This window comes from Lepisosteus platostomus, chromosome 3, assembly GCF_059453375.1.
Source record: "Lepisosteus platostomus isolate fLepPlt1 chromosome 3, fLepPlt1.hap1, whole genome shotgun sequence".
Classification (NCBI taxonomy): Eukaryota; Metazoa; Chordata; class Actinopteri; order Semionotiformes; family Lepisosteidae; genus Lepisosteus; species Lepisosteus platostomus.
Genome location: NC_142613.1, coordinates 69097305 through 69674020, shown reverse-complemented (window position 1 = coordinate 69674020; position 576716 = coordinate 69097305). Strand labels below are relative to the sequence as shown.

Genomic DNA, 576716 nt, shown 5'->3' with positions numbered 1-576716 from the left:
GCCATTCTTTCCCACCACTAAATGACATCTGGCATCTGTGTCCCTGTGATCCATGTGCAACTTTTCCCCGAGGCTAGGCCACACCATTTCATGTTAGTGTTCAGTCTAATGGGGGACACGTCAAGCCTCCATTTTCTTAATTCATTAGACATCAGTATACTGATTGGTACTGAAGAGCTATCTTTGAAGGGACACTTCAAATCACAACATGGCGTGAACACATTCGACTTTCAAACATCTTTGTCATAAACATTTTGAATAATACCATAGCTAAAATGTACACATTTCTATTCTCACTTGACATCTGTTTTGTACCTGTCATTGTCATTGTATCGCTGCCTTACACAGTATCTCACGAGTAATGAGATATTCTATATTTTATCTGGCAATATATTCCATGATATTATTGCCACCACATAGTATACCTAGTGTGCTATGCTAAATGCTAAATGATATTTGATAGAATATTATCCCTACACCTCCATAGCTTGCCACTTCAGATCTCTAGTTTGTGTACCACTATTGGCTCTGAAGGAGTCCAGCTACGTGTTTTTGTGTTTTTAAATTTCCTTTGCTGTTTCTGTAATATTTGCCAACCCTTTAATACTGATTTACTGAATCTGTTTTGGTGTCATCTGTGAACTTTACTGATTGACTAAATATTCCGAAATCAAGATAATTGATATAAAGACTACAGGTCCCTGTGGAACTCCACTAATTACAGGAACTAATAATTAGTTTCCTTAGTATCATTTCCAGAACCTTACTTCTGTAAAATGGTAACAGACAAAAGAATTAGTGATCAGTGGTTAATTAGTTCAGTTTTGCTTACCTTTTCTAAATTGGGTATAACTCTAGTAAAATTCCAGTCCATGGGCCTTTCCCCCCGTACAAATGACAAAATAAGATTTCTTAACTTTCTATGAATAACATCATGAATAACATCACAATCGGATATGTACAGTAGGCCTGCATATTGGTTCATTGCAGGTTCTTATATATTTTCTTCTGTTTGATCATCTCTTCCTTAAACACCTGATAAACCCCCAAGTGAAATATCCATTCAAATCCATTCCCCTTTCATCTTCTAAAAGTTTTCACATTTTATTTTCAACAAAGGTTATTTAAGCCTTTATTGTGAAAGCGCATTTCTACTCTTTCCATGGCTGCTCCGCAGCTGGGCAGAGATGAGGTGTATTTTTGTAACACACTGCATCACTTTTGTAATTCAGACATGGCAAAAAGTGCTTTACTTCATAAGTTGCCAAATTTAATAAGTAATGTCATTGCTCTAGCCTTTTGGACATTTGCTGCTGGATTACTGGTTTAAAATTAGCTAGGAAAATTTGGGATTTCACCATGCTCTGTATAAAATAACCATAGGGAGCTCTACAGAGCTTCATACAGACTTTCCTCCGTAAATCTCTTCAGTCTGTAGTAATACTACAGGACCCTGAAGACTTAGCTAACTCCAGCTGACAAGATTTCTATGCAATATTACTACCTTTGAAATGCCTAGAAATGCATGGATACATTGCATTTGTTTCTTTTTTATCTTAATAATGGTATTTTAAACTTATTTTTAAGTACAGATTAAACATAACTAACTCCAGTACTCAGTTATTAGAAAGCTAGGTAACACTTTTGATGGTTTTATTAATTTTGCATGACTTCCTCTTGAAGTATGCATGAATCTCTAATGAATGCTTTGGAAAAAAACATAGCCTCCAGCCACATTTAAGAATGAGACGGTTGTTTGCTATCCCAAGGTCAAAGTTCATTAAAAATTCGTATGCTATTTCATTAAATTTTATTTAAAAAAATATTTTAATATCATATTTATATATTTATTCTTTAATTGTACTAAATTTATTTTTTTATCAACAGAAATGACTAAATCCCTGACCAGTGTTGTGCATTTTCAGAAATTGGGCAAATTTTGTTCATTCTTCGAGTTAATTAATGGTACAGTAATATTTTAAGGCTGCAGTAACTGTAGATGGTCTTTTTATCCTGTTAGAATACTATTTTTTAAAAATTATACAATAATTAAGAGATAACTTTGTAATGAAAAAACAAAGCAAACATAAATGAAAAAACACATGGCTGTTTGGCATTGTTTTCTGGCTGTGTGTTTAATTGTAACTTGCTTCTCACATTTCTGTAATTTAAACTACATCCCCTAGACCTTTACTTTTCTATTGTTAGACATGCCCAGCTAAAAAGCCAGGAAGTACAATGGTTCGCAGGAATGTGCAATTTATTTAAATGACAGCTATCACCAGTGGAGTGTGAACTTTCTAATTGGTATTAATTCATTTGGCAGTGTTGAAAATCATCTTTAAATCAGGCCAAACTAAAACCATCCCTCTCAATTTTCTTTCACAGTATAATGACTGATTTGTTAACTCTCTTTAGAGAGTTGAAAAGACTGAAGGGGTAGCTGTTGACGATTAGTTTTGAAATTTAGTTGGGCTGATAAATAACTGGTCTTCACCATTTTCCCGTTTTTACTTTTAATTAATTAAAACTGCTTAAGGTATCCTCTGTTGCACTGGTATTCTTATGCTCAGCTATTCTAGATTACATTTTTGTGAATTCCTATATTGCAAGAGCACGGTTTTATAACTATTTTATAGGACACACAGAAGTTCTTTGTTTCTTTTACCTTGAATATATTTTTTTTCCCAAGAAGCATTGCCAAGAAAAAAGAAAGAAAAGCAGAATAATGCTATTGTTTAGTTATGTTGAATGAGAGTAGTATTCAGTCACAGAGTTATTTAATCATTAGAATCAAATTTATTGGCAGGTTTACTGCTTACAACAAGCGTCAAATGCCAGCCATTATAAACTCATAAACCAGGTTCACTTTCACTCAAATCAATTTAAAGAAATTGTAATCTGAAGTTGGCCTACACTTCCACCAGCATGTGGAAATTTATGTGTCTCAATTCTACATCTGTCAAGGGCTTTGTGCCATTTCCTTTTCCATTATAGTGAGATCTGCTGCCATCTTATTTGTATTCTACTCTGATGGAAGATTGCAAGTCTCAACCGTCTGTGGGATTATCACTGACACTGAAACTGGTGACCAAAGTGATCTTCAGATGCATTGCCAGTCCTTTCATTGTGTCAGCTGACGGGGGCCTTGAGATTTTCTCCCTTTAGAGAGTGGAATTGGATTTCTAAGATTTGAAGCTATTTTCTCCTGTTGTGAAAGTGTACAAAGGGAAAATAAAAGGAAGCGAAGGGATTTTCATAACTCTTCAGGAACCCCTTCCTTCCTGTGTCCTTCTGAAGTCAATCCATATGCAGATCTGCAATTTGTAGTGTTTATTGAAAAACAGCGAGGGGTCCCAGCCAAATTAGCGGGCTCAATATTAGCTACGTATCACTTGGGGATCAGTGACAAAGCTCCCTACCAGCACAACAACATAAGTGTCCAATCTGTGTTTGCTTAACGAAGAACTCCCTGAGCCCAGTCTTGGGGAGCCTATAAATTTTGTCCTTAAAGACCCTGACAGCTAACAGGCTAACTGTTACATGGCCAAGTGACATGGCCACTCAGCACATTAGCACCTCATCAGCTCCCTGGGGTTTCAGACAAACATTGCCTTCCCTCACATAAAACACAATGGGCTTCTGGCGATAAACAGCCACTCCACAGGGAGCCCCCGAAACTTCCTGCTCAATTCTCCAGAGCAGCTGCCCGGTCTTCCTCAGGCCTTCCTAACCCCCAGTTGGCAAGACGTGTGCATTTCAGGTGAGCAAATACTGCCACTTGTTTTAAAGTTCAATGACTTCTTTACACAGTTGTGTATTCCTCAGCCCCCAGGAAGTACATGTGGCCGGTGCTGTGATGCCACCATGCACTGCGAATTTGCAAGTCACAGCCGGATCCGGCCCATTAGACACACATATTTTCCTTTCATTCACAAGATCAGGTTTTTGAGAAACATCTGCCTTGGGCAGCATTTCATGTACGGATCTGGCGGTCACTGTCTGAAGAAAGCCAAGGCTGAAGTATAGTTTTATTAACATGTACATGTTGTAAAAAAATACATACGGGGCATAATGTTATAAACAGGCTATTTATTGTCTTGACCTAGCACTGGATGGTTTTTTGGCTATAATACGGAATAGGATGTTTTGTATTGATAATAATATGTTTTTACTATCTGAATTGGTTATACTATACTGTAACTGAAAGGGGTTTGTGATGTTTTTACTTTAATTGCCTACAAATGTTGTGTTAATTGTTCCTGATGTGGAAAGACTGCAAGTCATCCACGACTCTTTGAATTTGAAGTTGAAAATGGAAGTGTTATACAGATATTAGTATGATGGAGACATAAATAACAAAAAGTTACTGCTCGGGTCCTTGGTGCCGGGGAAGAAATTCTTAGTCTCTGGGAGGCAAGTGTAGGAAACATGAAAGCAAGGTTGGTCTCTCCACCATCGCCTAAAATAATCAGAAGCAATGTACTTTATTAAAGTAGTAATTGAATATAATGGTGACTTAAAGAGCCAGTACATGATCAGGAACACAGTGTACGTGTCAAATGCATGACAGTGTGGAACAAGCAAAGCTATTGACAATCTGAAACAGAGAGGTAATTAAGTTCCATGTGTTCCTTTTATGCTGGGTTGGTTTCACTGGATCCCTGGTCCATCTGGGGGTAGAGTGGGCTTTGAGGAAGGGGGAAAGGTATGTTTGTGCAGGGGAGGTGGTTATGGGTTTTCAAAACAAATCTGATCACGAAAAACTTTAAACCCACACCTGTATACTAAAAATAACTTTAAGGAAAATGGCTTTAAAAAATGCCATGTTTTGCAGAAGATAAAAGCCTCATGATATCAAAAACACTGGTGTTGCTTTCAATTTTGCAAATCACAGTGAAAGGATCCTAGAGTCTCCCTACCATCTCAACTGCCTTCAGTATTTACTTAATAGAGTTGAAAATTAACGCCAGCAAAGTTCTGCCAAACTAAACCACTTCCTGCTCACCAGACTTTATCAAGGATTGGTAAACAGTGAAAGATCTCAAGGCTGATTTAATCCACCCCTAGTCATTAATGTTCACCTTATCTTTGTGTTGAAAAAGCATAGGCTTTCTTCCTAAATCTCTTAAATTATTGTATTATGTCTCAATAGGTTCACAATTAGTTAATATATATACAAGACAAATATGTGGTGCAAGTGAATATTACACTTTAAGATTTGTCTCTTTTCAGCCTCAAAGACTTGTATTTGCATTTTCATCATCACGGACCAACGGTTAACATCTGAATTACACTCAAGATCTATTAATAAGGATAATAAAACCTGTAATGATGTCATTGATTTAATAATAATAATCCCACATTTTTAGTTTACTCTAATGTTATATAGAGTAATCTCCCACTATGGTATTGTTTCTGCATTTTATTATTTTAAAATGATAGTTTCCTAACAAATGTATTAACATTACAACTAGGAAACTAAAACTAACAGGTGAGACTGGCCCCAATTGTAACTTTTTTATGTCCTTAAATTTGATAAAATACAGTCTAAAGAAAAAGCCCTTATAATTAGATACTAAAGAGTTCACCTTTGTGCAGTGTATTGATTCAAACAAACCAGTGAACTCTTTTTTTGATAAGCAACGCATATCCAAAACCACACTCTTATGTTGAACTGTTCGCTGGATGTTCTCGCGCTTTCCTAATGAAAAAGGAACTGGTCAACAATGTAATCTGACTCATCTTTCAAGATCCTTCCAAGGCTAAACTTAATCTTGTTTACCCATGGTTATTCTAAGACAAGCTTCTTTGTTTTTTCCTTAAACACCTCACATTTAGAAAGTGGAAAGTTGGCGTTCATAAGGCCCTCCGCTACAGGTGGTAGGAGAATGGCTCTGAATTTTCTTTGTTGTACTGCAAACAAATGACTGGAAGATAGAGCCACAATAGGGACACCTGTGCATCACACTGTCACGTTTAGGTGGAGGTTTCTCACAGGCGTTAAAGGTATTCATGAGGCACTACTGAAATAGACCACATATCACAAAATGTTTAATAGACGTTTTTTGATTCGTTGGTCTACATTTTTACATCTTGTTATAAATATAGCGTGGTTTTTTTAAGATTTCCTAAGATTATTTGCTGATTTCCCAATCATATATCACTAAGATCATACTTGTCATATAATAATGGACTAAAAAGACATAGGTATATTATTTCCAGAGATGCTGGTTAAGGTGTCCAAAAGAAAACAAAATGATGGCCAGGCATCACGGTTTAAGAAGGAACTCCATTTCAACTTGCAGTAACTGTAATGTCACAATATGGGTGCCTACCATGTTTGACATGAATGAGACAAATGGTTTTTGCTCAAGAGCAGTTTGTTGCTCAGGCACAGGCTGTGCATCGACAAGAGAACAAAATGGCGGCCATATCATGTTTCAGGTGTATGCTATAGAAAAGTGCTTCCTATTCCCTTAGATTTTTCTAAATTGATTTGTTAAACCAATTGGGATGTTGTTTTCTATCTTTTGATGTACCAACTCTTTGGATAAACATGTTTTCTGTTTCCAACAGATTCTGTTTAAACTATTGCCACCCATTTCTCACTGACACTACACCATATCCCATCCCACTTCTCGTAGACTGTGGCTCAGTCCCTCAAAGTCTGCTGGCATCTTTTGCTTTGGACTGAAACGGAATTGTTTCAAAATATACTTCCAAACACATCATATTACAGTCACAGGTCCCTAATGGTTCTCTCACCTCTGTTTGCCTCACTCTGCCTTGATTGTGTGGAAAAACAAGATCACTGCAAACATTTCCTCTTGCAGATTCTCCGACAAACTGAGTACGAAAGCAGTCATTAACAGCATCTACCATTGCAGTTTCTGTGGCTGAAATTCCTAGGGTTTTTTTTTTCCCAGTCTGTGTTTGGAAAGATGAAGTCTCCCATAAAAACTACTTCTTTTGCATGTAAATTCTTAATTTCATTATACAGCGTACCCCTAACACTATACTTTTGTTTATACTACAATTTTGTTTTTCGACCAGTCTGGTCCCTATAGATTCAAAGGTTCTTGGTTCCTCTAGGTTTAGTTCTTGAAACTGAATATACCTCTTCTACGTTCCTGACTGTCAGGAACAGTATACAATATATCACTATACACTGCCATCATTTTCAATCAACCATTTTCATGTGATCCCAAATATATTGCAATTGCCTGTTAATACAACACCGTCCAATCTCTGTGTTTTGAATACTCCTAGTATTTAGATATAAGCAATTAATTACATGTCCCTTAGTTTTGCTGTCAACTTTCCTCGTCTTTTATGTCTTTATTCCCTGTGCAACCTCCTTTTGGAAGTTTTTTGGCTTCTCCCTGCTTCCCTTCTTGTATAATGTTTCTGGATTTCTTCATTTGTCTGTGTGCCAAGATGACTGGTGCCTGTCTCATTCACATGTAATCTGTCTCATCTGTACAGATGGCCTTTGCCATAGAAAGGCTGTCAGTGGCCAAGAAAGCTGAAGCCCCCTTCTGCACATCATGGCCTTATCCATGTGTCCTGTTATCAGATTAATCTTTGTAGTTGTGCTCCTTTGCCTGCTAAAGGGAGGATTCCTGTGAAACCCACTGAATTTGTCCTGTTCTTCAGTGTCTTGCTGAATTGTATGATGAACGTGGTTTGGATGTTAATTGTGTTATATCAATGTCATTTGTGCCCACATGGACAACAGCTATCTGTCGATTCACTGGACGATATCAGCAGCCTGATATCCCTGTTCCAGGGAGACAGCAAACTGATGTCATCCTACAGTATCTGTTGCAAATTTTACTGGCGGTGTTCAGGAGAATGGAGTCTCCAACTTCCACCGCTTCTCTTTTTTTGAATTGTTAGTACGGGATGGAAGTGAGCTGGCATTGAGTTCCCATATTTGATATCAGGTCCTGGAGGGTCTAATCTGTTTGGTGATGTGATGCTGCTGTCAATCCATTTCTTGGGGTTTCTCTTACAATCCAGGGTGCTCAATCATAATTAATAGGCTCTTAGATGTGCTCCACTAAAGCCACTGCCCTTTTTGGACTCTGTAAACAGTTAATAGAATATGGAAAGGTCAGAATAAAGTTAGTGTATTTCCTAAGGTCAATAAGGTGTCACGGACGTCCAAAGGGACAAACCGTGGGGAGCAGGAGAGCAGAAAAAGACCCATATGCGTAGTGGCGAGACGGGAAAAAGGCCCGGGCTCATTAGTGCAAAGAGTTCAGGAATGCCGTATAGAAACCTATGCCCTCAGGGAGCGGACGTGGGGCGCCCTGGTGCTAGGCGGGTCTCAGGACATCCGAACCTCAATGCTGAGCCAGGACAGAGTGCAAGACCCGGAAATATATAGCCCAAGGGAAAGAGAGGGACAGGAAGGACAGCAGACCGGAAACTAGGGACAGGACAGAGAAGGAGCGCCCTCTGGCTGCAGAGGGCGTGACATAAGGTTTCCTATTTGCATTCCATAGTAACCATAACCATGTCTACACTCATGACAGAATTAGAGGCTAATTTTATATTTAACCAGAGGATAAATCAAAGGTTGAATATCAGCTTTATTCAGTTATTCACTACAGTTCTCATAGGCAAATATCTGTGATTAGTCGCAGACCTGCAACATGCTACCATAAACATAACTTGCAGCATATACCAAGATACATACCTGAGATTTGATTGACTAATCGTGGCCATGTTGCTTTAATGTAGCAACTTGTTTGGAACACCAGCTGTCTTGAGCAAATCTAAATCAAAACATTGTGCAACACGTTTCAGATAAGAATATAATATATAATTATATATATAAGCTCGGTGGGTACCTTGTTCCAGGACCCCACAAACGTTGGTATAATGCTGACAAAACAGTCAGCTTTACAGATTCCAAGTTTCACTTTTTTAGGCTTCATGGTTTCAGAACAAAAAGTGTTTTGGCCAAATCCAAGATGGCACCCAAACCATACAACCAATAATCTTGTCAGTAAACTTTTTCATGCATATGGCATAGAAAGGCAAGCATAATTTTCATTCTGACCCTATAGGCTTTTACAGTACTGACAGTTTTCAGGAGATTTCATCTAGGGCTTTGGATTTTCTGAATGGATTTCCAAAGCATTATCAAATGTAATCTGAACAATAATGGATCCTCAGTTACTTCAATTTTAAGAAGACTATGAAAGAAAAGCTTGCCTAAATACTGAGAAATATTGCAGTGCGAATCAATGACTGTAATTCTGCTTTTGTTTTCTCACTAACAGGTGAGGTCCAACTGCCATCTGTGGACTTCCAAATACTTATTATATTCTTATCACCCTGCAACTCACACCTGGGAAAAACTAAGGTTGCTGGTGGAAGAGGTGTTAGTGGGACCAGTAAGGGATGCTCACCAAGTGGTCTGTGCGGGTCTTAATGCCCCAGTATAGTGACGGGGACACCATACTGTAAAAAAGTGTCGTCCTTTGGATGAGACGTAAAACCAAGGTCCTGACTCTCTGTGGTCATTAAAAGTGTTTCTTGAAAAGAGTAGGGGTGTTACATGGTGACCTGGCCAAATTTCCACCTGGTCTTTACCTATCATGACCTCCTAATAATGTCCAGTGTCCAGAAAAGCACTATATAAGTGTAAGGAATTATTATTATTATTATTATTATTATTATTATTATTATTACTGTCTTTCAGATGAGACGTTAAACCAGGGTCCTGACTCTCAGTGGTCATTAAAGATCCCAGGGCATTTCTAGATAAGAGTGGGGAGTTATCCCGGTGTCCAGGCCAAATTTCACCCCTCGGCCTTTACCGTGGCTCCAAATTGTCCGCATGTATGATTGGCTTGCACTTGCCCTGCGATGGACTAGGGTCCCGTCCAGGGTGTACCCTGCCTTGCGCTCGTTGCTTGCTGGGTAGGCTCCAGCGTCCTGCGACACTGTATGGTTTAAAGTGGTTTGGCCTATGACATTATTATTACCTCCCCAGGTCATAATGTAAAGTCTTTACAAGAGCCACAGCAGCTCACCAGACCAGGGCTCATCCTGGCTTCTGTAACGTTAGACAGACCAGAACATGGGACTCCCCACCTGGATGGGACACTGGTCCATCTCACTCATACATCCAGCTGGACTGGAGCGACTGAAGTAAACTGTCTCATTCAGGATACAACAGCAGTGGCTGCAGCAGGGGCTCAGACCCACAGCCTCACAGGTATGAGTGCAAAGGCTTCCCCACTACGCTATTCCAGCCCCAGAGCTGAACTGTGACAGCCCTGCACTGCTGTGTAGAGCACATATAGCACATACTTGTGTATCAGGGCTCAGTGCACTGTGTATATCACCCTGTTAGAAAACTAAAAATCTGGGAAAAGAAGATCCAGTGTTTTGTGGCTGAGGAGTTCTCTGCTGTATAAGAAATGGCCCTGAGACATGATGACCGAATCACAGCAGGGGAAGAGCAGAGTAAATGCATTACACTGGCATGGTGTTATCCTCAACAAGATAATTTCTCATTACTGTGAGGATGAGAATATATTATTACTTATTATAGTCTTTTTATATAAGAAGATAAGAGCATTGATTTCTTCAATTATTTATGGATTTGCTTTTTTTATATAAAACACCTTTTATCATTATTCAGGCACTGAATTGAGATTCTCTCTTGTCTTATTTTATTGCTAATAATTTCAGTAATAAAAATCCAATGAATGGGCAAGGATTTATAATGATTCATATGGTATAGCAATATCAATTTATAAAAGGTAAAGTGCTCGATGTACACATTAATTTATTTCTGTTTGTGAGCTACACTTAAAAGTTAAGTATCTGGGGAGTATGTGACAATGTGCCAACGCTAGAACTAAAATACTATTTTTTTTTAATGCGCTGTAAACATGTTGAAGTGATACTTTAGAAGTAGTGATCATTGTTGTGTATAGAGCGACACCTAGTGTCAAACCCTTTAACTATGGTGTTTATTTTTTGTCTTACAAATAAAAAATACTAACTGGCATCTTTAAAAAAAAGTAAAACCCGTCTTTTAGTTTCTTGCGCTGACATACATGTATCGTTATTATAGTTCTTATTAAGAATTAATCATTTGCATTTCAGTGACGTTGTTGAAGGTTGATGCAGAAGCTTCAGATACAGTACATAAGAAGAAAAAATAGTTCTGAAATATATCGAAAAGTTGGTGGTGGTGGAGGGGAGTCCCCATTAACTGTAAAGCGCTTTGAATGGAGTGTCCAGGAAAAGCGCTATATAAGTGTAAGCAATTATTATTATTATTATTATTATTATTATTATTATTATTATTATTATTATTATTATTATTATTATACTCTCCAGACTCGCGTTTCCGTCTTACCGTACTGATTGTACCTTCCTACGCACCGTAGATGTGGAGGCGCAAGGTCAGATGGGTCGTTTATAACGCTAGACGTGCGTTAACGTGCGGTCTGTTTGGTATAAGTTTAACCTTATAAACTAAGCAGTTGCGGACCACTCTCGCCTTTGCATGAATGCGTAAATATATGAGCGCATTGACCATCGGGCAGAACTGCAAACCAGATTTTGTTAAGAAACATGATAGTTTGATAGATTTAGTAACAAAACTTGGACACTGTATTTGGAATAAACAGTTTATATTATTATAGCTATATTTTCGTAATTGATTTCAAAATGGCACCAAAAACCATGGAACCTCTTGCTCGGAAGCTCTTCAAAGGTGTATTACTCTTGGAAGTAGCCGGAGTGTTCGGTGTGTACTGGCTTTTTTACAGGATGAAGTCCAGTCAAGGTAGGAACTGTTACAAGTTTCATTTCATGAGGCATCACGCTACCGACACAGACTAACAGATCTGTGAACCACGGTAGGGAGTGATCTCCTCACCCCTTTCATAATCTTTAACGGTTTAAGAAATTGACTGAATTTACGACCGGAGATTGAAGCTTCAGCTACCTCAGTTGTTTTCGTTTCTTGATCTATACTTCCTAACTGGTTTGGAGTCTTTAAGCATTTTTTGTCGACGCAAGAAAATGCACTGCTGGTAACTATTATAGCCATACACTGCATACAGCCCGTTGTCGCGTGGATTTCTTCTTTCGGCACACCACTTGTGTCGATATTTCTGTCCTTGTGAATATGGCCTTTATTTACCTTCTTTACCCTTGAGCTGAGTGCATCATTCCAAAACATTGTAGCTTGAATGTGCCGATAATTGTTCCCACAACCTCAATTACGGTTCACTGAAGACCTCTTCAGAAAGTGCTTCTGCTGCACAGTGATTAATCATAATCATTAAATGTATTCATCTTGACAGATTTCAGAAGTACAATGAACAGGAGATTCCCATCCATTTTGGAAGGTACTGACTTTTTAAAAATCCTTTTTTAACACATTTGAGAAGTGTGTAATAAAATATCTATGCACAAATATAGATTTCCCAATTTTTAATAGAAAAGTTTTTAAAAAGCTTTCATACTTTAGAGTTAATGAAGGATATCTGTAATCCTTGAATGTATGGCTGGAAGGTGGTGTGTGAATCAAACTAATAGAAAGTGGATGAGCAAAGCTGGACAAATGTTCTTGTTGTAGTCAGGCTAATGGTTTTCTGAAACTTACTGTGAGGTAGAAGGGTATACATTCCTACTGTACAGGCATTCATCTTTATTACTACATTGTAAATTAGTTCTAAGCCAGCAGCCACATCACCCTGCAACTCACAACTGGCAGCCCACTGAAGCTCAGCAGGTGTGAGCCTGGTCAGTACCTGGATGGGAGACCTCCTGGGAAAAACTAAGCTTGCTGCTGGAAGAGGTGTTAGAGGGGCCAGCAGGGGGCGCTAACCCTGCAGTCTGTGTGGGTCCTAATGCCCCAGTATAGTGACTAGGACAATATACTGTAAAAAGGCGCCAAGAGTTCCTGACTCTCCGTGGTCATTAAAGGTTCCAGGGTGTCTATTGAAAAGAGTAGGGGTGTTACCCCGGCAACCTAGCCAAATTTCCTCCTGGCCTTTACCACTCTGCTCTCCTCCCCACTGAGAGCTGGTTTTCTGAAATTTACTGTGAGGTAGAAGGGTATACATTCCTACTGTACAGGCATTCATCTTTATTACTGAGAGCTGGTGTGTGGGGAGAGTACTGGTGCACTATGGGTGCCATTGCATCATCCAGGTGGGGCTGCACATTAACTGTAAAGTGCTCTGAATGGAGCTTCCAGAAAAGCGCTATATAAGTGTAAGCAATTATTATTATACATTTATTTCTACAAAGTTGATTTTTAATATTGGATTAACAGTTGAATTCACTGGTCGGTGATGCCAGTGCTGGGAGTCAGGCATGACAGGTACAAGCATTTGTCTGGCTGGTTCTTCTCCAACTGGCTCACCTGCCGACAGACTTTAGAGAATAAAATTACAAGTAGTTCAATAGATTGGAAATATATTTTAATATAAAAGATGTAGTAAAACATGGGATCTTTGAGATAAATTCACTCGTCTTATTTTGTTAATCATTTCAGTTTATTATAAATCCCACGAATGGGCAGGGATTTACGGAATTCGGGAAGAGGACAATGAGGCGTGGTCCAGAGGAAAAACACAGTGAGGTGAGCGGAGAAATACGGGGCATAAAAAAACAGCAGCAGCATCCGTTCGAAATGTACTCTTTGACAGGCAACACGTTAATTCTTCTGCTTTTTTCTCCACCCCTTCGGTTTGCCCAGGTGTTTATTCCTCTTGAACATCGCCTTCCTCTTCCTCAGCGTCTTGACATCTCTACCCTGGATCCAGTCGTTGCGCGCGGCCTCCCACTTGAGCTGCTTGACTCCTGGAGGGGGGGGATAAACGTTTAAGAAGTTATGTGAATGGAGCTGCGCCACGACAGATCAAACCAGTGGGCCGTCCTGCATCGAGCACCTAGGGAACTGAAAACGAGTGATTATACCAGTCTAAAGCCGTACGATTCAACCTTTATCAAAAGCATACGTGTTTTTAAGGTAACTGATTTAAGGGAAGTCAGATCAGTTTTCCAAGAGATGGTTATTACTCTATAAACACAAACCCTTTACCTTCATGTATCTGCAACAGACAAATGTATCTGCAACAATTGTTTAAGTTTAATGCATAATACAAAATGTTTGTCTTGAATAAAAGCAAAACAGCATATTCTTCTTGCACGGGTAGCTGTATTTTTAGCTGGTAAAGTACCCAGCAATCATCTCTACACTTACACAGAACGCAAGACATTGCCATGATGTATAGAACAGCAACATCTCTGGCTCAAGGCTCTGGGGGAAACTAAATTAGGTTTATAAGTAACTAGTTTTATAAGGAAGTAGAAATATAGAAACAGAATACTTGATTAGGTGTAGAAAAAATATCATTTTTGCCATTCATCTTAAGTTATAAACGCAGAACTATGCGACCACAATGTTAAAACCTACTTAAGAATGTGCTATAGAGAAAGCATAACAGAAATCTGGATGTCTCTGGCACTGGGTGTTGGTTAAGCATAAATAACAATACCCGTGTAGCAGTGACCTCTGTTGGTTGGATATGTGCCTCTGTGCTTGCAATGTTAGCACAGAGCTGCATTAAGCCCTCCAACAAATGCCTTAGTTCTGCCAAGTGCACTAAGGGTTTGACCTCTTCTGACAATGCATGCTACAAAGTACATACAGCGCCTATAGAAAATCTATACCCCCTCTGGACCTTTTCACATTTTATTGTGTTACAGCATGGAACCAAGATGTATTTAACGGATATTTTTTTGCCACTCATCAACACAAAGTACTCTATAATGTCGAATTTAAATAACTGAATGCATAAGTATTCACCCCCTTGCTTTGACACATCTAAATTACCTGTGAAGTAACCAACTCTCTTCTCCAAGTCACATAATTACTTGACTGGAGTCCACCCGTGTGCAGTTCAGGTGTTTCACATGATTTCAGAATAAATACACGTGTGTCTGGGAGCTTTCCCACTTAGTGCATTTCCAAGGAAACACTACACCATGAAGACCAAGGAACATTCCAAGCAGATCCGAGACAAGGTTCTTAAAAAAATACCAGTCGGGGCAAGGGTATAGGAAAATTTCCAAGGCATTGAATATACCTCAAAGCACAGTGAACTCCATCATGAAAAGGTAAGAAAATATGGAACAACTGTGAATCTGCCCAGAACCGCCCGTCCTTCAAAACTGAGTGTCCGAGCAAGAAGAGCCGTAGTAAGGGAGGCCACCAAGAAGCCTACGCAACTCTAAAGGAGTTACAGTCCTCCATGACAGAGATGGGAGAAACTGTGTATAAGACAACAACAGCACATGCACTTCATTAATCTGGCTTGTACAGAAGGGTGGCAAGAAGAAGGCCTTTGTTGGCTCATATCACATCTCAGCTGGAGTTTGCCCAAAGGCATGTGAGAGACTCAACAATTTGGAGGAAGATTCTATGGTCTGATGAGACCAAAACTGAACTTTTTTTTTTGGCACAAACCTAACACAGCACATCACACTGAGAACACCATCCCTACAGTGAAGCATGGTGGTGGCAGCATCATGCTTTCGGGATGCTTCTCTGTGGCAGGACTAGAAGACTCATAAAGATAGAAGGAAAAATGGATGAAGCCAAGTACAGAAAAATCCTGGAGGAAAACGTGCTGCAATCAGCAAGAGCACTGTGACTTGGAAGACGATTCACCTTCCAACAGGACAATGACCAGAAACATACAGCAGAAGACACACTGAAGTGGCTTAAAACCAAAAAGGTTAATGTCCTGGAGTGGCCCAGTCAAAGCCCAGACCTCAATCCAATTAAGCATCTTGGAATGACTTAAAAATTGCTGTTCACAAATGGTCCCCATCCAACTTGATGGAGCTTGAGCAATTTTGCCAAGAAGAATGGGCAAAAATTCCAGTGTCAAGATGTGCAACGCTGATAGAGACTTATCCAAAGAGACTCACAGCTGGAATTGCTGCCAAAGGTGGTTTGGGGGGGGGGGGGTAAATACTTACGCATTCAATTTTTCATTTTTAATTAATTTAGTAAAATGTCTGGATTTTTGTTTTAACTTTGACATTATAGAGTACATTGTGTTGATGAGTGGCAAACATTCTCAGTTAAATACATCATGGTTCCATGCTGTAACAATAAAATGCGAAAAAGTCCAAGGGGGGTGTAGACTTTCTATAGGCACTGTATGTATATTTTCTTGTTCTCTTTAATGCTGCCATATGGGTTGTACATAGCTGAGAGCTAAGCTATTTCCTGATTTGGCAAAAAATATGAAACTGTAGACAGCAGATGCAGGAATAAAATGGGATTCTAAAACAATGGCTCTAAACAATTCAATGGATTTATTTTGTGCTTCTTGAAACAATTCTAGTATTGTAGTCCTTTACTTCTTATAAACATTGATACTAAACTTCATGGAACAGTGCTGAAATACTACTTGTTCCAAAACTCACCTGCTTTGTCTCTGTTTGCCATTGCATTCATGCCAATATTGTCAAACTTTGATCCTGTGTTTTCATCCAGGAGATACCCAAACTGTTAAAAGGATAAAAAAGTGTTCACATTTAGATCATCTCAAATTCTGCAATATGCACTCAGATTATTCGTATTGAGTTGTACACTGCATCAGTTACTGAACAGCTGTAGACCCGGGACAGTCTGCGTGCACCTTGATTTTCATAAGAGTGTTTCTACAGAATGAGAAAACGTGGTATATGATACCTTTGAAACCAGTGTTTTACAATTGCATCTTTTACACAATTCCAGAACATTAAAATGGGACTTTTTAAAAAGAAAATACATTTTAAAAAGCGTAAAGCTAACATTCAGAGAAAGACATTTTCTTGTTTATATAACTATTTTAAGGAACATGACTTTTGTATTACAGGACTTACAGTATTGAAATATAGAAGTCTGAGGATTTGCATTGTCTTACCTCTTCTGCAGTAGCAAGCATGTTATCATCCCCTAAGCCTTTCTTTTTCTTCTTCTTTCCTGATTTTGACCCTGCAGAAACAGAACTTAATATTTTTATTCAGGTTTAAGAGTTACAATTACTTCTGAACATATACTTGAAAAGTAATACAGTAAAAATTGATAGTGACATGAAGAATATATGGTTTACCTAACGAACCCAAAAGTTCAAGATCTTCTGATTTCTTCCTCTTGCCTGTTTTGGGACGTGCTCTGATCTCTGGCGTTTCTCCAACTTCAACTTCTAAATCAAAAATATGATCTCTTTACCAGAAGGTCTACCGCTACTCCTTCAAAAACGTAGATTAGGTAGACCTAAACTACATTATTTAAAGCCATTACCACATAGCTCCAAATCACAAAACTAAATGTACACATTTGAAATTTACAGACTGTAAACCAGCTGAAGAAATTTAAGATCTGTATTTGAAAGGAGTGAAAGGAGATTATGGTTGTTGGACGTCAGACCTACCTTCAAAAATATTCGTGTCAATATCTTCTATCTCTGAAAGAGAAAATCAGTTTAGAAAGATGGCAAAATTCCAAAGTAGCTATTGCCTCCAACCAAAATTAAATCTGATATTCCTGTACAGGGCTATGTAACAATCGCCCTGTGTATTGGTAGGTACATTTAAGAAAATCATTTGGATTGAGATCTAGAAAAATAAAATAAATAAATCATGTTAATAGTATACAGGTAGTACTTGATTTGCACAACACATGTAAACACGGAAGACGTGCTACGGGTGCAGTCCCCACCAGAAAGGTGTAAGTAACATGCTTATATGGTTGTACTTAAAGTTATTTTTAAAGTAAATATTTGTTAGTTTATCAATCTCATGTACACTCCGAATGGAAGACTCAGCGGTGGGTAGTGAGTGGTGTGGACAATGCATCTTTGTATTAGAATATGCGATTATTGAAAATGGATGGATGTCTGGGGACTGATTTACTTTATGATCTCTCCACAGAATTATAGGTTAATTATGAAATAAAACTGCTCACTGAAACTAGAATATTTGGATTATTAAACGTGAACTTAAAACGTTAAAAGAATTTAAAAGACAAGAACGGCAAAAATGCATATTCTGGCATTCAATACAATTTCCCTACAATTTCCATCATCATCGTCATAATAATAAAGCAAGTGAACTCAAAATACTTTACAGGTAATGGGGATCCCCTCCACCACCACCAGTGTGCAGCCTCACCTGGATGATGTCACAGCAGCCATAGTGCACCAGTACACTCAGCACACACCAGCTCTCAGTGGGGAGGAGAGCAGAGTAATGAAGCCAGTTCAGAGATGGGATTAGGAGGCCATGATTGGTAAAGGCCAGGGGGAAATTTGGCCAGGACACCGGGGTAACACCCTTACTCTTTTCTAGGAACGCCCTGGGATTTTGAATGACCACAGAGAGTCAGGACCTCGGTTTTACACTCTTCCAAAAGATGGCGCCATTTTACAATGTAGTGTCCCAGTCGCTATACTGGAGCATTACGACCCACACAGACCGCAGGGTGAGCGCCCCCCTACTGACCCCCCTAACACCTCTTCCAGCAGCAACCTTAGTTTTTCCCAGGAGGTCTCCCTTCCAGGAACTGACTTCTGACTTCTCTAACTTGTGTGCTGTGTGGCGGAAATACTGGTGCATAATGGCTGCTTCACATCATCGAGGTGAGCGATGATGCCCCCTCCCATATTTAAAGCACTTTTGGGATAAAAAGTGCTATACAAATGCATTTATGATCCTCCTCCTCCTGCAAATATGTAATCTGGCAGGCACCTTTATCGTCATCATCTCCCACGTCCATGAATGCTCCACCAGCTTCCTCTAGCTCGTTTCCAAAGTCCTCCTCATCCATACTGCCCAGAGACACCTCATCATCATCCAGATCCCCCTCCTCCAGGTCGGAGTCGGAGTCCGAGTCCCCCTTCTTGCCTTGCTTGGCTGTCTTCTTCATATTGCTGAAAATGGAGACTCATGCTTTACGTACCCCATAATGGTGTATTTAAAGTCAGGAATGTCTTTTTATTTGAAGACAAAACACTGCTATTTTAATGTTCAAAAGCAGACTGCCCCTGATGTACTTTCAAGCAGCCTCATTTATTATCCCCAACAGTCCTGCATTTGACAGTAAAGAAAATATTTTTACTTAAGGAAATGGTCATAAGGGGGCAAGTCTAGCAATTTCCTTGTCTGTTTTAAATGTAAGAACAATCCAAAAATTCAACTGGAATGCAGACCTTCCAATTAACTCTTGACTAATGTTTCATCTAAGAACAATTGATAACTGCAGTCTATACGAAAATGTATACTGAAAAAGTCAAATTCAGCTTACCCAGCAAAATCGAGACTGTTGTCCTCAAATTCTGTGAAGTAGCTATCTCCTTCAAATGAATCTGTGAACGACATCATAAAGCATTTTTAATTACAGATTTCACCACAAAATCAGATCAGGTGGTTATCAAAAAGTGTATCTAGTGATATAAAAAGTAAGCTAACACTAGAAATTAAGGTATGTAAAATTCTGCTATTTTTTCCAATGCTATTTGCTTGAATTACAGTTTTAATATTAGTCTACAGTATACTAAAGACATACTGCCATATTGAAGACAATAAAGTGATATGGTATTGTCAGTCTGAAAATGCTGCGGGGCAAGCTACAGTTTGCCATGGTAGCCGGCTGTCTCTCAGTACTGGTTACCATGGAAACGCGTTCTGACAGGAAATCTGCATCACCTGTGAGGGCTCTTTCACGCCCTTCGCAGGATATGCAGAATATTTAAGGAATTCTCTCAAAGTCCACTTAAATTCCTAGTCTTTAGTGAATAATAATAATAAACTTTATTTTATATAGCGCCTTTAAAGGTGGCTTCTCAAAGCGCCCGAGTTCTCTAGCTCCCGATCTTTGGCTGTGTCTTGGATGTTCGACCCTCATCGCGTAAGTGACCTCGGCCCCTGGACATTCTCTTGGTGCTTCGCTACAGTGTTTCTTGGCTCTGATCACATACTCTGGACTGCGTGTCCCTGTACTTTTGCCTGTCTACCTAGTGCCTGGCTACAAACCCTGCTTCTGCGTCTTCCTCCTCCCTGCTCTGTTTACCCAGCCTACTAGAGCACCACGGCCTCCTGCTTGACTGCTAAACCGACCGGACCGGACCGGTCGCCGCCTGCTATCGCACCATCGCTGCCCATATGCACAGCTCCGCTTCTGTTCTCCTGCCAGCTCGCAGCCTATGGTGTGTCTCCCAGTGTGCTCAGCCCAGTCTCTGTGCATGTAAACCATTGCTCAGTTTTCTCCTCCCAGCTACCAGCTTATGGTGTGCCTCCTAACATTTCTAATGTCACTGTAAACGTGGTGAGTGCAGCTCTGCTGCTCTGCCAGGAATCGATCACCGTCACTCGTGGGCTCAGAGGATATGCAGCCCCGCTCCCTTGACAGTGGTGAACGGTGTTACTCCACAAGACCGGGTCATTTGCAATGGGCGAATTCTGCACTGTCTAGGTTCCAAGTGGGCGATATCAATTCCGAGCCGCTGAGCCTTGTTGCGTCCGCAAATTGACCTGGGTAGTAAGTGTTTAAGTTATGTTTTGTATTATTTACCTCCTGCACACATTTTGCCCTTTAGGTTGCTAAGGTATCTGTTGCTTACCGTAATTATTTCCGGTAATGCATATAAAAAATTTGGAAGAAGTACAAAACTGCGTTTTTTTGTGTCTGCTGCCACCAGCACGTACAGTATGAGCGTTTTTGAGCGATTAAGGCCCTAAGAACTATGACGCTGCCCATCAATGAAAAACACCAGGACGCTCAACTGAGACTGCAAGCCTGTGAGGGCCGCAGTAAGAACCCAGACTGCAGAGCACAGCGCCATACCTCTACTGCAATGACATGTGAGCGGGTCAAGCCTTGGGTCAAACGTAAAAATACATAAAGGATGCTGAATTGTATCAGATGATTCAGCAGGGTGGGAAACCAGAAAACCCCACAGCGCAGGGCCAGACTCCTACAAAAAGCTCTTCATATCACAAAGGACTCACCCAGTGCCCTCTCAAACTCGTCATCATCCACATCCTCAACACTTTCGTCGTCCCTGCCTCCGCGAGGCCTGTGCAGTTCCTTCTCCTTCTCCCGTTTTTTAAAAAACCTGGACATTTCGGCAATAGGAAGAAAACGTTCCATCTTTTAATTTTGTGAACCTCTCTTTTGTGGCATACTCGATACGCAACAGTGCTAAAACAAATCTGGGTTTCAGTTAGAAACAACAGACGATACTATAGAAAAGTACTTTACAGACTACAATCAAGTCATCACCACACCTGAAAAAATAAAAGGGGTATATCATAATTTGAATATTAAAATATTCCCGTATAATTATTCTGGTGTTGTTATACCTAGTTTTATTTTAAAATTTAAAATCTCCGAGTTCTTAAAGGGGAACTGCAGTCCCAATTTCTCAGACTGGTTCTTAAACCTCAGTAACAAAATAAACTAATTGACAGTTAGAAACATTTTGCAAGTCACCAGAAGTTTTTTTGCCTTGTTCTGAATCACAGAATATGGGGCTGCGTATATCTGGAAATTCTGTCTATTTTGCGATGTAAATTGGAGGTTTTACAAGTTACTGTGTACATTTTATTTGTATTGTGGTTTGAAATGCCCTAATCAATGCTGATCCTTTCTATCCCCAAAATATAAAGATAGCGTTTCAGTCCCTCTTTCATAGCTGCTTGATGTTTTAATTGAAATAGCTACACCTCCTCAGTCTTGTGAGAATATAGATAGCATTCTCAGAAACTGCTGATGTGAAAGCTTTTACAATCCTTAACACTCTGTAAAACAATAACAGCACTGCTCCAGTGCCAGTCACTGCACAAACACAGCACAGCAAAAGTGTACATCTTTGAACAACTTTAAAATTCCTGTTTATTTTTCACCTTCATAACCTCATAAAACAATGACAGAAAACAACTTCATGTTTCATAAAGATAACCTAATCTGTAAAATAAACCTTTATAACTCCTTGCAATTAATAGCTTTCAAGTAATGTACGTACCGATGGAAGAAGATCTCATCCACTGGGATCTGACTCTCGTCTTTTTCAAGAAACTCCTGACAGTTCACTGTGAGAAATTAAAGAGGTGCTGCTTGAAAAAAAAGCAAACATTCTAAACCTTTCCCACAATTTATCTGAAGAACTGGAGTAACTCACCAGCCAAACTGCGGACATTATTCATTGACAGTCTCTGTCTAGGTTGCATAACCACACTGTCTACATTGTCTGAAAAATAAGTAAGAAATAACAAATCAAGGTGTGGAGGTACGTCAACTGCAAATGACAAATAATTCTTAAATTACTGTGACAGCAGCAACACATCATTATATTACTTCAAATCAAACTAATGATGAAACCTGAGTTTGCTCTGTTCTGTGAAATTCCTCATGACTGATGATGACTAAAACCAATCAAATGGATATTAATTGGAAGCAGGGATACATGTTCCCCCGTTTTAAGATCACAGTCATGAGTATGGTTTGAGATGAGCAAAAAACAAGGCCTGTGCTACCTTTTCCCTTGTTTTGTTTGGGGTTTCTGAAGACAAAGCGGTCCAGGAACCTGATGAGAGTGAAGTCCTGCAGAGGGTCTCCGGTGTAACCGATGCTCTCGCCCTGACAGGAGGAACACAGCCACACTCATGAAGACGACGTTCGGTCACAGCACTCCTATGACCTGAACTTCACAAAAGCACCCACCCCAGCTTGAGTCTTTCGTTCATTTCTCTGTTGTGACACATTCGGCAACAACATTGGTCACGACTGGGGCAGGACTAACGTCAGGCACATTTCAAAGCATTTTCCTTTTGGGACAACTTCCTGTCTTTCCTCATAACGGACTGAAGCTTTCAAGAAGAATTCTACCAATCACGAAATACATATTGAAAAATATTTACCAGAACAAACATACCTCTGAGATCAGCAAGCTGTTTTGTAACATATTCTAATGATGAAAGCCTCAGTAGGTTCCACAAGTTAAAGTAAAATCTACAGGAAGTCTGCATGGAGATTAAAAATATTGACAACTTTTTCCTCTCTCTCTGTACTTTCTCCTTTAACGGGATTTACATGCCCTACAGAGAGACAGACTTTACCTGCAAGATCGTGCTGGCAAAAAGGGCCACTGAGGGGTGGAAATGTGAAGAGAGCTGAAAAAAAAACCCACAATAACTTGGTATGAAGCCATCAAAGCTGCTTAAAAGCGTAATATCACTCCAGCTCTTGGTACAACACAAACAATATACACAAAACACAGAATTTTTAAATTGTTAACTTGCGTTTACTTTCCCATATATTACAGTGCTTTTTTCCCCCCCGTGCCATGTAAATTTTATACGATTAAGTAATCATTTATAAGTGATTAATCAATCATTTATAATGAATCTTTTTAGGATTAGTCATTTCCAGGAGCTGTAAAGGTGACAATATTCTCTTGTGGCGAAACACGTGCCCCCCGAAGGATAATCATGCTCATCTGACTCCTGGACTTACCCTGGCGAGCTCCCACAGAGTGCTGCCATCAGCCCCACAGTACAGAGGGTTCCTGTGCAGGGGGTCGTAGGCTCCCAGATTCTTCCCACCTGCAGGACAGCAGGAGTCAGCGCTACTACAAACACAATCGGATGCACCGTTTTCTCTCCTGTGCCCCTGCATATCACAAACACTGCATCATCCTCTACAGTGCCCACGGACGTTGTTGCTGCCCTGTTTTAATGGATTGCCTGGAAGGGGCGACACTTTAGCACGCCAAGGCTGTACAAGAGCACAAAATAGCGGCAATGTACGCCTAAGTGGAATCAATCATGCGTCATTTTTCTGAAAGAGCTAGTCTTCAGCTGCACTGGTGGACAGTGTGCTCTCCTTTTAAGAATGAGCTGTGGTCCAAAGGTGTTAATACTGGTGATAATTACACTTCATGATGTTTCACAAACACTGGAGTTCTCAAGAAAGCCAACTTGTTCTATCTCATAAGAGGAACAAGTAAAGATTTATTCCAGGCTGAACAGAGAAAACGAGAAACACGACACTTCATCTGTGGAGCCCTTTTCAGGTGTGTGAAGGCTCCCCAACTGAAACATTGTGTTTCTTTTCTTCTCTTTTCAGCATGGAATGAACCTTTACTTGTTCCTTTGCAGCCTACGCATGATGACGCAGCTTCCTACTTGAACTATCTCATAAGAGGCCCGCTGTACTGTAATGAAGGCCAATCACCAGTTGTCGTGACAATTCTCGTTTCATACAGTCCGCACTGATGGTGTTTCCTGTATGGTCAAGGGGAGGGAGAGACATGAACAAGCTTCACCTTCAAGGTTCTGGTGGTGTACCCATGATGCCGTTGGCTTGGACGGGGCAGTTCTCACTGGGTTCTCGGCCTGTGTCTGGCCTTGTCCACCTTCTTCTTCCTTATCAGCATCTGTAAACTTTTCCTCTGAGTCATCATCATCCTCATCCAGGTCCTCAAACTTCTCTTCCTCGCCTTCCTGCACACCAAAGATCAGTCATGGGGGTTTAGCAGAGCTCAGAGTTTTCATTCTTCCCAGATATGTGGTTAGAAAATAAGGCTGTCTTTTCACTTTTTTAAAGAATTCAACAGAAAAATATTAATTATTCAATTTTCAATAACTACCTTTGATGATGGCAGGTACAGTAATCCCTCAGTTTAACAGGCTAAAGAGGTGTCTGTTAAAGTACACGTCCATTAAATTACATACAAGGTTTTAAAGTCCCAAAACACTATTATGAGAGAAAAATAATCACTATATGTTATATATACACCATATATGTATATATTTACTGGATCTTTTACTTTTTTAACAATTGCAATCAACAATTCTGTGCCTTTAAAAATAAATATACAATCTCTTTATTTCATATACGATACATATACTGTATACAATTTGCTAAAGCATATGTAACACAAACAACACCTGTCGTAAACCTATGGGGCACCGTTGATATTCCTGAGCTTAAACCTATTCAGTATTTATTTTTATTTTGTTTCATTATTTGTACATTTCATTGTTATTGCAGGGAAGGTCAGGTGTTTGGGGGATCTTTACAGACATCATTCCCCTTAAGCCTATTAGGACTGTTAAATCCGAAGTCTGTTAAAGCAAGGTTTTACTGTGGTCTGTTATCTGAACTGATCTGACAGGCCAAACAGCAATGCCAAGAGCTTACCCCGTTCTCCTGAAGCAGGATTCGCAGGCCCGGCTTGGCCTTCATGACCTCCGACACGAGGTAGAGGGCTCCACAGATGAAAGTGGGGCTCTGCTCACAGCTGACCTGTAGGAGCCTCTTCACAAAGGCCTTCACTCTGCGCAGTACAATGTCTGCCTTCAGGGACTTATAGAGCAGGTTCAGAAACATGGCTTGCTTGGAACACTGCGAGAGGCCAGGGTCCAGTAACTTCCTGCAACACAACATTTCAAACGCAGCATTTCAAATTCAGACATCACAACGAGGAGGAGGAAAACTAAAAACCAAAACAGTGGTTTATTTCTATATTATACTTAAGCTAAAAGAGAAAAATGTTTTATTTTAAACTTAATTTTTCAGCCTTTCAACAGATTAATAACACCCGTCATAAATAAACCCTTGTCCAAAATAATGTTTTCTAATGTCCTCTATACATAACCATGCTTTTGGTTTATAACCAATAACAATGACTAATGTAATCAACACCAAATCCCTCATTCATACAAGTTCTTATTAAAATAGTTTACTATATATCTCTTTCTTTAGAAAGCTGATGCAACAAATCTCTCGAGAACAAATGCATTCCACTAGAAAAAATGTACTATAACTCTATTACTATAACCCTACCTAAACCTCTGCTCTACCTCTTTTTTAATACAGACGTAAAACTGCAGTAAAAGTATGACACTCTCTAGTTTTACTGGTATTGATAAGATTGATAAGAAGACCTGAAGAAGACTCCACAGCCAAAAACATGTGTTTCTTTTCTCCTCTTTTCAGCGTGGAATAAACCTTTACTTGTTCCTTGATACCTTGATATAAGCTGTACAAATACTACTCTTAACGCCACTGCTAATCAAAATGGGCATAGTTTCACAGCCACCACTGAATCTCCTCTCTTAAAACACAATTCTCACGGTCTGAAATGACCTTTTAAATACAGTAATCAGGAAGGAAAAAATGTTTATGCGTACTGGGAGAATACATTTAAACCGTGGCTTACTTGTAGAGCGCAACGTAGTATCGATCGGAGATGGTCTGCTGTGAATCCATTACTTGAAACAGAAGCATTAAAGCCTGGACAGCGGTGTTAAATTTGACTAAATGCACCACTTTAAAGAGAGTGTCCAGCTGCTCCTTTATTTTCTCGTCTCCTGCCTCGGAATAAGGGTAGGCCCGATTCACGCCAGACAGCAGGGCGCTCAGCATTTTGGACTCAATGTCTTTCTTCTTGATGCAGGCCCGGAAGAAAGAGAAGTAGATACTGATCAGCTTGTTGGCCAGATTGCTTTCTTCATGGCTCAGCAAGATCTGGTTGAGGAAACAGACGGAGTAGTACTGTGCCTTGAGACTGATGTTGGGCCTGAACATCAGCCTCTCCACTTCACCGCACACCACCGTCTTCATGTTTGGATGCTTGCGTAGCAAAGTCTCCAACAGGTAGGAGGCCTTGGCGGCTGTTTTGTATTCGGGATCTCCCAGCTTGTTCACAACTTGGTTGAGGAGGGCCTTCTCCTGCTCGGGTCTGGAACACAGCAGCTCGTGAGCGGTTGTCAAGGCCCGGGCTTTGGTTGCCATAACAGTGTCGTGCGCCAGACCGTCCAGGGCCACGACAAACTCCGCTACCTGGTGCTTCAGGTGGTGCTCGAAGTACCAGAGGATGAGGCGGCGGTCCCGGGCGTCCCTGTTTCCGCTGGACAGCTCCTCGACTTTGTCGAAAGGGTGCTGGGAGAAGGCCTGCAGCTTGCGGTGCTCTGGGAGCAGGTCTGACAACAGGAGCTCTCGGAAAGTGTCCAGGGCCATTAGGCTCTGCCTCCGGCTGCCCTTCTTCTTGATCAGGCTGACCAGCGTCTCCACAAACTGCAGGCAATGGACCGGAGCGTCCTGAATGAGAACGGTCATCGCTGCCATCCTATCCACCAGCGTGCCAGTGGAGACGATGGTCTTCATCCAGGTGGAGCTGGCACCTTTCTGCACGTTCTTTTTGCTTTTGTACAGCTCCGTCTCGGCTTCGAACAGCTTCTGGGCCAGGGCTTTGTACTGGGAGACCAGCGCTCCGTCCTGTGGCTGGGAAGTGAATTCGTTACTATAGTCCAGGTCGTACCACTTGCCACCAGGCTTGATCAACAGCACCTGCCTCGGCTGAAACTCAAACACGTTGATTTTTGGCTTCGTCTTCTTCCCTGTGCTGTCCGCAGTAAGAGTCTTTTTGCTCTTGCTGGGCTTTTCATTCTGCTCGGTCCCCTGGTCCTTACTTTTCTTTTCTGCCTTCCCCTTTTCTGCTCCCGCCTTTTTGCCCTCCTTCTTCTGGCCGGTGTCCTTCCTGCCCTGCTCCTGGGGCTCGTCGTGCACGATGTGCCAGGACTCCGAGTGGGAGCGGATCCCCAGCTTGTTGATGAAAGCTTCCAGCTCGCCATCCTTGAGGTCGTCGATGGCCCCTTTCTTTCCTCCATCCGTCAGCTCGATGGACTCGTCTACGGACACGAGCATGGCATAGTCTGCCTGCAGAGAGCAAAGGGGAAAACGCATGACGAGATTCACGGGTTCAAGCACCACACAGTGCAACACGCACTGCAGTTCACCGTCCTCTGTCAGGGGACAAGGAGGTGCACTAGTTCATCTGCTGCCATTTGTCTCCAGGATCATCATCAATGGCATCCACCTCTTAATGTACAGACTACAATGCAGTCCTGAGAAAGCTCAGCCAATCATTATTCGCGTATCTACAGGCACCTTCCATATGTAGAGTCTGTCATCAGTTTGTAGAGGAAGAAATCACAACTGAGGTTAGGACTTAGAACATAAGATTGTTTTCAGTTCAGTCACTGTCACAGAAATCAAAGTGGAAAATATTCACAACATACTAAATTCTTTGTGAAAGCCTTTTAGTGTTCTAAACTGTGGGAGAATCCTTATTTGTAACGCTGGAGTCAAGAATGGGTCACAGCTATGTTGTAATAAATGCAGATTTTTGTTTTCTATGGATGTCTGAAAGTACGATAATTAAAAGAGGAAAAATCACAATATCACGCATTTTGTACACAAAACACCATCAGACAAAGGGCTTTATAAAATTACGCAAATCAACACGGGGAAAAAGTTGTTTAGTGCACTGCAATTCGAGCAACATTGCAAACTCGAAACATTCGTTAAAAAGTCGGACTTTTAAAGCAGCGAAACGACCACAGACATACTCCTTTTTCGAACGTGCTGAATTATAATAAATCATTATAATCATAATAAATCATTATTCAACGTAACAATTAATTTTCTAAAGTTCCCGAGGCACGCTTGTTCAAATCCCATCAACGCCACGCAGAGCAACATACCTTAGTCCCCCCCAGACGTAAAACGTCTTCCAAGGTAAATTCATCTTTAGAATTTCCCTGATCCCCTTCCGTGCATGACTCTCCTTCTCCCTCATCTTCATCTTCATCTTTTGCAGGTTCATCGTCATCCAGATTTTCTTGAAATGTTTCTAACTCTCCCTGCCGTTTTCGAACCATGCTGGTTTTCAGAGCATGGACACCTTAGAGAAACACCCTAGGCCACAGAAGGGAAATATCAATTTACACAGAAGAAAATAAAACCCATCTAATCAGAAGACATTAAAGTGGGATAAATAATGAAAATAAAAACGAAATGAATATATATATATCTGATATGGATATTTATGTTTCTTTCTCAGTCTTATTTTTAATTATGCTTTAATTTTTCTTGATCAAACAGGACCTGGTGGACGGACTGCTACGCACGGGTTCAAAGTTGAAAGGTAAACGCATCATGTGATCACGTGGTGTGCCCCAGCCAGCTCTTTACGATACGAGCATGTTATTATAAGGTAGTAAGGTGCTGTTTTCAACAGTAACGTGAATAGTGTCCTGAAGTATTTACACAGTACTGCGTAAAACCATGAAAATATTAATGCAATTAAAGCACTTACACAGAGCTTTCAAGCAACTCAGTGCGACGAGATGCTTAGGTAAGAGAAAATGAAAAACGAGCTGGGAAAGCATGATATGTAGAATTAACCACTGTCGTATTGAGGTTTAATTTGTGACTGATGTTATTTCCAAGGCATTACAATTAAACGATTTTTGAGAATTAAATAAAGATATGGATGCTGCACATTGGTGGTGGTGGAGGGGAGTCCCCATTACCTGTAAAGCGCTTTGAGTGGAGTGTCCAGAAAAGCGCTATATAAGTGTAAGCAATTATTATTATTATTATTATTATTATTATTATTATTATTATTATTATTATTAACTCCTTCATGAGCACAGGTTCGACAGCTCTTCATGTTTTGCTGGCAGGCGTGGGTGTGTTTAAGCGAGCGGTTTAAGCAGCTGTGTGCTGGAGGCGTCTGTTTCTCCTCACATTCTCCCCTCACAGTCTCTCTTTCCACTTCACCGGTGAGGCAGTCAAAGCCCTGCGCGAATCCCGGTGGCAGTGCCGCTGGACCCTTGAGCGAGTGACTTAACCCAGTGCAGCGACTGACCTCGTTGGCGCCGTAGGAAGAGCGCCGGTCTGAGAAAATTAACTAGACAAGAGTTGTTTGAAAAAGCAACTCCTATACTTGAGTCTACACTACACAATACATAAACTATTTGTGTACCTCGATTTTCTGAAGGCCTTAGAGAAAGGTTTTAATAAGGGGTGAATTCTCAAGTCACAGAGAGTAGGCATGTAGAGAGACTGAGAATAGGTTAATGGATAGAAACCACAGAGGACAGATGAGTAAATGCTGACTTTGGTTTGCTCTAATAAGTGGAGTAACACAGGGGTCTGTACTATGACAACTGATCTTCCTAGTTTATGTCAATGATCTGGATTCTGGTGGTTAGTACACCCGTCAAGTTTGCAGATGGTAGTAAAAAAGGAAGATGAGCATACACTGTCGAAACAACAAATTAAATTCCAAAAGATTTAAATTTATTTCTTGACTGGGCAAACACATGCAGAGAAGCACAGGTTTTTTGCATGAATATAGTGGGGAAAAAATATCAACTACAAACACTAAATGGGAAATGCTTGATGAGCCTGACGAGTCTATTTTTTAAAGAGACTTCGGTGTTTGTGCTGATGTAACAGGGCTCGTGCGCTGAGCCAGTTACAGAAGTGACGTCACCCCCCTCTGGAATCTGGACAGGGTGAAACTCTGCTGCAGCAGGGTATTGTGGAATAGAGCAGTTCTTCTCTGGCTGTTGCGTGGTTCTGTGTGGCTCTGGGGTCTCTGGTGGCTGGGACTGAGCAGGGGCAGACCAGAGCCACCCTAGTCTCTGCTGTTGTGCTGAATTATCCCGTGGAGGAGAATGAGGTGTCATCGTGTGGTAGGGTCGTCTGCTGTCTAGGGATCAGCACTGTTCGGGACATGGGACAGGGACTGAACCCTGGCAGGGGCAGGGAGAGTTTCACTTGTCACCTGGACACATCTGTATTTTCTAGGCAAATTGGGGAAACAGTAACAGCAATAAAGAGTCAAAGAAAATGAGACAGAGGTGTAATGGACTATTTTAATGTGCTGTAGTTAGATTTCTCATTGCTTTGTTTTTGCTCCAGAAAAATTGATAATTTCTCAGTCCAGAGCTTACTCGAATACTCCCCAAGAAGAACTCCTGGCCAGCACTCCAATGCTAAAACATCTCACATCTCTCATTACTTTGCTTTTGCTCCAGGAAAATGGATCGTTTCCCAGTCCAGAGCTTACTCGAATACTCCACAAGAGGAACTCCTGCCCAGCACTCCGATGCTAAAACATCTCACATCCAAAATCCAGTCAACTGGCCCTATTTCAGTAGCTGAGTACATGCGAGAAGTTTTAACTAATCCAGTTTCGGTATGAAAGAGTTCATGTTCAACACATTAATGCACATCTAAGACTAGTTAGAAATAGTTCAGAATTAATTTATTGTCTTTGGATATATTTTTAATAGTGCTTTTAAAGCTAATCTTTGGCTGGGCTTCTTATGCCTACATCCTTTGGTTAACAAATCCATTCCTTTTGGTTAGTATTGTTTTGTTCTTTTTTTAATGCTGTCAGATGCCTCTTTTAATAAATTAATTTGTCCTGAGAATGTTAAATAGAAAGAACGTTTAATATTCAATTTAACATTAAAAAACAGTGACCTGTCTTAACACTTTGTTTTCTTTCTTTACAGGGTTACTATGTGCGTAATGATATGTTAGGACCCGAAGGAGACTTTGTAACATCGCCTGAAATCAGCCAGCTCTTTGGGGAGGTACTGTCCCAGTATCTACATAGAATTTTCCTCAACGTGACACATCCAGGGCTGGGATCTGGGTTCAGTTCCTAGGGCTCTGTTTGCATAGAGTTTGCGTGCTCTGGGGGCTCCTGCTTCCTCCCACGGTCCAAAAACACACTGGTGTGCACGTGTCTCTGTGTGCCCTGCGATGGACCTGTGTCTGATTCTGCGAGGGACTGCAAGGTACTTATATGCCCAGTGCTGCCCGAGACGGGCAGTCGGCTCCACTGCAAGCCTGTATTGGATAAAGTGGTTAACAGGGAAGTGAGATCCCAAAGGATTGCGTCTCCAGTCCTCTCCGGTGAATGTTAGGCCTCTTTCGACTCTTGCACAGGCAGTGGGCTTGTTTTACAAAAAGAAATGGTGTCCACAGTGGTCATCGACGTACAGTTTCATTCAGATACGCTGCGGCTTTACAGGGGAGAGAGTCTTTGTGACAAGGAAGAGAGCGCTCCGCTGACTGGCTCTGTCCCGTTTTCTCCATGGCCTTCCTTCTGCAGCTGCTGGGAATCTGGTGCATTAGTGAGTGGATGGCTGCGGGAAAACCGAAGGAATTCCGACTGGTGGAGTTTGGTCCTGGAAGAGGTTCCCTGGCCAGCGATATCCTGCGGGTGAGTCTACATCATGGCCAGTGTGTAGGATCAGATGCTTCTCACGTGATAGAGAATAGCAGCAGAGGAGACAGATACACTCCCTGTATTTAGATGAGTACCACTTAAACATCTGAGGTATGATAAAACAAAAACAGCAATATATGAATTATATAGCATTTTCGTCATGTACAATACCCTACATGTCTCTGGAACTTCCCAGGGAGTGTGTTATGGTTACCAAGGAGCTTTTTTGCAGTTTAGCATAAAATCGGTAGAGGGAGCTGTTTCCCTGCATTAGCTCTGCTTTTACATCAACTGTACATTTTCTTTTTTTTTAAACTGTAGTCATTTATTCACCTTTATGACAACACATGGGCCCGTTCTTTAACCATAGCTGTGAATTTGTAACTCCTTTCATCTACCCAAAATGATAACAAGAGCTGCTGTTTTAAAGGGTGTGGTTTGTGGCCAGCAGCATTAAAAACTTCCAGTTCCAACCTGATCCTCGTCTGACCTGTCCGCCCTGGGTTGTACATGAAAGCTGCCGGGGAACCAGACACAGAACATAAATTTTAATATGCTCTTTTAAAACATCTAGTAAAAAATTGCATTATTGCGATATTTCCCGAGAACAAAAATCATCAAATTATAAAATACTTAGAATATATCATGCCTAACAAAACATTAACAGTGACTGTAATGCTCTGAATGGGCAAAATAATGTGACAAAAGGGGGTCAATGTACAATCCTCTGTGTTTGAAGACCCTTTTTTAACACACTGGTCTAAATCCGTCTTGACTTGGGCATTGCTAATCCCGAACATGATAATCCAGAGTATTTTACAGTTAGCTTTGAAGACATGACTGCTTAAATTGGGCATCAGTGCATTTGCCAGCATTGAAGGCTTGTATTTGTACTGTCATGAAGTGGCCTGCTGAAAGAGACAGCCGTGTCTGCTAGAGTCCGATGGGGCTCGGGTGTTTTTCGGAAGCTTGTGAAAGAGAGCCGAAGGGGTGGAGGACGGACGTAGATGGCAGGACAGAGAATGAGGGAGGGAAATGACGAGTGGGATCTGGACACGACTGGAAGCAAGCTCAGCCTTCAGGCAGAAAGAGACAGGGAGGCTGCGCTGCCTTTTGGAAGACTGGCCAAGAGATCTGAGCCACTGGTCTAGCGCTGGGCAGGAGACCGGTTGCTGAAAGGCAGATCAGATTCAGGACAGACTAGGGGTCTTTCCTGCAGATTCAGACAGAGTATACTTTGGTGATGCGGGCCAGTACTGCTAAGTGCACTTCCATGGTCTTGAAGCACCTCAATGACAGAGCATTAGATCAGTGGCAAAGCGGAGTCTACGTAGTGTGGTCTCGTTGGGTTGAGCACAAGCAGACCCCAACAAGCTCCAGTAGGACTGTGGCTCCTCATGGGAATGCACCTGTTTACTGAGGAAACCGTGGCCTGTGAGCTCCTGTTCACCTGGGTGTAAAATCTCTGAGACACAGAGAAACAGAGATGACAGATGTACAATATATGCATACCCCTAAATCTGGGGTAAGAACATAAGGACAGTTACAAACAAGAGGAAGCCATTTGGCCTATTTGGTAGTTGGTAGTTAATAGATCCAAAGATCTCGGCCATATCCTGAAAGACATCAAGAGTTTTGGCTTCAACAGCAGGGCCAGTTAGCTTGTTTCATATGCCCACAACCTGTGAAAAAGAAATGTTTCCTTTTCTTGATTTTAAATACACTTACACATAGTTTCCACCTGTGCCCTCTGGTTTGTGTTTAACAGTTCGTTTTGAAGAAGTTGACTTTGTCAGTGTCCTTGAGGATTTTAAAGACTTGTACCAGGTACCCTCATAGTCTTTTCTGTTCAAGACTGAGAAGGTCCAATTCTTCTAGCCCACAAATGATCACATGGGGCAAACTAACTATCCTGCATGTCAGGTCATATGACCCATTAGATTTGGAAGACCTATCGAGCTCCAAAGAGATAATGGGCCATGTTACACTTGCACTTGATTTACAATAGTGAGTGCAAAGATACACATTGATACAAATGAAAAAAAGTGCACTGGTGTTTAAATGGTAATAGCGCTGCTCAGAAAATAGATGGAATCATGAAACAACAGAAGACAAGTGTGGTGTTTTAATCCACGATGCTGTTCTGTCTGAGAAGGAGCTCACTGGGTGTGGAATTTCATGTAGCATTGACGGTAATTGACCCCAGACAAACTTTCAAGAAATGCTTAACCGCTTTTGTATTTATTTTTTTCACTTAGTGTTAATATGAGAGGAGTAAGCGTTTAAAATCCTCATTAAAGAGGCAAGGATACGAACAATCTCAACTCTCTTTCTGTCACTGTCTTGCTGGCTAGTTGCCTGTTACTAGGAAACAGGAGACAAGTTGCCCATCCTATTAGTCTTTGGAGCAGAATAAGTGGGGCGGATCTGTGGCTAAGGATCTGCGCCTGTGGCTGGAAGGCAGAGCAAGGCCCTTAACCCCAGCTGCTCCAGGGGTGCTGTATAAATGGCTGACCCTTCGCTCTGACCCCAAGCTTCTCTCCCTGTCTGTGTGTCTCATGGAGACAAAGCTGGGGAATGCGAAAAGACAAATTCCTATTACAAGAAATTTTATATAGCCAATAAAGTGATCTTATCTTATACAATGGGAAAACATGAAATGCAATTGTGCGTTTAATGGTTATATTGATTTAATGTGCAGAAAAATCTAATGTTTAAATAGAGGTTATGTAGACTTCTTTCACATAGAGAAAAGTAAAGCTTGCAGTTTGACCCAGGGCGCCCAAACTTTTGCATACATGTGTACATTGCTGTACTACAATTGTTTCCATCATGTGACACCCCTTCAAGTCTTATTTTACCAGAATAACTCTTCAGTGCTTCAGTGGTGGTCTGATTAAGGGTTCAGTTAGGTAACTAAGTGCTCCAGTGGAAGACAAACCAGAAGATGTGTAGGACCCCAGCAGCAGCCTCTGCTCTGTCCTCAGTGTTTTCCCACTTTAGACTCATCATGGATTTGCTAAGACGATAGTGACTGGCGCTTGTAATATTTTCTCAACAAGGTAAAAATCGGCAACACTAAAAATGGATTGCGCTCCAAGTATAAGAGCTTAAGAGATTTCTTAAGCTCTTATACTTCACACGATGCCGTTTGGCCTGCGGCTGTACCGCTGCTGGAAGCGGAGTGTGACGGCTGGTAGGGAGCCGGGATCCTGTTCAGAAACAGATGATTCCCAGGTGTCTGGGGGAAGTCTTCCACTTCCTGCTGCTGGCTTGCGATCTGAGCCAGTTTCCTGTGCTCCAGGTGTTCGGCCAGCTGAGGTCAGTGCTGGCCGGGTCCAGGGTGTCCATTCACCTGGTGGAGGTGAGCCCCAAGCTGAGCGAGGTGCAGGCGCAGCGTCTCACCGGGGGCCGGAGCGAAGCTGCGGGCAGTGAGAACGAACCCACCTACTGCCAGGGGACCACCGACACAGGCCTGCCCGTGTTCTGGTACAGGGGTTTAGATGACGTCCCGAAAGGTAACGTCGTTCTTCTTTCCAGTCCTAAAGTATGAAGTTACAGCTATTAACATATTTTCTGAATAAATATGTCTGCCTTTGTGGCCACCTAATGAAATGGTTTTTTTCCTGATTTAGGCTTCAGCATCTTCCTTGCCCATGAGTTCTTTGATGCCTTGCCGATACACAAATTCCAGGTACAGCTGTTATGGTGCTTGTTTGCCAGTGTTTTTAGGCTCTGTTTAGCAGTCTGGCCTAACATAAACTTTAGAAGATGAAGTCTTTGCTAAGGAAATGTTGTCCTCGTCGCGTGAGAATTTGAAAGTTTGCTCAAATCGGGGGGTGACATTTGAGTTTTTTTCTTCCGATTTCTCAATTAAAGTAATTATGTTTTCATTTTAACAGAGAACAGAGCAGGGCTGGAGAGAGGTGATGGTTGACATTGAGCCCCAGGTTCCCAATAAGCTACGGTTTGTTTTATCACCAACACCTACATTGGCTTCATCCACTCTCCTGCAGGTGACGTACCTTCCCGATGATATTTTCATATTTTTATGAGAGAGTACGTTTTTGCAGCATGAATTTTCTGCCTGTCTATTTCTTAGCATTTGTCATTCTTTGAAAACTTGAGTATATACGGTTATGAAGAGGGGTTCTTGTAATAGAGATGGTCACATATTGAACTGGAAGTAGTGTACAGGTTAATGGTAAATGCAGACAACATTGAGTACATGCGGTTTCTAAAAGTGAAATAATATAATTGTCCCCACTAGTCAGGAAATAGGGAGTGAGGCCACATGGCTTCTTTTTGGATATTTTGATGGTGGTGAAATGAACAGGCATTAACTTAAAAGAAAAATATTTATTAAAAAAAAGTTCATACAAACAGCACGAAACACCAAAAATGTTTTCAAAAGGAGTGATTTCTCAAAGCTCAAAATCACAGCCCAGCTCCTTCCACTAGATCCGTAACACTGGCCATTCTCCTGTACTCAGAGGTGGATATAAATCTTTATAAGAGCCAATAGGATAAATAGCCATCTGCAGTTAAACTTGTCCTCTAACATTACATTAAAAAAGAGATAACCAATGGTCCCTAACAGAATGCATCCAGACGAACAATAGAGACACAGTTTGCCTGGAGAATTTACAGAAGGAAACTTAAATAGCTAAACACATATGAAAGTCTAGCCTCTTTCCCAAACCTTAGTTGAGGTCCCTTCGACTAGAATGAAGGGATCTAGTGATTAGCTCTCCCACTTCTGTGTACTGCTTTGTTCTTCATTGCTCCTATATTAGGTCTATTCCAGGACTTCCAGTCTGTATAGTTGTCCCACCACCTACCTGGGCACCAGAGTGTCACAATTATAAGCTGGATAAAAATGGAATTAAGGAAAGCACCTCAAAACCTTTACATCAGCACAGAAAGCGAGGCCAAACTCAAGACAAACTGGACAACTCTCCTTTCAGCAAGCTTTTCCATTTTAATAATCATTGTTCTTTCGTTCAGTTTGTTTGTCCCATGCACAAGTGCGGTGAAGCATGTGTGCTCCGATATAAAGACGTTCAGGAAACGCCAGACTTCAACACAGCACAAAAACGACAAAGTAAAATAACATACAACTTAAATAAAATCAGCACAAAGGGCGAGCAAAATAAAGACATGGGTGTGAGGCAGTGGTAGAAGTAGAATTCAGTAATCTGACAGTTTGTTGAAAGAAACTGTCTGTATCTGGAGGTTCGTGCCTTTATGCGCCTGTAATTCTTACCAGACAGGAGGGGGGAGAAAAGTGAGAAACCAGGATGACTGGTGTCCTTAGCAATACTCCCAGCCTTCCTGAGGCAGCGAGTTGTGAGAGGGGAGCTGTACGATAATGGACAGAGCTGATGTAATGTCTTTTGGGTAACAACGAGCTGCTGACAAACCACACTGTGATACCACACGTGAAAACACCCTTGAAAATTATAGTTTATTATTATCAATTAAATAAACATCTGAGGTTTTAAGTAAAACATAATTCTTAATGCTTCTGTGTTGCACTACAGTCCACATTTCAAAAACAATCTACATATTTTTGATCAAGCCTGGATCTGTAATGAGCACTTGCTAGATAAGCATTCGTTTTTGTCTCAAATCATGGAGTCACAGTCAGGTTTTCCAAAAGCGCATTTTTATTTGCACTTTTAAGATAAGATAAGATCACTTAATTGGCCATATACAGTTTCTTGCATTAGGAATTTGTCTTTTCACATACCCCAGCTTGCTCTCCATGAGACACACAGACAGGGAGAGAGAAGCTTGGGGTCAGAGCGCAGGGTCAGCCATTTATACGGCGGCCCTGGAGCAGTTGGGGTTAAGGGCCTTGCTCAGGGGCCCAACAGAGTAGGATTCCTCTGCCAGCCGCAGGATTTGAACCGGCAACCTTCCAGCCACAGGTGCAAATCCTTAGCCACAGAGCCACCACTCCGCCCTGTACCATATTGGCATACCATTAATTTCATGGCAGGGTCTCAGTGCCAGTGGCCAGTGCCAGTGGTGAATCCATTCACCCAGTGTCTTAGAAGTGGCAGAATAAATTCTTCAGACAGATATGTGAGGATAAAAATCCTTACGATACCTTGATAAGAACAGCATGCTCTGCATTGTGAGCAAAGTAAATATAATAAAACTGTACTTTCTTAATGTTTCACTAATCCATCTGTATTTCATTACACACATTGATGCAGTATATATGTTATAGACCTGTTTGATCTGTGCCTTTTTGAGATGCCTAGAAAAAACTTTTAATGTCATTCCAAGCCTTACATCATATGTAGGTTCTGAGCACGGTTATAAATCTTGGCTTCAGACCACAACTAAAGCCAATGGCTCTCAAGTTTCACAGGCTCTTTGTCTAGCTGGGACTTTAACTTTTTAGAAGGGCATTTTTATTATTACAAATGTCTATAAAATCTTTTTTGAAGGCTTGCCAGGTCCTTTAGCTGTGGTGATTGCTCGAGAGACAGATAGCAATTTTCTACCTATAAAATATTTTTTAAAAAGGAGAGCAGATGTGTGATGATTATTGAACACCGTTCCTTGCTAAGGATTTTCCTTCAAAGACCCCCAATGCTGGCAAAATGTACTTGCAGCGATTAATGATCTTGTAAATAAAAGAGCTTGAATAAAACACTAAAATTGTATTTTTACAGCATATTAGGGACCTTTGTCAGATAATTGTGATGTACTGTAAAAGCAAGTTAGTTTTCAGCTTCAACAGATGGATGTATGGTTGACGCGTGTGAAAGAAAATAAGGACAAATAAAAATACAAGACCCAAATTAAAGATATAATTTACTTTTAGCATATTGTATACTGTGGCTGGAATTAATTACAGATCTGAAATCAAGAGCCGAAAATTACAGCTGACTATGTTATTATTAGACTGTATGCAATAAGGCGGTGTCAGTACCTTATGTAACATACACAGGATTAAGGTGTGACATCTCAAAACAGAAATACATATTGACCAGCTAAAACAACATACCAGCATGTGTTAATGGTAGTGAAGGTGTATTTATGTAGCTCTAATCTTTGTTTTATATAGCTTGTTTAATGGCACATCATCTCATGCCATTTTACAATAAGTCAAACACAAGAGACATCGGACATCTAGAGTGGTTCAGTGGCACAGTGGTGAGCACTACAGCACTGGGGCCGTGGGTACAATTGTGGACCTGGGGTGCTATCTGTGTGAAGTTTGTATGTTCTCCCCATGTACATGTGGGTTTCCACACGCTAAAGACAGTGTGTGTGTGCGTGCGAGTGTGTGTGTGTGTGTGTCTGCACTGTGTTAATCTGGCATCCCATCCAGGGTGTACCCTGTCTTGCACCCCTTGCTTGCCAGGATAGGCTCCAGCTCCCTCACAGCCCTGTTGTGGATAAAGTGGTTAGAAAATGGCTGGATGGATCAAGCATCTAGCTTGTTTTGTAGTTACTGTAGTAGATAAAAGATAAGACCCCAACATTAATCATCTGCTAACTGGGTCACATCCTGGATGGGCTGAAAGGTCTCCTCTCATTTGCAACCTTTCTTACATTTTTAGGATACAGAATTAAAACCCAGAGAATAAAACTGAGTTGTAACATGGGATTTGAAAGTGATTACAGACTTCCAAAATCTGGGCTGGGAGGTCATGGTCTTGGAGCCACAGAGCAGAAAGCACAGACTCCCAGTGTTCAGAGCCTTCTTACCGGGAACTGAAAGAAGGCTGAAGACAGCTAGTTTGGAGGCGTAAACAAGATTAACAGTTCATTCATGTAGCTGGGATCTAAGCTGTTCAAGCCCTGAAAGGCAAGAGGCAGTATTTAGATTTTTTTATTTAACTTAATGCTGTTTAAAAATTAAGGACATGGTATATACTGTATATTCAGAAAAATTGACTTGCCATTCCTAAATCAGAGCTTGCTTCTGTTCAGAGGCTCTTCTGGGTTGTGTTGGTCAGGTTCTCATTTTTACTCATCTGTCCAGAGAACATCCTTCCAGCAGTCTTGTGGATCGTCCAAATGCACTTTGTTGAAATTGAAACAGACAGCAACATTCTTTTTAGAGAGAACACATTTCCTGATGGTTGAGCCACAGATGTTTCTTTTGTAGATGTTCCTTGTGATTTGATGGATGATTTTCTGTTGCTCTTGGGGAGACTGTGTCAGGACAGCTGGTCCTGTGTAGAGTCACCATGGTCTTGAATGTTTTCTACTTATAGAGTGTCTTGGATGGATGGATGGATCACCCAATGTTTAGAAATGGTTTCATAACCCTCTCCAGACTGATACAGATCAGTTTTTCTTTTTGTTAGGCCCTCTGAAAGCTCTTTTGATCATGGATTGACATGTTTCCACTAACTTGTAGGGTGAGAGCTAAACGCAAGACGTTTCTAACCATGAAATAGGATAGGGCTGCCCAAACTCCACCCTTGTTAGTTACCCTCTTAATTGCGCTGATCGAACTAGGAGTTCGCTTATTATTTCACATATACTGATTCATAAGCGCTTTTTCTGCTGCATATTCAATTCTCAGAAAACATTGAATTGGTAGCTATAGTACTTTCTGGTTATTTAAGAAAAGAGCAGTTTCAATCAAGCATGGTATGAATTTATAATTGCCTTTATCATATACTGGGGGTTCCCAAACTTTTTCTCATTCCTGTGTGTAAGGTATCTCTAGAATGACCAATATCGGGACGTTCCTTCACAGGACTCACATAGGGATCCTGGGGAATATAAGTACATTTTTCCATAGAATTAATCTTTACTCTGTCCTGGATATCTGTACGTACAGAAATGGGAGCCATGTTTTTCTCTTGCTACAGAGCTGTACTTGCTCTGGCCTGTTTTGAACAGTATAACAAACAAGCTTAAGAATCCTAATCCTATTTTCTTCAGAACGTCTCCAACCCACTGGCTGTATAAAACACAGTACAGTTGTATTGTTCGGGAGGGAGCAGGGAGCAAAGGAGTTGGTAGCAAAAGCATTATCTCAGCTGTGGATGCCTTCCCACCTCCACCGCCGGAGCATTCGGACTACCTCCTGCTCGCTCCGGCGGCTTTGTGAATGTGTTGCTCTCGTCTCTTCAGGCGGATGAAAAGAGGGACCACGTCGAGGTTAGTCCAGAGGCCGGGGCTCTTATTCAGAGGCTGGCCGGGCGGATCTTGCAGGATGGAGGAGCGGCCCTCATAGCCGACTACGGCCACGATGGAACCAAAACCGACACGTTCAGAGTGAGCGTTTCTGCCTGGCTGACGTGGAGCTCAGCTGGACCGACAGCTTGTCGTTCTGTTTGTCAGTGCCTGGAGTGTTGACAGGGTCCTCCATGGCTACCGATTCACTTAATAAGAATAAGAATAATTGCTTGCACTTATATAGCGCCTTTCTGGGCAATTTACTCAAAGTGCTTCACAGATAATGGGGATGATGGATGATGTGACAGCAGCCATAGTGCACCAGTACGCTCCCCACACACCAGCTCTCAGTGGAGAGGAGAGCAGAGGGATGAAGCCAGTTCAGAGATGGGGATTATTAGGAGGCCATGATTGGTAAAGGCCAGGGGGCAATCTGGCCAGGACGCTGGGGTAACACCCCTACTCTTTTCGAGACACACCCTGGGTTTTTTAATGACCACAGAGAGTCGTTTCTACGTCTCATCCGAAGTACGGGGTCTTTTCTTTTTTACGGTATAGTGTCCCCGTCACTATACTGCGGCATTAGGACCCACATACACACTTACACACAAGAGGGGAAACTCATCCAGCCATTTCCCGAAGGAAGCCAGCGTATGGGTATGGGTAAAGAAGTGTCTCCTTCTCTCCGGTTCAAATGCTCTTCCACATTGTTTCCACGGGTGCTCTCTGGTTCATTCTGAAGGACTGCGCTGTGTTAACTTGGTCAGAGCCTTTAAGGGTTTCGACGAAGGTTCAGTTCTTTCCGTCTGACGGTGTAGAACATTCCTTTATGCCCTGGAATACAATCTGCTTGCTGAGTTTACTGTACTGGTGGTAGAGCAGCAATATCTTTTCTATAACATGGTGACTGTAATTGTGCACAGTTTCCTAAATGAAATATTATTTATGATGGATCACATTTCTTTTCTTTTTTTCTTTAATGCACATTTCAGTCATTTCTGCGTGTGAGGTGCATTGTATAATACACAATAATGCAATTCTGTTTCACTGAGAAGCATGTTTCTTGTCACAGAGGGCTCCGAGTCTGAAACAAGGTATTCACCCATGTGGTCCAAACAGTTCTTCTTGGATCTTTCATGAAGAAGATGGATGAGTACCTTGGATCAATGAGATACCAATTATCAAATGAGATGTAGTAGATGGGTGTTCCCCTGTTTGTAACAATTCATGTGTTTTGATTTATGGTCTGATCGGTGCAATTCAGGATTCGGTTTTTTATTTGATAAGAGGATGGTGCTTCACCTCGTTGGGGGAAGGAGAAACAGGGATGATGGGAGTTGGTCCTACTTTCCCTGGACACTGAAGCATGTTTTTAAGCTATAGGGAGAAGCCATTCTCTTCAATCAATCGCCGTAAATTACATCAAGTCAGCTGTTCAGAATAACATTTTGGAGTAAGATCAGTCATAGCTGGAAATTTAACATTTAAATGGTTTAATCATATAGCCAAATACAAGTGTTTGTTAAATGTGAATTATGGGTGTCACAGAGTTGCATGTCTTACTGAAGTGGTATGTGGGTCAGAAGACACAGGAAGCTCTTGAAATGTCACAGTGGGCTTCCTGTCCTTACAGCAGGCGGCGATATTAACTATGTGGCAGTAAGTGGTGACCTGTCGTAGGGATGTGCAGTCATCCTTTTTGACCCCTTATCTGTAAGACCTCAGTGACAGATGTAAAATCAGTAGGCGGCCTTTGGTACCAGTAGGCGTTCTAGAATATTTTTGAAGAAATATCTTAAAAGCTCAAACAAATGACTAAGAGACTCGTGTTTCACCAGTCTTTTACATTACTACACAAACTGTTAACACAAGACAGCACACGTACCTTAAGCATCTTATTTTTAATTAACATTCCTGTAACATATAAGCTCAGCTCTGCTTTCACTTTTATTTCAAGAGACGTTCCTGTCATACTGTTCTTGTGAATAACTGCTACAGTATTCCTGCTGTTGGCGCAGGGTTTCCATGGCCACAAGCTCCATGATGTTTTAATGGCGCCAGGCACGGCGGACCTGACAGCGGACGTGGACTTCAGGTATCTCAGGAGAATGGCGGGAGACAGCGTGGCCTGTTCTGGTCCAGTCACACAGCTGCAGTTTTTGAAAAACATGGGCATTGATGTGCGGCTACAGGTGGGTATATGTATTAGCCGTGGAAAGAAAATGTAGGTCAGACTGGTTGTAACTAGTTTTACCTGTCGCAAAACATCGAGCTTTAAGTTTATTTGAAAGTTTCACTTAAATTAAGCAAAGAGCAGCACTGCCTTTGAAGGAAGTCACTGACGGAAGAGGAGACATTTGGATTTTGCACAGAAAAAATGTGCTCAATGTGTGTGTGGGGTTTCAGACATGACCCTTTCTTCAGTAAATGCTGCTTGATAAAGAGAGCAGGGAAGCTGTAGCATAAACACCTGGCTAGCAGGCTCTTTTCCATTGATATGAGGTGAAGCTTTTTATACACTTTCACCCTCCTCTCTGTATTCTACATTTCTAAAGTCTTGTGAAAGCACAGCAAATTAAGTGCTGTGCAAATGTGTACATACAAAGCTATGAAAGGCCTGAGGACGACGCCGTTGGTTTGAAATGGTCTGTCTGAAAACACAGCATTTAGATTTTTTTTCTTCTGTTCCATGAAACCATTTCAACTAGAGGGGGGATGTAGAAATTTATACTGGGACATTGACGGCTATGCCTCAGCTTCATGCGTGTTTTTCCTGCCATTCGTGTTTTAAAACTTTAATTTTAAACCTATTTTAAACAGTTTCGTCAGGTACCTTCACCGCTTACGGTAACACTCAAGATGGTATATCTATACATCATACATCCTTAGTTGTTGTTTTGCCCCTAAGAAACCCTGGCTCGTCCACTGTGCATTTTGCATACTTGTAGTTACACCATGCTGTGCTCCTCTCCTTACCAGGTTTTGCTGCGAAGTTGTACGGACACAGCCTCGAGGACACAGCTGCTGCATGGATTTGACATGATCATGAACCCCGAGAAGATGGGAGAAAGATTCAAGTTTTTTGCCCTGGTGCCTCAAAGCAGGGTAGCCGTGCAAGCGCGAGGGGAAAAGACAGAGAAAAAAGCACCAGCTCCACCCCCTGTGGCAGGCTTCAGTGACTTGAAACTCTGACTGTGAAGGCGAGCCGCTGGCTCTCACTCAGCTCTGACAGACCACAGCATGCCTTAACACCTGACAGCTGGAGCAGATGGACTGATCCTTATCACACGAGTATTGTTTATTTGCAGTTCCCCCATTTTAAGCAAATTAATTTTAAGTACCTGTAATAGACGCAATAAACTATACCTTCCCTTTTGATTCGTAAAAATGATTCATATTGCCTTCATCTGTTCAAATGATTTAGAAACACTTGCAGAAGGGCTGATTTTTTTAAAGGGGAAGACTGTTCTGTCCAAGAATGAAGAAATTACAATAAATCATGCTTCCAAAAAGTAAATGGAGAACGTTTTTGTGAATATACTGTACAAGATGTAATGTATGAAACTTTTTAAATATCAAAAAGAACATGAAGATGTTTGCCATGTTTAATATTTTTTGGCCTATTTAACTAGACACAGTTTGTGTTTGTGACCAAAGCCTGATGCCTGCCTGCTGACAGACAGCCCAGGAACAGACAGGCCCTCAAGCCTTTGGAACACGGAGTGCCCTTTTGGATTAATCCAACGAAAATGTGGTAACTTCCTTATACATGAAAGTCTTAAAAAACATCTACTTTAAATACTACTGCCACCAAGATAATAGGGTTCGCAGTTAGCACTGTGTACTGGATTTCAGTTTAGGTTCAGTAAGGTTTCCCCCCATCTGTGCATCCACTTGCTTTTGGTTTTGAAACAAGCTCTGACATTATTAGAAGCTGAGCATATTCATTTGCAGAGAGGACAGTGCTACAGTGCAGAAGTGAAACTGTGTCTGTCTGTGTGTGTGTGTAGGGAGGGGGGATTACGGTCATGCTAACGGAACTTCAGATTCAGCTCAAAACTCCAGAACATGGCTGTGTCACCAGTTGTATAGGTCAGTGGTTTACGCTGGCCCATGATATGACATTTCTGCATAATGATTAATTGTGAGGTATAACATACTGTATGACACAAAATACACAGTTCTGCTCCAGGGCGAAATAAGTACTTGTGTTTTGTCAGTTCCATCACACGATGTTTCAAACCTACACTCGCTATTACACACAGGAGAGAACAATCGCACCTCCTGCCGGAGTTGCAGAAGTGAAGAGCCCATGGATAAATGTACTTTTATTAAAGAGAGGGGCAATCGGATCCCAACCATTTTCTCTTACGGCCAAGGACATTTGACGACTTAGAATACAAACGGCTGTCTGACCCCTCACTGCAGGATGAAACTTCCCATTTCCAAAAATAGAGTACAAATAGAATAGTAAACTTATGTTGAGATGCTGCATTTTATTAATCAGTAAGTATTAAAATATACAAAACACTTTAAAGACACCTGCCAATCCAGTGGCAACACAGAAATTGAAATGATTCTCAGGATTAAGTCATGCATCTTTAACAGTTTCAGTTCAGTCAGGCCCAATTTTTACATTACATAAGGGAACGTATGCAAAAAAAAAAAAAAGCATTAGCATTAAACAGTTCAACTGAGCTTATCTCACAGCCCAGTGCAGTGGTGTTATTCAGCCCTTATAACACTGCAGTATTCTCTTTCAACAGAAGAAAAGGACAAAAGTGAACATGAAACTTAATAGTGGTGCTATTAAGGAAAAATATTCTAGCAATACTGAGAAAACGGCAATGGAAACCATAACAGATGGCCGTCAAAAGTTAGATAAAAGCCGACAGCTTCAATTTTTGTATAATTCGCAACAAACTGAGTCCTTCTTTTTCACAACTGTAGTCACTGCTTAGAAGACTAACTCCATATGGTCTGGAATATTTAAGATATAAGGTTATTTAACTCAGAAATCTGTGAAATTGTCAATGTCCAGTTCACATTTGGTTGAAAAAGTCCTATTAATTGGATAAGGATGATAAGCAAAATGTGTCCTGCCCAAGATTTGTGCCTGTTAGACATCCAGTGCTGGGCATGAGCAATATTTATTATCCATAGAACTATTCTGTATAAAAATGGGCAGTTTCCTTCAAATATGCTTGTGCCAATCTTGAGATAAAGGCAGAGAAATTGTCTATCAGATATTTACAGAGACTGTTAGCTTTGGGGTGCAGATTTTGCTTACAATTCCTAAGACAGGTCTTCAGCTGCTACCTTCATTAGATTAGCAGTGTTCACTACTGCATTGTATTTTAAAAACATTAAAGTAAAGGATGGTAAAGTACTGTAGTCAGATATTAATGAGAAAGTATTTACAAAACTGAAAAATCAGAACAAATAAAGAATAGGGCAGTAACAGTGTTATTTTAGGTATGAAACACTCAGGCTACATGCTCTAATTTGCTCACTGTGGGCTGTGCAATAGGTGAACATAAATGGCATGAAAAGTTCCCCCAATCAAGCTGTCTGCAATTCATGTGCCCATGTTCTAAGAAAAAATTACGCCATAAACCCGACTAATCAGACAAATCTGAATATGTTTAATGAGGAATTGATAGAAACAGAAATAATCAAAAGGTCATACTGTATATTGTCAATCTGAAACTGCAAATGAAAAGAAAAGGGAGTAGTAATTGTTTGCTCCATATGTCAAAAATACAAAAAAAATACATACAGAAACAAACTGCTGGATGAGTAGCAATTACTGTGTCATTGCACTCCACATAGTATTTTCCAGTATTTGAAGGCATGGATTGTTATACCTGTGCCTTACTTAACTGACAGTAATGGATACAGAAATTAAACTAGAACACATTAAATACTGCAAAAAGTCTCAATTTTTTTTCTTTTTTAATGTGTTTTCATAAAATATCAAATCTGTTTTTGTTCAGGCCACTGTTCTTATAGCCCTGGTGCAAGAAAAAAATCTACAGGTATATCTTATAATCAGTATTTTATACTGTACCCCTGGGCAGGAGATAAATGCTTTTTTATGACATGCTTTAATACTTTGTAAATGTGATGTTTGATAATGACACAAAATTATCTGTAAAGAAAAGCCTAACTAAAGAGCTGAGATGTATGTTGTAGTTTTGCCTAACTATGTATTGTTCACAAGTAGCAGGAATGTCAAGATTATGGTACAGTTACTGTATATGACATGGAGGAATGCAAAGTTTTCAAAAACAGCTCAGTTACTTCTGTTACACATCTTTAAGCTTTTCAGTCAGCAATACCTTTCCTGAATTGCTTTTTTCCATCAAGAGTTCTAAAATCCACACATGTACTTAGCATGACTTTAACGTGAATGGCTTCCACATCCCATAGACATTTGCTGCAGTATCAGGAAATATATTTATCATTCCCTCGCTCTGATAATAGGATGTATAATAATTTAGTACACATGCAATACTTCTGGATATTAATGTAGTTAGAAAAGTAATGTCTATCATGCTGTACATAGTCAATTTATAACCTGCTTCAGAGTGTTCTAAAGATGGGCCATTTGTAATAAATATAAACAAGGTTTAAAGTCTCAGATGCAAGTCATATCAAATATCCCTTTGTTCTTTCGTGGTTTTGTTTTACTTTGGTTTTCTTTGTCAATGGAATTAAGTAGCAGCTGTTACAAGTTCATCTGATTTGCCAAAGTAAGGGTCAATCATTAACAAGACGAGTTGACCTATAGTGCAAAAATGTTCTATCCCCATGACATTAAACAAGATATTCAAGACAATAGCATAATGTTATATGTGTTCCAGTTTAATACCATCAAACGACAAAATCTGAAAGAAATACTTTTTAAAAATAGCACTCTTAGAATAAGCAAAATTCTTTCAAGCCGGTTATGAAAAGATTTAAACATACATATCTGTAATCTCTTTTCAGATTTTACTTTAAAAAAATAGTTTAAGGAAAGTGAAATAACCAAAGTGCCCTTCCTCTTCCATTTGGTCCATGCTTTAGCCCTTTACTGGAGGTTGTGGTGGTAGTTTATAAGCTAGATTCCAAGAGCAGAATCCACAAGCCCAGAGGAAGTCCTTTTCCGATGCAAAGCAGAGTTCGCTTCCTACTTTACGCTTTGGACTTGTGGGAAGGCGAGATTCTTAAAAAAAAAAACGAGCCGAAAAAAGAAACGTCTCATCAGATCCCAGGAGCGATTGAAACGGTTCTGAACACCGTCAGTCCACGCTGCCTCTCGGTGTCACGTCCACCTCGGGTCCACTGGCGCGACCTGGCACTGCACACAGAGCCTGCCACGGCTGCCCGTCCTCGTTGGGGGGCGTCTCCGCGGTGTGTTCCGCCCGAGCGGCGCATAGCCAAAACCGTCCCAGCGGATCTCAGGTGTCGCGAACAGTTCCTGTGTCTTTCAATGAGCAGGACCCCTCCCGCCTCTTCAGTCCTCCATGCAGGCGAGATCTGGCCGCTAAGGGTCCTCCTCCATGTCGTCCAGGTTGGGAGCCATGATGAAGTGCTTGGGATAGGCCAGGTTGTGCATGTCGGCGTACTCCTCCCAGCGCGCGTCGTCGCTCTCGTGGGTAATGTATCGCTCTCCTATCCGCGTCTCGAACTCCCTGAGGTCCAGCCAGGTCTGGTAATCCTGGGAAGAGGCGCGAAACGAGCATTACAGCTAGCGCTTAAAAAGACTGACACGGTCAAGGATGATGACTTGGCACCGATGTGAACAAACACCACAACGATAGTCGATCTTTTATAAAAAAAACTATAACCGCACATCCCTCAACTAATGAACATGTGGGTTATATTCCAAAGCCCTGTTCATAAATCGACTTTCAATTCAAAGGTCATTGCCCCTCCGGTTTTAAGGATTTGACGTCACTGTCACTTTTCTATTCCATTTTGTAAAGGCTACTAACACAAAAAAAAATACCGTAACTATACAATAACAGATCAAAATTTGGATGTTATCACAAATAAAATCATGCTGTCACTGGGTGAGTGACTCCCTAGTTTCAGTTTGTTGTTCACACATTGGCATGAAATTCATACTGTTCTTATGGGAACCGGATACTGTAGCTTGCTGTATTTTGGTACAGATGTTCATTTCTCATGAAACGAGTGTACTTCCCCCTCAAGCTTTTTGATAAGCTAGCAGAAAAGGGTATTAATCAGACTCTGTTATTGGCTACTGGATTTCCTTTCTGATAGGAAGCAGGTGGTGAAGCAGAAGGATACCATCTCCAAGTCCCTCACCCTGAGCACAGGCGCTCCTCAGGGTTGTGTCTTATCATGTCTGCTTTGCTCTCTGTACACAAATGACTGTATTTCACACTTGGACGCAGTCAAAATGTTCAAGCTCGCTAATGATAGCACTACTCTCATAGGGCTCATCACAAACAACAACGATGAGTCGGTGTACATGAATTAAGGTGGGTTAAGCCTAAATAACCTGGAACTAAATTTCAGTAAAACAAAAGAACTTGTGATGGACTTTAGGCAAAGCAAGGGAGCAGTTTCACCACTGTACATCAATGATCAGATTGTGGAGGTGGTGGAGAATTTTAAGTTCCTGGGCACCACCATCTCCAACACTCTCACCAGAGGCTGTTCTTCCTGAGACAGTCAAAGAAGTTTGGAGTGTCACAGGAAGCAGTGACTCTCTTTTACAGATCTGCCATTGAGAGTGCTTTAACCTTCTCCAACACTGTGCCAATCAATGCCCAAGACACGAAGCAGCCAGAGAGAGTAGCGTCTATCGCCTCCAAAACTGTGGGGTGCCACCTTTCCTCTGTGGACTCACTCTGCCTCTCTAGACTGAAACACACAGCCCTACAGATTCTCACTGACCCTTCCCTTGCCCAACCTCTGTTTACCCTCCAGCTCCTGGTAAGCAGCTCAGGTCTATCAAATAAGACCCACTAGGTTCCATAACAGCACCCACCCAGAAGCTGTGAAATGCATGACCTCTGCACTTTAATTGAGCAATTGTTGCAGGGCTCATGTTATTTTATCTGGTCTCAGTGTTATTTATTTTATAAATGATGTGTTTAGGGTGGAAGCTGCCTATTGTTGGTTTTATATTATTTATATGGACTATCTTTTAATTGTATCAGCTCACCAAACCCAACTCCATGCCACTAGCTGTAATGGCAGTAAAGCACTGAACTTGAACTTTGCTGACATCTCATATTTGGTGCATCTCAGGAAGCTCTTTTTGCTAACAGCATTTTCAAAATACAACACACCTTCTTTAATCCTTTGTGATAACTGAACAGTTTATCTTTAGCATTCCTCTGCAAAACAAAATTCTATGAATCTGGTACTACCAACATTTTCACAGGCTGTATAATCTATAAAAAAAGTTTGTTACCTGAAGCCAAGGGTGACTGAGGGACTTGTCCACACTGTACCTCTTCCTCATTTTCACCTGAAGGAGATTGTTTATGAGGTCGGTTGCTGGAAAAGAACGAATATGAATGAGTAGTGAATCTTACTGCACTGTCACAATCTTGTGTTAAACCAATTACTAAAATATACAAATAGCCAGGGTATCTGTGTGTGGTTTACATTTCAGAAACTGTTTAACAAGAACCTCTTCTGAATCCTCAGTTGTCATTTCTCAGTGAGTGATCAAAATTGCTCATCTTGGCCCCTGTCATGGAATACCAGGCACTTCTAGGCCACACTTCTTTCAGCACCATGGTGGACACAAAGGCTGAAGTATCACTGTCATGGTCGCTGGACCCACTCAAGAATGGAAGCAGCATCCTTTCTCCAAGTCATGATAAGCCCCTTGAGTGAAATACATTATCTGAAGAGGTTCCCTCTTAAAATGCACTCAATGGGGGTCTTCCATTGCTTCAACAAGATTAAGGTCTCAGGGAGCAGGCTGAGCTCCATGGTCAAGATGTCACTGGTTTGAGCCCAGACCATGTTATCACACCGCTCTAACTGGAATTCCCCAAGAAGCAGTGCTGCCAGGAATTGGGTGAGCTTTAATCACCCAGGGTCCCCCCTCTGCTTTTGGGGACCTGGCTTATATAGGGGACCCAAGGCAGGTGACAGCAACACTGCAGTTCTGCAGTGCCTTCAGGAAGAGACACCCCACTCCTTCAGCTGGTGTTGACTCTTCTGGGAGGCAGTGTGGAGGTTCGCTAATGGACCAGGGTATAAATTGGAGTGCATTATAAAAATATGTTGATTTCCTGAGTCCAGCCATTGTCTCATGTCACAGTTAAATTTATTTGAGACTTATCCCTTAGGGGTAAGTGGCACAACTCTCAACTTTGAGGAGAGGATAGCAAAAGAAAATTTGGTAGTGTTCAAAAAAGATAAAGGACAGATCATCAATGAGGGGGTAATCTGAAAAAATAAATTTGCTACCACATGTACTTTCAATGTATTTCTGGAAAATACCTTTCAAACAAAACAATTAAGAGAATATAAAAACAGAAGCACCATTTTGGCACAAGCATACATGTATTATTATAGGCTGGAGGTATAATGCTAATGTTTTCTAACACGTTTTCCACGTTATCGCAAATGGCTACTTTTGCGGAAGAATTTTTGACAATAAGAATAAAAAGAAGCAGAGTACCTTTACCTTCTCCAGATATCTCTATCCAAGGGTTGGGTGGATACATGAAGGCTGCGTTTTGAATCTGGTCATTGATGTCTTCGTCTTCGTTGAAGGGGAAAGTGCCACTGAGGCTGACGTAGATGATGACGCCCACAGACCACATGTCCAGAGAGCGGTTATAGCCTTTGCTCCGCAGGACCTCGGGGGCCAGGTAGGCGGGGGTCCCCACCACCGAGCGCCTGAAGGATTTCTCCCCGATGATGCGGGCAAAGCCAAAGTCACACAGCTTCACCTGCAGAACCAGCCAGCCACAGAACAGCTGTATTTATCAAGCGTGTTGGACTGCCGTGTTACTTTTCATATACGGTCAATGGTAACTTGTCCAAGAAATACTACACTGTTAAGAAAGCATGATGTGTTGGTGTTACTTGGATTTTACTTTTTTTAACATGCTTCTGTTTTATAAGAAAGCTGCTTAACAAGCAACTGTGTCATGTGTTTGTTTGAGAAATGTTAACATACTGATGCTGATGTTTGGTTTTGGGAGAAATTCACCGTGGACCTTAACGATATATTATTCTTGGCAAAATGGTGCAATTCCAGCACACGTTAAAGATGGGAAGAATTATTATTTTCCATGTCGTTCCCCCAAAGCTGCTGCCCACCTGGGGCTGAACCTACCTGAGGGAAAGGCTCTGCTGAGGCCAGGAGGACATTCTCAGGCTTCAGGTCACAGTGTACTATGTTCTTAAAATGCAAATGTCTCAACGCCACCAGAATCTGTCAGACACAGAAATGAGCAATCAATATACTGCAGGTTAAAAACTCAATCGTGTAACAGATCTTAAAAAATAGTTTTTTTTTTAATCCAATATCATTCATGTTTATGTAATGTTTTTTCATTCTGTCGCAATTCCCATCTATTTTGCTTTTTTGAAAGTATACTTCTTTACATCTGGTTCCTCTTTTGCGTAATTGCAAGAACATTTTCAGCCTTCTGTCACTCACAGACAGTAAGGGATCAGCATCTTGAAAATGTAGTGTTATTCTCTTTATTGAATTCAGAAAAAGTAAATACATCACTACAAGTACTTGCAACATGTTAGAAAACAAAAGGCACAATTATTTTCACCAGTTGAATGAAATATCTGGATTCACATAGTGTATAAATAATGACAGTGACAATACTTTAAATGATTACAGTTAATAATGCTAAGAACATTCCATACTCACAAGGGAATGAGTTACATTTGACTAAACTTGCATCTAGTGAAGTCAAAATGATAATTTATTGTATTTTAAAGGGGTATTTTATTTCTATGTAGCATAAAAACCAGGAATGTAACACAATACAAAAATATTATTATATACTGTAACTGTTGTACCTACTTAGCGTTTCAACAATTTATGTTATGTAAAGTACAGTCTACTTGAAATGGTTTTAAATCAAGTCTGGCCTGCCATAGCAAATGAGAAAATCTGAGGTTTACAGAACTGCAAGTTAGGCTGGGGCCTTGTATAAACTGTCCCCTACAAATGTCCCCCAACAGGGGGTCTATCAGCTTAGGAGGTGAATGGCTGGTCCAGGAAGAATAGCTTAGTATTTAAGAAGTTGAGTTGGGCACATTTCTAGTCAGTGCAGTATATTTTCTCTCACCCTTCGCAGGAAGAAATAAGACATTCTGAGTGAGTTCCATTTGGCTCAGATCCACAGAACCAGCATTTTTGGACTCTACTCTTTGTGGAGTGGTACTACCAACTAGTTTTGAACATGTAAGAGACCAGAAGTAAATTAGTGGGAAAATGTTTTATAGGTAATGCAAGATTAACTAGATTGTACATCAGTCTTAGAGGGCTGACTGTCCTGTGAAGTTTGGTCCATCTTTGAATAAGAGTCAGTGTATCTTTGAGCTGTAGAAAACCCGAGTTCAGGGAATAACGGTCTTCGTAAATATAAGTCTCTGTGCTCACATTTTATTGTTGTAAATCATTTGTCTTTTTAAGTCTGTGACTTTTCAATACTTCATCATCCCACTGTGCCAGGCAATAAAAAAAAACTAATCTGATCTCTTTGATCAGTTTCCATTCCTGACAATAGTGGGCATGTTATTAGGTATCTCAGATCAGTAACAGATAATTATTTTTACTTTAATACTCCACTCCCCAATTTGTCAGACAACATTAAAACTGAAAGCGAAACTTCTTCCTCTTCCATATGAGTGATGAAGGAAGTGTATCCATAGTGTTAAAGAAGCACCTCAGAATTAATCATCTGTCCCCATATCTATTCACAGAAAACCCCTTATTCCTAGCAAGAGTGGTGGCATCCTGAAGCCTTTTCCAGCACAGGGCTCATGTCTTTGGGAAGCAGGAAGCAACCGGAGCCCCAGAAGGAAACACACATGGACACAGAAAGGCATTACACCAGGATCCAAGAGCCCTGGGGCAGCGGTGCTAACCACATCTGCACCAAACACGCCCGATTTCAGCAGAACGAGAGAAACTCACCTGCGTGACCAGAAATTTGGTGATGCGCTCTGGAAGTCTGCTCTTCTCACTGGAGAGAATCATCTCCAGCATGTCTCCGTGGAGCTTCTCCATGACCACAAAAACTCTCTCGGGAGTTTCAAACATGCACTCCAGGTTCACAATCCCAGGATGGTGCAGGTTCTAACGGGAAAAGCAAGCAAGCAAAACGCTTCAGTGTATGGGCAAGAGAACCAACCAATTTTCTACATTGTATCTTGCTTTCAAGATTTATGCCTAACGTTCTAATGTTCAGCCTGTTAGATTACCTTGTACTGCTGGTCCAAGCTGTGACAAGAATCAAACAGGAAAAGCTGTGCCACAGCATTTCCCCATCAAGCTTTCTAGTCTGAACAAACTGAGGGTAAAACAGACACTCATGTTGACCCAGCTAACCTAATTACCGTTACTTTCTGAAAAGGATGATTATTGTTTGAATACATGTGTAGTGATGTTCCAGAATGCTATACACTTTCTACACACAACTACTGAGTCCAAGTGTACAGAGCAGCAGGCTTACCTGTAATATAGCAACTTCATTTCGCAGCTGGCTCTCCTGCTTGGTGGGAAATCTCATTTTGTCGATGACCTTAATTGCAACATCTCTGCCTGTTTTCCTGTGTTTCCCTTTAAAAAACAAAAGTGAAACTGTTCTGTAAAAGAAAAGATCTACACAAAGTGCTGGAAGCTGCCAAAGTCCCGATAACGTTTACATTGTAAGTGATTAGAAATGCAAAGTGGAACCAAACAAAGCCATTCATGATAAGGGACCTCAATACTATACAGGAGAAAATAAAGAAGCACCTTTTACATTCAGTTAAGTCTCCAACAGTGTACTAGGAATTGTCTTATTTATACATGCAACACAAATGGGCTGGACTCCAAAAAACTGTATATCCTGTACTGTATACATGAGTTACAGGTTTATGTACAGGATGTATTCAGCTTCCATAACATGACACTGTGGAATATATAATTGTTTAAAGAGAGGTGGCTGCTTGTCAAACTCAGATCATGCGTTGTGATTGTGAAAATAATTTAAAAATATTTACATGTTTACTAACAACTTTTTAATAACACTTTTAATAACACAAGTATTCCTCACCATACCATGCACCAAATAAACCCCCCAAAATATCAAAACACCCTTAATGTAGGCACTGGTCTGCTAGCAATCAGCTGCTCAAGTTGTTACATAATAAACTCCACACCTGCTATATTTCTGAATTGTGCAAATATGGAAAACCTGAAAAGCTTACCGCCATATACAATTCCAAACTGCCCTGATCCCAAAACCTCATCAGCAAAGATCTGGTATACAGAGCTTATATCCTACAACAAGGAAACAAGCCCGTTCTTAGTCAGAACCAATAATTATCCGTATACAAACAAGCTTACAAATAAGGCATTACCTGAATTAATTTCTACACTTAATTACTATTAATTTCACACTTTTCCTTCACAAACAAATATTCATGTATTTTTATCTAACTACAGAAATCGTATATTACTGAGATTCCATTTTTTTTGTTATTATCAAAGTAATTTTATATACAGATGTTAAATGCTTTTGGATTACTTTACCTCTTACAATTTGAAATTCTATTGTTTTCAATTACACCACATAGTTTCTTTTGATTAACAACTAAGCACTTTCACTTACTGTGAGGGAACTGTAATATTAATTCCCGTAACCTCACAATATTGGCCACTTCCTTTTATTGAGCTTTTCACAGTGATTTACAGAATACTGATTCTATCTTTTATAGCGGAACCCAAAAGTATTATAAACCATAAGAGCACAAAATCAAAAAAGGGAAAAATGATAACAACAAGATTCTGTATTTGGAAATTGCATAACACTGTCCCATCAACAGGCCACACTTACCACATTCTCCTGAATCTGGCAGTTGGACACAGATATGCTGATGGACAGCTCTTCTGGTGTTAAAAAAAGAAGGATTAAAATACAGAATCACTAAAGATACAATACGGTTTCAAGTGTGCAACGAACCGAATACAGCTCTACATTTTCTCACCCAGTGACATTGAGGTAACAGCTAAGCAGAGGTCAGTATGGGTACCCCAGATTAAGAAAATATAATTCGAGCATAAGATAAGATATCTTCAAACCATGTGCTAGTAATTTAGCCCACAGGCTCCTAAGTAATTCCAGAACAAGGTTTATTACTGAAGTAAGGTGTATTTCTATCACACTAATTAGAAGATGATGTAAACAAATTACAAATAAAAAACTTTGTTGATTCACTTCTTATTATTCTTAAAATTAAGAGTTACGTTTAAATCGTGAGAACAATGCTTTATAAGCAATCATATTATATTTTAAATATTAAATCTCACTTACACATTGTGTTCACCAAACATTTGGGAGATAAACTAAAACAACAGCAACAATTTTATCATCTGCAATGCTTGGCTGTCAAACAAATGATTGGGAAGTCTATCTAATCTAAGCATGATCTCAAAGGATTATATAAAGAAATTAAAATGCAGCATAGGAATGTATTCTACACAGGTATTCAACATTCAGAAATAATAGCATTCTTTGTGATAGCTCAGATGATTACAATGTAATAAGCAGAACAAATCTCAAAGGCTTTAATTTTAACAAGACTTTAGAATCCTGCCAACGGGAATGGTCAGTTTTCTAAAGATTCTCCAGATTTTTGGCAGTTGATTTCAATGCATTTATCTTAGTAGATTCACATCTCACTTAGGAAGAAGGAGAGAAAATTGGCTTGAGAATGAGCGATACCTCTCTTTTTTTAAGGGCATTATGTTCCAGGTGCACATTTATGTCACACACTTATCACAGCATTAAAGCATCAGAATAAACAAGGAAGAATCTTAATTGATATCTTCTTCTGATTTTAACAGCTGCCACCTTCAGTGGTGTCATCAAGATAACTCTCGCAAATGTAAAGTAAATATTTACTAAATGTCGATTTTCAATATATGGTAAAGAAGATGTAGGGCTTGGTATGGTTTTGCCAAAATTGTAAAAACTAATCTCTTATATCAGCACAGAAAATATTCATGTCTCTGCCAAAGTCTGTGCCTGTCTGCCATGTCTCTGACATTTCACCTGCCCCATTAAAATACCACGATGGAAAGGTCCTTATAGCCTCTTGGTAGTTGGACAGTTAACTCGTATTACAAAGTTCACTACAATTCAATTACAATAATATCAGCAAAAAGCCCGATTCAAGAGGATGTGTATATACTTTGTTATACTCATAATTCTTGTGTCTGCAACACATCTCAGTTCAAACCCTTTCAGAATTTGTTGACATGGATTATTTTTTTGAGAAGAAACTGCCCACTTTACATTTCCCTAGTGTGTGCCACAAGCACCACACAAACGAGTAAGCACTTCTGAATAAGCCATCCTAAACGAAAGGTCAATCTGACATTTCATCAATTTTCCACTACCCCTTCACTCAATTATATCACCTCAAAAGGCGTTAAACAAAAACAAAAAAGCATGTCGTTTCTATTGTTTTCACACTAGCTTTTTCTCAAGTTTACGCCTTATGGACGATGTCCAATGTTCACCAATAAAAAATTTCGAAAACTAGACAAAACACTTTAACAATGAACAGCATTATTTATGCTCTTTTCAGCATTTTAAGAGTGTGATAATGCAATTTAGTCCTTAAATGCCTTACTGCCCTGTAAAATGCCCACTATGCTTTCTTTTCTCAGCACTGTGGCGACAGATGGTAAGCAGACTTTAAACTTACTGTGGTCTTTCCCTTGTGCTCCCACAGTGCACACACTAGCCTGTGGGGTAACAGGCATCAGGGCTTGTCGGATTGCCTTCTCCCAGCTCTGAGCCACCTCCAGGCCCACTCCCGAGGCAGCCAGCACTGGGTTCTGAAAGTTTCCTCCATTGTTCTCTCCCACATAGTACACCATGGTATCCGTGATGATCTCGAAGCAATGTGGGTTGCTGCCCTGTGCCAGGTTCGAGAAGTCCCTAGCTGGGTCCACTTGCAAGATCTCTGAGAGAGGGATTTCCTGTGAAGAATTAAAGAGATTTGCATTTGAGTCCAAAAGAAGTCCCAAGAGTTTACATTTCCCAGGCCTCTGCTCATGTAGCACAACGTGATGATAGAGAAACACTCCTAGACCCACAGAAAATGCTTCAAGAAATTAAGCGCAGGTTCATCAGTCACAATTTGAAATCTGTCTTCCCCAGCTGCACAGTCAATCAAAAAGGAAGCACAGACTTCAACCAATAGACGTTTAATCAGTTTGTCTGACTTCCTCGCCTCTTTCTGCATGTATAAAATGAACTGCTTGTGGTTTTCAAAGACAAGCACGTGACAGAACACACCACTAATTGAAGTGCTCTGCAATTAAAAGGCACAGCTTAAAACATGAATCGTGCAGCGAGCACAGAAGGCAGCTATCAACTGAGACAGAATGATCAAGGTAGCTGCTGGCCAGTCAATATTAAACCAGGACCTTGCCCTAAGTGTGGTGGGGAAACCCCTTACCAAGACCGAGAAGTGGTAAAGCCCCATGCAAAGGAGCTGTAGCTTTGCATGAAACCTCTCCTGACAAACTCAGTTCCAAAAACAGAAGTGCGCAGACATACAGATTTTACTGCCTAATAAACCACAAATACAACTAAAGAAACGAGTGTAAAGAAAAGGCAAGTAGTCCTGGATTTAGTGAATTTCATCTTAAAAAAAGGCTAAGTGTGCAGTCAGAAAAAAAAAAAACGAAAAGGACTAGACCTGCAGATACTGTACACAAAACATTCTGTGCAAGACTTCCCTGTACACTGCCAGTCAAGGCTCACAGGCGTGAGAGAGGACATCTTTGTAGGTACTCCCAACAGCAGGCTTTTCCAGAGGCACACAGCGCTCACCGCTGCTAACGGAGAAGCCACTTCCTGCATTTAACTTTACGCGCGTGCTTTAATAGATGCCACTAATATGAAGTGAACAATATTTCCATCACCTCACTTGCAGAAAAAAAATGTTAAATGTTGGCAGCGGTTAAAATGTTGTACAGGTGCTCTTGAGTGCACAGCAAAACTGTTCTAACAAAAGCTCATGTTGACTGCTTTTGACAGTACGGTGCCTGTTTTAAAATGCCAAGGACCAGAACTGAGGATTAAAAGTCCAAAACATTTCCTGTGTTTTTCCACACTCATAACTGAGTGTCCAGCACACACGTCTTTGCTGCTTGCGGTCTAGCCCAGGCACCGCAGGTAAGAGAGTAGAGGAGGTGAACCCACTGAATCCACCCCACCTCCAGGAGGCTCAGTCAGCAAGGGTGCCATGTTATACAGTAACAGACTGCAGCACCCTGCAGCACCTGAAGTTCACTTTCGGGGTCAGGGAATTGTGATGACTAATGAAAGCAACCTGGTTTGCACAACATGCTGAAAATCATCAATGCATATCATTTTGGAGCTCATATAACATATTTGCTTCAAGAGCTGCAGTACAATTTTTGTGAAGAGTGTCCAACTGTCCTTCGTATGAACTGGAGACTACGACAGGAGAGACAGATTAGCTTTGCGATTTCACTTTCACATTATTAATCATCTTGGTTCAATGAACTGAGTAAAACAAACCCAAAAATCTGTCGGGCATTACCATGTGAATAGTACCACAAACACATAGGTGCAAATCACACATTTCCTAGAAAAACTCAGCAAGAGTAACAGGGTTTTTTTATGACAAGTTTTGCCTTGTGGCTAATACTTAGTACAATGTCAGACAGATTTAGATTTACAGTACTAAAACACCTTGATTGCAAGCCTTATGTCATTAACAGCACATTACCCATTCCTTTAAGCACACCAATAAAAATAATTATTTTTATTCTATCTGCCATGTTCGCTAAACATTGCTGTCATGCTCGCTGTAATTTAACAAATCACTATTTGTTAAATTACAAAGTCATGAACAGACTGGCTCCACTTGTATGTTAATTTTTTAGAAGCACTGAAATTACCATGCCTAATTTTTTTTAATTAGTGATATAATTATAAGTCAGACCATACTAACATGTCTTTACAGTTTCATCTGGGGTTGTCTAATTCAAATGCTAATTTAGAGTCAATTTGCTATTTTTCCATCTTATATGTTTGTAAACATGAACACTACCCCAGCCTTGCAGCCTTGTTGGAGAGGTGGGAGACATACAGTAGAAAAGTAGATAATTACTCTAACATTTTATTTTCTGGACTCACGAACCATCCTTTGTGCTGCTAGCTTTTAAAAAGTATAAAACAAATTCTGCATGTTTAAGAGCTCAAATGTGATCAGATAATTATGTGAATAAGAAAAGATAAACACTTAAGATTAAGAAGCTCTGCATCTCAAATGACTGAAAAAGTGCACGTTTACATCTGAATTACAAGTAGATTATCTTAATGTAAAGCTTAGCAATATAAAGGATTGAGTACTGTTAAGATTTTAAATCTGCCCTGCCCCAAGACTGTAGAAGAACTGATTCAGAAAAATAAATCGGTTAATTCAGTTATTTAGTTGCAATGCATTTAATAGTATAATTATACAAAACACAGATAACCTCGTAATTAAATATATTTATCTTTCGTAAAAGTGAGACATTTTTTAGAACATTAAGTTGAAAGGTTTGCAATTAGTGTCATCGAGCAGGGTGTTTGTAGCAACAAGAATGGACATTCATCTGAAAAAGCAACACCTACATATGGAAACAACACGAAAAAAAAAACAGAATTGACAGTATTTACAGGCAAGAAGCCTTTAATTATCTTCCTCTTTTCTGAAGTAAAGTTCAGCAGCATACTGATAATAAATGTTCTCATAAAAATGCCCAAAATTAGATGTTGATGTCTCAATCAAAACTGTAAAAGTACCAGAGGAGAAACCAGGTTGCTTTCCCATTTTCTCCCCGCCCTGAGACAGAAGGGGCGTGGCGTAATAAACCCAAGAAACGCAGAGGTTGTTAACCCACAAGTGTGTTCTGTGATTAGAGCACCATGCTTACAAGTCAAGTTAGATTAAAAAAAATATTTTGAACTTTTAAAAAATAATAAAATAATCGCAAAAAAAGGCACTTTTCAATTTTAAAATTAAACACAATTGCTCTGCTTTGTCCACAGAATGTTATTCAGTTAGACTGAATATCTTTAACAAAAAGAAATGGTTTCATGTTATAAGGTACAGAAACTATTTTCATATTGTAAAGTTAGGAGGGAGTTTCCTTGTTTTGGAGTTAAGAAATGATCGTAGTGTGTTGCACATTCTTCTTCATCCACTTGTGTTTCACAAATGGCTGGCATTTGCTTTGCATACCACCAGATCAGATATAGTCAGGAGGTTTGAGTTCTAAAGCACTGTTATCAATATTACCAGACTTTAAGGCACATAATGTGTTTCTAGATAAGGAATAATACACCTGGGGCTACCACTGCAGCACAACGTTTTGTTTCAGTGCATGTAAGAAGGTGATCAGGAAATTTCTCTGCCTTCAGAAATCACCTAAAATGTATAAATGTATAACAGTTTAGAAGCAACAGTTTATAATACAGATAAAACATAGAAATGAGATGGAAGAAGTGCAATGCAAATTGAGAATTCGTTCAAAAAATGAGTGACTCATTACCTATTGGGAAAGCTATTAAATGTTCTTCAATGGATAAAGAAAAGATAATTTGCAGTGATTTTGCAGTGTATGCATGCATATATGTGTCCATTATAAATAAAATTTGGTTTTGTAACACAAAGTCTTTTATCCTGTTACTGCTAAGTTTACATGTTCTCACTTAGTCACATTCTTAAAGTACACAAGACACTCCACACACAGGGAGGTGTAAAATGGTTCAGTTCTGTAATTAAAGCTAGAAACCATGAAGAAAATAAAGCTGAACCACATCTGGAAGTTATTAGAGAGGGCAAACAAATGCAGATTGAGATTAACATTATTTTTTAATTAAAGACTTTACAACTATTAAGTTTTTAGACTTTTATGATTACGTGCTTTGACAAAAGCTTTTTGATTAATGGTGTAAAATAAAAAAGCAATTTCAAGCAATGTGTGTTTAAGAAAAACACTACTGTTACAGTATCTTAAGTAAAAGACAAAATGATATGGTCTCAAAAGGTTGACATTTTATTTGTTAATGTTACAGGCTGATGCAGCTGACAATGAAAGGGTCCCTAAGAATCTAGACAAGGCAGTAACACCTAACTAGTGTCAATACTAGTGTCAATATTTCCATTTCCTAGATCTTCAAACCAGGGGGTGTTTACTTATCAAATCAAAGTTTATTTTTTTAATACACAACAATACAGCGTGCAGCAGTAGTTGCTGGCAATGAAATGTCTTTTCTGCGAGCTCACAAAAATCACAAAATTTAAGTTAGGAAAATAAGGTTACATCATAATAGATGTAATAGAAATTAAATTAAACTCAATATGAATAGAGCTGCTATGTGTCCATGGTGTGTGCAATATATACAAGTAGTGCAGTTATGCTGAATACAGTGAAAACTGTGTGTCCATGGAGCCATTACAGGTGATTTGCTGAAGGAGCTGCAGCTTGGCTATTTAGCAGTCTTATTGCCTGGAGGTACTGTAGAAGCTGTTCCGTAGTCTGTTGGACTTGGACCAAATGCTTTGGTACCATTTACTGGACAGTAGGAGGGAAAACAGTTTGTGACTGGGGTCCTTGAGAATGGACCTGGACCAGCACTTAGTTGTGCTGGGTGAGAGACACGCTGATCAAAGGAATCTTCTGGGTAATCTTAGCTGATTAAGTTATGGGTAAATGATTAAGAGTGTCAAAAGCGTAGGATAACGAACAGATGACAGAACAAGGAGAGACAACAAGAGAGAGGAGACGGGAGGAGACATTGGATAAAGCGTGAGCCACGCGAGAGCTCCTTGTTCGAGATCATCCAAAAAGACCCAATAGGAGCTACAGTAAGTATTTCCTTTGTATTCTGTGCTTATATAGGACTTGGTGAAGAATCTCTTGGTTAAAAAGAGCCTCTCCTGCTTGATGGGTGAATTTTTAGAACAGGGACATGGGCTCCCATTTATTTATTGGCATCTGAGTTAGCAGAGAAAGAGGCTTAACTATAGGTTTTATTTTATTTAATTTATAAGGCAGCTCATCTCTTATTCTGGCTTTTGTAGGCCTTATGAGTTTGAATACTTCGTAACAGTCGAGGATTTTTCCGGGAGGTTATGAGGTTAGGTCTTTGTGACGCCTTGTCTGTACAGACTACAAAAGGTAACTTGTGGGTTGTATGTTTTTGTTGTGTCTAGTGTTTGTATTGTCACTGTTGAGAAATATTAGTTCAACCAAATGTGCCCAAATTATTGCTCTTTTCACCAAAGCTGTGCCAGATCTCTAACTACACCTACCACTAGGGTATATTATTGGCAAAATCGTGTTGGGAGTTATGATTATTTAATTTAGTTATTGACTTAAGCCACTCTGTCATTTTCTGGTTCTTCTAATTTTTGTAACCCCCCATTTTAAGTATTCATAAAATATTGTGCATTTGCTTTTCTGAGACAGCAGCTAATAAATCATGTTTTCAAAACTTTAATTTTTACCAAAGATCTATTTTGCTTTAAAAAAATCAATAAATAAGTCAATTTCTTCTTTAGACACAGTCACAAAGGCATGTTGTACTTTTACTGAGTAACTTTCTATCTGAGCACGGAGGACTTAAATTTCTGAGGCTGTAGTTTCCTTTGTAGAAATTACAGGCTGGTTTTTATTTGAATGAGTCAGAAGAGAACTGTGGTGAAAGTGAGCAAACATCAAGCCTAGTCTCCACTAAAGGATCTCTAGCATCTGTATGACTAATCTGTATATACTGGACTTGTACCCATGTACTAGCTTTGAAGAATGCTCTACGCTTTACCTACAGGCTTAGAAATTTCACTTAAGTCCTCAAGCTTCTGCTGGGAATATCTTCTGTTATTACTTTCAGTCAATTGCAACACAATTCTACAGTTAACAGGAAAAAAAGGGACCTGTGTTATTTTTAACAAGTAGTGCCTCATCTATAGAAAACCATTTAAATTAACTTCTCTTTACAAATGTACAAAAGGCCTTAAGTATATTTTGGAATTAAATACTGAACATCGTAAGATTACATTGGTATTCCTACGACTTCATGGACAGACAGACATCATATATACAGATAGACAGACTTTAATAAATGTATTGACAGAAAAAGTCCTTTCTTTACTTTGGAAATGTGATAAAAGTTTTACAAATACAATCATGAAACCAACAAAGCACAGAGGGGATTTCTCAGCTCGTATCACTGACCATATCAGCTACTCGTGACTCTTAATTTCTTTATACACTTCTAAACCTTACTTCTATTTTTTCATGGCATTGCTGACACACAGTGTGGGTGATGGACTGAGATGACATTTAAGCTACTCTGCAGTACGACCCGAGTGTAAGCAACTTCTGAAAAGATTCAGAACTAAAAGGAGGGTAACTGATAAAGAATGCAACCTAAAGGTGTTTTGTATAGTCAAGAATGATGTCTTTACTAATTATAACACGTTATCACTTCGGTGTGTTTAGTTTCGTTTTGTTGTTCTTTATCAGATTTTGTTAATGCTAGGGCACAAACATGCACCAGACATAGAACAAATGGCAATGAAGACCACAAAGTCTGACTGCTGACAACCTAAATACATTTATGTTGATTAAATTATACAGAAGTGTATAATTTATTTTGTTTCTAACAAACAGCAAAATCTGTACAGTTAAATTACTTGATGGCTGTCAGAACTGATATTCATGTAATATATAATCACACTGAACCTGCCATCCAATTTGAACATACAGATTTCAAATAGGTCTTCTGCATTAAAATCAGAAAAACAATATATTTGCCATTTATGTTCATTCCGAAATCCATATCTTGGCATTCTAGATTAAAACGACTGCTATGAAACAGACACATGTAGTGAAAATTGTTCTACAAACCACCTAATTCTAATGATGTCTAAATCAGACATCAATTACAGTATAATGTAGTTTTATATAATGAAATCGGGGATTTTTGTATAAAATGACACTGTGGTTTTCATGGGAGATTTCAGCTTGCTTCACATAGATAGGGACCTAAAGGAATGTCAGTAACTGAAATTGAAATGACAGACTAGATTAATGACTGAGTTTGTACTATAGTTTCAGAACACCACCTATAGGAAGCAATAGTTTTAATTTAGCATTTTTTAAACAATCTAGACTGTGTGAGGAACACACTGTAAGGTGAGAGAAACTGCATTCATCATACTTTGAAGTGACATGTAGCCTCCAAAACAAAGGTTTAAGATTCTAAGTAGACTATGAAGTAATGACATTGCTTAAAAAGAGATGAGACAGGATAGATACACAATCAGGAGAGAAGAGATGGATACAAATATCTGCTTTTGCACAAAGCATGTTCATAACACAACTAAGTCTAGTTCAGGAAAGCAGGGGCCAGAATGTCTAAATAAATAAGTTAAGAATAACATATGGAGAAAAGCTTTTAAAAAGTTAAAAACAATATGATTTGAAGCACAGATTACAGCAAACGGTGACGTCAAGTGTCTGAGTTAAATCTGGGAATGTTTTAGATAAGGAAAGGGAAATAGCTGATGCATTAAATTAAAATGTCAATCAAGTGTTTACACATGAAGTCAGACATTATGTCTCATGCTGAGCAAACAAAAAGTTATAAATATAAAATTAATTAAGCAGAGAAGAGGCTGATGTTTCAAAGGCACTAGAAGCACTTAAGATTAATATATCATATAGAATATAGAATAACATTCTACCAATTTTGCTTAAGGAAACATTATGTTATTCACAGGCTACTAACAAACCTTTTTCTGCAGCCTCTCCAGACAAGGGACAACCCATTGACTGAAAAATTGCAAAAACAGAACTAGTAAAATGAAATCAATTACTTCTAATACAACGAATCTTACTTTAGTTTGAAGCAAATCTAATAATAACATTAAAACACAAAGGGTTATCTGTATGGCAATGAGACTAAGGGACAGTGAACGAGCAGTTAGGAAAAGTATGTTTTGCTTTTAATTTACTGAGACTAACAGACTTACTGTAGCAGACTAAGTTAAGCAACAGCAGTGAAGGACACACTCAGAGTATAAAAAATAGTGTATTTACATCGTAAGAAGACTTCTGATAAAGTTCCTCATAAAAGATTCTCAAGCTGTAGATAGTAGGCATTCAAGGAACTGCACGAACATGGATTAAGAACGGGACAGCAGGCAGGAAACAGAGGGTGCAGATGTGATGAATGCTAAAATATGGATGGATATAATTATCACAGTAACTCAGAAATCTGTGTTAAGACAAATATTCTTCATGTTTATAGCAATAGTTAGTAAAACTAAAATAGGAGGATTGGCAACCACCATAGAAGCATCACTTAAGACCAGGTACCAGGGAAACACCTGCACTTAACAGAGAGAATCCAGGTAGACAGAAGAGCATGGAGACAGCAAACACATGAACTACAAATATAAACTGGGAAACACAGAGCTTGAAGAAACTATTTAATAAAAGCTTTGGTTATCTGAGGTTTGGATGTGTAGGAAGAGTGTAGAATGTAAAAATTGGGATTTTATGTGAAAATTGTACAAAGCCCTAGTTACACCTCAAATAGACTATTGGCTATACTTTTGTACCAGTGATATGAAAAATAAACTTCTGCTTTCTGTGTGTAGAGAAGAGCAACCAGTATGCTACATTCCACAAATAAAATCTACTCCCAGGCTAGTAGAACAGAATCCTTTCATTTCTAAACACAGAAGACTACAAGGGGACTTGATTCAAGTATGTAAAATACTGTTATGTGAAGGGCATCCTTAACCCCTCGGTGCTGGGACTGTAGCCTGCCCTTTTCTCTGTTCGGTACTGTCTGGAGGTTACTTAATTACTTAATTATTGATTTACTATCAGCTGTGGATCCCCTGCTGACCTGTATATAGGCAGTGAGAGAGATCTACAGAGAACAGAGGAGCGACATGGACTACCAGAGTCTCGCAAAAGCTCTCACATGAGACTTTGTTTTTGTTGTGCTCCAGATTTGTTTTCTTTTTCACCATGTTTTGGATTTGTTCAGTTTAGTTGTTTTTTTTTTATATGTACACTGATCCCTGGAAAACTTTCCTTTTCTGTTTGTCGTGTTTTTCTCAGAAACTCACGTGTTTCTGTGGGACTAGTTTTTTTTAGTTACCCAACTAATGTTGTACCCGCAATTGTAAAACTACTATACTTTGTGGGGCTTTTTTTTAAAACGCACAGGAGCTGTGTTTTCATTTTTATTGAGGCTGATTGTTAGCTACAAATAGTACTACCTTCACTGCACTCTTAAGTTTTGGGAAGGCTAGGTGGTGGCGTGACAATATTCAAAGGCATCGACAAAGTCGACCCAGTGGACTTTGACAGAACCAACAGTGAAAGAAGAAGCCAAGGACAGGAAAATGCTGTAGAAAGTGAAAACAGAAGGCACTTTCTTGCACCAAGGAGTGTGGGACTCAAACAAATCGCCTACAAGACAGATGGAGAGAATAGCCTCCTCTCAAGTGGAAACAACGGAAAAGTGCTCTTAAAACTAAGTACAGGAGAACCTTTTGTATACTGAAATGTTAGTGTCTGGAACAAGTCACCCAGCCATGTTGTTGAAGCTAAAAGCCTGGCTTCTTTCAAGATATGGCTGGAGGAGATCCTCAGATCAATTAGCTACTAAAAAACTTAATGAGCAAGGTGAGCCAATTGGCCTTTTTGCATGTGAATATATTTTTATGTTCTTAAAAACCTGTATTAAATAAAAAGGAGAACACAATTCTTTATATACACCTTTAATGAGATTACACCTGTACCTCCATATTTAGAAGCACATGGAAGAGTTGATTCAAGTACACACAGTTCTTTTTACGAATGTTCTACGAAAATTCAATACTATGAAGCATGTGAATTGCTCCTCGCATTTCAAATAAATACACCAAATCAAATACACCAAATGTAAAGTAGTGCTCTTACTTTTCGTAACAATGTTTGTGGTTTACACCCTGAATTTATTAAGAAAATGAAAATTGTGAGTCTGTGTGTACCGTAATTACACAAGACACAAATGAAGTGGTTACTGTTGCTTAGTTATGATTAATGATGTGTAACTAGGTAACCAGGGTTTCGTATTACTAACCACAGTATGAATGGTAGTTATTACTGTTTCTTTTGCAATTTTTTTGGTGAAAAAAGTAAAAGTAAAGGTGACATTTTTAGGGTTTGGAACAGATCACAATTTTCCCCCATATGAAATAATGGAAATAGGTTTCTCTTTTTACAAATTTTTGCTATAGGAAAGGGTTTCTGAGAATGAATTATGTTTGTGAAAAGAGGTATGGGTGTAGTAGCAGTCACAGCTGATCTTGATACTGTAATGTGGTGGCTAAAACACAGATGATAAATAAATCATCTTTAACCTTATCAAGTGTCAGAGAAAAAATTACTTTGTACCATTAATCACTGAATCAGTATCTAGTTAATGTCTACTGTAAAATCACATTACAATACACTGTGTATAAAATCATGGTCTGCACAAAACCCAAATTCGGTTTTTGTTTACTACCAGATCTAGGCCATCAGTAAAGGTCAGAAGAGTGGTGGGGTGGTTAGTGTTCTGGACTCGTAACTGGATGGTGCCCTTAAGCAAGATGCTTCACCTGAATTGCTCCAGTAAAATAAACAGCTGTATAAATTTGTGAACGTGTAAATTGCTTTGGAAAGAAGCATCATCATAATAAAAAGTAAAAGAAACAAAAACTGTCAACTAAGGAATACAACTAAATATTACACGGCTTAAAACAAACTATTTAAAGACAAGGATATAAAGTATCATGAAAAAATATTTTTTTACAAACAAATGACAATTTTAAAGTGATTTGAACTTAACATACCTTATAGTATTTAGCTCCAGTGTCATTCTGAAACAGGGTAAGGTACTTGCTGTCTAGTCTCCAGTAATGCCTCTTTCTCTGGAAGAGAGAGGACAAACAGAAGCCAATGAGCAATATTAACATTTTGTGCTCCCCAAGATAAATATTCACCCCATGAAAGCCTAATTATCATTCAGGGATATCTCATAATATACTGCAAAATATATTCAAAATAACTTGATTAAAAGTGTGTCTAAAGATACTTAAAAACCATCTACTTAATCAATTGCTCACTCCCACAAATCTACAAAAAACACAATTAGCTAGAAAATTTTAAAATATAATTAACTGATAAACAAGGCAAAATAACAATAACAATGCTATAGAAAAAAATATTTTAATTTTTTTATTTTAGTTTAAATTAATATAATTTATCATAACAATCATTGTCTTAAGCATGATCACAATCAAGTCTAGTTAATCACATTTTTCCCACAGCTTTTCCTATAACAGTAAATAACCACAATAGATGAGTGATAATGACTTCAAATTTTGAAATCCGAAAAATGAAGTCTCTTCAGAAATGCAGAGCATTGTACAGTGCAGCAGTTTTAAAAGTACTGTTCAAAGAGTTACAGTAGCACTGTAAAGGCAACAGGCTGTCACAGACTGTGAAATATTATTCATTACAGGAGTAATTTTTTCAAAGCAATGGACGAAAGACACACCCAAGGTTATTGAGGTAGAATAACATTAAAAAAATTAAAACAGTAAGTTGCGCATATTTTGCGACATGTACTGTATAATTTATTAAACCAATGAAGCAGCATAAAACAAAACATCTTTCAGGTGTAAAATGTTCAAATGTAACATGTTGGTGCTTGGTGGTCATTTGTCAGGTGATTAAGGAACTGAACTCAATGGATGTTATGTTTAATCTGTACAATGCAATAGCAAGACCTCATTATAATACAGTTTGTAAACTTGGTCACCATAAGGAGAAAAAGATACCAGTGCTCAGGAAACAGATCACAGAAGAGTGACCAAATATATTCCTGGATTGAAAGGATAACATACCCATTGGCATGATGAAGTGAATCTTTTCTTCTTGAATAGAGGAGACAATGTGGAAAAGTATTCAAAACCCTCAAAGCACTGATAAAGTCAAATCGACAGTGACATGAACCAGAGGACAGAAGTGGAAACTATGGTGTCCTATCTTCTTTTACATAAGGGGTTGCGGTAATCTGGAAGATGCAACCTGCTAAATTGCCGAAGCTGACACCTTTATCTTCTTTTGAGGCACGGCTGGATACGATTCAATGATCAACCAACTAATAAACCCTGAATCAAGAGATCACTGGTGACCAAGGCACAAGTTTTTTATACCGAAAAATGCTGAAACCCTGATTTAATCAAATGTATATAATAGTTTTAACTGCATCTCTTGCTGAAATATGTCATTAACAAATATATTTTCCCCGTACAAAATTCCACCAAAGTAATGACACATGAATGCTGACTTGTTACTGTAAGTCTATAAAAATAAACAACACATGCTATGCTTTAAGTGTTTAATGTTAGGGTCTTAATTGCCTTCATTCCCAGAACATACGTCAGCACTAATCAGCATAGCAATATTAATTTGTTCCATTACTAACTAAATATTACAGATCTGCCAAATGGCCACAAATGAAAATAATTTATTCAAAAGCAAAACAAGCAGGGCAGCAGTTCTGGGAAAAACTAAGGTTGCTGCTGGAAGAGGTGTTAGTGGAATCAGTAGGGGGCGCTCATGGGTCCTGACTCTCTGTGGTTATTAAAAATAAAAGTTCAGGGGTGTTACTCCAAAATTCTGGCCAGTTTTCCCATTGGCCTTTACCAATCATGGCCACTTAATAATCCCTGTCTTTGGACTGGCTTCATCACTCTGTCCTCCTCCCCACTGAGAGCTGGTGTGTGGGGAGTGTACTGGCACACTATGGCTGCCATCGCATCATCCAGGTGGGGCTGCACACTGGTGGTGGAGGAGGGGATCCCCATTACCTGTAAAGTGCTTTCAGTGGGGTGTCCAGAAAAGCACTATATAAGCATGAGCAACTCTTCTTATTATTAATGACTTTGTTATCAACTATGATTTTCCAGTCCATCCTCCAATGAAACGAAAGATGAGAAAACGTTGCCCTAAAACTCAAAGTCTTAGGTTCCGGGGTACAACCAGGAGTTTAAGAGGTGTTGCCTGAGCAGCTGTGCAAGCGTGTCGGAGAGAAATCGTGTCAATACGCAGCTCTTACCAGGTTGTCTCTGCTGGTGTAGTGAACCATCCAGCCTTCCCGAACCATAGTGCTGCTCTTCCTCTTGGTGTGCTTGACGGACTGCACCACCCTCATCAGGGGAATGTTGCTGCTGGTGGAAGGGCTGTCCAGAGGGAAAAAGGCAGAGCACAGCAGAATCCCTTAGGACACGCAGAAAGGATTGGCACAGAAGGCTGGCTATTAAACACCCTGACAAAACGTGTCTAAAAGGAATTCGAGCTGCACTGTTGGGAATCTTCACAAAGCCCTGTAACAGAAACTCAGCCGTAGAAATGAACAGATCTAAAATCACCTCCATACTTAGCAGTTTATTTTTAACTTAGTGAAAATTCAGTGAAAAATAAAGCCTTCAAGTGATTTATTCTTCCCCATCTTCATTAAGAGCACTCCTTATGTTGTGGAAGTGACAACTTAAATGAATTAATTCCAAACGTCTGATCATATCACACAGTAGGAATTGTAAAATTAAACTGTCAGGTTACCATACTGACATTCACACCGTGATCCTTTGGAAATACAGTGACTTAAACTAATTCACCCCTGCCAATAATATTCTTATATTCTGATGTAATTCCGATGAATTACAAGGAATGTATATAATTCTTTTCATTTAATTGCCTTTAACTTCTAATTGACTTTTTTATTGAATATTATTGTCAATTATGAAACTGAGCACTATCAGACGTGAATGGTAGTGATTAACAGCAGGCCCCTAAATGAGTACTTGGTGGATGCATCATTGGCGGCAATTACTGTACTTCTAAATGTTTTTTTCAGCAGGTCTCTTCCACCTATGCACAGACAGATGTTGGAATGTGCATTCTTCCTGACAAAATCGGTCTACTAGGTTCTTAAACTTTTTCTACTAGATCCTAGACTGGGTCACGTACAGTGAATGTCACTGCTGGCTTTGCAGTGCCATCTCTAACCAGTTTCCTGCTTTCTTAGCTGCTCAGTTTTCCAAGACAGTCTCACTGAGATCAGAAAGTAGTGTCTGAGTGGCCTGATGCACATTCCACTAATTAAAGATGGACATCATGGTACTCAAAGGGAAAAATACAAATCTTGTTATCTGTACCTATCATTTTATCCCTGAGCTGTTTACAAAGTTCCCTGTTCTTCATGGTCAACTAGTTGCATCACTACATGGGCTGTGGTTTGAATTTTTAATATCTATCTCGGGGAACTTAATGAGACAGATGCACTACAGATGCATGCCAGTTTGAAAGTTCACATCATTAGTATAATAGTCTATTTTTTTCAAACCAGACTGATTAAGCTGATTAAGGGATTAAATACTAATGCATTTGAGAATCTGTTCTTCCTTGAATATCTAATTTACCTACTGCCCGATTGCTTTCAATAGCCTGTGGATTCGAAATACACAGTCCTATATTAAAGTGTTATGATTGCAAGCCCAGACAGACACAAAAATGTGGTAACTTCATAAGGCAAAATATAATTTTGCAAGCCACTGTATATGTAGAGAATCAAACTGCAGTTCACAAATGAATTGAAGGCATGTGAAAAGCAATAAACTGGTCTGGTAACTTTCATGCCAATTCGTACCCTGGTTTCTTGTCATTGCCTTTTTAGAAAACCCAGCCTCGGCCATAAATACTATTTATGAGGCAGGTTTTGAAGGTGTGGAATCAATTAAGGTTATTTTTCAATTGAACATTTATATGTAATAGTTCCATTTTCACATTAGTGTAAAAATGTAACTTGATTTGACATCATAACCATGCTGGTCAACATTCTCTTACACATTTTCAGTTCGCTACCTTCTGTCCTTCTTCTAAATAAGATGATAAGTCTACATGAACAGACTATGTAGATAGAAAGATGCTTACTGTTATTTTTTCCCCTAAACAAATTAAAAATGATTCTTCTGTATTTTCATGAAAACATTCTTCTGTAGCCATTTTGAGTCAAATTTAAGTAAATTTTTTTAAACGTTTTTAACTGTATTTGAATCAAAAACTTCCAGTACAGGCAAGGTTATGTTTTTTTCCCTGCCCGGAGTTCACCTTATATACTGTTGTACGACGTATGCAGACACAAAGTTCACACAAGCAGCACTCAATGCTCTATCTACAGTATGTTTCTGTTATACCTGATTATTTTAATGGATTCATCGTCCTTCTCTCCATCCAGGTAGGAGTGATCTATGAAGAAGAGCTTGTCGTCTGGAGTGGAAGGCTCCTCAGGGTCATCCAGGCCCCGGCTGCCATCGCTGTTGATGTCACTGCTGTCCACCTCCATGGTCATTTCCGAGTCGGGCCCCGGGCTGGCCGGCTCTGGACGGGGAATATTCAGAAATGAAATCCAGCTGCCGTTCCTGGTACTGGAGTGCGGACACGCGGTTCCGAAAACAGATACCCGGAGAACACGGATGGCTCATGTGCGTCTTGGGCGATGCTCTCTACCAGCTCAGCTCGGGAACAGCAAAGCAGATTTAAACAGAACTCAAAGATAACAAACCTCTACCACGTTGTTACGAAAACAACAAAACAGAATTCGCAACTCCGTTTAAACAGATTCAGGGGCAGACAAACCTGAAGCTTGTTTATTTACAATGTGAGAACTCCTAATTCAATACTTTTTTACCAATAGTCGGTGTATTAACCACTGCTTAAAGTGAAGAAAGGTTTAGTGCCTTTCAGCTGTTCTATTAGAAAGCTTTATTAAGCTATCTATACAGCTTGGTAGAACTGAGTAAATTTATAAAAATGCTTGAATGAATACAGTATGTATTACAATTATTTAAACAAAAGTATTGTTATAAATGTATTGGAACAAAAACAGATATATTTAAGGTGCAAAGTCTTATTAAATACTCACAGGTGCAGTAAGTACAATCCTGTACATTTCAAGCAGCACTCTTATATAAAATTGTGCTAAGCTCATGTGGTCATTTTTAGATACTAGAGAATGACGAATATACTTGCCTCCATTAAAGACAACTTCACCAAGACAGTCTCTCGGTACTTTAGAGGAACATCGCTTGTGACAGTTAAACTTACAGTCTGTAAAATAGCAGGAAAAAAAACAGGTTACAATAAAAACAAAAAAATTTCAAAGTGATTAAAAAGGCAAGGAAAACTAAGAATGTTTCAAATTATAGACAATAAACATAAATAAAACATAAAATGTCAAAATAGACTAATGTATTTAAAGTAGTTATTCCTAACAAGAAGATATTAATCCGTCCTGTCAGACTTGGGGAATAAAATCGTATATATCTGAACAGTGACTGAAAACGTTAAAAATGTTAAAAACTTCTAAAAAATTGAAAATGTCTTTATGAGAGTAAAAGCTCTGTGACAGTCTTGCACTAGAACAAAAAAGGTTTTGAAAGTTTCTGTTTCCTTGTTAAAATGATCCCTAGAACCCACAAGCCCGGTCTGTTTCATTATTAAATGCCACTTTGAAGTCTTCCTCTCTACACCTGGGGTTCACAAGGCACAGAGCTCTTCTTAGATAGATCACTTTATTGGCCATACAATATTTCTTGCATTAGGAATTTGTCTTTTCGCATACCCCAGCTTGCTCTCCATGAGACACACAGACAGGGAGAGATTATACAGCGCCCCTGGAGCAGCTGGGGTTAAGGGCCTTGCTCAGGGGCCCAATGGAGCAGGATTCCTCTGCCAGCCGCGGGATTCGAACCGGCAACCTTCCAGCCACAGACGCAGATCCTAAGCCACATTCTTCCCTCCGTCCTACCTTTGCACTGCATGCCCTGGCGGAAGAGCCCCTTGAGCAGGCGCTTGCAGTACTGGCAGATGGTGGGCCGTGTGTACGAGTGGATGACAAAGGTGTGAGGCACCTTCACCCGGCCCAGGACCATCTTCTCCATCCAGATGGGGCGTCCGCTCCACGAGGGGATCCGCTTCCCGGCCTCCTGGTGAGAGCGCTGCGGGGGGGGGAGGGGGGAGAGCGGGGCGTCCCACAGTCAAGAGCAAGGCTCCCACACCCCATCCAGTTCAAACACCACGGCGAGCCCCTTGTCTCGCTTGCGATGGCTGGAATTCAGCTCATGAACTATCCAGGGGTCCCAAGACCATCTGCACTCTACGGGTGACAGAACCTTCTCTTTCTGTGGTCGGGCACATCAAACCTCTGGAATTCTGATGACATCCCTAAGGACATCCGATTCACCTTACCTAAGGTGAGGATATCCCTAAGGATATCGGAGAGTCACCTTCCCTGAGCTCCTTCAGATCAAGACTCAAAACGTTCTTCTTTAGAAGAGCTTTTATTTAACCGGTTCTGTTTCTGCCCCTTTGCTTTCCTGCTGTATTCAAATCATTTATTCTGTGTAATCTGGCTTCTCTGTGTTTTCTGTCATTGACTGCCTTTTTTCTTACAGTTAAGTACACTGCAAAAACACTTTTAAAGATGCTATATCAAATAAACTTATTGCAGCTGCTGCAAATGTACCTAGTCTCCACTTCACCTGAATTGCCATACCTAAAAACCCATTGCAAAGTTGAATTTATTTCACAGTTCGACAATATACAGACCAATCTGAGTTAACCCATGTTTCTGCAGACATGCATGAACTACACAAGAAGACCAAAGCAGTAATGATGATGTAAAATAGCAACATCCTGTATTTCCATACCAATGTATTACAAATAAGTGCTCTGTAAAATTTGTGGTCAAAACATTCTTTTCACAGTTCATATTTGCAATCGCAAAACAAAATGTTTTAAAAGACAAGACTGGCAGTGATTGCCCTGTTGGCACAGATAATTAAAATCTCACGGTTCCCCTCAACAAAAGAGTGGAAACATGAAGAGGGAAAGAGTTAGCTCAGTCTTAACTTAATTTTGTTTATTAAATTTCCACTGAGCTTCTGTAAAATAAGAAAACAAAAGAGCACACTGCATTGGAAAGGTCTGTAAACACAGCTTATATAAAGGCCGTTACATAAGCAGAGTGGGAGCCAGAATGGTCAATGTTGTTTTGAAACTCAATTGTCTGTGACATTTAAAATTCCGGTATTTCACGAAACACTCAAAAGAGATGTCCAAAATAAAACACTGTATAAATATATTGGACTACAGAAAAAAGCTTTCAAGCAATCTTTCTGAATTGCTTTCAATAGCTTGAACAGCATTCATCATTATTGCATGATGAATCTGCAGCTCAGTGAACAGTGAACTTTCTGAAACAATATACTAGGGGCTTAAAATGAACATGTTTTCAGACATCAATTCAATGAAAAGAATCTGAAAGAATGTTTTTTTAAAAACACACAGGTCATCTTTGGGCCAAATGGCCTCTTGTATGTAACCTTTCTTATATTTTAAACATAAAATAATACTTATCACTTATTCATATTTTGGTAAAAACAAATTGATTAATATTTCAGTAGAAGATTTCACACAACCTGCGTTGTGCTTCTGTATATAGAATGAAAACAACGAAGTCTGGTCTGGGTACAGAAGTGAAGGTCAGGAGCAACCAATGGTCTAAAACCGAGGTTCTCAAACTGTGGCACGCGGCACGCCCCCAGGTGGTACACCAGATGACCCTGGAAATGTATTGTGTGTACTGAAATATTTCAGTTTCAGGTGTCATCAGTTCCTTAAGTTACCATAAGAGTGTGAAGGCACCTTGACATGACTCCAATCAGATGTCCCATCTGGGCTTTGCAACATATTTTATGAGGAAACCCTCCCATGGTTTAAGACAGCCAATACTGGTAAAAGAGATAAAATTCCAAACATATCTGGAGGTGAAAAGTGATAACCATAATCCTTTGCCTCTGAGCTCCTTACCTCCTCAATAGGCACTGTGGCATGTTCAATTGGGATGGGTCTGGGGACAGATAGCCCAGGGCCTGGTAAGGACACATTGGAGAGTCGTCTCTTCCTCACTCCACTGCAGTTGTTTGGTATTTTAAATGCACAGCGCTTGTGGTAGTTCAGCCCACATCCTAAAAGATTTGAAAACAAATTATTAATCGCATTTGTGCAGCGATTATTTCATCCCAAAGCATCCTAATGCGGTCTACATATGGAGCGAACCTGCTTCATCCATGACTGAAGTGCAAAGCCCATCTGGGTGACACATGGCCTCACTGCCCAGCAGAGCTGGAATGACTTCACCGGTGGAGTTAACAGGGAGCTTCAGGGAGGCCAGGTTGTTCACTCCGGAGTGGAGCACTCCTCTTTCAGACAGTGCCAAGGGAGGTTTAATGACCAAGTAAGTCAGGAACTTGGTTTAAACCCTCATCCAAAGGACAGCACCTCCTATGGCTTCCTCGGTGACCATATCTGAATTTCTGGAGCAAACGGAAGAGCGCCACCTACTGATCCAGCCACACCACTGACAGCAACTACCTGGTTTACCTTGAGTAGATTCTGAGAGCTGCGAGATCAGGAGGCATAAGGAGGTCACCCTGCTGTCAACGTGTTTTATGCAATTATATGAAAGATCAATGAAACTAGCAATTTGCTCTCTCTTTTAACACAGCCCATGGGAAACATAATTGTGGCAGAACCCCACCCTGCCCATATCCTAGTTTTTGGAGATGTTGCCCAACTGTACACATTAATTCCCACTCGCCTCCACTAGATGGCTCTACCTGCACTTTGTAAACCAGGCATCTTCAACCCTGCTCCTGGGCAGTACCAAGGGCAGTTTTCTAGGCAACCAGTGAAGTGTCAATATCTAAAGACTTTAAAAAAATTCAATTCATTTATAAGACATACTGGATTGGGGTTCTCACAGACCAAAGTTAGAGAACTAAGTTAACAGAAGTGATTTCATACACCACTGTAAATATTTGTAAAAGACACAGAAGTATAGCCATCTCCTTTTGGAACAATGGAACTGTTTCATTAAAGACATTTTTGTTCATCCTTCAACTAATCCATTTTACCTTATTTACATTTGAAACATAAATAATTTTACACTTTAAAAATACACATGACATTTAATATTATCTAATAGTCTTACCAACATTTTAAATTTTGCAGTCTGGGCAAATCGACCCATAATAGGAGATCAAAAAAACTTGCGTGGTTGGAGATTAAACACCATTTCATGGCTCTCTCTGCTTTTTGCTGTAACACGCTAAAGATCCATTCAAAGACTAAAATCTTAGCTTCAAAGAAATCCTTTACAAATAGCAGGAAGGCACACACTCAATTGAGACATCCTGCAGAATAACACTACGTGCTTTAATTTTCTCCTCAAACAGGATTACAGAAATTGATGTCGGATTTTCTTTTTAAGTTCGGATAAACATTTAACGCCTATGCTTTGTTTAAATTCTGGCACAGCGTGCAAAACAAAATGGATCAAGAGCAACCACACAAAGCAACCTACCTTCACATTTCAGGCCCTGTCGGACGAGGCCCCAGAGCATCTCTCCACAGTAATCACAGAAGGTAGGGGCTTTGTAAGAATGCACAAAGAGGGCATGTGGTCGGATCTGAAAGTCTTCGACTGTGGCTAAAGCTGGAATTCAAAACAAAACTTAAAAATACTTAAAAAAATAAATGGGAAACTCATACAGAAATAATACAAAAGGGTTTAAAGAAGTAGATCCAAACTAAATGGAAAGAAATTATAAAAAGAAAGAGAAAGGCTGAATTAGTGAGACTGTTCCATGCATAACTCCAGCTCCATGTGCTGAGATGACAAACGTCCAAAGAGCTAAACAAACTCACTATAAATCTGCCCTGCTCACTTTCCGTCATCACTAAGCTATCAAAGTGTAGAGAATTCACAGAGCTGTAACATTTTCTGTGATGTGTTCAAGCACAATGTAAAGACAGCACATTCCACAAATCTCCTGCAGGTCTTGAGCAATTGAAGGTCTCCCACTGAACGAGCAAAAGAACACAGCAACTGGGAATGAACAGAGGAACAAAAAAGTTGAATTTTTGGCCAAAATGACCTAAATGGCAATATTACAGACACTAAACACCGTAAATAAGATTGGTCTTCTTGATCTGAGCAACATGCTGTTTAATAGCATACAAAACAGTAGTTTCTCTGTTCATTGCTAATTTAATTGCTTTCACACCATCCTGTTTCTCCACCAAATATTACTGCCTCTTGGAAGTGCTTTCATTTAATTTCACAGGAGGATTCCCACTGTCCCAGAAAATCATGAAGCTGGCACTGACATCTTTTAATGCCAGATTGTGTGACTTTACCACAAAAAATGAATCCACTTTGGTGATGTCACTGGTCAACATACCGCAACCGTTTCCCATTGATCACCATACCAGATCTCATAATATACAAGACTTCAGTTTGAGATTTCGAACCTGTTTTCATGAGCAAATGGAATACTGCATGTACAGTAGAAGCGGTGAGCATCAGGAAAGCCGCTGCCTAACGCAGTTACACTGTGGCACCGGAGGAGGGCGTTGCGATACCAGAGATCGGTGCTCACGTGTACACAGCTGTGTTTTAAGAGACATGAGAAAGTGGGGGGTGAGGTTTTCTCTGCCTCTGGGATGTTCTTCGCCAAGGACCTGAAACTTTGAAAATCCTCAATTATGGTGACTGGACCATTTAGTTTTTCTACTCATAGGCGATTCCAAATGGAAATTCCCATCACTAACTTGTAAGCAAGTCACATTTGTGATCAGGGATCCCTTAAAATATGAAGAAAATATTTGAAGCAGCATACGACTGATGAAATCAATAACTTCATTGTACATTCACTTTACTAGTAATGGGGAAAAGAACAACGGCAGCATCCGAATAGGTTTGAAAAAATTGCAGCTTGTGCACTTTCACAAGGTCGTGCTGTTTTTGTCCTTTGCTGATTTTCCGTTCTGTAGTTTCACTTGCACGAAGCAGAAGGCAATTATTTATTTTTAATCACATTCATGTTTGGTTTCTCTTCCTGTTCAGGGTCTGGGAGGCAGCACAGCATGAGAATAGGAAAGGTGCTGGAGATGTATGAGGGATAGATATTCAGTATGCTGCTCCATCTCTGCTCTGCGACGAGAAATAAAAGTGGATTCGCCACACCTACAGTAACTTGAAGCAGCTCAGCGCAACCCTTGTCGTCTAACTCATTTGAAACATGTCTGACATTAATACATTACAACCATTTTTTGGCAATTATTTGGATCTTCATCTATATTAGAATTGTATTAACCATTTTATTTGGGACATGGATAATTTAAGGAATTTGTAATATGATATATTTAATCCTTAAGTGTAAATGTATTTTGGGATCCATTGCGTTCCATCAGTTAATTATTTATGCAAATGTCCAATTTGTTTTTTTTCTCCAGGACAACATTTGGCTATCACTGCTGTATTGGAATTTTCGGCGAGTTCATATATGAGGAAAGCTTTCATTATAATTTCTATTATAACTATAATTTCTTTTAAAAACGTATACAGTATATTTATCAAGAGGAGAAAAAAACTAGTACTCCCATCCCCAAATAAATGTTTCTCTGACAAAAAACACACACTTTTTATTACTTTTTAATAAAACATACTTTATATTTCCTGCAGCAGAGATTGGCAATTCGGCAGGATATCTGAAAGGAATGCTTCAAATCCAAAATGATGAAAACTCTACCTGGCAGATCACCATACTTCACAGGAATTCAAATAAGTGTTAAGCATGCCAATTTGTAAAAATTCAAAAGTCGTTCTTAGAGTACCAACAGTAACCTGATCTAAAGTCACAGGCAACGAGAGCCCACTTTCTCCACTGTTTGGATAAACAGAACACAAACTCCCTGTAGCAATGGACATGTGCCATACAGGCATTCCACAGAAACTTTAGTCTGACTAGTGTACAGTACAAGCACTTTGTACCATTACAACATAGTGCTTTGTACCACAGTGGCTTCATTTACAGTCAATTTGATATTTATGTCCTCAGGGTGATATTTCTACTCACATCCCATACAATACACAGCACTGACATCTTGCTTTATAGGTCAGCACAAAGAAAATCAGAATCTTGTGCAGTTAATTCCCAAAAGACTGAAAAAATTGTTGCACTACCTATAAGACTTATGAACACTACCCGTTTTTCTTTGATAAGAATACTTGCCAGCTACTTTTAAAAATACTTGATTAAAGTGGAAGGTGTTTAGACAACCATGGCCTGAAATTTAGTAATTCATATTTGAAAGTGTACCATCATCATTCTGAGCACATTTGTACTTAATCTTCTATTAGTCTAGTGTGATTAACCATCCTGATTAATTGTCATTTAAAAATGTCTTATGGATTGATTGAACTTGAATCTCTCAGAAACGAATTTTTGGACAGTGTAAGCCAAAGATTTTGATAAAAGAAGGTTTACAGTTCCAGTATTTATATTTCCTCTAATTAAACCCACATACTGTAATACTTACATTTATTACAGTAGTTCGGCATCTGCAGTTTAATTTTGTTTGCTTTTCATTTATTCATTTTAACAGACATCTAGCTCTGGACAGTGAACTCTAAAAACCATTTCACGAGGTGTACACACAGGGTCTTTTGGAGATTTGAACTACATCCTCTGCAGAGAATCAAACTTTCAACACAGTTGCCACTGCTAAATACAAATTATTGGCAAAGCATTCACTGCAGTACGCACTGCCTTTAGACCTGAGGCATTCCAGCCCATTTCAGACATTACACTGTCCTAAACAACCTGATTTATGATGCTCTTTTGGAGAACCTTCTGTAAAACACAATGTGAAAACATATCACCCGCCAACCATAATTTGGATACCTCAGGCTAGCCTTAAAACAAATCACCATATAGACTATGGATGGAGGATTATGTTAACAAGTCTGCTGGAACACCTGATTTATATTCACTCGAGGTTGGTAAACATGATGGATCACTCTGACACAGTATTGTCTGACAGCCATTGTTTCGTGGAAATATGTTTTCCAGGCTCAAGTGCTGTCTATTTTCTTGAAACGTTGTACAAAAGGAATGTGTGGCTGCCCATTTATCATCCATACCTTCAACTGAATTATTCTATTCTATGAATCTATGAATTGGCTTCATTACTCTGCTCTCCTCCCCACTGATAGCTGATGTGTGGTGAGCGTTCTGGCGCACTATGGCTGCCGTCGCATCATCCAGGTGGGGCTGCACACTGGTGGTGGTGGAGGGGATCCCCATTACCTGTAAAGCGCTTTGAGTGGAGTGTCCAGAAAAGCGCTATATAAGTGTAAGCAATTATTATGATTATTATTATTATTATTATTATTATTCACTGCTCATGATGCAAAGAATGACCAACCGGTGAGAAGCTGTGAAAACATGCTTTTTACATTGGGAATCGCCACAATCACTAGTCAACATGCCTTTTCGCTACACTGTCCAGACTGGTGAGCTGTCCATCACTCACAGCAGACTTGCCTCAGCTAGGCCAAAGATGCAACACTGAAAGCTCACAGACACCCAGCAGGTTTCAGAGGCAAGCTACTCAGCCACATTACCCCAATATCCCTCTACAGAGAGTGTTACCACCAAGGAGGAGCCCCAGTGAAGTTCACACAGGAAAAACAAAGGATTCCCAGTCTTGTGGACGACTCTGGACAAGTCTTGTGGGATACTTTAAAGAACCAGTAAGGATTTTGTCCTAATTTTGGGCCTAATTTTCTTTATATACCCTGATGTCTAAAACTCTCAGACAGACATCTTAGACACAATCAAGGATTATTATAGTATATATACATGTTATGAGCCTCAACAATTCTCTCAAAGCTTCTGCTAGTGTTTCCTACTATTACAAAAACTTTGACTATTAATACAGCTTGCATTGAGAAAGAAGACATCAATCTTGCCATTCAGCAACATGCAGTTCACAGTGATCAGAATGCTAAAATTCTGTTCAATACTCAAAAGTAAATAATATTTCCAAGAGAGAAATTAGTAAGAAATATCTGGTGAAGAACTCCTAATCACTCACAGGTGTTCCACATTCCTGTGAAAGTATTTAGTGGTCTGTGAGTGAATAACACATTCGTCTCCACCTACACTCAGTGGAAGAATGAAGGATTATTCTAGTCAGTTACTGTAAAGAGTACTCTCATGTCCCAGAGAAGCCTAGATCAAGCAAGAGAAGTCAGTTGTTGTACAGCTGTGTGTCCCTGGCCAAATAGAACCAGTCATGACAAACTAGGGCCCTATCAGGTTGGGAAAACGCTGTTCTGTGGAAAAGGAATGAGGAGAGCCTACGGATGCTGCACAGTGGGGAAAACTGGACAGAGGGAGAAAGCACTGCTTCATGGAGGAGTTTGTGGGGGGCTCGCAATTTTGGGAGCACCAGTGAGCTGAGGCAATAAATAAAAGGCAGCCGTTGTGTACGAAAATGCCCCTCTAAGACATCCCAAGAGACAGAGAGAGGACTGAAAGAGGTTTTGCCAGGCCAAATTAATCTGTTAGTAGAGTGAGCCACGCTGCTTTCTCCACTAGCTGAGCAGTAGTTGAGAAAGGAGTAGCAGAAGAGCAGGAGGGGTGGCCTGGCATAGAAGGGAAGACAGGACAGAGCTAACAGCACCTGAGAACATCAGCTGTGTGCCTGAAGTGGAGTGAACGAGCAAGAGCAACCTCTGTGAATGCTCTGTGCCCCTCTTAGTGTGACACCAGCTGGATGGTGCCTCAGTGCCCTCATGTGGCTTATGGCAGAGCTCTGTATAATGCCACCTTGCCATAACAGCCAACATGAAGGGTTACAGCATCTTATCTCATTTACATATTAAACGATCAAGGTGTTCCTACTCTTTAGAGGTATTTGTTCCCCTGGACACTTCCACGAAATTAAAAGGCTTACTTTTTGCATCGAAAAAAACAGACCTATCAGCTTAAATAAAGTGGATAGAATTGAGGTAGATGATCAACGTAGAATTGTTACTTCATAAAGATGGAAAAACACTGAGTGAGCAAAGCATAACAATGTGATTTTTGCACAGCAGCATATCCTGAGGAATTTTATTGCAGGAGTCTTTGTGGGGGGGGGGAGCTCACAAAGATTTTGTCACTTCCTCAAGATCATAATAGATGTTCTAGTGATCAGAGGAAGCCATCTGGCTTTACAATGATCTAACACCTACAGAGAAAGCTTAACTCAATCAATCAAAACATTTACAAAACCTGGCATTATGGATAACATACAGGACATACTAAAACAAAAGAAAATACGTAACCTGCTTTAAATACGCCTATTTCTATTTTAAGAATGGCTAACCTACTGTACCTCAGTACTGTACATACAATGTTTACACAAATAAATAACATCTGCCTAGAGAGACAAAATAGTCTAAAAACGTTTTTACATCTTATTGCTAGTATTGTAGCACTCACAAAAAAAAATCAGTGGTGACGATAGACATCATCGATGTGAAGGCTGGTAAAAACAACATTTTACACATCAGCCTTAGGCAATGGGTTAATTTAAACCTGCAGGACACCACTCGTAGGCCTTCCAACATGCCTGGTCCAAGTTCTTTGCAGGTTTTCCTGAGGATGGAAACCACTTTGTTTCTGTAAACAACTTAGTGGTTGAAGTTTTGAAGCACTGTCCTATAGTCCTGTGCTGGTTCCATACTCTTATCAGGGTTGTCAATAAACAAAGCTAAATACTGAGGACAAGTGTTTTGAGTCAATATCCTACTTAATGCTGTTTTTCTAAAATTCTTATTTATGTGCAATTAGTAAAAAATGAATAAATGTCTACAAGAAGCTCCCTGGCTATACTAGAAAGTAGTTTTTGATTTTCTTAGTTTAGGAGGAAACAAATGCTGACCCTGAGGACGAAGACCTTTGTGCTCAAAACAAAGCAGACCCAAAATCCCATAAATGAACCTGCCAGAGCATATTTGTAGGTAAAAAGCACAAAAAAAACTAGTTCGTTTTTATTCATGCCATTTGCAAAAGAGCAAGAACAGTCAAAGCACAACCTGAAATATTTTGTTTGCTTCAAGATCTCTGCACCAAAACCAGACACGGTAAGAAGCGAAGGAAGTGGGCTGACGTACGGCCTAGTGTGGTCACTGTGTTCAGGAAGTTATTCATTTCAAACGTAAAAAAAAATACGTTCGAATTTGCTGCCGTTTGGGTGCTGTTTGAGAGTTAAACACCTGTCTTCGCTGAGATGTAACCACAACAGACGTCTGTGGAGTTGAAAAACCTCTTCATGACATTACTTGGTGAACACAGAAATCCCATCAATCCAATATCGAGCAGCACAACTACGAGTCTTACTTCAGCGAGGGGGGTAGAAAGCGTTATCTGCGCTATACATCCACGTTAAGCAAGAGGAGGCTCAGCCCATTTCTGTTTAAGGAAAGGAAATACAAGTTGGACCTGCATCTATGCACAGTTTGTAAAATGCACAAGAAGACTACAGTGATTGAGCAGCTGTGGGTGAATGTGATGTTTTCCTACTGTCACTAATGTGCAGCAAGGTGGAAGCCAAAGTGAACATGGACACTGAAAAAATAAACTGCGTAAGAGGGCCCCAGCTGCCAGAAGCTACTGAATCTGTCCCACCTTTAAACTTCAATTTAACGCTATTCTTAAGAGCTGGAACAGCTGCATCACACAAAGACGCTGCTCAAGCTGTTTAAGCACCATTAATCTGGCGAAAATAGGAGGGTTCACAATGCTGTTCAAGGATAACTTCTTAAAATACTTACATATAGAAAAGAAACAACATTTTTTTTACTATATTCCACATCATTATCTTTACAAATGCGGTGCATTTAAATCACATGCCCAATGCTTCCAAATAACCACTGCGTTAAAGCTATACAAATACATTCTTCATTTGGACTAGAGATCATGACTGTCAGCAGCTCTTTCATTTCCTTTAATCTTTCCTTTATCCTTTATTAATTATTAATTAATTTATTAAATCTAGCCAAGATTTTGTTTTACTCAGAACATTTATTTTCTGAGTTATTTTCATGAGGTCTGGAGTTATTGGTGGCATCATTCTTTTTTTCCAGTGTACCAGCCACTGTAACTCATTTCTTATGCTTTCATTACAGTTAGGGCTGTACCTATAGTACTGTGTGTTGCAGGATCCCCGCTAGGTGATGGTGAACATGCATGACCTGAAAAGGTAAAGATATTCACTGCCCCTCCCCTTGGACACCACTAGATGGTGACCTTTCTATTTAGTTCTTGTACCCGACAACAATCTTTAAAACTGCCCTTTATTTGACACAAAATCTGTGAAAAGCCTGATCGGTTAATCTTCACATTTTTACTCATGTCCTCATCCATTATGTATGGCACATACATGTGAAGACATTCAGGTAAGAAGAAAACACAACCAGCTGCAAAGAAATCTAAGATAGCTAGAGGAAATTAAGCATTTTGCAGAAAAGAAGTGAATAACCTCTAATGTTTCACCCAGCAGAGAACCGAAAAAGCATGAAGACACACATATACTACACATATTCATATACATAGGATATATACTATGTAGCATATATATAGACCATACATTTAACACATACATTATATCTGTTGGGGAGAGGCTCCAATGCTTCCATTTTAAAGCTTGAAATGCTGATGCATTTATCTTCTCTTCCATTTTCAAAACAATATGGGCTCCCACCTAGTCCTTTGTGCAAAGGGCTTGTGCAAAGCTTTCGTGTTATATGCTTCAATAAGACACTTTTAAAGGTTTATAAGAACATAAACAAGGTTTAATCTCTTTCCACATATTTAAGCAATTGTTTAAGGGACTTTGTAGAAATGTACACAGCATAAACAGGGCCAAAGCACAGAAATGACAAATTACAAATTAAATGAAATTACATTTGTAGAGGTAGAGGAAACCTCTTATACATTGATTTCTCCACCACGATAAATTATTAAATGTATCCTGCTCACAGGCTTTTTTTAATTCTAAGTAAAAAATAATCATTCTAGGAACCACATTCTAGGAACTGGACAATGCAAAATCAATTTCTACACTTCTTTACCAAATGTAAATGTTACTATCCCTTAAAAAGCACGCTTGTACTTTAAATGTAGGTAGCTGCATTAAATTAAATCTTCTCCATATGCTCAAAACCTGCATTGCTGTTGCATGTAAAGTAAAGGCACGTACAAAACAATCTTGAAAAATAAAAAAATAAGACTACAATGTCAATAAAATGTCTGCTCTCCCTGTGTTTGTGTAGGTTTTATCTGGGTGCTTCAGTTTCCTCCCACAGTCCACAGACACGCTGGCAGGTTAACTGGATTCTGTGAAAACTGGCCTGGTGTGAGAGAGTCTGTGAGTCCGTCCCTGTCGTGGGCTGGGGGTATCATGCCTTGTGCCCGATGCTTGCAGGGACAGACTCGGGCTTTCCCGAGAGCCTGTTTTGCCCACCTGAAGTGGTTAGAAAATGCACGGAGGGATGGAGAATGAAATAAATAAGCTCTGATTCTGACATGTTATGTCTTGCTCGAGGGGAGCTCCTGTGTAAAGAAGTGGTCCCGAGTGTTCAGAGTCAGAAAGGAAACCAGGCCCGACCAGCGCTGCAAGTGACCAGAACCTGTTGTTCTTTACCGTTCACACATACAGTACTGCCTGAGCTCTCACAAATAACCCAGTCCAGCCGAAAGACAAAGGGCACAGACACACTTACTGTGTGCAACAGTTCTAAAGGAATTGATTTCATCTAGCTGTGCCTCGCAGGGTGAGGCTGTAGACAGGCTAGCACCTTCCCAGTCTGGGTCTACAGTCTGCAAGGTGTTATACAATATTAGGTATTCCAGACAAAAATATTTTGTTTCAATTTTAGGTTCTATAACTGGAAAGAAAGATATGTACATTTAAACAGGCTGTAGCCTAATGAATAACCACCAATAATACTTCTGAACAGAAATGAGAAGCCCCGACTGCCGCTCCTGGGCTGTCTCTTTAGGAGGGTCCAGCCGTCATCAGAAAGCTGCTTATTCTTAGTATGAGCTGCTGCCGCCCGGAGCCCGGCCCGAAATACAGGGTGCGAGGCAGGCCCACAGCCTGGACTTTGGGAGCCACCCTGTCTTAATATAACAGAAGACTGCACCTAACATTGCAGTTCACCCTTTTAAATCCGACTACTCTTTGTGGCAGCACACCCTAACTTGGCACCCGAAACTCTGCCATTTCAGACTACTTCCAATCTCTTCACTTTTCTTCCTATGAAGCACAAATGGTCACAAGGTGGAAGCAGGATATTCTTTGCCAAATTCAGAAACATCCACCGCACACATACTCTCAAAAAGGATTAATCGTGAATCTGCTGATGGAAAGTTAATCTATGCTTATCGTTCATCTAACAAATGACTTTATAATCAAGAGAATAATAAAACATATTAAATATATAGAACTAAAGCATAATCTTGATTGTAAACTTGTGCAAAACCCAGAGTTGTCATAATTTCCTGATGTACAGTCTCACTGAAATTTCTTCAATTCTCCTGGAAGAACTGCATTTATTAATTATTTATATTGCACATCTAAATATATTAAACACAAAGTTGCTTGTGATATATAGGGATCATTGTCTCATTTGAAAAAATAGTAAGCAAACTCCACATTTTAAGAAATGTTAAACTAGAAACTGCCACTTACAAAATCTGGACAAATAGCAGAAAATAAACTTTAACATGTTATTGGTAACCAATACAGACAACTACAAACTGGCAAGATACGTCTTTCAACAGGTTTTCTTGCTGTAAAACAGCCCTTGGCTTGTATTACGATATGGAATACTCTTTCAATTATATTTCGCACTGGCTTGTGTGGAGTACAGGAAGATCACTAAACAACCCTTAGCTTCAATGTCTCTGAGAAGAACAGACTTTTGCAGGAATGGCTTGTTTTCTGCCAGGAGAATCTGCAACATCAACAACACCCTTAATCACACAACACAAGAAGCATATGGAACTGGCCAACACTTAAGAACTGAAGCAGGAATGGGTAAAGTTACAGAAGTTTGAAATGACCGCTGTATCCAAATCTGGAAGTTGATTTGAAAACAATAGCCAGAAAGGGATACCTGTCTCTTGTGAAAATCAGAAAAACAGATGCACATAACAAGCCTGCAGAAACAGACCATGGAGACTGAGAGTATCCTGTTCAAGAAATGCTGAGAAGGAAGACAATTTGCACAACCCCAGAGAACCATGCATTGCCTAGCAATCAACATTTGTAAGATGCAGACATCTGTTTATGTTACTTCACATTCCTTTACCTTACAGATTTATAGTATATACTGTAGGCCAGGGAAGTCAGTAACATTCAAGAAATATCCCCAAATTTTAAATATTCATCTTTTACCCTAGAAGGAAATTCAAAACCAAACAGTGAAAGCTTCAAATTGAAGTTCTTCAAAACAGAAATAATTACTGCAACTTATTTGCGTTACCTTGATAACAAGTCAGCAAAAAAAGACAACTGCAAAACCATTTGGAATCTGGGACTACACTCTTATAAGAAAACCTCTCAGGCAAAATTGAAGTAATTATTTACAGCCAATCAGATGCAGGAAAAAAAAGTTTTTCCAAATACAGCTTTGGAAACAGTGTTAATTGCACCGGATTAGAAATGTGTTCACAATGAGCAAATAATTAGAACTGTGTTTGAAAAGGATGTCTATAAAGAGTGTTCAAGGGGAAACATTAATGGTGGACTTAAAAGAATAATTATTCTTTTTCATTTTTCTTGAGATGATTCAGACAATAATGGTTCATTCTCTCCAACTCATTACAGAGGTATAACAGAAATACAATAAAACCAGAAGACGAGATACGGGACAAATGAAAAAATACAGAGGTACACCATTTAATGTCAAGGCCAATTTGATGATGCAGATACAATGATTCAACCCAAGTAATCAAAGGGAAAAAAGCATTAATGTCTGCACACTTCTTCTCCATTACAAATCAACAGCCAAAATGAGCAGCTTTAACTTGCTTTAGCTGGGGATGCTGAAGTGTCTATTAGCACAAAAAGCAAAGGACACAGAATCAAGGCCTCACTGCAGGACCGTGCACAAGACCGATAATGCTGTACTCACCAGAAAGGACAACCTCGATCAGGTCTCCTTCGTGAATGTCATCGGCTGAGGTCAGCCGCTGCAAGATGTTTTCCGAGTTCAGGTCATGACGAAACAGCAGGATCTTGTCATACATGCCAAAGAAGCCGCACTCTGGGAACTGAAATCAAGAAAACAGCAATTAGGAACATTCGGTTCCAGATTTAAAGAGCCCACTTTTCCTTTTCCTACAGAAACGGCCTTTAATGTGTTGCACATCGGTCACGTCCACACATGCAGAGTCTCTCTCAAACTTGCCACATGTTACTGGCACCCAGTCTCCTGAAGAAATAACAACCCTCCGCTTTCTAAAATTGAAAAGGATTTGCCTTTACGGTCTTGCCAGTCGGCACAGTCGTGCCAACATCCAACAATGGCAAATAGGAAGCTGGCAAACCAGCTCATGTCATGTCATTAATGAAAATAGTAAAATTATATACTGGGTTAATATGTACTCTAGCAAGATGTAAACCACAGCATGAAGAGTCATTGTCAGCACCACAAAGGTGGTTTCAGAAGAAACAAAAGCTCAACACAATCTCTTACGGACTGTATTGTCTAACCACAAGTTTTTTTTTGTTCCGAATATTCAAATGAAACACAACTTAGCCAACCCAAGAAGGTCAGACAACAACAAGAAACTCTTAATTTGGCAAAACACATCTCTCAGTAAAACCTCAGCCCACAGAAATGCTGGTCAAAAGAAGAGCTTGGTTAAGAGAGACCAGCATGGTTTCACAGTTTTACACTTTACATCTCTCTACCAAAAAATGTCTAGTGCTGAAGACACCATGAATTAAAAACTGCCATTACAACTGAGATTCAAATTAGTCTGCTTTAAACAAGAAAAACAAAGGAAAATGCATTTCATCAACTCTTAGGCATATCTGTCCATTACCAGCGCACAATACCATAAAACTTTGAAACCAGACTTTGCTACAGACCTCAAAGTAAAGATCATACACAGTAAAAATCATACAGTGTGTAATACAAAGGTTACACACCAGGTCTAAAAACGTGATAAATGGTATCTTCGAACTGAAAGAAGCTGATATCTAAAATGTACACCCGCCTGTATAGTGCTATCAGTTATGATTTTGAGTTGACAAAACCTTTTTAAAATTTTATGTGTCTCAGCTTAAAAAAATGTATCGCAATAAATCAAAATGAAAGAAATAATTGCATTCAGCAGACAAACAATTTGATATGTGGAGCATCCACCCATATCTTGAGGCATGTGTGTTCCTTATATACAGTATAAGCACATAAAAGACCTTAGGAGGTCAACCTCTATTAATGCAAAGGTGATGTCTTCAGACTCCAGACAAATGGAAACTCATCTGGACCACCAGTCCCAAGCAATGAGTAACTATTGGCAGTACAAGCAATAACTTTTAGGAACGTGCTGTCACTTTTGAAAACCTGTACTCTCATGAGACATTCGCGTTCGTGTTAATTCACTTTAGACTTCAATACAGTTTCCATGTAAAAAACTGGTCTTTTTTGCTGTGCAACAGTGTTTTTTTAAACGAAAGCACCTCTTACGGCTAGTGTTGAGATGCTTTATTTGGGCAGCAGCCATTGATATTGGCCTGTTTCCCAATACCCTATGGCTATTTATTTGGTGAGGCTCACATGGCAGCATCTCTGTTCACAACAAATGGAAACACGGGAAGACAGGCAATCCAGCATGAAGCCAAGAGCTGGACTGAAACCCAAAGAGTTCCCCCTGACCAACCTTCATATACATCTCATAAACCGATGCTCCATATACTGAAAATGAACATAACCATGGTGATTCAGGTGTCACTTGCTCGTACTAAAAATGATGAGAGACAACAACGATAACCTGATGTGGGGACTACAATGCATGCGTTCACTGCTTCCTGGCTCGAGTTTTGTGACGCAGTGCTGGCTGGTGTATCCAAGCATGTTCTTTACCAAGCTGCAAGAGGTTCAAATTTCCAAGGATCCCATTTTAACGAGAACTGAAATGTCTGATATATACAGTAGTAGCCCTGTTTATTCAACTTTCTTACTGTGGTTTTCAGAATAAAATGTAAAATAATATTATGGTTTACCTTTAAAGCCTTGAATGATTTGGTTCTTGGCTATGTCAACTGTTACTCCATAAGTATCCAGCTACAGTTGTTGGAGATGCTGTTTAGACTCTGGTCGACTTTCTGTCCTTTAAACTAGTGGCATATGTTTTATTGGAATTACAGTATATCACAGTCCATATCGTTCCATGCAATTCTGTCAGGTCTTCTACATCCTGCTTAAAAAAGAATTCAGACACTAGCTTTTAATTCTGACTGATTGCCTCTCTGCCTTGAGAGGCTGTGTCATTAAAAAAGGCTTTATAATATTTTAATTAGCACCTTTCATGACACCATGTAAAAATGCTTAACCATAAAATAAGTCTAAGGTAAAAGCGCTGAACAAAGTATAAAAATAATTAATACAAATCAACACATGGAAGAGAAATGAAAGTATACACAAATGTTAAGACCAGACTGGACAGTGTTGACTGACTTGCGGGACCTGGTATGGATGGGAGATCCAAGAGTCTTGGAGCAGCAGGACAGAAAGAAAGGCCTCACAGTATTCAGAGCCTCGTTTTATTCTCAATAGAAGGAGGGAGTCTGAGGAGCACAGATGACATGCAGGTGTGCAACAAAGGAGCTTAACAATTCCAAACTAGTCAGGTGACAAAGCATTCAAGCCCTGGGAGGTGTGCAGAAGCGTATCAAATTTTAATCTGAAATGCACAGTGAGCCGCTGAAAGGAAACTCAAACAGGGGATATTCAAAACATGAAGAATGTTTGAACACACTAGTATGCACTGCAGTCGAATAATCAAGCCTGGAGAAAACAAACATGCATGTGACAGGCCTTCATCTGCACAGGCCTGAGCACATGGAAATTCACAACAGATTCTAGGATACTAGAATACTGTGCAACGACTCTTCATTCAGCCACTGTCTTATCTTCACCCCAAAGACCACCAACCACCACCGTCACTCCCTTTATATACAAAACTGAACTAAATGAATGTGGCTTTCACCCCTTTGAAAGTTCACTAATTTATCGATTAATACAGTGCATGTGACTCTATATAGAAATAGAGACCCTAACGACCTCTAGTGGACGGTCAGCTGGAACCACTTTCCTCACTATTGCTGGCCTGTCTCAAATTGCATTAGCTTCTCTACATCCATTTGGGATACACATGAATCAGCATGGCCAGTGCTACAAAGCTAAAAAGACACCTTCACAACACGGCAAGCACGAGCTTCAGACACGAGCCTCTGATCAAAGATGATACAAAGATACCAGCCCTGAGCCCCTGGACTAATTCCAACACCATCAACGGTCAAACTAAAGTTGGCACAGCTGTAGATCCAATAAGTATAAGCAATAAGCATAATACCCGAATTGTTGGATGTAAAAAATGGATTACATCCACTTTTTAGCTCCTTTCAAGTAGTGTGACAAGGGAGATAGAATTTGATTAATGTCAGAATTCATGCAAACATACAATTGTGTGTCAATAGAACAGAAGTCAAACCTAATGCCATCTGACTCAATGGTAACATGCAGATATTAAAAATAACGGGACCAAAGGTACAGTCCTGCAAAGCACCATATGTGAGACCAGAGGCAGATATGAACAAACTGTTTACTATCAGATAATATCTGAAGCTCAATAAAGCACTTCCAGTAATGTCAACAACCTTCTTATGTATTCAGCAAGATGGTATGATCAACAGTATCAAAGTTAGTAATGAGGTCCAGAAGGAGAAAAACTGACAAAAACAAACAGAGTCTGCAGTTGTCAGTAAATCATTAGTAACCCAAACAAAAGCTGTTTTAGTACCACATATTGATCTGAACCCAGACAGAAATGGCTCATGCAGCTTAGGCAGAGATAAATGAGCTAACAGCTGAACAGCAATAGCTTATTCTAAATAAATATATAAAACAAAGACTATTAATACTTCTATTGCTGCTATTATTAACTACGATGCCACCATGTAACCTGACGTTTCTAACATGCCATCAACAGGTACAGAGACCTGCAATACTGTGCCCCTTATCATGCCAGATCTGGTCCCCTTAGCAATGCAGTCCTGGACACAAACATATTTGTTTGTGTTTAAATTACTCTCCCTTTCCTTTTTAGTGTTTTGTTTTACATTTAATAATTCGTCTAAATATGGTCACAAATTTATGGTCAGGAAAACAGAGGGCAGGAAATAAAATAATTAAAATAAATCTGAGCGGTAGGTCTAATTTTGAGACATGCAAGTTCTTTATTCTCTGGCACAGTTCTGGTGAAAAGATAATAAACATGAAAATCGAAACATGAGGAAACAAAGACAAGAACATAACTAAACCACACAACATGTTACACAGAATACAACATTAAAAAAATATAAAACAAGGCACAAAGCATCATAGAGGTCTACGTTCTACATATCCAGAAAACTCTGAATGCTAACCCTTTAACCTGAAACGCTATACAATACCTTGACAGGCTGACAAGAGATGTACCTTAAATAAAAGAATATGACCCAGGGGTAAATCTCCCTTCCTATAACCTGGATGTCTAAGAGTGAGTGGACATCCCCGCATTCTTAAAATCTATCACCAATTAGGAAAGAATGTATTTAGCCTGAGGATTCAACAATAAAGAAATTCACGATTTCCTAATAATAAACAGGACAGCAAACTCTCTAAAACGAGGTTCACGTTACTTAGCCAGAATCTGGTCTCCAAGACTAATCAGAACAAGGTCCTCTCGCCTGGTTAGTATTATGATTAGCCAGAGCAATTTGCTAGAAAACTCCCTTTTGTCCTCTGTGTTTACCTGTCTGTACGTTCATCTGCAACTGGCTAAACTGGAACTCATTGTTTTCAAATTGTTACACAGCTCTAACAATGTTATGTTATACTAAGTGTGGGTATTTGAAGGATAAAGTAATTTAAATAGCACAGAATTAGGTTTTAGATATCACATAATTAATGTATTTCATATAAATTATCGTTTTTTTCTTGCATGGATTTAGGACTGACAGTACGAGTTTCTCAGATCAATCAGAAACCAAAAGATCTACGCAGAACATATGGCCTCCTCTATTTGTAACCTTTCCTAGGGCCTTGCTCAGGAGCCCACCGGAGTAGGATCCTCTGTCAGCTGCGGGATTTGAACCGGCAGCCTTCCAGCCACAGGCGCAGATCCTTAGCCACAGAGCCACCGCTTCGCCCAAACATTCGGCAATGCATTGGCCGGGAACCGAACCCGGGTCAACTGCTTGGAAGGCAGCTATGCACACCACTATACCACCAACGCGGTATAACCACAACACCAACCAAATAATGCTATGACATGGGTGGATCGGATGTGCCATGACAACGGCAGTGTACAGCAAATCACATGACACAGAACAGTGCCATTCACACAGACAATGAAATGGCCCAATGTCAATAATCACTTTGATCGAATGGAATTATTTGTTGTAAAAGTAAGCCCCAAAGAAGGCTGCTGTATGCCAACACAACGAAGGAATTGAATAAAAAAAAAATGTACTGGACAGAGTGTACTGTACATTCCGCTCATGTCTCACCAGACAGCACCTCAGCACCTTTGGGTGTGCTTTCTTCTTTGATTTTTGAAAGCAAGCATTTATGTGCAAAAAACAAAAAACAAAATATTGCATCATTTGCACTTGGGAAATGCTATGCATTCAATACCTGAAGACATAACTTATTGATCTATCAAACAAGTTGAAAAACTAGAAAGCTGTTCTTTATCAGGTCGGTACAGGACATTCCTTTGAGCCTAGGAATGTCTGTAGTCACTCTTCTCTGAAAGGATTCCAGAGCAATATCATTTTTGTAACATGATGACCTAAATTATGCACAATATTCTAAATGAGTGTGTTATACAATTCTAACCCATCATCCCTTTATGTAAATTCCACACGTGTAGCTATCCCAACACTGTTTGTCTTTTTATTGCTTCCCTACCACATCTAGAAGATTTATTGCTTCCCCACATTGTCTAGAAGAAGAAAATTGATGTGTCTACGTAAACAACTACGTCTTTCTCATAAGTAGGCTCTTCAAGCTGACTTTCCCATATTACAATTATAGTTTGATGTTGATACTCCCATGTAACTTCTTGCACTTTTCTACATCTTCTAGTATTTATTTGGCATCTTTTACAGTGTTTTCTGATCCACATAGCTGGGTCAGTGTTTGGTTGTTAGAAGTTACGTTTCTTGAAAGACGTCAGGGTATCAGCCTCAACAAAACGGCTGTAAAGCTTGTTCCAGACTCCTGCAACTCTATGGATAAAGAGGTGCCTCCTGTCTTGATTTTAAATGCACTACCACAGTTTTCACCTGAACCGTCTGGTTTGCGCCACACTGCTGACTTTGTCTGTCTTTTAAGATTCTGAATACATGTAAGTGCAAGTATAGCATAATAATTGCATATTATAATACATGTATTTAATATTAATTCTTTGACTCTCCTGAAATCCAAATTCAAATCTCATCTTTTTACTAGGGCCTATATCTGATTGCCCTGTATTCTCCTCTGCACGTTCTTGTTTAATTGTATTGTTTAATTTTTAAAGAATAAAGACTTTTATTGTACTTTAATTGTTTTTGTCTTTCTCTTTATTGCTATGTACAGCGACCTTAGGTTTGGAAATGTGCTTGATAAATAAAAGTGAACTCACTTGTTAAGTGCATTACAGCTGTAAGAGTTTTGTGGTGAAGTGAAAAAGTTTGTTTTGTACAGGACCTTATAATGACAGGACCCTCAAATCTCACTGGCCACTTTAGCTTTTTTAAGAAATCATGAGAAAGACTAATTGTCATTATTAATCATAATATTGCTTTAAAATATATAAACTTGATGAATGGTGCTAAACAATTGCTAAACAATTACAATTATTGTAAACCCAGTTAGAATACATTCGATTTTCTCCAATGGGTACATTGTATGGTCTGAACTTAATCTATGCAGTATACTTACTGACCACCCAGGAATTATGTAGTAAAAGTCAAGAAATTATTATGCTTTTGAAACAAAGGGGAAAACTTGGGTTATTTTGCTCGTGAGATATTGCTTTTGAGCCAAGTATAATGCATTTATTTCTTGAAACTTGACACATGTTCCTGATATCTGCACTTTTCATTTCAGGGATCTTATTGGAAATTGGCCTTTTTTCATGTTCGTAAGATTAACAAGATGAAAAACTATGAAATACTAGGGTGAAGACAATTGAATATGTTTGGAAAAATAATTAGGACTGAATATTATATTCATCCTGAGGGCTAAACATCTGTTTTATTAAACATATAATGACTCATCCTCACATTAACTCTTTCCTGAGGTTTACAGATAACATCAGAAAAAATTCTGTGTGCTGCCCAGAACCAAAATACTACTGAACCCAGAAAAATCTTTTAACTCACTTGATCACCAACCTGAAACTGCGATAGTCAAGCCTGCAGGAAATCAAAAGAACTATGTACAGTAAGTTGAAAGTTTTCACATCTTTTCAGTGTTTTTATTTTCACAAACCATTGAATTTCTATAATGACAAATATTTTAAATTTACTTAAAACATAAAACATAATTCAGGAGAAAAAAAAGACTATTACATCCTGATAACGAATCCAACAAAAATGTCACTTTAATTCTACCACATTCATAGTTTAGCACGATCAGAATTACTCTCATTTATGTACAGTACATAAAGATACATTCAAAAGCACTTTTCAAAATATTTCCCATGTTATTATAATAGTAATAATACTTTGCAATTCTACTTTTCATTGCAAAGGATCCCAAAGTGCTTTGCATACAGTATGGGAGGGGGCAGTCTTCATCCATTACTGAAAGCACAGCCCCCACCTGGGTGACACATCAGAGCCTTGAGGCACCTGCAGCTCCTCTATACACAAGTCCAGTGGAGAAGACACAACTTACTTTAGCAGCTGAATCGATATACAAATCTAGGCAGGCCACATTATGCAAGGTCAGAGTTGAATTTAATCAACTAAGGTCACCCTTAGTTAAATACGTGTATACTATGGGTGTTACTACAAGTTAACACCCATACTGTGCATTTCCGAATAGGAACATGAGTTTTGCATTAGACTAGAACAGACTACAAATTCTGAAACGAGACCTAGTGTCAAAACCGTATGAAAGTTCCAAAATCCTAAATGACTGGAACTAAAGAGAACTCTTAACTTCCAGCTGGCCCACTGCAGTTGTACAGAAATTAGAAATGGACATCCATAACCCCAACTCTAAATACACTTACATCCGCACATGGTTGACAATTAAAAAAAAAAATTGCACAGACCCAAATCGCATATCCTAAATTCTTATGGCCAATTCCCTAATTAAAGTGTAAAAAAATAACAGAATTCTTGCAAAAACCTTCAAGTTGTATAACTAAATACATTTAATAATACAGAAAATTCTGTTTGTTAATCAGGGTTCGACAGTGTTAAAAGTAAGTAAGTTACTGCTGTGGTAAAAGATGGTAAACATCCTGCTCACAAAGAAAAAAAAACACTCTATAGCTCTGTCAGGATGTGACAAGAGTTGATACTGAGTCATTTCCTTTCACGAAGGCACATCAGGGCTTCTCCACTCACACTGAGAAGAGACAGTTCCAATCACGTGCTGACCCTTGGTGGGCCATGTCACACACGAGCGCAGCTCAGACAGCTGTCCAAGCAATGTCATCTGGACATGCAGCTATAGGAAAAGCAGCATCCTTGACCGTCCTTGTGTCCATCACCAGCTGGAGGAGCTGGAGTATCTGGGGAAGATGCTGTTATGATAGTGGATGGTAAAACAACAGTCTGTGAGCACGAGAGACACAAAAACATGACAAGCTTCCTTTTTTAAATTCTGTCCTACTCACAAAAATTAAAAATCATCCTCAGCCGTTCATGCAATGACATCTGGACCTTCGCATTTCGAAAGGTTTGAGCATGTTTTATACACTCCTGAGATCAGTATTTGTCTTGGCCCCGCATGGAGGGTATGTACTGTACAGTACCAGGGTTTTGAACTACACCATATATGGTACTGGTGCAAGAGTCCGAATCTTGAAGCTTTCATGGCATGTTTCCTCCTGAAAGCTCAAGGAAGTTTTAGTCATCTGATATTTGATTTCCTGTCAGAGACATTATATCATTTCGGACATATTTAAATAGGAACTGTAAAAAGACACTGATGTACTGCCACTACAATATCCTGCATAGTGTTAGTTTCCACATCCCTGGCTGCTGCTAAACAGAAAACAACCTGCAAGCCGTTCTATAAAATCTAAATTGATTGCATTATAGAACACTATTTAAAGCACCCTGCAATGTAAAGATGTTATTTAAATTAGGTCACAGTAGGATTTTCATGGATTTCAAGAGAAGCACAAAAAGAGGATGCTGGTTGTGTTTAAACTATTTCTGGGCTAACAATATATTTTGAGAGATACGAAGCAATTTAATATTTTAGGCAGGTGCCATTACGTTCAACTCACTGTATTATCTAGATTAAACTGACCTCTTGCATTCCTTTGTTCACTTCACAGCTTGGAGATAAAGTGATAAAACATACAAGGACAGAATGTTTTTCTTGAAGAACCCCAAGAAATCAGCACATCAACTGGCTGGACAGCTTTGTCTCAACATCAGCAACTATTTCATCAATCGCACCAAGTTAATTTAAATTCATTTCCTCCAGATAGTTTCACTGTTAGGTTTGGCGTAGATCAAGGCCAGCGTTCTGAACACTGAAGACTCGGATTAAAATCCTTCATTATGACATCTGTTCAAATTTAAGGTCTCAGAGGACAGCATTTCTCAAACACTTAACAAAAAACACCGCTACAGCCAGTGAACGTGTGTTTTAATGTTACGAGTGACATGAATGGTAGATATTAAAACACAGCCAAGCTGCACTAGACTAACTTATTTCTCTTTTCAGTTTCACAAAGAGACTACATTTCCCTTTCAACTTCAAATTGGGTGCAAAGATGCTTAAATAAAGTTTCATATTTTCTGGACTCACCCCTTACATAGACAGAAAACCCCTCCTCAGCCATTATACTGTAGCTCATATGATACTGTCAACAAGGGTCCTACACTTCCTTTCAGAGAGGAAATTATCATTTCAGTCTGCCAGGAAAGTAAATTCCACTTCTGTGGAGCACAGCAGAGCCTTTCTTTATTTCAGTCTTCCCCCATTCACTCCACAAGATTTTCCGAAATCCTTTAAAGGCTGCCAGACTGAAGCATTAGAGGCTAAAGTTTGCCGATTGAACTGGAGTATTAAAAGTTGATAATTAAAAGGTAATAAAAAAGGGGAAAAAATACATTTATGGTGTCTACAGCACTGTATACACATCCCATTGGGATTGATTAAAGAGAGGCTAGTTTAGGATTTTGACATGTTTGTATCAGTCTGCCAGCTCATGTAGCTGGAAAGCTCATCAAGCACAGCTGTTCTCCCCTAGGCCCTGTGTACAATAAGTACAAAACAATACGAGCAATAACACTTGGCCAAATGATGCCCTCGGGCACAGAAAACTGGCAGTGTAAAAATGCATTTAAAAGCAAATTCTGCTAACGACTGCACCTGCAAATTCACAATGCCCCTCCTGTACAGAGATGGCATGCCTGAGGACTGAAAACTGGACCAGAGCAAAACAGAGGACTGACACAAAGAGCAATTCACTGACCCTCTGCTGGAAGCTGGTGAACAACAACAACAACAGAAAGTAGAGACTCCTGTTTTTTTAAGAGTGAGTGGCAACATTTTTAACAGGAACTTTAATTGTGTGAATACAGCAGTACATAATTTAAAAAATAAGGTTTAAGAATACTTTTTCAGTGATAAACAATGTACTGTAAGAGAAAATAAGATCTAACAATGAACATGAAAAATATGCATCATGCTGAAAATATAAAGTCTGTACTTCCAGCTTTGATTCTGCAGTACCTTTTACTATAGATTATTAATGACATTCGCACTGTCATATCTGATGGATTTGTCATGGATGTGCGAGCTCTCTAGTTGAGGAAAGGGTGTCCAAAGTCACGATTTTATGATATGACAATTCATGGATATTTTATTAGCATTTTCTTAAAATGATATAGCCACACTCAGGTACCATGAAAAAAAGCTAATTAAGGACACACTTCCTCACCAGCATTTTATGACATTTTACATTTTTACGTTTGAGTAATTATTTTTTGCCTCCTTTGGACTCCCAAATTTTCCAGTGCACAAGGCAATTTTACAAAAGATCACAAAGCCGAGGAAGAAAACAGCCTCACTGATGCAAACATCAATAAGCCCCTGTATGAAAGCTTGCTTTATCTCTAATGTGGAAGAAATATGAAAGGCTCAGTCTGTTTCAAGCTTATATAACTTTGTCAAAACAGCTTGGTTATATCTCTAATCTCTGCAGCTTGCATGCCATTATCCATAGCAGATGAATAACCATATCCTACTGGGTAAGTAATCCATTGTGGCCCAGTGGGCCCTTCTACTGCACTGGGAACATTCAAGACACTACAGGCTGCAGGGGAAAACAGACACACAATAACCTCACTGTTAGCGGTGTCCTTACTTTCATGTCAGTTAGATAAGCAAAAGGCATGTTGAGAAGGTCAGGTTTGGAACAAAGAGATAACACACCAGACAAGGAAAAGGCTCCCTGTTGCTGAAGTTTAGATTGCTGAAAAAAGAAGTGTAATCCGCAACCAAAAAACAAAGAGCACAGTACAGTACTTGTTAATCTTTCAGTAGAACAGGATCCCAGGGTTCTGACTTCTGCAACAGACACTGGATTTCGCCACGTATCAAATTTAACAAGCCCCGTTAACGTGCGGGTCTTTTCTGGGGGGGCTTTTGAGCTCCTCTGCTTTGATGGCTGTTACATTTTGAAAACGTCAGCAACTTACTTATTTCTGAGGAACAGTTTTCTTTTGGAAATAGTTTCAAACCAATGATTTGTTAGAGAACGTAAAAGAAATGGGGAAAAAAAAAGGCAGACAGAAAAAAAAAATCTATGTGGCATTTGACAGAGCGTGGGAGAGAAATAAAAAATTGAAAATAACCCCTGACTGTCAAAAGTCATTCCAGATTGAAATGTCAGCTGCTTGGAGGTATTTGATTTTCTTCAGCCCGAAAATGCTCCGCACATCAGGGACTGCGCGGGTTTCAGGGAGAATCAGACACAGTGTCTGGAGTGAGATCCACAGCCTAATCTCATTCCACTCAGGTGAGCTTTCCGGGGATGAGGCTACTGGCGAGTGGAACTGAACTGCACATTTTACCCCTTCCGCCAGTTTACTTATTTATTGATTATCCACTAAATGGGCTGACTGTATGCAGCTGTGCGTTGCCCTGTATAAGGGACTCCACTATGCAAATAAATATGTACAGAAGCATAAATAACAAATGGTTCACTCTGAATTCAGGTATTCTTGATTTGAACAATATAGTTGATCTCTTCACAAGTGAATGCATGAAGTCTGACAGAGAAAAATCACTGGTTATCCCACTAAACTATGAAAACAGAGGCCCAAAAATGGCCTGTTATAACGAAAGAAATATACTGTTTTGATAGTTTGCTTAATACAAGTTAGGCACATTGACATTGAAGCCCAATAGGTGATACTGAAATCAAAGGTTATTGGCACTAATATATGTAACTATGTAAAGGGGCATGGAGTAGTGGTTAGGGTTCTGGGGCCTGGATTAGAGGCTCATGGGTTCAAATCCCAGCTGAGAGCTGATTTTCTGTCTTCATTTCTTCATTTTAATGGTACTGTATGTACAACAATTCCTGCACAAAAAAACGCTACTGGAAAAGAGGGCACGTTGATGGCATTTACGCCACAGTGCATATCTTTAAAAAAAAATTCGCTCTAAAAATTGCATTTATTTTTAAGGTTGTCTAACTTGAAAGCTGGATCTGTAACTAACCAATGCAAACTTTCATCAATTGACATAAAAAGCAGTATTTACAAGATAATTCCTTACTATATCCTCAAAACATCTTATTTTTTACATAGATTTTTATCTATGTAATGCAAATTGAACTTGCCATTTTAACTGGCTGCTTTACTGTTCTGTCTGATATGGAGCACTTGCAAATTTCCAAAGCAGCAGACTCCCATCCTCCGTTATGCTAAGTGTACGATCATTTTAAAAATTCTTCACCTCAGCATTTCACACCTTGAGGGTACTTTTACAAATCCCACAAGAGAAGTGCATTTAAACAAACTATACAGTAACAAGAGAGCTGTGATGTAGCACTGATGAGAATCAAGAATATTTGGCAGCACAGAGAGTGAAATGTAATGGTGCTTAATCAAATCAGTCAATCCTTGTCGAAAAAGCATGAAACAAAAATGTAATCTTTTAGCAAAATATAGTAGAAGGGAAAAAAGATCAATCATTATCTTGCTGCTTATAATTTATGTTATATGACTTACGTAATGCCATCTGGAAAACATCCTGTCCAAATGAGACGTCATTCAAAAGCTCACTTCTGTGTATATCACTCTTAAGAGTATACGACATGAATAAAATGCAGACATATTCACGGTTCCAAAGCCGATCAAACATCTCCTGTTCACACACTACATGTATTTCCATTCAGTGTACAGAATAACTTTACAACACAGTACAGGCAGCCAGACTGCACAGTGAGGCCAAGATTATGGTATTTTCATATTGCACTGTTTATTTGTTATTCACTGAATACGTCTAACCAGAAACTGCAGAGAAGCCGAGGGCAAAGTTCCTCCTTTTTCAGAGGTATCCAAACATGAGCTGTAGTAGCTCTGCTGTTGTATTTAACAGCTGTAAATTCCAAAATGGCAACCACATTAAAGCTGCAATATCCTTTTAATGGACAAATTACAGCATTTAAGTTTATCTTTATCTTGATTATGTGAAACAACATTCCATTTCAGCCCAATGTTAGCCATTAATCATATGACACACAAAAACAATACAGCATGCTCCACACATACCAAAGGCATAACATATACCTATCTCCTGGGATCCGTTCATTAAGTTGGAAAGGCAGCAGAAAAGAGCTTTGTGGTCCTAATCTTTTCTTAAACTGAATAATCTGTCATTGATCTGGCAAATCCTGTTTAAGTTACATCAAAGAACTACAAGTTGCTGATCCCACTGAAAAATTAAGTATCTGAGCCAAGCACTATGTAATTTTCACATTCATATGTATTCATTGTAATCGAATGCAATGAAGCAGCCTGACACATTCATTGCCAATATATTTTGTACTACTGATGTCATCAGCTGTCATATTTAAATACTTTTGTCTACCAAACATACACAATTTGCACTGTATAATTCGGCTTGTCATTTAATATAGTAGATAAAGTTGGAGGTTATTTTAAACTTTTAGTGTATATTGTGTTTAAGGGAACCAGATGAAGCTCTGCCATTGTTGCTAATAGTTAAGCATCAATTTTCAAACACGTTCAAAATGTAAAAATCGGCATACTGTCAGAAGTCCATTATCTCAACCCATAAACATGCAGGACGTTCTGAATGCAGACATGGATTTTACTTGTTTTAACAAACCCTACAGGATGTCAATATAAAATAAATGTACTTCTAATAAAAAAAAATTAATTCGATTGCTGTTGGCTTCAATACTTTTTGCACTTTGTGTTGAATGTTAAAATAACCATTTTTTTTAACAATCTCTTGCCATGTGGTGACACGTAGAGACAAACAAGACAGAGATGTATGCTCCTGTAGATGACTGAAAGATACGGAGAAAGAAGAGAGACCCCTCTACCTACGGAGGTGTTTGTCCCGATACGCCATGAGGTTGATGAGGTTGTACTGTGGCATGCCAAACCGTTACAAACTCAAAGCCACTGCTATTCTGCCATTTTACAATATAAGCTATTAAGGTCACCAGACTGGGGTGCTGCAGTGAACTGAGCATATTTAGTACTGGAGTCCAGGGGTTATGACTGTAAGCACTACAGTGGCATACTGTAGGACCTAGTAAAAACAAAAATGCCTGTAACTACTGCAGCAGTCCATCCCTCCTGAAGCAGGAAGCCTATACTGTACGATTCTGCGCCTGAAGCAGTTACAGTCTATCGCCACGATCTCCGAGTGCCAGACTGCCAGGGAAGGGAGGAACTGAAGATCAAGGCCACTGCTGTGCAATTCACTGCCAAGCCAGGCCCGAGCTCAGATCCAGGGACATTCTTGTGTCTACAGCAAGAGGGCTCTGCGTTGTGGCCTCAAAGCCACGTGACAATCAAATAAGCTGTTTTAGGGATGTGTAATGGAATAAGTCAAGTTAAAAATGAGAGAAGGCTATTTGGCCTGTCTAACTTGTTTGGGAATTAGTAACTTCTTAATCTAAGGATTTTTTCTGCATTAGTATTATCGGTCTGCTTACTGGAAGTTTCCTTATGGATACCAGAGATTTATCTTAAGTTGTAACACTTACACCTCTTCTGTGCCAATATTAGTCAATATACAGTGGCTATGAAAAGTATTCACCCCCTTGGACATTTTCACGGTTAACCGTGTTACAATATAGAATCACAATGTATTATTTGGGATTTTTTGCAATTAATCGACACAAAACATTCTATAATGTCAAACTGAAAACATACTACAGATCTTCTGTCTAAACATAAAACAGAAAATAAGTGATTGCATAAGTATTGACCACTTTTACTAAGGCACATCTAAATAGGCCTTAGTGCAACCAAATGTTTTTAGAAGTCACACACATTTGTTGAATGGAGCCCACCTGTGAGCAATTAGGGTGTTACACGTGTGTTCAGGATAAATATACCTGTCTCTGGAAGGTCCCAGTTGATTAGTACAAAAAACTACATCAGGAAGATAAAAATAACTTTCAAAGTCAATCTGGGACAGGGCTATTGAAAAGCACCACACAGAGGGAAGGTATGCAACAATTTCCAGGTCGTTACATATACCTAAAACAGAGTAAAGTCCAAAATATGGGACAACTGTGAAACTGTGAAGAACGGAGTGTCCTGAAGAACTGAGTTTCCAGGTGAGAAAAGAACTTGTCAGGGAGGTCACCAAGAGGCTTGTGACAACTCTAAAGCAATTCCAGTCTTCCATGGCTGAGATGGGAGAAGCTTGTGTATGGCAATGGCCTGGGTGCTTCACAAATCTGGGCTTTATGGGAGAGTGAGAAAAAAAAACTCACATCAAATCTCAACTACACTTTGCAATTCTTAAAAAAAAAACTTTTAATTTATCATCCACTGCAATGTTCCTTTCCATCTCTGTCAACCTTTCTTAATAATTTAAGAAATAAGTTTTAATAAGAAGTGTTTCAATCATTCTTTGAATTGCTTTATTCTTCTATATATTCTTATTAATTGATATATTTGATCATGTAGGTCATTGCTTTCTTGACTTTCATTTACCTATTCATGGAATTAATACATTTTGTGCTTCAAGCAGAATATCTTTTAACGTGTTGCCATTCATTCCGTACTGATTACATATCCATCCTGTCTATTCTAGTTCTCTTAAGCTCATCTCCCTTCCTTGCTTTCCTGAAATTGCAACCCTTTGTTTTGGAGGGCCTGTACAGCCTCAGTGAACACCTCAAAGCAAACCATATTATCAGCTCCCTAACGGTTCTCTCACCTCATGCTCCTCACACTGTCTAGATTCTTCGAAAAGACTAAATCAATATCAGCATACCGTCTGGCAGGTGTACTGACAACCTGAGAACAAAAGTAGTCATTAGCTGTAGCTACCAATTCAATTTACGCTGTTGACGTTCCTTTTGGGTTTTCGAAACCTACGTGAAAATTACAATCGCAAATGGGAACCACTTCTTTCTTTACACAAGCATCCCAGTTTCATTATTGAAGACTAAACTGCAATTCATATCTGAGCCTGGAGGTGTGCAGCACGCTCCTAGTGCTATGCACTTTAATGTGTTTTTTGTTTGCCCAATATAAATTGAGACCCTTGATTTATCTAGAATAATTTTGTGTACCTGCACACTCCTTGCACTGTGCCGCTCCTCCGTTCATTCGTGCTTTCTGAATCAAAATGTGTATTAGCACTTAGCACTAGTGGCTATTTCCATTTTAATTTTGGATTAATAGTATGGCATGTAGTTCTATTTTAAACCCAACAATTTGGAAAAGTATTGTATTTCAAATTAACTTTAAGAGAAAGACTTGAACATGTCAATCAGTCATTTAAAGTGGTGATTAATTCCTTTGTGTAGGAAAACAGATACATTTGTTCACAATTCCTGTACAATGAACAACTTATCAATAAGACACAGGAAATTTAAATAATTATATATTCAAGGAGTCTATAACTTCTATATAAAAAAAATAAAAATTGCATTCAAATACTTGACCTCTAACAAGAAGAACAGGTCTTATAACATAGTAACAAAAATCAATCTTTTAATAGTAGAAATCACAATTAGAAACTACCGAGAAATGTATTTTATAATGAGAACAGGAGGCATGTTTAAAACCAAAAGGGCTGTGGAAGTCTGGAAAAAGCTGCCCAGCCATGTTGTTGATGCTGATACCCTTGATGCCTTCAAGAACCAGCTAGATGTGATCCTCAGATCACTTGGCCGCCAGTAACAAATAAGCTAGATTGGCCAGTTGGGATCCTCTTGTTTCTAGCCTTTCACCTTAGCTTTATTTTAATACACTATGTTATTCCTCGTGTTGTTATCTAGATTACTGATGCTTTGTCATATGTTGTACAAGCAGCTGTCTGAAATTGGAAGACGAGATCCAATGGCAAGTGAAGAGCTGAAGAGTTGAGCGAACCAGCAGAGAAACGCAGGCCAAGGTACAGGCAAGGGGCAAATTCACAAAATCTCTGAAATCAAGGTGCTGAAGGAGTATCCAAAAAACCAGACAACCGAGGAAGAAGCAAAGTTCAAAAGCCAGAGAAAGCACAAAAAAACAGCTAGAACGTAATTCAAAAGCAAAAGTTCAAAAACACAATCTCGGTAGAAAAAGGAAGCTCACAGAAAAAAATACCAAGACCAGGGCAGGTCTTAAATACTGCGATTTAAGCACATTCAGGTGGGACTGATTTCTGTCCATACCTCGTTGTGATGCCAACAGCCTGTTTCACAGGTCTGTCAGTTGTAATGTTTTCAGTAAGGTTGGCCCAGATCTGTCTGACATTTCAGAGAAGACAATCATTTCAGGGAAACAGGCAATATGAGTATTTAAAACCCATCATGTGCTGTAAGCAACACACAAAAAGTAACTCGGGCAAATCAGAAGGAAAATGAGAAAACTGAACTGATAAACTATATTGGATTTAATAACAAAACTGAAAGGTTTTTGCACTGTTGATAACAGAAGTCTACAGATCTCAAAAGGCACATTACCTGTAAGGTAACCAATTTATCTACACTTCCTAATTAATTTAATTGGTACATTTGTTATTTTTTAATACTTTGTGTGTGTTAAAACTGTAATAACCATACTCTCATAGGTGATGCATGCACTGTGCAGATGGTGCACTCTATAAATGCAAAACTAAAGCATTTTCAGTGATGCAATCAAAATGCCAGAACTGTAATGAAATATTACTTCAGAAAATTATGTAGAAAATTAAGTAAGATTTTCACAGTTACATTTAAATTATTAAAACCTGTAAATAAGTGTGTAGTAAGACATGATAGTTCCTAATATTAACTCCAAACTCGAGCAATAAGAAAACCTTTTTATAAGAATATTTCTAGAAACTGGTATTAGAAATAATCCAGTGTCATCTTCTGCCTGACATTACAGCAAATATAGTGGTCAGACAGGTCATTTATGAGACAGAATGATTTTAGAGATGCATCACATGTACATGTAATGTAGTAAGAAGAATCGACGGTATTCCAAGATGCTAAAAGGTAAACAGCCAAGGAATGTTCTATTACACTTCTGCTATTCGTCACTTGAATGAAGAGCTCAATAAAGCTTTACAGGAAGCAGGACCGAGCTGTATTAGATTGTAATCTAACCAAGAGGAGCGACCTCAAGACACAACTTTCAGTGTTTACAGCACTGAGGACTTGAGACAGCCCCTGGGAATGACAGGACTGTGCTAGAGGTCACAGATCTTGTAAACAACTCGAGGGACGCAAGTGATCAAAAACACCCAACAACAAACCAGAAAATACCTCTAGATCTCCACGGCAACATCGGTCTGCGCCACCTCCCCTTCCCAATCGTCTCTGTTCAGCACCACAGTTTACCAAGTCAGACGAAGTTTAAACAACATTAAAAAAAGACGTCGTCACCCAGACTGCATGGCGTCACACAGATCGAGTCCTGGGACCTCTCTTGCTGCCCTTCCCGATGTGACAACACTCCAGCAGCACAATGGAAGTCCTCATGCTGCGCTTGCTACAACAGCTTTCTTCCCAGTTGTGAATGTGGCAGCTATGCCGTTGATGTATGATGGCGTTCACCATACTTGATTCCCATCGAATATTTGTGGGTCGATCCACACCAGTGAACAGGAACAATCCCCTGTCTTACAAGAGGAATGAGCCAGAATCCAACAGGACAGCTTGGGCAACCTGCTGCCCAGCTTGTATTGATTCCAGTAGTGGCCACAAGCCCCACTAATCTGTGACTCCACCACCTGAGCCCCCGGGGAACCGCCATGTTGAACATGTGTTAATCTGCATACTGAATTTATCTGTTGCATTTCTGTTCAATAAAATGATGATGCACCTGCTACCAAAATGATTTTGGCATTTTCGGACAGCGGAGAGAATTTGTTTGATACAAATGATAATTTCCACGCGTCTTAAGTGTAAATAAGTAGAGCTAGTGTTCTATGGGAAAGAAATCAAACTAAAACATTGTTCGAGAGACTGCCAAGAATAGAGAGTTACTAATAGTCAAAGGCTGTAAACACATTTCAGGGTCACCAGAGAAAAACGTGTCATGTGCATGGAAAAAAGCTTGGGAGAGAATTGTGCTACTTCATGTTCAGTCTCAATCTTGACAACCACAATGACCTATAGGGCAGCTGGAAGAACAAACTCAACAATAACATATTATGTTACATGTTATATGTAATTATAAGAGAATTGTTCTTTTAAAATTAAGTGCTGCATTTTTATCCGTCAGCCTACATTACAGCAAGGTTTGTCGGTTTGTGCTGCCGATTAAAGACCTCTGAGCTGTCACAGTAGCTACCCACATAAGTGTAAGACTCATTAAGAAGACATATTGAAATTGGACTTGTGCTAGTTTGCATTAATTAGGTAAGTATTTATAGTCAAGAGTGGGTGAGGTGATATTCGAATACAAGGTTTATTAGAATTTTGAAAGGTCAACAGCAATTGCACGTAACTGTATTTCAGAGAAAACCTCTCCATCCACCTGGGTCAGTTCCTGTGATACTTTACCTTCGTATGTGATGTATATAGCACAAAACATTAAACACATCCCGCACATCATTAATCTCAATATAGCCACAACAACAGCTAAGGTATACAGTCAATAGTTGACTTGCATGTTTAATTCTGAGAGCTAACATGGGATGCATGATTCATCTATGATTATTTTTACTCATGCTGTAAAATAGGGAACCGATTCAGATCTGTGTTTGCACTAATACTGCACATGACATTCAGCGGTGAAGCTGATCCTATATCCTTGTAAACAACTTATAAACACAACTTATCATAAGCCCTCCTATCAATAAAGAATTTTCCTTTGGTACGGTGTGACAATTTGTAGGAATATAATATGGAAATCTCAGCCAGGATTGTCATAAAGCACATACGCTTTTCTCCAGTGGCCTGTGTTGAAGAAGTGAGCTTTACTCCTACAGTGCATTACATATTAAAACTATTTGCTCCCATTTGTAGCAAAGAGCCAAGCTAAACACATCACAGCTGGAACATAAGGCTTCAAGAAGCCAACTGCACAGCACATCTGCACAATCATACCATTCATATGGTTTACATTTCACACAGGCTGCTGGTAGGCTTACAAGCCTGATCATTACCAACACAAAAGTTCTCAGAAATGTACTGAAGAAAAACTCTTTTTAAGCAATAGAAAACACATTCATACATCTATACGTACTATTAAATTATTTAGTAAAGAGGTGTGATCTAAAAGAGATAGTTCACACTGGTATGTAGATATATTCTTTAAATTAAATATTGAAGCCAATCTTCTCTTTAACAAAGCTGAAAGAAACTAACAGTAGCATCGGTGTTCCTTTTCAGATAAGAAATACATTGACAATTAAAACAATGCATATTTGCCAAGTTTCAAGTTTCCAACATTATGATTAAATTCAATTATACTTTTATTAGCCCTATACAATTTCTTGCATTAGGAATTTGTCTTTTTCGCATACCCCAACTTTCTATCCTTGAGACACACAGACAGGGAGAGAAGGTTGGGGTCAGAGCACAGGGTCAGCCATTGTACGGCACCCCTGGAGCAGTTGGGGTTAAGGGCCTTGCTCAGGGGCCCAACGGAGTAGGATTCCTCTGCCGGCCATGGGATTTGAACCGGCAACCTTCCAGCCACAGGCACAGATCCTGAGCCACAGAGCCACCGCTCCGCCCTATTAGTTTAATTATTGTTGTTAGAAGCAGAAAGATTTTAACTTCTCACATGAGGATCTAGAAATCTGAAATCTTTGATTTTTCTTTCTTTATTCAGTTATTTATTTTCAAATTAGAGGGATTTTAGGCTGTTGGTTTCTGTGAAGTGCCTCACAGGGGTTATACTGTAGTTAACCAAATAATATTGTAGCAGTTCACAGCTCCACTGTAAATTTACAGTCAAGTAAAGAATTATATTTTGGACTTATTATTTGGCTCAAGCAGCAGGAAGGTTGCCTGTCTAATAAATCTTCCCTTACCGATTTCAAATGCAGATGTTGCTTGTATTAGAACATTTTTATTGTGCTTTTCTAACAATTCACAAGAAGTAGGCCTTTTCACTTCAATCTAAATATTCTGCTAATTCTGCACCTAACCAGCATATATAACATTTGTTAAGACAAAACAAATCATCAGCAATGTTGCTTTCAATGTTCTTCAACTTATCAAAATAATGCCTGTGAGCCAAACTGTCTTCAGAGGTAAAATAATGGCAAATACTTCTGGGACTGAGGGACTTATCTTCTAAAGGCAGTGAAGAGAAATCTTTTTGAATAATTGAGATATAATTAAATATTCCACATCCAGTGTTGTCTTTTTTCAGTTCCTAGCCTGCGCAATGTCACCACACAAATACTCAGAGCTAAAGCAGGGATGGTGACCTACTTGAGCGTAAGCCACTCCTGTCTTAGAGACACAGTGGACAGCACAGTATTAAAGTCATTAGGCATGCACATGCATTTATGATTCGCTCGGAAACAAAAGCACATTAATAATTCACCTTTGGGGAGGCAAAACAATCAAGAATATAACCAGACATCTAACACTCTGGTCAGTTTCTCATTACAAACCTGACTCTCTCAAGTCTGTTTACCTTCCAAGCACATACATAATCTTCAGTACCAACATGATCATGATCACGATTGACATGATCCCACCCCTTTGAAATAAATGTAATAAACGTAAGTGCCAGAAACATCACAAAATCTATTTAAAATTGAATGAAAACGTTTTCAGGATCTGAAAAGGCAATACTCTGCGGAGAATGGGTTCTGTACTCTAGCGTTGGTCAAGCTCGTGTCCTGGATAGATTCACTTAGCGCAGGGAGTCGCTCCAGTGGAAGCTGCAACAGGTTCGCTTTTTACCAAGTTTACAGTTCCTGTTAAAGCCTCTCAATTGGTTCCAGAGCACTGCTGGCTCATTGCAAACAAGCAATGAGAACAGCATACTTTTAAAATGACAGAGCTTGGCTTCTCATCCTTTTGTCCTGTGAGTAAACTGGAGGAGGAAACAAGACTGACTCATACCATGTTCTTTCATGAAGGCATATGACTTGATGCAGCCTACCTCCTCCTATCTCTGCAGTGTATCTCTGTCATAGCATTAAAATGAATTACGGGATTCACCTTACATCTGCCTTGGTGTTCATCTATTGAGCAGAATCTTTCAAACAGACCTGGACTGTTCAAGGAAAAGTGTGGACAGAAGAAAGAAGGTGGAGTTCTCCTCTAGTGCTCGTGATCGGGCGAAACACCTTACTGCAGGAGCCCTTTGGACTGGAGCGCAGCTGCCCTTCCTTTCTGACAGCTGCTACAGATTGCCTGCATTAGCTCTCGTCTGCTGCAGACTGCACTCGGCATTCGCTGCGTGCAAAACAAAGGCTTAACCACGAGAGGAGGAAAAAAAAAGTTGCACATGCTTTTTTCATTTAATTTGATTGGGCTATACTAACCACATCACTTAGAAAAAAAGCACATCACTCAAATTGCCACATAATAATCCTCAAGTGCACATTTAAACAAAAATAAAACCTGAAAATCTATTTTAATTGCCTTTCTGACTATGTAAATTATATCACATATACGCACAGTCTATATATATATACACACACTGGCACTTTTAAACTCCATAATGGGGCCTCCAATTTAAATGTCATTATTTAGAAAAAAGAATGCAAGTCTTGCTGCTTTAGGAACATATAAACAAGAGGTGGGTGAAATCTGTGTTATGACTATACTACGGAGGTTAATAAGTACAGGAAATAGCTTTGTCAAATACACAGATTAATGTTAGGACTGCCGACAATGATCAGTGCTTTGCATCACAAAAGATAAATTAAGCAGAAAGATGCACAGAGCTGCAAGACTGGCTCCTTCTCCAGTGCGTAATTCAACATTACTGACACAGTGGCACTGTTTCAGTAAGACTGGTCTATGTTCTGAAGAGCTCTATTTACATTTTTGTGCACAATGAATCCACACTACATGGCTACGTACAACGTACAAGAGAGTAAATAGCTAGGCCAATGTCTTTTTATTTTTCAAAAAAGCATCCGGCAAAGTAACAGGAGGAGGAAGTATTGACAACCAGCCTACCTCTCTTAACAAAACTGTGCCAAAAGCAAAAATTCTGCACTTTCATGGACAAAACGCGTGTTGAAAAAAGAGAGACCAACTGGGTGTGGTGGGGATTAACTACAGTGGAAACTGATCAAATTGCTTTTTTTCCCCCCCAAACATTTTAACTGTCAAAGGAAAATAAACATCTGGGTGCAATTAAAGCACTGCTCCATCTTCAGTTAAGATGACTTACTGCCCTTTGCCGATACCTGGTTATCAGCTATGCATGTTATCACCATGGGTTTGTCTGACAGGAAAAACAAACAAGAGCAAAGAAAACATCTTCAGCTTGTAGCTAGCGTTGATTCAACATCTGTTCATCACTACTCTGCCCGTAACAACAATAATAGTCATTCCTTGTGTTTATGTAGAATGTTTCATCCCAAAGATCACTAAGAGCATTATAATTAGAAGGAGACCCCCTTCATCTACCACTGAAGTGCAGCACTTACAGTACCTGGGTGACATGATTGCAGCCCCAGTACACAGCAGATCAGGTGGAGAGAAATTACTTCAACAGCTGAATTATTGGGGAACTCTAGGATGGCCAGATTGTACAAACTCAGAATAGAATTGAACTAGTACAGCTAGTCTACCACCCTCACTCTTTCAAAAAGTACCACGGGATTTTTAATGACTACTTAGTCTAGAGAGACCATTGAATGTCTCACACGAAGGGTTGTGGCATCATACAGTCACAACTGTGGGTCACTGGGTTGGAAAATCTGGTCCAGAGGGAAGAGCGTCACCTACAGGTTTACCAGAATCATTAGGAGCAACTATCTGGTTATACTTGAGGAACCCCAATGCCAGGACTGACCAGGCACAGTCTGGCTCAATTTCTCAGATGTGACAACCAGATTTCAGTGTGTTAATGCTGCTATTTTTGTTGCATGAATACTACCGTTTTAACTTTAAAAGGAGACGGGGATACATAAATCACTCCTTTTTGGCGAACTGACAGCATGAACGTGATCGTTAACTATTGTTGCGCCTCCTTTATCTGTGAGTCCTCTTGAAAGGCATTAAATTCTTATGAAATGGTGAACAGTGATGTCCAACTGTTCTCGGGACAATATACATCAGGCATTTTGTATAACATAACTTGTCAGTAGAAATGAGTCTATATAATGCGAAATTATCAAAAATTGAATATTGTTATATCTGTAAACCAGAACAGCTTCATTGTACAACAGTAAGTGTTTTACAATTTTAGAAGATGTAAAAGGTGTGTAAAGTAAATCAAAAACCTAAGATATGGTCTCACAGAAACTCATACCATTACTGAGCATCTAATTTTCTCATGCACAATTAGAACATCCCATTCTTGATCAGCACCCCGTGACAACAGGGAACATCCAAACAAAAAGGAAAGCGATTCTTAACTGCACGAAGATCAGATTTATGAACTGTTTTATACAGGCATGTTCTCCATCTCAGGGCATGGTTCAGACCTAATCACTTGAAAACATACAGAAAATAATTCAGTAATCAAAGCATGTTAACTCATGCTCAGTTATTTTCTGTATGTTTTGTTTAAATAGCTTTGCAGTAAAAATTAAATTTCCAACCCACAAGTAAGTGGTTTTCTCAGAATACATAACCATCTGTGTGGTTTAGTCACAGCTACCTACATCCTAAGTGTCACACAATCTGTTTAGTATAATGCCCTTGACATAAAAATTGCTCTTTTTAGAATCAAAAGATATAACTAAAACTAACCTTAACACCGTAAGCTATGTAACAGACCAAATTTAAAGTAGTTTAGAATTTATGTTGCAGTCTGGAGCCACTGAAAGACAGATGAGCTGTTCTCTAGCCCACCAAACATATTTCTCAACACTGTGAAATAGCAGCAGACAGTTTCAGAAAACCATCCAGCAGCATGAGTAGCACACAGACACCGTGTCCCCAAAGGACCAATACCAGAAAGGCTACTTCACATTTTGGAGAGGTTCTATAGAAACCAAATCCTGAACCCACTGCTTTCCTCATTTTTTCCCCACCAATGTGAACAAAGCTTTCAAAATCTGAATTAATTGTATTTATATAGTGCTTTACATCCCACAGAATCCCACAGCACTTTTACATGTAGGAGGCAATCCACTCCCTCTACCACTGAAGTGCACCACTCACTTCGGTGACACATGGCAGCCATTGTGCTCCAGCAATCCCACGACACATCGGTGTAGGAAGAGTCATTACTTTGTCAATGGAAGAAAGGAAGCCAGATTTGGGTTGGCCAGATTGTTCAATTCCAAACTGGAATTTAGCCAGGGTTCTGGGGTTAGCACCCATGCTTTTAAGAACAGTACCATGTGATCCTCTATAACTAAGCATTCAGGATTTGGTTTCATGTCTCAGCTGCAGAAGTTCTCCTCCTCGGTCACGGGCTTGGCAAGTCAAGTCCAGAGGCCAGCAATCCCGCTTTCCCCGTGTATGATGCTGCTGTTTAAGGGGCCAGACAGGCAAAACAGGAAAACGGCATCAGCCAATCCGTAACACACAGTCCAGATCCGGGATTGTAGCAGGCAGGGCCCAATACCTAGCGACACGAAGCGAAGCACTGAAGGGAGACAGACGAGCCGAGGCCGGGGCGAAGCAGGAAGGTTGCACTGGTATAGTAAATCACAATTCAAGTCACCAAGGGAAAGTTCGAACGATTAGGTCAAAACACAGCGGCGTCAAGAATCCAAACAGAGCACAAGACAGGGAACTAGGAACACTGAAATAAGGACTTGAGAGGCTCAGAATTTATTTTTTTAATACCAGAGCACTGCTAAGTCAGACCTTAACTAGCTTGCATCACCAGGAGACAGGGGAGGGGGTGATTACCCACAGGTGAAGCAGGCTTCCTGTCTGAAAGTTTCCACGGCCACCGGCCTGACTGACAGGTGAGAGAGGCGTGGCCGGCAGCTGCTGCTGCTGCTCCAGCGCTCCCGTGCGGATGGGCATGACACCCTAGAGGTGTCCCATTCCACTACCGATCGGGCCCAGCATAAGAGGAACAGGGTATCCAGATCTGACGAGATTTGGTACAAGGTGGTTGTCAAAAAGACATGCTGGTACCTTTTTGATATTGTTAACCATTGTGAAGACATTTCCGGGGAACTACCTGGCCTATTAATATTATGGGTACAGGTTAAGTGGTCAAAGCATACTCCATTTAAAAAATGACAAATATTTTAAAATCACAATTTCGACTGTAAACGATTTAATATAATCATTTAAAACCAGTGAACCAATTCCGTTCTCACTAATGGGGATTTGTGTAATCTTGCATTTGCTTGCTGCAGGATTATCCTGGCACATCCCACAAATCCAGGGGATATTGCATTTTCTAAACAGGTTGTCAAAACTACAGGTCTGACTAAAAGACCCCCTTGAAAAAGATTGTTGGTATCACAACACTGGGAAACCACAAGCACTGGCACAAAATGTGAAGATACACATACTTGCATCCAAACATACCCTTGAAGCTTTTCAGTCAGGGTTTAGAGAGAGACAGAGCATTAACACAGTCCTTATTAATTCAATGATTTGCAGATGGGTTCCGATTCTGGGACACTTCACAAATTTCTTCTCCTTCTGAATTTAAGTACAGCTTTTGATATTATTAATCATAACATCTCACTGGATTGCATAGGTAAAGTTCTACACATCAGCGGTAATTCTCTTCTACTGGAGACAATTTCTGAATTTTGGTTGGTTTTATTTTGATGCTGTCCAACTTGCTCAAGCTGTGCATGAAGGTTCTGTGCTGGGACTTTACTTTTCAGTTTTCTCATGTGACATCTAGGTGCTTGCACCCACATATAGCTGCAGATCCAGCTTCTGCATTTTCTGCAATTTGTAGGTGTCTCTCTGACATTAAGGTATGAATACAACAGAGCTTTCTTATGATAAATTGTGAAAAGACTGAGGTTATGCTCATAAGCTCCTCACATCAGCTTTGCAAAGCTGGTGACTTCTGTATTACTGATGGTGCTGAATTCATTTCTTCGATGGAAGTTAGAAATATTTTTAATCCTGTTAAAATTAATTAATTAAAATCCATGTTATGAGTGACACAATGCTATCTTTTAACTATTATATAGGCTAGAAATATTTTTCTTCTATCAACGTAACACTGTTTGATGAAGATAATGAGATATTGAAAAATTACAAAAGTATTTTTAAAAGACTTTGCTTAATGGTAGAATCTTCAAAGAAACTGTGTAGGCTAAAAATATGCCAATTCTACAGATCCTAGTGCTAGTACTAGTGCTTCTGACTAGTATCTGAAGAACATGCATGAGTGTGGTCAGACTTGTAATCTAAGAGTTTCTGATTCAGGCTGTCTTACTCTGCCAATGGCCCGGCTCCTTACAGTGGGAGACAGATCCTTCTCATATGCGGGAACACATCTGAGAAACTCACTCCCTAAAACCACTTGACACATTTTCAAAACTTGCCTTAACACCTTTTCACAAAAGCTTTAAATGAATAATTCAGTTTCACATTAACCAAATCGTTGTGCTGTGCTTTTATAAAACTCTGATTTCAAGCAAACTATCAAATTACGAGTTCCCTCAATGTGAGAACAATTCTCATCCTCAGCACGGCTTATGTGCATTAGCAGTGATTCAAATGAATTAACCCTTCCAAGCTTTCTGTTCAACAGTAAAATTTGCAATACATATATTTTTAGAGTTGTGTGGCAAATAAGTCCTTGAAAAACACCACAGCACTGAAAAACACATAAAAACAAATTCTCATAAGATGCATGTAAACAGAGGGGATGCGTTCTGGCATCCATTTCTAGAGCGTTGACCTCCTAAAAAAAAAAAATCACTTACAGACATATCTGTGTAAGATGGAAGACCTAAGGTTGCTGCTGGTAAAGGTTTTAGGTAGGACCAGAACTCACCCTGCGGTCTGTATGGGTCCTAATGCCCCAGTATAGTGATGGGGACTATGTTCGTTTATAAGTTTTATAGAGATGGTGTTTCTGTAAAAAAATAAATAATAATCTGTAAAAGATTTTCTATAACAAAAAGAAATCGAAATTATTATTATGAGTTTACATTATCAAATCCATTAAATACCAAACTCTACATTTACTACACTATGCAGGAATACTTCACAGTTGTTGTTCTTTTCTTCTTTGCTGATACTCTTTTTTTAAACTATGTTCTCACGTCTCTGTGGGTTTTGTTCAGGTTTAAAGGCATCATCTTTTCCAGCATATGAAACTAACAGGCTGAAAAGGGTCTTTTAAAGTACGGCGTTTACAACAATAAAATTGTTACAATACTAAAACTTTATCTGAAAAATATAAACAGGGTTACTTTTTTTTCCTGAACATTCATACTGCTCGATCTTGGGGATTTAATTCTTAAATTGTTTTCTGCAACTTTACTGGTTAATGTCTTTGTGAGTGATGTACATTCACATGTCCAGCTGCAGTTTTTCCTCTTAGGCTACTAAGTTCAGTACCTGCTGACAGGCCTCAGTCACCATAGCAACATTTTACATGTTGACAATTATCCGCTATGTGAACGGAAAATGATAAAGCTCAAGCTGTTACTAAGCAGTATGCAGCTCTTTCCTTCAGAGCGATAAATCCCTCAGTCTTTTCAACTCATATTAAAATGTGAGTATGTCATTAAAGCTATTAACATTCAGCTGTGAACAGAACACTAGGGACAAAGCAGTAGAGGTTTGAAATCAACATTTTCATAGAAATGAAAGAAGGAAATATGTATTTCCTTGATGAGGAAATAAGCTTATGTTACAGAGTGTGTGAAGCACACACATGATAAGCTCAAAAAAATAAAGCTCAGAAGACCTAACATAGGTCAACTCTATAGCAGACTGTGACATTGAAGAAACAAAACGTTATTCACAACATTCACATCTTGACATAAGACAATAACTACAGATGGGTCTTATGCCACTTCACAGTATACTCTATGAGTAAACAATTTTAAACTGTACAGTAAACGTAAAGTCACTATATATATATAAAAATACTCAAATGATTATTTCAACTAAACACTTTTCTTCAAATATGTAAGCAATTTCTCTTTGATAACAGGGTTGTACGCTGCAAGACCTTTTGTAAATAATATTTTTTAGCCCTTAAAATATAGCAAGACTGTAAGGCTATTTATGCACTTATAAAAGAAAGGACACTTTATACATCAAAGGAAATACAGTAGCCAGTTTCTTAAAGAAACGGCTTGGTTACTTTTTAATCAAAGTATTTTAGACATTCTGACCCTGATTGTGAAAGATGGATAGCTTATATCATAAAGTATAGATTTTTTTTCTCTCCAGTCAAATTCAAGCTGTATACAATATATACTGTAGTGTACCTCTGTCACACCTAGAAGTACTTAACCAGCCTTAACTTCTCACCTCTTTGTTACTTATGTATTTATTTCAAGAGATGCATGCAATACCAACCACTAATGATTTGGTTAAATGATGGACAGATGTAGCTCTGGCTATGGGGACAAGCAGTCACAACAGATGAAATGGCGTCAGCACTGTTGTTGGCAGTAGGGATGAAGGGGGGGCTCTTAAGCAAACAAAGCTAGTTCCAGACTCCTTTAACCCTATTTGTAAAAACATGTCTCTTATTTGTTCCAAATAACTCCCAGTGCCCCATAAACTAAAAACCCTCTTCTTTGCACCAATCCCTTAACTAGTGTCAGCTCTCCAGATTTCCTCTTCCTGGAGAAGACGTGTCAACATAAACACCCAGGTCTTTTTCACGATTACATCTTTCTTATCAACTTGTCTCATAATCGAGTTAAATGTTGCTACCTGTATGCAACACACTGCACACGTCTAGACTCTAGCCAAGGCTTGACTTTGATTTTAGTCTTTTGGAATTTTCTCCACTTGGTATCATCTGCAAACCTAAATTACTGATATAAATTAGGAAGAGTGGGTGTTATTCCATCAATTACCTCAATGATCGCATTTGCCCCTTATCTGTACTCTCTGTTATCTGTCCATTAACCCACCCAAATACATTACTTTTAGTTTACTGTTGTTGCTTATTCAAAAGAACACTAGCATGTTAGTTAAGCCAAGACCTTCTATATTTAAAACCATGTTGACTATCAATGGAATCTGACAGCCATACAAATAGCTTTGGTCTAATTAGTATTTCAATATCCTTTGCTTATAACAGACGTATGAGTCCAAATAATTCGTTTATAGTCACTTGGTTAGTTTTTGTCACTTTTTTTATGGCTCGTTGAAACTATCAATTGTCCAGTTAATGGCTATTATCCTGTCTTAAGTGATAGCTAGAAGGGTTTTGTTAAAGGCCTAAGGATGATATCTCTCATTTCTCTCATACATCTTCAGGGCCTACTAATTGTGTTACTAGTGCTCATAAAACACCTGACCTGTCTATGAACTCCAGTTAATGCTGGACAACATTCACTTTACGTTTTATCCATCCATTTTCTAACCGCTGTATTCAATACAGGGTTGCAGGTGAGCAAGAGGCTATCCCAGCAAGCAACGGGCACAAGGCAGGATACACCCCGAACGGGACAGCAGTCCATCGCAGGCTTTAAGTTTGAACAATTTCAAATATCAAACAACTGAATTTAAGCTTTAGTATGGACACATTTTCATTTCATTAGTTGTTTTTCTATAATTAATGTTGTCAAAAACAAACTTTTTGACTTAAGAGTGCATCCATGAATTCATTTCAATCATCAAGAGATTTACTGGAAATTCCTGATTTATTTATTCATTCAGAGTCCTTATCACATCATGAAATTCACATTTCAGTGCCATTTACATGCAACTTTCACATTTTCATTTTTTTGTACTTATTCCAAGAAGGCAGCCTTCTTTGTCACATCTTTGAAGAGTCACATTTATCTCCCTTTTAGCACCAATGGCTGCAATTTGAAATAATTAATTCAAAGTACTTTGTAATAATGCAGTAATTAATGTTCAGAGTACTTTATGTAATTTGGAATGGTGCGATTGGTAAGCGTTTAATAATAAGTTGCACCTGTTTAGGTCTATAAAAAAAGTTTCTGATTTTTATACATAAGCTTTTTTATTACACTTGTATTATTATTAAGAACGCATGAGAGCCTGCCATGACTTTATGATAATCGAAATTGAAATTTAAATAAAGACAAATACTGGAATGCTGATTTTCTTCATTATGTATCCACAAGTTCCAGCACCCACTGAGAAGAACTTAATGTACTTTTAAGTTTGGCATCATTCTTCATTTCCTGCATATAGTTTTGTCTCTACTGTATTAAATACCTCTTCATCAAAAAAATGTGCATTTCTATTGCGTTACTACTACATTTTGCTCAGTGGATAAAACGCAAACTGTAATTATGTTGCACTCCACCAAAGTCTAACTTTAGTTGATCAGGAGCCTCTGGATTACAGTGCTACATTTTTATTAATTTTCAGTTCCATTCAGTGCAGTGTTCAGCTCTGATTACTCTGCAGTAATCAGTTACGTTTCAACTTATTTGGTTGCATTTATTTAAAAACAAATTAAATCAAATGAAATCTAGGATTATCAACAACGTAATACATATTGTATTAGATAAGCTAAAACATTAACATAATAATAGAAACAATTAGACATTGTACCATTTACACACATTTACACAGCCACTTGTACAGAAGTTAAACATTTAAAATTGTTTCTCACAAAAAACACTAAGGTTAAAACATGTTCCAAATCACAGAGTATTCTAATGGGAAGAAAACTTCATTTCTGGCCTAAATTGTATAAAACAAGTATAAAACAACTCATAATACATGTAAAATAATCAAAGTTCCATTTCCATTTGTGTGAAAAATTCCAATTCCATTTGTGTGAAATCTATTGCAATAAGACTGCATATTCCAGGGACGCAGAGTGAGCTACAATGTTCATAAAACTGCCTTTTGAGGAAGCGTTTACAGTTTTTTCCAATGCATACGCCAAAAAACTGCAAATTTCCTTCCTCAGCCAGCTTAATCATCCCCTCTGACAGAAAGTGAGCTGCTGACTTTCCAATGCCCTCCATTTACGTGGCCAAGATATACTGCACACTCTGAATCCTGAATCCAAAATGTTTGGCAAGAAAATAAATCATTACAGTGCAAAACCTCACTTAGCAGAACAGATTGGATGATACCGCCAGACACTTCGTAGATGTAAGCACCCTGGATGCTAATCAAAGAGAATTTAAAGAACCCATCTCATTATTATTCAGCTGCTTCCATTTGTATTTACTGCATATGTAACAAGAGCAACCACACTAGAGACTTACAGACCGCTATATTTAATTTCAAACAACCCAGGTGAATTCAGGAATGTATGTCTTCTAAGTGAAGGAACAATAATCTGAAGTGTCAGGTGTTTGCCCAGCCCTGATTTCATTATAAGTCTTTTGAAAATTTCTCACTTTGTTGATCCTGTGTGAATCAATCTATTTTGGTATCATCTGCAAACTGCAATAACCAAATTAGGAACAGTGTGATATACCATTAATTACCAAAATGGTAGTATTTGCCCCTTATCCAGGTGGATGCTGCACATTGGTGGTGGTGGAGAGGAGTCCCCATTACTTGCGCTTTGAGTGGACTGTCCAGAAAAGCGCTATATAAGTGGAAGCAATTATTATTATTTATTGTCTGTACTCTTATCTACCAACCCAAATTCATTACCTTTAGTTAACTGTTGATGCTTATACATAGAACACTAACCCTTTATATACCTTAAATATCAGTAAAAAATATCTGATGTTTTATTTCAAATAACCCAGGAATGGAGTTCAGGAATGTATATACATTCTTTTACTCTACTGTAAGTGAAAGTAAAAAAAATTAATTGTCATAAGTGCAACCAACTTTAATAAAACTAATATAAGAGCCAAGAACAACCTCATTATGAAAATGTCACAATTGTACATCCCATAATTTCTTGATGCTACTGTAGCTATCCACACTGAGATTAAAATAAAATAATTAAGGATTAATGGATTAATACAATTATGGTGTTCACATCTTAATTGAGACACGGGAACTTAAACTAGATGAGTAAAGGGTCTCGGAGACTATATCAATCAGACTTCCAAAAATCTTTCAAAGGTTTTAGGACTATGCTGCAGACGTCAATTATAAGGATTTTGTACATAATAAAGCTGGGAGTAAGTGGAAACGCAGAAGTGACTAGCAAGGACATTTCTAATTTTCCCCACACGGATTGAGAAAAAACAATTCGCACATCAGCAGGTGAAACTGAGGGAAAACCCATGTTTCTGTGGTCTTTAAACACTCAAGACAGAGCAATGGAAATGGAGATGAGAGAAAGAAGCACTTGAGAACTATGATGATAATAGTGCACGTGTTAAGGTATACAGTAAGTTGAAATTTCACAGGTAGATTCCAAGACAGGTTTGAAATTTTAAGAAATCAGACTGTGAAAAGATACGCGACTCAGGATGAAAGCTCAAGCAAAACCTCTTTTGTTTTTATCGCCTGTATTTTTAAAAATATCTTAAGATCCTTAACCCTAAACATCCCTCAACTGTTCACCCATCCTTAAGATAACAAAGGAGTCAGCTGCTCCTGAAAGACTACTGCTCTACCTGTTGCACAGCTGGAGAAAACTGAGATGGTGGCCACGGTGACCTCCCCGACTGCGGCCAACAGCCAACGACTTTTAGGGGTCAGGTGACCCAGCACTACAGCAACTGTCCTCTAAACTGGAATCGTTTCAGGTTAACACTGAGATGGAAAAAAAAGTCACTCGTACAGAAAAGCTGGATAGTCTGGAGACCAACACAGTGCAGCAGGAGGACTGTCCAAGATCAAATGAGTTGCAGCTATTGGGCTTATTAAACAAATATTCAAGGAATTCAATGACACAACCCTATTGGACTGCTGAGCAAAGCAATCCTGAGGGTGTTCGCAGGTCTGGCACAGCGACATCTGATGGTGGAGAGAGCTTACTGGAAATAGTGAGTCCTCTTTCAAGACGAGACAAGCCCTGGGTTCTCGTACATAGATTTCTCCAGCACACTGACAGAAACTCCTGTTTAGTCTGGCCCTGTTCACTCAACACCCAGGCAGTGTTTCTGCTCACATTACTACCGCACAATGGGGCACCTCTGCAGGCGGGAGGAGACCACAGGGGCCGGTGAGAGACCAGTCTTTCCTATTTCACCCCACCTTGTTTAAGGTCCTCACAAGTTTACTTCACCAATAAACGCCTGTGTGCCCTCGAGGCGAGATATGCTGGACACGGTCCCAAGCCAAACGGGAGGAATTTCTTGATTTTAACCTTGGCTTGGGCAGTGAACCCCCTTCCCAGCACTCCACGGGATGCTGTTCAAAAGTTTCTTTAAAGATAATCCATCTGTATTTGCTTCACAAGTGCATAAATCTAATTTTTGGTAAACTGCTGGAATGGGGACAAGTTGGCTTTAGAGCCTTTTTCCTGAGCATACGATACTAGAAATGGTTATTGAAAGCATTATTATATATATATGTTTTAATTAATTGACATTATGCAAAGTTTCTTTGGCAGATCTAGACAAAAATATTATTTTACTCTAATCGTTTCCCTCGTTAGTATCGTGATGAGTAACCCTGCCTGTCACACGGGAGACTGGGGTTCGATTCCCCGACAGGGAGCTGCTCTTTTGCATGTCCAACCAGCAGCCATATCATCCTGCAACTCACCACCGGCAGCCCACTGAAGCTCAGCAGGTGTTTACCTGGTCAGTACCTGGACGGGAGATCTCCTGGGAAAAACTAAGGATGCTGCTGGAAGAGGTGTTAGCGGGGCCAGTAGGGGGCGCTCACCCTGTGGCCTATGTGGGTTCTAATGACAAAAGTCAAAACTGGGAAAACACCTGTCAGTTGACATTTAATTATATAGTGCTACATGCTACATGACCTAAAATATAAGATAGGAAACATCCAGCTTAAGAAGCTACTTGTGGAAGATTGTGTTGATAAATCATTTTCATTGTCTAGACTGGGGAAGCAATAACAAATATTGAATTAAATACTCAAGTTAAGGATATAAAGTAACACCTCAGTATTCATGATGGTTAGGTACCTTCAAGTCTCTGTAAATGGTAAATTTGCTAATGAAGGACTTCATATCTTATACAGTAGTTCCACAACTGCAACAAGCATTTCAGAAGTCATAGTTTTGTAACAAAACTATGTTAACTTTCTCAGATATTGTTTGTATTTATTGGAAGTAAGCATTTTTAATGAAAAATGAATACTGCAACCTTAAAACCAAACATTGTTTTCCCCATACAATTCAGTCTTTTGCATGTGGAAACAAAGAATTAGAACACAGTTATGAAATTATACACATATTACACACTTATTATACGCTTACACTCTAACAGAATTGTTTTCCCATTCTTAGTAGAGCATGTTTACTTTTTCAACTTGTTTTTATTACTAGTATAAGTGCAGCACTACTGCACTATAACACAATTCATTACAGCAAAGTAATAACAGGCGAGGAAGTAAAGTAAGTGGACAGCATTGCACACAGTGTGAAAGTGGGGGTGTCAGGGGGACAGAAAAGTGGGTCTATCTGTGATGCGCACCCCCCAGTTTAATTTTGGCATGTACTTAACATTTCTTTTTCATTAACCGGACACTATTTTTGTTAACTGTGTTGGCAAGAGTGATGTTGGGTGTCAGTTAAATACGGGACCTAACAGTGCTGTGGTGAGGAACAGCAGCTTCAATCAAGCCAATCTTTGCAAATTTACAAAGAATGAAACAAGTGTGCTGAGCAGGCATGTCCCTTCATTCTTGAAGTGCAACACTTCAGACTGCTTTTGTTAAGTTAATTTTGTCTCATGTTCCTTTAACACAAAAGCGACACTTAACAGAAAACCTATTTGGGTTCTTATAGCATTACAGGACATTCGATGCAAGATGCTGCTCTCGGTTGTCCTATGTTAAACACGCTAGGTGAACAAGATACCCCTGTTTTATTATAAACCTAACTTGTAAAATTAGATAAAAGTTGTCACTTTTACACACCTTAAATTGACCGAGGTAACTTTTTTGTAAAGTTCAAGTTGATAATAAGCGCACAAACTAGAAAACAATACACAATAGAACAAACAACAGACCCTTTAGTTAAAACCATTTAAAACACAAATAAGCAGAAAATCACATTTTTGTATTAATTTGGTACTAATTTTGTACCAGATGTACTAACTAGGTAAGATTATGTAAATACTGCAGCTTTTATAGATGTTTTTCTTAATTAATTTACAATAACTTTCAAACAATGATTAAGCTAATTTATTTTAAATCCACTATTATCTGAACTTTGTTTGACAGAGAAAAGCCCCTGATCTGCAATTATGAAGACATGAAGTCTTGCTCATCCTTTGAAGATTTCATTTTATTCAATGAGCTTTTATGTTTCTTCACACAGGCCTGTTCGGTGGTTAACATCTTCCATTTAACAATATAAAAGAAAATGTAGATGCAGAAAGGTCATTATATACTCTTCTCCGAGTGCTTTTCTGAGGTTCTCAATTCCTTTCAACTAAAAGATATCACCTACACTTAAATGAAAGAAAAGAGGAAAATAAAATTCAGATAATTCTTGTGAAATTTAGGGTACCACCACATTAATAGTGTTTGAACAAGTGGTATCAAAGATTAGTTAATGTTTGCAGTTTACATTCTGATTGCATTACTCTAGGCCATATTCAGAAACCCTAGTGCAATGGGTATCGTTTGCCCGTTGGTGTTGGCCTAGATGCACTAGAGCTAAGTCAGTTATAAACAGATGATCAGATGAAATTTGTGGTTCACTTTGATTAACCTTACTAAAGAATGAACATTCAACAGCTTTAGCACACAGTATAAAAAGTAGAGACAGGGAAATAGAAGGAAAAAGGAGAAACAGAGACGACACAGAAGAAAGAAACACCCCACTCTTCCTCAAAGCTTGTGCCCCGTGGAAGGACCTAGATCTGATCAGTCATGGAGACCAGATTCTGGCTGAATAATCGGAATCTTATTCTAGAGAGCCTGCTGTCTCTTGCCTTACAAAATGACAATTACCTTCACTGTGGAATCCTTGGACTAAAAAATTCTGGTGATGCAAATTTTTAGAATAGGGAGACCGACTCATTTACTTTGTGGTTAATTTAACTTAAATGCTCCCCTTCTACAGTAGCTTGTCCCAACAGTATTGTCTATCATGAGGCATGGAGACGTCAGGAGATCTGCAACATTTTCAATGCTGAACGCTATGTGAAGCTGTTGTGCAAAAGCTGTGATAAGAGTTATTAACTATTTTCTGTGTCAAAGTGCCAGGCATGCCATTTTGATTTCGTTCTATATCTCACTGAGATGGGACCGTCAGCTGTGTGTTTTCCATGTCTTGGCTAAAGGCTCTAAACCCCGCAACATGATCTTTTAGCACAAGTCGCGCAGCCTGGTGAAGCAGGTTCAGTGCCGACCGGAGAAGGTGAGCTTCTCTCTCCTGCCACACCAGGAGCTGCAAGGGAAGCCCGTGAACCTGCAGGTGCTGCTGTGCCTCTGGGAGCAGAAGGCCTGAGACGTCTAACCCCACCCTCTGACCATCAGGCGCCACCAGCTGGCGAACCGTGGTCACTGGCACAGCTCCAGACATGAACGGGCCTAGATCACAGAGCGCAGCTCGACCAAGCGCCTTCACCAGCGGAGACCCGCCAGAGCCCCTCTTTCTCAATAAACTGACAAGAGCCTGTTTTCTTGAAATGTACCCAGCTTTGAATCGCCAATCATGCCTGCGTCTGGACTTGCACCGGCGGACCGAGGAACTGCAGACAAGGGATAAATAGCGCTTAAATAACAAAATGTGTGGAAACTATTTGATTTTGATCAATTGATGGTTTACCTGTAACTTCGCCATCACTCGCAAAAAATACATTTAAATAAACAAATATTCATCCTAACCCAATATACGCTGCCTTACAGAATGAAACAATTGGAAGAATTTAGAAGCAGTACAAAAGAAGCCAGTTTTGGTCCATATTTACAAGATATTAAAAACCCTTTGTTGCAATAGATTAGTGTTTGTTAATGAGATACACTCTAAGGAGTAGGTGATTTTAGACATTATTCCACAATCGTTTCTTGAGCACTCTTGAAATATGTGTCCTTTTTATAACAATATACAATATTACAACAATATACTGCAATTCAGAAAACACTCAGTTTTTTGCACTTTCTTGAAACACAATGTCTGGAAATCTGAGGTTTTCAAAGAAATGATTCACCCTAAAAGCTTCCACTCCATTTCATGAAAGTTGCTGAAAAATCTTTACATTTGGGCAATTTAAGAAAAATTAATTGAACCTCTCCTGCAAATTAAGGTGCCCCAGTAAGTCCAAAGTGTTTTATATCATGTGATCACTTCAGTTACTTCATGCAAGAAACCCTGGTCATTGAAGGTCACTGAAGGTTAAACATTAACTGTTCTACGGAAATGGTTATTAATTTATCACTTAACCATTCCACCATTTAACAGTGCATCCCTGGGGCACACAGACCTGCCCCCACATCAAGCCTCTGCCTACACCTTTTAACACGCAGCTCCACCTTGAGCCTGTAACCGAGGTGGGAACGGGGTTTTCTGACCTGCAGGCAGAAGTGAAATTGCATGTCTGAATGTTCTAATGCAGAAGCTATATTGAGTTGCCAAGCCCTGCAGCTTTGGGCGTTTGCAAGCAGGACAGTGGTTGGCCTATACATTTGTTAAAGAGAAGAGCAAACCAAAACTTCAACCTGACCTTCAGAAGTTTCCAGTGAGTAAATATTTACTGTATACGTATTGGAAAAAAAGAAGATTGCCCCAAAGGTAATGATTTGCAGTTGTATGGCCCTGTGGTTTGATTATCGGTGTTCTGCATCACTCTTTAGACACATCACTGCAGCACCCAGAGCAGCTTCCCTCTTTCAGGTTGCTACTGCAATGAACAGTGGTTTTACATTGGACATCATCAACCTTGTGTGAAAAGATCAGACAACGCTGCTAAGCCCTAAACAACACACTCAGACACATCTGTATCCAGATGCTGGGACATGTGCAACAGCTGGGTGTGATGTAAAGAGTCATGCAGAGCACTGATAATAGAACCACAGAGTCATACAACTGCAAATCATTACTTTTGGGGCATGCTTCTTTTTTCAGTGTTTAATCATATTTAATCACTGGGAAATTTCTACCCACCATTCCATCAAAACCTGGTCAGGGCAACACCTGCATTGTCTTTGCACACATTTTATTTTACTGCGAAAAAAAGGCAATGCCTGTCTGAAGTCCATGAGTGGAGATCAGGCATCTTCCGCCGAGAAAACCATGCAAACCCTGAGGGGAAAATGGAAGCTGTGGAAGCGCTGGAATACAGGTGCGACTCCTGGATACACACTGCATATCTCACCATCTCACTCGCCTTCACTCATTCTCCTGCTCCAGAAGCACTACAAACCAAAACATTATCAACACCAGTGGTGCCATCAGTACCAGAGGAGAAAAAGTAACACAAGGTATAGAAATCCCACATTCGTTGCAAGAGAATGCTTTGCTTTCATTTAGAAAGTAGCTTTTCAAGAACCTCCCCACCGGGGCTATCCCAGTTACATGTCCCGCAAATTATGTGACATAATTAGTTGTCCATCTCCTTCTATAGTTGTCCATTTGTGCAGACGTGGTACTTTCCCAGAAAATGACTGGCCTTTCTGCCATCATCTTTTTCAGTCCTGTCAGACTCAATGCTCACAGAGCCAAGTCACTACAGCTCAAAATTGGCACCGAAGTCAAAGTTGCTGGGTGAATTGCACACACCAGCACAAAGCCATCAGACATCCTCATTTACATATGGTGCAGTAAAGAGTGGATAAGAAAACACCAAAACTCGATGACAACAGAAATAAGCAAGAGGAGAAGGTGAATCGACTTCTTGATTCTTGTTTTTCTAAAGAACCAGTGTTGCCTTCTTTGCAATAAAAGACAGTACGGGTCACCTGAAGCTCAAACAATCTGAATTTAAAAAGCTCCAAGGCATAGCAAAATGCACTTTCTAGCCAATGATCTGGTGATTGACAGGTTGGCCTTAAGATCCCTTTGACTAGGGCAGAAAGAACACTTCTGTGAGCAGATTTTCTAAATTTATGAGACGTCTACATCATGGTTCAGTGCTGGCAAACCTGTGATACACACAGTGCATCAATCTCAAAACCCATTTATCTTCTTCCTTATCCAATGCTTAGATAATGTACAAGTACGTTTTGTAGATCAGCCCTGACATTTTATGTAAATTATAATACTTGGCACAATTACTACATTTTTCTCATTAGTTTTATATTTTACTTGGCTGTGGGCATTATTTTGCAAGCCCCAAATTTTAAAACGTTATGGAGCATAAATCATCCGATTGCTGTTTGTACTTTGTACAATTATGATAACGAGGCAAATTTACAAAAGGTGCAGAGATACCTTAAATACTGTAGCTGGTAGAAACAGTCTGTTTCCTTTTCTAACCACAATAACATTATTTCAGTCTGATGTTGTGTATCATTTTTCCCTATTATATGAACTAATTTTTATTTCACCATAAACCATTTGTAAAGGAGAATAGTTCTATCACTGTTCTTAATAACTCTTGAAACTATATTTAGGCATCCTCCAGTACAGCTCTAAAAACATTTTTATAAAAAATTAGGTTCTACATTTTATTCGCTTAATTGCAAAATGCCTGTTTGAATCACATTTACCAGTTTTACATATACCCAAATATTTACAAATAATGAAGCTCCTTTTATATGCTTTTTCATTTCAAGAAGAAGCTCTAGTTTCTTATAAAGTAAACAGCCATTAAGAGTCAGTTTAAGACAAATTCCTAATGCAAGACATTGTATGACTAATAAAGTTTTCTTATATCTTATAAAGTCAGATTGTGCTTCCAAAGAATGTGTGTTTATCTATGTTTTTGTTACCAGCACCAAAAATTAAAATACAGTAATTATATTAAATATTACAGGTTCTTGGTTTCATTGTTTAAAATAAACACCTTATCTCAGAAGGAATTGTGAAGGTAATTGCCTCCAATATGAGGTTGGTTTCTGACCCCTTTCTATGAGTTGGCCTTCACTGGATTTCCATCTCCTTTTATGCAGACGTTTAATAAACACACTGTATTCTGCAATAAAATAAATAAGAACAATTGAAGTTTTAAATAAACCCTAGAAATAATCTATAAAGTAAAATTTGTATCATTGACTGTGACCTAACCAGGAAGTGCCAATATTAAAATACTTAATTTCCAGAAATAAGTATAGACAATCAGGACAACTGATGAAGTATGTATTAAACTCCATTACAGACCTGCACCTTTCTGATGTGTGCACAACACTAGGACATTTTTTGTTTTACTGTCTGCAGGGCTTCAGTTGCAAAACAAGGCTGAAAAGTGACCACACAAACTGAACCAAAGAATGCCTTTATTTTGAATTTATTTATTAAAAACAAATGTGCCTGAAGTATGCCATCCAGAAAGCAGTGAATTGTGCATAAGGAGTGCTGTCCGCAACAGATCAGAATCCTGCAACCCAGCCTTATATCAATTACATGTAAGCAGGTTTTGGTATATTATGCAATTGAACATTTGTCTTGGGACTCGAACACAAAAAGCTTAACACATTCTGTTGGAATGTGATGATGATTTTCCCCTGCCTAATTAAGAATCTGCACGCCAACAGTATCTGCACATTACACAAGCAACAAGTAGTGTTTCTTAAGACACAAACAAGCAAAAAGTTCAGTATGTTGTATAATCGCCTCCACTATAAAAGGCTATAAATTGCCAAATGCTTAAAACAGGCTAAATAGTGCAGACGATATCTGGTATGTATAAAACAGTACACAACCAACTCACATCTATCATAATTATATCTACCGAAAAGGCAGATGATAGAGGGATATGAGACCATCTCTTATGTCAGAAAAACACAATGGCAAAAATGGACTGTGGCAAATTATGTCTAAAAACAACATTTTGAATTTTATGTTCTAAAATGAAGAACTTCCCATGAGCAATAATACACCTTTCTTTATCAGGAAGGTTTACAGTTTGAAAATACATTTTTTAACTTGTAATCAGAGAGCTGCACACTTTTCTTCATTAAGAGTGGATTATTCTGACAGGAGTCCAGAAGGCACAGACGTTTGGTCTGAAATCTTGAATATGTTTCACAGCAGAGTGCATTCCAAATGAAAGGAGGAGGAAGTAGTCTCAACCCAACTCGAGGAGAACACTAGTTTGGTTCTTTGATTTTTATTAATAATTTTCTAACCCAAGATGGTGTTTTACAAACAGTTAAGGATAAGGTATTCAAATTATAAACAAATCAGAATGACAGACAAATTTCACCTTGTTATAATGATGAACAATGTATATATCCACTATATTGAATCTATAATACTGTCCATGCTTTGAATTTTATAATTCATGACTGTACACAGTTTGTATTAAAGGTGTCAATTAAAACACTTAATTTTGCACAATTGCGCAACTTTGCATAACTCTAAACATTAAAGAAAGATGAGATGCAATAGAGTTATAATTTTTTTTCGTGGGATGGGCAACCTTTTAATATGTACTCATTTGAATTAAATACTCAATCAGTACAAAGCCTAATATGAACAACCCAAGTATTTTTACACTCATTGCACATGAATTTGCGAACTGGAATTATAATTCCTGCAGCTCTGAAAGTCAAACTCCTTTCAAAGCGAGCGTTGCTTTGCACACCTTACTTGAGAATTTCCAAGTGCATCTCCCCCCTTTTCATGAAATCAGAAGAATAATAGCACTCTTTCAACAACTACCAAACTCACGCCTAAAAACTTCAGCTTTAAAGAAAACACATCAGGGGATACTGCTTTTCACCTCCATGGAGACGAAAGGAAATTCCCTATCAATGAGCATCCAACCTATACATTTTAAGGTAAATACTGAAGAGCGTTTAAGGTAAATATTGAATGTGCATAAAAAAGGGAGAAAAGCACTATAAAATTGATGAAGCCAAGGGCTTTGAAGCATTAAAGAATGGAATTAATCTTTGTGCACACATTCTTCAGGCCATCGGTTTTTCACCATATACTAGCACATAAGCCTGGGTCTTTTCCAGAGTCTAAGCTGTTGCATTTATTTTGAATTCTTGCTTGTGTGCCAATGCATTACAAGATCCCAGCAAATATCAATTGCAATCCGATTTTCTGCTCTGTGAACCAGAACCCGAGATAACTAGTAAGTGAACATCAGCAGACCACATGAAGTAAAAACATTACAGCGGGGTGCAGGAATGTGACCTTGACAGAAACTGAACTGAAAGTACACAAGTGAGGTACTTTAAATTATTAATTCAATCTGTCCACTTGCTTTGACTTCATAAAACGTTTTTTGTGCTTTGTTTCGTAAAGCATGATGGGATGGAATTACTTTGTTAATTGAGGAGCTTGACAAAAACACAAACCCTCAACATTGTTGTTCAGTCAACTTTCTTTTGGTAAGAAACGCCTTTTAAACTAGGGTACTTCATAAGTTGTATGAACCCCTTCTTGTGCAGTGGTTCTTTCCTTAATAAAAGGGAAAATGAACAGGCCCATAACAAAACCCAGGGCCCATTAAAATGTTGAATCTTGACAATGGAATGGAATGCCCGGGCTAATAACTCAAGTTGGGGGAAAAAAAGAACTCCTAGGACAAAACTGCATACTGAAAACAGTACTCTGTAAGCAGAAAAGTGATAAATGACTCCCAGTTTTCACAGGAAAATAAGAAGTTACAGATTAGACAAGGTCATTCAGCCCAGCTAGCCTGTTTAATGGAAGCTAAATGATCCAAGGATTGCATCTGGCCATTTCCTGAAAGAAGCCAAGGAACAAAAGCAGGGGTAGGGTACAAGGGTACCATACTCCTGCAATCATTTAAGTAAAGTTTAGCAAGTAAAGGTCTTGTGATAGCAAACACAATGTTTGGGCTATATTTCTCCCCAACTTCTTCTATTCCCAATGTTGCTTTTGAAAAATGTTTCCCTTCTGGGTTGCAGATTTAAAACCATATAAAAAGATAGCACATTTTCACATTTAGGAACAATTCTGAACTGTGTAACAGAACTTTGCAAAACAAACTTTAGATAAAAACAGAAGGTGTTAACATTAATGGAGCAGCTACCATACCCTTGACACACATGATACTATCAGCAACTGCTAAAATGACCTTGAGATTGCATACGAGATGCTACAGATAAAACGTTAAAAGGATGTGAAACAGCTAGTGATTGGGCCAGCTCTGCAACAGGACTGTTTAAAATAGCTTAAATACTGTAGGGCAATTAAACCAAAAATATTGTTCAATGATTTTAACAGGAAACCTACAGGTTACTATAAACATGAGAAGCATGCACTCTGTGTTCTCTAGGGATTGTAGTGAGCCGTCTCCATCACGATACTCCCAACACCTACTGTATCAGCCTGGTTACAAGATCCTCTTCCTCCTGCACTCTAACAGAGAGGCAGCTGTATAACAGCCAAGTCTCATTCACTAGTTTATCCTTCTAGTTAGAAGTGAATTAGAAGAAAATTCATTTTAAATATCCAGCGATCCTTAAAATTAGATTTTACGTACTAAACTTGGGTCTTCCCAGTTAACGTTAATGTACTGAACCATTGCACTCTGTACACCAACAGTACTCAAGTAGCATTATTGCTGTACTGAGATGCTCACAGTTCCCAACAAAATTTAAAAACAAAAATCCACAGGAACTTAACAATAAAACTCAGTATCAATTTTGGGAAGGGGAATATAAATTTGAATCGGAAGTCATTTTTTCATCTTGTCACATTCACGTTGACCTGCATCCTCCACGTGAACAATGAACCGCAGCAACGATCAAAACAGTCCTGCAGACATCAAACACCTGCTTTAGAAACTGCAAGCAGCCCATGAGCCTACAAAAAGCAAGTGTACGGTACATGCAGAGCTCTGACTGCCCGTCATTTAGAAAGCGTACCGCCATTGAGAAAAAAGCCTCTTTTAACCACTTCAGACGCTGTTCTTCTGTGGCGGGCGGCAGTCCAGGATATGGGACAGGCGGGAGTTGAGGAGGGGGATTTCCCTCCCAGGCTCCGTGCACCCAAGGGACTCTTCCCCTCCTCCTCTAAAAAACTCCCACCCCTCTTCAGCCCTGCCACGAGCGCTCCCCGCCGCTGCCCGTAGGCGGCCCGCAGTTTGTGTGGGCCAGCGAGCGTCCCCCCGTGGGCTCAGGTACGGACTGGAACCTTGCAGGTCGCACGGCCTGCTGCCTCGGGGGGAGCCATCGATCGGTCACGGGCGCCACACAGGAAGCGTTACCAACGCCAGAGAAGGAAACTGCAGCAGCGGCTTTCTCTCACGCCCTTTCCATTTGTAGGCAGTGTATACCCAGGAATATGAGCTTCTTTATTTTGAGGGCTCTTCGGTGACGGGGATGACTTTTGAGACGATAAGATCTTTCTTCGAAATCGGTCAAATTTCGTGTATACTCACAGAATTGTGTTTGCTGTTAAAGCAATGCACTTGGCTAATACGCTGGCTGCTGCTGGGCAATCTGTTGTGGTAAAAGATGTACAGAGAGTAAGAATTGTAAGAAAGCGCTGTGCAAATGTGTGTGGAGCAGGAGCCAGCAAACCCCCGTTTTGTCATGTTCAGCTTCTGCCACTGCTTGAATTACCCAAAATCAGCGTCTTATTAACCAGCAAACTCTGAATATCTGCAACCGGATATTCTGTATACTAAACCTCCCCCCAGAAACTGTTTGCATTCCAAGTCTGTACTAGTAATCTATATTTATGATCCCTCCCGGCACTGATCAAATTTTGTTTTATGTCCTAGATGCCAAAATCACACAAAGTTGGGCAAATATGCAGCGCATCAAGAACACAATGTGGTGTGGTTGACACAATGGGGTGTATTAGAATTCAATAGATGTAGTTGGACTGCACATTAGGTACATTACTGGAACCAAAAAAGATTGCTTCATTGGAAAAAAATGGCAACCGTTTTTTTTTTTGGCATCCCCCAATCATGGAACTCCTTGCTGTTAATAAACTCCAGTTTCCCCACTACCACCTTCACAGCAGTGCTGGCTGGGGGGGAACTGAGGAAGGAGAAGCCGCAAGGTCAAGACACGTACTTGTCGTGGCCAGCGTTTTTCACACTGCGAGCCCCCCCGAGAGCGTCGATGGGGAGAGTGGTGCTGGGCCCATGTCTTTTGTGCCCCAGAAAACAAAAAAATCCAACGGGCAATCCCAGAAATGAAGGAATGAATGAGTTCCCCCCTTACATTCTGTATTCCCTTTAAACGTTACTCTTCATTTCCTAGGCTCCCCGATTCAGGGACGTACGGTACAGTAACTGCAGACTTGACAGATGTGAATACTGAGCTGAGAACAAGTTACAGCTTTACGCAAACAGTTATGTGGATCTGGACGGGAACCCAAAGCAGCTCAAATTCTTCCAGAAGTGATTCAACAAGACTTCTCAGCAGAATGAACTCTTGACTCCTATCATCAAGGAGTTTGTCACCTTCATGTAATGTTTATAGAATACACTCCCTCTCTGGGACACGCAACACGCAACACTCAACACGCATACAATCTGACTTAACACAAAAACCTTCCATTGGTATAACAGCTTCTTGAGTTACAGAAAGTGGGTTACATGCTTGAGGAGCATGGCGTGCAGAGAGTTCCTTCCACAGATGAACTAAGGGCAAAGCGGTGACTGCCAGGACAACAATATACTCAGCCTTGCTTTGTTATCACGCATGTGTGCAGCGTCTTCAGTGTCTTATCTTTCTTTCAATTCTCTGTCTCACCACTGTTTAGTTTATTATTGCTGTATAAGAGCTATTCGATATTTGAGGTAATAATATGGTTTTAAAACTTTTTCTTCTTTAAGCAAAACCTTGCTGTTTATAAACACAATGAATAAGATGTGTGTAACGTCTCTATACATCTCTATACATGCAACTGCTAAGATCGAGTTACTACTAGCAAGGTGAAACTTGGGTTTCATAAAGTCTTGCGGAGCATAATCTTTATAGAAGTCGAGGAGTGGGTGTATCAGAAAACTAAAACCAAGAAAAGTCATACCCTTTCAGAAAAACGTCCAATCTCACAACACCATTTATACAGTATAACCACCATGCAGAAAGGCGACAAATCTGCATGAATTTAGTTTGAATAGTCATGGCTGAAAAACTTTCAAAAACAGTATAAATATATTTATTCCTTCAAAAATTATGACTGCACCTGAATCCCACAATTTCTGTCATGAGAATAAGTGCCAATTGTTTCAATGTCTGACCAAAATGGTTCAATTAAAACACCTTAGTGCAACACCTTCAGGAAGTCACTGCAGTAACACAAAACTGTGCTGCACCTTCAGGCAACTCTTTTTGCTTTTCATAGCCATTGTTAAAAAAAAATAAGAGGAAGCTGTTTGTATGTCTGTAGAGACATTTGTATTTTTTTCCATGTCCCGGTTTACTTTTTTTAACAGCTGTACTTGTCTTTCTTGAAACCCTTAAATGCTTTTCATAACTTAACTGCTAAGTTATGAAAAAACATTTAAAGGTTTCAAGTAAGCTAACCTGCTGGGTAGATTTCTATTTTTTTTTCACTCCAGCTGAAATGTTACATACAGTTAATTGGCATATATCCTAAGTGACCTATATTCAAAACACTTACAGTAAGTGCTTAGTTCCTCTGTAATAATACATGGGAGAGGGCTGCTGACAGGGTGTATTTTGATACAGCTTCATTAAAGAAGTCTCCAGTCCACAAAGGCAGCAGGATATTATTATAACATTCTGGCCGTCAATTAACCTGCTTCATTGATTACCATTCACTTCTTCCAAGTCTTTAAAAGTCGATTTAATGCTGATCGACATAACCTGCTGGATTTGGGCTCTCCACCACGGGAGTCTGAAGCCTCTGGGAAAGAGGAACGACAGTCACGGAAAAGGTCAATGAGAAATGGGATAATTGTTTTAAGAAGTGGAGTACTCATATGACATTCAGACAAGACTGAATTCAGTTTAATTCAGTCTAGTCTTTGCAAAAACGTGTCCTCAGCCACTACACCTGACTAAATAAGAAAGCACAAGGGAGGTGATCCGAGTGAAAAATGAAATTCACTTACTCAGTGGTTACACTTTATTTATTTTCTGTTGCGTTCAATAAAATTTGGAACTGTTTCAGCCAGTGCCCAGTCCAGTGGCAAAGGCTGGGGGGTCCCCAGGTAAGATCTATTAAATTTCAGGACAAGCAACACATTGTTTGTTTCCACGTACAGACAGATATGTATGATGTATATTACCATGCATGATTTATTGGTTATCATGTATGACTCGCTCATTGTCCAAACTCCTCTGCATGCACAGCAATGACAGGTCACAATTTTGAGCATTTTAATTCTTCTCTCGTATCTAGGACACATTAGAAACATTAAATGTCACACAGAGGATTCTGTTTTCCATGCATGCGTACAAATAATTCACATTCAACGTGTGGGAAGATAATATGCATGACATCGTTTGCGCATTGTCTGCACTGCTCTGCAGCTAGGACATATCATAATATAAACTAGCATTTCTAAAACCCAGTACCATAACTGCAAAGACAAATACGAAAGAGGATATAATTTTCCTGGATTGTTTGCTGCCCTTAAAATCTAAAAAGGCAGCATTTCTAGTTGCATGTGCACTGGTATGCCATTGAACAGAAATGACAAAAGCAAACTTATTATGCTCATTAACATTTTTCAACCAACAGGCATGGGCACCAGCGTATGTGGCCACTCTTGGAAGCCATACGTTGGTGCATTAGCGACACCTATTTTGCACCAAGATTTGCAGGCTTTTGCCCCATTCCTCTCATGCAGCCTGGATAAGCATATGCCTGTTGAAAGGTCAGTGAGCCTAGCCAAAACCTTTAGTTCAATGGTGCTCAGGTCTGGCGAATACAGCATTAACAGTGCATAATAACCGTCACCTTTTCATCTTGCACAAAACACACAAATCATTACACCAGCAATGGGACATGCATTGTCCTGTTCCCACGTCAGGATGAGCCTACAGGATGCGAGGTCAGAGAACATGATCAATGCAGAGCTGGACAGATTGTCATTACAAGTGGAGTGCAGTCATGATCACACACTCCTGCCCAGCCCTCAGATGATTATGTGTCCGTTTCACAGAGGAGAGCCATTGTAAAATCACAGTATCCCAGCCCATGGCCTGTCATCGATGGGCTGTTTGGCTGGACCATGCCGGTCGGGTACACCCAAGATGGCAAACGACAGTGCACTGACTTATTCCAGCCTCCAACATACCGACGCAAAGCATTGCTCTCTTGAAAAGCAGAGCCACACAGGTTCCTTTTCATGTATCCCCCCCATCAGGTTTGACACTCAACAGGTTCTTACATCATCACATGCACCCAATCAGCTCTCCCATTCAATTGAGAAGATTCAGTGCTTCTACAACACTTGAGTCAGTTTGATTTCTTAAAATCAAACCAAAAATACTGAATCAATATCTGTATTAGAATCTGTATGCTTTATGGTGCTATAACCATACCTGCAGAAATTGAGTGAAGAGTTTCTTTTAATATTAGGTATAAATCTGTAAATATGATGTGCAGTACTGAGCAGTCACTATGATAAGGTGACCATTTAGTATATGTTTTTGAAAGTTGTAGAAATGAGGAATTATATTATTCTATTATTCAGTTCAGTGAGGACTGCGCTCCTGATACTGTTGAACTGACTGACAGTTTGAACTTTACTGAAGTACCACTGTAAATAATGCGAATAATGTGATGACTCTTGATGCCAATACATCAGGAGAGTTTTTTTGCCCTAAACGTAATGGAAATATTTTTTTAAAAAGGAGAAAGATATATGGGGCATTTTGCATATCTTGGGTGTGATCAAATTAGCAGAATTATCTTTTTCAACACCATACTTGTGTTTCTGGCATAGTGTATAATGTGGTTTTCTTTTATGATATACCACATGTGCAACACTTTATCACAAATTATTATTACGTAATATAACATGCAGTAGGCCATGTGAGCTTGGCAATTTTGGTCTAATTATAAATAATTTATTACACCAGTCCAAACAATACTTTTTAAAACTAACAAGTTTGTATTCCTCAACACCATGCACTAATTTGCCCTGTACCTTGCTGTTTATTAGTCAAGATATTAAGCGTTAATATAGTTTTTAAGAGTTGTGTACTGGTTTTCACAGTTTCTCTGCATTCATTAAGGTGCCACCAACCATCTCAAGATCCATATACCTGCAGAAATCCTCAATTGCACTTTGATGTTCGTTTCCCTATAACACTTAACCTTTGACCCCCCCCCCCGGATAAGATTTCTGGGAAATGTAGTTCCAGACCTCCTCCTGGAACTACAACAGCCAACAAAAACCTACAAAGATCTTTGTCAAAAACACAGTATTTAAAAGAGAGAGAATCACAGCCAGTGACATTAGTGTACACATTATAGCTGGTGTGCAGTGGCCTGCTGAAGCAAGGTTGCCCCTCATCAACAACAACTACCAGCAGGGTTGTTCCTACTGTACATATAATGCAGCTATAATCTTCATTCATTTTTTGCCAACGATGCCCGAGCTCTCTGCTTCACTCCTTTGACATGCTCAGGACTGTTAAGCCAGAGTAAATTAAGTCAAGTGCACTACAGTGTGATAAAGCCTAGACTGGCAGCAGGCTGAAGGCAACCGTATAGTCAAAGCCAAGTTTCTAGATGTAGTTTACACTGTATAAATAATGTGCGTCTAGATTTTATCTGCAGTACCATGCCCATTAAAGTATGTCAATCTCTGTTAAAGCAAGGTAAAGAATTCCTTGGCAAAAAGAGAAAGCTGTTTTTGTATAAAGAACCAACTCTTTAAAGCACCTAGAAACAATTACAAACTGGAATCCTACTTGAAAACTAATACTGTTTTGATCTTAGAGAAAAAATATTTACAAACTTTCTAATTTCTTTACCTCCTCTTCAGATGCTTTGATGTCCGTTACAGGAAAGAAACAACGTAATTGTTTATTAGAACGTTTTCAAGGTCCCAAAACCATGTCAAGCAGACTAGATGACTAAATTATTATGATTTACAAACACAAAAAGCAAAAACTGCTCTAGGTATTTATAATAAAACATGTATCGGACATTCCCGAATTTATTGCGGGGTCTGTCAAGATGCTTGTTAATTAACCTACCATTTAATTTAATATACAATATTTATAAGAGATAAAAGGGACTAAATCCATCTGAAAGAAGAAGTCTGAATGCTTATAATCAAATGGATAGCTAGCTGTTATCTGTTACATTTTCTGCCTTTACACAGTAATGACACTTTTAGGTGCCTTCAAAAGTAATCCTGTAACAAGTTGTCCGTCTTCTAAAACCTTCTAAAAAGTTGCAATCATGCTGAAAGATCATTAAATTACCGAAAAGATTTGCAGCCAAAGCAAACTTCTTTTATTAAACTGATTTCTGAAAAGATGTTGCAAAAAGTTAAATACCTCTGGAAACCATATTCAGCCTGCAAGTCTCCATGTTCACTGTCACCCTCAGAATTCGTGTGTTACTTTTCTTGCCAAATCTCCCTTTCTCTGTGTGAAATGTTTTGTTTTTCTTGCCTTGTGTTAACAAGGCATAGTGGAAAGGCCAATACCTTGTATATGCTAACATTCGAATGTAAATGGTATTTTCCAGATATAAAACTCAATGTTAGACACCTATCCTTAAAAGCTGTGTAATTTAGGGTTATAAAAGATTGCTTACATCAATTTAAGATATTTCCGTTAAATTAGATTTGGTACGAACAGTAAAAATAATGCTGGGCAAACACTTAACTGTCATTTAAAAACAGTGATCCTTCATCAGGATGACCAATAATTATATTCAAATCACTATTTCAATGAAACTCAACATTTATCTTTACAGCCTGACTGTTTCCATTAAGCACCTGCAACAGTTTACGCAAGTGTACCAGTTTGTATTTAAATCAAAATGTAAAATCATGGAAATTGTCACTGGAAGGGGACAGTTTAGAGTGTAAATGTACTGTACACACATCATGGAGTAAGATCATCAGTGGTAACTTTCAACAAGAGGCACAGGATCTGGACCTTTCACTCTTTCAGCATGTTAAATTTATCAGTCATCAGTAAAAACACAAAGGAGTGCATTTAAAACTCTTAAGGTACAAGATGTGATTCCCTGCATTTTTCTTGGTTTCTAGTCTATGCTTTGATTTCAGTACCAATCACAAATCATGCGAAAAAGTTTCTAACAATCCAAAACACACTGATCACAAGAAACTGTGTATTCCTGCAAAGCACTGCACTCATTTGTGCATGTAACAACATGGCAGCATATTCTGAATAATGACATGTAAACAAACAGCAAAGACATTCATGTATAAAAACAGACAGGAACATTCTATGATTCAGAGCATCAAGAACATGCTTTTCTCCACCTCCAGCGATCAGTACTGAAAAAACACACTGGAATAGAGTGAGGGAAAAGGCCAGGAATGTCATCTTGCAATGAAGCCTTTCCTAAACTAAGCATCAGAACAATTCCCCGTCCAATTTTAAACACTACTCTTCGACCTCAATAAAAAAAAGCATGATTACAAATTGAACAAGCACTGAAGCTACCATAGTGTTTCCCATTGTCTTTAGCAAGCATTTTAAAAATTATACACTTTTATGTTTAAATACAGTACTTTGAATAAAAAGAATGGCAGCTGTGTGACTCCAACATATGGGTTGATTGTATCTAAGCTCCATAAAAGCCTGATGTAACCTTTCACGGTTCAAAATTGCATACTCTGAGGATTGGTGTGACCACAAATGTAGTATGTTCTACAAATCCTATTTCACTTCAAAATAAGGCCTGATGAATTACTAAAGGATATTATCTCAAATGACTCCTACATAACTGAAGAGTAATTTTCCTCTGTAATTAAAAAAAAAAGTTTTTTCTGACAAACCCTGTACTTGATTGTCTTCTACTTAGTTTGGATCTATTCGTTATACACAGTAAACATAAAAGCTTAAAGAGATCATCAAATTTACTCCCCAAAAAAATTACATTGAATACTATAAAAACAGTATAAGAATAATTAAAAACAAAGCTTCAGAAAATGCATTTTTAAAAATGCTTAAAACCTTTTTCTAAAATTCAAGTTTAGTGAGAGCCTTTTGTTTCAGACTACCAGCCATCCTAGAAGAAAACTTCTATAGATAAAACTTCAATAAAACTAAGACAGTTCAGCTTTGTGTTCTTTCTAATACTTTGTATCAAAAGCTGCAAATCAGATTTCATTTTGTTAAGCCTGTTTAAAGTACCCTAACTGACTCAAATATCAGTTTGCATTCATTTCCTAGTTAAAATAAATTGCATTTGCAGACATATATCAAAAAGACATGCAAAATCCAAACCAATGCAGTATTTCCTAGAAACACCAGTCTAGTTTGCAAATGAGGCAGAAGTAAAGAGTGACATCATAAGCTTCCTTATTTTCCTGTCCGACAAGTAAACAGGAGAACTAACTGCTGATCCAGCCTGAAAGAAACAGCTGTGCCTGATGTTTATACTCTTCTGTGCAAAGTCTATATCAGAGCTCTGCATGTTTGAGGACCTTACTTGAAGACTTTTTTTTTTTGCATTGCACGAGTCAGAGTAGAAGATACAGGTGTCTGCTCACAGAAAAATAAAGGCAAAGAAAACACAAAAATACGAAAACCACAAGCATCTGCCTTTCAAACCACTCGTGTCAGAGTTCAGCTCGTTTTCCTTTTCTTTCATCGCACAACGTCCTCCTGTCTTTTTCAAAAACATTCTCTTCCATCACGGTTATGGCGCAATAAAAAAACAAAGTAATCTTTTCAGAATGCCAGTGTGTTGGACACCACTGGAATAACTACACGAGCGCGCCCACGACCTGCTTCAGGAACAAAAATCTTTTGAACTAATTATTTTGCGGAGATAATGCCCTTTCTCTGGCAAAACAACCACTGCCCTCCTAGGGATCAAAGTATAAACTGTGCCGCTGTCATAGAATAATTGAAACAAAAATAAAAACAAAAGACAGAAAGGAATATGAGGACCCTTACACAGCGGTCTTTAATTGAAGGAGGTGGTAGTGTACATCGGGGCTATGTGCTGCAGAACATCTGTACATCAAATGTGAGGGAGGGACACAACACTTACAGGAGAACTCCAGTTTCACGAGTTTTCTATAAAAATATGATCAGAATACAAGTTTTAGGAGTGCACAGACTTCGCCTTCTAAATGGCCCTTTCCTTTACTTACTTCAAAACGAACAACACAGGCAACACTAGCATTTAACCTTTCCTTCGAGAAAGGAAAACGCCGCCGCCAAACAGTGTGACAAACTAAATAAGGCCTACCGTTACACTGGCTGAAGCACTGAAAAGAATGGTCAAACAACAAACATAAAGAAAGCTGCTGCTGAATGAATGGGAACCACAGGAAAATCCAGGCTTTGTGTACGGTTTATAAACCACAGCCTCAAGAGAAGACAAGCATGGAGGCAGACCAGTTCCGTAAAAGCCTGTCTGTAAAACAGGGTGAAAGAACGCGATGAAGGACAGAAAATACAGTTCTAGCCATCACAAAAAGTTTAAACTAAGTCCATGTGGGCTTCCAGGTAACAGCAAACAATCTTTAAGTGTTTTCTTGATCTCAGAGAAAGGGAAGACCATTGGTTTTAAAGACAAGCCCCTATTTTTGTCCACAAAGTTTCAGAGATTTTATACAAATGGAAAAATTGCTAACATTGTTCTTAACAATGGAAGAGGTTGTGGTAATATCCATACATTGTTCTGTTAAACAATGTCAAGACATTTTTCTATGCACTATCACCTGTCTTTATTGTTGGTGAATCTACCACGACTGCCAAGTGTACAATGTGAAAGGGTAGCCTAAAATAAAATAATGGGTAACATTTCACGGTATACAATCATAATTTATAAAGCCAGTGGACACAAAACTCTTAAGTTTCACATAAGCATTCAGATGAAAATCGCTAAATGCATAATAGGATATCGATCACATAATTCTAGAAACGTCACATTCATTTTTCCTGAAAAGATATTTGACAGTGAAAACAGTACCCCAACACATCCAGGAGTTTCTGTACAGACACAGGACTCCAGGTACTGTCCTTCAAGATACTGCGGACGCTACCAACATCCAGCAGCAGTCCCATCAAGAGAAGGAATATGAGTTAAACAACTTACCTGCTGCACAGAAAAGAATAAATTGTCCATCTGTATTTTTTTTAGGACAGGCAAAAAAAATAACAAATCCCCCAGAGCTCAGGTAATCGAATAAAAACGCTGACTGCAATTAAATTCCTAAAACAGGTGTTTCTTTTTAAAAATTAAAAATAAAAGTGGGGGCGATGGTTTTGAGGATGATAAAGTAGCAGAATTACCTTCTGGTCCACGATAGAGCAGACGAGGTCTTTCACCGCGGAAATGGAGAGGTCGTGGGCTTCCAGCGTGACCGTCTCCCTGGTCAGTCCGATCTGGAGGAGGAAGGACACCCCGTGGAAGGAGCCCCGGGAGTTCGTGGGACTTGGGGCGCTGAGGCTCCCGTTGGACAGGCGGCTGTAGAGCCCCGCCGGTGGGCTGGGCGACGGCGAAGGAGTCGGTGGAGCAGACGGGTGTTGAGAGTGTGGGTATGACTTTGGCAAGGATGGAGGAGATGAGCTGCTGCAGGCAGACATTGGATGGTCTTTTTTTTTTTAATTTTGAGATGATTACCGTGTAAAAAAAAAAAGTATGTTGCAGGTCGTAATGATGATCAAGAAAAGGCGAAAGCCCCCACCCCACCCCCTCGAACTTCAACAGAAAGAGCTGGGCTGTGGTACCATGATCTCTTTGTCGGGTTACTGAAGATGTTGGTTAAGTGAAGGCAACTTTTGTGGGGTGGGGGGTGGTGGGTGTCAAAGAAACAAACTGGTGTAGACGGGACCGATCAACAGCGCCGCTTTCCCGCGCAGCAACACATTTTCGGCTGTGGTCCTCCAAGGCCCCAGGTTATTCGGGGGAGCACACAACGGGGGTCCCGGGCTGGGATGTCAAGTCGTACCGCTGCCCAGGAAGGGTGCCGGACAAGGCGGGGTGAGTCAGCGGCGGCGGCCCGTCATCCTCTCGCTTCTCGGAGGGGGCTCAGGCGAGCGTCCGAGGGAGCCCTTCCCGACACGCTCACGAGAGGGAAGACAAAGTTTTCCTCCCCCCCCACCCCCCAAAAAAACCTGTCGAGGCGAATCCCTCCTCTGAAACGCCGTTGCTTTTAGAGCTACGCCTTTCTTTCAATGACATGGGGGGGGGGAACCTTCTCCTTTCAGAGGACGGTCGTTCTCGCCCCGTACAGCTGCAGCCTGCTGTCACCACCGGAAACCTACCAACAAATAGCCCAGAGACACAGAGAAAGAGACAGGAGACGAGGGGAAATTTCGTTAATTGGGAGTTGGGAGAATGTGCGCGTTGTCTCCGCAATGGTTCCAGGCGCGAAAGCCACTTGGACGGACTGTCGTTTTAAAAGAACTGCAAATAACACGGGCTGTCGAGTTTATGAAGCCTTTCCTGTACAATACGAAGCTGCCATTAGAAGATGCCTTAAACTTCGCATTCGATCTCCATTTCTATATCGAAATTTGCTACAGGGATGAGCACCGTTTTCACAATATGAATACCAAGAAGTTAAGAAGTGGTTTGGTTTGGTTTTCGCTGTTTGCCCCCCTCCCAACAATTTAGACAACAAAGAACTCGTAAATGGTCAGATAAATATTAACCATATGATGGTGCAGCTCAGATTGTTCTCGTTTTGAATGTGTGATCATTTAAATCCGTGGCGATGGGATCTGCTGAATACAACCCCAAACTTTCGTGCTGTTGCGGTGTAGCAATCTTTTTTCTCTGCATGAATCTCGCTAGATGTTTTTATTTTGAGATCTATAGCTTTAACTTTACAAGTTTTGTTAAACCAGGTGATTCAAGTCACAGATATTATTTTAAATATCTGGTTTATACGGCTTGCATTTTTTAAAACAAAATAGTTCTTTATTGTAAGTCTTAACCCGTGTTGTAAGATTCGTTTTTGAAGAGTAAAAGGCGTTCAATATCCACTGCATGTAGTTGGATTTTAAGTTTGGGATCTCAAATTAACAAATCAAGTTTGCCCAGATATTGTAAACGTACTCAAAAATTATATATAGAAAATGGGGTGTTGCTACATTTTTCACTAAAATAAACATAAACGTTTGAATGGTGCAAGGTTTAAACAAAAAGAAAGACAATTAACGTAGCATTTATCCATCAACTAAGCAAAAGCTAGTTCAACCACGTTTTCCCCCTTGTTTCACGACAATAGTGTAGTAATAAAAAGACGGAATGGTATCATGTAGTTAAGGTATTGTTTAGTTAGGAAGTTGTTTTCGCTTTCCAAACAAAAAACACAACTCGTCTTCAAAAAACCGTTAATACAGTAGTAAGACGTTTGGTTACCAGCAGCAGAAGAACTTGCTGTAGTCAAATTCTGTGCGCAAAGTTACTCGGCATCTCACATCTGGAGACCCGGTGCCACATCTGGACCCTCCCACTTCCAACTGGATAGCTGACACACATCAAACCTCCTCGGTAATAATACTCAATTAATTGTTAAAATGCATTTTCCTACATGCAGCGCACACGCATACAAAGGCCAGGGCTCTGGCACACGAATAATGAACGGACTAGATTAGTTACCAAAGGGAGCACCGCTTTAAGAACTAACATTACCTCTCTCCAAAGGGCGGTTTGTTTCCTTGGCAAGACTGCTGCTGCAGAAACTCTGAATTCCAGCAACCCTCAGAAAACGAAATTAGGAGACTTCATTCTCAGCGATATTTTTTTTAAGACTTCTCAAAAATGATCCCCCAGTTCTCCACCTGCTAAGATGCGCTCGTACAAGAAAATAAAACCGAGCATAGAGGTCGTACGTTAAACTTCACCCCGCTTTAAAAACTTTCTTTTTTTTTTTCCACAGGCAGTTCGCTAGTTCATGCGCATCTTATTATCCCTCCAGCTGTGACTTTCTCCCCCCTCCAGTTAGAAAAGACCACGCAAGCGTCTCTGGGAGTTGGAGTTCCATGACCCCGCTTCTTTAGCCAGGCGGAGCAGCAATTCTAGAGAAATAAACTACATATCCCGGCGAGCAGCGCAAGATGGGGGGGGGGGGTCCTGTGCAGCGCACTGCGCATGCTCCTCGCAGACAACTTTTCCGTTATGTGCGAGCAACGCTCTTGCCAGCCATGGCTGTAGTGCCTGCGACCTCTAATGGTGTAGCCGAAAACACAAACGGAACAATACGGGTTAAGAAGGGATGGTTATCTAAGCGGACCCAGTTTACCCACCGTTGGAAGCCTGCGTGGTTTGTGTTGAAAGAAACCGAGCTCTTGTATGGGGATAATGAGGAGGTAAGGCACACAGTCAGACGGTGGGATCGCTTTACAGTGGCCCTGGAAGGCAGCCCTGCGCGAGAGCGACTCGCTGGCGTTTCCAAGACAACAGGGCAAGCCATTATTTCAGCACGCGCTTGTAACTGAAGCTGAAACATTTAATCAGTCCCCACCACAATGACCAATAAAAGATATGAACCCTGTATATTAATTTGTGCAATACTGCGGGTATTTACCATTCATTGGTTGGCTCTCTCGCCCTTGTTACTAAGGTTATGAAGGGCGGCCAGAGACACAATACCACAAACTAGCCTACCGTTCATTAATGTCCCATGAGATGTCAGGCGGAAGTGTGTTGTGTTTCTCAAGGTTATTTGAGAAACAGGTTACATCAATAGAAACTGAATTTTGAATAATGAATATCCGAGTTCATCTAGGTGAAACAGTCGCCCAGCAAAAGGATTAAACGAACACGCCGAAAGGCAAGCACTGAGACAAAACCATTGCTCTCTGTAAGTGTTTGAAAACATCGGTGATTACCCTGTACTTTGCAATTACCCGCGGATTGTTATCAACCAAAGAATTGCGATTTTAAGAGGTTTATTGTCAGTATTATGTGCTTCAGTTCACCCTAATCCCTGCTGTGCCAATTCCATTTCGTTCTTAAGCACTTTTATAACACACGTATGAGTTAAGGCAGAAAATTAATATACAAAATGCATCATCATTTAAACATGGTACTGTATTATAAAATAATGATTGCAATCGACTGTGACCTACTAAGTTTGCGTGGCTTACAACCAAAAACGTCATCAAAATAAGTTAACTGGCCCCATAGGCGTTAACCTAAAATTATAACACAAATATCAGTGTTTCTAGTATAACTTTCTTTAAAACGTCGGCTGTGGGCTTTGATAGAGAGCTGGTTGCACAGGATAAGTGCTCATCGTGGTCTGTGAAAACACTAGTCGCTGTGTCGGGATTTTGGCTGATTCCTGTGTCTGACCAGTTCCTTCCTTGCCAGAATACATGTGTTGAAAGGACTTGCCCTAGGGTTAATGATGCCTGTATCAGGGCTCACAGACAGCTCCACCAGCAAAGGCACTTAGTGAAAGCACAGCTCGTAGCATTCAATGCAGACACGGACAGGTGGAGCGCGGGCTGTGGCCTCACTGTCTGTGGCTGAGTTGACCGAGCTGGTGGCAGAAACCGCCGGGGACGAGTGAGAGTGTTCTCAGTTCACAGGGTCGTCAGGGAGAGCTGCATCGCTCCTCCCATCAAAGCACTGATGGTCCTACGGGTGCCATGAGTTAAGAAATACGAGGCAATTCCACTCCTTTGACTCAAGGGTACAAGGTCATCGTCCCGGCGATTCCAATATAGGCGGAATGGAGGGCGAGCCTGTGAAGTCATTTTAAAAAGAAGGTAAAAGAGCCTTTTCTCTCCCGTACTCCATTGGCCTTACAGGTGATCTCACCCTACCATAAAATGTGTTTTCTCGCCCAGGAACCCCGCAAGACTATAAACATGGTTGGTGCGCACATCGGGGCAGGCGATGGCCGGGACACCCAGTACAGCTGGACAGTGACTCCAAAGGACAGCAAGAGGACGTTCTTCCTGAGAGCCGGCAGCGAGGCCGAGCAGCAGGAGTGGATGCAGGCCATCTGCGAGGTGATGCTGGGCTCCTCCAACGCGCGCCACCTCCGCGCCTGTGCCATCCAGTAGCTCGCCCACCGCGGAGCACTTTCGGCTGAGGCCCTGGGTCCTTCGCAGCCCACTTCATTCGGCAGTACCGGGTGAAACAGGTTTACACTCCACCATATCCTCCCATCCCCGTTTTTATATGATAAAGTCATCATCTAGAAATGTACGCGATTTGCTGCTAGATAAATCCTTAAAGAATTACTGATTTTATATTCATTTTTGTAGGAGAAATATTATCAGATGTGACACACATTGATTATGGAACTGCTGACCTTTCAACATGGGAATTAAAAACTCAAGTTGTCAGTGGATGATTACTGTTCCTTTCTTTGCATACTGAAATTGCTCAGGTCTTTGACAATATAAGCATACCGATTTCTATCTTTGTCACTGACAAAGTTTGTGCATGTCATCGGTTTTAATTGTAAATGTACACTGTTATTAAATATTAAATAAAAGATCCAACATTCCACTGCTGGAGACTTTCTTTAAAAAATTCATGGTTAGAGCAGACATTTCCTGGTGCATTTTAAGAAGCTTCACAACCCAGTAAACACACCACAAGTGTCTGGATTACATTTAGGAAATTTTCACAGACATGTTCCATGCCTATAAATGACCTATAATTGTTCTGCAACTACTTTAATAAGTTACTGTGAGTTCTAAAATAAACTCAAAGTGTGTACACAGTGGAGTAAAATTAGGTAAATTAACCCAAAACTAAAGAAGTGTATGCACGATTTGTAAGTGTATGCAAAATATCAACTGCTGTATGATCAAACAAGGTCTTAAAAGTGTCACCTACTGCTAAACTGTTTATCAGTTGTTTTTTTTTTATATGCTGTCCTCTTCAATTAATGGCTACAGATCAGGATAATATCACTACTGTTTCAAATTTCCATTTACTGTGCCTTGCAAAAGCAATCAGACCCATCATATGGTGTCACATTTTGTAAAATTATGAAAAGGTACACAGTGGCTATCAAAAGTATTTGTGCCCCTTGGAATTGTTCACATTCAATTGTGCTGCAGTTTGGAATCTACTGTATATATTTTATTGGGATCTTCTGCCATTGACACAAAACAGTGCAATGTCAAAATGAGAAAATTCTTCAAATCCTCCTCAATTAATTCTAAATCAAAAACAGAAAATGAAGGAAAAAAGACTTTAAGGATGAGATGGGTTATTGTGAATGTCAGTAAAAACATAAGACTAAAAAAATGTGTAGAGTGCATAATTATTTGAACTGGTGAACTACTGTAAATACTAGCAATTACAGCCACAAAACCTTTTGAGTTCGTCTCTACTAACGTTGCCATCGGCTTTGTGCACTTTCCATCTGCTCCACTTGACATACTTGCTCAGGATCTCTGAAGTGGCTTAAGGATGACTTACTGTAACAACAGCAGTTTTTTAAAGTTTTTGCATAGATTCAACATTTTCCCCCATCTAAGCAACCGAGCTTTGTAACTCGTTGCCACTGGCCTCACGGTAGCGGGCCTACCCAGTTCGATCCTTGCCCAGGTGCTCAGTTTGAAGGCACAGGTCGATCTAGGGATTGTCTGGGTGGTACACTGCACCTTGCATTTCTCATTGACGGAGTAGGCTATACTCACAGGGATATCCAGACACTGATCATTTGTGTACCCTTCTGCTAATCTGTGCCTTTATACTTTTTTTGTTGAGTTGTTCTGAAAGCTGCTTGGCCCTCATAGCCAAGTCTCTACCTCAAATTCGCTGACCAAGGAACCTTACAGAAATAGGTATACATATTCTGTAATCATCCTAACCACTGTTATTGCACACAGAGATTTCTCAATTATGTGGTTTGTTGTAATTTTGGGTATCCGGGAAATTAATTTTGTTTTGCCACACTAAACTGTTTGAATACTTATTCAGTCTTATCTTTTCCATTTTCATTTCATATTACCACCTTTGTTTTTTGCTTTGAATGTGTGAAGTAGGGTGTTCACATGACAAATAATTGCTACTACACAGTGTTATCACTGAAAACTTTAAAGTATCAGTTATCAAATTTTGAAATCTGTGCAGGAACCTGAATATTTTTCCAAGGCGCTGTATATATTTGTTTGGTCAATAAAATCAGTTAACTGGCCATAAAATATAAAAGCCCTTTGCACAAATCTTTATTTAAAAACAATTGTGTCGCAGAGACATAAGATATAAAACGTGTTATTAAAGAGATAAGTAATTAGCTCTGTTTCTTTTTGTATGATTTAGAAAACTCAAGCCTTGTGCAACACTCCAATATAACAAACAATACTGAAGTAAAATGTATTCCAAATACTTATATAATCAAACCACACAGAATTTGTTAAGATGGATACTGGCAGTTAATTGTAGAGCATAAATACCAGTAATACTGATCAGTTGTTCTCTAGGCCTGCCATCAATCAGACATAGTGAGCAGCTGATCACGGTTACTGACCTGGATTTTAAGTAAATTAAAATACCCACTCTGTCTCCTGTACCACAGGAATAATGGAGATATATTGTCATGAAAAGGACAATTATTCATACTGTACAGTATACACTATAGAAGAAGGCAGAGGCTTAAATAATTTTATATGTAACCTTGTAAATACTTTTTAATTTTCAAAAACAATAAAATTCAATACAGAAATGATAACCATTTTTTCATCCCACACGAACCCCCTCAAGGATACTCCCCAACTAGTTTCCCCCTTTTTCCTCCTTGTATTCTCCAACACCGTCTGACACCATTTGCTGACTTGAGACAAGGAAGACACTTGTCTCCAAAAACTGGACACGGATTTCTACTAAACCAGATTCACTGTACCAGTCTCATGGAAGGACACATGCCTGGTTCGATCTAAAGAGATGACAACATGGAAAAAGGATGTGTACCTTCACGATGCTATGTACAGTTGTACATGGCACTAGGTACGAATAAATGTGTTACCTTGGGTCCTTACTTATGTGCGTATGTGCATACTGCATATAGAAGCATCATTTCCTTTTTAATCTCTACTGAATCTCCATTCCCATTGATCAAATGCTACGGTAAAAAAACGGCCTTGCGTTTAGTGTGTTTTGAACAGGGGCACTTACATTTACACTATTTATGTGCAGTTCCTTTCATCAAGTGGACACTGGAAAATGTGTAAATATTGACAGTTACCATGGTCTGATGCCTCTGCAGAAGAGCTAAGTGCTCCAGGGCTGGACTAATGGTCTACACTAAAGCATAAAAGCTCTTCTAATAGAAATGAACAGACAGGAAAATTAAAAGCAAATGGGAATATTAAGTATGGTTTTATGAACTTATACCGATATACATAGCACATGCCAATGGAAACGTCAAATAAAAGCTACTGTGGAAGCCTCAGTACTGTGGAAAAGACAGGTCAATCTTTTGAGCCCAGGCCATCAGTCCTCCCCGGATGTCTTTCGCAGCAATGTGTTCCAGCTCCACACCGGACATTTCCTGCAAGATCTGGACGGCCTTCTGGGAGTCATTCCCAAGCTTACAGATCACATACACTAAAACACACAAGAGGAAAAACTCCATCACCTTGTTGTAAACGTCAGTAAAAACAAGAGACATTACTGGGATGCTCCAGGAAGTGCTTCCTTTTAGAGTTGGATCAACGGCTCCTACTGCTGAAATAAAGGCGAGAAAGCACAACTAACAGCCAAGATTCATGGTGACAAAAATTACATCAAAACAAGACAAGCCATTATTCACTAATATGAGCACAGCACTAACCCAAGCCATTGTCCTTTGCACTTATCATTAATAACCATGTGCTGTGTGATCACATCTGATCAGATTCTGTCTGCTCAAGAGTTCAGATTGGGCTAAACTTGGGCATCTGGTTTTGTCTCTTTTTGTGCCGTTTAATCAATCATACTTGATCTGCTGTCAGCAGTAGATGCTAGAAATCGATGCACACAATTTCACTAAAAGAATACAGCTCCAGAAGAAATGCTGTTCTTGCACAAGAGGTCTAACAGACATCACCTACTTATACAGTAAGTGCAGCCACTGAGTGTAATTTTGATGCACTGCTTCAGTGTAATAAACACAAGCAGACAGCCTAATAAATGTCTTCACACCCAAGAACAGCTCACAAACTCCCCTTATTAAAAGAAAACATTGATTTTCTTTTTCATAGCTCAATGCTGACTATAAAGACCATATTATATATGTATATTATTATAGTACTGGCTCAGAAAGTTCAGTGTTATGATGGCTCTATTTTACAGATTAAACACGACCAGAGAGTCAGTGTTTTCTGGCAAAAACATTAATTTTGGATTTCCAAAGACAGATATTTTTGAAATGTTGGATATACATGTAGACAAAATAAATATGAACAGCTGAGACCTGAATTACTGTACTGTACAGCACTGAAGCATGGTAAATGTTAATGTTCAAAAGCACCTGAATATTGCAAAGAAAGAATTCTCAAAAACATTTAAAGGTTTAAATTGTACTGTACACCATTCACACAATGTGAGCATTTCATGACAAAAAAGGTGAGAGACTGTTTTATGCCATAGGGTAACATCACATGAATTTCAAGACAAATTTCCTTGTCTTCCAAGAAACAACAAGTAATTTTGTTTTAAAAACAAGCACTTTCCATAAATAATATTATCCTACCTTGTCCTCTGCACCTAGTGCTCTCCTGAATTTTCTTTTGAGAGCACCACCTTTATGCTTTTATAGCACAAGTAACACAGTGATATTAGGTAATGTGATGAATTTAGGGCTGAATTTAAAAATTGCCACCAACATCTGTTTTTGCTATTCCTGTCTTTTTCCCCATAAAATTTGAATTTGTAGTTAACACATTTAAATACCACAATCCATATGTTTCCAACAGGTCTTTGCATGGAATTCATCTACATTTTTTCAATTGAGTGCATTAAAATTTTAATTCAATTTCAACACGCTCAACCAACTCCATACTTCAACCTGGCCTGAAGTCTTATCATCAAGCAAATGACAAGAGAATATTTCGAAACTCCCATGACTGTGATTCACTTGGTAGAATTGCAAGTGAATCATTATAAGTATAATAAGTGCACACTGAAACATGCACAATGGGCCCATACGTAGGGGTAGGGTGGCCCCTACCCGCTATGGATTGGGAAGCAAACAACTCACACAGACGTGCAAGATGGGAAATTCAGAAGGAAACGGAAACACAGAGACCATTTCAAAATGGATACCATTTTTTAACACAAGACAGGCAACACAGCTCCATCCTGGAGGTCAATACCAGGTCTCTGACAATACCCCAGGGGTCGCCGAGAGGCAAGACAGCCCTGGCTGACTGAACTCACGCCCACCCCGGGCAGCACCTTACAGATGAGATAAGATCACTTTATTGGCCATATACAATTTCTTGTATTAGGAATTTGTCTTTTTGCAGACCCCAGCTTGCTCTCCATGAGACACACAGACAGGGAGAGAAGCTGAGGGTCAGAGCGCAGGGTCAGCCATTTATAAGGCTGTATGGAGTTTGTAAGTTCTCCCCATACAGGGTCTCCCGTGACGTGCTGGCACCCTCTCTGCTTTCAGGTGGGCCCAAGTACCTGTTTATGAGCTAATTCTGTCTTGGCTGGAGTCAAGTACCTGTTTATGGGCTAATGCTTTTCATGCAAATAAGATCACTTAATTAGCCCTATACAATTTCTTGTATTAGGAATTTGTCTTTTCACATACCCCAGCTTGCTCTCCATGAGACACACAGACAGGGAGAGAAGCTTGGGTTCAGAGTGCAGGGTCAGCCATTATACAGCACCCCTGGAGCAGTTGGGGTGAAGGGCCTTGCTCAGGGGCCCAACGGAGGAGGATTCCCCTGCCGGCCGCGGGATTTGAACCGGCAACCTTCCAGCCACAGGCGCAGAGCCACCGCGCCGCCCGTCACAGTCAGCTCGTCACAAGACCTGGGCTCGGACCGACACTCCGCTCAACTGGTGCCCAGGAGGCCCTGCACAGGCTTTACGTCACAAGGCTTTTATCTTGTAAACGATGCAATTCTGGTCTCTGCATCATTATTTCCTTGTCCGACACGAGGTACAAAGAAAGCGAGTACAATTAAAAGGTTCACTCAAGAGCTCAAGCTGCTGGGTTTCCACTGGGTTTCTTAAAATAGTCAATTAAAAATACTTGCAATGAAAAAATAACCCTATGTATATTCACACACAGACACACACATTTCATATATATTCCACAAAACTATTTAAAACATAGGCTATTCATGAAGACACCAGCTGTCGGTAATGACTAAAATATGTCTGTATTGGAAATATCACCTAGCAACCCTGTCATCTCAACATGCTCATTGGATAGCCAAAAGCCATGGTCATTTGGCGGTGTATAGATGCAGAGGCCTAATTAGGGTGAAGAAACTCGGATTACTCTTCTTTTGTGGTCTCAGCATGTTGCTGGGCCCTGTGCCGCTTGAGAACAGCAGCAGACCAGCTATTGTGCTCACGCATCAAATCACTTCCTGCAATTGACTCCATATGCATCTCTCACTGCAACTGTCAAGGACGTCTTCAGCACCTGGGACCTTTCAATTCCACGTGTGTGTCGGTTGGGAAGAAGCCTCGATTTGATAAAAATGTTAACTTTAGAAATGATCCAGGGTAATTCATGATCGCACTGCAATCCGAAAGGCTGAAATACACCTTTAAGAAGAAACCAGCATTAAAGTTTATAACCCCCTAAAACATCATGACTCATGACTGCTACATGAGTGTGATTATAACCTGTCGGACTTCCACAGGCCTTCACAGTGAGCTGCCAGCCTGACCACATCACTGACCTGGAAAATCTGATTTTCGGTCTGTCTTCTGCCTGCTCTCTTCTATTTTCTCCTTCAGCAGTTGTAAATGTGGAGCTTTTTTGTCCTCTAAACTAGCAAGAGGTATATCTGAGAGCAGCATATAGAAAAAAAAACCCAAGTTGATACAAATTGAAAGAGGATCCCATTAAAGCGAGCATTATAATATCACTAATAACTTGAAAGGCTTAGAAAACTCAGGAGTCTGATAATTACTTCACGTACAAAAGCAATAATGCTTTCATATCTGACCACTACCATTGTTCATGGTCCTTAGTGTAAAACACGTCCGCAGACCCTGTACAGCAGTGTCTTTAAACAGGAATCAAAACTATACAAAGCTTTAAAGGGGAACTGAATTCTGTGAGGCAACAAAACGTCCGGTGATGTGAAGCAGCCCTATGGCATTGTAAAGAAGCAGGCTTACGAATACATCTCTTACTACTGCTCTTGACTTCGAGACAGTTTTGCCGACAAATACTTCTTACTTGTTAACGGTGCCCACAGATCACGTTGGGACATTTCTGCGGTGAAATGCCACCTGCACAACCTGCACTTGTTTGCTCGTACATCGCAATACAACAGTCTTTACAGGGACTAGCGAGCAGGAAGGGCCGCTTCACATCACGGTTTGCGCAAACTCTCCCTCTTGCCTGTGATGAGACCAGGGGTTTGCAACAACACGGCGACTTACAGCACTTTCACAAAGTTCACGATTTTGTGTTCAATTCAGAATTTGTCCAGTTTTTCCTATGCCATGCCAGCAATTCACTGATTTTGTCGCTGGGATTTAATAACCGGTCTAAGAAACTGGGACAGCAGTTCCCCTTTAACAAGCCCTGTCAGCCATGGAGAAATTGTCAGACACAAGGGACTGAAAATGCTGGTTACCGCCACAAACACGAAAGCCCTGCCGTGCTACCAGTCCAAAGAAGGATACTGATTGAGACGGGCAGGTGGCAAATGTCGACCTCCACCGGCGGCCGGACGTCAAGGAGCAGGTGAGGGACGTGCTCCTCCAGGATCTCTTTATACTCCTGCGGAGGGATCGGATCCGTTACCATCGTGCCCTGCGGCTCTCTACACGGTCCGACCTTAAAGGACGGAATTAACCTAGACACAGTGAGGGCGAGCCCATTCAGCCTTGACAGAGGCAGGAGGAGGAGGAGATGAAAAGAAGAGGGAGTTTTACACAGCGCTTCTCAACCCAAATAAAAACGCAGCTTCGCTCACCTCCGAAGTGCAGCGCCCAACTGGGTGATTGTTTCTCACAGGGACAGTACAACGTACAAACCACACTTACCAGACTTTAACATGTATTGTTCTTTACAGTTATATGACTGTTAGCCTTGCATCTGTCCATCAGCTGTTGTGCTTAGGCTGTAACAGCCTAATGAAAAGCCACAAGATTGTCTGAACTTCATTTTAATAATAATAATAATAATAAAAATAATAATAATAATTGTTTCACTTATATAGAGCTTTTCTGGACACTCCGCTCAAAGCGCTTCACAGGTAATGGGGACTCCCCTCCACCACCACCAGTGTGCAGCCCCACCTGGATGATGCGGCGGCAGCCATAGTGCACCAGTACACTCACCACACACCAGCTCTCAGTGGGGAGGAGAGCAGAGTGATGAAGCCAATTCATAGAGGGGGATTATTAGGAGGCCATGATTGGTAAGGGCCAATGGGAAATTTGGCCAGGACAATCTTTTCGAGAAACGCTCTGGGATTTTTAATCACCACAGAGAGTCAGGACCTCAGTTTTACATCTCATCCGAAGGATGACTACTTTTCTATCCTTACAGCCGTCCAGATTTGTCAGAATATGGCTTTAGAGCTCACTTAATGTTGTGAATGTATAGTTATTTACAAGCTGAAGAATATCACTTATAAATACTCAACTGCATCCTAATCAGGTAGCAGGAAAGATGATTAAGGATTCCCACCACATCCCAATTTGACAGTGCAGCGAAGGAAAACCTCTTTCCTGTACCTGCAAACCTTAAAAATGTCAGCTCTGGCTCACAGCAAATCTATGTAGCAACATAAAAATAAAAAGAGCTGTTTCCTCTAACTGGTTAACTATATGTTTACTTACAAAGTTACTCTCTATAACAAGCAGAAAAAGAAAAATATAGCCATAAGCCTATTTCCAACCTAGTCCACTGTTCTTACCTGAACAGATATTCTTTGCTCTTGGTCAAGCAGACACAACCTTCTGCACTGGAAGTTCCAAACGGGAAAAGCAGAGAGAGAGAAAAGACAGGACATGAATTTATCCATGCAAATAATTCTATAACAATACTATAAGAGGTTCCGAAAGGATTATACATAAGAGTTTTTTCTTAGTCACATTCCATTCTCTTCAAATTTACCAATCTGGTCATCGTTGAGCTGAATATTATATTTGCCAAGACACTGCAGACATAGCGCAAGTGTTTACAGTTTTCTTACAAGGGCTGTCTGGGCCAAGATGAAAAGTAACAAGGATTAGAACAATCTTCAACTCAGTGGTTGAGAAATATGACTTTTCCGTTCCCGTTTCTGGGAGGTATGTGCCTCTATGGCGAGCCGCAGTTTGGTATGGATGTATTAGCTTGTCAAAGTTGAGCGAGAGATAATATGTGTGCTCAAAACATAAAAGCTTTATCAGAAAGCCAACTGCGGTGAGGATGGGTTGTCAGTCTGTTAGAGGTCAGTGGAGAAAGGGGCCATAAACAGATCCCATTAGTCCACTGCATACAGGTAAAAAGCTGCAAACTGACATCTTGTGGCTACTAATGAAATTGCAAAGAGCTTGATGCTTCAGGTGTTTGGACTTACCAGACACAGATTAATATGATTCATATTTCATTGTATTCTTCTGACCATAGTTAAAACTTTTTCAGTTAATCAAGAGTAACTGGAAGTTACTCGCTGTTAAGTTGCAATGTGAATCTGACAGAAGGTAACTGATGAATTGATCAAATCCTCTTTCAGAGCCAACTGTCACAGATTTCAAGCATAAGTAGGAACTGTAAGGATGGAACATTGTACAGGCCTCTGGCCTCATTAACTAAGGAACTTATCTATAATCAGTAAGACAAGCACTTCATTCCTTCCAGAGAGTCTGCAATTTGTTAAACCTATCTTGATATTTTTAAAACAGCTCAGACCTTCCTTAATATGAAAATACAAGTCCAACAGAAGAGGTCCAAGTCCTTCTTGTTCTAGTGCTATACAAAAGTACAATTATTTAATGTAGTATTTCTGCATTTCATTTAAGATGATCAGTTCTGGCCAATCTATGTACGTTTTCCATGTTTTAGTCAAACTGTATCTTAAGTTTCCTTCCTAGCTGACGTTAGCTATACATAAAGCAATGGACTAACTCATATACATGAAGCCTGGATGGTTTCCACCTTCTGACAATGCCTACCACCATTCAGGCCGATGCCACAGAAGGGAATTCAACAGCACCCAGGTATAACAGACTGTATGTTGCCATTGGTAGAGCTGCCAATGTAACTGACGATAGATTCCCCTTTCTGTGTTGTCTACATCTGTTGTCTACATCTTTATTCACAGTAGGAGACAAAAAGATAACTAACGGCAAAGTCTAGTTTATTGTTCAATATTCCTCTGCCAAAAAGGACTATGAGTGAGCGTTTCCTTTGAACTGTGTCTCACGGAAAACACAGGTGTGGAGTAATGGAAAAAAATGGCCAAATTTGTTCCTTTAGGATCTGCCAAATTGGTTGTGACATAAATCATTATGATTAGACTACAAACTTCACACTGCTGTCTGGAATGATTGGCTTTTTAGTCCACAAAGTTCCTGGTGCTAACTGTAACACACATTATTTAATTATAATTTTATCTGGAAGGATGAGGTGGAGAGGGTGTTTTCTTATTATTTAGACATTTTGAAAACTAAAGTACTTTAAAAGGTGAAACAAAATTGAATACACAACTGCAACTCGTTTCCTTCATTTTTCTGGAAGTATGAGAAAAGCCACGCTATTACCATAAATCAAAGTAAAACAAGAAAATACCGCAAACCTTAAAGCAACGATGACAAGACTATACAGTAAGTTCAGAGAAATATCACAACAGCCTCTCCTAGCTACAGTACATAAGCTCAGATGTCTGTTGCAGGCAACACCTTAATTATACCATTTAAACCAAAACCAGTTAACCAAACAATCTACATGGGGTTCAGCCCAAAGCCCTGCAGGAGAACGGCCTAGAGGAATCTCTACTACAGAGAGGAGAAAATGGCCTGAAACAGGGATTAATGATGCCAGAGAGGCAGAGAAGGTGCCATGGCTGGGTGAGGCCCTCACATCACACTGGGCTCTGACCTTGTCTGTGGCAGCAGAGCCGCAGAATTTCTCATAGTCTTGCAGAGCTCTCACGCTGGGGTTTTCTCCACAGACCGAGCAGCCGGCCTGCCTGGGCCTCAGCTTGATCGTGCGGAAGCGCGCCTCCTGAGCATCGAACATGAGCAGCTGCTGGCGGTAGCCGGCTGAGGGGCAAGGGCACGTTAAAGAAAACCTTCGCCGGACCTCCGGCGCAGGAGAAAACAGCCGTTCCCCCCCGTTTTTCCCCACACGAGACGGCTGCGGCACGTCAGGAGGTCGTGTCATGTCATTTGCCAAACTGCTTTGTGCCAGACGGTGCCGCGGGACGCCGGAGCCTAGCAGGCAAGCAACGAGCGCAAGGCGGGCTACGCCGTGGATGGGACGCCAGTCCATCGCAGGGCAAGTGCAAGCCAATCATGAATGGGGACAATTTGGATCCACGGCAAAGGCAGAGGGGGGAGATTTGGCCCGGGCACCAGGATAACTCCCTACTCTTTTCGAGAAATGCCCGGGGATCTTTAATGACCACTGAGAGTCAGGACTTCGGTTTAACATCTCATCCAAAAGACAGGGCCCACTACAAAATAGTGTCCCCGTCACTATACCGGGGCATTAGAACCCACACAGGCCATAGGGTGAGGGCCCCCCGCTGGTCCCATTAACACCACTTCCAGCAGCAACCATAGCTTCCCAGTAGGTCTCCCAGCCAGGTACTGACCAGGCTCAACCCAGCTGAGCTTCAGTGGGTAGGCAGTTGAGAGCTGCAGGGTCATATGGCTGCTGGCACGTCAGGAGGTAAGACAATAAAAAACAAGAGGTATGACACTCACGGCAACCTTCTGAAAGGGCAGTCCACAACGAACAACGCCATGTATAAAAAAGGCACACATATCAAATGAAATTACTGAAACATCCCCCACTTGAGCAAGTACTATGTTATATATTATGCAGTAATATTATACATTATATTATAATTTATATTATATTGTATTGTAAGATGAAGTAACATTTTGTTTTCTGCTTTGGCAGACTGTGGTGGATAGAATACTCCCATCCTGCTCTTCCCGCTCTGGGCTGGGATGATGATGGCCTTACAGGCATGATTTGTGAAAGCTGTGGTTCAGCTGGTCGAGGGAACTTCTGTTTTCCCTTCCTCATACTCCAGTGAATCACTCCATTTCTATACATTTTCCACCACATTTGGTTTGCCTTTCGTTTTAGGTTCATGTCGGTATGATTGAGACAGAGAGAGAAGACAGAGCACATATGGGATCTTTTCTGTCCGCTGTGCCTTCTTTCAAACCAAATTAATGACAAGCAGCGTGTTCGTGGACTAGACTATCCAAGACTAAGCAACAGCTGGTAACAAACACTTTTTCACCTACGTTCATGTCAGATTTCGTGTTATTACAATGTAGACATTACTCTGGTGCAACCAAATCTTTAACTGTTAGAAGTGATAAAAAAGCAGCTAAATTTAATGTGAAGTTAAGACAGCAAACATCTTCCATTTACTGCAAATTACATATAACAATTAATCTGCAAAGTTCATACTAAAGCCTAGTATCTCACAGGGTGAAGTTTAACCTATAGTATTAAGCACAATTTATTTTTTTAAATATTATTAGTTTATTTGACTGATGCATCCCTCACCAGGGTGGTGAGTCCAGCACCCTCACCTGTCCTCCATACTACTGCGTACACACCTACAAGGCTACACGATTCCCTCCTGGAACGCACAAACGTTCTATTGAGGAGTCCAGTGACCTTCCTGAAAATGACCATTTAATTACAAAGCACAACACAGAATGTTTTACTTTCCATTCTTTACTTAAATGGAACCATCACAGGCAAAATCTAAGCTAACCACAATGACTAAACAAGCTACCACTCTAAATCTTTCACTTCCTCAAAACCCAGTGGAGACACACAAGAGTGTCTTCATCTTCACACACTGGCTGTATGTGCGTAACTGCAAGCCAATCCCGTATTTTAAAAGCGAGTCGTTTCTGTCTGTTGCTATGAGCACAAAACTGGCCACCACTAATTGTAGCGCAGAGATTCAAAAGGGGGATGTGGGTTCTGTAGCTGCCTTCAGAACGGCACTGACACTGCAGTGTCTGCACTACTGGCAGTCCTGAGGTTAAGATAATACTGACGTTTTTCAAGTAAGACAACTCGCCCCTAACATTCAGCAGTGAGCCACAGCCTTTCACGTGTCGATAACTCTTTTCTGCTACTTTTCGCTCAGAGTTCACCAGATATTCACCTGCAGCTGGGCCACAAAGGCAAGGAATCGCCTGGGTGGAACCCTTTCAGTTCATCAGAGCTCCACTACAGGTAGCTACAGTACGTCATCAGGAAGAACTGTGTCCACAGCTTTTATACACACATGCGTGTGGCAAACAAAACCCACAAAGCTCAGACTTGTAAAGGATACGTTCTTGCCCAGAGGCAATCTTCAGAATCTCCAAAGCCTGGAAACACCCCATGATCCCTGGCACTGCAGAATCATTGAAAAAAATTAACTTAATTATGTTAATTATTTGCCTACAGGGGTCAAACAATGTAACCACAGGACACACGTTCACAGGATATGGGAGACTGAGAAAAGATTTCAAATATTGATACAGCACATATGCAGTAACGATTCTGAAGCATCGTTATGTGGTTTACCACTTGTTAGACTGTGAACAGCTTTTTGATTCCCAAGCATTGATCGCAGTACATTATCCATGTACTTCTGAGAGTGCCACCTGTAAATATAAATCTTTTGTCTACTGTTAAATCTTCTGTTAAAAATTCTAGAGATTTTGCTCATCCTGTACATACAGTTTACTACCAGTCTTTTATTTTTTTTAAAGAATGTCCATAATACCAAGCAAGCATTTGCTCTGCCTCTGTGTGCTCTATAGTGGAGACTTACCTACTCCAAGAACACCTCCGTCTGAGCAGTTGGTCACAGTCTCTGGGGGAGGGGGCACGGGGTACAGGCATCTGTAGCACGGACCCCCGCAGTAATTGTACACAGTGAGCTGTGAACAGAGTATTACAGTTAAAGCAATTCTCAAAGACACAAAGTGCTGCTGATGAACTGTTAAAGGGTCAACTACACTTGTTGTTCCAATTGTAGGGTTCGGTCTATATTTGCCAGGTGGCAGTCAAATGTTGCTATTTCTTCCATAGCGCTCATCACTCATGCTCTCCCAGAACACACTAATGGAGACCCGAGTGTTTGCACATGCTCAGGATACTCACCTGCCCCTCCATCCGCAGAGCGCTGGCGGAAACCAAAGGTTTGCCAGCAAGAACGCAAGCGTCGTTAACCAAGTAGCGCGTGGGCACGTTGTCAGAACAGTCGGCTATGATATCGTACATGAGAGCGAAGGCATTAAGGAAATGTCCAACACATATTAACAACTCTGCGCCATGCAGGTTTCATCAGCACAGACCACAGAGCCATTATTAAACGCCATTTACATCTATTAGACACCTATTAGACTATAGCTGATACACCTATTACACCTATTAGACTATAGCTGAAACACTTATTACCCCTATTATAGACCTATTAGACTATAGCTGAAACACTTATTACACCTATTATAGACCTATTAGACTATACAGTAGCTGATACACCTATTAGACTGTAGCTGATACTTCAACCAATTTTCTGATCATTTTTACATTTTGGCATTTGACGTTCATTGCCTGTCTGTCCCACGTGACATTTCCTTATAATAATCCAATTCTAAACATATTTTACTGTTCGTTTATCATAGTCATCGAAAGTTACATTCACCGTAATAATCAGAGATGTAACTGTCCACGAGAAGAAAACTTGAACTTGAACCCTTCCACCTTGGTGGATTTTAAGGGTAATTCATTCATAGAAGAATAAATTGCATAAGATGAAAACAAGCCTATGTGTGATGACAATGAAAATCCTCATTTTGCGGAAAAAAAAAACAGGAACTGGCCCTGTGTCACCCCTCGTTTCAGTTGTCTTCCCAGTTCCGCTTCCGGAGGTTTTTACAAACCATACAAGGATACTGCTGAACGAGCTGCAGGGCGTTCTCGGGAGTCAGCTGCATGTGATATGGCACATAGTCCACTGCAGAGTTCAGCCTACGGGAACAAGAGTCGATTCCGCTACAGTAAGAGTCCAGTCGATGCCCCACACCGGCGCCTTGCACCTTTGTCCCATACGGTAACACGGTTTACCACAAAGTGCTCCGCTTCTGCCTGGTTTCATTTTTAAGATTTGTGCATCAGGGGGAAATCAAGTCTCTTTAATTCCTAGTTAATAGTAATTAAATAGTCTCTGAGATCGAAACAATACTGAAATCATTCATCAATTATCTGTCTAAGAACCACTTATCCTAATAGCCCAACAGCCGTTCTGAGGTTGAAATGAATGTACATGACTGCTGGACATACCACCTGGATGGAATGGAACTTCCCCGGACCACACAGAAAGGAACTTTACAGCTATCTGGATGTAAAGCTAGCCAGCATGTCTGGGAGAGCTTTATTTATTTGTCTGACGCCTCTATCGAAAGTGACTTTCACCAACACACATTTGCACAGCTGGAACAATCGGGGGGGGGAGGTTTCTCGCTCAGGGCTACCAATGAAATCAGCTGCTTATGGATTCAAAATAAAAAAAACACTAATTTACTGTAACAACTGCGGGTTCCTTCATGAAAGGACACCAGGAGATGTTATCCTTTCTCTTTTTTTTTTTTTACAAGGACCACTAAAGAATTTACACACACATTAGGGGATAAACCGAACATGTACACAGGTTTAGGGCGAGGGCAACATCGGGCGAGGGCGCTACAGTACTTTGACCAGTGAATAATTACTGAAAATCTCACTAAAAGGGGGAAAATATATATGTTAAAGTCCAATTCAGTCCATTTCTAAAAGGTTTAATCTTTAAGTAGTAACCAAGCAAGAGAAAGTTGAAAATCAATCATCGAATAGCCTGGGCAATCAAGTTGTTTTATGTTTTACAGGTTTTACATCCAAAAGAGAATAAAGGAAAACGACAAGGATAGATTCAAACAAAAAGCCTGAAATGAGTTAACTGTACATCTATAATTACCCTCCCTTCTTTAGGAAAATAACTTTGGGAGGGAAACTTCAAGAAAAGTGAATGGTTTTGTATGATGGTAACTGGGGATGAAAAAGGAAAACAGCATAAAGACTGATTCTTTCTGTCCCAGCATTCAACCCACCGTTGATCTCAATATCACTTCAGATTCATATCAGGCTTCAAAACAGCTCAAAAACACGAGAACAAAATCAAGAACATTGAATGGGCGATAAATCACAAAAATGGGTCAAAATCGCAACGCTAAAGAGTTTCGTAGACACATGAAACAACATTTGCACATTTCATCTACAGAAAGGAAAAGAATGTAAGAAACCGTCGACATATTTGTTGCGTTTTACAATAAACATGGAAGTGGCATGCAAAGTCTTCAGCCTGTTTTAGTGAAGTTACAAAAGGGAGATATGACAAAAATGGAAAATACATTTCTCAAGGAACAATGTCGTTCAGTTCTTTAGTGTCGCATAATACGGGCAGGAAGGCAAGCCGGGAACGATAACAAAAATAATGACTGAGAAAGAACAAGAGGTATTGAAATCTTTGTGTTCCCCTCCCACATTCACCTGACTACACCACCATTGAAATGTTAACAGCTAAGCTTGGTGGAAGACCAAACCAACAACAGAACTGTATAACTACAATAAGCCTGCTCTGGTTGATGACTAAGCAAAAACACACTTACATTGTGTAACAGAGTGCCCAGAGCTTGTGCAGCTGCGATAGCTTACAACAGGGTTAGGGTGAGGTAACGAACAGACGAAAGATAATGAACAAGAGAAGGCAACTCAGACCATTAACACATTTAGTCGCTAGTAGCTAATAGATCTGAGGATCTCGTCATTTCTTGAGTGGTCTCAGCCAATTTGAATAGGGCAGAGCTGTTTTTCCACACGTCCCCACTGCATATTCTTTGACAGCAGGTAATTATTTCTTATTAAAATCAATAGTTTTTGCATATTCTCCTTTCCTTAGCGATATGCTGAGGGCCTTAACTTAGATAATGACTGTGGAGGACAGTTTTTCTGCAGAGAAACCAAGTCGACAGCAAATATGATAACCAAAATCACCCATTTCAAGAAAACAAAACACAATTACAGATTCAACAGCACCATCTGGTGGAATAAGTCTTTCAAATTCAATTATATTTATTGGTATGACTGACGAATTACATTGCAGCCGAAGCAACCAAAGAAAAAAGGCAACAGTAAGCATTTCCAAACATTCGGAGCAATACTTCTGTTTGAAGACTTCATCACTCTTCCTTAGACTCTGACAGGAGACCACATACTGGGCTGCCAGCTCTATTCATTTTCCTTGTCCTTCTCCTAGTAGAATAGGAAGCTGTTCCGATTCTTGCAGGACTGGGGATTCGATTTGGAAGAGCAGAATGTTCTGTCTAATCCAGGAGTGCGTCTAGCAGGGAAGCAGAAAATGCAACTGTCCCTGCTGTCAGTGGGAGCACAGCCTGTCCTCTCTGGGTAGCCATGTCTGCCTGTATTGCAGCTTCTATGGCCAGGCTGTGGTCTCTGAGCCTGTAATTCATCGGGGTTTATTTCTCCTGGTTGTCTCTTAGCAGGGTCAGATACTTGGTCGGTGTGTACTGAGTTTTTAAAGCCCGGTAGCATTCCAGTTTGTGTTGTTCATATGCACGTGTGTCCCAGGGGACGAGGCAGTGTTTTTTGTGCTATAATTCGATTGACCTGATTTGAAATGTCTTTTGCAGTGCTGTCCTGAAGCTGGTCAGCGAGACTCGGGGCAGTGAAATTCAGGACCAGCTGGCTGCGAGGGGCGTGTCTCGATCAGTTCTCGCCTCAGCAGTTTCTTGTAGTGGAAAGCATTCTGGTCACATTTTATTAGGTGCAGCCAATATTGTATTGATCTCTTTTGACTGGACGCCCACTTAATTGCCTTATAGAGCAATAAGTTTTGAGGGAAGATTCATATTCTGCAGCCTCCTTCTTATAGCATAGAAAGCCCTGTGTGCTTTCTCTTTCAATGCCCTCATTGCTAGGACAAACGTCCCTGACGATCTGATCTTTAGACCAAGGCATGCACAGCTGATTGTGTGTTTTACAGCACTGTTACTCCGGGTGAATACATTCCCCCGAGATCTGTTTTTCTTTGGGGAAAAGCTCATCCCTATTCTTGTCCGTTTTTTACGATCATTGCCCAGTTTTGACAGTTCAGCTCCAGCAAAGCCAGGCTCTGCGGCAGCCCCTGCTCTGTGGACTACAGTAGGACCAAGTCATTAGCATAGAGTAGTAATTTGATCTGTGTTGTGTCACACAAAGCCAGAAGCCGCAGACTGTCCCAACCCCACTGCTAAATTAGTTACACTGTAGACTCCTACACCACTTTGCAGACATTTGTAACATAAAGAAGCTCCTAATGCCAAAGTGAGTCTAAGGTTCTATTAAGATCAATAAAACTGGCAAACAGTTTCCTTTAGCTCACTGGTGGACATGCTTGTTTATAAGTGTCTAGGGTGTCAATGTGATCAGCCGGCGCAGTTGTTTGCTAAAAAGCGAACATGACCTTTACTCAGAACACTGCTCGGTAAGGAAGGCCACTATTCTGAGAACACTGAAAAACACCTTTGCCAGGTCACTGCTCGTTCAGGTACAGACTGTGCAGACTGCAAAATACATGCTGTACTCGAAGATGCCCCGATAGTGACTGGGGTCTCCACAATCTGAGCCGGCCTTGCTGCAGTGTCTAAGCATCGCATTGCTGACTCGGTCTTGGCCGCAGGTCTTTCACCTGGATTTGACTAGCAACTCCTGCTCTGTGATCAAGGGAGTATAAGAAGTTGTGTCTTCAATTGCCAATTCCAGAGTTTTCCAGAGCTGACTTTTTCCATAGATGTTGTTTTGGTCTAACGCTTCTACATTTGGTAACTATTGGTGAAGTTTTTAAATGTCTTTTTCCAGACTATAATTGTGGATGGCCAACTCTTTGGGTTTTGATTTAAAGTGCTTCACTTTTCTCAGAAGCAATTTTGGTTTATTGACTTCTTGATTTCTGAGAGCTGCCTGTTTATAGATGCAATTTTTTCAAGGGTGTGTGTGTTTGTGGTACCCGCAGTATTTGAGGCGCGGATCTCCATTGTGTGGTTGTCTGCATCATTGTTTTGCTAGTTGCCGCCAAGCTGTCCTATGGTTTTCACAGTCTGCATCAAACCATTAGTCTTTCCCTTTGTTTCTGTATTTTATCCATTACCTTACTTGATTATAAAACTGATTTTGCATGGGAATAATTTAGAGGCTGTCTATCTAAACATATCTCTGATTTACTGGTTTGATACGGTGCCTCTAGGGATGAGGCATCATGAGACACAGACGAGGATCTGGATCCCTCCCAGCTCTGAACTGGTCTGAACTGGTGCGGTGCTGGAGAGCTTCTGTCTGGCTCTGCTGGGTTCAGCTGGTCTGGATGGAGTGTGTGGGTGTTTCTGGTCAGAGCTTATCTGGTCAGAGGACAGTTCTGATCAACCACGGTTTATAAAGTCAACTCGAACTAATCCAAGGCAGTGGAATCTGATGATCTGTGAAAACCGTTAGGCAGTAAGTGCTTCTGTTACTGATCTGTTGAGCGAGTTGCCTCTGAACATAACCAAGTTCGTGTTTGTGTGTCACCAGTTTTCCCAGTGGTTGACGAAGCTGTATTCCTTCCAAATCAATAACGCCACCAGGATTGCAAACAAGATAACTTTTCGCAGGTAGCTAGTCACTTATAAGTTAATGTTGTGATAATATCAGTTCATCTGTTTTCTGATACAATCAGTTTAGCTATTCCATGCTGTGATGGGCGGAGCAGTGGCTCTGTGGCTGAGGATCTGCGCCTGTGACTGGAAGGTTGCTGGTTAAAATCCTGCGGCCGGCAGAGGAATCCTACTCCGTTGGGCCCCTGAGCAAGGCCCTCAACCCCAACTGCTCCAGGGGCACCGTACAATGGCTGACCCTGTGCTCTGACCCCAAGCTTCTCTCCCTGTCTGTGTGTCTGTGTCTCCATGGAGAAAAGCTGGGGTATGCAAAAAGACGAATTCCTAATGCAAGAAATTGTATAGGGCTAATAAAGAAATAATAATAATAATAATAATAATAATAATAATATTATTATTATTATTATTAAGATCACAATGCTAGAGAGTGGGAACTCCTGTGTAGCCCTCTGCCACTGCACAACGGACCTCCGATCACTGGTGCCAGCGTGCAGTATGGAGCAGCCTGGCATTCCAAGGGCTGGCTTAGACAGCAGCTGGAGGGTCTTCTCTGATGCCGGGCACCGGTCAAGGACAGACATTTGAGCCTGTCGACCCTGCGTTCACTGACGAATTTCCCATGTGAATCAATGAGAAGACCCGCCTGGCATCCTGTCGCCGGGGAGAGCGACTGCACGAGAGGGCAGAATGAGGAGGGCACGGCAGTCTGGCACTCTGGGTATTGGGCAGGCTGGGGGCACTGGTGTGGCAGAGTGGGCAGTGGAGACGCCAGTGGTGAGCGTGTGTGGGGGGAGCGAGTGTCAGGAAGGAAATGGGAAGTGAGTGCTGCGTCTTGGGCCTCCGGGCTCCTCTGTGTCTACTGATGCTTCTCCGACGGGAGGTGGTGAATTTCCCCTTATTCTTTTAGGTACACCACAGTCTCCCTTCGAGCTCCAACACATCAATTCAGCTACGTCTAAAATATTGTTCGTTTTTTTCCCCAGTTTGTTGTCACGCTCCATCTGTTGCACTTCAGCCCGCGGCTGATTAACTGAGGCCTCGAATTCGGTTTCCCCTGGGAATATTTCACCTCTGAGCGGCTGTGCTGCTTCCCTCCCTGCCTGCCTGCGCGCGGCGTCGGGCTCGGCCCAGCGACACCTCTGAAGGGAGCCCGGCGCGTGGCCAGGCTCTCTGGCGGTGCTGCGGTGCTCGGCAGTCTGCGCCCTGGCCCCGCGAGCCGCTGGTGCCGGCTGAGGGGTAGCGCAGATTCCCCTGTGGTTCTCTCTTTCCGCATATTAAGAACTGTTCATTTACATTTTTCAGGATCCACTAGATCCTCTGACCTGTTTTGCTGACATTGTGTTACTTCTACACTTTCTATAGAGTGCTCTAGAAAACAACACAACCTTATGATCACCTTATTAAAAAACATGGATAAAACGTGATTTTCTCAGCCCTTCTATCTAAATATTGACTCAGAAACAGGGGCCACATTAGGTGCTAATAAGAGATGCTCAGTCTTTCCGAAGAGCCCGGATTCATTTTGTGTTCTCAACCCCAGGACCTACCTCTTCAGGGACGCTGCAGCAGACAGGGCCTTCGGCTTTCCCTTCCTGTCCTCTCCGTGAAGCACCTGTCTGTGCAGGTTACCCAGCTCCACCTCATCATAGTCCAGCAGCCCCAGTCGTCCTGGAGTTGTGAAAGATGTGCAAGAGTTTGCCACAAGCGCCTGACTTTGAATGAAAGACATGCTACGGACCTGCCGCCGACAAGAGGGGAAACCACTGAAGCCTCTAGTCTTGAGAGGCATTCGCAGCCCCCACTACAAGAAGGACAGGGACTGCACTGTCGCTTGTATTGTACATCTCGACAGGTGGTCGTGCCGTCCACAGAAAAGGAAAAATACGCGACAGAACCCAATCTGTCAAGTTGTCAAACTGACCATCTAATTTAATAACCACATCCTATGTTTTTATATCCAATACTATTTGGATGGCAAACTGCTGAAAATGTCATAGTGTTCTGTGTTCTGCAGCAATCAGCCTCACAGCAATGTGCACTCCTGGGAAACTCTTAACATAGGACCATTTTCTCAGGAATCCAGTCTATTATACAGAGAGCACACACAAAGGAAATACTACTCAATCAGACAGGTGACCCTGTAGATGTATTATCTCTGCCTGTCCACGCCTACATGCTTATTTATAACAGATGGACACATCAAGTATTGCATTTTATGAAATTCCATCCTAAATGAACCAAGTGAGTCTTAGCATATAACGTTCATGGGTCTTTGGCAAACGTTTTTCCACAAGTCAACACTTGTAGAATAAACCTACCTTTGTCCTTCATAATGTTTACCTTAAATCAGAGGTTGCACCGTGGATGTGCTTCAGTGTACAGTGACATGGTTTAAAACACAACATTTAAGATTCATCTGGAAGCACGACATTTAGAAATGTTTTTCATTCAAATCTGCCATAGTTGTAAAACTGCAAATGGAACACAAATGAAAGAAGACAGTTTGCTAGGTAGTCAAACTGACCATCTTTTAAAAACATACTATGCTTTCATATCCAATATGAAAACTTTTTACAATTACGTATGGTCCTATACACAAAGGTATACTTTTATCCCTAAATTGTTTCTTCATATTCTTGTATGTAATATCTATAAACTGTTGGTAAACTTGTTGGTTTCCTGATGAACACATCAGGAAAAAACATCTAAAATAATCGTCCCACTTTCACAAAAATAGGACATACGGCAAAATTGGACATGTGGCACACTCCAACTCTCCTATAACTTATAAAACAATAGAAAAAAAAGTCTGACTAGCCTATTCCCTTTTTAATCTTAAATTATGTTATAAGTAAATTATATTACACACAAGATGCCTTGCCTTTTTCCAAACTATAAGGGGAACAGCATTAACAGCAGGAAGTGTTCAGTAATGAAGGCAACGCGGGTTGAGAGGTTCTGGAAACAGTACTATACTCACGAATCACAATAAAGGTAGATTTCCTTATTGGCTCATCTATTTCAAATTGTAATGAAGTGCTGGATCATCTTTTGATTTCTGATTCCACAATATCACAGCACTCTTAAAAACACATTACATTATTCTGTACTCTTTTTTTTCTTTGTAACACTGGGCATGATGCTGCCTTGCTGGCTTTCTGATTGTTAATGATGGGTATGCTGTAAACTGAATTGTTGTTACTGATATTATTAAAAACAAATAAAAAGAATATAAAAAAACACAGGGGGGTGACGTGCTATGAGGCGTTACTGGTTACACATCTCAGTCGGCGTTCCGTACCTACGCCAGCTGCAGCCAGATACTGCGCCAAAGGACAGCCCAGCCCTCCGCACCCCACGACCAGCACAGAGGTCCTGCACAGCTGCTGCTGCCCTGCAAGCAGGAAAAGCACAGCCTTGGATCAAGTAGCAAAACACTGCACCATTTCCAAGAAAGGGAAAACTGGGAAACCCACTGGAAAGCCGGGAACAAAATCTGTACATCTGATAGCTTAAAAACAAAATGAGTATTGTTAAAACAAAAACCAATTTTGGTATGTAAATGGTTAAGTACAGAATAGTCAACCAATCCTTAATTAAATGACACTGGTTCTCAGTTCCACAAAGACACACTTATGATAGTTACAGGAGAAGTATCTGCTCTTCTCTGGACTGATTATGTTACCATATTACAACCAAGATATTGCTCCTCCAGAATCAGTTCAGAGAAGAGCAACTACTCACATCCTCTGATGTCAAGCAATGACCTATGCCAGCAAGCTAAAACAGAAGAGTCTTTTTAGTCCCGAACAGAAGATGCTATGAAACTAATCAAAATCCTCAAAGGCATTGACAACCCAATAGACATAATCAGAATCAGTGAAACACAAACCACAGGACTGGAGTGCAAAGTCCATTTAAAATTAAAAACAAGAGGCACTGTATACAAACAGTTTATAACAGGCTATCCAGCCATGCTGATGGAGCAGATACTATGTATTTTCAAGAAAAAACCTCCAAAAGATCTTAGATCGAGTAGATACTAGCAACCAAACAAGCCAGATAGATCAAAGCTGTAATAGGAAAACCAGGTTGTTGCTGTAAGAGCAGGCACTCTTTGCTCTGCATCAGGATTTCCAAACCAACATCCCAGAACAGGGCACACCATGATAAGAGTTTCTATCCATCAGACGAGATGTTAAAATGGGATCCTAACTACCAACAGCCTCTTCTCTTTGAAACCATTTATATTGTAGCGCCCTCATCAGGCAGTGACGGGACACGGAGCAGACAAGCAGTGGGGCTGGTGATGTCACTCCTCCGGAGAGCATGCTGGGATAAATGGGATCTTGTCTCAAACTATCAGAGACATTGCTAACTGCTGGGACTCAGGGGGAAGGACAGGGGTTTATGTACATATTATGCGAGTGTACATCTGTGGCTGTCCCATGTTTCCCCATCCAGGTCTGTGACCTCATGTTCCCACCCTGACCTGCCTGGCCTCTGTCTGTCAGGACCCCCCCTTCACTCTATGTTATAAACGGGCTTCTTTGTATTGCTTGGTGAGAACATTTGAGGTTTGATGGCGTAAAAAGACTACAACAGGGAACATCAGGGTACATGCTTTTGAGAAAAGGTTGTTTTTGGGCCACCACAATCAGACTACTGTGGAAACCTGGGGTTGCTGAGCTTTGACAGTACACGTTCAAGGACGTGGAATCCCACTTGAATCAAAAAATAATTTGAGGGTTGCAAAACTATGCCACTGGCCAGCAGACTGAGAACAGCCCTGCCCCACATAATCAACAGCAACTAGATGTGTGGGGTGGAAGAGCGACCCATCAGCTAGGACCTCCAGTTCCTTTGGGACACCATTGCCTGGGATGAAGACCAAATGTGCCCACAATGGTAGTGAACCTGAACCAGGAGAAAGCCTTCGACAGAGTAAACCACAGCTGTCTGCTTGGAGGGGTGGAATGCTTCGGTTTTGGAGAGAGTTTCAGCCACTGGATACAGATACTGTTCTCTGAAGTGGGCAGCAGAGTCGATATCTGGGGGGAGAGACGTGCCGCATTTCCCCCAAAACTCGACTGCATCTTCTTCTGCAACCTCTGAGGGGCACTGCCAGTACTTTGTAAGGCTGTGGTTCTCCATCCTGATGAAGCACCTGGTCCAGTGGACAAACACTGGACCAAAAGCAGAAAAGCAACCTGAGTCCTACTCCCACGCTGTCAAGTGGAGCAGGAGATACGAGGCCACGAGACAGCCAGAGCTCTGCACCAACCACAGGGTCCTGTACAAGGGGGTGAGGGAGCAACTGTTCACCGGGGAGAGGCTGCAGGCTCCCAGGCAAGTCTGGGAAAGGATGCAGCCAAAGGACCTAGATAACAAGTTAAAGGGTCTCAACTGGATGGCGGTGCGCCAGAGAGAGGTCCTCGACAGACACTCGCTCACCAGGAAACGGATCGTCAAGGAGACGCAGGAGCACGTGTTCTGGAGCCGCCCCTTCGCCAAAGCGGTGTGGGGCAGAAGAGACAACACTCTGCAACTCCTGGGAGCGGGAGAGGTGCTAAGAAACCAGTGCCTCCTGCTGGGGCTAGCACAGACAGGACTGGCCAAAGGGGCACAGTACTTGCTTTGGCCGCTGGTGTCCCTATCAAAACAAGGGCTGTGGAACGTGAGGACCACTCTCATCCAGCCCAGCACAGAGACGAGAGCGAGGGAGCTGGAGGAGAGGATCCTCGTGAACCTCAGAGGGAGGATGAAGCTTGACGTCGCCAAGTGGGGCCTCTCCACGGCGAAGGAGCCCTGGAAGAGACTGTGGGCCCTGCACAGGGACTAAGGAGGAAAACCCTGTTCCCTGAGCTGCTGCGGAGGACTGCGGTTTCAGAGCCGGGACAGGGGAAAGCCGAGGACAACAGCAAGCGGTAGGGCTTGGAGGGACTCTTTCATTGTGCAAATCCAGCCCCAGCAACCACTTGCACAGGGACTGACTGAAAAAGGACAATCACCCTTTTAAGAATGAAATATAGTAGAGGTTGCACGACTTTGCGTGATTTGTTAGAGTGTAAAATGTTTACTGTGAAATAGTTTGTTTGAAAAAAAACTATGGTGTTCAATTTAAAAAAAGAGCACTTCTAACCCCACTGTTCTGCGTGTTTATTGCCCGCGCTACAGTATGTTTCTCTACTAGGTTATTAAAGATCCAATTTGTAAAACAAGGGGTATTATTCCTGGTGTCCTACTGTAGCTAAATGCCTGCCTGGGCTTACACGGTCTGCTATTTCAATTCAATTCACTCCAGAACAATCGTTAAAAACAGCCAAGAACGTGTGCGTGTCATGCTTATATACCTTTAACACCGAACTGGGGGACAAGCAGTTGCCTGCTATACCTCATGATCTCTTCGTTGGAGAGAAATGGCTTTTCTTGCAGGGGAGTCAGTTGTGTCACAGTTTCTTGTACATCAATTGCTTCAGTGCTGCACTGGGAATCCTTGCAAGGCAAAGAAGAAATTGGAGAACCCTTACAAAATATATATACATGTTTATAAATGAGTGTCAAGGTTTTCTAGCAGAGGTTTGCTAAACCGGTCGTTAGAATTAAGTTCCTAACTTACAAATAAGGTTTTCGGATTATGAATTTCAGCTAAACAACAAAACATGGGAAACAATGTTTGTATAGTTAGACGCCATTGGCCAAGTTTAAGTCATATCGATCTCTTTTTTGATCATTTGCTCCGAGAAAGCAGCGAGCTCTTCATAATCTAATTCGTCAACACAGTGTGAGCAGGCGACACCTTACAATAACACAGAAATCTCTGCACTAAATACAACGTTTTGTCAAATGAAAGAACAGTGAGCATGTAAGTCTTCAGATCTCCAGAGGCTGAGCACTTAAAAATGAGCTTTTCTCTCGTTTTCTGCATTACCTATTTAGATTATACGTAGTGCACAGTACTTAATAAAGTTACCTTTTAGGATTACTTGGATTACTATATAACGAGAAAAAATAATACTGACATAAAAGCTGCTGTGTCGTGCACAATCAAAGGGTTTGAACTAAAAAATGAAATACCTTCAACAACCGTTCGAGTTTGTCCTTTAAAATGCCAATCTCATTTTCTTTCACCAACAGTTGTTCCTTCAGGCTTACTATATCTTGCTCCATAACCGCTCTGTTTTTTTTTTTTTAACTTTTCAGGCTTACTTGAGAACAAAAGTATCTATCGACTCGTAATGTAAAGGTAACTTGCTAATGAATCTTTTCTCAGCTCGGGCTTCCTGGACTGCAGCAGGTCCCCACGTGTTTCTCGCCACGTGAGCGCAGAGCAGTGTCATGTGACTGACTGGCGCTGCAGGGAGTTCGTGTTTGCATCTTTTTGAGTCTATGCATTTTGATACAGATATGGGTCATCTTTTTTCAGAAAGACTTTTTGCCGTGATTGTTTTATCGTCGGTATCTGTTTATTTGTGTGCCTTGTGCTTTACTTTCAAAGGATTACTTTTTTAAGGCACCATATAAAGTAATTTTATCATTGCTATCCCCAACGTGGTCTAAACAGCATGTCAAATTGGAGATCGTCACATATTATTATGTATTATATATTATTAAAGATCTGTGCAGATTAAAGATCGTTGGACATCAGACACGAGAATGTGAAATGTTGGTGTTTGGTGCTCAGTAGTAGCTCCTTGAAGCTAGCAACAGTTATTGGCAGCAGAAACGCCAAATTATCAATAATTTAGCCGCTGAGTCCAATACAGGGTCTGGGGCAAATAGATTACATTTGATATTGTTTTTTAATAAGTAATTTCTTGCATTTTAAAATGCACCAGATAGAAAGAGAAACAGATTACGGGAGTTTATAATGAGGTTACAATTTGTCTCCAACTGTTAGTTTTAATTTTTATTAGGCCTTTTCAACAATTCTACAGATTTCTGGGTTCAGTCCAAGAAAGATCAACCAGACACATTATTCCAGAACTTCAAGACATGTCCTGCACTGCCAGGCTGAAAGAACTCCAACTTTTCAGTCCTGAAGAGAGAAGAGTACAACGTGCCTGATTCAAGACATCAGAACTCCCAAATCACTGACAAAGTCAACCCAGCAGAGTTCTCGAAAGTGAACGGTGAAAAATGAACCAGAGGACACCAGTGGAAACTACGGGCATTTAAAATGTACGAATAGGAGGCATTCCTTTACCCAAAGGCTTGTAGGAGTGTGGAACCAGCCATGTGGTTGAAGCCGATTCCCGAAATCATCTGGAATGAGATCCTTGGATCCATTATCTGCTACCTACCAGACAAGCTGGCCTCCTCTCATTCGTAACCTGTGTTGTTAGAAGTGAATTGTTTATGTAATACAATTAATCTAACAACCATTTCAAACTTGATTAAATTACCATCCATTCATCCATCGTTTTTCTAACCGCTTTATCTAAATCAGGGTCACAGTGGCCTGGAGCCTATCCCAGCAAGCAACAGGTGAAAGGCAGGATACACCGGGTCCCTCCTAGTTCTGGCAGCTTCATAGTCGATCGTGTGCGGTATTTCTTTTAAATAGAAAAAAACACGGGAGGTTATCCAGAGATTATGTACAAATCAGGTAATCTATGTAATCTACCAGCCTATGGGAGGGGCTATTCCTGATTCCTGTCCCACACCTCATTACCCGGGTACACCAGCAACAGCGCACATTGGGGAAACCCTCCAGAGTAACCACGTGAATCACAGATCAGATTCAGCCAGCTTTGCTGTCACGACCGATTAATTCCAGTGTTGCAGAACCAATGGCGTTAACAGCGAATAACACTCTCTGCTCCTCGGGCCTTGACAGGTCATCACAAACTGGGCTGTAGCTCTGTTTGGTTTAGTCTCCCTTCTCCCAGTAGGATCGGAAGCTGTTCTGATTCTGGTCATTCGTGAAAAGGCTGGGATGAGTTTTGTTATTTTAGGGAAGACTGTTTGTTTAATTCTGGAGTATCTGTTGCAGTTCAGTAGAAAGTATATCTTTGTCCCTCTTTCTCCCCACTGGCAGTGGGAGCACAGCCTGCCCTTTCTTAACTGTTTCACTTTGCTGTCTCTCACCCCGGGCATATACGCGGCGTGTATGTATTGTCTTTTTAGGGTCCTGTAGCATGGAAGAGGCATTAGAGAGGCCAGTAGGGGAAACTCACCCTCCAGTCTATGTGGGTCCTAATACCCCAGTATAGTGACAGGGACACTATACTGTAAAAAAGGCACCATCCTTTGGATGAGACGTAAAACCGAGTTCCTGTCTCTCTGTGGTCATTAGAAATCCCAGGGCGTTTCTCTAAAAGAATAGGGGTGTTACCCCAGCGTCCTGGCCAAATTTCCCAATCCTGGCCTATACCAATCATGAATTTCCTGATAATCCCCATCTATGAACTGGCTTCATCACTCTGTTCTGCTCCCCATAGAGAGCTGGTGTGTGGGGAGCGTACTGGTGCACTTTGGCTGCTGTCACATGATCCAGGTGGGGCTGCACACTGGTGGTGGTGGAGGGGATCCCCATTACCTGGGAAACACTTTGAGTGGAGTGTCCAGAAAAACGCTATGTAAGTGTAAGCAATTGTTATTATTCTTCCGGGTTGTGCTGTGTTTGTTTTGTGCGTGTCCCAGTGTCGCTTTGTTTGTGCTGTGATTTAGTTGACTTTCATCTGTGGGGCTGTCAACAGTTCTTCCTGACACTGGCTGGTGCCAGAGTGACTCAGGGTAGTTACGGGGTGAAGGGATCGGCTCTTCAGCTCTTACTTCAGCAGGGTCTTGTGCTGGTAGGAGTTCTGGTCACTGCTTTATAAGTGTTACTAATATATCATTTTCTCTTCTGATAATTAGTTGTGGGATTTGGACAAATTCTGGCCTTTATGCATCTTTTGGTAGTTTTCTCTGCACAGTGTGTGAATGTTTTTTCAGAACTCGGTGTGCAGGGATTCTACGGGGTGTTTGTCCCATTGTGTGTACCCCTATCTGTGACTGGCCCCAGCACTTCACTGTCATGTTGCGCACTGGGTTGGATTTCGTTTTTCTTTTCATCTTCTAACAGCTTCATCAAATTCAGAGTCACCGGGGAGCTGGAGGCTATCCCAGCAAGCAATGGGCGCAAGGCAGGGGACGCCCTGGACAGGATGCCAGTGTACTGCAGGGCTTGTACAAAGACACTCACACTGGAGGCAACTTTCCCAGGAGCCAATTGACCTACCAGTATGGTTAGGGGCTGTGGGAGGAAACCCATGGGAAGAAGGGGAGAACATACAAACTCCACGCAGAGAGCACCCCAGGAATTGAACCCAGTGCTGCAGGGCAGCAAGGCTAACCACTGCGCCACTGTGTCACCCTAAGGAGCTGGATTACACTTGCAAATTGCTCTGGAAACGGCACATCATCACTCCAGCAACGAGTAGACCTACCTAGCGGCAGAGAAATCCACAGGGACTGCACATTGCTGATGTCTCTCTATATAACAGTGAGCACAGCCAGGGAGAAAGCATTCTCGGCCACTGCTGGAGATGGGTGACGTCCCAGGCAAGGCTGTGTCTGAGCTGGTACTCCAGGAGGGAACGAGAGGAAGCTGCGGAGAATTAAGAGGAATAATTATTTTGAAGTTTAGAATTTAGTTCTGTTCTTAAGGGGTGTAAATTTAAACAGATTTATATAAAGGGGTGCATTTAATTTTTACATTAGTAATAATCCCATGTGGTTATCAGAAGGCGCAGTTGTGTGCACTTCACAGTAAAAAGTAGTAAGAAGATGTAGTTTTAGTTTTCTAGGTCACTCAAAGAGGAAAATAATTATAAGGGAAACAGTATGCTGCAATAAAGAAAAGGGGACAAAGGTGTGACAGATTCGACAGCATGGTTCATGACCAAGTGCGTTGCAGGACATTCTAGTGTGAGACCCTGTTAGCAGTCCCAATGGCTTTTGGCATGTCAGACCCATATAACCTTCTCAAAAGATTTATTACAAATCAAGGGTTGGGAAAGTGTAATAAAGATTATTGGGTTTGTGTTCTATCATACAGGAGAAGGAGGAAATGAGTTTAACACAGGAAAAAGGAGTGGGAAGAATATTAACATCTGGCCTTTGCTGAACCCACATCGTGACCTGTCCTGGATGGAGGCCCATGATGTCCTCTCAGTGAGAACAGTTCTGCATTACGAACAAAGGACCAAGGATGATCAAGATTCCAGCGGTCAGATGTAAAGAGAAAACCTGTTGACTCATCTTCTTCTGGAGGTGCAGAAGCTTTCTGGTCATTGCCAGACCCTGTCTTTGTCTGCACAGGGGATATTGACAGCAGGTTGAAACCAGCTGGCTTGAAAGGAGGAAAATGGCGGTTTATATGGATTGTAATCTCTATTCGTAAAGCAGGTCTATGGAAAGGGAGAGTCTGGCCGAGGATAACATGACTGTTTCAAACAGAGATGAGCTCTCTGAAAGCATCACGACCACACATAATCAGACACTAGATCTAAAGATCTAAAGATCTAACCTAGACTGTGAACACTGACTCTATCATGAAGAAGGCTCAGCAGTGCCTTTATTTCTTGAGGTGCCTCAAGCGATGGGGGATGCCAATACATGTGTTGGTGAACTTCTACCGCTGCACCATCGAGAGCGTCCTCACCAACGGGATCACCGTGTGGTACGGCAACACCTCTTCGCGAGAAAGAAAGGCACTGCAGAGAATGATCAATATGGCCCAGAAGATCATCGGCTGCGGTCTCACCGAGATTAAACAGCTCTATGAGGACCGCTGCCGTGGTAGAATTCTGGCCATCACAGAGGACAGTCACCACCCCGGGCATGAGCTCTTCACCCCACTGCCCTCAGGCAAGAGATATAAGAGCATACGGACACTTACCACTAGATTCTTCAATAGCTTCTATCCACAAGCAGTGAGACTGGCGAACACATTTAGCCATCACCATCTACCTCTTTATGATTTCTTATCTATCGCACATCTCCAGTCATTGTTTACACGTCTGTATTGTTTACATTCAAACTGTCTACATGTTTACTTGCACATTGTCTATTGTTTGTTTGTACATTGTCTTGATGCACTGTTTGCACTTTGTCTTGTTTTTTACACTTGTTTTACAATCGAGAGACTTTCTGTAAGTAAGAATTCCATTGTACCAGTACCGGTTACAAATGGCAATAAAGTTCAAGTTCAAGTTCACACTAGCCCTTTCCAATTCCTGCAGACTAATCACCCAACCCCACCTCTCGCTCACCACCGCACCGTCTGCGTCCCAGAGGACTTCAGGGCTCGTTACCATCCCCACAACGCTCAGTGTCGGTTATACCAGTGGAGCTCCTAGTTCTCGCTCTTGAAGACTTCCTGATTGTTGTTAAACTTCTGAAGCTCCGGCTTCCTGACCTGCTATTTGACTCTAACTAGGTTTCCTGATCCTTCAACTTGACTAAATATACCTGTCTCTCTCTCTCTCTCTCTCTCTCTCTCTCTCTCTCTCTCTCGAACCCGACGAGTGAGATTAACCAGCTATCGCATGGGGTCCAGTAATACATACATTTTGGCAACAGTGCCGTTACAAAAAGACCATGTAAATTGAGATTTCAATGAGGAGAAGATGGAAGGTGGGTCCCAGGCCAGGTAAATGCAAGTGGACCTTGTAGATTTTAAAGCCTTAGATTGTCTTAATTACATAAAGGATATTATTAATAATAATTGCTTACACTTATATAGTGCTTTTCTGGACACTCCACTCCACTCAAAGCACTTTACAGGTCATGGGGACTCCTCTCACCTGGATGATGCAACAGCAGCCATAATGCACCAGTACACTCACCACACACCAGCTCTCAGTGGGGAGGAGAGCAGCGTAATGAAGCCGATTCATAGATGGGGATTATTAGGAGGCCATGACTGGTAAAGGCCAAGGGGAAATTTGGCCAGGACACCGGGGTAACACACCTACCCCTTTCAAGAAGCCCCCTGGGATTTTTAATGACCACAGAGAGTCAGGACCTCAGTTTTACATCTTATCTAAAGGACGGTGCCTGTTTACAGTATAGGGTCCCCCTCACTAAACTGGGGCATTAGGACCCACATGGACTGCAGGGTGAGCACCCCCTGCTGGCCCCACTAACACCTTTTCCAGCGGCAACCTTAGTTTTTCCCAGGAGGTCTCCCATTCAGGTACTGACCAGGCTCACACCTGCTGAGCTTCAGCAGGTTGCCAGTTGTGAGTTGCAGAGTGATATGGCTACTGGCCATATTACATTTGATTGCATTTTTAATGGAATGTTTAAGAATTTTGTTGATGTTGTGATATACAGGAAGTATGGTTTTGAAAATGAAACTCTCACAACTGTGGTTTAAGTTTATGTAAACTTTTAGTTCGAGGCAAGCTCTCTCTCAGTCTTTCAACTTAAGTTTACCGGAAGTGGCTGTTATTGTGTCTGACTGTGGAAGAACTGTAATTATATCTCCTACATCTGGCCAAACACTATACACTGGACTACACTGCAGCATTGTAAAGGTTTAGGAAAGTTACACGAAGTATGACACAGAATGGTTAAAAGCCCTTTCACACTCATATGTACACTTAGAGTTCACACATGCAGTGCACTGGTTTTTACCTACTGGCTGCAGGTCGGCACGGTCTCTGTCTTGCTGGTTATTGCTTCATCTTGCTCAAAAAGCACTACTCTAACCTGTACGGTCGTTTTCAGGTCATGGAATTTGGCTTTTTGTTTCCTGACCTTATCTTTGGCAAGATGAGTGTGCTTCAGACAGGCAGGCTTTGTTTGTGTCAGACAGGCTGTCTGCCTCCAGATGTAGCCTGGTGGTTCTGTTAACCCTTACAGGGGAGGTTGTAGCTGGACTGGTACTGTAAGCAGCATTCAGCTTCAGGTACACTGCTGTCCCAAGGGCAGGCGAGCAGTGATCATCGCTGAGAAGACCGCCATCTGTGCACCAGGAATCTGAGCTCCAGACAGGAGAGTGGTCTGTGATGAAGAGGCACTGTAATGTGCTTCCTTGCTGCACAATAGTTGCACTCCCAGTGCAAAAACCCCCTAATATGAATGGCCAGGTGCAGTATGTGGGAAAGTCTCTTGTTATTAATTTAATGGAAGAGAAATAAACTACTAAAAATACACTGTACTTTGTTGCTTACATCCTATTTAATGTATTGTAATCTTTTGATACCTTATTCCATTTATGTGAATTGGAATAAAGATAAACAAACTGTTGCTGGTGATGAGGCTGTTACCAAGAGATAGAGGATCAATATACAGTATCTGACTCTGCAGCCAAGGTGGGCTTCTAATCTTCCTATGCTGGCTCCTAAAGTGGCCATGTGGCCACCTGGCGTATTCCCAAAACCACCAGCTAAGCTCGGCAAGTGTGCATCACCGAACACCACAAACTGAAGATAGAAAAAGGTATTTGTTTACCGTACAGAAACTGTATAGCAAAGTGGTGGACTTAAACGGAAAAAGATAGTGAATTTAAATGGGTGTTTTGACAGTAATGATTTGTTTTTGACAGCAATGATTAGAACATAATCAGCATATTTGCGTAGTATAACATGGTGAGTTTTTGAAGACTGTGCATTGCAAGAGAAGGGGGACGTTGAGATATCACAAAAGACCATGCCACGGTTTTCTAAAAGGACGAAGACTCTCTCACTCCAGGGACGGACGCGTCTCCCCCCAGGTGCTACAGCGCGGTGTCTCCAGGGTCAGGGTGAACCGTGACGCGCGGAGGGGTGCCCAGGGTCCTCCCTTGTGCTGCTCACATGATCACGGAGTGCAGACAGACGGATGAGAGGGATCGGGACTGCACGGTACGAGCCGAGAGTACTGCTCAGTGCACGGAGACGTCTGGACGGTGCGAGACCTCAGACATGTATTTCCTCCTGGTTTGGGGATTTTACGCGACGTTCTTCAGTGAAGCCAGCGGGCAGGCTGTCAAAGAAGCATGGACCCAGGAAAAGGTGCAGTTCACCTCACATTTTAACAAGTCGCTTTATGCCAGTGTGTTCAAATGTGATGATTTCTTCGAATGCATTTCTAGTAACTGCATAAATATGCGATATGACCAGATGCAATTTAGTTCATTTTAATTCATTGTTGGATTTGGCAGCTAAATGTTCTTGTAACGATAATCAGGTAAACCCATCTGAGTGAGTGTATGTTGAAGTTAAAAGATCGATAAACATGTAAGTCTTCCTTGTCAACCGCGAGTGTTTGTCTGTCCTTCAGTTTTTAAATTTCATCGATTGTGGGGGACATTCTTGGTCATTTTATAAAAGTGACTGATAAAAAAAAATCGTTTGGCTGTATTCTTTCTACACAGCTGGTGGTTTTGACTTGTATGTGCAAGATTCCTTAAGAATCCATATTTAAATTTCAGTCGTGGGAGTTTTTAACTCTTTCCGCTCTAACGCTTTTACAGTCATGGGTACCACTGACCAAATATTTATTTAAGTCAAATCGTAAAGCGATAAATACTTTGTAATAACATTTTTTTAATAATAGTGCTGGTTGTAGCAATCTTCAGAAGGTTATCGAGGCAGTCCGACACCTGGGTTTTGATCAGGGAAAAGAAAATCGAGTCTAGTCTTTTTCGAACGATTATTATTATTATTATTATTATTATTATTATTATTATTATTATTATTGAGTTGTTATATGATGATCCTTTATTCAGATCGCCTCACAGGTGTTGTTATACTTTAGCACAATACAAAACATTACTGTTAAGATAAAAACTCTTTAAAGTGTGCAGTATATAAAAGGTAAAGAACACAGTTAAAGAGGTCTTTCGGCCATTCTAGTCATCGCGTGATATTTAGTAGCTAATTGATCAGATGATATCATCCAGGTATTTAATGAAAAAAGCCAGGGTATGATCTTCAGTAACATAACTTTAATAACTTGTTCCGTACTCCCACAACCCTGTGCAGAAAGAAGTGTCTCATGTTCTTGGTTTTAAATGAACATTGCCGAACTTTTCCGCTGTGTCCTCTGGTATCTTCGTGCTTGATAGACTTCGTGTATCTTGAATGGCATGGATCGGGTCCCTTCGTAGGCAGTTACACTGTAGAAAAATAGTGCACTTGTTTACAAATATTGCACCCAGTGCTGCTATAAATGGGTTAGGTTATTCGATCACACTACGACAAAAACAGTTCAATTAATGTTTTTTGCCTCCAATACATGGTTTAATTTACCTTTCACAACCTTGAACGCAAGCTAGTCTTGAATGCAGTTGCGAAACCAAACGGAATCGCAGAGTAAACAGTGTTTAACTGTTTAGTATTGGTCTGCGATACAGGGTGGATAACATCGTTGATGTTTGTGCTTCTACTTTAAAAAAACAGGACATATATTATATCTCGCACATTATTCTCATGTGAATGCCATTTTTCGAGGTTTCTTTTCAAAACAGTATTTCAATAGTGAGAAAGCGGTTCTTAAACCACTCGCCATCTGTAATTAGAGTTTGGTATTGTCTGTGCTATTTCAAGGCACAACAGGAAAATATAGTCTGTTTACTGCAAGTGTTCGTTTTAATTAAAAAACACCGCAGTGTTCAGTCTTATAAAAAGTTGTCGAAAGCTACACCATTAATTCCCTAATACCAGTTCCCTAATATGTGGTTGTGACTTTAGGTAGCACGACTTGGATAATATGTCGGTGGCTGCAGTTTACAATTTATGCGTTGTATCGAGATCTAAAATCTCCTGGCTGTGTAAACTTCCAAAATATGAAGTGGTGTATGTTAAATATAATCTGGCATGTAATGTATGAAGTGATTGGTGAAATTGCAAATCAAAATGTTTTCCTAAATCTGTGTGCTATAATCGTAGAATGTGCTTATAGGTCACAAGACACGTGGGCTGTTCAGAGCGCTTCTCTGAGTGAGCAGCAGTATCATGGCGAGATCTGGCGCTGGCCTGAACTGAGTGGAATTCTGTGCTACCTCAGCAGATCCCTATCCACCTTCCAAATGAGAAAAACCGGAAATAAAATGGGAGATGACTGTTTGAACAATTCATATGAATTGTATATTGTGTGCTCACAACAACATTGTTAGATTCCAGGCAGTAGTACACTCTGTGCAGGTCGTCATTCCAGGTTCCCTTCTGGAGCACATCCCTTCGAAAATCATCCCAACGGGTTGGAGGAGATCCTTTGATCATGAAGATTTATAGCTCTTCCTCATTCTCAAATGCTTCAAAGTGCCTTGCGCCAATATTTCATCAAACTCAACATTTCTTAATCTTGAAAGGGTCTGTCTGAGCCCGTGGCACTTAGAAAAAAAAAACATATTCGCTTTGTGATGCGTTCTTACTGTATCTGGTTTCTTTTTTTCCCACCCTCCAATATAACATAGATCCTGCCACCTTCAAGCAGCTGTTTCTGATGCTCTCTTCACTGTGTCCCGTTGCTATGGCAGCATACTGCCTTCAGCATTGATCTACCAATTACAGATCTCTGTATTTATAGCTCCTGAACTTTGAGCCTTTAGTCTTTCATGTACTGCATTCAAACCATCGGGACCTTAACAACTGCTTCGACCTCATCCGATTCCGGTCTCTTACTGGTCTGGGCTTTGGGCTAAAGGTGTGACAACCAGCCTCTTCTGCTGTTTTCTGCCATGTTCTCTTTCATAAGAGCTTTTGCACTGACATATAAGAAACTATAAGATGTCAGAGCCCATGAAATAAGTGACGGGGGTGGGAGGAGAAGGAAAAGATGATGAAAACAACATCTGGCCTAGGAATCAATCCTGAAACCAATTAATCAGCCAGAATCACAGCAAGGGACATTGCCTGTCTTTGCAATGGCACCTAACTCAGAATGAGAACAAAAACATGACCATAGTACAATCAACTGGCAGACCTTAAAATTCAAGTAGGGAGCTGCGTCAGCATGCGGGGGCTGCAAAGGAACAGGTAAAGGTTCATTCCCTGCTGAAAAGAGAAGAAAAGAAACACAATGTTTCAGCTGTGGAGCCTTCTTCAAGTGTGTTAGAAGGCTCCTCAGCTGAAACATTGTTTCTTTTCTTCTCTTTTCAGCCTGGAATAAACCTTTACTTGTTCCTTTGCGACATTGAAATGACGTGTTCTCTTCACTCTCATGTTTTAAAATTTGTCACACAATACAATGTATTAAATACTTACAACAAGATGTTGTTATTATTATTCTTGATGTAATTGTTTCATGACTTGTCTAAGGTCTTAATCTAGTAGGCTGTCTAGATTATAAACCTGTTTATAGCTGCCTTCATTCAGCATGAACCTGATAGCGTTTTCTCTTTATTTTGAGTTATTGCATGGGATTTCTCGGGGGGAATGTTTAAGATTGCAATCCTCAATTGTTGTCATGAAGGAATAACTTCTGTCATGCTGATGCTTTACGCCGGAGGTGATGCAGTCCATCACAAATGAGACAAACACTTTGTATTTATGGTTGAATTATTTTTGACCACTCCTAGGGAAAGAAAAATCAGAAGTTTTCAGAAATAGAAGTAAAAATTCAAATCAGAATTTCTGAACATATGATGTTTCCAGGGATTAAGTCTGAATTAAGCTGAACTGTACTGCGCTCATCTGTCTTCTTATTGATAAATGCAGTTCATCTATCAAATTACCGTTCACATTGCACCATCCAGGGGTACCTACCGGAACAACGAATCACCTATGACCACAAAACTGTTAAAAGAAAAAAGAACTGATTCTGGTAATATAGTATATTTGTACGTCTACTCATTTTTACCCATGGGCAGATGTGAGAAAGGGTGGTCAAATTTACTGACCTTATCCAGTTTTCTTTCACCTTAACTGATGAACCCAGATGAGGCTAATGCCTTTCCCATTGCACTAAGATATCTATAATAAGGATACCCCTTTTCTCACTTTCAGGCAGAAAACGTGTTTTCACCTAAAATCATCCTAACATACTAAGTGGTACTGGTACAGGCTTCCACACCAGAGTTGAGCAGCTGTCATCAGGCTCCCATGATACTTTGGGTGAGGACCAGCCTCCTGTTTGCTGTTTTAGTTGCAGTGAATCACGAACCAGATGAAAGAGATTTTAATTGCGTTTTCCCTAAAACTAGGGGAAAATGCCATTGAATTCTGGGTCCTCTGGCTCAATTTTACTATTGGTTTTGAAGAAAGGACTGTCTTTTCAACTGCCTTTTAAAGGAAGCAAATTAATTTAGAACTAATGTAGATTTTATACTACAGGTGTGAGCCTGGTCAGTACCTGGATGGGAGACCTCCTGGGAAGCTATGGCTGCTCCTGGAAGTGGTGTTAGTGGGAGCAGCAGGGGGTGCCCACCCTGTGGTCTGTGTGGGTCCTAATGCCCCAGTATAGTGGCAGGGACACTATACTGGAGTGGGCGCCATCTTTCGGAAGAGCCGTTAAAACAAGGTCCTGACTCTCAGTGGTCATTAAAAATCTCCAATGATTTCTCGAGAAGTAGGGAGTTATCTCGTTTCCTCCAAATTGTCCCCATGAATGATTGGCACTTGTCCTGCGATGGACAGGCGTCCCATCCATGGTGTACCCTGCCTTGCGTTTGTTGCTTGCCTGGTAGGCTCTGGCTTCCCACGACACCGTATGGTACAAAGCGGTTTGGCAAATGACATGACTTCTGTTTTTGCTGGTGTGGTGTAGGCACAGGAATTGGTTTGGTCTCAGCCTGGGGAGCCTTCTGTTTGGAGTTTGTAAGTTCTCCCGTGACGTGCTGGCACCCTCTCTGCTTACAGGTGGGCCCAAGTACCTGTTTATGGGCTGATTCTGTCTTGGCTGGAGTCAAGTACCTGTTTATGGGCTAATGTTTTTCATGCAAATAAGATCACTTACTTAGCCATATACAATTTCTTGCATTAGGAATTTGTCTTTTGCATACACCAGCTTGCTCTCCATGAGACACACAGAGAGAAGCTTGGGGACAAAGCACAGGGTCAGCCATTCATACGGCGCACCTGGAGCAACTGGGGTTAAGGGGCTTGCTCAGGGTCTCAGCGGAGTAGGATTCCTCTGCCGGCCGTGGGATACGAATCGGCAACCTTCTAGCCACAGGCGCAGATCCTGAGCCACAGAGCCACCGCTCCACCCCTATGCATGCTCATACAGTGTATAACACCTTATGAACATTGGGATCCAAGGGTTTTGGAAGTCGAAACATGACCATATTACTGTATGAAGCAGATATGATACAGAATATGAGGCAATAAAAATAAAAATGAACTGTATACAGAAGTATAGTAGTTGGTGGGCAACTGCGGTAAAAAAAAAATCTAAAATCGAATTCTCACCCAGCAGTCAGCTGAGCAGAGCCCGTGCTTCAGACAGAGTGAGGCTGTGTGAGTGCTGGATCATGTCTGTGCTGTGTTGGCAGTCAGTGAGCAAGATCGTGACTCCAGCCAAGACAGAATCATGGCAGGAAAAATACTACAGTGGCTCTGCTTACAGGAACAGACCTCTGTGCTGGTGTGGGGTACTACCACGTTATGTCTAAATGCTGTGTCCCATTTTCTGTGTTTTTACAAAACAGACTTGAAAGCCCTAACTAAGGAGCTACTAGACATCAGGTAGAGATGAACAGAAACAGAACCACAAGTGGTAAAATTACTGTTCTTATTTTTCTCGTTCTACTGGCAAAACATAAAGCAATAAACACTAGATGGCTGCATAAAATTTCTACACAAATATTAATTTTACAAGTTAGGTCGTATGGTCTTCTTCAGCTAGGTTACAACATTTTTAATGGACTGAATATTTTTCACAAACGTGGTCCGGGTGGTTGGTGAGATTGAATTGAGCTGATCCCTGTCTCCAATCGGACTGATTTTATTTTTGTCATTGGACATATTTGAGTCACGGTCCACAAAAAAGTTCTGACATGTGTGTTGTCCACTGATCATACATAACACAGGAGCCATAGTGTGCAATGAAATAACAGCATCTAAATCCATTTCTGCAACTTTCTGCAACTTCTAAACCTGGGATACACACTGCGCAATTGACATGATGGATCGGGTTCTAGTGTCTTGTTCCTAGACAAAGTGACTACCAACATGAGGTGACTTGCTAGTTTGAAACAATAACCAAAGATAAACATTGCATGACTCAGCAGAGCTCGTTAGACTACAAAACAGAGTAAACATGGAGTCAGAGACCAGGAGATAAGCTTAATTATTGGGCCTTTCAGGCTGGTGAAACAGAATGAGATAGATTACAGTGTTCTACAACAGACTATTTCTAAATGTAGGAGAGGATTACAAGAGAGTTTTGTGGAGCTCATTCATCAGACATAAAAGGGTTACAGGCCCTTCTGTAGAGAAAAAAAAAGAAAGGTTGTTGCTCTCTCAAGTGTTTCCTGCTTAACTCCCCTGCTCTTTGGATTTCACAAGTATTTCCATCCCTCGTAATCTCGTTTACTTTGAAAAGATTACTAAAAGACTACTTTTTGAGAATTGTCATAACATAATTAAGATACTTTTTCATCAGAAAAAAGGCTACATCTACATTATTTAGATTAATACTGTCAGATGGGGAACATTTAAGATGTAGTGAGATCCATATTTGTTACTTCTACCTTTAAATGTCCTGAGTGTATTTTCACAAGTTACTTTATGAAATTAAATGAAACAGTTTCTGATAGAGCTATGCCTGAGGTTGAACAATTCATGCTATATAAAAACATCTCCAATATTGTGTAAGTTGTTTGACAGTAGGATTCTATTTATCATATATCTGTACCAAAGTGCTTGTAAGTTTTAGCTTGTAATTTTACTGCATGTTATGTGATGTGACATTTATGATCATATCAGCCCATATGCTGAAGGAAATATCGCTCAGTTTTATCTTTGCTGGTTTGCACCCTCTAAATCTGTGATGATGCTAGCACACTGTTATCTGAATACATCAGAAAAACCTTTCTTAATGGGAGGATTGTAATCATTTTCAGATCAGCATAACCCTACAACAGTAGTGTGCCCAGAACACTAGAACATGTTGCAAAACTTCACACTGTAAAAGAGCACTTTTAGAAAACCTCAAAAATGTTTTATTCTGCACTGAGTCACTTCTCAAGAACAAGAATGAACGAGTTGGACACCGACACTGCTGTTCTCTCAAAGCACCAACTCTAGATTTGAATATTTCCAGCTTTAAGAAACTGCAAATTAGTTGAGCAATTTAGCTTGTGGTTTAGTGATTTGCTGCGCATGAAAGCCAACATTCTGATGTGTGTTGATGTCTACCAAGTGCAAAACAAACAGGAGCACAGAGTCAAGCTGCAGCTCTGTGTGGGAGAGGATATTGGATTGTAAAAATACAGTAGCTTAGATGAGCATACAGTACGTGGTATCAGCATATACATATTGGAAGAGAGTTCGCTTTGTTTTGCTCTAGATTCATTTTCAGTGTCATGCAAGCACCATTATTTCAGTGATATTGTGTTTTTTTGTTGTGTGAAGTGCTTTGTAACCTGCCTTGCACCCGCTGCTTGCTGGAATAGACTCCAGGTCTCCTACGACCCTGAATTGGAAGAAGCAGTTAGAAGACAGGTGGATACATTTGTTTTATCATTAACGAGTTACCACATTATAAAGGCAGAGACACTTAAGGTCACTGAATCGAAAGCCATGACATTTTAGAGCTAATTCAATTTGGTCTCCAAGTTCTTCTTTGTTTTCTTGCATGTTTGTTCTTCCAAAAGGGATTTAAAGATAGTGTCTCCTTCCGAAATCATCCGGGGTCTCCTCAGGGTGGCTCAGCTGGTTAAGGAGAGCACAGGCTGCTGCCTGTGACCGGGGGTTTGAGTCCGGGTCCTGTCACTGGCCGACTGGGACTGGAGTGTCCCATGCAGCAGCACAAACCTGGCTGATCAGCTCCAAGGATCACTTGGAGTTAGTGGGCCGGGTCTTGCGGTGCTCTCGGTGACGGATATGCTGTACTCCAGTCAGGAATGTGCTGCCTGTGGCATGTTAGCAGACGAGTGAGGTCTTAGGAGTCTTCCTCTTCCTCATTCACTCCCATGTGTGGACACAGGGTTCACAGGCCAACAACTGTATGAGCAAAAAACACACAATTTGCTATTCCAAATTGGGTCTGCTTAGTCAAATCATGTTTAATTAGAAAGATAGACACAGTACTTAAAAGAATTAGTACTAATCACGGATTAGTTTCAATCACAGTTTTGACATTCTTTGTCTCAGAATCTGACTGGTGTACTTTACTTAGAAGTGCAAGTGGATCAATAATTTAAAGTTAAAATTCAGATGTGAGTCATATTTGTTTACAAATCTGTGTGCGTTGTACATAAGGCAAAAAAAAAAATCAAATAAGATTGTGGGACATAGTTGAAGTTTTGTTCTCTTTGTATATTTGGACTTGTTTCAAGTATTACCATGGTCCCTGTACACAAGACAAAGACCTTTAATGGTCTTTCAGGGAACAAGTTAACAGTCATGGAACTACATCAGTTTATGGATAAAGGATTATCCATTAAATTGCATTTTGCATCTCTTCATTTTATTGCAATTTTCTACAGTGCAAATTTGCAGTACATTATATTTCTATAGTGTCTCTTCCATATATTTCCTTTATGGTGTTTCAAAAGCTTTATTTTTCCGAAATAATTTTAACCTGTTTCCAGAGGCACTGTGTTGATGTTGAGAGATACCTGTGAAAGTCACGGATAGATATGGCAAGCACAGTTTAGAGGGAGTCAACAAAGTTCTCTATACCCTCTTCCCTAACTTACCTACCCAATGATTATCCAGCCAAAGCATTAATTAACTCTTCCTTCAATTTTTTGTGTGCATTTTTCATTTTCATCTGTATTCCCAAACCCCAACCACACTGATGTAGGTTTTCATTCCTGCATATCTTGTAATTTAGCTAATTATAGGTGTAACCTGTGCAGTTTGACGGATTTTCCCACTTCTTCAGGGCACTTCGGAGACCTGTGAAACCAGCATGAATGTTGTCGTCAGAACAGGAGTTGAGAAACCTTGTCGAGTGTTTTTCTGCCCCTCCTTGAAAAGTAATGAAGAAAACCACCTCGGAATTCTGGGCAATGGCAGGCGAGCTGAGTGGATCACATGGGTTCCCATAGAATTCCTGTATTTACTTGAGAAAAGAGATCAGCATGTCACACAAACAGCTGTTTTAAAATAAACAGCACAATTATTCGCAAAAAGCTCGGAAAAATTTGCAAGCTCACTTCCAAAACGAGAGCATACAACAAACTCTACACAGAAATGCCATTGATAATACTATATAAAGGTGGTGCCTAGTATTTATTATCATTTATATTATGAATGGTCAAAGTACATTTAAATTAAATTTGGCCCACCACAGCAAATGAATTTAACACCACTGCACTAGAGTATAAAAGTGCGATTGGAAAGTGCCTACTGACGTGAGCTGGGAGATCATTTCTCTGCCTTGGAGTAACAGAACAGAAAGTACAGTCTCCCATTTATCAGAGCCCCGTTTGGGGGGTTGAATTAAGGCCAAGAGTGGAAACGACATGTACTGTAGGTATTCAGGGAGTTAGCAGTTCACAAATACAGTCAGGAGCCAAAGCGCTCAAGCTCTTAAATATGAACAGCAGAAATTTGAATTATGTTTCATGAATGGAAAGAGTCGCAAGCAATGCATTACAGATAATCAGACCCCGGGAAGACAAAAGCATTTCCTCTTTTGTATCATACTGGGAAAGATGTGAAAGGATATGAGTACTGTTGTGAAGATGGAAAAATGTTAACAGAAAACAGCCTCAAATACAAGGTTTGAATCAGAGAACGCATCGGGATTCCTGACCTGGAAACTAGGACTGAATCCAGGACCAAACTAAGGCTGACACATTTTCAGAGCTGGGAAGGAGACTCAGTCAGCATCGCATCTGTTTAAAACATTAAGATGTAAGTTAATTACACTGTAGGTGCACACTAAATGTCTTGCATTTAAGAATGCGGTTCACATTTCATTGTAACTGATGTCTGAGCTTGGGGATGGTGGTAATTGCAACAATCATAATTGCCGTGTAAGTTCCTTACAGTGAAGGAAGGTCTTTATCCCATCACAGTAGGACATACTACTTACTTAACCACAGCAGGATTTATTGCAAAGAAACAGGAAAGGCTGAAAGTCTTTAGTACTTTGAAGAAGGTAAGTTACATTTTAACTGAGGAGCCTATGGAACTAAGACAAATTTAGGATTTAGGTTTACATTGTAATTCCTTATTTAAACTGTCATGGACTAAATATCTTTAAAATACTCAATGTACAATGCTACATTTTCCAAAACTGCCATTCAACAAACTGTAACGTATTTACATGTTTCCCCCCCTTTTTATTAGTTCCAGATGCTCGTTGTAGTTTCCATTTTAAATTACAGCTGATGACTAAATCCTAGTCAAGTGGGAAAAGAACAGGTTGTCGGTAAATACAGTCTCCCGGAGCCGGAACGTGTGGAAATCCAGCCTGTGTGGAATCGGGATGTCCTTCAGCCCGATCACTAGAACGGAGTTTTCCCTCTTGAAAGTTTTGAGTGTCCCACGGACTAATTTTTCCTCTTCCTTGGTTCTCCAGCTTTACCACAAGCCGAGGGTCCTGAGCCCTGCGGAGATCACGCGCGTGCTGTCCCAGCTGGACGTCACGCGCATGTGGGAGGGAGACCTGCGGCCTATGCTCATCCAGCGGTATCCAGGGTCCGCAGGCAGCGAGACTGTGCGCCAGGTCAGTCCCGCGCAGGGCCCTGAGCAGTCCGGGAGACCGGGTTTTCTACGGAACACCCGAGACGGGGTCAGAACGGAATTCCTCAGCCCGCCTTGTGGCAGAGTGAAAAGTAAAGGGCTAACAGTAGTACAAACATTATTCAGATTGTTATATTAATATTGATTTCATCTTCCAAATGATTCATGGTAAACAGGCGGCTTGGTGCTGCAGTGGCTGTTGTTGCTGCTCCATAGCGCTGGGGCCCTGGGATTAATCCCAGACCTGGAGAGCTCTCTGTCTGGAGTTTTTGCGTTCTCCCTGTGGTTGTGTGGCTTTCCTCCAGGTGCTCCGCTTTCCTTCCACAGTCCAAAGACGCACTGGTAGGTTAATTGGCTTCTGTGTAAACTGGCCCTGTTGTGTGTGTGTTTGTGTCTGTGTGTGCCCTGTGGTGGACTGGCGTCCTGTCCAGGGTGTACACTGCCTTGAGCCAGGACAGGCTCTGGCTCCCCCCCGTGACCATGAATTGGGAGAAGTGGTTAGAAAAGGGATGGATTCATGGTAACCACGTGGCCTTCTCACATATTTTAAGTTTGACTGTTTCCTGCAGCTCAGCGCCTGTGTTGGAGGAGTAATCCTAGAATTCCCTAGTGGCAAGAGAACAATCGGTGTTCTTCTTGTCTGACTGAGCCCACCTACGTCTTTTTGGTCCATAATGCTTAGCGGCCTAGTAGTAGCAGCAGTAACGCTGTGGTAGGACGGCCCTGCCAAAATAAGTGAGCAGTATGCAAAAAAAAACTTCTCATCATTCCTGTTTGGTCAAGGCACTTATAAAAAAGGTGGGTGTCTGTAGCTGGTCCTGCATTCGATTTGTTTTACTGAAACGATCTACTTAATACACCTCTCGCTGCAGCTGTAAACCAAAGTTTTGTTTGTTTATGTGGCATGGTTTCTTATACTGTATTTTCTTATCCTGTATTGTTTCTCATATCTGCCCGGTACCATGACTCTCGTCTCCCTCCCCTCCACGTGCTGTGACCTGCCTCTCGCCACTGTTTTCCAGCACATTCTAAATAGGCTGGGGTCGCTCCAGGCCGGCTGGGACACAGAGGAGGACAGGTTCCAGGCTTACACCCCGTACGGACACCTGACCTTTTCCAACATCATCGCCACCCTCAACCCCTCGGCCCGGCGCTGCCTGGTCTTGGCCTGCCACTACGACTCCAAGTACTTTCCCCCGCAGTGGCACGGCCGGGAGTTCGTCGGGGCCACAGACTCTGCCGTGCCCTGCGCCATGCTCCTGGAGCTGGCGCAGGCCTTGGATGAGGAGTTAGGGGCACTGAAGGTGAGGTCCCCGGGCCTCACAGGCCTGACAGATTTCGGACGCGTTTGGCCCTGAGGCGTGACGGCGGGGCTGGCCAGCTCCGGTCCTCCAGGGGGCGCTGTCCTGCAGGTCCTACAGGTCTCTGTCAACTTCTTACGCACAAGGAAAGTTTTTCAAAACAGTCGAAGATTGAACCCAACCGGGTGATACAGGGCTCAGCAAGGGGGAAACGCTTTAAGTGGAGTGGTACAGGCCTGCAATGTAGAAAGAGACGAGGCTAGAACACTTTGCACTTATGATTAGGCAGGGTTTCTGCGTCACCCTGTCTCCCACACTCAATGTAAGCGACCAGGTTGTCTCAGTGCGCCTATCATTAAGCATGACCCCGCGGTCCCTTTAAAACATTTTTGGCATTTCACATTTTTTGTTATAACCCCTCAACGCGAATCGGCAGTTCAAGTGACGGCTGTGCCCCCCCTTCAGCAAAGGAGGGGTGAAGAACCCACAGCCTCGGTCTCCAGATGGTGCTGTGTCAGGACCAGCTGCCCAGTCCCACAGTGCCTGGGACAGTGAGGCAGGGTGAGGGGTTCTGCTCACACCAGCATCAAAACTGACTGGCAGCACACAGGGGTGACTGGTCTGCGGAGCTTTCCTGTCGCCAATCTGATCAAACACCTTGACGGGTGAATTCAAAGGCTGGAATTGGTTTAGGTTAGGCCATTTATCTTATTTCTTTTGTGTCCTGCGTCTGGTTACTTCATATTTACTGTATATGAAGTTGTAGACTGAAATACAGGCAGCCTCCATCTCCAGCAATGTTACTATATTTATATAGCCTTGTATTAACTAACTTTAAAATGTCTTTAGTGTAAATAATATTGTTTATTAAACTGTAATTATCTAACAGTAATATCTCATAATCGATAGACGTGAAATCATCTCCGTAGACCCCACCTACCATCTGTAGTATTCTTGATTGTGGAGCTAACTATTCACACTGTAGAACATTAAAGTCAACATCATGTGGAGGTTAATTTCTTTCTGAAATGTAAAAGAAAAGAAAAAACACGTTTCGGCTGTTGATCCATCTTCAAGTGTGGAGGTAACTCTCCCACCCGAAGAAGGTTCAGTGGCCGAAATGCTGTGTTTACGCTTTTCAGTGTGGAATTGACCTCTGTTTTTCCTGAACAGCTTTCGTGCTGATGTAGGTCCCTACTCGAACTTCTGTGTATCTTGAATTCTTACTGAGCGTGGGAATGAGTCAGTCACATTGTCTGTGATCGTGGCTGATCAGCAAGGAATCATGTGCAGCCTCTGTCTGACCTCCAGCGCAGCCTGTAGATATTTTCTGTGAGGTCTATAATGCTTTTCCTCCTGATCCTCTGAGACTCTTACCCACTCTGGAAGTGTCTGGACAGAACTGGGGGCTGTGTGACCAGTACCACCAGCGTGTTCGTTTGATCCTGAAGTCTGCGAAGTCTGGCTACACAGAAACAAACAGGTTTCAACTCTGCTCTTCCTTTAGAGGACAGAGCTACACAGTGTTCCGGAGAGGAGGGCAAAAAAGACTAGCTAGCTTTGGAAAAAGAAAAAAAATACTTCTGAAACCACAGCATGTTTTACTGAAAATATGTTTGTGGGGGGAAAAAAAAAAACAGAAAAACACCCTTGTGGCTCATTGACTCAGCCTGCCTTAGGCTTTAGGAGGGAGTTTCATCTCAACCAGAAACATTTGTACTTGGCTCAGAACTTCAGAACTGCAGAACTCACTAGGGAAAGGCTTTAACTTAATAAGTCTTGTCTGAAAAACTCCTCATTCAACTATATGACACCTTTTGCCACAACCAATGCTCTCATGGTGCGTCCCAATATACCCTCAGCTAAAATTCGAATTCCGCTCTGATGTGGAGCCAAGGCAGTCGGTAATCCGTACTCTGAGACATGTAGATGTAAATGATAACTTTTTTTTATTCGTAATAAGTGCAGTTGCATGTGCAGTATTTTTTAAAATGAAAACGTTTAAGCTATCCTAGGGTCTTCTGACAGACTGTTCATCATTAGAAGAAAATAACCACACGCTGGTGTCGAGCAGTAAAAATGTATTGGATATTTAAGGCCAGTAGGTGGCAGCACTCTGTAGTCAATAACATAGCGCTTCAGGCTGTAAGCAGAATGTCTGGAAAATACAGGTACTGTACCTCAGCGCAAACTTAAAAGAAGCTACAGTATATAGAAATCAGTGCAGCCCATTTTCTCACTTCTCCACCTAATTTGTATGAAACAAAGTTGTTGTTGTTTTTTTCAAAAACTGCCTAAACATTTCTTCAAACTGTCATATGTAGTTTATATAACCTAAGAGTTACTTTAGAAATATGAGGTCACAAATATATCCATGAGAGAATTTCGGGTAGCGCCTGCAGAAGGCTCCAGAGCCGAAACGTTGTGACTCTCCTCTTTTCTTTTCAGCGTGAAATAAGCCTTTGCTCGTTAATATATTTCCACGAGAGCTACAGTATGCATACATCTTGTAACCCTCAGGGAAGTGTATAAAAGTAAAATTCTATCGAAGCATTTCGAACACCCCTCCGATGATAAACGATTATGTTTTTCTCCTGAAAGACGGAGATCCCGGACCTCTCCCTGCAGCTGATCTTCTTCGACGGGGAGGAGGCTCTGTACCAGTGGACCTCCACGGACTCTCTGTACGGGTCTCAGCACTTGGCCCAGAGAATGGAGAACACCCCTCACCCTCCCGCCTCCGACGGCACCAACCAGCTGGACGGCATTGTAAGGCGCACAGGACGTTTCCCCGCCGCGCGATTCACTCCGAAGGCTCACCTGCCCTTCCTCTCCTTGATCCGTTTGTTAACAGCTTCCCCTCGTCTTCTCTGCCTGCCTGACTTCTGGAGCAGGACGCTCAATAGAGTGCTTTTAGTTTTGACCAATATTACTTCTAACCAGGAGACTAGACTCAACGTAGCATGATGCATTGCTCCTTCTGGCTCCAGAAGTGTGCTGTGTGCTGTCTTGTCTCCAAGATAGGCTGCATTGCTGTGCTGCTGACAGAAGATATAGATGAGGTATACAGAGGAGATATAGAGGATACAGACGTAGTATCAATTGGATTTGGCCAGAGGCACCTAGTTACTGTCTGATCATGAGAGTCTCTGGTCAGTATACAGTATTATAAAAAAAAAGGGGCGGAGCGGTGGCTCTGTGGTTAAGGATCTGCACCTGTGACTGGAAGGTTGCCGGTTCAAATCCTGCGGCCGGCAGAGGAATCCTACTCCGTTGGGCCCCTGAGCAAGGCCCTTAACCCCAGCTGCTCCAGGGGTGCTGTACAATAGCTGACCCTGTGCTCTGACCCCCAGCTTCTCTCCCTGTCTGTGTGTCTGTGTCTCCATGGAGAAAAGCTGGGGTATGCAAAAAGATGAATTCCTAATGCAAGAAATTGTATAGGGCTAATAAAGAAACAGTATTATCATGTCTGTCTTGAAATCTCCCACTCCAGAGCTATATCTACAGATCCCTCGCTGTATAAATCACAGCTTTTACTTTTATTCTGTTCCTTCAGGATCTCTTTGTGCTGCTGGATTTAATTGGGGCTCCCAATCCACGGTTCGGCAGCCAGTTTCCGAACACCGTCAGGTGGCTCAGCAGGCTGCAGAACATAGGTGAGTCCCCCCTTCATCCCTGAAGGATGACCTTACATGATCACATGAGCGTCAGAGGTGTCTGTGTGGCCGGACAGGCTGCAAGGCAGATGTTCGTTTGTATTAAGACCCCTGTGCTGCATTCTTGATTCACACACACACCTGCGTTTGCTTGAACGTATTCTAGTGGCATTTAAGCTCTGTGCTCTTGTAGCGGAGCTAGGTCGGACACGGTGACGTCATCGCCCTCCCTGCGCGTAGCGGGGACCTCAGCCGCCTGGGCTGGGGGAGGTCTCCTTTAGCTCATATGGCTGGTTCCCTGTTCCGTTACGCCGGAGACCCGGGTTCGTGCCCAGGTGTTGTGGGACGAATTGGCGGGGTGGTGCCTGAACCGCGACGGTCACACTCCGAAGTGCCGGTTCTGGTCGTTCTGCGCGATTATGAAGACGGGCTGCTTTGGCTCGGCAGTGGGCTCGAGTGACGGTCCGGGTGGGTTTCTGTGTGTGTGTGACAGAGCGCAGGCTGCACGGGATGAAGCTGCTCAAGAGTCACCCCATGGAAGTGGAGTACTTCTGGCCCAATCTGCCTGTGGGGCTGGTGGAGGACGACCACAAGCCCTTTTTGAACAGAGGTAACTGTCTGTCCCTTATGCTGTGTGCTCATTTGCAGTCGTACTGCTGCTCCAGCCCACTTTATTACACCTATCTCTGTCTCTCTGTGTTCATGAAATGTTGGCAGATATACTTCCATAAGCACATGAAGACCATTCACATGTGATTAATAAACATGTAACAGTACAAATGAGAGACATATATATAAATTCTGAAGTTTCTCTTCTTTTAAGTGATATCTGCTCAAAAAGTCTTCAAGGCTTGGCAGGTAAACTCTTGCTTGCGTAATGTAATAATAATAATAATAATAATAATAATAATAATAATAATAATAATAATAATTGTTTACACTTATATAGTGCTTTTCTGGACACTCCACTCAAAGCGCTTTACAGGTAATGGGGACTCCCCTCCACCACCACCAGTGTGCAGCCCCACCTGGATGATGGGACGGCAGCCATAGTGCGCCAGTACACACACCACACACCAGCTCTCAGTGGGGAGGAGAGCAGAATGATGAAGCCAGTTCATAGATGGGGATTATTAGGAGGCCATGATTGGTAAGGGCCAATGGGAAATTTGGCCAGGACGCCGGGGCTACACCCCTACTCTTTTTTCGAGAAACGCCCTGGGATTTTTAATGACCACAGAGAGTCAGGACCTCGGTTCTACGTCTCATCCGAAGGATGTGTCAGTGTTGTGTCAATGTATCAGTGTTTGCCTGACAAATGAACAACACAAACACTAACTGACAAACACTAAGACAAATGAAACATCCAAGTCACAAATGAATACTAACAGACTATGATTCACTTTGCATTGTTGTTTTGGGACTGTATGGAATTATGCTTGTTTCACAGCAACGCCAGGAAGGACTTGCTCAAGCATAACAGGCAGCATTTTTAAAAAGACAGCTCATGGTGGGTCTTGGCTCTCTCTTGTACAGGGGTCCGAATTCTTCACCTGATCCCCACACCCTTCCCTTCTGTGTGGCACACGTTCGAGGACAACGAACAGAACCTTGACCAGCCCACCATAGAGAACCTGTTGAAGATCATGCAGGTCTTCATACTGGAGTATCTCAAGCCATGAAACACCCCGGGTCAACACCCAACGTCTAGTGACACTTGAGGAATAAAGAACTTGGACTGTATTTGTTCCAGAATTTACTGGATGTGTTTGTTTAATTCATTTGCATATATTATGGACTCAGTTACTTTGTATTTCCCTCAGACGAAACTGAATTTGTCATTGCTGTGTCCCATATGTATCATTATTCAACTGCCTGTCCCTTCGCTGTGAAAGACCATAGTGTTCTTTTAATAGATAGACATCTTGCCCTGCAAATTGATCTTGTGATGACAAGTAATAGTTAACAGTGAAAAGAATTTTACATTTCAAGAATGACCAAATTGTACAAAGAAAGTCCTCTTTGCTAACGAACATTTTTATCACGAGTTGTGAACGAATGTACCTTATGACATTTTCAAACTGATAGGCTGGTGATGGTGATCAAGCAGTAGTGAGATGTGTTTCTATGACGGATCCATCCATTTTCTCAATGCTTCAGTTTCAGGGTCGTGGGGGAGCCAGAGCCTATCCCAGCAAGCAACGGGTGCAAGGCAGGATACCCCCAGGTCGGGACGCCAGTCCATCACAGGGCACACAAAACACAGATACAGATCCACAGATGCGCATACTCACACATTCACACACAGGCTCATTTCCCCAGAACTACAAGCCAATTAACGTGCCACTATGTCTTTGGGCTATGGGAGGAAACTGGAGCATCTGGAGAAAAGCCACATGACCAAGAAGAGAACCTGCAAACTCCCCACAGACAGCAACCCAGGTCCAGACTTGAACCCAGGGCTGTACGGCATCATTGCTAACCACTTGCACATTCTAAATCCAATTTACCAGTGATTCTAAGTCCGGATCCTTGGTGACTCCTTTGTCTTCTCTTTCTCACTAAAGTCAAAGCAAACAGGCAAATTTATTTACATTTCCTGTTGGGGTGCTTTCAGCTTTTACAGCAGAGCGACGTTTCTAAATGGTATGAAACCGCTCATGCCCATGAGTGAGTTTCAATTAGCGCCCTCATTCAGGTGCGCCAGCTGAAATATAACCAATTTATTTAAGCAGAAGGAAAAACACTGACTCACTGTGGGATTGTCCAGTACAGTGTCATTCCCCATTCCCACTAATCAATTATTAATTAATCAACTATTAAAAGCTATTTAGTCAGAAATGTGAGCACATTTTTAATTGGCAAGCTGAGGAGGGACTACATAAAGTGCTGACGTTTTAAATATTACGCTTTAACAAGGGGTATGACTGAAACCAAGGACAATGCACAAGAAAGCTTAAACCACCAAGGAGTGCAATTACAGCGACTAATTAGTACTGTTCATTAGGGGCCCAGCTGGAACAAAAGCCAGCAGACACAGGAATACTCCAGGACCAGCTCTGAGATCCACTGGAATAAACCAGTGACAAGCTGTAAATTCTGACTAAAATAATCGCTGGTAATCTATCATATTTTAGCATGCCTGGCTCAGAAAAAATATTCCATTATTTTTAAATTTATCAAGATTTCTTTTTTTTTTTACTTTGGAAGTGATCAGTCCTAAATCTAATTGGAGTTGAACTCTACTGCTATTTTACAGGGATTCACTTGGTCATTACTGGTCACCCTCACAGCTTTCATGAAGAGTTCAGTTCAGTTCAGTTTACAGTCATATGCACAAGTGCAATTAATTGCTTATTTGCATGCATGCTCCAATACAGAGACGTTAAGGAAACACCAAAACATAAACAGGACAGCAGCAGCAACAAGTTAAATAACATACAACTTAAAAAAAACACCAGTGTGAGCCAGTGGTTGGGGTAGAGTTCAGTAATCTGACAGCTTGTGGGAAGAAATTGTCTCTGAACCTGGAAGTTCGTGAGGCAGTTTCTTCCCACAAGATGTCAAGGGTTCCCATCCCAGTGACTGTCAGGTGTCGAAGCATTCGAAGGAGGCATTCGTTTCACAACTTGAAATGAAAAAGATGACCACACAAGGCATGCTGATTTATTGATCCAGTAAGTGCACATATCTGTTCGTACTGAGAGGATAAAAATGAATACTCTCAGTAAATAAGCCAAACTAATGGGACCTGTATTTAAAATCCTCAAAGGCAGTGATGAAGTCAAGTCAGAGAAAAAAGTTATTGGAAGAAACAGTGAGAGCATTTAAAACCACGAATGGGAGACTTCACCCAGAGGTTTGTGAGAGTACAGTATGAACAGACTACCTCATTATGTTGTTGAAGCCCACACCCTGCTTTTATAACCAACACAGTCCCACTCAGGCTTACGCCAGTGCCCTTGTCACTCCACCCCACCAGTTCATCCTGCAACACCTGGGCATGAACCCAAGTCTCCGGCGTAATGCGACAGAGAACCAGCTGCATGAGCTAAAGGAGACCTCCATCAACCCAGGCGGCTGAGGTCCATGCTACGCGCAGGGAGGGCGATGACGTCACTGTGTTCAAACTATCTCCACTACACTTTCTTTCAAGAGATGACTGGATATGATCCTTGAATTAATTAGTGTCTAAATAGGCTACATGGGCTAAATGTCTCCTCTCATTTGTAACCATTGTTAAGCTCTTAATATTCATCAGAAAACTTCACAACAGCCTGCAGCACTAGGAAATCTTCAGTCACATGATTTTAGCTGATGCAACAGCCAAAAAACTTGTCACAATTTCTGAAACTTGGAGTCATTAAGTTATCCTTGAGTTTGGTTTGGTGGTGGAACCTCTGAGCTAGTAGTCGGTAGTCTTTGTGACACACAAATACCTCATCGGTATTGTTCTTGGTGACCTTCTGATTTTAAAGTGGGCTTAGTTCTCTTCTGCGCTGGGATTTGTTGTAGGACACCAGAAACTCAGAACCATAGAGATTTCCACCCTAGACTAATTTAATTCTAAATGTCATTTACAATACTCTTTTACAGAGCAATAAAGGTTATCATAAATATGTTTGCTATATTTTATATAGCTGATTTTATCACAAGGCCCTGTGAATCACCTCACCCTTCCTGCTTTTCAGTGAAGGCAGCTGTTTTATTTTTAAAACCCACGTTCAGCCAACAAAGTACAATAAATCACTGGAGACTCACTGGATCACAGGTGTGCCCAGAGGAAAGCTCAAAACATGCAGTATGAAACCAGATGGAACTAACTATCCTCCTTACAGAAAAGCAGGGGGTGTGGCAGATGTTCAATGTTCAGATGTGACAGTACAATCGTTCTTGTAATATGTTTGGATCAGGAATATGCAACCGTGGATATGGAGAGTCCCTATACACTAAGCTGTACAGGTCATAAATCACCATACATCCTTCTTTCCTAAAGAAAAGTTATTAATAAATTCAATATAATAATTTTTCCTTACAGTTATATAGCACGTTTTTCTGGACACTCCACTCACAGCACTTTAGAGGTAATGGGGATCCCCTCCTCCACCGCCAGTGTGCAGTCCTTCCTGGATGATGCAACAGCAGGCCTAGTCCACCAGTATACAGAGTGATGAAGCCAGTTCATAGATGGGGATTGTTAGGAAGCCATGCTTGATAAAGGCCAATGGGACATTTTACCATAACACCAGGGTTAACACCCCTACCCTGCAGTATATAATATCTTGCTCAATTAAGGGAACTCTCAGCCTAAGGAGCTGAAGATCTGTCTAGGTAATGTAAAACATTTCATTTAACAGTTCAAACGTTATGATGCCTGAGTAAATTTTCCAGCTTGGAGACATCTGTCATGTAAAGGTTACCAATGCAACTTGCTAAAAAACAGGAACAATGTTAGATAGGTCTGGCACAGATTATTACACAAGATTAACGGATACATATTTATATTAATTAAATTACTATATTTTGATTTTTCCAACTCTGCAGTCTGTGATTTTTGTTATTATGCAGCCTCTTAAGTACTCATTACAAATATTTGTAAGTATTCAAACCAAAGTGGTTTATCTTGTGTGGAAATAACATGACAAAGTGCTCGAATACTTGGAGAGTGAAAAAAAAGCTGACATCACCTTGTAAATTCATCCTTGAATTTGGAAAAATGGAATTTAACTAGTGTATGGCTGGAGCGTTTGTTTTCCTATAGGTCAACAAGATTAAATTAGATGCCCTTAACAATGAAACACGTGCTTCTGTTTTAATACGGTTGATTAACAGGAAACGCTAGCTGGTCCATGCTGTTCTCTTCACCGCCTTCAGTCTGGCCGTACTGAGCTGAAGAGGTATTCCAACATCACACGCAACAAGAAATGGCTCTCCTGGGAATTTCTCCGGCTGGATGTCAGCTCCCTGACAGGAAGGCCTCTCCTGGATGACCGAATGATTCATTAATCCCACCCAGGCCTCCCTAAATTCCAAAGCCCGGTCCTCCCAATTCTCCGCTCTCTCTGATCCGTGGAAAGAATCTCTTCCGTTGTTTCAGCCCAACACTGTACCTAATTACATTTCTGGTGCCTAGCAACATCGGCAAGTTTCTCCTGGGGAGAAGACGGCACTATGGGGTGTTGGGTATTTTTATGTCTGCAGACAGTTCTGGCTGACGTTCAGATTTGCTAAAACAATTCTTCACCTCTTACAGCCACCTGTAGAATATTAAACTGCTCTGCACCCCTCCACTTCCCCAAGGGTAACAGTGTCTCCTGGTTCTCATCATGCCTAACTCAACTAATTGTTTCCTGCTTTAACCAGCCTCTGCTTACAATCCACACAGATACTGAATGTCTGTGCATATGATATATAGCTATATGATATCACCTTGCCACCTAGGTTTCCAGGATGCACTCCGGGATGCTGGGACTCCTACCAGGGTTTTTTTGTTGTTGATGAATGCCTGGATATTTATATGGTTTTAGAGTCCCAATGGTAGTAAATTATTGTACAGTAAATCCTCTTTAAGGATTCCAGGTTCTAACCTGGAGAGCATTGGAACAGGAAACAGAATGCTAGGATCTATTGTTAACAGCTCTCAGTGGGGAGGAGAACACAGAGATGAAGCCAGTTCAGAGATGGGGATTATTAGGAGGCAGGTAAAAGCTAATGGGAAACTTGGCCAGGGCACCAGGGTAACACCCCTACTCTTTTCGCAAAAAGCCCTGGGATTTTTAATATCCTGACTTGTGTTCAGGACCTCGGTTTTATGTCTCATCCGAAGGACGATGCTGTTTTACAGTATAGTGTCTCCATCACTATACTGGGGCATTAGGACCCACACAGACCGCAGGGTGGGCGCCCCCTGCTGGCCCCACTAACACCTCTTCCAGCAGCAACCTTAGTTTTTCCCAGGAGGTCTCCCATCCAGGTACTGACCAGGCTCGCACCTCCTGAGCATCAGTAGGCTGCTAAATCAAGAGCTGTTATGTTAAAGATGCACAACATGCAAGTAGGTCCTCATTAAGAATATGGTGAACATTTTTGTCACCATCTTCTTCTTCTTCTTTTTCACAGCCTTAGTCCCAGACTGTCCTGGGGTCAGCTGCTTTGGTTGCTCTTCTCCATTTGTCTCTGTCGAGCACATCTTCCTCACTCACTTCACATACCTCCATATCTTTTCTCACACAATCTATCCATCTCTTTCTAGGCCTGCCTCTTCCTCTGTTACCTTCCACCTCAAATTCCATTACCCTCTTTGTTACTTCCTCAACGTCCCTCCTCATGATATGTCCATACCACCGTAACCTCGCTTCTCGCATCTTCTCAACCACATCCACCACCCTACATCGTCTACGGATTTCTTCATTTCTGATCTTATCCTTCATTGAAATCTGCAGAATCCATCTCAACATCCTCATTTCAGTTCTTCTCATCAAGTTCTCTTCCCTCTTTCCAACTGCCAAGCATTCAGCTCCATATAGTAATACAGGTCTAATCACAGTCTTGTACATTTTGCACTTTAACTTTCTGGGAATTTTCCTGTCACAGATTATTCCAGTTATTTCTCTCCACTTGTTCCATCCAGCTTTCACTCTTTGTTTTACTGCCTCCAGTGTTTCTCCTCCCTTTACCAGTTTTGATCCAAGGTATTTAAAGTCATCAACTTGTTTCAGTTTTCCTCCATTTGTCTCCTCAACATTGGTCATAGTATCTCCTCTTCTCTCCATTACCATTATTTCAGATTTTTCTGCATTCATTTTCAGTCCACCCTTTTCCAGACTCCTCTGCCATTTGAACACTTTCTCCTGTAGTTCTACTTCTGAGTCTGCCATCAGTGCCACATCATCAGCAAAGATGAGTTCCCAAGGCACTTCTGTTCTTACCTCCTCTGTCAGTGTGTCAATAATGTTTATGAAAAGGAAAGGACTTAGTGCTGATCCTTGGTGTACTCCAACTGTGATTTCAAACTCTTTTGTCTCTCCCTGTTGTGTTATCATCTTTGTAGTTGTATCTCTATAGGTTGCTTGAACTAACTTCACCATGCTTTCTGGTACTCCTTTCTTCCTCAAGCACCAATACACCACCTCTCTGGGCACACGGTCATATGCCTTCTCCAAGTCCAGAAAGGCCACATACAGCTTTTTCCCTTTCTCTAGTGTCTTCTCCTGTAACTGTCTCATCACAAAAATGGCATCTGTTGTGCTTTTCCCCGCTGAGAATCCAAATTGTGAGTTGTGGATCCTGATTATCTTCCTGAGTCTCTTGTCCAGAATTTTTTCCAGGATTTTCAATCCATGTTCCAGAAGTTTTATTCCTCTATAGTTTTTACACTCCATTGGGTCTCCTTTCTCCTTGTAGATGGTAACCATACTGCTTTTTGTCCATTCTTCTGGAATTCTCTCTTCCTTTGCAATATTGTTTAGCAATCTCGTCAGCCACTGAATCCCCTCTTCATCGAGGTTCTTAAAGTGTTCTGACATTTTTGACATTTGTCACCATGTTGCATAAAAAAAAGATGATGTTGCAGTTCTGGAATCTGCCCAGAGAAGAGCAACCAGGGCTCAAGGAAACGTCCAACACTGACAGGCTGAAGGAACTGAAGCTTTGTTCATCATGAAAACAATATATTCTAAAGGGACTTAATCGAAGTGTTCAAAATCTTCTACGGCACTGACAAAGTCAACCCACTCCTCAGTATCAACAGCGAAACACAACTTAGAGGACACAGCTGGAATATACTCGGAAGTGCATTTGAAACCAAGAACAGGAGACCATGGTACAAAGCATTAAGAAAGCTGGATGAAACAATTTTCCAGACATGCTGTTGAAGTCGATTAGCCTGGCTTCTTTCAAGAAACAGCTGGTTGAGATTTCTTGGATCAAATAGCTAGATGGGTTGAACGGTCTCCTCTCATTTGTATCCTTTCCAATGTTCTGCATCTTTTAGAGTGATGTATCTAAGACGCAGCAATTAAAATAAGTGTACACATTATTGCCAGCAGAGGGCAGACTTTTAAGCAAGGCCAAATGTTTGAATAAACCTTTGAATAAATGAATAAACTTTTACTTGTTCCTTTGCAGCTTATGCATGCTGATGCAGCTCCCCACCTGAACTATTCACACGTTTGTCTATACATTTTCACTAGACGTAACGTCACATCGACATCTGTATATAGAGTTCAACTGCAGTATTGAGTACTGGATTTATACAGTACGTGAGTACAACCAATTTTCATGTTAAAAAAATGAATGAAACCGAAGACTCTGATTAGGAAAGTTTGGAAATGATTTCCAATATATTGTAACAAATTAAGGCCGACATTGCAGGTGGTGCGAGCCGGCTTACCACCCTTCCCTGTGAATAGCAGGGACCTTAGCCGTCAGGAGATTTCCCTTTATCTCAACTGGCTGGGTCCCTGTTGAGTGATGCCGGAGGCCCGGGTTCGAGTCCCCAGCAATGGGGGGCCGACCTGAGGCAGCAGCGGTGAGGGCGCATACCCATGTGAACCCAAGAGCGCTATATTTAAACAATTCCCAGGTGTCAACATCACAGATGATCTAACCTGGACCCACCACGCCAACCTTGTAGCCAAGACAGCACGGCAGCTACTATTCTTTCTCCTCAGACTAAACAAGTTTGGCATGCTTTCACACATCCTGACCAACTTCTACAGGTGCACCACTGAAACCGGCTACATCACTGCCTGGTATGGTAACTGGAATGGCCCGAGAGCGCAAGGTACTCCAGAGGGTGGTGAAACTGGCTCAAAACACTACCGGCTGCACGCTACCAGACATCGAGGATATCTACTCTGTTAGATACCTCAAGAAGGTCAGGTCTGTCCTCAGGGACCCCAGTCACCCTAACCACAACTTGTTCTCTCTACTACCATCTGGAAAACGGTACTGAAGTATACCGACCAAGACCAACAGCTTTTGTAACAGCTTCTTCCCCCAGGCAATAAGACTGCTAAACATCCGATCACAGCAGACGCCTGCAGTTACCCAAACGGCCACTGGCGAATAGGCAACCACTTGCACTGATAGGGTGCACCGGTGCCCTCCTGTCAGTTTGCACTATCATGAACAGCGCTTAAAACCTCCTATCATACCATATCTCCTTGTGTTACTTTCGCACAATCTGTAAATTGTATTGTAAATTGCAATTGTATAAATTATTGTGTCCTAGTCTTAACCTAATCCCTATAAATTCCTGTCCTTCTACTCTTCTATCCCTCTTAACGAGCTCGCAGACAAAGCATTTCATTGCCCACAACACCACTGTGTGCTGTACTGTTCGTGCATTGATAAATAAACCTTCATTGATCAATTGATTCATAGGTTTTGGGTTCTTGGCCTGGGGCACCTTCTGTGAGGAGTTTGTATGGCCTTCCTGTGGTCTCATGGGCTTGCAGCAGGTTTCCTCCCGCCTTCCAAAGACTTGCTGGCTGGGTTAATTGGCCCTGTGTTTGGGTGTGCTCTGCAATGGACTGGCATCCTGTCCAAGGTGTACCCATGCCTTGTGTCCTGTGCCTCCAGAATAGACACTGGATCTAGCCAGGAATAATGGATAATAATGGTTGAATGGAAGGATATGGGCAGTGAATAGTGTCTCTGTTAACTTTGTCCTTCCATCTGTCCGTAATTGTGCATTAAATGTTTTCTCATGCTATATCGCATATATACCTGAGCTAACGGCCAGGCTGTGGCGGATCACTGTGTATGCCCATTACTGTCACCTTAGTAAAAGCAGCTCCACTTTAGCCAGTCTTAGATATAAACCCTCATGACTATACCACCAAGTACTAGAAAAGCAGGTTTGTTTCACCTGAAACCAGGAGGTGGAACATCTACACAATGTATTAAAACAAAAAGACAAGCAAAATGTAAGCATATACTGTATAGTTAAAAGCAGAAGGTGTCAATCAAGCGATGTTATGTTCAAATTGTACATTGCACTAGTAAGACTTATTCTAGGATATTGTGTAATATGAACAGTAACACAGAATGAACAGTAATGCACACACCAGGGGACACCAGTGGAAACTACTGTGTGTGGAAGTGTATTTAAAACTGAGAATAAGAGACACTTCTTTATGTAAAGGGTTATTAAATCAACCTATATTATGTTAAAGTACTGTATGGAGCAAGCTACTAAGTCAAGTTGTTGAAGGCAGTAACCTAGCGTCTTTCAAGAAACAGCTGGAAGACATCCTTGAGTCAATTAGCTAGTAACCACCAAACAGGCAGAATGGACTGAATGCCCTCCTCTCATTTGTAACACCTCTTATCGCTTAAGAAGGCACTTAGATGATTACAACCGTTTCCAGGGTACATCAGGAAAAACTAATACTTCTGCCAACAAAACAAACTCAGCTGGGTAGGTTGATGATGTCAGCTTTTAAGTTTTAGTTAATGGTTTGGTCATATAGTGCATTAGATTTTATCATTTGGATCGATTCACCATCAAGCATAATTTATAATCGGAATAAACAGACACACAAGAAGTGTAACAATGCTGTTTTGTTGAATAAGGCTCTGTAGAAGCAAGAACTGTTTTTCCACACATGCAGCTGTCCAGTCACTGAGATGGCTGTGGTGTGTGCTGTGTACTGACAATACTGCTACACACGAGTTCTGGACTGGAATGCTGGGATCCCATAAAGTCTCCTGCCAGCTGCTTCCAGCTGTTTTAGAATTTAGTTGCAATGTCCTCAACACCTAAAACATGAATGTCCAAGGGTAAGATAACACCGACTATTAATCTGCAGGACATTAAATAAAGATGAGGTGGCAAAATTCGGGATTTCACACACTTCCAGCTTTCTAAACTGCAGTGCCCTTTAAATTTGGAAGAATTTACGGTGAAGCTGAGTGCTCAGAGTTTCCCGTGCCTCGTCTTCAAGTTGGTGTGGTCCCTGCTTTCTTTCTCTCCATTGTCTGATTTTCCCTGGCATTTCCCTGCTGTTCTGCTCACGTGTGAATAATCAGACTGCATGCATATGTCTTGAATAAACTCCATATGTGGAGATCTGAGTTCACGCTGACACTGCTTCATTTTACAATGGAATGTCTTTGCATTCTTTGCCTTTCCGCCCTCCGCTAACGCAGGCCCCTTCTGGCCTGTCCACCAGCCTCACTCTCCACCCCCACCCCTCCCCTCTGGCTGTCTGTCACCCTGCATGATTCATGCTTTCCTGTGGAAGGACTACGCAATGTGTCTTCCCTTCCTGGCTGGAGGTGCACCTGCTGGGGCTTCTGTTCCTGCCTCTGGGCCAGTCCTGAACACCCCTCTAACCCGTGCTGTGTGGACGAGAACAGGGCAGAGCCACACACCAACATCACACTGCGGTATCTGCAAATACCTCGGATTTTATTAAATGCAACAATTGAACTTCCTGCGGGTTTAGAAACGTTATTTTACCCAGACTTTCCAAATAACAAAAAGAGTTGCTCACAATTCTACAATAAATAAGTGTTCAGGTACAGTAGGATTGGAATTGTGATGAATTGTAAAAGAAATCAAGACAATTCGATTTTTCAGTCAAACTTACAATGGTATCAAGTGCTGTGTCGTTTTATCAGGCTGTGTAAAAAAGGTGTGCAGCCTTCCTTCCTTTTTAATGCCTAAATGTGTTTAAAATAGTGGTATTTCCCAAAACATAAAGTTAAAAATTGTTGATTCGTTCAGAATACAAGCAAGTACAAACATAATCTTATCACTAGTTGCCAAGTGTATTCACTTATTTTTAAGGTGCATAGAGTAAAATGAATTTCAAAGTCAACCCTCCATGCTACCATGTAAACATTCATATTTAAGAACATTCTCTGTCATAGAATATGTATGGGCTTTAGTAAAACACTCAACACCACATTATAATTGTGAAATGAAGTATGCTGAGCCAGTACAATACAGAATAGTGTCTAATGCGGTTCTATTGAAATGCACGACGGAAAACGTGATTCATTCCTTAAAATTATTTGTAGTTTGCTGAAAATGTCTATTGTTATTTTTCTTGCCTTCATTCTCTTTGGCAGTTCAACATTTGCTACAAGCATTCAGTTTAAGGGAGAGTCATGCAGTGCACATTATCAGCCTCGTTACATTACACATGTAGTATGATCTTGGGTATATACACATATTTCCATAAATAGGAACTTTCCTTATCTCTGGCTGACCTTGGGCCCTTAGTACTGCTGCGGCCCATATTATTATCCTAGTTGAAGGCCGTTAAACCTGTACACCAGCTTTTTGCCCAACAGTTTCTTGGTGCTAACCCTTTATGCCAATTCACAGAAAAGTATGAACCCTCATGCTGGCTGGTGCTGTGCTTCCACTTGCCAAAGCTTCTAGACATCCGACATTTCTCTGATGACTAGCAAGGACTTTGAGACTTAATTGTCTTAAATCTGTTTGACAGCTTATAGAGCAAGCTCTGTCGGGATAATTTGTTCTGGTGGCAGGGTGTCTTAGTCTAATCTTAGACAAAAATGGGAAAAATGTTTTCAAACATTTCAATCAACAGTCAACAACACTTATGAATTTGGATTATACTGATCTGATTAAGGACAGAATATATGAGCCTGTATATTGCATATGAAAGTCACATCTACAGTTTATATATTTACTGTATGTACAGATTTCTAGTAAAAGGCTCAACAACCTGCAGGCAAAATGGCCAAAATGTTAGCAGACCAGGATATGAGACAGTTCTCCCTGAAAGTGCTCATTTCAATACCTGTTTGTTTGATGTCCTCCTTCTCTCTTGTAATTTTCCTCTGGGTTCTGTTTGCTGATACATGTGGTCACACTCAGGCAGTACTGAGTCACTGTGGGCTGGGATTCCCCTGTATTCAGCTGTCATTCAGAGGCACGCTGAGGTTTGGTGATTGGTTTGCTTGTGGGAAGGTGGGGCTCCTGTGATGGCTCGGGGAGACAGAATGGGGTATTGGGCAATGCAAAAGGGCTGGGAAAAGGCACCGAAGGAGGACTTATGGACTATTCCTGGAAAGCTCCGACTGGCCTGAGAGACTGACTGAGACTCCCAACCACAACAGGAAAGACAGAAAGTGAGTCCACCTTCTAACCTAACATCGAACAGCGTGAAATAAAATACAGTCATCCCTCGGTGTTCGCCGGGGAGAGGTTCCAAGGCCTCCCAGGAAAAGTGAAAATCCAAGAATAATTGAAACGCAGAGAGGTAACAGACGCGAAAAGGCACGAAGGTGGACTAATACGCAACGCACGCGGGCTCGCTGAAACGTCGTTGCCCGCCCTGTACTTCCCCTAATCGTTTTTTTTTTGGGGGGGGGGGAGTGACCCCTGAATGAACGAAACCGCGAAGCACGAACCCGCGAAAAGCGAGGGGTGACTCTAATCGAATTCAGGATTCCAGATTGCACAGGCTCAGAGTGGAGTTTAGCCAAGACTGCTCTTATGAAAGAGGGTGGAGTGGTGGCTCTCTGGCTCAGGATCTGCACCTGTGGCTGGAAGGTTGCTGGTTCAAATCCCGCAGCTGGCAGAGAAATCCTACTCCGTTGGGCCCCTGAGCAAGGCCCTCAACCCCAACTGCTCCAGGGGCGCTGTACAATGGGCTGACCCTGCGCTCTGATCCCAGCTTCTCTCCCTGTCTGTGTGTCTGTGAAAAGACAAATTCCTAATGCAAGAAATTGTAAAGGGTTAATAATGTGATGTTATTATGTTATGAACACAGCCACGCCTCTGTCATCACACTGGGGCGTGAGTTTGGAAATTTTGTCCAAGAGTGAAGAGCACCACCCACAGGTGCTTTCACCTTGTTGCCTGATCTCATCAGCTGTCAGAAGCTAAGCCAGGCTGTCCCTGAAGATCTCCCACCCCCATCCTGACAGGCACCCGCCTGGCTTAGCTTCTGACAGCTGATGAGATCAGGCAACAAGGTGAAAGCACAGCTGTCTCCCAGTCTTTCCCACCTCTGAGAATCATAAACTCTTCAACATGACCGAGAACATCCAGCACCCCCTACTCACTGTTTAATCCCACTCTGCTTTGAACGTTTCGCATTCTAGATTGCAGTTTTAAATGATATATAAATATGATCTCATCATCGGATGAGAAGGAGCACCATCACCTTCTCATATAAAGGTGCTCCTTCTCACCAGATGAACTACAAGGGAGCTCAATAAAGTAAGTATGTAGTCACAACAGATCCTCAAATTCACCATCTGAGAGCAACTCAATCCTCTGACACACATCCCTCAACTGTATATTTCAACGGTTGAAGTCCAAAAACAAACTAAATTTTTTTTTCTTCAAAAACTTCAAAACCAAACCCCCCACACCCCCCAAAAAAAAACAACCAGAGAAACAGCAGCCATGATGTCCTTAATAGCAGGATACTGCAAATCAAATTAAAAAAACGTTTAGAATTCAAGGCTGGGCAAACACCTGGCCGATGACATCAAATGTAGACAAGTGCAAGGTTTTGTACCCAGGAAATAAAAAATATATAAATGCAAAATGCTGAGCTAGAAGGGGCTGCTTATGGAAAAAAAAGGACTTGGGTGTTTATTTTGATTCGCCATTTACATCTTCTAGACAAACAATTAAAAAAGTAAACAACAGGCACACACGAGCACTGCTATAATGTATAGTTAGTAACAAGTGCAGAATTTAAATCAAGGAATGTTATGTTGCAATTCAGTAACGCACTAGTCAAGTTCTGTTTAGAATTCTGTGTTCAGTTTTGGCCGCCACCTTATAGAAAATATTTGACTACTTTTGAATCCATCCAGAGAAGGACACCCAGATACACTCCCAGGGTTAAGGGAATGTCTTATACTGACAGGCTGGAGGAACTGAACCTTCCCGGTCTTGAACACTGCAAGGGGACCTGATATAATTATTCAAAATCCTTAAAGTCACTGGCAAAGTCAGCCCAGTCAACTTCTTCGGAAAGAACTCTGAAACATAAACCAGAGGGCACAACTGGAAACTATGTGGAAATAAATGTAAAGCTGAAAACGGGAGGCACTTCTCTACCCAAAGACTTGTGGGAGAATGGAATAAGCTACTCAGCTCTGTGGTTAAAGCCCATACCCTGCCTTCCTTCAGGACATGACTGGATGAGTTTCTTGAATCAATTACAGGTTAGAGGGGCTGAATGGCCTCCTCTCATTTAAAACCTGGTGTCTCACTTCTGTGGGTTTACAACACACACCCCAGCTCTGCGTTTTTGAGGTCCCCTCCTCTCACAAATGTGTTGTAAGTCCAGCTAGAGACGTAACAGCTTGATCTTACGGAACCGGTCCCGTGGAAAAGAAACCGATTGTTAAGTTTTGTCTCCCAGATTGGGGAAGCATGTTTGAAGATTGTGCCGGGGGGGTTCTGTCTGACAGGGAAATATTTAGAGTCAGATTATTTTGCATCCCCGCACACTTTGTGAAAAGCCTGCATTGTTTCCACTTCCATGTCTCTTGTGTTGTGCGGTTCCTTTGTGCTCTGTTTACAATTCCACCAGACTGCTGCATCATTCCAGCCCTCAGATGGTCGCCAATTGTTAGTGCTGATCACAGCTGCTGGTCTGAAGGTCTAATATAAAGAGGCTCACTGCTGACACCTTCTGCAAGCCAAGCAAAACGGAATTAGTCAGGGACAGTACCGAGGGCTGCATGCAGCAACATATATTGTACGAGGTAACGAAACACTTCAATGAGCATTATGCATGGCTACAGGTCAGAATCATGCATTGTGTAATTATAAGGGCTTACAGCTATTTGTACTATGCAAACGTGTCTGTATAGGAATGTGAAACATCCTGGGTTACAAATTTATACGTATAAATTATACATTAAAAGGGTTAAATTATTTATTTACGTGTCTAAATTATATATACCTGTGGGGTTTGTATGTTCTCCACGTGTTTGAAATGTTTTTCCTCATTTAGAACCTTTCTTATGATACTTGAGTCTCACTTCTGTACGTTTTTCCCATACACACCAGTTTCCTCCCACAGCGCAAGAGCATACTGGTTTCCTAGTTTCGGAGAAAACTGGCCCTGGTGCGAGTGTGTGCCCTGTGATGTTTCCTGCCTTGCACCCGTTGCTTGCTGGGATAGATTCCGGCTCCCCCACGATTCTGAAGTGGATAATAATAATAATAATAATTGCTTACATTTATATAGCGCTTTTCTGGACACTCCACTCAAAGCGCTTTACAGGTAATGGGGACTCTCCTCCACCACCACCAGTGTGCAGCCCCACCTGGATGGATAATGCGGTTAGAAAATGGTTGGAGGTATAAATCTAGTGAATCTTAATTTTGAAGTGCGGTGAATTTGAATTTCCAAACGGACTTTGCAGTTATGAAGTGCCACTTTAATTTTCCGATCATCTGCCCCTGGCTGATTCTGAAAGGGGTTCATTAACGGTGTGTCTTTTAGAGTACTCTGTAGGTCATTTTTCACTGGCCTGCAGTTCCTGAACCTCGCAAGAAGCCTCTACTGGTTCAGCACAAGACATCCCAGTAAATCTCTTACGTACCATACATGGCACTGCACATGCGGGAATTTTGTTTTAATCTGTAGATTCATGGGAGAAAGACAGAGGAAATTCAAACCAAAATACATTACCTTTGAAACCACAAGAAGACTGCATACACTATGCATTCGATCGGGTTTCCTTTCTGTCCTCTCAGAACAAATTGATGTGAATATAATATGGATCTTTTTAGATCTGAAATTTGCCCAACAGAAGAGACCGATCTCTGGGAGTTGAATGTTTTGTCTGGAACAGGTATAGATCGGTATCAGCGGTTTCGTACACCCTTCATACCTGGAGGTCCTGCAGTAAGAGGGCTTCAGAACCTGTCAGCCACAAGTGAAATATGTGTTAGTGCCAGGGCTCAGTGCGCCTGGAGCAAACCCAACCACAAGGAAACTGCTCCTCCGGCACTCAGGCAGCCTTGTCTGTCGACATTTTGTCAGACAGTGAAGCTCCTCTCTCACGAGAAAAATTAAGGTTGAAACAAGATCAAGTTAAACATGGCTCTACAGAGTATTCTCGGGGAGAGAAAGTTTCCATCATTAAAAGCGTCAGCAGTCTTCTATGAGAATCAAATTATTTAACCACCAGGACGGTGACATAATGTAAAAAAAAACCACATAAAATCATTATACATTTTGTTTTTAATCATACTTGTGCTGTGGAGGTGTTTCTTCATCTTTTACTTAGTTTTTATTTGTATTCAGGAATCTGCTCCCACACACCTTTCTCGAGTGCGTTTCAACAAACTCAAAGTGCTGTAAAATAGCACACACATAGCGAGAGGCATTAAAAATATAACATATGTTCCCCAGAAGTACTTATTCAAAAATTATCAGCAAAAATGATTTTATTCAATTAATTCCCACACAATAAAAAACGTGTGAAAAACTCTTGGTCACTCCTTTAATTGTAACACTCCATGTGTGGTAGAATAATTCACAGAATTGCAAAAGGGAGAGTGACTGCGATGATCTACATGTGCCACTAAAGCACTGACTGTGGGAACAAAAATGTGCAGTAGCTTTGGCTGAAGCCAAACGCCACGAAGTAAAATTTAAAATGGAAGATGTCATGGGGATACAGAGGACAGGAATGTTAATGTCCAAGGCAGCCAGATAATTTAGCGTGCACCGGTTGACAATATCCCTTCTATAGTCGTGATACAGTACATAGAGGAAAGTTCAACTCATGACCAACAGCTGTCAAGGCAGTCACACCAGACGGCTGTATTGCACATTGTGTGGACCATGGGGCTCAACAGATTGAGAAGGCCTGATCTCAGATTCAGAGCTGGAATATACTCCTGCAATAGGTCATTCAAATAACCCAGACCTAGGCCATTGAGCATCATATATAAGAGAAGATCCTTGAAGTCTGTGCTCTATTTCTTCTGTATGCCAGGGCAATTTACAGAGGACCAGCATTATGTGTTGAGTTAGATACAGTTAGCACAGGAGCTGTAGACTTCTGGACATACTGAAGCCAGTTTGGTCTTTTTGAATATCTTCCAGAAAGTAAAGCTTTACCGTAGTCTAACCTTGTCATAAATAAAGGAATGTGTTATTGCCAGCAGCCATATCACTCACAACTGGCAACCCACTGAAGCTCAGCAGGTGTGAGCCTGGTCAGTACCTGGATGGGAGACCTCCTAGGAAAAACAAAGGTTGCTGCTGGAAGAAGTGTTAGTGGGGCCAGCAGGGGGTGCTCACCCTGCGGTCCATGTGGGTCCTAATGCCCCAGTATACTGACAGGGAAACTATACTGTAAACAGGCACCGTCCTTCAGATGAGATGTAAAACTGAGGTCCTGACTCTTTGTGGTCATTAAAAATCCCAAGGTGTTTCTTGAAAAGAGTAGGGGTGTAACCAAAATTCCCCCTGGCCTTTACCAATCCTAATAATCCCCATCTTTGAATTGGCTTTATTACTCTGCTCTCTTCTCCACTGATAGCTGATGTGTGGTGAGCGCTCTGGCACACTATGGCTGCCTTCGCATCATCCAGGTGGGGCTGCACACTGGTGGTGGTGGAGGGGAGTCCCCATTACCTGTAAAGCGCTTTGAGTGGACTGTCCAGAAAAGCGCTATATAAGTGTAATAAATTAATTAATTAATTATTATTATTATTATCATTATTATTTCAGTTCCAGATAGGTGAAGCAAGGCATTAAACCAAGCAATGTTATGCATGGGGAAAAACACACTCTTGTGATGTTCCTAAGACAGAGTCACAGTAAAATCATGGTTTCTAACTTCCATGTAATGTTTCAACGCCATCAACAATATCCCTGAAGTCATCAGCTTTGTGATGCTAATGCCAGGAGCTTAGGGGCATAACCCCAGTCTTGTCAAAGTTAAGCTTCTAAATGTTCTGTTGCATTTATGTCAGACAGACGCCTTTAAACTGCAGAAACTACAGCGATTGCACCTCATGTTGTCTGCAGCTAGATCTTATCGATTTCAGCACTGCAGTGAAATCCAAGTCCATGAGAGAGAACGATCTGACCAAGAAGCAATATGAAACCAGTGAATAGTAAAGTTGCCAGCACAGAAACCCTGTGGATCATCCTGGGACAACATCAGATTTAACAGCAAAGATTTACAAACTGGCCTCTAGTAGTTAAATAGGAGCCAAAGCATAAAAGGGAAATCCCAATAATCCCTAAATAATTTTCCATGCAATCCATAAGCATGCCGTAACTGAGAAAAGGCTTCATTTAAATCTTTAAGGAGAAGGATATTAAGCGACACAGAGCCAGAATACATCATACCAATCATTGACTACCTAAACAAAAGCTGTTTCAGTGCACTGTCTCTATGTAAACGCTGATTGCAGAGCTCATGAGATGCTCTTGGTCAGTGACAGAGCCGGCTGTTTCAGAATGTCAGGGTTCAGCCTCTTCTCTGAATGGGTCGTTAGTGCCTGAGTCACTGAGGAGTCGTCTCACATTATAAATAACAGTGCCATGGCATTGCTGTGTTATAGATTTGCCAATACGGTAGTTTAACCGGAATGCCACCAATAGAAAATCTCAATTTGAGTACAGAACAGCAAAAGCTCCTCTTACAATAGGAGATGTTTGCATTTCTAAGCAGCCTCCGGCCTGCCTGTTTCTCCCTGTCCTTGGGTGAATGTATTTAGGTGGATCTTGTGAAAACAAATACACAGAAGAACCCATCTGGCAAAACTGCCTCTAGCAAAACAGTTGCTAATACATTCACACCTCATTACAAAGGGTTGTCAACAAAGATAGTTGTGTGAACAAGGAAACAGTCAAGTGTACAATTTGGAAAAACCTGCTGGAAGACAGTTCTTCTACATTTGACTGCATAAATGGAATTTAATCAGACATTATCATGCAATATATGATAAGTTACTAGATTTCTTACTGATTAAATATACTGAAAAAAGAAACGTTTAGCCAAGTACCAGAGGTGAAATAACCATGGGTGTACCCAGTAAGAGCTGCACTTCATATGTTAATTGGCCCTGCACAAAACTCGCCACACCACTTGCTTAATAAATTATATTTTATTTGGAGCAGTTTACAACAGTATATAGCCTTGCAATTGCTTACAAACGCCTCGTACCTCTTCAAAGTAGAGCTCTATCTCCTGCCCGTCTACTACTCACAAACAAGCAACAAATCAGGCAGACGAGTGGTAAAATCAGAGAGGATCAAGTAAAGGCTTCTTCCCTGCTGAAAAGTGAAGAAAAGAAACACACCGTTTCGGCTGCAGAGCCTTCTTCGGGTGTGAGGAAGAGTGGGGAATCAGCAGCTGATAAACCATGGGAGAAGAAAAGGCAGGAGTGGAGGAAATCAGTAGGAAAATCTTACGCCAGTTGAGCTTCAGGTAGGCTAGACTGTACGAACCCAGAGTGAGATGTAGCCAGGATATTACAAATAATGCCACATCGTCAATGGCCGGGCAGTGGTCATTGATGTTTTGTTTGACATCTCTGACATTTGCTTTACCTCTCTTAAGTTTCACTTTACATCTCTGAATAAAGATTCTCCCACACGACACGACAGTGTCCCCTGTCACCCTACTGGGGCGCTAGATAAGAATCGAATCAGAAATGTCCTAGTATTGTGTTTGCATGCTTTCTGCACAGAAAATGGAAGCATTTAAAAAGGCACACAAAATGTTCTGATAAATAGTTAAAAGTATATCATTTGAATCAGTCTACCACTGATGCATTTTCTATCAGTTTCTTTAAATTCCTGGACGGGGGGAGCTGGAGCCTACCTTAGCAAGCAACAGGCACATAGTACAGGATACACCCTGGACAGGACACCAGTCCATCACAGGACACACACGCACACACACCAGGGCAAATTTTCCCAGAGACCAATGAACCCACCAGTATGTCTTTGGACTGTGGGAGGAAAGCAGAGCACCCCGAGGAAACACACGTAAGCATGAGGAGAACGTACAAACTCCACGCAGACAGCACCCCAGGTCTGGAATTGAACCCCCGGTGCTGCCATGCCACTGTCATCTACACCAATGATTTTCATCATTAATACAAAGCACAAAGAAGATCTCATTTAAGACACTGTGAACAATTTTGATCGTCACAAAAAAGATATTGCTGCATGGATCAGTCTGAAGTAGAGCATCCAGGTACTTTCCTGCGCTTGAAGGAATGTGCTTCACTGACAGGCTGAAAGAAATGAACCCTTTTGTCTTTAACAGGGATGTCTAAATGAATCTTTTCCTCAAAAGCAGAAAGCCATCCCAATGGACAACCGCCTAAGGATAAGCAATGCAACACCACACCAGATACTGGCTAAACTACACGGAACGTGCATTTAAAACTGAGACATTCCTTTACATGAAGGGTTACCGGAGTATCCAACAGCCATGTTTTTGAAACCGATAACCCGTCTTCCTTCAAGAAACGCCTAGATGAGATCATCGAATCAACTAGAAGTCAGCGATCAAACGATCTAGATGGGCCAAATGGCCTTCCCTCTTGTTTGTTTTTGGTCTTATCTTCTTAGACAGCACAATATTCAAATGCAACGTGCTAATGCACTTGCATATCAATGAAACAATAGAACTGAATAAACACAAATTGATACAGTAAATAGAAATGTTGGATTCAGAGCGTGCTTACAAAACTGTGTTTATTCTAAAGGAAAAAAAACAGCTTAACTCTTTCATTGCTTATTACTTAATTCAGGAGAATTAGAAGAGGAATCATTATATTATGTATAATACTCTTGCTGGCATAAGGATCATCTATTCATAATTTACTACATTCCCACAATCTTCAAAGGCACAGTAGTAGTTACAGCCCTAAACTAAAAGAATTCATTGTTGGTCACACATATTAGGCATATCATTTTAGCACAATGCATTGCAGTTTCTCAATGTAAGTATTCATTCTTCATGCCCATATTCTTCCAATAGAATAAGTCTGGTCTTATCAAATTGGATCTCTTAAAAACCTACAATTACTGTACTATTATTATTATTTACTATTATTGTACTGATGTAATCAACTCTTTATAAATTGTAGAAAAAAGAACAATGTTTAACTGTTAGACTTTCAGATGCATCTTAAGCAGAGATTGTCAAAAATATGCAGGACTTTCCCCCTGGGTTCTCCTTCGTTATTTCTAGTTTCACAAACCAACAAACCCACATGACTACCTGACTGACTGTACTTAAGGATCAAGATTACATTACTTTAGCTTTTAGTCCTTAAGCAAACAACAAGAAGCCCTCACAGGCTACTTAAAAACAAATTGTTTGCTTGTTTGCTCAAGGCATACCGAGAGAATGAGAGTAGGCAACACCTTTTGTGCCACGAATGCTCACTAAAGATTTTCAAGATACCATTCAAAGTCTTTTGCTCCTTAGCAAAGTCTGCTCCATTTTTTCTGTCTCCAGACCAGATCCATTTTAAACCCCCAGAGTAAGCTCAGGTTAAATATATATGCACAATTCTCTTTCACTCCAGATACTTTAGTTTCTTTCCAGAAAATTGAAAGCAGCTCTGTTAACCCCTTCCTTTGCTGTCATGTGGTCAAACCATTTGGTTTTATGGCATTCTCACAAAAAACAAAGTCTAAAAACCTTTTCAGTTTTTTCTATTTAGAATATAATAAGTACAGTAATAATTTCATTTATCATTGTTATTTATTTAAACAGATAATGTCAGACAATATCATCCTGACTGCCTTGCCCAGAGGCTCCTGTCAATGTTACAATGAAAGAGATGGCAGTTCACAGCCTAAGGTAGTATTTTGGCGATATTTACAGCACACTCATTTGAAATGACATTGTCTTCTCCCTGCCTGGTGTAAATTACCCTTTCCTAAACCTAACTATTATTTCACAAGCAGGAGAAAGCCCCTCTGCAGAACATTCATTGTTCTCTGCCTTTTGCTGTCCTGTCTGCACACCAGCTTAATCTCCCTGTAAAGCTTTTGAGACAGATGGTCTTCTCACACCTAAGTGTAGAACCCAGCTTTTGTCTCCTTTTTCCTGACGTTCTTCACCTTATATGTGGTAATGGGGCTGCTAATAAATGACTATTCAAACCTACTTTAGAGTTTTCCTAAGAATATACGAACTGCTCACGTTTGTTCTAAAGCAAGATCGAAATATTACTCCGTACTGTTCTCGTAAAAACTAAGACCTGCAAGATGTGTGCGTGTGTGAGAAACCACAATTTGCTTCCAAACGCTGACAGTACATTCATTTCCACAAAGAAATCATGTAGAAGAAGGGAATGTCATGCATACTCTGTAGATAAATATCTGTGTCCTCATCCATGCGTATGAGTAACAATACATTCATGTTATATCTTCAGAAGATACAGCAGTGCATCTTCAAAAGGTTCATTTTCATGGCATTAGAGACAGAAGAGGTCTCAGGGTTCTCACCAAGGACAAGGCTGCAGCAAACTGCAGGAGCAGGATGAACCACGTTCTCTGCCCTTCTTCTTGTAACGGGAGTCCAGGCTCCCATGAAGTGTAGTTCAGGACCCTATGCAGACGGTATAATCCAGAAGTAAGTGGAGAAGGACAACAGGGAAAAGATGTAGAGGATCAGTACGGGTTGACAGACAGGGGGGGCGTGACGGGATCCATCCGAGACTGACAAAGTTAAAATCCGGAACGGGATCTGGAACAGGAACAAGGAGTAAAAACAGGGTAACGAGGCCAGGCACTACGAGCCCCGGACTCAGACGGTCAGGACGCCCGGGAATAAGGCCTGCACTCGGGCTACCCGCGAGCCCGGGGAACAGGCCAGCCTTGTGGCCATCTTCCACTGCTGAGCCAGGAATAGCGAGAGCACCAGGCTTAAATAATGAGAGACAAAACAGGGGGCAGGTGCACAAAATCAACTAAAATACGAAAGGGTCAGAGCACCCTTAAGAGGAGGGATGACGATCCTGACACTTCTTAAAGGCTTCCCTTAAGTTTGTTTTTTTTCACAATGTCCCAATGTCAACTGAGTTTTGCATGCAATGCGGTCAGGGATCGGGATTACCTTCGGATCCCAGAAATGGCTGGCTCAGTCTTGCCTGCTGGTGGCTGAATGCAGGAACTTCTCGGATGGTGGAGGTCCTTGGTATTTCCACTGCACGGACACGGACTTGGTCTCCTCCTCTTAAAACGGGCAGGGATACTCGTTAAACGCCCCTTGATGGTTTGTAAAGCATAGAGTCCGAGATGCGATTCTTTCTGTCAGTGCTCCTCTGGAAACACTAAGGCTTCTATGGGCATGCCTAGAAAAATACTCGTGAGGAACATCACGCACTGCTTCCGTCTCCTTTACCTGAAGGCGCCCACCTGCTGTTGTTGAGGTTTGAGCTCAGGCCGTTGTGTCAGAGGTAATGATATCAAGAAGTCTTACAAATGGCAGGTAAGCTCTTCACCGCAGGGGGTCTTTGTGCCCAAAAACATCCTTCGTTCACTTGCGGATTCCAGAAGGTTTCTCACTTTGAAACTGACAATGGCTCCAGGCTTCTTCTGTGGGTCAGTGGTGCAGCCATGTTAGGTAAAGGAAGAGGTGGTTGGTATACTTCTTCTATTGAAAAAAGTGATTTAGGAAGAGCAATGAGCAATTAAAATCTAAAACCCCAATCATCACCTGTCCCTTGAACACATTCCATTTTCATTTAAATACAGCATAGGAATTCACAGAAGAAGTTCGGGTATGTAGCTGGGTCAGCATGCGGAGGCTGCAAAGGAACAGGTAAAGGTTCATTCCCTTCTGAACAGAGAAGAAAAGAAACACAATGTTTCAGCTGTAGAACCTTCTCCTGGTATAAGAGAAAGAGGGGAAAGCAGCAGATCAATAAGGCACAGGAGAACACGAGGCAGAATAGTTAGGAACAGGCGGGGAGCAGGGAGGAAAGGAACATGAAGTGGGTGAGAATGAGAAAGGAGAATAAGAATGCACGTGCTTTCTTTGTAAACTTTATTTGAAGACTTTCAAATCATTTATATTCTCTACTTTGAACTGCCCAGAAGGAGTCTCAGAGAAGAAAAACAAGAATAATTACAGGTTTCAAAGGAATGCCATGCACAGTCAGGCTAAAGGAGTTGAGCCTCCTCAGTTGTGAACAGTACAGGAGATGAAGAGGTGCCTTCATCCTAGTACTGTATTCAAAGCCCTGAAAGCCTCAGAAAAGAAAACCTTGGGGCCCAAACGGAAATGATGAAATAATGTAATTAAGGTTGAAAATAAGATGCACATCTTCAGGCCACAAGAAAGTTCGAAAATGAGAGGAGTCCATTTGGCCCATTTATCTTTTCTTAGTTCCTTGTAGCAAATTGATCAGAAGATCTCATCCAGACATTTTGTGAAAGAGACAATGAAAATCTGCTACAAAAGCATGGCTGGTTCACTTGTTCCACACTTCCACAACGTTTCGGGTAAAGAAGTGCCTCCTGTTCTCAGGTTTAAATTCTCAGTTTTAAATGTGCTTCCCTTTAAACTCCGCTTGCTTCTTCCAGTTAGTGTTTCACTGTTTGTTCTGAAGACGCCTGCTACTTTTATCCATACTCTTCAGGGTGATTAATACTGGAATATTAATACTAGACTAAGTGCTAGAAACAGGTTTGGGCCTTTTGTCCTGTCAGAGTCAGACACTCAGTTGAGTCCACAAGATGTTCCCGGCTGCTCTTCTTTCGACTAATTCCAGAGCAATTATACCTTCTTTGTAGAACTGTGTCCAGAATTGTACAAAACAATCTAAATGAGATCCCAGCAATATATGGTACGATTTAATATAACATTTCTTGACTTTAGCTTTACATGTCTGTACTGTTAGCCATTTGCTGGGCTAAAATGCTGTTTTGTTTCAAGCACAGTGTTTCCCATTTCATATTTGTAGTTAATAATTAAAAAAAAACTTTATTTTATATAGTGCCTTTAAAGGTGGCTTCTCAAAGCGCTTTACAGAATGTCAACAACAATAAATAAAAAATACATAAGATAGAACACATATCCAATACACAGAGGAGACTATGGACGGTCGTACTAAGTACAGTAGGAGCAGAGGAGTAAAGAGTGGAACCAGTTAAGTAAAGGCTCTTCTAAAGAAGAAGGTTTTGAGTCTGGATTTGAAGGAGTTTAGAGAAAGTGACTCTCTGATATCCTTGGGAAGAGAGTTCTAGAGCTTGATGTTTTTTCTGCCTTCATCATAAATGAAACACTTACAGTACAGTACACCCGAAGAAGCCTCCACAGTCAAAACGTTGTGTTTCTTTTCTTCTCTTTTCAGCCTGGAATAAACCTTCACTTGTTCCTTTGCAGCCTACACATGCTGACGCAGCTCCCTACTTCAACTACTTACAGCACATGTCAACTAATAACCTACGTATGTTCTTCCTTTTATTGTGCCTCAATTCTTTTGTGTTTCCTTTGCTGTTTCTATAGTCTTTTAGACCCATCCACACTTGGTACCATATTCTGACGTGTCTAGTCTACTCACTTGATCGATGAATCCTGAATTGATGAATTGATGAATTGACGAATTGTGTTTGATTCCTTTTGCTTGCTCAAAGAACCCTAACAAGGTTGTTAAAGAAAATTAGGTAGTTAAGGAACTACATTTTCTAAATCTCTATTGATTATCCTACAAAATCCTATTGCTATACAGATAATCTTCTTGTTTATCTCTAATATTACTTTATCTTTACATGTAAGAATTGTTGTCCTGTATTTTATTCAGTTTTAATAAATTGGTGCTACATTTTTCAGTCAATAGGTAATACCCCTACCTGTATTTAATACCCTATACCTGCTACAATTGTCAATAAGTCAATAAATAATGGCCTGTGAAGGACAATGCTACTTTTCAGAGGCACTCTTGCTATAATACTGTACAATCAGGACTTGAAGAGCTGTTTATTTTGAATGCTTTTAGTACCTGATGTTATCTGAGACACAATTTACTTAATACATCACATATTTCCATTTTACCATATTAAATTTAGTGATTATAATCTCTGTTGCTCTTTACTTAATTATTTTCCATTCTTTTTCTGTTAAGATTCTGCATGCAATATTCTATATCTACCATTTAATTAAAACTTTTCCTTTTATCATTCTATAGCATGCTTTCTTTCCCCTTGTGTTTTCTTGTATATGTTTATAAGACATTTGGGGCACTATTTTCTAAACTTTGATTTTCTTACTCTAGGGACCAACCTGTTCTGTGCTTCACTTCTCTTAAGCTCTGTCTCCCTCCTTTATAGTCTGCTCTCCTGAAGTTGTTTTGGACTCTACCTGCACAGTTTTCAAACACACAATATTATGACAACAGTTCCTCTGTTCCTCTCTGTATCTTGACTGGTTGGAAAGACAAGCTCAATACAGGTGTGCCCTCCAGCAGGTGCTATGATAAGCTGAGTAATAAAGCAGACGATAGTCATATCTACCATTTTCCACTCCACATGCAAAAAGCTGAATAATAAGCACTTCTAACTTTACACATACAGTCCTAAGTTCATTCAAACAATTCATTCAATAATGAAAGTCTGAACTAGGTAGTCTTTAGCCCGTAATGAATATTTGTATAAATGTGACCCATATTAATTCTAATTCCTCTAGGTCAAGTTAGTGTGCCTGAATGCCTATTTCAATATATAGCACTACACTTTCCTCTCTCCAACTTTCCCATCTCTGTTTTATTTGTTTTATTTATCACTACTACTCTCTGTGAGCCGTGTTTCAGTGTTTCCAGTTACACCATAACTTGTGTGCTGACAGTATCTTCTATTTCTTGAATCGTGTTACAAACAGTCCTGGCTCGGAGGTACAGTCTACATAATATACCTCATCCTTCGCTGTTTCATTGTCTCCCTGGTCCCTGTTTTTTGTTATCTCCGGTTACTGTGTATCTCCCTTGAGAGCTTTCTTTGGATTCTCCCCCCTTTTTCGTTCCAAGGGTAATGTTTGTGGATATTTTGTAGGACCTTCCCCCATGCCAACTGGTCCCCATCTCATCTAGCTGTAATTCCTCACGTCGGTACAGACAGCTTTCGCCACAGTTTTTCCCGTAGCTGAAAAAAGCTGAAGCTTTCTTCAGAAAACCAGGTGCACGGCCAAGTATTCAGATAGACCAACATTTGGAGATGTTCAGCTTTGCCTGGGATAGGCAGGATCACACAGAAAATCATTAATCAATTCCCGCCCTTCGATGTCTTTCCAAGGTCTGTGAATTTGCTGTGCATGGTTTGAGGGACTGCTGTTATTTTCCCGAAAAGAAAAACATCTGACCAGTTTTACTAAGAGTCTGTCCACATCTTGAGGAATATTACCTTCCAAGAGTATTCATTGTCTACCGAGCTATGGCATTGAAGCCTGTTTCCTGGGCTTTTTCAAGGTAAGCTTGCAGGTTGAAGAAAGTGAAGACCCAGATGTATTGTACCAAGCACATCCCTAAAGGCGGAGGTCCTGAGGTAACCCAGATCATTTAGTAGGGATGGTGTTTCTCAGCTTGCCGGAAAACCCTGAGGAATCCCCAGGGAAGAGCTGGCACTAGCTGCAGGGTAGCTGATGTTCACCCCTGACCTTCTGGGCCACACTTCTTGAAATACAGCTATTGTGACCTTCACCGGGACACAGGACAATTGGACTGAATACACATGGACATGGCTGTGAAAGATAATAAAAACTTTTAAATAAAAAATGGTTCTGTTTGAACGTTTATTTCCTGTAGTGTAATGAGTGATTTGTGCCCCGGCTAGCCCTGTTGGTAGGGCGTAAGGCTCATAATCTCAGGGTAGTGGGTTCGTGTCCCCTCGTCGGGCGCCGGGTCCTCTGTGTTGGAGTTTGGGCACAAGGGACGCTCTGTGGAAAGCGAAGGGCATGCCAAGGCACAGAAAGGTGTCACAGCCAGCCACCGCAACCAAGGAAGTCTCCAGTCGTGATGACTACTCGTACCGCTTCCCAACAGATGAACTGCACAAAGTACAACTGTCACCATTGGACATGGTGGACAACCACCAATGAGTGACTCAATTATTTCAAGTGACAACTGCAGAATACTCGATAGTCACACCAACAGGGGACTCCCTTGAACAGTTCAGTCAAACTATGGCAGTCCCTAATGTCTGACTGGCCAAACATTTACATTCATGTGATTTTCCTATCTAAAGACAATTGATTATCATCTACCACAAATACATAGACCTATTCATATCACAGAGCTCCGAGGTCTGCTCCTTTTTTTCACTCGCAGCTGTCACGGTTGCTCATTTCCATGAAGGCTGGAGAGGTGTACAATATCACAGGGCATTGTATTGATCGGCAACCCGTTCATGCAAATCTACTCTCCAGTTGCATCAGTTGGCAATATCAGTCGCGGTTGTGGGATATGTACTTGGTTTCCGTTCATAACTTACCCCTGTTTGAAAACCATACTGGGACGAACGTTCATTACCAAAAACTGCGTTTTTTAAAACTCATTTCTCACTTTATCTTTCTTTTTAGAATATTGAGCGAGGCTTCATGGGACACCGTAAACGAGCAATGATAAAAATGGGCATTAATGTGCGGCTGATCTTTTGATGTATTTAACCAGGTACATAGAATCCCTGTTTAAAAAAAAAATGCGTTGGTGTTGAGGCACACAAAAGGACTTAAATCGTAAACTTCAAAGCCTCCGACGACAGAATAATATTTGGGACAATAGTTTAGGCTAAAAGAAAAAAAGAGCAAAGAAACAACCCTCCTCCCCTTTAAGCAGTTTCAGCTGTATGTGTGGTTGTTGGTAACAGCTGAAACTGCAACCTGATCCTGTGGGAGTTTTTTTTTTTCCTTTTAGCGCTGCTACCCCGCTGCCCTCAGTCATGCTCGCTTGTGTTTGTTCAGACAGGGGGTGAGAGTCGAGGAGTGAGTACTGGAGAGGCTTTTCTGCTTCAGAAACGGCTTTACGGTGTAACCGAGAAATGGGAGAGGGGATAACGTCTGTGAAGTGACTGCAACAACCAAACTAGCAAAAAAAACTGCTCGTTCTTGGATACTTGGAGATATCATTCCGTCTGTTCAGAATATGGAAACCATGGATCCAATAACAAAGTGGTCCCCTATTCAGGTTGTGGAGTGGATGAAAGGTGAGAATTGACTAAAAGTTATGTAATGTGTTTAAAAGAATCACTTTTATTTTATTTCAGCACTTGGCGCCGTACAGTTTCCATCGATGGCAACATTTGTACTTGAAGCGTCGTCGCTGTCTAAGAGCCGAAACTACGGCTCTGTTTGTTTATACCGAAGTTTCAGCAGTTTCATAGGAACTGGGGCTTATGAAGTAATTTGGCGATAGCGATTAACAACCACTTGTTACAACCCCTATCACTCTCACGAACGATGGGATTGTACAAAACGTCAATTATTTCGTCTTTATTTCTAATTCTATATCGTCGTGTAGCGAAGTTTTATGTGCCTGTGTTGTCCTGTTCACTATTTTACGTTGTGTCCTTTGCCGTGACAGTAGTTTCGACATGAGGTCGGAAGTTGTTACATTGTCATTAGGTTCACTGTGTAATTATTACCCCCTGAAAAGCAAACGCAAAGCACCACCATAATGTTTGGTGCAGCATATGGCGCTGAGCCATTAAATGTTGTCAATTTCTTTTATAATGAAGGCGCGTAAAACTTTGGAATGCATTTGCTCGAGATGTTTAATTAACCGTTGACGCGCAACGCTTTTGGAATAAAAAGTCTTTTTGAGCGGACTTGGGCAAACATTAAGCAAAACAACATGTTCTTGAAATACACTTGCAGACTATAGTTGACTGTGTGTTTGGCTATAGTTAAAATTTAGAAACGGGCAGTCGCATAAATAATATTTACGACACCGTGGTCACAGAGTTCATTCCCATATCTTGTGAGGTAGAAATATCTCATTCTCACTTGCGAGAGCATAAATGAACTATTTGTCAAGGATCTGGACCACATATAGGGGTGGTCCACACGTAATCGTATCTAACTTTTGTGCAAATCGTCTGAGTGTTTTGTATCCCGTGCCTTTCCAACAAGACTAAAACATTCACGCGAGCGTATTTCATTAGTAATCGTCCATCTCCGTCAGTTGGTTTCTCTGATTGAGTTGTTCCTCCTTTTCTCTTTTGTATTTTTGAGAAGTAGATAGGTCCGTGTGTAATGTGTGGCTTTTCCAGCTCTCGAAGCCCCTAGCGTTTTCTCACGTCGGCTACCGGAGCGGTGAAAGGGGTCATGTTGAAGTATACATAGGCAGCTGTGCCTTTTTTGCTTTGACAGTCTCTTACACCGCTTATTTTGTTCGTCGAAACCTATCAAGTACTGGGACTTGGCGGTCTGCATTTCTTTCACGAATTGAGCTGGTTTCTAAAACTGCTTTAGCTGAAACCTAAAAGACTGGTTGCTAAAATTTATAGCGGACCATCCCTCCCCCCTCAGAAAAGGCATTATGAGACGATAGGGTGTCGAAAGTCCCTCGTTTGGTGTCACACTGTACAAAAGAAATTCCGCACATTCCCACTTGAGTCATTGCATTAAGTGGATGGTCTCTCATCTGTTGGTTTTGTAAACAAACTATTGTGCATTTTAATAGAATGGAGTTTCCCCAAATTACCCAGGTAACCCCTGTCCACGGCAATTAAAGTTGCAGACATGCCAAAGTTTTATGTACTACTGTATATACACTCTGGAAAGTCATGCAGTGTCCAGATTTTCGGTAGAAGAAGCAGTCTTTTAAATATATATTCAACTATATTAGGGTACTCTGAGCTTCATAATTGTTCCCTGAACAATGCTTTGACTGTGAGTCCTGCAGGTTGATAATTTACCAGCACTTTGTGCGCTGTAACAATCTTTTTAAGACAAAAAGTGGAAAGTTAAAAATTAGCTTTATGTAATAAGATCACATCATAGTTTGTTCTACGTGTCCCATTTCCCTTTTTCATTTGAACTTTTTAAAAAGTTTTCTTTCAAAGGACATTTCAAGACCACAAAATGTCAACGCAGAAAATCTGCTACTTTGCTTGAAAGCAAGGTCTGAGCGAATCACAGGTCCTTATACAGTTTTGAGGGTTTTTAATTCTCTGAGAAATATTGCATCTTTTTGTGAATCAAGCTATATAATTCTCAAACTGAATGCACGTTGAATTTTTGTACTGAATAACTTCACAATTCTCTCCGAATGATACTTTTTTTTTTGTTGGATCACTAGACAAAAACAAATCCCACTGCCAAACAAGGATACATGCCCTGGCTTGTCAAGTTCTCATGATCTAGAGATTGGATGTTTGAGCATTTGAAGTTGTAAATGAGTCACTTTAAAAGCCTGTAGAGCAGTGAGTTTGAGTTGATATTGGGTGTTTTAAATTGCTCAGCAGGATGGACTGGGATTCTTCATACTCCATGCTTCCAAACTCATCCCTGGTCAGTGGATGTATAGTTCTGGGATTAGGACTATAGACTGCATAGCTCTCTGTAAAACTTCATGGTCAGCATGTCTTTGACATGGAAGCACTGCACTATGTGTGACAGATTTTTACCAGAGCAGAGGTCAACTCTCTGACCATGAGTCATAGGACCCCCAAAGCGTGTTTCAGCCTACAAAGTAGTCAGTTTACATACACTGCTGTATATAGAGAGCTTTATTTACCTTGCTTGACTCAAAGCTTTTGTTTTACTTTAAATATGGTTAATAATAATAATTGCTTACACTTATATGATGCTAGTACAGATGTAATTGTTTGACATCAGGTGATAATTCAATATAAACTTGGTTATCAACCTCTAATTTACAAATTGTGTATTAAAGCCAAGGTTTTGAGAGTGCTTTAGATACAATAGAATGTACCTAAGAATATTTTACAATAAAAGGATTAGATTAAGATCAGCTTTTACCTGACAGTGAAGTTCTTTCTTTTCCTGGGATTTGTAGGTGTTAAAAGGAGAACTCCGTAGTTTGGAGAACCAATGACACAGCCCCCGATAGCAATGTGCCACATGCTTAAAGGAACATATGTCCCTTTTCTTTCCTCAATTAATCGTGACCCAAAAGATTACTCTTCTCTCGGGGGTTCCTGCTTTGGGGTAAATCTATTGACAACTGTCACAGTTTCATTTTTTTAGTGGCCTTATGATTTATCAACAGAAGTTTCTTATGTTTTCAGGATAGTCTGCTGTACATTATGTATTATGTTCAATCCCCCACCCTGCAAATTAAATTGAGTGAGGATGTAAATGTCCTTTGATTTAATGTTTTCTTGATAAACACTTAATTTCTTATCTTAAATAAACAACTATCTGATATATTTTTAAATGCTGGTGAAGTTTACAAGTTTAAAAAGTATAATGCTCATTTAAAATTTTAGCTTGCTGATTGCAATTCAACTCAAATCAAAACAAGTAGGGGATTATCTCTAAAGACCTTAATTAAGTCTGTTCTGATACCTTGCCTTTCTTCACACGTTTAGTTTTGACAGGTAAGTTGAATTCCAAACTTGCTTTAACTTCAAGACATCTCTGGGGGTGGAAAATATTGCTTCATTCAGCAAATGTGCAGCAGACATGTCTTCTTTCGAAGGGTCATGTTGATCCGATTTCAGTAAAAAAACAGACGAAAGAAAAAAATCTTCAAGGAACAATAAGTCATTCTTTTTCTCGTTTGGCATAATTTTTCTTTTTTTGTTGGCGGTTATAAAGAGAAAAACAGACAAGATGTCAGTTTGGTTTTTGAGAACACTTAATTTTCTGCCGTTTTTATTAGATACTAAAGTCAGAACATCAACTGAAAGGTGCTGGATGTAGTGTTCATGCCACATTTTTAGGAATTCAAGTTTGCGTTTACTGGCAGTTCTCTTTTCCTAGCGTTTTATATTTTTATTCAGTCTATATTTCCCTGGGTTGTTCTCTTAAGCTAGTAGCATTGACCTAACCATTCTCATAAGAGCATAGTTTGTACACTTGGAGCAAAGTATCTGTTCCATTTAGTCTTTAGTATTAAATAATTTCTTTTTATCTGAAAGACTGAGAGGAAAGAGATTAAGAAAGTGCACACTGAGTAGTTCTGTACCCTAGCAGGGAGAGTGTACCATTCAAAAAGGAACACAGAATTCCTTCGGGATCTGCCTGAGCTCTCTCTTCCTTTCTCTGGAATAGTGCAGCTTGGGGCCATTTGATGACATGGGGGGGGGGTAGTTTTCTGCGTGGCTGCAAGCAGACAAGTGTGTGATGCACTGGTAGGATCAATGGAGCCATTGTCCAAAGTGGGGAAAACAAGCAGTTTGCGTTGATGGGTATGAATCCAATAAGGCTGATAAGGGTCTGTGAATGTTTGTGGAAAACAATGGTCGCACCCATACATAAAAGAGACCTGTCGAGAAATTCTTCAGTACTAGTCATAATATTAATAAACTTGGACAAAACCCAGGTATTGGATTAGAGACTTGGGGAAAATTCTCACTTTGGTTCAGCCATATAGGCTGGTACTGGTCGTTCTCCTGGTTCACAAGCCGGAAACAAAGGGGATTTACTTGTTCAGTTCGGGAGAATTTGACATCTGGGACCCAGGGTGAATATTTCCGTTTGGTGGTGTTTGTCGCGTAGTCAAATAAGAGTGATTTGCAAAGTGTCCGGGGGGGGGAGGTATCTGCCTTCAAATCCTGCCTCCCCTTGTGTGATTGTGGGGCTGAAAGCTGCAGGGGGTTACAAGATTGATCAGCGTATAAAACAAGCAGTTCGGGGGGGTGGTAATAATAAAACTGCATTCGCGTTGTGTGGAGTCTGACTGCATGCTATTTCTGGCAGAAATGATCGGGACTTCAAATGCCTGTTTACAAAAACTGTGGTTTTAAGTGAGCTGACACAGTTGGAGCACTAATGAAGTAACTGAGTTGAACAGGAATTATCAAGCGTCTATCATAGAGTTCTAATGCGGCTGTTTTTAAGTTATTTGCACATTTGAGCTCCACAAAAGAACAGTGGACGTGAGGGAAAACTGTGTGTTTCCTGCCAAAATTCTAATTAGCTGTATAAATTCAACGCTCACAAACTGTTTTACTCTCCTGCGTTCTGGTCTTTAAGTAGCTCCCTCCTGGCCATCCCAAACAACGGCTGTAGGTCCTGTCTCTCTAACCTCCAAATGATTCTGTGCGTTTCCCATGATGTTAAAAAAAGGCACTGACTCACTTGTTCTGTAATGACAATGCTATGGCCACTTTCCGTTGAAAACGAGCAAGCCGCGAACTGTAGCTACCATCGTCACATCCCAAACAGCAGCACGTGTTGGGGGATGGATCGTGGTCGGGTCTAATGGAGGGACGTCACCCAGTTCTCCCCACAGAGCCGAGAAGGGCAGCCTGCTGCTGGCTTGGTGCAGTGCTGATTAATGTGTGGGGGAGGGGCTCTGCCGCGATCATTTAAGTCAGCTTTTTAAAGAAAAACAAAATACTGGAGCCCCTTAAGTTAAACAATGTGTTTGTAGCTAAATACTTCAGACATGTGATAGTCATAAGACAAAAGATGGCGTCACCACACTAAACCACTGCTATAAAGGGCTTCCACTGCCGAGTGCTCCAGGAACAGACGACCCCTCCCGTGAGAAAACGGAGATCCATTCCATCGCCTTGGCAGTTGCAGCCTGTTTGACTTTGTGAATAGTTTGTGTGATCCGTGAGGTAACAAGGGATGTGTTCTTAAACAAGCCCATGGAGACGGAGGCTGTTGCACTGTCCTCGAAACTTTGCATGCTTGCGGCCCATGGCATGCCCCATATACTGTATTTTTGATAGTTTCAAGACCCGGTGTAGTATTTAGAGAACTAAGAACTCCCTTTAAGAAGTTTTACGATCCAGTGAACAGCGTCTGCTGCATCTTTTAACTGCTTTGATGCTTGTGGTTAAGATGCGAATAGACTTTGATTTTTGATTCTCGGAAAAAGTCAAAGCACTGCGCAGGAGCATGCACATAAGACATAGAAGTAAAAAAAGGGATCTGACCCATTGAAGCCAAGAAAAGGACTACATTGTGTTGAAAGCTAGAATGCAACATTGGGTCAAGTGAGTTCTGAAAATGCAGACAGCCTCGAAGTCTCTGAAGGATTTGGGCAATGGGTTCCCCAGACACGATGCTGCACTCAGGGAGGTTGTGTAGCCCCTGGTCTTCGTTGAATAAAGGCACAGAATGGTAAGTCCCAGATGAATCGGTGGACTCATGCAATAATCCTTTAAAATATCCTGGAGCTGGACAATTCAGAGCCCTATACGTGAGCAGTTAAACCCTGAAGTCCACTTTAAATTTGACGTGGAGCCAGTACAATTTAAATCAGGCAGGGATTATAGCTGATCGAGAGGGGTTTTACTTGGCATGTAAGTTGCTAAATTGTGGACGTTCTGAAGTCTGTGTAGTGCATTGGCGTAGTGTCCATCTGAATAAGTAAGGCATTAGAAATTGAACAAGGGCTTTAAATGAGCAATGATACACGGATGGGGCGAAAAAGATTCCCTTGTGGTTTGCCCATCATTATCTTATCTGATATTGGGAACCTGTGGGCATAAATTCAGCCTGCAAAATGACAACATGTTTCCAGCACAGATTCCTGTGGATCATCCTGAGTAAATGAACCAACATCAGTTGTAAATCAACCACGATTAACGAATTGGCACCGTAGTCGAATAGGAGCCAAGCCAACATGGAGTAGTACCAAAGATCCTTAGATCAATCCTAATCCCAAACACCCCTGTTTTCCCGGTGTCTAAGAAGGACGCTATTGGCAAGCTCAAAAGCTGTGCTTAAGACTAGGAGGAGGAGAGGACATGACCCAGAAGTCAGAAGCCATCCGCTAATCATTAGCTACCTTAAAGGAGGAAGGGTCAGTATTGCCTTTGTCTAAATCCCAAGTGAGAAGATTCAAAGAGCTCATGAGAGGCAAAATAAGGTAGAGATGATTCCACTGCCTGTTGTGGAATTTTAGGCAAATTGTTCCATAATTTATGGAAGGCAGATTGATAACAGAGAAACTAGACTGGGCTAGGGGGTTATTGACTAATCTTATGCAGGTAGCAGGCCTTGTTCTAGTTACTAGCTCAGTCACCTATGTACTGTAGCATCCACAGCCAGTTATGTCAAAAATAATTATATTAGTTGCGAAAGAATTGATATAAACAATATATTGTTCAGGAAAGAGAAGAAAATAAAACTTAAAGCATTTCTGGATGGTGGTAAGGGAAGACTATTTGATTATTACTGGACCTCTGACATCTTTAAGAGCACCTCTGTAGGACGTGATTTGTTTGTAAACCGGTAAGCATACAGTGTGGTTGTCTTGTCATTGGCAGTCAAGGTCTTTTGCCTCTATGGGGACTTCTGTGCCTGCTCCCTAAACGTGCCCGTACACAGAAGTGATTTGCTTAAAACCACTTTCTCTGGTGGCGGCGAGTGGAGAGGTGAAGGGGAGCCCTTGCCAACGTGCCCAGCTGAGCCAGTACAATTTGTTTTTATTCAAAACTAATACGCAAATCACATGGATCATCTCGGCTTAGCAAGAGCTGCATTTAGTCTTCTTCCCACACTAAAGCGTAATGACCTCTAAATGCTCAAGCGTTTTGAAAAAGAAAATGGAGAAGGGCACCCCCGGGGGTCCGACAGGATCATCAGCGCCCTGGGCTCCAAGGAAAGGGGTTGAAGGAAATGCTTGTCCCCTGTCTGGATGGAAATCCAGTGTGTAATCAGCCCTCTCTGACCTAGAGTCGAGACGGGTCGACAGCAACACAGGGGGGTAACGGATCTGTTCAGGAGTGACACAGAGGTGAAATAAAAACGAGGTCCCCTGTATAGGGTCACCTTGAGAACACACCGTATCTCCCCACCTTGGAGAAGCTCTGTCGCATTGTGAGATCCCTGAAGAGTCAGAAGGTATTTGAAAGCAAACTCCTTTTTTTTCAGTGAAAAGGTCTTGCTGGTGGCGCATCATACCACAGGCGGTGTGGTGGCTCTGTGGCTCAGGATCTGCGCCTGTGACTGGAAGGTTGCCAGTTCAAATCCTGCGGCCGGCAGAGGAATCCTACTCCGTTGGGCCCCTGAGCCAGGCCCTTAACCGCAGCTGTTCCAGGGGCGACATATAAATGGCTGACCCTGCGCTCTGACCCCAGGCTTCTCTCTGTCTGTGTGTCTCATGGAGAGCAAGCTGGGGTCTGCGAAAAGACAAATTCCTAATACAAGAAATTGTATATGGCCAGTAAAGTGATCTTGTCTGATCTTACTGGAGTCTTTCAGCTGCTGCCACCAGTTTGTCCCAATCAAAAGCAAATGAAATCGGCAGGATCTTGGAATTCCTTGATTCTTTTTCACTCTTGAAACCTCCTCAGGTGGGAGCAGCTTCTGTCCCCGACTGGGGCCTTGCTGGCTGAATGCTTTTAGTGGTCGCTCAGCTGTGGGGCTGGGGGCACTGGGAGTCCGCTGAACTCCGTGCTGGCGCCGAGCCGTGCCACCTCGTAACTCTTGAGGTGTGGAGGCGCAGAGATTAACGGGGCTCACCTTATACACTGGGAGGCGGTTGTGGCGACGTAAACTGCCCCCGGGCTCCCAAAGGCGGGGGAGATCTCCACCACACCCATGGGCTGGGCCTGGGGTGTGGCGGAGATTCTCAGCCTGTGTGCCAAGAGGAGAAACGGAAGACCCAGTCCGAGCTGGGGGCAGAGTCGCACACGGCGCAAGGGTGCAGTGAGCCAGATCGGGAACAGTACCCTGAAAACACCTTCTAGACACTTCCTCATGTCCGTCAGCTGAGCTCAGGCTGTTAATGGAGTAAACGTTTGTTTTTTTTACCTGTGGATTTCATGACTATGTGACAAAATATTTGTGAGCGTGTTGTTCTGTTATTTGGATTCCTGCCGAGTAAAGACGCTGCACTGCCACAAGCTATCTGCACTTCTCAGTTTTGGAACCAGTGAACCGATTGCCGTTTTAAAAAAAAACGAACTATCCTGGCGTTTATTAGGTTTTTATTGAAAACTTACTGTTTTCTGCTTGTTCTCTGAGTCAGGGAGAGTATGGGGGAGCAGGTTTTGAATATGAGTAAATGGGTTTCTGAAAGGCTACACGCCGTTCTAACCAGTTCGGCTCGCATCGCCCTGTTCCCTGCAGGTCTGAGCAAGTCTGCCTGGCAGGTGCATCAGCCAGACTCTTCTGTGAGAACTGGCTTTCTGTCCTATTGCCGTGTCTGCTGCTTTGAACTGGTCTAAAGTTTGAAAGTCCTACATTTGGGTGCTTCAATAAGACGTTCATAATAAGAGCTACTATCACGCCTGATCAGGTTTTTGGTGAACTTTTGTTCATTTACATTTGTGTGCGTTTAGTTATTGACACTTTGCAGGTAATGCAGCACAATGCAACAAAGGCTATGCTAGTTTGTGGTAGGAGTCTTTTCTTTTTTCTTGTGGAGGGTGGGTGGGAGTTAAACTATAAAACAAGCAGTGATTTTGCATCTCCTTAAGAGTGGTGCATTTCTGGAGGTACAAAGGAGAGGGGGAGTGAGAATGGGGGAAAAAAAAACACAATCTCTTAAAATTTCTACATTTATGTATGTAACAAAGGGGTGTGCCTGCAAGCCTAAAGTTCACAACATTATAGCAATTGACTTGCACAAAACTAGAAATTGTTAATACGTGCCTGAGCATTTATCCAGATATGGTGCTTTAAACAAATAAGCGTATTACAGGTTCCAAATTTACTCCTGATGATCTAACAGCGTAGTATGTCTTTGAGGACTGTGGGAGTATGGCACAAGAAATGTTTGGATCTTCAGGATGGTAAGATGGTAAAACGAGTTCCTCAGATCACTTGGCTGTCAACGTCCAAACCAGCTGCTGGAAATGAGCCGGAAGGCCTCCTGGCAATTGTAAAATTTATTTTATTTTCATCATTATTTTTAGTGCCTCCAGCTGTCCAAGTGTAATGATCAGATCATCAGGTTTGGACTAAGAGCTTTCTCCCTGTGGCTTTGAATGATTCTGTAAAATATTTCCTTGTTAATCTCTGTAAAAAAAAAAGTTTCAGGGCTCAATTTGCTGATGAATTAGGGCTTCTGAATCTTAAAGAGCAGGGCAAGCAAACACCTGGAGTTTGCAGTCGTTCCTAAGGTAAACACTGCAGGGTGTTTCCCAAGTACAAAGCTTCCCCACAAGGAAAGGAAAGCACCACGCACTTTTCCAATTCGGTAGACGTGCTATTTATCATGTTTCCTTGCTCCATTTTCTGGTAACCCAAAGGCCAATATCAGTTGCAATTAAATACAAAATGCGCTGTTTCTGTGAGGCGATATCAAGATGAGCTTATTTGTAATCCCTGGGAAACTTTAAAAAAAGCTCCCAAGAGCCTAGATCTCACAGTGTCTCTTTCAGTGCAGACAAGAGAGCAAACTGTGCTATTGAATAGAAGCGTTTTTGTGCGCCTGTGAATGAAGCTGTCCAGACTTGCCTGCACAGGACAGGTGATTCCAAACTAAACCCCTCTTGCTGCGGTGTGTGGATGGGCTGGGCTGAGACATGCGCTGCCAGGTGTGCACTGCCTGTCAGCACACTGACGCTTCATCACCTGCGCTGGGTGTGAGCGTAACACGTTGGACTCTTCCAAACAAATCTGAAACGCAGCAATGTGTACTTGAAATAAGAAGTAAGAGTCCTGCAGGTGTTTCCCAAAACGAAAACATACAATCGCTTCTGCTCTTAAGAGCTATTCATGAAGATCTTCATCTTTCTTTCGGGATGTGGTCCTGTCACGCCTTGTCATCTGCAGGGTGCTGAACTGAGATTTTTTTTTTTTTTACACCAGTAGCATAGTATTCAAAGGACATAATTCAGGTGGATTTGTTTTCTACTTAAAGATGGTTCCTCTTAAAAAAAAAAAAAAAAAAAAAACCCGTGCTGTGCAGTGGAAAGTTCTTGATCTTATTTCCTGCGGCCTGTGTGACCTGGAAGCTGGTAATGAGTCTCGTGCTCGGAGATTCCTGCTCGGTTTCCCCCTCCCCTCTGCCCTGTTAATCCGCGCTGTTACCCCGGCCTCTCTGCCCGGCCCAGAGGAGCGCCACGGCAGCCATTGTGCTCGTTCTTTTGGAGCTGAAAAGGCCGGGTTGCAGTTAATGCTGGATTTAGCGCACAAAACACAAACGGCAAGCTCGCAAACACGCGCACATGTCGCTGGGGGGGGTGGGGGACTGCAGATTTTTACAGAGTGTTGGAGAGAGAGCCTCATTGTGGGATTTGAATGCGCAAACATTGTTCTCTTGCCTTTTCCAGTGCGACTCCAAAGGAATGGCTTTTGCAGGAGGGTTTGATTGAATAGGAACAAAGAGGCAGTGAATCCATTAATAACTCAGTTGTTTTAGCATTGTACTGGCTGGCTGGAGGCACTTTCGTGTTGACTAGTGTGCTGGAATGTCTTCGGAATCCATCTTCTGTAGAGCTGCTGATGTGACAGGTTGCATGGGGCTTGATGCACTGGTGAAAGTCGGGCTTCTGCTTGGCTGTATTTAATCAAAGTGAATCATCTTCACAGCTGACGGACTTTCACTTGGATGAAATGTGTGGCAGTTGGATGTCGCACGTTGCAAAAGGGGGCCCTTTGAAGTGCTGTTGTGTCAGCACAACATTATCGAAGTCCATTCCGACATATTCCAGGGTACAGGCGCACCCTGGTATATTTCAGACCTTTGGGAGGGGAAAAATGTGAATTATTTTTTTAATTTTGGGGCTCCTCTGTTAAGGGCGGAAACAAGAGCAAGTAGGTCTGAAAAAGATCACCGAAGTTAAATGAAATGGTAGCTGTTTTTAATGGTAGCACAAATGTTGTGATAAAAAGTGCTTCTTGGTCTTGCTAAATGACCCAACCAGGTATGTTTATGTTGACGTCTCACAGACTTCCTGTTTTACCTAATGTTCTAATTGAGTTGTTTGGTTTGCCTGTGAAGTCGGCTTTGCAGATGCCTGGGTACAGTAGCTCCTCTCGGCCTGCGGGGCGGCCAGGACTTTCATCATGTTGACGTCTTCGTTCGGTGTTGGCTGTCTGCACCACAACTGACAGCGGTGGGTGTGGGTGGCCTACGTCATGGCTCCAGCAGTTTACAGAAACTTGTTTGGATTCGGTGGTCTGAACCCTCCCCATCCATTCTATTTCATTAACTTTTTTGAAGTTTCTGCCGTTTTAACTGGTATCGCTCATGCTCCATAGTTCCTGGTCTTGTTTGTTGCATTGTACTCCAGCTCAGACGAAGTACAGTAGGTGTTCCAGCCTGCAGATGTGACGAAATCGGCACAATGAACTGACTGCACAAAGAATTTCTATTATTTTGTGTCTGGTGCCCAGGGGGGGGTGTGTGTGTGTGTCTGTTGGGGGAAAATGAGTTTTTTTGGTGTGCTCCCCAGCGCGAGCGCTTCACAAGAGGCCCGTGTAGCCTGTTTGTCTGCGCTCATTAAAAGAAATATGCAAGGAGGAGGCTTTTTTTAAAGAAATGCACTCAAATATTTTTTTAGTTCTTCTTGCTTTTTTAATTATTATTTTTTTTGACAAAACCACTTAAAAAGAAGCCAGGCAGATGTATCAGATTATTATTTGCCATTTTGTGTTTTATGGCATCTTTACCAACGGGAGGAGCTTCCTGCTTTCAGGAGTCCAGGTCCTGCTCATGTTGGTTTGCTTTGGATTGAAGCAAGAAGAAGAACTTGACGGTCCGATGAAGCCAAGATTAGTTGAGTTATACGGCGTCCAGGTTTCATGGAGACCCGTGGACCCCTCAGTGCCCCCAAGGGCTCCAGCCAGTAATGAAGGAGTGGAGTTTTAGCAGCAGGGCTTTTGGAACAGGGAAGCGTCTGTTGTGCGTGCTGAACCTGTTTGGGCAGTTCAGTGTCCTCCAGCTGGTAGTATCTGTAGGATCTGATGCAGCCCAGCTCTACTGGAATCCTCTTGCCTGCCGCGGGACTGAGTCTAGCGAAGAGGTGAAAGACCAGTCTTTCCTGCCCGGCCTCAAGTCCATCACCTCACCCCCACCCCCCTCCTTCTCATTTAGAAAACAGTCTTCACACGTGCAGCTTTAGAAGATGTGACAAAGTCATCGGCCATTAGGGCGAATGTTCTTTTTTTGGCAAAGATCTTGGCATTTTAATTGATCTCCTTTTTGACACATGTCCTTACTGTTCCAGTGCCCGTTCTTTTCTAGCGTAAGATCTATGGGATTGACGAAGGAGTCCATGTTTAGCGTTTGACACTATTTAGCCCGTCGGGAATGTTGTCCGAAGAATCTTATTAACACTGCTGCGACACCAGGGCTGTCAAATGCTTAGTCTGGAAAGTCTTACCACAATTGCCATCACCCAGCTGACCCTCAGAGAGCCTTAAAACACCTGGATATAATGAAGAATATCCCTAACTAATGTATCGTACCTTTAACTCGGTTAAGGTTTACCTTCTTAGTTTCTTTCCTTTATCATCTTGATTAGAAGGAGAGCAGAGCCGCTAAAATCTAGGAAGGTATCTGTGCTGTAATTTTTCCCGACTTATTTTTAAACAATTGGACAGGTATTGCTTCCTTATACTGAGTTAAAGGAATGATCAAAAACCTTGTACATCATTATTACATTATGTACCATGTTATTTTTAGCATAAACCTTTTCAGTTTCACTCCTAGTTACTATTTGTGTTCACGTAGGAAACAGTATATTTTTACTTGTCTACTGGATGTACACCAAGAATTTGACATCCATTAAAAGGTGCCTTGCAGATTCATTGTGCACTCTTGTAGTTGCGTCAACAGAATTCCGATAACAATAGGCATTCCTTAAATCCCTGCGGACTGGGGAGTATGAAAGCCACAAGCGGTTACAGTGACTCCCCTATTGTAGTGGGCTCTTTTTCCCACTGCCCCTCCAACAGAGCAGGGGGCAGATGGCTTCATTCAGAATGAAATACCCTACCGGGATGAAGGACATTTTTTTGTTTTCCCCACAGGTGACAACAGTTTTCATTCCCATGCAATGAAAACCCAAACAGCTTGGCTTTTGTGATTCTTTATCTCCGTTTGCTTTTGTGCTCATCACACTTGTGATTTAGGGATGGGGGGAAAAATAAACATCTGATTCATCTGAGATTTCAGAGTTCTTGGTTTCACTTTCAGGTGCATGTGGTGGTTGTCTACAGCGTCCTAGCAGAGCAGATGTGGAGGTCACAGAAACTCTTGTCTCAATTGCTGCCGACAGGGCATGAGGAGAACCGTTCCTATCTCATATTGCAGTTTTGCAGGGGTGTTTTGTGACAGGGCACTGGTTTTCCAAAAACCTGCTTGCTTTAAAAGTCTAATGGTCTGAAATGAGATCTTATTTAATGTACTTGTGTGATTTGAGAATACTGAGGACTGTTTCCTCCAGCATCAGGGAGTAACCGCATGCAATTTCTTCAAATACTAGCACATTTTCTTCCTCTAAGAGCTCATCCTTGAAAGTCCTCTGCACTTTCGGTTTCTGAAGGATGTGAGGCAGGAAATGTTTTGGTTTGTGTGGAAATCAGAAGGCCTCTGTCTGGAGAGGTGTGTGTGTGTGGCCAAGCTGCTGCCGATCAGTTTCAAAACACGTCTTCTGCTTCTGCCAGTTCACCACTTTGGCTTTCCACTAGGCGCTCCGTGTTCTTACTTCTGTAGCTCAAACCGAAGGGTGGCTTCACATGAGAGGGGGCCCTTCTGCTCCATTTGACTGTTAATTGATTCCACGGTCTCCTCTTGAATGAAGCCCAAAGCAGCAGCTTCAACCTCATGGCTGGGAAGCTTCTTCCAAGCTCTCACCCCCCTGGGTGAAGACTGAAGGAGCGACTCCTGCTCGTTGTGTTCATCACCCAGAATCTGACGCACCGCTGGTGGTGGATGAGTGGTCAGTCAGGGTTTCCCCGGCTGTCGGCGCCCATTGACTCCTGCAACCCCCTGGGCACTTGCAGGCGTTTGGCGCTGTCAGAGAGGGTCATGCTTCTCGCCAGCAGCCGTATTGCCCTGCAGCTCACCACCAGCAGCCCACTGGAGCTCCGCAGTGTGAGCCTGGTCAGTACCTGGATGGGAGACCTCCTGGGAAAAACTAAGGTTGCTGCTGGAAGAGGTGTTAGTGGGGCCAGCAGGGGGCGCTCACCCTGTGGTCCATGTGGGTCCTAATGCCCCAGTATAGTGACGGGGACACTATACTGTAAACGGGCACCGTCCTTCGGATGAGACGTAAAACCGAAGTCCTGACTCTCTGTGGTCATTAAAAATCCCAGGGTGTTTCTCGAAAAGAGTAGGGGTGTAACCCCAGCGTCCTGGCCGAATTTCCCACTGGCCTTTGCCAGTCATGGCCTCCTAATAATTCCAATCTCTGCACTGGCTTCATGACCCTGTTCTCCTCCCCACTGAGAGCTGGAGTGTGGGGAGAGTACTGGTGCACTATGGCTGCCGTCACATCATCCAGGTGGGGCTGCACACTGGTGGTGGAGGGGATCCCCATTACCTGTGAAACACTTTGAGTGGAGTGTCCAGAAAAGTGCTATATAAGTGTAAGCAATTATTATTGATTATTATTATTTTCCATAAAGCAGCCCGCTTTGTTTTCCCTCAGGAATGTTCATTACAATCCTTGAAGACTCTTGACTGATATAATCATTTTTCCTTATAGCTGAAATCAAGCAATAGGAAGAGGGTTTGACATGTAACTTTGCTCTCGGGGATAAGGAAGCTGTAATAAGCATTCAGCCGTAGAGCTTCTGTACCTTATTGAAGAAAAATCTACCACATTTAGTTTTAAAGTCAGTAAAACCACTGGTAAATAACTTGCAAATTTAATGCAGATTACGAACATTGGATTGATTCTGAATCATTTGTACAGAACTCCCAAAAGATTGTATTTGTCCCTTACTTAGAAGGATTACAAGGATACTTTTCAGTTTTGTACTGTGTTCAGATAAAGCATACAGGAACCAGAACAATGAATTTGTAATGCAATCCATATGGGTTTTTCAGCGTCTTGCAAGAATGTTATTGTAAATACAATACGGACAAATAAAATTTCCTCATTTTTCTCCAGCTTGTTTATTTGGTGCTTGGCTGGCATTTTTGGGGGGAGGCTATAGTTACAAGCAAAATTAAACTGCACTCTGAATGGTGTGCCATAGGTGTTTTACTGCATGTTCACAGAATTTCACTAAATGCTTGTGTGTGTGTTAAGTACAATTTACAGGTCCATAAAAGATCATCCCAGCTGTTTGCACTGGGATGCCATTTTTAAAGAGCGTTTCAGAGGGTTTTGTGAAGTACTCTTCTTCACATTCACAATCAAGTGCGGAAATATTAACTTGAAAAGAAAAAAGTGTGTCCACAGCACTCCTTAAAGAGTCATTCATTTTAACTGTTACATTTTTTTTACCCGTCTTTTTTTTCTTCCTGTGAAGACAGCCGTGTGAGTAAGGCTTTCCAACACCTCCTGAAGCTTTCGTGTGCAATTGGTTCTGACACGAAGACCCAGGGTTTCTTCTCAGCCAGCAGGATCCAGTCAATTAGTTTCCATTAGTGCCGGCCTGTGGGAGATGGCAGGGTGTCTGTGCGCTTGGTTATTTGAAGTTCTGGACATTAAAAGATCCCAATTAGACTTCAAGCACTGAGGGAACTAGCATTCCAGAAATGACCTGCATTGGCTCTGGGGCTCCGCATTTCATTAGTTTTTGGGTAAGTTAAAAGGCAGGTCATTTGGTGCATGAATACACACAGGAAGGGATGCTGTTTGAAATCCAAGGCTTCTGCTCATAACTAAAAACTAAAGGATGTGAGAAGCTGGATTTGTAAACCCATGCTGTGTGCTGAGACTCGGTGCACCTGTGGATGAACCTGTAAAACTGATATTTGACAGAAGATGTTGAATGTATTATAAAGCTTTAACATCACTCTTGGATTCTTCATTTATTCTATTGAGACTACAATATAATGGGAGCACATTGGTGGTCCTAAAGCAATTACTTTTAAGTTAACTTTAGGTGATTATCTGCTGGGTCTTTCTACAGCGATCTGCTGGACTTCCTTATTGTGAGCAGTAGGCTTTAGTGAAGTGTAGCCAGACCACTGTTTTTCTCTTGTCCTCTTTCTGACAAAGGTTCATATCTCCACCTTATGGTTTGGAGATTCGTGAAGGTGCATTACGGGAAAAATAAGAGAAACAGTATTAATAAATGCATTTATCCCCCATCCAAAAGGATCAAAATGCACTTGCATAGGAGGGAACCCACTTTATCCACTGTTGAAGTGTAGGAGCTATTATGCATGCTCCCCACCGCACAGCAGATATGGCAAAGGCTTTGCATAACTGATTGAATTAAGGGAGAACTTTCGATAGGCCTGATTTGTCAAGCCAGAGTGGAATTCAGCCACAACACCATGGTTAATGCCACTGCTATTCTTTCATCTGCTGTGAGATCTGTCATGTCTGAACAGGAAGATCATAGTGCCTCTTACAGCATGGTCCCTTACCACCGTTCTGGGACATTGGTTTGGCAATTCTGGCACGGAGGGAAGAGTTGCCTCTTTACAGCACTGAACAGGCCCATCCTGGAGTGGAAAATCATTTGGAAGGAAACATTATTAAGGCCATACCGTAGCAACCTGCCACTTCTGTTCCATGAGCGTCCATGAGGTGCTCGCCAGTCTTAACATCTGTGGCTTTTTAAGTTTTTATTTCAATGATCCTGGTCATAATATCCAAAAAGAAAACTCAAGTGCCGATACCATGCATATATTTCTCTATTGTTGAATTCCGTGTAAAGTACTTTATTATGCTGTCTTCAGGATGTTAATTTCACTCTTGTGCAGTGACACTATAATGAGAGAAAATAGTAGAGCACAGGAAGGAACAGGGCTCTAGATCCCACTCCACTGTAATTTGAGATGCCCTTAAGTCTCCTTCACTGCAGCGTCTTAAACGTCCGCTGAAGGATGGCATCAGTCCACAGTGAAGGTTCTGTTAACACAGCACATTGCATGGCCAATAATGGTCAGAAATCGTAAGTCTTTTAAAATTTCCTACAGTATGTGCAAATCAAACCATACGTTACAGAGTGTATTATCAGTGGCTTGTTTTGCTTTTAAGTACTTTCTACCATCACTTGTGAGAAACTGAATAAAGACAAAAAAGGCTAGCCTGTGCATTCCTGTGAAAGTGTGTGTGTGTGTGTAGGGGGGAACTGCAGCTTGTCAGCTTTTTTTAGTGCATCCTTTAAAAATGATACTGGAAGTCAGTGTCCTCCAAATGGAAATTGCAGAGGTCAAGAGAGGCTGCACGTTTTGTGCTAAAGCCATTTTGTTTTTGTATAGCATTATGGAAACATTACCTGCTATAAAGCTTTGGCTGCCTTTCACACTTGGGCTCCATCAGATTAGCTCTCTCCTGTATCGGAAACATGATAAGGTACAGTACATTGTCATTCATGACCTTAGCACATATACAGCTTGTCTAAGCAGTAACAAGACACCCAGTGCAGCAACTCGCATGTCATGCAAGCATTAAGACTTGGCAGACTTGAATTATTTTCAGAACTGCACTTCGGTGTTGTAACCATAGCACGATCAGTTTAATACTCGACAGTTTAATGCTGAAAAAGAGGTGAGGATTAGAATTTATATGCTTAAAGGTTTTTTTTAAATCATAAAAGGTCCTTTAGAATTAATCATTCTGGCATGTATCAGGATCCAGATATAACAGCACCCTCCTAGGCAGTGTGTTTGTGCCGTATGCTGTTTAGACAAAAAATAAAGCTTACAGAGTCCTGTTCAGTTCTCTCCAGAAACCTGTAGAACATAGTGCTGTGTGAGCTATAGAGGCTGGGATCACAGCTACAGTTTGCTGACATTTGCTGTTGCTTGTGGAAAAGACTTGAAAGTTTATTTTTTGTTCGTATCTTAGACATATTAGGAGCTAGGCGTTATGCTTGTAAAGGTCTGTAAAAACTATCGCGGTAAATATTAGCTGATGGTTTAAAAGTGGTTCTCGGCAGTAAATACTAAATGGCCATCTGTTGGATACCATTCCAAACAAACATTGCGGGATACAGACAGTGTGTTATTTATGACCTGCACATCTGCTGCACTTGTTTTCTGCATTTTTTTAATACAAATAAGCCAGTTTCCCTCCATTATGAGACGTTGTTAATAGATAACTGTTAAGAAGAGCTCTTTTCCAGTAGTTTTAGCAGTTTTCTCCAGGCTTTGAGACCATAAAACAGAAATACAGTACAAGACTTGTACTGATGAATATCTTAAAACCCCGACATACTGTACTGAAGGAGTTGACATGCTGAATTATTTATTACACTTTTCACCTTCTGGTATGAGGAGGGTTATCATAGGATTGAATGCATCTTTACACTGCCAGAAGTCCTGTTCGATATGATTTTCAAATACCTCCTGACAACAGGGCAACCTGTTTTGGTTCAAAGGGGCTTTTTGCTGAAGCTCTGTTCTTCTGCTGCAGGCCTGGACGACAGCCTTCAACAGTACGTCCACAACTTCGAGCGGGAGAAGATCAGTGGGGAGCAGCTGCTGAAGATCACTCACCAGGACCTGGAGGAGCTGGGCGTGACGAGAATTGGGCACCAGGAGCTTGTCCTGGAGGCAGTGGATCTGCTTTGTGCTCTGGTCAGTCTCTCCAGCCCTCGCTGGCTTCCTTTACTTGGGTCCTTAGTCTTTAGCCACCTGAGCTGTGGATGTGTACGAGTGTACACTCAGTAATTGTTCTGATTTAAATTTACCCGCAGATTAAGTACCCCAGACAGTCTGTTCTTCTGAAAAGCCCTCTCGGGACTGCTAGAGAAGATGGGGAAATGAATAAGGCTGCCCATTGCACAGTAGCTTGATCCATTAGCATTTATGTACTTAAAAGGCTTTTAAAAACAATGAAAGGTCTGTTAAAATTAATTATTCCCTTGTGTATCAGAACCTAGATATAACAGCACCCTCCTAGGCAAAGTGTTTGTACAGAATGCGGTTTTGAACAAAATAAAGGTTACAGAGTCCCTTTCAATGCAGGTTTTGTAAACTGTAAGCTTTTGTAGAAACATATTACAGTTCACATCTTTGATGGAAATGCATTTCCAATAATCAACACGCTAGATGTTTACAGGTGTCCCTGAGAATCCATGAACCTTGCTATGTGACCCCTGGGTCTGTCGATTCTTGTGGCCCAAACTGGCTTTCATGTTGCTGTTTTTGTTTTAATCCACCACGGCCGGTAAAACTGTGAGGCTAATTAAAATGAGTTATTAACCATGCATTCATTAATGCATCACAAGCATGTGCAATGATGTCTTGTTTAAAGTAAGTTGCATTAGCCTTTCTACCCCTAGCAAAGTCTGGTCTGCTGCTACTTTACAGGACTGGTAATATGTATGGAAAATATGATTGGCTAATATTTTGGCATGATGGTGCACAAGAGATAGCGGTTCTCAGTGGATCTGTCTAGTGCAGTGAATGGAATGAGTCTGTCTAGTGTGCAGTGCTCTGGAGGAGATGAGTTGATTAAGCTCGTCAGGTGTTGTATGGGCTTCAGTGGAGAATAGCGCAGTTCACCACCTAAAAGCCTTAGGTAAGTGACTTCGCTCCTCTTCACCGATCCTCGTGATCACCTGTGAAAGGACATTACAGAAGCTCAAGATGCTGCACCAGCAAATAACGAACCACCATTAAAAGCCACAGGAACCCATATCTTGCCAGCTACAGCAAAAGAAAAAGCAGGAAGAGTAAAGCACGATAAGCAATAAGGTTGCTCACAAGACGGAGAAACACTGCGGAACATAATTCTGATCTTGCGACTTGAAGCCCCAAATAAAAGCTTGTGCGTGTTTAAAGGACCAGTCCGCCTGGCTCTGAAGGGGGAGGGGGTCGTTCTCACGCAGAACGCGGGCCGCTCTGAGGAATTAAAGGATTACAGCACTTTCTCTGGAATGTCAGGTCAGCTGTCGGCTTCCTACTGTACACCCAAATTTGGTCCGTCTCTTACTCCGGGCTTCACTAGGAAACCAGCAGAAGTTCCAAAAGCTTTCTAATCTCCCGGGAAAGACTGTTACCAATTATGTGAATCCAGGATAATTTATGGTTAGCAGGTTTTGACTCAAACCAGCAGACAATGCAGATAAAAGGATTATGCTGATTTTAATGATTTCACTGGAGTGATATTTCTCTGCGGGGATTCATTTTTTTGCTCTTGGCACCAATGATGCACGTGGTGGCAGTCTTATAAAGTCATCCAAGTGACTGAACATCCACAGCAATCAAATCAGTTTGGCGCTTCATAAAGAGGCTAAGGGCTGCTGTGTAAGTTTGAAGCTCACAACGTCTGTTGATTTATATAAGAAAATTCACTTTTCATGTCATCTGCACTGTGTACTCGACCCCTGGCATGACTTTTAATTTAAATTAGTCAACACCTTCATTATTTTGACTTTTTTGGTTTATTGCAATTAAGAAACCATGCGATACAAAGGTATAAGTCCTTCAATTAAAAGGCTGGATTGCAGAAATGTCATTCAAAATACATTCTTACTAAATGTCTGAGCCAGTGAATATATTGAACGGACTCCAGAAGGCTGTGCTCAGTGTTGCCACAATGGGAAAGAATGTTAAGTGAATCATACCATAGGAAATATTCAACATACCACTGATATAATGTGTTAGGTCCTGCTTAATAAGGAAAGAGCTTTACAGAAGTATGCAGAGTAAAATTGTATATCATTTAACTTCTTGTTAAATAGTCAAAGCTACTGCAAGTGTAAAGGACAGTCTTGAGTGCTGAGGTCATCTTATGTTATATGTCTAAAATATTTTCCTATTCACTGCAGCTATGCAGAGAATGATCAGGAGATAATATGGTGATCTTTATGGGGCAGATTTATGTGCCACTGGAACAGTATAACATCAAATAATTTTATATAATATTGGTCTTGGGCTTCCTTCTCAATTAATAAAAAAAAACGATTTGATACAAACCAGCAGTGTCCAATATTCAGCCAGGCTGATGATGGATTTCACATGTTAAAACAGCCATGCTGGTGTAGTAAATTCTTTTCAGGTCAGCCTGTCTGTTACACTGAGAATCTTGAATTACAGGTACTATAGGCCTCGAACTGCCTATGCACACCTCTGCAGACGAGGTGCAACCAAGTGCTGGGGATTGATCACATATTCCTTTGTGCCGCTGAGTAACCTGAATAACGGTTTCACAAGAAAGTTCGTTATGGGATTTTTGTGAACTCAATTTAATTTAGAAGTCAAAAATGCATAACCTCAAAGTAATTAATGGTCTTTAGGATGTGTGACTCACAATGATTTTATTCTTGTAGATAAATAATCGTTCTGCGCCTTAGTGGGGCTGGTAGCAGAGGGAAGTAGGAGTGTCCATGTGTAGGTGTTGAGGGAGCATTCTCAAGAAAGCACAAATTAAACTGAAATCTGCTAATGATTACAATATGCCCTAAAAAGACATAGTAGATATTAATTGTTAATTTATTGTGCATAGGATTATACCCCCAAAGTATCATTCATGATTTCAGGTAGATCAAGAATGTTTTATTGTATTTTAAATATCAGGTCTGTTAACTGGGAACAAAGAAGCATCTTAATTGTGAATGTTTTGTTACAGAAGAATTATTTGCCTAGGGTTGTGGTAACAAAGGGATTAGAAGTAAAAATAAGGGCAGAAAGTCTGTAGCCTATGGACTGGATACATGCATAGGACCAGTGTATCTGTAGCACAGAGGGTTAAATTCAAATCACTCTTTCACTTTCACAGGAAAGAGACCAAAAGCAGCTGCCAGTATGGTGTACATGCCTCACGCAGTACAGAGCACATTCCGCTTTTCAATTATTAACTCCTATGTTTACCACAATTACTCAAGAAAAGAATTTCATTCTATTGAAAAAACATGTCTCCAATACTTTTGTTTTTATTTGGAAATGTTGGTGAAATGGAGATCAGTGTCTGATCTAATGAGTTTGTCCAGTGGGACTCCCATGTTTCTGCAGTGAGTGCACTCTCATGTTTGGGGATGGGAAACGTTAGATGCAGGTGCAGTGTACTGTAGGCATGTTCAGAGTATCGTTGTCATTTAGGTTAGTGAGGTACAGTACACGGGTTGAACCCAAAAAGGTGTCAAAATGTCAAAATCACCTGTTGAGGAATGCATGTTAACAATCAATTAGCACCTTCATGATGGAGCTAAATCATGACAAAAAAAATGAGTTCTGCATCACAGTTTCTGTATTTGTGGTTTATGACCAATGGTTTTTGCAGTGACTGGCCTTAAATCCTAATTACGATAGGTTTCTGCTTTCAGTCATTGGGGGGGGGATAAAATCACTTTGTCTCAAAGTGCTTTGGCATGTTATTAGCCTGCTGGCCAGAGGATGGGGTTGAAATCTTCAGGGAAGCTGTGTTTCTTGGTGGTCTTGTGCTTTCAGAATGGAATGTACTGTAGTGTGTCTGTTAACAAGCAGGAAACAGATGGAGCCCCCACCTGTCAGAGTTACCAGTCTGGACTGGCTAGTTCCTCGACGTTAAGTGGAAAAGCCATTACAGTTTTGTTGATGCCATTTCCTTTATGGAGTATTAAGTGTATTCCTGTCTCAGTGGTGCGCAGGAAATCCATATTGTGACTGCTATGACCATTTTAGAGAGGCTTAAGCAGTTCTCCTCCCAGAAAGCATTATTTACATCTCTTTGCCTAGGTTTAGTAATCTTCTAGTTTTTAGAAAAATTGAATTAATTTTCGCCTCACCTGCGTCACGTTTGAACACATATTTGCGTTCTAGGATTTACCACCATATAACAAGGCAGCTTAACATCTGTGTCTCTTTGTATGTGGTTAGCAAGTTAATGATTAAGAAGGGAGGAATGTTTGATCTTAATTTGTTCCTGATGACTAGCTGTTGAGCTCTCTGGGTTTGACAAAAATAAAACGATGCATATGCCATTGAAGAATTGGACGAGTCGATGTTGTGTGCCTGCTTCAGAAATACTGAAAAAGTGCTATCCTCAGCAATTTCCAAATCATATGATATTTTTGTCTGCTATGGAAAACTATTCCTAAAGGCAGTTTAAAGCCATAAGCGTCTGTGCCAGGTGAAAATATAGCATGTGTCGCATTGCTGTAACAAGTAGAGAACAGGAAACAAGCAATACTGCACTCGGTCTTCTGTGTTCTGTAACAAGTTATTGTTTTCTAAATGCTTACAGCAAAACGTAAGCTTAAGGGGATTTGTGCTCAATCCCTTTCATGAGAAAAAGCGGGTCATTAATTATTTTTATAACCCGTTCAAGCGCTCAGTTCACAGGGCTCCTGACAGGAACACAACACTTCCTGAAGTGAGATTTGCCAGAAACAGAAGGTGTCCCTTTGTAAACCTCGCTCTGTCAGTCTACGCTCGAAATAAACGCATTCCTTCCGTTACATCAGAGTCATGGGAGAAAATGTGACCAGGATCAATGCCTATCTGATGTCTTGTGTCAAGACAGCACTCACTCTCGTTACAATGGAGATTCTGTTTGGGGTTCTAGACTTTGGGTTCTGGGATATGCTGGATATTATTTTCTAGCATAAATGTGTGCTTTTCCTCTACCATCACTGCATGAAAATCCATTAATTTGTGCTGTGTAGGATTTCCTGTTCTTGCTATATCTGCCTGTCTGTATCTTGAGGAAATAAGACTGCCTGTTCTTTAACCTTTCTTATGTGCTCAGTTACTGTAGAAATGAGAGGCTCATATAGCTTGTTTGGTAGTATTAAGATACCTGCCCAGGCGTTTCTTTAAAGAAGCAAGGGTATCGGCTTCACCAACTTGGCTGAGAGCTTGTTCCATACTCCCACAGCTCTTTGTGTAAAGAAGTACCTCCTTTTCTTGATCCTAAATGTGCTTCCACGTAGTTTCCCTTTTGCACCCTGGTTCATGTTGAAGCTGCATTCTCCTACAAAAACTGGTATTTCTCTATAACCGAATAGTGACAGCCAATCTTGTATAACCATAGATCACTGTATTGGCCATATACAATTTGTCTTTTTGCATACCCCAACTTGCTCTCCATGAGACAGACAGGGAGAGAAGCTGAGGGTCAGAGCGCAGGGTCAGACATTTTTACGGATCCCCTGGAGCAGTTGGGGTTAAGGGCCTTGCTCAGGGGCCCAACGGAGTAGGATTCCTCTGCTGGCTGCGGGATTTGAACCTGCAACCTTCCAGCCACAGGCGCAGCTTCATTAGTTTCAAGTATATATACTTTATCTTAACTCTGTCATAACTTTTCTCAGAATGAGGAATGTTTGAAGCATTCTTTGAATTGTAACGGGAGCACTGTCAGTCGTAAGGAATTCCTTTCTTCTGTGGGAAGAAATTGATGAGGGTAAAATTGCAGATGTTGCCCAGAGCAGGTGAGAGGCAATTGTGTTTTTCTTCAGAGCAGGTGGCATGCAATTGTATTTTTTTAATGGGTGGTGCTGGCATTTTGAATAACAAATAGAAAGCAAACTCTGGATTGATTACACATAGGTGTGTGTGTGTGTGGCATTTGTGTAAGCAATACAAACTTTTTTACCTGAGCAACAAATTACAAATCTTGCATCGTTACCATTAACAGAATTGTAGTAAATATACTATTAAAATTAATATTGTACTGTAATTTAGAATGACAGTAGGATTCATACGATGTAATTAAGGACATAAGGGCTGTTTATAAATAGTATTATCTGCTTGACATGGAGTTCTGGAGGTTGTTGGCCGAGGCTCTGAGATGCATTTTACGTTTTCTTGAAGTGGTTTATTTGAGTTCTAAATTGCATCCCCTTTTCCCGTTGTCCGAGTTCCACTGTTTCAAGGCGTCTGTAGTCAGGAGCCTCCGCTCTCTCTATAAGCCGGTTTTTCTTCTCTCAGAACTACGGGCTCGAAACCAGCAACCTGAAGGACCTGGTGGCGAAGATGAGGGCCTCGGCCAACAACCTCCAGAACTCCACCGCCAGCCGGAGGAGGAGCCCCGCGTACGACGGCACGGCCTCGCGCAAGCCCCCCAACGAGTTCCTCACCTCCGTCGTGGAGCTCATAGGGACCGCCAAGGCTCTGCTGGCATGGCTGGACAGGTAAACCCAAGCGTGCCCCTGCTAGAGCAGCGGTAAAGGGATCCGCCCTCGTTCTCCCAGAGCCTGCAGATAACTGGGGCCTGAGTTCAGGAGGTAACGTTAAAACAGAAAGCTGGACTCCGTCACCCTCACATACAGTGATCCACACGATACTGTATGAGCAGTGACCTTGAACTTGAACTTCATTGCCATATGTAACCGGTACATGCACTGGTACTGTGGGATTCTTACTTCCAGAAAGTCTCTCGATGACCTCTTATTGGAAGGATTTATCTCAAAAATCGAATTCCTGGCTCCCAATTCGTTTTTCAGATAATGTCAAAGATGGCAAAAGCTCTTTGGTGCTATATTATATCCTGACTATTGTGTAATGTGGAATCAGTTATGACCGTCTAATCCAGTAGCCAAAACCGGGAAGTAAATTTGTCACCTCACCAGTACGAAAATGGGTAGCAGTTGTGGAAATGCTCCAGGATTTGTTGTCGGAATCTCAGTTCATCGACTATTTCACATCCGATGGCGGATGTACGATATCGCCACAGTCACAAGTTCAGTTTTGCTCTGTGACCATCTTTTGTTTCAGTCCCTTTTTTTTGGTTACAGGACACCCCTGACAGGGATCAGTGATTTCTCCTCCACAAAGAACAAAATCATTCAACTGTGCCTCGATCTAACAACCACAGTTCAAAAGGTCAGTATGCTCTCTTTATTACTAGCCCCTATTCTTATTTCTAAGCCTTTCTTGCCTGGCCTCTAGTATCTGTGTTGCTCAATGGGTTTGTACAATTTGCCAAATACTTGAGCACATACTGTAATAGGAAAGTTTTTCAAGACAGCAGTGTGCCTTCTGCCTGCACCCGCATCCATGTTCAGTGTCAGACATTAATCTGAGAAAGAGAGTTCACCAATCCATAAAACCTCTGGTAGTCAGAACTTGGCCAGCATTCATTTCCATGATTGTGTCACCATATGTTCTCTGTTTCTTTCCTTGAATGTTTTCACACTGCTGGTTTAAGGTGAGTTTGCTGTCTGCTTAGCGATAATGCAGTGTAAAGAAGCTGTGTGTTTAACCTCTTGTAGCACTACTAGTAATATTCCTTTCTGTACATTTTTTAACCCATTTCTGTCCTGACAATAAAGCAGTATAATTTTCTGTCTTTTTTTAATTGTCCAAGGATTTCCTTATTATATTCGCTTTTGTGCAATCTATTACATCGTCACGATAAATGGATGAAAGTTCAGAGCAGGGTTCTCTTGTATACAGGGGTTTATCTTCTGTTACCCTGAAAAATGCGATCTGGTATTGTGAGTGCACCATGAAAACTGAACAACAGAGCTTGCCATTAATTTGCCAGAGTTTTTTTACATGCCTTTGACAGCTGGTGTATTAAATGTTTAGGAATATTTATTACATTTCAGGTGAACAGTGGTATTCCAGTTATTGATGTTGGTGATTTCCAGGGCTGAGATTTATTATAGAGGGTTTGGGTTGTTGAAAGCAGAGTTGAAATTTCCCAGGTAGCTGTTTGAAGTTTAAATTTTTCATCCAGTAGATTTATTTTCCATCAGCTGCTCACTGTTCCTCAGAGAATGCATCACAAGCAGCAGGGAAACCCCTGCAGTCTAGACGTGCTCAGTCTTAATGCAGCACTGGTTAACCTCTTTTTAAACGCATTAAAGGCAAAAGCATTGTAACTTATAAACAGTAACATCTAGGTGACTCGGTTAACTGCACAGAGGATAAAAGAGTCGAGTGAGTCCCTGTGTTCTGGAAGCCTGAGGCAGCACAAGAGCTCTTTTGTCGAATTCAATGGGTTTTACACGACTGTGGTAAGTAGGTCAGGGACCTTGTTTCGTGTGAGGACACACTTCATGTTAGACAGAGTTCCAACAAAACCTGCTGAAATTTATGTCCTTGGCCAACAATAGATACGTCGGCCTCCATTGGATTTTGCTTAAAATGCTTGCTGAGTGTAAGTGATGAGAATCGTGGAATTTATAACAGTACAGGGATATCCCCTGTATAATTGTATCCCGTTTCCAGTGTTGGAAAATGCCACCATTATACTGTTGTAGAATTAAATACTTAAGGTTACTGAACATAATAATCAGCCCCCCAGAAAATCACAATCATGAGGAATATTCCGAGTTAACTAAAAAAAAAATCCTTTGCTAGTGTCTTGTTTCCATAAGCAAAGCATCATAAAACATCTGAACACTTTTTCTGGCCCCACAAAATACGTTTACTAATATGCTACAGTACGAATTAAAAATCTAGAAAATACAGCAAGGTAATGACCCACAACAAGTTTATCAATTGTGCAGTTGCTATGTAGAGAGTAAGCAGAACTAGGCTGTTTTCCAAAATGTAATCTGACTACCCCAGTTCCTACCTCTCTCAATGTATTAATCTCTTGCGGTTTGAACTTGATAGAAAAGTTCGTCGAGATGACACCCGAGAAAGGAGAACAGGTTTTCCAATAGCTCACAGTTCTGTAGTTTCAAGAAACCTTGACAAGTTTTCTATTGCCAAGAATATGCAAAGAAGGTATTAAAGCAAATGTTTGATTAAACAAATGTTGAGGCTGACTGATTTGGAAATGTAATTCTGATTTTATGTTTTGTAAGTCATTAAGAAGACTTGTGAATGAATATGTTCTTTGTACCAGTCGTGAAAATAGACTTTATGACCTGATATTATTCTGCTTTGGAGCTTTTGGCCCCACGTTGGTCGATAAGTGGAAGCCCTCTTGATCAGTACTACTCAGTGGGTCTTTGTTTGTCATTTTTTTTTAACTCGGCTGTGACCAGTGCTGCTCTGCTCTGCTCTGGTCTGCTTCTGCCAGGGGATGGTCATGTAGGCTGAATGGCTCAGAGCCACACAGAGACACCCACGGACAGTGGTGACACCCAAGAGAGTGGTCTTCCACCACGTCTAGGTGTCGAGAGCCCACATCACTTCTGTAAAAGGTTTGGTGCCACAGAGCCCTGTTGCACTGGGGAGATGATCGTTATTATAATAATAAGCTTATTGGTCTATAAAAAAAACTAAATGCAAAAAGTTGTCATCGCAAATCTGTCCAGTCCTCAATATTTCTGACGTTTGTTTGGACCACAGTGTGCCAATCTAATGTCCCAAGTGTTGGGAGGAGAATAGATCAGGTTGCATCTATGTATTTTGGAGAATCGGGGGAGTTTTGTTTTGTGTTTGACCTGAATGAGTGAATGGAGCATGATTCGACAATAGAGACTTGCTGCTGTAGTCTTTCGTAAATGAGGGTAGTGAAACACTTTTTTTTCCCTTGGAGATTAGGAGAGATGGAATGAAATGCTTTTTTTAGAAGAGCAGTTAAAATTTATTTTTTTTGCCAGGTCATCTGCTTCTGTTGACTGTTGAGCTTATGCTGTCTGTGCAAAGACAGCATTAAGCTGGCATTTAATGTTTATATGTTTTGGATAGTCCCGCCTCTTGGACAGTGGAATGTGCAAGGTTAGGAAATATGAAAACAATCAGTCCTCCCTCTTAAACTGTCAGCGCAAAAGTTCTAAGAGCCTGACATCTCCTCTTAGATAAAAGCACATTGTTGATAATCGCATCAATTGGACTATTAAAAGTTCTTTCTTTCAGTTGTACCGAGTTTATATTGTGCAGTAAAAATGCCTACTTTTAATTTCTGTGCTGTTTTGCTGTACACAGTGTGGGAATTTCTGTTCTGAACTGCTGATATTCTGTCTTTGTCCTCTTCCGCTAATATTCTGGATGCCTGTACTGACCTCTTAGGCCTTATTATGTATCCCTATAAGTTAGAGTTCTAGCAGGAAGGCTATGATTTAGTGCCTGTAATGGAAGTTTTCCCACAACTGTATTGCCATTCTATGAAAAAATGCGGTTATTCCAGTTGCTATGCGCTTGTAAAAAAATGTCTTCAGCAACTCAAATAACCTATTATTTGATGACTTTTCTGTGTAAGTCTGCTGTCCACCATTTCCTGTGTGAAGAAGACTGGGTCACAGCGTGGCAGCGCTGTTCCAAACTGAGCTCTTTGGCAAAGCAGGTGCACGTAGTGCAGATCCAATGTTACTGCTTCACCTGAGGCCTAGAAGGAAACTTCTGTATCCTTCATTTGCCAAAGCAGCAAATATCACTTGTCGCTGCCTCATCCATATTGTATATTATTTTCAGGAGTAAAATGACACATTTCTATAAATTCTAGCTCCTATTGTTTAATTATACAGTGTCCGGTGGCTCTGATAATTGTGCATGTCGTAAAAGGTATTTTTCAATACAATAGTGAGTCCAGCACTCTATCTGATCCTATCCTAAACTTTCTTCTTTTCAGGATTGCACAGTTTATGAAATGGAGGAAACAATCCTTGAAGTTGTAAGTATTGCATGTTTTTTTACTGTGTCCCTGACAATCACGATAGTTGTAGCTCTTAAAAGGGGTTAGGTGCTTCTCTTTGAATGAGAGGAAAGGAGTAATGCTCGATAGTGTGAAAAGGCTGTACTTGTATCGCTTTTCTGTAATGTATACCAGATTTGGCTGTTCCATGCACAGACTGCCGAATTTGCAGCCCCATTAATCAGAACTTCCTGCCTGCGACATTAACCAGACATAATTCTGTGACAGTAGGCTTCCTCCTTTCTGAGACATAAAAGACTAAATACTAATGAGTTTTATTGTCCCACAAAATGGAAGTTTTTAAAATCCAAACTCTCGTAAAGCTCACCCAGCCTTACTGAAGCCGATACCCTGGCTTCTTTCAAGAAGCAGCTAAATGAGATCACCAAATCACTTAGTTGCTGGATGGGCTGGCAGAGAGGAGACAAAGATCATTATCTAGAATAAGGGAGTGCCTTTCCCACTAGACCTTGTTTTAACTCCACTGGGGCTGTAGGGCAGACTGATAAAACATTAAAAATTCTTCTTCCATGGGGACCATCATATAATTCAATAGAAAGGTTAGGTAGAAATAGATAGCAAAGATTTTCCCCAGTGAGAGACTGCTAGGAACATATAAAAATGTTGAAAATTACATTTTAAGGAATGAGTATAAAGAACAGTTAAGAAATATAAAGGATATTCTTTGTCATCTGCCTTTTAATTTCTAAATACTGTGAAGTGGTGTTTGGTCTTTACGGTTCCTGGTTTGTGTGGATTTCAGTCCAAGGTCCTGAATGGAATTTGTGACCAGACCATGAGGACTACCTCTGATCCTTTCATGAGCCAATGTACCTGTCTGGAGGAGGTACAGCTGACCAACATCAGGCCTGGGGAAGGACTGGTAAGATCTGCCTGCTGTTCTCTAAATTCTCACGCAATGGCACAGGATTTTTTTAAACACAGGCCATGCGCTTATACAGATACAAAAGCAAAGCTTTTGGTAATGATCTCAAGGTGCTGCTTGGACAGACTACCACTGTATCTTTTCTGAAGCTAGTACAGGTCTTCTTGCCCAAGACTTTTGAAGTGGCTATAAATCTTTATTTTTAAAATCTGATTGAAAAATAAATGTACTGAGGTGAATTATTATGAATGCTTAAGAGTTCTTCAAAGTATGATGTATTATATACAATGCATTTTAGTTTTTGATAGAGAGAAAATGAAAAATCCAAATATGGTACAGCAATTTATTTTGTTACTCTTATTCAATTGAGCCCTTCTTTGCTCAGGGGATTTGAATGTCACATCGATAGTCGTCGATTTGTGACCCTGGAGAATTTTGTGAGAAAATGTAGTCACGGTTCTTTTCTTTTCAGGGCATGTACATTAAATCAACCTACGATGGGCTCCATGTGATTACGGGGACCACAGAAAACGTGAGTATGGCTTTGCAATCTTCGAGTTACGGCAGAAGGGAGAGGTTCCATGTGCGGAGTCTCCGCAAAGACCTCGTCAGACGTTTATTTCACATCTCGTAGTGTCACGATCGCCGCTTGCAGAGTCGCCCACGTGCAAGCTTTACAGGAAGTGCCATCAAACTAGAATGCATCATGTGTGGTAAATGCTGCCGGTCTCTAATTAAAAAAAACATCAGATGAGGCACACCTCAAAATGCCTGATCCATACAGCCAGGATATTCGGCCTACCCACTGCTATAATGGAGCATGTATTGTTCTTCGACATTTATAGATGGCTCTTAAAAAATAATAGCTGTCTCTCTCCTGGGAGCTGAGATTGTTGGTTAATTAATAGGGAAGTGGCATCACCATTGATCATTAGACACACTGTAAGCCTCATCAAAGTCTTCCTCTGTTTGGAAAAGCATGTCAGGTGTGTCAGGGGAGAGATGTGCTGAGAGTGGGAAAGAGAGGGATCAGGGGCAACCTTTTGCAGTGCAAGGAGGGAGAGTGTGTGATGGAGAATTCGGACTTAGCAGAAGGTAAAGGGTCTGTCAAGAGTTTGGAGGTGTGCGAGCTTGAGTTTGAGGTGATGTGGGTGTATCCTACAAGAAGAGGCATTCAGTTTGTTGGATAGCCATGAAAAATGTCAGAGCAAGAAGTATGCATCATGAACGTAGAAGTGATGGGAGAAACTACAAGCAAGTAAGAGACCCCAAAGTGCAGGATAACAAGGCAAACAAGGTCCAAGCTCTTATTCTTGAGGAACGCCTGTGGAGATGTGGTGTTCCTCAAGTAGAGTGAAGAGTGAAGGGGAAAGATCTGTTCCATTAAATCTGGAAGGAGTGGTCAAAAAGTGGGCAAAACTTCTCAAGCAGGGCCTAAAATTCCCAGAAGCCTGTATTGCAGTGGAAAAGAGAATCCGCTCAAGTGCCAATTGAGAATGTCCTATATACAAGGAGTAAGCGGCAGAGATCTTACTGTGAGATGGAATAGTATGCAGAAATCAAGATGCAGAAAATAGTTTTAGGGAGGAATGCCAAGAGGGATGAGAAGGGGCGATGAGTAGTTTTATAGTAAGGCAGATATCGAATTTGTTGAGCAGCAGAAGGATGTGAGATCATCTTAAAAGAAAAGTATGAGAGAGGCTTTGGGGGACCGAGGAGGATGAGAAAGATAAGGGGTGATGGGAGATGAACGGGAGGCACTGAATGAATGGTTATAAGTAGGATTGTTTTGAAGCGTCTATGAACTTAGAAGTGTAGTGAGTTTGGTGTGGACAAGAGTCAGGGCTGAGGAGAACAGAAGGAATCGAGAGTGGAAATAAAGGAAAAAAATAGAGCTTGAAGTAGGGGGGTCCATTGAAAGCACAAAACATCATCTTTTAAATGGAGCTGTTGTTTCCATCACTGGTCCATCTTCTGCTCTCTTGTCGGTCTTATCATTTTGTGTATTTGACCTGTCAAACCAGAATTCCTGGTAGGATGCTGAAAGGAAGGCCGGAATGTGGTAGCTCCTCTGGACAGTGCCGCTCATTTCTTCTCTTTGTCTGGTTTCAGTCTCCAGCTGACAGGACACGCAAGATACACGCTGGGGATGAAGTCATTCAAGTCAATCAGCAGACTGTGGTAAGAGCCTGCACGCCTGTCCTTCCCTGCCTGTCCTTGCTGTCATTCACTCGCTCCAGAGGGGTAGACGCTAACAAGACACAGCTGTTAAAACAGAGTTAAAGCCAAACAGAGTTATTTCATCAACGTTTAGGAGAATGTTTTTTTTTACCAGCTTATACTGCTTATTTCTGTGAAAGTGAAAGGTAAAGGCTGTACCAAAGCCACAGTGGCTCACTCCTGGTTTCCACAGAGTTCAACAGACACTGGTTTACCACAGGGATGCTGGTTTATCAAGGGGATGACCCCCAGCAATGCTGGTCCCTGTTTATAAAGCTGGCTGGACAGGAGCAACTGCAGTAAAGCTTCTCACTCAAGGTGCAACAGCAGGGACTTGAACCCTCAACCCAACGGACTTAACCACTACGCTTGGTGCCTCCCCACCAAAGAGCACCATAATCTGCGTTATTGCAGGTGCCGGGGGGGTCCTCATTCTACACTGAGGTTAGGGATCCCAAAAGCGCAATGTATAGCAAAACTACTGCAACAGGGAATTTCCCCTCAGATGGACAATGTTAAATAGGGGGGTAGGAACCGTAAGGATGTAGACTTCCCTACACAACGTAAAGTGGAGAAATTTCTCCCGTTAAAAACAGTGGATTATTGTAAGGCTAGGGAATGGAAGATAGGCTTTTAACTCCCAGAACCCCAATATATTAAATTGTACTGTTTTGATTAATAAATAATATTGTACATAAGATTATATATATTTAGTATAACTTTTTCTTTCAAGGATATTTATACAGCAGTTTGACTTAAACACAAATATTTATTATGTAATGTTTCCAAAAAGAACGCAGTTCCAGCACCTCTTCCTTCTCCTCCTCCTCATCTACGTTTTTAAAACCAGCCTCCGTTGCTAATTTCCCTATTTTGCTTCATGAGTGTGGGGGAATTTTTACAGATTGTTTTACACCCCTGTATTGGTAAAGCTGAACAGTTCACTGGGAGGCCTGGCCTGCTTCACAGGGCCTGCTGAGACACTCCCGCGGCATAGCCAGAGGTGGGCAGGGGGGGCTGGGTTGGTGCCGGGGATGATGTACCACAGTGTGCTGGCTTAACGCGGCCCTCCGCCCTCGAATCAGGTTGGCTGGCAGCTGAAGAACCTGGTGTGCAAGCTCCGCGAGGATCCCGCGGGCGTCGTGCTCCTGCTGAAGAAGAGGCCCGCGAGCACCACGGGCTTCATGCCCGCGCCTCTGAAGAACATGCGGTGGAAGCCCCCTCTGGTACAGGTAATACCGCGCTCGGCCCGCGCGGGGGGGGGAGGGGGGGATAAATCTGTGAAGGAGAAGGAAAAAAGGTCCGACTGCCCTGCAAGAACAGGAAGTGCTCTCGGTTTATTTTTAAGACCGGTGACGCGAATGTGATGGCAGGCAGGTCGGGGCAGGTTGGAAGACCACCCACTTACCGCCAGCAGGGATGAAACGGGAGGATCCGAGCACGTTTTGTACAGTATGTTGTTTTTGTAAAATACTGTAATGGGGCTCACAGGCTGGTAAGGGCTTTTCCAGATTGCCAAACGCCAACTGAGCCACGTGTACTCGGATTACCACCGACAGCAAGCCGATTCCTGAAGTTGCCATCGGTGGCCCACCTATGCAGGCGGGTTTTCTGGCAGTGTCTGAAAGCAGGACACCTGTCGCGGCTCAGTGCGTGTTTAAAATGACTGAGGCGTCGAGAGAGAAGCGACAACTGGACCGTGCAAGCCTGGCATTTCTGGCGGTCAGGAACATTCTTTCCGTGCCGGTGTGTAAATACATGCTCTTTCCAGATCTGTCCCTTTTCATAACAAAGGGGTCAGTTCACGCTGTCTGAGGATATGAAAGCACACAGAGGTGCCCTCAGCTTTTAGAGCCGTGGAACATGGTGTCTCTCTGCTCGTTTTCCCAATGGCCTTCTGAACTTACTTCAGCACTGCATTGACCTGCACCGCAACTACTTGCATGCCTACACGCCTGTAATATAGTCAAGACCACCAGGACGCTGTCAGCCATGAGGTCTCACCCACATGCACGCTCTACGTGGCCAGGTGAAATTCTCGATGGGACTTGATCAGGAAAAGCCATCCTTGGCTTATGGGCTTCTTTTGCTGAGGGCGATTTCACCAGTGCTGTTGCAGTCCTTGTCCTGGCAACCCGCAATGCAGCTATCCTTCTTACTCACTGCATCAGCTGTTACATTCTCTGAAATGCAAAAATGAAAAAAACCTGTTTCGGCGATCAAAGTTAAATTTCGAAATTGATTAGTTAAAGGCTACCTATAAAACCTACTGGACTGTAGCTCTGGGACCCCCGTCTTAATGACTTCACATTGAAATATTCCTGCCATCAAGATTCCCAGAGTTTCTACCCCATTCTCCTCGTCGGTGTGCATCATCTTTGTGAAACCGTGTCCTTTTGATTGTGCCACAAATTTAGTATTCTAGAATCTAATCTAGATTGTTAATCAATCAGCATTTCGTACTTGGGAGGTACCAAAGGGTGCAAAAAAAAACATTTGTCTGACAATTTGACATGGAGAGAAATTAATTTGTACCCATTTGTACAGCTCAATACTTAATTGAAGTATCCTACCCAGGATTTGAACCCACAACCTTCCTGTTCTGAGACTAAAGCCTTAATAACCCTTAATAAAAACTACGGCTCTCTTAATATTACTCTTAAACAGGCTGTCTAGTCTTGGCATTGCATTGTTAATAAAGTGTTGTTTGTATTTCTGTATACACCTGAAGATACAGTATTGTAGTACAATATGAATGTGGAAGAAGTGTGCAGCTCTTTAAAGAGGCTAACATGCTCGTTCGCTTTTGATGAACAAAACAAACATCATGGACCTCATTAATCCACTTATGTAACAGTCATCCAAATCTAAAACGCTCCCATATACAGGAAATATGAGTGAATGAGAAATGTTAATGCTCGAACTCCTGAAAACATTGGTGACCTATTAAAGAACAAAAGGACCCTGCATCATCCGATGAGAGCTGGCATCTTCTATTTAAAATCTCGGGTCTTTGTTTCTGTGCTGGGAAAAGAAATTGGCTTCAAGCCGTCACAACTGTGCAGATTGTACTGACAAGGGCCTTTTCATCACTAGATGACTGGTTTCTTTTGTTGTTCTTTTAGCTCCGTACCACATAAGTGCTCCTAAATAATCATTCTTATTTTGCAATATTATGGACTTGTATAGAAAAATAAACTTTTTAGTCAGTGGGCTGACTCAGTTTACAGTTGTTTTAGCAAGTTGTAAGGAATACACGATGTGGACCAGCTTGCCCTCCAACGAAACAAGTGCTGATACGAGGTGGGGCGTGAGTGTTTGAGTTGGGGGATTGGGTGTGGAGTGGTGCCGTGTTCCTCCTGGAATCCAGTGGGGTTTGGGGGATTTCTCAACCGCGTGTTCTCTGTTGCAGACGGGCTCTCCCCTGACCAAGGCCCTGTCTCCTGAAAGCGCTATGGATTCGCCTATCAAGAAGGAGAAGCCCGCCATTCTGGACCTGTACATCCCACCCCCACCTGCCGTTCCTTACACCCCCCGGTGAGCAGCCCGCCTGTGGATGGTACTGTGTCTGCAGTCAACACTCGCGTTAAGCCATAGGGGTCATGGGCTGACGCAGTGCTGCCTCACAGCCTGGGGTCCCGGGTTCCATTCCAGACCTGGGGTGCTGTCTGTATGGGGTTTGCATGGTCTCCCTGTGTTGCGGGTGCTGCAGTTTCCTCTCGCAGTCCGAAGACATCCTGGTAGGCGAATTGGCTTCTAGGAGAATTGACCCCAAGAGTGAGTGTGTTCATATGCACGTGCGCCTTGCGATGGACCAGTGTCCTGTCCAGGGTGTATCCTGTCTCATGCCTGACGCGGTAAAAATGTTTACATCTAGTGTTCTGTCTGGCCACAGGCCACTCTTAAAGCAGCTGCTTGTGAGATGCTGCCTCTGTGGACGTTGTCGTCTCTTAGTCAGAAGAATATCAGTCAATAAAATATTAACACCCGAAGAGGCTCCATAGCTGAAACGTTGTGTTTCTTGTCTTCTCTTTTCCGCAGGGAATAAGCCTTTACTTGTTCCTTTGCAGCCTCCGCATGCTGACACAGCTCCCTACTTGAACTACTTCAGTATATTTAGGAACAAGTTAAATGTTTATTCCATGCTGAAAAGAGAAGAAAGAAAACACAATGTTTCAGCCGAAGAGCCTTCTTCAGGTGTGAGCCTCACACCTCACACCTGAAGAAGGCTCCTCGGCCGAAACGTGTTTTCTTTCTTCTCTTTTCAGCATGGAGTAAACCTATTACTTGTTCCTTTGCAGCCTATGCATGCTGACGCAGCTCCCCACCTGAACTTCAATATATTTATACATTTCTCTTACTTTTCAAAAGCAAACATAAATATCCGTGTGTTTTTTTTTTTTTACTTTGTGTTCTACAGTGATGTGAAAGGCCACAAGTACGCAGGCGTCACGGCACGACCGAAGGGCTCGGAGTCGCCCAACTCCTTCCTGGACCTGGAAAGCCGGCGTCGCTTCACCATCGCCGATTACGAGCAGCTGGGCGTCTGTCCGGCCGGGGCGCCCGCGCTCCCCGCGAGGATGCGCGAGAGGACCTCCTCGCACGGTAGGCGCGCTCCGCCGTCTGGGCGCCCCCGCTTCGCGAGGCGTCTCGGAGCCGCACGCAGGAGCCCGGCCGTTCCCTCGCTCCTCGCGCTCCCGCCTGCTTCAGGCCTGGGGGCTTGGGAAAACGGGACGTGCAGCTCAAGGAAAGAAACGTTACCGGTGCATTTCCTTCTTCCTTTTCAAAACTTATAGAAAGGAATGAATAAGGAATAATATCTGTAGAAGTCCCCCATAAACACACCTGCCCTAATTTCTTGTGTTTTGAAGATATTTTTTTAAATGAACTAATAGTCCTGTTATTAGTGCAATAGTGCTAAATTAGCAGAACTCACCAGCTTCTGTCCAGGCCTCTCGATTAAGAGCTTCCCTCGTTTTCTGCAACGGTAAAGAAAATGGGTTTTATGGCTCATTCGGGTGATACTCTTAAGTTCATTCCGTGCCGTTCACCGTAATTTATATTCCTTTGCCCACAATGATCTGCATTGCTTAATTATTAAATTAAAGGCTCGTTTGGAAGTCCACCGAGAGTCTTTTCCTCGGCGCGTTATGTAAAAAAGCTTATAGAGAATTCGAAAACCTGTAACCTGTGCCTCCTACTGAAATGTCAGCAAAGTTCATTTCCTGACGTCAAGCTGTAACCCTTTGTAGGAAAACCTCGACCGCTGTCCATGCCAGTGGATGGGAGCTGCCTGGGGCCGATGGATAATTGCTCGAAGCCTTGGACAGCAGGGAGAAAAGGTATACTTCTGCACAGTGCAACTCTGCAGGCAGCAGGAATCAGCAAAGTGGCTTTAACCCGGAAAATCTCTTTAAAGCCAGTGGCAGTGAATTTGCTTAACAGCTACACAAGCCTAGCCTTGGGAAGAGAAGAATGAACAGAGGCTGGCACCGGGCCTCCAGACTGCAGCTCGCAGAAAGTGTTGTGCATGAGCTTGTAAAACGAAGGCATTAATACGAGCACGAGAGAAACCTAGTCAGTGGAAAATTCAGCCTCAGTTAGTTTAGGCTGTTATTTTGGAGGATGTGAGAAATTGGAATTTGAAGTTGGAAAGTCAAATTAAAATGGAATTGCCTTACTTTTTTATACAAAGAGACTCCCAACCAATCCTCATATCCCTCCGTTTTCTCCCTACGTTTTAGCTGGGTTTGTATTGAGTGCTAGCTGAGAAAAGGTAGCTATAAGGGCCAGCAGTGTGTTGCAGTGGTTAGTAGCTTAGTAGTCTGGACTCTAAACTGGAAGGTTGTGGGTTCAAATCAGAGGTGGGACAGTGCTGTTGTCCCCTTGAGCAAGGTGCTTCTCCTGAAATGTCGCAGTTATATGAAATACCCAACTGTATAAATTAGTGCAAGTTTCTGTTGATGAACTATGCACCAAGTAGATGTAAAAGCTATTTTTTGAGGCTACTAACTAAACTGTGCACAGATTGACACCCATGAGAAGCTCCTCCCAGTAGGGAAATGTTGAGCCCAGACAGGCTAAAGCCTAACAGCTGTCAGCTCAATTAAACTGCAGTAGTAAATGGATGGGAAAATTGATGTCTTGCATGAGATTCTTGTGAAACAGCTGCTTGCAGTTGATTTCCTCACAGTAGCTCCAAACAAGACGTATTCACCCTCGTCTATCCTGCTTTATCAGAGTGCATTTGTAATTCAGTTCCACTGTCTTTCAGTAGTGCTTATGGTGTAGAAAGCAGTCTTGCACGTAGAAATGGAGGTACTAAAATTTTTAAAAAGGAATAAGAGAACTGAAGAGTTTTAAAAAGTTACTGCAGTATTGTCATAAAAACGTAGAGCTCTGTGCAACGTGATCTTGCTTGCTCCTGTGTCTTTCATTTAGAACACTGTTGTTTTCAGTAGGGCTGTGTTGGATGGTTGAATTGATAAACCAAAGTTTTAATTTGAAATTGTTATTGTGAATTGCTTTTTTTGCAAAGGCATCCAAACGGTGTGCAGTGTGAAAGAGTTCCCACTGTTACTATAATAACACAGCGAATCTGCTTTTCTAAGATATAAATATTGTTTTTGCTAACTTTACATGCTGCATTTAAGAAAGAAAAACACAAGTATGTGCTGAACAGCACGGTGACATAAAATGGAAAAGCAGAAACCAGGATTTGCTTTTAAAGAGTGTTACATTTCATTTGCCTTGAGTCCAACTAAAACATTTGGATTTGCATTCATGCAGGAGATGATGCCTTGTACAGATATATGAGCAACGAGCGGATCCCACCCATCATAGAAGAAAGCCCCTCTGTTCACCAGCTCTACAGACCGGCCACTGACAGGCATTTAATTCGGGCAGCAGATCACTTCAGGGGCAGCAGATACTTTACGAACGCAGACCTTCACAATAGCGCCACCATTCCTTACCAGGAAGACTCGCCTAAAAAGAGCCCAGGCTCTTCCTCCTCCTCCTCCTCCAGGACAGCCTCAGCGGAACCCTCTCTACTGGTCAGTTGGATCACAAGACTTAAGCTATTGACTCACTGAGTGTTTTGCCTGTCGGAGTCCCCTGTCAGTCTGGGTGCCTTTGTTGTGCTGTCCATACGTCCGTTCCTCACGTTCAGTATTATGACCCAGTGCTGGACTGGTCTTGTAGAACTCCTGCGCATTTCTGTGTTCCTCACCCTCTTTCAGAAGAGCTGATGCAATAGGAAGCGTATTCTGAATTCTCGGGGTTTTGCCAGTATGGCTTCAAAAAGTGTTAGGAGGCAGCTGAGAGGGTCTGCCTGTGCGTTTTTGTTATTTGTGCTCACTGAAAAGAAAATAATTCAGGTCTAGGAAAGAACAGCTTTGCTTTTGTAAACTTATCTCCCATCTGTTTAATTAAGTTATTTATAATGATGATTTTGTTAATCTTTCCTGTACAGCTATTTTGATTTTCACTTGCCAAAGCGTTTTGATCTTTTTTGGATTTCTGTACATCACTCGGTAGTTGTACCATATTAAGCTAACTCTCAGAAAGGTTACTGTACAAAAAAAAAACTGTGCTTTCATATTCTTCCCTTTTTATATTTAAGTATAGTTGTGTGTTTCTTTTCAAGGTGTTTTCTGTTACATTTGTTGAAAGTTACAAACTGCCAATGGTTGCCTCTCATAAAGGAAACGCGTTAAGGAAAAGGGTGTGCAGTTACTGTCAGTCCTTCCTCAACACACCATCCAGCCCTGTAGTTGTTTAAGTCTTTAGGGGACTAGGTCTTTTTCTTTCTACTTTGATGTGCTGAGGTCAGACGAAGACTGAAAAGAGTTCGCCTCTGTCTTTAGTTTCCTCTGCGTTTCAGATATTATGTCTCTTGTGCGTTTCCTGTCACAGTGCGAGAAATGCTCTCTACTCTCAGTGGCCTTGGTCCCATGGCTGAAAGTGCAGGCAGGCAGAGATATTTGGGTTATTTCTGATAGGACACCTGTATATCACTGACATGCCTGGTAAACCTCAGGAGATTAACCTCCCTAGCAATATGCCTTGCCTTCTAATACTTACAGAGATCTTGCGTACAGAGTACAGGTAGTTGATGTAAAGTATTACAAGAATTCATCAACAGTGTTAAAAGTTCCACATTAAGGACATGTAAAATGATCCATTGTATCTAAACTGTCTTTGTAACATCATTGAAAATAGTTTATTAAAGGTGCAGCTGATCACAGTGTTTCCTTGTTTTTCTTTCATGGTTATTTTCATTCTCAGTCTTATGGTGTCAATTCCTCGCACATCATGAAGGGTCCAATAGCAGCAGCTGTGGAAAGTTTAATTTCGACAGTCGCACAATTGATTGCGACTGTGTTAATTCAGCTTTGAGTCGTTCACATAATAGTGAAATGGGATGCCCTCTAAATGGCATTAAAATCTAAAAGTTTAAGAAAATGAAGTGAGACACTACCAAAATGTCATGAAACCTTCAACCTCTCATGCAATTTTCAGTAAGGCAGTGCATAATTAACCACTTGGTATCATTGTTTTAATTAGGATGAAGTTGGAATTTCCCATCTGGAAAATGCATCAGAGACCCACTAAAACTGTGAGGAGCGATTAGGCTTTCTCTCATCTGTACAGAAATTACAATACTAGCAAAACGTTGTCAAAAAAGTAAATACTGTTAGCAGCAGATGTCCTCGGTACATTCATCAGACTCAAAACTTTCTTGTTTGAATGTAACAAGACTTTGGCAAGTTGATGATCATTTTCCAATTTTTGTGAAAATGCACGTTTGCATTTTAACTGTTGAACCTTTGGATCTGTCACTTCCCATGGTGTGTGGCCAGAGCATTTCGTCTCTCCTGAGAGAATAGGGTGGTCAGTGGTCACATTACTAACCTGGGGGTGAAAAGATGCCATCAAGAATTGGGACAGTACCAAAGAGCTTCAGCACATCCCAAGAACTAATTGATTCTTCTCGACACTCCAGTAAATCCTCCTCTGAGACGGTTTCTGGGAGTTGTTTTTATCTTGAATAAGCTGGTAAGCATTATAAATATCTCGCAAGAAACTACACCCTCTCATTCAAGAACACACATGCTATACCAGTTAAGACATTTTATAGCAGATACAAATGCAGTAGATGAGACCCTCGTTCAGCCCTATAATAACTCTCAATGTCGAGGGGAAGTCTTAGTTGTAAGTCAGCCACTGACATTTTCTCTTAACTTTGCTTCTGCTACTTGTAAACAATCTTGCCACTTTGGTCTCTTTTTTTTTGCTCTGAGCTACCTTGTCTCTTAAGTGCTTTCTTTGTTTCAGCTTCAGCTGCATGCCTTGCATCTCTGTGGTAGAAGGGTGCATGTTGTGTGTTGCCATTTTTTTTGGTCAAGGTTGTAAAGGGGGGGAAAAATGGCCTTTTTATATGAACCCTGAATGAGTGATGCATTTGGTTTGACCTCTTTGTGTTGGTGGATGTTTTGAAGAGAGACTTGGAGTACAGCAATGAAAATACTTTAAACAAAGATTCATTTTGTTTAGTGGTTTTAACAATACTCTCTTCCCTATATCTTAAAAAAATGGCAAACTTAAAGCACAATTAGATAAGGTCTTTATAAAAGTGGACTTGCTGTTCTTCTGAGCTTTCTGCTGTTGATATTGTCAACATCATTCAACAGTAATTCTCTTGCATGAAGAGACCTAATTTCTTACCATCTCATTTATTACCAATACATCCCTGTTTCTGTAAGTTTTATATTGTATGTGGAACACTACAGGCACAGGCTACAAGTGTGGCTATTGCTTTGTATAGAATAATGCCAATTTCCTCTTTCTAAACTTCCTCTGCCCTGGTTACACTCCAGCTGCTCCAGATATCCTCTTCTTGACCTCCACAATGATTGCCTGCCTGTTTGTTTAATTCTTATACATTTGTTATTTGTACTTAGCTACAGTAGATTTCTCTTAAAAGCCTATTCATTTTAATAATACTAATGAAACTTTTCTTAGTGAATTTAGAAGTAACGTCTGAAAGCGCTTTACAGTAAGAAAAAAAAAGTTAACTAGGAGAAGAGGTAACATTTGCACAATTAAAAACAAGAGTTTAGCATGCAGGTACAAGGGGCAGACAGAACCAATTAAGTAAAAGCCCTTCTGAAGAAGATGGTTTTGAGTCTTGATTTGAAAGAGCTCAGGAAAGGGATAGAATTCCAGAGATTTGGAGCACAGCAGGAGGAGCTCCTGTCACCCATAGAGTGAAGACGGGTTTGGAGGATGAACAGGAGCCCATCTCCTGTGTGGCTCCAGGATGGGTGTTAACACTTCACTTTGTGTCCACTGCAGGTTTCAAGATGGTCCCCCAATCCCAGGCTCATTAGCAGGTGGGTGAAAGCAAAACTGCAATAATACAAGTTTGCTGATATCTTTGGAAACATAATAAAAATAGCAAAGAAAGCCTGTATATTTTCAGTCAGTTGGGGATGACAGCAGTTTGGTTGTGCTCTCCTCCTGCTGGTGAGCCCTGTTACAAACTTATAGCCTGAGAAACATTAAAAATGCAACAAATGAATATTGGAATCAAAAGGATTAAATTGCCATTTTTGAACCCCCTCAGTATAAGAACATCAAGAAGAGTTAAGAATTAGCCAGCAGCCATGTCACCCTGCAACTCACAACTGGCAGCCCACTGAAGCTCAGCAGGTGTGAGCCTGGTCAGTACTTGGATGGGAGACCTCCTGGAAAAAACTAAGGTTGCTGCTGGAAGAGGTGTTAGTGAGGCCAGCAGGGGGTGCTCACCCTGCGGTCCATGTGGGTCCTAATGCCCCAGTATAGTGACGGGGACACTATACTTTAAACAATCGCCATCTTTCGGATGAGACGTAAAAAAACCGAGGTCCTGACTCTCTGTGGTCATTAAAAATCCCAGGGTGTTTCTCGAAAAGAGTAGGGGTGTAACCCTGGCGTCCTGGCCAAATTTCCCATTGGCCCTTATCAATCATGGCCTCCTAATAATCCCCCTCTATGAATTGGCTACATTACTTTGTTTTCCTCCGACTCTGACTGGCAGGCGGAGCGACGCGCCGGTTTGAGTATTCTCAGTTGCACTTAATGGCAACGTCAGCTCAAAGATTTGGTTCAAACCCACAAATGGAGATGGGCGTGCCGACAAGCGGACCCTGCTGATGCGGGATTAACGCTCGGATGAGAGAGAAGAAGAGTTAAGAATTAGAGGAGGGCCTTCAGCCCACAGAGTCTGTTTGGTAGTTAGTAGCCAATTGATCTAAGGATCTCCTCCAGCTGTTCCTTGAAAGAAAGCACGGTATGGGCTTCAACAACATGGCTGAATAGTTGTGTTCAGGTGCTGACATCCTTTTGAGTAAAGAAGTGTCTCCTGTCCTCCATGTTAAATATACTCCCATGTAGTTTCCACTTGTGTCTGCTGGTTAGTGTTTCACTGCTCATTCTGAATTGGAGGTTAAATGAAGGTCCTGACTACCTGACCAATATTGAAACCTTGGCCCCAGAGTGGTCAGTCCTGTGATCTTGGCTAAATTCCACATTGGGTGTGACACAGTCTGGCCTTCCTGAAGTCAACTGATAGAGTAACTTCTCACTTCGCTGCCTGACCTGCTCTGTCTGCTGGCTGGTTTCCACTGGTGCCCCCTGGTACGTGTTTCGCTGCTCACTCTGAAGAAGTCCGCTGTGCTGGCTTTCCTAGTGCCCTTTGAGGATTTGAATACTTGTATCGGGTCCCCTCACAGCCTTCTCTGTTCAGGGTTCAAAAGGTTCAGTTCCAGCTTGTCAGTATAGGACATTCCTTTGTGCCTGGGAATGTATCAGCCTGATCTTCCCTGGACTGATTCCAGAGCAGTAGAAGCTTTTCTATAATGTGGTGACCAACATTTAATGCGGCATTCTAAATAAAGCTTTACTAGTGTGTTATACAACGTTAACATCCATTGATTTAAATTCTGTGGTTCTTACTGTACATCCTAGCATTTTGTTTCTTTTTTAATTGCTTCCCCACATTATTTAAAAGATATAATGGATGTTACCATACAGTAAACACCTATTTTCACAAGTAGCCTCTTCTAGCTCAGAGTCTTCCATATTGTATTTATAGTATTTATACAGTAGGAACCTGCTTGCAATACCCTGCACTTTTCAATATTAAATGTCGTCTGCCAGGTACTTTCCCTGGTAATCGTCCTAATTTAACATCAACTGCAAACTATCCTAGTTTACTCACTATGCCAGAATCTTGCTCACTGATATAAATTAAGAGCAGCAGTGGACCTAGTTGAGATACCTGCGGTACTCCACTTAGCACTCAATCCCAATTGGAGAATTCATCCTTCATTTGTACCCTTTTTTCTATTTAATAATTCTCAATCTTAACACTTACCTGTGGAACTTTATCAATCACATTCATAAAATCAAAATATTTTATGAATGCTATATTGATAGGATTACCAAATGTGTGTATCCATTCCTTCTGTTGCTTGTTTAGAGAACTCTAACACATTGATTAAGCAAAACCTTAAATTTTAAATTCTTTGCTGACTGTTTTTTCGGATATTATTTCCATAGATGTGATGCTCTAGTGTAGGTCTTAGAAACGTTCCCGTATCCTTACACGTAAGTCCGACCTTTTGGTCTGTTGTCACTTATTGAGTTTTCGAACCCAGCATCTGTACTTGAGGGCCTGCCTAGTGGTGCCTTTGTGTAAGACAGTAAGTCAGGAACCCAGTCTGTGAGTGGTGTGTGAACGCTCAGAGCTCAGCACCGTTAAATTGGTTAATTTGGTGCATTTTAGTCATGTCATTTTAGTCATTTTTAGTCCAGTCAAAGTTTTTTTTTTCTCTGAGCAATATTTTTTCAGCATAACTGCAGCTATGCCGTACTCACGGTACCTGAGCATATGATTCACAGTCCTGTTTCTTGACAAACACCTTTTCTGTAATTATGAGTCCATTTATCGACACTTGCGTCATTCAATTGTTTTTTGGATATCTAACAATATGCAGAATAATTAATGGCAGCTAGCTGTAGGTAATGACGTATTGCTGGAAGTGAGTGAAAGCTGCAGTAGGAGGCTATTTGAGCTCACAGTAGTCTTGCTGGTGTGGTGACGTCAGGGACCTCAGCCGCCTGGGCTGGGGGAGGTCTCCTTTAGCTCACGCGGTTGGTGCCCTGTTGCGTTACGCCAGAGACCAGGGTTTGCGTCCCAGGCGTGGGGGACGGAACGGGTGGCGGGGGGCACGACCCCACGCGGAACCGCGACGATCCCACTTGTCAAGGTGTGAAGCTCCTTGTATCTGAAAGGAAAGCCCTGCCAGATCACCTTTCTACACAGCTGCCTGCCACTTTCTTATTTGAAGTGATGAATGTAAGAACAGACACAACTTTGATACATAATTAATGGTGTTAGTTAAAATCCATAAATGGTGGTTATATGTTTATAGTACGGCGCTTGTGAATTTGCTGTGTACAGTATTCAGTACTGAAATGGATTTATTGCGTGACAAATCTTTACAGTATGTAAAGATCAAACCCGGCTTAAGGTTTTAATCTAAACTAAACTAGTTTCGTTTAATAGGTAAACATTTACAGACACCATATGAGACGTTATTATTTGAGAGGGTCAGTCTCTGTTCCTCAGGCTGTGATAGGAGATCACATACTGGGGCTGCCAGCTCAGTTGAGTTACTTCCCCACGCTCCCAGCAAGGTTGGGAGCTGTTGTGGTTCTGGCAGGTCTGGGAATTATGTGATTACATTTGTTATTTTAGGAAATACTGTTTCTCTAATGCCAGAGTATTTCTCACTGTGCAGCAGAAAGTGTATCTCTGTCTTGATTTCTCCCCGCTGGCAGTGGGAGCACAGCTTACGGGGCAGCTAGGCCTGCCTGTGTCACCCACCCAGTTCCTATGACCAGATTGTGGTCACTAAGCCAGTACTTCATCAGAGTCTGCTTGTCTTTGCTGTTTCTTACCCTGGTAAATATTAGAGTCCTGTAGCATTCCAATTTATGTTGTGTTTGCATGTGTGTGAGATGTTGCTGTTTGATCGGTGCTGTGATGTGGTTGGGTCTGAGTTGTGGTGCTCTAGCAGTGCTGTCCTGAGGCTGGCTGGTGTCGGTGTGGCCCAGGGCAGTGAGCTTCAGGACCAGCTGGCTCAGAGGGCTCAGAACCTGGCTCAGCAGGGCCTTGTGGTGGTAGGAGTTTTGTTCACTGTTTTTTAGATGTAGCCAATACTTTATTGCTATTGGTGACTATGACCTAATTCTGCCCTGCACATGTTGTTTGGAGTTTTTCTCTGCACATGGAGGATGCGTTTACAGAACTCCGTGTGCAGAGTTTCCATGGGGTGTTTATCCCGTTTTACTGTATATAACCCCGGTCTGTGAGTGGACCCCACGCTGCACTGCCATATTGGGAAATGGGTCAGATTACGCACTCAAATATTCATAGACAGATTTGATATGAGGGGGTTTGATGTTGTAGAATCTCCTTCTAATGGCATAGAAGATCCTGCATGCCTTCTCCTTCACTCCTTCAGTGCCTTCACGGCCAGGTCGAAACTCCCAGATGAATGGATTGGCAGTCCGAAGTAGCTGGCTGTACTGGCTCTGGGTCTGCTGCTGAGCTAGGTGAAGGAGGTTCTGGCCAGCGCTGGCCCTGTTCTGGTTCTGCTTCTGGGCTGGGTGTGGGGATATGTAGAAAACTGTACTTCTGTAGTTTCTCTGTACTTCAAGGGGGAACTGCGATCCCAGTTTCTCAGACGGGTAATTAAATCTCGGTAACAAAATAAATTTGTTTTATTGAATGGATAAAAAAAACTTGACAAATTCCGAATTAAGCGCAAGTACCGCAAGTTGCCATGTTGTCGCAAACCCCTGGTTTCGCCTACCAATCGCGACGTGAAGCAGCCCTTCCTGGTCACTAGTCACTGGAATGACCAAATGTAATGTGATATACTGTACCAAGCAAAATAAGTACAGGTTGTGCAGCAGACATTTCACCGCAGAAATGTTCCAAAGTGATCTGCAGGCAGAGTTAACAAGTAAGTAGTATTAGTCTCAAAGTCGAGAGCAATATTTCTATTAGATTAAAATGGTAATAAGGCCGCTTCACCTCACCGGATGTTTTGTAAATATAAAAATAGCGTTGCAGTTCCCGTTTAATATACCCTTTAGTATAAACACTGGGCTTCAGGTTCTTTCTTCTTGCAACCACACTGTATGTACACTGGTACACTGGGTGTGCTTGGGTCTGCACCGTTTTCTGCTTGGTGTCATGTCTTGTGGTTTTATAACCTCTATGTCACAGCAGGTCATTTTAATTTATTTACAAGTGTTTGTATCTCATATTTTTAAAATAATATTAGAAAGAAATGAATGCAATATGGACGTGCAGACCGGTCCTAGGTCCTGGAGTGGGGGAATAGTCCAGCGTGTGGTGAACGCTCAGGGCGGAGGGACTGAGAAACTAGGTAGCGTTCCGTTTCCAACATTAACCAAACATGAAACGATGGTGAACAATGAACATGCCATTCAAGAGCCCCTGGTTTGAAAGTGTTATTCTACAAGGCTCCTAAAAGTTTTTTTCAGGGCGATCGGTCAACCAAAGGTTGCACGAGTTCAGCGCAGAAAGCCTTTTTCCTTCATTAATGCCACTATAATGACCCCGGATCTCATTATTTGTAAAGGTTGTGTATGTGTTGGACCGCAGCGGCGTACACCCAGGATTTAAATCTGCTAGCAATTAAATTTTTTAACACAGGAGAAACGTTCTGTTCTTCCTTAACTTCTCAATTTATTCTCACATAACACTGCGTGATCCGGGCCCTGAGGTTATTAAAGAAGGAGCGTGTTGGTGCAGCACTTTAGGGCAGAGTTGCTGAAACAGGAAATTCAATACAAGAGATTAACTATTTACCACAGACTATGCAGATGCTATTCCTGTTACCTTTTGGATCTGATTGAAGTAATAAAGGAGTGCAGAGATCAAGATAGCCAGCCTGCCAGACATACTAGTATCTCAGATTTCCTCCCAAAAGACGATGATATAAATATTTAAAATGACGCACACTGGTGTGGTTATCATAACATGTAGGTTCTTGTTTAATAGTTGCCTATACTCCGACATAGATATCGATGTGTGTTTTCATTGATGTCCAATTTACAGAACAAATCTCTTTGACGAAATGATTAACAAAGCAAAAAATGCTTTCATGAAAAAAGACCAACGATGTGCTTTCATCCCACAAATGTTAAAAGAGTCATATAGGTAATCGGTATATAAGGACCATAATATGAAAGCATTACAGCTGTATGCCTTAACACGTTGAGTAAGAAGACCAGTGCTAGCAAAATGTTGTACTTTAGTGGCTGTGCATTTTTGTCTCACATGCAGAGCAGATCCCATTCACAGATCCTCCGGATGTTAGTGAAGGGTGGTCTCAGGCTCAGGGTTAGCCCAGACAGCGAGCCGTCGTCTTGTCAGCAGGTTAGGGAAAACAGAAAAAAAACAGCCCTCTTTTAAGTCTCTCAGATTAGAACGCATGCTTTTGCTCAATTAAGTGCGGGTAAAACCCTGCAGCTACAATAAAGTACAGTTAATACCTACAGGAATACTAATTATGAAAGTTGTGACAGTAAATCTAGGCTTTTATGCATCTGAAGTGCTTTGCCAGCGATCCCAGGAGGTAATAAAATGTCTCGGCGGCTTTCTGGCGAAATAAAACCCTGAGAAACTGACTTACAAGAAAACAAGTCTGAAGGCAATTAATGCATCAAAATTGCAGGGTGAAGCATGTTGTAAATTTCAGTCTATATACTTTGAGTGTATGGCTCTCTTTTATACCTCAGTGCAGAAGCTCATTTAGGATGTCTTCAAAATAAGCTAGCCTGATGTTATCAAGAGAATGTCAATATCCCTTTTTGACTTTCTCAGCACATACAGAAACTTTAATAAGTTCTCGAGACTCGTTCCAAGGCTATAAAAATTGATAAGCTATGTGTAGTGAAGAACTGCTACAGTAAATATTATGGTGTGTGTTGTCCTACAATCATCATCTTTTGATTTTTATTTCTCTATAATCCCCATTTTTAGTTGTATATGAAGTATCTCAAATGGCAAATGTGCAGAAACAATAACTGTTTTTTTTATAAAACACAATAAATATTGCTGTTTAATAATAAATACTAAAAGCTGTTTAAATTTTAGCTGTTGTTGACAAAAACTCTAGTCTAATTTTGTTCAAAATGAATGAAATGTGTTCTGGGGATGTTGTATTTGAAAATGCCATCTGTATCAGACAATTATAACCTAAAGTGTGGTGTTATGTTACAGGACGTAGATAAAAAATACATTTATCTCTAGGATTTCAACTTTTCCTAAACTATCAACATCATACTAAAAAGTAAGATCTTCAAACACACTCTGTTACAATGTGCTGATTGAAAGGCCTTTTAAATCGAATATACTGGAAAAGACACAAGAATAGCTCCATACAAAATATCCCGATATACAATAACACAGCGATACACACTATTTTGTTTCACACTACACACAAAAGCACATGTAGACTACTGCCTCTTTTCTTGTGATTAATTTGTGAATATCCCTATAATTCTGATCATCTTCTTTTCATCACAGATACAGCTGCCCCGTGAATATGAGGCCACCCTCTGCTTTCTTTGAAGGGGTGAGAAATCTAACCAATATTATTTTTAGCTGCTCATGAAATTCTCACTGTGTTAAATAAGCTGAGCTGTTACTTGCATGTGCAAATCTTGATTCCCTTACAACCACCCTTACTCGATGTTTCCGTCCTCTAGCTTTTCCAAAGAAGCACATCTTAGAATTAACCTTTTATTCACTTCATTTTCCTTACCTTTTCTGTCCCTGAATACATTTTGCAAAAACATGCTTAAATGGTGTGTGTGCAAAAATGTTCTTGCTTTTGAACAGTATTAAGGAAGTACGCGGAGATCAATCAATGATAGCATATTCAGGACTACAAAGGGCACTTTGATGAAAAGAAAACAAATATTCACTTTCCAGTGAGGTTAAAAATCTTAAATCAGTAGCAGGGCAACTACTTTAATTCTGATTGAACAGTTTTAAGGAATAAAGATTTACCATAATTTTCCATCCATCCATTTTCTTAACTGCCTACCCAATCTTTAAATATTTCAAGTTTGACTAATTTTTAATAGAAAATCATAGTTTTTGCTGCTTTCTTTGCGTGTTCCTCAATTATAAGTTATCAATCACCTGGGCCTTGCTGCTGCAGCCCTCATACCAGAACATGGCTATTGAGATATGAGAGTATGCATACTTTCCTCCAAATAGTAGTCATCTTGTAGTGGAGTCATCTTCATGTCATTTTTCCCACATGGGGGAGTTTACCTTGACTGCAGAGCTTGCTCAAACCCGTGATCTGTGGACTGCAGTGTTCAGGAAGAATACATTCATTAGTTGAGCCACTTGAGAGCCACACACAAATACTGTTCTTATATGTATAAATCCCATCTATGCAGTAGATTCATGGGAAGCAACCAAATGTGCGCAAAATGTGCAGTACGTCATACAGAAGTGAAAGAAGTGAAAGACTTCAATTCAGTTGACATTGAAAGCTTTTCTTTCTTGCCCTTAGTCTGCCTGATAGTCCATGTCATTAATATGTGTATGCAAGTGGATGCTTCCCAAGTCACATAAAAGGAACTTAGACTGGTAGCAACAGCTTGTTTTTCAAAGTTTTGGCAAGAAAGCAAAGAAAAAAAGTGAAATGACTGAGAGAGCAAAGAACGTCAGTGCTCTCCCCCAGTGTATATTACAAGATTGCTTTGTATGTCTCGTGCTATCTAGACTAGTTATTTTGTTTGTATAATGACAAGAGATAAAAGCAGTGCTTTCAGGATGCCTGTAGCTGTTTTTCTACAATATTTGCTACAGTGTACCCTAACATAAAGAATCCCTGGGGTTTTGTGTTTTACACAACAAAGCCGTCTATCACCAACGAAATAAACTAAATGTTTTTGGAAGAATTAAGATAACCACCAAGGAAGAAAACATATAATCAAAGTTAATTGGAGAGAGAAAGCTGATGGGGCAGGTCCTTTTCTTTTTCTTTGTGATCTATATCTGATGAGACAGATATTTATCTGAAGCGTAGAAGAATGCAGAAGGACACTGTATATGTAGTTTTATCTATCTTTAAAACTATATAGTTTTATAGGGTTATATTAGAGTTATTTGGTACTCAAGCAATGATAAGAAATGTAGGTCAATCTGCTAGTGTAGCTAAAAGTATCAAGAGAATTAACGTTTATTTGTCAGCAAAAGTTTAAAATATATATAAGACCAAAATAAATCTGAAATGGGCTTTTTATCACTGAGGAAGCAGTTCTTAATTAATGTCCCATGAAAATTTTAGAATGTATGTATTCTTAAAAGAAAAAATAAAGATTTTAAAGTCTAGGAGATTTGAAATTAATAGTTTAAATAGTTTTAATGTTTACAACTTATCAGATTTCTTGGGAAAAAAATTTTTTTAGCAAATCAAATTGTGTCCTAAGTCTGCCACAAACTGTAAAAAGAATTATTGGTTATTATATTTCTTGAGTCAATACAATAAATGGAAAGTTGGAGTGCAGATACAGCATCATATTTTGTTATCCCTTCCATTTCCTGAAAGGGTGAGATTCACAAATCTTACAGTATGTGCAACAGGTCTACAGACAACATTTGGGCTAAATATGAACATTTGAAGTGTTGTTTCTGGCAAAGTTATTTTAAAGCGATTAGAAACTGGATGGATGGGTGAAATGATTGTCCAGCGAGGCCTGAGTGCTTGTGCAAAACGATAGTACTGACTAGGCCAAAGGTGGCCACTGAATCACTGCAGGCACTCTGAACATGTGACAGATCGCTTTCCAGATGACTTCCTTCTGCTCTTCAAACATTCATGGCTGATGTCAAGCCGATCCTATCTATGGGAAAGTTTAGAGCACAGTCTGGGAAATCTATGCCAAAGATAGATTGAATAGCTCCAAGTTCTCCATGTTTAATATAGCCCAAATTAAAAAAGAAAACCACAGAATGTGTTTAGTAGGGCTTTATATATTTTTAAGAAATCCCTTGGAATTTGATTTCAAGTGTCTTGAATAAAGCTTAGTAGTGGAAGTGCATGCTCTCCTAAATGGCACACAACGCTTTAATGTTGTCTTACTAAAATATTAACAGCAAAATGTAGTTTCCTGCCATCTTCCTTAAAGCCAGTTCTTACTGGTAAGCAAACACAGAGCTTTTAGGGTTAACATTCAAGTTTTGTTTTTTGCTTTTGGGTTACACTAGATCATTTTAAAACAGGGCAATTATCATAGTCAAGCACTTACTTGAGACCAGTGCCAATCTCTTACTTTCACAATGCAGATCTGGAAAACCTGATAGCATCAACAGCTTAGGCCTTGGCTCGGTGTGAACCTAGCATTGAAGAAAGGCTCTACTGTCCTGATTTTACAAAAGCCCAGTCTCAGTGCCAAGCCTGAAGCACATTAGTTAAGTGGCATGATAATCCAAGGCATTGTATAGGATAGGAGAGATAGACTCCCTAGAACAAAAGGATTCTGTATTTCTTCCCACAAGCCCAGTGGTCTACCATGTGTCGTCATATGCTACAGAATGCAGACGTAACATTTATGATACACTTTCCATATAAATCCCTGCCTGGAATGCATCCTAGAATGTATTCAAGAATCCTTAATTGTCCTCTTCATACTTGATATGGTTTGTAGGCCTTTCACTTTTCAGCACTTGGAACCCCTTGAAAAGGGCTCATAGAACGTTTTATTGTTATTATACAAAAACATTTGTCAAGTAAAGCGTTTTGATGAGGTCAGTGCAGGGGCACTGACTTGTATTTGCCTCTGATAAAGCTGGCTTCTGCTCGCTATCTTAAAAATTATTCCTGTGATGATAAATTCTGGCGATGAACAGGAAAGCACTGCAGGAAATCCAACCTTTCGGTCGTTAAGTGATGCGGACTTGCGTCTTCCCAAAACGGACTAACCTGATTGATTAGGTCCCAGAGAGCATGTTAGTTGTTCTGACATCTGTCTTAGAAGTTGGAAAAAGTTTGGCCAGCAGCCATATCACTCTGCAACTCACAATGTGCAGCCCACTGAAGCTCAGCAGGTGTGAGCCTGGTCAGTACCTGGATGGGAGACCGCCTGGGAAAAACTAAGGTTGCTGCTGGAAGAGGTGTTAGTGGGGCCAGCAGGGGGCGCTCACCCTGCGGTCCATGTGGGTCCTAATGCCCCAGCATAGTGACAGGGACACTATACTGTAAACAGCTGCCGTCCTTCGGATGAGCCGTAAAACTGAGGTCCTGACTCTCTGTGGTCATTAAAAATCCCAGGGCGTTTTTCGAAAAGAATAGGGGTGTAACCCCACCGTCCTGGCCAAATTTCCCATTGACCCTGATAGCTGATGTGTGGTGAGCATTCTGGCGCACTATGGCTGCCGTCGCATCATCCAGGTGGATGCTGCACATTGGTGGTGGTGGAGGGGAGTCCCCATTACCTGTAAAGCGCTTTGAGTGGAGTGTCCAGAAAAGCACTATATAAATGTAAGCAATTATTATTATTAAAAATAGTTCTGATCCCCAGTTTACAGAGCAGCTAAAATGTGACAAAGGTCTTAAGCCTGAGCTGGTGATAAGGGATGGAAATGAACTACAGTGCACATTTCTTCTCACTGAAAACTGGAAGGTTTTTAGCATTTCTGCAGACAAGCAACAGAATGTATTCTGCATCCTAAAATATCTGACATTTTTTAAAAAGGAAAACATTACCTTAGACGTGTGATGCAAACATGGTTGCAGAGCCCCATAGTGGCCATTAAGAATATTACCTCCTTGAGTGAATCCAGCAGCACTAGTGGTCATTAGAAAAACTACACAATTATCATTCAATTTAATACAGATTAATAACTGGAAGCAACCTGATGCAGAGTAGATGGGTATGTTACTCTTCTTATATTTCTATCTATAACTGTCTTGCTCCAAAACCCTGCGTTTGCACTGGAGAATGTCTTTAGGAACCATTGGCTGAGCCCAGCTGTGTGTATTCAAGTGATGCATTACAATTTCCAGTGTCTGCGTTTATTCTCCGGCTGCATATCTCTCTTAAGAAAGCGATTAATGCTTTTTAAGTAATCTCTCAGCCCTCGGCATTCAGTGCCTCCTGGAGTTTGGATAATTTATTGTAGAAATCTTTAAATTGGAAATGTCGAACATGATTATTTTCAACAAAGGCGGCTCAGCTAATTTTTAAACTAGTCAGGTTTACAGATGATATTAAGAAAGAATGATTAGACTACACTGAAGAAACCGCAAATTAGACCAAAAATGTTTTTGATAAAACTCAAGACTGTACCAATCCATAGCAGGTGATATTAAATGCAGACAAGTATTAGAGCAAGTACCAAAGACAAACTACTGTATAAACTGAATACGGGAACCACCGCGACAGAAGAGGCTATTTACAAAAAAAGACTTTGGTGTTCATGCTGACACATCATTTACATCTCCTGGACAGTGTGGGGAAGTCATAAAAATACAGTTAGGATGTGCAGTTAAAAGCACATTTTAATTAAGGGATGTTATGCTAGAAATGCCAGTGCACTAGTAAGATGCCAACTAGAATATTCTATACAGTTATCGTCACCACATTAGAGAAAAAAGATATTGCAGCTCTGGAATCACTCGGGACAACAACAAGTACAGACATTTTGTGGCTTAAGTTTGATGGAACTGCCCTTTTTTAGTCTTGAACAGAGAAGATTACGAGGAGACCTGATACAGGTATTCACAATCCTCAAGGGCACCAACAAACTCAACCCAGTGGCCCTCCTCACAATCAGCTGTGAAAAATGAACCATAAACTACGAGTGGAAACTTAGTGGAAGTGTGTTTTAAATTAAGAACAGAAGACACTTTTTTTACAAAGGGTTATGGGAGTCTGGAACAAGCTACCCAGCAGTATTGTTGAAGCCGAAGCCCTGGGTTTCTTCAGGAACCAACCTTGGGATCTCTGGATTAATTAACTACCGACAAATGGGCTTGATTAACTAAATGGCCTTCTAAAGTTAAAAGAGCTACAGGACAGCTCATATAAGGAAATATGAACAGATTATATGAGTCAATATGTCCAAAGCAATAAAGGTGAAGATCATAAGCATCTCAACACAACATTTGTGGATAGACCAGACTATTCAGCTGTGGGAAGTGTGCTGAATGTAAATAAAACAAACCACTCTGTGATATTAAAATTTAAAAAGAATGATAAAAATTCCAAAAATTAAAGATGAGGGTAAAAGCATTTTAATAACATACACAATGCTTGCACTAACAATATTGTAAATTAATTTCTATGCAGGACTGCAAACATTGCCCATTGAAGCATCTCAAAGCATGAAAGGAAGTAACCATCACAACGAAATGATCAATGTAAGAAAAACTAAATATAGTGTGTATTTATACTTTGTATGTTCATAATGCCACCACGGTGGATTTCTGCCAAATGAGCAGTGAAACACGAACCAGAGGACACAAACGGAATCTTTGAGAAAGTGCACATCTTTACACAAAGGTTTGTGGAGGTGTGGAACAAGTTGCCCAGGCATGTGGTTGAACTTGGCACCCTGGCTTCTTTCAACAAACAGCTGGATGAGATCCTTGGATCAGTTGAGCACACCCGCTCCTGGGGTTGCACAGGACTGAACTTGCACCAGTTCAGTGCGTTCAATCTGCGTATGAGCAGCGCAGAGTGAGTACAATGTGCTCTCCAGCAGTGCTCTGTTTTACACTTGGGTCTCACTTTGTTTTTGTGCAAGCGTGGGTAACGTCTGCATATTATTGTGCGCTTTTCACTGAAACTTGTGAGCAACCCGTATTGCAGTCATATCAGGGAAGCAGCCGAGTCATTATTTTATTATTACTTTTATTTAATGTGTGTTTTATTTTATGTTCAATTACTGAATAGTACAGTGTAGGGTAATGAAAGTTTTTTATTTATTTATTTAATTTAAAGGAACAATAATTATATTTTTTGTAATATATTTATATTTTTAAGTATATGGAATATTTCGTGTTTACTTATTGTAGTTATAGGGTTTAAATCTTACTTCATTCATTGTTATTTCACTCCTCTCCCCCTATATAAATAGTATCCTATCTAAAAAGTGTCCTTTCTTTCTCTCTATTTCAGTTCAATTCAAGAAGCTTTATTAGCATGACCATGAAATACATCAGTGTTGCCAAAGCATATACAATTAGCATAAGATCTACAGACATTTACAATACAGACACATCATAACACATTTACATACAAACATATGAAGCTTTATTGACAAACAGGCTAACTGTTCCTCCGGCTGTGACAGGAGATCACATACTGGGCTCCCAGTTCAACTGAGTTCCCTCCCGCCGCTCCCAGTAGGATTGGGAGCTGTGATTCTGGCAGGTGTGGGAATTGTGGGATTTGATTTGTTAATTTAGGGAAGAATATTTGTCGCAGTGCAGTAGGAAGTGCATCTCTGTCTCTGTTTCTCCCCGCTGGCAGTGGGAGCACAGCCTGTCCTCTCTGGGCAGCCAGGTCTGCCTGAGTCGTTTCTATGGCCAGCCTGTGGTCACTGAGCCTGTACTTCGTCGGGGTCTGTTTCTTTTTGCTGTTTCTTACCTTGGCCAAATATGTGGCTAGCTTGTACTGTCTGTTTAGGGTTCTGTAGCATTTCAGTTTATGTTGTGTTTGTGTGTGTGTGTCCCAGTGTGTGAGATATAGTTGTTTGATCTGTGCTGTGAATTGGTTGAGTCTGGGTTGTGGTGCTCTAGCAGTGCTGTCCTGAGGCTGGCTGGTGTCGGTGTGGCTTGGGCCAGTGAGCCTCAGGGCCAGCTGGCTCAGAGGGCTCTTTGTTGGGCTCAGCTCTTGGCTCAGCAGGGCCTTGTGGTGGTAGGAATTTTGGTCGCTGCTTTTTAGGTGTAGCCAATACTTTATTACTCTCTTTTGTATATTGATAAGTCATGGGTATTAGGCCTAATTGAGCCCTATATGCATTGTGATTACAGAACTCCGTGTGCAGAGTTTCTAGGAAGTGTTTGTCTCACTTGGTGACAAGGCTCCATAGCCTAAACGTTGTTTCTTTTCTTCCCTTTTCACCATGGAATACATTTTTACTTGTTCCTGTTGATTTAATTATGTCATACACTTTACCTCCTATGCCACTTTGGAGAAGTTTGCAAAACTGTCCTTTGTGCCAAATCGAATCAAATGCTTTCTTGAAATCAATAAAGCGGGCAAAAACTCTACCTCTTGGACTTCTGTTAACATCTGCTCCATTCCCTGCGCTCCTCCACAAGAGCGCACAGGCCTGTTAACAATGATCCATTGAGGGATAAATAAACCCTGGTGAGCCAGCAGTTCTGCTCTCCTCTCCCTACTGGGGCAAATAAGGCAGGATCAGTGCAATATCATGAATGGTAAATCTCTGTATGTGCTCACACCATGACTAAGAAAGCGTTGCTTCTGACTTACATAAGATTTTGGTGAGGTGAAGACTTGAGGAAACGAATCCTTATGTAATCCATGGAGCGCGTTTACCAACTTCCAGACACGATGGGTGAAATGGCCTCCTTTCGTAACCATCCTTGGGTTCTTAAGTCTTATCTAAACCATGCACAGCACTGCCTGCTCGAATCCCAGGTTGGGCTTAGAAATTCTGACCCAGGGGAGAGAAAGCCACTGACTGGTTCAGTGACACCACATCTAAACCTGGTCCTGCTTGGACACGCTTCATCTCAGTCCTGAACAGATTTGTCTCGATTAGCTCTGAGATCAGGGTACAAGGCAGTAACACTTCTGTCACATATACAGTTAAAGTGTATGCAATGACAGAAAAGAGGAAACAATATACTCTCATGTCAGGGGTCTGACCCTGGTCCTAGAAAGCCCTAAAATCTTTAGACCTCCCAATCTTTAAACACAAGTATATTATTGATCAATTAAGGATCTTGTCCTAGAGCAGGGATCTCCAACTATGCTACTGAAGAGCCCCACTTTCTGTGCCAGCTTGAATTGGATGAAGTGGTTAGAAAATGGATGGGTGATCTCTAAACTGCTTAATTAAACACATCTTCTGTTTTATTGATCGTGAATTGTTCCAGGGCTTTAGAAATCGACGGTCTTAATGCTGCGTATGAATTTGGAGACCCTTGTCCATTAAGGTTAAAGGATACTCAAGAGTTTAATCCTAGATAATCTCGTAATGACTTAATTCAACATCATAAACTGCATGAGCATGCGTACTGTAGGTAAAGGTGTATTCTTTTCTGAAAGGAAGAGAGACTTAACTGCGGCCGAGGAGAAGGCTGCACAGCCGAAATGTAGTGTCTCTTTATCTTTCAGCATAGAATAAGCCTTTACCTGTTTTCCTGTTGTGCTATTTTTTCTTCGAAACACCAAAGCACTGAACGGAATGTAACGGTAACGTTTCGCAGTTTACACTCTTTAATAAACCGAGGTCAACCTGAAAACTGCGTCGAGCGCAATTAGGAACATGACCATGATGCAACGCGGCCGGAAATTGCTCTTTGACAGAACAGGCACGCGATTGTGCCAACAGTAGCTGTATATACGAAGGCGTCAACGTCATTTTGCTTCCGTTTTTTTGTAAAATGTTTCCCACGTTTTTAAGAAGGTGTTTCAGTGATCTATTCCCTTTCTACAGAGAAATTATATGCTGTAAAATGCACGTTTTCAAACTTTGGTTTCAGGTACGTACGGTATATTTCAGTGGTAATATGTCATTGACTCCCGTCAGCATACTTCAAATAAAATGCAAAACTCATTTAAAATGATTTGTATAACAGTTTACATATTAATAAAGAGTGGAGATCATTATATTAGCCGCACATGGTCTGTGCTCGCACTTGTTCGGCCTTTTGATTTGCAGGGGGAAAGGGACTTCAGGTCTATATATTAAATGCACTTCCATTTGTCTTGTGATATTTTCCCCCTACAAATAAAAGCTTGACCCGAAGTGGGTTTGCTATCTAAGTGCGTTGATTACGTGAGCATCAGCTAGCCTGGAGCTTGTCTCTTTTCAAAGACTTAATTAAAGACAAAACTTTCGCTGCGGGCTCTGACCCTGAAGATGATAAGGCTGTCATAAATCTCTCCCAGCAGGTCGGAATGTAGCATTTGTATTCACAATCTTTGAAAAGGGAATATTTGTAACTTACCACCCGATTATACCCCCGTCTTCTAATTTTATGTTCTGCTTTTGTTTCACAGCAACACGCTTTCATATTTTTTTTTATCTGAAAAGGTGTTCCAGTTCCTTAACTAATAAATAACCACAAAGGGACTCATTTGAACATTAACCGCAGACTGAAACTTAAACCGTGTTAATAGTCCTCAAAATAAAAGAGTACATTCTGCGTTATTTTTACAGAAAATCAGAACTTGGCATTTAAGTATTTAATGCTAGGATTATCAAATTGTCACAAGAAAGTCAAATGATGAGAGGAGCTCAAAGGGAATTTGTGTTTTATATGTAGCGAATGCGATTGTGCTTTGTTTGTCCATCTTAAAACAAGTGCCAATTTGTGCAAGAAATTTCCTACGCCTACTGGCATGCTATCATTAGGCATTTGAGTTACTGCAAAGATTAATATTGCAGGGTGTCCGACGTAAAAGAGGCTTTATTGCTATTTAATCGAAGTGCAATATCACGGGTCGTGTGTTTTTTGTTTTCCGTCGTTTATTTTTCTCAGAACAAAAAACGCATTTTAAATTTCGCCTTTAATGGAGCAGCTGCTGTATTAGTCCTGGTCTTTGACTTTTAGTTCCTCATAAAAGAGGAGCCTTTGACCGCAATGAGTAAGACGAGTGAAGCGGGTTGCGTCTCAGTTGATTTCAACAAGGGGGTGAAGACAAGTCATGTTTTTGAGGATATGGAACAGAACATAACCTTTAGGCATTTACCCTAAATAGTAAGGGTGGAACAGACTCCAGCAGTTTTTAGTCTACATCTACCCTGACGCAAAACTGACTTAGTTGCGAACAGAGGCATCCTCAGCGATTGACAGGCTTAAATCTCAAGTAATTGACTCCGTTTGTATCCAAGAGAGTTTGTGGAAACAGGTAAGTTGGAACTTTATCAATTAATTAGAGATTCACTCGAGGGAGGGAGGACGGTACTAGAAAGAAATTTCATTCGATTACCAATAGGAGAAAAGTCAGAGATTTATTTATAGTATTGTAAAAGTGCTGTCCTGTACAAGTGTTTTGCATGTTTATAGAAATTAGTATTTTATTTTGCCAAATGGAAATGGGTTTAGGAATGAGACGAAAGTTAGTGTGTAATGGTCCTGTGGTTATTATTAACGCTTACAAAGTAATTCATAGGTATATAATAAACTTGTTGTCCTGTTAATTATTTCTCAAATTTATTGTGTAATTCTGCTGTTCTGCGGTTCAAACATTTTGCCTTGAGTAACCTATTGTATGATAGCACCGATAGCACGTTAATTGTAATTTAAATTGAATTGAATTTGTAATTGAAGAATTAGAATTCTTTAATCAGTGAATGTTATCAATATATTAAGGGTATTGCATTTTTTTAGTTTGTGTTTGTGGGGGGTTCATTTAGAAAAGAGGTCTTAAAGACTTGTTTTTAGGAAGGTCACTGTAAAATCTTGACTGAAAACGGCAAGCATGGATGCGAGCTGATTTTCTGTGAAGAAGGCCACTTGTTTCCAAAATAAAAATGACAGAGTGCAAAGGAAAACGTTAATTAGTAAATGTCACTTGAAAGGTAGGCTCAAGCGATATGAAGAGACATGAGGAGGCAGTGACATCTTGATCCTGGTCTATCTGTAACAGGGTCTGGTCCCTAGTGGACGTGCGTGGTTATTGTACCTCAGGTGTGGGGAAAAAAGGGGTCGCGCCACAGCACAAGCACACCAGGGTCCTGACCCGCCCCTCCTGGGGCAGGGCGGTGAGGTGGGCTCGAACCCTGGACCCCGCCGGCGTTAGAGGGGCCACGCTCAGCCGAACAGCGGCTGCACACACACTCTTGCAGGTGTGTGGTCGGGATGTAGATGTGCGGCGGAGAATCTGAAGCCTCCGCGCTTTCACTTCACCAGCGCGTCTTGGGTACAGGGTAGCGAGCGGGAGCGCGAGTGCCCGTTTCCATGAAACGGGGAACCAAGATCAGGAAGTTTCCAAACAAGACCGAAAATTGCGTCGTTGTGTTACACCTTCCTGTGCGAGTCTCTCTGAAGAGCTCTTCTGCTGTATTGTTTTCACTTTTTTTACACTCCTGCTATATCCGTTTTTAATTCGATTTTTGGCTTCTAAACAAGTGCCAGCTAGGTTTCATGTTGTGTAAATTATGTTGTATTTTTGGATTACGAAACCAGAATTCTCTTACGGTGTAGTGATACTGTAGCTGAGTAGCTAATTATGGCATTTTTAGTTACTCGTTTTTGCTCATTTCAAAACCGCATTTCCTTCAATGAGTGAAGCAATTCTATTCCTGTATTTCTGAAGTCTGGCAGGATGGTGAATACTCTTGTGGTTAAATTAAGAGATTGAGAGTGAATTTACAAAGAAGCCGAAGAACAGTTTTTTTTTTTTATTTGGGTAAGAAATTGTTTGTCAGATAGCATTTATTGCAATCTATAATTGACCTTTGTGTGTAAAGTGGATGGACTGTGCGTATAGGTTAGACCGACTGTGAGGAACTAGTTTGCAGGCAAAATCCACAGCAGATGTTAGTTCTAAGCTAGAAGGGGATTTTAACTGAGATCTCAATAATTATTTCTGATCTCCATGAAAAGAAACATTCCTTTGCATCAGCAGCAGACCAAACAATATTCATCTAGTGCTTTAAAATAAAAGAGAATCTGCAACTTACAGTATGCAGTATATTGAGCATCTTTGGTGAACTCCAACAGCCAGGCTACGTCTGTGATAACTTTCTCAAAATCCAGTTCCTGTTTAAAAGAAACCAACATTCACATTAGAGAAATTGACGGAGAGAAGCTGAGAAGCTGTTCCCAGGTTGTAAAAGAAGGAAATACAATTCAGCAGCCCATCCTAACTGTACTGTAGCAGCAGCACCACTGCCCTACCGGGAAACAGACAGCCAAGATGTGGACGCTCAATGACAGTACCGTCACTGACCCTGAAATCCAGACACCAGTCTCCACTGCAATTACTGCCACAGCTACCAGAAATGCAAAAAGAGGAATGTTGGTTGTCGGAGGCTGTATTTCTGGAGCTCTGTAACTGAGGTGTACATCAGGGACCACGATATGCCATGGTAAGTTGTCTCCATGGAGTGGAGGTGGCTCACATTGTCTATACCATCAAGAGGCTCCTATAAAGGCCGCCAAGCAACCTGGGTGCTGTTGTTCTTGTGCCACAACGCTGGTGTAAAACGGCACGTTTTTCATCTGCAGCAGCAAACCTTGAAAACAGGCTGAAGAACAGGACTACTTCAGTGACATTTTCCAGAATCCTGCCTGGAACATGCAAATGTGAAGAACTTAAAATATTGATCAGTCGCCACATGACGGAAGACATTGTGTGCTGAGGAAGACTTCGCCCTCCTGGGCGTCTGGAAACCTTTCTGTGGCAAAAGCCATTTGTACAGACAAGCTGGGGTATTGCATCTAAATGAGATGGGCCCAGGTCGCCTTGGCACGAGACTTCAGAAGGCAATCCAAAAACATTTCAACTAGAATGGAAGGGAGCAGAACCTAAAAGAGAATTTAAAAGGAAGACCTGTGGGGCATTAGGAGAGAAAGCAAAAAGAAAAAAAACAAAATATAGGTTCTGTGAAGCACTGCGCATAAATGCAAGGGTAATTAAAAAAATTAGATAGAAGCTTTCGCAGCAGGAATCATGATGTAACTAGAACAGCAGAGACGTGGTTAATGGATATAACAAAGGTTTCAAGATATTCTGCTTGACCAACAGAAGACATTTATTCCAAAAGTGAGTAAATAGAAAGCTTCAAGGTAGTGGTCCAAATTGGTTTATTGATTTGAAAATTATAAGGGAAAGGAAAGTACTTCATAAGGAGATCAATAACAGGGTCAAGTTTTAAAAACTTCAGTGCTTTGAATTGGAAGTGCATGTAAACAATTAGTCGAGAGCAAGGGGTAACTGAATATTGCAAAGCCAACTGAAATAAAAGATTCTTCGAGTAGTAACAACAGAACAAAATAGTTAAAGATGAAGTAAAAAGTCCCCCTGTGATCTTCTCTGTTCAAGGCTGAAAAGTTTCAGATGTATCTGCCCATCAGTGAAGGGCATTCCCTTGAGCCCCATAATGCATCTGGTTGCTCTTCTGTGGAATGCTTCCAGAGCAACAATATCTCTCTTATGTGGTGACCAAAACAATACTCTAGAAGGAGTCTTACTAGCACATTATATAATTACTCTAAAAGACATTGATTTACATTCAGTGGTTTTCTCACATTTTCACATTTTCTGAGCAAAAACTTGAAATGGATTGTGGTTTTTGTCACCAATGTCGGTTTCTGATTTTGTAGCAATAAATTCTGGGGAGTCTCTGCAGTCTTTTTGTGAAGGACATGTACAAGTGATGTAGATTAGATTTTTTTTTTAGCTGGAAAAAAAGCTATTTTGTGCAATAGCAGTGGACTTCTCTTTTATAGCGCAGAATGTCACATTTGTTCCCAATCTATTAAATCCTTAGTTTATACACTCGTTTTAAGTGCAGTGGCAGTCCTGGCAATGTAATAAATTAGGACATATACCTCTGCACACTGTTATGTAGTACAATTTACAACACAGTAGCAACAATTTGTTGTTTTGAGTTCTTAATCAGAGGTTTGAGCATCCGGGACCTAATCATGATGATAAACATGAAAACACTAAAAACATGATATTTAAAAAGTTCTGTAATGAATATTGCAACAGTAAGTCTTTGTATATGCTTTCAAATACATCATTGCCTTTGTATTGTAATGTTAAGGGGGGTTATAGATGAGATCATGAGTACAAGCAAATTATGAGTGTTCCATAAATAAAACAATGCTCAGTAAAATTAAAATAAATAGGTAACAAAACATCTGCACAGCTCTAGGAATGCAGAAAAATATGGCAATTTATGAAATTGCAAGCACACAAAACACACAAACTATGCAAACAAAAATACCTAAAATACTCTACCCCATCTTTCACACTCAGTTGTTCACATTGACAAACCATTATGCACTGAGAGACAGACGCGGAATTCTTTGTGGGGAAAAGCAGAGTGATTTCATAGGATAAATCTTCAACAGATAAGACCACACAGAAGACACTGTCTCATTGCAGAAATGCAACTAAATACGAACATGATTAACGGAGTTTGAAGAAATATTTCTTCAGATGTGAAAAATACAGCTCCTTTCCTAAATGTATGAGTCCATTCGGGGCCCAATGCCTGCTAGGTTTTAGTTTGTCAATAAGGAGACCAAGTGGAGAAGATTGAACCGCACTGCAACTCGGTGCTGATCACATGAACTAGGCTGGTCAGATCAGGAAAATTCTGGTCTTATAAGAGGTTGAACATCTGGTGTCATCTCCATCAGCGGGGGGCTGCTTACTGTATCTGGTGAGATGAAAATAATCTGTGAAGTCCGTCAATAGTTTTTAGCCCGCTTTTTTTAAGATAATAACCAGCCTGCAGATTTGTGACTTTACCTATCAGATTAAGCAGTACCCTATTGGTGTGGTGTGTTTCAAATTCACATTTTTCTTTCAAGGCTGTGGAAAATTGCTAATAATAAGGGGTAGGTAAGCTTGTAGATGAATTTAGGTGACTATTCAGGGAAGTTGAGCAACTCTGGTTTGTGAGTTGAAATGGTTCACTTTTTGTGCTAGACTTCTTGTAACAGAACTTGGATTGATATTTTGTATTTGGCACAGCTGAAAAGTTGAATTATATTTGCATTATATACATTTTAATTTGAGGAACCTGATTTGACATTGCTGTTTGTAGTATTTCAGGTTTGCCACATTACCACATTAGTACAATGGTGTTACTACTCTTGTAGGCATCCTCGTTTGTGATGGTGCACATGCAGTTTTCGGTAATGTATTCAAAGATCTAGTGGAGATCTCATTACATGCATTGGGCTGATTTATATTAGCTTTTCGAAGTTTGTAAAAGGTTGATAAAAAGGTTTCTTATAGGCTTTAACTACTAGAAAAATGTTAGATGCTTAGCCACGTGGGTTTTCCCTGTCTTTTCCAGTTTCCTCCCACAGTCTAGTGACATACCATCTAGGATCATTGTTTTTTTCTAAGTTGTCCCCTGCATACAGGTGCCCTGAGGTGGACTACTGGCCCATCCAGTGTATGCCCTACCTCGTACCCATTGTCTGCTGGGTTAGGCTGCAGCTCACTATGACCCTGTAGTGGAATACATGGTTATTTTATGTCTGTTAGAGTAAGGGGATTTTGCTGGGTCAGCATGTTTTTGTTGTTGTAAAACCCTTTGTCTGTTCTGAACTGACTTGCATTAAGCCAAGACCTGAGTTTAGTTGAATATTTATTCCCAGGGTGCTGTCTGCATAGAGTTTGTATGTTCTCCCTGTGGCATTGTGGGTTTCCTCTAGGTGCTCCAGTTTTTCTCCCACAGTTCCAAGACATAGTGGTAGGTTAATTGGCTTCTGGGAAAAATTGGCCCGGGTGTGTGTGTGTGTGTCATGTGATGGAGTGGCGTCCAGTCCAGGGTATATCCTGCCTTAAGCCTTTTGATTGCTGAAATGGCAAGTTTAAATTAGACTGTATGCCTATAATTCCGGCTTTTAATTCCAGCTGTTGCAGAGAATGTAAAATAGATGTAAATGCGTTTATAAAAATGTGTGAACACTTTAGTTTTACCTCTATGACACTGTGGTGGTAGTATCTGACTGCTTAGCTGTAACATCATTTCCTGACCACAAACGCACTCTCATGACCACAGTCAGTTTCACATTTGACAGAATAATTGTTTTAAATGCTCAGAGTATGAAGATGTAGCATGAAGATGCTATACATCTTTGTTATTAAAATAAAGCATTAAAGTGCCTTTTGCATATTAAATAAGGAAGTTGAAGAATGTGGAAGTGATAGAGATTATGTTCACCTATTCTTTGAGTAACAATGGAAGCAAGAGAAAACTGGAAATGATTGACTTGGCATGAAAGAAGCTCTGCAATAATTAAATTATCGAACCCTTTCTGCAGGCGATTTCCTCCTAATGTGGTTAAATGTGTTTTTTTCTAGGCTGCTTTGCCCCTCTGTCTAGTGCCCCCAATGGCAGCCGACGTATATAACCCTGTAAGTAAGCTCTTCTTTGCCTTCACACACTTGCAAAACTTTAGTTTTAGAATTTCTGTAATATGTTTAGAAATGCCGCATTATCGAACATGCATTGGCAGTGGTCTTTAAAAAGTATTTGTCTGTCGACAAACTCCTTGCCTGCTGCAGCACCTGTACAATTGCTGTGAAACAATTTAACTGGGTGGAGAAATTTGGCACTCTAATAAAATCAGAAAAGATATGGGGAAATGGTTAATTTCTCTGAACATAGGTGGACATTACTGGTGATTTATATATGGATTGCTTTGGCGTCTCCACCTCTATATCCTCAGTCTCTATTGACTGGTCAGAGGGTGTCCTGTATTATGAATTGGTTTCAGATAAAAACCAGGACTGCATACAGTTCTTCAGATTAATTGCATTAGAAGGGAAAGGCATCACATTATATCATGCTTCACCTCTTCTCAAGCTTTCTTCTCCTAAATGAAGGTGCTCCCCTGCTCATGCAAATGAAATAATTTATTATTTTGAGTATTGCGAAGCAACATATTTTTTTTCTTTTTAAAAATCCACTTTACAATGAATTGAGTGACGCTGGTGGTGATGGCAAACAGAAATCGGTCTGTTTTTAGAATTTTGCATATTTGAGAACCACTGCATCAGATCTGTGGTGGGAAACAGGATGTTCCAGTAAGTTAATGTGCTGAGTATGTGGCTCATACTGAGTATATCTGAAGGTTTGTTTTCTTGTGCTCGAGCAAGCTGTCAGAGTGGGTCAGTGAGCGCTGCAGCCTGTATTGTTGCAGTGTTTTTGCTGCCTTCCATTTCAAATCTATGTTCTGCCTTCTCTCAGGTTTCATTGCGCCACAAGTCCAGGAAGAAAAGTCGAGGTAAGAGGGGAACCAATGGGTTTGCTCAACTGTGGGTTTTGCTTGTACTCCTATCAGAGCTATAGCTCCAAGTGTCAGTCTGAAAGAGTTGTCACAGTGATTTCAGAAAAGAATCTAGTCCACTGATTTAATCTCATTTCTCCAGAGGTGTCTGGGCTGCAGGTGACATGTAATGTGGTTGGTGTGCATTTTTGTTTTGTAAATCTGAGCTTGTACAGCTTTTGCACTGGAACACATCCTCTCCAATTCAGCTTCTGTATAAGGAGGTTGTGATAGGTGAACCTTCGTGACAAGGGACTGTGGATCTATCTAGCACAGAACTGAAGTAGGGGATGATTGTTTTAAACAGGAAGGATTTTATCTCGGCTAGAAATGCATTGCAGAAAGGCATGTATGCAGGGATTTTCATATAAATGTAATTAAAAAATAATCCAGTTCAAGGTAACCTAAAGTTCAGAATTTCAAACAGCAGTAAACCATTAATGTTTAAAATTAGACTGTCTTTTTTTAAAAGGGATATTGACTCCAAAAATGATATGTTTCTTAAAATTCCAGCTTTGTTTTGCTGTGAACTTGTCAGTTCTACTAACAGCCTTTATACAGAATGCGCTGGGTTGCTGTGTATTTTTAAAAATGCTGTAAATGAAAGTGTATTATAATCTTCTACGCAAAAAAGAGGAAGCTTTTGCGGTTTAGGCCCATTTTTGTAGCTTTCCTGATTGTTAGCTTTAAGTAATCTGTTTTGGCTCTGTTTTAAAGGAATTGACATGTATACAAACTGCGTCTGCAAGTGAAGCCTGGGTCTGTTTCTCCTGTTTGTAGGGAATGTGACAACGATGAGCCGAAGGAGGATATCGGTCAAGGAATTGGGACAAGTGGACTGTCAGGGCTGGCTCTACAAGAAGAAGGAGGGAAAAGGATTTTTAGGAATGAAATGGAAAAAGTTTTGGTTTGTTCTGAAGAAGAGCTCACTGTACTGGTATACCAGCCAGATGGTGAGTAATCCTTTGCCTATCTTCACACAGCTGATTCAGTCAAACTGAAGTAACTCTCAAGGCATTCAATGAGTAGGAAGCTTGATGGGATTTATTTCACACCTTCAAATAAGTACAGTATTAGTAAGGGAAGAATGGCCGTGAAGTAGATTTTGTACCTTAATTTACTCAGATGAGTGAACTGTACTACACCATGTGCAAGGGAGTGAAATCAGGCGTTTGGCAGGTGTATGAAAGGCACACCAAAAAGATTGGATACAGACTAGTAAATTAATAGTCCTCCCACAAAGTTGTGCATGAGGGGAAAAAATTCCCCCAGGAGCACATAAACCCCCTAAAGCATGTCATGTTTTATGATAAATCATCAAGGATTTTGACATTTAACGTGGAAAACCATTGCGTATACAATTCATATATCTGCTAATTTTAAGAGAGAATTGAACTTTTCATCAATATATTTTCATTGAGAAAAACGTAAGGCATTACTGTCTTGGCAACCACTGGAGTTTGCAGCGTTTTCAAATCCTGAAGTGCCTATTGCTTTTGAAGTACACAACATATCCAAGAAGAGATTCAGAAAAAGGAAAATGGTGAAAGCATATGTTAAGTATACAAAGATTCGTGGCAGTTCTTCATTTTTAGAAAATCATAAAATGTTGCACACTGTGTTAACTTGTCAACCACTGTTGGGTAACAGATCTTATTTCCGTTTGTTTTTCTACATGGCTTAGATTACAAACATTCGGACGGAATACAGCGTTGTACATTCCTTTTTTGAACGCTTGTAGTGTAGCAGTGTACATATCTTTTGCGAGTTTCCTGTTGAACTGTAGCTTTAAAGTTTTTCTCTTCTTTTGATCTTTCCCATCACTCTTGCAACACAAGTTCACTGTGGTATGTGCTTGATTTCTAGCTGGCTTTTTTACATGTTTTGTAAAATATACTGATAGAAAACCTCTTTATTATTTTTTTTTTTAAAAGTAAGGCTGTATTTTGTTTTCTAGGCAGAAAAAGCTGAAGGGTACATACATTTGACAGACTTCATGATAGACCGAGCAACAGAATGCAAAAAGAAGTAGTAAGTGTTATGTTGTCTTTTGAATGTTTTCCCTTCACCTTGCAAGTTAGGCAATGTCTGAACTTTGAAATCTGGAATAAATCATTTGAAAGTCAACAAAACCATAGGAAATTTGACAACATTTCTCCCATAGCTGGAAAGTGTGTTGGACAGACAAGCCAGTAAGCTGGGGAAACAAAGCAATGTAGATCCTGTAAGAGTCATTCAGTCTTAATAGCTAACATGAGGCTCTTCTTTGCCCAGAGGCTTGTGGGGATATACAACATGCTACTAGGCCATGTTGTTGAAGCTGATATCCTGGTTTCTGTCAAGAAAGCCCTGGATGAGATCCTAGGATCAATTAGCTACGAACTACCAGACCAGCTAAATGGGCCAAATGTCTTCCTCTCCTTTGTAACTGTTGTGATGTCCTTACTATACTAGGCATACACTGTAAGTCAATTCTTTGTAGGCTATACAGCTGACATCCCTACAGACTGTAGGGAAATGGAACAATCTGTTTCCACTTGACTTTTATCCACATTCCTCATTGGTCATCAAGTACAGATCTTGGGATTGTGGTATATTGGAGATTGATGTTGCCATGATCCAAAATAGACTACGGCGTGGACTAGTGGTTAGGAGTTGAGACCAGAGGGTTGTGAGTTCAAATCATAGGCCAGATGCTGCTATTGAGCCTTTCGGCAAGGTACCGGACTCAACTTTCCTTTAATAAGCAGTATACCTTTCTGTATACAGTAGGTCTCCATTGAAAAAGTTGTTCTCAATTGACTTATCTGGTTCAATTAAGGATATGAAAACATTTATATCCTTAATTGGCACACCTGAAGAAGGCTCCACGGCCGAAACGTTGTGTTTTTTCTCTCTTCTTTTTTTCAGCATGGAATAAATCTATTACTTGTTCCTTTGCAGCCTTGCATGCTGACGCAGCTACCCACCTGAACTTAAAACATTTATGTACAGTACAGTGGAAAAAGTACACCCTCTTAAGATTTTATGGTTTAACATACTGTATTTAGACATATTTGACCTTCACACGACCTCATTTGACAAATGCCACATAAAAATTCTGCCTTGTCATTATTATAATCAGCCAGAAGTGCCCCCCTTGATTCGCAAACGTATTGTTGCTAAACGGTGTGCCACAACTTGAAGTAAACATCGTTTTGTAAGACACTCTCTCACATTGCCTCTGGGAGGAATACTGGCGTGCTCTTCCTTGCAGAACTGCTTCACCTGTGTGATATTTGAGGTCAGTCTTGTATGCACAGCTCTCTTTCGGTCCCGCCACAGCATCTCTATGGGATTTATGTGCAATTTTCTACTTGGCCATTTCAAAACCCCGAATGTCTTCTTTTTGAGCCATCCAGCCGTAGGCTTGCTTGTGTGTTTTCAGATCATTGTCCTGTTGCATGATCCACTTTCAGTTCAGTTTCAGCTGTCGTACAGATGGCCTCACATTAACGATAAACTCGAAGACAGCAAAGCGTCCACATCCTGGGGTAGGAAAGCAGAAAACCACCACCAGCGTGCTTGATGGGTGGTATGAGGTTCTTCTGGCAAAAGGCAAGTTTTCATTTGTTTTGCTGGACATCAAGTTTTGCATTATGGCCCAATAACTCATGTCCAGAGGGCATTTTTTTCCTCCTGGCTATCCTTCCATGAAAGCCATTCTTATTCAGTCTTTCCCTGATGGCGGACTCGAGAACTCTGACATTTACAATAGCGAGAGAGGCCTGTAGTTCCCAGGTGATAACCTGGGGTTCTGTGAGACTTCTAGGAGCTTCATACGGTCTGATCTTGAGAGAACTTGTTAGACAGCCACTGCTGGAATTCTCTCCATTTCCATCTCATTGTGGAACGATGGACTTCACATTGTTTGTAAATGGCTTTGTAACTCGTCCCAGACTGTTAAGCAGCAACAGTTGTTTTTCTCAGACTGTCACAGATTTTGTTTTGATCTGCGCATGATGTGTTACCACAAACCCGAGTGCCAAACTGACAAGGTTTTTGATTTTTCAGTATACACAAGTGGAAATAATTTCCCCATGATCAGCTAATCATTTGCACATCTTTTGGTGCTCCTGATTCTACATACCCTCTTAATTGACATGGTAGAATTAAGGGTGCACTTACTCATTGAGTGCTCTCAGATTTTTTTTCACAAATGAGGAAGTAGAATTTTTATATTTTATCACATTACATTAGTCATTATGGTGATTAGTAAGCAGGAAGGGCCGCATCACGTCACAATTCGTGGGAACTTGCAATACTTTCCCAAAGTTCATGATTTTGTGCCTAATTTGCAATTGGTCATTTTTTTCTAGAACATCAATGAATTTATTTTGTTACTGACATTTAATAATCAGTCTGAGTAATTGGGACTACAGTTCCCTTTTAAACCCTAAAATCTTGAGGGGTGTATACTTACAGTGCCTTGCGAAAGTATTCGGCCCCCTTGAACTTTTCAACCTTTTGCCACATTTCAGGCTTCAAACATAAAGATATACATTTTTTATTTTATGTGAAGAATCACCAACAAGTGGGACACAATTGTGAAGTGGAACGAAATCTATTGGATTTTTGAAACTTTTTTAACTAATAAAAAAATGAAAAGTGGGGCGTGCAAAATTATTCGGCCCCCTTGCGTTAATACTTTGTAGAGCCACCTTTTGCTGCGATTACAGCTGCAAGTCGCTTGGGGTATGTCTCTATCAGTTTTGCACATCGAGAGACTGAAATTCTTGCCCATTCTTCCTTGCAAAACAGCTCGAGCTCAGTGAGGTTGGATGGAGAGCGTTTGTGAACAGCAGTTTTCAGCTCTTTCCACAGATTCTCGATTGGATTCAGGTCTGGACTTTGACTTGGCCATTCAAACACCTGGATACGTTTATTTGTGAACCATTCCTTTGTAGATTTTGCTGTATGTTTGGGATCATTGTCTTGTTGGAAGATAAATCTCCGTCCCAGTTTCAGGTCTTTTGCAGACTCCAACAGGTTTTCATCCAGAATGGTCCTGTATTTGGCTGCATCCATCTTCCCCTCAATTTTAACCATCTTCCCTGTCCCTGCTGAAGAAAAGCAGGCCCAAACCATGATGCTGCCACCACCATGTTTGACAGTGGGGATGGTGTGTTGAGGGTGATGAGCTGTGTTGCTTTTACGCCAAACATATCGTTTTGCATTGTGGCCAAAAAGTTCGATTTTGGTTTCATCTGACCAGAGCACCTTCTTCCACATGTTTGGGGTGTCTCCCAGGTGGCTTGTGGCAAACTTTAGACGAGACTTTTTATGGATATCTTTGAGAAATGGCTTTCTTCTTGCCACTCTTCCATAAAGGCCAGATTTGTGCAGTGTAAGACTGATTGTTGTCCTATGGACAGACTCTCCCACCTCAGCTGTAGTTCTCTGCAGTTCATCCAGAGTGATCATGGGCCTCTTGGCTGCATCTCTGATCAGTCTTCTCCTTGTCTGAGCTGAAAGTTTAGAGGGACGGCCAGGTCTTGGTAGATTTGCAGTGGTCTGATACTCCTTCCATTTCAAGATGATCGCTTGCACAGTGCTCCTTGGGATGTTTGAAGCTTGGGAAATCTTTTTGTATCCAAATCCGGCTTTAAACTTCTCCACAACAGTATTAGGGACCTGCCTGGTGTGTTCCTTGGTCTTCATGATGCTCTCTGCGCTTTCAACAGAACCTTGAGACTATCACAGAGCAGGTGCATTTATACAGAGACTTGATTACACACAGGTGGATTCTATTTATCACCATCAGTCATTTAGGACAACATTGGATCATTCAGAGATCCTCGCTGAACTTCTGGAGTGAGTTTGCTGCACTGAAAGTAAAGGGGCCGAATAATTTTGCACGCCCCACTTTTCATTTTTTTATTAGTTAAAAAAGTTTCAAAAATCCAATAGATTTCGTTCCACTTCACAATTGTGTCCCACTTGTTGGTGATTCTTCACATAAAATAAAAAATTTATATCTTTATGTTTGAAGCCTGAAATGTGGCAAAAGGTTGAAAAGTTCAAGGGGGCCGAATACTTTCGCAAGGCACTGTACTTTTTCACCACACTGTACATAAAAGGTCTGTGTTTCACTAATGACTGTTCTTCCAAAGGAGACCACTGAAGTCCTGATAATCTTTGCCTCTGTCCAATCTTGTTATATCTATTACTTCTTCATCACTTTACTAGTAGCTACCCAAAGCTCAAGTGTAAACTCAGGTTACAGACAGATTCTAAAAAATAATCAGGATTCTGACTATATGGTTGTTGAGAATTGCTTGGCACTTTTTGGAAAAAACAGGGGTGTTAATTACAAGGTCCTGGCTACTTTCTTCTCTAGGCTTGTACGATCTGGCCTTTCCAGATTTCCCCCTTATTTCAACCGGTGAAGCAATTTTTCACATCTGCCTGATCCTCTGTGTAGTGAGTCCTGTGGCAGATAATAGCTGCTGCACATCTTGTTTGGTGCAACGCTTTTCATTTGTGAATGAAGTGGATCCTGTCGTGTGTAACTGAGGAAGTGCATTTCAAAACTGAGAACAGGAGACACTTCTTTACTCGAAGAGTCGTGGGAGTATGGAAGAAACTATCCAACCATGTAGTTGATGCTGATATTCTGGTTTCTTTAAAGACATGTCTAGACTGAATGTTCATCATTTAACTAGTATCAAAGGGGCTTGCTGGGCTGAATGGCCTCTTCTTGATTGTAAACTTTCTTACTTTAAGTAAAGTGCTGAAGAAATGCAGTTATTAATATAAATTCCTACTTCAAGCCAGTTTGCATTACTGTATACTCCTTGAAGACTGCAGAATTTATACCTTGCTCTCTGAAGCGAAAGGTTTGACTCAGATGGACCCTGATAATGAATTAACTGATTGGACAAGAAAACGTCATCCTGCTTATTGACTGCTAGACAGTCAGCAGACAGAGTAAAATGTCACACTTCCACTATATAGATGGATTTATAGCTAAGTCCCAGTGATTTTAGAAATGTGATTCCTTTTGATTAGCATCATGGTCATCATTGAAAAGGAAAGTATTATCTGAAATTCATGGTATGAAAATGCGTGGTTTTTGATGTAAGGGTTCTTTCACAGGGGACAGCGTGTGAGGGGCAAGCATGAACAAGGTCATCTAGTTTGTGCCTGAAACTTGTGCGCATCTGCACTTCCTAACATACAGAGGCACATCATTGGATATAGTGTCTTTTGCAGGCGAGATGTGTTTCAGAAATGTGCAAAAGAGCGATTTTCTTACTTTCAGCAGTTGTTAAAGCCGCAGTGAACTGGTAGTTTTGAAGAGCCAGCAGCGCTTCCTCATGTCACAGGAAGCATCTGAGCATGTGAACAGCTTAAGGTGTCTGAGTCACGCAGTTTGGTGTTAATTCCTGTTTTTTACATAAAAAGCTGTATTGTAACTAAAGGTCTTCAATTTTGCTTTATTTTATTGTTCACATTTAAAAAAAATACACTTTGAGGTAGAAGCTTTGCAATTGGTTTAGTAGACCCCTCCCAAAGGTTCTGAATATGACTAAAACAAAACATTTGGAGATATAGGGAACTATTTAAGTAATTTGTTGAGATATTAAATGAATTAGAGATGGCTGTAGTCGTTCATGAGTGAGGACTAAAAATGCTGCCCAACATTTGGAATCTTAGAACAGTAGATTCTTGTAAATCAAAATTGCGTTTAGTAAAGATTTCAGCCACAATCCGTATTAAATAAAAATTATGATTATTATTCTGCTTTGTGATCAGTATACATGTTGCATGGCTGTATTAGTTTCCTATTTAATTTGTATTAATAACAAACTAAAGGTTTTACATGTATCTAAACTGAAATAACCCAGAAGAATAAGAAACTGAGCAGGAGTAAAATGAATATGTAGATTGTGAAGTACCTTCTCACAAAGAGCAATCATGGCTTGAACTGGACACTTCATTTAGAGTCTTCCATGAATGGGTTTGAAATTTTAATGGCGAATAGAAAGAAGAAAGAAGTTAGGTCATATAGACTAGAACTCATGTCTATTTTAGCTCTCAAACTCTGGTTAATAATTGTCTAAGTGTTTAATAGTTTCTGAAGGTGGTGTTTTTTGAGGATTGTGTGAGTCTGGAATAGGCTGTGCAAGAATTATATGAAATCACATCCCATGGCCTCTTGCAAGAAATGGCTGGATAAGGTCTTTGGATCCCTTGGCGACCAGCAACCAAATAAGCTAAATGGGTCGCATGACCTTTTTGTCATTTGTAAAGATTTTTGTGTCCTTTAGAAGAGACAAGGTCATGATATTTTCACATAATGGCTGCAAATTCCTCATGAATTCCGAACGAGTAGCACAGGAACAACACTTCCCCATGTCCAGTGAGATCTGCCCGATTTCATTTTTGACGTTAGCCCTGTTCCTGAAATTTCCTCCAACATGAGGCGTGCAGATATTACGCGGACATATAATTAAATGTTTAGGGTTGAATCCAAAATAAGTCACTCATTTGGAACTGAAATAATTATGTGCCGTTCACCAGCTGTTCCTGTGGGAACTTTCAGCCATTTCAGATCGTTCGCTGTTATTCTCTGTTTTTTACAAGCCATTTCTGCGGGATTGTGCTTCATGTCTGACACGTTGTCTTTCTGTGTGTCTGTGCTTGTCTCTGCGCAGCGCCATGAAGGCCAGCCACCCGCAGATCATGACGTTCTACTTTGCAGCAGAGAGCATCGAGGAGATGAACAAGTAAGTCGTGCAGTAGCTGCTTGTCTCCGCCGTGCGCGGCACCCTGCTTCTATTCTGCGGTCTACCAGAGTTTGGAACCCTACGCTGCTGAGATGCTGCAGAGGAATCAAAATTCAAATGAGGTGCTTTTATGCAAATGCCATTTTTTTCTGAGGGAGAATGTTTTCTTTCTTTCATGTATAAAATGTGGGAGGAGACCCACAACATGAGCACAAAAGAGCACAAAATGAAGAAGCTGTGCATCTTGAAGGGTCTGACGCAGCAGGCTGACGTTTATACCAAGGGTACAGAGCCTTTTATGAAACGTGGGCAGCTTGACCTCCCGCCTCTGTATTTTAGTGTGATAGAGCTCTGTAGGCAAAGCGTGTGAATATGTAGAGGAGAGTACTATAAAAGCATACAGCCAGTTCAGGCGGGTAGCTGCGTCAGCATGCGTAGGCTGCATAGGAACAAATAATAGGTTTATTCCATGCTGAAAAGAGAAGAAAGAAAACACAACGTTTCGGCCGTGGAGCCTTCTTCGGGTGTGAGAAAGACAGGGCAGTAAGCAAAGGTAATGTAGCGGGAGAACAAAAGCTGGGAGAGAAGAGGAGCAGGGGGCAGGAGCAGGGGATGAAATGTTGCCATAGGAAATGCACCATTTCTAATTATCAAATATCTGAAACAGATCTCATTGCAGATATCGATAATAAAAATACAGGCCAATAATTGGCATTGGTTTCCAATATGAAATGTTACGCACCGTCGAAATGAAAACATTATAGCTAGTAACGGTGATACTGTCCCAAAGCAGATCCTGGCCGACTTGATGCCAAGACCTAATCATCCTCTGGACAGACTTCTGGAGTGATCGACTTCTCCCACTCGTTTAGTAGCCTACAGCCAGCTGCTAAGGGCTGTTTCCTGTCGATGGTGTTGAGGACTTTGTTTTTGAAGATGTCCTGTGAGACAGATCAAGAGAAAAATTAGGCCACACCAAGACCTTGAAGTTATGCCATTTTAATGCACTGTGTGGTCTTGCATTGTCCTGTTGGGGAAATATGGACACTTCTGGATAGGCTTTGCAGGAGTGGGAAAGCTGCTAAGGACATTGTCAATGTATTGTTGAACAAGGCTCCTTCCCACCTCATTCCCACCAGTTGATTTTCACCGTCTAACAGACAACACGACATTACAATATCTACAGATGTTGTCTTCTGTCAGGTCTGACAAGGCCATAACAATATTCTTCTGTGAATATATCCACGTCTCATCTCTTTCTGGCGCCACAGTAGATGTACTCTGGCCTACAGAAAATGGTCGTGTTATCCCAGAATAGCCTCATAGTAATGCAGATCATTTTACGGAGATGGCGAGCTAAAGTGACTCTGCTGAAGTGTGGAATATTTCATCCTGGTATCTGTTGCACTATAGCCTCTTCCAAGTCAGAAAATGACAGAGCAGATAGATTAGACAGATATATGATAGTTCAGTCCTGTCTTCCAGGATATGGCCACTTCAGGACAGGTTTCTCTTAAATAGCTGTTTGTAGAGGTAAAACACTCATTTCATTTTCTGGGCAACTTCCTTTCCAGATAAACTGCCTTCACTCATACTGGTAGCAACTAGGTGATTTCCATTGCTCAGGCATGAATGGTTATATTTTTGGAAATTTTTGTGTTAAATAAAATTTGTGTCTTTTTGGTCTGTTCACAAAGATCTTAAACAATTTACTGTGGCAATTTTGCATTTGCATGATTCAAACCCTGAACACTAAGAATTTGTCATATTTATGAAATCGCACGTCTTGAGGTCAGTGCTGTTTTTACCCTGCAAAATATTTCTACTCAATCCACAAACCAGTATGCTCACTATTTAAAATGTAAATAACATGATGCATTTATGCAACGAGCTCTTGATGTCAAACTAAGACTGTTGCGCTTTCATTGTGCGGTAGGATTTTTTTCATATTCACCTTTAATTCATCTGACCACTTGAAAAGGTTGATCTACATTTTTCCCTAGCAGACCGAGACAGTAGTGCACAAAACAGAATGCCTTATAATTGTGTCTATTGTTCATGTTGTAATCATTAGAAAATTCAGATGTCGGTTTTAAAAATGTAAGTGAAACTTGCATTCAGACACCGAAAGACTGATGGGTAACTAAATTGGATATATTTTAGTTGTACAGGAAAATAATGATTTTTTAAAAACCATATTGCAGCTTGTTTTTTGTTAGTGTTCCAACAAAACCAGATTTGCTGGCATCTTTGGAGCTCTGCTAACAATATGGTGGCAGTTAATTATTGATTTTACTGTTGTAAATCGAATGAACCATGACAGGGATTTTTTCATGCTGGTTCAGTTATTTAATTGTTGTGAGACCTATCAAATGATGTTTGCCTCTTATGTCAATGATCTTCCATCTTCCTAATCAATTAACATTGATGTAAGTCAGTAAACTCTATACAATACAGACAAGAAATTGGCTTTCCCTGAAGTCAAGGGCTTCTTCACGTTTGAGTCCAAAACAGATTTTTGAGTTCCATGTATTTTTGATTATTATAAACTATCACGATTACTTTATGCTGTTTTTTAATGTTAGTATGACATGGACTTGCTTTGCATTTTGGACTAATATACTTAAGTGATATCGCAGCAATGGATTTATTTTGTTTTGAATAGCTTACTAAATTATCAAAATGGTCAAATATAGTTAGGGAATACGTTGCAAAAAGGTATTTTAATGCTTATTGAGAAATGTGCTTTAAATAAGCTCTACCTTAGCTCATGGAACTGTCCAGCAATAGTGCTGTATGAAATTAGAACCACATTAAAAGCAGTCATTCGATACCCAAGAAGCAGTGTGCTTCCCACAAAGTGTGTATAAACCTTATTAAAGCTGTAATTTCATTGGGCTGGTCTAAAACGGATTCAGACTTGAATGGGAAAGCTTTATTGTTTCAATAAAGGGGGGGAGGTTACCTCTCTGTAGCCTGATCTCGTCAAATCTCAGAAATTGAGCAACGCGAGTTGTTGTCAGCACTGTGATTTAGAGACTTTCAAGGAGAGCCAGGTTGCAGCAGCAAGAGCAAGAGGCGCTGTTGGACCAGCAGAAGGCACTCTTCTGTCCGGGGCTGGATTTCCAAACTAGTGCTGCAGCACGGTGACCATGGACACGACTGTAGGAGGTGCCATTTTTCAGATGAGATGCTCAACAGAGGTCCCACCTGCTTGGTCCTTTGAGATCCCACGGCACTTTTCAAAACTGTAGGGATGTTAGACCTGGTGTCGTGGCTAGATTCCATTCTGGGCTTGTACATGATGGCCTTCCTAAAATCCCCATTAATAAAACTGATGAAGCAGTTTCTTCCCTCTCCACCGGAGCCTGCTGCCATGTTGCCATGTGTCAGGGGTGGATACCAATGGGTCGCTTCACTTGTGTGAAGTGGGAACCTAAGGAATAAAAAGTGCTATATGAACTTAAGGAATTATCATTAGTAACAGAGTTCTTTCTTTTCTTTAGAGTGGCCCAGGAGTCTGCTGTAGTATTATTGTGCCTTTTCTTAGTTAAACCTGTAGAGAAACATAAGTTTCACTGAAGTGTGTGAGTATTACACGTTGAACACGTTGTTAAGATTGAATGTGAAGACGTTTTCAAGTCTTGTGTAGTTTGGTGACAAACTACTTTTTTTTAATTCCAGGTGGTTGAATAAACTAGGCCTGGCTGCAATCCACTATGAGCCATTAGAAAAAAATAATGGAGGTAAGTTATGTTTTTGATTTCACACAAAATCTAATTTCACATCTGTACTGTAGGTCCTTTTTTATCCACCTTGTAAAAGGCGGAAGGATGAATTTATAACATAGAGTACGCTTGGAAAACGCAATGTTTCTGTATTTTGATTTCTCTAAACTATGTATAGGACTCATCTTCATAAGTCAGAAAACAGATTTAATAATGACATTATTTTAATAATGGTACTGGAGCTACATGGAATAAAATGTCCTTTGATGGGCTAGAGCTTGGCTTGATCTGTGTTTCTGTGAATTCAGAGTGTTGGAGTGAAGAAAGTGATCATGAAGAAGCGGAGATCACAGAGACGCCACCCCCTCCCTATTCAGCGCACATCACACCCGATTCAGTGAGTGTGTTTGCCCCTTCAGTAGCTTGTTACAGTAGGTGATCTAGAGAACTATATCCAACACTGGCTTAATAGCTTACAAAGTCTTCAAATCACTTGTTTCTTTCAAAAATGGAAAATTTAATCTTAAATGACGGCCTTTTCTATCTTTGTTTAGTTCCTTAAATTGGTATTGGTCAGTCCTGCTCTGTCCCTGAGACATTGCCTTGAGTGAGGGAAAATGCCTCTGAAATTGTTTATTCAGCTCTTTTGCAAGCTTGTTACCAACTTCATTCATTTATTCATTAACTATGCATCTTTGCTGCTGTATGTCCAAGAGTCCCTCTCACTTAACTTTGGATTGATCAGTTGATCTTTGAAATCGTGCACCTTTCACTACTTAGCAAGCATTAGCAAGCTCTAATGTGTGAATTGCAAGCAGAATGAACTGAGTTTGACAATGGAATGCGATTAATCCTAGCCTTTACTTAATCTGCTTTGTCGGACATGAATCCAATTACATTACTGAACCGGGCTCCACATTCCTTTAAATGTTTTTCTGTGCTTTGCTCATATTCTTTGCTGGAGGAATCCTGTTTCTTAAGTACTGACATTTATTCATTCTGTCATTGAAGGAGTTATTTGTAATTGCATTTGCATTTGAATGCTACCGTCATATCAAAACTCAAACCACTGTATTGCCAATTCTCTGAAACCTGGTTTGTCTTTCCTGTTAATACAGTTAGTCTGTTTTTAATACAAAATGTTTTTTCTAAACTAAATAATCTCTAGTTCTGTTTTTTAATAGCATTTTTGTGATTCGACAAAGTAAGGATCGGGTAGCCAGATTCAGATGTTGACCAGTGAATGTAGCAAGACCATAGCTGCTGGATTGTGTGTCTGCAGAAAAAGAACAATAGTAATTTAGTACTAATTGTGGATTCCCTTTGTTTTGATGTCAGGACCTGCAATAGATGGTACAGTGTGCACAATGTATAAACAATTGCAAGGCATTAAACAAAATCTGCTGCTTTCTGTGGTTCATTGATTAGGAGACCCTCCCTCCTCCCTATTCCTCAAATCCTCCCAGCGAGGCCACCGGCTCTCTCTCTTCTCCGGCCAGCACCATGGCATCACAGAGGTCTGCTGCCTCCCTGTCCAAGCTCGCAGTCAGAGACGCCCAGTCCCACCGGGAGGTGGTCCCCAGCCCTGTTTCCGAGGCTCCGGTGTCTTTGACCTGCTCTGCGCAGATTCACTCGGAGCACCCGCCCCCCGCCTGCAGCGAGGAGGAGACGGGGAGCTCGTTAGACGGTGAGTCCCCGGACCCTCAGTCGCGCGTGGAGCTTCCTGCTGTAGTAATCTGTGGAGATCGGAAAACCAGTGACATGGCATCTCCGTCGTCCAGACCGACTGAGGATGGTAAGCAGAAAGCTGCCATCTTTTCTCAGTTTTGCCTTTTTAGCAACAGCTACCTTAAATGTTACTTTGCAACTGCGGGTTACATACTGCACTGTTTCCCGTTTAATCAGTTTCTGCTTCTTCTGTTGTTTTTGAAGTTTTTCTTTGTTACTTTATTCTATTGTGTTGTCCCCTGACATAGAATGGCTCTCATTTTCCACAAAGAAGTGGAGTAGCAGGGATATTACTCTTCAGAAGAGCTGCTGCCTTTAATGAAGAACACAGAACTTTAAAATATTGGAAATATCTTTGAGCTGTTCATTTCAAGATCGGAATTGTACTTGGGGAAAAAAATGCGTAGCTGCAATGAAGTCAGATCCATTTGCAGTGTTAAACTCTGAGCACAAATTGAGGATTTTTTCTGTTGACAAAATCCTAACACAGGAGCAGATTCTAAAAAAAGCTGAGCAATCCAGAACCATTCCTACACGGTGCTCTCCAGCAGCAAACTAAAGATTTTGTATTGCTTTCTTCCCAGTTTTTATTTTTTCTGCCTTAGTAATTTCACAGTAATGGCAAACTGAAAACATCATCCTGGATGTTCTACAAACTGCAATGAGTTTTTGTGAGGAAATAAAAGGGAAAAAGGTGGAGGATAACTGTGTAGGTCAGGATGATACCCAAGAGTGAAAGCAGATATTCCAAATGCGAAAATGTATAAAAAACAGTTTGAGTGGGATTTTACTTACACCAGTGACATGATGGGTCAAAGCAAAGCAAAAGCTTTGCATCTTGCAAAGTTCAAGCCTTGCCAAGTGAATTCCATAATAAATTATTCTTTTTGTTTTCTGGAGACTTTAAGGAATGCCGAAAATCCCAAAAAATGTGCTGTTTTTGAGACCTGAGATTACCGAATGATATACAATATCTGAACATGTATAATTAGTTTGTTGCTCAATTATGCTATTGTATAGGATGTTTATTTTAGCCATTTCAAGTACTTTGGAGCAGGAGTGATTAATGCTGCAGAGCCATAGTGCAATTCTTTCAGTTTTTTTACACATTGAAAAATGTACTGAAGAAATAATGGATTTTTTTTCTTACAACGTGAATACAGCATCATTGTTACAACTGTGCCAAAATGGGATAGATACTCTGGTTTATTAAATTGACCTTTTTGGACCCAAAAAATGTAATGTCCACCACTATTCCCAAGAAGTGGTGAGGAGAAGAGCTTGGAAAGAGATTTATTGTTGAGGTATACGAATCTAGATTCAGAAATCTCTGAGGTTTTTCTCGACATGTGGTTACTATTGTGCAGAAAATGAAATGTTTTCTCCCTCCAGAGAATGCAAAGTAGGATGTTTTGGGTTAGCATTTTTAACATTACTTGCCAGTACATTAAAAAAAAAATTGTGCAACATTTTTTCTATTAATAGAAGTGCACAATACAGGGAGGGGAAGTTGAGAGAGACCACACTTCCTGTTGTCATTTGTTGCTTAAGGTCAGATTGTGCTCATCAGAAATGCAACCCATAAAGGAGCTTTTAAAGAGATCGTGTATGCTTCTGTATTCGACAGAGTTGACCACATACATGCACAGAGTTCGAGATGCGTAAATATTGCAGATCTGTCAGGAGGAATCAAAGACAAAATACTGTCTGTGGTTACTCAGGGTTTTGTTTACGGCTTTCAATAAAGCTTCTACGGCATCATTGAATGGATGCCAGTCGTTCAGAACAGTGTTGGTCTGTTAAAATCGTCATTTTGAGTTCTTTAGGACTTGTCAGGTTGTGTACTGAAATGACTTACCAGAAAGTACTTTTAATGGCCTTTAAGTTTACTTTTGTACAAATCTGCCGTGATAGATTGAAGAAACAGTAAGTTTGAGGGGGGTCTGTGTTGCAAAGGAACAAATAAAGGGTATTTCCACTCTGAAAGTAGAAAGGTTGCATTCAGAGATGGAACAAGAAGAGGGCAGATTGCCTGTGTACACCCAGTAGAACATAAGACTGGTACCCAATGCAGGAGACTTTTGGCCCATCTATCCTGTTCAGTCATTAGACATTAGTTGATCAAAGAATCTCATCCAGCTGTTTCCTGAAAGAAACCGGGTCTCACGGCTACATCTGTCTTCTTGACTAGGCTGGTATGAAGGTTATGGTGGTGATGCAGTTTGAGTCATAGTTATATTTCCATTTTAAAAATTGTTTGAGAAGTTTTGTTTAGCTGGGCTTTACTCTCAATCAATACAGCGTGAAAATGAAATCTTTACGAATTGACATAGAGTAGAGAGCTATTTTGCTACCAAATCGTACTGAAATCGCGTATCGTGTCTCTTGCCGTTCTCACCGAGACACATGACAACGCATTTCCAAAAATAAGACTCATGCAGCCCACGTCTATTATTGCGGTAACTGCACCCAGGCCTTCAAGCGTTCTCATTTTGCCACAGAAAGCCGGGAGAGCACTTCAGATGAAATGGAAAAGTTGTATATCCACCTGAAACAGGCCAGCCTGTCTCCAATCGGAGAGCGCAAACCGTCGACCAAAAAGGACTTTCGGAAATCATTCATCAAGCGTTCCAGAAATCAGGATGTCAATGAGAAACTGCATCACGTCAGGAGCCTGAACAGCACTCTGAAGGTAGGTCCCCCGCTGGCAAACTCTCAGGGCTGGGGGGAAGAGGAGATCGATTGTAGCGGCTCGGGCTGGAAGACCACGGGTGGATCTTATACGCATCTCGGCTGACCATAGAAACACGGCCGTGTCTGTAATTCAGAACGGTAGCTCTAAAACGTAAGTGACAGATTATCGCTCTTTGTTCACAAATTTGGTTATTATCTTAAGGCGGAGCCATTTTTTTTTTGCCCTCACCTGATTTCACTATTAGGAAGAAAGAACGGCTAGAAACCAGCACCTGAGGTTAAATCTGGGATGGCGTGTTCTACAGCATTACTCCATGTACTGCAGCTTCTGCTTAAAAAGTGAAAAACGACATTTTAAACTGTTCAAATGAATTGCCAGTTTCCTGTATCTGCATGGCACACCTCAAAATTTTTTTAGCAGATTCTTGTCGTTAGCTGGAACTAGCTGTAAAAACTCCTTACACAGTTGGAGCCCTAAACATCAATGATACGGCCTTTGATTTGAAACGTATTGCAGGATATATAGGCCAGACACTAGATGGCAGCCTAAGACTTCTTTTCTTAAAGAATGAACTGGATTCATAAAAGTTTTTTTTTTAATATTGAACACTAACGACCCTTTTTCATCGTAAAATGGCATGGTCTTTGCTAAAACATATTTTAAAATATCTTTTAAAAGGATCCATACTTGTCATCTCAAGATTAAAGAGCGGTGATTTGCAGCACACTGCCTTATATGGATTTCCCCCCCCGTTTTTCTTTAAATGTGATGTATTTGCTTGTTGAAAACAGTATGAAGTTAGTTTAGGATAAGGTTATTTTTTGGGGATTATGACAGATTCGGAACGGGAACGTTAATACTGCAGGCAAGGAAACACTGGTGTCCGTAACATTCATTTCCTTGTGTGTACCTCAGGCCAAAGAAGCAGACCTGATTACCATCGAGGTACTGTTACAAGACCCCAGCCTGACAGCGGAGAAGTACAGAAAATGGAGGGAAACAAACATATTGTTGCTTCAGGAGATCTGCCAGCACCGCCCTCTTCAGAATAGCAAAGAGGAACAAACTACATCGTCTGAGCAGCCTCGTCCCTGCACGGAGACGAACGTCTGACCCGGTCGCCTACTGGAAACGCTGCTGTCCGTACACAGATCGCTCGGATGCGGGAGCCTCTCACCAGCGCCCTCTTTGGTTGAAAAGAATAACTGCGGGCTGTCTTTCCGAAACGGAGCTCCGGCAAGTTACCCACCCAGCCCTGAAACCTTTTTTTTTTATTCCAAATACTAAAGAAAAAGGAACGCTTCATTATTAGTAAGTTAATTTTGGTGTGGACTTTCTCAGACTTATTTCTTTTGTTTTTAATTATTGATGTGCGAGATGCAGTGGGGGAAGAAACATTGGAAACGACTACAAGCTGGGAATGGACAATTTCTTGACTTTGACCTAAACTAACCCTGATGCGTGCCTTTGTTTGTTTGTTTTTTTAAACAAATCATACAAATTGTGGTTTTTATCTCGGCTTTCTCCCTTTTAAAAGGTTTTGTTCTGTCTTGCATTCCTCACCTCAACCCCTTCCCCTTCCAGCCAGTATGTATTTCTCATGCCTGGGATTAGTGGGTAGAGGTCATCTTTAAAATAAAGTTGTTGTGGATATTGTTCCTCTTTATGAGATCTGAAAACTGTTTCTTAACACCTTTATGCTATATTATAAAATTCTATATAGTTTAACAGATGCACTACTTAGATAATATACTTGAAAATATTTGGATTCCTAGTCCCTCGAGCACAAATGTCAACACTACTGAATGCCAGAGAATATCAGAGAGAATTGCCAACAATTACAAAAGCAGGGCTCTGTATCGCTGAGTCAGTGTTTTGGAACATTTGTCTGTTACTCCTATGTGCATGTGAAATCAATCTCTTGTTTTTGCAAATACAAGTCAGGGGAAATTATGGGAACGGTGCAAGGTGGGGCACCTTTATATGAAAGTATTTTATGGCAAGAAATAGTTTAATATTTTTAAAACTGTAAATACATAGATGTCTTTGTACATATGCAAGTGTAAAGATAATATGTAAACTTCTTTTATTATTGCCCTGTAAGTATGCTTTTACTACCGCGTGTTTGAAACATAGAGCTTTTATGTCAGCTAAAACAATAAACAGAGAAATGCAATTGTCTAATATCTTTGTTCATATCCGTTAAAGTGATTTTGGTAAGATATTGGGACATGGCATCTTTTTTTTCAAAATGGAACATACCTCATAAAATAATAACTCCTCTTAACCCACAGGTATGAAAAAAAACTACAGTAGGACCACAACATCCAAAACCTAAATTGTATCCTGCAGCTGGAGAGAGGTAATGAATTGTGCTAGGTGCTTGCTTTCAGTTTTGTCAGCCTCGCGGTAAGTCAACATTACAAAGGCAACATGAGATGGCATTTTAGTTGCCATAAAATATTACGGTTAAAAAAAATCACTGTGATACTGCGTGTACTTATTCATAATTTGCCTATTGATATTGTAACGCTTACGGCCGACAGGCACTGTGTAAGAGCCGGCGTACCAGAGCGGGTGACGTCACCGCCCTTCCCTGTGATAGCAGGACCACAGCTACTGGGCTGTGGAGAGATCTCTCTTTAGCTCACGGGGCTAGGTCGCTGCAGAGAGACGCGGAAGTCCCGGGTTCGAGCCTCCAGTCGGGATTGGGCCGACCAGATGCGGCAAGGGCGCCCGCCTGAGCCCCCGTTGCGTTACAATATTAAGAATATACTGTTAAAACTGAAGGCCAGAGCACCGTAATCTTTTGAGAAAACACTATGTACTATTTGTTAGGAATGAATAGGTCTTCCAGTTTTCTGCACTTTTTTTTGATCAGGTGACATCCCTCTACTCTGACAATTGGCTTTGAAAATGAATGGGTCAACTGTTCATTACAAATCAAGTTTCGTTGCTCTTGAGTTCATGTCTTGATTGAACTGCTTGATGATGATTTTACCAAAGTAAATGACAACCCAAAATGAACAGGCAATGGTGATCATGAGTCAAACAGATTTGGGAGTGACTAATTTTTTTTCCCCCTAAATTGACTTTAAGCACCAGTGTCTTCAATTGTCATTGCTACTAGCTGTCGAATTACATCAGGATAAAGTTGTTAGAGAAACGTTGTTCTCTTCATAACCTTGACTTTCACCAGGTTTAACATTCAGTAGGTGAAATCATCTCGTCACCTGTGATGAGATTGAAATCAATTGACTGTCGCTAAAGAGTTGACATGAAGCACATGGATTTTCGGTATCCAAAATCCATGTGTTTCATGAAAACATTCATAAATAATAGTACATTTCTTTTGATACCTTGTAAGTAAATCAGCAATGGTGCTCAATAGGATTAAAAGTGTTTAGGGGCTCGTAGATACCCGTGTATTCCATAGAAAAGATACCAACATCATCTACCAATACAGCAACAACTGTAATTTTTACATTTTGACGGTGAACCTCAACTACAAGGTTGTGTAGTAAGATTGTGTTGGGTGTCAACTGAAGTATCTGAGTTTGACATCTCAACTAAAGGATGAAGTAGTTCAGGTGGGGAGCTGCGTCAGCATGCGTAGGCTGCAAAGGAACAAGTAATAGGTTTACTCCATGCTGAAAAGAGAAGAAAGAAAACGCAAAGTTTCGGGCGTGCGAGGTGGGAGGCTCACACCCGAAGAAGGCTCCACGGCTGAAACGTTGTTTTCTTTCATCTCTTTTCAGCATGGAATAAACCTATTACTTGTTCCTCAGCTAAAGGATACCACGCAAGACTGACAAGATTTAATTTTAATTCGTTCCTAATTAAAGTTACTAGGCTACAATGTCGTAACCCCGCTGTCTATTTTTTTTGCTCAATAAAATAATGGATATCTTCTGTCAGGCAAAATGGGCGTTTTATCCAACAGCAAAGTCTCCTGTACCAGTAAATGAGGAAAATGCTGAAGATAGTCACTCACAGATCACATAGAACAATCCAACACTATGTACACATAACCTTGCTTATATTACAATGTGTATTCTTACAGTTAGAAGTTTTCTTAAATAGAATATTATAAAAGAAAAACGTGTAACATACATTATAAAATGTTGTAAATTAAAGACGAAAAGGGGCAGAAATATTGATTGGAGTAATCTCTGCTTCTGTGATCTCGGAAGCGATACCGAGAAAAAAAAAAGACACCGAATTCAAGAAAACACAACAGTCATTCCTTTGTTCATAGTCCAAGCAAGATTTCACAAAAGTTAACAACAGTCAAACTTAGTCAAGAGGCGGGTGACATCTACGCTCAAAAACATACTATGTTTGTGTGTGCTGACAGAGAAAGGCGTGTGAGGGCCTAAAATTAAAATCGCAAAGGAAAGCGATAATTAAAAACCTGAAGTTTAATTATTTTACAGATTGGACCTCACAACACTCGTTTTAAAATTTTACACAGAGCAACATTTTTTTTTACCTCAAGAGGTGTGTGTGTGTGAGAGAGAGGTGGGGGTAGGAACTGAAGCAACGGCAGTACCCAAACACTGGTCGTCGCCGTCGGGCGGACGGATTGCAATGCCCGAACACGGACGCTTGGCTGCTCTCTCGGTGTTTGTGTTCAGGCGCAGCCGCCATATTGGCTGCCTCCCCTCCATCTCGCACACACACAGATCGACCCGGAGCATGCAGCGAGTGGGGCTGTGAAAGCGACGCCGCTGCCCCCGAAAGAAACGAGCTCGGCACCGCGAAGTACAGCACCATGGAGGCAGTTAAGGCGTTTAACGGCGAGGTTTGTATGTTCATCTTGCACCTGACCCCACCAAACCGTCGTGTAGTTTTTGTTTTATTTCATGCGTGAGGCACGTAGCTTGGCTGTTCTGCCGGAGGGAGCGGGGGCAGTGGGCGCTGGGCCTCATTCTTTTCTCTGCAGAGCTAACACTAGAGAAACAGCACGGCAAAGTCAACGCAGAAAGCGGGTATCGCCTACTTTCGCTCGTTTTAAGAACGAATTATAATATTAGGGTAGTTTTGTAGAGGAGGAAACAGGTCTTAAACGCGAAGTTGCCCGTGTTTTAAAGAGGGCTGTAATAGCAGCGTCTTTATTGTCTCACAGAACGGGTACCGCATAAATGCCGGCTAGGCTTAGGCTGTGGTACGTTTGCAATGGTGTTAACCTGACTAACGATCTGATTAACAGCGAATTAGTTTAAATTACTAATGGAATGGCGTAGCTAGTTTCAATAACAGGTTGTAGTTGAACGCGTAACGAGATTGAAACTGGCAATCCCCTGAACCCCGTGAAAGAACCCGTATTAGGAGTATTACCTTCAGGGTAGACGTAAACACCGTTCTCTATTTTAAACCAACTATCAGAGAAGTACAGTCGTTTTAAGATTTAAATTATGAGTGTAAATATATGTGTTTTTATCACTGGGAGTGCGTTGTAGCTTTAAGCAGCGAATGCACCAGGCGGATGGGCCCAGTGGAAAAAAACAGTCTCTACAGAATAGCCAGTAATGCGAGAAAACATCATTATATAATGTTTATATAATGGTTTATTTTTCTATTATTCATTAATTGGAGCTGAAATGCTTCTTGTAATACACGATCGTGTACAAGGCTGATCAGAATATTTTAAAACATGGCTTTACGAAGTAAATATTTAAGTTGTAGGCCTGTGAGCGTTGGACAGATACCGTACCAGTCAAAAAAGAACGTCATTTTTAAGCAGCCAGGTTTATTTTGGAAATATTATCATATGTTTCCTAGGCTGATATGTTTTATTTTTAATTTGGGTAGGAAGTTGCCATTAAACTGGCAATTGTCACGTATAACACACTCTGGTATTTATTTTTAAAGATCTTTAAAAATCAAAGGTTCAGTAAGGCACCTTGGCTCTTTAGACATGCCTTTTTTCTTCACATTGTAACCCCAATCTTAGTTAAAAAACATGGTAAGTTTGTGGTCCTAACTGTTAATTAAATAGTCCTTCCCTTTCATTGATAATAGTGACTTGCTTAGCTTTAAATTAAGCCATAAACCAGGATTCTACTGTATAAACTTCCAGAGATATTACAGAATGTTTGAGGGGACATCATGCCAGCCGGAAACTGACACTTTTTGCAATGGCTACAAAGTCTTCTTTCTGAAACTTTATTTCAGACAACTGGAAGACAGCGATAATAATGCATAAAAGTTTAACAGTGGAAGCGGGCAGGTGACTTTGCTAGTAAAATGCATTATCGCCTGAGATCTGCTACCTCATCATTAAAAGAAAATCAATGCAGTAATCAGCATCCAGCACCCTGCTCTCTTCTTTCAGATGCTAAGCTAAAAATATGCAAGTGTGTTGGCTACATTAGCAAGTTTTCCGAAACAAGCACTGAAACAAAAATCAGTAGAAATTTATAAATACAGTAGTATAAAACAGCACATCTTATGTATTTCTGTGTAAAAAAAGGAATTTCTAAGAATTTTATCTTGAAAAATCTCAATTAGATTGTGAGAACCTCGATCAATCTAACTTCTACAGAGTTGTGAGCTGTTCATCTTTATTGCGCATATCTTAATTGTTGAATGGTTGTAATAATCATTAGATAATTCAACAGGTTGGTATTAGTATTATAGCAGAGTTCTGTACTGAAGTGGATTGAAAGGACTGCCAGTTGAATATCCACAAGTGCACTTAAGCTTAGATAAATTCCATATCTTAAAAAAGATGCCCCCCTTTTAAACAATGATTTGGGATTTCAGTAAAATATTTACTCGGTTTGTAGAATGTGCAGTGTCTACAAAAATCTTTTGCATTGCAGAATTTGAAGCGTTCAGTATTGTATGCTTTGTGATCCCAGGCTACATAAAGGTACTATACCACAAACAGAAACCTTTTATATTAAAATTAAGTTCTGTTTTGGTTGTTGTGGATCTAGTTGTTAGGATTGCTGTGATTTAGGCAAATAAAAAGTGAAAAACTACTACTGATTTACATATCCATATTCATGGAGGGCTATAAAGATGATTTTCCTATTAATAAAATAAGAGTGTTGCATTTCTAAAAGTAAGGTACTTAAATTCCAGAAGTTTGCAAAGTAGAGATTAATACCATAGGTAAAACATAATAATAAAAACTTCATTTTACATAGTGCCTTAATAAATAAATACACAAGATAAATCACATACAGTACACAGGAGACAGTATAGTATAGTAGGGGCAGAGGGGTAAAGACTGGAACCAGTTAAGTAAAGACTCTTCTAAAGAAGACGGTTTTGAGTCTGGATTTGAAGGAGTTTAGAGAAGGTGACTCTCTGAAATCCTTGGGGAGAGATTTCCAGAGTTTGGGGGCATAACAGGAGAAGGCCCTGTCACCCATAGAGTGTAGACGGGCTTGGGGGACAGTTAGGAGACCAGAGTTAGAAGAGCGAAGCTTGCGAAGTGGGGAGTAGGGCGATAATAGTTCAGACAGGTCTTTGTTTAAACTCAAATCGCCCTTTTCAGTCACATATTTGTTTGTCAAACACCTTAATCCCATAAATCCACAGCACCATGGAAGGAAAGTTCCAAATACAAGAGCAGTTCCACTGTAGAAGATGGATTAACAAACAGATAGGAAAAGAAAGTCATGAAAGTGAAAGTCATGTCCATGAAGGAGGCTCTACAGCAATAAACAGAATAGGAGAAGACTGCCGTGTTTGTGGTGCCTTTTCATATGTTTTGCCATACAGTTCTGTTTGTGCATGTTGTGTTCTCGCCGTCAAAGCCTGTCCATTAGCTGGGCCTTTTATAAGTTGTAGCAGGTGCTGAATGTTGGTCATGGAAACTTAATTAATTACAATAGTGTACAGTTTTTGCGTCAATTTTAAGAAAGCTGGGCTTTGGAAATGCACTTCATAAATAAAAGTTATTATTAAGCCTTTAGATTTGTTTTACAATTTGATTTTTTTTTCTTTTTCAGTTGTACACTTTGAACGAATACAAGCCACCTATCTCCAAAGCAAAAATGACCCAGATAACAAAGTCAGCTATTAAAGCTATAAAGGTAAGTATTTTATGCAGAGAAAGAAAATAAAATAAGTTTGCCTTTAAACGAAGTTTAATTTTGATGGAAGTTAAGTTACTTGTTATCTCTCAGTAAGATTTTAAGGGTAGTTGTAAATCACATGAGGACATTCAGGACATCTTGCCCATTTGGTAGGTGATAGTAGTAGTTTGTATGAGTGTACCTTCCTCCTTTTCCTTGAATAAAGCCATGTTATTGGACTGGTTTTAGGTTCTTCCAAAGTCCAACAAACCCTTGGATAAAGATAAAGAAGTGCCCCCTGTTCCCAGTTTGAGTACATTTCAGCATAGTTTCCAGTTGTGTCCTATGATTTATGTTTCACTGTTGATACTGAAGAAGGTCACTGGGCTGGCATTGTCAGTGCCTTTGGGTAATTTCAGTATTTGCCCATCAGATCTTGTGATCTTTTCCGTTCAAGACTAAAACAGCTTAGTTTTTAGCCCTCGAGAGCAGAACTACATTCCTGGCCACAAAGGAATCTGATGGTTTGACTACTTCCTGAGCAGCAACTTTTCTAAAACGTGGAGATCAAAACTCTCCACAGTATTCCAAATGAGGCCCTACTAGTACTCTATAATTTTGACACAATGTGATATGGCATTGTAACATTTTAACACTTGGTCTAGACATTTGGTTTGCATAACTCTCAGTTTAGATGTTATCTTAAAGACAGTTTGAGCCAGAGAATAATGACAGGTATAGACCCATTAATAAAATATGATATAAAGTCAAGGTAGAAACATCTTGTGGCGTTTTATATCAGAAGGTTACAGAATATTAGAAAATAAAGGAGGAATATAAGAGAGGAGTAAGGAAAAGGAGCTTGCACTTGCATAGCAATTGAAGAATAGAAGGATAGATGTTTAAATCTGCATAAAACCTTTAACACTTCTTCATGGAGAGATAAAGCATGGAAAGTCCATATTTGTTATTTTAGGACCCCCAGTTATAAGTCAAATATGACAAATCTTTTGAGTATAACTACAGTGAACACCTGTCAAATGATGCACTCTCATTTTGATCATGCAAAGTCATTAAATATACTCATTTGTTCCTGAAAATCTGTTCGGAAGGCAGGAGACCGTAAATTGAAAATAAAAATTCCATTATTTCTCATTGGGAAAATTCCACCCTGTTCCGAACCAAGGATTGATTCACTCAAAGCCACTCTAAATATATAATACCATACAGACCATTATACGAAGCTAAGTGAACAACGCAGTTCTACTCAAATAAGCCAACTATAGCTGTAACATAATTGATATCATATTTACACTTTTCCTTCTTTCGTGATCGATCACTATCCAAGCGATTGGCTAGAACGATATGCATACTGTTGTCGACTATTATGCTAAAGAAACTTTTTTCTTTTCGTTAGAGCCCATAATGAACAGCTACAAAACAAACACAAAAAAACACTTTGAAAATGAGACCACAATCTTTTGCCGTGACCATAAACAAAGCACTGCTGCCTCACGGCTTCCTTAACCACAATGCACACCCCCCGTCCAGAAACAGACAGCTGTTCCCTGGCGCTGAATTCCGATGTTCGCAGGAGGTTCTAGGCCAAAGTCCGTCACTTTCGAACTTCAAATTACGAATCGGAAATTACGAGATACAAATTTCTTGTGCTCGAATTAGCGAAAATGTATATATCGAACGTCCTTATACCAGGGTATGAGTGTACATGGAAGTTTCTTGAGGAATTATTTAGTTTTTTTTAGCTTAAAACTGATCCCTGGACCTTTTGGCACAAGCATTAGATGAGCTGTCACCAGAGGCAGAGAAATACATGTGCATTGTTGTCAGAATTGCAGTCATGAAACATCACTAGTCACTGGAAAAAGCCCGATAGACCAAGCGCTCAAATGTGGAAGGTCTCAATGAATGAAATATATCTTCTAGAGAAAAGTACTCTTAGATTTAGAATTTGGCAACATATATTTTCAAAAAGATTAAAATGGGAAAGATATTGTAGCTTCATGGCGCAGTCAGAAAAGTGCTTCTGTAGTTTATTTGTATAAAGATTCATCTGTCATTTTGATTTTCTGTTTATTTTCTATTTTCCCCCCTTCTTTTTTTCTTTTATTATACATGTGAAAGAGGGGATAGAGTTAGTGTTAAATGTCCAAAATATAATAAAAAATTAAATGGAAATCGGGTATGAAACAAAAATCAAGCATAAAGTGTATCAAACTGCTCTTCAGATTTGATACTCTTCAGTGTTGATGTTAATGTATAATAACCATATGATTCAGAACATCTCCATGATGCCACAGTGACAATCTCAACATCTACTCCTCTCAGTCTGGCCTCCTGTGCCTTCCTGTAGTACGAGAAGAGGAGGTGTTGGTGCCTTGAAATGCATCATGCCTGTTACAGCATCCATGTAGGAACATTTTGGGCTGGAAACATTCACGAATTTAATCTCGGTCTCCGAGATTTCTGTATTTAATGAGTACACAAGAGACAGAAATTGTTTATTTATTAATCTGTGTCAGCAGCTGCACTTTACAGTATAGGTTTTGTTGCGGCTCATAGTTACACCCAAATGCATTAATACGTTTTAAGACTTGTATTTATTTTAGAATATAAGACAAAAACTGTAGTTTTTCAGTGGTTTTAACTACACAGACACAGCAAGAATCTCTAAAACACATCAAATGCTGTTCACAACTGACTGTAACTTCCAGCCCTTCCTGGCAGATGTAGCAGAGTTGGAGATTAACAAAACAGTGCCTTGCAGGATAATTCAGACCCTCCTGATGGTGTCCTGTTTACAGATCACAAAGTTACGTATACAGTTTTTTAGAAAGTCAAGTTTTGAATAAAATATTAAAAGTTCAAACGGAAGACTTCTAAGGGCCAGATAACTCATAGCAAATATCGACAAAAAATTAAGAGAAAATGATAAAACATGTTAATTGCATAAATAATCAGGGATGTGGACGCAGTATTTTGTGAAGGCTCTCTCATGGCATCTTTCCACAGTTTCTCATCAGGATTTGAGTCAGGACTTTGATTGGGCGTATTAAGGACGTTCACTTTCTTATTCTTAAGCTACTAAAGTGTAGCCGTGGTTCATTGTCCTGCTGAAAGTTTAATTGTTGTCCCAGTTTTAGGGAAAAAGGTTTTCGTCTTCGAAACCTTTGTCACTTGTCATTTGGACTTTGCTCCATGTATGTTCCCATCAGTCTTGGCAATCTTCCCTGTCCCTGCTGATGAGAAACAGAACTGTGATATAATGATGCTGCCGCCACCGTGCTTGATAGCAGGGAGGGTGCTGACTGAGTGATGCACTATACAAGCTTTTTGTCAGAGGTAGTGCTTTGCCTTTAGACCATAAACTTCCGATATTGTCTTTTCTGACCACAAAACATTATTCCCACGTTTGAGTTATCACTTAGGAGCTTTGTTGTAATCTTGAGAGAGGTTTTTTGTCCGGTTCCATCCAACCCCCCTTTGTGGGGAGATGAGGGATATCGTTTACTCATGAATATTTTCTCCCATCTCAGCCCCTCAATTCTGTGGCTTTCAAAGTTGCTGTTGGCCCCACTCTTGCATTCAGTGCAGTGCAGTGTACGTGATTGAAAACATAATCAGCACGGGCACCCGTCTCTCCTCAGTATTTACAGTGTGTTTCACTTACTCTGTTATATTTCCAAGTTGGCAGCACTCGTACTGTCGAATATTCATGTTCATCAGATCAGGTGCTTCCAGTAGTCAGCCAAGTGCCTTTGGAAATCGTTTTTTTGTTTCATTTCAGTTTTATCTTTCTTTCCCTTCCTAGCACGTACATCGATGGGTGCTTAACATTTCTTATTACACGTTTGCGGAGTTAGGTCAGCCATGTGTACTTGCTGTATTGACTGTGACAGGCTTCTGTCGTGGAGCTGTCTGTGGCACCCTGAGGCCTCCTTCCTCAGTGAAGGCCGGCTTGCTCTGATGTTTTCTGTTAGCTGCGTTCTCCACACGTGCCACACCTCGTATCGCTCAGCAGAGTCGAGGCTCTGCGTTTTCCAGGGTTGTGCTGCCTTTTCATAAGTCAAAAGTTTTGGAGTGCCTTTATAGCAGATGAACCCCAATATGTCCACAGGGAGAATGATGATTTGAAGGTAGCTAAGCAAGTATTTTGATTTAATTTTTCTCTTCATGGTCTACAGTTCACACAACATTTTTGTAGGTCAGTATTATTGTGCTGGAGCCCAGCTGAGTGTGGTAGCCATGTTTGGGGAAAACGGCACCAATTCCTTAACTTGCTGTTACAATATTGCAAAAAATGTGGTTACTCTGCGGACAGTCTCAGAGTAACCACATTTTTTCTAATACTGGGAAACTTGAGTCTTAGAGCAGACTGTTTATTAGAGAACTGGATATGAACCCGTATGTTTAATGAGAACAAAACAGTGTTCTTAGCAATGAATACTTAGTGAAGGGAATCAACCAACACTTTGTCAGTATCTCTGTTTTTGTCTGAAAACGTAGGTTTTCTTTATTGGATTCTGTAACTCCAAGAAGTAACGATGTTGTGGTATTTCAGAATTCAGCAGGTGTCCATAATTTTTGCATTTGGATGTTTTTGTAGCCTTCAGTCAGCAAAGGCAATGCAATCTGGCAAGTCTAGGAGAGCAGAAGGCTTCCAGCATGGCTCTACAACTAATGATTTATGTCAGAATCAAAAATTAACATTATGTCATTGTTGATAAATCTAAAAGAACATATACAGCAGCAGACATTCATTCCACGACATCTGTTGCATTGCAGGTTTGTTGCTTTGAGTTCTCTGCTTGCTTTGTTATCGCATCTTGAGAGCACCATTTGAATTACTTGAGTCGTTAAAACTGGTTGCCAAAGTAAAAGTGATTACCTGTGAATAATTCCTCTTTCCCTTCCCTCAGCAGCTCTCCAAGCACTCCCAAAGCAGTGAAAGTGAAGCAGGAGGAGGGGCGTGAGAGAGTATCAGGGAGATAAGGGAGTCCTAACCAGCTTAGGTAGGAGATGGGCTGTTTCAAAGGAAGATGAAGAAGAAAAAGAGCTCGATCACTTATATGTTGGCTCTTTATTATTCTCTTGAGAGCTTTCATCTCAATCGTTTTCATAAGAGTAAATATTTCCTGTGGGAACTAGTACTAAATGGAGTCTGGCTGAGATGATCTGAGCAATTGAACCTATCCACAGGGTGTATGTCCATCTTATTGGAGCTAAAAATAATGGCAGAGCAGGAGGGCGTTTGTGCTTGTTTTTTAAGGACTTGCATTTGTGCTTTTTTGAAACGATGATGATAATTCAATTGATTTCCGATTTTAAAAAACAAAAACAGCTCTTTGGGGCATATTCCTTGTTTATATTATTCTCTTATTGCTTATCTATAGACATCTTGATGTCTGAGATCATAGAATGTGAAGCGCTTAATTCACATTTACTCCCATAGTTACTATTGCTACTTGCCAGAGAAGTATAATCAGATTATTGAGTGCCCTGATGTGTTTGCAGTATTTTACCGGATTTTAAACCTTAAGTAGGGGAACTGACTGCTTCTCTCTTGGCTGTGTGACCTTGAGACTTTGGGTTTTTGGTTGTACCTTGGTTAATTCCAATTTTGAAAAATTAGTGAAGAGCTTTCCTTCTCTTTGGCTGTTTTCTTGGTTGCTAAGAAACCATGCCCCCAGCAAAAGTTTGAAGGCCATTTGGTGCTGATTGTAGGATTTACCTTTAGACTTTTATATATCTAATGCTGTCTGTTTATCTTTAAACATTGAAGTTGAGATTGTGGTGTAGAAACCCAAGTTTATATGAAGGGATTCTGCAAGAGTACTCAGTATAGTGGCACAGTGGCACAGAAGGCAGTACATACAGAAGTATGCTGTTGATTATGCAGAGAAATGTGCATTCCTTCTTAAGAAACATTCAGCATAAAAGTACAGACTGTGGTATTCAAAACTATTTAAAGCATTGTTTAGATGGATTATGTTGAAGGGAATAGGTGTATTTAAAATTGAGTATGTAATAATTCTGTTCCCCCTGTAGGTTTTTTATTATTTCATTTATAGAAGGAAAATTCAGCTGAGTACAAAAAATAATGTTGGTAATTATCAGTATTTTTGTACAAACTTGTTGAATTATGCATCAAAGATTTGTCCATATGGCAGTCATAGCTGCTGGGTAACAACTCAACAGTTCATTCAGAAATCCTCACTGAGGTCTGCATCTGCCTACATTTGGGACTTTTCCTTTTTGTGTTCTAGCATATTGTAAGAAAGTTTTGAAAACGGGGAGAGGAAATGAAATAGTTTCTTCATACATAATACTGTAGTGCTGCTTGTATCTGTCTCTGCCGAAGTGGTTTTGTTTTTATTGTTTTGAAGTAGTTTAACGGTTCTCAGGTGAAGGATAAAGTATAAAAAGTATCGGACACACTGTAAAGGTGTGATGTTGATTTCTGCAATTGGAGAGGGCTGGCTGCTCCTGTGTTAGTATTGTTTTTCAGAGAGGTTGTTCAGATGCAAAAGTGGGGAAAACAATAAACAGGCATTATTAATCAGAAGTTAAGGTTTATTCAATGCTGAAAAGAGAAGAAGAAAAATGTTTTGGCTGTGGAGCCTTTTTCGGCTTCTTCCACAGCCAAAAAAGGTTGACAGCCAAAACGTTGTTTTATTTTTCTTCTCTTTTCAGCAGGGAATAAACCTTATTCCTTTGCAGCCTCTGCATGCTGACGCAGCTACCTAGTTGAATTATTAATCACATTTTCAGTTCACCTTCCTTATCAGACATTAATTTCTTTCTATAAACAACACACAAACATGTGTCTGATCCTGCCCATAGTCATCATTGTTAAGGAGCATGTGGGATGACTCAATCATCTTTCAGGAATTTGACTCAGGTAATTCAATTATAAATGATCACCTTAATTTAGACCTAAAATAATTGATTCAGGGTTGTATACCATGAGATACAGTTGACTTTAATGGATTTTAAAGGTCTTTGTGAAATGACGTATTCAACAGAAATATTTTTCTGTCATTCTAAAAGGAAACTTAAAGGATGATAAAAGGCAATTAAGGTAAAAAATTGTGGCCTAAAAGTGTAGGTACTTGCAAAATAATATTCATTAGAAAATTCATTGATTCTTTTCAACTATCACCTAGCATAATTTTATTATTATTATTAAATTTAAATCTGAAATACAAAACTGGATGATCTCTTGGAACAGCAGTATTTTATGAAGAAATTTGCTTCAAAAAGCTCATCTTGCATTAGAATATAAATTAAAATCACAGCTCACCATTACTTTGAAATGTTTTGGGGCCATTGGCCCCTATTTTAGGATGAGCATCCTGTATAGAAAAATTAACATAAAGTTGGGTTTAACGTTATTAGTTGGTACAGACTGGTGAAGATAATCGGCGTCTTTGGAAGTGTGGAAACTGTCTTGGCTGAGAACCTCCTAGGATCAGACGCCAGTTTAGACTTCTGTTACGTTACTTAATTCCAGGGAGGTTTGGTGTACAGCAGTGAGGCATTTCAGAACTGAAAGTTTTTGAAAGAAGAGTTACAGAATTATCTTTGAGCCCCTTTCACCAGAAAGCAACACCTGTGGGAAGAGGCTACTGTGCTACTTCTTTACAGCTGGGAAAATTCTAAACTTATATTCTAACATGTTGCACCTTATATAGGTATAGTTACAAAGTATCTTTATGAAATGTCATAAACTATATATGTAAGTTGAGGTATTTTGAAGTGCAATTGTTAAAATAATTAGTTTAAATCACATCTTAGTTTGTGGACTTTTAGAAGCAATAAACCTTGCACAATAGAATAGAATGTATGGAAGTATTACATTGGAGTCCATGAAACAAATACATCATGATTTACAGATAGTTATTGCAGCAGAAGTGTAAGTATTCTGCTTCTTCAAATTCTTACGGAGCTTCAGTTCTTGTTTGTAAAACACAGGCTAAAAATGCTACAGCAAAGCAATTCCGCTGTTGGAAACTGCAGCTAGTCACTGTAACCTTATTACTGCGTGTTCTCTCAGTCACAGAACTAACTGGACATACGTCTTCAACCCACTCAATATAGAGTGTGTTTATCCACCCATCCATTATTTAATCAGTGTATACCATACAGGAGTGTGGGGGAGCCAGAGCCTACCCTGGCAAGCAGAGGGTGCAAGGCAGAATACACACTGTCCGACACAGTCCATCACACGGTGCACACAGGCACAAACACACCAACTCGCACGAGGGTCTGTTTATCCCAAAACCAGTTAACCTGCCTGTAGGTCTTTGGACTGCGGAAGGGAACCCTTGTGAACACAGGGCGAACATACAGACTCCACACAGATAGTACTCCAGTTCTGGAATCCAAGGCCCCAGCACCGCAGGGGCGCAGTGCTGCCCAAAATCACAAATATAAAATGTGGTTTAAGCTGAATTCAGTGGTAAGAGAAAACATCAACAGCAAAATAAAAAGGTTCTTCATTACGACTCGGGGTACAGGAAAGCTCTCGGATCATGTGGTCATGTGTGCTGGAGAGATTGTGACATCTCAGAATGAATCAGTGTAGAAAGGTGCACAATGGCTGTAACAGGAGGCTGCAAAGGAACAAGTAAAGGTTTATTCCAGGCTGAAAAGAGAAGAAAAGAAACACAACGTTTTGGCTGTGGAGCCTTCTTCAGGTGTTGAATAGGAATAAAAAATAAATTTAAAAATGTTCTAAAAACAATTGTCATATAAACTATAAAACCATATAAGACACCTCATTCCATTGTAGTTCCATTCCAATGAACCTTTCTTTTTGTAGTGAAGTGACAGATACTATTGGATTTACTGTACTATTGGATTGACAGTTACTATAAGGATTTAATACATAAAACCTAAACCCTGTTCCGCCTTGCAGCGAAAGACTGCTACAAATAAATCTCCTCTGCTCAGAAGTCAAAAGCGGGACCCTGTGTTAATTGCAGAGGTCAAAATCAGTGTGAGAGGATAGTATATTGGCAGTATAATGAATACTACATTTGTGGCATCGTTTCTGGAGAAAATAAAAACATAGCAGCCAGGAGCTGTTTTTTTGTCAGTGTAGTGATTTGTATTTTTCGGAGGCATTTTGCATGCAGTCAGGCATAGTAAACAGTTAGAAGAGGCCTAACCACCTGAAATTGAAGACCCGTTAAATCAGAATTTATTTAACTTTTAATTACACTATGTAACACACCACCTCCACATAAAAAACCAATGCTCAAAAGTAACTACTAATGAAAACCTAGAAAAATCGGTTGAAAGACACTGACCAAGTCAGTTCCAGGGGCCTTTCAGAGTTTAGAGTTTCCGTTAAGGCTAAATAAATTCAGTTATTAGTAGCCCTTTTTGAGAAGTTTTGAAAATAGTAACAAGACAAACAAAAAAACACCCGGACAAAAAGCTCATACTTTCTCATGCATTTTTACAGCTTTCTTGTTGAGATGAGAATAAAGTGAAACTCTGTGGCAGAACTAACCGCAGAATGACTGGATGTGTAAAACAAGCTGGGATAAATACAAAGCTCAGTCTTTTCAAAACATGAAAAAAAGGGACCCCACATCTTGTGGAATCGCTCCATAGTGTTTGTCCTATAGAAACAATCTCCTCGTTGAACCAGCTCTTGAAACAGGGCACAGTGACACATTTCTAGTCTGTAAGACTTGTGGACGTTTTTTGTCCACAACCGTTCTGATCATCAGTGCTGATTGTTCTGCATTTGTTAGTCTGAATTTTGATTCTGAACACTTAATTCAGGATCTGGGGGGTATATTCTTCCCAAACACTTATGTTTATCTCAACAAGAAAGCTGTAAAAATGCTGGATCACTGGAATATTTCTACTCATTTCTGAATTTATGTATCTTGGGACACAGTCATGTATGTCTTGGTGTCTAACATTAATAGAGCACATGTGGATATTGCTTAAATCCTTTTCCCAAACCTCAGTAGAAATTTCACTATTGAGCTCCTTTGCCGAGCATCTTTCAGGTGATTAACAAATGCCTCCATGTGTTTATAAAAAAGTTAACAAACTATTAAATTATGTTGTTGCACAAGATTGTAGAATAGATTGTCTCTGCAGAGATTTGCAAATTGAGGCACATTTAACAAAGTATACGACCTGTAAATAACAAAGAAGTATTTTGTGAGAGGCCAAATTGATCATTTTGGTTGAACCAAATCTGAGCATGTTTTAGGGAATTCGCATACATTTTTAACATGATTGAATTTTCTAAGGGTGTTCCTCAATGTAACACTTGTGCCTGCCTGCCATGTGCTTGAGCTCGAGGAGAAGGTCACTCACTAGGTAGGTTCTCCTAGTCTTTTACATGGCTAATCTGAAAGTTGCACTTAACTTTTAGCTTGGTTTCATCCCACTCTGCTCTTCTACCTTCCAAGACCTGGGGGCCAGAGCAAATCGCAAATTGGCTCGTTAAATTTGTAAATGTCAAAATCCTACGGTATTATCTTAGGGTTCTTAGGAATTGTTCAACTCGGATATGTGACGTTATCTTGTGCAACCCTGAATGGTAGCTTCTCAGAAATGGTGAAATCTGTTTATACTGAAGGTTATAATTTACCCCCAATTAATAGCGTACCCTGAGAATGCTGTGAACACTCAGATCAGTTCCAGCAGATAAGATAGGAAAGTTATAAACTGGAAACCTCAAACTGAAGCTAAACAGGTGTGAACCTGGGTGGTAACTGGATGGAAAACCTCTTGGAAAAGCTAAGGTTGGTCATTACAAATCTCCCAGTGGTTATTAAAAATCATGGGGCGTTATTTGAAAAGAGTAGGGGGGTGTGTTCAGCGTACTGGTGTACTTTGGCAATCGTCGCATCATCCGGGCCGGGTCTACACATTGGTAGTGGAGGAGGGGAGTTCTAAAAAAATTACTTTCTGTGGGAAAAAACTCTGAATTGTGCTGGATTTTTTTCTGTGATTTATTCCCAGAGATTGTGTTCCTCTGTATTAAGTGACGTTTGTCCTTCTGTGTTGTGTAACACCTCCTAAGTGAGATTAAAATAATTTGTCATTATTATTAGCAAAGTGAACAAACGAGTATTCCTATATATTTAATTAACCAGTATTTACATCCCTATTCTGTTTTTAAGGGTCTTTTTAAGTAGTTACATTTTTATTTTCAAGTTAAAGGGATATTTTAATAGGGAAATGTTTCAGCAGTAGTAGTACAAGGATCTCTGTCTGGAGCTTTGTGAACTGGCTTCCATATCAATTTTCTGAAGTCTTAACTGGACACAAACCAGCTACCGAATTCTGCATCTTAATTAAAACAAAGCTTTTGCTGTGATGTGTTACCTAATAGTGATTGTATAACCAATTAGGGTTCCATTAGTCTAATTCTGGGGTATGTCTTTGAGACCTTTTTTTATTTGTCACTCCAGACAGGTTCTGTTGTTTGCAGTAATTCACCACTATGATAATTTAAACAGACCCATTGAAAGCATTTGATTTATCTTAGTCTATGCCAAAAAACGTGAAGAAATGTGTTGTGTGACATTAGATATTTTGGGGGAGGTTAGAAACTTTTAAAATGATCACGCATACCTTTACTATAAAAAAGTGGTCTTTAGTATAAAAAAGTGATGTGGTGATTTATATTATCCAGTTCTTAATACTTTAATCTGATTTCACTTGTGTTGCCTTTACTGCAAGCAAAAAAGTGATTTATTTTTAATCTAGTCTGTTAACCTTTCAGTTCTGTTCCATTATGTTGCTTTTCTTTGGAGAATTTCTTGAGTATGAATATTATAAATGCCATTAAAACTATATGCATTGTTCTCCATTGCAGTATTATATCATGTTAATTCAATTCCCAAGCTCAAATGCTGGTTGCTGTTCTGCCTCATATTTACTTTGCCATGTAGTCTGGGCTAGGTTGTGAATGAGTGAACATCCATCCATTTTCTAACTGCTTTATCCAGTACAGGGTTGCTGGACCCTATTTCATTGAGCAACCAGTGCAAGGCAGGGTACACCCTGGATGGGACACCAGTCCATCACAGGGCACACACACTCACACCAGAGCCAGGTCTCCCAGAAGCCAGTTAATCTACCAGTACATCTTTGGACTGTGGGAGGAAACTCATGTGAAGATGGGGCAAACATACAAATTCCACACTGCGCCACAGGAATTTAGTATGTAATCCAGCTGAGCCTTTTCATTTCTCAGACTAAGGCTAACAGAACTCCTGTTTTAAAATGAGATATTTAAAATGTATTTTTCTCTACACTGCCAGTGATTTCAGAAGTACTGTGCAAACTGAGCTCTCTTCACTATCTGCTCAGTTTAATAAAGTATTGTACCTTGATTGATCTGTAAACAACGTTGTGCTGTGGATACAAATGAGTAAAAAAACAGATAATAGTGAGAACTATATATTGGTACCAAAATTAGTATTCACCAGTTCAAATTAAAATGTCAGCCTACCAACTAAATGTGAATTATAATCCCACTGCCTAGCAAGAATATGCCTCTGACAATGGTGCAGTCAAGTACCGGGTTTATCATTTCCATTGTTAGCTGGATCAATGTTTTGATTGACCCTGGACCCATTTTACTGGTCCAGTTTCTTGAATTCCAGATACAATATATCATATAGAAGAGTTACAAAATTTTAATACAACTTTCAGACCCTTGTGTAATAGCTAAGCTATATTAAAGGTCTAATAAAAAGTTACAGTTTTTAGTTAGTGTCCGTAAAGCAAAAGCAAAATTGGAGCATAAGGGGCAGACTGTGTAATAGTTGGTGATTATGATTTTCTTTCCCATCTTGGATAAGGTTGTATGCGTCCTTTGTGACAGTGCAGGGTGAATGTCCACCCTTTCAAACTTATGAAGTCTTTGCATCTATTTGTGCAAAATGACTGAAAAAAAGTGAAGGTTTAAAAATCACAGTTAAGTGATCTTTCCGCAGATGGACAGGGCATGTTCTGCAGTAATACAATATCGAGCACAAAAGGGATTTACTCCAGCACCAATCCTTTGATAAACATCCTCACACAAAGATTCTTTTCCACAACACAGGGGCACAGACTTTCCCAGCAGTCAGTTTATATTCGCTTCCAGTTAGTGAGAGATCTGTAAAAACAGTTTTCACTTCTCAGGCAAATGATGCAGTTAATGCAGTGACCATGATGTACAGTCTTACACTTTGTCGAGCTTTTGATACCATAGGACTATTGCATCCTAATTAACAAGGTTTGCCGATATGTGTTTCTCAGTAATTATCTAAACCTGATTGGTTTTCCTGTGCATCTGTGGCTTCAGCTGAAGACCGTAGAACCCAGGTCTTTGTAGATTCCCCTGGAGCCATGGCAAATAAAGCACTCCATTCCCTGATCTGAACTAACTGTGCCTAGACTGTGACTGCAGTGGAAAAAGCACAGTGCACTTAAAATGTATTCTACACATATAGATCCTCTAAAGAGTGTCAAATATTTGTAAAGTCAACCAGTACGTGTACGTTTAAGGTGTTGTTCCACAACAGATGTCTTTAATTTGCAAAGATTTGCTTTTCCATGCCAGTGTGCATTTAAAAAATAGGATCCGTTCCTTTGTGATTCTGTATTAAGATCCTAATATGAATTTTCTTATTCCATCCCAGATTTAGTCTTTGATTAGGTCATCAGTGTAGTTATTATTCTTACTTTAGTTCAGTGATTTCAACAAATGCATCAGAGTAACTGATAGTCGACATAAAAAATAGAAGCATAATTGACACAATGCATCAGTAGATTTCTGTTTATGTGAGTGTTAGTGCCAGTTAGAAACACTGTTAACCTATGTGTTGTTAACAGAAATTGACCTATTAAAATGTCATAAATTAATATACTGAAGTGATGGAGATAATCAGTGACGTACTGTTAAACACTTTACATAGTCTAATAACTGAAGGTGGGACAGCATTGTTCATCCTGGCTTCACAGCTAGAGTGATGTCGGCACTGTGAAATACATCCAGGGTCTCTTATATTTTCCTCCAGAGATTGGTGCGTTCCTTGTTGCGTAGAAATGCTAAAAGATATAATTAAAGTCTCAGGACTTGGCCTTAATTTCCCTATCGGATACTGGGATTTGCAATGCAGCCAAGTTATTTTTAAAGCTGGAGTAGTTTGGTTTACTTCTGTATCCCCTAATTACTGCTGTGTCCAGGCATTAAATTCTGGGCATCCGAACTCTCATGTATCCAGGGTTTCATGAGAGGATATAGAATACACATCAACTGATCACTCCAAATCTATCTCTGTGTGTTGCCTCCATTTAGAACATCAGTCTTTTAAAAAATGAAAGATTTAGAAAAATAAGCTGCAACCTACTTTCTCTTTACTACAATGTGATGTTACACAGACATATACGTTATGTCTGTTTCAACTGAGAAAAATGCCAAAAGGTAGGCAGAGACTTGTATGACATCAATAGGAAACATCAGTTGATCGTAGTACAGAGAGCTGTAAATGTGACTTTGAAGTCGTGCCAAAAATGCCATTGGCGGAAAACAACTATATAGCTGAGTTTTGGTTTTTGCTAATGGAGTTTGCAAGGACTTTTCTTTTGTATGTTTACATAGTTACTGGAAAGCATTTCAGGTTATGCAAAACAGTGTTCTTTGTTTTCAGTATTTTGTTCAGTAAGAGATATCCCTTTAAATCTGGCTTTCGAAGGTTCTGTTGCCATATTGAAAATACTAAATATCCGCTAATAACTACATAAGGCAAGGTGCTCTTCTCATCTTTGACACACAGTATTGCCTCATCAGCTCCTTAAACACAAATGACAGATGATGCTGCTCATTGATCCCAAAGCACCTTACGTCTTGCACTTTGCCAGTTGGTGTGTACAGAAGACAGGACAGCAAACAAGGGGGTACAATTCTGCCAGTCCTGCTCATTTGTAATTTGGTAGCTAAATGAATCTAAAATTTTGTCCAGCTATCTCTTAAAGGTACCACCTGTCAGGAACAGGCCTTCCAGCCATGCACTCCTCTGTCCTACTTGAATTCCCTTTGAGTTGCTAATTGCCACCCTGTGTTCTTGTGTTGCTACTGCATGTAAAATAGTCCAGTAGGTTGAAACTATTTATTCCCCTTGGGAATCGTTTATACTTGGATCAAATCTATTCTTGATCTCCTCTGTTCTAGACTTTTGAGCTTTGTCTTCCTCAATCTGGCCGTATATAACAGTCCTGTTACTCTTCTTTGGACTCAGAGATTAAATCTTTTTGTGGTATGGTGACAAAAACATAACACAGTATTTTAGTTCAGGTCTTACTAGTGCAATGTAGAGCTTAAGTATAGCTTCCTGGATTTAGATTCCACACTTTTTGAGTATGTACACAAACATTTTAAGTCTCTTAATGTCTTCATGGCACCATTGAAGGATCTATATAAACATACAGAACCCTATGTAATTATACTTTCTGCAGGACAGAAGTATCAAGGCAGTGTGTTTCGTGTATACTCATGTGATAATGTGTACTTATCAGTGTTGAATTCTATTTGTCAAATATCAGGCATCAAGTTCAAATCATCAGCAAATATGACTCGTTTGCTCACCATATAAATCTAGATCGTTAATATTGATTAGGAAGAGCAGCAGGGCTAAAATGGATCCCTGTTGCACACTGATGCTCACATCTGTCCAGTTAAAGGTCATGCCCCTTAAAATAATATTCAATTTCATGTGAACAAAACCAGTTCTCAATGTGTGTGCATACAGCACTTTGCCTTAAATTCCTATGGCTTCTAATTTGAGAAATCAACCTTTTATGAGATATTTTCTAGAAGTCTGTATCGTGTTATATGTTTCATTGTTATCCGCTGTTTCTGTTGCTTGTTTGAAGAATTCCAGTATGCTAATCTCTTTCTATTTCTTAACTCCCATTGGATGTTTATTAAAATATCCTCATTTTCTACCTGTTCTTCTGATTTAACTGCGTAATTTTCCGTGACTGTACTGGTAACAGAAGTGAGACATTTCTGTCCCCCTTTTCAAACTTGATGGTAACATTTGAGATGTTCCCATCTGTGGGAATTTTCCCATTTCTAATTGAAAGCGGTGATATTATAGTTTGTGTTCTACAAGAAACATCCTTCATTTCTTTAAGTATGACTGGGAAAATACAGTGAGACCCTGGTGATTTGTTTTGTTTTTAACCATCCTAGCCACTCTCTACAAATTGTTGCTCAGTTATTTTTGGCAGTTGATGAAAAAACACCATAACAGTATTCCTTTCAAGAGAATAATATAATTATCATAGCTGCAGTTTGTAAAGTTATTATAATGATAGAAGTGTTTCAAACCTTGATGACAATGAACATTTTGCTAAATTGAGATCTATCATTTCACCACATATCAGTAATCTTTCTGTGATTTTTTTCATTTAATGAAACAGACTGTACAGACTGTCACCTGTGGATCTACCAGGAAGTACTTTAGGGGGAACTGCAGTCACAATTTCTCAGACCAGTTATTAAATCTCGGCAACAAAATAAAATAATTGTACAAATTTGTGATACCCTAAAATAAAATAAAAAATTAAAGTTCTGTATGACTGTAGTTCACACAAATTGCGACATAAAGAGGCCCTGTAAGTTGCATTTGTCGGCAAACCCGTCCCAAAGTCCCAAGCAATATTTCTGTTGGATTAAAAGAGATGTATTCACAAGCCTGCTTCTTTACAGTGTAATAAGGCCACATCATGTCACCGGCCGTTTTCATTCTGAATCACAGACAAAAATGTCTAGGTATTTGAAGCACCATATTCTATTTTGTGATGTAAATTGGAGGTTTTAAAAGTTACCGTGTACATTTTACTTTAATTGTGGTTTGAAATGCACTCATCAATGCCGATTCTTTCTAACCCCAAAATATAAAAATAGCATTGCAGTTCCCCTTTAAGTACTATACGTACACACAAAATTAAACCAAGTGTGTCACACCTGTTCTTGCCAGATCACTGTAAGAGGCTACCAAGTAACTGCTCTAACAACTGTAATCTCGGTTACTGTAAACTGTAATCTCTATCAATCTGTTGCCGTAACAATGAGATCTGGCAGAAAATCAGTCCCATCTGAATGTCTTCGACAACCGGTACAGAGTGTATTAGATAAGATAAGATCACTTTATTGGCCATATACAATTTCTTGCATTAGGAATTTGTCTTTTTGCATACCCCAGCTTGCTCTATATGAGACACACAGAGAGAAGCTTAGGGTCAGAGCGCAGGGTCAGCTATTGTACAGCACCCCTGGAGCAGCTGGGGTTAAGGGCCTTGCTCAGGGGCCTAACAGAGTAGGATTCCTCTGCCGGCCGCAGGATTTGAACCGGCAACCTTCCAGCTACAGGTGCAGATCCTTAGCCACAGAGCCACCGCTCCCCCCCTTTAATTTTATTTGTTGATATTATACCCCAGTCCTCACGTCGCCTCCTCTCTCAGTCCTGGAGAACTTCTGCCTTAGGTCTTGGCGTTGTATGTGTTTGCTCTCCCAGCCTTTTGACCTCGCTTCCTTGAATGCCTTTTTTTGGATTCCACTCAAGTGGCTTTGGATTTTGTTTCGCTCGTCTCGACCTCGTCTCTCAGATCTTCCCGTTATTTCCCGGCTACGAACCCTGCTATGTTCCAGATTACTCCTCTGGATTGTGATTAGTTGTACTTTCACTCTGAAACTCTGCTCTCCAGCTAAGAACACTTCTACTACTCCTTTTGACTTTTCCCTTGGACGGAATTTCCATGTGCTTTTGCTCCTACTGCCAGCTCCCTTTTTTGTGTGCACCTGGGGCTTCTCCATGCACTAGGGTTTCTCTGCCTGTCTCTGATCACTGCTCTCCTTCAAGTAAGAACAGTGCCATTACAAAGTAAGGTTGTTTTTTACAACTTGATACCGGGACAATCACACCGCCCAGTGTTTCCCAAGAAATAGTAACAGCCTTTAGCCACAGCACATGCTGGGAGACTTCACCACAAATGCAAATATCATCAAGTAGGTTGCTGCGTCGGCTGCAAAATTGTCACCTGAAGAAGGCTCCACAGCCGAAACGTGGTTTCTTTTCTTCTCTATTCAGCATGGAATAAACCTTTACTTGTTACTAAATCTAATCATGATAGGTTTATTTACTCATGTAAAATTTGGGTTATCAGAAAGCAAAAACACAGGTATGTGAACATTCAGGCTAATTGAAAGTCTGAAAGAGGAGTGTGTTACGTGAATAATTGTTAATAGAATATTCACTTACCAAAATGATTGTCGCTATATTAATGACATTGCAAGTTCTTATTTTGCCCAGAGCTACAGTTTTTTCATATTTTTACCTGTGTTAAGTTAGGCCCCTAATTACTATCAAAATGAAATATGCACTTTTTCACAACACAAAGGAATTTTTAAATCGTACACCTTTTCTAGTAACGTGGCATTATGGTGCCCCTAATCAATAAGTGTAGGGTTGTGGAAACTGGTTTTTGGACAGTGTTGGATCTATCCTGACATCAGGGTCGAAACAGTTTTTCTCTGTTTGGCTAGGTCGAGCATTGGACCATTGCAACATTTCAACCTGAAATGAACAATAGTCTGTGTGTTCGTGGTTCCCCTCCAAATATTCAATACCTTGTGCCTTGTTAATTGCCAGGCTGTTCAAAAATGGATTGGTGGGTAATCCAGCTATTTTTCTCAAATAAATTAATAATAATAATTGCTTACACTTATATAGCGCTTTTCTGGACACTCCACTCAAAGCGCTTTACAGGTAATGGGGACTCCCCTCACCACCACCAATGTGCAGCATCCATAGTGCGCCAGAACGCTCACCCCACATCAGCGATCAGTGGGGAGGAGAGCAGAGTAATTAAGCCAATATATAGAGGGGGATTGTTAGGAGGCCATGATTGATAAAGCCCGATGGGAAATTTGGCCAGGACGCCGGGGTAACACCCCTACTCTTTTCAAGAAACACCCTGGGATGTTTAATGACCACAGGGAGTCAGGACCTCGGTTTTATGTCTCATCCGAAGGACGGCGCCTGTTTACAGTATAGTGTCCCCGTCACTACACTGGGGCATTAGGACCCACATGAGCCGCAGGGTTAGCGCCCCCTGCTGGCCCCACTAACGCCTCTTCCAACCTTAGTTTTTCCCAGGAGGTCTCACATCCAAGTACTGACCAGGCTCACACCTGCTTAGCTTCAGTGGGTTGCCAGTTGTGAGTTGCAGGGTGATTTGGCTGCTGGCGATATTGAATTGCTGCATGAATTAATTTGTATGGTTTGATTTTCTTTAAAATATATTTTAAGAAGGCCCTACTATTGTTTTTGTCGTACACAATTTATTCTCATCACTGATCACTACCAAGATAATGAAAGATTACAATTTTTTGTGCTTTGTCATTGTACCTATTTGTGCTTCACATTTTTTGTGTGTTTTTACTAAAACTAGTTTTCATTCTATGTTCTATGTTCTGCATGACTATACCTAGTGGAAATAATAAATAGTTCATTGCTGTATTTTTTGTAGTTTGTTGATTGTCATAGTAAATTGTCAAATTAAGAAGGAAGGCAGTAGCCTTACTACCGGGTTGCCTGATCTTGACAGATCTGAAAAGCTAAGCAAGACTGGGCCTGGTCAGCCCAAGGAAGATCGGGTCGCTGCTGTTAGTGGTATTGGTGGACCAGTAGGTGATGCCCGTCTCTCAGGACCATAATTTCCAAACCAATGTCCCAGTACGGCGGTCAGGGATGCATGAATCTAGCAGGACTGTCGTCCGTTTGAAAAGATAAATTGAGATATTGGCTCATTGGGTTCTCTCCTATGTGTAAAGCACTTTGGGATGAAATGCAGTATATGCAGTTCACGCCATAATCTATACCATAACTGGAAATCCTTCAATAAAATTCTTGAACCCATTTTACCTTAAATTCAGTTAAAATAAGTGTGCCCTTTAGAACTGTCACATTACAGACTGCCCGTCTAAAAAAAGAGATTATGGGAAAGAACCTCTATAGTCTTAAAACAACAAAAACATGCCTTTGTGTCAGTGGTAAAAGAAGGACATTTTGAATCCCTTTTTCCTAGATCACTATATTTGAACTCCAGATAACACTCAAGAATGATTACAATGATAACAGATCAGTTGTGGCACACGCTGTCCATACAGCTGTATTTAGCAGCTATGACAACTCTATTGCATTTTTAGCCTGGTTAGGTATAACTATACCCTATACAGAGTTATTACTTGGTGAAATGAATATATTGTCAGTCACATTCCCTCGGAAGAGCTGGAGTATGTGGTAACAGTGAAACAATTGGAACCTTCTGCTGTTTCCTCACATTATTTTTAAACACTTTTTGTGTAAGTCCGTTTCCTAAAACGGCGAAATGGAGAGAGATGTCTGCCAAGTTTCAAAATACCACCTTTAATGAGCTGTGGTTATAGAAAGTTTTTCATTTTCTTTTCTCTCTTTCAGTTCTACAAGCATGTTGTGCAGAGTGTGGAGAAGTTCATTCAGAAAGTAAGTTGCTCTGACAAAATCCTCTATATTTGACTCTTACTGCCAGTTCCATTTAGTTTATTTAGAGTATTCAAAGGATTACAATCAACACAATTTGTAATTTTTGTCATCTGATATTTTAGATATTAGTGGATGTGTAATGTACTTATATAAACATATACATATTGCCTGTATTGTTTCTGCTGTCATTTTGTTCCTAGAATAGCATAAATAATAATTAAGGTATTCAACGTGTTACTTACAGCAATAGTTTACAACCTTGGTGTTTTTGTTAAGGTTAAATTTAAATCTTTTTGCTTGAGGTGTAATCCTAATATGCAGTTTTAATTTTTCAGTCAAGTAGATATTTAGTGTCCTCCCTGTTTTTGACACACATTTTGTCTTGTGTAAAGCTTGCTCATACCAAGAAGTATTATTTTTTAATTATTTAAGTATTTTCATAATTTTGTTTGGTGTGACTTCTTAGTGAAGCTTAAAAGGAAGCTGCTCATATGATATCAGCCTTTTGGAAACAAAGCTACTTTGGCAGTTGCAAATGTTTGACCTATGATGGCTTTTTATTTTTCATTGTTTTATTGATTTAATCTTACGGACTCTGCAGACCAAATGTTTCTAGTTTATCCTATGCAGTGCATAGTCCAACACCTTTCAGTTAATTCAGGTATCAAAAATAATCTGTTACTAATTCTCTCGACAGTGCAAGCCGGAGTATAAGGTTCCAGGGCTGTATGTCATCGACTCCATTGTCCGACAGTCACGGCATCAGTTTGGTCAGGAGAAGGATGTGTTTGCTCCACGGTTCAGCAAAAATATCATCAACACCTTCCAGAATTTATATCGATGCCCTGCGGATGACAAGGTACTTCTGAATTGAAAAAATCATACTGTTTTAAGATAAGACCTTTCCTGATCTTGGATCACAGGGTGTAGTGGCAAGGGCTTAAGAGTGAGAGATAGAGGGCTTCTGGACTTGTTTACAAGGTGAGGTGGTAGAGGCATAGTGATGCTACTGATGTTTTGGGGCTTTAGTTTTTGGTGTGCTTGTTTATCTTACATTGTATTGATAGCTCAAAATAAGGCTGTGTTCAAAAAAGTTTCACAGCTGGTCCAGGCTCGCGCCTTTTCCCTTAAGCATCTCTTTCAAACGTTAATTTAAGAATAAAGTAACTTTAAAAGTTTATTTGTGGTTTTGCAACATCATTTTTTTCACAACAGAGGTGATACTGGGAGATTTTGTATAAATATGGCCCCTGAGCTTTATAAAAGTGGCATCCACATTAACCTAGGAGGTGAAGTGGTAGCTTATAATGAGAAATCATTCTGCCCATTCTTAAAAAACTGAAAATAGTATAAATGATGTTGAAGGAACAGTGGTCTTGAAGATACCACTGGTTATGGAAATACGCTGAATCACAGAAATATGTTGCCTGCTTGTGCTCAGTGAATATATCCCAAATTATACCATTATCCAAACATGTAAACACTCACACATACTTTTCTGAGATTCCCTTGTTTTCTTTTTAGCTGCTATTTTGCATTTCTTTTTTGTTAACATCCTGACTATGTTTCAATGCATCAGATTTGCAAAATGTGACCAAATCCTTGAGCACTGTGCTACATTCATGCAAATACATTTCTTCAACTCCTCTTTAAAGTTTGTGAAGTTATTTGTACCCCCCATTCCACCCACACTGACCTAGATAAATGTTCCTTACAGTACCCCACTTTTTAGTTGGAAGTGACCTTTTTTTAGCCTATGCATGAAAATAGTCATGATATTTACAAAATAAAACCATATAAGCGGTGGCTCTGTGGCTAAGGATCTGTGCCTGTGGCTGGAAGGTTGCCGGTTCAAATCCCGCAGCAGAGGAATCCTACTCTCTTGGGCCCCTGAGCAAGGCCCTTAACCCCAGCTGCCCCAGGGGCGACGTATAAATGGCTGAACCTGCACTCTGACTCCAAGCTTCTCTCTCCCTGTCCGTGTGTCTCATGGAGAGCAAGCTTCGAAATAGAGAAGATTATTCTGCTCAAGATTAATCACTTTGCTTCTTAGGACTGTCAGTGGTCTAAGAGTCAATTGGATACCTCCCTGAAATTACTGTATTTGTGAAATGAAGGGCTGTGCACAAATTTCAGTAAATATGATGAGACCAGGAGGATGCCGCACGAGAACAAAGTGATAATAAGCATGAAACCCTGGTGGGTTTAAATGAACATGCCATGCTTGTTCTTTAGGGGTCTAATGCAAACATTCTGCAACTCAGAATTTGAGTTTGTTGGATTGGTCATTGATATAGTAGCACAACAGCCACATTTCTCCATGTCTGTAACAACATCTAAAACCAGAAAAGCAGTAGATGTCAAAGTCAGTACAGTACAGTGCTCAGATACTTTATGTTGAGACGGCACAGGTTCAGAGTTGAGCATTTTCGGTATGAAACCGTCACACACACTGCTGAGAACTTCAAAAACCTCTCTTTTGTGTCTTGTGTAGAGTAAGATTGTCAGGGTGTTGAATCTGTGGCAGAAGAACAGTGTTTTCAAGAGTGACATTATTCAGCCCCTGTTGGACATGGCCGCAGGACTCCCGCCTCCCAGTGTCACCCCTGTGATCGCCAGCACCGCAGCCCCCGTCAGCAACGCCACTCCAGGTGAGCCCAGACCCGGGAGCCCCGGCGCTCTCACGGGCGCAGCGAGGCAGGGGAAAGCTCTTGTCGTGTTAAACCCTTCCCCCTGTTTTTCTGATGTTGACAGCAAGCAGTTCAGCTTAATTCCTTCACAGTTACTGGCAGGTGAATGAAAAATAAACTTGCACGCTGATGGGAATCCAGCAGGTGAAATTGCGGTTAATCCCCTTCCTCCATTTTCTGGTGTTTTACTGACACCTAGTGGTCATGGCTTGTAATATTCGTTGTCTACTTGTCATGCAGTTTTCATCTGTTTGTCATACAAGTCTTAAAATTAGATGTATATTGTTATACAAGATAAAAGCATTGTGATATTCACAGGTTATCTTCTGGGCCACCATTTAGTTCTCACATTTATCTCTTTAAGACTGCAACTTGAGGTGTTCACATTAAAGCAAATTGACACTCATTTAAAGCTTGATGTTAGTGTCACTTTTATTCTGATGTTTACAGACATGCCGTGTGCCTGGGTTGTAGTGGCAAAACTATGTGCATGATGTAGCTCTTAATGTTGTAAAATGGCAAAAAAAACGTTAGTGTTCAACATATGTTTATACATATGTTCATTTCTCACACTAAAACTTTCCCCTCTTGTACAGGAACTCCAGTAACCCCTGCAACCCCAGCTAACATTGTACAGAATCTGCCCGACTCCTGGGCTTCTCAGATATCCAATACAGACACAATTGCTGCTGTGGCGCAGATTCTGCAAAGTCCTCAGGGTCAACAGGTGAGTAGTGTATAGGTCAGTTGGTTTCCAGTCTGGTATCTCTCTCCCAGTAACTTCCTTGCAACTACACAGATGTTTAAATCCACTTTTGGCAGCCATGTATTCATTTTCCATTTAATAATGCTTTATTTTGTGTTAATAATTTGGAAGTGACTTACTCAAAACTGGTAATTACTTAAAACTATGGTGAGACCTAGAGTTTTTTTTTCTTGAGTACAGTATAGAATCTTGTTAGTCTTCTTGCTTGTTGTGCATAATTCTTTCTTCCATCCGTAGCTCCAGCAGTTGGTGCAGAGTCTGCAGATGCAGCAGCAGAAGCCCCAGCCCTCGATACTCCAGGCTTTGGACGCTGGACTTGTAGTTCAGCTCCAGGCCCTCACAGCACAGCTCACGGCAGCGGCCGCGGCGGCCAATACTCTCAATCCGCTGGAACAGAGGGTTTCATTCAACAAGGTGAGAAAGGGGGCCTGTGGGCCTTGCTCCTGGGGTGCGGCAAGCTAGTTTGTACAGGAGAGTAAGGTGTCAACCTCTGCGTTATTCTGACAGGCAGGTTTCTTATTAGTGTATAGTGATGCACACACACTAAAAATAACGATGGAGACTTTCCACATAAATAAAGCTTAAAATATTAACTTTAGTTGCTTTATAATTAAGATTGTTGTTTGTGCCATTTAAAAGATATAGACTTTATATCACATTGATACCAAACCCAGGTGAAATGAAATCTATGTGAGGAAGTGACTCTCAGCTGTAATTTCATTAAGAATTTTCCACCTATTATGAAGCTGCAGACAGGTCGCTTTTGTTAAATCTTACCAGGAAAATGTCTGTTTTCATACCATTCACACAATGCAGACAACCCAACATGTATGCTTTGAAAACATTTGTCAGTTTCATAATTTTTCGCTGCTGTTTTCTATACAGTAGAACTTTGCAGTTCATGTTTTTGTGGTTTGCTGAGCTATTTATTCACATTCAACTTTTTGTTGCCTCCTGTTTTTAGTTATATTATTTGTGCATTGTAGATCTTTTGCAAATTTTCAAAATCGGAACACCTCTTGAATGGTTATGTCCTTTAATACTTTGTACTGTTAATCGTGAATACCTGAATCATGCTCTGTTATACCAACCTTAATTTGTTATGTGCAGTTCTGTACTGTAAAGTTCTGTGTAAATATGGAGTATCAGTTCTGCACAATGATGCTGAATGTCTTAATAATGAGTTAGCAGATGTAAAGGGCTTGTCTTTATCTCTTCTAGAAGCTATTGGACCAGTTTGATTTTGGGGAGGAGTCTGAACATACTGAAGAATCTAAAAAGGAAGCACCTACATCTCAAATGTAAGGATGGGTTGTACAGTTACCAGATTCTCTCAAGCTGGCACTGAACTTACCCATACGTAACCTGTGTTTGCTCAATAAAGAGTCCACTCATGTTGCACAAAACTATTTCTGCTTTTAGGTACAAGTTCAGTTATGTTCATTCCTTATTATTATTAAAATAAATGCAGTTTTAGGATCAAGAAATGAGACTAGATACTGTGGCATTAACACCTACATCCCTACACCTACAAACTGACAGTTTGCCATTTTTATGTTTTTTTATGATTGTTTCTTAGATCTTGTTTGTCTAACGTGTAATTGTGTCTAATGTCTAAGCATATCTGTGATTTCCTTCTGGAAATGATTATGTATTCAACACTAAATTCCTCTATTCATGTGGATGAGGATATCACTTGTGGAGGGGTTAAGTTGTGGAGGAATAAAAAGGTTTGCAAAAGTACAGTTGTGCCTCTCTGCTTTATCATTTACTGATGACAGAAAATGTAACCTAACTTTTTAACTGCAGTGATCAAGGCGTGCTCAAGTGTGCTGTCGCTCTTGTCTTCCAGCCCCATTGTCTCAGAGTCCATAAACACCTCCCTTTTCCATCAGCTGGCTGAGCAGCTGCAGCAGCAGAACCTGGAGCAGCTGCAGAAACAGCTGCTGGAGCACCAGCAGCAACAACAGAAGGTAAACATCGCTGCCCCCATCTGACACTCCTTTAAATCAAATGGCAGGCAGGATGAAGGGTTCGTTAGCAGCCCTTTCCACAACAGTATATTTCAAGTCCAAACAGCACTTTCTGTTTTAAAATTTAGAAACGATTAAGCCTTTCTGAAGGTGTACACTTTGAAAAGTGTTGATAAAATGAACATTCTCCTTGATTACTAGATGGTTCATGCCGGCAGGAGAAAGCATGGGATTTCTGCTGCTGTTGTGCATTTCGCATTGCTTATTGTTTTCGGTCGGAGCCCACCTCTGACCAGTATGGTTACATCTCATAATCTGTGATGTTCATTATTCCAGTTGCTTGTTTTATTTTTCACGATCAATTTGAAGTCGATAATAGATATTGTTCTGATCGCTAGATCTTTTTTTCAGGTGTTATCAAAGTTTAAAAGTTTCATTGCATGAATTGTATTTCATTAGTTGCTTGTGTTGCGGTTGAGAGCTGTAATTTAAGTGGGGTTTTTTCCCCAGACTATTTCTCTGGAGAGCCAGGAAGGCATGTTTGGGTCAGAGAATTCGGCATCACCATCCCAGGGAAGCAGTCAACAACAGCTCCAAGAGGTAGAAGCCAAACTTGATGATTCGATGGATAACCAACAGCAGGCAAGTTCCCTCACATGTGTAAGATGTACATCAGAACTCCAGCTCTGTAAGGCATTGTTAGAAGCCCATTTTACAGTTCAGGCATACTTTTTTTTTTAATCTTGTTAAAATGAAATTATATACAACTATTTATTAGATCTAACCTGAGCTTTTTTCAGTACTATTTTTACCAATGAAGGAATGTTAATAACAATTTTGCAGCACCGAAGTATTCTTATATCAGCTTCTTATTCTTTTAAACAGGATATGGATCTTGACGAAGGGCAAGACCTGGTCGATGGTGAGATTTTTGAACAAGAAGACAAAAGGGCTGTGAACACAAGGTCAAGAACACGATCAAAATCCCGGTCAAGGTGAGATAAATACAAATCTGAAGGAAATTCTGCCACTTGCTCTTCACCGGAAACCCTATAGGGATGTAGATTAACACATTAAAAAAGGCACAAGTTCCAAGGTCTGGACGTTGCAAGTTTGTACCTGAGCAGAGGCACTAGCTGACTGCTGCACTGTCACTGGAGTTACCCAGGTTGGCGGCACGCAGTTTGGCTCAGTGCCCCTGGAACAGAGTCGGGATGAGTCAGTCTTCTCACCCCAGCAACTTCCTGCCCTTTGAAGGCTTGTGAAGACATCACTGAGGGAGGCAGCACTGACACTATGTGTCATCGACTTCCCTGCAGAGCTAGTACCAAGTCAAACAAAGTGAATGGCTCGTGGCTGGCAGGTCAGGGGTGCCTGTCTATGCTTCCTTATTCTGCCTGTCTGGGTACAGGAAAGATATTTTTGAGCCAAGATGTAAAGAAGCTGTATGGGGAGAAAAGGCAAAGATCAGTAGTCATTAAATATAGTATTTGTGGTTCTACATAACTAAATATAAGTATTTTTTTTTAAATATGAATGCATTTTTTCCTAAAACTATATTTTACATTTTACAGTGTATTGGCCAATGCGGGGAAAATATTTTCCCCCCAGAAATATTTTTTGTTACAGTGTTAGTTCTAAAAAATAACGTTCGATATTGAACTGTGCTATGTGCACTAATGCGCTGAGGAATTATTTTTTTGGATCAATCCAGTATTTATGAACGCCATGTGGACTACTCTCTGAACCCCAGGCCACATCTGTCACGCTGTCCTGTAGTCATTCGCCGTGCGCGTGCATCTGCTAAATCCGCAGGTCCCCAAGAAAAAGACGGTCAAGATCCCGGTCTGGTTCACGGAAACGCAAACACCGGAAGCGATCGCGCTCCCGATCGCGGGAACGGAAGAGGAAGTCCTCGCGGTCCTACTCCAGCGAGCGCAGGGCTCGGGAGCGAGAGAAGGAACGACAGAAAAAAGGGCTGCCTCCCATCCGCTCTAAAACACTAAGCGGTGAGAACGCAGTTCACATGGCAGACACTGCATTGCTGTGACTCAGACGCTGTCCTGCTCAGCATTGGGAGTGAATGCAGAGAATCTCCAATGAAGGGGAAGAATTTTGCTGAAGAATTTAATCAAACTATCCTAAAATTAATTAAGTTTAAAAAGTGTGGTTCAAGTTTTCTCACTACTATTGGTTTTTGAGGCATTTTGCTTAGAGGAAGAAAACACTTGATAATATTAAAACCGCAGAATGTTCAAATTGTAAATCGGTATCTTTTCAGACATGATAGTGCGATACAAAGTGTTGAAAAATGTAATTCATTTTTGCAGTTTGCAGTACTACTCTGTGGGTGGGACAAGTAGATAAGAAGGCCACACAGCAAGACCTAACCAACTTGTTTGAGGAATTTGGACAGATTGAATCCATAAATGTAAGTACAAGTTGTGGATATGAATTTTTTCACTGTGACATTTTCTCAATTCTCCTGTTAATTTAGATTTCAGTGTCAGCATCATTTCTGAATAAGACTTGCATTATTATAATGCAAATCCTACAGTTTGCCATGCAGTCTGATGTGTAAGAACACACTAGAATACCTGAGTATTGAATGCTTTTCCTCCGAATCTTTTCCTAGATGATCCCTCCCAGAGGATGTGCGTATATTTGCATGGTTCACAGACAGGATGCGTACCGTGCCCGCCAGAAGCTCAGTACTGGTTCTTACAAAATTGGCTCCAAAGTCATTAAGGTAAATTAATGCGTGAAATTATTTTTTGTTTCTTTGCCCAGTATGTTAATGGCAGCCATTGTAAATGAGAGTGTTAAGAGCTTATTACTTGTGATTTTAAACCATACCCAGGGAGCTAAACTTGGAATTTTAATTGTCTTCAAGTGTAGTTGATTTTGAATGTACAGAAGAGACCCATTCTAAATACAGCATTGATAATAATAAGAAGAATTGCTATAATTGGAATGGATCTATCTTTTCAGATTGCGTGGGCTTTGAACAAGGGGGTGAAGCAGGAGTACAAGCAGTTCTGGGATGTAGATCTTGGTGTGACCTACATACCCTGGGAGAAGGTCAAGGTGGACGACCTGGATGGCTTTGCAGAAGGAGGAATGATCGACCAGGACACTGTCAACAGTGGTACGCTGCCAGTAGCCTTTGACTAAGAAGTTAGTTCTTTTAAATGTACAGGAACAAGTAATAGGTGTATTCCATGCTGAAAAGAGAAGAGAGAAAACACAACGTTTCGGCCGTGGAGCCTTCTTCAGGTTTCTCACACCTCACACCTGAAGAAGGCTCCACGGCCGAAACGTTGTGTTTTCTCTCTTCTCTTTTCAGCATGGAATACACCTATTACTTGTTCCTTTGCAGCCTATGAATGCTGACGCAGCTACCCACCTGAACTATTATAAATATATACTTATCTCCCGGTCCTATGACATTTAGGATTTCAAAAGTGCAAATTTACTGACGATCTCAAGAAATGGAGTGAAGAAAAGTTACTTTGGTTTTAAGGACACAACTGGCATGACAGTTTTAATCTCTGAAGGGCTGAAGTAACTTTTTGCCCAGGAAAAAAAACCTTTCTTTACTGAAAAGACTTCTGTCATTCTGAAATGAATCAGTTTCTCTTTTTTTTTTACTTGGTACAGAAATTTTTTGAAAGGCACGAGTATTCTGCAATTCTAAGTAAATGAAGGCATAAAATTATAAAACAATAGTGTAAATATTTACTTGTGTTAAAGCAAATCAATTGTATGCTTCTTTTACCTTGACAGGCAGTGATGGTTCTTTTGTTCAAAACGTGAACTTAAGTTTTGGGAATAAAATGTTTGTGCAGATGTCCTGTCGTCATGTTGTCATCATGAAAAATTGATGTACCTATTCCACCCTGGTAATCCAGCGTGTGGAAAATCCTGAAACTACAGACACCATCGTAAATGAAAGAGTGTTGACATTAGACCTGACATGAGTGTGATTTTAGACCATACCCAGGAAGCTGATGTCTTCATTTTAATCGTGTTCAAGTTCAGTTGATTTTGGAGGCTCAGACAAAATTAATGACAGATGCAGTCCATTAATGTATTTCTGTGGGACATGCGACACTGAGTTACAAAGGTGACGGCACAAAGGGGCACTGAGCCAATTGGAGCAGAGTCGGGATGAGTCAGTCTTCTCACCCAGCAGCGTCCTGCCCTTTGAAGGCTTGTGAAGACATCACTGAGGGAGGCAGCACTGACACCACGTGTCATCGACTTCCCTGCAGAGCTAGTAGTCAAACAAAGTGAATGGCTCGAGGCTGGCAGGTCAGAGGCTGGCATCTAACTGTTTTAAGAAAAAGAAACTATTTTTCCCTCATTGTGTTTCCAGTTTAAAAGTAGGACTAATAACGAATAAGCTGATAAGGTCTCGCATGCCTCGGCCCCGATTTGTTCAGTCGTCTCCATTCTGGCTCTGAAGATCTTTCGTGGTGGCTGTTTCTCTAGAGTGGGAGGCCGCGAAGTGCGCGGAGGCGTCCAAGGAGAGCCAGGGCCAGAGTGCGAGTGTGGACCCCAGCTCTGTGGCCAGCTCGCAGCCAGACGCCTTCACGCAGCCGGTCGCCATGCTGCCCGTTCAGGTCAGTGCTCTCCCAGCTCTTCCTGCGACCGCCTCGGGTGGCTGCTGGAGTCACCTGGAACACGTATAAGATCAACACTTCACGGCGAGCCTGTTATCAGTGTTTGTTGGTTGTATTATTTCAGATGCGTGTGAAAACAGTGCGGTACTGAATGGGTAACTAGCAAGTGCATTTCGATGAATGTTCTCCTGTCCAGAAAAGCAAGTGCTATGGAATTCTTCCGGATGATTTGAAGTTTTGTGACTGTTTAAGTAGCGTAGTCAATTGCACATCTAAAGCGTCATTACAGCAATAGTTGCTTGAAGCTCTCTTGTTGCTGTGCTGTTTTAGTGTGACTTCTCAGTGCATCAAATACGAGGTTCCACCTGTCCAGGTGTATCGTGTGGAATTATTCCTTTTTCTCGTTTTGTGATCTTCTCCTCCTCAGCTTAAAGTAGGTTGACTTCAGGTTTAGTTGTCTAATGGGCACGCCTTCCTTGGTGTTGGTGTTTACTGTCCCATAAAATATCTTTCCAGCTCTCGAAGTGCAAGCTAGAACGTCCTGTTGCTGTAAAGCGGTGTGGTTCAATTCCAGATTCCAGTGGCTCAGGGAGTTCCCGCGGTTGGGCTGGTGCCCCCAGCGTTTCCAGTCACCATGACGATGCCTCCTCCAGGTTTTGGGCCTCCTCCTCCGTTTCTGAGGGCTGGATTTAATGCTTCCCAGCCGCCCCCTGGTAAGGGATTACGCCCGCACATGTTCTGGGTGTAGAAACCCTCAGGGACGTTCTTTCCTTCGGAGGTACAGCAGTATTTGGTGTCAAGCCTTTCAGGCATTGTTTCTTTTATTCCGTGCTTTATTACAAATATGTTTGTGTATTGTTTATTGTGGACCGTCTGAGCTCTTCTGCATCTCTGAGAACACATGGGTTTCTGATTTAGGCCGGTTGAATTATTGTATCTAGGTCTGAGAACGTGGGTTTTGTATCAGTGCAGGAGTATTGTAGTGTTGAGCACAACAGGATGTGTTCCTGTTCAGAATATAAAGATTGCTAGAAATGTGTTAGGGACTCATGGAAGAAATCTATTTTTCCTTCTTAATCTAGAATACTGAAAATTATGAGAATGTTGGTGTAATGTTTTAGTTCGTAATTTGAATTATTTCTAAATAAATAATAGTAGAGCTTTTGCTTCAGACCAGCCCAGTGATTGAACCAACTGATGAAGTTGCTGTAGCTATTCTTTTTTGTACAAATAGTTTCATTCTGAATTGGCATGGCAATTTAATGTCAGGTTACAGAAGACTGTTGTTCTAGTTTTATTTTTTTATATTTTTTACATTAAGGTTACATGCCGCCTCCTGTAGTTCCACCAACAGCTGTAGGACCTGGAATTCCTTCAGTACAAACATGTAAGTTTAAATTAAGTGAAATGTTTAAAACCACTTATTTTCTGATGTGCAGTTTAATGCAAGTGTCTGACTTTTCTCTGCATCTGTGAAGCAACATGACCTGCACATACCATATGTGCTTTGCATCTAACCAAACAAGTGTTAAGAGTTTACAATTTCTAGGACAACTGTAATTCATGTCAGTAACTTAGCTCGGGATTTTTGTTGTTGTTCGGAGAAGGAAATCTGTGTTTTCTGTTTGCAATATCCGTGCAAGTCATTTAAGAGTTGTTTGTTTGTTGTCAGCCTTGGTACAGCCTTCGATTTCTGCAGCCCAGGATGGTGTGAAGGATTCGCCTTTTGGAGCCGTCATGCCTCCGGGTAGTACCATTCCGGGGAGCTTTGTTCCTCCTGCTATCCCAGGAACTGGAGCTTTTAATCCCATTGGAGTCCAGCCACAGCAGCGAAGCAGCAGCGCAGCGGAAGAAAAATCAGCCCAGGCGACAGAGAAGTCAAATGCCTCAACGGATGCGAAAACAGTGCAAGGTAAGATACTTGGTGAACCCCTGACAGCCCTTACAGACTCGCAGGTCTATTAGGAAATGTGTCTGACGCCAGGTATTTTAAAAGTTTGTCTCTCATGCATTGAAGTTTTTGAACAAATGATCTCTCAAATGGTCTCTTCACTTTACCTTATCCACATACTTGTTCTGCTCTTTTCTGTAGGAATCCAAAGCGATGTCCAGAATGCGTCTGTTAGCCTTCTAGGCATGCACCCTTCGATGTCCCTGCCACACCCTCTGCATCCTTCACACATTCCTGGCCAAAGGATGCCCGGATTGTTGCCTTTAGATATTCGGCCCGGTATGATACCACCCCCTCCCGGCCCAAGGTTTTCACTCTTAATGCAGCCTGGACTACCTCCTCAACCAAACAACATGCCTCCCACCTCGATGCTCGATTCCTCTTTGCAGACGAGGCCCCGCGGCCCATTCCCTCCGCTCGATCACTTCAGCCGGCCCGAGGGAACTTTTGGCAGACCGGCAAACCAGACGGGCCATAGTGTGAGCAAGTCGGAGGATGGGAGACCCAGGGGAAACGAGAATATTCAGCAAGAGGGTGACCAGGATTATCGCTTTCCGCCTGTCGAGAAACAGAGTGCGGGCCTCCTGAGGGCTTCTGCAGAACAGCGAGAGAGTGTTAATAGGCTCGAAGGAAGGGAAGGGGTCAGGGGTGCGCCAGCAGAGAGCAGAGAGAACCTCAGAAGGGAGCCTGGCAGTGGTTTTCGATCCGAGAGCCGCTGGGGCCCCCCGAGGGGAGATTTTGACGAGCGCGAGCTGCGGGGGGTGCCCGTTGGCGCCCCAAAGGGTTTTCACGACGACAGGCCAGGCTCGGGGGCGAACTTCCGCTTTGAAGGCAGGGGAGGAGCCTCTTGGAACCGCGGGTTTGAGCCCGACGTCCACCGGGATTTTGACGACCGGCGCCGCCCCTGGGAGAGGCAGAGAGACCGGGACGATAGGGATTTTGACTTCCGCAGGGAAATGAACGGCAGCCGGTTCGGGCGTGAGCGCGACCGCGAGGCCTGGGCATCCCCTCAGCAGCAGTCGCTGAAATTTCCCGAGGGGACAAACGAGAACCAAAAGCAGGACAAACTGCTGCGGGTGAACGGAGAGGAAACGGACCTTAAGCCCACCCCGGAGAAAGACAAGCTGGACGGCCCCGAAAAGCATGCGTCTCCCAGGGATGTAGACAATGAAAAGAATGAGCTGCAGGATGGAGCTGAAATACAGCCAGTGGTAGAGAAAACAGAAACTGAGGGGACATAATCATCACCTAGTAGGTAAAAGATCATTTTGTAAAGTCATCTCTGTAATAGTTAAATGGCTGACTGGACCTTTTAGTAATTCATTTTTTGTCTGCCACAAAACCTTATCAATTTGTTCATCTTTCACATAACAGCGTGCAACAGACTTGTATAGATGGCTCTTTAGACCATGACATGGTAGGTGATTTTTGTTTTCTTTTTAGTTATGATGGAAGCCACACCCACAATTTTAATTAGATGAATTTTCATTCTGAGCTTGCCAAAAAATTTTTAATGAAAAGAAATGACCTTCCTATGGAAGAACGTAAAGATCCTGGCTGTTTCCAATCGTTTGACTACGGATGTTGTAATACTTGAAAACAGCAGGTGCTGACCTGTTTTTGTCTGTCTGTCTTTTAAATGCTGCTGCAGAATTTTAAAACAATGCCTTCGTGGTGTTTTATGCTTTTATCTTTTAAGTAACATCTGCATAACCCAAGTACAAAAAGAACAGTACTGAATGACTTCTTGGAAGAAAAAATTAAAATATGTTCTGTGTTACCCCCAAAATAAATGTCTGTGATTTGTTCCTCATATTTCAGTGAGTTAAATAATATTTATATAAAAGATCCTTTGAATGTTGGGTACATACTGTTCTAGTTGCTAATAAATGTATTTGTTCCAAATTCTCTAGGATTTTCTTTATAATTTTACCAATACATGCTGTGAAATAGAATGTTTCTGCTTTGCACGATCTGTCCCACCAAACATAAGGAAACACATTTAACCCCTTATGGAAGAGATATACAGTAGTATATAAACAGTCATCAGTGTTGTGATGGGCAAATAAGTACCCAGACAGACTTAAGCAAATGGAATGCATTATGCATTAATACTGCTAGATTTAGGTTTTTGCTTACAATGTTTTTTGTACTTATATTGATTTTTAAGGCATTTACTTTGTTTAAAGTTTGCAGTTGAGCGGATGGTTTCTTAAGTGTTTTTGTTTTGGAACCCATGCTTTATTTTTGGTTTCATTAGTTTGTAGTTTTTTTTTTAGTTGAACCTGTTAGGTTTGCAGCAGTTTTCTGAAGTCATGTTCTGTTCACCTAGCTTTTCGATAACACCAGGCTCTACTTTGGATGTCTGAAACTGGATAGGCAAAGATCTAGTCAAACGTGAACAGAACTGAGCCATGTCGTAGGCCTTAGACTTTGCTACCAGCCAGCATGTCTCTTGTGGGACAAATTTTGATGTGTTGCAACCAAAGTACTAAGTGCTGCTTTATACTGTAATTTGTAGATTACAGATTTGTAGGCTCTTTTTGTATTTACAAACACAAGTTAAAGTAAAGTGGTTGAATTATGCTCTATGTAAAAGCTGTAAACATATCCAGGCAGTCAAACCATAAGAGTGGTGACAGTTCCCTCTTTCTCTAAATATTCACTCCTTTCCATAAGATGAAAATATTTATGATCCTGAGAAATGGGAGGCAGTTGCTGAGAGTTAGACACTCAGTATCTCAAAAGACCAATAGGGAAAAGGGACTTATTTAGTACCACTGGGTGAAGAATTGAATCTAGCAGTGTTTTCTTCTGATAGGTCTGGCAACTAAGGATTCTGATTTAAGGATTTAAGGCTACAAATACAACATCCAATTCATGCATATGCTCTGTAATGGAATTTTACTAAAAACCCTATGGTTTTCAGTAACAAACCAGCTGTATTTCTGGAGATAAATATCAATTCCTGCAAAATGCGGGAGAGGATGACAAATACGGAGGTAACAGGAAAAGATGCAAATATTAATGTAAAATGCGATGAGATAACATAGGCAGCTTGGCTTCAGTAGTACTGTAGATGGTGCTGTCTCACCAGACAAGATTTTAACCTGCTGTTAATGCCCTGCCGCAGGAATGGGCAAATCCCGTCACCTGGGCTGCAGAATCCTCTCGTTTGTAAACCACCTCATTTGACAGACGTGACTGTTTCTCAGAGCTCGAGCAGCATTGCCTCCAGTCATAAACCCATTTTGAAAAAAATGTCACCCATTGGATTCTGGCCCGTAAGGACGAAGGCTGCCCATCCCTGAGAGGCAAGATGCCCCCTGCCTCTGCCTCTTCCTGCTCTCATCTTCTGCATGTGTGATGCTCCATAACAACAAATGTTTGCTTTTTCTTGGCTGTAAATAGGTCGCTAAAATGTGTAATGTCTAGTACACGCTGATTGTGCAAAATGGGTGAAAAATTAAAAAATTAAAAATATTTTCTGACTAGTTCATTCAGGACACAGTCTGTGTATGAGAACGTTGTAATCTGTGTTGAAGTCAACCTGGAAAACTGATGAGGCTAAAATGTCAAGATCTGATTAAATATAAAAATGTCAAGTTAATCCAAGATAGGTTATATAATTCATAGGAAAAATTGCTGCCTCGGTCTTGATCATACCTGTGAATGATACAGAAGTGGAGCTGCAGTAACCTGAAGACTTTTTCGCACAACGTGACATCTATGAAACAGAATGGTTGGATTGTCAAATTTATGGGGCATTGAGCAGAACAGTCAGCATTTTCCACAAGAACTGAATTTCTGACATTTTAGTACATTTTAAACTCATGTTTTTCATAAAACAGTATCCCGTGAGACAGAAACAATGGCATTTTTTTTTCCATCTATATATGGTGATTAGGCAGCATATAAATTACATTTAAATATTACATTAATAGGGCTGTTGAGTACTTTGCGAACAATTCCACCTGTGTTAGTTATACCAATAACGCAATAGATACAGCAGAAATAGGTTTATCCTTTTACCAACTGAGTGCCAAAGAAAATCCATTAATCAAAACAAAAAGTATTTAAAATCAGACATTTTCTGCTCTTTCAGATCAGGTTTCCTTCTGTAGTGACATTTTTGCAAAAACAATTTTAGAGCCTTCCCCTTATAAAAGTACGGCACATAAAAATATCCCCAATTGGCTGATCAGTGTGAGTATATAAACCAGATTTGGAGCAGTTTGAAGGGGTGAATCTATTCAGTTTCAACATTGCTGGCTTGATTCTTTTTATCTGCTTCTACTGACGTGCGATGCAATGAATGTCGTATAACAGCACTGCAGATAAGTAATCTGATTGTTTTTTGGATGGCCTCTCCCACATTGAATCACTCCGAATGTCCGGCTCATTTCATTCATAAACGGAGTGCTCTTTGTGAAACACATGGCCAAGCTCAAGCACCCAGTCTCTTAAATATCTGTGACCGGTACAGGAAAGCACATCAGAAAAGCCCACGTGACTTGCCATAGTGAAAGAGTGAATAACATCTGTTTCATCACCATCCACAGTTCACCTTCACTATTATTTGCTTCTATGAAAGGGTTAGCAAGCCCATGATAGTCGGGGACGTTGACTAATGGAATATGACAAAGATCTGCGACAGGCCAAAAGGCAGAGCATTTCATCATTTGTAAGAAAAATAACCCTCCTGCAATCCTCGATTAATGGATAGCACCTTGTTACCTGAATTGTGACATCAGCCCTCATCAAAGTGGCACATGAAGTCATTTTTAATATTTCTGATTTCTTGTGTGAAATCATTCCAATATTAGTAATAATCTTGCTTAGCATTATGTTGTACAATGTATTGCTGCCCACAGAAAACAGTTATGCTGGATGTAGTTATTAAGTCTCTAGTCTTCCATATTGTGCTAAAGATCATGTCTGTAAGGCATGATCAAATGGGATGTTCTGTGGTTAGTTTAAATCACACAGTGACATCTTCAGTGAATTCACAGACTGGTGTTCATTTTTTGTGAGAATTAGAAATCATTACAAACGAAATTCCTGTTTGTGTTCTAAAACATACAGAAGAGTGTATTGTGGTTTTACAACTTAAATGTTTTCAGTCTTTCCAGTTTGGAGGACTTATGTTAATGCTCTTGATTAGGAGTTTGATAAATTCAAACTGAAGTTAGTTCTTATAAACACATTTGCTGTTAAATCTTACCTGTTATAAACAGAACTGTAGGTAAATGTACCCACTCTTAAGTTAATTCACACCCCATTTACTGCCTTTGTTTCTAAGTACCCTAAGATATCCATGAAACCGTGATTAAAATTCTGTGCTTTAAGGAAGAGGACAGGAAGGGTGTGGGGATGTGATTTTTATCACACACCCAGTCTGAGGATCAAGAAGGTATTGAGAGGACAATCCCCAGTGCCTAAGAGCTGTATTTAAAAGATTGATGTTTAGCGTAAGTTACCAATTGTGGTCAAGCAACACAATTCGACAAGTATATCTGTGAACTGATGTATTAAATTGGCCTAAATGCACTCCCAAAGGTCCTGTTTTCTATTCCTATGTGTAGAAAACCAATACAATTATATCTCTGTCCCAGCAACCATTCTGATTTCAGTGAGAACTGCATTTGGTCACCTGTAAGAAATGCAATATCTATAAGTCTAGCAGGATGGCTTTGACCTATTTGTGGGAATTTTTATGCAGTTATACTTTCCTCTTACTGTAAAAACATCCTTCACGTGTGATAGGCTTAGTGCTGTCAAGAGAAGCTTAGAACCATATCTTTCGACAGATGGCATAACCTTTAAAGTACAGTGTAACTGTTGAGGTTTCTCACCACTACTTTTCTTCAGTAGACAAAGTTTGCCCTTCTCTTTAGTTCATTGTGCAGTATTGCCACATTTATGGTCACAACAGTGGGAAAGAAGGTTAAGAGAATTCAGACACAGTGGCTAAATGTCTCACAGCTACCTCATGTGGCTCATCTCTTATACTGGGCACTAGAAGTCGCTGTGGTGCTGGGGTACTCGCCCAATACTGAATAGTGTCTATGGTCTGCACACCGGACAGCGGAGTTCAGATTATTTTCCACTCGTCATTCTAAGATTAAATCTCAAGACTTAAAACACTCGTTCTTGTGAAATAGCCAATAAATGTACGAGTTGTGTAATTAGGCTTGGCTCCACTGAAATGAAAGCAGCAGTAGTAGTGGTTAGCGCACAGTACTCAAAGGTAGGAAGTTGCAGGTTCAGATCGTCGGGGGAGGGGGCTGCTGTTGTACCCTTGAAGATGGTACTTCACTCAGATGTTCCAGTAACGTTGTTTAAAAGGCTACAAACGCAAGCCTTAGAATGTACATTTTGTGTATCATGTTATCGAAGCTCGGTCTGCTTTTACCTCATTTAAAAAGTCAAAAGGTTTGGATCTGAATCTGCAAGTATGAGAGGACAAGTGTGCCTGAAACGCTTTTAAGGTGCAGCAAAACAACATCCATTCGTTCAAATATACCACCGTGCCTGTGTAAAATGATCCGGGCTTAAAAGGCGCTTGTAGAGAATAAAGTAATTCTTGGAAGCACTGTGTACTTTCACAGGTTCGGCCTCATCTATAATTATGTGTTCTTCCAGGGCACATTCCCTCAGACAGGTGATATAAGAAATCAAAGAAACGTGGAACGACAAATCACATGGCTGGATTCCACTTCACAACATCAGAAGAGCTCATTCAGAAACTTAACCTTTATGTACAGTAGGCCTGCAGAGACACATGGTTCACCTTTCAAACCAATCCGCTCAGCACCATACAAGGAGGAAGACCCTTTCACCTCACTGCCATCACTCCTAATGGAGAGGCAGGCAACTGCAAACGGGCAGGGATTTCACACCAGTCCACTTCCAACAACGTAAAAATGACAAAGGGCGAGATGTGGTCAGCGTTATTTTAGATTCTCAAAACCTGTTTAGGAAATTTCTGTGCGATTATCTTACTTTACAACCAACAAGTTGAGAACTAGCCCTGGCAGTTAACATTTGTCACAAATGGATATTAACACACCGGCAACCGTGTCATTGATCATAATGTCATTCGGTCAGTATTTGATCATTTAATAAATTTAATCACGGTTTTTTTCCCCACCAGTGGTTCGCTAATGAAACTTGTTAGGTGCTAAAAATTAGTTAAGGGCGAAACCCTCAAATACACCAATTCTCTTAATTAAATTTTTGCTTTTATAACAAATTGAGTGTTTTCTAACAAACTGATTTGAAATGTTTAGCCTCCATTTGTTTTTCCAAAGCCTACATTTGTAAACCATAATAATCCATTTGAAAGTCCAGCTACACATTTACTTTATTTCAGAAAAATCAACACCTTGTCAAGTTCTGTTGCGTACTCCTCAAATCCCGTGAGGATAAGAGTGCAGAGGATCCTAAAAATAGCTACAACACTCATTTAGAAACCGACTTGGGAACTGGGCTAGAAACACCGTTGATGTTTCTGTGTACTTTGCAGACATACACATGTTTGACAATGTTTTGACTCTGGGGCCCTTTTAAGAGCAATCAATAAAAGCTGAAAAGCTGTAGATTTAGGTACCCCAGTGTAATCCAAACTCTTCAGGCAGATGTTTCACTTTTTAACAGCTTGATTATTAAGAAGAACCACCTTATTGCTGCACCGAAGTGTTATTGTTTTTAAGCATGTTGGATTTCCCTCTGCTAATAGAAAGTAAATATTTCACATGAAATAGCATCAAAAGTTTTAACAAACTGTAGTCTCATGTAGATGGAAAAAGTTATAGCTAATCAATTTCAAATGCAAGTGTGAAGTCTAAAAATGAGCTCTGCAAAGTTTAAATATTTTAAATCGTAGTTGTGTAAAAGCAATATCTATGCCTTGCTTTATTCATGTTCGGAATTATAAACCTCTAAAAAGTGCAAAGTCCAACGGACATCCAACTGAACTTTCACTCTAATAACGTTTCCGACAATTCAGAAGGCAAAATAGATGAGTGTTATAATGGAGAAAAATACACAATGCAGCTTAATCTTGTGGATTATTGGCGCAGTATTTCTGACCATGCTAAAAAGACCCTTGGCAAAGGCTGGCTCAGCTGGCACTGCCATCGCAACTGCAGGGGACAGGTCGAAGCCATGCGACGCTCCCACATTCTGTGGAATTAAGATCTCCAAGATCAAGGGGCACTGTAAGAGGGAGCGAGTATACTGTAGATCTGTACACTGAGACATTATGGCAGCAAACGTCAATCTGTTCTGGAAAGAGTTGTGAAGAGCTCATTTCAGGAACAAAGTACAGCACGGTGCAAGGCGTGGGTCAAGGAATTAGTGCAGGATCACCAAAGCATTTACAACATGTACAAGTTGAAGAAAGGCCATAAAACCGTATATTCGCTTTAATAATTCACACTTCATGCTTGTCCTGCCTGGGAGACACCTCTGTATCCCCCAGTGCAATACTGATAGAGGAAGTCTTTAGTGCCCACTGCAATATCTCTTTCAAACAATGTAGTGGAACTATCTTCTCCCTCATATTACTGTAACACTGTTGCACCGACGTCTTGGTTGGTACATTTTGTCTGTCCACTGTGTTGTTATTATGTTGGGAGTGTGCTGCAAAACAAATTTCCCAAAATGGGACAATACAGCTTGAATTGAATTGTGTATAATAATCTAACAAGTAATACGATTTGCAACTGTTCAAAAGTGTACTGCATTGTTGCAGTGGATCGAGCCAAGTGGTAAACTGGGCCAGCTTCGGTGGCACTAATCTCTTCCCCTAAATGTGACCTCCAGCTCGAACCAGCAGCTGGCCTGCCTCTGGGACTGGAGGAGGAACACTGGTACTCAGTCCTGGCTTGTGCACCCAGAGACACAACAGCAAGATTACTTTGTGAGCACTAACGTGATGGCCCATAGTCTTTAACACAGTTCTTACAGAATTTCTGTACATAAACTTCTCTAGTGCTGAGCAATAAATTATTTTCCTTCATACTACTGGTTTGGTATTATTTGCATACATTTTATTTCCACACTAACAAAGTCTGCTTGCATGACATTTATCTGTAGTGTACAGTAGATTGTGTGGAATCGTGTAGAATTCAAATTCTAGGTGTTTTTTGTCCCCACAAAAAAAGTGAATAATACATTGATTGAGACATGTGAGGCCAAACTGATTTGCGTCACTTTGCCCCTTAGATATGGGACCTCCGTTCATCCACAAGAATAACGAGTTGAACAGTTTGGTAAAAGCAGAGTGTCAACTTTGTTTGGTCATTTCAGCCAAAAGGCCCTTAAGTCTGAAAATCCAACACTTGGTTACCGGCTCAGAATCAGGTATTAAACCCAGCCTCTGTCTTTGTCAGGGGGAGCCTCCTTATTCCCTGCAGAAGTCAACACATCCAAGACCTGTGGCAGTAATTTGTGGATTGTTAGCTGTAGTGTGCTGTGGGTTGTGAGCTGTTCTGTTCTTGTTTTGTTTCTTTCTAAAGGGAACAGCGTGATCTAAAAATGCTTTTTAAATCACTGTTTGCGCCTTCCTTGTTTATTGTTTCCGTGCAGTGATTCACACATTGCTGTAGGACATACGCCTGGAATTCCATCACGACGGACCAAAGCTGTGGTCTGCTTATGAGAAAACACCCTGTGGCTTCTTATTAACACAGCTGTGGAATTGCTCTGGACCTAAGGAAAGAATACAGTGGATTTTTGTTTTCTGGTGTAAAACAGACAAGCGTAGTCAACCCTCAAATCATTTTTTAACAGTAATGTAATATCATGTGTATTGGTGAATCTGTCCCCCTAAAGAAAACTGCTTAATAGAGAAAGATCTAAATTCGCTTCTTAAGTGATAAAAACAACAACATAATGTTGAACTCATTGCCCCAGTAATGGTCATTTTTAAAATCCTTTGCCCCACAATCCTATCTTTTTAGCAGCACACATCAAGACGTAGCAAGAAGAAAATGTTGATCTCAAAGCTGCTCTATGTACTTTTCCATAGTCTGTAGTAATTAGGGTGTAAAAAAGAAAAGGCAGCCCCACGAGATGATTCTCTAGCTGGCTCGTTTGTTGTTGTTTGTTGTGTGTTTTACGCTGGAAAGACCTCAGATCATCATAAACATACAGCAGATTTATGTTTCTTTCTGACTTTACTGATACCCTGGTGTCGGTTCTGTGACAATATTTCCTGGATCTGTGTTGTGAAGTATAGTATATGGCCAAGTCTGGAGTTTGAGAAACTCCTTGAGAAATCTATGCCATGCAAAACGTCCGAGATATGCAAAGTAAAACAGACATTTGCAAAGCAGCATAGTTAGGTGCTCCTAGCAATGAGGCCGGTTTGCTTGTTTCTGTCCAGCCTTGACGTTTTGTTTCACGAAGTAGTCAGCATTTTCGTGATGGATTTGCCCTGCATCGACGGGATTTAAATATTTATGCCCATGCTCATTACTGACAGTCAGGTGGCTAAATCCCATGTCCACATTCTTGACTGCCTTTTTTCCTAGTCTTAGAAAATAATTGTGATTCCCTTTTCGGCAGCTTAGTCTGTTTTCCTGATTAATTTTCATTGGAAATTAGATTATGCACTGCAGTGTTTCGCCTCGACGATTGAATAGTATCTGGATGCAAGTCATTCATCCGCAAAAGCCCTTCCCTGTTCAGTCCCAATTGACAGCCAGAAGTAAATTCTCAGAGGGCAACGGCATTAAGGCAGCGCAAAACTGGCATCTGTGATAACGCTTGTGATCTGCAGGGAAAGGCGCAGAATATCCTGAGTCTGTGAATCTCAGGACTGAAATAAGCCAAGGTGAAATTTGCCATTTAAGGAATGCAAGTGAGATTTCCCAGACTTTATTGTAATATAGCACCAATTTATTTTCACCTCTGTGGATACTTCTTGCAGAAAGTTTTCAATGTCTGCCTCAGTTGGTTTGGTTTTCGTTCTAAACTAAAGCAATTTCCGTCCCAAGACTTTCAAAATCTCAGAATGCTCCAAACCAGAGGTGCCCTGTGGCAGTGTTCAGGTGTGTGTTCAGGCTGTGTTCAGATCTGACCGGCTTTGCTCCGAGCCCCTGCCTGTCCTCTCGTGCGCGATTTCAAATCGATAGCAGCGCTATCCTCATGCATGAGAACAAACTAAAGAGCTGCGAGTCTGCTTCCCGGGGGATTCTGCTGAAAATGAGAAACATGAGTCTTCTTGGCGATTTCATTTGAACAAATAAATAGACAAGAGAAAAGTCTAACCCTGGTGTGTGAAGCACAGAGATAGACCAATCTTGTCAGGTTGCCAAGAGCTATTGCTGATGTGCCTGGACCAAAGAGAATGAGTGAGAAAGACCAATTACAGTGGGTCAGTGGATGCAGTATTTCATTTCAGCTTTGACATATTTTACCCCTAAGGCAGGAGTATAATTGTGTGGTAATTCCCTATCCAATTGTTTAAATGTTGGCCAGTTTCTCTTAGTGCCTTGGCACAAAATTTGTATTGTACTCTCTGTTCAAGAAGATTATAACACCAAGTTCCGGCACATGAACACAAGGGATCTGCACATATACATATAGGAAAGCTATTATATACTGTATATATAATATGAGCAGTCCTACCTGTTAGACACATCGGTGCTAATTCACTAACTTTATTTAGACATTGGTCAGCACATTACTTCTTCATTAGTTCTTTATCTTCACTTTATACAAGTAAAAAAGTCTGTGATAGTGAGTGTGAGTCTTCTCATGAATGATTTTTATGGAGATAAATTACGAAAGACTAAAATTCACTTCTTTGTTTTTTGTATTTCCTTCACATTCAAGTCAATAAACACTGTTGCTATGTTTGCTTCTGCCACTGCCTTTAAAAACAGAAATGCTTCATACATTTATATATATAATCTTGCTGTCATTTCAGTTAGTATTGGATGCGGTTTAGACAGTAATAGAAAATGACCATTACTCACTGTTCTTTAATAGAATATTTAATCCCTGTGGTCAGTAATGTATAGCAAGTTTCTGGCATTAATTAAGCAACTCCCTTCTAACAGTCATTTTATGGGGCAAATAAATATAAAATCTTGGCAGCTTATTTCCCTATTGTTTTACTTCAACAATTAATAAGATTGACTTGATAATGTTTCCTGGTGTTTCATTGTGACGCTTTGGAGTTAAGAGTTGCAGTGATCTATTAAGGTAGGTAGCCCTAGTTGTGCAAACAGTGGACATTTTAAAAAGTATTCTAAATGTTTTGTAAAATAACAGTATCACATGAAATCAAGACAGAGAAGTACAGATCACACAACAGATTGTTAGATAATGTTAGATAGTGCAATGCCAGATTTTAAGCTCCTCAAATAAAGTACACATCTTTTCCATACCTGTCATTTTTATCTGTACTGTCAGGAAAATATAGATGGCAGTGTGTTAAATGAGTGTCTAGCTGTTCTAAGCCATGCTGTGATGTCAGTAAACTAGCAGAATATGTATTTAATGACAGTTAGGTTTTTTAATAATAATTAATTATTGCTAAGAAAGTTTAAATCCCTCCAATCGCTTTTTTTTGGGGGGGTTTGCACATGCTACAAACACATAACAAAGAGAGCTCAGATGATACAGTATAGCCAAGTGCTGTGTGCTCACAATTACACTATTGCGGAATCCCTATCATTTGCTGCCTCTGCCCCTTTCGTCATGTGGTTGCAACAACGGAATAAAAATCTGATTATACTGTATTAAAGCCCTGCCCTTCTGCGCTGCGTTTGCGTTCGTGACCGGCACTGTGAGCAGTTCCGGTGAACACCTGTAGGGGTCACCCTTGATACCCAGTGCATTTGAAATGCAATTTACCGGAACACTTCCTGAGACCAAGGACAGGAAAGAAGTTGGCGTGACACCCTCTTTATAAGGAGCCTGAGCATGCAGTAGCTGGGGTTAATAGCAGCAGAGTTCCAGCTGTGAGCAGAGGAAGAACATAGCACCAGGTACCTCAAGGCCAGGACTAGTTTCCCACTGTGCCAGCATTTCTGGGTGGGGCACTCAGTTGTGAGTTTTTATATTGTGTAATGTTTCAGGATCCCAGGGAATCCTGAGTATAAACATATTCTCTTTTCAATAACATGCAGATGATGTATGATACACCCAATCAAAACAAAAGTGATTGATGGTAAATCGGAGTGCCGAGATACAAAATATCCTGTCAGCCCAGGGCGTTTAAAAGACATGCCTTTTTTCTCATTCTCTTTGGCAGGGAAAGTGTAATTCTGTTCAGTGTCATTCTGTAGCACGCATATGTTTTGGAAGGAAGTTAGCATGCCTTGTTATGCCTTCAGTTACTAGTGCTGCCTAGTGTCATCCCAAAAATGTCCCTGATGAGCAGTTCAGTGATGATTCACCATCTACATGATGCTTTGGGTTCTCCTTCAAACCATACAAGTCACATGAGAAAACAGACAATTTATGGTGACCATTACTGTATGATCTGTAAAGCCACTTACTATACATTTAGTTGGCACGTAACACGTAGCACCACCTTAGTGCCTGGAGGTGCCATATATTCAAAGGTTATGTGTTCATAATGATTACACAGCATCTGTTACAGGTTTGTATTGTGTCATTTCACGAGTCCAATCCCTTCAGGACACACAATTTCTGAACAGTCGTTTTCTGAATCAAATCATTTTACAGTTTATGCCGTCACCAAAACACTGTTCTTTCACTTGTAGTGGAATATATGACTTTCTGGAAGTAAGAATTCCATTGTACCAGTACATGTACTGGTTACATATGGCAATAAAGTTCAAGTTCAAGACTACTAGCCATTAGAGTAGGTGTCAGCTCATGGGGTGTTGCTACAGATTTCGGCCAGTCAAGTGATGTTGTATTACCCCCAAAAAATAAAAACAGAAATGCAAAATACTGTGTGCAGATAAAGGCCTGTGACTTTAAAGTTCTTCATGTCCGTGCAAAACGTTTAAGATTGAACGCTTTGTCCCTTTAGCTATCCATACCTCCGTCTTACAGTGTAGTGAGCTCCTGAGCATTAAAGAGAAAGCCCTGAGTTCAGCCTGAGCTGCTCCCTGCCTCAGCAAGCAGGGCTGCGCCCTGGAGACCACTGTCAGTGTGTCCACACATCACAGTCCCATCCGCGGTGGCGCTGCACACATCTGCTGAGGACAGCGTTATCAGAAGAGACTCCAGATGGGACAAGAGGCACGTTATCATGAATTATGGAGAACTGAAAGCAGACTGCCCACCCTCAGAGTAGTCATCCCCATAAACAATGCAGAATTACAGCTATGACTAATGTTATCAAGTCCATGTTTTTCTCCAGAAAGAAGGGAAGGATCAGGACAACAATATTACTTTACAACATGCATCTCGGCCACTACTGGAAAAAAAATATTAACAGGGCCAATTCCTTCTTCATTGGAGTGTGTTTTATCATGGAGTCCGCACTACCTTTGAACAATGTACAATCTGAATCCCTTTTTTTAAATGAAACCTTTATGTAACCAGACCAGGTGAATTAAGAGCAGGTTCTCATTTACAATGATGATATGAAGAGAGCTCTGAATTATACAGCTCTGATCTGAAGTGCAGAACTTTCTATGCATCTATCGTAATAGTAAAAAAAGGAGCATATTATATTCATACATTAGACATAATCAGGCTGCTGGTTACATGGCTGGCCAGCTGTTTAGAATATAGTGCTAACAATGCTAAGGCTGTGGTTAATTCCCTCAGACTTTACCCAAAGGGTAGTGGGAGTGTGGAGCAAGCTATCTATCCATGTTTTCGAAGCCAATATCCTGGCTTCTTTCAAGAAACAGCCTGATGAGATCTTTGTGATCAATCGGCTTCTAACCTCTAACTGGGCTAGATGGGCCAAACAGTATTCTCTTGTTTGTGACCTTTCTAAAATTCTGAAAACAATCACCACAAGTAAGATCTTTAGGGTCTCCTCAGTTACCTCTGAGACACCTTCACCCAGTTTCAGCTGTTTCGACCTGATGTTTCCTTGTCTTCCCAGCTATACGGATGGATAACATTTGGAAGATTTTTCTTTTGTCTCGCTACATTTTCTATGTAAATGTTTGCAAATTGCTGTCTAGAAGGGCTGTGGTGAACACTGCCCCTCAACTTGCTTGTTTTGAACGAGCTGTAAACCCAGAAATTCTCCACCGCGCACAGATATCAGCATCAACAACAAGAAACCGATAACAACAAGGGGGGCTCTCTATAAGGAGGTCTTACTGTCCTAAAAACCTGTTATCATTACCTTTGCTGGATTTAACAAAAAGCTGTTGGTGCTCCACCTGGCAGGAGACTTTCTGTTTCTGAAGAAAATATTCTGCTTTATAATTGACGGCAACAATGCAAAAAACAAACTAAAACCAAAAGTACATTTTTTTTGCACCTTCATAAGAAACAGCCCTGACCTCCTACGTTCCTCAGAACAATAGAAATGTTTCTCATGAATCCAAGCTCCACCCACTGTGGCCCTCTACCACAAATGATGTCCGCCGTTTGTCATTCAGTGCTCTTCACATCCCAGACTTCACTGGTTTTTATTGGTATTCTTTTTTTCCAATGTCAGGCAAGCCCACTGAACCAGGTTCGAAACCTGTTTCTTCACCATTACTGTGTGAGCAGCGTAGATATACAGTAGTGTACGGCGTGATTCTGTTTATTTATCATGTGAGAAAGAAAACTCCTCTTCCACAGTGCTCCCTTCCTGCATGACACTGAAGTACTTCACTGAAATTAACACACAGACAGAAACTAACTGCAATATTGTAAAAAACAACTGGTTTCAGCATTCCAATACTACTGTGACTACATGAAGCTAGCCTTTAGACTGGCTTATGTTAACAGTAAATAACTGTTAAAATAAAGTTGCTGTTATACAACACTAGAATTCAGCTGCACGAAATCTGTCAGCTGCCCTCCACAACATTCAACTTCTGGCACAGGGTACATAAATATAAATATACTTGTTTTTCCAGCTAGGAAACAATATGTGGGTTCCTTGAAATCCAAAAAGAAACTTAGAAAACATGCTTTTCAACACTGCAAATAGACCATAAAAAGGTCTTGTAATTCTGAAAGTGGAAATGCATTTAGAGCATATTTTATAAATGGTTTAGATGAAGTGTTAGTGCTGTAGGAAAACTGTCACAAAACAAAAGGTTCTGACACAGCAACACACACGTCTATGTTTTTATTATTCATTTATCTGGAAGACCATTATCTGGAAACCTCCTGTAGCCACTGATATAGGGTCCACCCATCTGTTTTCCAACCTCTTTATCCAATGCAGGGTAGTGGGGAGGCCAGAGCCTGTCCCAGCATGCAGTGGGTGCAAGGCGGGGCACACAAACACACACACAGGCCAATTTTTTTCCCCAGAAGTCAATTAACCTACCAGTGTGTCTTTGGACTGTGGGAGGAAAACCCATGTGAACATGTTGAGATTATAGAAACAGCCCAGGAATTGAACCCAGGGCCCCGCACTGCTAGGTGTCTTTGTCAAACACCTTTCTGGACGGTCCTCTGGTTTTCAGATGTCCTGTCCTGTCCCTGCGTGGTTTACCAACATTTGGCCCACTCTGTCGGAGCGACAGCACAGTGGGGAAAACAAGAGTGCTGGCACAATGTAGGCAAAATGACAAAAACACGACACTGACTTTCAAACCGTTTGTGAAGTCCCCTCGTCAGCCAGAGCTGATACCTGGAAACCTCGCTGTCACTACACAGTCGCCATCAGCCGAAGCTCCCAGCAGGCTTCGTGCTTCTACTTACTGTAACGTGAACTGTTGTGTCTAACCTGTATTTGTAAGATGAATAAAATACTTTTTGCTCAATGGGCTTGGTAAACCAATATTATGAATTGTCATTTGAGTACGTTCCTGGTGGGTTTTTTTTGTTTTGTTTGTATTGTTCTGTTTGTTCAGTTTGAAAATACCTCAGGACTACACATTTACAAAGAGAAGTGTACAAAGATAGATTTACATGGGCAGAAGCATAGAGCAGAAGCTTCTATGAACAGTATCTTCTATGGGCCTTTTTGTGGAGCTTTCCAAGAATTTCATTCCTCTAAATTCAAAGTAAACCTCTCTGCCCTTGATTTCATCGCTGGCTGCATTTTAAAGCAATGCCTGCTAGCACACCTCTTCTTTCAAACCTTCATCCGCTGTTCAACTACAAAATGTCATAAATGCTAATCAGGACAATGTCCTTCCCTGTTCTGTCATCCTCTCTCTCTCTCTCTCTGTGGCCATTTAAAGTTTTCCATGCAGTATCTCAGCTCAACAAGTGTGACGTTGCTAGAGCTTTACAGCTACAGTGTTTGTGTTCACGCTGTATGAAGTTATGCTGCACATCCGTGAGCTTTGAATAAAACACAGAGATTCCTTTGTGAGCTGGTAATTTACATTGAAACAGAAAAAATAATAGGAGGAATTAGGAGGCACTGGACGGAGTCTGTGTGGAGTTTGTGTTTTCTCCCCACGCTCGTGTGGAACTGGCCCTGGGGTGTGTGTCTGTGTGTGCCCTGCGGTGGACTGGCGTCCCGTCCAGTTTCTATCCCTCCTTGCTCCCTTGGCTTGCTGGGATAGGCTACGGCTCCCCCGCGGTGCTGTACCGATGTCACGATTATAGTCCCCCCCCTCCTTAAGGGTGCTCCAGCCCTTTCACTAAAGACTTCATTCTCTGCACCTGTTTCCCATTCCCTGCCCACCTTAAAAGCCAGGCGCTGACGCTCATCCGGGCTCTGCATCTGATTTCCGTATCGTGCGAGTCCGGGACCAGGAAGCGCCTGGTCCCGTTAAGGTTTTAACCTCTGTTCCCGTTCCTGTTCCCCGTCCGCCGGTTCCGACCCGGCCTTCGTGGTTTTAATTTCCTTCCTCTGATGGATCTCCTGGTTTTGGACTTACCCTTGTGTTTTGGATTTTCCCTAAGGACTACTCTCGGATTGTTCGCCTCGGCCACACCTCCCCGTGCACCAGCGCACCTTGGACACGCCCCCTTGTCTTCAGCCCCGTTTTCCTGCATGACGTTTTCCTAGTGTTTCCCCACTCCGTCGGACTGTGTCGTCCGCATAGGGTCCGGAAAGAACTGTTCGTTACAACCGAAGGAAGCGGTTAGAAACTAGATGGACAGTTTCCCAGCTAGCCGTGTCAAAAGGTGATGTGCTAATGAACAGGGCTGTCCTGCCCCTGAGAGAGTTCTCCCTCTGTCTTTCTGAATTCCCCCTCTGTGGCTCGGGCTCATGGTGCCGAGCACGAAGGCAGCTCCCTGTGTCACAGGACGCCAAGCTGCTCCATCTCCTAGAAACCCATGATCATTGGTGTGTACTGTGTGCTACTGGGAGGACCACGACATACTTTAACCACCAGTAGCTCATTTCCTTCAGTGGTGTTCAGTGAACCACACTCACTTTTCCCTGCCTTTAGGGCTCCGGACACCCTACTGTACTGCAGGGAGAGTGACCTTTTAACTCTTGGACCTGAGGGCTGAGCAATGCTCTCATCACTGCCACCAGTGTACCAGAGGAAATGTCAAGATATGGGAGTAGTCAAGCCCTAACCTTAATCCTATCCACCATGCATATACTGTATACAGAAATGTAATTGAGTCCAATTAACACGCATCGTAGGTCAGATTGTGGTCACGATTTCTTCATGCGTGACTGACACGCAGTGCAGATCAACATACAGCTTTGCAAAGCAAAAGCAGCAAAAAGTGACAGCGCATTCTTTTACAGACTTAACGGTAGCAAGATACAACCATCGTGCTTCTTTCCAGACATTACGATAGAGCACCACCGATATCTTCATTACAAGAAAAGCATGAAGGAAAACCCCACTACAAAAGAATCGGAAAGATTTTGTGGAGAAAGGCTAACAGTCCCCTTACCAGCGGAAGAGCTGCAAGTACTTGCTGTTTTGCCAATTGTATTCTTCTGGCAGAAATGCAGCTTTCTTTTTCTGCCCGGTATTTACTCAACTTCTTACCTCTCTTCATGCCCGGCAGCTAATCTGAGCGCTATGCATGAGACAAATGGATTTTTCCGTAACCTTTTTTACAATAACTTCATTCTCATTGTTCTTCTGGAAAAAGACTGCTCAGGCAGCAAGCACCGGGTTAGTTTCCTTGAAAACAAAGAGATGAATTACAGTTTTGGATGAGCTATAGAAGCCGAGACACCTTTAGAACCAGGAGCCCGGTGCTTTTATCCTTATTCACCACGCTGTCTGGGTCCCCAGCCCAAAGTGAGCAAAGTCAGCTTGCATCACTGTCTGCAGCGAGAGGCATTACAAATCAGCACTCGCAAGAGCGCAAAAAAAACCCACCGGACTGTAGAAACAGGGAGTGCATTAAACAGTCTTTTAGAGAGGTTCTTCAGAATTGTTCTGGTGAGGCTGAATGATCAATGCAGTCATTGAGTGAGTCAGTTAAAAAGAACAGTTTGGAGTAGCGTTCAAGGACTCTGAAACTAAAGTAACTGCTCTAGTGCAATATTCTGTTATGTCTGAATTTTGGTGTATCATTGCTGTCCACTCTTTTACTGGACACCCACAGACTTGCGCGCCGACTATGAGGTCTTTCTGTTGGAGTGTAAAGCTCTGATGGCACCCTTTCCTTACTGGTGTAACTGGTACAAGCCTATCAGTTCTTTACTGGACACCCGCAGACCTGCGCGCCGACTATGAGGTCTTTCTGTTGGAGTGTAAAGCTCTGATGGCACCCTTCCCTTACTGGTGTTACTGGTACAAGCCTATCAGTTCTCTTGACTCTGCAGTTTTCATTGAGGACATCAGGCTTAAGTCACTTCTGTCAAGGCTCATGGTTAAACAAGTTTGTCTTCGAACAGGGATTGTTCGTTTTCTCTCTGAACGGCTTTGAGGCTTGTGAATTTGGGGGATTTCTCAGTGAGAAATGAATCGTTTGATAGGCTGTTGGCACCAGATGCAGAAATGGTTTATGGCACAAAGAATTACTGCTAAGTGGGTACGCGGGACATTTGCCGAAGAAGTTAAAGATAGATGTTTGATCGGCGTCAGTTGGTAACATCATTTGGCAAGTTATTTCAAGGCATTGCCGAAAAGTAAAAAGTCAACTGGCATCGCCGCCTACAGTGCAAATCATTTTGAAACATGTAGGCAACAGACAAAATATCTACACCACAAGTTAACAAACATATGGAAGTCATCATCACAGGAGCTCCTGAAGGGACCATTCTCCTTTGTGTTCTGTGTGGTGTGGTTTAGCAGAGACCAAAGGCTAGACAATAAATCAGTCCTGCACAGATGCATGTGTAGAGAAACACTGATCAGCGCGCTGTTGTCTGCGAGCGACCTGATCTCTGCCCAGAAAAGCAACTCCAGGCGGCGCGGTATAAATTCAGATATCTCCCCCAAATGACGGATCACTCTGGCAGACAACCATAAAATCCGAAGCAGGGGAGAGGAGAAGGAATTCCACCACAAACATGGCCCACTCACAGCCCCAGATCTCAATGTGATTAAACGGGCGCCCCCACACAGGCTTGTGGGATAGAACACCCCAAACCAGTGTCAATTGAAGACCTGAAGCGCAGTCTCTTTCATGTGTGGAGCGACCCGGGACATAGCCTCAGCCCAGAATTTACTGGACACAAAAAGAGTAGGAGGTTCGACCAGTTACTGATTAACAATGTGAATTACAGTAACCTACCCAAAATATATAGTAAATGACTCTGTATTCATGTGTACAGTACAGTATATATAACGATTTCAATTCCACAGAGACGTATTCTCAGTGATGAGAATGTGTTTTCAAGCAGCGCAAAGGCGCAAGATTTATTGTCAACTTTTTGGGGGGACACTGGTGGAGACGACGCCATCCAACAGTATCTGCATAAACCAGTACAGAAAATAATACCAACATTGTATGTTTTATAGCGTGTCTCATGTCACGACATCTCAAAACGGGTTACAGATAAGGTAACAAATCGACGATACGTAGAAAATAAACATTTCTGTATTTATTAAAGTTGGGAAACGCATGACCTACAGAAATGTGTGGTTGAAAGGCTTTTTTGAAGACCGTTGTTAAGTCCTCTTTTTGCTGGCTTACGTCTTCTGCTGTACAGTTAATTATATCGGGCTCCAGTAGTTATAATTCCACAAAAACAAAATTCTTCCTAAAATACCAGTATGAAAGTATAAAAATCTGTGGCTTGCGTAAATTTAGCTCCGTTTACTTCCACATGGAATGCTGCGCGAAAACAAGCCAAATCTCTTTAAAAACGTCCCTTCCTAAGGCCTCGACTGATTGGTTTGCGTTGATATATATTCTAATGAGTTCAGCAGCTGCAAAGACCTGATAGATGGATGTTGTTGTCCGTCAGGGGGAGGTGTGGTTTGGTCTAATGCTACACAATGAAAAAGATTGATTATATGTGGTTCAATTTAGCCAGGAGCTTTCCTCAGACGCAGTGCAAGGGGCGATGGAGAATGGCAGATAGGCAGAAGCGAGTATTTGTTACCGCAGGAAAATAAGAACGCAAAAAAATTAAGAAGCGAATGGAAATACACGATTCAGCAGAGTGTGGTTTTCTCCAAGTACGTCTTAGAAGTTGAACGTCGTCCTTTTAGTTATCTGGTAAGTTTTATACAGTGACTTTTTTGAACTCCTTAAAATCGGATAACAGGAACCCAGTTCTCATTGTGCTGTCGCAAACTTCAGTAGTCCCCAGTAGGTGAATATTGATTCGATTTATTTAAGATTTTTCAATAATGATTTTAGCACAAAGGGTTTGGGATGATTGTGCCTCACTGTAGCACTGCTTTATTTGTCCTTGTTAAAAGTTTAAGGCGAGGCAGTTATTATACTTTTAAAGTGGGGTTTCCTGTGATTCCGAATTAAATAAGTTGTGTTTCTCCGACGTATTATGTTTGAGGGCTAGATTCAGTCTTCGGGCAGCTGTGTGATTGTGTAGTCTTGGATTACAGCTGTTGCTGCTGTGACCAAATAGTAACATTTGCATCTCAATAGGTCAGATGTCTGGATCGCATCTTTTTAAAGACTAGATCTTGCATTGTGTACGTGAAGGAAAACTTGCTAGTGGGAAAAAAACACTGACACTCGATGTCGTGCTGTGCTGTAGTTGAATATGCCTGTAGTGTCTGCATTTAAAACGTGGCACTATCAACAACTGTTATTATTGCATGAGCTTGAGCAGGCTTCGCTACTATCGGAACTTTAAACCGGATTTATGGAGAGAGAAAGGAGGGGCGCGACTCTTAATTGTGAGAAAAGAAACGAGGTAGTTAAAGATAAATTGTAATCGCAACAGGATTTGTGGGACGTGTTCAGTCTAGATGAGGAGAACCGCTGGTGTTTGCGGTGGATTAGGAGCTGAAAGTTGAAGGCAGGGATTTTGAGCTCATGATGATGTGAAACCATGCAAAGGATTTGTGAGCAGCAGCGATTTACGCCCGAAAAAAAAGTTGGAAGAGGGGACCTCGTTTCTCGATAAAGCATAAACGTTAGCAGAATGGAGTTTTCGAAAATAAAATAATTATACAGGTTATATCCTTAAAAGGCGATGGGGTTCAGATCTTAACATTTTATTGACCAAAAAGGTAGAAGAAAATGACAGGATCTCTTATGGATTTCCAAAAGTCTTCGGCGCTTGGTTTTGGAGTGCCTCGCAAGCTCTTCGGTGTGCGGGTGAAAGTGTTTGAAGGCTTGGAGGCTGGAAAATTGCACATTGGCAGTATTTGCCGGGTTCCATTTTTTATGAGCGCACTTCGTAAAGCGCCCCCCGTTTCAGTTCAATTGAATTTAGGATTTGCGAATTAATATCACAGGAGGGTGGAAACGCGAACCGAGACAGACGGCACGAAAGCAGCTCTGCGTGGTCCGCCAAATGCAAAATCCTGCGAGCCTTTGTGTGGTTTCGTTGAAAATAGTCTTGGCATAAAGCGTTTATTGTAGTCGACGGAACCATAGCGGGGCTTCAATGCTAAATGAAAGAAGGGCAGCGAGGACAGATTGAAACAAAAGTTCATTGAGCAAAAAGGAAATTCCAAAATAAAATTTATAGCATAAAAAATCAGAGCATATTATCCTAATTAATCGGAAAAGTGACACCAACTTTTATGAGAAGTGTAATTTGAGCTACATAACTGCTAATTGTCAGTTTTAGTGTTTGCAAAATATTTGCTAGAAACCTTATTTTTTAATAATATAAGGTTTAATGCTCCACAACCCGAGCGATGTGTGGTTAGGGGGACTCTTCGGTTTTTAAGACTCGGGAGCATTCGGTGCAATTATGTAGGCAAGTCACGAACAAAATATCGCAACACCACTGCAGTTACATTAAAAAAAAAAAAACTTTTGGGGATTGAAACGGCCGAGAAATCTGCTTTGGATGTAAAATTATAACAGCACCACCGAAAATATAAAATAATGGGGATTGCAATATTTTAGTGTTTCCACTTTTTAATATGTGAATTTTAAAAAAAAGTGTACGAATACGTTAATAACATGTCTTTAAGATTTGCTCTTCAAATTAATTAACCATCCAGTGTTTTGGCCTGACCAGCTGACCCAAAGAGGTAGTTTTTTGTTCTCCTTTCCATCAGTCAAGGCAACTTTTGTGGACCTCCGCATCCCACTGTTAAAGCGTTTTATACCTGTTGACTAGACAGACAGCTTCATTTTTTTACACTTCGGAGCAGTGGGTTTCTGTGTTGACATTTAACAGCGGGGAACAGCACCTCCTTTCAAAGCTAAGTAGTTATTCTATACTCCGTGGCATTCATCAGTGTCTGTTGCTGACTGATCCGTCGGCCACCTGGGCTCCCTTTGCTGGTATGTTGGATTTATTCGCAATATTGTTTTAAAGAAAATTGTCCATGCTTGTGTGTTCACACACGCCACATGTAAAAAAAAAAAGGCTCTACGCTTATATAGCGCTTTTCTGGACACGCCACTAAGCGCGTCGCAAGTAATGGGGACTCCCCTCCACCACCCCATCTGGAAATAGACCTACTGTAGCTATGCTGTGCTGATGAGCCCAAAATAATGTGGAACTGGTCAGCTGGCTTCTTATTGAGTTGGACTCTCGTTTGCTCAATTAAACTCTTAATTGGAGCCCAAACCCGGAGATCATCTGTGTGCGACAGTGGGATCTTCTCTTACAGAGAAGCCTTGATCAGCGTTTGTGGTTCCACGCTCCTTCGATGAAACATCGTGATGCGCTCTTGTGTTTTCTTTTTTCCTTCTGCGGAAACGAGTTTTTTTTTTTAAAAAAAAGAGGCGTGAACAAGCGTTGCCTTCTCAGGCGGATCTCTGGGGCTACCGATGCTGAATCCAGGAATGCTCATAATTTTCCGCTGTCGGGAGGGTGATGGGCTGCCTGTGAGATGGGGTGTGTTGGAGAATAACGAGAGGCCGGCGTTACCTCCATTTCTGCTGTGTGCTGGCCCTGCCCGGCCGGGCTAGACAAACTCTCTAGTTGGCCCCTGTGCGATCTGCCTTTCCTTGGCCCGGCCCAGGTTTTTAAGAACCCAGTCCTCAATATGGCGGGTAAGAGTCGGAGAACTCAGCCAGGAGTCGTTACCGGGCTATTTCGTGTCACACGTCGGCACTTATCGTTTTGTTTTACAGTACTTATAGTAACAGTAGAGCGCTCTTAGGGAAATGACATGTTTTTAGCAGGGGACGTGCCGTGTTGTGCTCCAGGATGTTACAGGATGAATGCCATAACAACATCTGCGTCGGTAGGGTGGGGGCATCAGTTTATCTCTGGTTTGCATAAATAAAGCTTCTGGCATATCTCCCGCAAGTCACAATCTTCCCCTTATGACCTGTAATTGTAAAAACAGCTAATGAAAACAATAAATAAGTTAGACCAGGGGAAACAAGCTGCATCTACGATTTAAAAATGTGATGTGTTTCTTGGCAAACCTGTTTTGCTTTTGATTTACGTCAGCACCCAGTGTTGTGATGCTCCGGCCTTCATCGCCTACTTTCAATAGACTAAGGCAAACAGAAGTGTAAAATCAAAACACTGCAATTATCAGTTTATGACTTCTTCCGGCAACACTACAGCAGTATGAGAGAGCCTGCATCCTGTTAAACAGTGGATTAAACTCTATAACACTGGCAGCCTTATTTGCTTCCTAGACCCAGGTAAAAACATTGTTTAAATGAACAATGTAAAAAGCACAGACATGGGTAAAAGTGAGACCTCTTTGAATAGCCTCTCTAGCTGGTATTACGGTTTCTTCCAAGTGTGTATGCTATTTGTGTCCTTTTCCACTAGTGTTTCCTAGCATGTCCTAAATTATCCAAGCATTTCTGCCACAGTCAGATTGATGATTTAGGTAAAGGATATCCTGGCTTTTTTATTTTTGGTGTTTGGGTCTGTAGGCAAACGTGGGTAATATGTGTGTAACTACTGTAAACTGGAGCTTCTTAATGTACAGTCTTTCCACACAATTCCCATTCAGTGCTCACTGCTAAAAGGGGAGTTCAAGTTGCACAGTCCCCTCTTTGACAGTTTTAGTAACACATTCATCCCAAAAGTACAGAGTAAAAGCAGATTTCAGATGTCAATAGCATCACCCCTTAGCTTATTGTAAGATACAGTGACTGCTCTCCAAAATCATCTTTAATGTGCAGACATTAATTTTTTTTTAATAAGCTTGTCATGATGCCTTAAAAGTGAAAGAATGTTGAAGAGGGCTTTAGATTCATGCGCATGTAAAATAAGAGTTCACACTGCTTTATCTAACAGATGTTGAATGCCATTTAAAGTCCACAGAGAATTAGAGGTTTTCCAATTCTAATTCGGATGCGTTGGTCCTTATTTCAATAACAAGGGCAGTAGGTCATCCGTTTGCCTTGATACAAGAGACATCCTGTGCCTGATCTTAGCTGCCGAAGAACTGAGTCTTTGTTTCCCCATTGTAAGACATACCGATAATCTCATCCAAATGAAATAAGCAATTTAGATGTTATCATTTTTGTTCCTGGTTTATTAATGAAAATAGTAGTCCCGCTGTTGTCTGCAGCAGATAAGAAGGTGCTTGTCTGTTGTTTTTTTTTTTCAACGATAAGTGGGTTTTAGAAACCACGCTTTCGGTGTTTGTTTGGCTGGTCGGGGATGGGCTCCTGTTTTTGGCAAACTAAAGGAAACGCAAAAGGCTGGTGGCACCCTGGAGTGTGCCAGGAGCCATAGCAAATGTCCTGGTGCCACAGGAAGGCACACGAGTGCCATTTGGTACAGAAAAGATTTATCTGTCATGGAAACAATATCCTGTTATTTCTCTGGGCTGCCTAGGCCCAGGTGCACACCTCTTGCTAAAATAAATTGTTCTCTGCTTCCTCCACATCATAAGCTTCTTTAATGGCAGGGTGTTCTTAAGCAAGCAGACACGGCACATGCCGAAATGTTCTTGAGAAACGGGTTCATGTCTTACATGCACTGGTATGGAGTCAGCTGAGAATGACTGAGGCACTGTTTGTGTGAAAATGAAGCCTGGATCTGTCACTGTTTCAGCCATGGCGGAAGACAGGGATCTGATCCACATTACGTGGGCTTTGTGGGGAATGTCACCACGACGAACGGGACAGCCCGAGCTCTTCCACATGTTTTTTTCTCTTGGAAGGTGCAGGGCCCAGGATTGGAGCCAGTGTAGTCTTCTTTCAGGACCTTGCGCAGTAGTTTAGTTTACTTAGGTTTTTGTTTCCTAGTGCAAAAAGACAACTTATTAATCAGCTTTAGGTGGGCACATTTCTTATTTATAGACGTATCTTTGCATTACTATTTCTATTTTAGCTTTAAAGACAAGACCGTTATAAAGAAGGGGAACATTCATGAACGACACACTGACAATGTTTAGCAGCCAAGACTTGTTTTTATTTCTGTTACTGTGTATCTCAGAATGTTGTGCTTTCTTAAAACTCATGTTCTCCGGTAAAACTGTTTAGATATTCCATGCAAGTGTTCCAACAGACAGTCCAACTCACAGGTAGCTCTCAATTTATGCTCTCTTAATTCATGCATGTTTAGGTTGGTGCTTCTCCAGCATATATACTACTTCTTAGTTCAGGATAAATTAGTTCTCACTTTAACACACTTGGGGGCTGAGCAGCAGGACACTTGACAGGGTGTTACAGACGATATTCGTTGCCCGTGCCCAGTTGCATGCTGGGATGAATAGTGTCGCTTGGGTGACAGACAGGCTGCTGACTGACTCCACCTCCTCCCTCTCACACTTACTAGATCTAGAAAATGAATTGTCCTAGTCTGTCTCTTCTAATAAAGCCCTAAAACAAAGTAAGAGACTCTATGGGGGAAAAAATCTCTTAAACTAAATTCAGCATTAAGAACTTTTAAATATAGTATTAGTAAAAGTATAAATAATTAGTCGTTTCAAAACTGTAAACCTTAACATTCAGTAAACTAATAATTGTTTAAAACCCTCTGTAAGGACAAATATTTACAATGTTACTTTACAGGACTTTAACCTAAATGGAAGGAAATATGTGCAGGAAAGACATGTCTGTGATCACATTACTGTTGCATATTCCACACCAGTCACCACCCACCACTAACAAGTCTTCCCTTCGCATTTTACATCACATTGTTAAACATTTACAGTCGGTATTCCTGAATTTAAAATCTATGTAGTGTTTACCTTTACCTTATTTTATTATTTGTGGATTTCTCCATTGCTGCGGGTATTTCTGATCTTAGACACAATTTTACCAGGGTTTGTCCATTTAAAGTGAACATGCCGTTTTTTGAGAGCACATCTGGCATGTGGATTGAGAACTACCTGTGTGTCTCCTGTCGTACACCGCTATTTATTTTCTAGCATATAGTTTACACTTGCATTGTACAGTTATCAGTGCGTTTAAATAAAAACACTCCCCTTTGCCGGAGGTCTCTTGTTTGAAGTGTTATGTTGAACTGTGACTTCATGTGCTATAGCATCTCTGGAAGTGAACAGCGAGAAGCTATTCTGTAGAAAACTCTCATACAGCTCTCTGCTTCTGAGGCAATGTGTGGGTGGAGTCTCTGTTCATAAAGTATGGTTAATGAAGCTTCATTAAAAGCAGTGTGGCGAGGACAGTCAAACATTCCTTATTGTCAGCGCTTGAGTATTTCCCAATCAGTGAGGCTGCAGATTCCTTTATGACAGCTGCGTTACTGCCTTGTAGTTTGGTCTCATCAGCCCCCTGGAGGTGGTCAGCGCTGGGAAGGGGGGATGGCCTTTGGAAAACCAGGTTGCTGCTGTAATTGCTCTTTGCTGACCAGTAGGTGGTGCTGTTCCTACTGGGCCAGAATTGCCGAACCACTGCCCCAGCATGGTGACAGGGGATAGAGTGTTGTGAGGTACCAACCTGTGGGTGGGATGTTAAACTGAGGTTCTGACCAATTGGTCATTAAAGATCCCATGTCAGCGTTTTGTAAGAACTGTCCGTACTGTTCATGTCAACCTTGGTATCCTGCCTGAATTCCACTGTGACCTGGGACACTATGGTTTCTCTAGAGTTCCCCCTTGTCTATTAGGGATGTGATTTCTTCCTCTGTAATTGCTTTCTCAATCCTCTGATCTGCTGTCTAGTGGGTCACCCCTGCATCATGGTGGTGGGGCTGCAGTTTTTTGTTGGCTGAGCTGAGTCTCCTCCTGTGTGTGAAAGGCTATGGGATGCTTTTAGGCTGAAGAATGCTATTCAGATACAAGGAGTTCTAATTATCATCTTCTTAAACCACAGACCCCCCCATTCTTTTCATTTAAAGATCCATGCATTCAGGCCGATGTCACCGTCTTGTAAATCTCTCCAGTCAGTGAGCAGAGACTGTGGGCTTTAGAGCTTAGAGCTAGGGAAGTGTGTGTGTGTGTGTGTGTGTGTGTGTGTGTGTGTGTGTGTGTGTGTGTGTCTTATAGTCCCATTCCTCTTCCATTTCAATGAAAGGTTCTTGCCAGATCATCCATGAGTGGTTTTTAATTCTGAAGTGCTAACATCTTTGCTAAGAAGTGCATACTGTACGTCTTGTCCTCCTCCAGGAAATCTTCACCAGATAAGGGCTTCTATCTGTGATTTGTCAGATGTTGGCTGTACTGGTTCTTGTTGTTTTTACCGGTTGGAAGATAATGACAGACAAAGCCTTCTTCACCTACAGTAGAGGATATGGAGATGCAAGAGAGAACACGTTTTAGCTTTAGGTGTTTTTTTTTTAAATAATGCTACTGTTATTTGGGAGGCTTTCTGAAATGCTGAAATTTTTACCCTTACCCTTTAAGTTTTTTTTGCTTATGGAATTAACCATAGCAAATACTCTCTGAAAATAAGCCCTCCTCGTTTTTTAATTTTCGTCAGAAATGCACAGAAAATGGAACAATAAAGAGCACTTGTCCTGCAGCTGAAATTATTTTTGGCTGTGGCAAAGTGTGGCATCCTAACATCTAGTTTGTTGAGCTTTAAACAGTCTATAAAAAGTAGGTGAGCTCAGTTATACGTCCAGGGTTTCCTGAAAGAGGCTAAGGTTCTGAGTGTGCAGGCAGATGACTAACACAAGCAGCTTCCTGTTGGCTGTTGCACCCTGTCATTGGAAAAAGAAACTTTGAGCTGAGATGCCCTTTTAAATGCACAATGAGTTAGTTATTGGTAACTGCAGTCTAATATGTGCTGGAAATAAACTTTTTTGTTTGCTGCTAGTTTAATCAAAGAAGGGTGTTTTTTCCCCCATCTATAGATTATGAGTAATTCAAATTTAATTGCTTCTATATTATTTTTTACCCTGGGTTCAATTCTGGACTATCTATCTGCGTGGCGTTTTTACTGTATGTTCTTTCCATGTTTGCATGGGTTTCCTCCCACAGTCCAAAGTCATCCTGGTGGGTTAATGGGTTTCTGGGAAAACTTGCCCCAGTGTGAGTCACTGTTTGTGTGTGTGTATCTGTCCTGTGATGGACTGGTGTCCTTCCTAGAGCCCGGTGCATGCTGGGATAGGCTTTGGCTCCGCCACAACCCTGTAATGAAACGTGGACAGGTGGAGGTTTTCATTTTGTTTTCAAATTGTTCTGTTGATGTTTTCTTATTTTAAAGCATAGTATTTACTTGTAAATTAATTCTGCTTTCAGCACTCCATTTTCTTCATCTGTACCTATATACCTGAAAAAATTACTGCTATAATTAAGGAAACTTTTTCTTGCTTAACTGACGCCACATTTCTAAAAGAGGACTGGTAGATTGGTATGAAATGCAAATCATTTGTCCTAAAAATGTCAGGAGTAAACTGGATAGAAAATGAAGTGTATGCAGAAAAAAGAAGGGGTAAGTCACCATATTATGAAATTAGGAACCGCTTTCACTGATCATTGAGAATTTCAGGCTTCTTTGCCCCCAACAGATGATTTAAAGCAGATGTATGGTTTGACTTTCATGAAAAAAAGAGAAAGAGCAGAAGGCTTCTGTCCAGCTATAAAAGGTCACTGCTGATCTGGCCTGTGATGTTCTGAGCTCCATTAACTCTCCTGAGAATGTCTGTTTCCATGGATACGCATTGTTCCCTGGTGCTTGCATTCAGAAAGCCTTTCTTAAAGGTATGTTCTACGCTCCATGTGCTCACGTGTCCTCAAAGAGAGGACATTCATGGCTTACCATGATTTAGTAAACATTTCGTTTTATAGCAGGTTCATTGTATATATTTATAGTACTGTTAATGAAATGCATGGCTTCAGAGCTCTGCTTTTTCTCTTAAGCACATATCTCTTGAGACCTGTTACATAAACACAATATTGTAAGATGGATCAGATCTATTGCAGACGTTATGTGGCTGCTCGGCATCTCCTGTTTTGTATTTCTGATTTAATTTTATTTTGTTTTTCTCTTCGTATGGTAGAAAAATGGTTCTGTATAGCCCCCACTAAATAGGCAGACACTAAATGACCTCTTGGTAATCCTGTAACTGTCTCCTTTTCAAGAGAAGGGCAATTACATTTAGCCTGTTACACCACCGAGTAAATAAGAACTGCAAAATTGATTCTGCACACAAAGTGCCTCCTATTACCCTTGCAGCCTGACGTCCATTAACAGGAGGAATAGGCCAATGGGTTTGGCTATGGTATGGTTGAGTAGTATATATGGTCGCTGCACTTGAGCTCTGAAGTGGCAGGTAATGTGCTTAATTTTGTGACCCAATGTTTTATGTACAATATATGCTAGGTTTGGCTATAGCTCTCTGTGATTACTAATGTCATGGATGCAATCAGTGTTTCAGAGGGAGATCTGCACGATTGCATTGAAGTTCCTGGAATTAAATTTCCCAAAACCTCTCTTGAAAGCACTTCTCCAGCTTGGTTTCTAGCCCGGTCTAGATTCTGATGTGGAAGAAATAAATTCACACACAGACTTGCACGATCCCCTGTGTGACTGTGTCTCGATAATATCTGGATAAAATGTATAAACCAAACCCCGGCATACTTGAAGCTATTTTTGATGTGTTTTCTAAACTGTTTATGCACTGTGGGCCAAGTTGGATGGTATTGAAGCCAAAGCTGAAACTTTTAGTGCATCCAATGTGTTTGAAGATCTTGTGTAAAGTATGCAGCAGACTAGTGGTCCTGATATGTTGTCTAGGTACAAAGGTGACTCATTTTTCTATTTGTAGCTCTGTTCTTTTTGTCAGTGCCAGGCTTGGTACACCCCAAGCCTTATGAGAATTGACATTATTTAAAACCAGTTGTGCTTAGATGAGGGGCACGATGACACAAAGGCAGAAACTTTTAATGAAATGGGAAGGCTGCAAAACAAATGCACGGCCCACAGCCCCCTGATGGTTTATTTGCCTGGCAGATACCCTTATACACTGTAGCTTAAACCAACATGAGGGCAAGGAACAACCACAAAGTTATGATAGGGTGAAAATAAATTTAACGCCACTCCACTCAAAGTGCTCCACAGGTAAGCACCTGGATGATGCGACAGCAGCCATAGTGCACCAGTACGCTCACCACACACCAGCTCTCAGTGGGGAGGAGAGCAGAGGGATGAAGCCCGTTCACAGATGGGGATTATTAGAAGGCCACCTCTACATATATACACTCAGGCTACATCCCTTGCCTCAATTAAGAGCATCTACAGTAATAGAGTGCTCTTGTATTTCTGCTTTAGTGAAATTATCGTGGAATGTTTGGTGTCTATTGTACCAAATTAAACTGCTTATTTTCCTCATGCATACAGAGAAAGCTGATGCAGAGTTGTGATAGCAATTTTTTTCCTTCTCTGTTTGTTTCAGTATAAGGCTTGTGCCCAAGATTAACAGTGAGGGCCTCGATTGTCTTGGGTCAATGGGAATACCGTAATCCACAAGATAGAATGTGATCAATTTGTTTAATTTAGGCCGTGATTGCGGCCAAAAACAGAGTTGTGCCGATACTGTCTTCACGGCTTATTTCAGCTGAAAGGCTTCGGCTTTGGCAGGCAGTGCTAATGGGGATTGAAAGGCCTTGGGCCACAAGAGTGCTCTACCTCTGAGCTTTGGCACCAAAATCCTCAGTTAGTCCCAGAGAATGCACTGTTACAATCTTGATGAAAAACATTCGGAAACCTCTTTTCCTTTTTTTCCCTGAATTTCACTGATGCCTGTTTTTGCCTTAATTAGTTTCAGTTTTTGTGAGTCAACTCAAGTAAAACACGAGGATGGCGTGTCTTGGGCCTAGGGGCCACGTGAGTAGCTGGAGGTTTAGCTGAAACTATAAAGAAAAGTCTTTTCTTTCACTACTCCGAGGAAGGCATGGAAAATGAGGTGAACTCTTGCTTTTGCCTTCTGCGAGCAAGACGCAGGTAAATGAGCCAATTACACTTTTTTTCGCAAGGAGAGCTGTGAAGTACAGACGTATTTATCTGGCTATAATAGACCTGTAGATTTGTATTGGGAGGCTTTTGGTGGTATTTCACCTAAGGTGTTTGGAATGATTATGGGGGAAGCGTTGAGTCCATTTTTCTAAAACAGTGTTAGAAAGTCCTGTGTTTGAAGGAAAAAAAGCATAAACTGCAATCGGTTGGTTTTATCCTACAAATCTCAGCAATCAAAGCCTAATTGTTTCCATACTATTGGTTGGTCATGTAGCAAAACAGTTGGTATAGAAAATAAATATTGAAAGGAAGGGTGCTACCCAGTAGCATACCTTTAAACAAATTAAAACTGAACAAATATTTTCCTTGGCAACCCGCTGTTTTCAGTTAGGAAAACCAAAAGCAAAATACCGGTTCAGTGGTGAACTTTTTTTCAGTTCTGCACCGACTGCTGCGCAGTATGTAGGTTAGCAGGTTTTCTCGGGGTCGTTTGTGTGTAGGGAGGTTGGTGCTCTTTTCATAACTGGACATGTTGTCTTGGGAGATCTCTTCCCAGCTACCCATGAGCCTCCTCCCTGCTCTTTTTCGTCCAGTCAGGAGCAGCTGCGAGCTGGTTCGTGATTCCCGAACTGCGGTTTGTATGACTGTTTTACTAGTTCAAGTGGGTAGACACCCGAAGAAGGCTCCACAGCCGAAAAGTTGTGTTTATTTTCAGCATGGTATAAACCTTTACTTGTTCCTTTACTGTTTTACTGTCATGCTGCTGTTGTCACTTCTCTTGATATACTTTGATATTTGTACTCTTCACAGATTGTTTTGTTTTTAGTCTGGCCTTTCACGGGTCAGGAGTCCCTCCTTGCTTTGCTCTACCATTAGGGGCCGTTTTATTGGTCTTTAATAATTGCTTACACGTATATAGCGCTTTTCTGGACACTCCACTCAAAGCGCTTTACAGGTAATGGGGACTCCCCTCCACCACCACCACCAGTGTGCAGCCCCCACCTGGAAGTGTGGATTTTAAAGCGTGGCAGCTCTTGCGCCGCTTCAGATCAAAATCCAAGTAGCTCCTTTTGTATGAATGGGAAAACAAATTCCACAGATTGACTTTCTGGTCCCTTGTTGAAATGAAGGCATAAACGTCTTTGAGCATACAAAAATGATGCATGTGCCCACAGTGATTTAGATGTACCGCAGTTGAGTAATGAGGACAGATGACTTTGGACTTGCACAGGAGCACTGTAGTTCATACTTGTTATTTTTTAACCGCTTGATCTAATACAGGGTCGCGGGGGAGCTGGAGCCTATCCCAGCAAGCAACGGGTGCAAGGCAGGGTACACCCTGGCCAGGATGTACTTTGTACTTCTTCATCCCACATTTTGGCCAGTGTTATGAGCCCCCGGTTCTGTGTTCTTCAGCTCTGGTGGCGTCAGAGAGATGGTCTCCACTGCTTCGCCGGGCCTGTGGCTTGTCCACTGACTTTTGCAAGGAATGCTCCCTGTGTCTGCTGTCCGTTCGCCTTAGTCGGCAATGGTGTATTTCGGGCAGCACGGTGGCAGGCTGGATCTGCACTGCCAGAGGGGCCTGGCGCTGGGGGGGGGGTCACCCCTTCAGTGTCCCGTTCAGTCAACAGGCCCTTTGTGGCCAGACCAGATGGGCCCCTAAAGGAGGGGAAGAAAAACTGCTGTTTAGCCGGGCGCGTAGAGGAACACTTGAGTCACTCAAGCTGCATTTCCTCTGCAGTGTGCAGTGACTGCAGGCAGTCTTACTAATTTGTAACGGCACTTGCATACTTTGTGGTGTGGGGTTGAGATTCAGCGTTTTGTTAACCAGCATGGAATCTTGGAAAGAATTTCAATACTAGAGAATTGGGATATTTTCTTTTTTTTTTTCCACTTAAGCAGAAGAGGGTGATTTATACATTTTGTGCGAAATAGTGTTTTAGAAAGGACACCTATATCTGGATATACAGAATATCTTACGTTTTATTTTAATCGAATACTGTTTACCCTCATGGGACTTCAATGGCCGCAATTTTCATTTGGCTTAAAATGCTAGGGGTGTTTTTTTTTTTTTTAAGATGACACATGGACATAGTCACCCTGCACTCCTCTACATCTGGAGGATCAGGGTGGTGGAAAATTTACAACTGTTAAATATTATTTCATCTTTATTTAGAACTTGTTAATCGTGCCAAAATGACCAAAACGATGATTCTGCCCTGATCTGTGACTCATTCAGAAAGGATAGGTCATATTAACCTTGTCATTTTTGCCTTAGACTTATGTTTCCAAGGTGTGAAGGGTTTCTAAAAGTGTACTGAAGAGCTAGAAATCTTCAAAGGAAAAGAAACACGTTTCTTTCTGGTCAAATGGGAGGAACCCAAAGGAAATGGCCTTTGGTCTGGTTTATGTAAAGTAAAAAAACGCAGTGTGCGTGTGTGGATAAATGTTTTATGTAAATCTGATTACGTGAAAGCACATTCGCAGTTAATACTGTTAAAGTTCAGGGATGTGCGAAAGGCTTTGGTGTCTTTGAGAACAAAATAAGTTTTTCAGAAAACGTCGTTTTCGTTCACGTAATAAATCTTCTGGACCTTAAAAGCTAAATAAGTAAGGAAGGCTGCGTTTATTTTTAGAGTGCTGTTTACTTCAGTTTTGTTCAGTGACCTTACCGTGGCGACGTATTGGTAATATTATTTTGTTTCGCTGGCAAAGGGCGGGTTGCCAATCCAGTGGGGTGCACGTCAGCTGGGCCACTGTTGGCTCACCCCTGATTCGGCAAGTTCAGGAAAGGCAAAGCGGGTTTTTTTTTATTTTAAATTTTATGACCAAAGTAGCCTCGCAAACAACCGTCTTCAATTTCTCATGAAAATGAAGCAGTCATGCAAAAACATTAAAACCAGGTCTTCTGTACCAGTGATGAAGAAAGCTTAAACTGTTTTACAGAAAAGGGCTTGGAACTAGGTGCCCCCGACTGCGTTAATTAAATAAGTATGTTAAACACTGCAGGCTCTCGACAGGAATCCCCTTTTGGCTTCCGAGGGATCATAACTTCGCTCGACACCGCCTCTCCACCTCCAGGACGCCGCAGCAGCTGTGCTTGAAGCTGGGCTGTCAGCCCGCCTCACGACTCGCTGTGAAGGAGCAGCCTTTTCGGTCCGGATTTATTTTATCCCGCAGGCGAGACTCCCCTCCCACACACGCGTACGCACCACGGCCTCTCAGCCCTCTCGATACCGGCGTAGCGGAGGGTCGCTGCGAGCCGACACCTCGGGGAAAGTTTGGCAGTTTGTCACCATTTGTAAAATCCAAGGGAAAAAAATAAGAACTTAACCCCACCTTCCTTTCGTGGTAATGACAGATGCCCTCGGTTTTTCGGCAAAGGTTTTCAATGGCACAGATGCTCAGATCCATTGAGGTACAAACTTTGAGTGTTAGTGGAGAAATGGGGAACTCTTTCTTCCACTAGGGCCCGGTCCTACTGAGGCGTCGGTGTGCTTTTATCAGAGGACGGGAGGAGCCCTAGCCTTGCGTTTTAACAAGGGCCTGCTTTGATGGAGATGCTGGAAACTTGAGCCACTTAACTTTTTGTCCCTTCACTCCGATCACTCGCCCTCTGAGGTCTGTGCGTCTGCCCATCAAGTCCCAACTCTGGGACAACAGCATTCAAAAGTTTACGGTCAGGTGTGATTTCTTCAGGTCACCTAATGAGCTGTAACAGAATTTGTATTCATTCTGCATGCTAAGTTAAAATTGTCTGCCACAGTAGTCAGGCCGCATTAAGAACACTGTGTACAATTTGGTCTCCGTGTTGTAGAAAAAATACTGCTGGTCTGGAAACAGTCCAGAGTAGAGCAACCAGATGCATACACTGACCGGCTGAAAGAAATTAAACTTTTTAAGTCTTGAATGAAGAAGACTGAGGAGACTTGATACCTCCTCTCATTTGTAACCTTTCTTATGTTCTAAACCAAAGTGACGACAAACTTCAGAATGAAAACAATATGAATTCTACTCAACGCAGAACAGGGTGTTCTGAGAGTCTGCGAAAAGTCACAGGCTCTCATTCTGCTGCTTCTTGAGAGAAGCTCTGATAGCAGGGCTGAGTAGTTTGTCTCTCACTCCCACAACTATTAAAGAAAGTGCTTTGTGTTCTCAATTTTAGGTACGCTTTTTCCACTTGTGTTTTTCCGTTGGTTTTTGAAGGAGTCCATTCAAAGGACTTTTATCAGTGTCTTTGAGGATTTTGAATACTACCCACATCATATTCTGTGTTCAGGCCCAGTAAGATTCAGTTGCCTTACCTGTCCGAACATTGCTCCAAGCCTGGAAATGTATCTGCTTGCTCTTCTTCAGACAGTATTTAAAAATAAGTTCTTTCTAATGCTTTCTACAATTTTAAAACAACATCCCCTTAAATAATGTTAGGATATAAACTTAAATTTGCAGTATTTTAACTTTTAAACCAAGAAGATAAAAATGCCAGCTTAAAAAATAAAGGCCCCGTCTTCGTCTTTCAAACACCTAAGCCTATTTCTTCAAGCTCAGTCTTTCATTTATATTTTCAGTCTGCTGTTTGCCTGTGACATTCCAAATTTGTAGATATTTAAGTGTTAACTTCCGTTTTCTCCCAGTCTTGAATTGTCTGAAGTATTTTTGTATTTCCCTCACATTTCTTACAATGTTTGCTAATCCTCCTATTTAAGTCTCTGCAAACTTCATTAGTTTGCTAACAATACTACAATTGGATAATTTCTTAAAAATTAGAAAGAGTAGTGGTTTCAGTACAGATCCCTGTGGTACGCCACTTATTTTAAGTGAAACATTTATTTTGTATCTCTCTTTTCTATCCATTAACCAGTTCTCAATCCCAACATTCATCTGAGAATTAAGTCGTTTTTAGGAGCAACAGAATCAAATGTTTTTTCAAAATCTGAGTACATCTTATCAAATGCTCTGTATTCATCATTGCTATTATTTGTTTGAAGAACTTAAGTTGCTTAAGTTAGTTAAGCAAGACCTGCGTTTTTTATCCATTTTGATCTAGTTTTGTTTCGACTCTAGTTTTGTTTCCCTACCACCTTACATGTAATAAAACTAAGATATGTGATTTAATTTTGTGACGCTTTTTATGGATGGACTAAATTATTATATTAACAGTATTCCAGTTAATGAGTATTACTGTGTCCTGAGTCACTGAAGGAAATTCATTTAATAGTCTACAGATAGCCTATCTTCCTTAATTACAAGTAATAAAATACTGTTAAGCCACAGAGATTAATCTTAAATCATTTTAATTACTCTATCCCTTATGTCTCTTCTGTGTTGATACTGCATCACATAAAACTCACACCAGTTGAGACACATTGTCAATTACTACCTTGGAAATACCGGAGTGAAATATTAATTTAACGTAATAATTTCATCACCGAAAAGTTTCATGTTCTCCTTTTGCGTTTTTTTCTTCTTCGGAATTACAACTTCTTTTCTCTCGACCATTTTTACTCCGTGCTCTTTATTTGAATCAGTTTTTTTTTAATCGGGTGTTGTTCTTTTTTCAAGTCTTGTTCTTATTCTGTCACCTTTTCTCTCTCCTTGTGTTTTCTTAATTGCTTTATTAAACCCTCTTGGCCGCCGCTTTCTAGCCTTTGGGTTACTTTAGGGATGAATGAGCTCTGGGCTTCAAGCCGGATTATCTCTCCTGATTGATCATGTCAATCCTCTTCCTCTTCGCTTCTCTCAAACTCCGGCTGTCCTCCGTAGTCCCCAGTTTCGCACTATAAGCCAGCAGCCATATCACCCTGCAACTCACAACTAGCAACCCACTGAAGCTCAGCAGGTGTGAGCCTGGTCAGTACTTGGATGGGAGACCACCTGGGAAAAACTAAGGTTGCTGCTGGAAGAGGTGTTAGTGGGGCCAGCAGGGGGTGCTCACCCTGTGGTCTGTGTGGGTCCTAATACCCCAGTATAGTGACGGGGACACTATACTGTAAACAAGGGCCGTCCTTCGGATGAGACGTAAAACTGGGGTCGTGACTCTCTGTGGTCATTAAAAATCCCAGGGTGTTTCTCGAAAAGAGTAGGGTGGTAACCCCGGCGTATTGGCCAAATTTCCCATTGGCCTTTACCAGTCATGGCCTCCTAATAATCCCCATCTATCAACTGGCTTCATCACTCTGCTCTCCTCCCTACTGAGAGCTGGTGTGTGGTGAGCGTTCTGGCGCACTATGGCTGCCGTCGCATCATCCAGGTGGGGCTGCACACTGGTGGTGATGGAGGGGAGTCCCCATTACCTGTAAAGTGCTTTGAGTGGAGTGTCCAGAAAAGTGCTATATAAGTGTAAGCTATTATTATTATTATTATATACTTCGAAGTGAATCTGAGGCTCAGAGGAAAGTAGAGAACCTCTTTAAGGTTTTCAACTTCAGTGAACTTCACAGGCTGATTTATTTTACCTTTGCTTTCACAGCCTCCTATTATAAAACAAGACAGTTAGGGGCTCTCATGTCATTCCCCAGACTTCTCAAAAAACCCCTGAGGGCACGCACACGTCTGGGTTACCTGTTTGGGGTGCTGCGCTGACGCTAGGCTGGAGATCATCTCATGCTCTTATCCTGCTCTGACAAGGCGGGCTGCATAGTATTTGCATCCCAGCCTTTTGCATAACTGCCAGAAAGTAAGAAGACTTCATTTCCATTTTCTCGCCGGCCCTGGGTGACGCAATGTCCTGTGTTTGTTTTATGTGGCCCTCGGTCGCGCGGACCTGGCACAAAGTCTGGATTTCTGGCGACACTGAACTGGGCACGGCCAGCCTCCTGTAAAGTTCTCACTCCGGCCCGACACAGCCGGGGACGCCTGCGTTTGGGTTTCTGCCACATGTTCTTTCCAGTGCAAGTCGGCATTCCAAATTAGAGTGTGACTCCCGGGCAGGTTTTCCTTCCTGTTTTTCCCTGAAGTGCCGTGCGTACTTTACAGACCGTGGGGTCTGTAAAACGGGCTGGACTGGCGACTGGCCCTGCTGCCCACACCCTTCCCGGGTCCTGGGAAGGGTGCAAGCTGGGGGCATCCGTTTGGGGGATGTGGGCGCCACCCCTGTTTGCGTCGGTTTAATTGGCTGCCTTGAAGGGGAACTGCAAGGCTGATTTGATATTTCGGGGTTAGGAAGGATCAGCATTGATGAGGGCATTTCAAACCACAATACAAATAAAATGTACACGGTAACTTGTAAAACCTCCAGTTGACATCACAAATTATTTATGCTCAGGGCCATAGTCTGTGATTCAGAACGAGGCAACAAAACATCCAGTGAGGTGAAGCAGCCCTATGACCTTGTGAAGGAGCAGGCTTGTGAATACATCTTTTAATCCAATAGCAACATTGCTTTCGATTTTGATATGGTTTAGCAGACAAATACTACTTGCTTGTTAACTCTGCCTGCAGATCACGTTGGAACATTTTGGCGGTGAAAGGTACGAGCGAATAAGTGCAGGCTGTGCAGCAGACATCACATTACATTAGTCATTATGGGGACTAGTGAGCAGGAAGGGCCCCATCACGTGGCAGTTCAAGGGAACTCAAATGCGAGTTTGAGACAACATGGCAACTTACAGTACTATCACAAAGTCCATGGTTGTGGGCTTAATTCGAAATGTGTCAATTTTTAACGAATTCAACATTTTTTAACATCAATTAATTTATTGAGTTAGAAAGATTTAATAACGGGCCTGAGAAATTGGGACTGCAGTTTCATTTTAATGCACCTTTCAGGTGGTGCTGGTGGGTTATTCTGGGCTAGAGAGAACTAGAACCGAGCAAACACAGTGGGCTGGACGGCATCTTTGCATTTTTGACCATCCTGATTTGAACAATATCTGTCCTCATAAAGAAAAGAATTATCTTGGAGAATCTGACCACTAGGAAGAATGCTTTAGTAAGATTTAGTTTCTTGAATCACTTAAAGTTGCAAATGAAGCAAATCTGTTACTGATTGGATTTGATTTTGGTTTCGACAGGGAAAACTACTGAAAGCAGAGCACTGTGGATTTAATCGGGTTTAAACCGTGTCCCTGTCTTTTGATTGCTTGGAAGACTGGATTTATGAGCATTTGAGATATTTCATACTTTTGTAAGTTTTATGATTTGCACAGTTGCCATTTCAACAACGGGAACTTTGTGCTTTTACAAAGAGAGATTTGTTTAACAGTTTTCCTCTCATATCATTTTTATTAGACTTTTAGATCTCTGAATTCAATTCAAATTCCTGGTTGATTTATGTGTAATATTACACTCTTGGGGGGGGGCTTTTGCTGTAGTGCTATCTACTTTTTATTTGGTTTAGTCGGGCTTCGATTCTCTAACCGTCCCTGTCAGCTCTCATTTGCCTGCAGCATCCTTTGAGCACCTGGCCAGGATACACAAACCCACACAGACGCACCAGAACCCATCAGGTTCTTAGCTTTAACAATGGGTGGGTGGAATCTGATTTCTTGAGTCTCCAAGACCTTAAACCTCTGGACTTCTGCTGTTCCTCAGAGATAAGCTACACGATTCCGCTACCAGCTGCTCCTGCCCGTCATCCCTCGCGGTGGATGGGGATGTGCAGCCGTGCGCATCATTTCCTGAAAACCCAGAACCGGAGGGCGATAGCAAAGTAAACACGAGGGCGCACTCGCCGCAGAGCGGGCTGCTGGCCCTCCCCTTCGGATCAGTCACGCGCCCGATAAGGAAGGAGGCGACTGATTGGAAATTCAGCCAGCCGTGTGTGAATCGGCAGGGCCAAACAACAACAACAACACCACCACAGGAAGGCGTTCCACCCTGCTGCACACGGAGCGAGACAGCAGGGCTTTCTCGGTGTAACCTCTCACCTTAAGAGAAAGTGCTTGTCAGCGGTATTACATGGATTCGCGTTGTGGCGATATGCCAAATACTGGCTGAGGAACTTTGCCTTCAATAGCTGTAGGGTTGTAAACGTTTCTATAGAGATTATTTTTGTCTCCGAACGGGCTGTGAGGCCTTAGATATTTCCCTTGTTTCCCCCGTGATCCGATTCCCATGGCTTTGGACTTGAAGACCGGTTTATACAGACAGACCAGGAATGTTCTTAATACAAGCGAAGTTTAAAAAAAACAACTAAAACGGTGCTTCCTCATGTGTATCGGCGAGGTACTTCTTGAGCTTTCTGAGGCTTGCACGGCCTCAGTTTTACTTGTCTGAAATTTGAATGCCTGCTGCTCAGACCTTCAAGGTGGACACTGTGGTTCCACACGTAGTCAATATTCGCCTGATATATATGGGCATAACTAGATACACAGGTCTGATAAACATGCCGGGTGGTCTTTTTTGTTAGGTGACTTTATGTAACCTGTAACTTACCCTAGGATTAAACGCTGTTTTATTTAAAATTGGAAACGTTAGTGTTCTAGAACAAACTCGGGCAAAATAATTTCCTTCGAAACCGCACCAACGTCAAGACATAAAATGTCCTTGTTGTCCTTTATTTGATTTTGTAAGGAGACGACTGCATAGGGGTGCTGTGTTAGCTTAAGAACAGTAACAAATGCGATAAGGCCGTTCGAGCCATCAAGCAGATTCTGTAGTTGGTAGTTAACTGGAGGTGATCTACATGAAGACAGGGTATTGGTTTCAACAACATAACTTTGTATTTGTTCTAAGCATAGGCTTTACCACGACTGGTGTACCTTGCTAATTGGCTTGTGGGAGAGCTCTGCGTTTATACACAGAGTTAGTAAAATCCTGTGCGTGTCACCTCACAAGCTCAAATTAATATTATGCTGCAGAGTAAACGGAAGGACCCGTCTGATGTTTGCAGATGCGGCGTTGCACAAATGTGGGCTTCAAAGCTGCACGGAGGTGGCGGCCACCATTAAAAGGGGAAGAGTGTTATAAAATCCGTGCTTAACCCAAACCACCCAAATCCGTTCTGCACCCAGTGCGTTGCCAGAGTGTAGATGTGCAAGCATCTGAAATGGTCGCCCAACGGCAGGGCCAAAACTGAAGGATCCGCTTCATTTTGGCATCGCCGTCATTCCGGTGGAGGCCCTGTGCGTCAGTCTCTAGGGATTTCATTATTGTGGTGGAGGCTGGAAGAGGAGCTCTCAGCGTGTGCAGTGCACCAGCATAGTGCTAAATTGGTAGGAGCAGTGACCTTGACTTTGACCTGTATTTTTAGCAAATGGCTCTGTCGCCTTTTTTCCCCCAGATGTTCACGTTTGTCTTGATAGGTGCAAAAATTCCCTAGACCATCTGGAAATTGCAGGAAAACAAAAGAGTGGTAGGTGTAGTGGATTTGGTGATCTTGACTCTGCTCCATTCTCGACTGCTTGTATCTTCATCTAGAGCCTTCTGAGTCATTTGTGTACGACATCATCTCGTCTTTTTAGAAGATAAGATCACATTATTGGCCGTATACAATTTCTTGCATTAAGAATTTCTTTTCGCATACCCCAGCTTACTCTCCATGGAGACACAGACACACAGACAGGGAGAGAAGCTTGGGGTCAGAGCACAGGGTCAGCCAATTATACGGCATCCCTGGAGCAGTTGGGGTTAAGGGCCTTGCTCAGGGGCCCAACGGAGTAGGATTCCTCTGCCGGCCGCGGGATACGAACCGGCAACCTTCCAGCCACAGGCGCAGATCCTTAGCCACAGAGCCACCGCTCCGCAGACATGCAACGCGTCATCAAAAAAAAAAACCCACCCCAAATCATTACGTTTCGTTATCATGCTATCAAGCAAGCGACCCAGATGGTGTTAATCTCCCAGCTTGTCACTGTAGGAGACGTTTTGCCCCCCGAGACGAGGCGCTCTAAAGTAGTCCTGTGGTGGAGTGTGGTTCTTGAAGCTGTGTCTCATGGCAGCTGTCACACACCAGGCCCTTTGTGTGCTGAAGAAAAGCTCTGCCTGCTGATCCTTCACTCAGCTCATCGTGTGAAAGCCCCCTCTCGCAGCAAAACGCAGATTGTGTCATTCATGGTTCAGTTGGGCTCCTACTTCACATTATCTTGTGCCTTGTTTTTTTTTTTCAAACCGTGTATATCCACGTTTCAATTCTAGTTGAGTCGCTATCAAATATTTTAAGGCAGTGGATAATATGACTGCCTTAAAAACCCCTTTAGGTTTTTTTAAAAGGGGTTGTTTAAGCATTTCAGATTATCCAGTCGTTGTTTAAGCCTTGGTTGTGCTGAAGCAGCTCTGTCTGTTGGCTTTTGCAGAGGAGCCTCACCGAGTTGTGCTGAAGTCCAGCCTGTGTGTGAGAATCTGACTGTACACAGTTTGTTTCCGGACTGCGGCGGCACTCCTCAGGAATTCCTGTATAATGAATTTGCCGGCTCGTGATGAATAGCCCAGGCCAAAAGGACGCCAGAGGAGCATCTGGATAGTGAAAGTAATTGGCAGCACGAGGCTCTTGTCCCTTTTTGTGCAGCAGGGTGGCAGGTGTGACCCTGCTCTCTGGGGGACAATATTGCATAATTTGGCACTTTGTGCGTCTGACTCCTTAAGAAAAGACAGGACTTCTAAGAATTTCGCTCAGTGAGATAATAAATGGAAAAGGGGAGCCTAATTGAATGTAGCCTTTTTTACATACCATCCTCCGAGACGAAGACTGGGGGAATCGGTGCAGCCAACATCAATTCAGAAACGTAATTGAGTTTGAAACGGAAACCCGTACAAAACATTGTAGCAAAGCGTGCTTTTCATTTTATTTTTGTTTGGAAGGGGGAAGTTAAAAGGTGTTTGTTTGCTGTGTACACTATTGCTTGATTTTGTGCTCTCGGAAGGATTAGAGTGCTTTCTCTGGCAGGATCCATTTATTCCCTGTGCTGTTAGTCTTCACTATTTTGTCTTTGTTAGCAGCTGTTACATACCTCCCGTTGTATAGCTGGACAGTTCACTGATGGATTGTAGGATCTTACTAATTCATCACTAACAAGCATCTTATGTCAACAACTGAACCAAAAGCTAATTTTATTAATCAATTGGATTTAATCGCTAAAACTGACTGGCAGGTTGCTATGTAACATTTAATGGAACAGTTCTTATTCAATTTGAGAACACATTAACCCGTTTAGTGTCTCTCCTGTCCTAAACGAATTCCTCTGAAAGTGGACAGAAGGAGCACAGAAGCTCACGTAGTATTTCACATGTGCGAAACTGGTCCAGACCCGGCAGTGTCCGTGACGTGCGAGGCCGAATGGAGACGGACAGTCTGGAAAGCGGGCCAGTGAAAAGCTTGCGTGGTAAAATCAGGGTGCGAGGCGGATAACGGGCAGGCAAAGATGCTGCGATGAGCCACACCAAGTGCAACGTCTGTCCCTCACACTACGGACGCAGCGGTTTTGCTGCAAGGAGATTTGGCTTAGTGTGCCTGCAATAAAGAAATCATGATAAAAAAAAAACCTTTGCACGGCGGCGCATTGGTTAGTGCTGGTGCCCTGGGATCAGTTCCCATGTTCCCTCCCACACGGGTTTCCTCCCATGGTCCGGAGACATACTGGTAGGTTAAACTGGTTCTTGTGTCAAGGGGGTAGCCTGCTTTGTACCCTTTACTTGGCAGGATAGGCTCCAGTTCCAGCTCCCCGCAGCCCTGAACTGCATTAAGCTGTTAGGAAGTGGATGTATGGATGTCAGCTGGACTTAGTTTGTGTTGATGGGACCTTTGCTTGTAGTGACACCTCTTAAGATGTGTCTTGCTTGTTGTATAGCTGAGCTTTAAATATACAACAAGCAAATCAAGTATCTTCAATGGTTGACAAGAGAGATAGAAACACCAATAGAACAGGAATAATTTTCTCTTTCAAGAAAACGTGAAGAGAGGAGACCGACGAGAGAGTACCGTCAGTCAAGTTGTCCGACGTGAATACCTGACGTGTAGCGTGTGTTCATGCCGAAGGATTTTAATGTTAAACTCGTTCTGTTTTCTGTGTGTTACTGCAGCACAAGGATGCTATATTGGGCTATATCCTGATAAGCTCATAGGTTATCGCGGTCAGCTCCTTCACCCTCTAGGAAAGACACAATATGAGGTCAGTGTCAAAGCTGTAAAATTAGGCTATTTTAGGAGCTAATTTTAGTAGTATTTAGTTCTTAAAAAAAGCATTGTAGTGTATAATGTTAAGAAATGGTGCAAGTTCTGGGAAATCATTGTTTTGGTCGTGTTTGGGGAAAAAAAGGAGAAACAAACTTTACTTTCCGTCCACGACGGGAATCGAAAAAATTCGAATCCACTTTTACGGCTTTCAGATCCCGCAAGATGTTTTTGGCTTAGTATCCTGACTGGTAAAAAAAAAACAGTAAAAAAAGTCTGTGCAGAGTCAAGTGAAGTGAACTTGAGCCAGTGGCTGACAGGACCCTTGGGAGCTGATTAATATCCTTGGTAGCTGTAGGTGTGGATTTCCTCTCTGTCTCTCGGAATAGTTTTCACAAAAGGACACTGAAGGCACAAAAGGGTTTTAAAGAGCCGTCGGCTCAGAGCCTTTTAGTTGCCTCAAGACTTTTTTCTTCTTTGGACGTCAAACTTTGTGGAGATAAATACTGGGTATCCAGTGTTAGAGGAATAACAAATTGGAAAGAAACGTTTGTTTTGGGAGGGACAGTCTTTTGTTGGAGTCTGAAATATCTGGTCGGATCGCCCAGCTAGGAATCCTTCTGTGTCCCTCTGAGCAACCTGGATTAGAGCTTGTTGCACTTTCGTGCAGATCCTCTTACAGAGATGGACTTTTGTGGAAGAGAGAGCTTGGGGAGGGAAAGGAGAAGAGTTGAATGGATTTACTTTTGTGATGAAGAGTCACAAAAGAAATAGGAAGTAACCGATACATCCACACACATGGTGTCTGTGTTGAAATAGGTAGGTTACAATTAAGGATCCTGTTTTTGAGGACTGGAGTGTACCTTCAAGTGTTTATGCATATCATAGTTGTGGTGGTTGGAGTATTGCCGTTTATTGACTTAAACAGAGAGACATCTAGCTTGAGTTTTGTTTTCTGAACAATCTCGTTGTATTATGCTATTTTTGGGCGCCACATGTAGCCAAAGCTACTGCTTGCTAAATGAACAACAATCTCAGTAACGGTAACCTGCTCTCAGTGTTTTTTCTTGAAAGGCAGAGACAATTGGGAATTTCCAACGGATTTGTGAGTTGCTGGGAGGCGTACAGGGGAGAATCAATATCTCTCGGGTTTGTGCTGGAAAGAAAAGGCAGCACCTTCATGCCTTAGAACGCCTGTCCTCTCTGGGTCTGTTTCCAGATTTAAAACATCTAAAATATGACTGCTTGGCAGAAAACTAAATCTTGTTTATTTGCTGTATATTCCAGCTTCAGCTATGCAACCGGAGAGGAGAAATAATAAATAGCTCTCAGTTAATGGTTCAGAGCAAGACTGGGTTACTAAAGTCCTGGTTGAAATGTGTAGTCCCCCTCCCTGCCCTCAATGAGGGGCAGGGTTTTGTGTGAATATAGTCGAATCCAGCTTCTGACTACAGTTATTCTGCATGGCTGGAGTCTCCTTGCAGTGATGGTACTCATGGTTTTTCTAATGGGCGGGTGGGTTTTTATCTTCCCAGACAGATAGTAAAGTAGTCTTTATGAGATCTAGGCGCTGTTAGTGAGTGTCTTCGTGGGTATGCTAGTTTTTTTTTACAGTGCTGTATAGGTGAGCTATGTGTGGAGTCTCGTTTTTATTTACTGTAGGGCTCCACTCTGCTCCTGAAGTTTACTGTAAAATCCCCTGCAGAGAAGCCAGGTCTTTTTCTGTGAATGGTACAATTACTGCTCTATCTCGGGGCAGTAATAAAGTTTCAGTTTTTATGGGTGCTAATTATCAGGGAGTGGCTGGACTGTTGTGTTGCCTCAGCAGAAGCTGACTGCAGATTTTCTTGTTTGGCACATGTAGGCTCACAACATGAGAACTTACATTTTTCAGAGATGGGGAAAAAATCTGGTCAGTGGGGCAGTGTTTATTCATGAATTATAGACAGAACATAATTTCCCTTTAGTAATCAAAATACCAGATTAAAACATTGAGCCTTTAAGTGTTGCTATGAAAAGCCTCTTTTTTTTTTCTTCATATTCTATAATAACCACTGAAGCCATTAATTTGGTTACTGAATGGTTTAATGAGTGCTAATGTGTTTTGTACTGTCTGGAGGAAGCACCTGCTCTTCATAAATATGTATGGATCATGCCACTGGGTGCTTTTTTTTTTTGGCCTCCTGGCTCAACATGCAGAACTTTGATGGGTTATTTTCTTTTGAGTGCACGGCTGTAAGGACCTGGTAACTAAGAGAAATTAGGCTTATGAGCAGATGCCTTATTGTGATTTGGCTTTGCACCCTAATTCAAGCAAAGTGTGAAATGTGGCCCGTGAATCAGATTTCAGACGGTTATAGTAATCTGTTCATGTTATATAAAGGCATATAGATCAGGCTGGTGGGTTTTACACATTTCAAATGCAGTTAATGTGAGTTGCTTGCTTTTACAGGGAAGTTTAGGTTTAGTGTGTTGTATGATTATAAGAGGTCAACAAAGACCACAATATAGTTCCTGTCATGATGATCGGTTTATCAGTGCCTGTCAAAGTGTTAAGTTAGTCTTCATCCAAAATTCCATCTCGCTACTTTTGCCTTTTCTTAAATGAAAAGGAGGAGTTTTTCATTGTGTGTTCAGCTTGGGTAACCGCTGTTGCAAGAGCCCAATCACTGTTCTTTATTATGGACTGATATTCGACACTTTAGTTTGGTTTATGTTAGTTTTGTTTTAGAACATGAAATTTGGGCCGTTCTGGCCTAGAATATAGAGTAAACATCCTCGGTTTCATTTCAAGGGTCAGTTTAAGGATCACATCCAGATTACTTAAATTGTGTACTTCCAAGTGTAAAATAAACATGATTTACTTGTACTGGCCTTCGGTGAATGCAGTATGTTGCAATTCCTCAAAAAAAAAAATCAACCCGAATTTGAAAATAAACATGATTTCTTTTTTTACCGTCCCGAGGCTGGGTCTTTTGGAGATTTTTTTCAGATGGTGGATTCTGTGTTTATGGGGTGGGGGAAGGCTAAAGTGTGAAAGTGTTTAAATCGGCCAGTGTTTTTCGCCATGGGCTACCCTGCATAGCTATCTCATCACCATAACCGGAATGCCAGGGAGACCCGTCTGTTATGGATTTGGAGTGCTTGAAGCTTGATAGCCAGTGGAGTGTGTATGTCGTGCTCCTTTTGTTAAAAAGGGGGGAGTGGAGAGGGGCTTCCTTTGTTGTCCTGTTGGAGAAATTTTGTGAAACGTGCCGAAACGTCATTCTTTTTAATTCGAGAAGTGAGAGCGCCCTCTGTTGGGGTGTTGTTGTCGGTACTGCGCAGTTGCTGGCTGAAGTGTTGTCTTTGTCAGGTATGGGGCAAAATGTTTTTGAGCTTTTTGAGAAAAGGCATCCGTTTCCATCAGGTGTCAGTTTAGGAATTGGCAGGAGCTGTGATACAGTAAGGTATAAAACGATTGTTTTTAGGTGAAGATAATCGAGCTGGGTGGAATTATGAAGTAGCATTCATATAAAAATACAGGGATAAAGATAGTCGCTTTGATTTGCCAAAGGGGCCCGGCATTAATGTTTGATAATTGCAGTATTCTTACTCTTGTTTTTTAGGATTTTGCAAGTCCTCATCATTCATTTTAATGGAATCAGTGTTAGTGGAATCGGAGCTCATTTGGCCTTTTAATAAGTGAACTCATACATTTTTTTTTGTTTTTTGTTCTGTACTGAAACTAATTTGTCCTGTCCGAATTAGTGTAGCTTAGAAAATCCTTTAAAGAAGAAAGTCTCATTGTTGTGTCTGGTCTTCCAGGCTTTTGTTTAACTCCCCCTATGAACTTGAAAGGAGGCCTACGAACTGTCAAAACAGTCTGGTCTGTCTTCAGCTGTGAATTAGCAACATTGTTTGGCATTAAGCTATATCGAGTGTGGACTTGGGGTTCCCTTTACTGAAGTACCTTGTAATAAGATAGAGAAATAACAACTTTACAAAATCCATTTTGTTATACTATTTGTCATGGATACAAAGGAAACGCATCCTCAGCTGGGGTCTGGCGGTCCCCCAATCAGTTCACCAAATGAAGCATTTATTGGGTTAGCTGACATCACGCTTTTGTACCCATTTCTAATGCTGGGTCCTTGACTGGGGTGGTTTGAATTCAGTACCTTACTCAAGTGTACAGAACCAGTCCCCCACCCAGGATTCGAACCCACAACCTTCCAGCGACACGTCCACAGCCCTAGCCGCTGCTCCACACTGCTGACTAAAGTTCAATTTGACTTCCACGCCTCCTCATGTATGCAATTTAGAGCGAAGCGTGTGTTCTTCAGGCTTCGAACAAGGACACGAGGCAAACCTGGCCTACATAACATTTGGTCCTTTTAGCAGTCGTAAGTCTGGCAGAATGCACGTGACTTTCACTTTTTGTCTGTCCTCTCACCTTAATTAGTTGGAAACGGTGAACACAGCAGCAGCCCTCTTGTTAGTAAATCCCCCCCCCCACTTTCTCTCATTCAATCAGGGCAGTGGTCCCCTTCCTCCTGAGTTCTCTCGTGGTAATTGTGGCATGCAGGGTCAAACAAGAGCCTAGTCATAGTGTGTTCCCTGGTGACTCGGAGGCATTATGGCAGGCTGTCTGGGCTAATCATTTCAGGCGGACCATGGAAAACCACTTTGGTTAAGCCTGCATCACCCTGTTCCACCAGTGGAAAAAAAAGTCTACACTCAGAGGGTGTAGCTAGCACATAAAAATACACCCCTACCAGAATGCAGGCTTTTCTCTCTCTCTCTCTTTCCTCTTAATGGTTTTGCTTTTGAAGATTGCTAGGCAGCGACCTTCTGGGCTTGTGAAGGGAGTCTCTGTGCATTTGTGTTAGAGAGACTTAAAATATCCAGCGTGACATCAGAGAGCACTAAGTTCTTCTCGTGCGTTTGTGCTCAAACGGCTGATAGATTAAAGCCCTGAACAGAGGTAAGGATTGTTTTTGCTTTGCTTTTGTTTTTAGTTTTCTTACGTGGGATTAAGAGGGGAGGGGGGAACTTCACAGAGCTGCTTTTTATCCCTTGCACAGGTGTGGAGTAGCAGTCTCTGGATCTCGGAAACCTCCAGGGAAATGAGCCGTTTCCTTTGTTTGGCTCCTGTGTTATTTGCCACACCATGTTATTTTAGCATAGCCGGAGAGAAAACGAATGTTTTGTGTGCGTGTTCTACGGAATACAAGTTCTGTAGTGGACTCATTGTGATGGACCTGTTTTGTCAAAGGAGTGCAGCTTGTCCTGTTTAACGAGGCTTGTTTGCTTTTGCTTTTTAACCCTCTTTGAGCATATGAAGAACGATTTGTTATTAGCAGCAGTTTGGAGTTATGTTGCTAACTGAATGCGATTTAGGCTCCCCAGCGCAGAGTCTGTTTTTCTTTTCCTTGTGCTTTCCTGTTCCCACTCTGCCCCTGTCCTACTTGGTGGAAGGACAAGATTTGAACTCTGTTTGGGGATTTTTATTTTGCCTTTTAGTCTGAAGTGTTTTGTGTTCTGTTTTACTGAGCTGTGTTGCGATGGCAAGCATAATGTGAATCACTTTTAGGAAGGCGGCCAAGAACGGAGAACAAAATGAAAACTATGACTTTAAGACACTTGTCTTAAATAAAATAAACAATTTTAGTTCAGAATGCTGTTGTGCTGTGTAGATAATATTCCTGCTAGTTGGTTCCTGAATGAATACACGTTATCCCTGTAATTTTGAATTGGGATATATACGTTTATTCCTCTTGTGTCTGAAACTTTGTCGTTTCTTTTTTCTGCTCAGCGTTGTCCCTGCTGGCTGTCCATGCGGTGTTTAATTTAGTCTCATGTTGAGGATGAGGTCAAGAAGTGCATGGCAATAAATAGAATAGTCAGCCCTCACCAGGATGGGTCAAATTTAAAAAAAGTTTTTTCCACTGTTCGTGGTTTATAATGTTTTAACAGGGAGGCAGAGGATGGGATGGCAGCAAACCAATCCGCATGTTTTAGCTAAGCTGCCCGGCTCTGTGATATTTTCTAACGTGTCGAGGATGTAAGTGGTAATTCCTTGATGAAGGCCATTGCTGCTGAGAAGTGATTGTTATACGAAATTAAAAAGCACTTTTGGCTTAAAAAGCACTTTTGAATTGCAATGAGCTTTATAGACTTTATACTTGCCGCAAGCTTTGACCTACTGTGTCAACAATACCATGGTGTAGAGCAGTACTGGCTGTTGCCATTGGAAAGCGAGCAATTTTAGGTGCTCTGTTTAAAAAAATAAATAAATAAATTTGGCCTTTCAGGCTTGTTTCACGATACAGCTGGGCATCACTTTGTAAAGGTGGATGCTGCACATTGGTGCTGGTGGAGGGCAGTCCCCATAACCTGTAAAGTGCTTTGAATGGAGAGTCCAGAAAAGCACTTTATAAGTGTAAGCAATTATTTTTATTATTATTATTATTATTATTATTATTATTATTATTATTATTATTTATTAAAGAGGAGTGCTGCCTTGAGTTAACAATCACGGGTAAGCATGCTTTTCTTTACAGCAGTCTTGGGTTTATAGGCTACAGGCTGTGCATCATAGGAGTCTTTAAATACTTAATTGCTACATGACTGCATTCGTTTTTCTCTCACTTAATCGAGGGCATCGCACCCCCCCACCAAAAAAAATAAAAAAAACAAAAGGAGGAATTTTTAATTGCCTTGTATATTTATATTTCCGAAAACCATGTCCTTGTACTAGAGCAAGAGGCTCCGGCAGTCGAAGTGTTCTGGGCAAGAGGGAGACTAAACAAAGGGGTTGATTGCAGCAAGACCCACTTCCAGCCTTGTAGCAGCTCTCAAGAATGCAGGGCAGCGGTTACGGGCGGCTTTTAAGAAACGGCAGATGGCCCATACGAAGGCTCAACAAAAGTGTGATGCAACGCGCACAATATGCTTTTATTAGCGCATGTCACAGCGCAAGGTGGAGGCGACGCACAGACAAAAAGTGGCTGAAAAGTTGTCATCCACACAGTACTTGCCTGGTGACTTTTGGCTTTTCCCAGAGGCTGCTAATATATCGGAACCCTTTGAGACTTCTCCCCGATGTTTCCCCTTTTAAATAGCTTATTATGCTGATCATAAAGCTGAGGCAGGAGCCTCAAACTCCTGGAAGGCTGACGTTTTCTGTTTAATACTTCTAACCAAGCTGTGATGTGTTTCATAGGTTTGATCTTTTGTATCAATCAATACATCAATTTTGTATTTTTGTAGGGTTTGATGTTTTGTACATAAGAACCCTTACAAATGCAAGGAGGACATCCAGTGTATTTAAACAGTTTGGTAGTGAGCAGCGAATTGATCTGAGGATCTCATCCAGTTGTTTCTTGAAAGAAGCCAGGGTATCGCCTTCAACAAGATGGCTGGGTCGCTTGTTCCACACTCCCACAACCCTTAGTGTAAAGAAGTACCTCCTGTTCTCGGCTGAAATGAACTGGCATGAAGTTTCCACTTGTGTCCGCTGGTTTTGCTGAAATGGGGAGGGTCATGTCTGTGCCGTCAGGGAATTTGATTACTTGAATCGGGTCCCCTCACAGTCTTCTCGGTTCCAGACTAAAATGTGTTAAGGCATTTTAGCCTGTCAGTGTTGGATGGTCCTTTATAGCCCAGGAATGAATCTAGTGCTCCCGTCTGTATTGGTTATAGAGCAGTGATTTTTTTTTCTGTAAAGTGATTTAAAATTGTACACAATTACAAATTATTCTAATTTAGGCCTTACTAGTGCATTGTTCAGTTTTAGTACTCTTTGCTTTAAATTGAACCAATAGTTGTAAAATGTTAAGGATCTTAAGGAAAATTCTTCGTATGCGTATATACAGTGTATAAGAGCATAGTATAAAATAACTTAATTGACACCAGGCCTTCAAGGAATTAAGTTTGAAAACCCTTGGCTTAAGGGATGATAGTTTTTGTATATTCATTCCACTGTCCTTTCTGTTGAAAACAATGACTGGCATATTTGGTCATTTCTGTGCAATTTCACCTTCTGTTTGTGTTATATGCTGTACATCTATTTTTATGGTGCTTTTTTGAAAGATGTCCACTTTCAGGCTTTTTAGAGTGTATTTTGTTTAAACAGTCACTTCACTTTTATTGCAAAGCCAAATGTCAGCATGAACAGATTAGGCTTCTCCAGTGGAGTTGCTTCCCACAGCTGAATGAAGCAGAGGTGTTTTTTAGAGTCTCTGTGCCACTTTACGAGTAAGCTAAGGGTCGATATGGCTGGCTGTGGCCTTTCAAATTCCCTGCGTCGCCAACCTGCAGGGCCATGTGAGCCTCAGGAGCCCTGTGCAGTGTCAGAGATATGACTTCTATACCCTTCACCTTGATGGCTTTGGGAAGCAGCTTCCTTAATGAAATTCAGCTGCACTTAAGATTTAGGCTAGCTGCTCAATGCATGTTTGTGTCAGTGCTTGTGGATCCTGCTTCCGTTTAACATGTTTAACATGAAACCAAAAACATCATATACTGTGTGTGTCCTTGGGATATTCTGTGGACTAGTCCAGTGACGGAGTCTAGTCTCTGTTATGTTCACCTTCTCTGGTTAATCGTAAACACCTAAAAGGAGGGTTTCCAAAGGACACTTTACAGGAGAGAAAGATCCATCCCCATAACGGGTCTTGAGTGGGGTTTTAACAGAATTACTGATAACGGCCCTCTGATGCGATTTGGGAGGTACAGTAGTCTCGCAATAAGGAACAGTGAGCAAACAACCGACTGGCCAGAGGTCTCCCAGCTGTGTCTCCAGCCTGACTGGGTCGGGCTCGTGTAGAAGAGATGAGGCCTGCTGTGAATGTGCGCTCCCTCGACTCAGTGGGCCTCCGTGTCTTTTCTGCGTCTGGTGTGGAAACAGGCAGTGGTCGGTTTCAGGCCCAGTTTAAGAAAACACTGCTGTTATTCTTGTCAAAGAAGCCAAGACGTAGCTACTGTTCTTGTTCTTGGCTACTTCCTGTATTTTTCTGAACACCCACAATTAGTCCTTTGTAGTTTAATTTTTGCATTGTATCTCGAATGCTCTTACAGGGGGATATCAGCTTTAATTGTATGGAAATGGGGTGTAGGTGTATTCACCATGAGCAAAGTTAATTCCATATAAAGGCAGACGAAATGTGTACAGGAAAGAGTTTTTGGGGTGGTTACGTAGTCCGTGGAGGAGAGTATTACAGCAGTGCAGTGCTGTAACTGATGCTTTATTTGGCGTTCATTGGTGGCGCAACTTGGCAGCTGACAGAAAAATGAAAATTACATGGAATTCCACAGTTCAAAAACAAATACTGGCCAACTGAAGCTGCTTTTAAAAACTTTCCCGGCCCTTCAGATCAAACGTCACTGAGTGCTACAGAGCACGAAAAAATGTAGCTTGCGTGTACCTTTTTTTTTAAAAAAAAGGAATTTTCTTGAATTAGAATGTGATATAGACTAGTAATGTACCCCTTTTAAAAAGGAGGGTGGCCAAAGAACACTGCACAAAAGTGAAAGATCCAGCAAGATCGATTATGGATCTTGAGTGAGGATTTAAACGAATTACAGATAACGGCTCTCTAATGTCATTTAGGAGGGAGTCTCACAATAAGGAGCTGGACAACGGTTTTTAGGTACACTGTAGATATGCTGTTAGTCCTGGGAATGCAGGGCCCTTGTATGTGATGTTAGTGATAAATAAGATATAAACATCCCATGTAGCCCTTTTTATCCCCACCAAAGGAACTTAACACCAGCATACAAAGAAACTGCTTACTAGTGGAGAGATTTAAGAATTGTAATTTAATCTCTGCTTCCTAATCCATTAACTATGGTTGTTAGATTGAAGGTCAACATGCAAAGAATCACTATTGTCATTGTGACGTATCAGAAGATTTCCTTGTGTGCGACCGTTTGTAGCCTGGATGTACGGTAGAAAGCAGCATTGGTCATGTATGTTTTTTACACATACCGTACCCTCTTCTTTCTGCTTTCAGATGACCTTAAGGAGGCTGAACTGCTGTAGTTGTACAGACCATGCAGTTTGGTGGGATTTCTACTGATAGCAGAGACAACCGTTGGTAAGGAATTCAGTTTCCATTCATGTTTTATCAGTTTTGTTGTATTGCAGCCCCAGTTCATTTTTAGAAAAAAATGCTTAAAAAAAGTCTCTGATCCACGTTTTATTTTAAGAGTTTGCGCTACTGATCCGGGTGTCATTCTGGGCTGTTCCTCTGTTTTGTTGGAAATGAGAATTTTTTTTTCTTTGATGGTCATGCACATCTCTGGCTAATTAAAGGCCTTTTAGTCTCTCTGGAACTCATTCCATGCTCCTGTCACACATAACATCCGTTAAGCACATAAAACAGCTGGTCACGACTCCTTGTCTTTTATTATGATATTGTACATTTTACTGAACTACCCAAAGATGTCTTTCCATGGAGGTTCAGGCTTGTTTATGAACGTGTATGGATGCTTCAATGAAAAGTCTAGACAAGATAACTAAATATATCATCTAACAAAATGTTGAATTTGTTTGTTATATTTAATAATAGTTAAGCATTATTCACGGATACAAAAATGGAAGTAGCCGAGAGACACTTTTACCTAAGCTGATCCTTTTATATAAATACATTTGTATTAATAAATGTAATGACCTAAAGTATATACCAGACTTTAACCTGCATTTATTTTAAATTAGCTGATACTGCATAACATTTTCAAACAGGAATTTCAAGCCAGTATTTTACAGGTTTCTGCATGTTGTACAGTATGTGACTCCAGAAAACAGGCAAACAGTACGGGCAAATGAGCCTCTCCCAGACCTTAGACTTTCGATTCTTCACGTTTATGCTTTCCTTCTTGAGACGCTCAGAATCGGAATCGCAACCACCTTATTTGCGGAGTACGTCACGCATACAAGGATTCTGATCAGGTGTCTTGGTGCAAAACCATAGAAACGATCAAACGAAGCTGTTTCGGTGCCGGTAGGTTTGGGAGTTGACCGGTCTCCCCGAGGGCGAGTTTTGAAACGGGCGGCGTCCTGGATGAGCCGGGTCAACAACGGTGCTAACATCAAGTATTTGAAAAGAGTCGGGGGTGTTACCCTGGCATCCTGGCCAAATTTCCCAGGTCTTTTGATTGGCCTTTGCCAGTCATAGCCTCCTCTCTGAACTGGCTCCATCCCTCTGCTCTCCTCCCCACTGAGAGCTGGTGTGCGGTGAGCATACTGGTGCACTATGGCTGCTGTCGCATCATCCAGGTGGGGGCTGCACACTGGTGGTGGTGGAGAGGATCCCCATGACCTGTAAAGCGCTTTGAGTGGAGCGTCCAGAGTGTAAGTTTTAATTTTTTTTTAACATGGCCACCTCCCGCGGTGACGCGCGGTGTCGTCTTCCCGTTGCAGATCAGAATGGGGAACTCCGACAGCCACTACAGCCTTCAGGGGCCCAAGAGCGGCGGCGGCGGCGGCGGCGGCGGCGGCTTCATCCTCCCCGGCAAGCAGAAGGCCTGCTCCCTGCGGTTCCGCGCCGTCCACGCGAAGGACGAGCACTCCCGCTCCCCTCACGGCTGGGGCCGCGGTGGGGGCGCGGGAGGGCCGGGGTACAAGTCGCGGGCCCTGGCCCGGGGCTGCCTGTCCCAGCACAAGGGCGGCCAGCCGTACGTCCCCCGCCATTACGACTATGTGACCAAGGGAGGGAGGACCGGCGCCGGCAGCAAGCACGGGACGAGCCCGCCCGCCAGGGGCGGCCAAGCCGGCAACTTCCTGCTCGTGCCCGAGAACGGTTTTCCCTATGCCGGCGGCGAGCGGACGGGAAATCGCTACGTAGCCGCCGGGGAGCGCAATGGCCACGTCGCGAACGGACACGGGACCCCCGAGCAGGTTTCCCTGGCAGACCTGGATGGAGACCAGAGCAGCCCCAAGGTGCTCATCAAAACGCTCGGCAGGTTCGACGGCGCCACGCGGGTGGAGTTCACCAACACCACCAACAACAACAAGCTGGCCGTGGACGACTCCGGCGGGCCCGTGCAGTTGCTAAAATACTCCCCGGCGCCGCAGGTCCCCGCCGACAACCCAGGGATCCTCAGGCGGCACTCCCTGGCCGTCTCCGAGGCAGAGCCGAGCCTCGCGCCGGCCGACGCGGGCCTGAGAGCCAGCAAAGGAAGCTCCCTGAGCTCGGAGTGCTCCTGGTACGACTCTCCGTGGGGCAACGGCGCGGAGCTCAGCGACGCGGACAACGCGTCCTCCTCCGCCAGGACCGCGGACGCCGGCGCCGGTGAGGCGGTGCCGCCCGGCGACCAGCGGCTGCTCGGCCGGCGCGCGTCTCCCGTTTCCCTCCAGGACCTGTACAGGGACGCCGGCCTGGCCGCCACCTTCCCCGCCGCGAAGGAGCTGTCGAGCCGGTACCTGGGCGTGCCGTGCGGCGGCGGCCACCGCGCGTCCTTCGTGTCCACCCTCGACGTGGCGGCCCAGGGGGAGTGCCCGGGCTCCAAGCAGTACGCCTCCTACACCCTGCCCTGCCGCAGGTCGAAGCCCATCGTGGAGGGCAGCGCCAAGAAAGGCACCCTGAAGAGCCGCATGAGGCGCATCAGTGACTGGACCGGGAGCCTGAGCCGCAAGAAGAGAAAACTGCAGGTGAGACTCTATTTCCGTGCTTCAGAACGGCTCGCCGCCCGATTTAAAACACTCTCGCCGCAGGGACGGGGCATCACGTTTCGGTGGAAGGCGGGGTAAAGATGCCGGTAAATTCTCCATTATAATTATTTCTCTCCAGACGAAGATTCTCCTGGCCCCTTTTCCCCAAACGGTTTCCGATACGACGGATACTGTATCGCGGCCCGTCAGATTGCCACGGGTCATCTTGGTTTTGCAGCCGCAATCAAATGGGAAATCGCTAATGCGCTTGCTCTCTGGGGGAGCCAGCGCCTGAGAGATGTAGATGCAAATGCATGCAAAAAATGTTCTGTTATCGGGGGGGGGGGACGTCTGTTATCGAAAACCGACTGCTTTTCTCATACCGGGATTTTCTGGATGCTCGAGATAGTTTGTTTCAAAAGGGAACTCGATAGACGGTAAATATCTGTAATAGTTAACATTTTTTTTTAATTGTGGAAAAAGGAGCTCTGCTATTGAATTTTCCCCATTTTCTTTCTTTTCCTTGCCTGGTTTTCCTGCACGCATAACAGAGCTGCTTTGATTGCTCCCAGCTTCTCACGCGTGTGCATGAGTGTCTGAGAACCGGACAAATGAGGTGTCTGATGCTTCCGATGGTGTTGATGGTATTTTTTTATTTTTTAACCACAGCCTTCTGTACAGCACAATTTCTCTGTTCAGAACACCTGCTGAAAAATATAAAAGTGTGTGTTCAGCGGGAGGGTGTAGGGGGGAGCTGTGTTTGCATGCTGTGTATTAATACTTGCAGGGGAGAGCGTTCATGCTGGTGGGTTGCTGTGCAAACCATTCTCTAGTCATGGGTGTTCCAAGGAAAAGGCGCCGTTTCCAATCCTCCAGCACTTCGCATTGGCATTGAATTCTTGATCTGTATTTTCGAACGGTTTTTTAAATAGTGCTGATATTCAGAGCAGGCACTGTGCACAAGCAGCTGCATGTGGCGGCGACTTTTTCCTGTTGTGAGAACCGCACCGTGCTTTTTTTAAAGACGCTGTTCCACCTCCCAGCCCCACGAGTGGACATTACTGACAGCATTCACGCCCCAGGGAATTTCGTTCCTCCTTGGCGAACACAAACTTAATTTCCCCAGCTTGTTAGGCAGACTGAAAGAGAAGCGATAACCTGACAGGTTTTTGGCCGGGCCCACCTGGGGTGGAAGCGCGCGCGGGGCAGCAGAACGCCGCGTAGCCGAAAATTAAAGCGGCGTCCGTATGCCAAATGCCAGTGAAATAGCACCAGCTGTCCGGGATGCGTCTCGGGGCTCTGAAAATTAGATCCGTGACGCTGCCGAAGACAGGACGTCACTACAAGCTAGGAATGAGAGCTTCCACACGGGATGTAAAACGCCAACCGTCTCGCAATGAAACGCCGAAGAGACTTGTGCAAGCCTGCTGTATCTGCCAGGGTAAGCAGGGACACTGGCTGAAAAGACCTCCTCACCATGTCTGTCAGGATATGTATGTATTCACTCTCTTTTGCCCTTCAGGGGTCTCGGCAGCCAGAGGGGACAGTGTGTTGTTTGTGGTCGCGTGGAGGAACTTGTGAAACGTTGGTCCGGGGTGGCCTGCTACTGCTGTACGCGCTATGGGGCCTCCGTGTGCACTCAGAGTAAAAATGTGCTCTTAAAACGTGCGCTAAGTAAGAAACAAAGATGAAAAAGGTTTATTTTTTGTATAAGTAGAGGTAATGCGTCTCTTTCTAGGTGGTTATCTAACTACGGTGAAATGGCCTAGATGGGTTGAAGTGTCTCTTCTCCTTTATGACCGTTCTTTATATTTAAAGCCCATGAAAGCGAGGCTTTAAAGTTTATTTTGTGATTTAGATCTTCTGGCTCTGATTGATAACAGCTTAATGATCTTTGACATAAGAAGATGTGGGGGGGGGGGAATATATATGAATTGCTGTTATTCCTGTGTATGGACATCTGCTTTTAATGGTTTGTGTTGCTATCCCGGTATAATGAACTCCACGTTTTCAGGAAAGAAAAAAAAATGGTTTTAGGTGAGGAGTGAAGTATTCTAACAGCACACCTGTATTTAATAGGCGGTCTCACAAATAAAGAAGTAAGTTTTAACGTGGGCAAGAAGTTCTAGCTTTCTTCAAGGTGATTTGTACATTTGTCATTATTGAAGCTGGACTTCCTCTAAATGCGTAGAAAGCAGTCAGCGTGCTAGAAATCACTGCAAAGCTCTGTTTGTGACGTAGTCAAGGTATGTGCTAGTGACGATTCAAAATATTTATCGTTAGGGCACAGTATCTGTTGTATCAGATATTTATCTGATGTAGTTGATTTGCAGTTTTTAATTTAGTGGAGATCTGTTCTGTCTTATTATGTTTATTATATACTGAGAGATAAAAAAAACATCAAATTAATATTTGAATATATACAATAGAATTTAATGCATATAAATGCTTCTCGGTGCATTTTAAAATTAATTTGTTAGACTTTAAAGTTCCTCCCCAAGGAGCTTCAGTCTGCTCAAACCTCCCCAGTCACTTATCATCAGCGTTTAAACTGTTATTTCCTTAAAGGTGGTGTTAAGAAATGTTGCAGCAAATGTTGGCAAAAATTGAAGAGACAAAAAAAAATGTTGATTGCATAATGTAAGTAAAGAGGCCTGTTAACTAAGTATTTACAGCAGCATTTATTACACTTGATGATTAAGTAGACTTTGTTCCCAGGAATATTCACAGACTGTTCAGTATTCTCCTGATCTGTGCTTTGTAATGTCTTTATCCCTGACTTGAGCAAGAATTAAAATAGGTTGTTGTGACTGAATCTTGGCTTGAAATTCGGCATCCTCACGGCGACATTTTATTCTAAAGTCATGTGAGCCACTACTATTGCACAGAGGCCACTCCACTAATGTGAGGCTCATTAAGGTAATTTTGTGCATCTAAATTAAGGTTTCCCACCACTAAGAGTTTTGAATACTAATGGAATCATGTTTTTTTGCTTTGAATGCATGGTGTCGGTTGTGTATTCAACAAATATCAATTTCAAAGAGTCATGACTCAGTGTGAATTTGGTATTTACAGCTGTATTTGCTACGGTTGATTATATTAAGTATATTAATCCCAGGGCAACAAAATGTGACAACTGCAAGAGTTTGAAAACTTTTTACAATGCTCTTATAAATGTGTCTGTTCGTACATATTGATAAAGTTTAGGTGACAAATCATCAAATGTAGAGCTTGCTAAAACTTTCAAGAGTCAGTGAGGTGTATTTGAAAAGGTTTGCCAGAATGGGCCGGGGCCTTTTGATCGTGGGATAGTTTTGTGTGTGTTATCTGGTTTGAAGCATGTGTGCTTTAGTAACAGGCAAATGAAACCACTGGCTGGAGGCTTGTAGAGGGATGGGTATCCTACATGAAACACAAAATGGCATCAGTCTACTAGATTCATAATTTTAATGTTACTGGAAAAGAAAGAATTGTGTTACAATTAAGTGTGAACCCATTTTCCTAATGAGGTGAAATGTGAGCGAATCTTTAAGGGGATGACCAATCACACTGCAGTGGAGTTGTAAAAAGCTGCCCGAGATGCTTGGCTGCTTGCTGGTGCACTTCCTGTTGGTAAGTCTGTGAGGAGTAAAAGGCAGGTGCTCAAGGAATGTTCACAGGGCTACTGCATTTGTCAAAGCATTTCCCTTCACACACGGAGACGGAGCCATCGAAACCACATTAGAACGTTTTTTCCTTTGATGGCTTTTTCTCCGCTTCGTCCAACTGAGGGTCGTGGGGGAGCCTATCCCAGCAAGCAGCGGGCGCAAGGCAGTGTACACCCTGGGCAGGACACCAGTTCATCGCAGGGCACACACAGACACAGACTCGCACCTGGGCCAGTTTTCCCAGAAGCCAGTTAACCTTCCAGTATGTCTTTGTGATGTGGGAGTAAACCAGAACGCTCGGAGGAAACCCATGCTCAAGTTGAAGCATGAGGTTGGAAACCGGTGGGGGATACGGTAAGGTGAAAGGTCGCATTCGGTGACTTCCCCTTTCACCCCCCGTGTTTTCTGTCGGCTCCGTAATGTTGGCCCCCCTACAAACAGCACAAACGATGAAGCCCACCTCTTTCGTTAGTGCTGTGTTTGTGTGCAATTTAGTTTTTTCGGGTAATCGTGTGACTGGCTACGAGGAAGTTTAAAGGTACAAACACACTGGGTACTTTTAATTACGTGCCCTCACGCTGTATTCTACACCAGGGGTTGACCACCCGGGGCAGACGGAGAAACAAAATTGCAGACACTGTTGTCCTCGCACCAGTAATCGAGCGCTTGAACTCAACAGACGGGGTTACCGGCGGCCACGGTCGTTGTGCACGGTCACGTGATCACCAGAAAATAAGGCTCCATATCTTGGGAACGGCATAAACCGGCACTAACGAATGAGACCGGTTCAGTTTCCCGACTACGTTGTAGGGGGGCTGAGTGACGTCACGACCCCTTAAAAAACAAGGCACTATGTCTCGGGAACGAAAGCAGCACAAACCGACACAAACACATGACTAACGAATGGGGTGGGTTTCATTCGTTATTCAGATAATGAATAAAATCGCAGTGCTTCTTGAAAAAAGACCTGCGTTCCGTTTAAAAATGTTTAATGATTTAAAAATGACTGAATTAAAAATGCCCGAAGGAGTAGGATTAAGAGATTTATTTAGTTGGTACGGTGGCTCTGTGGCTAAGGATCTGTGCCTGTGACCGGAAGGTTGTCAATTCGGATCCCATGGCTGGCAGGGGAATCCTACTCCGTTGGGTCCCTGCGCAAGGCCCTTAACCCCAACTGCTCCAGGGGCGCTGTATTAAATGGCTGATCCTGCGCTCTGACCCCAAGCTTCTCTCCCCGTCTGTGTCTCTCATGGAGAGCAAGCTGGGGTAAGCGAAAAGACCAAAACGAAAAACGAAATTGTATATGGCCAATAAAGTGATCTTCTCTTATTTTAAAGATTGATTTCATTAGCCATTCGCGGGAGCAGTACATGCAGGAGTGCCATTATGCTGAACCCGGCCTGTGTCTGTTCACCTCCCCCCCCCTCCCCCTGGCTTGCAGGAGCCCAAGAGCAAGGACGCGAGCGAGTGCTGCGACAGCGGGATCGATGGCCTCACCGCGGACACCAGCTCGCCCTCGCAGGGGTCCAGCCTGCTGTGGTCGCCCGGCTCCGGCCAGGCCCCGCCGGCGCGCAGCGAGTCCGCCAGCGCGCTGCCCGGCGCCGCCCTGCGCCAGAACATCTACGAGAACTTCATGAGGGAGCTGGAGGCGGGCCGCGGCGGCGGCGGCGGCGGCGGCGGCTCCGAGCGGCCCGAGCCCTCCACGGAGACGGAGGAGACCAGCAGCGACTCGGCGGGCTCGCTGGAGCAGCTGGACCTGCTGTTCGAGAAGGAGCAGGGGGTGGTGCGCAAGGCCGGCTGGCTCTGCTTCAAGCCCCTCGTCACGCTGCCCAAGGAGAGGAAGCTGGAGCTGGCCCCGCGCAGGAAGTGGAAGCAGTACTGGGTGACCTTGAAAGGTGAGTGGGCTCCTTCAGGGGGTGCGGGGATCCCCCGAGCGGACAGTCCACTTCGAGAAGCATCCATAACTGCATTTCCGTTTGACGCTTGACGTTCAGGCTGGCCAGTGACTCGAGCCTCGATGTCTGGGCTGGTGTTAACCGCTGAAGACAACGTAAACGACCGTAATCGCGACTGCTTGGCTCAGTTTAGTGTAAGGCAAGGCAGCCATGAATACGTGGGTATTAAAAAAAAAAGATCTTTAGTCTTTGCATGCCATAGCAGGAGTAACCAGGAAACCCTCAGGAGTTGCTGACCACCTGACCAAGTGTTTCCAGCCGATCCGCCCTCAAGTGATTGCCTGTATCATTCCAGAGTAAAACATGGATCGTGTTCTTCCCGACAGAGTGATTGAGGATATTTCTATGAATACTCCATTCACTCTTCTTTTTGTGCCATTGTTGAGGTTGAAGAGAAGGTCAGGATTATATCAAGACTGAAAAGTCCGGTTTCTCCCTCTGCCCTCTTTGGAGCTGCACATAGTGGCTAAAACGTGGGAAATTGACTCGTGCAGATCATTTTCAGCAATGTTTGACAACCCTCTAATTTAGTTTTAACAGAGTATCTTTCCAGGTAAATGGCAATATTTAATGGCCCTAATGGCAATCTAAAGAACGGGATAATGAAATATGGAAGTACGTGGAGTCAAAATGCGGATAATCTGTTTTTCTACGTGTGGAGACCTGCTTAACTTGAGATTAGTCTTAGTCAACTTTTCCTTCATTGGTGCAATGAACCGTTAAATATTAATATTTTGTGTAATTAGCTTGTCTTGCTTTTTAGTGCCTAATTACATTTCCGAGCTGGTGTATTTGTTTTTTTTCTGGTATTGTTCCTTTTTAGTTTTCTGTAAGGGAGCAGTGCGTGCTTGTGAGGGTCCCTGCTGTTGATTGTGAAAATGATTAGTGCCATAGGGAAACAGTTTTTTCCACTGTATCATTTGTTTAGAAAGGCCCAACAAGTACCTTTTAATGACAGGAAAATTGCCCTAAACAGCAAGGGCAATCTTAGGTGGAGCTGCACTATGCTAATGGACTACGTTATGAAGCCTTAGGTACTGTCTCAAAAGCTTAAAGGGAATTATGCAAGTGTACTATTAAGGACAAAACAAACCTGGAAGGCTGAATGTGTAATTCTACTAAGCATAGATTACACTGCCTGGAACAGTCTGTTTAAGGTAACTAAAGAAAGACAGCACTTTGCTTAAAATGATTATTTTTTTTATTCAGAATGTTCCAGAGCTTTAGAGTGGGTTTTCTGAAACTAACTTAGATGTCAGCAGTGTGATTTTTGATCTTTGTGATTTCTGACTGTTGTGTAAGAACTGGTGGTATTTTAAGATGCTGGCCTAAACTGACCGTTCACTAGAATCATTAAGATGTCCCATTGCAAACAAGATGCTATCTCATTGCCATTAATAAATATAAGAAGTTAAAATCCCCAGTTGCTGCTGTAAGCAGTTAGGTTTTCCAAGATGTAGAAGTATCTTCTTTTTGTGGTAAAAAAACCATAAGAGCATTATTCAGAAGGGTCAATGGGGTCTGTTTTAGCCCTGGTTCACTCTATCTCCACCTGTGCCAGGCATGGTCTCGTACAGTTTGAAATTATACACATTTACATGCGTCTAAATGTAAGCTTGCTAAAATTCTTCTCTTATGTGATAAAAACATAAGAACATAAGATAAATGGCAGTGTACCATTTGATCCGCACAAATTTAGTTAATAATTGATCCAGGTATCTCATCCATAGATACAGTAGATAGATACTTTATTGATCCCGTGAGGGAAATTGCAGTGCAACAGCAGCTTAACACAGACAACACAGCCACATTGTAACGAATGATACAATAATAATAATGATACAATACATACGATACAATACAATCAGTACAGTGAGAAGTGCACTAAGAGGAGTTACTCACAGTCCAGAACACACAAAGAACAAACCAGAACAGAACAGTACACAAAAAAGTCATATTGCACAATATAAATATATATGTATTGCCCAGGTCCCTGGCACGTATTGCACAAAAACGGTTGTGAAGGGGAAAAGAAAAAGAACAGATGTATCAGTTTACTGTTCAGTCCAGAAACAGGTCACTGCCCAGATGCAAGGTGGATGCGCTGTACAGTCTTATGGCAGAAGGCAAGAAAAATCCATCTGTTTTTTGAAAGCGGCTTGGGTTTCTGCCTTGACAACATGTATGGGCTACTCTCTCTAAAGAATAGCTCCTGCTCTCAGTTCCTCAGTACATTTCCAAAGAAAAAGAGCAAACTTAAGCATGTTGCCCAACCGATTTGATTTAAATGAAGTGTGCAGCTTGCCCACATGAAAATAATGACCAGTCTTTCAATATGTGGAGCTGAGCGGCTCTCTTGGCCTAATAGCATGGAGATCTTTGGTCTGGAGTTGTCTGGACTCACTGGAGTAATCCGTGTTTAAGTGGAACACGCAGGCAGGGCTGCCTCCTCTCGCAGGCTTCAGAGGAAAAGATAACTGTTGACCTTATTGCACCACAGCTAGCTCTTCTGACTGGGCATGTGATGAAACAAGCAGAGGAGAGGGGTATATCCCATTCTTAATGGCCAGATACAGTTCACTGCATCTGGCAAATCTAGGAACTCGTTTATCAGTATGACGAAGAGTGTTCTTGGATCTTTTGACCCTGTGTGTTTATATTTGCTATGAAAAACCTAAATACCCTCTACAAATAGAGGGTAGTAAAGAAGGCTGAGGGCATTATGGAGTGTGTGTTTCACCCCCTCCGTTGTGAATCTACACTGCTCCCATCTGGGAGACGCCTCTGTGTCCTCAGGTGTAACTCAAGAGATCTTTCATCCTCTCCGCAGTCTCGCTCTCAGACAATGTGAAGTAACTATCTCCTGAAACACTGCTGTTCGGTCTTCTTTGTTGGTAATATTTGCATGTCTTTGTTGTATTGTATTGGACTGTGCCGTAAACCACATCTCCCCCAAGGGATAATACATCTTGAATTGAATAAAAGTGACCTTCGGTATGAATTAATCCTTGTAAGAATGGGAAAGAAAAAAATAGGTGAAAATTAAGCTGAGTTAAATGATAAATTGGGTTTTAGTTTTTGCTTATCATTCAGGTATAAACAGGATATCAAGTCAGACTTGGTTCCTCACCTGCTAGTGCTTTATACATTAACACTGCATTTTGGGGGCATGATTCTGTTTAAAACTGTTTAAAACCCTTCATGTCAGACTGTCAAATTATTCTCTCGGGGGAAATTTAGACACTCTAATCTGTCTGCCAATGAGCACGAACTGCAAGATGGTGTTCTTGACAGTTATAGTTAAGCTGGTCTTGTGTAAAGACTGAAGCATTTCCTGTCTGGTCTGAGGGAGCCATACCTTCTTTTAGGAAAGAGGAAGTGGCTAATTGATGGGTTTTTAGTCGGTGTGCTTTTACTTGGGTATACATGTCTTAGGTCTCTATTGGCGTTAATGGTCCTTAATTGCTAATCTTCTCCTGTTTAGAAAAAGCTCGTCATTGAGCAACAAACCTGGATTTTCTGGAGTTCCTTTGTTTCCCGGTTCTCACAGTCATATTTGTTAAAGTATGTCTTCCAGGAAGCCTTGCTGGTATACATGCCAGTTTGTGTAAGTCTGTATCGAGGTAGAATGAGCCGTGAGTTGAGCGCCAGTGGGAAGTCTGGATTATCACACTCAAGGCTGAAGGTTTTGGTGACTTGGCCTCCCTGCAGTCCAGACAGACTGCTCTTCTCCTAAAATGGCAGCTTTCCCCTTGAGAATACAGTGTGCATCTTCATAGGCTTACATGCCCTAAGCCCCCTCTGTCTTGCTATCATCTGTATTTGCACTGGGCAGTAACGCGTGTTTGTTTTCTTTATTTCGCGAAGGCTGCACACTCCTTTTTTATGAAACCTATGGCAAGAATTCGATGGAACAAGACTTATCTCCTCGCTACGCTTTGTTTGCTGAAGACAGCATAGTACAGTCTGTCCCCGAACATCCCAAGAAAGAGAACGTGTTCTGCCTAAGTAATACCTTCGGGGATGTCTACCTCTTTCAGGTTGGTGTTTTTCAATATTTTATTATTTATATATAAACGAAGTAAAGGTAAAGAAGCTGTTCCAGACACTGGCAACACCCCAGTCTGGTACTTTTTCGAAATGTCATCTTCCTCTACCCCTAATTCCAGGCATTCGTTGACTAACGAGTGGAGAATGGAGGCTGATGAGTGTAAAAGTCATGCTAAAAAACAGAGGGACTTATTAATGGAATATTTAGAAAGTTAATCCAAAAGGATGAGCTGATGCATTATTTTCCTGTGTGACTACGTCTTTCACCACACCATTGTACAGCTTGTCAGTTGCTTACGTTTTTCTTTTAAAAATTTGATTTGTAACAAAATGGGGCTTTTTTGCTGCTTTTAGCTTAAAAACGTCCTGAAGGCAAACCCCGTTCGATGACCTTGCCCTTTCGTTTGTATACTGCTAACTGGCACAGATAGGTCCAGCCAGTGAACCCAGTGGATCTCGCTGCAGGGGGAAAACTGACAGCAGCAAAAGACACATCGATTTCCTTTGGGGGGGGGAGTGGGGCTTTTTTGTGTTTGAGAAAACCGGAGCTCGCAGGCAAGTTATTGTTGGCGTCACCCTTTCCTGTCGGGAAGACGAATGTAGCCCTGGCATCAATGCCACAAAGCGTTTGTTTAGTGGTTTTTCACACCTTTTCCGAACAAAGTGAGGAGTGGGGCTTTGTCAGAGACAATCGGCGGTGGGGTGGGGGGTTAGTTTTATTAACGGGCTGTCGGGTTGCAATTGGGATTGGGTTTGTTTCTCCGCGGTCCGGAGCTGCCCTTTGAACCAGCCGAGCGCGTCGGGGGCCAGCCTCTCAGGGCGATCTGTGTTTCGCCGCGTGTGTCCTGCAGGCCACGAGCCAGACCGACCTGGAGAACTGGGTCACCGCCATCCACTCGGCCAGCGCGTCGCTCTTCGCCAAGAGGCAGGGGAAGGAGGACACGGTGCGGCTGCTGCGGAGCCAGACCCGCAGCCTGGCGCAGAAGATCGACATGGACGGCAAGATGAAGAAGATGGCGGAGCTCCAGCTGTCCATCGTCAGCGACCCGAAGAACCGGAAGGCCATCGAGAACCAGGTAAGGCCAGACTTCATTCGTTTCAGTCTTGGCACCAGTGTGCAGCCCCACCTGGATGATGCCACAGCAGCCATAGTGCACCAGTACACTCCCCACACACCAGCTCTCAGTGGGGAGGAGAGCAGAGTGATGAAGCCAGTTCATAGATGGGGATTATTAGGAGGCCATGATTGGTAAAGACCAGGGGCAAATTTGGCCAGGACGCCGGAGTAACACCCCTACTCTTTTCGAGAAACACCCTGGGATTTTTAATGACCACAGAGAGTCAGGATCTTGGTTTTACGCTTCATCCAAAGCACAGCGCCTTTATATCCACACCAGTGTAACATGGAATAAACCTTTCCCTGTCATTTGCAGCCTGTGCTGACGCAGCTCCCTGCTTGAGCTTGAACTAGGTACGGAAAGGAATGAAAGGGAATGAAATTGTGTTAGCAGAGTAGAGGAAAGGAGATTGATGTTTGTGATACTTGTGGGGTCCTAGAAGGTAAATTCCATCTGATTTGTTGTTTTTTTTACTGATTTACTTTCAGCTGAAAGGAATTACTATAAAGTGGCAGGAAAAGGGACTTTCATAAAACTAAGATTTAAACTGATTTTGAGGGGAAAAAATGCGATCGTAAGCTACAAAGTTAACTTTCAAAATGCAGTTCATCGACTGGATCTGACGGAGTATAATGTTAGACTTTGAATGGCTGTATACTGCGAGGCATGCTGCCACTGCTGGCTGCATTCAATTTGTATTCCAGATGTTTGTGGTAATAGGCTCTTACTTCATATTATCGACTTTCAAAGTATTTCAGCCTGAAGAGAAAACCAGATGAAATCATGGATTTGCCTGGAGCAAAACTGTTTTCTGCCTGTGCCCAAGCCAGCAAGACGTTTGAGTTCTGATATCTACAGTTCCCTGTTACAAATTAGAGAAAAAAAAGAGATCTATGCAGAGGGAATTAAGGCAGGAGGTTTGTTAGCTTAAAACTCTTTTTTTATCTTATTTAAAGTCAGGAAATTGGTTGTATATTGTTCTTGGGGCAACTAGGACCCCAGGCATAAGAACTCTCGTGTGATTCTGTATTCTGGTTCATCTGCTGCTAGCATTGATATTTTAACTAAAAAATCTTTACGTTTTTTTCTAAGTTTGCATAAAATGTGAAAAGACTGAATTAAATTAATTGTTGTAAATGTTTTTCCCTTAAACTGTGAAAATGGCTGCCCTTTGAATACAAAATATATTTCCTAGGTTTTTTTGCTTTTGATACGACCATGCAAAATGGGAAAGTCGGGGTGTTTTTTGCGTAGGGGCCCCTCGGTCTTTGCTGCACTGAAGGAGACTGGCCCTGACTAGTCGACAGGGAGCCAGACTTTCATCTCCAGCCCCAAATGACTTTGATGTCCTGTCCGTGAAATCGGGACCATGAGGTCTGTTTGAAGTAGACTTCTTGGCCTCTCGCAAATTAAAGGATAATCTCAGGAGTTCAACCAATTAAGTCAGCTTCTTTCAAAGAATAATGGAGAGAAGTAGCTGTAACTCCTCCCTCCTCCCCAAAAGCACACATTCTTTCTGTATCTTTATAATGGCAAAAATGTGATAAAATAACGTCCCATTGATGTTGGTGACTCATTTAACCAGATGGATGCAGTATGTGGTGACTGTGAAGGGACAGTCATGCAGGGTCTGTTTTGGTGCAGAACTGGCAATACTCCTAAAATGAAACACAACAAAGTGCGTTTTCCCCTGCACACATTCCTGAGCACTCTTTTAGCGGGCTTTCTTTGAAATGTCCAGGCCTGTGAAATCTGGCCTTCCTGAATTGATGACAAGATAAGGCAGTCTCGAATGTTGATTTGTGTTTCCTCCCTTATACAATGCAGTCATTTGGTAATGCATATGAAATTCTACAGCTATAGCTCAATTTCGGAATTTGCTGCTTTTTGAGCAATTTGTTGAAATGTAGAAAACGAAACATTTTTACTCCACCTTAGATTCCTGAATATTTTCGGACCATGTATATGTAAACTGTACATGGAAGTGTTAAAAAGTCAGGTTTGCATAAATAGGCTCTGATTTATTTTTTTCCTTCTTCAAACAGATGCTTTATTTTCAATTGAAAGAGTTCTTGAAAGACCTACTGCTTACGTTTGTTAGGGTAGTAGCATAATCTGTGAAACGCACACACTCATGTAGACTTCATGCAAGTAAAACCATTCTTTTGCCACACCGACTGGGTTGTTACTCATTGCCCGCTGTCTGTCGAGAAAAAAAACTAATCCTCCTTGGATTCCTTAAAGAGATAAAGTTACTATTTGTGATTCGCAAATTAGTGCCAGAGCTGTGAACAGCATTATCCCATCCAGTGCCCTAGAATACCTACTGGTAATTGCATTAGCCCTGACATGGTCATTCCCACAGATCGCGCTGCTGGTCTCGAGCGCCAGCATTCCAAGAAGGATTCTGTGGAAAGTCCTGAGAGCGGTTATATGTTTTGTCTTAAATGTGTACGAAGTCGTTGTCTGTGCGGTACCCCGCTGTCAAGCAACTCTTCGGCTTGGGGAAAAGACTTAATGTCTTTTAATGTCAATTTTGTGAAACTAAGAATGGCTCGCGACGTACCTGTGCCTTTAAGGTTTGAAGTGAAAGCCGACAAATGCGTCACCTTGTTTAATGTGCATATTTCTCTCCCCCCTTCTTAGTCCTTTCTGTTAGCGTAACTGTGGTGTAACTGCGCGTCAGTGAGGAGATACCTTTTCTGATAGCTAAAAGTAACTCGATTTTTTTTCAGTTTACATGTTGTTCTGATCTTTATTTACATGTGGCCGATTTGGCCGGGTTCACTTTATGCTGGTATATTACCGATAGTTCGCCACCAGGAGGACTCTGGGAATTCCATTGTACGGAAAAAAAGATTTCACACTTATTAATTTTCACCTTCCTAGGGATTGGTGTACAGGAAAGGCAGACTATTAAACTAAACAAAAAGCGTTTTCCCACAGAAAACGAGGCAGAACCCATCTGTTTTTATACTTGGCGTCGTCACAGTCTCTGGTTGCTGGGATGTGATTGGTGCACGTGTTTTCCTAATGGCTCGTGTGGCTCTGTTCCCCATCACCTTTGTTGTCGGACGTTTACTGCGGGGAGCGAGAGGTTTGCCAGGAAGTGACTAGACGTGTGCCCCTGCCCCCTCCTGGGAACCTGCTCTGGCATTCCTGTTCCTCGCGTGAAAGCGATGACAGCTGTCTCGGTGTCCATCTGACCCACGGCCTTTGTCTTGCACCCTGTCCTGCCCAGATCCAGCAGTGGGAGCAGAACCTGGAGAAGTTTAACATGGACTTGTTTCGAATGCGCTGCTACTTGGCAAGTCTGCAAGGGGGAGAGCTTCCCAATCCCAAGAGCCTCCTGGCAGCTGCCAGCCGGCCCTCCAAGGTGGCTCTCAGTAGGCTGGGCATCTTCTCCGTCTCCTCCTTCCACGCTTTGGTAAGAGCAACCTAAGGGGAGGAGCGCTGTCGGGTCAGCTGGTGATCTTTTACAGGGAGGGAGGAGGAGAGTAATAATGTTATAATAATGTCTTGTCTGCTTGTTTCCTGAAATTGGCCTATTTTAATCAAGCATATTTACAGTCCGTCCATTTTCCTGTCTGCTTGGCAATAATATATTAATACAGTGATTCTTATTTTCTTGAGCAATGGGTTAATTAAGTTCTTAGACCATTAAACTCCTATCAGCCGGATAGGCAGGGTTGTCTGAATGGCCTTATTTCATCTATAAGTTCTTTTAGGTTCTAACAAATGGACAGTTTTTTTTCAAAAAAATTGTTTTTCTTCCCCCATGAAGTGAAAATAAGAAATTAATGGACGCAGATTTAACAGTTTTTTGTTTAGTAAAGACTTTTTAATCAAATAACTCAGACAGTCACAACACCTAAGTTAAAAAGAGAAAGGTTATAGTATATTATAATTAGGTGTAATAATTCCCTCTATGGGGTCTCATTGCCCCATTGACCTGGGGATCTGTCTGTGTGGAGTTTGTATGTTTTCTCCATCTGCTCCAGTTTCCCTCCCACAGTCAAGGGACGTGCCGGCAGGTAAATTGTCTTCTGGGAAACTGGCCTGGCATCTGTGTGCGTCTGTGTGTCCTGGTGTCCCGCCCAGGGTAGATTGTATTGGATGAAGAGGTTAGAAAATGGGTGGATGGCTGAATCTCCACTGTGTGCTTGTGGAGCTCTGTGCTGTGTTTCAGTGCTCTCCAGGGCTGAGAGAATCTGCTTCCTGATTTTCAGCATTTGGAAAGGTACCCCCCCTGTCCCAGGTGGCTGTGTAGAGTGAACGTCCACAAGCCTCACACAGTGACTTTTCAGTGCTGACATCTGGTTAATTCCAAACAAGACCAGTCCCTCTCCTCTCAGCCCCTGCTCGGGTGTACCTGCCTTGATGTCTGTGAGGGCTCACAGGCCAGCCGTGTGGCTGGGCCCGTTGTCAAGGTGTGGGCAGTCTAGTCCTTGTGTGCCTGTTTTCTGAGTGTTCTCTCTCTCTCTCTCTCCGCCCGAATGCGCTCAGATCTGCTCGCGGGACGAGGCGATGCTTCGGAAGAGATCTCTGTCCCTGTCCCAGCGGGTCCGCAGCAAGAGGGGGCTCTTCTCCTCCCTCAAAGGACTGGACAGCCTCACCAAGCGGGGCAAGGAGAAGAGGCCGTCCGTGTCGCAGGTACGCCGCGGAGACGCAGCCCGTATCGCTATAGTTCTTGGTAGAAACTCGGGAAGACGCTGAGGGCGAAGAACACTCACTCTTTAAAGTGCCGAAGTCAGAGCCACTGGTTTAGGATGGTGGAACGAATTTGTTATTCAGGTTTTTTTTTCCGCCTCTCATTTCTTTCCTTTCATAAGTCAGCTTTTACAGTAATAAAAAAAAGGACAGCTATTTCTGTATATGAGAGCATCTGGCTTCCAGTTCATGGCCTGGGGTTGGAATCCTGTAAAGATAATATTGTAGCACTATCATTACTGCCAATTGAGTAATAATCCCAGTAAACGTCTCTTGCATTTTTTCTGAGGTCAGCCTCGTTAAACCCCCCTCCCCTCCTTCAACTCCATTTTGAAATGCCAAGCCCACACAGGCCTAACCACGTCTCCCTTTCATCCACTGAACCCACTCGGTGTGTATGACAGAGTAATTGAGCCATTAGCTGCTGTTGGGAGCCCCGACTGCTACCCCCTGCTCAGAATTGACTCGAAACGGTACAGCTCGGGTCCGTGCCCTCATCCCGAGAAGTGAACAGGCTACACGCCATAAAAGCCATTACGTTCATCTCCCGGGTTTAGAAAATCATTCCCAGGATGCATTTTCGTTTTTTCCATTTATGTGCAAATGTGATATCATTAATAAGTGAGAGTTCTGTCCATAAAACTTTAGTGTCTGGTATTTTGTTGTTGGAAGCGACATTGTTCAAAAGCAAAAGCACTCCTGGCATGAATTATTAAGGCCCATATGTGGTAAATTGCATGGAGTGAAACTAGCCCTGCAGCAGTGAACAGATGGCTTGTGTGACTTGCCTTGTCATTCACTAAATATTAAGTACTGTAGGTCTATGTCTGTAACAGAGCACACTGCTCCTGTTTCCAGGACTGGTAGTTTAATATGGGGAAACTGTTACAAGATCTTAATTACCTTTAAAAAGGTGAGCCCCTCATGACTGCAAAACCTGCTAAGCTTTCCTCCAGTTACATTTGCTGTACCCTTAAAGAATCAACATACCCATCAACAAGGATAAGGTTTGTAACTCTAAAAGGGGTAATACCTGTGAGCATTAAACACTACTCTAAAATAAAAACTTAATCCAAAGTTAAAACATTAGTCACTATTTGCTTTTTGTAATCGTCCGAGAAAGATCTGCAGCAAGTAGGTGCTTTCCAACAGTGCTTGCTGGCTGAGGTATGTGAATTCATTTTAGTCACTGGCAAAAAACCCAATTAGTTTCAGTAGTGCAGGCAGCCATGTTTTCTATAACATCATAAAAAATAACAGTGGCTCTCTGTCAATACAACACTGATCTCAGAAATTTTGATTACCTGCTGGGAAAAGGTCTTTCGGAGCATCTTAACAAGGCCTAAAGTACAAGGATCCCGCTGAAGTGGTCAGTGCTTCAGTGTCGAGTGGAGAAAGAAAATTGTGAACCCCAAAGCACAAAATCCAATGTAATATAATGTGTCTGGGAATAGATTTTGGCTTGGTTTTGTTGCGGCCATACTTTTTTTTTAATTCTTTGTCTGTCTGACGTTGTGCTGATAGTGACTTTTAAAAATGTGAGTCAGCCACAGGATAAAAAATTCTGGGACATTTTGTAGGCTGTCAAGATTCTTGTAAGGAATCTGCTGTGCTTTCCTCACCTAATAGCATTATTTCTGCTTGAAAAAAGCGCTGCTACTGGCCAGTGAATATTTTAAGAGCTGTGTGGTGCTTAAGCATAAAGCGTATGCTTAAAAGTTTTTAGGTCTTTCTAAAGACATACTGTAGTAGACAGTCATCACTCATGCTGGGAAACATCATGTAACTTGGGTCAGCGTCATCCAGAAACAACCATGTTTTTTTAAATGATGTCTTTGCTTGTGTTTACTAAAGGCATTTTATTCTGGTTTGTGAGACTTTCATATTTACTTTATCTTGACAGTATCTCCATTACATTATTTGCATAATATTACACTATAGGGATAGTGATTGTGTTGAAAGTAAATGGGCAACCAACGGCAAATGTGACATATTGGTCAAGGCCAGGGGGAAATTTGGCCAGGACAGCGGGGTTACACCCCTACTCTTTTTGAGAAACACCCTGGGATTTTTAATGACCACAGAGAGTCAGGACCTCAGTTTTACCTCAGGATGGCGCCTTTTTTACAGTATAGTGTCCCCGTCACTATACTGGGGCATTAGGACCCGCGTGGACCACAGGGTGAGTGCTCCCTGCTGGCCCCACTAACACCTCTTCCAGCAGCAACTTTAGTTTTTCCCAGGAGGTCTCCCATCCAGGTACTGACCAGGCTCACACCTGCTGAGCTTCAGTGGGTTGCCAGTTGTGAGTTGCAGGGTGATATGGCTGCTGGTGATGGGATTTTATAAGGATGTATGACGCAGCAGTTGAGTGGAGGATAAACCTGGGGTAGGGAGGGAAAACTTTAGAAGTCTGGATAGGAACTGGGTAGGAAGTTTTGGAAATGAACAGGCTTTCTGACATCTCTGTGTCGCCATTGCTGCAGCTATAGTTTTTGTCCTGTTTAGCAAGCGTTATGAGGTATCACCTTAGGTGAAATTTGTCCGTTTTCACTGCGGTGTTCACTCATGTTCCCTCTTCTCCAGAGAGGAACACGAGAGTGTCTTCCTGTGGCCGCTGCGAGTGGTCTGAGCCTCAGACGGCCGCTGGTGAAGAATGTGAGGATATCCCTTGCTCCGCTTCGCACGGAGACAGAATTAGCTGCCTGTGTGCGCCAAGTCAGGCTTTGCATTGTGCAGGATTAGTCACCCGTGCCAGAGAGCTCAGGCCACGACAAGACAGACAGCAGTCTGGGGGGAAAAAAAAAGATCTGACTACTAAGAAAACCAGCCAGTTTTTTTTCATGTATCCACCACAGGAGTTATAATTTGAGCATCGTTAGACTACTTATTATTTCCAATAAAGCCTGGAAGGTTTTGTGGATGGAAATAGTATCAAAGCTAACATTTAAGATCAAGTTTTTAATTTAAAAAAAAGCGGTGCCTATTTATAGTGTCTGTTGCCTAGTTACAGTTACTTATAGAGTGACAATTTGTTTTTAACTTTCAGATTTTTGAAAATAATGCTGGAGGACAGATAAGCCACCTTCCCTTGACTCCAAGTAGCTGTGAGGTGAGAGTTGCACCACTGTTCTAGAATTCTAGAACTTAACACTTCTTTTAAGTGTTGCTTTGGCCTCTTCCAACAAGGGACAAGGTAGGAAAATAGTCAAGTCAGTGCTTCTAGAAGTCATTTAAAATGTTTTTTTTTAATAGATGGACTGAATGGTGAGCTCTTTAATTAGTCCTGTGCCTTCTTAACATTTTTTGTGTCAAGGAGTTTTAATACTGCTACACACAAGTATTGTTTTCTTCAGCACCCAGTTAGGTCTGTAAAAGAAGTGGTAAGTATGTATAAATGGGTATTTTCGCATTGACTGATATTTATATCGGTTTCTTTGTGTGTCAGTAAGAGAAATTAGTTGAGGTTTTCCAGAACAATCCATAGGATAAAAGAGGCTGTATGGATATATGTGCCTATATCATTTAGTCATTTGAACAAAGTGTAAGAAAATTAAACACTTGTCTAAAAATGCATTTTATTTAAGGGGGCCATAATGAAATGGTCTTATGCAAATGTGCGCACTAGAGTCTTAAAAGTTTGAGCACTACTCACCTTGGTTTTAGAAACAGTCTGTGGAGTTCCTCAAATGAAGGCTGATAGTTTGTCTCTAAGTGGGTTTCATGGTTCTAGATGGGCATTCTGAAGAAAGCCGGGTAAAACATCAGCTTTAGCTTCTGCAGCTCCAGTGACAAATGCAGAGACTGCGGTCCGTTTGGACAGGAATGCAGTACAAGATCAAAGCGGGGACTTTTTCTTTTCATGTCTGCAGCTTCTGCTCCAGTCTGAAACCTGTACAGAATGTCTGTAAAACAGCAGCCTTTGAACAAGCTTATCACTTCCAAAATCTGTGAAAAAAGATAAAGATATTCTGGGGACTCAATGTTCTAGTGGAATTTGGCAAATTAATCCTACTTTGGCAAAAGGACTTTGCAAAGTTACAAAAGCGCATCCTAACAGCTGTACTGTAAAAACTCAAGACTGTAACCAGTTTTCATCACTTTGACGTGAAAGTAGCAGATATATTTTCAGGAGGATGAAATGTATTGGCTTATATCCAGGAAGGGAAGGGGGCTGGTAAGTTTTTGCTTGTGTGACAAACCTAATCATCCGTTACACAGCATGCCTGAACTTTTTAACTTTTCCATTCAACAGATGTGTTAAATGCACAGTAAGGATCACAGCAGTGTCTTGAAGCATTTTTAACTGTCTGTGACCAGCAATTTTTCCCTCTCGTAAAAGAGGCGCCATGCATGACTATCTAAACTTTCTGAGTGATCGCGGCTTGTGAGATGTATGGTTTGCTGTTGAACCGTGCTTAGCAATCGCTGCTCATCATAGTTGTGTCTCTGTTTGTAAGATCCTGCATTTGGAAATAGACATTTAAAAGAGACAGACTGGCTCACATTGTGACTTTGGCTGCTTACACAAGGGGGTTACTTAAAAAGGCCATATTTCCTCCAGCTGTCTCAGAATTAGAGCTTTGCATCGTTTTTAAGGGTGTCTTGGGTTCCATACTTGTCTCAAGACACAATGCTCCATATTATTGCAACCAGGATGGCTTGAAATATTGCCAAAAATGGATATTATTAAAAGGGCTAACTAGTTGAAGGGTACTACAGACGTGGACATTGATAGAAGCTCAAAGGTTGTGTTTCATTGGGCTGGCTTGAAAGTTAATTTTTCATTTTTATTCAAGTCGAACTCTTGCCTCCCTGCACAGTTTTTTTTTTCTCTCCAGCACGAGTTTGTATTTTTTGAAGAATGGAGCTTCTATCAGACATGACGGAAGATCTGGAAATGTCCGTTCAGGCCCCGTTGCGTAATTTATGATTATTTCCTTAAAAAAAAAAAGATCTGGAAGGGCCAGCGCCTTTGCGCATTTGGCCGAAGTGGCCCCCAGGATCCGCTTCCCGATGGAATTTTTTTCCGTGCTCTGTTGAGGGGTTTTTTTTTCTCCTCCTAGGTGCCAGAAATATTAGGAGCCATCAATTATTTCTGGCTCTGCGGACCACAAAAGGGGGAATCCGCTGCCTTAACGCTGGCTTGTGACGGGTAGGATTAGGCACTGAGCAGCTGTCATAACGCCCTGGCGATGTGTTGACACGGTGCTGCAGTACCAGCAAGCCCCGCCGCGTGCAGACTCGCTTGCAGACGGGGCGCCGACGCGAGCCTTTCATCAGCAAGAATCCGGTTGTTTTTACCGCAGACTCTTCACTACCGTCGAGGGATCGGGTTTTTTTTTCCTCCATTCTTTCGATGCCGTTACGCCACCGAACGGTCGTTTTGCTTTGTGTTTTAATGAGATGAGGCGAACTGCCGAGTCGCTCCTTACCGTCTTTGTCATCCTGCTGCTGAACAGCTATTTCACTCGCACCCCCCAACTTCCTTCAGCAAAACTGAAATGAATTGCTCTTTAGGTTTTGAAACCACTTGTCAATAAACCCGCATTTGGAGAACTCCAGGGTTTTAAAAATCATTAAACTGATTAATATCATTGCTTGTAGTATTAACGGTATTTTGTCTTGTTAGTACGGTGTACAGTACTAATATTTAGTAATAGTACAAAGGGGTTAGCAGATAAGTAGTGTGTAAAAAAAGTTGGGCTTATTTTCAGGTGACTTGTACACGTGTAACTACATAGTTTAGAGAAGAAAGTGGTTTTACAGCTTAATTTTTAAATCTTTTTTTTCATTAAACATTTTAAAGCTACATTCACTTTAGTATGTTTGTATAGATTTTGAGACTGTCACGTTCTTCAGTGGCCTAGTTTATACACCAGCCAGAGGGGGTTGTTAGTGGAGGACCGTGTTTTGCTTGTTCCTGAAGTCCGATGAGAGTTTCGGACTTTTCAGCTCAGAGTTTGCTCTTCTCTGCTTTAACTTTTTGCTAGATATGGGCTGGAGATTGTCATTCTCCAAGATGTTTTCTGTGGAAGGAAAATCTGAAGTACAGTACTGGTTAAAACTCATCACAAATGCCACAGCATTACACATCACAATCTATGCGTTTTGGCTGCTTTTGTGGAAATTTGGATGGACTGTTACAACTCTGTGGCAGTGAATGAATGCACAGTACTCTGGTATTAGTCAAGTGGTGGTTAAGAAAGAGATGCAGTCTGGTAACTGGTGGCAACAGAACTTTCCAGTAATGCAACTGTAGATGGATGACAGTTATACATTGTTTTGTTTTTTTTCCTGTAGGGAGGGAGGCATTGAATGTTACCCCACTTTCTCTTTTGGACAAACATTACCTCAGAAATATAACAGCACGTAAAGTGATTTCACAATAGTGAACCTTTGTCAGTGTCATGAAAAGTTGTTGACACAAATTTAACAGTAATGCCTCTGGCCCTTGTTTTGGCATGGTTTGTAAGGCTTTCATTTGGCTGTATTTTCAGGGATATGAATCTCAATGTTTTTTACGGGTTTTAATTTTTTTTTTCCCACCGCTGAGCAGTTGAGCACTTTGTTTTCACTTGCCATTGGGTGTGCGTGTGTTAGGTTTGTTTCCATGAGCTCCAAAACGAAATAAAGAAGCTTTATCCCTAGACTCGCACTGCCTGGTTTTAAATTTAAGTGTGGATAGAGAGTGTTTGACTCGGGTCTTAGTACAAGAAGAAGGGCCACAATGCATTTTTTCCCTCTTTGTCGAGGTTCTGTTAAAAACACTGCTGGAAGCCTTCAACATTTAGAAGCATTTTCAAATAAAAGAATAAGACAATTCGTTGGTGATGCGATCGTATGTCTACGTCTTGCAAGATGAAATAACAGAGTAAACTTTGGTCAAACCCCAGCATTACGGACAATTGTTCGGCTTCCCCATGTCTTGCAGATGGAAACAAGAGAATTAAGTGACGTGAAAGGTGGTTTGAAAAGTGCTGGACATTCTGGTTGTCTTTACTCACCAATAGTGGAAGGCAAAACCATTTAACTTTTTTTTTTTTCCTTCTTAACTATTCCCCCCTTTCCCCCCTCACGAGAATTTTGTGCCTGTGGTGAGGTCAGAATTCACAGGTAGTGGAGGCACAGTAATAAAGTTACTGTTGCACCAAAAAGGAGGGCTTGCCAACTCTTAGATTAACTGTTCCGGGTTCCTACAGTGTGAAACATGGGAATCCCAAAGTCAGAACGGTAGGACGTCAGCAGCTTGTCCGCTCTGTAGACTGATCCCATACGATCTCGCTAGCTAAGCAGGGCCACGCCGGATCGGTACTGGGAGAAGAGACCTCCCAAGGCAAACCAGGCTGGTCTCGCCTCCTGGCCGGAAGGTACAACCCAAAGCACCGTATGATGACCAGGGACAATGTACTATAGAAGGTGCCGTCCTTCAGATGAAATGTTAAGCCAGGCTCCTGGCTGCTTTTTTTTTTCATTTAAGATCCTATGGAGCAGTTTGAAAGAATGCAGAGGTGAATGTGTTAACCCAGGCGTTTAAAATCGACTGTAGGCTTAGTCAGTCTGGTCTTCCTAAAGTTCCCCCTTAATTCAGCTGCTGAAGCCAGTATTTACTTCCTTGCCTGGTTTGCCTAGTGGGGCTGCTGGCGCAGAAGGGCTGAACTTCAGTAGGTCCCCTCCTGTGTTTGAAGCGCTTCGGGATCCTTTGGGGGTAAACGTACTACACAAATGCAAGGAATTGTTCTTGTTGTTATTGTTAGTAATAATAACTGAATCACACAAACCATCCTGTTTAGCAAGCAGAACCTGGCTACAGATTTTACAGTGATCCGTATCTGCCACTTGAGCTTTCTAAGTGAACTGCATCTAAAAGATGCTTCTTCATTGGAAAACCTTTAACGGAGGAGCACTTTACAACCTAATTCACATGTAGATGAAACTATGTACAGTACTATAACTTCTAAATACTGGATAGGTAAAAACCTACCTGAACGTTTGATACCAGCGACCATCTTGTTTGTGTCTTTTTTTTCTTCAATTACAGTACCTCACTTCTTTGCTCTTTCAACAGAGATTAGATGGCTCAGCCAGTCTGCACTGCACAGCACCCCTAGAGAGCAGCCACTGGGACACTGCTTTGGAAACTCCAGTCTACATCTACATGCCTGACAACCAAGCCGTCACAGTGCCTATAAAACAGGACCACATGGTTGTGGATGTGCTTTCCCTTGCATGTAAGGTGAGCAGAGAGAGAGGAGTTTATGGAAGTTCAGCACACGCAGCTTGTCATAGATGTGACAACTCAGTAACGTATTGCAACACAGCAAGACACGGGATGAAGATTACAGAGCCCTCTTCTGCCCTGGCGACCTGCCGATAGTGGTCTTCATTTTCTTTCAGCTCCACAGTCCAGAGCCTTTAGTGAATATCACCCGTGTACATCGTGTAATCGATAATGTTTTTGTTTTCATGATAGGACATACCTATTTTTGAGGTTTCACTATGGTGAAATGTTTTTTAAGCTTGTCTTGTCTTCTGTCCTTTTTATTCTGGACTATTGATGTCTTTCTGCTGCAGGTGCCCACAGTTTATTACACATTATCATGCTTCGTGTTCTGTAAGTTACCGTGTTTGTCCTGTGATTTCATGCACGTACTGCACGTTGACCAGGGTCCTGCGGAGAAAGCTTTTATTAGGAGCAGCGAATGTGATGCTAACATGAACATCCTTGGGAAGCCAGTTCCTGGGGAGGAGAGATTGGAGAAACACACTTTCTCATGGGAAAAAGCTGACATTTTCAGTGTTTATTTTTGGCCCCTTTTCATGGATGTGGCCAAGGTCTTTCCCAAACTGTACAGAAAAGAAAACATTTTTTTTCCCACATACTTTGAGCAAGTTATTTGGTAGCTCTGAGGTAAAAACCTCTTCAGTTACGAGACATTGTTTTATCGTTGGGAGAAAAAGAGCCCACGATGGTCTCGTTCCAGTGCTACACAGAGGCGTTTAAGAACTCGATCTCTGTGCTTTACACGAAACACTGCATTGTGAAAAATGTTGACTAAAAATAGCAAGTGAGTAAGAGGTTCAGGAAAGCCCAAAAAGAAAGGTTAACACAGAGTATTCAGGCCAGTCCAAAGCCCAGACCCCAATATGCACAGGATTATATATATTATCCTTGTTTCAATTGTCTCTTTTGATGCACATCTGTACTTACAAGCTCCTAACCTGCTTGTCTCAACAAAAGTATAACCCTATGTCTAGCAGTCTTTGAAACAGTTTCATTATTTGACCTTCCTTCCTGTGCCTGTTCATGTGTTGAACACTTAGAATTTCTGGATGTTATGTATATGTCTGAACAGACGTGTGATGAAAAATTACTTCTTTTTAAGAATGCAAACACGACCAAAACGGTTGTTGTGCTATACCTTGTGTCTGTATGGTCATCTCTCAAATGAAGCATAAGTACAGCTAGGAAAATAAACTGACCCCTTAAAAATAGAGAGAAATATCCAGGTGATTTGTCCAAAGGCACAGATCATTGTTACTGTATGTTGGGAAGGAAAAAGTAAAACCCAGGTGTAGTTCCGAATCGCACCACTAGATGCCGCTTAAGACTTTCTGTTCTGTGAGCGTTGGCTCTGGACGTGGATGTCAATAATATTACTGTTGGGAGTGCAGAATGAGATCCTTCTTAAGTATTTCTAAGTCTCCGTCACTCAAGGACAGAGCCTGAAGAGCATGATTTATTTGGATGAATGCTGCGAGAACTTGAAATTGTGTGATATTGAAATGTTCTATTCTATGTGACCTGTAAAAGGGGAGATGTGGGAATACATTCACGGGCACAAGTTATTAAAATTACATTGTGTTAAAATGCAGAATTAGTTTTATAATGTAAGTCATCACTTTTTTTTCTCAGTTGCAAGATTCGATAAATGTTATTATTGTATTTTTTTCGTGATGGTTTCTTAAATAGCGCAGTTTTAGTTCAGGACTGCCGAATACAGGATGTTTTGAGATGCCAACACTTGAAAAATGCTGCAGTATTCTGTTGACATTTACAGGGTATGCAGAAATGTGAAGATTGCCTGTTTAGAAAGATCTGCTGTTATTTCGGAGCGATTAGTCTTGCAATGTTTTCATTTCTGTAACGGATACCAAAAATGTGATTGCATTTTGTTTGCTAGAACCGCCTGCATTGCATTATCCCAGGCATATGAATAAATTGAAGCCCAGTGTAAGATGAAAGGGTACTGTTCAATGATATGTAAGGGGGAACTGAAGACTGAGCAAATATCTGTTCTTTGTGCTACAGAAGAAGCAACTAGACCCAGGCAGGCACTGTCTGCGCCTTCGGAGAACAGTGGGGCAGAACGTGGAGCTCAGCACCCCCGCATCCAACGAGTTCATCCAGGACCTGGTGAGACTCTGACAAGATCAGCACCAAACTGCAGCGTTGGGTCATTCTGTCCTCTGCTGCTGTTTGGGACCTAAAGGCAAAGGTTGTTGTGGGATGGTTCCATGAAAAGTGATTGGGGTTCAAATGAAATTGGATCTTTTTTTAATCATAATAAAATAATTACTTACACTTATATAGCACTTTTCTGGACACTCCACTCAAAGTGCTTTACAGGTAATGGGGATCCCCTCCACCACCACCAGTGTGCAGCCCCACCTGGATGATGCGACAGCAGCCATAGTGCACCAGAACACTCCCCACACACCAGCTCTCAGTGGGGAGGAGAGCAGAGTGATGAGGCCAGTTCAGAGATGGGGATAATTAGGAGGCCATGTTTGGTAAAGGCCAGGGGGAAATTTGTCCAGGAAGCCGGGGTAGCACTCCTGAGAAACAAGAAACACCCTGAGATTTTTAATGACCACAGAGAGTCAGGGCCTCGGTTTTATGTCTCATTGGAAGGACGGTGCCTTTTACAGTATAGTGTCCCCGTCACTATACTGGGGCATTGGGACCCACACAGACCAAAGGGTGGGTGCCCCCTGCTAGTCCCACTAACACCACTTCCAGCAGCAACCTTAGTTTTTCCCAGGAGGTCTCCCATCCAGGTACTGACCAGGCTCACGCCTGCTGAGCTTCAGTGGGCTGCACATTGTGAGTTTCAGAGTGCTATGGCTGCTGGTTAGGGGTTAGGCTTAGGTAAATAGGCTGTTAAATCTAGTAACCCGTGTTTGTGGTTTGATTTTGTAAACCCAGTTTCCTAGTTCTCTTTCGAATTAAAGCTTTTCTGGTGACATGACTTAATTGACATGGCTGTGAATGTGCTTCTCCAAGTATCAGAGTATTAGATAAGTATTAGATAATTGGTTGTATGAACAAGAGATGGGTGGGGCTTTCTTCTGTGCTTGTTGTACAGGGGCATGTTGTACCAGCAACCTGCCAGACTGCAGTGAAATGAGTAAGAGACATGACATTCCTCCAGGTGGTGCTCAGTTCCCTGTAAGACACTGTGTAGCTTGCAGTGTAGCAAATGACAAATGGCTCAGACTGGTGGGCATGTTGGAGGAGGGGGTGCACAAGTCCTCATTACTTTGTTATAAATGGGTTCTCATAGCAGCAAGTTAAGCTAAAAAATAACTGGAGATTTCAAATTGGAATGGGCATTAAACAAAAAAATAGTACCTACAACTTTTTGGTCATTCTTACTATTTTAATGAAGTTTCTTTTCATTTTTACAGGTGTATGATGAATTAGAAATTATACCTCTGAATCTTTACCAGTTGCTCCTGTCCAGGTCTCCAAGTACAGTGGACTTTGGTAAGTTCCAGAGAAGTAACCCTGTCTAGCTCTCGGATTGTGGAGATGCACTGGAAAAACTGGCAACAATTTTGGAGCTGTTCATTATAAATCAAAGGAACTGTCTGAAATTGCAACTTAGAAAAAAAGCATTAAAAAACTAGTCTAAAAATGAGAGGTAATTAACTCTTGTTTTGCTGTTACTATAAAGGGCAGCACGGTGGCGCTGTGGTCGGCATTGCTGCCTCAGTGTTTGGGCCCTGGGTTCAATTTCAGACCTGGTGTGCCCTCTGCGTGGAGTTTGTATGTTCTCCATGGGTTTGCATTTTTCTGTTTTCCCTCCACAGTCTGCAAACTGGAAGGTTAATTGGCTTCTGTGAAAATTGGACCGTTTGTGCGTGCGTGCGCACTGTAATGGACTGGCGTCCCATCCGAGGTGTATCCTGCCTTGACCCGTTGTTTGCTGGGATAGGCCCCAGCTCCTCCCGGACCCAGAATTAGACGTACCGTTCAGAATCGGCTGGATGGATGTTACTATAAAGAATGGGCTTTGCAGAAGTTTCCACTTTCATTTATTGAACACAGACTTGCTGGACAGTCACTGTCCTGCGCACCCTGCATGTCAGCTTATTGATTATGGCTGTGTCTGCTGTGCTCTTGCATTCTCTATGTGCAATATGTGTAATGGGCTGCGTGCTGTGTTGCAGGATTTGCGGTCACTGGTCATGTGGACGGGTTCAGGAACAGCCGGATATTCGTCAGTGAAGTGCTTCCCGACGGAGTGGCATCCAGCGAAGGTAGATCTTTTAATCTTGGTGCCCCGTTACACTCCGTTCTCGGTAAGACTAAGAGGTATACAGTATGTTCTGCAGTGCGTTGTTGTGCTGTCTATGCGTAGTTATACATTATGCGTAGTTATATATTAGTTGATTTGCGAGGCGGTCAAGAACAACTGCAAGCTGCAAGTCACAGCTTCTCCCTTTGACTTTGGAACGGCGGTGATAAAGCCTGTATTGGACAAGAATGAAGGAAGCCAGGGAGAGCTGGGCATCTCGAATGCCATGAGGTTTACTGCTTGAGAGTCCAGCCCCTCGGGGGAGCAGAGAGTTGCTGTAGTACTAATCTCACAGCTGTTTCACGTTATTTTGAAACGGGAATTTTTCTGACTGGCTTTGCGAGACCTAAAGACCTAGAAATCCAAAGATCCGAGTACGCCTGGCCAAAATAAATAAACGTGGCAAGCAGAATAAGGTATATAGGTAAGAGATGATCAGTTGGATTCTTTTTTTTCCTGTTTCAAGTATTTTTGTCTGAAGTGGAGGAAAAAAGCAATTGCTTCCATTATTTTTTCCGTTTTCTGCGTAAACAGCAGTCCATTGATACCTCACATTAGGAAAGCTGCAGCGCTGAGGCTATTTATAGAGCACAAAAAGAAAACTGTTTTCAGCTGCATGACCTAATGGTGCAGGATTTAAAAAAAAAAAACAGCTGGGCCTTTTTGGGGGGTGAAAACAAGACTGCATTCAGTTCCGAGGTGTTTTTTTTAAGTAGGTTAGTCCCACAGTAAACAGCGCCGTGCAGTGACTCACGGAACTGTTTCTGCCCGTTCCCGAGGGCTGCAGTTGTTCCTCATTTGCCCACGCCGTGCTTGCAGGGCTGCGGCCGGGGGACGAGATCCTGGTGCTCAACGGAAGGAGCGTGTCGACCCTGGACCTGGGGCTGATCCAGACTCTGTTCAGCGAGCAGGCGCTGAACATGACCCTTCGGAGAGATTCCCCCTCAGGCCTGTGGCAGGGATCCGCCTGGCCTGCGGCCGAGACCAGGGACCCGGCCCCGCCCTTTCCTCCCCCGGGTCAGTTCCTGGAGGACCTGCTTGAGAGCCACACCACACCGCCCTCTGCCGGTGAGTCCGTTCCTTCCCTTCCACCCCTCCTGCAGCAGCACAGGCCGTCCGGTTTAATCTCCCGGCATCTCAGTGCCCACGGCATTACAGTGGGCACAGTCAAGAATTTTCTTTTAATAATCCAAAAGGAGTAAATTCGGAAGCCGTTGGTGCCACTTTTCTAGCAGTGGCCTGAGCTTGGGGTAATAAGTGTAGGCTGGAAAATTGTTAATGTCCACTTATAAAAACGATAAAACCGAACCAAGTAGTTACTGAGCCATATGTCAGACTTCAACATGTCAGGTTATGGAAAATATGGGACATAGTCAACATGGATTAAGAGTCAAGTCTTGTTAAGTTAACGTGTTGAAGATCTTTGAACAAGAACCGACAACAACAGAGTCCTACAGAACTACCATATGGAATAGAAGGCTTTTTCACATGGGTCATATAAAAAAGAGTTCTCAGTTTAGAAGCAATAGGCTTTCAGTGAACTGTGTATTAATGGATAGAAAAGAGAGTACAGATACAGTAAGGGGCTGAAATTGGGGTGATGTAATTACTAGAGTACCACAGAGCTACTGCTAGGGCCACTGCTCTTCCTACTTTTTTTAGAATTGATGATTGAGTTTCTAGACAGGTCAACTAGCCCGATGTGCAGATGATCCTACAATAGGAGTATCATAGGATTATGCTATAGCTATAAGCAGCAAAACAACATTTAAAAAAGATTGATATGAAATTAAAGACAGTCCAACACCAAATGTGCCCTCATTTCAAACTTCTCAGATTTATCAGAATCTGGATATTGTCGCTGACTCTTCTGATGTTTTTTTTTATTGATCCTTTGGTGTTTCTGAGCAAACCAATCTGAAAGCAAATATTTTCATTTCCTCTTCAAAATCATCTTTAGTTTCCATATGGTGGTTTGCAGTGTTTTGTGTACTACCTATGTGATACTTACAGTTTTATTTGTGTACAATAGTCAGATTAGCCTTTTAGCAGTGTACATTGTAACAGCACAACTGACTAAAATTTCTACAGCTGCTCTGGAGTATAAGAGTTATTATTTAGAATTTAAAAGTACTTCCAAGCATTCTCAAAACAGGATGTGGGGATTTGAAGCATGGAAGTGTTGTTTTATAAATACACATTGCAGTTAGTACTATCCTGATGGCAGCTAAAATTAAAGTGGCAGTTGGTTTAGGTCATCCTAGCACCTCTCTGGTGTGGAACTGTAACTGATGCTAGAGGAAGAGGTTGTGTTTCTCCGGGAACTTGGGTATCAGCAGCACTGACTCAAATAATTCCGCTGAAGCTGTGAGGCTCTTCGTCAAATGTGTCCTTCTGATTCTTAACAAAGGTTAACTTGGGAAAAGCAGCTACCTTATGCTTTATGAAAGTGTCTCCAGAGGAACTGGAACAACTTATTTTGATGGTTTCAAAAAGTTGTTATTGATCTGACTGTACTGAAATGTAGGGAACTTGGAGCCTTCATGGTAATAATGGGGAACTGCAACACTGTTTTTAGACTTCGGGGTGAGAAAGAGTCAGCAGTGCTGAGTGCATTTCCAACCACAATAGAAGTAAAATGTGCACAGTAACTTGTAAAACCTCCAGTTTACATCACAAAATAGATTAAATTTCCAGGTCTGCGCAGAGCCGTGTTCTGCGATTCAGAATGAGGGAACAAAACTTCCACTGAGGTGCAGTGGACCTATTGCACTGTAAACATGCAGGCTTGTGAAGACATCTCTTTTAATCCAATAGAAATATTGCTGATAAATGGAACTTACTTGTTACCTCTGCATGCAGATCACATTGGAACATTTCTGCGGTGAAATGTCTGCTGCACAACCTGTACCTGTTCGCTCTTGCATCACTTTTACATTAGTCATCACAGTGACTAGTGAGCAGGAAGGGCCGCATCACTTCGCAATTCATGGAACTCGAATACGAGTTTGTGATAATGTGGCGACTCGCAGTACTTTCACCAAGTTCATGATTTTGAGATAATTTGAATTTTACTGTTTTTTTATATACAGTATATGGTCAATGAATTTATATTGTGACTGAGTTTTAATAACTGGTCTGAGACATTGTTCCCCTTTAAACCAAAACAGGATGCTATGGGGAACTACAACAGGTCAAGCAGCAGTCAGGAGTTTTGGGTTTGTAAATGGAAGGTTGTGAGTTCAAATCCCAGGCTAGATACTGCTGTTTTACCCCTGAACACAATAAAATACCCAGGTGTATAAATGTCCAAATGTAAGCCAGTTTGGATAAAAGCACCAGACAAATAAATGAGTAATAAGTAATTATATAGGTAATTGGAAGAAATCATGTTTTTAATCAAAATCACTGTAGCAGGTCTTGCTTTTGCTCATCTGATCAGTCAAGCAGTTTCCGTTTGCAGTCCTTCCCTTGTTTTTTGAAGTATGCTTACACTGTGCTCCTGTCATTGCCACCTGGCTTATACAGTGCTTTGCATAAGTATTTACGCCCTCCAGTGATGTACCAACCGTATTGTTGAGCTGCAAATGGTATGCACACATTTTTTAAAACAAATCTTTTTATTCAAAACCTGAATACCCAAACTAAACCCTTTCATGGGTGAAAGAATTTGAACATCAGCCAACACTCAGAATTAAAAACTAAAAATCAAAAACATGAAAAGGGTGGTTGCGTGAGTAATTATTTCCGTCAAGCCAATACGACTAGTACTTGGTCCTACACTCATGCTTGGAAGTTGGTCATTATTTTAGATATAGAGATATTATATGAACCTGAACTGTTGAATGAATGAATATATAGAATTAATATCCTAAATAAAGACGTCCCACACACAAAAAGGGATTTGAACTCGCAGATTATTAGACTGTGATATTTAACAAATCACCAGATATTCCTGTGTGCAGAAGTAAATGAACAGTCAATAACATGTGGCACCTCCGTTAGCAGCAGTAACTTCCCGCAGTCGCCTCCTATAACCAGTTGTCAGTCCCTGACATCTTGCTGGAGGGTTTCTTTCCACCACTCCTCTTTACAATACTCCGCCAGCTCTGTGAGGTTTGAAGGATGTCTTGCATGAACAGCCCCCTTCAGGTCCTGCCACAGCATTTCAATAGGAGTCAGGTCAGGGCTATGGTTTGGCCATTCCAGGACACGGAAACGCTTCTTCCTAAGCCATTCTTTAGTGGACTTACTTAAACGTTTCGGATCGTTGTCTTTTTGAAACATCAGCTTTGTGCCCAGCTTGAGTTTTCAAACTGATGGCCCGTCATTCTTCTCAAGAATTCACGATTCCCTCAGTGATGTCTAGTTGCCCAGGGCCAGAGAAAGAAAAACAGCCCCATACAAGGACACTCCCACCACCATGCTTGACAGGAGGGATAAGGTTTTGTTGGTGGTAGGCTGTGTTGGCTCTTCGTCAAACATGGGGCCCTCTTGTTGTACCCAAATAGTTCAATTGTGGGACTCATCTGTCCACAGAACAGACTTCCAGAACTCTTCAGGCTTGTCCAGGTGGTCTCTGGCAAACTCCAGACGGGCAGCTTTGCTCTTTTTGACAGAAGAGGCTTCTTCCTGGTGACCCTTCCATAGATGTCCTTTCTGTTCAGGGGTCTTCTTATCGTTGAGCTATGCACCACTACTCCAGAGGCAGCTAGGGAGGCTTGTCGACCTCTGGATGTTATTTCAGGATGACCCTTTACCTCTTTTATCATTCTCCTCGTGGCCCTGGGTGAAATTTCAATAGGACGTCCACTTCCTGGCAGGGTTGCCTTCGTTTTAAATGCCCTCCACTTGAATACTATTTGCCTCGCAGTGGATTTACGGAGTCCGAATCTTTTTGAAATGGCTTTATAACCTTGTCCAGATTGATGAGCATCCACTGCTTTTTCCCTCAGTTCTGCTGATGTTTCCTTGGTTCGAGGCATGATGCTAGACTCATACTGCAGGAAGAGTTACTGACCTGCTTTTTTGCAATTATTTATGTTTGCTCCTCCCTAGCACATAATTTCAGATCTTCAATTTCATTGGTTAACATTCTGTCATTGGCCCACCTGCTCCTGCTTCACCTTGATGTAAGTTGTAGAACTAAGGGTTCACTTATTTTTTGCACCTGCATAATTTCTGTATACTGTGTGTGTTATTGTGCTGCATGGAGGTTTTTCTTTTAAAACACTCAAAGTGGTGAATAATTATGCTTTATTTCAAGTGACAATTTCTGATTAAATATGCATTTTGTGGTTAAGAAACCAATAAATCTCACATTATGCAATGGGTTCACAAACGTTCAGGCATGACTGTAGCATCCTTGGCAGCAGGTACACCTGTGAAACGTTTTGGATAAGTCTCTGCCCACTTTGCAAACCAGCGCTGTGCAAATTTCACCCATTATTCTTTATAAACTTGCCCAGGCTCTGTCAGTTGGGTTAGGGATTGTCTAGGGACAGCAATTTTCCAGTTTTGACATGGATTTTCCATCACATTGAAGTCATGACATACTGGGCCAGTCAAGAACATACACTGACAAGATGAAAGTGAAACTTTGGACTTCTGCTTCGGGTCATTGTCCTGCTGAAAGATTTAATTTTATCCCCGTACTTTTCTCCATCCATTTTCCCCTTGAGCTTGACAAGCTTCCCAGTCCCTGCTGGTGAGACGTAGCCCTAATGCCTCTACCACACAGCTTGACAGTAGGGATGTTGTCGCCTGTGTGTTGTGCTGTATACATTATATGTTGTGTGCTTTTCAATTGGGCTTCTTTATGAAGTGGCTCAGTTAATTTTTAGATTCACTTTAGCTGCTAAACTACCAGGCAGCAGGACTAAATGGCATCTGATCTGCAGCCGTTCTCACTTGAGCCCAGGAGAGCAAAGCCGTGCAGAAGGTGAATGGAAATGAAAAGTTGGAATAGGAAACTGACGTTTAATTTCTCCTAGACGCCTCTTGCAAATGTAGAGAGCTAAAACACAGCTTATTATTGGAGTGAGAAAATACGTGCCTAATATCTGCACAGCTGCCTGCCCCTCATGATCCATTTGAGTGATTCACTTCAGAATTGTATAATTTTACACCCACAGTCTTCTGTCATCTCCACCCACTTCCTCAGAAGAAAAACGAAAACAAAGCTGTTGTGTGAAAAGTATTTGTGTTTATTTTGTCTGTCGTATTAAAACTGGGTTGTTTTGAAGAGTGCTTGACCATTCATTCGTCTTTGAAATCTCTGACCAGCCACAGATAGCCTCTATTTCTTCTCCAGCAGCTACACAGCTGTTAATACGACCATCTTCCGGCAAAGAGCAACGCTGCATGTCTGCATGGTCAGGGCTCTAAAATAGGGTCTGACTGAGAACTGAAACAGAGCCCTGCATGCTGACAGCTTACTGCTGACCTGATGTCAGAGGCTGCCTACGCAGGAAAGTGCTTTCATAGCTAAAGATCTGTGATAAAATTATGTGATTAAAAATGGCAGATTCTTAAGTTTGGATATACTGTCCCTATAAACAAATGGGACAGCTGGTCTTTGGTTGGTTCTTCAGGTAAGTGTGTGTGGTGTCTTTACTACCCTAGATGATAATTTGTGCTGTATGTTTGCATCTTATTAAAAAATCTAGTTGAGGCTTATAAATCTAGAATTAGTGTTTTTTGTACAGAACAATTTTTCTTGATATGTCTTAATTTCCTGGTTGGTTTATGTCTGTATTAAGAAAAAAAAACTTTAAGATAAAACTTATGCTTTAATACCAGACTGTATTATATACACAGTATATTTATATTGAAAGCTTAAGGTGTTTCAGGGTCTTCTCCAGTTGTTTCTAAATATAGTCATTTTCTGGTTCTACAATGCTTAAAAGTTCAACGTTTCTCTTTGAATACCTCAAAGATCACAGCAGAAGGCATGCTTGCTGTAGCTGAAAGTGTGTTTTCTGGATTCACTGGTCACAGCTAGGCAGATTAGCACCAGTGGTCACCAGAGTCAGAAACTGCACAACCTGAAAATGTTTTTGGTTTGTACAGTGGGAGCCTATTTCTTGGTATGTTACTGTGAGGCTTCTAGAAGCACAATCCTAGCGTGCATTGAACTGTTGGTGCTCTGTGGAGGTTAAAGAAAAGCGTAGGATGACCTGGCCTAAGTCCTGTTGATTCAACTGCAAGCTTTTTACATATGGAGATAGGTGCTGGCAGCCTGTCATACTGCTATGCACCCATCACACTGGCCTGATGCTGCCCAAGTGACATTGCCTTCACATTCCTGCAAAATAAAAGGCTGCCTATGGGGAAAAAAAACAGACGTTTTATCGTTGCATGAGTCCATGAGTTATTTCCAGAAATGGGATTTTGAAGACTTCTAGACACCTTGTCTAAATACCAGCAGCCATATCACTCTGCAACTCACAACTGGCAGCCCACTGAAGCTCAGCAGGTGTGAGCCTGGTCAGTACCTGGATGGGAGACCTACTGGGAAAAAGTAAGGTTGCTGCTAGAAGAGGTGTTAGTGGGGCCAGCAGGGGGCGCTCACCCTGCGGTCTGTGTGGGTCCTAATACCCCAGTATAGTGATGGGGACACTATACTGTAAAAAGGCGCCGTCCTCCGGATGAGACGTAAAACCGAGGTCCTGACTCTCTGTGGTCATTAAAAAATCCCAGGGTGTTTCTCGAAAAGAGTAGGGGTGTCACCCTAGCGTCCTGGCCAAATTTCCCATTGGCCCTTACCAATCATGGCCTCCTAATAATCCCCATCTATGAACTGGCTTCATCACTCTGCTCTCCTCCCCACTGAGAGCTGGTGTGTGGTGAGCGTACTGGTGCATCCATCATCCAGGTGGGGCTGCACACTGGTGGTGGAGGGGAGTCCCCATCACCTGTAAAGTGCTTTGAGTGGATTGTCCAGAAAAAGCGCTATATATGTGCAAGCTATTATTATTATTATTATTATTATTATTATTATTATTATTATTATTAAATGAATGCTGTCTGCCTTCATATGACTGAAAGACTGAGGTGCCAGTATATTGTAAGATGAATGTGGCAAGGCTGGCAAGCTGTGCAAATTGGCACTAGGCAGTAACATTTGAGTTAAAAGGATATGCTTTTTTAAAACATACTGCATCTAAAGCTTGACAGTATTACAGTATTAGGTTGTCAGGCACCAGGGCTGATGTCTGGGCTTTTCCTGCTTAGCAGCTATGCATGTTAATCATCGGTAATGTTATCATACTGATGATCCTACCCTGTAGGTCTTTGTTGCTGTGTGGTACACATTTCCAGTGTCGGTAGCTCTATGCTGGTTTTGCAGTGCTGCATGTCTCCCTATGGGCTCTAGGGGGCGATAGTCTCACTGCTGAAGGTTTTAGCGCAGTGGTTCCCAGTTCCCAGGGTTTTCATTTCCTCCCACCTTCAGTAGGTAGTTGAAACCATACTTGGTCTAAGAAGTTGCTTCATTGGAAGGTTTGCACTGTGTTTCAAGTCACAAGATTGGGATTTTATTGCATTTACAAAAGCTGATCATTTTGAAGAGCTGAAGAGCTGGGAACAAACAACTGAGATTAATCTTTATTATTATTAGGAACAAGTAATAGGTTTATTCCATGCTGAAAAGAGAAGAAAAAAAACACAACGTTTCGGCCGTGGAGCCTTCTTCAGGTGACTGTTATTATTATTATTAGGTCAATCAAGCGTTTGATGGTGTAACTGAGGGCTTGACTGGAACACAAACCAACAGGCGTGTGGGTCACCAGGACCATAATTGGGAATCACTGATTTAATATTATTATTATTATTATTGTTGTTAATTCCTCGCTTATATAGCGCTTTTCTGGACATTCCACTCAAAGTGCTCAACAGGTAATGGGGATCCCCTCCACCACCAGTATGCAGCCCCACCTGGATGATGCGACGGCAGCCATAGTGCACCAGTACGCTCCCCACACACCAGCTCTCAGTGGGGAGGAGAACAGGGTGATGAAGCCAGTTCATAGATGGGGATTATTAGGAGGCCACGACTGGATGAGAAATTTGGCCAGGATGCTGGAGTGACACCCCTACTCTTTTCGAGGAACTCCCTGGGATTTTTAAAGACCGCAGAGAGTCAGGACCTCGGTTTTACGTTTATCCAAAGGACATTGCCTGTTAACAGTAAGGTGTCCCCGTGGCTATACTGGGGCATTAGGACCCACACAGACCACAGGGTGAGCGCCCCCTGCTGGCCCCACTAACACCACTTCTGGCAGCAACCTTCGTTTTTCCCAGGAGTCTCCCATCCAGGTACTGACCAGACTGAGCTCCAGTGGGCTGCCAGGTGTGAGTTGCAGGGTGATATAGCTGCTGGAAAGGTTTTAGAGTTCAGTGGTTTAGGGGAAGGGGCAGGTGTATCCTCTACATTTCAACACATTTCCTTGATCAGCATTTATAGATTAAAAATTTTAATCACTCCGGAGAAGTATAAGTTTGAACAAAGCAAAAGAAAACAACTGCAAGATCACGGTTGGGGTGGTAATGATTGCAAAGGCTTCGTTGTGGGACATAATTATAAATGGCACTGTGGGAGGAAAAAATACTTTTTTAGAAAGAATGGATGAGAATTGTGTCCATGTGAAGTCGGAAAGACATTCTGATGGTTATGCAGGTAATGGATTTTGAATATTTAGATTTCACCAGATGAAAAAGCTTTTTTTTTTATTTTTTCTGAAGCGTAGCATTCGACAAGGAAACACTCTTCCTTGCCGTCTTAAAAACACAGGGCTGTCAGTAACCTTGTGTTGTTGCAAGGATACTTCACATGTTTTGTCAGTTGGCATTTGAGACCTTTTGAAATGCAGCCCCAAATGTCATGTAGATGTAATTGAACTCTAATGTCAAATGCTAGAGATTTGGTTTACCCCCATTCTGAGAAGTGAATCTGAATTTGCCTGTTCTTTGGCAGCAGTCTGAAATGTGGTTGTGTAGAGCTTTTTCCACTCCGTAAGCCTTTGCAACACTTCTCTGTTTCTCTTTAAAGTGTTGCTTTGCAAAACATGTGACACTCTGAAAAGAGAATAAAAATAGGGTGTTTATCTGGCTGCTTAACGGCCTTTACTTGGATGTGTTTCATTGTTTAGTGCGCTGAAGAAGCTAACTTCATGAGAAGCTGAGAAGTCACGTGACTTGACAGTTTAGGTTTTTATTTTTTCTGTTTTTAGTGTTTAGGTTCTCCAATGTCCTGTGCTCATATGTGGTCAGACCCAAATTTAAAACCTGTCAGCTTGGTTTCTTTCTTTGTGATTTTAACGAGACACTTTGCCCTTTATTCTCAGGCAGGGCTGCATTTAAACCAGGTCTTCCTCACTGGTTTTCTTTCTGAACTTTGGGTACATGGGAAACTCTAACTTGAATTCCAAAATGTTTGATTTGCAACGGCTGCTTCTCATGAAGCTGGGCTTTTAGTGCCGATATATCATGTTATCATTGAGTACAAAAGTTCAGTTCCCCTGGGAAGAACATCTTATCAAGTTGAGATTTAAGGAGTCACCATTTTCTGTCTTTTCACCTTGAAAATTTGGAATATTTTGCTGTTTAAAAATATGGTTATGTGCTGGACATTTCTGCTTTATGCCATTGAAAAAACTGATTATTGGCAACATTTCTTGAAAAGCCTCAGAATGTAATGATTTAAATCTGTAATGATTACTTTTTTTAATCTCAGGTGTTGGCGGTATCCACGATGGCTCTGGCACTGATGTAGGAAGCTCCGCTGACGATGCTCAGCTGCATCTTTCTCCTGGGCTGCAGACTGAACACCATCGAAAGGTGAGCAGCAGGGCAATTAAACCACATTACCGTCCCCTTCCTTTGGATGAAACAAAGTTGCGTCCTTTTTTTTTAAGGTTCATTACCATGGCAAATGTACATGTGCTTCTGAGAGACCTTTTCAGGAAAGATAACAAAAATGAATGATGTCCAAACAAAAAGAGAGATGTTTTTATTTCTCCTGTGGAATCCCTGAGGTGTTTTTCTCAACTGTAGCGAGGCGCTGGCGGGCTCACCTGCAGAGGGCAGGTAGTGGTTTGCCATCTCTGACCACAACTGCTTCAGCCAGAGCTCTGAAGCTTTTCATCAGCACCAAAGCCATGCGGGTGCGTTTTGGCGCCGGTGGCCCGAAATGCCGGGCTGGGTCTCCTGGCCACCTGTGTGATCGCGCTGCACTCCGGACGCAGCCCAGTGACGGCTCGCAGGAACCGCTGGAGTGGGTGGCTGCAACAGGCAGCTGGCAGGCTGGTGTGGTGTCAGTCTGAGCGCTGTATAATTTAATGCCTCATTACTTCGCTCTTACTGGTGAGATTGCTTATTACTGTCAAGGATCCTTGGAGGCTGTGACAGCTGCTCCCACACTGAAGGAGAGGAACAGAGGGCGCAGCAGCAGAATTAAGTATATACTGCTCTCTATTTTTTTTTTTTTTAAAACTACTGCACTAAAACTGGGTGTAGTTGCTACACTTGGTTGTTCGATTAGAATCATTCTGCATTATTTTTGGAGAGAATTCGGTGCTGTTTGACCTGTCACCCCCCCCTGGTTTTGTCAACATTTAAATTCACAATCTCATTTCAGTGCAGGGGCTGGTAGTTTGAAAAATTATCTTGAAGCGCCGCAGATTTCTGTCTCCAGCAAAATCTTTCAGAGCGGTTTTCTGCAGGATGTCTTTTTCTGTGGAGGATGTTCAGATTTCACTTGCGTGAACAGCCCACAGGTATAAAACCTTTGTCTCCTGCGTTGGTTTCTGCCTGTCTGCCAGGAACGTAAGTATGGGGGTTTTTATCCCCGTGAATAAAAGGGCGAATTTTTATAATGACTTTTGCATAATGATGTTTGAAAGCCAGTCGTGCTCATTTCGGGGGTGAGAGTCCCATTTAATTTCATGTGTGTTCAGTGTCGGTGCTTACAACCTGCTGAGTGCTGAGTGTGATGAAGAGATGTACTGTTTCCTTTTTTTATCAGTTTGATTTAGAAATGCCGTTTAATTCATATCCGGATGTGTAGTTCATCACAAATCAATATTGCGTTTTGTTTTTCTAATGACTTGTTTGGAGAAACTGGACGCTTTCTTCAGAATACACGTCTCTATAAGGAGCACAAACTGTCACTTGTCAATAAGGAGGCACGTTGATGTAAAAGAAAAATGATCACGTCAAGTAGGTGTTTTAAAAAGACTACATTGTTGCAGAGCTGGATCGCTCGTAAAAACAGACAAGCCCGTGCAGAGGAGAGATGTGTCTAGCGCCTTTCGATAAGCTTACCTACTGGTGTTTTGTAAAGCTTGACGTTACTTCTCAAGGTGAGCAATCAAAGCCAGCAGTTCTTGACAGTTGGTGTACTGTATTAGCGTAGTTGCGATAAATGCAAACCTGTTCAGTTCTGGGGAAAACCAGTTACAGTCTTGTGAATCATGTAACAATTGAAAACAGTTGAAAGGGTGTTTAAGGTGTTGCGGCACAAGGACAAGCAGTGATTAAAATGGTATTGCGATCTGTTTTTCAGATACACCACAGTGTAAAAAGGTTTAATTTCATACCTTTTTTTTAGTTTAGTCCATCCTTATGTACTGTGACAAGGCTGTTACTGTGAAACATATGGAATTGTTGTCTGCCACCCATCCACCAGGGCGATTTTCCACGGTCTGCTAAGCTCAGGCCAAGATTGTGAAAGATTGTGCAGGATATTGTCTGTGCACACAGTGGCACACTGCTCAATAGTGTCAAGCACTGGAGCAGTGCTAGCAATCTGAGCACCCTCAGAATCTTTTTCAGTGTTTGTCAGTCGTTCCACAAACTCTCCCCTGAAGTGTACAGTATGCATGAAAATCACAGAAGTTATTCATGGCTGGCTGCAGAAGGTTAATAGCTATTGTGGCCAGCTGGGAGGAATTAATGTCACTGTTCAGAAGAATGTACTTTTTATTATCTACCAGTAGTGATGACTTTTTCCAAGGTAATTAATTTGATTGTCAATTCCAGTTAATTTATACAGAGACAAAATTATCTGTGGCAGAGTGTGCACAAATTAATTTGAAGGAGAGTCATAAATACTCCTGCTAAAATGCATAATTACTCAGCTTTTTGTGTCAAGTGCTTCTTCTGGCTGATAAGCTGCTTCTGTGTCCTGACGGCCACAACTGGAAGTCCAGTGCTTAATGTTTATTACGGGTTGCAAAGGATCCAAAATCAAGATGTGCAGAAGTCCTTTTCCTCCGTATGGCCTGTACAATTTCTATACCTTTACAATGAAAACTTAAAGTTTAAAAGAAAACTCACACTTAGGTGTCTGTGTAACGTCCTAAGTCTGTGACTTTATTATGGCTTAGCTGGTTTAGGTCTGTGGGTTGTTGGACACAGAACCTCTCTGATTTACTTCTAAATCTTTACCGTCTGGTTTTGTGAAGGTGGCAGCGTGTGTTGGAAAATATTATGCAGTCTGTACGGTGAAACATACAGCACGTTACACAGTATAACAGACGGCACCACACAGAGTAGACAGAGTAGGTAGCTGCGTCAGCAGGCGCAGGCTGCAACAGAGAAGGCTCCACAGCCGAAACGTTGTTTCCTTTCTTCTCTTTTCAGCATGGAATAAACCTTTACTTGTTACAGTGCTGACAGTGCATTACAAAACTGTACATAATAAATAGTGATAGTATGTGCGTATATGGTAGAGAGAACAAGAATAGATGGTAGAGCAAGTCAAAAGTGCAGACTGCAGAGGTGCATTGAGCCCTGAGGCACTGCAGTTAGCTGTGAAGGATGCGCACTGCCGCAATGGAAGAAGCTGTTCTTGAGCCTAGTGCTCCGCGCGTTAACAGTGCGGTGCTGCCTGCCAGAGCGCAGGGGGGAGAACAGCTTGTGGCCGGGATGGCGGGGATCCCGAATGATGCATCGGGCTTTATTGCCACAGCGGATGGTGTGAATCTCGCCAACTGATCCTTCAGACCTCTGCGCCATCGCCACAGCCCTTTGTGGAGAGACCTTGTCACACATGGTAGTATTGCAGAACCTCACAGTGATATAAAACAAGGAGGGGTTCTGGGTTCTGGGCTCTGGATCAGAAGGTTGTGGGTTCAATTCCCCAGTGACAAGCTGCTGATGTACCTTTGAGAAAGGGGCTTCACTCAGATTGACTTACTAGTTGAAGAAAGGATTAGGTCTGTGTTTTTCCAACTAGATTTAACATGTACCGCTAATACATTTGAAACTGTATTCACGCAGAGACCAGGGTGGAAGCTGATGTGCTAAAAGAGCTAAACTTGGCCCTGGTGGCACCAGTATAGTTAAGCTTTTGGAGAAAAGAGATGGAGCAAACTAAGACAAATGCAGTAAACGTAGGAGCATTTTATAGGACATGATGTATTTCTGCATCCTCCAATCATACAATGATTAATTCGGTCAAGGGTAAAACAAACAATGGGGAAGAAATAAAACATAAAAATAACTGTTTAATGATATTTCTTTGTACTTCATTTATGGCTTTTTTACATTGGCCAATAAAGACCTAAAACAAAGCTTTTAGACAAGAGCAATAAGCAAACGCCAAGGTCTCATGTGGTTGAATTTGCCCTGCGGAACTGTACCCCTGCTTCATCTGTCCCAGTGCTGAAAGCGCAGTGACGTGTCTGTTTCAGCCTTGCGGGGGATCTGAAACAGCACAGATCCTGGATTGTTTCCTGCATGGTTATCTGCACTTGAAATGAGCATTCAAGCACGTCATGTCTGAGGGGCGGCGAAGTGTCTGCTCAGCGGTGTCCCTTTCTATTACACCCCGGCAATCTCTAGATGACTCGGCAGTCTTGCTTCGATTCCCCATTCCGTTCGGATTTTACTGTCCGCAGGTATTTCGCGTTTCTAAAAATACCCAGACTGGGGCACGGAAGCTGACTCATAAAGACGATGCCATGGAGCTCACTATACGCTTTGAGGCGCTCCTGTGTTGAGCCTTCCTGTGATGTTTGAAATTTCGCTAACACGTACCATCCCTCACCTAACACTCTTATCTGGGTATCGTTTGACAGGAAGCGTGACGCTGCAGTCAAACGTTCTGTGAACCACCTTACAGAGATCATTGATAAGACTTTCAGTTTACAGTTGGCGTTAGGATGTGACATTAGCCTTTTCCAGTTATGCCTGCAAGCTGCGACCTTGCTGATGGCACTGTCTGAGACACCGGGCCTCTTAGTCGCGTCACGGATTGGGAAGTCATCGCTCTCGTCGGGAAAGCGTTCAAGGTAATATGAAAGACGCAAAAATTAAGTACAGGCTGTTGGGGAGCAGTCACAACAGAAACCCAGGTTTCCGTAATGAAGTTCTGCGCTACATTAGCATTGTTCCATGATGCAAAAAGAAAGAAGGGTATGAAAGAGTGAAAGAAAGGGGGCGCTGATGGGAAACCTTCCATTTCATAGTAAACCGCATGTAGACAATCAGCAGTCTAGACTGCAGTATAGATTGCATGCAGTGCTTTGTTGATGACAGGCACACAAGCTATTGGCAGGGAGACATTTTCACGAGTGGTTGCATTATGTTTGTCTTCGCAAAGCTATTGCAGTAGCAGGGCACGGACATACCTAAATAAGACTGCTGCTGGTTCTCCATTCTATCGATATCATCATTTTCAGCAGACTAAATAATGTGCCTGCTAATAATAATGACACTTATTGAGTGAGCGAAAAATCATGTCAGATTAGCTGTGGCTTGTCAGTCTTCCTTGCAATGATATTCACCCCACCGCAGAACCGGGCACATTAACGTATATTGTCTTGGAAACTCCATCAAATTTCCTGTGAGGACTCCTAGCTCCCTAAAAAAAATTGTAAAATTGTAAAAATTTACAAAAAGTTGTAAATTCCTGAGGCTTATTAAATAAAAAACTTGCATATCACGCGCATGTAAGCTGAGACCTTCCCACGCTTGGATCGGGTCCCTTTGTAGTCTTCTCTGCTCAAGATTGAAGAGTTTCAGTTCTTTCAGCCGGTCAGTGTAGGACTTTCCCTGAAGCTCCGAATGCATCTGGACTGAATCGTGATTAGCAATGTCTTTTCTTTAACGTGGTGACCAAAATTGTACAAGCGATTATAAAGGAGGCCTTACTAGTGCCTTATGCAATTTTTACCTAACATTCCTAGATTTAAATTCTCCGTTAACTATATAGCTGAAGTATTTGTTTGCCTTTTTAAAATGTAATATGTAAAAATGTAAATACTGTATATCCACATTTGCGTTTTTCAGGAGAGAAGCAGACAAATGCGAATTGTCTCCCAAATATGGATTTTTCTCTTTAAAGCTCGCATAAACTTGAATGTTTAATTACTAGTTGAAGCCAAATTCGGAGTCCTTCTCTTCTGATTATGCCGCCTTTTTAAATGTTTCAGCAGCCAGAGTAAAACGGTATAGCTTTTAAATCTTGTGTAATGCTAGCTCTTTCTGCGCTTTATACAGTTTTAAGGATTCCTGTTTGAAAAACGGAAAGAAAGGAATGTCCTACAGATCCCATCTCGGTCCCTGTTTTTGGATTCCGAGTAGTCCAGCAGTTTTGTCGTGGTGGCCCAGAGCTCTGCAGTGAAGTGAAACACGCTTGAAGTCCCTCAGGTAACATATGGCGTGGATCTGGCTCCTAATCCAGGCTTACACTTCAGCGTCTGTCCCAGTACTCCCGAAGATGGGCTACAGACCGTCAGCCATGTCATGTAATTTGGATTAATGGCCGCAAATACGGGGAGAAATGCCAGGCCGTGCGTTTACCTCTCCACTTTGATTGAATTACTTGCTCGGACCCTTTCTCCAGCTCAGACCGCGCACCTCCTGTTAACGATGTGCTGGTTCTGGCCTGAAGAAATGGAGGCGAAACCCTTCTTTTTGCACTTCACTTTTTTGTCTGTGAAACTTTCCTTAAAAAATAAGCTGGTGTGTCTGATCGAAGATCTCTCCTCCTGTGTGGCTTGCAGAAGGTCCTCTGAGACGCCTCTTCTGGTATGTTTGGCATGGTTTTGGTACTGTATAGTTCTCATTCCTTTGGTATAGTTAATATTCCTTTCTTTTTACGCATTCGTAATGTACTCTTGTAGCACTTCTGTCTGTGAAAATCCAAACCTTACTGCTGCGTGTGTAAATTCGCTCATTTGGGAGCTTCGTGATCCAAAATCCAAGACAGGACATTTTGGTGCTGTTTTTAAAATATGCTATTGAAAGTCTTGATCTGTTCATAGAGCTGTTAAAAACCGTAAAAAAATAAAATAATGTAGAGAGTTAAGTAGAGAATAACCTGAGAAGTTAGATTTTGTAGTAAAGCGCTTTGAGTGGAGTGTCCAGAAAAGAGCTATATGAAGTGTAAGGAATTATTATTAATTAATTTTCTTGTGGATTTTAAAAGTTTTCATTAATTAAAAGATCCGTTTTTATAGTGTCGTAAGTGTGTAAAAAAAACTGACTTGCGTAGTGCAATTGGACTGAACGGTTTTTAGAAATATTTAGATCATGCATGCATACAGTCCATTGTGTCATTTTAATTGCATTGTTTTTGGTATTGAACTACGTGAAGAAAACTAAATGATCCTTCTTCACTCTCTGGGAAATTAAGATGTCCTTTGGCTATCATGTGGTAATTGCATGAAGAATAACAGGTAGAAGAATATTTCCATCTCTTTGCTTTTAATATCTTTTAATTCTGCTGGTTCAATACATCATTGTGACTCATGAAGAAGATTGCACGGGTTGCTTGTAACGACTGACACATCTGTGAAAAGAACTGTATATTTATTGGTCCTTTCAAAAGACGAGGCTGTTCTGGAAAATGTTGGCGCTGGATTATTGCTCCACTTAAAGACACAAAGGCACAGTAATCTTTGTGCACTGCAAAGAGGCTAATGCTGCTTGACCCATTAAGAAAGTCCATTGACATTAAACCAGCTTCATGCCTGTTAATGAGGAATGATATGTTTGTTTGGTTATCTGTCAGAGTAGGTGAACTAGCAAATTTGTGATATTATCTAGTATTTGGGTTCTGTGGGTTTATGAATTTCATAAAAGAGAACTAAAATTGCAGAGTGGAAGTTGTTATAAAGTGATTATACTACTGTGGAAACGCTGCTTCTTTCTTCCAGTGAAAAGCTTAGGTTGTGGGGCTACATGTCAGTGACAAATGGAACCACAGCTTCTCACTGGCTCTGAAGTGAGACCTATGATGAACAGCTAAAACAACTTTTGGTAAAAAGGGCAGAGCGATGAATCGTGTATGTTTGGCTGTGCTAAATTTTCTTCAGTGATCTCGCCGTTTGCCTTGACGAATGTTTTATGCATTCCTGGAATATTTTCTTGAGGATAAAATACAAGGATGTATTGAAATAGAAAGGAAGTCGTGTCTCGAAGAACAAGAGATTGTGAGACGCGTTGTCAGACCGATGTCCGCCAGGCTGGGGGCTGGCCCGGCAGAGTCGGGAACAGTGATGGTGCACGAGGACAGTGCAGAGCAGCAGCCAGTGAGTCTGACTGGAGAACGTGCTTGAGAGACGAGTCCATTGTAAGTCTGGAACCTTCCCTTTTCTACTGCGGCCTGTTTGCGTTGGTTTCAGATTGACCAAATGCTCGAAATGGCCCTGGACACTGAATTGTCCAGTGTCCAATTTGAAGAGAGAAAAAACAATAGTCCAGAATTGGAATGCTTTCAGTTTTTCATGTTGTCTAGCTGTGTGTTTTTGGATCACACACACAGAAAAAAATTCTTCTGCTTTCTCTCACCCCCCAATAAGCAACCGCTTCATTTCCAAAGTTGGGTTCACATGAAAAAAAGAAATCGCTTCTGCATTCTGTGCTTACGTTTCCTTTTTTTCTAAGGTTGCACATTAAAGCTCGACCAAAAGCTCCGAAAATTACCCCTCAAATACATAGCCTCTAAATTATCCAGCATTCATGGAAAACAATAGTAATTTTATAATTTTTTACACCTGCGTTGTGCATGTGTATTCCTTCCATACCCACCCAGTTTAGAGTCACCAGTTGCTCATGGCAGTGGGTCCTGGACCCTCAAGACCAGACGGGATCTCACAGCCTGTCTTCCCGCGATGCCCTTCATCTCTTGGCCCTCGGCGGGCTCCTGGAGGGGCAGCGTTGCCCTCGGTGATGCCACTGCAGTCATGCAGGGCCCCCAGGGGCAGCAGGGGTCGCGGTTTCACTGAAAGCCCCGGTGAACGACATCGCACCCCATCCCCGCCAACACGCACACGCTGGATCCCCACTGCTCGTGTCAGCCTGTCAGCCTCCCGGGCTTCTTTCAGAAAGACCTGTGCAGTTCATGCCTCTCTCAAGCCATAGTTTTATGGATTGAAGTACAAAAGAACGGAGGCCATTTGGCTCATCGGTGCTCCCACATCCCCTCCGAGGAAAGAAGTTTCCATCTGCGTCCTCTAGTTCTCGTTTCGCTGCTGGTTCTGAAGAAACCTGCTGGGTTTACTTTCTCAGTGTCTTTTGAATACTCGTCTCGGTTCTCCTCCTTGCCTTCTCTTTTCAAAACTCCGACAGTTCAATTCTCTCAGCCTCTGCGTGTTAAGGGATTTGGCAAGGATGTATCACTTCTGTATTCTATCAGTTTTTTGTGTTAAGCCAGCAAAATGTCCCTTAAGTCCCAAAATGCGTATTTTTTTTGTCATTTTCTGGACTGTTTCCAGAGCAACAATAGCTTTTCTATGTTTTCTATGAAGTGGTGATCACTTTATACAGTAAAGGAACAAGTAATAGGTTTATTCCACGCTGAAAAAAAGAAGAAAGAAAACACAACGTTTCGGCCGTGGAGCCTTCTTCAGGTGTGAAGGTGTGAAATACACCTGAAGAAGGCTCCACGGCCGAAACGTTGCGTTTTCTTTCTTCTTTTTTTTCAGCGTGGAATAAACCTATTACTTGTTCCTTTGCAGCCTACGCATGCTGACGCAGCTCCCCACCTGAACTTTATACAGTAGGTCATTTAGAAATTGTACACCATCTTCTAAATGAGGCCTGACTAATACATCGTCCATAAAGCATGGCACTTTGTTCACAGTAAGTGCAGTTGTGTTATGATATTATTCAGAGGCAGAAGTATGTTTTTCTGTCTCCAGCATCCCTTACAGCCTCTTCTCTTTCTCGCGGTGAAGGAAATCCTTTCACTCTGCACGGGAAGTTTCAGAACAAATCCTGCGAGGCCAATTTGCAGAATTCGTGGAGCAGCAGTTTTAGCAAAATGCCTACAGCTACAGAATCAATCCCTAGATCACTTCACCAGGCTTTCGCTGCTCTCCTGGAGGAATAGCTCATTTGGGCCGCGGCGTGTTTTTCCCCTTGTGGAGGGGGAGGGCTTGTCGCGTCGGGCTGTCCGCTAGGGCTGTGAAGTCCAGAGGAGCTGCGGGGCCAGGCTAGCCATGCGTGTGCCGGGTCTCCGGGCTGGGGAGCTGCCTTCGCCTGCCGCGCCCGTGCCTGGCTGGAGGAGGAGCCGGCTGCAGGCGAGGGGATGTTCCCTGGCTCGCAGGGCCGAGCGGCAGGCCGCGGCGGCCTTTGGGCCGATCTACAGGGCGGTGCTCAGGGTGAGTGTCCTCGCTGCCGGCGCCGCGGGGCAGGGCCGCCGGCCGGTCGCGTTCAGGGTTCGAGGGGGGGGGGCGGCACGGCCACCCGGGGGCCTGAAACCAGGGTGTTTACGTTCCGTCAACGAGGCCGAGCCTGAACGTCGCCTCTGGATTGTGGGGAATTTGGGATTTTCGAGGTCCGCTGCCAAAAACAAGAAGTAACTCTTCCCCTCGTTTGTGGGGAAGCGTTGAGCATCCTCTGTAAGGGAGGAGGAAGAGGGATGTCAGCACGGTTGGGATTTGGGAAAGGAGAGAGAATCCATCACGGTCGGGGATTAAAGTGTCACCCTCCAGAATCCTGAAGATTAGATCTCATTAGTTTTCCCATGTCTGCGGCAGGTTTTAGCCTTCTATGACTTAATAGCTGTGAGCAATTTATCATCCTTGAGGGCCCGGCTGAAAATCACGAGAATATTACCTTCCAGTAGTCCTCCAGACTTTTGTAACCGTTAGTGTTTCAGCTGATGCTTTAGCACCTCAACATAGGACCAACTGATAGGCTTTGCTCAGCTGTCCTATTAAGGGTGTAAATGCATTTTGCCATGTTAAAGGTTACATTTAAAGTTACATATTGCTTAAACAGCAAGAGGTGAAATATCGGTAAGGGTTGAAGAATCTTCAGCACAATACACAGTGCGATGGAGAATTTCTTGCACAGCCAATTAGATGTCGTGACTGTGAAGTTTGCTGGACCATTGCTTGGATTTGTTGGTAATGCAGGATGGCTTATCAGATCATTTTCACCTTTTAAAGATGGTACCAAAAATCGGTGCTTCAGAAACAGCCTTATACTGAGCTCGTTTAGGACTTAAATAATTGTACACCACTGTACGTCTAAATCCTTTGCAATCAGATCTTTAAAAGGGCAGTATGGTTAGCTTTCTTTATTTTGTGACCTATTCTACTTCTGGGATTTTTTGCAGGCACATCGGTGCCTTATGTAATATCTGCTGGAACTGGAGCTCACTGCTTGAAGTGACAGCATAAGCTGCTTCTAATTAATGCTCATTAGGAGCTACTGCAGCCCACAGTGGTAGTGGGTGGTCCCATCTGTGCTGGCAAATTCTACAGGCATTGCATAAAAATACCTCGGTTTGCATTGCTGTTTCCACAGGTGATCAGGCCGTGTTATTTAACATTGCACTGTGTGGCCTTTTCATTTACTTGATATATAGAAGACGATAAAACTGCTTTTGCAATGCAGTTATTTGTGAATGTCTTTTTCCATGTAATTACGATTATTTATAAATGCCATTATTTAACAACGGCATTCCCCTCTCCTCTGGGGCTGGGAATGCTTTGAAACAGCTGTTGGCCTGACTAGAACGACTTCAGTAGCAGGGGTGAGAATTTTCTTTCTATGTTAACAAGTGTAGTTTTCCAGGGCTGCTGTGTGTGTGTGCCTGTTTATCCCCAAGTATACTGTCTTCAACATCAGTCTCTACAGAAGCCACATAGAGGACCGATAAACCACTGGCTCCAGGCAGACCATTGTAATGGTCCCATATTTATGTGATGTGTTGTATTATACCCAAATTATATGACTGCCCTTTTTATAACGGACTATTTAATCTGTCAGGGCCTGCACTAAATCATGTTCAGCTGTGCGCTGAATTAACCACCCATTTCAGCATGTGCTGTATGCTGAGATGGTAATTTACTGGGAAGTTCAGGAATAAACCAAGACTGTGGACAATAAGGAATTTTTATTTCTTTTTCTCGAAAAGGAACCCTGTTATTATACATTCCTTTTAAGAAACTGTAAAACTGTGTGGTTGTAAAATGGGTCTCTTTTTTTTGTTGTTGTTCTATTTGCCCTGCACTAAAACACTGAAAATTGTTGTTGCATGTGTACGTACACTATTCACGCGTGCAAATGTTGATTTTGTATTGCACCACACACGCTGGGTGAGGCTGATATGTGCGTCCCTGGCCAACACAACAGCCGATCTCTGACGTCCGCTGCTGTCTGTTTTAGAAGCTGAAAATGGGCAGAAAAAGCCATTTTCTCAAGGGCAGGTACTTCAACAACCTCTTCAGTTGAAACATCAGCCTGTGCAAAACGTTTGCAGTGGGTTGGGCTTCAGTAGAGCGCTGCTCGGTTTGGTCACGTTTTTGCCTATTAAATCCAGAAATCCGCCACGATGTGAGGGGAGCCCTGCTGCGCGCGCCGTGTGATTGCGCCCCGGCAGCGGCCGGAGTTCGTGCAGTTTCAGGTCGCGTCTTCGTGCTCTGGGCGCGGGCCCGTTGGTCCTGTGGCCCACGAAAGTGAAGTCCCCTGTCCGGTCTCTCGTGCAGAGCGTGGAGACGGTGTGCTCGCTGTACCACAGCTTCCAGGACGGCCCGGGGGGAGCGATGGACGGGCCCAGAGACGCGAGCGAGCCGGCACTGAGGCCCTGCCCGAGACACATGTCCGCCACCGAGCGGCTGCGAAAGGTCATCCAGGAGCTGGTGGACACCGAGAAGTCCTACGTGAAGGTAGAATCACCTGGGATATTTAATCTGGCTCTGTTGTCGTTTTAACATTGAAAAGCACAGTTTCAACGATGTTCTACAGCAATGATTCGCCACCGTGTGCAAGAGTCCGCTTCCGTTCTTTAAAAACTGATTCAAATGCATGGTCTTTGTGGCCCCAGTAACACTTTTGGTGCTCAGTTTGGATCATTCTGCAGCTTGTGTTAGCACGGTGCCGTTTTGTGTTTTTGAAAAGGGCGGGAAGGCGCACCCCGCTTTCTGAGGAAGGATGGAAAAGCTCCGGTGTTCGTCTGTGCGTCCCTTTGTCCATTTCAGCACATTCTGAATAAGGACACCGGCCCAATGAGAAACATCCGAGCAATACACAAGGATTATGTGGGGATTCTGGGAAAGCCTTCTGATTAAAATAGGCTATTCCTCAGGCATAATCTTATTAAATGGGGTGCGTGCCACTCTTCGCTGTGTTCAGGCATTTGTTCTGAGCTGGTGGTGACCTTGCTTCATTTCCAGTTTGTGATTTCAACCTTTCTCGGTCCACAGGATCTCACCTGCCTCTTTGAAATCTACTTGAAGCCACTACAAAATGAGACATTCCTCACACAGGACGAGGTAAGAGGTCACAAGGCCAGGATACTTGCTCCGTGGTTAGCTGCGAGAGGTTACTGCACAGAGCGAGAGGGTTGGATGTCACTTAGCTTGGATGGACTTGGGCACACAGATGCTGGGTATTTTCCTAATTCTTTTTGCATTCGCACAAAAACTCACTGGCACTTTCTCTGCATGTGCACAAGCAAGCAACTATTTATAGAAGCTGTAGATAAGACATTTTACGTATTCATGACTAAATTGTGAAGTACATAAAGAAATACAACGCTGAACTCCAGTGAGATAATGTTGCCGTAGTGCAGCTGTGATGCTGAATATGGTGGAGTGAGTAGGGGATCCTTTGGCTGCCTGGGCACATTAACACTGCAGGAGCTGTGCCAGTGCTCTGGATGGCCCTTAAACTCAAGGCTTTGGACTCTGGACTCCCCCTTCAGAAAACAATGACATCCAGGCAACATATAATTCAGTGCAGTGATTGTGTGTATGTTTTTCCTCCAAGTCACAAGCATTGCACGTTTGTGCTGAGTGAGGCTGAATAAGAATTAGTAGTATCCAGCTCGAACATCAGAAATAATTGCTGTTTTGTAACGGCTGGAACAGAGGTTTTAAAAACATGTTATACTGTACGCCTCAGTTAGATTATTTTTTTTAGAACCAGAATTCTGTTTTGAAAACCTGCTCCATAACATGTTTTTGTTGATTGTGTTCCCAGCGAGGACAGACAAAGATCTGAAGTTTCCACAGAAACGACTTTTGCTCTTCAAATTAACTATGTGAAGGAATTAATCTAGGTCTTGTTTTCAGCTTGTAACTTCTGAATGGAGATGCTTAATATCTGCGTTTTGTTGTTTTTTTTTTTTGCTGTGTGCTGTTCCTTCAGATGGAGTCCCTTTTCGGCAGCCTTCCCGAGATGCTTGATTTCCAGAAGGTTTTCCTGCAGACATTAGAAGAGAGGATCTCCTCATCCCCTGATTTCAGCACTTTGGAAACTCCATTACAGTTCAAAGTAAATCCGCCTTCCAAAGTTTTTTTCACACTGTTTTCGTGTTGGGAAATTTTTTCCATGTCTACGGGAGTCTTCAAGCTGTGAAGTTTGAACGTGGCTTTTATGGTACAGGGGCAGGGCAATCTGGATTTCTAAAAATAAGGCAAATGACTAGTCCGTGAGGATGCCAAAGAATGAAACCTTCCAAAGCCTGCCTTCCTAATATCAGCGATGTCCTCTGGTGTGACAGGCCTGATGGTATTCACTAGAGCAGTGGTTCTCAAACTTTTTAGACCAAGTACCACCCCTAATCCAACCAAAGCATCCAAAGTCATCATCTCTTAGGAACCCCAGAAATTCTCAATGACCAACATGAACGCAGGTGCACACACACTCACACATACATACTGTATAATAAATATTATAATAATAAACTTTATTTGATATAGCGCCTTTAAAGGTGGCTTCTCAAAGTGATTTACAGAAAAAAACAGTAACAACAACAAATAAAAATGATAAAAAAGCACCATTTCAGTGAGAGGGGTGAGCCTGTTTAGTCGAGCAAAGCCGATGTGAATTATTTTTTTGAGCCTTGATGCAATGCACAACAGAGTCTAACAGATTTTAAATCGTCAGGCATTTTCTTGATGGCAAAGTTCTCGCGGTGAATGTTGCAATGCGTCCATTCATTTCTGGAGCAACCTCTCTAATTCGTGCAGCTACACCGCTGTGTCGGCTTGTCTTCGCTCTAGCGCTGTCGGTACAAACTCAGACGCATTTTATCCAGTCGAGGCCATTCTCTTCGATAAATTCATTCAGAAGCTGAAATACGTGCTCTCCTGTAGTTCCTGTTGGTAGCGTCTTACAGAACAAAGTCCTCACGGGACGTACCCTCAAACTCGTATCTAACGTAAATGAGCAAATTGGCCAAATCGACTACAAACTCATCTAATTGCAGTGAAAAACATCTGCTCATCTTAACACGCTCTGGCAATGTACTTTTAATATCATCCGTCATTTCAATAATTCTATGAGTGACTGTGTCTTTCAGGGGGGGCAGCAGGTCGGGCTGTTTAGCAGCTTTTTCTCCACACATAATACGTGTCAGCTCTTTTGCCAACGGTAAATAAGGTTCTTCAAAAATAGTTTGGGGCTTACCTGCTTTAGCAATCCGCAAGCTTGCATTGTTCCGCGTTTCCGTTTTTATTTCCGTATTTATTTTAAGTTTTAATTTCATGTGCGAAACACAGAGACGCTCTGTATATTTTTCTCAAATGAACCTAGAACAGTTCTTAAATACTTTTCTGTTATCTATCACACTTTCCTGCGCTCACAAGATTACCAGCATTCACAGCACGTATTTCTATGCATTCCTGTGTTTTCAACATTGGCATTGTTCCAAAATCACGCACATTCTCCTACCTCCCTATTTGCTGGAGATAGCTTTTGTTTTAAATACAATTGGTCACTTACGTTCATAGCATGCATTCCTATAGAGTGGTATAGAATTACAGAGTATCTCTTGTGTCCACTGAAGTATTAGCACGCGCTGTATCGTAGTACATAGGCTGCGTATTCGACACGTGTTAAAACAGAAAATATTAAAACCTGTCTCGATTTTTCAGCACACACAACACAGTTCCAGGGTCATATGGCCTACCAGCTGGCGGCGCTCCGCCAGTTTGTACCACAGTTTGAGAACCACTGCACTAGAGCCTTCCCAGAGTTACAGTGAGCGCTTCAGGCATCCCAGGTCACATCACCAAGACGCGACCCAGCAGTCTGGGGCTGGCGCTCAGGCCAGCGTCTTTACTGCCGAGTGTGATCCGTGCTTTTAATGGGAGTATTATTGTGTTGTGAAGATGATGTTGCATGTTTCCCTTGTGGCTGAATCCATGAGTGCTTACCATACACTCCTCCAAGTCAGTTGTTAGACATTAGGTGGGTGCTTTATTCAGAGAAAGCTATGTCAAAGAATTGCAGGATTTCGTTGAATGCGGATGTAAGGATACTGTACATATCCAAATGCTAATTCCTTTCAGTGCTCCAAAAATGTCTCCTCCCCCCCCCCCTCAAAGATACCAGAACATTCCACAGAATAATATCTTTTAACTGAGGGGATTTTGCTGTGTCTAACACACACTTCTCTGTTTCAGAAACTGTTGTTCTCCCTGGGAGGATCCTTCCTGTACTACGCTGATCATTTCAAGCTCTACAGTGGGTTCTGTGCGAACCACATCAAGGTCCAGAAAGTACTAGAGAGAGGTACTGCCTAAAACCGGACCGGTTCTGTTGTTGCTGTAGGAGCGAAATGGGTTTTCGCCGTGGCGGATGTGACTGTGCTATTTTTGAAGAAAGGTTCCATGAGTGTCATGAGTCATATTATAATGTTCAGCAGAAGTATTGTGGTTGGTGGAATTAGTTTGTAAGTAGTGTAGCATAACTTCCTAGTGCTGCTGTAACCAACATCGCAGTATGGTTGTGTCCTACGGGGACAGCACATTTTCTTCTGCTCAGGTAGCTCCAGGCTGCGACTTCTGTTGTTAGCCTTGTTTGTATTTTGTTTTTTCTCATTTTAGTTGGAACAAATAATGTCACAGAACCCTAAAAAAAACATTTAAAGCCTTTTCATTCTTCTTGGGTATCCGAACCCAAGATAAACCCATGTATTAGAAGGCTAACATAGGTATGGGGTATCACGGTCCTGGAGTTTTGAGGTTTGTGGAGTGTCTTCTTGGAGTGTGTTACCTTTAAGGATGTGATTATTCATGGCAACCCATACGCAAACCCCAACATTCAGTATTCCCCTAAACCAATACTGAAACAGTGGACACTAATGAAATGATCAAGCAAAAAATCTTATGGCATCTATAAATAGAGCCTAATAGACATTTAACAGTGGTGTGAATAAGTACCTTTGTAGATATTTCATTTAAAAAATGTTTGAACCATTCAGATGCAGGTTTTTGCAATTGCTTTTGCAAGTTGAAATGTCTGCCAGACTACGTGTTTGTGATCTTCAGATAAATTGTGTACTAACATACCGCTGAAAAACCTAAGCTAGCATAGATTGAGGGCAAATGCTTTTGACTTGTGCCTGGTCCTGTTTGTCCATTCTCTATCCTTGTAACATTATGCCAAACTGGAAGTTTTGTGGTCATCTTGGGTTTTGGTTTCACCTTTATGTATTTGCTTAGAAAACGGCTTTCAGTCACAGTGATTTAGGAGGTCGGATGAAAATAAACTGCAATATCCCAGGATGCCTTACTTTTTCTCAGAAAAATGTTTAGTCTTGTCATGGGCTGCTGTGCCCTCGTGTGGGTAAAAAGTGTTATGGTTTCAAGCACAGTGTTGACTTTGAGTATCTTATTAGGTTATAAATTGGCTTTTGCTTTTCCTGGGGTTGCTTCAATTTCATACAATTTTTAAAAGAACAGAACATTTTTTAAAGAGGTTTCATGCCATTTCTAAAGGAGCTTTTTAACTTGTACCAAAGGCATATGCAGACACTTCACCTTTAGAAAAAATAAAACCAATACACAGGGCCAGATTTTGGTGTTCGTAGGCCCTAGACACTTTCACTCTGAAATGTGCAAAAAGAGGGGTAAACGCTAATTGAATGGCGTTGATTGACATGATGCACTGTAAACTATTCTCATGCTAAACCACTTGACTGATGGAGCGAGTCGAGCGATCATCACTTCCATACTTCTAGTTTCTAGAACAGCCACTAGAGAGCGTGTGATGATTGATTTGGAGCCCCTAGAGTGGATCGCAAGCATGTTGTTGCAGATCATTTTTCATTAGTCACTACTGTTTCACTCTTTCGTAGGCCCTAGGCTCTGTGCCTGCAGTGTCTAATGGGAAATCCGGCACTACCAATCCAGAGCTTTCTGGAGAACCTGGGAGGAGGAAAAATAATTATTGAAAACTAAACATTTTGCTGTTAGTGCCGTTTTCTCAGTTTTCAAGAGCAGTTCATTTTTTTTTTCAGCACATAAATAAAAGTGTTGGGCGATTTAATATTTTTGAAATATCACACAGTGCAGCTATATGTGAGCATTTGAATTGGGAATGGTTTAAAGGCCACAAATTCCCGAATTCTAACCCGGGTTTATCCTTGGCATTCCCAGCCAAAACGGACCGGGCCTTCAAGGAATTTCTGGATGCGAAGAACCCAACCAAGCAGCACTCCTCCACCCTGGAGTCGTATCTCATCAAGCCAGTCCAGAGGGTGCTGAAGTACCCCCTGCTTCTGCGAGAGCTCGTCTCCCTGACGGACGGGGACAGCGAGGAGCACTATCACCTCACAGGTACGCGGTTCCGACCTCGGTGTCCCCACCGAGCTACGCCGTTTCGCCAGACGGGGCTTCCATTTTTCCCCCGTTTAATGTCTTAGTAAAATAGCGAAAGACCCAGTTCTGCCAGAAAAAGGATTTCGTGTGTAACGGCTGTGGCGAGAAGGAGGCTATTCCTCATGCCGTTTGTTTCCCGCCGTGCTTGTTTGTAGAAGCGCTGAAGGCCATGGAGAAGGTAGCCAGCCATATAAACGAGATGCAGAAGATCTATGAAGACTACGGGACTGTTTTTGACCAGCTGGTAGCAGAACAAAGTGGAGCTGAAAAAGAGGTATGTATAACGACACCGGAAACCTAGTACCTCCCTGGACAAGCTATGAGCCAGCGGTGGCTTCAACCTCCTGACCGAATGGTCAGACCCATGTAGGTACTGCATACTTTACCCAGAATGCTCCTGCAAAATCCACTGTCTAAATGGGTACTGAAGTCTCACAGAAGATACGGGTAAATGTCAATCACTCTTGATAAAAGGATCAGCCCAATTGCTATTAATTTGTGGGTGTGGCGCTACATACAGTATATGGAGCTAAAAGCATACCTTCACATGGAGAAAAGACAACGATGGTCAGATCTTTTTCTCATTCCCCAGGTCACAGAAATTTCTATGGGAGAATTCCTTATGCATTCCTCTGTGGTTTGGCTGAACCCGTTCCCATCGCTGGGCCGAATGAGAAAGGACCCTGAGCTCACTGTTTTTGGTAAGTTTGCCAACAGAAATTAGCAGACCGGTACTCTCAACACTAGCTGACTAAGCAACTTCCAAAAGTTAACATTTGAAAAAGTTTCAGTGGGATCCAATTTAGAGATTACATGTTGCGCTTCAGTAATCTTAATAGTGTTTATCAATACTTGTATTCTAGTTCTACAGTCCCGAGGTTCATTAAATCAATTGTATATGCAAAATGTGTTATGTATTTGTAGTCCTTCCATTGGAGAAGCTGCCCCTCTTGCTGTTGATGTGCTTTGTACAGTCCAGTTATCGTAAATTTGGAAAGAGCGGAAAAGGATATATTGTTATACCAATATGTAGTACAATAAGATATATGGAAATGGTAAAAATTAAATGCTCTGTTTCTCTCCTCAGTCTTCAAGAAAGCTGTGATATTAGTGTACCGAGAGAGCTGCAAATTAAAAAAGAAGATGGTAAGCCTTCCTGTTCATTGCCTCTCTAAGCTTTCTGGACACTACTGTTACGTTATTTAAAAAAAACATTAAACCCGTTTTTTTTTTCCCTTGCCTTTTCAAAGCACACGAATGCACGTTCGGCGTTCAGCCACGGCGATCTGGATCCCTTCAAGTTCCGGTGGCTCATCCCCTTGTCTGCACTGCAGGTCCGGCTGGGGAACTCGGCAGGTCAGTGGGGCTCTGCTCACCTGCTGCTGGTGCTGCAGGTCCAGCAGGGGAACTTGGGGGGTCAGTGGGGCTCTGCTCACCTGCTGCCGGTGCCCGGCCAGAGATCCGTCCCTTAACCTCGTACGTCAGCACACGGTTGCGTCTCTCGAGCGGTGTGAAGTGCACTTTTGTTATCAACCATTTATATTCTCTGTGCTTCAGTAATACCTTTCAAAGAGCTTACAATAAAATGCGTTTTATCGGCTTACTTTTGGTTAATGGATTAGATCTAACCCTCGAAGAAAATGCCTCACTTTTTGCCCAGTGTTATATTTAAGGCATGCGGTAGGAAGTTGAAGGATGGAACGTAGACGATTGTGACTGTGAAACGTGGTTTTTCTGCCACAAGTCTGTTCTCTTCGGGCTGCTCATTCTGTGGGTTAAAAAGTCAATCGATTTTCTTAATTTTGTTTTCCCAGGGACAGAGACAAACTGCATCTGGGAACTCATCCACACGAAATCTGAAATCGAAGGGAGACCAGAAACCATCTTCCAGCTGTGCAGCAGGTAGGGGGAATTACCGTGGCTGTTCAGTCAGGGTCAAGCTGCCGCCCTCCTCTCATGGAGCTGAAGCCGACAGCCTGTAAGAATCATGAGACGATGCACTCATGTGCCTGTTTACAGTTTGCCATGAATAACATTAGCCTTCCTCGACATCCTCCGCAAACACTGTGCTCAGAACAGGAGCATAAGGAAGACTACCATCTGGTTATTTGATTGCCAGTAGCTCAGGAAGCTGCCCGATGTCTTCCACTTCTTCCGCGGGTAGAGCACGCTCTATTTTGTAAATGAACTCAGTGTAGTTTCCCTCTTCTGACATGAGCACGGTGTAGTTGTCCTAAAGCGGTATGCAAACAGCTGTAGGAGTGGCAGGCTGGTCACAGGGCTGGAGTCTGTTCCTGAACGGAGAAAAGACTTAATATTGCTTAAAAATGGCAGCATCTTTCCGTTATCGGGCATATTAACATTTGTTTTAATAATAATAATAACATCACTTTATTAACCCTATACAATTTCTTGCATTAGGAATTTGTCTTTTCGCATACTGTACCCCAGCTTGCTCTCCTTGAGACACACAGGCGTGGAGAGAAGCTGGGGGTCAGAGCGCAGGGTCAGCCATTGTACAGCGCCCCTGGAGCAGTTGGGGTTGAGGGCCTTGCTCAGGGGCTTAACAGAGTAGGATTCCTCTGCCGGCCGCAGGATTTGAACCGGCAACCTTCCAGCCACAGGCGCAGATCCTGAGCCACAGAGCCACCGCTCCGCCCCATAATCCTAAATCTTAAATTATGTACATGAATAAATACCATGTGCTAGTGCATTACTTACAGATGAACATTTATTTTAAGATTAAGGTGTAATACTCAGATTAGGATTTACAATACCTACATTAAGTCCCATGTAGAGACTGTTTGAGCTTTGCCGATATAGGAGGGTCCTTTGGGAACCTTTAGTCCTCTTGCTGTCAGTAGCTCCATTAATGTGGACTTGAAGCTGCTGCTTTAACTGCTCCTTGAGTCTGAGCTGTGATCTGACTGGATGGAAATAATACCACGGAAACCAGGAGGGGCCTGACCTCTAAAACTCCCCTAACAGCGAGGAGGCCCAACCACGTGCCAGCAAATATTCCAGGAAAGCGCTATGTAAGCGTAAGGAATCATTATGGTGAAATCAAGGACAAGCAAGCGAAGCGAAGAACTCGTGGAGGGAGTCAGGAGCGAGGATGGCCTGCCGACTCTACGGCCCGAGCTCCGCCGCGCGAGTAACGGCCTCTCCGCCCTTTCCTGTAGCGTCCCCGAGAGCAAGGCCAGCACCGTGAAGGCGATCCGCTCCGTCCTGAGGGAGAACGTCCGGCGGAACCTGCGCTGCGAGCAGCCCGCCGAGAGGGCCTGCAGGGAGCGGCTCGTCCTGCTGAGAAACCCCGTCCCCACGTCGGCCAGAATCGGTGAGTCCCGCCGCCGGGCGGAGAGACGCGGGCGAAACGGTCGAGAAAACCAGCCGAGCTGAAAATTGAGCTCGAGGTTCGACTCCCCTTGGCGAGTCTCGCTGCTCGGTTACACCTGAACCTGCCGGCTCCCGATTTGACAGGATGGGAAAAAAAACCCCCGCTGAAACTCGCTCGGTCGGGTTCGCTGCCATGACCGGGCGGAGGTGCACCTCGTACGGCCGGCTCTTCTAAAGGCCGCTGTCGAGAAATGAACGAGCTCGCTTTGTTAGTCATCTTTCCTGCAGCCCATCATTTTAAATGCATTAAGTTGTGTCAAGAACAGTGTGTAAGCATAAATCCCACATATCCTGAGTTTGACAAGAAATGTCACTGTAGCTTATTGTGCACATACTATGCATACAAGTACAAGTAGGCCAAATCTATTTTCGATACTGATTCGGTATTTTTAGCACCATTTGATCATTCCTGACGCAGTGTGATAGATGGAAGTGACTTGGTTGCTTTCACACTACAGCACCTCGTGTGAGGGAGCTGATTGGGTAATGAGGTGATTTATCCTGTTGAATGTCAAAACCAGAAGAAAACCGAGGGACTGGTCTGTCCTGCTCTAAAGAAGAGGATTTTAGTCGTCTGTATGCCGGAGCAGCGCACTGGTGGAGTCGGCAGCAGTGGTGTAGTACAGTAAGCGTTGTTGGCCACCTTTGTGGATAAGAAGAACAGAACTTTACAGGCAGAATGATGCGCAGAATGATGGGAGGTTCAAGTGTGATGGGCTGGGTAGACGTATCTATCGCTGCTGAAGTGACGGCAGTCTGACTAGACAAGGCTTCTTTCGTGACGTCCCGGGACCTGACCTGACTGCATAAAAGTCCTCAAGGACAGTGGCTTTCTTGCGAGACGAGATGTGTGACCGATATGCCCTGCTGATCTCTGGCAAGATGAGCTGGGATGATGTCTGTCATCTAGGGCTCAAAAATCAATGAACAGGCAACGAAGAGGAGTGAGACACGTCCGTAACCTCGTGTGCATCTTTTATTGCCTCCCAGAATTCTCCAGATGCTGTATTGGTCAGTATATTTAACGTTGGGCACCCTGCCGATGACATGTTAATCGGCGTGATGAATGAGCCACGTCCTTGCCACACTGTCGGTGCACCTGCTGGAAAAAGGGGGCTCTGGGAATGAGTTGCCATTATAGGCAATAAATGTCTTTTGCTGCTTAGGGTCTGAAACAGAAATGGCTCTTCCACTCAGTGCGTGATATCCGTTGATTGCAGGTTCCTCCCGAGCTTCCTGGTTGTGCAAGCACCCATCCCTTGACGTCACTGCCAACGAGCTGCTGAAGGGGGGCCAGCCCGACTCGGACGAGGGCAGCCTCAGCAGCGGCACCCAGAGCAGCCACACCCCAGAGGGCCCACCGGACCCCAGGCCACCCGCGCCCCGGGCCTCCAAGCCCGTGCCGGCGGAGGACGGCGGCGTCAAGGAGTCCGACATCCTCAGCGACGACGACGAGTTCTGCGAGGGGGCCAAGAGGGAGCCCCCCGCTGGCGCAGGCTTGGACGCCCAGCTCCGGAGGCTCAAGCTCGCCGAGGAGGAGGAGGAGGAGGAGGAGGAGGACCGCGCGCCGGCCCCCCGCGTTCAGCTGGGGGCGGAGGAGCCGGAGGACCCCGAGGGGCACCCGAAGCTGGTGCGGGCGCACTTCGGGCCCATAAAACGGAAAGGAAACAGCCTGAGGAGGACCAGGGGGATTCTGCAGACGATGAAGGAGCACAGCCGGTCCCTGGACAGCCAGTCGGAAGGGACGAACGTGGACCTGAACGCTCTCCTGGAGCGGGAGTTCAGCGTGCAGAGCCTGGCTTCTGTGGTCAACGAGGACTGCTTCTACGAAGCGGCCGAGAGCCAAGCGGCCCAGACAGTTCCTACCCTGTAGAGTCTCGGGAGGCTTTCTCAAACCCCACCTGCATTAAGCTACAGACTTCTACAGGCTTCCCCATCTAACACGCCTCTTTGGAAGTAGGCCCTCATGAGGGGAACACGTTTGCCGTTTAATACAAGGAGTTACAGCAGACTTGTAACAGGTCTCCGCCTTGCTGCATTTGTGCACTAAGAACACAGATTGCCTAAATCTTTTAACTGTTTTTTTTTTTTTTTTTACATGTAAATGCAGGATTTTTTAAATTATTATTTATTGACGATAGGTGTCTATTTTTTTTTATTTTAAGGAAAAGGCAAGCATTGGGGCCCCCCAGACCTGGACTGAGTCGGATTTTACATTGTTTAAAGACCAACGATAAAGAGAGATTTACTGTACAATTATTTTTGTGTAAATTATATGAAACATGAGAACTCGGGGTATTATTTTTTAATAGTCTCCATCGATGTAGCTATCAGTGTTCTGAGGCACTGCTTAAGCAGCGTACGCTTAACTGCAAATAAACTGCTTATTAAAACCAGCTATTTCGCTTTAAAAAAAGCTTTCAGCTTTCTGTGGCACAAAGGCCTAATTTAATGTTTTGTTAAAGACTGTATATTGTATTTTCTCTAAATGACTGTACTGTAACTTATATTTTGTATTCTTTACACATACTTGACATTGTACAGATAGAGCAAAATGCTGTAATTTGCAATAAATACAGTCTGGTAATATATTTGTTGCACTTTGGCTATGTTTCTGGGTAGATCTGTGATTCTTAAATTACAGCAGATTAGTTCCCATATTAAAAGTCGCTAGAAATATTAAACTTCGATCTTTCTGCACTACTTTATAGAAGGTCATTTTTTTACATACTGTAAAAATACATTCTGATCGAGTATATTGCTCATTTTTAAATCTCTTTTCTCTGAAGAACCATGAAACCAGTGAAAGGGAATTAACTTTAATTTTAAACTGATAAACATAGTGTGCATTTTGTTTAATGCATCTTCTGTGCACAAAGCTACTTCATAGACGGTAGTTGTAATGTGGATTGTGATATTCCTTTATCTCTCTAATTCTATGGTATGCAACACTATCTTAGGTTAGAAGTCCCCATACAAATCTGAAATGTAACATGTATATTTAATCATTCCTATTGATCTTTCCCCAAGCCTGCGCCTTTGACATGGCTGTAAGGACACATTTACACTGGTCATTTGCTAGCCTGGGAATCCACTACTATGTGATAATGATTGTTGTTATTCATCTGGCTAATGCTTTTATGCAGATGTGTACACACTGATCAGAACATTTTACTTCAGATCGATGCATGTTCACAGTGCAGTACGTCAGCACTGGTCACCCCAGGATTTGAAACCCACCAGACTTCTGGTTTGAAGTCCAGAGCACTAACCACACTTCCACAGTGTATGACTGAATATGTTAGATGGAGACCATTTGCGTAATTAATATGAATAACATTCATAAAGATGCCCTTTAGGTGCCTGCGTCCAATAAAAAAACCTATGAACTGTAGAATTCCGTCCCGCCACGATGAACGATTGTGTTCTGAACTGTGACGGTACCAAGTAAAAGTTTATTCCATGCTGAATGGCAGAACGTGCACAGACTTATTTACTGTAAAGACTACCGTGCAATTGATTCCACTGGTTAAACCTGAAAGCCAATTAATGATGTAGGTGTTGGGTTGAGACTTGTGCAATCACAAAATTAGCGCATAAAGAACACAATAAGATGATGGATACCAAATTATTTTCTTGAGGGCAGCGATACCTCTGTGTATTAAACACAGGTCAGGTTTTAGGGGAGTTCTTAACCATAGTAAATACACAGATTATAGAAAACGATGTTACAGGATTACAATTTCCAGTGATGGTATACCATGGTATTTAGATGACAGGAAAAAAATATATAATAAGAGGAACACCTGTCCTGTCTAATACCACGTGTAATACATAGGTTAAGCAGTTTTAAACCCTGGTCTCCAGTTTTAAGGCTATTTCATTTATATCCTAATAGCATTTAATACATGACTTAAGTGATTATAAGCGCACATGATCTGACATTTTTGAAAATGGCCTTATTCAACATGGCATACAAAAAAGAGCAGGATAATCCATGCATTTGCCCAGCTCAGCTCATTACTGAATGGATATGCTTGAATGTCTCACTACATGCCTACTGTGCTGATGCAGTACTGTGACACCTCTATACACTGGCCCCAATTAAATCTAAAATTTGATTAACCTGTCAATTTCACTTTGAAGCATATTTTTGTGACCATTATTCATATAATAATAATAATAATAATGGCTTCCATTCCTTGTGTCTAAGTCCAGATAAAATACGAGACAAACACGAATGTCAGGTTTTTTAACTTTAGTTTAATCTTTTCACCAGCCCCGAAAATGCTATATTTACACAGAGGTTCAGCTAAGGAGCTGTCAGCTGGGGTTCTGCAAAGGAACAAGGAGACGTTCATTCCACACTGAGAAGCCGACGAAAAGCCTGATTTGAACCTTTTCTTTTGTTGAAAAATATTTGCAAGATTTAATGCACTATTTATTATTTTTCATCATTTACTACTTTATTATGGCTGCGCTGTTTTAGGTCTGTGGGTTGCTGGACGCTAAACCCCTCTCGTTTGCTTCTAAATCTTTACGGCTTGGTTCTGTGAAGGTGGCAATGCATGTGTAGGAAGAGATTCTGCAGTCTGTATGGTCAACATATTTGCCGATTTTAAAGTTCTTTTTTATATGCTGTAGAACGTGGCCATATAAACGAGCAATTTGAGAAATCACTGCCCACCCCCCCCCAGTTGTTCTCTCTTTTGCAGGCTACTTACCCATATGAGAAGGGTCTGCTATTAACAGGACATCTGGTCACTTAATTATGTGACAAGCTGGCTGTTGCTGGAATGCCCCACGCGGCATCACGTAATTGGTAGAGCCCTGCTGGGCTAGAATGGGTGTTAGAAAAAACACCCTTCAAAGCCAGGGGGAGTGAGGAGAGCAGGAGTCGCAATGTGTCGGGGACATGCATATTAATCAGCACGTGTCTGCTAACTCGGACTAATGCGCACGAAAGGGCGGAATGAGAGGCTGCCAGACAGATCCATTCGCCGTCGCACTGACTGGATGCCAAGCGAATGAAAGTCCATTCAGGTGGTTGTGTGTGAACAGACGTCCTCTTAGCACAACAGCATCTCCTGTCAATTTACCAGGCGCCTGTAGGCCTGCAGTGACGTCAGTGAGAGAGACGCCACTTCGCCAGTGGTCCCGCCGGTCTCCAGTATGTCACCAGAAAAAGAATAGCTCTGACAGGTGAGCGTGTCAAATTAACAGGCTTGCTCGTCCTCATTCTCTCTGGGCGGTGCGCGCGAGACAACGTCTTAACTGTGTGCTGGCTAAATCCGGGGCTATAAAACAAACAGCCTGGATTTATGGTTCTAATCCAGCCAGGAAACCGGTGCTACTTCAAGCAGAAACAAAGCCTTGTATCGGCTTTATCCACTGCCCATTTTATGTGGTGTAATATAATATCACCAGTCACCAATTTAACTCGGCTGCAGCAGCACTGATATTTCTCAGAACACATCAATGTTCAATTCCCTAAATGTCTTAAACACAAAGGCCACACTCAGAGGCTGATATACAGTACCAAGAACATATGTACAATTAAACCATTCAACCCATGTGATTTGCTAGATCTCTTCTTTCAGGTTTCAAGACAGTCTTCACTCCCCAAGTGATTAAAAAAAACTACAATTTTAAATAATGTATTGTTCTGGCTCAGTGAAATGTCAGATTTAATGTCTGTTGTCCTTGTTGAAGCCAGAATATCTTCAACTTCCCTAAAAAAAAATCACAGTTCTTCCTCCTCCTCTTTGATGCACCTCGATCTTCTCTTCTTCCTCAGTTCATCTCTGAAGTCATAGGCGAGGAGACCTGGGTTGTCTGAGCACAGTTTGCTGTAGGCGTCTGACAGGTTTCTGAAATGGGGAATGGATAACTCGGTCGGGCGCAGAGTCGGGTCCACATCTGCCGTGCGTAACATCTGCTCTGAGAGCTCCAGACGCCGAGCTTCTGGAAACAACATTCTGCAAGGAAACAAAAAGAGCTCAGCCCGGTACAGTATGTCTCACCGCACGCTGAAGCCCCCGTTTCACAGGAGCCCCAGCAGAAGATAACACGTCCTTCATAAATACAAGTGGGAGTTTTTCTGGCTGCTTTCATCCCACGTGATGCTGGGTATTATCGTGAATTATCCCCATACTAGCACAATCTGTCAATGCAGCAGCTATAGTTGCATAACTTTTCTCTTTTACTCCTTTGCTATGAAATACTAATATGAGTCATAATTCCTGCTCTCTTTTGAGTGCTCTTCTTGTTTTTCTGGGAATGGGGGAATTAGCATGAACACAGACAAAGGCGTGCTGGCAGTGTAAAGCCAGCATAAACGAGAACCGACAAATATCCAGAGCTTTCAAAAGGCTCTGATGGAAACACCACAGCTTACTCGATTCCTCGCCGGCAGTGTTTCCTTCGGAACTGAAAGACGTTCCTGACGACTTTTTCCACCAGTTTGAAGGGCTGGCCGATCTGGGGCTGAACCAGAGGGGTGAAGTGAACCACCCCGACATCCACCTGCCGAGACACGCGAGGGGTTAAAGGCACGTGGGACGAGAGGGCTGCGGGAGAGATGACGCAGCACGATGTGAACCGAGTTCAGGTTGCCACAGTAACACCTGGGAAGAAGGACCTTAAAAACAACCTCTTCAAAAACAGAATATTTAATAAGCCCCTGCGTCCGCGTACAATGCAGTTCAGGAGCACTGTTCCCTGAAAGAAGCCTTAAAGGGATGCAGCTGACACCCAAATAATTCATTCTAAAAGCTTTCAGTGCAGATCACTGTCCTCAAGATTTACCTCCAATGAAAATCTGCATAATGTCAGAGCCAGAGAGGACTGGCCAAACTGCTTTCTGCTGTAACTTTTAGACCGAGAGCTTTGCTTTAGCTCCATTTAACTGCAGCACCACAGTTCTCTATCATCGCTAAGCGGATATGACAAACTGTTGAAGTGATCGTGCTATCCCCTACACAAGCCGGCTCTTCCCCTCCTGTTCTGTCCTGCCTGCTAGCGACATTTTTGTTGCCCTGTTTTACAGAATGGGACTGCGCATGAAGCCATGGAAATGGGGAAACAAAAGACTCAAGATTAGCTTTTCTTCCTGTCTTGAAGAATTCTGTGGCCACGCTAGCTGATGTGAGCAGTACAGTATATACCAGGCTTTCAAGGATAATCAGAACAGACCCTCCAGATTACACCTCCAGCACAGCATGCCGCCGACAAGCATGCTGAGGCACGAAACAGCCAGTGAAGCTCATGGAATGGGCAACACAGCCTGAGTTCACCTGGTAATCATCACTCCTGCATCTCTGCCAACTTCATCAGAAGGCGCGCTCGAGAGGACTGACTTCAGAGACTGCCCAGAGCTGCCCAGGAGGGGGACGAATCTCGCTCAGCTGCAACGTGCTTTCGAAACAGAATCGGCATTAGGTAAGAAAGCCGAAGAACGGGTTATATATTTGCTCAAGAGGGGAAACGCATGAAAACCGCTCAGTAAAATGTAAACTGCATGGCTTACTGAAGGGATTTTCTCATAGTCAAGTCTGCTTGTTTCTGAAGTGAAGCCACTGAACGCAATATTGCTGGAGGAACACAGTTCGGTGGTATAACTTAAACTGAAAAACAGCTAAGGCTTAGTAAACACTTTGGTAAATTCAAATATGGTAAATATGACCAACTTTGATGAACCCTCTTCCCCCAAGATTAGCTTATACTTGAAGAACCTTCCACATAAATGAATATTTATGCTGATTATTTTGAAAGACTTTAAAGCAGAGGTAAACAAGATAGCTTTTGCAATTAGGTCTTAACCTTGCAGTTTTTTTTAACCCAGGAATTAAATTTAGCATTTAGCTCATTGTATTGACATAAAGAGGAGGTTCTTCTTAAGTGTAGTTGTTCAATGTTATCATATCTTGTAAAGTTAATAACAAAAGAAATTAAAATCACTAGGCTGGCCTAGGAACATACTAAGTCACTTTTTTTTTCTTCCAAAATATAGTAATACAGTACTAAAGATGATGTAATGAACATTCTGTTGTAATTATTTTCCTCACTCTGTAACAGGAAAGCTATTACTTAGAAACATAAAATGCAAATTCTTAATTTCTTCCATTTTTAACATTAAGATTGTAAAATGCTTTTTGACGTTCCAAATTACCTTATTACAATTTCAGACTAAGAAACTGAACATCAGAACATCATTCTTTACACAGTTATATTATATTTATGTATATGCTCTAAGTAAAACATATTAAAAAGGGAACAACTGTGTCTACTGGAGATTTCCAATTATTAAAAAAGAGGTTTTATAGCCTTACATGACCAAATCTTTAAAAAGGGAAAAGCACAAACATAACCCTTAATGATTACCAGGTGAAATCTGTTTTCTAAACTACTTTGTGGAAAAACTATTTATTAAAACCCCATAAAAATTCTTTGGCTATCTGGCTTTTTAAATATACAATTTGTATTTTCTTTTAACAAATTACCTTAATTTATTATAACATGTATGTTAAATTTATTGTATGTCTTCATACAATTCTAACATCAGTTACATTTCTCAAATATTAGTGTGATTTTTCAAATGGTCTGAAAACAATGTGGAAAAAAATATTTATACTATGTACAGCAATAAAACCTAGGGTTGCATTATATTATTTTTAACTCATATTCATACAAGTAGTAGTAGACTAGTGCTTACCTTAGAGCTTACAAGTTGTCAGAAATAAGAGCCTGTCTTTCTGTTACACCAATGGCCTTTCAAAAAGATATTCAAAGTTCATTTATTTACATGTGGCCTCTGCCTTATGTTTAAATAGCAACCCTCCAGGGTAGAGAGTGGTATTCTGTTCTCAAACCTGGGAAAATGCCTTTCAAATTAAATATTAAAAATATTATGCAGGAACAGATACAAAATTGTACGTATTCCGTCAAAGAGGGGAAAAAAGACAATCACAAAATCACCTGTCACTGGGAGGACTTGTTGATAGTCTGCCTACCATAATCTGATAATCTTTGGTTATCCATAAGGCCTTTGCAACCACTCTCCGTAAGAACAGAAAAAACTGCAAACTGCTCACGTTAGGCCCAGCCCTGCAAAAAGTCTTAGAACAGGTGGGTCATACCACTAGGCACCACAAATATTTTCCGAGAAGTTGTCTGAATTGCGCTTAATCAATTAATTCATTCCACTCGTTTTGGATTGTTTTCTATAATAGGTCTGCTTAATTTAGTTTCACATAACATATTCCAAAATGTGTTCAATGAGTCATCAAAGTGTTTTGTTCAAATACAGCCTCTTAAGAGTTATTTGCAAAAAAAGTGTTCAATATTTCTAGTGGATGATCACAAAAGAGTTGGGACGGAAATCCACTGGTATTTATAGTGTTTGATAGGAACGACTTAATGAAAAATATGCTGATGGAAAGCCCACGAATCCAATTTAACAAAACTGCCAGGTCCTGTTTACATGAACGTTATCAACTAACCTGACAATCTGCAATGATTATGAGGATCAGTAAGATCCCTGTCAACAATAGTCTGAGGCAGATGGTTCAGGCTGGATCCAGCAAGAGCCTCGGACAAAATCCCAGGGTGCCCCCGTCTGCACCCTGAACCAAAGTGGGGCGTCAGCTGAGCCAGGAGAAACTGGAAAGCAGCTGAGACTGATGGCATCATTCAGAGGGACGTCTAAAACCTTGAGAGGAATGGAAGGAGGTGGCCAACTCTTCACTACCGTGCACAGGACAGGCTCCCTGGCGAGGAGCTCTCGGCCATCGAAGGCGGTGGCCTTCCATGGGCTCAGAAAACCACCAGGCGGACTGGGCAGCTGCTGACCTCTCTCTCTTGGCTATGCCAGCAAACGTACGGAGCCGCTCACACCTTCGCATGCAGTAGCACCATCATTGTCACCGGGCAACCAAGAGAGGAGAACCGGAACTGCGACGAGCAGGTCCTGCCTCTCACAACCCACCAGAATCAGGACCGGCCTGGCTCCCATGACATGGTCCGGTGACGCATCCTTCCCAGCTGGCCCTCCAACCCACTGTCAAGTGGGGAAGCGGAGTCTGCATCACCTACATGATGCTTCCGCATCGCCAGCCGCTGGAGGGTGTGACAAAGCAGGCTGCCTCGTGGCTATACCAGCGATATCCCGGATGCATCTTCACACGAGTCTGTCTGGGCTGACAGCACTTCTCTCTCGGCCCAAGTGCACGTGCTGACTTTGGACTACATTGTAAACCGCTAAAGGAACAAGAAAAAGGTTTATTCCATGCTGCAAAGAGAAGAAGGAAAACACGACGTTTCGGCTGGAGAGCCTTCTTCGGGTGTCCACAACCGAAATGCGTTTTGTTTCTTCTCTTTTCAGCATTGCATAAACCTATTACTTGTTGCTTTGCAGCCTACGCATGCTGACGCAGCTGCCCACCAGAACTACATTATAAACTGCTGGCCAGGATGGAACTCAACTTGTGTTCACCTGAACACAGCCCCGAACCAGCCTTGACACCGCATGTCTTATTGCCCACTGATATTACAGTGATGTGACAAAAAGTACACCCTCTTAAGATTCTATTGTTTTACAAATTAAGACATATTTGACCTTCACATAGTCCTTACAAAGCCCTAACAGTAGATAAACCTAACCTCATGTGACAGATAACACACACACATTTTATCTTGTCATTATTTATTAAACAATAAAATCAGCCAACATTCAGTTGCCTTGTGTGAAAAAGTAAGTGTGGAACCTCCTTTAGCAGCAATGACTTGAAGGAAACATTTCCTGTGAGACGTTATCAGTCTCTCACATCGCCTGGGAGAAGTTCTGGCCCACTCCTCCTTACAAAACTGCTTCAGCGCGGTGAAGTTTGAGGGTATGTGTTTATGCACATCTCTTTAGGCCTCACCTCAGCATCTCAACTGGGTCGAGGTCTGGAATTTGATTTGGCCATTCCAAAAAACCTGATTCTTGAGGAACATCTTCAAGACAAAATGTACCATATGGTGCACCTGGTCACCTAAAATAGCTTTGAATTCCTTGGCTGTAATTCTACCATGTAGAGTAATAATTCACCACCATGTTTAATAGTTGGGAACAGGCAATGTGGATTGAAGTCTTCCTTCAGATTTCTCCAAACATATAAACCATTCATGATGTAGCAAAAGACCACTCATCAGACCAGTACTTTCTTCCACTGCTCAGAAGTCCAGGTTTTGTACTCACTACAACAGGTTATATGGTGTTGCGCATTGGTTTGGGGTATAAGATACTTCAGACTGGCAGCCCCACCATAACTTTTAGCTTAGTGAAGTTCACGATGTAAACCTGCAATTTGGGCAACAACTATCTCACCAAACTCTGTTAGATCTCTCCTATTGCTCAGAAACTCCCAAATAAAAAGTGATGATTTCAAAATGCCTTTTATAGCAGAAACATATTGATGATTAGCATTGGAATGAATATGAAACACTGGTAAAATCTGTTTCATTTGCAGTTTAGATACTTCAAAATACGAATCCTTATTTGTTGTTTTGCCAAGCCCCTGTATACTGTATATAATGACCATATCATACTAGGAACAAGAATAAAAATGGACACAGGTGACAAGTTAAAGTGGAAAATTGCTTTCCCCATATATGACTGAAGCATCTTCTCACCCCTTGTGCAACAGTAGATTCTATGTGGGATATTCACAGTTCTTTTGTCCTGATTAGCACTGTGGAAAATGAAAATAACACTGAAGCTAACAAACATTGTCTTCTGCTGGGATCTACAGACGTAGGGAGTTATTGGGGGTTAAAAATAATTATTTAAGGCAAGGCCTCTGATGAGTATTAATTGATCAGGTTCTTCTACCAAATTGTAAGAAGCAGTGATCTACTTAAAATACATGTAATATGGGGAAAATATTTGGAAGAAAAAAAATTACTCTGGGGAAAAAATAATTGCGATGGCAGAGCTTGGTTTCATCCCCTCGTCTCTCCTTCTCGAGCTGACTCGGTAAACTCAGAAAGCCAGACCACATTTACCTCCTATAAACAGCACCCTTTTCGCCGCTTCCTTAAAACAAGTGAATGAAGAGCCGTGTTCCAAATATGAAAATGCTGCAAACCTACATGCACTGAGGTGGAATACATTAAACTGTAACAATACCTTCAAAGGACGACCCGCATTAATTCCGCTTTTGAAAGAGGCACTTAAAAAAAAAAAGAGTAGGCAGTTACCAATAAAGAACAGCATCTCTTGCTGGAGGTTGCAACGCCTCATATCTCGCACTTCCCACGCTCCGCAAGCTGCCCGAGGCACGGATACGAGCCCGATGCACGAGCGGAATCCGACATCGTCGAGCCCTGCTCCGAAAGGGGAAGACGCAGAAAGCAGGGCTACAAGTTTCGGATCTGTCCCATCTTGCTCAGGGACATTTAAGGCCGGGGGCGACCACCAGTGACAAGTGGTGGTGCTTCTCCGGGTGAGCTAGAGAGAAACCCTACGTGCTGTTGTGTCCATCAGGTATATAAAAGCCCTACATCTCCTCTCCTCTCCCCTTCACAGCTGATGTTGAGCGCCGGATTACAGCAACATCCCCAGAATTAAGCCAACAGTACCACTAACCCGCCGGCATAACGACAAAGGAACAATCTGCTGTAAGCGTGGTTTTTTTTTTTAGAAAGTCTGTTGTAGCACCTCTTGTGTGTCTCTGAAAACCTTGCTGCTAGATGAATTCCTTCTCTCTCGTTACCAGCCAATACACAAGCTCCTGAAACACAGCACTGGTAGCAGAAATACTTCCTAACAGAAAGATCACATTTATACACAAGATTGGATTATGAAGGACATGAGGCATTGTGGTGATGGTCTCCTTCAGGTTTTTATGCCTTACCACTAAGGACTGGAAGTGAACGTGCAGCACCTTGTTCATCACCTTTTTAGGAGGTATTTTAGGGAGGCATACAGAACTTGCTCCCAGGAAAGTGTAGATCAACTGCAAGTATTGAGTACTGGTACAGCAGTACAAATGACTATTCAAAGACCTGGAGGAAAAATGTTTGCACAAATAGCTAGATTTTAATAAGTATTACATATTGATTTCTGATTTGCACAAAATTACAACAAACATGAAGATAAAAGTTAAGACCCTAAAACTTGTAAAAAGGATGAAAGTGTCCACATTAAAAACTTTCATTTCTGTGAACAAAAAGGTTAGGAATAGAAATTGTTAGCACTCTTAAGACTTTCACTGGAAAGCCGGCTGTGGTTCAGTCAGTGTCAATAGGATGCATTGTTTACCGAAGCCCTAAGAGAAAGGAACAAAACAGTAATGTGTAATAGCATCGTACCTCACCACAAATCACAGTCTAACACATCTGGGTTCCCTTGGCACCTGGTACATGCAATTTTCCATTTTTCAGAACTAAAAGCAGGTTTCAGGAACCAGTTGCTGAAGTCGAAACTGCAGCTGTGAACGAGCTTCATGTCCCAACCAGAATGTGACCAAGCACAAAGCTCAGAAACAGCCAACCCGACGCACTACTGGTGTACCAATTCAAGTTGAGACAGAGACAGAGACAGAGACAGAGACAGAGACAGAGACAGAGACAGAGACAGAGACAGAGACAGAGACAGAGACAGAGACACAGACACAGTACCCGTGCTGGGCTGCGCGAGGAACACAAGCTGCTGGTGTGCACTCCTCTGGCTCTGCTCTTTCACTCACAAAAGGGCCTGGCTCCCTTCCCCCGCTGGAGAAGGGTCGCGCCTGGCAAACGTGGCAAGGGAAGGATCCGGAAGCAGGGTCTTGAGCCCTGGACGTCCCAGAAAGCGCGTCAGTGCCCACTCCCTGTAACCAGCACGGCCTGGCCTAAGCAGCGGGATATTCTCATTTCCTGCACCCCCTTAAAGGACCACCCGTGCACATCAAAGGAAAAGACAGACCTTATCCTGCTAAGACCTGAGGCTCCTGAACACCTGCCTGGTAATTAATGAGGAGTCAGACGACCGCAAACAGAGTCCCAGGAATAGGTGCCTACCCTTCCTTCATACAAGTGTGGCAGCTGAAGAGATTATGGCATTTACAGCACTTTAGTGTTACATAGTCCAGGGGAAAAAAAAATCTTTTGCCCATTAAATTTAATCTTAGCATTAAAAAAAGCTTATTTTGGTAATATCCTGAGGTACTGTTCTTTTTAATAGCCAAGCTGACAGCATAATTTATGTAATAGTTTCTTTAAAACTTAGTATGGTAAGTAGTAAATCAAGAAACGGCTTTGGCATCACTACCAATTGTTTTCTCTTGCACGTTAAATTGACGTTTAATTCTTTACAACCTTAGAACAAGAAAATACAGCCTTTTGTGTCAGCCAATAGGCTATAGTGACGTATAGCCCTTTTACAGCACTGAAAAGGAAATAACCCTAATTTAAAAGCACAAAGCGGCCATGTGCAGTACCATAACTGGAATCTCTTCTAGCTGTACGGTTGCTAAGGAAATTAGTGACATGAATGATCTGTACTGCTAAATCACCCCCTCATCCTTTTTGTATTTAGAAATCACTGCAGATAACCTGACCCATGGGACTCTACACCAGTCAAGAGGTAAGAATTTGAACATTTTCTTCTTCGAAGATGTAAACTGTTCAGATAATGCCAGGATGAATAAAATACACTTTTTTTCATACTTTGTTGAAAAACAGCCAGAGGAAATCTCTGTCCCACGTCAAAGTTTGCACAGGATTGTATTGAGAGAGCCCAGTTTTTATTCACAAGAGGGCTTTGGAAATGCCACTAACTTACAACTCAACAGGATACTGCACCTTTAAGCAGAAATTTTACCAGGAACCCGTTTATCCTAAGGAGTACCAGTTCTATTCAGCCTGAACGCAGGGAAGATGCAGACAAACCAAGAAAGCACGCACACACAAAATTCTCTACTCCCTTTCAGTACCGGCGGCGCAGAGGAGTGTCTCTGAGCCGCGCCGTCTTCAATCTTTGCCGGCGAAAAGGTTTTTTTTTTCCCTCTTTATTTCAACTTGCACAATTCTCCTTCCCCCCGTCGCGCAGCCCGCCGGAGCCTAGGCTGAGGAGCTATCGGCCGCTGTCATCAGCGGAGAGAGAGAGAGAGAGGGGGGGGAGCCGGCCGGCCGACGCAAGGTGAGGGCGCAGGAGGATGGCGTCCGCGGGCATGCAGGTCTTTGCCTTCATCCTGGCGCTGCTGGGACTCTTCGGGGCTACTGTGGCCACCCTGCTGCCCAACTGGAAGGTGAGCGCCGACATGGGCTCCAACATCATCACGGCCATTTCCCAGATGCAGGGGCTGTGGATGGACTGCACCTGGTACAGCACGGGGATGTTCAGCTGCACGCTCAAGTACTCGGTGCTGTCCCTGCCCGCCTACCTGCAGACGGCCCGCACCGCCATGGTGCTGTCCTGCGTCCTGGCGGCTCTGGGGATCTGCCTGTCCTCCCTGGGGCTGAAGTGCACCCGCTGGGGGGGCGGGAGGCAAGCCAAGGGGCACACGGCCATCGCCGGGGGGGCGTGCCTCCTCCTGGCGGGACTCCTGTGCCTGGTCCCCGCCTCCTGGTTCACCAACGAGGTCATCGCCAGCTTCCGCGACTCCGCCGTGCCGGAGAGTAACAAGTTCGAGCCCGGGGGAGCCGTCTACGTCTCTTTCATGTCCGCGGGGTTCCTCTTCGTCGGGGGGGCCGTCTTCTGCACGTCCTGCGCCGGGAAGCAGCAGGGACCTCGGATCTCTTCTCCGAACAAGCCGCCGCCGCCGCCGCAGCACCAGCAGTGCTGTTCAGTCTCACAACCTCTAGATAATAAGGCTGGCTACAGCCTGCAGGACTACGTGTGATTTCCAGCGCGAGGCAGCTGGTAGCTGGGGCTGCCTGCACTGGATCGGCAAGGCAAGGAGAATGTGGGAGGAGGGCAATTACTGGCAGTTTTTTCTCTTTTTTTTTTTACACCAGAAGCACAAGCGTCTTAGGTATTCCCCAGAGCAGCGCAGAGGAACAATCGGATTCCGAATACAGAGCGAACAGGCAAGCGCTCGAACGGAAACGCACTGCAGGGCAGACAAACTCTAAATATTACATGCGAGTGCTGGTAATGAATATTGAGTTAAGGGTTTATTAGAAATTGATAAGCCCTCTCTCTAGCAAGAATGTATTTCTCACATACAGTAGGTTCTGAGCTTAGAAGCAATTACTTAGCCGATAACTACCATTTAGCGATGCATTATTTCAGTAAACAGGCAATATGTGTAAAAAAAATGCAATATGTACCATTCATAGCCAGCTTGGAATGTTTTACCATCTGCAAGAAAATACTTCTTTATATGACAGGATGCTTATTATTCTACCTAAGCATGCTATCCGCAGCATTTGAAAAACGCAGCAGAATGACTGATTTCAGTCAAGCATGAGCTTGGAAAACGTGTGTCTAAAAAAGTTGCAGTAAATTATCCAGATGAAACTCTTGGGCAGATGGGGGGGGGGGGGGGTTATTCAGGGGTTATTTTTTAACTTGAACAGTCGAGCGAAACCTCTCTTACTGACACAACAAAGCTGGGCAATTATGTCCCCCTGCCTCACATGAATCCAAACAAAAACAGGCTCTCTGCGAGAGCTCATTTATTCCACGCACATCCGCGCGTGCGTTTCACTCGTGGCTTTTCACTGCCATGGTTACAGAATTCTTTGCCCAGACATCTATATTGTGGGGCATAAATGCCGGAGGGGCCGTCGCCCCCCACAATCAAGAGCTAACATCTGCCACCTTCACAGACACGGCTGAGCGGCCCCGCGGCTGGAAACAATAGCCTCTCGACAGGACGGCGGACGCCAGGCCGGCCGCGGCCGGTCGGTGGTCCCCCGCCTGTGGAAATCAAGAGGCTTCGCAGAAGCCAGACGTGCGGACTCCGTGAGGAAAGTCAAACAAGTCGTTTTCCTCCTTACAGACTTCCTTCAGCTGGTTTTACTTATTTGGCAAAAAAAAAAAAAACTAAAACCCAAAACGTGCTGCTGCTGATGTCTCCTACGAAAACAGGTTTTTAAAAAAAAAATTAAGAAAAGGAGTTTGATTAAAAAAACGTGTCACTTTTAAAAAATGAAAATCTGCGATGAAAGCATTCATACAACACCCATTCTGACACGGTTTCTTAGGGAATTTGTTTATACTTAGCCAGCGGATGATCTAATGGAAATGTCACCTAGGATATTTGCCCAGACCTCGGGAGTTTTGTAATGGAATGACATTTCTCTGCAGGAAATGGTATGGAAATCTTCCTTTTGTGTCAGAGATATTATAGTATTAGAACTGTATTTAATTCCACGCTGGAAAAAAAAGAAAGAGACGCAATGTTTTGGCTGTGGAGCCTTCTTCAGGTGCACCTCAAGAAGGCTCCACAGCCAAAACATTGCGTCTCTTTTCTTTCCAGCGCGGAATAAACCTTCACCTGCTCCTTTGCAGCCGATGAAGCTCCCTACCTGTATATAATACAACTATTTACATCAGTTTAACGCTGCACTGGCCTGAAGCAGCCTACCACTACCACATTCCCCTTCATTCGTTTTTCTACCTGCTTCAACCAGTTCAGGGTCACAGGGGAGCCGGAGCCTATCCTGGCAAGCAATAAGCACAAGGTGGGGTCCACCCTGAAGCCCACAGCAGGGCAAACACACCAGGCACAGTCTTCACAGAAGCCAATTAGCCTACCAGCATGCCTTTGGCCTGTGGGTGGAAATCAGGGCACCTATAATAATAATAATTGCTTACACTTATATAGCGCTTTTCTGGACACTCCACTCAAAGCGCTTTACAGGTAATGGGGACTCCCCTCCACCACTACCAATGTGCAGCCCCACCTGTATGATGTGACAGCAGGCATAGTGCGCCAGAACGCTCACCACACATCAGCTATCAGTGGGGAGGAGAGCAGAGTAATGTAGCCAATTCATAGAGGGGGATTATTAGGAGGCCATGATTGGTAAGGGCCAATTGGAAATTTGGCCAGGACACCGGGGTTACACCCCTACTCTTTTCGAGAAGCGCCCTGGGATTTTTAATGACCACAGAGAGTCAGGACCTCGGTTTTACGTCTCATCCGAAGGACGGCGCCTGTTTACAGTATAGTGTTCCCGTCACTACACTGGGGCATTAGGACCCACATGGACCGCAGGGTGAGCGCCCCCTGCTGGCCACTCTAACACCTCCTCCTAGAGGACACCCACATGAACACAAAGAGATCCTCACAGTTAGCGCCCCAGGAATTGAACCCACGGCTCCAGGGCTCCAGGGCTACAATGCTAGCCACTGCGCCATCATCCACCCCAAAACACACGCCCAACGTACACAAAACAACGCTAAAACAACCTTAGAAGGATATTCTTTGCGTCTGAACAGAAAAGAAAGCCTCACTAGCAAGAATAAAAGACCGTATTCATTAAAAAAGGGTGCCGACAAGACTACATACCATCTGCTTTATCTAACACATCGCCGACGATATAAATCCCGGGAGGTCGGAGGCACAATGAAAAGCAAGGGTACCACACCATCGGAGGCAAGGACAGGGCCTGCTTAGGAAGCGCAAGGTCGAATTTTAATATCCGCGCTGGTCATCGCATACAAAACCGCTGCACTTCTGCTAATGGCGATGGTCCACAAACCAGACCAGGAGACAGATATTGATTTAGCGTATTTTAAATGATTGACTTGAAACACAACAAAGCTATGGGATTGGTCGTTTTGGTAGAACCATTATGTACAGGATCTGGAATGTGAACCAATAGCAGAAGCCAAAAGAGCACATATATAGACTCATATTGTGAACAGCACAATGGAACTGACAGCTTTTGTGTGCATGTATGTATTAGCTGTTGAGCGTATGACAATCCATTAGACAGCAATAACGTTGACAAAGAGTAAGAATGTAATTACAGAATGAATTCTGTAACAGTCCTGTCCTACTACCAAACATGTTTTGCAGCATTAAATTGTCATTACACTGCTTATTCAATTGTACAACTTCCCAAGCTCCCAAGAAATGTAATTTATGACTATACTGAATTCACTTGCCCTGCAGTCTAAGCCAGAAAAGAAAGTGTTACAGAACTAAAGGCAGGAAGGCGTGAAGGATCCCATGAATATATTAACGAAGTGCCAATATTTTAATCCATCTCCTGGAGAAAGCAGAGATAAATGATCCTGAGTTAAATATGTGCTTAGGTTGGTCTCAGGGGTTGTACAATGTCTGATTCTTTATTTTTTCCATTTCGATACACTGTGCAAAGCACATTTATTACGTTAGCACAGGTTCACAGTGTTTTCATGTTTTGTCAAGGGGAACTGCACCTAAGAGGCATTTTTTACAAAGAAACATTTTCCTATCTTCTTTAAAAGAAGACCAGTGATTTTCACCTTTAACAAGGTATCATAAATGGACATATTTGTAAGTGAATAAGTTCTCCTCATAACACTTGATCATTTTGCACACAGCGTAACTTTGTCAATTTTCTTGCGAACATCTTTGAAAAGGGGAAAAATGAAAGTAAGCAGTTAAGAACCCACTTAACAATTTGCAACATTTCAGCACAAAATGTCACTCCTTCATTTCAACCAGCGAATACGGCTGATGACTAGACCTGTGAAAAGGGTTAATGGATTATAATTATTACAGAGCCCTGTTGCGTTAAAATGTGCATCCCCCAGAGACATTAATGTAGTTCTCGTTTTCAGAGATGCTTAGTTACGGGTAGCTTTCAGTGTGTACGCTGGCATCGGATGCTGCATGATGCTTAAGGCAGAGCTGCTTGATGCTGTTGTGTTAGTGTGTGCTGGACTTTGTGCTTGGTCTTGTGTCCCACACACACACTACTTTTGGATCAAAGGTGTTTGCTTTTATGCTGCGGGTATCTGTAATATCAGCTAAAGTCTAATTCCTGTCGATCTTTTATCAAAGGATTGCATCATTAATGCTTTTTTTCCCGCTGTGTAGACAGGTATATTTTCCTAATAAATTATTTTGCGGAACAGCATGTGGCTTTAAATTCCTGTCCAAGCTTACTGATTTATATTCCAAGAATACACTGATCTCCTGCCAACAAAAACAACAAAACAAGAAATGCGTTTTATAGAAGCTCATTATTCTCTGCAACTAGATGTTTGCAGCATTTAGTTCTCTGGCAAAATCTGAGTCCAGTTCATTTGTTCCAGCAAGGCTAAACCGCTTGTTCTCTTAGGTGGTCCTTTCCCGTACCGAAGCAATGTAAATGAACAGCATTTAGATGGTTCTTTCAACCAAAAGGACCCCCAAAGCGCTTTAAATACAGGGGCTGACCTATGTCATCCTCTGCCGAAATACAGCTCTTACCTGGGTGACACAGCAGCTCAGGTAAATAAGTGAGACACTGTGTCACCAAGAGATTTAAGAGGAATTTTATGAGGGGGGACTTCAGGTAGGCTAGATTGGGAAAGCCCAGGGTAACAGTGGAGATGCACTTAGCCGGGACACTGGGGCGAACACGCCTGTTCTTCGTCTTTAATGACCCAGCCGTCGGGACCTCAGTATGATGTCTCATTCAAAGGAAGACACTCCCTACAGTGCGGTGTCCCTGGTGTCAAGGACAAGAATAAGCAAACTAGTGTACTTTTAAGAGGGAAACAGATCACATCATCAACACGTACTTTTTGTATATTAACAATAAAGCAAGCTTTATATACAAGTTTCATATTCAAATCCTTACGTATGCTGCAGTCTCCTCTTTTCTGTAATGTGTCTTATGCAAATGATTCTCTTTACCAATATAAAATTTAATATGCATGCTGACGCAGCTACCCACCTAAAATTTATGAACACACTCTTTGAGATCTGGCCTCCTCTGAGTATTAAGACAATTTAACAGGAAAATAATAACAATTAATTAAGAGTTACGTGACACCAGCAGAAGGCTCAACAGCTGAAACAGAAACATGTTTCTTCTACTTTTCATTGTGGAATTAACCTCTAACTTGTTCCTTTTTTATAAGTTCATTTCAAGTAACTCTAAGCATTGCACAAAGGTGCACACAGAAAAAAGCACTAATCCAATAAAACCAACAGTAAAACTCATTTACGCATTAAAATGCTGTGAAAACATTGCCCTTTTACTATGTTTTATGTAACAATTAGGCAGAGTGATTATTGGATTTGTACGCTAGAGAAACACATGCACTGGTCTTCATGCAAGAAGGCTCTATTGCCCATTGTACAGAGCCTGGTCTACAACACAGGACGAAAGCCTAACCCACTAGACCTTAGAATATGGGGCATGAAAAAAAAGTTCTGATTTGTTGGGGTCTCTAAGACCTGATTTGTTCGGTGATAAAATCTCTCCAGTTAAAATCAGGTTGCTGATCTAAGCAGTTCTGGCTTGGCCAGTAGGTAGTGCTGAACTTGTGAGCAGGAAAACAAAGCCCACTCTAAACTTCACAGTGGGGGCACACTGTGAAATTTACAAGTCTGGCTGAAAAAAAGGGCGAAATCAAAGGGAGACAAATTCCTGAACCTTTTACTGTGTTTAGGTCATTAGGGTTTATGATTCTAAGTCTGAAATCCTAAATGTGTTGATCATGATTTAGAAGACAATCTTCTTCTTACACAACAGGCCCTAATTAGAAAAATAACACTGTGTTCCAGGTCTGACTCCAGGGTATATGTATGCATCTCTAACACAGTTCAGTGTTGGGGCTTCTCAGGATGTTACAATCCAGAACACCATTTTCCCATTCAAACCCTACAGGTTTTAATAGAAATAAAAACCCACTATATATGTCCACTAGTACACGTTCTTCAACAACAACAAAAAAAACTCAATCCCGTCTATATATTGAAAATATGAGGAAGGCTAGACACAAGAGGAGGCCATTTGGCCTAACCTAAGCTGAGGATCTCAGCCGTTTCTTGAAGGAAACCAGGGTGTCGACTTCAACATTGACTCGCGAGTTTGTTTCACACTCCCACCACCCTTCAGGTAAAGCAACGCCTTCTGTTCCAGTTTTAAATGCATTTCCCCAAAACTCCCTCTTGAGTCCTCTGGTCTATGAGCCACTGTAGAGCCTGAAGGCCATAGGACTGACTTGGGTTTGTCATTCTGGATGCGGGAATCAAGTCCCCACTAATTCACCTTGTAGACCGTTTTTAATGACGTGAGTACATGCGGTAAACTCAGAAGAAGCTACAGTAAGGCAACAGCTGGCCAATGTATCCCAGAGCCAATATGTCAGGGTGAAATCTGTCTTTTCGGCTCTCTACACAAACCATCCCATAGGTCTAATTCGTAGTGCGGGATGTTCATTCACATGTGAGTGGCTCATTCACACACGCCTCTCCAGATGTACATATTATTCCAGAGCAAACTTTAAAGCACGCTTTCTAAGGGGGTGCCTTTCATAATGACCGAAGCTGTTTTCATTACAAAAGTCATCATTCTTTAAACCGTCCAACTACCGGAGCTCCTGTTCCCCAAAACAAGAACGTCTGAATTAATTATCAAACAATTATCGGTCACTGTTAACAGGAGCGATTACATTGTAAAATGAAAACTATTGAGAGAATCAGCATTACACAAAGAATGAAAAGATACGCCGATACACTGCAGATCAAAGCAGTTCCTTGTGGGCAAATTTTTGCATTGCTGCACCTTCGTGTATTTAACCCACATTCTCCTCTGCCTTCTTTCAAGGGCTGCACCTTTGAAATCGCTGCGATTGCTGTCATGTCTAATCACAGCTGTTAGCTTAGATGCACGAGGAGCTTGGATGTAAACTGAGGCTTCGCAGGACCGAACGCCTGCGTGTGGGGTTAATCTGCCGTGGAAGAAGACACAGAAAAGCTCTTTCTCATCTTTGCAAGCTCAGTCAGTTTGTCGGCACTACAATAAACCAATAAGTGTTAAAAAAGGAATCTTCCTCAAAGAAAAAATGAAAGAGTATTGTCAAAAAGCTAACATGAATTAATGTGACTATCAGACTAGTAAAGCACACTTGTTAAGGATGCAGGGATAAAGCCATTCAAAATGCACTTAAATCTGGTATATATTTTTTAAAATAGTGGAAGATTTTTCATTCATAATGCACATTGCACTCTATCAAAAGCAGTATTTCATATAATTTTGTAGGTTTTCATCCACCTATCCTTTAGCAGAAACCAACTTAAAATTGGTATCTATTCTGGAAGCACAAGGTGCATGACGGGACTACACTCTGGACAAGCTGCCAGTCCACTGCAGGGCACAAGCAGCGACACTTGAGAGACGTCAGCTAGGCTAAGCAGCAGGTTTCTGGCCGGCAGGACGAAAACGGAGCACCTGGAGAAAGCTCCTGCAGGCACAGAGGGAACATGCGGACTCCACACAGACGGCACCCCAACCAAATGTCAAACCCAAGACCGAAAAAACTGAGGCTGCAGCACAAACTGCCAGGCCACTGTATCACACTCCTTCTTGAGTAATATTGAAATATCATCCAATATTCCACTTGCCAGCAGCCATATCACCCTGCCACAAGTGGTAACCCCCTGCTCAGCAGGTGTGAGCCTGGCCACTACCAGGATGGGAGGCCTCCTGGGAAAAACTAAGGTTGCAGCAGGTTGCCAGCAGGTTGCGCTCACCCTGCGGTCTATGTGGGTCCTAATACCCCAGTATAGTGACGGGGACACTATACTGTAAACAGGCGCCGTCCTTCGGATGAGACGTAAAACCGAGGTCCTGACTCTCTGTGGTCATTAAAAATCTCAGGGCGTTTCTCAAAAAGAGTAGGGGTCTTGGCCAAATTTCTTATTGGTCTTTGTCCACCAGTCATGACCTCCTAATAATCCCCCCATCTATGAACTGGCTTCATCACTCTGCTCTCCTCCCCACTGAGAGCTGGTGTGTGGGGAGTGTACTGGTGCACTATGGCTGGCGATGCATCATCCACGTGGGGCTGCACACTGGTGGTGGTGGAGGGGATCCCCATTACCTGTAAAGCCCTTTGAGTGGAGTGTCCAGAAAAGCGCTATATAAGCGTAAGCAATTATTATGATTATCACTTACAATATACAGTGCTGTCTTTTAAAGAAAATCACTGCACCATTTAGATGGACCAGATATGAACCCCAGTTTTTGTCTTACAGTCTGGTTTAGAATAACCTTGATATACAGTATCACTAGAAACCTCTCTGCAGTTCCTCTCTGCTGCAGAAACAATAACCCAGTCTTGTCAAGTCAGCAGTAGCTATCTGTAGCAGGTAGGAGAAAAATCCCAAAATATCAAATCCTGACAGCTCAGAAGAAAATCTTGAGTCCGACTTTATAATTTACCCACATACAGCTGCTTATTATTATTTCTGGGTTTTAGAAAACCTGAAGGCGCGACTTCAGAAAACAGCAGTACAGGACTGGATTTCTCTCCTATTTCTGCAGGGGCAGCTGCAGAGAAGGGACGAGGGCTGTCAGTGATCTGAGAGGGAGTGAAACCTGAAGTGTTTGTCATAAAAAAAAGTCTGGGGAATCATGTATCACAAACATTATCACAACCTTTACAGAGAGGCAAAATAGAGAATACCCCATTGCCTACCTACCGTAACCCTAATCCTGCCCAGCTCCACTACCTAATAATAATTGCTTACACTTACAGTACTGTATATGGCACTTTTTCTGGACACTCCACTCAAAGTGCTTTACAGGTAATGGAGACTCCCCTCCACCACCACGTGTGTAGCACCACCTGGATGATGCGATGGCAGCCAAAGTGCACCAGTACTCTCACCACACATTAGCTATCAGTGGGGAGGAGAACAGATTGGTGAAGCCAATTAAGAGATGGGGATTATTAGGAGGCTGTGATTGGTAAAAGCCAATGTGAAATTTGGCCAGGACAAACTTCCGGGGTAACACCCCTACTCTTTTCGAGAAATGCCCTGGGATTTTTAATGAACACAGAAAGTCAGGACCTTGGTTTTACATCTCATTCAAAGAATGGTGCCTTTTTTACAGTATAGTGTCCCCGTCACTATACTGGGGCATTAGGACCCACACAGACTGCAGAGTGAGCGCCCCCTGCTGGCCTCACTAACACCTCTTCCAGCAGCAACCTTAGTTTTTCCAGGAGGTCTCCCATCCAGGTACTGACCAGGCTCACACCTGCTGAGCTTCAGTGGGCTGCCAGATGTGAGTTGTAGGGCGATATAGCCACAACCCCAAATTATTTTCAGCACAACTCTGTTTTACATCCTACTGAAATTAAAAGGTCTGGCACAGGAATGTTTCAAGGATATTGAGGTAAGTACTGTAAAAAGACCAATAGCATCATTATACTTCTGAAAAAGTCTAACACCTAGCTTTCAGATGTTGCACGTAATCTAAAGAAATCCAAAGGTGGCATTTGAAAATTCCTGCTGGTCCATACTGTAGAATTCCAGAGATAACACTTAGCAAATGCAGGGAACAGAATCTCAGGAGTGTAAATTACATTGACTTGCACTATAAAAAGAAAGAAAACCAGGTAAATTAACTACAGTGCAAACACATTCTGAAAATTAACTATCAATGGAAACACATGCATAGTTCACTCATAGCCTTAGGGGCAAATGAAACCCATGATTTAGAAACATCTGACAGGACAGCTAATCACTGCAGACAGAAGACTCCAAGGGCAATCAGTGTTACTCGTGGTGACATAATGAATTACAGGAAAGGAATAACTGGAAATGAAAAGCAATGCTTGCTAGTATGTGCAAGGCATTCAAAAGCCTCCAAGGCATTCACAAAGTCAACCCTAAAAAAACTTCAGGATCAACAGTGAAACATAACCAAAGGACTCGCATGCAAACTCAAGGCAAGCACATTTAAAACTGAGAACCGGAGGCATTACTTTACACAAAGGGTTGGGGGAGGCTGCAGAAGTCTACCCAGACATGCTGTCAAAACCGATACCCTGCTTATCTCACTAAGTTACTAAAAACCCAACAAGCTAGAAAGGCTGAACACAAACCTTTTATGTTGCGGGTTTGGAGAAACAAGTGACAGATACGTTCAGATTGGACGAACTGAAAATGCTGTTTGAATGCCACAAAACATAATAGATGTGTCCGGCGGACATCGGTCATCTAATTTTCTGTGCGGAAGTGTTACTTTGCTGACTTCTAAACGCCTCCAGTTCCGAAAGCAGCAGAAAACCATTTTTGCCCCCCACTCCTAACTTCTAGGAACTGTTACGCTTGGGGAAAACGCATCTTATCTCCCTTCCCTCACTCTCGATAAAATACCACATCTGTCCCCTCCCCTCCCCTAACTCAGACACTTCAGGACAATGCAACTGCCTGTTTCGATTCAGTAATGTTTAGCAGATCTGTGCAGCCAAAACTGTATTTTAGCTGTACCTTCATGTGCTACTGTCTGTACTGTATTGCGCCCAATTTAATTTGGACAATTGTTCTTTGCTTCATGGTTTGCTAACAGGTTGGAAATAAGTTGAGCAGGAATTGAAGAACCAGTAATTGAAGCAGTTTAAAAGTCAAGATGCAGAAGGGCCTGCGCAGACCGAATGACAAAGTGGTCAGGTTCCGCAGCTGATAGATGGGCCGGGTTCACTTTGGAAAACAGGTGCATCAGCAAGACAAAGAGTTTATGCAGCTAAAGGAACTGTCTGCTGGAGGAGGCCAGCGAGAAGGGGAACGCAGACAATGGGCAGCCCCGCTTGCAGAGTTTCCATGCTCAGGCTCTTTCCAGTGCCGTCCAGTCACATAACACACTCCTCCTCCTCCCTGCACTCCTGACAGGAGTTGACAAGGCGGCGGATTCCTGTGGGTGACGGCCGTGCGGGAATTCAGCTGGCACCTCCGCTCCCTCGATAAGAGCGCGCTTCTTTTTCCGGCTGAAAGGACGCAGAGACACACCGGCGAAAACCGCCAACACCCCCTACCCCACCGGACAAGCCTCCCCGACTCCAAGCGCTCATGGCCGGGACCTCGCAGCTCCTGCCCGGGTTCCCGGTTCGATTCCGGCCTGGTCACCTTCTGTGGGGGGGTCTGTATGAGCTCCCTGAGGCCATGCCGGCTTTGTCCGGGTGCTCCTAGTTTCCTACCACAGTCCTACCAAGACCGGCTGTCTGGGTTAACCGCCGCTTTCACCCACCTTGCGCAGGCCTGTGGGCCCCACCCGGGCAGAGCACACTGGGAACTGGTATTTGACCAAGTGCCTTCTGACAGTGCATGGACGGATATCGGGGTTGCCTTTTATTTATTGTGATCCTCCACCCATAAGTCCATTTTCTAACCGCTCCTTCCAACTCAGGGTGGCGGGGGGGCCGCTGGACGGGACGCCAGCCCACCACAGGGCCCACACACGCACATCACAGAGCCCCGAGGTTGCAGATCCTAACAGGGCCTGAGTAAGCAAGCACGCCCCTGTTCACGGGCTGCTGGATCCTTTATGCCCCACACTCACCCCAGCTCTTTCCACAGATGATCACCAGGGCTGCAGGCTAGCAAGCAGGACGGACACAGCTCTACTGCCACACCAGGCCTTTTGTGTTGGAGGGAAACTGCAGTCCCAGCTTCTCAGACCGGTTATGAAGTCTCGGAAACAAATGAAATTAATTGGCAGTATTGCACAATTTCATAAAATTCTGAATTGAGCACAGAATGGTGAACTTCGGAAAGTAATGTAAATCGCCCGTGTTGTCACAAACCCCTGGTCCCACCACAGACTCACCCAGCTTGTCGCTCAACCAGTTACAATTGAACATTTACCTGTGGCTCAATCAATTCTCTCACTACTGACTCAGTGAAATGACAAAGGCAGATGACTGTTATCCTGGACCTATCACGAATAATTAATCAAAATGACACCAAAAAACATGTATATATGACATTTTTAAGAACATGCATTTGTCCTAATAGTGAAAAAGTTTCTTTTGGTGCTCAGTACATATGAGCAACTGCAAACACCTACCTATGGACATATTTTTAGTTCGGCACTGGAGCAAAATTAACTGAATGAGACAACTCTCTTGTACGTGCAAACCACATCATACTATTGTAATTTGTACCATTCACTTCCAGTGGTCTTTCAAAGCAAATAATATCATTCCATACAGGTGCATGAAGAATATGCTGCAAAATTATACTAATTATATCTTTTTAAAGCGTTGACAACGTCAATTGGTTTCTCTGAGGAACCTTTGCTAATGAATGAAAATAAAAATTATAATTACCACCTTATAATTACCTTATAATTAGGTAATTAGGCTTATAATTGCCGCCTCCTTTATTCAAATTACTGGTATAAACACAATGGGACCAGAGTTTTTTTAAAATAATCAGTAAAGTACTATTTGTATCAAAAAAGTATTGCCATAAGTGTTTTTTTTTCCCCGTATATAGTCCTATAAACCATGAACATAACCCATGTATAGGGAGGTAGCTAGCTACAACCGAAGAATATGTTTTTGGGGAAAATAACAATTAGGTAAGTTTTAGTCAAGTCGATTTTAATCCACTTTATCATAATCAATACTTATAGGACTGTCTGCAAAAGACTCAAATTAACACTGAAAAGTCTTTTGCAAAGCTAAAAGGTGTTGCAATTCGAAGTACACCTTCATACTTGCCACCTTCTGGTAAAACTGCCTTTTAAAACTTTAGCTAGGGCCAACATTTTAGCCTGGATTGCATGAGAATGTTCTCCGTTGCTATAGATCAGCTCCTCAAATCACAAACGCCCAGACTCTTAACTGGCCCTGGAGACCTGAAATTATTTGAGACCGCTGTTCTTAGAACTGTCAGGCTGGGACGTTGAAGCCCAGAGAAATCAGGCTTTTGAAAGTATGAAGAGAACTGAAAAATCATTCTTAAGACTGTCACTACTCCGCAGTTCACCCACTTTCCTGAAAGCCACAGAATGTACTTAAAATTCACACTTAATGCCGTGCCAATATCACAGTCTTTGGATGTCTAATGACCTCTTTCCAGCAGCACTTGTAATGGACCTGAAACAGGAAGCTCTCCACGGACGCAGGGTTGCTGCATCAGGTGGAGCTGCTCCTCTTCCCAAGATTCGTTTCCAAGTTGATGTTCATGCTCCAGACTCATCAGCGAGTCAGTTCATGCCGACCACCGGCCAGAACAAGCCTTCTCATGCTGCCTGAAAGAGGGGCAAAGTCGGGTCGGGGGATGAGGTGTGCAGAACCTGCAGCTCAGTTTAGCTTTTCTGCTGCGAGAGCTCATGATCCCTGAACATCCATCCCTTTGACATGTGGTATTTGAAACGAGCCTCCGCCAGATGGGGACTCCGAAAATTCAGCACACCGAATTGAGAGCAGAGTCCCGTCCAGGGCCGCTGGGTCTCGTCCACACCTATTCGCCTCTCGTTTGGTGGCGGGCGACGAGACACCGGCTTTAAAATGGGCACCTGAGTCCGAGACCGAATCGAGAACGGGCAACCGTGAGCGGAGAAGGAAGGCAACTCCGCTGTGAAATGGAAACAATTGTGAAATCCCTGCTTCTGCACGCCAAACAGCTCCAACTGTGATAACCAACAAGCTACAGGTTGACTTACCCCTCTGTATAAGTAATATAAAGTAAAACAACGTGGTCTCTACACCCTTAATCTAAATTCAAGAAGCCATGTTTCCTAAGCGGCACGCCACACCCTCATACTCTCCGGAGGCTCTTTTTATCGCTGCCAGCCTCGCCAGGCTGTAGAGCACCGCGGACCAGGCGAGGGCAGGGGGGGTAGAGGCTTTCAGAAACGTGCCAGAGGCCGATGGGAGAGGGGTCTTACTTGAGGTTTGGGGACAAAGGCGCGGCCAGGAATCGTGAAGCAGCTCTTGACGCTGCACAGGGACTGAGCCATGACAGACAGCCGGCTCCTCTGCCTGCTGCCGGTGCTGGCGGTGAGCCTCTGTGTGGAGAGAGACAGAGAGAGAGAGAGAGAGAGAGAGAGAGAGAGAGAGAGAGAGAGAGAGAGAGAGAGAGAGAGAGAGGGCTCAGGGTACTGCTTACCACCTGCTAACGGAGGGGCAGTTGGGGCGGCGCGAGGGGTTATTGCCGGGGGCTGTGCAGGGACAGCTACAGCACAGCGCCCTGAACACATACTGTAGGCTTCTCTGCCTTTATTTCCAATCACATCAATCTTCCATTTCTTGAACACGACTGTACAGTCAGTCAGTCCTGGCTATTCTATTCACAACACTGAAGGCTTGAATAATCAACTAATTTGCACAGTCTGTTAAGATTTCCTTGTACTGTATTATGTGCTCCCCAAAACCCTCTGCTCTAAAACCCCCAGCGCTTCACTATTTTGTATGGAGCAAGCACTAGCGTTAGGCTCATGGTTCAATAACATTTAGCACTTTTTATTTTATGGTGAAAAAAAGACTTGTTGAATTATGAACTATGTCACTACTCGTTCAGGTGGGTAGCTGCGATAGAATAGAATAATAGTAATAGAATAAACCTATTACTAAATAGTAATAGAATAAACCTATTACTTGTTCCTATGTCACTACTAGCCAAGGAAACTGAACCTTTTTTTTTAGACAAAAAGAACATTTCACCCTTCCATCCACAATCCCATCCAACCATCCATATTCTAATCCCTTTATCCAGTTCAGGGTTGCAGAAGAGCCGGAGGTTAACTCAGCAAGCAGCAGGCGCAAGACAGAATACACTGGGAAGCCAGTCCATCACAGGGCACACACAGACACAAACATACACACGCACACACAATAACACCGGGGCAGAGTTTCCTAGAAGCCAATGAATTCACCAGTATGCCCTTGAGCTGAGGGAGGAAACCGGAGCACCCAGAGGTCACCCACACAAACCCAGAGAAAACATGCAAACTCCACACAGACAGAACCCTGGAAACTGAACGGGGCCCCCAATCCTTACTATCGCGCCCTCCCGGGAAATCTCTCCCCTGGGTTTCATTTGCAACACTCCGCCCCCTCATGAAAAAAAAGATCGACGTCACTCGACCACCTCAAAGGAAAAAGAAAACCATACCTCTGCAACCTCTTTCTGAAAGGTCAAGGTAAGCCGGGTCCGACCGTAGACGAAGGGACCATCCCTGTTGGAAATGTTCTCCAGCCACTTGATGATGAGGGGAGTAGAGACGCTGAACGGCAGGTTTCCAATAATGTGCACATCCGGAGGCTCTGTTCACACAAGGCCAGAAGAAGGGAAAATTCTCTAGACACAGCGGTTGCGGACAAGGACAGCTCCAGACAACGGCTGTTGGAACTGCTCACCAGTGGTGCTCAACGTTTCAGATTATGTTGTGCTAGATTACATAACATGCTTTAGCAGCATCATACGCTACAATGTACTTACAAACAACTTGAGGTTTTATATTACCTTATGTGCATATACAAGGAAGCTAGGGTGGCGGGATGAGCCAGCCCTTGAGTTGCAAAATAAACAGAGGTCAATTCCCCACTGAAATAATAACAAGAGAAGGCAATGTTTTGGCTGGGTGTCATGCCACTGAAAAACCAGACACTTTCTTTTCAGCATGGAATCCACCCCTGTGCATTGACGTCTGTACGAGCACAATGGAAGCTCTAACAGGTACAGATATGTGCATTCTGTTATATACACCACTGCTAACATACAGTACATCACAGGATTACTTAGTGAACTTAATTGTGCAGTTTGAGATATTATGCACTCTTCAGTCAGATGACGGTGGCTTGAAATTAAGGGGATATACAGGGTGTAAAAACATAAAAGAGCTGTTTTCTCTCATCAGAATTTCTAAACCAGCTAAAGAGAATGTGTGGTAGCATAGTGTTTTGCCAGGGGAATGTATAATGTTCAATTATTGAAGTGTTTCTTTTTTCATTTAGAATTACCATCATCCCATTTTCTAGCCAGTTTTGGGGGAAATCCTCTTTCCATCTTGTAGGTCAGGATGTCCCCATGAACAATTCGCACTTTTCCTGGTGCAGCTTCAGCTAACAGCTGCAGAAAAAAAAAAACATCAGACACTGAAGGTCTCCACAATCTGCACTGGCAACTGAAACCTAACAAGAACAAACCTGCGGAAGAAGCAACATGTCTTCATGCACTTAATTGGAAAAGAAAGGACTCTGGAAATTGTATCTCGTTCTCCATTTCGGTTTCTTGTGTGCCAAGAATCTTTTATTGCACCACTATGCTGCTTGAATACAAATTATAAATCTCGCCCACAGTAGTCTTGGCAAGTAACACTCAAAGCACAAAACAGAGAAGAGGATGAGCAATCAGAAGATAAATGTTATGCAACAGAAAAGTACAGAATGTTGTTGTCAAACAGATGCATTAGCATATCAAATCGCTAAACCTGAATCACCACTCTGCAGATGTGCACTTGAAAACACCACAGTAATTCCAATTTCCATGCCCAGAGCTCACCTGTCCCACTGGGATCCTCGCAATGCCTTTTCCCTCAGAGGGACTTTTGTCAGCAGGCATTTCTGCACTAACTTTACTGCAACAAACTAGATGTGTTTTTCTGGCAGGGACGACAGCAGCTAAGAAAACCATTTTAAATCGCTGGATGAGAAAGAGCAATCTTGTTCTCTCTCCTGTCTGCCTGGGCTGTTTCAATAACAGCTTACTTTTAGAAGGGCCCATGGCTGAAGCTGCAATCCCCATATTCTGCCATGATACTATCCTGGGACGCTAGTATTGATGAAGAAGCTCTGCTCATGGCTTAATGGTTAGACTGTAGAAATTGTCACTGACTACAAGTACTTGGGACTGGTCATAGACAAAAACCTGAGCTGGGACAAATGGTGTGACACCATTTATAAAAAAGGACAAAAGGGACTCTTTTATCTAAGGAAACAAAGTTTTTTCAAGGTAGACAGAATCATCCTAACACTTTTCTACAAGTCTTTTATTAAAAGTGTCCTAACATACTGTCACACTTGCTGGTTTGGTCTCATCAGTACCGCTGATTGTCATTAGCCGAGAAAATAAGTCAAAATAAGTCGTAAATTAATTGGGGGCAAATCAAATCGCCTTAAATGTCCTCTACAAACAGTGGGTGGCAAAGAAAGCAAAGTGTATTATGGATGGCGTCCCCCACCCCCTCCGCTGCGGGTTCACACTTCTCCTGTCTGGGAGACGCCTCTGTGTTTGCAGGTGTGATATTAATAGACACAGGAAATCTTTCAGCCCCACTGCAATATCTCTGTCAAAACAACGTATCGGAACTATCTTCTCCCTCATCTTGCTCCAAAACTGCCGCCGGCTGGCACATTTTGTCTGTCACTGTCCTGTTACGCTGGAAGTGTGCCGTGAAATGAATTTTGCCAAACGGGACAATAAAGCTTGACTTGGAAGTGTTATGCATTTTCTGGTTTGTGGACCTCCGTGGTACCTGGTACTGCACTTTATTTTATCATGTTTTTTTTTTGTTTGTTTGTTTGTTTCCTGGGGTCTAAAACTGAAAAGAGACACAACCGTCCACGACAACAAACAGCGCTTACTTGTAGGCCCGGAATGAAACGGGTGTCCTTCTCGACCACAAGCAGATCTGCAGCCCCAGCACTGAGAATGGAGCGCGTGATCCCTCCGGGGCCGGGCCCGACCTCGCACACGTGAGCATTGCTCAGACTGCCAGCCTGGCGCACAATCTTGTCTGCACAGAGGGAGAACGTGTCACAGCTGACCTCCCAGGAGCGCTCTCGGACCGCGCGATTCGAGACGGAACAAGCCGTCCTGGATCACAGGAGTGGGTCCGGCAGGTACAACAGTGCAAACTTCTGCACTAAGCAGAATTAAAGAAGCCACATGTAAATACTAGTACAAAAAAACATTAATTGTTTAACCTGACAGATGATGAAGCAGACACCACAGACCACACAGGGAGCCATTTTCAGACAAAACAAAAGCAACGTCCTTGGTTTAGTGTCTCATTGAAAAGGATAACATCCTGCATTACAGTATCCCCATACTGGGGCATTGTTTGGAGATTCTGAGCAAGGGAAGGGCGCCACCTAGTGGACCTCCACAGCACTTACAGCAGGATCCTGGTTTACTTGGAGCAGTACTGACCAAACCCGGCCTCACCTAGCTAGCGAGAAGTGACGAGTTCAGGCTCGGAGGTGGTAGTGGTGCTGTCAAGTCACAGGCAGACCCCCGTTAGCAAACCACGCGGTTGACTTGCCTGTGAGTCTCATATCCAGCAGGAAGTTCTGGGATAGCTGCTTCTCTGCCCTCAGATTGTACAGCCTGATGATCTCCCCGATGGTAGGGAGAGGGGGCAGCCGGAAAACCGCGAGTTTTCTGGACGCGGTCATTCTTGTGTCCCTGTGAAATAGAAGGAAAATCTCAAAACCCGTAAAACAAGCGGGAGCCGAGTATTCTGCAAGAATTTGTTTTTAAAAAAGCAAGTACATAAGAATAATACAGACCGAGTTACAAGTACAGCTAAAGTGATTCAGTTTTGGTTACTTAAACACTGGAAAAAATCAGCGCATGGAGTCTGAGTTTAATCGGCTGTCTTTTCTCGTCTCGCATCGAAGAAGCCTTCGAACGGTTTGGTTTTAAAGTGAGAAATGTCAAAAAAACAAAAACAAAATCGACACAAATCTGGAACACGAAATACTGCCCAGCAAGGGGCTGGGATATAAATTCCGCTGTAAGCGATATAAGTCCAAAGTGTCAAAATTAGAGCAATGGAATAAAAAAGGGCGAGTTGGTTCTCTTCAAATAGTATTATCGACGTCACAGTCGTCTTAAAAAATGTTTTACCGAGACTAATTTCGCTTCATACCATTCAATAAAATTAAATAAAACACAATTCGTCAAAGCCTGTTACGAAGCGTCACCTCACAACTAGCAGAATTTAGAACATAACACCCCCCGGTAAATACAAATACAAACATATTTTATGGGAAAACCCTTTAACAGTGAGTTTTGGAATAAAGATATCTAGTCACACATAACCTACCTACAGTAGGCAAAGGGGTTGAAAAAGGCTTGTCTATGGAAAGCAGACTATCCGAAAAAGTACAGAACTATCGCAAATGACCTACATACAGTATTTACAAGTATAATTTCATTTTCACAATCTTTTTTCTTCCACAAGAATTCGTGTTATCCTCTTTTAAAACATTTTTAGAAGCAACTTTAATGTACCTATTTCTTTTTTTAATCTCAACCGCAAGAAATGTCCTTAGAAACACTTATCTGAAAACATGTTGAAAGCTTACTGCACACATGTACCTTAGGAAGGTTGATGTTGTTCCTGGCGCAGAAAGTGACGTCACTTAATTGATGGGAAAAATCCTCCACTCTGAACGCACGTAGCCTCAGCTTCTACCAATCACTTTTTCGTGAAGGCGGGATTTCCGCTTGCAGTAGAAACCCTTGTAGTATGCATGTAGTATAACCAGCACACAGACATCGCTAGAGGGAGCCAGTCATCCTCCACTTTCACCGAGTTACTGATGTAGTGGAACGATTTTGAAGTATTGAGCAGAATTTTCCTTTTTATTCAGACGCGTGAATCGAGATTCCTGGGTCCCCAGGCCCACAGTCCAAGGATCTTTTGTTGGTCTCGGCAATCACCGACAGTTTGAAAGACCCGTACAGAAAGGTTAAAGTGAGCCAAGGCCTGCTTAGCCATCATGAACATAAGGGAAGAACATGACACAAGAAATTAAGACTTGGGAAGAAAATCTTTATTAATGATAAATCTTTGCCCTATAATAGAGTAGAGAACGCAGTGTTCAAATCTAATACTGTCCAGTATAACGGATTGTAAGTTAACCACACACAGGTGACTATTTCACTAGTACAGTACATGAATCCCACTGAGAGGTGATGTAAACAGTATTTCCAAGCATTGTTCTACAGTACATTGACACCCACCATTACAGGGCTGTCATTGACGTGTGATTATTGCACAGGTGCTGTTTGTGGTTTTGTTTAGTGGGGCCAGTAGGGTTGGTTAGGCAAGACTATCTTTTCTAAAGGATCTATCTTTTTTTCCTAGGATATAATTTACACCTAGGTGAACCGCTAGTTCAGTTCTTATAAAATTTTCCATGATCAGACATATTGGTCTATAATTACCTGGTTCCGTTTTTTCAGCCTTTTCATGCATGGGCCCCACATTGGCAATTCACTCCAGTCACTCCAGGTCCTGTTTTCAGAGACCGGGGGAAGAGTTGCATCGCTGACTCTGGATAACATCTCTTGTTTCCTTAAAATTCTTCTAGTACCCAAACTTCTTCTAGCACTTTTATCCTGAAACTATCCAGAACATTGTCCTGAGGCAGATTGTCAATTTCCTCCCTAGTAAACACCTGATTGAAGTGCTTGTTTATAACGTCAAGTTATTTCCTTTTCATTGTCTGGAGGCTGACTTGTTATCTTGGATATGTTTTACTCTATCCTTGATGATTGTTGTGTTTGTGTGGTTGTAAAAGCACACCTTATTATGTATTGTGGCTTTCCTTGCAATATTTCTTTCTAGTTCTCTCTTGGATCTTCGAATACCCATTTTTTTAGCCGTGCTTGTATTATGTTTTCTGAGATGGCGATGACTTACATGCAGTTCTCTCATCTATTTTCGTGTCAGGTTGTATTCTTTCCTTTAAATGGATCCTGTTGCTTTTTAATAATTTAATAAGCACTGTCTGTTCCCTTACATTATTCCTCATTGATTTGTTAACCCATTTGGGATACTATTTTTTTTAACCTTTTGCTGTATTTACAGTTGGGATATATTTCTTCCCTGCTTCATGTAGAATGTGTATAAACGGTTGCCATCAGTTTTCTGATTTCATATCCCATTCTGCATCTTTGCATCTTAGCGCTATGCTGTTTAAGTGTAATTAATAATAAAAATATTTTTTTATTATCATTGTTGTTGCAGTTCCATAGTGGTCCTCTCACCTCTGTTTGCCTCATTTTGTCTCGATTGTGTCAAAAGACAAGACTGATAAAAGCTTTTCTCTTGTGTGTGCTCTTGATGAACATTTCCATCACCATTGCAGTTTCTGATATTCCTATGGGTCTTTCTGAGACTGCTGGGGGAAATTTTAAGTCTCCCTTAATTTCATTATACTGTGCTGAATTATAATCAACGTCTGTATTTGGTGGTCTTCAGCACGGCTGTTTTAATTAGTCTAACCATCACACAACAAACCAGTCCATTGAAAAAAAATGATTTTACCAGCAGATTAGTAATACCACAAAAACAATTATGTCAAAACAAGGAAGGGATGGGTGTTGCTGATTTTTCAGATTACCGCTATTTTCGTTTTCAATGCACAAAGACAAAACAATGATTTACAACGCCTTGCCAAAAGTATTCAGACCTTTGCAAAATTGTCACACTTGGTTGCTTTAAAGCTTCAAAGCTTGGCAAAAATATTTAGCATTCAGCGACAGAATGATCCAAAAGCACAAGGCCAAGGTACCCTGGAGTGGCTTAAAAATATGAAAATGATTGTTCTTGAGTGGCCGAATCTGTGGAAAGATTCGAAAACTGCTGTCAATAAGTGATCCCCAAACAAAGTGAGAGAGCTTGAGCAAATCTGCTAATAAGAATGAGCTAAAATTGGCACCAGACCGGTGTGCAAAATTGGTGGAGATGAACCAAAATCAACTCATGCCTGTAACTGCTGCCAAAAGTGCCTTCATCAAATACTGCATACTTATGCAATCAACAGGTTTCATTTGTTTCTCTTTAGTTTTTGCTTACATTTACTGCAACTTAATTTTACCCTCAGAAGGGTTATCAGTCTTCAGCTCGAACTTTCAGGTTTTGAATAAATATTAAGTTTAAAATAAATGTGTAGGGAAAAAAATAATAAAAAATGTGTCTGCCTCACATTGTAATCTCATAATACGGGGTACCCAAGGAAGCATCTGAATACTATTGTAGGGCAGTGCATGCTTTGATATATTTTGTGTGCGTGTAGAGGTCAGATCAGAAGACGTCACCAACCTAAACCTGGGCTGACACAGGCCCAGTGCAGTCCTGCCTGGCCTGCTCACAACCTCCGCGAAGGAGATCAGCCCCACAGTACCTGCCTGCTGGACTCTCCACGGAGAGGAGAGCAGGCTTGCAGAGCATTCCTTTTGAACATCTGCAGTGGTGCGGGGGATTGTATACAAGAGAGATGTGAACTGAACTAATGAAATGCAAGAGAAAAATAAACCATTTCACGCATTTTAATCAAATATAATGGAGAAAGAAAAAAACAATGCAAGAACTCTTTACAAGCTCATTCAAATGATACGTTCTTCTATCTTGCTCCTTGTGTTTCGTACTGGCTGGATTCCAAAGGTCGCAAGGCCTGAGATACTAATCTGAAAATATTTTAAATACACAATTACTATTTTCACAAGCTTATATAAAGTGATGCAAAACAGCGTATTTATTTTCTTTTTTTTTCTTGGTTTTTGCTCATTAGATTCAACAAATATGAGAGTCACGGAAAGCAGCATCCTCCTGCATCTCAAAACCTGTCGGCAACCTTTTTTTCAGGAGTGTTAGGATTTCCTCTAAAAAATGACAGCAACTTTCGAAACTGATGTCCCTGCCTCTTCGTCTGGAGCACGAGCAAAGACATGCTAATAAATTCTTTATGGATGGCAATGAGCAGCTCAAAGAGGAATTACAGCAGTTGCTCGGGGAGGGATATTGAGTTCTTTTATTATATGCTTTTTTTAGGCAACGGGATGTGGGCTCTAATAAAAAACAGAATGCGATTTCCACCACCATGGCAGTAACACGCAGAGAACAAGTGAAACAGCTTTCTCCCTGAGCTGCACAGCAACAAATTGATCTCGTTTTCTCCCGGTCAGGCCCTGGCACAGTCCCCTGTGCACGTGTGAGTTAGAGGGGAACCGCAGTCCCAATTTCTCAGACCGGTTATTACAACTCGGGTAGAAAAAAAAAATTCATTCATGTTATTAGAAGAAATTTACACATTCCACAATAAGCACAAAATCGTGAACTCTGGGAAAGTACCGTTAGTCGCCATGTTGTCGCCAACTCGCGTTCGAGTTCCCACGAATTGTGACGTGAAGCAGCCCTTCCTGCTCACTAGTCACCGTAATGACTAATGGAATTTGATGTAAGAGCAAATACGGGTTGCGCAGCAGATATTTCACCATAGAAAGTTTCCAATGGGATCTGCGGGCAACGAGTTAACAAGTAAGTTCTATTTATCAGCAAAACCATCTGGAAGTCGAGAGCAATGTTCCTATTGGATTGAAAGAGTTGTATTCACAAGCCTGCTCACCTCACCGTACGTTTTGTTGCCTCCTTCTGAATCGCAGGACGGCGCTGCGCATATCTGGGAATTTCATCTATTTTGTGACGTGAATTGGAGGTTTTACAAGTTACTGTGTACATTTCACTTTTACATTTCACTGTGGTTGGAAATGCACTCGGCACTGCTGACTCTTTCTCACCCCGAAGTGTAAAAATGGCCTTGCAGTTCCCCATTAATTTGAGGGTTTGCGCTGTCTTCTCCAGGGACCCGCGCACCCGCCGGAGGGGTAATACCGTCGCTCAGTCGGGAGCACAAGGCCTGCACCAGCCGGCTGGCTAGTACCTCTCCTTGTTGAAGTGGAAGTGCACGCCCCGGGGGTCGGGGGAGGAGTGGTAGTTGCACATCCTGCGGATGATCCTGGAGAGGGGCTTGGGCCCACAGAAGAACACTCCGATGGTCCTGCTGTGGAGGAGGAGGAGGAGGAGAGCATCAGAGGAACCACACTGCACTGGGAATCACCGCGCCTCAGCATGCCACGCCAGGTCACACCAGGTCATGCCACGCCACGCCAGGTCACACCAGGTCATGCCACGCCACGCCAGGTCACACCAGGTCATGCCACGCCACGCCAGGTCACACCAGGTCATGCTACGTCACGCCAGGTCACACCAGGTCATGCCACGCCACGCCAGGTCACACCAGGTCATGCCACGCCACGCCAGGTCACACCAGGTCATGCCACGCCACGCCAGGTCACACCAGGTCATGCTACGTCACGCCAGGTCACACCAGGTCATGCCACGCCACGCCAGGTCACACCAGGTCATGCTACGCCACGCCAGGTCACACCAGGTCATGCCACGCCACGCCGCGCCACACCAGGTCATGCTACGTCACGCTACGTCAAGCCAAGTTACGCTAAATCATGCGACGTCGCGCAACGTCACATTGCTGAAGCCCGGGCAACCCATCTCCAGAAATCTCTCTTCCACGAATTCCACTTCCTTAAAAAGCTTGTTACACACTGATATTAAACTGTCTTGAGCAATCAGAGGTTAATTCCACTTTTCTTTGACCTTTTCTTTAGCCTTTCCTGCTTCCTCTGCAGCTGGCGTGCTGGCCCAGTTCCCCACCCCAATCCGGACAATATTAGAGTTACAGCACCATGGCCCTTACAGTACATTCTCCTTCAGGTTGTGTACATGTGTGAGTCATTTCTGGTCACCCAGTGCAGCTGCAGTGGAGATAAGGACAATCTTCATTGAATAAAGAGGAATCCAGCTGAGACCAACAATCACTACAGTGCTATACCAATCCTCTTTGAAAAGTAAATTTTAAATACTATATCATTTACCGCAGGGATCTCCAACCCCTGATCCTGGAAATTTCCAATCCTGCAGATTGTGTATGTTACCATTAAATCACCCATTTCTAAAGATAAAGAACAATTTCATTGTTAATCGATTAAGCAGGTGATTTGTTAAATGAAGTAATTCAGAGGTCATGTAGGACTAAAATCTAGGTACTCTCCAGCCCTCAAGCACCAGTTTTCTTAATTGAACAGATAAACAAATTGATTCATTCAATAGCTTCCAGATACTGTCTTTAAAAGCAGGTGATCTTTAAGACTAACTATATCGGGGATCTCCAGGACCAATGTTACTGTGCAAGTTACTCTTACTTTATTTCGCGGTCTTGATGTCAAAGCAGCATATTGTGCTTTCAAGTCACAAGAGACTTTCATTTCTAATGTGTAACCAAGCGTAGTTTAGGACCCTGTGCAGACGGTATAAACACGGTTAGGAGAGGACTGGAAGGGATGGCGAACAGGGGGCGGTGCCGACAGGGAATCCAGGTGCAAGGGGGGAATGCTGGCAAACAAGTCCAAGGAAGTCCAAAAGGGAAACTGGGGTGCAGTCCATAGTCCAAAACCGGGAGGTCCATCCAAAACGAAGACAAGAATAAAAACAAGGAAAGGGGACATGGAACCAGGAACAAGAAAGTTAAAAATAGAGTGATGAGGCCAGGCGCTCCGAGCCCCGGACTCAGCTGGTCAGGACGCCGATCGGAAGCCTAAGCCTTCAAGTTGCGACTTGAAGCTAGGCGGGCCTCAGGGCGTCCGTCTTCCAATGCAGAGCGCCGAGGTTCTGGAGCACCGGGTTTCGATAAAGAGCGGAACAAGGGGGCAGGTGAACGTGACGATGAACTTAACACAAAAAAGGTCAGAGCGCCCTCTAGAGTAAATGCAATATACGCTGGTATATTGCACTGGTAAATGCAATATACACATGTTCAATGCAAAACGTATTTTTTATTGTTCTTTTATGCCCTAATATAGTCATATTTTTATGCAGGAACTAATTCTAATAAAACTTTTATTTAGACAATCCTGCTTTTCATCTGTGTATGTTTCTCTGTCTATCATACTAATGTTAGGTTCTTTACCATGAAATGAAGTGTCACGATTGTTCTGTTTATTAAACACAGACTAATACTTTTGATGTGTCAGCCAGAAGAGATACTGTACAGTATGAGTTATTTGAAATGCCAGGCACCGACGATGCTCAGGTATTCCTTTACTGCCAAGTGCAGAACTTCTCTCTTAGAGAATCCCCCTGTGACTGTAGCAAAACAGTGGCTGAATTGTTCTTTCAGACCAGGTGCAGTTCCACGTTACTGCATGCATTCATCAGCCTTCAAGCACGCCGCAGTCAGCAGCTGTCGTTTGGTGCATGTCACGATCGGTGAGGCTGAGCTGATGTGAAAGCGATTGCTCTCTGTCAGTGAGAGGGACTGAACTGTCAGTCTAGACCAGCTTCACATCCTCGAAATACACATTTAGGAGGATACACTCACTTTTAATCACCTTTTAATGAGTTTGTCCATGCACTCGATTTGACGTCATCCGCATTAATAACAAGTTTTATTATCATTCAGGAGATGATAAAAAATACAGGACTGTGGTTCTCCAGGCTCATGCATAAGGATCACTGTGCTAGGAACATGGACAAAGTTTTACATTTTAAAACTATGAGTATACATTGTCCTTACCATTTGTCAGAGAGTGATTTTCTCATTTTGCTCACATATTCCTGTACTCTTTTCAGACAGTACTGTACATCTTAAATGCCCATGCACACTGGACCTGTACGGTGCACAGTGCTCATTTAGTAGAATCATCAGGAGCATTTCCAGTCTTTATTTTACAGAAACATGCCTCTCCTTAAAATTCAATTCCCATTCATAGTAATTTTCACCAGATCTAATTTGAACTTTTTCATTGTTCTTTGAATATAGGATGTTGCTTCATCATTATTTAAATACTATCTTATTTAGGAACAGACAAAATAAATGTGCAACCATATAGACATGTATCACTAAATAAAATGGAGGGCTGAAATTCTAGTTAAACAGTAACACCTGTAAACTCCGCCTGTGAGAGTGATGAGTAAAAACATAGAGTGAAGAGCAGTGACATAGAGTGAAACCCCCCTTGTCTCTTAATTAGCTGCATTGTGTTGGTCAGTTTAAAGGTACTTCACATAAAGAAAATACAAAAGAAAAAACATGAACCCCAATGAAATATAAACAAACATATTTCATATATTTATGTCTTCTATACCAGAGATTGTATGGGGGTGTTAAGGACGGTGTTAAGGACGGTGTGCCTAAATGTGTTTACAAATAACAGCTTAGTGCTTTACCAGACTGCTCTCCACTGCTAACCTTTCCAGCTCCGTGAATGTTCCTAAAAATCTGGAGAAAGGAATCCAGGTCAGACCGAACAAACGTGCAGATGCTTCCCAACCCCTTGTGGCACGACGCGGGGGCGTGTCCAATGTGGAGGCGGAGCCCTGGAGGAAGGGCGGCGCCTCGCCTTTGCAGTCCCAGCTGTCCTGGCTGCTTGAGGGCGAGCCACAGCTGTGAGGGCTCTAGGAAAGCACACAGGACACCCCGCAAAGGGACGAGCAGGGCCACCCCGCAAGGGGAGGACCTTTTCACCGGCAGTCCCAGAGGGGCGTTATTTTTCTTTTTCTTTTCTTTTCGCCTGTCCCTTTACATATCTCTACAGGGGCAGGCGGTCCTTTTTCACACACTGAGTTTTTATTCTGTTTTGGTCTTGCGCACCCTGCTCTCCCAGACCGAACCCCGTTAAAGTCCAGTCTGGCTACAGCTGTGCTAGCGATTCTAGATTTTTCCCAGGCTGGACTGCGTTAAATAGGATAAGTCCAGCCTGGATACTGCGTGGCACGGCGGTACACCTTTCTTTTTGCCTTTTGTTCGTTTTTCACCCTTTTTTGTGTTATTTTCGGTCCTTGCTAACCTCACACCGGTGCTTCCGTCCCTCAGTGAGGGGCGCCGGCTTTTCACCGCCCACTCCCACACTGTTACCCCCTTCATGGGTTCAACAGTGGGAAACCGCTCGTGCCCTTGGAAGTGGCCCTATCTAGCCCACCTGCGTTCAGGAGACTCCCAGTCCCGGAGAGCATGTGTCTGCTTACCGCGGGTGAGCGTCCGCGATGCTCTTGAACTCCCGGTCCCAGTCCGGCCGGCCGTAGAAGGTCTTCTCCCTGAAGCCCGTGACGACGTCTCTGTGGTTTTCGCAGTGCAGGCCTATGTGGTAGGCCTACCCAAACAAAACGAAACCAACTTTTGACAGAGCTGGCAAACACGGCAAGCCAGGGGGAGGCGGGCGCCCGGTTTCAGCTCTCACCTGAGCCTCATCCCAGCCGGTGAGGAAAATGTGGAAGCTCAGGAGGCGGTCTTTCCCCGCCAGCCGGGTCTCCAGTGAGAACAGCAGGTCGGAGAACCACTCAAAGGCTGAGGTGTCGCGGCAAAGCCAGAAAAAATACAGCTGGCAGCGACAAAAAAAAAGAATCCGTCCCTTGAACAGAAGCGAATGCATGGTGCTGTACACTGAGAAACATAACACGCGTGAAACACGACTATTCTTCTCCAGTAAGGTGGGCACAATTACAAAAGCCGTGTCCTGAGAACAGATTACCTTCTGAAGTTTAATGGGCGTGGAGGGGTTGCATGATTTGAACCAGAGGGACTTCAAAACCGATGCGAAAGGGGTCACTCCTATCCCAGCTCCAATGCAAACACTGACCCTGTACCGGAACACATCGCTACTGGCCGAGCCGAATGGACCGTCGACAGCCATTCTGCAAGAATCAGCACAGCACAGTCAGCGGAAGAGCACACGTGACATCACGACAACACCACAGGACTTCAATCACCTCATCCTTTTTTTTCTAAGAAGGTCTTATTTTATTATTTTATTTGCCATTATGTTTTGAGACAGAATAGGTCATTTCAAAAGGATTCTTTCAAATAAGAGCATTTTAAGGTTACTTAAATGTCCATGTTTTTTTTTTAATTTCCGTCCGAGTTTCCAGTTTCAAAATCTCCAAAATCCTTTTAACAGCCCTGTATTAAAAAATGATAAGTGACAGGAAAAAATGGCCGTCATTCACCACCTGTATTGACTATTGAAACCTAAAGTGTTTCAATAAGAACACATGACTCTTCCTAATGCAGCAAAAGTTCAGCTATACATACGCAATAAAAGACTATACATACTGTAGTATTACCTTGTGAGGCACCAACTGTATTGACTACGTCCTGTGAAATTTGTTTTCTTTCCACTTTTAAATCATTCACTTCCGTCTCCTACCCCGTAGGGAACTTGAGGTCTAACGGAAGCCCAAACAAACCCAGTCCCATATAAATGTTTGCACAAACATTTGCCAGGCATCCTTAAAAATGGGGGCGTGCTCTCGGTGCGACCCCCAAAGCAAGACAGCGTGAGCTTTGGGCAGACTTGCCGTGGTAGCTGAGGAAAGCCTGTGGACCGCCTGTGATCCACGAAGGCAGCGCGCAGGGCTTCGGTCCAGTCTCCCTTCAGACGGACGTGCACACTGAAGTAGTCCTCCTCCGGAGCAGACGTCAGGGTGAAAGGGTGCCACTCTAAGCGGGATATCGCCGGGCACTGCAGAAAGACGTACTGCCCCGGCTCCATCTTAAAACCGTCCTTTCTCATCTGCAGCTCAAGGACGTGCGAAGGGTGAGCCACCACCTGGGGTTCAAACCAAGCCGAGTGTTAACGTATCGGTGAATTCCGCTCTCGGACTGCTCTGCGGGCTTACACGCCAGGCCGCCAGCTCTACTGGGGGCTACCAGACGGGATGCATACTGTACATGTAATGACTTAAGGATCCCCGTTTCTAAAATGTAAGAAAGCTCAATTAAAATGGAGCAGGTATAGCTTATGTATAGTATGATATCAGTATGATATGTTGTTATTGTTATTCAATGGACATTTGTTAGTTTATTAATATCGATTTTCCCGTAGATCAAGCAATAGATATTAACTCTACAAGTACGAACAAAAAACTCTACAGATATTATACAAATACGAGCTGAAATCCCTTACTTTTGTTACAGTGACTGGCTGCAGGGATCGGTAGACTCGTATGCTCCTTTCACAGAGGAAAAGAAGAAAGGGAGCTACAACCCACTTCCAGGACTGAAAAAGGTCACACAGAGAGATTAATAAGCACTGCAGGACAGGAACGGCAGGAGTTTCTTTTCAGTGCTTTTAATATCTTACAATAACTTGTTTCCTAGAATTATTCCTGCATGCTGGAGAGTCTTCTGGAGGCACTTTGCAAGAAGAGGAAATAAGTGTTCAGCTTACAGTATGTTATTGAATGCAGTTAGATGGCTAAACCCATAGAGTAGTTCGGGTAGGGAGCTGCGTCAGCATGCGGAGGCTGCAAAGGAACAAGTCAAGGTTTCTTCCCCGCGGAAAAGAGAAGAAAAGAAACACAACTTGGGCTCACGCCCGAAGAAGGCTCCACAGACGAAATGTTGTGTTTCTTTTCTTCTCTTTTCAGCAGGGAATACACCTTTACTTGTTCCTGAACTCATAGAGGTCATGTCATCTGTAATAAAAAAAAATGGACAGACTACCATCTCCCAATTGGACCAGATGGGCCAAACAGGCTCCTTGGGTCTGTGACCTTTCTCATGTTCTTGACATGATTCCTTCTCTTCCAACGTTTCTTTTTCGCCAGCAGCTCGACTCGCTCCTTGGCTGAAGCCCCCCCCCCCCCACCGTTATCCACAAATGTCACGAGCTTTTCGTGACACCACGGTTCTCAGGCTGCACGTCACCCTCAGTGCGAGAGTTCTGAGATCAGGACCCCGCTGCGGCCCGCTCCGCACGACGGCCCCCTATACCAAATACCTATACCTATACCAAAACGCAACACGAGCCGGCGGCCTCACCGCGGGACTGTTCCCAGCGAAGCGTGGCACCGGACACTGGGTGACGTTCCCCCACTCATCCACATGGTCCCGGCAGTAGGACACATTGTGGCTTGAGAGGCTCTCTCTTGTCTGTCCCCGGACAATTTGACTGACATACAGGGGGAAAAACAGACAAAGAAGAAAGAAGCAGGTATTTCAGCCCCACTGTACACAGCTCGTCCCATACCCTGCAGCCAGCAGTCAGAAAAATCGCTTCCTTCTTGTGTCCAGCTGAAGAGGAAGACATTCTTGTCATTACCTGTGCTGGTTTTTCCTGAGGAAAACTCTTTACATTTTCTGGAGCGCAGAGGACTCCCAGCAGGGAAGGGATTAACCTTGCTGCCCCGCAGCTCGAGCCTCCTGGGTTTGTTTCCGGGCCGGGGCACTCTCTGTGTGGAGTCTGCATGTTTGGTTTCCTGCCTCCTCCCAGAGACACACTGGCAGGTGGACTGGATACGCTGCGGTGTCTATTCTGTCCCACGTGGAGCAAGACTGAGGCTCCTGCTTCATGACCTTCCCCGGTCTGCTATTGTACATCGCCAACAAAACTGGGATAAAGACTAAGCTGAAATGTACAGTATGAAATACCAATTCCTGACCACTTTGTCCAAAACAGGGTGGCCTTGGAGTCCGATCTCAGAAAGCAACAGGCAGGACAGGACACCAGTACAGTGCAGGGCACACACTCACAATTCTCCCAGAAGCCAACTGACCTACCAGTATGTCTCTGGACTGTGGGAGGAGCCCCACACAAACACGTGGAGAACATGCAAACTCCACACAGACAGCACCCCAGGAACTGTACACGGGGCCCCAGCGCTGTGAGGCACCAATGCTAACTACTGTGCCGCCAGCATGAAATACCAATGTTTTTATCATTTTAATTTGAGCAAACACGAAATAATTCCATTTACACAAGTCCTCTCGAGGTATTACTCCTAAAACAAAAGCTTCTCTGTTGTGGACTCTTACCCCGTGCCATGGACGACAAGTCCAATGAAAAACACAACAAAGAGGTGATGAGTCAACCAGAACAGCTCATAGGACGATCGTCTAACGAGCTCAGTTGACGAAGTCGCCATGAGGACCAGAACTACAGCAATAACCAATCCAGAGATTCCAGATATATTTGTCATCACTTCTTTAATAGGAGTCTAGGAAACAAAACACAGAAATGAAGTCAGACGGGGAAAGAAATGAAAGCACCTCTCACAATGAAATTAAGTCAAACATCATTTATTTCACATAGGAATGTTATTATTGATTATAGGTTCCCAGGCCTTCACAAAGAATACTCGTTAGATATAAATTCGAAAATGAAATCTCCTGCTATTTTTCCAATGTGCTTTGACTTTCGCACACCAGTTATCCGGAGTCATTTCTGCTGCACAAGTCTTGTTTATTTTGGAAGGTTGGGACAGAAGCCGGACAGGGGCAACAAAGCTTGTTTACATCCACAGCATCGCCGGCTTCCTCATCCTAAGCAGCCCCACCCTGAGCACCGGGTGTGCAGACAGTACTGTCGCTCTTGGGGACGAAACGCTAGCCGGTTTTCCCAGGAGCTGCAAGATTCCCGCAGCTGATTCCCAGCGGGGGGGGGTTATAACGGTATAAAGACAGACGGGGAAGGGGGGGGGGGGTCGTGAAATGCGGGCTGCCCAGTCCACTCACCGTATTGTAGGTGCGCACGGGGTTCAGGAAGGTCTCGTTGAGCGTCTCCCCCAGGCTGGAGAGCTTCAGCAGCAGCTCGCCGGCCCCCGTTGCCCGACTCTCGTGATAGCTCTCGATGTTGGACAGATGTGCCACAGTGTGGACCACTACAAAACGAGAGGTTTGCCGTCTTACGGTCGCTTCGTGGAGAACGAACAGTGAATTCTGGGGGAGGTCACGACCACGACAGGCTTCAGAAAGTTCGCACAATCCCCGTTCTGCTCGGATGGCCCTCCTTACCCGAGTGCGCGGCTAGGAGGTAGGCGACCAGGCGGTGGAAAGTGATGTTCTTGTCCAGCTGCTTCCTCAGAGCTCTTCCGCGACACTTGGGGAAGAGGAACAGGGAGAGAAGGGTGAAGAGGGAGAGGGGGCGGAAGGGCGCTTTCCGCGACCCCCCAGGGGGGCGGAGGAGGAGAGGCCGCGCGGTGCCACTTACAACGCAGGAGCCCCGCAGGAAGGAGATGAAATTGCGGCTGACGGGCAGCAGGATCGCCGTGCCGTTCAGATTGATGCAGGCCGCCGAGGCGCGGGCCCAGGCCAGGCCAGACTGCGGGCACAGGGAAAATCCGTGAGAGCTGACGGCGACCTTACACCCGCCCCCGAGGGCTCTCGCTCGGCGCTGTGCGAGGCTGTACTCACCCCCAGCATGGCCCGGGTGTAGGTGTAGGCCTCGTCCCCGCTGTAGGAGAGGAAGGTTGTCGCGAACAGGAGCACGTTCAGTCCCAGCCACAGGACCTAAAACACGGCAGAGGCGACGCCGAGAGAAGACTTGGAAACCGAGTCGATGCCGCAAAGCGGACCGAAAGGCGCAGCGTCAAATTTTCAAAATATACTGTCAAAGTTGCTCCACTGCAAAATTTGCACTGTTCTTTCTTCCTGCCAAAAGTTCAGAATGCTATATTAATAATATTCTTAAACTAATATTACACTCACCACAGAACTATACTTCTAAAAAACTGCATATTTATGTGACAAAAAACTTCACCAATTTCCTACTTAAACTTGATTTGCTTCTTTGACCTTTTACTACTTTCTCCAGGACATGTGGAGTATACTTTGCTTCAAGGCACAAGACTTTGACAAAAGAAACAAATTGTCCTCAGTCATGGATAATTCAATATTAAAATGATGTTAAAAAATCTTTTCATTGCTCTCCATAACAACCCTACTGTATTCTGATCAAATAAAACTGCTTTGGGGTAGTTATGTAAATATAAACAAAATACTGCAAAGCATGAACACAGAGAAACTACGAAATAAAAGGTAATTTGATAAAACAGCACAGTACCAGGTACTGATGGTACATTTTCAGATTTTTCCTTTAACCAAAGCCACTGACCGTATCACTTTCACAAATTGTAACAATACGAAAAAAGTCCTAAATATTAAGACATCTCAACTTGTGAAATTTTCCCTTAACTATCAAATAAATTCTTGCACATTTCTATCCTTATCTGCAACTCCAGCAAAAGGAAGATTCAGCACTGCTGTGTTATTCTTTTAAAACACAGGTCTTAACAGCACTGGGAGACACTTAATGACACAGTGGTTGTTATTAGCTTGCACTTGATCTTGACAGAGGAAGGCTGGCTAGTGTAACAGGAGGCACATCTCGTAATTAATGAAGCAAGAGCATCACAGTACAGTTTTGAGAGCCTTACAACTGTGTAAACGAAAAAAAAAGACTTTCTTCAGAAGCCTCAGAAAAGAGAAACGGACAATATTGCTGATGTAAACTCAGGCTGGGGTTCATTCTTAAAACGCCGAACTCTTACTTTTTAAAAACAAGAACAAAGGCAACACTTACGACCATGAAAGAGGACAATCCTTCATTGACCACCCAGTCCATGCCTGAGGACTCACAATGTGTGCTCCTGTCTGGCCACGCAGGTGTGCTTCTGTGGTGGGAGCAGCCCGTGCCAGGAGCTCTGGAGCTCTCTAAAGGCACCTCCTGCCGCATTGTGCTTCCATCAGATAAACCCTATCCAATGCCTCGACTTGCAGTCACAATAAACCTCTGATGGAAGCACATGAAAGCACCTCCTCTGCCCTCTTCAATTCCACGTCTTTAAGAGCCTGTGTGAGGAATTTGTACAGTGCCATACACGTCTTTTAGACTTCACGTTCTATTCAAGATCTCAATGCCTGAACTGCAGACCTCGAAGGGCGAGGGAACTTCCAGTAAACGTCAGTAAAATATGAAGAAAAAAAAATGATCTTGATGGTAATACAGTAGTATTCTCTTCCATGAATTTGGTATTTGGTTGTCGCACCTTGGGCGTCAATTACTGCCAACAAGTCTTTTTGGTTAAGTCTCTACCGATTCTTTCACACCCACTTGGGGCAATCTTTGCTCATTGTTCTTGGCAGACTTGCTCAAGCTCTCTGAAGTGGCTTGGGGATCGCTTATGGACCGGTTTTCAAGTCTTTCCACAGACTCCCAGTAAGTCAGGACTGCACCACTCAAGTACATTCATTTTCTCCTCACGCCACTCCAGTGTAGCTTTAGCCTTTGGATCAGTGTCCTGACGAAAGGTGGACTTTTGCCCTTAAGTCTTTAGCAGTTTTAGTTTTCCTATAGCATTTGCCTGTACTATGTATTATGTATACTCTTTTTGAGAAACGCCCTGGGATTTTTAATGACCACAGAGAGTCGGGACCTCAGTTTTACATCTCTGGTCCGACTGACTAGCACCTCCTCCAGCACCAGCCTTAGCTTTTCCAGGTTTGCCTTCCGGGTACTGACCAAGCTCACACCTGCTGAGCTTCAGCGGGCTACCAGTTGTGAGTTGCAGGGTGATATACAGTAGCTGCTGGCTAATCTTGCACCAAAAGCCCTCCGAAATAATAACACAGGTTGTAGCGCTAATAAATTGAGTACTTTGCAATAGCACGTTCACTATTCAACGGAATTTCTACACCACGCTCATATAAAACGGTTAATCATCATCCCCAACTGGCAGAAGTTACGAAAAAGTCTTTATAAAAAAGTATGCCTTGTTCGCATTAAATTGAAGAACAAACATTGTGAAAATACATATAATGATAATGCTATATATGTTGTTATTTATAGCCATTACATTCTGCATTGCATAATTTTGATGAAAACAGAGCACGAACTCTGCGACCGCGAGCTGTTCGGTCTCGAACTATTCCAAAGCTCCACGAGCGGGAAGTGGCGCTGGCGCCGGTGATGTAACCATGACAACCGTTGGATCCTCGTCAAACAGTTCGTAAAACTGTTATAAATTCTCCGTCTTTTGTGGGGCTTGGTAGCTGTATAACTGACATTTGAACAACATGGAGGACGACACAGAAACTGTGGAACTACCCGATCTCCCAAAGGAGAAGCAGGGAAAAGCGGTACCCGAAAAGCGTCGAAGTGAGACGCCGAAGGCCGGTCGTGCTCTGGAGCCGGAGGCCGGCCAGCCTTGTGCCGATGTTACGCTGACAATAAAAGATGAAAGTAAAATAAAATCCAAACAAAAGGTGACCAATTACCTTTTAATGCCTGAGATGAACAAAGCTACCATATCGTATTTTGGCAGCGAAGAAGCAGTTAAAAAAGAGAAAAACAGAGCTGAGGGTCAGGAGAAATTCGTCATTCACCCCTACAGTTCATTCAGGTAGGAACAGGGGCAAAGCATCCTGCTACACACAGTGTGGGAATCAGAGCAGGTAACTCACCTACTGTACAATTAGTGTGGGAATCAGAGCAGGCAACTCACCTACTGTACACTTAGTGTGGGAATCAGAGCAGGCAACTCACCTACTGTACACTTAGTGTGGGAATCAGAGCAGGCAACTCACCTACTGTACACTTAGTGTGGGAATCAGAGCAGGTAACTCACCTACTGTACACTTAGTGTGGGAATCAGAGCAGGCAACTCACCTACTGTACACTTAGTGTGGGAATCAGAGCAGGCAACTCACCTACTACACACAGTGTGGGAATCAGAGCAGGTAACTCACCTACTGTACACTTAGTGTGGGAATCAGAGCAGGTAACTCACCTACTGTACACTTAGTGTGGGAATCAGAGCAGGTAACTCACCTACTGTACACTTAGTGTGGGAATCAGAGCAGGTAACTCACCTACTACACACTTAGTGTGGGAATCAGAGCAGGTAACTCACCTACTGTACACTTAGTGTGGGAATCAGAGCAGGTAACTCACCTACTACACACAGTGTGGGAATCAGAGCAGGTAACTCACCTACTACACACAGTGTGGGAATCAGAGCAGGTAACTCACCTACTGTACACTTAGTGTGGGAATCAGAGCAGGTAACTCACCTACTGTACACTTAGTGTGGGAATCAGAGCAGGTAACTCACCTACTGTACACTTAGTGTGGGAATCAGAGCAGGTAACTCACCTACTACACACTTAGTGTGGGAATCAGAGCAGGTAACTCACCTACTGTACACTTAGTGTGGGAATCAGAGCAGGTAACTCACCTACTACACACAGTGTGGGAATCAGAGCAGGTAACTCACCTACTACACACTTAGTGTGGGAATCAGAGCAGGTAACTCACCTACTACACACTTAGTGTGGGAATCAGAGCAGGTAACTCACCTACTACACACAGTGTGGGAATCAGAGCAGGTAACTCACCTACTACACACAGTGTGGGAATCAGAGCAGGTAACTCACCTACTACACACAGTGTGGGAATCAGAGCAGGCAACTCACCTACTACACACACTGTACACACACTGAGGAATAATACAAACACCGCTGGAGTTGGGGGAGGACTCTGCTGTTTATTACAGAGGCATACGGCAGGGGAATTGGTCCTTTACGATATAGGTTATTGCGAATAAAAGAAAGTTGAATCACTGCTTAGCCAACAGTCAAATGTTACGCGTTTTCAGTTGGCTTCAGCACTGTTGGCCATCCCCGCTCGCAGTCTTCAGTCTCCTCCGATGCGGGTCGGTTTGTCACATCCCGCTTCAGATCCGCCCGAACCCGAACCCGAACCGGCACCATCCCCATCCCCACCGTCCAGTTAGGACGTTGCCTTCAGTTCGTTGCGAGCGACCCGATGTGTTTAAACAGGGCTTTCCCCCCTTTCATGCTTTTACCCCTCCTTTTCCAGTCTTTCCAGTCGTTTTGCAGCGATCAGCGCCCCGTGAATGGCGCTCTCTGGAGTTCCTGTTAGTGTGATGCATCTGTCGGAGAGCGCGTACATACAGTACATGAGTCCGAGCAGCACTTCCCGCGTCCCCCTCGGTCAGTGTGACTGTTCAAAGCAGTTCATTTCCCAGCATGTTAAAAGCGTTGAATTAAAGGTCCAAAATACCTGTATATTAACGTAATTGTGTATGAGATTTGCGATCTGTATCTGGATATCTAATGGTACTACACTGCTTGCAGACACGCCTTTCAACGTGCCTTTGCCTTTTGATTTTGTTAGTGTTGATATATTTTAAGTTTCCTTAACTATTAAGTTTCCTTGATTGTTGAATGCATCCATCCTTGTCTTTTCCCCATCCCAGAAAATACTGGCTTGTGCTTATGCTCCTTATTACCTTTATCAACGTCTTAATTATTCCGCTGGGAGTCAGCTTCTTCACGGAAGAAGTGCAGAGCAGCGCTGCGTGGATCGCCTTCAATGTCATTTCGGACGTCATATTCATCTCGGATCTCAGTTTAAATTTCTGCATCGGCTATACAAGTGACGATGCAGATGTAAGTTGTTGTTTTTTTTGTGAGGCGCAATGAAAGTTGGACTTTTCTGTTTTAAAAATGAAGGCGCTCGTTTTTTTGTTCGTTAAGTAAGGCTCTCCTGGAAGATACAGTCGAAATTGCATTCAAGTGCCTTACAGGTAATGCAGTGCGCATGCAAACCTAAACTGCAAGCCAGTTTATACGCTTCGGAAGCTAAAAGGATGTAAAACAGGATCAAATGATGCTATGTGGATTTGGCCCTGCTGTGCATACTGCGTGTATACTAACATAAAATACAGCACTACAAAACGAATTGAGTTGTGGTAAGGAGGAACAGATTTTCAGGTGGTTGGATTTAAATCAATATTAGCATATCAAATGAAGATACTCATAAGTACTAAAAAGTTTTAGAGTGCTAAAACAATTAATGCTGGCTGTTGAATTAAATCTCTATTCAATTTAAATTTAGATGAATGTAAATATGAAATGCTGGTCAATATCAAAAGTAGTTTCAAGTATACAAATAACTTTGCAAATACGCAAAGCAAAACACATACTACTGTCTACATTTTTATATGAAGCTTTAAATATAACATTAAAAATTGGCTTCTAATGGGAACAAACCTAAACTTAAGAAGCAGTTTTAGATGGTTTCATTTTGATAAAGTACCATCTTATTCTAAATACTTTGCTTTTATCATTTTCAGAACGTTGTGTTGGACAAGAAGATGATCAGAAATCGTTACTTTAAATCGTGGTTCATTCCAGATTTACTTGCAGTAACACCTGTTGATTACTGCTTACTCATTAGCACTGTAAGTATTTATAGTAGTTATTTTCATGTAGGATTCTGAGATTACCAAAACGGAATGAAGTTCATTTAGGTAGTTCTGTTTTCCAAAATACAGTGTGTAATACACAAATATTGTGTGCTTTTATTTTGCAAAGCACAAAATACAACACAGTTAAATACACATTTAAAAGGGGGGTTTAAACCTTAAACAGGTTTGGACAATTTCTGCACTAACATATTTCAACCCATCCAAGTGAAGAAGTTTTGTAAACTAATGCAACAAAGTGATATCTATGGGAATTTTAGTCTCCACGGAGCCTCATAAGGCTGATATTTTAGCTGCATTTAGACTTGTCAGTACAAGCTGTCATGACTGAAGACTGACAGTAATTTATGAGAAGAAAAAGCTTGGTTCAATGGCACCTGTTGTGACATATCATACCACATCAGATAGTACATTTTAAAGAGATACAGTAACATACTGTTTGTCAAAGTATTCACCCCCTTGGGATTTTTGTACAATTTGATGTGTTGCAAACTCAAACAGAAATGACTTTTTATGGGGTGTTTTGTCACCGATGTACAAAAATTCCCATATAATGTCAACATAGAATGAAAGTTCTGGATACTTTTAACACTTCAGGGAACACTGAAATGTCTTGATTTGATTGATAAGTATTCACTCCCTCTGCTATGATGAAGCAGAAACTCTACCATGAATACCAAGGAACTAGCCATACAACTCTGTCATAGAATTGTGAGAAGCTGTTAATCTGGGGAGGAGTATGAAAACATATCTGGGGTGTTCAAAGTTTCCTGGAGCATGGTGGGATACAACATTAGGCAATGGAAAGAATACAGAACCATTCAGATGCTTCCTAGAGCAGGCTGTCCTTCTAAACGAGAAAGTCCTTGGTCATTCCAACAGGACAGCAACCACAGGCAGACAGCCGAAGAACACTAGACTGGCTTCAGAATGAGAAGATGAATTTCCTTGAGTGGCCCAGCCAAGGCCCAGACTTGGATCCAACTGGGAGTTTGTGAAAGGAATAGAAGATTGCGGTTTGCTGCATTCAAGAACCTTAATGTACACGTAATGCAGTGCAAAGGCCAGCCCAAAGCTGCAAGCCAGTTTAAAATATCCGCCAATATTTCCCACCCGACGTGACAGAGTTTGAGCAAATCTGCAGGGAAGGATGGGCAAAAACCTCCTGATCCAGATGTGCAAAGCTGATACAGACAAACCCCAGAGCACTCACTGCTGCAAAAGGTGCTTCTATGAGGTTTTGACTTAAGGAGGCGAATACTTCAGTGAACAAGATATTTCTGTTTTTCATCATTTTTTCTTATACAATTTGTTGAGTATGTAGTGTGAAAGGAAATAATCAATTTCAATTAAAGATTCTGATGGTCACAACTATTTGCAGTTGTGTCAGGGAGGGTGAATATTTTCTGACTGCACTATAGCTGTGTTTCTTAAATATGAACTTGCACCATTACACACAAACCCAACCTTTTGTTTGTAGCCTTTTTTGTTTATTTTAACATATAATAATAACAATAATAATAATAATAATAATAATAATAATAATAATAATAGCTTACACTTATACAGTATAGCACTTTTCTGAACACTGTACCCAAAGCGCTTTACAGGTAATAGAGATCCCCTCCACCACTACCCCACCTGGATGATGCGACGGCAGCCATAGTGCACCAAAATGTTCACCACACATCAGCAGGGAGGAGAGCAGAGTGATGAAGCCAATTCATAGATTGGGATTATTAGGAGGCCATAATTGGTAAAGGCCAATGGGAATTTTGGCCCTACTCTTTTCGAGAAACACCCTGGGATTTTTAATGACCACAGAGAGTCAGGACCTCAGTTTTACATCTCATCTGAAGGACAGCGCCTGTTTGCAGTATAGTGTCCCCGTCACTATACTGGGGCATTAGGTCCCACATGGACCGCAGGGTGAGCGCCCCCTGCTGGCCCCACTAACACCTCTTCCAGCAGCAACCTTAGTCTCCAGGTACTGACCAGGCTCACACCTGCTGAGCTTCAGTGAGCTGCCAGTTGTGAGTTGCAGGGTGATATGGCTGCTGGCTTGAGTGGAACACTAAAGGAATTAAGTTCCTTCTGTCCAGTCTAATAAGGCTAGCAGTGCCCTAAATGGTAAAATGGTTAAAAAAAAGAATGGTCCTAAAGGCTAAAATAGAAACTCTGGCATACTGCATATAGTATACTGTATATTGAAGGGTCACAGCAGATGATATGTGTTAATGTACTCTACACCAGAAAATTCCATACTTTTCTTGAGAAAAAACAATTTAATGTTATTTAATGTATAGGTTAATATACAATCTGGATTTTCATTGATGTAAATGTTTGCAAAGTTTTATGTTTCTGAAATTAAGCTGTTAGGGATCTCATGATATTAATATTTTGTTGTTTGTAATTTTTCATGATTTCCAACATATATTCAAAAATGTTGTTAAAGTTAGTTATCAAATGTTCGACAACAAAAATTTGACAAGGCATTAAGAATTATTTTTGTACTAGCCTGAAATTAAATGGCTTTTTTTGCTTAGTAAGGTTCCGTTTTGAGAATATTTTTATTAAATAAGAGGGTGTATAACAAACGTACATTTTGTAAATCATATTTACTTTAAGCAGTGTTGTGCTTGGATGGTTTAAAAAAGTTTGATTTTTACAATACTGCTGTTTATAAAACCCTGCTTTTAGATATCTCAGTAGTACACAAGAATACAAAGATCATTAAAATTATTCCAATTTAAATGAATATCTGGGGCACATTTGACCTCTCACCTTATTAACATAAAATATGTCATAGAAAAGAGATGGATTTTTAAATTTGGAGTTAAGGTTTCTAACTGCACACTAATTTTTAGTTTTTTTTTATGGATTCTTAAAACACCCTTTAAATGCATGATCACATACATGCAATAATCATGTTCTAAACAAGAGGTTTTGCTTAAGGTTCAGTAAAGTTTTTCTTATAGATGTAAGGCAATGCGTATTTATTGGAATTAGAAATTATTTTGCTATGTTTTAAGGCTGCAGGTGCCATTTACACAAAACCAGCTGGATACAGTGGCGTTCGAATGATGCGAATGCTCAAGCTGACAAGGGTATTCAGCTTATTACGTCTGTTCCGCTTTTCAAGACTGCTTCGTTATGCTCGTTACTGGGAAGAGGCAAGTAGCCCTTTTTATCTTTTTAACTTTTTTTGCTGCATAGAAAATGCCAGCCCCTGCATTAAAATAAAGTGCCTGCAAAGGTATTCATACCCTTCTATGGTGTCCCATTGTATGAAATAGTAAATGGAGGCATTCACATTTTTCATATTTTAATGAAAACTTGAATGCTCAAACTCCACTAAGGGGAAGATAAGTTATAGAAAAGGTCAGCAAAAACTCAAATGAAAAAATGAAATATGTTGGTTGCAGTATGTTGTCTGAAGCAGGATTTTCTCTACAATTTGTCACTTGTACTTGTACTCCATGCACAATATGTTCCCATCAGTCTTGACAATCTCCCCAGGCCTTGCTAATGAGGAACAGGAATAATGCTGCCACTGCTGTGCTTGACAGTAAGGAAGGTGTTGACTTTGTGTTGGGTTTGTGTCAGATGTAATGCTTTGCATTTAGACCAAAAAATAAACTTTTGCCTTATCTGACACCTTTTGCCACATATTTTACGGTACCACATGCAGTAGATGCTTTGTTGCATACTGAACAGGATTTGGCAATTTGTTTTTCAATTGCATAAAATCCAGTCTTGGTGGAGTGACTGGGATATTTTTGACCCATGAACATTTTCTCCCATCTCAGCGACTGAACACTGCCTGCCTCACTGTTGCACATCCATCCAGTTTCCTCCTTGTCTAGCTGCTCAATTGGGATGGAAAGCTGATATAGGCAGTGTCTGGGTGCCTTCCACATCTTCATGATCAACTGTACTTCATTGTATCCAAATCAGTTTTAATATTAATATTAATTTAATACATCCGTGAAACGTTTCTAATGCTCATCTTCTGATATATTCCTTTATGGAATTATATCCCTAAGTTGTGTTGAAAGCTCTTTGCTCTTAATAGTTGAATTGTTAATTGAAATTCACTAACTGACTGAGGGACCTTATAGAGATGTAATTATTCTGAAATCATATGCACCACTATCATTGCACACAGAGTCCACTCAGCAAATTGTTTGGCTCATTAACATAATGTTGTTCACCTAAATTAATTTAGGTTTGCCACAGGTAAGGGCTTGTATACTATTGCAATCATTATTTTACCAGTTTTCTTTTATATTATATATTTGCTCTTGATTTTGTTTTTCATGTGTGGAGTAGATTATGTACATTTAAATAATTAATGCTATTTCAAAGTGTCATGACTACAAAGTTGAAATGTAAAGTCTGCAAGGGTCTGAATACTTTGCAAGGTACTGACTATACCATTCATAGCTTCAAAAACAATCATCAAAGTTGTACTGCAATAAGTTAAAAAAGAACCATGTACGTACAGTACAGTATGTAAGAAATATGCATATCCTGATCAGTAAGTGTTTTTGCTGAAGAGAGTCTACTGTTCTCCTGTCTATCATAGGTCCATGGCTGGAATGTGGGTGGAATAGCTGTAGCTCTGCACTTCAGCTACATGCTTCTGATCATTATTTTGTTGTGTCACTGGAATGCCTGTATTCAGTTTCTGGTTGCTATGTTGATGGAATTCCCTGAGAATAGCTGGGTGACAATTGATGGGCTCGTGGTAAAGTTACACATTTCTTTTTTTCAAAATGTTCAATATGTACAAGTGTTGCAAAAGTATACAAATAGAACAATCAGAACCACTAAGAATTCAAGAGAAAACATGGAAATTGTCAGTTTAAGTGCTGCTTAAGTGTGGGTTGATTTAGAGATAAAATGATTTTGATTATGTTATAGGCTATGCCAATGTAATCTATGGATTTTTAATTAAATCTAATATATAGAAAGAATAAATGAGCTTTTTATGTATATCTTGTGATACAATATATGTTGAACTATTTTCAGTTATTTATTGGTATGCATAATAGACTGAATTATTAAAGGTCATCTTGTAGGATATTTAGAAAGTCTTTATATTTAGGAATTTCTTGAAGTAACAGTGTTAAATAATAAGGAAAATAAATTGTACATATTCAATGAATCCAAGCAGAGGCCATCCACCTGATATTGGACAGAAATGCTTTTCTATGTCAGCCAGTCCATCCATTCACTGACAAACATTGGCTAATGGTTACTTACTCTCATTTACACATCGCTAACTTAAACCGACAATAGTGCAGATATTGCACTTTTCTTCGGGTTTGGCATCCTGCACCTTTCAAACTGAAGTTCATCCCTGTTTATCAGACCTTGTGTTGTCTATCAGGATCAGCACTATCAGTTTATCAGTATGACCAGCCATTGTGGAATAGCACTCACCACTATCAAAACCCTAGATCGGCATTTCTGTAAAACTGCATACAGTATCTGAATAAACCAACTGAAGCTTGCACTAGTGGTTTTATGCAGTTCCGTTCAGTCTCTGCTGGGGTTCTGCCAGCCTTGTCCAGCCTGTTTTTTCCTCTGTAGGGCAAATTACGCTAAATAAATTCTTCCGTCTATATGCCACATTAACAAGGATTAAACTGCTTTAAAGATAAGGTTATCTTAATGTTGTCATATGTACAGTACATGCACTATGAACTTTGTTGGGTCTTCACACCTAATGTGACATTACTAAATTTAATATGATTTGACACCAATTTTATTAGATTTACAAAGCATCTGTTGCATAATTTCAGATAGCATGTAGACTGTAGAGAGATTATGGACTTTTGCACTGTATTCGACATACGTAGAGTAGTACTGTAGGTAGACTAGGATCCTAGGTGATGCAAGTAGATACATTTTTATACGTTTTCAAGCCTTCCATCCTGCTATTGTGAAACCAATAATGTGGTTTAAAAATAAAAACAGAAAGATGTGTTCTTTGGACACTTTTTAATTACTGTTTTTTAAAGGTAGATCTATTTTGTTACATGTTCAAACAGGACAAGCCCATCGGCCTGCAGTATTCCAAGGCCATGTTTCGTGCCTTGTGTCACATGATGACTCTTAATTATGGATCTGTTGGAATTCCAAGAGGTAGACGAGCAAACTGTTTAAAAATCAGGATTCTTTTCATTGTTTTCTAGTAAACTGGTAAATTTGCATTATAAGGGACATACAGATATACATTTGGTTTGATGGCAAAAATACAAGACTACATATGTACAGCCTAAATATGTACTGTACTATTCTATAACATTCAGGAATTATTTAGGAATTCAATTTAAGCTAATTGCATAAATCACAATTGACAAGTGTACTTTAAAGGATAGTTAAATGATAGGAATTTCATTTTGTCTAAATCTTGTGTAACTGTACATATAATTTCTACATTGTACAGATGTGTGTTTTCATCCTTACTTGGTAATCTATACTGAGTTTAATAAAAATCCTAACATTGCATCATAAAGTGATGAGCTTAAAATTTAATAGTACATACTGTATGTAATTATATATCTTAATCAAAATGAAAAACCTCTAACTTGTCAATCTGAATGCATCCATCCAGATTCCCAAGACCAGTATAGCTTCCCTATACTTTCACTATAAACGTTTAAAAGATAGGAACTCCAGGGTTTTGCCATCACTTGGTGACATTTTACAGTCCCAGGCAAAATCAGAATTGCCAGACCACTGGCTTCCATCCTTGTTATATGAAAGAAAGATCTTCTGCAGATGTTTTAAAAATGCGTAGGTGTTCATATTTCAATATAATTTTAATTCCTGGATATGTTATTCTACAGGGATGCTATAGCTTGAAAGAGATAACCAGTAAGTCCTGGAAAGGATCACAGCAACCTGGAGTTGATTAAAAGGAAATCAACTAGGCAAAAATGTTTTAATAAACTGTGAAATATTATGCACTTTTATCAATTCAAATCTCAATTGATTATCAATGCCAATGTCTGATATTATTTTAAGCTCCTTTTTTGCTGTAAGAAACACCTGTGGTTTCATAAAAGACAATTGAACTTTAAAGGTCTTTGTCATCTTATTTTGCTCCCTTGTTTTTTCATTGCTTCTAGGGATTTCGGAAGTTTGGGTTGTTATTCTCAGCATGCTGGTTGGAGCTGTTATGTATACTCTAGTCCTTGCCAGACTTACCTCACTAGTGACACATTCGGCGGCAAGTGAGAGAGTGTTTGATAGCAAGGTATGAAAATCATTTCTGATTGTAATACAGAGAAATAAATAGTCTTATACAAGACGGTACTTTTGTTTCAAGTCATATTCAGATCAAACTCTAAAAATTAAATTGACAGGTAACATTTTTCAATACTGTTATTAACTGACATTTTTAAACTCCTGGAGATAATCATTCTCTCTTTTGGTTAAGTGTTCATAATACAACTGTTCTAATTGTAGCATAGAAAGTTTATGCTTTATCTGGGTTTTTCTAATTAAAATATCAAGAACAATGTCATGTTCTTTTTGAAATAGTGTGACTCTCTCAGATTTAAAATTTTATGTGCAATTAGTTTAACATAACAATGATAAATAGGTAACTTAATAGATTGGAAATGACAGTGCTTTAAAAAGGCTTTGTCTGTTGGGTTTCTTTGGGTGAAATTCTAGATTATCCCATTAATTTTATTGCATATATATAGTGCAGTATATTTTAATTTGTCTTTTGATATTTTAAGTTATTTTACATCTTTTAAAAGTCTGTTTTTGATGGAATCTAGCCTGATGGATGAGTTGAGTTCCCTGTGATTCAGAGCTGTGCTGTTAATTTTACTGGATGTAATACTGAAGTATTGCTTATATAACATATACATCTTTAAAATATTTTTCTTTTGAAAAAGTTTTTAAAACCGTATAGCTGTTTTTTGTATGAAAACGGACAGTGAACAGTTCTCTGAAAAAAGAATACTGTAGCAGAGGAAGGAAACCTTGCCCAAAACCCCAATTCCATTCCATTGTGTTCCAGCATTTTGTCTTTGTTCCATTTAATGTTTAATTACACAGACGATCTTCAGCAGCAAGGTCACATTAGTAATTAAAGGTTCATTTAGTGCATTCTCTTTCTATCTTGGTCCTTGAGGATTGGGGGAAAAAGGTGATTTACTGAATTGGAGTGGTTGGATTGAAGTCCTGAAATTACATAGGATGTAAATTACCAATGTGACCAAGTCTTAGCCTCTGCTCAGGTTTTTACAGTAGCACCATTTATTTTGCATAAAGATCAACAAAAATGAACATTGTCAGCTCATGTCTTAATACATTATACAGCACACATAATATAAACTAGAGGGCAGTATTTGTTTACTATTGAATCAGAACTGAATACTTATACATGTTATACAGTACTTAATAACCCACATTTTTTAATGCAACATATTTTTTGTTTAAAAGGAAAATATATTTCTATCTCTGGGGGATATTGATAGGAGCAGATTTTCCATTAAGGCTATCATAATTAGTGGATGTATTTTAATAATGAAAGCCGTTTGCTATATTATTCAGTAACTTCTGAATAACGTTTTGTTGCTTTATTTAATAATGACACATTTTTTATGAAAGCCCTGTTTGTATATACAGTTCAAATAAATGAGATATTGTATATGGCTAATAAAGTGATCTTATCTAAATGTAGTTTTGTTACATTTCTCTATGTTTTTAAAAGTAAATACATTCTTAAATAGATGTTCACGTTTTGTCTTTTGGGATAGGAAATTAAATGCTTAGCACAGTGAAAGAAAACAGTTTTAAGTACCATAAGATGTTTGATTCGGTAGAGATATGTCAGCATTTTCTTCTTAAATGCGTATCTTCTTAAACTAAATATGATCACCTGTTTAGTATGACAAATACAATGTGCTGAATTGTGTTGTGATCTCTTAACACAGTATAATGTTAACAAGGATCTTGGCATAGAATTTGATTTATTGTTAAAAATAATATTTTCCCTAGATTTCAAGTTTAAAATAATAGCAGATACTGTATATCATCATTGTTTGATTTCATCAGGTTGTCATTTCATCAGGGATTACCTTGTCATTTGTGCTCATATATACAGTATTTCCTCCTTCAAAATAACCTTTTCAGTAAAAAAGTACAGTATAAGATTCCACCACTGATGCAGGGAAACACATCAGAAATGATTCCTCACTTTAAAAATAAATGTACTGAAATTATTTTTTTTTGCCTAGTACAATGAAGTTAAGGAGTACATGCGCCACCACCATTTACCAAGTAAACTCCGAAATCGGATAATGGATTATTTAGAAAACAGATATCAAGGAAAATGGTTTGATGAAGAGACTATTCTTAAGGAGCTCTCAGAACCTCTCAGACAGGTATAATGAGAAATGTAAAAAAGAACTATACTAACATTAAAAATAAAGCTTATTTATTTTTCTAATCATGTTTTAGCAGGATTAATGTTTCTGTAAGTACTCATTAATCCTAAAATTTTAAAAAATAATCACTACGTTAAAGATGTAGAGGTATCATCAAGAGTTCAATGAAGAACGGAAGATTTATTTATATACATTAAGTATGTATACATTGCTTTTCCTTAGCTCTTGGTTCAAGTTCATTACTCCTGTCTTGTTGGCTATAGTGTTAGCGATACCAATTTATCTCAGGTTAAAGGTAGTTTTTAACACAACATTGTGTATAATTTGAGATAGTGGTGTAATGTCTTGACGGAAATAAACAATACCGATTTTTTTTTAGTCGTTTTCTTCTCATTTATTTTCGTTCTTATCTTCTCTTTAACAGGAAATAGTCAGTTACAACTGCCAGAGCCTTGTGTCTAACATGCCGGTTTTTAAAGATGCGGACCCACATTTCATCACAGCCCTGCTTGAAGTGTTACAGTTTGAAATGTATGAAACTGGAGATGATATAATACGGAAGGGTGCTTTTGGAGACTGTATGTATTTCATTGACAGAGGTACAGTGCTGGTGGAGGCTCCGAATCTTCAACAGAAACTGACAGATGGTGCTTTTTTTGGAGGTAATTCGAAGTTTTTGATTAATGCACCTTTGAAAGGTTTTTATGTAGTCAAACTTGTCAAAAGGCCAGGTGTAGCAGTTTCAATAAGAAGTGTTATAACCAGGATGTTCCTGGGTTTATTTCTGGCTCTTTATGATAGTGTGTGATAATCTGAGCGAATTACTTATCCACCTTCTGCTCAGTTTTTGGAACAAGATGTAAAACTGAAATCTTGTTACAGGTAACTCTGGCAACTCTACCTGATTAAGCATTTCACCCCCTGTCTCTTTACTAGGGAAAAGAGAATTTTAGCTCAATACATGGTATTTTAGACAGCTAAAAGTCAATTACTTTTCATTTTTATAAGGCAAACATCAATGCACAACTTTGAAAGAAAATATATACCGGCATATATTTTAGCAGTATGGACATAAGTGGTCATGTATGGTAAATACCATATTAGGCAGTCTTTAAATTTATTATTTTTTAAACATGAATGAGACTTTGTAAAATTATATGATTTTCTTTGCTTTTATGGTTTTGTTTGTTTGCAGTGGTTCTTACAAAGTCATTATTTCAATACATACAAAGACTTCTATGAAGATATGTTTATGGACTTTATCTGCTTTATAAGAATCAAAGTATAAGACTGCCATCTACTGAACATTTAAAGCTATTTTCAGAAATCATTTTAGACTAGTTGATCATTAAGAATGTTTTGCAGTTACTTGAAGCAGCATTTTAAAAACATGTCTTTATTTCTAAATCAGATATTTTAAGACATTTTTGTTAGCCTTCAAACATTTTTTAAAATACATTAATATTTTACCAAGCCAGATTTTGAGGAAATTTTGTCGATATAGGTTTTATTTTTTTCTCTGATGTAAAATAATGTAATAAATTTGTACCAATTAATTAATACTGAAGACATACAGTTGCTATCAAAAGTATACCCCCCTCCCCCCACCATGGACTGTAGAATTTTGTTTTCACTTTTATAGAGTGCACTTTTATACACTGTTATAGAGTATTTTGTGTCAATCAATTGCAAAAAATCCAAATCACAGTAAAAACATTATGATTCTATATTGTAACACAATAAAATATGATGAAGTCCAAAGGAGGTAAATACTTTCGATAGCCACTGTAAATTTATAAGAATGTATGAAAGTTTTCAATCGAGAGCTCATTTGGTTTAATGATTCAAGAATTCCAACAACCTGTTTTATTTAAACGGCATCTCTGGTGAGAAACAATGGTAGCTTGGGATCTGGTGCACCGAAAACTGGAGCTGAGCATAATATGCGCTTCAGGGTGTTGAAGACCTGCTGTCTTTTCTTCGTTTGTCGAACGCAATGCCTTTCCTGGTAAGAGATGGAGCCAAAGTCAGTCACAAAGAGGCAGTTGTAAGACGTCAGTCCAAGAAAGACCTTCAGCAGGCTCAATTTCAATTATATGAACCAGCTTTGCACTGCACTCACCCTGTTCTTGTCTGTGGCACCCCGTTTTCCACTTAAGCGATGACCCAGATATGAGATTTCCTACTGTAACAGGTGGCACTTCTCCAAGTGCAACTTGAGGCTAGAAGCTGATTCTTTCCAGGACCAGGGAGTGGACTTAAGGAACACTGTCGAAATAAAGGAAGATAGAGGAGTTAATTTGCCTTATGTACTGTACATGTGCAATGGGATTCTTATATGTGGCACTCTCTCAGGACATGCACAGTACAACAAGCAACACAGTACAACAGATCCCACCAGATGCAGATGGAGTTGCACAATGTACAGTAGACAGCACAAAAATAGTAAATAATAAATAGTCACAGTACATTAGGAAAAGAACAAAAAATACCTGATGGCCAAGTCAGGGGCAAAGTGCAGAGGTGTGTTGGATTCTGAGGCACTGCATACTTAGCTGTTAAGGATGCACACTGCAATAGGGAAGAAGCTGTTCTTAAATCTAATAGTCCATGATGTAATGGTGTTGTACCGCTTGCCAGAGTGCAGGGGGAGACCAGTTTGTGGCTGGGATGCTTGGGATCCTGAATGATAGATTGAACTTTATTGAGATAGTGGATCCTGTTATCTGCTGTGCTGTTGCCACAACCCTTTGTAGAGCGTCTTTGTCATGTAAAGTAGCATGGCATACCATACAGTGATGTCGCTAGTGAGGACACTTTCTATGGTGCTGCGGTAAAAGTTCACGAGTAGCTGCTTCCCCATACTGCATTTCTTTCGGCACGGCAGAAGGTGAAAGTGCTTTTGTGCCTTTTTTAGAGTGGCTACAGTGTTCTGAGACCAAGCCAAGTTGGCAAAGATCTACAGTTTGAGGAATCTGAAGCAGCTGACAGTTTTCACTGTTGTGCCCTTGATGCTGGTTGGGGCGTGGCTCCCTCTGGGTCTCCTGAAGTCCACAATGAGTTCTTTTGTCTTGGTGACATTCAGGGCCAGATTGTTGTCAAGGCACCATCTTGTAACATGCTCAACCTCACATCTGTATACGGACTTGGATACTGATCAGCTTGATTACTGTGGTGTCATCAGCAAATTAACAGTGTTGCTTTTTTAAGTGGCTGTACAGTCATAAGTGAACAAGGAGTACAGCCTAGGGCTGAGACAGCAGCCTTGGGGAGCTCCAATGATTAGGATCACTGTGGAGGAGATATTGTTGCCAATTATCACCACCTGAGGTCTGCCCATTAGGAAATCCAGTATCCAGTTGCAGATGGAGTTGCTTGAGCCTAGACTCCTGAGTTTTGGGACCAGCTGGGTGGGAACAATTTTGGTAAAGGCCAAGCTGTAATCTATAAACAGCATGCTAATATAGGTGCCCTGCTTGTCTAAATGTTCTAGGGCAGTATGTAGTGTTAGAGATATGGCATCATCAACTGACCTATTTGAGTGGTAAGCAAACTGAAACGTGTCGAGAGAGTCTGGGATAGTGCAAATTATATATGACAATACTTGGGTTTTCACTAGTATTCTCTTGCACTTCATTACTGCTGAAGTGAGTGCCATTGGGTGGTAATCGTTCAAACAAGCTTCCATGGTTTCTTGGGCAGTGTCACAATTGTGGTTTTCTTGTAGCACCCTGGTACAACTGACAGGGACAGAGAGAGGTTAAACAATATTTGTATATACAATAGATAACTGACCTGCACAGGTGCTAACATAAGGACACAAGGGGAGACACCATCTGGGCCAGGTGCTTTGTGGATTTTCACTCTCTTAAAGGCTGTACAAACTGATATTTAGAGAGCTGTAACATGAAGTCCTCTGGTTCACTGGGAACCTTGATAGTGGTCTAGTGTTCTGAACCTCTAAGAGTGAAAGATGTTCAGCTCATCTGTTAGAGATGCATCAGCGGATGCTATTGCCTTTATAGTTGGTGAGAGTCTGCAAGCCTTGCCACATGCGCCTCAAGTCTCCCTGAAGCTGTTTTGCTAGTTTGATTAATTTCTCCAGGTCCTACTTTGATTTGGTTATACAACTCTCTATGCCCTGATTGAAACGTAGCAGTCTACGCTTCAAGTTTGCAGTAAATGTCTTTGTTCATCCAGTGCTTCTGATTGGGGTATATCTGGATCTTCCTGGTAGGAATACATCTGTCTATTGTTATGCCGCGCCCATAGATGGAAATTAGGGCACAGCGAATTAATAATTGCCGGAGTGGGTTCAGCAGTAGAGATTTGATGGGTTATAGAATAATTTATAAAGTAATGGGGGGAATTAGAATGGGAGGAGTCCTAGGGAATTCCGGAGACGTCCTGGAAGGAATCCTGGGAAAGATCTGGGGGGTAATCCTTAGAAAAACCTGGAATAAACCTAAGAAAAGACATGAAAAACCAGCAACTGCACTCACTAGTGTGACTCAATGTCTGAGCCCTGAGGAATGATCCCTCAGGGCTTAAATAGTCTGTGATGTTCCCTTAACTCCCTGATCTCGTTTGAGATGGTCCTGATGGCTCCTTCCACGTGAGGAATGTGGTACAGGTGCACTGGAGCTCGTCAGGGCATCAGTAATTGAGGTAGGATGTGACCACCTCTGTATACCCATTCAGATCACTGGAAGAATCTTTGAATATACACCAGCCATTTTAAAGACGTTTATGAGTTCCTGCTTGGCAGCGTTGGACCTGCACTGCATGGTCTTTACTGCAGGTGGCGTGCTCTTTAGTTTCTGTTTTAAACAGGAAGAAGGAGCACAGAGGCATGGTCAGATTTTCTGAAATGGACGCATCAGTCCTTTAGAGTGACAATTTAGGTTTTGGAAGTCCAGGTAGAAACACTAGGTGCTGTCCTTTTTGGGGATGATCACAATGGATGACCTTCAAGGACAGCAAATATTTTGGAATTACTGAAGGAACTCCCAGAGATGCTCTCCTTGTTCACTTGTCAGGTGAAACACTTTTGTTGTAGCACAAATGTATTTGTACAATGAAGAAAATGGTGTTAAAAAACACTTTTGTTGTAGTAAACATTTGGAGAAATGAGCATCTATAGGGGTCAGTGGATATACTGCAGCTGTTCATTTACTGTTGCCTGTCATTGAATGAGATGCTCTAAAATATTTGTTTCAACAGAACAAAGATGTACCTAGTGAACAATAATCACAGCTATGATATTTTAAACTACAGTTAATAATACTAAAAATATCCCATACTCTGATGGTAATGAGTATGTTTTGCTAAAGTGGCACACAATTTGCTAAATTGATTCCATTTTAAAAGGATTAATTTTGCTGTAAAATAAACACCAAAAACAAAATTGTTGCAAATACTATGTAATGGCTGTGCCTAGTATTTAGATTTTGTGTGGTATGTATGTTCTGATTGAAATACAGTACATTAAAATCATACCAGGTCTACCATAGCAAGTGAATTTGATACTTTCATCTATTTTTATTAAATACCTTAAGACTATGATTAAGGCTAATATAGCAGAGTGTTTCCTTTTTGAAAGCCAGAGAAGAGCTATATATTAAGACAAACTAAAAACATACATGAATGCATGATTTTATAGCTCTGGAAAACAAAGGCATTTTAAATTTTATTTCTGCAAATGCTTGTTGAATTGACTTGTCTTTATGCCACTCTAATGCATTTTTGTACTTAATACTTTGCATTTAATTATTTTAAATAAATAAATAAATATTGCCTATATAATGCAGATATTTTAAATCCTAAAGCAACATACAGTGGCACTACAAATTAAGAAAGAATGGCCTGTCTAACATGTAATAGAGTGTTCACAGTTTATAGTTTATCTTAGGATTACTTTTTTGAATATTGGGGGTAATTTTTTGCACTTTTTTGCACACAAAAATGTTACATGAAATGTACAGTAAAAACGTTTTGTGACAATGTATTATTCTAAAAGTATTCTAAAGGTTATATGGATGATAGAAATCGTATTCAATGAATATTCCAGGTGATTAATATACCAGATCTGACATTTAGCTGCTTTCACCCATAAAAGTGTTTCATTTTGAGCATTCAAGTTTCACTAAAATTAAAAAGATTTACATTAAAATAAGCATACATAATTTGTAATTCAACAAATGGAACATCATTTGAAGGGGGTGAACATTTTTACAAGGCCCTTTAAAATTCATATATAATAAACAATATCTAATATATATATATAATTGTCTACTTTGTAATTCCAACCTGAGTTGACAATTAAACATTTAACCTAATTATTAATTCTTAATTATTTCTTATTTACAATAATATAAGATTTATCTTAAAGTCTTCTACATACTCAAAGCATTTATGTCATTAAAGTTAGTTACATATAAAACCATTAGAGCCTGGTTAGAGTTGCCCTATTGCAATTAAGTAATTAAATAATTAAAACAATTTATGGAACAAAGAGCCTGGATGAAACAAACCAGAAAATGCAGTGCCCTCCAGTTTGAGAACTCATCTTTGTGTTCTTTTCTCATTTATAAAAATCATGTAAAATTTAGTAAGTTTGAAAAATGAAAACATAATAGGATAAGCTCTTTAATGCCATCATACTGAATTAATCGGGAATCTCCTTTGGATTTGTGTTTTTGGGGACTTCTGAGTGGCTTATTTATTGAAGTTGTTAGTTTGGGGACACAGGTTGAGACCTGTGGTTCAGAAATACTAATTCAGGTCCATGATATGCCATTACCGACTGTAGTGGGAATTCCCCAAATCAAAATGTTCATTTGACCAAGCACCACTGGTGTTGTGCAGGTTTGTGTCAAAGAGTGTATCCTAAACTCGCTGCATAGCATTGAGCCCAGTGAAATCCTTTATCTTCCCCTATTGTATACAAAATTAATTACATCTCTGCAGCTTGCTAGGGACCTCTAAGTCTGAAGTGTTGTGTCTGAAAGCCATATTCTGTCTCCACTAGTGCTTGCACTATGAATAAGAAGGGAGTACAGTTAATGTCATTTGGAAATGTGTAGAGGTCTCGTTCTGCCCATGCTAGTATGATTGTCATTTAACAAATGATTCTCCATTTTGGTCAAATGGATGCATGTTTCCAACCCTTTTTCTTTGAAAAAATGATTCATATGTTCCAGTTTTGTGTGATTTTGTCCTGGTTTTAATCCAATATTTTAATCCATTTAAAATACATAAAAACCATGAACATGCTCCAGAAAATCTAATGAAACAGGTAATAATCAAAACATTTACTTGTCACACTTGGGGTCTGTTGAACATTTGTTCGGATGAATTGGAGTACCAACATTGTAATGTGTTCAGACACTATTTGATTGGCACATGCTTGTCTAGGTTGTACAAAATGAAAGGAACAGATACTGTACTTGTCCCATAACACACTGTCTGCAGCCCAGTGCAACATATGAGATGCAGCTAACACTGCTTTCCGTAGTAGACCCCTGCTGATAGGACTTGTTGTTGGCCATTATTAATCAAAACAATGCATTTATTTATGTCATGTCTGCTCAATAAAACATCACTGCACTTGCTATAAAAAGGCATTTTCTAGATAATAACCTGTAGTTTTAAGTGATATGTTTATCCTTTTTTGCCTGTTCATGCACACATGCAATTACCTGAAGTAAATGATTGCCTTAACTGCATTCATGTATATGCATGCTCAAAATATGCTGATCCGCAGTGCAGGGTTGTCTGTCAAAGACACCTTTGTTCTGTCAAGGTGGAATGAGTGACAGCCCATAGAGGCTGAGTCCCACTTTGAAAAGGAAAACTGGGAAACACCTTGATCATCCTTCTGAAGCGCTTCTGGATTCACGGCTCGTTTTGGATCGCAGCCAGCCGTGGATTGGGATCTGTCCACGATTCTGTATGCATTAGGATTCTTAATCGTATAACTTGATGTGTTGTGTCAGAGCATCTCATTTAGTTTTTCTGTTTTGACCATATAGTCTTTACCGTTATTGAAGTTTACTGCCTGTATATGAAAATAGTTTCAGAAAATCAAGCCTTACATTTTCATTTTGCAGTGTTTGTTTTTTTGTGCTGCTAAAAAACATACACACAAGGCTTCAGTTATTGGTTTGATCAGGCAATGCCTGCTCAAGGTACTGTATGTCTTGCAGCACTGTGTTTTAATGTGCCTTTGCATTCCCACATTATGCTTTTATTTCTGAATCTACATTGAATTATTTACACCTTCAAGGCAGCTGATTGAACTACGCATCAGTCAATTAGCAAATCAGAAATTTTTCTATGATTCCAATTTAGTGTGGAGTCCTTTGCTCCATTTTTTCCTTTTAGATTTTCACCCTGACAGTGACAAATTACTCCTCTGCTGGCTGAGATTGGAAATTAAAAGCATTTAGAGTTGCTCATGCATTTATGCTAATGAGAAATTCTGATATGATTTGCATGCAAAAGAGGGCAATCTGAAAGCTCATCAGTTTTTTCCAGCTTCTCCATTTTGATGTATTATTTCTTTCTTTTCTCAGTGAAGCAAAATATATATTTAAAGATTCTTCAAAATTGACATTTTGCACAAAAAAAGTTTTTACCTATCATACATTCTGAAGCTTGATTGTTTGCTAATAAGGGCTGTGTTTGGTTTGAAATCTGCATCCTACATTCATTTGCATGTTGTATATTTATCAAAGGCAGGTTCCGCTGTCTGCTGTGCAGCTCTACAGTTCAGCTCCATTTTAAATGCAGCAAAACGAGGACCGGGGGAAGGACGAGCTCATGGAAGTGTACTCTGACAGCCTCCTTTTACAGATAGTCTCCAAATTAATTCCATCCATATAGAAGAAAATTAATCATCAGAGCTGGCTGCAGACATCCTGCCTCGAGTTTGGTACTGTTGCAGTTAGTCTTATTAAAACATTACCACAGTCCCTTCTGAAGGTCAAAGACATAGGGCTGCAATGGTATGCCCTTGTGTAAATGCCTAGGTATGTACTACATGTGATATGTCCTTACAAGTAGTATGAAACTGACAAGATTTTAAAATAAATGTTTTAGTGTAGGGCAAAGGATCATGTAGTTCTAGTGGCATCATACTATAAAGTAGGTTGAATAGAAATTGTAATCTTGTCTTAAGTTACTGGTATTTTATCACATCTTTGGGTAATGGTGAGAGGTACATGAGAGGTATATAACAACATCATGGAAAAATACTTTTGATTTAAAGGAAATGGTATTAAAATGTAATTTTCCTTTTGAATTCACTTCAGTTTTGTTTGCCCAATATCTGGAAAAGCTGTAAGAAAGGAGTCTCAAAGTCAGTTCTTGGAGGACATAGCGTTTTCTAGTTTTTGTTCCAGCCTGGGTTGTCAATTTAACAATTAACCTAATTATTTTACGTATTAAATAATGTCTTTTCTAATTATATATTTAAAAGTCTTTTACAGTTGATTTATCAAAACATTCTGTTCATTAAAGGCTCCGTTACTTATAAAACAACTCAGCCTGTTTAAAAGTATACAATAGCAATAACGCAGTTAATTAGACTTACAGTACTTATGTTATTGGGACTCTTGATAATTTAATTGATTGGCAGTAGTAATAGTAGGTAGTAGTAGTGAAGGATTCAGATAAGCAGGTGAAGGGTGAGACTGAGGGTGCAGGCTCATATTACCTTAAACTGTATACAATAGATAGGTATTTTATAAAAAAGAAAATCTTAGAACAAGCAATAGGTGCTTATGTAATATTAATTGAAATATTTTTTAGACTGTGTAAAAATAGTTAAATCATACCTTAATAGTATGTATTAAGTATGTATGTAAACAATTCTATATTTAAAGTAGATATATGCATACATATGCAAGCATTGAGAATGATTAGTATAAAAACTTAAAACAAACTCAAACATACACAACACCACTCTTAAATTACCAAATAAATTTCCATGTGTTAAGAAAACATAAACCCAGAACATTGTTGAACTGGAATTGGATTCATTTTTGGGACATACTGTAGCTTTATGGACACGAGATTAAACTTTACAAAAGTGGTAGAAAAGATCACGTCTGGAGAAAGAAAAGAATTAAAAATGCTCCAAAGATCACCATCTCATCTGAGAATCATGATCTGGCCTGGGCATTCGTAGCCAACTTTGGAATTGTCACAGCCAAGTCAAACTCCAGATTTAAATCTGACTGAGAAGTATTTTGCATTCTGAAGAGAAAGTTGAAGTCATAACACCCTTAGAATAGGCAAGCACTCAAAGCTGCATCAAAGACTTAGCAAAGTGTCTCAAATGATAATGCAAGAGTTTGTTGACTTCAATGGGTCACACAGACTTCATGCAGTTATTGCTATAAAGCATTTGCAACCATAACCGTTTACACTCTGAAATGTACTTGAAGTGAATGTTTACCAATACGGTCAATTTAAATAACTAGATTAAACACAGAAGATGTTTTTGTTATTTTATGATCATATTTATGCATGGAATTACCCTAAATTAATTGTATATTGCACTGTACTTATCATTCACATTAAATTCATGATTACAAATACACATTTCCTGACTATAAATTAAAAAACAGATTGACTTTGCTTTCCTAATACTTTTGGAGGGAGCTATATATTATGTGTTTTTATTCAGGAACTACCCTTGGAATCCCATGCTTTTTTATCCATCACAAGACAATAGGTAAAAAATTCAACTAATTAATTATAAAGTGTTAAAGAATCACAGTACTTTAGAATTCCATGTTTCCAGTAATTTGTATATCACTTTAGAATACAGCTAATTATGTAGCATCTGGAAACTTCACTGTCTGAAATACTGATTGGCCTAGCAGTTTGAAAGATTCTTCATTTTGCAACCTAATTACTTACAATACCTGATATTTAAATTTTATTTACAATTTAAATAAAGCTCATGAAAGAATACCGTCTTTTGAAAGTAAAAAAAACTTCAATCTCGGAAGTGAAAAACAAAAATTGGAATGTTTTTTAAGCATTGTCACTTAGGCATTTCTTCTTTGTTTAAAATGATTACTGTTTTAGACAAAGGTACTGTAGAATCTTACAACTTATTTATGAAGTAAAACAGGGTTTACTTCACTTAGAAATATTTGTCAGATAAAATTTCCTTTCATCATTTAAACAATTCAAAGCTGTTCTGAGACTAATTTTGTATTGAATACTAAGATTTTACTTACAGTAGTCTGGTGTACCAAAGTAATCTTTCAGTCTCTTATGAGCATTTTTTACTAAACCTAATGAAGGAGCAAAATTAAATTAAATGTTCTAAATATTCTTAAATTGTTTTTACATTGTGATTTCTACTGTGATAATACATTATCTTTATTTTGGTGAATAACATAAGAAGGAACTTCAATATTATCCTGTCGCTACTGTCTGCTCTCATGAAGTGAATACAGAGAGTGCAGCAATTAAAAAACTTGGGACAGCAATTAAAAACCGTAACATTCATTAATGATCATTTGATATGAATTAATTATTGTACACTGAAAAGCATGGTATTGCACTGGCTAACCAATTAAGCTTCTTAATTAAAAACGTCAGTATTAAAAACTAATAATTAAATTGGTGCATTCATTAAGGTTATCACATACTTTTAAAACCAGCCAAAGTTATGTTGACCTCTTCCCTAGTAATTGTATGAAATATTAAAAAAGTATTTTAATAAAAATGTCTGAAGTTAGCTGAATTCAGTTGACTTTATTTTGGTGAAATATTTTACTTCCCCTATATGCTTGCAAAGTCGTCTCGCTTCTGCAGCATATGATGCATAGATATTAAAATACTGTCATATATGCATTATGTTTTAATGCACTGTAAAGAATCATTACAGATAAAGGAAATACTCTATATCTCACTTAATAATAATTGGATTTTTATTAAAGTCTAATTAAAAAAAGTGAAGAATGTTCGGGTATTATTTATACAGTAGATGTACAGTGGTGGAGATCAAAAGCCCAATGTAGACATGCTGTCTGTTACCCTATGTCTTTTTTGTTGTCCCATCCTTTGTTATTATAATTCTGTTGGTATACCGTTGAATGTGCTAGGAACTTGAATGAATACAGGGTCTTCACCTGCTTCTTCTCCAGTTAGATGAAGCTAAAAGAATTAGACTTTCCTGAAGTACTCTTCGGGAGAATCAAGAAATTGATTCTCCTGAAGTATTTTCATTAGGAGAGAAATCACTGAGAGAGACTTGTAAAGTCTTTTTTGTTTTAAAGTGCTTGATGCATGTGAACAGCACATCACAGGAAAGTAATTCATTAGATCTGAATTGCTTACTTTATTAGAACCACTCTCTGTGGCATTCCTTTGTTATAAATGTGTATGTGGGTAAGATCATACCAAGGTGTTTTCCTTTTTTGGTACCACGTCCTGTTAAAATTCTCACCTTAGGTTTTTTGTAAAATGGTCATTCCCATAGGTGACTGAGATCTCATTAACTGCAACTCTACTTTTATTGTTTCATTCACCTGACCTTACATTTTATCTGTTGCATTTTAAATATGGTTTTTAAAACACATACTTTTCAGTATGTTTTAGGCACCCAGAATTGTTTTCCACTATTTCAGAAGAATGCTAATATAACTAGCAGTTACTTTGTATGTACTGTATGTAACTCTTTTTTGTTGCTTTCTGTAATGGTGCTATGAGTGTCATGGATTTGACAAGAGTAGGGGAGTTCCCAGTTCTGATCCCCTCTGTCCCTTTGGTGTTTTTTTCTGAAGCTGGGATCGTGGTGGTAGTGATGGGATGTGGGACAGTGGTGCCTTGATTATTATAAAGATTAAGGTTTTCATTTCTGTTGCTATTGTTTTGTCTCTTTGTTCGTCCTTAGCAGCTGCTGTGTCTACTTTATTCATTCAGGACATTATTCATCGCTGGCACAGGATTTAGTCACTGATACCCATGACTAATGTTTATGTTTTGTCTTAGAACATATGCAGGCTAAATTCTACTACCAAACATCCGTGCTGTTTAGAGTTGCTGTGAAGGGAAAAATGTCTGTTGTTGCCATGACACAGTAGTCTCGTTTGAAATAACAGGTTGCTTGTAGATTTGCTTGGAAATTAGCCTACGGCCATCTAAAACGCACAAGGTGTATGTACTGTGGTATCCCGGACAGCATTTCGTCAGGGCATTTTTATTTTTTAATAATTGGATGTAGGACTGCAGTACTCTACAAAACTGCCAGGTGGTGCAGTGAATCCTTAAAGTACCAGAGCTGTGTGTGGTTGTCAAACAAAAATCTTTACAGGATTAAATGTTTATTAGCCCATTATTGCTTTCATTAAACAGTTTAATTAATTACACTGTTGAGACAGGATGTTGAAGCCACATTGCTACCACAAATTAGAACTGTAAGAGATACCGTACAGTATGTCACACTATAACACTATAACACTGTATAACACTAACGAAATTACTGTTTATTTTTTACATAGATTATACAGAATTATTAGTAACTGTATAAACAGTAATTAGAAAACATAATTTTATTTTAGACTTGATCATATAAAATATACATAGTGGCTTTAAAAACATATCATATTTAAAGCAAATAAACTGAAAATAAAATAAAAAAAATAAAAGTTTTGAGTAGTGATTTGACAGTTTGCGTAGCTTAAGTTGATATGTATACAGGTCTCCACTACATTTAGATTAATATATTTAAATATTGTAATAACATTTTAATGATTGTTTGCTAAACAATGATGTTAGTAATGTCATCCAGATGAAGGCAGTCTGCAAGAATGATGCTAATACTGAACTGTAATTGATGTACGTTACACAGTTGATATCTGTGGGTATTACTTTACAGAATTCTTTAATATTGTAACGCAACGGGGGCTCAGGCGGGCGCCCTTGCCGCATCTGGTCGGCCCCATCCCAACTGGAGGCTCGAACCGGGGACTTCCGCGTCTCTCTGCAGCGACCTAGCCCCGTGAGCTAAAGAGAGATCTCTCCACAGCCCAGTAGCTGTGGTCCTGCTATCACAGGGAAGGGCGGTGACGTCACCCGCTCTGGTACGCCGGCTCTTACACAGTGCCTGTCGGCCGTAAGCGTTACAATATGTATGGTACAGTACATTGGGAAATGTAGTCTTTTTGTCTATGTATTCAGCTCACGTCACCAAATTAAAAACAACACACTAATATCTAACACAGCACAAGTGCCAACTGTCGATCTTCTTTGAGCTGTGAAGCACTAAATTCAATATGCTGGAACAGACTGCAGTATGCTGCAGTTTGCTTACCACTGACGCAGGTTTTGATGTGCATTTTAGATGGGTGCATCTGTATTTGAAAACTACCATTTCAGTTATTTTTTGTTTTAGTTAATACGTCTTTGACATTTGACCCATCTTTTAATCTTTTGGCTTGATCTCTTCTGTAATTTCCTATGTCTGATGCAATTCTGTGTGTTGAAATTAACACTGTCATGAATCATACAGGTAAATCATAATTGGTACAAGTGTGCAGAAACTGCCTGGAGACTGGGTATATACAGTAAGTGATAGGTCTAAATCTCCTTCAGTTTAGACCTATCATCTATATGTCCATTCTCTAGGCAGTTTCTGACACCTGTACTAATTGTACCAAAGTCTTCATATATCATTTTAATCCCATGGAACAGTTCTATCACAAATCTAAGTTTCTTGCTTATAACCATGGATCTTTTAATTACCCCTGAAATCTCTGAAATGTAAATACTTAATTAAAGATTATTCTGCTATATTTGTTTTCCAAGTGCATAATTCTTATTATAGTAAAATAAGAACGTGCAGACCACATTGTCGTTGCTATACTGTATCTTGCTTTACAACTCACCTTTTCTGAGACTACTGCATTGGAAATCACCTTTACTAAAAAAATTAAGTCACTAATTAGAAAATGTGCAAATTATATAGATCTACTAAATTATTACTAAAAGTAACAGTAGGCCCAGCCATTTTCTAGCTTTGAGACTGCAAAAAAGCTCCCTGGTGTCTGATCAGCTCTTGGGTTTTTATTAGCAGAACCTGTAAATTCCAGAGCTTTTCTTGTCTTACGTATCTCCAGCCTCTTTATTTACCTAGTCTTTCTCGTGCGGATTGGCTATACTGGAGGCACCCACATGCCTGTTCGAAGCACAGGAGACAGTTCACTCCTTTTTAACGGATAATAAATAAGTTAGGTCCTTTTTTGCTTGTAATTATTCATACTACAGCATAAAGCCATTGAGCTTTTTCAGCCATTTTTCAAGGATGTTAATACTGCTATTATACAGTACACTGGTTGGAGACCATATTGTCAAATTAGTATACTGTTATCAGACAAATTTGATTAAAGGGTGTTTTGTGTGCAATAACATTTGCAATCTTCTGCATGTTTACACATAACAGCTGCAGACATTATCTCCCTTTATGCCATTCCTTCGCAGGAGGCTGAGAAGGCTTTTTACTCAAGTGGAGCTATACAATCAATTGAAGGTCATATAGGTTTGGGATCAAGCTTCATAAATATGGGTAAAAGTTTGCCAGTTCTTCAGTAAAGTTGTTCACAGGCAGCAAGTGATTATGCTAGTTTGCAATTTCCAGGGACGCAATGGGTTTCCATTTCCAGCACTCTTATTTCCCTTGTCATTGGAACAACTAGGTAAACCTGTCCATCCATCTAGTTTTTCTGGGCCTATTTTTAATTAACCATACTCAACGTTGCATATAACTGTTTGTTCACAATATATGTAGATAATGTCTTTCATTTTTTACCTCAGCTGTTAACTGTTTTTGTGGATTTTCATTGCCCCATCAAGACTTAAAAGTGATTCGATTCAAGTCTACATTACTGCCATTACATTTTGCAGTGGAGAAAACCAATTGCGCCACTGGTTAAACACTTTGTTAGCAGTGCTTTTCAGATTTAATTTTCTTAACATGCTATCCAATTAACAACTATAATATCAGCACCTTTAAATATCTGACTTGAACATTTTTCCAGTTTTCTTCTTGTGTCTCCATAAATAAAAATCATAAAAGTACATTTATTTCCTTGCTAGAATTTTTAGTTCTGTGATTCGTCTTTCTCCCCATTTTTGGTATTGACAGAGACTGTGCAGTAGAGAGGCTATGGTCCATGGGCATCTGTTGTCATCTTTCTACACATTGCGGGAGTATCCAGTTAAGTCAAGTGTGGTTAGGTTTTGGAGATATGTCTTCTCTTCTTTCTCCACGATTGTAAACAAGAATACTCCTTGCTCTCATCTAGTATTTATGTATTTGGCTGGTGCTTTTATCCAGGCAATTTACATTAAATCCCTTTTATACACTAGGCGTTTTACTGGAGGAATCTGAGTGAAGTACCTTGCTTAAGGGTACAACAGCAGCGCCCCACCTGGGATTTGAACTCACACAACCTTTCCAATTCTGAGTCCAGAGCTTCAGCCAATCCTCCCGTGATCTTGCTAAATGGCTAAACTCCAATCTTGGCCTCCCACAGCAGCAGACACAGTTCTGGTTGGCTGGCCTCACTGCAGCTGAGAAGATGTCTAGATTGCACTGGGAGCCCCTGCATTCCCTCCACAGATATTAATTGGATCCTGTCCTGTCTTGACTATTTATTTGGTGCTTTACTATCAGAATCCATAGTGCAGAGCGTGGTGCTGGTGGGGGACTGGGGAATGGTGAGGGATTAGAGTGCCTCTGCTGACGTGGTCAAATCCTTACTGTATAGTACTTTCATCAGAGATGTGCCATTTCTTTTCAGGCATCTCTCTGTAGGAGACTCAGGGTGGGGAGGGTCGCCACTGATGGTAGGATGTTGTGTAGGAGCTGTTCTGGGGGGTGGAGTGAAATCATTTTTTTCCCCTTGTTTTGTTGTGATTTGGAACGTTTTCAGTTAAAATAATTGAAACAGGGCACAGCAGAGGGGCTCATCTATAGTAGTAGGGTGGGTATTTGCAGACAAACTTGATGCTGAGAAACAAGTTCCTTAATGTCATTTTAATGCGTCATAGCCATTTTCTTTCTAACTTTGAAGCTGTGCAGAAGTTAGACCAATTAACACGTCACCACAGATCAGACCATAAGAGGTTTCACTACCCTTATCCATCTGTAATTAGTGCTCGGAAAAATGTTTGGAAATTCAAACATTTTTATAGATGTATCCTCAACGACAACTTAAGCATCTGTGTTGATCAGAAATTATAGCTGGCAGAAACACAAGTAATTATTATAGGATTGCATGATGAGGGCTGCATGGATGTACTACTACACCATGCCTGACTAATTTGATTATGAGCTCATGCAGAAGAAGGAATAGATTGTAATGTATGAGACCTGTCCTCCCCTTTCATGCAGATGCTTTTATTATTTCTTGCCAATCACAGACAAATATACGAGTATCTATAATTGTCTTCTGCTACCATTTGAACAGAGAGAAGGGGTTAATAGCCAAACTCATTCTAACAGAAATACAGTATTCATATTATTTAGTTATAATATTTATTCTGATCATTGTGAAACTTGTCCCTTACTTTTGCCACTGCTTTGTAGTAAAATATGCTGAATTGAATTGAAAAATATGTTGATAAACCTGATAAAAGTTTAATTATGTTCTTAATAATTACTTGCTGTAACATACCGATAATGATCGATTAGTCTAAGGGCTAAGATGGACTGTGTGGCCTCCTCTTGTTTGTAATGCTTCTTATATTATTATGAACAAGTACTTCCTAAGAAAGTCTGGGCTGAGTGCTAATCGACGTGTGATTCACAGAAGGCTGGAGCCCAATCGATTTGGAATAGGACAGTCTTCACACCAGTGCTCTCTTCAGAGTAGTGTAAATAACAAAACTGTGACTTCTTGTGATGCTCTAGGTTACATAATTCAGTGTTTTAATGCTTTCCCTTCTATGAGCAAGAACATAGTACCTTTTCATTGAGTCCCTCAGAAGAAAAGAATTACAGCATCTTTATCTGATTTGCAGTATTTTTTGTGTTACAAATGTTATACATTTTATATCCAGTCTAAAGCGTCAGAAATGCTCAGATGTTTTGTCGCGTGCTGTTTTGACTGGAACAGAGCTGTGCCTGATCAGAGACGGGAAGCGGACGGCCAGTGTGAAAGCCCTGACACCCTGCAGACTGTACTCCCTCTCGGTAACTGGCTACAGGGAGGTTCTCCAACAGTTTCCCGAGCTGCAGGCACAGATTGAGAAAGTTGCCATTGAGCGGCTGAAAATATTGGAAGGTGGGCTGTCAAACTTTTTTTTCCTGTTGAGCTATCCAATGGTTTGATCACTGTAGAACTTATTCTTCTTTCTGACAATAATAAAACTCATGATAGTTCAAGACATGATTCTAATCTCCTACAGCCCTGTTTATTTAGCAGTACTGATGTTCAAAAATACTCTAAATATTGCGTTTTATTAATTTATTGCTTGTATTTATTGTATTTCTCCACTACAACCATGATAATGAAACACATATTATGCTGGCATTAAAATTCACCAAGATTTCTGAGAATGTATTTGACTTTATTTGTATACCAGCTCCTATTTTGTTTTGAGGTGTGGAGAGGAGAAAGGTGTATACTGATGTTTAAGGACATATAATAAATAACGTGACACTGGTTTAACAGGTGTTCTTATTGAATTGGAAGGTTTAACAATCCTGTTAAGCTAATGCATAATTGTGTTTCAAAATATTTTAGTTGACCTTGATATTTCTGAAGTTACTCTAGAATAACATTGTTGTTACGATATGATAAACACTCCCCATCCGTCATTTGTTCACCACTATACACATCTTTTTAAATAAATTAAATGTATTTCAAACATATACTATATATTAACACCAGTTGTTACATTAAAATTTCCTTGTAAATAATATTAAACCTGTTTACGAACTCTGGCTTTTTGGGGGAAAAAAACAACATTAAATATAATTTTATGTTTTATTTCTGTTTTAGACATATAAATTATTCTTGCCTTTATGCCTTTTCTTTTTCATTGTACAGATGTAGTTCATGTGCGTGATAAAACATCCTCCATTAGAGGTGAAAACAAACAACAAAAAAACAGAAATGTGCATAGACCCCAGGATAGGAGGGTTTATCCTCAGAGCTCATCCAAATAGTTTAGCTTTTGATACCATGTGGTAAGCCTTTAAATAAAGCTTAATTATCCTGACATAATGAAACCTTTTCTTTCATTCGAAAAATTGATCATTACGTGTTATATTACGTGATGAATGTTATTAGTTTTTGATTTTTTAGTCCATCATTATTAGACATTATTAGACTTGGAATAGTCATCTGATTATCTGCCCATATCAAATAATTCTATTTTTCACCATACGAGTTATAAAAGTAGCCAATTTACCTTAAATGGCTGCCTTTATAAAATCATAATGCTAAGGTTCGTTGTCGTCCACAATTCAAACACAAATTGAGATGTATTCGAGCATGAGAATACGGTGTCTAATGGAAATGCCTCTCGCATCCCCTCTTCTGCGTTTCTTGTTGGAAAAACACTGTACAGTACAGTCTGCCTGTAATACACCTCTTTACACCACTGCACCATTACCTTATGATATCAATCATATTTTTCCTTTTAATGGAAATTACACTGCATTTAAGACTCAATTCAAGTCATTTGCTTTTTTATTATAGCTTGGCAATCCACTGAAAGCTTTTCTGTATGTGTGAATATGCTTGCTTGCTTTTAAAATAATATTAACAATTGATAGCAAGGTCAATAAAACTATTGTCTGTTTATTTTACCATGTTGTAGCTGTAAATTATGTATGTTCTCTATTAATGCCATAGGATGTAAGTTTTTATTTGATCTGTTCTTAAATACTGTGCAGTTGTACTTTCTGTATATACCAGAGTATGCAGTAAAAATATAGGAAATGTAGTTGGTTTTGTCCATTTACTAGAATACTTTCTGTTGTGTGTTGTTCAACTCTTTGTGAAGTGTTCAATTATTTTGTAAAAATACAGTCGAGTCAATTTACCATTTTGTATTTTTCAGTATTTCCATTTTGAGAGTTGAGCAATCTTTATCATAACAAAAGTTTTCAAATGCAGTAGATATTATTTAGTAAACTGCAGAAACCAGTGTTTGCTTTTTCATTAGTGATGTATAGCGCCTCACAAAACCACAGGTGCCTGGGCAGAAAATACGTGTTTTTACATGAATATAAATAAACAAATGAATGAACGTCTCCCAAGGTATAACATGCCTTACTATAAAGCTCCCAAACTCCTTCGAAATAAGGCTTCTCTCTCCTTTTTCAGGGTTATATCTCAAGATAGGAGCATTTTCTGTTCTCCACTTAAATATCAAACAGTGTCCGACTTTAGTTTTAGGATATGGCAATGTTTGTGTTTAGGTAATACATTTTTTGACAACAAACAACAGATGGCTTAACTACAAAAATAGATGGATTGATTAATGCTTTTTTCTTTCAGATGCTGTTAAAACAGAAAAACCCTGCTGAAAATGAGATTATTCGTACCAAATATAATTCAAGGCAAGATAAATTATTAACAGCCTGTTTGTGATATTTGTATATGTTGTTTTTTTAATATCCTGTTTTGTATTAGTGAAATTGCATTTACTTTTTTTCTTTTTCGATATTGCCTTCTGTCTTGATCATTTTAAAAACTGATACAAAAGTAAAATAATACTTTGATGAAAAATGTAAAATGTTGAATCATCTACATAATAAAGATTAGTTTCTACAGTTAAGGTTTTTGTCCTGATAAATTATTGGTGCTCAAATTTTGCACTGGTAGATGCTTTTTCATAACATATTCTAATGCAAATGCAATAAAGCACAATTTAGTCTTAGAATAAAAGTACTTACAAAATCATTTATGTGAGGCATCTCAGAATGCTACAGCAGCGTCTGCTTTATTAATGTAAATGTTTGAAGCAAATTAGTATGGTAACTTATGCCATAAATTAGGTGTTATTAAATTCATCCCTTCTACAAATGTACCAGATACATTGAAATATATTTAAAAGCTTATTACATGAGATATAGGTAAGTTAGAAAGAAGAGAATTAGCTCAAGCACAGTTAACCTGGAGTTCTAGTTTGTTACAGAATTATTTAGTGGTAGAAAAATTATTGCTCCATTAGTTGCTAGAAAATTACAGTAAAAATAATGACATACGTTGCAGGAATAACTTTGAACAAGCTGCATGGCGGAGCAGTGGTTAGCTTTGTTACCTCGAAGTGCTGGGATCCTGGGTTCATTCCAGATCCAGGGTGCTATCTGTTCTATACGTTCTCCTCTTGTTTGCATTGGTTTCCTCCCACAGTCCAAAAACATACTGGCAGGTTCTGTGAAAACCGGGCCCTGGTGTGAGTATGTGCATGTTTGTGTGCCTGCCCTATTATTGACTGGCACCCTGACCATGGTGTACCCTGATTGTTAGAAAATAGATGGATGGATGAATAAAATCATCTGAAAAAAATACAATGTTTAGAAAATGACCTGCTAATTTCATCAGTAGTACCAGGGAGTTATGGAGTGACAAAGACGCAATAATCTAGTATGAAGACTAGACACTAAGGATCAATTGTTAGATGCTGACACAAGGTTGATGTCACGATTGTAGTCCCTCCTCCTTAAGGGCACTCCGACTCTTTCACTTTGCACTCTGAGTTTAATTCTGTGCACCTGACCGCTGTGCCCAGTCCACCTTAAAAGCCAGGCGCTGACGTTCAGCCGGGCTCTGCATCTGGTTTCCGCACCGTGCGCGTCCGGGACCTGGGAGCGCCTGGTCCCGTTCCCTGTCCGCCGGTTCCGACCCGGTTCATGGTTTTAATTCCTGGTTTGGATGGACCGCCTGGCTATGGACTTATTCTTGCGTTTTTGGATTCCCTCTATGGATTACTTCTGGATTGTTTGCCTCGGCCACACCTCCCCCGTGCACCAGCGCACTTTGGACACGTCCCCCTGTTTTCAGCCCCGTATTCCTGCAGGACTTTTTCCTAGTGTTTCCCCACTTCTTCGGATTGTGTCGTCCGCATAGGGTCTGGAAAGAACTGTTCGTTACAGTTGAAGCTGACACTAATTTTAAGCAATTTCATTAAGAAAAACATTTAGCATTTTTTAATGTTGTTGTTTTTTAATGAGTGTTGTGACGTTTCAAACTGTGAAAAAATAAGCTGTTTGTTGCTTTTATTAAACTGATACTATCTGCTAAATATTTTATTCCTTCCTGTAATGTTCCAGCAAATTTAGGCATCCTTTTAGGTGATTATCCTGGTTATTCTTTTGCATATTTTTGTGTACATACTTTATATAACTCTTTACATTTACTCTGTAGCTGTCATTGACATACTGTATGAGTATGGCATACAGTATAACTAGTAAATTGTTCCACACAACAAAATACTGTTGATATAATTCAAAAGAAACAAGGCATCCATAACATTCTGGAGACATAGATCTATTTTAAAGTAATTGTAATTTTTTCTAATGTCTGAATAAATAAAACATACTAAATATTTAAATTGTTAAATGTTGATACATAGGTATTGTTAATATTACAGTGAAATGTGCATAATATACATTTACATTCAATATAAACACTATTCTTCTTTCTGTTTATATTGGAGCCCCAGTATCTTCTTTCAACATTCATTTAAATGGAAGGACCAATTTCAGGAGAGTCTCAGGATATCACAAACAGCTCATTGGTGTAGGCTACTTACTCAGCAGCTTCTGTGTGTCTCGGGAGTTTCACTCACGTTGTTAAGAGATCTCTGAGACACCAGCTGGTCTTTTAACTATACCAGTACTTTTAACTAATCTCCAGTAAAAACAGATCTGAGTTTCCACTTTAAATGGATACTTTTCTTTAGATTATCAATCTTCATATTTGCTACAAATGCTTAAGGCATTTTGAACAAAGTTCTGTTTAGTATGCACTAGATTCTTGGAAATTCTATTATACTGTCTACAGCTTTTACAATGCTACATTTACATTCTTTCACAGAAATGTACAGTCATTTAGTATACTAGTATTTAGTTTTTGTAGAACTGGGTGTAAGTATGAGCAACCTTTGATAAAAGGTAAAATGATAGTTAACCTGAATGTTTTTGTAATCCTGTAAAACATCTTTTTTCATTTGTAATAATGATTACAATGAATTATAACCTGTAAATGCAGTTGGATTGTCTCTATAAAGTATGCAAGTTAGACCTTCTTTATCCATGAATGATTTTATGAATCCATAAAAAGCACAGGATTGTGGATTTGGAGTGCTGGAAATGAAGACAGTAATATGGTGCTTCAGCATGTCACAATTACAGAGTTGTATAGAAAAACCGTTTTTCAGTGAAACTTCGTTTGATCTAAATTATTAAATCACACAATGAATGCATGTCCATGTACCTGCGTTATCTTTACCAAACTCAGTCACTGTCTTGTCGATCTGAAGCTGAGTAATGTGCTCTTTTGTTTTTCCTTGTATCAACCACTCATCCATCTACAGAGATGGAAAGTGACGAAAGTGTTAGGAGTCATAGTTGCATCAGCGTATTATTTCACCGTTTCAAAAAATCAATATGTGTACATATTGATTTCTTTATTGGATTAAGGACTAATTTAATTTTGGTGACAGTAGAATCTAGGTGATGCAGAGTTGGATTTGAGTACTGATTAATTTTTTAAGAAAGGTTTGCACTGAACTTGAACTCCGACCATGCCATCTAACAGGCACTCAATAGGAACAGCATTATAGGAAATCTCATGCCAGTGCTGCTGTGCACTTAGTACTTGCAGATTTGATGTTGGTGTCAGACCATGTGAAAGTATAGCCCTTAGCCAGCTGCATCCTGAAAATCAAGCATAAACACTTTTATCCCCAGCTGTTGCTGCACTTTAAAGAGGGCAAATAAAGAGATGCTGTAACATCTCGCAAGGTAGCTGAGGAGACGTGTTGCATTGGCTTTGACACCTGAACTTGAGAGCAGTTTATGTGTTTTCCAAAGGGGGAGTATGTTCACCCCGGACAAATGAGAAAAGTCACAAACAACACAGCCAGCAGACAGGATATATTGAGGCAATTCCTGAGTAACAGCTGCGACCTGGGTGGTGTAAAAAAGTCTAGACACCAGACTAAGTGGCTTCACTGAGTCACTGACATTTTAATTCATGCATAAAGGAAGCAGTGTTTGAGTAGAGTGAGATTCCTCTGTTGAGGAACTGGAAATGTATTTTACCAAGTCTGTACTAATTTAAAAAACAAAACAAAATACAAATGCAAAAAACAGGGAATGCTCACACATAAAAAAATAGAGGAAACTAAGTTCTGAAGGGAAAAAAGGCACCAGACTACTCTGGTAAGTTTTTAAAGCAGCAAAAAGTAATGTAGGCAATCTTGTTTACATAGGAACAGCTTTCTGTAAGGCGCTAACCATGTGCGATTTAAAAGTATCATCACGTCCACCCAATCTTGTAAAATAGACTTTTGACTGCAGTTAGTCTTGTTAACAAAAGACATCATGCCTGAAGTTAGATACAATTTTGGGAACTGTCAGTGAAAAGTAGCATTTGAGGTCTCGGTGATTAAGCCACACCAGTTACTATACATTCAAAAGCACATTGGTTATATTTGTACAAAAGCGCTCTGTCACAGGTACCAGGTGCACGATAACTCTCCCTGTGGTAGAAAAGGTCAAGAGCAATCATCTTCTGGGATTACCAGTTTGGTGATGCTTACATTCTATGCAAGTTTAACAGTTATTACAGTAGCTTCCTTGCTGGGTTGTTAGAGAGAAAGAAAGTATTGTCCCACCCTGCATCCCATTCTGTCTAACAGTAGAAAGGCAGCCAGGAGTGGACTGATTTTGGAGAAGAAATTGCAACAGAGAAGAGAACAGAGCAAGCTCCTTGTGGTGACTGTATAACAATCAGATCAGCCACTGGATGGGAGGGCCGCACAGTGTCCCTTGGTATCCCATAGGCGTGAAGCCCTGAGCAGAATCCGAGAGGCACGACACAGGAAAACATCGGGAGCACACAAACCTCTCTCAGGATCTGTAACACACGCAGGCCACTGTCATCAAATAATTTTTTCTTTGCTTTCTACCATGTTTTGGAGATCAGTTATTGAAATCAGCAATCCCCCAGTCATTAACTTTGTCTTTACCGTTGTCACGTTGACACTTTTGGAGAGACTTCTTTGATTTAACTGCACCTTGTCTCATAAATCATTCATCTAACAAGTCATTCATCTTGGGGCACATACAAAAGAGCCCATTTAGAGCGTCAAGCCAATTTCATCTGGCGCCTGTGGCCAGATACCTTTTGTCGTTAAATGATTAATCCTAATTGTTCACGGATTAAAGTCCTGAGCTTAGTCATGCTGTACTGTATGAATCTGTCATTTGGAGGCAGAAAGCAGCAGATATGAAATCTTAGGAAGGAGGGGGGAAAAATTCCACAGTTAAATCACAGGCTCTTTGAAAACTCACTTTAGACCAGTGTATATTATGCTGTTAATATACAGTAAGTAACCAAATGACTACTGTTATTTCCAAAACTCAGTAAGTATAATTGTGAATGCAAGCATGCCTAATTAGTGTTAAACATCATTGTTTCAGATGATATATTCAAGAAAAGAACATTTAAATTTCCAGTATGTGAAAAATTGGGCTTTTAAAAGTACCTTAATAAGGCAATAATATTTCTTTGTAATGCCATTTCTACATAGGATCTAACCTATTTTCTTTGCATTGGCCTACAGCATTCCCCCCTCTTGTTTCTTTCATGATTGCAAGTGGGCACGTTGTACAGTATGGCCTCTAAAACATTTAGCCACAGAAGTGGAAGTGGAACCAATTTACACGGGAATTTCAAGAGCAAGATGGGAAATCCAGATGTTGTGTTCACTTATAATATGGAAGGCGTGCGTTCTTTCTCACTGGTCGCCTCTTCACAAAAACGCGCCACGCGCGTTCCCAGCACCCCCCCCCTGCTCAGCCCCGCTACTCCTCTGGTGACTGCAGCCACAGAGCCCTGACTCGGTTCCTGCCTTCCAACACCTCAGCAGCACCTACAGCCGACCACATGTCTGCTGCTTAAGATTAACACGCTCGCCCATGCCCCTTCACCAGCGGCTGCAGCCCTTACCCTCTGCAGTTCAAAACAGCCGCTTTTCCCCGGCTCTCGCACAGACAGCCTCTCCAGCGACCACACCCGCACACAGCACACGTGTCTGCCTCCTGCCAGGCAGCCGGTTTCACTGGGTCCAAGAGAGGTTTTTCTCGCCAAAGAGAATCGCGCTCAGAAGTGAGTTTAGACGGGACATTTCAGTGGGACAGCTGAGCTCGTAGCTGGCCACCCATCAGGGCCTCAGCGTTGAGCAGCGGTGAGCTCCCAGCTCATCGCCAGCTGACACGCTGTTACAATATACTGTATATCTGCCCTCCGGTTAAAGAGTCGTGAAATCAATTAGCAGAATCACGCTCTTAAAATTGTGAAGCACCGGTGATGCTTTAAAAACATTTTAAACGAGAGCATTAAGTAATTAAACGATGAGGGATGTGGGATATTTATAGATCACAGCTTTATTACATCATTTTTACACCACTGTGCTTCAGGCATGGCTACCTCAGACACAATGTCCACCACACTGGCATGTAAATACTAACACATGGAAACTAGAAATGTGCTGGGAAAACAGCCAAAGAAAGGGTGTTTGAACCTATGCAGTGCTAACTTGCATGTCAGCTCCAGTCTTTCTGTTCCATGTGGATGACAACGGGGAAAAAATGGTACAGGCTTTTCACAGACTCGGTTAGCTGTCATCACCACTGGGGAGCTGCTTCATCACTGACATCATTCCGAGGCCTTATCCAGTCTCTGTTCACCGTGAGAGGAACGCGGAGCATCTTTATTCTTTTTGATCAGATAAAGTCTTGGGTACAACTGGAATGAGAAGGAAAACAAGAGTGTGTCAGTCGTGAAATTATATCTCTAAGAAAGATATCTGTCAAAACTCCAGCTTGATTGACAGTTGTAAGTTCATATATTCTTATACAAGAGTACAGTATCGTGTGTTTAACTATTATTGGACAAAGGTCTGGATTAAATCTAAACTTCAACTTTACGACCTGTTGTGAATTACTCACCAAATGTTAGACCTTGATTTTTTTTTGATGTAGCTTTCTTCTTTCTACCTAAAAAACATGCAGTCAGTGATAAAATGTTCACGTATGTTCAGAAAGTTCAGGAAACTATTTCTTTATGCTATATACCGAGGACATAACTACCAACACTGTTTTTTTTTCTAAACAGCAAAAAAGTATTTTTTGAGGCATTTTCTTATTTGACTGTGACTTTCTATTTTCCCTTCATCCATCTGGTACTGCAAATTCTTAATCAACTCAGCTTAACGGCACAACATCTGTCCTTTATACCAAGCTCAAACGTGAATTACAAGACAGCTGGTGGTTTTTGGAGAAGCAACAGGTCTTGCTGAACACTGATGAACCAGCAAACCTGCAGGCGCCCGACAGGATGCAGGAGCTGTACTTTTGCATGGCAAGCTGAAGTAGCCCAGGCTCAATTAAGCATCCAGCTTTGGCAGGGTTGTGCCAATCGTGCACTGCAGCAGTTGGCCAATGTCATATGAAACCAGCATTGGGTTGGCCAATATTGTATCAAACCAGCGATAAGCAGGCCCATGTCACATCAAACCAAGAGTTAGTCAATGTGATATCAAGCTGGCGCTGAGTTGGCCAATGTCATATTATTTGGCCAATGCCAAACCAAAACTATAAAAGGTTGGCAACTATCCTATCAAACCAGTAATATGTTGGCCAAGGTCATATTAAACCAGAGAAGAGTTTGCCAATGTCACATCAGAACAGTGTTGAGTTGGTGAATGTTGTATTAAACCAGTAATGAGTTGGTGAAGGTTGTATCAAACCAGTAATGAGTTGGCCAATATCATATCAAACCAGCTTTGAGTTGGCTAATGTCCTATCAAACCACTGATGAACTGACCAATATCGTATCAAACAAAACATACTCCATCTTGCACAAGTTAATACAGTTTTAAAAATCCCATGGTAAATAACAGACAATAATCAAAATCAATCAATAAATCACAGAAATGTTTTAAAACATTGCAGTGGCTGTACATCCAGGCCATGGACATACTGTACCATCTGGGGACACAGACATGCTTACGTCTGGGCAGGACGTAGGAGTATTAACTTGTGCAAGATGGAGTGAAGGCTGCTTCCTTACAGAAATAAAGGCTGTGTCCCAGGCGGCAGGAGTCCTGGCTCCCTGGCAGACTGAGGAATGCAGGAGTCTTGGTATCCAGCTTCCGACAGCGGGCACCTCTCTAGTATTCGCTCACCGTCAACTCCAAAGGCCCTAAGGAGGTCTGTCCAAGGGGCGTCCATCCGTGTGGACGGATTAGGAGGACTGCCAAGACAACCCTGCAAATGTCAAGCTCTGCTAAGGCACCTGTTGTGCACTAGATATTTATTTTGTTGTGGTTTTTTCACTGTTTAGAACTGCTCTATTTCGCTTAAAACCTCCTGAAAAAACCTCCTCATTTTCATCACAACAGGACAGCAGACGCGCTGTCAGACCTATCACGTGTTCCTTCCAGATCACAGCGAGAGCCCGTTCAGCCAGCCACTGCCACCACTCTAGTCCCAACGTTGGTAAAAGCATTTCTACGGAAAAAAGGAGCAGTCAGCTCCTATTACTTCCCAATATATGGTTCTTTATACATGAGGTACCACTCCTTGCTCCACTCTAAAGAAACACTGGGCTTTCGAAAATGAATGACATCTGAAAGACGTATGACACAACCACCACATTTCATGCCCAGATAGATTTTTATTCACCAAAATAGCACGTCAACATAATTGCAAAGCATACTTTTCACGGTTAAATAGAGGCTCAGTGGGTCATCGAGAGATTTATTTTGGCTCTGCCATCTGGGTAATAAAAAAAGACAAGGCACAGGTACTATCAAGAAGAGATTTACGCCCAAGGAAATCAATGGAGAGGACACAATTTCAATTTGGGATATTTCTCTGGTAACGAGATATAAACGACCACATTGGCAGGCCAGACCTGCATTTTCAGGGCATATTCTATTCCGATCATGGTAAGAAAGGCAACTTCTCAGAAAAAAAAAATCATGAGTAGGTGTTTTGATGGAGTGTTTATGTTGCCTGACCTGCATATTCTTTAAATTTTTCAGATATCCCACTCTTACAAAAATCTTAATCCAAGACCTCCCATCCTGCAAAATTATTTTGTAATATTTAATACAGTTCCAAGCTCAGATGCTTCAAAACTTTTAAAATATATCTACTTCCTCTTTAAATTCTCTATCATGGTTCCCCTGCTTTAATTATCATGCAGCTAAAGTTTAAATAAGGACATTTCTTGTTAGCTGACATTTACTGTATGCGTACAAACACTACAGTTATCATTTAAGCACCTGACAACACACCCTTCCCTTAAAATGATCTAACAGGGGCAGGGGAAGAAACAGTCTTACTGGGCTTGTTTCACAAGGCAATGGAGTTGAATTCTGAAATGAGACTCACCATGAATAATTCAAAGTTTGTTTCAGCTTTTTTCAGTACAGGTTTGTACTGCCTCCCACTGGAGCTCGTCAGAGAAGGAACAGGAAGACAGCATAGACACATGACAGATCTCAAGGGTATGTGCTGCTGTACGACTTTTATAGCTGCACACAGTACAGCACTGGCACGCCAGCCCGTTGTGTCACATTCCTCATGTACCTTATTGCTACAGTTGTTCCATGTTTTTGGAAATCAGTTATTTCCAAAACCCTCTCCAGGCAAGGACAGGCCCCATGTTTCCAGGGCCCTGGGGCAAAACTCTGAGATTTGGCCCCATTCGCTCACTTTATTGCCCCCCAACACGATGTGGAGGGCAAGAATGAGGCACCCAAATGTCACAGTGTGTGGCCCTTCAGTAATGCACCCTAGTTTGCATTATGACTTAATTTTCTAAATATTCACCAAAACAATACAGAAAAAACAGCGTGGTTACCATAAAAAAAAGAAAACAAATATTTTAATTGGAATGTAATGACTAATTTGACATCTCATTTTGAGTGCACTGTCTCAAAAACAATATCTTCTTGTTATATCTAGGAAAAAAAAGTTAGTAAGGTAGGAATGTAAGGTCTCCTGGCCTTAGCTTTAGCAAATGTTGATGCAATATCATCCAGCTCTTTTGCATGAAAAGCTTTGCTGAAATAAACATTTTATCACCTTTTCCGTAATTTCTTCTTGGTTTTTATTTATTATTTTATTTTTTTCTGGCTCATTTCATTGCTGTGGGCTGACCATGCCTAGGTCAGCTGTAGCACAGAGTTAGTGGTATTGCTGACGTGTGTGTCATGGTGTGTGTGTGTGGGGGAAATCATGACTGACAGATAGTGCCAGCTAGGCCAGTCATGGGCCAGCAACATTAAAAACAGGCCAATTGTGTCAATGAAAAACACCCACATAGGAACATAGAGAAAACACGATGCTTCAATACAATGTGGCTGTTACACTATAGCAATTCAAGAATAGAGAGGAGAAATGCAATCCGACTACACCACCTAGTGTTATAGAGGACTGGGACCTCTACGTTCCATAGGCTAATGGTACCCAAACAACCAGCTCCTAAAGGACACAGCACCCAAACCCACAAGGTTTATTACTAACAATCAGATGAAAGTTGCTCTTAATAACACACACATGACAAGGACACCAAGATTAACAGTTCGCAGTCAACAGTGGTTTACGGCACAATTCATACAAGTGAATTAACACAGCACAAACGTGGACCCAAGACGAGAACACGAAACTCATAAGCACTTTGGACACTAGACTTAAACTCACACCCACTTCTCCCAGAAGCCAATTAATTAACCTACCAGTAGTTCTCCAGAGGAAACCTGTGCAAAAACAGGGGAGAACATACAAACTCCACACAGATAGCACCCCAGGAATGGAACTCAGGACCCCAGTGCTGCAACGCTGCAAACCCAACGGTGCTTTCTTGACTCTTAATCACAGTTCTTCCAGAAGTTATTAGATTTTTGAACGCACTGTAAGAGTCATTTTCAGAACTATAAGAAGCGATGTGACCCTCTTGGTTCAAACCATCCTCTCCCTGGAAGTATTAGAAATTTTCTAATGCTATTCTTACGTAATGTATTGTAGCGTTGCGCTCCCCCCGGAGATATGGACTGTGCCATTGACCCTTGACCTTCCTCCCCGCCCCCGTAGAGCTCAAACTCACTACCCGGGGCGTGGCTACGCCCTAAGAGGAGAAGGATGCGTATCTCTCCGGCTCCTCACCGAATTTAGCAATTCAGGCTTAAAAGAAAGTCTTTTAACACAAAACATGAATATAACATTTTTTACAGTTAAGTAATGTCACTTGTCGACCACTGTTCCCTCCAAGCTGCGCGGCCGCGCACCTTTTTTTAAACTGCCGCGCAGCAAACTCGGAGGTAATTTTTTTGCGCGGAAAACATTTTGACCGTGACTGTGAATGTTGGCATTTTCCCGTAAATACTGCCCTTCACGCGTATCTGCGGTTGTGTCTAGTCTGACTGTTTTGGCATAAATTAGCGCACTATATTATGCTTAGTCGTGTCCTGTTTGTAATGTGAAGCGTCATTGTGAGGCGTTGGTAGAAAGACAATTGTATCGTATTTGAACCGTATTGAATCGCCACCTTTCTTGCGTCAAGCGCAGATTGCGAACGCGGATTCGGTCTGATAAACTTTATTTAAAAAAAAAGTCTTGAAACCGTCTGGAAGAGTTACATTTAGACATGCCCAGGAGAATTAAATCGTACCAAAACAAAGTCCATGGTAAAACTGTGCATTAGCGTGCACAATACCAAGTAAGCGGTTTATTGCAATTCACATCAGTCAAAATATCAGAAAATTACTATTTGCACGTCATAAATGGAAATCTTCAAGAACTTCATAAAAGTTTCTGATCATTCTGGAGGTGCGGTTCACGCACATGACATTACTGAACAGCAAACAATGAAAAATTCTGATAATGTAGCAAAACAAATAGGCCTTCATGGGAGTCGTTAAATAACACAATTTTGCAATACATTATCGGTCAACTCAATAGGTAGTGCTTGGAAACGTCTCTTAAAACTACATATTGCAAGTACTTCTTTTAGTTTAGCTGGCAAACTTTCACAAAGTCAGCAACAGCAATACATGGGAAAAAGTTATAGGTTTATTCCGTGCTGAAAAGAGAAGAAAGAAAACACAACGTTTCGAGCCTTCTTCAGGTGTGGGTTTGCCTTGGGTCTTTTCGGTCGATCACAGTTCTCACAGGGGACCGTTTGAAGCCCTGTGCATCCTGCACTTCAGCTGTTTTACACCGCTCAGGTTAAGTCATCCACTCAGCAGGAAAAAAAAATCAGAGGGAACATAGTTGTCGAGAAGAACTCGACGACAAGAGAGAGAAGGCGAGCAAGATGGAGAATTTCCTGGGGCAGACGGTACGGTTGAGGCTAACCTTATCATAGATAAAGTAACAACAAACATCGCCGAAATATTGGAGTCTAAACTCGCAGCGATCCGAGAACCTGTCGCTGCTATATCCAATAAAA

General features: G+C 41.5%; 14 protein-coding genes and 1 non-coding gene across 31 annotated transcripts; 9 read left to right on the top strand and 6 right to left on the bottom strand.

Moving 5' to 3' along the window:
- Positions 1 to 11419: 11419 nt before the first annotated feature.
- On the top strand, positions 11420 to 14192 carry LOC148675363 (protein CEBPZOS-like). 2 transcript variants are annotated; one of them, XM_088626631.1, is made up of 4 exons: positions 11423 to 11824; positions 12348 to 12392; positions 13547 to 13633; positions 13751 to 14192. In XM_088626631.1, the coding sequence occupies exons 1-3, from the start codon at positions 11707 to 11709 to the stop codon at positions 13630 to 13632; spliced, it is 249 nt and encodes an 82-aa protein (XP_088482757.1). In that variant the 5' UTR covers positions 11423 to 11706; the 3' UTR covers position 13633; positions 13751 to 14192. The 2 variants fall into 2 exon arrangements, with proteins under 2 accessions (XP_088482758.1, XP_088482757.1); XM_088626632.1 differs by having other exon boundaries at positions 11420 to 11824; positions 13547 to 14192.
- On the bottom strand, positions 13451 to 28823 carry cebpz (CCAAT enhancer binding protein zeta). The gene is made up of 17 exons (XM_088626630.1): positions 28603 to 28823; positions 26277 to 27775; positions 25256 to 25487; positions 24378 to 24555; positions 23567 to 23655; positions 23170 to 23223; positions 22588 to 22690; positions 22233 to 22301; positions 22077 to 22143; positions 21061 to 21167; positions 19358 to 19418; positions 18802 to 18983; positions 17487 to 17519; positions 17166 to 17258; positions 16977 to 17047; positions 16495 to 16576; positions 13451 to 13854 (listed from the first exon to the last, which is right to left on the bottom strand). The coding sequence occupies exons 1-17, from the start codon at positions 28777 to 28779 to the stop codon at positions 13709 to 13711; spliced, it is 3243 nt and encodes a 1080-aa protein (XP_088482756.1). The 5' UTR covers positions 28780 to 28823; the 3' UTR covers positions 13451 to 13708.
- Positions 28824 to 29050: 227 nt separating this feature from the next.
- On the top strand, positions 29051 to 44903 carry ndufaf7 (NADH:ubiquinone oxidoreductase complex assembly factor 7). Of its 3 annotated transcripts, none has more exons than XM_088626625.1 (10): positions 29051 to 29255; positions 30949 to 31109; positions 31432 to 31512; positions 32037 to 32147; positions 35458 to 35671; positions 35789 to 35847; positions 36056 to 36169; positions 41268 to 41411; positions 43331 to 43504; positions 44292 to 44903. In XM_088626625.1, exons 1-10 carry the CDS (start codon positions 29186 to 29188, stop codon positions 44502 to 44504), a joined length of 1341 nt encoding a protein of 446 aa, XP_088482751.1. In that variant the 5' UTR covers positions 29051 to 29185; the 3' UTR covers positions 44505 to 44903. The 3 variants fall into 3 exon arrangements, with proteins under 3 accessions (XP_088482751.1, XP_088482753.1, XP_088482752.1); XM_088626626.1 differs by lacking the exon at positions 29051 to 29255 and adding an exon at positions 29300 to 29479; XM_088626627.1 differs by lacking the exon at positions 30949 to 31109 and having other exon boundaries at positions 29061 to 29255.
- An 885-nt stretch (positions 44904 to 45788) lies between these two features.
- prkd3 (protein kinase D3) lies at positions 45789 to 150197 on the bottom strand. Of its 2 annotated transcripts, none has more exons than XM_088626622.1 (19): positions 149923 to 150197; positions 147573 to 148543; positions 90791 to 90929; positions 79115 to 79246; positions 77560 to 77717; positions 75497 to 75686; positions 74719 to 74796; positions 73884 to 74067; positions 71747 to 71870; positions 69474 to 69551; positions 58248 to 58524; positions 56372 to 56424; positions 55743 to 55815; positions 55004 to 55110; positions 54466 to 54627; positions 52639 to 52737; positions 51976 to 52249; positions 50749 to 50834; positions 45789 to 49017 (listed from the first exon to the last, which is right to left on the bottom strand). In XM_088626622.1, the coding sequence occupies exons 2-19, from the start codon at positions 147864 to 147866 to the stop codon at positions 48844 to 48846; spliced, it is 2682 nt and encodes an 893-aa protein (XP_088482748.1). In that variant the 5' UTR covers positions 147867 to 148543; positions 149923 to 150197; the 3' UTR covers positions 45789 to 48843. The 2 variants fall into 2 exon arrangements, with proteins under 2 accessions (XP_088482748.1, XP_088482749.1); XM_088626623.1 differs by having other exon boundaries at positions 51982 to 52249.
- trnag-ucc (transfer RNA glycine (anticodon UCC)) lies at positions 96093 to 96164 on the bottom strand. The gene has a single exon. It is a non-coding gene; the product is annotated as a tRNA-Gly (tRNA).
- Positions 150198 to 150236: 39 nt separating the features above from the next.
- Positions 150237 to 152757, top strand: LOC148675358 (uncharacterized). The gene is made up of 2 exons (XM_088626628.1): positions 150237 to 150599; positions 152088 to 152757. The coding sequence occupies exons 1-2, from the start codon at positions 150348 to 150350 to the stop codon at positions 152304 to 152306; spliced, it is 471 nt and encodes a 156-aa protein (XP_088482754.1). The 5' UTR covers positions 150237 to 150347; the 3' UTR covers positions 152307 to 152757.
- A 2807-nt stretch (positions 152758 to 155564) lies between these two features.
- On the bottom strand, positions 155565 to 179637 carry mocs3 (molybdenum cofactor synthesis 3). The gene is made up of 13 exons (XM_088626624.1): positions 179398 to 179637; positions 178674 to 178815; positions 175622 to 175714; positions 173868 to 173988; positions 167534 to 167608; positions 166739 to 166856; positions 166407 to 166515; positions 165921 to 165983; positions 163481 to 163644; positions 161313 to 161360; positions 160072 to 160168; positions 159114 to 159221; positions 155565 to 155811 (listed from the first exon to the last, which is right to left on the bottom strand). Exons 1-13 carry the CDS (start codon positions 179488 to 179490, stop codon positions 155654 to 155656), a joined length of 1389 nt encoding a protein of 462 aa, XP_088482750.1. The 5' UTR covers positions 179491 to 179637; the 3' UTR covers positions 155565 to 155653.
- A 7460-nt stretch (positions 179638 to 187097) lies between these two features.
- Positions 187098 to 204820, top strand: qpct (glutaminyl-peptide cyclotransferase). The gene is made up of 7 exons (XM_088626621.1): positions 187098 to 187310; positions 197941 to 198087; positions 199127 to 199408; positions 202007 to 202174; positions 202962 to 203061; positions 203555 to 203671; positions 204598 to 204820. The coding sequence occupies exons 1-7, from the start codon at positions 187113 to 187115 to the stop codon at positions 204741 to 204743; spliced, it is 1158 nt and encodes a 385-aa protein (XP_088482747.1). The 5' UTR covers positions 187098 to 187112; the 3' UTR covers positions 204744 to 204820.
- Positions 204821 to 233858: 29038 nt separating this feature from the next.
- On the top strand, positions 233859 to 322202 carry LOC148675355 (connector enhancer of kinase suppressor of ras 3-like). 2 transcript variants are annotated; one of them, XM_088626609.1, is made up of 25 exons: positions 233859 to 234218; positions 253608 to 253771; positions 260048 to 260250; positions 260854 to 260941; positions 264591 to 264632; positions 265417 to 265536; positions 266012 to 266071; positions 267652 to 267720; positions 268845 to 268991; positions 271172 to 271296; positions 272180 to 272364; positions 273012 to 273101; positions 274549 to 274814; positions 278119 to 278156; positions 285437 to 285485; positions 302137 to 302190; positions 303026 to 303062; positions 303885 to 304057; positions 305062 to 305135; positions 311804 to 311875; positions 315560 to 315621; positions 315912 to 316000; positions 317032 to 317398; positions 319833 to 320023; positions 320942 to 322202. In XM_088626609.1, the coding sequence occupies exons 1-25, from the start codon at positions 234158 to 234160 to the stop codon at positions 321137 to 321139; spliced, it is 3024 nt and encodes a 1007-aa protein (XP_088482735.1). In that variant the 5' UTR covers positions 233859 to 234157; the 3' UTR covers positions 321140 to 322202. The 2 variants fall into 2 exon arrangements, with proteins under 2 accessions (XP_088482735.1, XP_088482736.1); XM_088626610.1 differs by having other exon boundaries at positions 233863 to 234218; positions 317032 to 317290.
- Positions 322203 to 324586: 2384 nt separating this feature from the next.
- Positions 324587 to 364129, top strand: scaf8 (SR-related CTD-associated factor 8). 4 transcript variants are annotated; one of them, XM_088626605.1, is made up of 20 exons: positions 324587 to 324830; positions 327994 to 328077; positions 348597 to 348641; positions 349339 to 349500; positions 351136 to 351292; positions 351928 to 352058; positions 352335 to 352511; positions 353322 to 353398; positions 353950 to 354070; positions 354581 to 354712; positions 354956 to 355065; positions 355886 to 356079; positions 356401 to 356501; positions 356706 to 356819; positions 357062 to 357218; positions 358565 to 358695; positions 359270 to 359408; positions 360017 to 360082; positions 360368 to 360607; positions 360788 to 364129. In XM_088626605.1, exons 1-20 carry the CDS (start codon positions 324801 to 324803, stop codon positions 361885 to 361887), a joined length of 3468 nt encoding a protein of 1155 aa, XP_088482731.1. In that variant the 5' UTR covers positions 324587 to 324800; the 3' UTR covers positions 361888 to 364129. The 4 variants fall into 4 exon arrangements, with proteins under 4 accessions (XP_088482731.1, XP_088482730.1, XP_088482734.1 ...); XM_088626604.1 differs by having other exon boundaries at positions 353319 to 353398; positions 360788 to 361895; XM_088626608.1 differs by lacking the exon at positions 324587 to 324830 and adding an exon at positions 333000 to 333089 and having other exon boundaries at positions 353319 to 353398.
- Positions 361846 to 482352, top strand: tiam2b (TIAM Rac1 associated GEF 2b). Of its 6 annotated transcripts, none has more exons than XM_088626599.1 (27): positions 361846 to 361901; positions 416588 to 416671; positions 417997 to 419226; positions 424315 to 424768; positions 428696 to 428868; positions 429730 to 429954; positions 433238 to 433423; positions 434503 to 434649; positions 437756 to 437818; positions 442775 to 442942; positions 445019 to 445123; positions 446398 to 446476; positions 447163 to 447252; positions 448110 to 448358; positions 458026 to 458129; positions 470243 to 470422; positions 470960 to 471028; positions 471906 to 472031; positions 474167 to 474275; positions 476144 to 476323; positions 476521 to 476639; positions 476958 to 477066; positions 477453 to 477511; positions 477616 to 477721; positions 478180 to 478267; positions 479548 to 479702; positions 480982 to 482352. In XM_088626599.1, exons 3-27 carry the CDS (start codon positions 418003 to 418005, stop codon positions 481632 to 481634), a joined length of 5220 nt encoding a protein of 1739 aa, XP_088482725.1. In that variant the 5' UTR covers positions 361846 to 361901; positions 416588 to 416671; positions 417997 to 418002; the 3' UTR covers positions 481635 to 482352. The 6 variants fall into 6 exon arrangements, with proteins under 6 accessions (XP_088482725.1, XP_088482724.1, XP_088482729.1 ...); XM_088626598.1 differs by lacking the exon at positions 361846 to 361901 and adding an exon at positions 382097 to 382318; XM_088626602.1 differs by lacking the exon at positions 361846 to 361901 and adding an exon at positions 394033 to 394175.
- tfb1m (transcription factor B1, mitochondrial) lies at positions 481832 to 515081 on the bottom strand. Of its 3 annotated transcripts, none has more exons than XM_088626611.1 (8): positions 515011 to 515081; positions 513950 to 514092; positions 513270 to 513421; positions 511647 to 511755; positions 510799 to 510950; positions 509573 to 509692; positions 486159 to 486286; positions 481832 to 485739 (listed from the first exon to the last, which is right to left on the bottom strand). In XM_088626611.1, the coding sequence occupies exons 2-8, from the start codon at positions 514080 to 514082 to the stop codon at positions 485505 to 485507; spliced, it is 1029 nt and encodes a 342-aa protein (XP_088482737.1). In that variant the 5' UTR covers positions 514083 to 514092; positions 515011 to 515081; the 3' UTR covers positions 481832 to 485504. The 3 variants fall into 3 exon arrangements, with proteins under 3 accessions (XP_088482737.1, XP_088482739.1, XP_088482738.1); XM_088626613.1 differs by having other exon boundaries at positions 514924 to 515014; XM_088626612.1 differs by lacking the exon at positions 515011 to 515081 and adding an exon at positions 514736 to 514910.
- On the top strand, positions 486283 to 496275 carry LOC148675352 (claudin-20-like). Its single transcript, XM_088626614.1, has 3 exons — positions 486283 to 487201; positions 494322 to 494369; positions 494835 to 496275. Exon 3 carries the CDS (start codon positions 494941 to 494943, stop codon positions 495625 to 495627), a length of 687 nt encoding a protein of 228 aa, XP_088482740.1. The 5' UTR covers positions 486283 to 487201; positions 494322 to 494369; positions 494835 to 494940; the 3' UTR covers positions 495628 to 496275.
- A 2874-nt stretch (positions 515082 to 517955) lies between the features above and the next one.
- On the bottom strand, positions 517956 to 530012 carry LOC148675350 (NADPH oxidase 3-like). Of its 2 annotated transcripts, XM_088626597.1 has the most exons (14): positions 529855 to 530012; positions 528687 to 528782; positions 528484 to 528594; positions 528288 to 528372; positions 528009 to 528154; positions 527310 to 527491; positions 526317 to 526446; positions 525460 to 525552; positions 524852 to 525102; positions 524026 to 524188; positions 523735 to 523875; positions 523523 to 523647; positions 519363 to 519482; positions 517956 to 518109 (listed from the first exon to the last, which is right to left on the bottom strand). In XM_088626597.1, exons 1-14 carry the CDS (start codon positions 530005 to 530007, stop codon positions 518046 to 518048), a joined length of 1860 nt encoding a protein of 619 aa, XP_088482723.1. In that variant the 5' UTR covers positions 530008 to 530012; the 3' UTR covers positions 517956 to 518045. The 2 variants fall into 2 exon arrangements, with proteins under 2 accessions (XP_088482723.1, XP_088482722.1); XM_088626596.1 differs by having other exon boundaries at positions 517956 to 519482.
- A 1205-nt stretch (positions 530013 to 531217) lies between these two features.
- On the top strand, positions 531218 to 564798 carry LOC148675349 (potassium/sodium hyperpolarization-activated cyclic nucleotide-gated channel 1-like). Its single transcript, XM_088626595.1, has 11 exons — positions 531218 to 531673; positions 533552 to 533744; positions 534431 to 534538; positions 537595 to 537735; positions 539151 to 539312; positions 540622 to 540715; positions 541705 to 541832; positions 543832 to 543978; positions 544406 to 544643; positions 562125 to 562292; positions 564519 to 564798. Exons 1-11 carry the CDS (start codon positions 531348 to 531350, stop codon positions 564545 to 564547), a joined length of 1734 nt encoding a protein of 577 aa, XP_088482721.1. The 5' UTR covers positions 531218 to 531347; the 3' UTR covers positions 564548 to 564798.
- Positions 564799 to 576716: the final 11918 nt, after the last annotated feature.

Excerpts from the sequence above, each read along its gene's own strand:
- LOC148675363 (XM_088626632.1), top strand. The coding sequence starts at position 11,707 with ATGGCACCAAAAACCATGGAACCTCTTGCTCGGAAGCTCTTCAAAGGT. Across the intron at positions 11,825-12,347 it reads CAGGATGAAGTCCAGTCAAG|ATTTCAGAAGTACAATGAAC; the intron begins GTAGGAACTGTT and ends TCATCTTGACAG. Across the intron at positions 12,393-13,546 it reads ATTCCCATCCATTTTGGAAG|TTTATTATAAATCCCACGAA; the intron begins GTACTGACTTTT and ends TAATCATTTCAG.
- cebpz (XM_088626630.1), bottom strand. The coding sequence starts at position 28,779 with ATGGTTCGAAAACGGCAGGGAGAGTTAGAAACATTTCAAGAAAATCTG. Across the intron at positions 19,419-21,060 it reads CGAGTTTGAGAGGGCACTGG|ATTCATTTGAAGGAGATAGC; the intron begins GTGAGTCCTTTG and ends TGTCGTTCACAG. Across the intron at positions 17,520-18,801 it reads GGGAGATGATGACGATAAAG|AGATAGAAGATATTGACACG; the intron begins GTGCCTGCCAGA and ends TTTCTCTTTCAG.
- ndufaf7 (XM_088626625.1), top strand. The coding sequence starts at position 29,186 with ATGAAAATATTAATGCAATTAAAGCACTTACACAGAGCTTTCAAGCAA. Across the intron at positions 31,110-31,431 it reads TTTTAACTAATCCAGTTTCG|GGTTACTATGTGCGTAATGA; the intron begins GTATGAAAGAGT and ends CTTTCTTTACAG. Across the intron at positions 35,848-36,055 it reads TGCCGATACACAAATTCCAG|AGAACAGAGCAGGGCTGGAG; the intron begins GTACAGCTGTTA and ends TCATTTTAACAG.
- prkd3 (XM_088626622.1), bottom strand. The coding sequence starts at position 147,866 with ATGTCTGCCTGCAGCAGCTCATCTCCTCCATCCTTGCCAAAGTCATAC. Across the intron at positions 79,247-90,790 it reads GATCGAGGTTGTCCTTTCTG|CTTTAGCCACAGTCGAAGAC; the intron begins GTGAGTACAGCA and ends TTTGAATTCCAG. Across the intron at positions 54,628-55,003 it reads ATGAAGTTGCTATATTACAG|AACCTGCACCATCCTGGGAT; the intron begins GTAAGCCTGCTG and ends TTTTCCCGTTAG.
- LOC148675358 (XM_088626628.1), top strand. The coding sequence starts at position 150,348 with ATGGGGGGGGGGGGTCCTGTGCAGCGCACTGCGCATGCTCCTCGCAGA. Across the intron at positions 150,600-152,087 it reads TGTATGGGGATAATGAGGAG|GAACCCCGCAAGACTATAAA; the intron begins GTAAGGCACACA and ends TTTCTCGCCCAG.
- mocs3 (XM_088626624.1), bottom strand. The coding sequence starts at position 179,490 with ATGGAGCAAGATATAGTAAGCCTGAAGGAACAACTGTTGGTGAAAGAA. Across the intron at positions 175,715-178,673 it reads CCCCCAGTTCGGTGTTAAAG|GGCAGCAGCAGCTGTGCAGG; the intron begins GTATATAAGCAT and ends TCCTGCTTGCAG. Across the intron at positions 159,222-160,071 it reads CCACCTGCCCGTCTCAATCA|ATATACCTCTTGCTAGTTTA; the intron begins GTATCCTTCTTT and ends TGCTGCTCTCAG.
- qpct (XM_088626621.1), top strand. The coding sequence starts at position 187,113 with ATGATCACGGAGTGCAGACAGACGGATGAGAGGGATCGGGACTGCACG. Across the intron at positions 187,311-197,940 it reads AAGCATGGACCCAGGAAAAG|CTTTACCACAAGCCGAGGGT; the intron begins GTGCAGTTCACC and ends TTGGTTCTCCAG. Across the intron at positions 198,088-199,126 it reads GCAGCGAGACTGTGCGCCAG|CACATTCTAAATAGGCTGGG; the intron begins GTCAGTCCCGCG and ends ACTGTTTTCCAG.
- LOC148675355 (XM_088626609.1), top strand. The coding sequence starts at position 234,158 with ATGGAAACCATGGATCCAATAACAAAGTGGTCCCCTATTCAGGTTGTG. Across the intron at positions 271,297-272,179 it reads GCCGTTCCTTACACCCCCCG|TGATGTGAAAGGCCACAAGT; the intron begins GTGAGCAGCCCG and ends TGTGTTCTACAG. Across the intron at positions 315,622-315,911 it reads ATTAGAAAAAAATAATGGAG|AGTGTTGGAGTGAAGAAAGT; the intron begins GTAAGTTATGTT and ends CTGTGAATTCAG.
- scaf8 (XM_088626604.1), top strand. The coding sequence starts at position 324,801 with ATGGAGGCAGTTAAGGCGTTTAACGGCGAG. Across the intron at positions 324,831-327,993 it reads TTAAGGCGTTTAACGGCGAG|TTGTACACTTTGAACGAATA; the intron begins GTTTGTATGTTC and ends TTTCTTTTTCAG. Across the intron at positions 349,501-351,135 it reads GATGCCCTGCGGATGACAAG|AGTAAGATTGTCAGGGTGTT; the intron begins GTACTTCTGAAT and ends TGTCTTGTGTAG.
- tiam2b (XM_088626599.1), top strand. The coding sequence starts at position 418,003 with ATGGGGAACTCCGACAGCCACTACAGCCTTCAGGGGCCCAAGAGCGGC. Across the intron at positions 447,253-448,109 it reads CGGAGTGGCATCCAGCGAAG|GGCTGCGGCCGGGGGACGAG; the intron begins GTAGATCTTTTA and ends CCGTGCTTGCAG. Across the intron at positions 470,423-470,959 it reads CCGAGAAGTCCTACGTGAAG|GATCTCACCTGCCTCTTTGA; the intron begins GTAGAATCACCT and ends CTCGGTCCACAG.
- LOC148675352 (XM_088626614.1), top strand. The coding sequence starts at position 494,941 with ATGGCGTCCGCGGGCATGCAGGTCTTTGCCTTCATCCTGGCGCTGCTG.
- tfb1m (XM_088626611.1), bottom strand. The coding sequence starts at position 514,082 with ATGACCGCGTCCAGAAAACTCGCGGTTTTCCGGCTGCCCCCTCTCCCT. Across the intron at positions 510,951-511,646 it reads GGCTAGAAAATGGGATGATG|AGCCTCCGGATGTGCACATT; the intron begins GTAATTCTAAAT and ends TTGTGTGAACAG. Across the intron at positions 509,693-510,798 it reads TTCAGAAAGAGGTTGCAGAG|AGGCTCACCGCCAGCACCGG; the intron begins GTATGGTTTTCT and ends CTCTCCACACAG.
- LOC148675350 (XM_088626597.1), bottom strand. The coding sequence starts at position 530,007 with ATGCGGCAGGAGGTGCCTTTAGAGAGCTCCAGAGCTCCTGGCACGGGC. Across the intron at positions 526,447-527,309 it reads CTTGTCGTCCATGGCACGGG|TCAAATTGTCCGGGGACAGA; the intron begins GTAAGAGTCCAC and ends CCTGTATGTCAG. Across the intron at positions 523,876-524,025 it reads CGCCCATTAAACTTCAGAAG|CTGTATTTTTTCTGGCTTTG; the intron begins GTAATCTGTTCT and ends TGTCGCTGCCAG.
- LOC148675349 (XM_088626595.1), top strand. The coding sequence starts at position 531,348 with ATGGAGGACGACACAGAAACTGTGGAACTACCCGATCTCCCAAAGGAG. Across the intron at positions 540,716-541,704 it reads ATCTGTTGGAATTCCAAGAG|GGATTTCGGAAGTTTGGGTT; the intron begins GTAGACGAGCAA and ends CATTGCTTCTAG. Across the intron at positions 544,644-562,124 it reads AGATGGTGCTTTTTTTGGAG|AGCTGTGCCTGATCAGAGAC; the intron begins GTAATTCGAAGT and ends TGACTGGAACAG.